The sequence below is a fragment of the Leopardus geoffroyi genome, chromosome C1 (genome assembly GCF_018350155.1).
Source record: "Leopardus geoffroyi isolate Oge1 chromosome C1, O.geoffroyi_Oge1_pat1.0, whole genome shotgun sequence".
Lineage (NCBI taxonomy): Eukaryota > Metazoa > Chordata > Mammalia > Carnivora > Felidae > Leopardus > Leopardus geoffroyi.
Genome location: NC_059328.1, coordinates 151,091,617 through 151,579,203, shown reverse-complemented (window position 1 = coordinate 151,579,203; position 487,587 = coordinate 151,091,617). Strand labels below are relative to the sequence as shown.

The 487,587-nt window shown below is 37.2% G+C and overlaps 2 protein-coding genes and 3 long non-coding RNA genes across 14 annotated transcripts; 2 read left to right on the top strand and 3 right to left on the bottom strand.

The window, feature by feature from the left end:
- Nucleotides 1–1,126: 1,126 nt before the first annotated feature.
- On the bottom strand, nucleotides 1,127–24,537 carry LOC123598988. Of its 2 annotated transcripts, none has more exons than XR_006712914.1 (4): nucleotides 22,659–24,537; nucleotides 11,810–11,941; nucleotides 8,322–8,383; nucleotides 1,127–2,115 (listed from the first exon to the last, which is right to left on the bottom strand). It is a non-coding gene; the product is annotated as an uncharacterized LOC123598988 (long non-coding RNA). The 2 variants fall into 2 exon arrangements; XR_006712915.1 differs by having other exon boundaries at nucleotides 22,731–24,537.
- DPP4 (dipeptidyl peptidase 4) lies at nucleotides 11,529–121,438 on the top strand. 2 transcript variants are annotated; one of them, XM_045480007.1, is made up of 26 exons: nucleotides 41,767–42,397; nucleotides 42,923–43,010; nucleotides 64,326–64,421; nucleotides 64,830–64,921; nucleotides 66,277–66,357; nucleotides 74,136–74,188; nucleotides 74,323–74,395; nucleotides 75,200–75,320; nucleotides 79,539–79,699; nucleotides 81,383–81,495; nucleotides 89,552–89,687; nucleotides 91,742–91,786; nucleotides 94,211–94,318; nucleotides 94,585–94,652; nucleotides 95,590–95,643; nucleotides 96,035–96,156; nucleotides 97,948–97,995; nucleotides 98,478–98,576; nucleotides 100,978–101,047; nucleotides 103,380–103,574; nucleotides 106,307–106,361; nucleotides 106,950–107,049; nucleotides 109,429–109,493; nucleotides 118,518–118,590; nucleotides 118,853–118,926; nucleotides 120,448–121,438. In XM_045480007.1, the coding sequence occupies exons 1-26, from the start codon at nucleotides 42,392–42,394 to the stop codon at nucleotides 120,547–120,549; spliced, it is 2,298 nt and encodes a 765-aa protein (XP_045335963.1). In that variant the 5' UTR covers nucleotides 41,767–42,391; the 3' UTR covers nucleotides 120,550–121,438. The 2 variants fall into 2 exon arrangements, with proteins under 2 accessions (XP_045335964.1, XP_045335963.1); XM_045480008.1 differs by lacking the exons at nucleotides 41,767–42,397; nucleotides 42,923–43,010 and adding an exon at nucleotides 11,529–11,595.
- LOC123598987 lies at nucleotides 26,545–42,916 on the bottom strand. 2 transcript variants are annotated; one of them, XR_006712912.1, is made up of 5 exons: nucleotides 42,659–42,916; nucleotides 36,616–36,646; nucleotides 28,525–32,130; nucleotides 27,800–27,856; nucleotides 26,545–27,148 (listed from the first exon to the last, which is right to left on the bottom strand). It is a non-coding gene; the product is annotated as an uncharacterized LOC123598987 (long non-coding RNA). The 2 variants fall into 2 exon arrangements; XR_006712913.1 differs by having other exon boundaries at nucleotides 31,978–32,130.
- A 5,929-nt stretch (nucleotides 121,439–127,367) lies between the features above and the next one.
- On the bottom strand, nucleotides 127,368–426,431 carry SLC4A10 (solute carrier family 4 member 10). Of its 7 annotated transcripts, none has more exons than XM_045480002.1 (27): nucleotides 345,053–345,188; nucleotides 319,380–319,461; nucleotides 290,403–290,549; nucleotides 266,709–266,847; nucleotides 259,864–260,024; nucleotides 244,619–244,807; nucleotides 234,988–235,079; nucleotides 233,931–234,020; nucleotides 228,823–228,980; nucleotides 225,639–225,726; nucleotides 217,119–217,265; nucleotides 208,793–208,893; nucleotides 205,554–205,728; nucleotides 204,871–205,004; nucleotides 204,226–204,471; nucleotides 175,313–175,418; nucleotides 169,026–169,187; nucleotides 167,204–167,317; nucleotides 166,001–166,162; nucleotides 156,888–157,139; nucleotides 154,361–154,429; nucleotides 148,894–149,067; nucleotides 148,017–148,139; nucleotides 138,873–138,940; nucleotides 135,553–135,669; nucleotides 134,679–134,717; nucleotides 127,368–129,490 (listed from the first exon to the last, which is right to left on the bottom strand). In XM_045480002.1, the coding sequence occupies exons 1-26, from the start codon at nucleotides 345,131–345,133 to the stop codon at nucleotides 134,705–134,707; spliced, it is 3,390 nt and encodes a 1,129-aa protein (XP_045335958.1). In that variant the 5' UTR covers nucleotides 345,134–345,188; the 3' UTR covers nucleotides 127,368–129,490; nucleotides 134,679–134,704. The 7 variants fall into 7 exon arrangements, with proteins under 7 accessions (XP_045335958.1, XP_045335959.1, XP_045335957.1 ...); XM_045480003.1 differs by having other exon boundaries at nucleotides 134,679–134,695; XM_045480001.1 differs by lacking the exons at nucleotides 134,679–134,717; nucleotides 345,053–345,188 and adding an exon at nucleotides 426,162–426,431.
- On the top strand, nucleotides 153,077–169,108 carry LOC123598985. The gene is made up of 3 exons (XR_006712911.1): nucleotides 153,077–153,087; nucleotides 164,917–164,926; nucleotides 169,042–169,108. It is a non-coding gene; the product is annotated as an uncharacterized LOC123598985 (long non-coding RNA).
- Nucleotides 426,432–487,587: the final 61,156 nt, after the last annotated feature.

Here is a 487,587-nt window from a genome sequence, read left to right as displayed (position 1 = left end):
CCTCCTATGTAACTAAGAAAACTAATGCAATCAGAAAAGCCCTTCCACATCTATCTATCTGCATGTGTGCTCATACCACACTTCCCTTCTTGCACTAGAGTGGAGTCATTCATATGCCTACAGACCAGCCCCTCCAATGGTATGCTAGATCCATCATCTCCTATCTACTCAAGCCATTGCTCTAGCAATTTTCCTTCTCTCTCCTGTCCAATTTATTCCTCTCTACTGGGTCTAGCCCATCAGCCTACAAACATACTTTTATTATGTATTCATTGATAAAAACTCTTCATCCTATATTTCTCTCCAGCTATTGCCCATTCTTCTCCTTCCCTTAACAACAAACTCCTTGAAAGAGCTGTCTATACTTGCTGTTTCGATTTTGCTCCTTCTGTTCTTTGTTGAACCTAGTCTAATCAAACTTTTGCTATGATTACTTCCCCAGATTCGTTCTTATAAAGCCCATCAGTAACTTACACATTGCTAAATCCAACGATCAATTCTCAGGCTTCATCTTCCTTGATTGTTAGCACTTGACAGACTTGTACAAGCCTTCCTTTTTACAACACTTTTTTCACCTGACTTCCAGAACACTTTGCTCTCCTAGTTTTCCTCTATAGGACTGCTATGAAGGCAGAAAGGAGAAGAGTGCTATTTGAACCAGAATTGTACAAGTCTCTGTAGTCATTAGGAGATTGGGTTAGAGACAATAGTCAAATATAGAAGGCTTAGGAACCTTACCTGGTATTGAAGGAAAGAGAGTAATTGACCTTTGCATGATGCAATACGAGGGCATTGACCCTAGAAAGATAGTCCAGGGAGGAAGGTAGATATTGGCATTCAGGACATCAGCTCTTGGGGATCAGAGATCCAGGCAAATGGCCAACGGATGTAGTAATGACAGGCAAGGGGAAAGATAAGGTAACCATATTGAAAATCCTAACTCCAGCCCAGTAACCAAATTGTATTGATATTAATACTATTCATACATTTACTACCTAACTCATACAAAGTGGCTATTGTTCATGGCTATTCTTTCTGCCCAATATCTCTGAGCAATGTAGCTATTTTTACCCAACTGTATGGATGAAGAGACTGAGGTTAAATGGAGGTGCTTTACACACAGTGCTTTACACACAGAATTCTGGGCGAGAGAGTCAGAAGCTTCAGATGGCATGGTCCAGAAAGACCAGTAAATCAACATCAGATCTTGAGACTGGGTGCCAGATATGGGTGAGTGTAAGGATGGGGTGGGAATAAGTAGCAATACTGACAAGCCAGCAGGAAGTGGTACTTCCTGTGTGTCAGTACATGCAGATGAATTGAACTGAGTACAGGTAGAAGAAACAGGTGGGATCACCTGACTGAAGGAATGGAGTGGAGGTGTAGAAAGCTGAGTCATCTCTGACAATCATCCCAGAGAATAAATAAACCTACAGTTCCCTGTGGAAGATCTGATGTTTACTTCGTGGAATCCCTTGGCATCTGTCCTGAGAAGAAGCAAACATGTGGCATCTAGTGGGATGGCCATTGGGTGCTATAAGGGCTGAGCAAGGGGTGGGAAGGGTGGAATTTTTCCCTATATTTAACTAGATCATCATCCAAAGGATTTTAAACCGTTCATGGAAAATGCATAATACTCAAAAAATGGAGTAAAAACTTGACAAAATATTTTTCTGACATGCAATTTGTTACTTCTTCTTAGAGCAGGAGTTTTGAAATTTCAAGTGTAACAGTATATTAAACAAGTGTGACCCATAATGAAATCACAGCACCTGCTTTTATGATCCATTCCCCCTACACATGGGTTCAATGGAGTTAACCTTCCCTTGCCCTTGGATGAACACTCAGGCATATTCTAATGACTTTTTTAGACATTCTCAGATGTCTATGTCAGGAAAAGGGTATCCTACAGTCACTTTAGTAACAAAGAGAGTTAAATCCACTAACTGGAATATCTTACATAGTCCAAAACTGGAACTGATTTATCCTAAACCTCTTGCCTCCTTGCTTGGGCTGCTGCCCTGTGGAGGGTTATCCATGATTTCTTCACTCTGTGCTCTTCCTCTTCCCTTCTGATGTTCTTCCTGCAGCTTACTAGCCAGTTCCTGGGTGGAGCTAGAGTCAGGAGAAGAACAAGAAATAGTAAAGGGATAGGCAATGTCCTTCATGAACTAGTTTTGTCTAAATGTTTTAAATGTTTACAAATGAGTCTTTCTTTTATGAATACTGTCATAAGCATCCTGTCAGGTCTCTCCTAGACCTTCCTGCAGTTCCCTTGTCCTGGACAGATGCATCCTATTATGGGTTGTCAAGGGTAGGATGACCAACCATCCCAGGTTTATCAAGGTGTATCCATCCCTGTTTTAGCATTGGAAGTCCCATGACCCAGGAAACTCATCAGTCTGGTTAAACCGGAAGAGTGGGTCACCCTAGTCATGCCTCTATAGCCCTTAATTAATCTGGTTATCAACTACAACTTCTGGATTCTGGTCCTTCACCCACCTAGACCCCTATTAGACAAAGACAATAATAAATTCACACTGCCTCACTCAAATCACCCTCATGCCTATTCCACATAGACTATTCCTTCGCTCCTTAGAAATCTGGAGGTATAAACCCTTCATCTTTATTGAATCCAAGTATTTGTAGCAATTATCTCCAAATGTACAAGGGAAGCAGCTCCCAGAACCTCCCTTCCTCTTTCTTGGAGAGAATCAAGTATACCGTGGGCCCATTAGAATAGATTCCTTTCCATTTACCTCTGAGAGGGTCTGGTGACACCCAGTGGGCCTCAAGGGGTGTCTAATTTGAGCTTCTCCTTGGGAAGATACATGTTCCTCATGGGTGTGGTCAAGCCTGCTTGTAACCCCTATGAGGTGGATAGTGAGCCTATAAATAACCCTGACCTGGAGCTGCCTACCTTGTCTATTCTATGAGGTAGGATAATAAAGACATTATTAATTAAATCACATTAAAAATATAAGAATAATTTTAATAAAATAATAAAATAAAACTGTTATTTGAAATAAAATAGCAGTGATAAATAATAAATTTTAATAAAGTTTGATTTAAAAAATAAAGGTAGCACTTAACCCTGTTGCCATTGCCCTGTTTGGCTGGCTTTCTCTCTTTCTTTCTTTTTAATGAAGTATAGTTGACACAGTATTACATTAGTTTCAGGTGTATAACAGTGATTCAACAAGTCTATACATGATGCTATGTTCACTGCAAATACAGCTATCATTTGTCTCCATACAATGCTATTACAATACCATTGACTATATTCCCCAGGCTATGCCTTTTATTCTTATGACTTGTTCATTTCATAACTGGAAGCCTGTTCCCATATTTGGCTTTCTAAGGTGTAAGCTAGGCACTAATCTTCTGAGAATCCCAACTGCAAGAAACATCGTTCAAAATGCTCCCAATGAACCCACAGAAGTCTCCTCTTTCTAAAGTTGGAACAAAGGAGATAATATACACACCATTCCCTAGGTTGGAGCAACTTTTCTTTCCAAAGATGTCACTTCAAAATTCTCCATATCAACTCGGCATTTTAAAGTGGTTGAGGGGATTCAAGTCACGGAATGTAAATGTTGCATACTGTGATCTGGCTAAAAAATATCAGATCAAGTCTATCTTGGTGTCTCAGGCTCTAACTTTAATTTTAACACTCTATTACACAAGATTATAAAACACACACACACACACACACACACACACACACACACACACCAAAACACTCTACCCAGTAGGTGGCACCTGCAGAAATACATGCAGAGCATTTGTAGCAGATTGTATTTTCCAAAAATTGCCATAGCAATGTTTATGTTCCCACATACTCTCCCAGAACCTTGACATCCTTCCCTCAAGCAATGGAACCTATTCTCTTCTGTCTGAATATGGAACACTTCAGTGACTTTCTTCTAACAAACACAATGTAGTGGAAGTCTGACTTCCTAGATTAGATCCAAACAGGCAATATAGCTTCTAACTAGTTTTCTTTTTCCTTCTTCCTCCCCTTCTCCCTCCTTGCTCTATGCTCTCTCTCAAGCAGCACTAGCTACATAATTTGTGGGACCTGAGGCAAAATGAAAATGAGCTGCTTGTTATTCAAAAATTTAAAATTTCAAGACAATGGTGACAGTGCAATAAACCAAGCATGGGCTCTTTTTGAGTGTGGGGCTTTGTGTGACTGCACATATCACAAGCCCAGGAAATCAGCCCTGCTGGAGATGCTGACCCTTGAAAGCCAGCCACCATGCAGAGAGGAAGCCCATGCTACATGGAGAAGCCACATGTAACTTTTCCAGTTGAAAGCCCTAGGAAGACCCTCAGCCAACAGCCACACCAACCACCAGACGTGTGACTGAATGAGCATTCAGATGATTCTAGTACTCAGCTTTCCAGTCTCCTGGATGAGGTCCCAGATGTTGTAGAAACAAGCTGCTGTCATTGTGCCCTGTCCGAACAGTCCATGTAAATACTAAAAGGTTCCTTTATGTCGTCATATTTTGGAGTTGTTACAAAGCCATCTTAATACAACAGTATGATTTATAGACACAATTTATGAAAGACTTCAGCCCAGTCACACCTGCCCACTACTATACCCTCAGACACCAGAGCCCTACAGTGTTGCTGAAAAAGTTCCAATGTTCTGGACTGCAACCAATACAACACCATAGTGACCAGACCACAAAACTTCCCATCTGCACCCTACTGCTGCCTAAAACAGCCCCTGCTTTTGGCATCTTGGCCAGCATCGAACCTTAACCATTCTCCAGATAAGGTTCTGCAGCTCCCTTTAGAGCTTTAGCCTTAGGACCTTTGAGACCATGCAACCCTGATATCATGGGCAACCCTCTAGGTACACTCGCCAATAAGACCGAACCCCCTCATCCAGAATTCAGACTTAGGTTTACTCTTCCAGCAACGTTGTACATTAAATTGACCTGAGGGAGTGGCTTCAGAACTTATGCATCGTTTATATCAGGATTTCTATGAAAATGAGGGTCTGAGATCCAAATCTCAAAGTTTTGAAACCCAACCTTTTCATTAAGAACCACAATCTACTCCCTAAAAATGTACAATCCATTTGACTTAAATAGTTACTGGAGGCCGATGGCTCTGTCTTTCCGCCTGCTTATTTGAGTGACTTTGGGAGTCATATCTCTTGGAATTTAAAACACTCAACCCAAAGCAATGTAATATGTCATAGCAGTCTAGAAAAGAAATACAAAAACAAAAACTCTAACTAGAAGGTTAGACATTTTTTAGGTTTTACAAATTATGAAACCATGACCACTGAAAGAAACTCATCCATTATACAAAATGATGTTATGAGTTATTTTGAAAAATATAGGAATGTTCTCAAAGTAAATGGGGATTTTACTATAGTAAATTTATTCCATGCAACAACTTACTAAATTATCTATCTGTTCCACTCTTGTTAGTTCCCAAATTTAGCTGTTCCTAAGCAAAGATGCCTTTTTTTTCTGACTCTTCCTTTCAGTCATATATCAATGCATGTACCATTTCAAAACCATGTAAACAATTAACTTACATGATACGCACTTTTAAAAAATCTAAATATTCTCAAATCTTGAAAATATTTCTCACATTCCTTTTTGGTATCCAGTTACCAAACAAAGTTAAATTCAGATTGTTATCAAACTTGTTTTCCATACCCAAACTGCATTCTGCTTATTTGGAACTCACCAAGCATAAGAAAAATTTAATAGAAAATTAAAATAAAATGGCATTGTACCCTTAAAGGGTTACATTTAATTATTAAAAAACAAATCTGTGACTTTTTTTTCTGTTTTCTTTTCTTTTTCCTGAACTATATCCAAATGAAACCAAGCAAGATCATAAAGAAAGGTTATCAAAATATGCAGTTCAGATTCCCTACAGGACCATTCCTATTGCCATAGTACTACAAAGTCGTAATAGCAGTAAACTATGAGGGAATGTGAATTCCTAGTTGAAAATCTGAAAACAGGATGTTAGAGAACAATGGCAAGCCACCCTGCCTAGTGGTGTATGTACAGTTAGAGAAATTGGCCAAATTTTATTATGAAATAAATGGAAACATTTTTAAGCACTTTGGAATGTTTTCATACTATTTAACTCCAAGTAGACATTCAATTATAAGCTTGTTAAATAAAATAATATGGTTTATCTCATTTTTCTCTCATCAACAACTGTGCAAGATGGGTAACACTATCACTGTTGCACGGGGAACACCTTGGGATTACTCAGCCACTAGCTGCATTCAATCCTCTTCCAACATCACACATCTGATGCTGCATTCACTCATTCATTCATTTTCTCATTTGCTTATTCCTTCACTCTTCACACCCAAAGATGTGCTTAACACATTTGAAGAGTACCCAGTTCGGTGGGGAACAGAGACACGGGAACTCAGACGTTCCATTATGGAGTAAGCTATGCGATAGAGGTAAACTGTTTGGAGCAGGCAGTACTCTCCAGAGGAGGTCATACTCAGTAGCATCCTAAAATAGAGATAATCGAATGAACTTGTTTTAATGCATATTGTCTAACTCAACACTTCTCAAACTATGCTGGAAGGAACACTAGCATTTGGCTTACTCTCAATAGATATTCTGTGGATAACAGAATATCCCAATTAACAAGAGTTGCTCTGTGGTAGGACCAAGCACTTCATTCACTGTAAATAATTTAAGCTGGCTCACTGTTTCATCAATAAGCCTGCTGAGTTTGATTATTCAGAATTAGTCCGGCATAATCTGGCTCATTTATGCAATAAGATGCAAGAAATGATTTCACAGCTGAATATTCTGACCTGGGAGGATCAAGGCACAAGACCCCAGAACAGAGAAGACAACTGCTAAACATTGCATCATACCACAATTTTCAGCGTTCCTGTGGCTAATACCCTGCATGGCTTTTCTTAATTGCTTGAGAATAAATTGGACAGTCTTTGGACGAATTTAGTGGGTGTGATAAAAAGTGAATTCATTTTAAAAACAAACTAGCCGTGCTGGATTTGTCAGTATTTAAGCAAGAAACCAAAATTGAGTTATCAAAGGAGCGTTTTGAAGTTGTACAAGGCAAAACCTCTCTACTCCAGGGTGAGACCAAGCAGCACCGACCACAAGAAGTCACTGAGCACCCACATTTCCTGGGAGGACAGAGAAGGGAGCTGGGTGGATAATCTGAGCAGCACAATGTTGAAAGCTGAAATTAGAATTAGTTAGAAAAAATTCAAAGTGCGAAGGAGCCTCTCCACACATCTTCAATTGTACGCAGCAAGTAGCCAGGTCTCAGTAACAACGTTGAGAAAAGCACACCCTTTTGTGAATTAGAAACTCGGCTGCAACCGAAGTAGCCCCACCTCTTGTCGTGTGTTTCCTGCCATTTTTATGGAAGTCTCAAATGTGTGCTGGTAATTTCTACTACAATTTTCCCTCAGGATACAACTTGCAGCCATGGAATACGTGGTAGGCGTTCTAAGGTTTGTTTACGTTTGCCATGGTTTTAAATGTCTGGAGCAAGACAGCACAAGTTCAGGGTGAAAGGGTGCCCTCTAGAACATGACAGGGCCCATCTCAGGGCTCACTATTTTAATATCTAAAGGGGCTTTGATTTTCAGCGGCACAGAATGCTTCTTACCTTAGCTGATACATCACACTTGCAAATAACCCCCTTGGACACTTTGCGGCTTGATTATGTTAGCACCGAGGCTCCCCCGTGCTGCAATCAGAGCAACTAGGGGTAACAGAAATTTGTTGAGCGTTTGCCCTGTGCTGGCCTCTTTGCATTATTTCCTCTCTTGGCAGGGAATTGGGACTCACTGATTCTGAAGTACCCACACCTTGATTGCCATGCCGATAAAGTTGTCCCCACAGCACCTGGCTCAAGACACAGCAGGAACACACGTCTGTCCCTCAGCCAAGCTTCTTTCTACAACTCGTGGGAAGGCTAATGTCCTTTCTTATTCTGCCAAACTTCACGTGAAGTATATTCTGTACTTTGGTTACAGAGGGAGGGAGGGTGTGGGAGAAAAGAAGAACAGAGAAAACAATGCTCTGCTTCTCATGTAAAGCTACAATTCTTTTTCGGAGGAAGTACAAACTGCATGAAAGTGCCCTGTTCCTCCTCTTTCTACATCTAGCTCCCTCCACCCTTATTTTCTTGGCTCTTCTAAGACCCATCTTTTGCTATAAGAGGGTAAATATTGGGGAGGGGCAAAGAAAGTTTGAAAACAATTCTAGTTCTTCTTTGGAATCCCAGAAACCATGTAAAACCATACTTTTACCCATATGCAATGTACTCACCTGCCATAGTTGCACTGGCTTCCTGACACCCCCACTGTCATTTGTCACCTGTCCCACCTATACTGTGATGGAAACATAAGAAAAGATGCAACATCATTTCCACAACCTTGTAAATGCTCAAATCTTTTTTTTTTTTTTTAATTCTGGAGTTTCAGAGCAAAACCAAATGGCGCTAATTACTAAAAAGCAAGTTTTCCAAACCAAATAATAAATCATTTTGAAAGGAAGTCTCCGAATCAGCCATTTACAGCATTTGGCTTTACTCTATTTTACAAATACCAAGTCAGTCTTCACTGATCTAGTCCAATGAAAAATTAGGCTGAAAAAAAAAAAGAAGAAAAAAAACCAAGAAATAACAAAATTAAGACTGACTCTTTTTTAGCATTGTAATTATAAGGAAATTTCACAATTACACATACACGTGTGTAAGTAATCTTGTGAATTTATATACTCATTTAACAAATGTTTTCCAATCATCTACAATATACTAAGTATGCCACCCCCAACCTTAAAGCCTTAACACTATAATTCATTATGTTCTCTCATAGGTCATTGGGCAGACTGGGCTCAGTTGGGTCATTCTTATGCAGGGTAGCTCATGTAGTTGCAATCAGATAGTGGTTTAAGCCTTCAACTGATGGCTTGACTGGTCGGGACTTCCAAGTTGGCTTGTTTCACAGCTGGATAGCTGGAACAACTGGGAAGGCTAGCTGCCTTTCCTCCCCCTCTCCCTCCCTCTGTCTCTCTCACCACGTAGTCTATGACAAAGCCAAGTTAGATGTCCTTAGAGTCAAGAAACCCACAGCAGTCACACTTATGAATGCTGCCAGAGCACAAAGAGACCGAGGCAGAAATGCCACGCTTCTTATGGCCTCAGAAGTCACCAGCTTCTCTTCCACTGATTTATTGATTATTTATCCTATTGATTATTTATAATAATATTGATTATTATCCTGTGTAGCCAATTATTTATCTATTGACTACACAGGATAAGCCTACATTTGCTGTGGGAAAAAATTACCCAAGGCATGAATACAGGGAGGTTTGGTTTGTTGGGGAGACCATTGTTAGCAACTAGCCAAGATACATAAGCACAGTTCCTAACCTCAAGAAGCTAATAGTAGCTAAATAAACACTGAATTAAGTTTTAAGTCCCGACTACTAACTTTGGTTTTTCCATATGGTTGTCAAAGTCATTTCATCTTTAAAAACTAAACAACAAAAAACTGGACTGAAATACCTACTGAAATGAATTTTTAATGGTGAATTTTTAAGTACTATGCAGAAATTAACAAATCATGCTGTCAAGAATATTTATGGATGTTGCTCATATGGAAAGCAGGACACAGATATACACTGTAAGCAGTGTATATTTGTAGACTATTCCTAATTTTGCTTAAAACACACATGTTAATACATGCACATGTACATACACATATAAATTCACAGAAACAAGACTAAAAAAAAATCCCATGAACATATTTAAGATGGTTAGGATATAAGTGTTTGTTTTTTCTTTCTTTGTACTTTTCTAATTTCCACAATGAACATCTATTTCTTCTAAAACAGAATCAGTGTTATAATATAGTATATTTAAACTAATATCCTGAGAGGGAAGGAAAGTGAACAGTCTTTCTGGAATTTGGGCTTCCCAAGATAACATAATAAGATGGCAAGTTAGCATTGAATCCTAATATGATACTTGGTAAAAGTGAAGTGAAGACTTCAGGGTAGCTGAGGTGAGGTTCACAGGACTTCAACATTAATCACCTTATATAGGAGGAGTTAGACAACAGAGTATTTCTTAAATGTCCTATGAGCAGAAACCACATCCTGACATAGGAAAGAGTACAAGGTCTCTGGGTTCTGTCCTCAAACACTGAGGTTCTTAAAAGAGAAGTGCTTTTGACCATGATATTTGTGTGATGCCATTTGACCTATTTCATAAGTTTCCAAAAAAGAGAATAAGAATAAAAACAGGTAAAAGAGGAAACATAAATAAATATATACGTATGTCTCCACAGTGTATGAGGTCATCCATCAAGGCCATCCATTGGGGAATCCAGTAAATTGGAATTATGGTGGGAAGAATGCCCTTTCCTCTCCTATAGGAAGATTATACGGAGAGGAATAGGAAGAAATGTCAGTGGGAGGAGCCCATGAGTGATAAGAAGAAACAAGAACTTAGTGGTGATAGAGTGGCTAGTTGAGCACTAAGCTTCTGTCACAGGCAATGAAATGTAGGGCATAAACCACAGTTTAATTTAAAAATAACTCAGGGATGCTTGGATAGTTCAGTCAGTTGAGTGTCTCACTCTTCATTTCAACTCAGGTCATGATCCCAGGATTATAGGATAGAGCCCCAAGTCAGGCTCTGTGCTGAGCATGGAGCCTGCTTAAGATTCTCTCTCTCTCTCTCTCTCTCTCTCTCTCTCTCTGCCCTCTCCCCGACTTGTGCTCTCCCTCTCTCTCTCTTTCAAATATAAATAAATAAATAAATAAATAAATAAATAAATAAATAAATAAATCACTCACTCAAGTTCTTCATTTTTCAAGGACAGTTAAAAATGTTGAAGTACATAGTTCACAATGCTACCCCAAAATTTTCTTTCCCCTTTATGGAATGTCTGCTAGTCACCTGCCCCAATATCCATTTTCCTTTTCTTCCTTTGAAGTAGAACCCGTGATTTGGCTGGACAGCTAGAATAAAGTAAAAACATCTCCCAGGTGTGGCCATGTGACTAAATTCTCGGCAATGAGTTTAAGTGGAAGTGTTGAGTGCAGCTCCTGAGAAATCTTCTCAAAGGGTGTCGGCAGGCCTTCCCTCTTCCTTCCTCCTTTATGCTGGCAATAATACAGATGATTTCACTAGAACTGAAGCTCCTATTTGGACCATGGGAGAGCCCGCTAAAGACAGTGGATTAAGAAGGGAGAAAGACCCTGAGTCCTTGATGCTCATGGAACTTCCATGACGGTGATGAACTACCTATGTTTGGACTTTTTATTTTTTATAATTTTTTTAATGTTTATTTATTTTTGAGAGAGAGACAGAGCGCGAGTGGTGGAGGGGGCAGAGAGAGAGGGAGACACAGAATCCAAAGCAGGCTCCAGGCTCTGAGCTGTCAGCCCAGAGCTCAACGCAGTGCTCGAACTCATGAATTGCGAGACCATGACCTGAGCCGAGGTCGGACGTTCAACCGACTGAGCCACCCAGGCACCACTATGTTTGGACTTTTTAAAGTGACTGAGGAAGAGGAACAATCTTCTGTGGTAGGTAAGCTACCATTCTTCAGAGGATTTTCTGTTGCTTGCAGCTAAATGTAATCTTTGCTGATTCAAAGTCAAATCCCTTAAATTCTAAATCTCTATATCTTCCTTTTCTAAAACCCCCTAGAAAAACTCCTCCATACTTGCAGTCTCCAGGATCTCAGCCTCAGTCAGACCCCCAAGAGGTTTTTCTTTCATTTCCCAAGAGAAGAACATCTCACCTCCCCAGTAACCAGGTTCCTGTCATTCTATCCACTCATTCATCCTCCTGACTTCAGGCTGTAGCTACCTGTCCTCATTCTCAAATTCTTCACCACATATTTCACATGACTGGTGGCAATGGCAGGACCACTCTGAAAGTCAGGATGGGAAGAAAATAAGCAATCACAGCCTAATCTTTCTTAGAGGAAGGGAAAGGGAGTTGTGGGGAGATCCATACATTAATTAAAATTAATAAATTTTACTGTATCACACAACTTTGGGGAAGTGAAATAATTAAGGGAAAATTTCAATGTTGAAAAGATACATTTTTCACACGTGCAAATAGCTTTGTAGAAAATGCATATTTTTTCCTGTGATTATTTCTTGTATTGAATAAGATAAATTGAAAAAATGAAAAATCATACAGCTCTTTGAGATGATACTTGAGAAAGAGCAATTCTGGAGCAGCATTTTAATTATTTTAGATCTTACACTTACATGGCATTTAAATGCATTACTTCTTTTTACATCCTAAACAACCCTAAAAGGTGAATATTATTATGACCCTCTATACACAGGAGAAAGCTGAGGCTCAGAGAAGTCAAATCCCTCACCCACGTTCACATAATAGTCAAGCTATATTACTGTTCTCAAATATTGCCTGTCCCACACTATGGGAGGATTAGACCCTGTCACATCTTTGGCATCAGGCTTGGCAGTGTGACTTGCTTGGGCCAATGAAATGTGAGTAAAGGTCCAGTGTCATTTCCAAACATAAGTTTTGAGAGTGATTCTTCTACCTTCCTTTCCCTGCTATGAGGCCCGCCTGCCGGGGTAGAAGCTGATTCACTGAAAAAATATGTAGAGTTGAGCCACAACTGGTGGACACTTAATCCGACCAAGAAATACCACTCTGTTTATTTACTCCTGTCAGACAGTTTAGACTAAGGTGACTGATGCGCAACGTGAGTGAGTGGAAAGCCTGGGTCTGAAAGCCCAGTGCACTCCATGCAGCATCTGCTTAGTGTTCCCTGGCATTGCAGCACAATCTAAAGAGCCGAAGGAATGGCCATAACTCTCCATTTCCTCCCTCCCCCATGGTGGGAATTTCTTCAGTCTACTTGAACCTGGCAACCTATTATCCCAGGCCGGTATTGATGTTTTCCCAAAGGGCCTGTTGTCAGGCCATTTAAGTGCAATTCAACACACAGGACTATTCTTGACTGGTGCCCAGGGCCCCTGAGGGCCCGGCTGCTACAGAACTCAGCTGGACAGTGGCTCTTCTGCCCACCAACGGGCTCTCACTCTCACTGCCATCAAACCCCAGCTCCCCACTCCACCATGGTCAAATGCACTAGGAGAGTTTCCCTGGACACTTCCCTCTTCCCCTCTTCCCTGTTCGAATCCCTCAGCTTTGTAAGAGGAATAAAAGCTTTGAGATTAGGGGTGTCACTGTAGTTCCAAGACAGAAGGCTTTAGGCAAGCCACAAGAAAAGGCTACTCATAGCTCACCTTTATTAAAAAAAGGGAGATCAATAGGTATCTTGTCAAGGTCCAACAAGGAAGGACAGCAATCATCACAGAGAAAGCTAACATTTAGGCCGGAGCTGTACCAGGACATCAACTGTAGCTGACATGGCTGCCAAGGAAACCCTGAGTTCCCCAGATTTCATGGCAAGGTTAAGAATCAGCTTGGTAGCTATGTGACAGGACCTTGGCGGCAGGAGGGGGGTGGGTCCCAGAAATCTGCTGGGTAGAACACAACTTGGTCATCCTCTCCAAGGCTGGTGTGGCTTGAGAAATGTGCATAATAGTTTGATTATATTTGTCACAGCAAATGCTCTCTTGCCAAAAGTGTTTATCCACCACCACCAAATACATGGATACGACAACTTGTGATGAGTTGAAACTGTGTAAGTTTTCCCATATCTTATTGTCAGTAGTAGTGTTTTTCATTGATATGAAAGAATATGGGGAAGTTTTAAATATCTACAAGGAAAAAATTGTACTGGTTACAGAGCTTTTTAAGGAAACCTTCTTACTTTTTGGATTTTTTGGAGCCATTATGATTTTAGTAACCATCTTTAAAGTTTATTTAAAATCCCATTCCTTATAAGACCTATTATCAAAGTTTTAAGAGGAAACTCAGTGGAGAAAATATCTTTGCCACAGGGCAGATGATGTGAGGAAATGTGGATATATATTTCTGATATATTTTGTGGACCAGAAAGGATTTGTAAACTTACTAAGCACCTGTTCAACTAAGAGGAAGTCCCACCATTTTATTTGCCCCAATCCTACATCTGAAGAGGGTAAAGCTTGAGGGAAAATGAGGAGGAATAGAAATTAGAACAGGGGATTACCCAAAGATTCAAAGGAGGAACCTTCAAATAGTTTGCCAGATAGGTTTGACTTGCAGTAGAGAAGTGATTCCAAGGTCAGTTAGGGCTGTATTTTACTGTCTTTAGAACAAATATAATGTGTCTTGTAACTGGATCCATTTCTATGTTTACATATTCTGGTAAAGTCCTACGTGTGTTTGTGTGTGTGTGGGTGTGTGTTTCCCAAAAGCTAAGGGGAAAGGGGATTTTCCTCACTCTGGTGAAGCTAGCGGAAGAGATCTGTTTCTAGGGCCCATAAATCCCGCTGGCAACAGCTGTTCCAACTGGACAAACAGAGGAGGAGCTCAAAAGGAAGGAAGAATGGGAACAGCTGTTATAACTGATGCTATGCTCCTCCTCTCTCCCCACAGATTCCTTTTACTAGCTGTTCAAGTCTTCTTTTTCACTTTTTTACATGACATCTATCTTTTTTTTTTAATGTTTATTTATTTTTGAGACAGAGACAGAGCATGAATGGGGGAGGGTCAGAGAGAGAGGGAGACACAGAATCTGAAACAGGCTCCAGGCTCTGAGCTGTCAGCACAGAGCCTGACACGGGGCTCGAACCCACGGACTGTGAGATCATGACCCGAGCCGAAGTCGGATGCTCAACCGACTGAGCCACCCAGGCACCCCTACATGACATCTATCTTAATACTCTTTCCCCAAATTCCTCATGACTACTCCCTTACCTTCATCAGGTCTTGCCCAAATGTCAGCTTCTCATTGAGCCTTCTCTGCCCCTCCATTTATTATTTTTTACAAGTATTTATTTATTTATTTATTTATTGTGTGTGTGTGTGTAAGAGAGAGAGAGAGAGAGAGTGAGAGGGAGAGGCAGAGAGAGAGAGAGAGAGAGAGAATCTCAAGGAGGCTCCACTCTGCCAGCACAGAGCCCAACCCAGGACTCGATCCCATGAACGAAACTGTGAAATCATGACCTGAGCCAAAATCAAGAGTTGGATGCTCAACCAACTGATCCACCCAGGCAGCCCTTCCACTTAAAAGTGCAGCCCTTCCCTCTCTAAACTAACATTCCCCATTCTCCCTTTCCACTTATTTTCTTGGTAGCACGATTTTATTCCTTTAAAATATAATATGTCATGCATACAAAGAGTATATAAAAGATATTTGTATATTATAAATCACACTAATAGAACAAACACCTACGGAGTTTACAACACAAGAATTTAAACCATTTTAAATTCCCTGTTGTCTTCCTCACCATATTCCTGATGTGTAACCAGGAGAATGTTCATAGTAGTATACATCATTTAAACCAAAACTGAAAACATCACAAATACCCATCAAAGAATGGATAAATGAACTATGATATATTCACCCAATAGAATACTCATCAGTGGAAATGAATGAACTATAGTTAAACACAACTGAGCATGGATAAATCTTAGAAACATAATGAGTGGAATAATTAAGTCCCAGAAGACCAAACAGAATATAAAATACCATTTATATAAAGCTCTAAAACAAGCAAAACAATGTTATTAACATGAATCTCCATAAATGTTAACACTATGGGACATATTCATCATCTTTATCTTAGCTAATTATTCAGATAAGACTCTTCCAACTTCAACATACATGTAAAATAATGTCTTCTCAATTCATGCCAATTTTAAACAATTTTAGTTCCCCAAATACAAAACTATATTTAACCTTCCAAGTTGGAAAATAGGAGTCAATCTTGACATCTTTTGTTTCTTGCCCACCATATAAAACTGATCACTTAAGGAAATTTTGCCTCTTCAATCTGGCCCCAATCTCCATCCAATTTCCCAGCTACCATCTCCTTAAATCATATCTTCAGCTTTGAATTCTAGATATTTAAGTTTCCTAACCCACGTACCCATTTCAGTCTATTCACAGTTTTTCTGTGAGTTATCCAGATGATTAATTTTTTTTGGTTTTTATTTCAATAAATCTCAAGTTAATTTAATATGAACACAATTGATTTATCAAACAGTCTGAAATTGTTGAGAGCTTAAACTTGACACTTTTATTTTTGTCTTCAATTGCCACATTAATTTGTGCCAGGATAAATTCTCCTTTTCAGTTACTTTCAAATGACTTCCAGGCCAGTCCGTTTTTATCCAGTTAAAACTTCCTTTTCATAGAGTTCCCCACTCCCCTTTGCCCCAGCTCATGCTGCTTTACCCCTGGCCTTAAGCCTGTAGGGCACAAAAGGTGGGATCCTCACCTTTATTTGAGTATGTCCACTACTTGGGTGAGAGCGGGTGGGTAAGGAAATCGGAGTTATGAAGAGATACTATTGGGTCCTATGAAAGGGTGATGTTGTGGTTTTCACTTGATTATACTAATGACCCGCTCCCTCAACATGGCTGCAGTGCAACTGATGCCTCTTTGGGGGACACAATGTATGTTCCCTTCAGGGCACACCGCGTTCTTGCAGGAGGGCTCATCTCACCATTCAGTTCTGGGTACAGGAGATCTGATCCAGCTCAGTGTATTGCAATCTCTTATTCAGTTATATCCTGAAGCCAGCTCATACTGGCCAATTGTTAAACTTTCAGAAATTTGGGGAGCTGTTTATTAATCCATTGGTAGCTTGAAACCAGCCCTGGTGGGAGAACTCACACTACACTAATTGGCGAAAACTATAAACCAGTTCTATTTTCTTTTCTTTTGAAAAGCCAGCAGTCAAACATTTACTAGAATTTACTAAAATGTCCACAGCTTTCGTCTCTCCCCGGTAATCTACTCCACAGCCTCTTGCTGCTGGAACCTCTTCATCCCAACCCTTTTGGGCGGGGTACTGACAACATGGTTAAAGCCTGCTATCGCACATAGTGTTCAAGTGACTCAGAGGAAAATCATGCACCCTTGCCACACCAAAGGGTGTGAGTGCCAACAATTGCACTGCTGGATGTTCACTCTTCCCCATCATCTCTCTCCAAATGTTTGCTCTTTCTGCTCAAACTAGGATAGGAGCAGTCTGAGCAATCAACAGCTTAAGGAGGCTTACAGCTCAGGAGAGAAATACTGATCCTCCCTTCTTAGAGCATTTACAATGTCTAGAAGCAATTCTCCTGGAGTCTCCTTTCCACTCGGAGAGGGGAGGGACTAACTTATCATACAAACAGCACTCCCAAGGTCTTGTCTCCCTGATGATTTTCCTGGGGCAGCAGTCCTCAAACCTTCTATCTCAGGATTCTTTTACCCTCTTGAAAAATATTGAGGACTCCAAAGAGGTTTTTGTGGGTTATGTTTTGTGGGTTCCTAAAATGGAGGAATTTTTAAAACACATAAACACAGAAGCATACATTCTATTAGCCATCAGAGTGATGACATCATCTCATTTCATGTAGCCTCTAGAAATCTCTACTGTGTACATGAAAGAATAAGAGTGGAAAAGGCAAATAATGTCATGTATATACATATATATATATATATATACATACCTGTAAATGCTTTGGCGTTATTGACCCCTCAAATAAAGGTCTCCCCTCAACGGTTTCCCCTCAATGGTTGGGAGAAAATTCTCTATGAGCCTCTTGTGTTTCTGCAGGCCTTGCTACCACAGGCACCAACTACCTTTGCTCACTACCTTTTTAAAGATGTTTGTATTGTGAACAACCTAGGAAAACTAAAGACGTTGTGTCCCTCCCAGTGTTTGCTCAGAAAAAAAGGGCACGTTTGATTTCTGTCAATTGTAATAAGGGTAATGTCTCTTTCTGGACTGTATACTGCTCTAGGCTATATATTTAGGAATTTTCATCCATAACCACAGTCTAATTTTAGAACATATTCACCACTCCACAAAGAATTAGCATTACCCTCTATTCTTCCTTACTCCTCTTCAGCCCTGAATAAGGTTTTTTAAATGATTATATCCTCACATTTTTGGAATTTGACATCAACAAAAACTTCACTCACTTAAGAAGATGATAGGAAATTTAAAATCATTTATTTGCAACTAACAAAGTACTTCCAACAGCTGAACTTATAAAAAAAATCTAGGGGCGTCTGGGTGGCTAGTGGGTTAGGTGTCAGGCTTTGGCTCAGGTCATGATCTCACAGTTCGTGGGTCCTAGCCCCGCATCGGGCTCTGTGCTGACAGCTCAGAGCCTGGAGCCTGCTCCGGATTCTGTGTCTCTCTCTCTCTCCGCCCCTCCCCCACGCACACTCTGTCTCTCGCTCTGAAAAATAAATAAAACATTTAAAAAATTTTTAAAGGCATTTTAGATACTATTGAACCTTTTCATTTTCCATTAATTATCTATTGCTAACTAACAAATTATCCCTAAATTTGGTAGCTTACAACAATAATAAAAATATATAATCTCACATGACTGTGGCTCAGGAATTTAGGAATGGTTTGGCTGAGCATTTCTGCCTCAGGTCTTCCATGAGGTTGCAGTCAAGTTGTGAGTAAAGGCTATGATCATCTGAAGACTTGATCGGGGATGGAAGATGTTCTTCCAAAGTGGTTCAATCACATAGTTACTATGGTGGGCTGGAAAATGGCCCCCCAGGGATGTCCATGTCCTAAAACTCAGGATTTGTAAATATATTACCTTACATGGAAAAAAAGGACTTTACAGATGTGATTAAATTAAAAATCTTAAAATGGAGAGGTGACATTGGATTATCCACACGGCCCCAGTGTGATCACAGAATCTGTGTAAAATGGAGGTAAAAGTATTAGGATGAATAGTAGAGGGGTGCCTGGCTGGCCCAGTCGGTAGAGCATGTGACTCTTGATCTCAGGGTGAGGTTGAGCCCCACACTGAGCACAGAGATTATCGTAAAGAAAAAAAAAAAGATGAATAATAGAAGATGTGAAGACACAAGCAAGAGGCTGGAGCAATGCAAGAAAGGACTCATAAACCAAGGAATGTGGGGGGTCTTGAGAAGCCAAAAAAGGCAGGGAAAGATTTTTCCCCTTTGAACCTCCTGAAGGAACCAGCCTTGCCAACACCTTGACTTTAGCCCGGAAGGACTGATTTTGGATTCATGACTTCTGCAACTGTAAGATAATAAATCTGTACTGTTTTAAGCCACTACATTCATAGTAATTTGTTATGGTAGCAATAGGAAATTAATTCAATTGGAAAGTTGGTGCTGGTTATTGGCAGGAAGCCTCATTTTTTTGCCACAAGGACATCTTCTTAGAGCTTCTTAAGTGCCCTCATGACATGGTAACCAGTTTCTCCTAGAGCAAGTGATCCAAGCAAGAACAAGATGGAAGCCACAATGCCTTTCACTATCCAGCTTCAAATATCACACTCTAATTTACATAAAATCCTACTGGTTACATAGGTGAGCCCTATCCAAGATGGGAGGGGAGACTACGTAGGGCATGAATTTGAGAAGCAAGAGTTACTAGGGTCCACCTTGGAAGCTGGCTAGCACACACAAGTATTTTAGATGATAATAAAACTCTAATTTAGAGAACCTTAAAAGAGAAGTCACCTTTGTCTCGTTTCTATGCCACTAAAGAGCACATCAGCCAACAATGGCCAGATGACCAATATAGGTAAAGACAGAGATTGGGGGTGGGGGGCACCTGAGTGACTCAGTCGGTTAAGTGTCCCACTTCAGCTCAGGTCATAATCTCGCAATTTGTGATCTCAAGCCCTGTGTCATGCTCCATGTGGTTTGGAGCCTGCTTTAGATTCTCTCTCTCTCCCTTTCTCTCTGCCCCTCCCCCACTTGTGTGCATGCTCTCTCTCTCTCTCTCTCTCTCTCTCTCTCTCTCTCAATAATAAATTAATTAAATAAATAACGACAGAGATTGGGGCTTTTGGCTCACAGAGACATAGGCTGGCTTCTCTGACACTCCTCCTTCCCCTTCAACACTGGCCTGGGCAATGATACTGTTGGGGCAATACTCCTTGGACACCCTCAATATGAATTCATCCAGCAATTCAGCAGACCTTGTCACAGTCTGGATCTCTGAAAGCAGAGCCTGAAACAAAGACTTACATTCAGATAGTTGATTTGGGGAATGAGTTCAGGTCAGGGCTTGGAAGAGTAAAAGCAAAAAAAGGAAAGAAAATCAATAAAAAGATGTCCTTAGACATTAGCCACCATTATGGTGAATGAAGTTCAATCCCACAGAATCTTCTGGGGACCCTTTTGAAATGCATTCAGAACGATGCCAGGTGATAAACATTGTAAGCATTGAACCATCAGTTCCCATGCCCTTGGTCAAAAACTACTTCATGGGCATTTATTTCCCACACCTCCAGGTTGCACATGTGGAGGTGTCAAGGTGATACTTACAGAACCCCAAAGCCATAGCAGCTGAGAAGCCCTGGGGCAGTAAGCCAGAGGCACACTGAAAAGTTGCAAGAAAGGTGCTGCTGGGTGTACTTGGAGAGGCTGGTAAGTCTGTGTGGAAATTGGTCACCACAACAGAGACTGACAAAGTGGACTGAGAAGATTTGTAGTGCTCCACTAATGGTGCTCCATATTCACTCTTTGTCTAGGATGGAAAATCTGCAATTGGCTAGGGAAATAGATAAGTACATGCCTAGATGGCAAAGAGCCACCTTGGCCATTCTGAACATGCAATATGGTGGCAGAGTAACACATGCTATATGTTTGTTCCTGGGAACCTTATGGCACTCTGTCTTCCATGGGAAAGGAGAAAGCAAAGTCTTTTTGCCATTTCCTAAGTCCCAAATGGCGTACCTGATGCCTAACAGGAAGCCCTCTAAAATGGGAGTTCCTTACCATCCATTTGTCCTCAGCTTGGAAACCTAATTGCCAATTTTAAAGCCTAAGAAAAACCATCTCAATCGTTATTCTATTGGTAAGCATATTCTAGATCACCCAGATGACTACCATATAAACAAACAAGAAAAAGATTCTTTTTTAGTGTTCACTGTGTTTGCATTTGATAAGATCAATTATCGTAACCTGTGGTAAGTTTAAAAAGTAGCTAAAAAAACTCTTCAGCATTCTTCCCATCAAGACATCAAGACATGGGATCAATGTCCCCTCCCCCTGAATCTGAGAGGACTTGTGGCTCATTGTAACCATAGAACACAGTGGAAATGACCCTTGTGTGACTCCTGAAGCTTGGTCAGAAAATGTGAGGCAAGTTCTACTTTGTGAGCTGGGACACTTGGGAGCCCTGGGCTGCCACGTAAGAAGCCTGACTCTCCCGAGGGTCCCATGCTGTGAGGAAGTTGAGACTGCCTGCAAACGCCTATGTTGAAGCTCCAGTCAACCACCAGGCATCAACTACCAGAGTGAACACATTGAGTTACCTCCGCCCTTGAGTCTTCTCAGCTGAGCCCCAGATACCATGTGGATAAGACAAGTCATTCCCACCGTGTTCAGCCTGAATTCCTGACTCACAAAATCCACAAAGCATAATAAAATGTTTATTTCAGCAGCTCAGTCTTGAGGGAGACTTAATACATTAAAAGGAGGTCAAATAACTTCATAGCATGTTGTATAGATGAAAGACACACAACAGTTTGAGCAGCAAAAAGAAGTAAAAGAACTGAATCATCTTAAAACACAAGGTATTATAGGGTGCGTCTGGGTGGCTCAGGCAGTTAAGCGTCCCACTGTGGCTCAAGTCATGATCTTACAGTTCATGAGTTCAAGCCCCGCATCAGGCTCCATGCTGACAGCTCAGAGCCTGGAGCCTGCTTCGGGTTCTGTGTCTCCCTCTCTCTCTGCCCCTCTCCTACTCACAATCTTTTTCTCTCGCTCTCTCTCAAAAATAAACAAACATTAAAAATTTGTTTTCTAAATAAAAAAAAACACGAGGTATTATAGGCATAGGGAACTCTTTCATGATTATTAAAATTCATTCTTTTCATGAATTTATTTCAGCAAAACATAATCTTTCACATTAAGTTAATGTTAATTTGAATTTTAGAATTCATACGGTTTTGTTTTTATTTAATATGTAAATTCATTTGGGTTCTTTAGTTGTTTAATAAACTATAAGCAAAAGGAATTTATATATAACTAGTTAAAGTTGGTATAAGATACATATTATCATAAAAATAATTTAAGTCAACTCTGAAAAATCATTTTCATTAAAAGGATTCATGTAATAATCAGATTTGCAAAAGATTGCTTTATATTGTTATCAGCTACCTTCTATTTAAAAACCCACCAAAACAACCTATTGCCTGTTGCCTTTGGATTAAATCCAAACCCCTTCATTAAAAAAACACAAGATCCTTCCCAATCCACCTCAAAAATCTGTCTTTATCTCTTCCCTCCCTTCATTCATTTGCCCTATGTTGCAGCCACCTCCAACTTCTCCCCAATCTCCTCAGGAACTCCTACCCTTCCTTAAAGACTCACTTCAACTGCCACTTCCTCTGTGAAATCTTTACAGATTCAGAGGATTCCTTTCTCTATGTTCCCACAATGTATCAGTCCAGGCCTGGCAGAAAACAGGTGGTACATTCAAATGGGTAATGTTTCCTGACAGAAACAAAACATTTCTTGAATTGACACAAGAAAACCTTACCATTAGCTCTGACTTTTGGTCAACAGATGCAGGCAGCCCACTGTGGAAGGAGCAAGAGATTCAATGCCTCACCGCATGTTTATCCTTTCCTCCGATCTGCTGCCAGGGTCCTGTTGGCTGAACCCAATAAGAAGCCAAAGGACAAAGAAACCCACTGATACAGTAGTCTATCCAGATCAGCCTCCCCAGGGAAAGGCAAGGTGGAGAAGGATGGAGGGTGGCAATGGGCGAGAAGGGAACACAAGACAACCAAGCTCTTTATTTATATGTGAATGATGTTCTGTTGCAATAACCTGTTTTCATGAGTGCTTTCCCACTGGACTCTGACCATGACATCATTACCTCCATATTCTCTGCACTTGGCAAAGGATTGGACAGAGCAGTCTCTTAATAAGTGTTTATTGAATAATGAATTGATAAGGGAATGACATAGCTGAGAACACTGAGAGCATAACTGGTGTTCTTGAATATTTTTCAATTTTTATTTAAAAAATTTTTCTCTAGTTGTTTTATTCCTATCATTTGGAATACACCCTCCCTCTTTTTTCTGTAATAAGCTCTTGTGTTATTTTTTTCCTAAGCAAAGCAGCTATTTGTATTGTATTTTCGTTTATTTGCATTTTGTTACTGAGATTTTAGTTCTTTAAGCCAGTTAGGATTATATCTTATAATAAAGCTCATTTTAATCTGTTTTATTTGTGTGTATATGATTGTAGAGCAATTTAATTTATAAAATAGGACACATTTATGGCACATGGCTTAAAATTTTCCCTTCAGTTTTGTTCTGATTTCCTAAATTTCTTTACACTATTTGTATGGATCTTGTCAATCAAATTTTATTCCGTATAAGAGATTAATAGAGGAATGCTACATTATAAGCCTTCCAGTTTCCTTGAATGATTTTTAGTATTCTGTAACACTTTTTTGTAATTAAGATTTAAATACCCAATCCCTCAAGACTTGCCATACAGAGAGCTGTCAATCAAAGAATTGGCAGGCTCTATGATCCGCATGATGAAGTCTTTATCCCTACTCTCTGATGCCTTCAAGACCAGCTTTTGCGAGCTGATCCTTCATTTCACATGTCTTAGAACTCACTCACACTTCTTATGCTTGGAAATGTAACACACAAAGTGACAACGTAATCCACAGCTAATAAGTTAGCGGCTATAAAAATGAACATTCACATAAACTTGCCAAGCATGGAGGATGGAGGTGTTACACCGTACTCGTGTATATATGTCTGCCAGGGCAATAGTACATATGCCTTTGGAGATGCTTCTAAGTTATGCAGAGAAGCCGACAATAATTCTTGAACTTTGTCGTCAGGATCCAGTTTCATTTAAGAGCCAAACCAACAGCATCAAAACACTTGGCCATGATCAGCCACAATCCAGCCGGTGAAGAACACATATAAAACTAGCCCTTGGGTTGCAAATTTTGTGGAAATAAGGCTATCTGAGCTGACTCTGTTGTGTCTTAGTTTGGGATACACGCTTTCACTGAAAAATTAATAGCAACGAGGGAGTTCTTGGATCTATTTTCTGCATATCTTTTAACTCCTTTCAGAGTCAAGTAAAATGAATAATCACTATTATTGCTTAGAGAAAGATTTTGATATTAAATTTATATCATTATTCTGAGTATAAAAATATAATTCTAGTGTTTTAAATTTTACATTCAAAATTTAAATGTTTAGGTTTATTCAGTTACAATTAATACTTAAATTAATGCATAATAAAATTTAACAGTGGCCTAAGATTTGAACCCCACACCATAAAACTGAGTTTTGCCCATTGAAATCTAATTTTAAATTTACCTATCCTACACAATAAGATAGGGTATTTGATGTACGATGCTTTAAACATTTATAAATTCTTGATTATATACATCTTGTTTTAATGTATTATATTTCTGAATATTGGTTTTTTAAAAAAATTTAATGCTTATTTATTTTTGAGAGACAGACAGACAGACAGATAGAGTGTGAGCAGGGGAGGGGCAGAGAGAGGGAGACACAGAATCCAAAGCAGGCTCCAGGCTCTGAGATGTCAGTACAGAGCCCTACACGGGGCTTGAACTCACGAACTGTGAGATCCTGACCTGAGCCAAAGCCAGCCAGTTTAAATGACTGAGCCACCCAGGTGCCCCATTGTGAATATTGTTTTTAATAAATGAATAAACTCTCTTAATGTCTTCTCAATAGGACTTTTTAATTTTTTATTATTTTTATTTTTTATGTTTATTTTTTTGAGAGAGAGAGAGAGAAAGAGAGAGAGAATGAGTGGGGGAAGGGCAGAGAGAGAGGGAGACACAGAATCTGAAGCAGGCTCCAGGCACTGAGCTGTCAGCACAGAGCCTGCTGACATGGGGCTTGAACTCATAAACTGTGAGATGATAACCTGAGCCAAAGTCAGAGGCTTAACCGATGGAGCCACCCAGGTGCCCCTCTCAATATGACTTTTTAAAATTGTGTGAACTTGTAATCACATAAGTGAGGGAAGAGCATCTTGAGTCCACTGGAAAGGTGAGCAGAGATTTGTGTTAAGTGGAAGCAGAGTTGCTTATTGGTAGAGGAAGGAAGCCAACACATGCCTGTTATAGCACATGTTTAATGGATCTTATTTTAGAACTTACAAGAACCCTAAGAGGTAGACATCTCTTATCCCTATACTGATTCATACAGTAAATCTCAGGAGAGTTGGATAAATCACCCTAATGCACGGGGCTGGGAAATTGTAAAGCCGGGATACAAATTCAGATGATTTTAAAGGTTTGTTCTTTTTATTATACCGCCTAGTCTTCCAATGCACAGAAAATAAAATAGACTATAAGTTTTTCAAGAATAGGAGCTCTGCCTAAAGCAGCACGTATGCGTGCACTCACCAAGCATATATTCGGGGTCTACTCTGAACCAAGTTTTGTGCTAGGCCCTGAGAATACAAGGGTGAAGAAGAGAAGCAAGGACAGTCCCCATCCTTGAGGAGCTTACAGACTAGAGAGGGTTTCAGAAAAACAAAGAGACTACGATAATACAGTATGATCAGAGCAATAGGGAGAGAAAAGTGAAGGTGCTCTATTAAATTCAGATTTTCAGGATTTGGCAAGGTGAGTTGGAGGAAACAGCCTCCAAGCAGAGACTTTGCAAACAAGCATTGTTTGTTTGGGTGCAGGAAACCAGGGATGCTACTGGAAAGAGAGTTCCTGGAAGGGGATACTGAGTGAGAAAAGGCCTGAAACAAAGAACAAGGTCACACTGAGAAGGTGGCAGGAATAGTGGGGATGAAAGGAGATATTTCAAAGGAATTTACAGACAATGCTCAAAGGATTGGAAACAATAGGACCACACTCACAATTGAGGACAATCTCTCTGGGCAGAGTATAGAGATCAACAGAAGGGTAAGGAGAGCAAGGAGCAGGGAGGGCTCTAGAAGTCAGAAAGCCACTAGGAGAAGTGGTGGTGGCCTTCACTAAGAAGTAGTCCTGGGGACTGGGAGGTGGGAGAGCTGAGTCTGGAGACTGATGTGAGGGAGGAAAAGCACACTGGGACTGTCCACAAGCTTTGTTAAGTTTCTCAAGAATATTGAAAGAAAGCCCTAAAACAATCAATACAGCTCAAATCCCAACACACAGAATTTCATAGGAAACAACTATAAATTGATACTCCCCATTGACGCAAATGGAGACTTCCATGGAATATTACTCAGCCATAAAAATAATGAGATCTTGCCATTTGCAACAACATGGGTGGACCTAGAGACTACGATGCTAAGTGAAAAAAGGCAGGCAGAGAAAAACAAATACCACATGATTTCGCTCCTATGTGGAATTTAAGACACAAAACAAATGAGCAAACAAAGAAAAAAAAGAGACAAGCAAAAAACGGACTCTTAAATACAGAGGATAAACTGGTGGTTGCGGGGTGGGGGGGGTGGGAATAAATTAAGGGGATTAAGACTACACTTAACTTGATGAGCACTGGAAATGTATAGAATTGTGGAATCATTATATGGTACACCTGAAACTAACATAACATTGTATATTAATTAGACTTGAATTAAAAATAAATTTTTTAAAAAGACACTTCTCCTGAGCTCTAAAGTATAACGCTTCCTTTAAAAATCTTAAATTGTAGCATCCAGAGGGAAAATCTCTGATAATAAAATACTCAAGCATTTTAAGGCATTTATCTTTAATGGGATTAGAAGTCTTAATCTACCTTCTTGGAATTAATAGGAGAGCAGGAATTCTTTTCCTCTAGTCCAGATGCAGTCGTTCTATGATTTTGCATTTTCTGGCTGTCCACAGAAAAAGATTTGTTCCATGATTAGTGAGCCTGTTAGGTTCCTCCTAATGTTTACACTGCACGGTGCTATCAGATACTCATTAGCTTCTTTATTAAGACCGTCTATTAGATGCACACAAACTGAAGAAGAGCATTAGCTCTTTTGCATAATTTTGAGTTGTGAATTATTCCCGTATTCTGTGTACTGGGACAAAAATATAATGGAGAGGCATTACGTTTGGACAGAATTTTTTCAACCCAAAAACGTTTCTTGGAATTCTCATCATAAGGTCAATTAAAATTTTTACTGGTCATTTTTTATTAATTTTGTGTTAGCACTATTTATTCATACAGAGCAGTTTAAAAATGTAAAGCATTTCTTATTGAAATACATAGTCTTCAGTGAGGTAAAGGAAGATTTCTTACATCTCCCAACACAGTTCACCTCTGACTCAAAGAACACAATAGTCATTTCATAAAATGTATTGACGTTAGGGTTAATAGTAAATTAATATATTTTTTATAAGTTATGAGACTGATATCTAATTAGTGGGCTCAAAATAAAATAATTGTGTCTTCTTTCATCAAGTACTGGTATATTATAGTATGGAACATGGTATCATGTTTCCATTTTGCAGCAGTATCTAAAACGATATTTGAACTTATCTTAAGTTTTTCTTAATAGCAATATGTTACTATTCCAATATCAATTTTATATTTGACACAGGTATAAAATGTATTATTTTATGAATAAACTTTACACATATCAGGTTGTACTATATTAAATTGTCATGCGTAGGTCAAAAATAGTCAAGGATCAGGATTACCACATGGTTCAAATCTAACCTTTACATACCTGTTTTCGTATCCCTTTGCATTATTAGCAATGGCCGCCCAGTCATTAAGTGAATGCCTAAAAGAAATAACATTTATATGACATATATTCCATTAACCACTAGTTAAAAGTACTTGACCCATACATAAGCCTTAAGTGCCCACAGGGATGACTGGGTAGAAAAAAGGTCCAGGAATCTGATCGTATGTATATTTGAGTTAAGCTTATGATTTTCACTAAAATAATAAAGAGTTGTTTGTTTTTTAGTAAATTCTGTGCTCGAATAAAACTTCAAAGGGAAATTTCTAAACATAAATGACCTACTTACTAAGCATTGCCTTTCAAAACAATAGAGAGGATGGATAGTTACTGAAGACTGTCTACCAGCTATGCTTTCAATGGAGAATAGGAAAAAACAGAGGCTCTTCTTGGGAAAACAGGAAGATCGTGGACTTTAATTGGAAAACCTGGTTTGTCTGAGCAGTTTTATTTCACTTCCCTCAAAAGTGAGAATGCCTTGGTCGTTCCTCTCTCCAAGCAGCTGTATGGCCTAGAGAGGACAGCAGGACGTTCAGGGAAGAGGTGAGGCACGTTGCATTCTAGAGCCTCTGAGATCCAGGAAGGAGCTTAGACCTGTCAGGTGGAGGTCTCTGTAGGGCCGAGGGCTGTCATGTTTCACCACTAGAGATAGCATATCAGGAGTTTCACAAAATCATTGGGTAGAAAGAAATTCTTGCCGTTTATACCTTTTATGAATTATATTTATATAAAATTCTACTTGTGTTTAGCAATATAAGTATCTTGAATTTTTTGCATTCGCTCTGTCCATATGTGCATTCTTAGTTCCTGAAAACCCTGAGAAAGAAAAAGAAAGGTTATAAATAGGAATTAGAAGATCTGATACCTGCCCATGAAGTGTGTACATTCGTGGGTGGAAAAGATGAACCTACATGAAAGATTGAGAGTATACACCTCAGTACACAGTTGTCCTCCTCCCTCAGGGCATTAGTCATGACAATACATTTCTGTAGCGCCTCCCTTCCCAGGAGCCCAAGCAACTGCCTGCAGGACAAACTGCCAAACAAGATACTCCTCATGATCCTTGGAAGCCGGTGACTCCATCTGGGAAACCAATTCAGTCTCTTCTTTCCAATCATAAGCCCCTCGGACTTGGGTCCTACCTAACCTTTGTCACGGTGGGGCAATACCTCAGGAGTCCTGGCAGGAAAATTAAATAATGCTGGTAAAAAAAGAATACTAATGACAACTCCACTCCCATTTATGGAGACTACCCCCTGCTCTTTAGAAGTGTTTTACTTAACTCGCCACACCTCTTAAATCTTTAAATACTCTTGTAAAGCACTGCTCCAAAAAGACAATGAGGCAGAGCCTGAGTAGGCAACTCGCCCACACTCTGTCTACTGTACCAATGTGCTTCTGTCCAGTGTTAGCTACCAAATAAGCCAGAGAGTGGAACAAAGAATGTTTGTTTGCACGACCGCAAAATTCTAACCCGCCCCCTACCCCCACCCTACCCAAAGTTTTCAAAGTTTCTAGAGAGATTCTGCAATGCAGTTTAAAAATCTACTGGGACTTTAAATCTATGGAAAAAGAAAATTGCCCAAATGTACCACCTCCTACCTGGGAAACATCCCCATTACTTGTGCACCCCCTTCCCCTCTGGCTGGGTTACGCACCACTCGAGGGTACTGTTTTATAACAGTCTGCTGCAGCCCAGGCTGTCTTTCCCCTAGATAAGTTGTCTTCTCCCCACTGTCTCAGCTTAAGATTATTACATGTACATTCCTTTCCTCCTGTGAACATCTGTTCAACATCCTTCAGACTGGAACCCATTCATGCACAGACCTTCGGGGCACTGGAATATTGACCCACAGCTTTTTCCTCTCACAACTATTTTTAGCCTTATAGTTTGTATTTTTCAACACTTCAGTCATTTTCATGCCTCTCCTTAGTCTCCTCATTTCTCCATGTTGTGTAATATTCCTTTGAGTTATCTTTTTCCAAGGAACTCAAAGAACTCGATGATTCAGCCCTCTGCCCACATACCCACATGAGGAAGGAGGCTCTCCTCCCTGCTTATCTGAGGCACAAAATTGTTTTGGCTCCAGTGCAGCTCTGTTTTTCCAGCTGTCAAGCAGCAGCTGACCAGATTTTTTTTTTATCCACACTGAAAACTGACATGCAGCAAAGTGCGTTATGGCTGGTGGGGTGGATACAGGGTCTCAAAAAAGCACAGAAGCAAAATAGAATCTTGGAACTCAGAGTGGCAATGAACCTATGCAGAGAGGCAAGCTTGACAATTTTATTATGTGCTAGGTACCAGGCCAGCTGCTAGGAATAAACAGAATAAAACCCAGCCCTTGGCCCCTCAGAAGGGAAGGACACAAATGAATTAGCATTTATTCATTCAGTGTGTCTGTAAACACATTATGAGCAGCTATTACATGCCAGAATTTATTCTAGGCCCTGAGAGTACATCAGTGAATAACATAGACAAAATCCTTGGAGATGACTGGATGCAAAAAAAAGCATCGGATATAATTATATGGACTGGAGTCAGACCTCTTGGGTTCGAATCCTGGCTGTGTAATACTGGGAGGAATGTTTGCCTTTCTGTGCGTCGTCTGTGCGGTAGGAACGGTAACAGTACCCACTGCATAGAATTATTAGGAAGATCATAGGAGCTAATGTATGTCAAGAACTTAGCAGAACGTCTAGTACCTAGCATGGGGTCCATAGTCTTACATATTATTACATTAGATAATATGAAAATTAATAAAAGGAAGTCTTGTTTAGAATGGAGTCAGAAGGCTGGCAGGGGTAGTTTTCATGCTCCACCACTCCGCCGCAACTGCAGACCCAACAGGAAAGGATGCACTTTGCACGTACGTCGTTACTACTTTACTATCCCAGCAAGCCTAAGATAGGCTCCCACCCCACTCCCCTCGACAGCCCAGCCAATGAGAGACTGCCGCAACTCAACCAATGAAGAGCCACTATACTTCGAACTCCTGGTTTATGCCAATAGGCTTTTTGTATGTAAAAGCCCCTCCCAACACCTCCCCCTTACTTTACGAAAGAGCCTGTCTCTCCTTGGTTCTACAGATTTGCCTATGCTTTTGCCATAGTTTGCCTGTCTCCAATTGCAATTCTTTGCTATTCCCAAATAAACCCATTTTTGCTGGTAAATTCACAGGCAGGGCATTTTTTTTTTTTTTTTTTTTTTTTTTTTTTAGATTAACAGTAATTACATTACAGAGTGAGAGAATTTTGTTAAAAAGAAGTGAGGCATGAAGCGCTCAGGGATCATAGAAGCAAAGTACATCACTTAGGAGGGGGGTTCGGTGGACAATCTTAGAGGAGCTCCTACCAAAGTCCAGTCCATAAGATTAAGAGCTAATCCAAAGAAAAACAGGGGGAGTGGAGTACGAGGCAGAGGAAACATTGTGTTTGATGATTTGGAAGCGAAGGAGAGAGCAGCGATGCTTGGAAGTCCACCTAATGTAGCATAGGTGGGGGAGGTTGGGAGAAGCGGTTAAGAGCGGAGATCAGATCATGACAAGGAACTCCAGCTTTATCCTTCAGCAGGAGAAGCCATTAACTGTAAACAGGAAAGTGACAGAGCTGCACTGAGCGAAAGCACAAGAGAAGCCAGTCAGAGGAGACAGCTGCAGTGAACTGGATGGGAAGAGAGGAAGGCCCGAACTCACGTGAAGGTTTTGAGCTTAGAGGGGTGTGGACAAATAGCAGAGACAGGGAAGAGGCTGATGTGTAGCGTCCGAATGAGGGGACATCATGGAAGACTTGTGGCTTTGTGGCTTGGGCAGTGTGGCAGGTGACGCCTCTCCCTGAGGTGGCGCCTGATGGAGAAGGATCAAACTTGGTGTGTGGGGGCCCACGGGGGAGTGAGTGTGGGTAGCGCCAGCAATAATTAATAATTAACTTACTGGTGGCTAACTTGCCTCTGATAGGCTTCTGAGTGATCCAGGCTGAGCCATCCAGGAGCTCAGATCCAGCAGAGAGATCCCTGCTAAAGAGATATGTGGAGAAATCATCAACATTTTGGAAAGCTTCTGGGAGTAGCTGAAGTTACTCATTTATTATCTCATTAAATCTCCACAACTCTGTGAAGTAGGTTAGAAAAAGACCCACGGGCATATAATAATTGGATGACAGACCCAGGCTTGTCTGACTTTAAAATCTTCACTCTTTCCTCTTCTCCACATTGCCTTCTGGGTGGTATGTCGAATGTGTGGAAGAAGCAGTTGTTTCTGTGTTTCATGGTCTTGGTACGTTGCTGATTTCACTCCAGCCCAACCCTGCTGTAGTTTCTGGAAATACAAATATTAATAAAACATGTCTGCCACAGCCAAAGCAAGGTACAAGAGACAGAAAGACAACAGGTCGTTTCAATATAACATGGTAAGGGCAGTGGGAGAGGTATGCACAGAGCACATTTGCCACAACTTTCAAGAATCAGGAAGAGTTCTGGCCTCAAAAGTCCTAATAAAAGTGCCCGTCCAATCAAATCCATTCCTTGGAATAGATGGAGTATGAGAGTGGAGAAAGGGGTGGAGACGTAGGGCCTTTGCCCGAGAGAACTTGTTTGGAGGAGTTATCACGCCAGGGGATACTTGGCATAGACGGGATCGTGAAAAGAGAAAAGAGCAAGACCTGAGTGGGAAATGGAAGGAAGAGCCCCTAGGGGACTCTCACACTCTAAACATCAGATCCACAGCTCAGTGCATTCACGTGGCCTCTGGGAATTCTAATATCCTCCCTCAGCCTCCCCCCCACACACACAAAAATGCTTTTGGGGGACCAGTAAAGCCGTCGTCTCTGGAATTTGGTCTTGGATTTTGCTAGCAAGCTTGGATGGATTAGCAATGTAAACTCCATTTGTAAACACTGTGATCTCCATGATGGGCCTGATTTGTTCACTATGATATTCCCAGTACACTGCCTGACAAGGTAGCAGGCAGTAAGTATGAACCTTGATTGGATTAAAGCTAAATGTAAATTAACAGTTAGTTACACTCAGAAAATGAAAAAGGTTTTTAAAAATATATATTGCATTGGGGCGCCTGGGTGGCGCAGTCGGTTAAGCGTCCGACTTCAGCCAGGTCACGATCTCGCGGTCCGTGAGTTTGAGCCCCGCGTCGGGCTCTGGGCTGATGGCTCGGAGCCTGGAGCCTGTTTCTGATTCTGTGTCTCCCTCTCTCTCTGCCCCTCCCCCGTTCATGCTCTGTCTCTCTCTGTCCCAAAAATAAATAAACGTTGAAAAAAAAAATTAAAAAAAAAATATATATATATATATATTGCATTTTACATAACAGATTTACCGTGTTGAAATTTTTTGTTCTTAGGAACAAGAGCCCTGAAGCCAGAGCCCTGAGCTGCCCATGGAAGAACCTCTGATTAACTTATTTTCTCATTATTCGTGGCCATCATCTAGTTTCCACCAAAAGACTTTGGGTGGTCTTTGCAACGTTACTCATAACCACGTGACCTGATTTAGAATCAATCTTCTGTTAAAAAGGACACCACAAACCCAAAATGGAGCCACATAGGCCAAATCACCAAACCAAGGCTTCATACCTAATCTAATTGCAATTCCAAACTCCCCAGAAATGTAGTCTTCATGGGACAATCAGGAATGTTCTGGTCAGCACCAATCAGGTAATCTGTCTCATGGACTCACCATCACCAAAAGGGCATTGAGGTGATCCACCTAATAAGATCCCCTGCCATTGCCCCAAGGAAAGGTTACCTTACCTGGAACAATCCTCTTCTTCTTTTGCGAATAACTTCCTTATCCCACTCTCCTTCCTACAAAGACCTTCCATTATGTACAACTTCTTAGAGCTCCCTTTTACCTACTAGACGGGATGCTGCCCGATTGATGAATTGTTTAATAAAGCCAATTGGATCCTCCACTTTACTCAATTAATTCCAACCAAATTAATAATCCACCGTTTCTTGTGAAATCTCTTATAGTTTGTCTGCCAACATGTTAATGCTAATACATTGGTGGATATGACAGAAAATCTTAACTAGAAAGAGATAAACATTTGTAATGAAATCCTCAAGGAGTCACTTGAACACTGAGCCTTTTCCTAGGCCCCAGCAAAGTCAAAGTTAACATGTAAGTATTCAACAAACTCAGTAATCATGTATTTTTCTATATAAGACTCCTACTGAATGACTTATCTTAATTTTTTAGCACTTGCTTCTATTTCCAAGCATCTTTGAATATTATAACTGCTATTGTCAAATGGCCACAAAATGTGGACACATCATTTAAATTATTAAGATACTGATGCTAATAAAGGACAAGAGAAATGATGTATAACTGCCTTTGGGGTGGTCGAAGAAAACAAACATCAAGATGTGCATGCTGCTGAGATGCTGGAATAGAACAGTGAGAGAATTATTATTTATGGTATCTTTTTATTCATGTAATGTCTTCCATGACTATATCTTCATTCCATATTATGGAAATAAAACAAAGACCATCCGAATAGGAACAATCAAAAGCTATGTTTTCAGAGCTTAATAGTGTAGGGGAGTCAGCCACCATCACTTGGCATTTGGGCCCAAGGCAGGCAGGGGAGTGGGAGTGCATTATAGGTCAAAAAAAAAAAAAAAACAAAAAAAAAAACAAAAAAAAACAGGAGGTCTTCAAGTGAGCCCTGATTGGAGAATATTGGCATGGGAAAACAGGAAGAAGTCTGACCAGAAATAGAATATCTTGTAAGATTAGGTTGGGGAGCATATTAATCTTTTTCTGGTTAGTTCCAAGTTAGCGGGGGAAGCTGGCAGTCATTGACCAAGTCCTGACCAAGGTTGCTGTAGAGGCTGTAAGTCAGAATCCAATTGTCATATATGATCTGGTCATTATCTACCTGCATATGGAGTTTCTCAGCATTAAGATTTCAGAGGTTAGCTTTCCTAGAATGAACTCAGTATATCTATCATATGCTGGAACCAGTGCTCCAAAGGAGTAAAGATATTCTGAGGGGCGCCTGGGTGGCATAGTCGGTTAAGCGTCCGACTTCAGCCAGGTCACGATCTCGCGGTCCGTGAGTTCGAGCCCCGCGTCGGGCTCTGGGCTGATGGCTCAGAGCCTGGAGCCTGTTTCCGATTCTGTGTCTCCCTCTCTCTCTGCCCCTCCCCCGTTCATGCTCTGTCTCTCTCTATCCCAAAAATAAATAAACGTTGAAAAAATATTTTTTTAAAAAGATATTCTGCTGATACGGAGTAATTGCCACATTGGTGTTGAAACTGTGTTAAATATACAGCAAGCATTCTCACTGAGGACAATTTTGTTCCAAGGGAATGATTCTTGGGGGGCTATATATATATATATGTATATATGATTATATATTTATATATTTATATTTATTGCTATTTCTTTCCTTACATTATAGCAACCACTACCTACCCAGCCCATCCACTCCACCACTAACTCCAGCCTCATAAACATGTATCAACAGCATCACATCTACCACATGTTTAAAGCTTGAAAAACACTAAGGAGGAGATGTCATCATAGCCACAGCCACTTTGTGAGAATATGGTTCTAATGATCTTGAACATATTTTCCCATAAAGTCTTCTTAAGTCAGTCTTCTTAGTAACTTAATAGAAGCAAATTCTCCCAGTTAAAAAACCCACAGAATATCCAGAAGGCACCAGTGAAAGAAAAACACAGAAGTCTTCTCCCCCTTGGGCTGGTGTCTGGTCTAAAAAGTAGCAAAAGGCCTTTCCTGAGCACTAAGTGTGACAAGAACCCCTTATTTGGTATTACTCATAATTGGGGCAAAGCAAACGCCCCAAACCACAGCTGGGAAACAGTTTTTAGAGAGTTATAGTTAAGTAAAAATCAATGTGATTAAATTATTTTATGGTAAGCTTCACAAAGAGAAGCACCTTCCCAATTAATTTTGCAACATCAAGTGTATTGCCCCTCATCCTGTCTCTGATTCTTCTTTCTCTCATCCATCCAGCACATACTACTGCCTGATTCTCACAGCTGAAGTTCAAATATGAACTTGAACTGGTTCCTTTCCCCAGCAAAAACTTTCAGTGGCTCCCTAGTATATGCTGAATATTGAATTTAAGACCAAAGAATATTCGACAACTGACCTTTATTTCCCAGTACTCTCTAGAATACCCTATATCCTGGCGAAACTAAACTAATAGATTTTGCCTGAAGATCCTCCAACTTTCTCATTCAGCCTTTGCGTGCAGTTGTTCTTTGGCCTAAAATTTCTTTCCATATATCTGAATCCACAGAATTATCCAGCCAGCTTTCTATCTTTTATATATCTCTTGGTAGGATTGAATTTTGTTGTAAATAGGTTCTATTTAGGATACAACCAGAATAATCTTCCAAACTATGGTTGGTAGGAAAAACAGAAACAGATGGGATCAATGTTGAAGGTAACCTGTAAAGTGAGTTGTGATCTGGATTTTAAAGGAGGTGAGGTGTGAGGTTTGGTTTGGGCAGCAGGAGTCCGTTCCCAGATAAGTGGGGCAGATTACATGGGGGATAGGTATCCACTGAGCAAAAGAACAAATAAAAACCTTTGTACTTACTTTACTTATCCTCTAAAGCCAAGACCAAGGAGGAGAATCTGTTCAGCTCCCTCACCACTCCCTCTGCCCTGGCCCAGCCTCTCTCTTTCCCTTCTTTCTACTTGTGAGATCCCCCTTCTTCCATGCCTCTGGTTCCAACCCCCAAGAATACAGAGAAAGATTTTAGATATTTTTTCTTCACTTATCATTTCACATTTTCATTTTTTCAATACTTACTACGCATGTGTTCTGAGCATTTCACGAGACCCTGGAAAATGAAGGACCAAAGAATATTATAAAAGCATAAATGGAACATTTCCAATCTTTATGAGAAGATGATTAGCAAATAATACACACCATCACCATGTTGGGTTGTTTATTTCGTTATTTTTCATTTGGGCCCTCCCATTTACTCTTTGCCTTATCTTCCCTGCCCATTGCCTTATGAGTCTGACCCCTACAGATGGCATGCTCTATTATCCAGGTTTCTTTGCCCTCTGGCATTAGTTGCTTTCAGCCAGTAGGAGGTACCAGCAAGATATTAAAGAGAAGTAGGAGAAAGGTACCAAAGTATTTATTCCTTCTGCTTTTCATCTATGTTGTGCTGTAATCTCACATTGGTTCCATCTTTGCAGGGCAACAGCTCACTCTAGGTGACCCCACCCCCAAGACTGAGGGTTCTTTTTTTTTTTTTTTTTTTTTTTTTTTTTAATGTTTATTTATTTTTGAGACAGAGAGAGACAGAGCATGAACAGGGGAGGGGCAGAAAGAGAGGGAGACACAGAATCAGAAGCAGGCTCCAGGCTCTGAGCCATCAGCCCAGAGCCTGATGCGGGGCTCGAACTCACGGACCGTGAGATCGTGACCTGACCTGAAGTCGGACGCTTAACCGACTGAGCCACCCAGGCGCCCCCACTGAGGGTTCTTAAAAGGGGTTGTTCCCATAAACAGCTACAAGGATAACATGGTAACCAGAGTTTCACCTGCAAGGATGGTGGTTCATTTATCATGAGGTACTTAAGAATGAAGTAGATGGACAGCATTCTAAACTATGGCTTGATTTAAGCAATCAGAAAAATTCTAGGTCTGTGGCAGAAATCTCACTTAAGTTGCCATAATAGAAATTCATAGCCTCTTAAGTTTCCAGACTCAAACTATTTCATTCTCAAACCAGAATGCCATGTTTAAAATGAAGGCCAGGGGCACTTGGGTGGCTCAGTCAGTTAAGCACCTGACTTTGGGTCAGGTCATAATCTCAAGGTTTGTGGGTTCAAGCCCCATGTCAGACTCTGTGCTGACAGCTCAGAGCCTACAGCCTGCTTTGGATTTTGTGTCTTCCTCTCTCTCTGCCCCTACCCCCCACTCATGTTCTGTCTCTGTCTCTGTCTCTCTCTCTCTTTCTCTCAAAAATAAATAAAAATGTTTAAAATTTAAAAAAATAAATAAGATAAACATTAAAAAATAAAACAAAATAAAATGAAAGCCAGATCTTTTTGAGGAAGGAGCCTGCAGTTGCCACACTAACTTAAATCTTCTTCCAAGTTTCCCTCAGGAAGACACGTGACATAAAGTTAAGTTGGAAAGTGACCTGTGAAAAGGGACATGCTCAGACCTCCCGGGAGTTATTAAATACTAGCCCTAGGTTTATACTCATTTCTATAGGGTTAAAACACCATTATGGTCCAGTGGTATATTAATTTCCTATTGCTGCTATAAGAAATGACTACGGGGGCACCTGGGTGGCTCAGTTGGTTAATCGTCAGACTCCTGATTTTGACTCAGGTCATGATCTCTCTGTTTGTGAGTTCAAACCCTGCATCAACCTCTGTGCTGACCGCTAGGAGTCCACTTGGATTCTCTCTCTCCTTTTCTCCCTGCCCCGCCCCCCCCTCAATAAACAAATAAACATTAAAAAAAAAAAAAAAAGAAATCACTAGAAACCTGGTGATGTGAAACAACAGAAATGTATCAGCTTATAGTTCTGGAGGTCAGAAGTCTGAAATAGGTCCTACTGGGCTAAAATCAAGGTGCTATCAGGGGGTGTATTCCTTCTAGGCTCTAGGGAAGAATTCTTCTCCTGCCTTTTTCAGCCTCTAGCCTGCATCCCTGACTGGTGAAGAGACATTACGGTAAGAAAGGCCAATGGGAAGCCCCTGGAACTGTCCCTCCCCCACAGCTATAGAGTAAAATCAAAAGTAATACCACATCCCTGGTGGTATTGTCACAAGATAAGAACCCGAAAAATGCAAGAATGCTGGTTTTCTATCCTACACTCAATTTCCCCATTCATTCAGTCAGTGCAAAAGTAAGATGAATTGTGGAAAATGTTTATGAATCAACCTCAGCAGCCATTTCCAGTGTGGTAACTTTACTGGGTCAAACAATATCGTCCTAGTACCTGGGGGCTATTAATCTGATGAATACTTTTTTCTTGATCTAATTAATAGGACCATCCAAAAGAGTTTGCCTTAACTTAGAAGGGTCAGCAGCATAGTTTCACCATTTTACTTCAGGGCTACGTCAACTCTCTTGCTCTCTGTCATAATATGGTCTCCCAGGACCTTGGTCGTATCCCATAGAATATCACACTGATCCATCACCTGGGTAACATTATGCCAATTGGACCTCAAGAACCATAAGTAGCTATTTCGTTATGTGCTTTAGTAAGACAAATATGGCCACAGAGTAGAGGGTAAATCCCATGAAAATCATGCGAAGTTTCAAGGAATTCAGTAGTCTAGAGTATGCCAGGATATCTCCTCTAAAGTGAAAGATAAGTCACTATACCTTGTATGCCCACCACGAAGAGGAACAGTTGTTTGCCAGAACTCTTCAGATTTTGGAGAAATGATATACCACAACTGGAAGTGCTTCTCCAACCCATTTGCCAAGTGCCTCTAAGTCTGTCTATCTCGAATGGGGCCTGGAGCAAGAGAGGGCTTCCAAGTTGAGGCTGCCCTGATACTTGTATCTTAATGATCTAGCAGATGCAGTACTTTTAGACATGTCTGTGGCAGCCAGAGATACCGTACAAGTCCTCTGGCAAACCCCAATAAGAGAATCACAGAGGGAATGCCTAAGGACTCATGTCCTTTTTGCCAATTTATTAGCTACCTATTGATGTATAATAAAATACCCCCAAAACTCTGGGGCCCATCTTAGATTTTGGCTACAACAGTCAACAATTATTCACTATACGAAAACCAACTCCTCTCTTTCTCCAGGGCCCTGGTAGAGACAGAAAGCATGATCTCGGAACCAAGACTACCAAGCATAGTAGTCTTCTAGGGCTGCTGTAATAAAATACCACAAACCAGCAGCTTACGCTTCTGGAGGCTGGGAGTCCCAAATCAAGGGATCGGCAAGGTTGGTTCCTTCTGAGGGCTGTGAAGGATGAACCTGTGCCAAGTTTCTCTCCTTGGCTTGTAGATGGTCATCTTCTCCTTGTGTCTTTTTACATCATCATCTTTCTGCGCATATCTGTCTCTGTGTCTAATTTCCCCTTTTTATAACCACTCAGATTAGAGCCCACCCTAATGACTTCTTTTTAACCTGACTACTTCTGTAAAGATCCTATTTTCAAAACACCTGTAGCTTCATGGGGAGTTCTTGATAGCCAGGTAACAGAGGAAAGGTCAGCTTTATGCCAAGTAAGCTGGCAGCAGTCCTAACTGGATGGCTGCTGCATCACAGCCCCTCTCAGGGATGTCTTGGAATAGAGTAGGAAGAGAAATCTTCATAAGGGGCATAACTTTTATTACAGCTGTTTTTTTCATTTTTCATGGAAAGAGAAATGGCCTGATATAAGATCAACACTGACTCATAGGTGGCAGCTAATGTGTTGGCCAGCTGGTATCTTAGGGACTTGGAAAAAACAAGCTTGAAAGACTGGTGATAAAGAAGTTGGGGTAGGGGAGATTTGGGAAAAGAATATCTTGAAGAGGGAAGGGTTTGAAGATATTTGTGTCTCATGGAATGCCCTCCAGAGAACAAGATTATCTGTCCCATGGATGTCAGCCAACCTCCCCCCAGCTTCCCCTTGCTGGATGTATGGTGCCATGATACCGGCATGGAGGCTAAGCGTGGGCTCAGCTGTATTGCCTTCCCTCTCCAAGGCTAATGTGACTTGTGGCTTCCTTCCTCCATTGCTTTGTGCACAAACTGATAAGAGCAGAGGCCTACACTGAGCCCCCAGTATGGCACCATTCCCTGTAGTCCTTGTTGGTTGGCTCTTTTCATAGCTCCAGCTCACAGGCTCCAGTAACACTATTGACTCACCTTCTGAGCAGTTGGAAAAGGGAGGAGCAGATGGAATTGAAATATACTACTAAAGGCAGAGTTGAGAGGAATTGGTGGCCAAGTGAATGTAGTAGGAGAATGGCAAAGAAAACCTGAGATGAGTGAAGTTTTCAGTTTTTGTGAATGGTGAATGGGAACACTTTGAATGAAGACAGGGATGATCAGAGAAGGGTAGGGAGAGACTGATGGAGGAGATGAAGAGTTCAGTTTGAGCCTCTGGAAGTGGGTAAGGGTGAGCATATGTACGCATCGTGAGCAACCAGTGGTCAAGGAGGGGGAAAGATCCTGAGTTTAGAAGCAAAGTCAGCACTTGAGATAAAGGATGAAAACTTGATTTTATTCATAACTATGTTAATGTCCCACAGGACTTTGCATGTTTGATCTTTTACCTCTAACTATGGACACGGAGACTTTGCTTTTCAGCTGCAGTGAACAAGCTAAAGAGGCCTTTAAGAAATGGTGGGGCGGGGACACTTACCCTCAGAGGAAGTAAGCATAGGGAGACCCTAAAGGCAAATGTTTACCACAGCATTTTATACTGAAAGTGCCAAATGCACAGACCTCACCTGTCTTGTCCCACTTCTCTATCTCCAGCAACTAGAAGAGGGTCTGGCACCTTGTAGCCACCCAAATATTTAGGGAGTGGTCAGAATAAATGGGAGGATGTGGCAATGAGGGAAGGAAGGAAGGAAGGAAGGGAGGGAGGAAGGAAGAGGGAAGGAAGGGAGGGAGGGAGAGAGGAAGGAAGGAAAGGAGGGAGGAAGGAAGAAAAGGAGAAAGGAACCAACCTTCAGAGCATAATGGGGAAGTGGGGAAGGCAAAAGCCAAAAAGACCTCCTTTTCCCTCACCCTCTGTAAGACTGAAAGATGAGAGGCCATGTGGAGTAATGGTTAAGAACATGGACTCCGAATTCAGGCTCCAAGGCATCCTAGCTGAGCGGCTTGGACAAGTGACTTAACTTTTCTGTGCCTAGGCTTCCTCCCTGCAAAATAAACACAGTAAATGCTTACAGAAGCTCCTGGGGAAAAAAGTAAGTTCCACATAAGTGTTATTGTTATTATTTTTGGCAACTTGATGAGAAGGTAAGACAAGCTGGAAATTCCCTGCGGAGGGTGAATTCAGATACTTAGCCTTTAAGCGCCATTCACAAATTGAATAATCCCATTCTCTCTCACTTTGCCTTCCAGAAGCTTTAAACACCACCCCTGCTTCCCAACATACTTTCACTAGCAAAAGACAGAGGCCTGGGTTTTAGCACAGCTGCCAGCAATGAGCCGTGAGTCTGCAGACCCCACGGGAGCCCAGCGCCCAGATCCCTTATTAGCCAAGGCCGACCGCCGTCTGTGCGTGGGGTGCGGCCCGCAGGCTCACTCCGGTTCCCGCTCTCGCCACCCCGCCCGCGCGTCCCGGGGCCCCCGCGCCCTGCGCGCTCCGGCTGCCGCCCCGCGCCCAGCACACGGGGGAGGCGCCTCTCGGGCGCCCCCCGGCCGGGATGCCAGTGCCCGGCGCCGGGCGCGCCTTCGCCCGCAGCCTGCCCGCGGCCTTTATACCGACTCGGCCGGGTGCTCACTAATGTTTAACTCGGGGCCGAAACTTGGGAGCGCCCAGTGACTCCGCGCGCCGAGCAACGGAGCTGGAAGCGCGTCTCGGCGGCTTGCCTGACTTCTGCCTGCGCTCCTGCTCCGAACGCTCAGTTCCGGGCACACGCCGACCATGAAGGTGAGTGAGGAGCGCCTTTCCCTAACCCCAGGGGCGAGTTATAGGTGCTTCTTCACCAGACTCTCCCCCAAGTGACCCCGAAGCTCGCGGAACGGAACCAGGGGCTCCTGTTCGGCGGAAGTTCCAGGGCCACCCTCGACAGGTGAAGGGACCTCCCGAGTTCCCGCCAGGCGCTCGCCCCCCGAGGTTTCTGCTAGAAAGAGGTGCCAAGCCTTGGAGGACGCAGAGAGCCATTCATAAAACGCTCGCTCGAACCCTCACCTGGCTTCTCCCTCACTTGGCTTCTGACGTTCAGGAGGCGTAGAGAAGCAAACGCTAGTGTGCTTGGAGGCCAAAAGTTCAAGGGCGACCGCTCTTGGCAACCTCCGTGCTCCAAACCCTCCCAGCCCACTGTGCCCCCTTTCCAATGCACGCCCATCGGCAAACCCCGCTGCCTAGGGTGCAGGGCGGGCCCCGACCCTCTACCTCTACCGCGCTGGGGCCAGACGGCTCCCTCTAACCGGACACGATCTGACCCGCCTGCAGACACCGTGGAAGGTGCTCCTGGGACTGCTGGGGCTTGCTGCGCTCATCACCGTCATCACCGTGCCCGTGGTTCTGCTGAACAAAGGCAGTAAGTTCGAAACATTTGAAAAAGATAAGACAACTGGAGACCAGGATCGGGTTCTACCTTACCACACCGAGAGCTAAGGATCTTGCTGGGGGCTTGGACCAGTGCACCAGGTTGTAGCTGAGGCTTCCCTGGTAGTGGCTAGATGCCCTTCCCGGGGTCTCCAGCGTTCAGGCTGCAAAAGGTTGGCAGCGGCCACATTTTATGTGTCATAAATACACACTTCCTGAAATTAAGGAGAAGCCTTAGGATTTCTTTTTATTAAATTCCAAGTTAAATGTTTAATATGATTTCAACTTTAAAAAAAGCCTCCCTAGTAGGGATCTTCAAAGGAGAAGATGTGGCGTTTGAAGGTCCCGAACAGTAGTAAGGCTGTCATAAAAGGAGGGGAAAAATGAGAGAAAGAAAACTCCCAAGATACAGTTTTGAGAAAAGACTGTATGGGGAACCCAGGTTCTTTTCCTTCCAGGGTGATGGAAAGTCATTAATTGGAGAGTTGAGATGCAGGGAAATAACTATTGACCACTTATAGCAGTATTTCAGAGTAAATCATAAAACTGGTGTACGTGGTAATATTCAGAAGGGAATGGGATCAGTGATGTGTGGTGGATTCTTTCATTGAAAGCCACCTTCATTTCTTTTAGCTTTCCTGACCCAGTGCAGCTCTAGTTCCTGATATAAAATGTTCATATAATGGAATACACATTATTGGGTGCAAACAAGTGAGAATAACTAGTTTGGGTCTCTTATGGCCTTACTTTCCTTCTAAGTAAATATTTACTTTCATTTCAGTAAGACACATTCTAGTCAGCCAACTGAAGCATTCTTTCTGGATGCTCTATCTAACCAGGAAATGTGCAGACAGTGCTCACGTACTGAGGGGTCTTCTCCAGATTTCAAGGTGACAGCTCAGAATTAGTTCGTGAAGCTATCAAGGACTATGTTTGCCTGGCAATTCCAGGACTGGGGCAGAGGTCCCAAAGGTTAAGTAACTGAGTGTGCTGACCTATTGATAATGACTTTTAGTTAAGAAAGCAGTGGTTACCATCGTTTTAAACAATTAAATGGCAGACATCAGTTCACTTATATTTGACTCTTGTTTTCTTGAAATGATACTTTGTATGTTTAAACAACCACACACACAAAGCCTGGCTGTAAGAAAAGAATGGATCATCCATACGATCAATAAATATTCACGTGGCTTACATTATGTCCCAGGCACAATGCTACTTGCTGCAAATACAAGGATTGAAATTTTTAAAGATCTCTGACCCCAAGAACTTTATAGCTAGTGGGAAACAAATATGCAAAAAGTCATGCATTTAAAAAAAAAAACAAAAAACGGATAGCTCATTTGTCTCCAGAACATCACTGAAGCACACCACAGCATCACTGGAAGAATGGGTATAAAGCTGTAACTATCAGAACTTTCCTTAAGGAAACTTGGAAGGAACACCAAACTTTGATGAAGCCACTTGAAATGAGCAGTGAGATGGTCTAGGAGACTGGGTCAGGCAAGTGCCTTCTAGGGGTTGGTCGGGTTAACTACAGGGATTTTGCTTTGCCGGGGGAGCATGCAGACTAGAGAGGGGCTGTCTTGCCATTTCCTGAAAACCACACCTCGTCTCTTCCCGCCCCCCCCCCCCATGAAATTTGGACAAATATTTCAAGAACATTCTTTTGGTGGGGACTTCTCCAGAGATTCCTGTGTCTCCATCTAAGTATTATGATTTGATAAGATAATTTAGAGAGGCTTGAGCAGAACAGACTTGCCTGTGGATTAGAAGGAGTACTTCTGGGAAGGTCTTCTCATAAGAAGTTTCTTCTGTGGGAATGCTTGAATGGTTACTATCAGTTTCTGGGGATAAGGTTTTCCAGAAAACATAAATGCCTTATGAGTCAATACAGAGACACAAGGGCACATCCTCTAACTGGATTATAAAAGGGCTCCTAGCAGAAGAGGAGAGTGGGAAGCAGCGAAAGAAGTTTGATTTTTAACCATAGATGATGAAGAACTCCAGGAGAATTGTAAGCATGCCTGGACTGTTGGGCAGGACAGTGGGTACAGGGGTTGAGCAGGGCAAGGCTAGAGGGGAAGCAGGGAAGTGTCCTAGAAGACTGATGGTGCACAGCAGAATTTGGAGACTATAGGGCTACTCAGAAATGTGAACAATTAGACTTTGGTAATTGATTAAACATACAAGGAAGAGGAGGGTGGCTAAGGATGTTGCCCTTGGGCAACTGGGTGGATATGTGGTATCATGGGGTGCTTTGTTTATGCTTACACACTCAAGTTCTCTTCTCATATTTCTTAGTTGGAATGTATGTATATTTGAGGAGGAAAGGGAAATCCTCTTGTTTCAACTCCTGCTTTAAAGGGGCAGAGATGAAAGCTAAGGAATGTGGCATTATCATTAAGTCCACAATATCATTCCTGGGCTGTGCCACAATGAAGAGCAGCATTCTTACAAAGAATCCAGGGTCATCACCCAAGAAATGTTCTCCATATTGTCAATCTAAGTTTAAAGTTAAAAAAAAAAAAAGTACTAGGAAGGAAAAGGGGATAGGAAGTGGGAGAGAGCAAAGATAGATGGAAATAAAAGGAAGGGAGGGAGGAAGGAAGGAAGGAAAGGAGAGGGAAGGGGAGGGAGGATGATTTTGATAGATCATGCAGAAAGCTAAGAAATAAACAACCAAAAGAAAGGAGGAAGAAATGAGCAAACCCAAGTTCATCCTCTGAGAGGTTGGTTTAAGAGAAGGTTAAGTGTTTCCATATGAAACACTGACTTTAGTGGAACTAAACACACCCAGAGGAGAGAGAGAGTGAAAGAGAGGCATAAGCGTAATACTTCTGTATTTTTTTTTTTAGAATAAAAACTCCCTGAGGTCAGGAATTATGCATGTCATCAAGCAAAATTAAAAGCTCACCTCCTTCTGTATGTATAATAAAGGATTGTATTTTGTTTTAAACCCTTCATATATCCTATTATAGAAGGATATTACATTTAAACGTTCAGTTTCCCAGGGAATCCTCAGTAAAATATATAAATATAATGAAAGTAAAGAAATCCTCATGGCTTAGTGGTAATAAAATCTCTGACTCAATATTGGTGAGCCCTTTATTTCCCCTTTCACATTATATTATAGGCTGGGCTTTTGAAAGATTTATCAAATAGTTTTATTATTGTATTTGTTATTTGTCAAATAGTTTTCTTGTTGAGTTTTATTATGGGATAGAAACGTACCTGTTCTTCTCTTGTTCTTTTCACTGCTTTAGCAGTAAATTTCCTCAGTATCTTCTTTCAGTGCATGGGAAATTTGACTGCTCACCCATCCATCAGTAATAAAAGGAAACCCAGATGTGAAGGAGACAGGAATACTCAAAGAAAAGATAATATCTATGAAGTTTGCCTGAGGAAGTCCAGTATCTATTCCAGGTTTAAAAGCACATAAATGAGGCTGAATGAAAGCTTTGTATATTTCAGGGGACAGTTTCTAAACAGTGAGCTCTGTAAAAGCTCGGGTTGACTCCAGCTAGTTCAGTTAACTATTGTCAACCTTTGTCAAGTGCTCAGGAGGTCAGTGGGTTGGTCTTTTTCAGGCCAGCTATTGTGGCTCCCTAGCCACAGTATGTGCCTTAAATTTCTCTTATACATCTTGCCTCTCATCCCAAAGTGGATCAGAGAGAAAAAGGCAAGACTGTTTGCCCAGTTGATGGCTAGAGAAAAACTACATAAAATGACTGATTAGAGCTGGATCAGTGTACTTAAAGTGCTGATGCCCATGGGAAATGTGGCCATAAATACACGCAGGACCACCTTGCTTATGGAAGAGAAAGTATGCAAACATGTAATAATAGCTAACGTGTTCACTCTGTGCCAGGTATTGGGCAGAGGGCTCTCAATATGCTTTTCCTTTGATCCTTAGGACAACCCTTTGAGAGACTATTATCATATCCATTTTTACAGAAATGTAAATTTTACTTTGAGAGAGTGCTTTAGTTACTTATTACTGCATAATGAATTACCTCGAAACTTAAAACCACAAACGCTTGTTATCTCACAACTTCTGTGGGTCAGGAATTTGGCAGTGGTTTAGGTGGGAGGTTCTGGCTAAAAATCTCTTACGAGATTTTGATCAAGATGTCATCTGAAAGCTTGACTGAGGCTGGTGGTTCCACTTCTAAGCTCTCTCATGTGGCTCTTGGCTCAGACATCTCAGTTCCCCACCATGTGGGCCTTTCCATGGCATGTTAGTGTAGCTGGCTGCCCGTAGAATGAAGGATCCAAGAGAGCATCCAAATAGGAAGCCACAGAGCCTTTTATGACCTTGCTTCAGAAGTGATATGCCAGCACTTCTGCTGTATTATATTGCTCGCACAAACCAGCCCTGATACAGTGTGAGAGGGCATTACACAAGGGCATGAATACTAGCAGCAGAGATCATTGGGGACCATCTTAGAAGCTGGCTACCAAAGAAGTTAAGAAACTTGCTCAGAGTTCCACAGAGTTGAAATTCACACTCAGGCAACACGACTCCAGAGCTGATGCTCTTAAACTCCAAATCATTCTTCTGGTTTTGATCAAGTATAAAATTAATGTGGCCATATTAGCATAAAGTTACAATTTCCCACGTATATGCCTATATTATAATTTCATGGCTGCTAATCCCTGATGCCAAGTGTTCTGAGGAAACACACCTGCCTCTGGTACCTCCATTCCTATATAAAGCCGTGGACAATGACGTCCAGCTGGGGCTGATATCCTACCCTGTGGACTGGTCTTATTAAGTATCTTTACTAGTAGTAGGTCCAGATTTGTTCTTTGCACTCAATTACACTTACTTTGTTTCTAGTGCATGTTATGTTATTTGATTTGATCTTCCCAGAACAATCCATTAAGGTATTATTATCTTGACTTGCTACACTGAAGTTTAGGGCTTTGTGAATAAGTACTAGAATTTGGAAATCCAAACCTTTTGACTTTTAGCCTTCCCTGAGTCTGCTGATTTCCATCTGTAGCTGTTTTAAAGAAATGCTTTGGTGGGAATTTTTGTAAGTGAATGATTAATCATTGCTTTATGGTTTGATACCAATTCCCTTTCATTGTTGTAAATCAATTATCTTGTAAATATTTTTACCTTTAGTCTTCATAGCTCCAGCGTGACCTCTAAAAAAGGGTGTGTCTCTCAATTTCAGAGTAAACTAAAACCACAAAATCAGAACTTCTGAGTTAGCTGTGTTCTTTTTTGCCATGTACTATATTTGCAGCTTCATATTTCACTTCAAAATTACAGCTTTCTATGAAGTTTTCTGAACTCAATTATAAAGCATTTGGTTTAGTTACCTGTATACATTAGGTGTACATTTCTTCATTATTTTGGTTCACTGGGGAAGCAAGTAGACCCGTGATCTTGGGTCACATATTTCAGCATCTAAGGGCCAAGAAGCAGAGGTAATTCCAAGCAGAGCCAAAGCCAGCAGGGACTTTGTTCCTGGCCCCCTGAGGACTAGGGTGGCTCAGGGTGTATAATGAAGGAAGAGGAAGCAGGAGGGGTATTAAGTGGGGACTACCTCATTCCCCTTCCCTGACTTCACACTGGGTACCTCCAGAACTGGCTGGGTGACCCCTGTGGCCTTAACATGGTCTCTGTGGGGCTGAGAACCTCTTCTTATTTTCCTCAGTTGTTGTAAAGCTCCATCTACTCAAGCTTAAGGTCACAAATTTCATGGATGGCTCTTATTGTCTGCTGTTTTCCTTTATTCTTTTATTTTCAGGCAGGAAACTTACAAGATTTAAAACCTCCTGAGGGCTAAGGTCCTGTGATGGCCAGATGCAGGATTTGTTAACTCACCAACACTCATCGAATACTTATGCATGTCAGGTGTTATTGTGGGTATAGGGCATCTGGCCCTAAACAGTAGAGACGAGGAGCCTGCTCCCACGGACCTGTATTTTTTTTTCAACATTTATTCATTTTTGAGAGTGAGAGAGACAGAGCATGAGTAGGGGAGGGGCTGAAAGAGAGGGAGACACAGAATCCAAAGCAAGCTCCAGGCTCTGAGCTGTCAGCACAGAGCCCAACGCGGGGCTCGAACTCACAGACTGGGAGATCATGACCTGAGCTGAAGTCAGAAGCTTAACCGACTGAGCCACCCAGGCGCCCCCCATGGACCTTTAATATCTACAGGCAAGTAGTCGGCAAGCACATGAGTAATTTCAGATCATAATGGTGCTAGGACAAAAATTAAGTGTGCTAGAGAAGGTGGAGGGACACAGAAAAGGGGTTTCTTTTTATTCCAAGCATGAATGTGGATGATCTTAATTCCATTTTAAAAATATGTCTCTCACTCTGAGTAGATAATGGAGGTGAGTGGGGGGCATTTGTGAGAGATGATGGCAGATTGGACAGGGTGGTAGTATTGGAGATAAAAAAAAAAAAAAGGAAAGCAGAATATACTTTGGAGGTAAAAAAATGTATGGTGAAGAGAAAAGTGAAGAGTGAGGGAAGGAGCAGAGATAAGGATGACTCCTTGAATGGCTGTCTTCATAGTTAAAGTGGGGAACTTTTTCTTGCTCTCGTGGCTCTATCTTTCCCACAAGAACTAATCTACAATGGTTCCTCTGAACTAATGCCTTTGTCCTACTGTGTCGCTTCAGGGATCAGGAGGCAGGACTCAGAAATGCCTTCTACACTGTGCACGTAGCACATACTTGTCAACAGATGGTAATTCTCCAATTCAGCAAATATTTATGGAGCATCTTCTAGATGCCAGGAACTTTCTTATCCACTGGAGATATAAAAATGATAGATATGGCCCTTGTCCTAAAACAATTCACCATATAAAAGGAAGCGTAAACATTAACTATGGTAAAAAGGGCTAAGTGTCCTTCTAGTAAATGATCCAAGTGCTATAGATGCACGAAAGGGCAATGATAAATGCCGCCCAGGGAAGTCTGTACAGAAACCAACCAGGCATGAAGGATTAATCATTAATGGACTTAAAGACAATCCTTCCAATACTGGAGCCACTAGACTGGCTTCTAGGCATACAGTTCACCTACAAGTTTAGTCCTCAATGGTTTATGGCCCTTGATTCTGTATCAAACAGAATGTTTCTGGCTGCAAGTAACAGAGTACCCAACCAACACTTGTTTAAAGTATGGAGTGTTACTATTGTACTGTTATTAGCATCTTACATAACTGGAAGTGTAGAAATAATGCCACTCTAGAGTCTGTTAATGCAGTGGTTTAACAGCATCCTCAAGGGCCTGGCATCTTCCTGTCTTTTCAGCTGCACCCTTCTCAGACTGTTGGCTTGTGTTCTCAAGTGTGTCCTTTTGGGGTCAAGCACATCATTGCTCACGCAGCTGTTTTGCAAGGGAGAAGATGATGCTGTTTTTCATTCATAGTCTGTTCTATCAGGGAGGAAAAGCTTTTCCAGAAGTCCCTCAGCCCAAGGCAGACTTTCTCTCACGTCTCATCGGCCAGATTTGAGTCACTTGTCCATTCTAAACTAATCACTAGTGGGGGGCGGGGTATGAATTTGTGTTCTGGATTTTCTTTGGAACTGGAGTAATCAAGACTCATCTTTCTGGGATGAGGAGGAAACTCCTTCCTTAACACATGGCAGAGGAAGGGTAATTACCTAAATTGAATTGGGAATTCCAAAAGAAAGAAATAGCCGGGCACAGGGTGTCTGTGTAGGCATATCATAGATTTTATCATTCCTTTATTTTTGTTACATTGAAAGATTTAATTTGCTAACAAAAGAAAGTAGATGTCAACTACTTTGACCAGCTCTGAACTCCAAAGAGTCTGATCATATAACTCTCCTTCCCCTCTTCTCATCTTCTTTCCTAACTGCCTGAGTTTATTGCAGAGCAGGGTATTATTATCCTGAATGTATTTTGACCCTAGTACTTGCTTTTATCATGGTATCCAAAGTGACTAAGGATGGGGAGGAATTGTATTTGAAATATTTAAGATACAAATCTGAGACAGCAGAGCGGGTCAGAAACATCTGAGGAGAATTACTCTCATTTTTTTCGTTAAAAAGCCCATACAAATTGTCATATTTTATTCAATTCACAATGTGAAAAGGTAGCAGAAACAGTCAACAGAAATTTTTAAAAGTAATGTTTAAAGAAAATGTTTTTAACGTTTATTTATTTTTGAGACAGAGACAGAGCATGAACGGGGGAGGGTCAGAGAGAGGGAGACACAGAATCTGAAACAGGCTCCAGGCTCTGAGCTGTTAGCACAGAGCCCGACGCGGGGCTCGAACTCACGGACCGTGAGATCATGACCTGAGCCAAAGTCGGCCGCTTAACCGACTGAGCCACCCAGGCGCCCCAAAAAGTAATGTTTTAAATTACACAGTAAACATTAGACCTGCAAAAGTTGACCCAGGAAGGTAGGATTTGAAATAACTAATGGCCATAAAAACAAAATACAATAAGTAAATAAAAACAAACAAGATAGCCTCATAGTGTCTGGATTTGATGACTCAAATCTTTGTTGTTAAATCTCCAGAGGGGGCAATTAATCTACATGGTAATGATTTGATGAAAATGAAAATGGTTTGTACTGAAAAGCACATCTAGAACCCAACATCAGTGGCTTCTTGCAAAGCCTGGAAATCCCCATGCTCCCCACCTGCTCCCTTGCCTACCTTCCTAGTGGACTCTGTAATGTGTCTCCTCTCTCCCAGGCCCTAACATCCCCTCAGCTGATAACCTGGCTTCCTATTTTAATGAGTAAACAGGGCCATCAGAAGAGACTGCCCTCCATTCCCACCAGCCCCTCTGAGCATTCACCCACACTTGTCCCTCCCAGGGTGCTGGGTGAACTTTCCTGGCACCTGCCTGAGGCCAGATCCTCCTTTGGGCACTGATTCTGCCCTTTTTTCTTTGCCTAGAAATAGGGCTTCAGTTCTTTCTTCTGCCCTCTGCATCCTCATTTTCTCCTCTCCATCTAATTGTGTTATAACCTCTCACATGAGAAGAGAAGTGAAGGGAAGGCAAGGGAAGGGAAAAATCTTTTCTGGATCCCACATCCCTGCCAATCACCAGCCCTTCCCCCCACTCCCCCCGCCACCAGCCCTTTCCCTTTCCCTGCTCTCTTTACCACAAAACTCCTCAAACAGCTTTGTGTTATCTCTGTCTACAGTTCCTCTCCCCACGCTGTCTTAAACCCACTGCAACAAGGCTTACCCTTTCTCCACCACTAACACAGCTCAGTTCTCCTCAAGGTCTCTAACCTGTGTGCTGCTAACAGCAGAGCCCTGTTCTCTATCTGTGTCTCACTGTCCTATCAGTTAATCATCCTTTTCCACCTCCCCCTGGGTTTCCACTCTTCTCCTGGTGTGTTCCTTCTACTTCACCACATGCCCCCTCCATTCTCCTTAGAAGTTTCTCTTCCTGTCTGACTTCTAACCCTTGACCAACCAGGGCTCCATCCTGGAACTCCCTTCCTTCCTTCCTTCCTCCCTCCCTCCCTCCCACTAGGTGATTTCATACACTCTCATGGCCTTAAATACCATCTGTAACCTGACATGCCCCAATTGCCAGACCAGATGTCTTTTGGGACCTCTGTGTACATATGTATGAGCAGGCATCTCCATTTGGATGTTATTGGCATCTGAAAGCAACATTTCCCTGAACTCCCCCTAAACCTGTTCCTCCCTTAGTGCACCTCTTCTCGGCAGATAGCAATTCCGTTTCTCCAGTTGCCGAGGCCAAAATCCATCCAGTTTCCACTCCACAGACCCACTTATATTCAACCTCCAATTGGTTAGCAAATCCTGTCACTTCTATCATGTTCTTTCAGAATTTGACCGTACCTCACCACCTCCACTGCCACCACCCTGGTCCACAATGCCATCACCTTTCACCTGAATTTTTACCAAAAAATCTTCCTATTTCTTTTTCTTTAACTTTTCTACAGTGCATTTTCATCACAACAGATAAGGTGACTGTGGTAGGCAGAACTCTAAAATGACTCCTTAAATTTCCTCCCTTCTCCCATGCACTAGCCTCTGAGATACATTACGATGGATTTAATTCTGGCGATTAGGTTGTTCTGTGGCACGGTCCACTTCAAGAGAGGGAGATTACCTAGGTGGGCCTGACCTGATCATATGAGCCCTTAAAAAAAAAAAAAAAAAAAGGCAGAGTTTTTCTGGCTGTTCACAGAAGGGATAGTCGGAGGTTTGAGGCACAAAAAGGATTTTTCACGCCATTGCTGATTTGGAGGGCCCACGTGACAAGGGATGTGAGAGGACTCTACGAGGTGAGAGCAATCCTTGGCTGAGAGCCAGCAAGGAAACAGTGACATCACTCCTACACCCATGCAAAACTGAATTCTGCCAACAACCTGCATGATCTTGGAAGCAGCTTCCTCCCCTCTCTCCCCGAAAGCCTCCAGATGAGGGCTCAGCCTGGCTAACGCCTGGATCTCTGCTTTGCTAGACCATGGGCAGGGAATCCAGCTATGCCAGGCTGGAATTTGACCCACAGAACCTTGAGCTAATACACGGGTGTTGTATTAAGCCACTATGTTTGTGTCATTTGTTATCCACCAATAGAAAACTGATACAGTGACCATTTTTAAACAGAGGCCTGATCACATTCTCCTCTGTTCAGACCAGTTGGATGAGTCTCCATCTTTCAGAGTAAACACTGGAAATCTGGATGGCCAGAGAGCCTATGTGATCTGAGCCTCACTGCCTCTGTGAGTTCCTCCCCTGTTCCCTCCTCATCATTTAAGTACCTGTCCTCAGAGGTTCTGTATTTGCAGATATTTTTGCCAGGATTCTTCTTCCCCAGGACTGTCTGTTGCTTATCCCCTCACTTCGTTTAGGTCTCTGCTAAAATGCCACTTTATCCCTGGGGCCTACCCTCACCAAATTACTGAACACAGTCCTCTCCCCAAACCTGACCCTCCATTTCCCCTTACCTGCTTTATTTTCAATGTGGCACCTATCACCACCTCACATATGGCATATGGCATTATGTACTTACTATTTGTTCCTATGTCCCCCCATTTGAATGTAAGCTTCTTGGGAGTAAGAGTTTTTCATGTTTTGTTCACTCTTATGTCTCTAGTGCCCATGACATCAAGGAACAGCATGTTTGTATTAGTTTCTGAGGGCTGCCGTAACAAATTAGCACAAGGTGCATGACTTAAAACAACAGAAACTTATCATCTTATGGTTATGAAGTCTAGATGTCTGAAAGCAAGGTGTCAGTAGGGCCATGCTCACTCTGAAGGCTCATGGGAAGAAGTCTCCTTTGTCTTTCTCCTGCTTCCGGTGGTTATTGGCAGCCATTGGTGTTCCCTGGCTTGTAGCTAGATCACTCTGATTTCTGCTTGCATCTTCACATGGCCTTCTTCCATCCGTCTCCACATGGTCCTCTCCGTCTTCCAGGTCAGCAATAATATGTCTTCACATGGCCTTCTTATAAGGACACCAGTCATTGGATTTAGGGCCTGCCCTCATCTAGTACGACCTCATTTCAACTAACTGCATCTGCAAAGACCCTATTTCCAAATAGTTACATTCTGAGGTTCCAGGTGGACATGATTTTAGGGGGAACATGTTTCAGCTCAGTACAGCCTGGCAAATATTTGGCGAATTGAAGGAATCATCTTGAAGCTCATGCAAAAAACATATTTTTTGATTAACATTTTAATGTTGCTCTAATTCTGATTAAAATACTTACATTCATAAATATGGAGTCAAGCCATCCATTTGTAGAGTACAGTGCTAGCAGCTGTTTGATGAAGATAAAATAATCCTTCCAGCTTACTTATAGTCTAGTTAAGACAAGACTGTTCAGATTACATATTTAAATAATGGTGTAAAATTACTTGATTAGCTGGAAAAACATCAGGTGCAGAAAATAAGCACCAAGGAAGACGAGGAGGGAGAAATGAGTGCCATGTAAGTAGTAAGGGACAGATCCAGAGGCATGAGGAGGGACAGTGAGAAAATGAAGGCCACCCGTGTGGATTACTTGAGACGTTTGCTAATAAATACAGGGAGAGAAATAAAGAGATAGCTGCAAGGTCAGGTAAATATTTTTTATGATGGCTACATCCTGTGCATGCTTAAGGACAGGGCAGAAGTAACCACTGAAAAGACCGTGGAGATGCTGAGGGAGAAGAGGTGAAAACAAAGTCCCTCGGGATAAAGAAGGCAAGGACCGGAGACACAGGGCGGGCTGGCTTCTTCCTCCAAGTGCTGAGGAAAGGGTCGGTGGAGGGGTGGTAGGAGGGGCATAGCACAGAAGTGGGAAGCATCGTGGGGAAGAGGCCCCTTAGAGTAGCTTTTGCTATAAAGGAAGAATTGTTGGATCTTTTCATTGGATAAATCCATATTCTTTTGAAAATGGGTACTGCAGGACCTGATTTATTTGGGGTTGTGTTATATTCTAAATCTAGGGAACATGAAAAGAAAGGAAGAAAAGAAACTTGTTAAGTTCCTAGTTTTCTGATTCCTTTTTATGAGTTCAGGGAAAAGATAATGAGTTTCTGGATGCACCAGGCAAGAATGAATGACGGTGGTATGACCTCCTTTCCAGGAAGTCACAAAGTTTCCACTTTTAGTAACAGTCCGTAGAGAAAATTCTGGGGTTTTCAGAAAGAATTGGCACCCCTTTGACTTTGGAGCACTAGGACAAATTATGTTCTAACGCAACCTACCAACTCCTCAAGTCCAAATGATATTACCAACCTATCTATCTGGATTCAATGCAAACGTTGAATTTGAACACTTCCATAAAGTCTAATGTATCCATCTATACCAATTCACAAAAACTGCCAGCATAGAATCTACCATATGCGACCACCCTCCCAAATATTTAAGGTGTTTAGAAGGGTGGTAATAACCATAGGCTTCAGAGCCATATTGCCTAGTTCAGTGTAGCTTCGGCACTTAGTAGCCATGGGACTTGAATCCACTTACTATCTATGCCTGTCTTCACCTCAGTTTCCTTACCTATAAAGCTGATATGAGAATAAGTTATTAAATGTATGATGCCTAGAATAGCCCAGCACACTGGAGTAACTCTGTAAACATTTGTAGTTATTATTCTTTATGTATTTTTAACTCGTATGTTCTTTTAACAATCCCAGGGGCAGGTGCTATAATACTAACACTTGTCTCACAGAATGCTGGGAAGGGGAATGTCTGTGGCAGTTTTGTTTTCTGGTGATCATTTTTCCTTATATCCTGGAAGACAAACACTTATCACAGAGTGGCCTTGTTGATTATACCCATAAATCTTTCTGGAAAATTTGTCAGCAATTCAGTATTAGAGCTTTCAGCCTCACCAAATGCTGATGTTCTCCAACACCTTCTGTTGATATCTGACTGCAACTACTTTTGAGTATTTCTCAAGAGAAACCAGCTCTTTGCTAAAATAGCTGCGTGTTTCATGGGCCTGTGAGTCATTTATCCATATAATTTATACATTTCCACCTTTCAGTTGTTTCTTGTCACCTGGAATTACACTGGTTTAATGTCAGTCAACATCGTGGGCGTAAAAGCCTTTATCTATAAATATGAATTTTGGCTATTATTGTGCCAGTGTTTATTCCCAGAAGGGTCCTAACAAGAGAAGAGGAAGTGACTATGAAAATGAATGAATGAATGAATGAATGAATGAATCACTTTTCATTTCAAAAAGGAATAAAGCAGCCCTGATGCCCTGTTTAGTGCAGGTTTCCTGTGTGGGCTTCCTGGGGTGAAGGCAGAGTGAGTAAACCCAGTGCAGACTGGGTTTAGATCAGGAAGTCCTCTGGCCTTGCACTTATTTGCCAGTGGCTATAAATACCTTCATCTTGACCCGAATTTTGAGGCATGAATATTCTGCCTCCTGTCACTTTTCTGCATATATATTGGAGTCTTATGCTGATATTCTTATTGTTTCAAGGCAATTAGAGTTTCAGTTCAATATCTGTATTTCAAAACTGATCTTGGGAGCAGTTTTGTTTTTTTTTGTTGTTGTTGTTGTTGCTTACAGTTTTGAGGAATGTATACACAGTGTGGTCAAAGGAAAGCTAAGTCTGGCCACCTGTTTTTATAAATAAAGTTTTATTGGAGCACAGCCACATCCATTTGTTTACGTGTTGTCTGTGGCTGCTTTCAGGCTACAGGCAGACTCAAGTAGTTGCAACAAAGAGGCCTGACCCACAAAGCCTGAAATATTTACCATCTGGCCCCTTAAGAAGTTGCCAGGCCTAGATATTGGATTCTTAGAGACTATCAAGACCTTATTTTAAAGGTAAAATGTGTTAGTCCTTATATTGTAAAAATCCAATGGCATGAAAAACACAGAAATTGCACTCAGTGTTTCAGCAGCGAGATTTAATATGAAAATTGGTTGCACAGATTAAAGAGCAAAAGAGAAATTCTGAAGTAACCCAGAGACAGTAGCTGCAAGAATGTGCCATCTTTAGGGGTTGGAAACAAAGAGGAAGAAGAAGGACACAGAAGAGGGCTCTAATGGGTGTAAGGCACCCAGCTACTTCTGGCACCATGGGGAGCCACAATGAGGCAGGACTGGGCATTCCAAAGGTGCTAGAGGCTGGACCAGGTGCTACTTCTGGGCGCATACCGACAGGATCAACAAGAAAAAGGAAGTCCTTCCTCTTCTCCTACTGGCCAACCTACTAACTAGACCCATCTGGCCAAGTGCACTGCACTTCGTGCTCCCACTGTCGCTCCCACTGTCACTTGGAGTTCACTGTGCTGGTATTTGAAACCGTGTTACTATGTTTGTATTGTCCGTTTGTACTGTGTTTGTATTCATTCAACAAATACTTAGGGACAGTCTATTATATGCCAGGCACTGTTCTAGGCTTGTGGTGATGTGATAGTAAACAAAACCAAACACAACAAAATCAGTGCCCCTATGGAGTTAACATTCAGTCAAATAAGGCAGAGAGTAAACAAGATAAGTAAAACATATGATATGGTAGATGGTGTCATTGTGAAGGAAAATAAATAAGCAAGAAGGCCCATAGAGAAGGCCGTGAAGGGGGTGGGAGGTCAGGTCTTAAATAAAGACCTGTGGGGGGTGAGGAAGGAAGTCTTGGGGATATTTGAGGATAGGAACATTCCAGGCAGAGTGTACCACAAATTCAAAGTCCTTGAGGCGGTAGTGGACTGAATCTGTCCACAGCCAGGAGGCCAGTGCAGATAGAGAGAAATGATATGGGAGGTGGGGGGGGGGGGGGAGGAGGTGAGGCTGGAGTTATGACAGACAGCCTCCTACTAAGTTGTTCCCTTTATCCCAAACTTTTGCTATTCTGGAAAATATGAATTGTGACATTTGGTTGGCCTTTCAGAGCAGACTTTTGAACATACAGTGATTATATGCCTAACAAAACTTTGGTCATTTGACACTCTGATCTTACAGTAAATGCGTGGAGGGTATACTCCCAGGTTCTACAGGCTCCAGCTCAGTGGTCATGCATTTATCAGATATCACTTGGTGTACCTGGGATGTTTCTCTTATGAAGTGAATCTGGCAATCGTGATGATAGTCTAATGCTTCTTGTGTTTAGTAATCAGAGAAACATCACGCTTCAAAAATTCTCCAAGTCACCAAGCTGAGTGTTTTTCCTCCCTGCTGTAAAGTGCTGACTCCCACTATGGATGCTAGGGATGGCATGAGACATGTTAAAGGGAGAAAGTGATGTTCACTAGCACTACGCAAATAATTAGATTGTGCTATCCTAGATGTTTTCTCAATGTGTCGCTCTTAGGCTGTCTTACTAGGATCATTTGGGATATGAACATAATGAAACTTATTACTGTAACTATTATTTTACTGCAGATAAAGTCCTAATCTCTGCACTACTGCAAGGTACTTGAGAGGAAAGACTCCTCTATTTGTGTTTGTGTCCTTGTTGCCTAACACATGCTTGAAACAAAACAACACAATAAATAGTGTAGCATACTCTAAGAGACTCTTAAATAGAGAGAACAAATTGAGGGTTGATGGGGGGGGAATGCGTGATGGGCATTGAGGAGGGCACTTGTTGGGATGAGCACTGGTGTTATATGTAAGCGATGAATCACGGGAATCTACCCCCAAAATCAAGAGCACACTGTACACACTGTATGTTAGCTAACTTGACAATAAATTTTATATATAATTTATATAAACACACACACACACACACACACACACACACACACAATAGTGTAGCACATCTGGAGGGATCCCTAAATTCTAAATCCTAAGCTAAGCATTTTGTATACGTTATCTCATTTAATCACGGCACCTCCCCATGAGCTATATAATGGTATATTCTTGTTTTCTAATAGATTAACAAGTTGAGGTCTTGAAAGATTCAGTAATTTTCCCAACACCTCAGTGCAAGAATTGGACCTAGGCTGGCATCCAAGCTCTCTGATTTCAAAGCCACCAGGGATCCAACACTTTATTGGTATTTGTTGGATTTATTCAGATGGGTGGTAGCCTGCATATGCTACTGGATAATACAGGGTCTGAAGGGCCTTCCAGTCAATTTCTTCTTCTGCTTCTTGATTTTGCTTCCTCTGTCCCTATGTCAGGGCTGCTATTTTGCTGTGGCAAATTCTAAAGTAACACTCATTTTATTTCTTTAGCATCAATACAAAATGTTAACTGATTACCATATGGAACACAAGAACTCCATAACCAGATATCTTTTTCCTGTGTTTTAACAACTTAATGAGTTTATGATCCGTGAAGAGCACATTTCTTTTTAGTTGCATTGCATTAGCCACTTATTTACCAAAACAGTTTGTCTTTGTGAAGTAGAAATATTCACATCACAGTCTAATACAGACAGAAAGTTTATTATTCATAAATATAAAATATTCAAAATATTCTGTAATCAGAAGGTAATGATTGGTCAAAGCAAGTCTATTCCATGGAACTAAACTACTTTCTCACATGGATCTTACCATTTTGGAAATACTTTCATTCTGAAATGATTTTGATCCTACTGCAAGACTTCATTAAGATACCACACACTTTGATGAGAATTTACTGTTAGGTTGAATCACTTTACCGCTATTTTGTCATTTTTGACTGATAAGAGTGACATTTTCATTTGGTTCAACCTAATAGTTGTTCTCACCAAGAAAGTAAAATCTAAACTTGCTAACCTTGATTTTGATTTTTAAATTAAACAAGACATGAATCTAAGAGTTTCTCTATAAGCTGATGGGTAACATATGATTAGCCGCTTTGCTTGGCTAGCACGATGATTTGAACTGATAAGTCAAGTGAACGGCATGTCCCAGGCCCACCAGGAAAACCACACAAGCAGCCAAAGAGCTTCATCTGTTGCCACAGCAGTGCCCTGTGAGTGAGCAAGTAGACAAGGGAAAAGAAACATGAGCGTGTCCTGTAAGCATTTGACAGAATAGGTTGTAACTTGGCAACAAATTATGAACTTGCTAAAGGTCAAAACTTGGACTTGGCACTCATGCCTTACAGAACTCGCTTATCTAGATGTTTCAAAAGTATCTTCCAATGTGCACTGCTTATCAAATGGCAAGGCAAAAAACAAGGAACATTTGTGGCTCTATTTGCTCCAGTTTAGCAGGGCTGTTCTGGGACTGGGTAGCCAGGATATAGAAGGCAGCTCGCAGGGTCATGGTAAAGTGACTGAGTGAGCCTAACATAAACCAAGGGAAGCCTGGCCCTTCACATATGTCCTGGGCCATAGCAGAAGTATGGCATCAGTGTTGATATTTGGAACATCAGCAGATGGATTAAAATCATACTGGGCCCATTGTGAGCAAAAAGGAGCCCAAACATGGTAGAGATGGGAAAGCTATGGCCTGATGAGAGAATGAGCTCAGCATTGTCTGAGACAGGAGAGAGGTGAGTGCTCAGTGAGTCATCCATCATGAATGTGAAGAATAACACCCTGGGGGGCAGGTGACATCACAGGGAATTTTGCTCAATAATTTTAATATTCCAGATTTAAGCATGTTATCCTAAAAAGCCAGGACAGATACCATTCTGTGAGATAAGATAACATTGTATGTAGTCTGTTATAAGTACTCAGTCAATTCTCTTCTCACAAAGTCAAGAGTCAGTGAAAGATGCTCTATGTTGATACGTCTGTTTTATTATATATATATATATATATATATATATATATATATATATATGTGTGTGTGTATATATATATATACACATATATATATATGTATATATATATATATACACACACATATATATATGTATATATATATATATATATATATATATATATATATATATATATATCTTAGGTTGTTTGGGCTGCATTAACAAAAATACCATAGACTGGGTGTCTTACACAACAAATACTTATTTCTCATAGTTTTGGAGGCTGAGAAGTCCAAGGCAATGGCAGATTAAGTCTCTGGTGTCTAGTGAGGGTCTGTTTCCTGTGTGGAAATGTGGGAGAAGCGGCAAGAGAGCACTCTGGAGTCATTTTTATAGGGGCACTAATTTCATTCATGAGAGCTCTACCCCCATGACCTAATCACCTCTCAAAAGCCCCATCTCCTAATACCACCACATTGGGAGTTAGGATTTCAACATGTGCATTTTAGAAGACACAAACATTCAGTGTTCTCCACTGTAAACGTGTGTGTGTGTGTGTGTGTGTGTGTGTGTGTGTGTGTGTAAATTGTTCTATAGCAATAGGTCTACCTAGATATCAGCGGGTAATATAGGACTGTGAATGTCTATAACTGTTTATACCTTGAGCTGTACTAACTTTGGAATGTCTTTTGTGTCCATTTTAAACTAATAGCTCCCGATAGGGTATATATCCTCAATGGTATTTTCAAATAGTACTTGCTTTATAGCTATTTGATGTGTCAGAGAATGATAAGTTGAATACAAACAATTCAGGGTATTTAGTGAATAAATCTATAGATTGTGGTTTTGCAATCCAATATGAGTTTCAAATATTTTCTGTAACACAAGGCTTTACTTCCTGTTTGAAAGTTGGCATGTCCAAGCACTGGTTTTACCCATTTGCTATATCTCTGCTAATTTTCAGGGGTGAAATGCAAGACTGAATTGAAAAAAAACATTTTAAAAAATCTTTAACGTATTTAGCAAACTAGGCTTAAAAATATCAATGAAGTAATAAAGTTTAAGTATTGAAACTGAAAGTTTTGTATGCAGAAACAAGGCAATGTTATCAGATAAGATCCAAATAAATAAAATCTTAAGAAGATCCAAATAAAGTCTTAAGAACATCTTTTAAAAGAGCATTTCGTGTAAGAGAATTGCCTTTCCACAGACTTAAAAAAAAAAAATAACATGAGAAGCTGCTACTGGCTTTTCAGTCCCCAAAAGAGTAAGAAGAGGTATAGGAAAGTTATGATGGTGGCTGCTTTTGTGACTGACTTATGTTTGCATGTATGTGGAAAGAACAGAGAATATGGAAAAACTCTGTCATCACTGGAGGCTCTGTGGTTGGGGAAGGAGCATTACACTGGATTTGTTAGGCTTGTAGAATGATATCCTACATGTGCCTACTACGGTATAGAACTGTGCTAGGTACTAAGGTTGATGAAAAACAAAAACCCAAAGCCATGTCTTCAACAAATACATGGCCTCGCTAAGTCTACAACACTGGTAGGCATGGAAAAATTGTTATCAGCAGAAGTTATTAAATGAGTAGTGTTGGGGCAAAAGTCAGAGGAGACAGCACTGAAGTCTTGATGAGAGAGGAGGGCGTTGGCAGGTGGAGGACTGTGCCAGCCTGGGAAATAGTTGGAGATGTTGTAGGGAGGAGGCTCAGGAGAAGGGGCAAAGTCAGAAAAGCCAAAGAAGGTTTACTGGGTTCAGTAGGCAATCAGCATGACGAGGTTAGAGGCTTAATGCACGGAGTGGGTAGAAATGACCCTGGAGAGTCTCATGCCAGACCGTGGAGGTCACGAGTGCCAGGCTAAGGAGTTGGAATCTTCCTGTGGGCATTGGGGAATCCGTGAAGGCTTTTGAAGAAAAAGTCACCAGGATGAAAGTGGATTTTGGGAAAACCATGCCAGAAGTGGTGCAGTGGAAGAATTGGACTGGGAAAAATTCAGGGCAGGATACCTGGAAGAAAGATTTCACAGGAAGAATCAACAGGGTTAATAGGATGCAGGTGATGGTAAGAGAGAGACATCACAAATGATTTTCAGACTTTGAAGTGGGGTCTCCAGTAACAGAATCTAAAACCACACACACACATTCCCTAGGGAAAATTATTTTCGAAGGAAGACAATTATCTTATACAAGGTAGGTCTGGGGTTAGCATGGGACAAGTCACTAAGAAGGCCCCACACAGCACTGGAAATGTGAGTTTAGGGTGTGGAAGACTAAGGTAGTGAGTACAGGTGTTGTTATGTATTTAAATGGGAAATATGCCTGAAGCCCAGGAAGTCCCATTCTCCAGAGTCCTCTGGAAGGAGAAATGTAGAAAGAGAAGAGCAAAAAGCTGAAGATTGAACATCAGGGCATTTATGCCTTTGAGGTCAATGAAGAAAAATAGAGTCAAGGAGGAGATGGAAAAATAAAGGTTAGAGACTGAGAAGGAGAAGCGAGGAGGTATCACAGAATCCAAGAGAGGGTTTCATAAAAACCTCCCCCAAGTTCAAGGAAAGATGATAGAAACAAAGGTCACTGAATTGGGTGCTCAGCAGGTCTTAAAGGTCTGTGCAAAGCAAGAGAGCTTGGAAGTGAACCTTCAAAGCCTCAAAGAAGGACAGTCCGGCCTTGTGCCCATCTACTGTGCAGCCACATGTAGCTACTGACCAGGAGTGTGCCTAGTCAGCCTGGGATATGCTGTAATCATAGACGACATGCCGGTTTCAAAGAAGTAGTATAAAAAAGAAGAATGTGAAGGATCTCATTAATAAAATTTAAATATTGATTGCATGTTGAAATGATAATATTTTGAATATTTGGGGTAAATAAAATATGCTGCTGAAATTATTTTCACCTTAAAATCTTTAAATATGGTTACTAGAAAATGTACTTAAGTTATATTTCCATTGGATTTTGCGGATCTAGACCTCATAGGGAAGCTCGCTAATATAGGCACTAACATAGCTCGGGGAGGTACACCAATCGTATACACTTTAACAGTTAAGTGCATTCACCCAGCCTGAAGTCTTTCAGAATGTGTTTTCCATTTTGTGAGTGTATTCCTGTATATTGTGACCAGTGTATATTACAGTGATCCATTTGTTTATTTTATCCAAAAGTTAGGTTATTCCATCTTACTGAACATTTGGCTCTTTTTTTCAACCAACAGATGATGCTGCAGCTGACAGTCGCAGAACTTACACTCTAAGTGATTATTTAAAAAATACTTTTAGGGTGAAATCCTACTCCTTGCGGTGGGTTTCAGGTAAGGACTTTTTTTGGGAGGGGACAGATTTTTATGCTTGTGCTCATTCTAGTTAGGTTGTGGGGCACTTTTGTGGCCCTGAGAAGATATCCTTGTTTGGTTAAACCACATAGGAGAGTTGTTTTGTTTGTTTTTTTTTTCTCCTTAAGCGTGCAAAGAGAAATAAAACCTTAGTATTTCTTTGATACATACTATAAAAAGTTAAAAGTGAATTGAAACCTTGACAGTAACGATGGGGAAATGGATGCTTACTAGTGTAATATCCATCATTTAATGTTTCTCTGACTTACAAGTGTTTATTGAGTACTTGTGTGAATGTAAACATTAAGTTTTTACTGGATAATTTTTAGCTGATGAAGATATTTAATCATAACTTGAAATACTGATCTGACCATTTTCTTTCTTTAGATCACGATTATCTCTACAAACAAGATAATAATATCTTGCTATTCAATGCTGAATATGGAAACAGCTCCATTTTCTTGGAGAACAGTACATTTGTATGTTTAATCGCATAATTCATTCCTACTTTAAGGATAAATTCTGGGGATTTTTTTTTCATAACCTTTCAAATCATGAGTACTATCATTTCTCATCTGTTGAACTCTCTCTGCAGCATATGGCACAGTGGATCTTTCTCTTCTTCTTGGAATGCTCCCTGCCTTGGCTACTTTTTAGTCTCCCTTGACGATTCTTCCTCCTCTGCCCATACTCCTCAGTGTAAGTGCCCCTCAGGGCTCTGTCTTCACTTGCTGGCCTCTGTCCCCACTTGGCATGCTCTCCTTCTGTGAACTTCATACACTTCCGCAGCATCAGGGCTCTCCTTTTCACCTTGACTCTTGAATGCACACCTTCAACACTAACCTCCTGCCAAGATCGAAATCCTATTTCTAGTAGCTTGCTTGCTCCTGTCCACCCATGGCCTCAAGGTATTTTAAATTCAGTATCCCAAGTTAAACTAGTTATTTCCCCTTGACTCTCCCAGCAAACTGAAAGCACCCTATTCCTCTTCCTGAGTTCCCCATCTTGGTACGTAATGCTCTCCTCTGAGTCACTTAGGCTAGAAAATGAAATTCTACTCTTTAAATCCTCAGAAATCTCTTTGATTCCTGTGTGACCCCGCCCCCATATTTAGCTATTCAACGAACCCTATCATTTCTCCCTCTGCAATGTCAAGTACCCCTTAGATTTCTGTTTCCACTGTAGAGTCCTGGTTCAAGGCCTTTTTAATCTGTGTGAGTGAGTATTCTAGCTTGTGGCTTGTGTCCCTATCTCCATTCTGCAGATGAGACCATTGCATTGCCCAAGTCTAGGGCTGATGCAACCCTACTCATCTTATGTCAGCTACCGTGTCAACCAGAGCATCTTTGTAAAGACAGATAAGATTCTATCACATCCATGTGCAAAAAGTCATTTATAGTTCCACTTTTTATATTTCAGTCCAAGCTATTTTTTGAATTTTACATCCTCCCACCTTATATATTTTCTGATGTACCCTATACTGTGTTCAGGTTATGCCTAATCTCTGGATAGTCTCTTAATACGCATGCCCTTTCACACATCTGGTGTTTTGCTCATGCTCTTCCCCCTACTGGGAAATTTCTCTCTCTTTTCCTGATCCCTACCCTCATGGTGGTCTTTTGTTGGTTGGAATTAATCCTTCCCTCTCTGGTTCTCTAACCCTGATCACCATACACCTTGCACAATGATCATTTGTGTCGGGGGGATGTGCCATTTCTGGGAGCTCCCAAGGCATGAGCCACATGTCTAGAACCATACCTTGTACATAGTAATTACTCAATAATGACTGTTAAATGAAGCTGTTCAATTGTTCTTTTTTCTATCTGTTTGACAGGATGAATTTGAACATTCCATAAACGATTATTCGGTATCTCCTGATGGACAGTTTATTCTCTTAGAGTACAACTATGTGAAGGTAAAAGAAATGCTGTCTTACTATGACATTTAAAGAACCCTATGAACCCTATGAGTATGTTACTTTATAACTGATTTCGAGTTCACGAATATTTAAGATTGACACCTAAGTAATAGGCACTAAAATCTCATTAATCCAGCATCAAAAGGAGCAATAGCCATTCTCATTCATAAAGGGTAAGTCCAACAACTGTTTTCAAAGCAGTCTATTTTTTGGTGTTTTCAAATACTAAAAAGTACAAGTAATACATTATAGATATAAAATACAAGTTAAAATAGAACTTATAATTTAAATTGTTTGACTTGCACATCCAGTAACAGAACCCCTTATTTACTTTGTCTCAGCTTTATATATAGTAAACTCTCAGTAAGTATTTGCTTTAGAAAGAGTCATACTTCCTCTCCTCCAGAAGAGACTCTGCAGGGTGGTTCAGATCACCTCCCAGCTTCCAGGTCCTACCATATACAAACCATTCTAAAGGGGGCGCCTTAGCTCAAAATCAGAGTCTCACACACTCAGGAAAGCTTAATCACATATTCTCTTCACGTTTAGAATGGCTACAAATTGCCAGTAACTTTAACTGCAGCTTTTTATTTACTTTTATTTTTTCTAATGCTTATTTATTTTGAGAGAGCGAGATGGTGAGTGGGGGAGGGGCAGGAGGCAAGAGAGAGAAAGAGAGAGAGAGAGAGAGAGAGAGAGAGAGAGAGAGAGAGAGAGAGAGAATCCTAAACAGGCTCAACACTGTCAGCACAAAGCCCAATGCGGGGCTCAAATCCATGGACCAGATCATGACCTGATCCCAAATCAAGAGTCAGATGCTTAACTGACTGAGCCACCCAGGCGCCCCTTGACTGCAGCTTTTTAATTATTCCTGGATTTGACAACAGTTGTCAAGTATAGGAAGTCTTAAGACTTGTAGGAAAGATTAAAAACCTGTAGGGATATTCTGCATTGAAAGCAAAATACAAAGCTGGGGATCCCCACCTCTGCCTTTTTATTCTAGAATAAATAATAAATACTGAGCAGCCTTATCTCACGCCCCAACGCTTCTTCTATACTCAGGCCAAGTAAACCCCATCTCCTACTCCATTTCCCATTTCAACGTGGTGACTCTCAATCATAATATTTACCCTGGATTCACTGTGTCCAGCTCCATTTCCTGGACATGAAGACTCTCTGACTCTGTTCTGCTAAACCCATAAAGTAGGAGCCAATCAGAATCTTAGGCCAACTTTAACACATCTGTTCCCAATAATGGATTGTTCATTTAATTCAGTGGTTTTTATTGCTCTCTATAGATTAAAATCACTTGAGGAGCTTTTAAAAATTCCCAGTGGCCAGGTCCAATCCCCAGATTCATAAATTATAGTATCTGGAGTGAAGATGGCATCCATGTTTTTTTAATGGGCATATTATTTTAATGAGCAAAGGGCTGAGAACAACTGTATACAATTGCCCATGTTAAGGACAAACATAAAGGTTAAGGTAGAAACAGAAAGGTAAATACCAGCTCAATTGACTATTTGGCCAAGTTCAATAAGTGCTATATGATGTATACTAATGGATGTATTTCACTGGTAGACCTTAGTTGGGCAACCATCATTGGTAATTTGTATCTGCCGTGTCACTGTAGTTTATGTATGCATTTAACTGCTTTTGCTGTTTTTCTGGTATTTCCTTCATTCTGCTGCCATCCATGTTTTTCAGGCAGTATCTACAGGACTCCTTTTAAAAACTAAGTTAGATCATGTCATGCCTATGTTTGAACCCTCATGATCAGTGATTTGCCATCCCTTGCAGAATGAAACACAAACTTTAACCACAGCATCCTCAGAAGCCTATGTGATTAGACCTCAGTCTGCCCTCGCTAACCCAACTCCTACTACCTTCTCTGGACTCACCATCTCGGCCAGTACTTCTCACCCCGCCTGAACCTTACAATCACCTATGGAGGTTTTTAAAAATACAGATGCCTGGGGCGCCTGGGTGGCGCAGTCGGTTAAGCGTCCGACTTCAGCCAGGTCACGATCTCGCGGTCCGTGAGTTCGAGCCCCGTGTCGGGCTCTGGGCTGATGGCTCAGAGCCTGGAGCCTGTTTCCGATTCTGTGTCTCCCTCTCTCTCTGCCCCTCCCCCGTTCATGCTCTGTCTCTCTCTGTCCCAAAAAAATAAAATAAAATAAACGTTGAAAAAAAAAAAATACAGATGCCTGCAGCCTACCCCACACCAACTAGTTCAGCATAGTGATGGGTGGGGCCCAGGCATGGGTAGATTTAAGGGCTCCCAGGTAATTCAGTGATCCAAAGAACTTTTAGGTACACCACTCTCCATTTTTCACAAGCATCATTCATTCTCCTCTAAGGGCCAAAGTATTTGCTATTGCTTCATTCTGGAACGTTCTTCCCCTGATTATCATATGGTACTCCCTTTTTAGTAAATTCAAGTCCAAGCTTTCTTGGATTGCTTTATCTAACTTGGCCCTCTGCCACTCTGTTCTCCCACACTTCACCATTCACTCCCTACCACATTAGCTTATTTTACTTTCTCCATACCTTTGACTGCAGAGCACTAAATTACAAGATTATTGAAAGTAGAGCACTCCATCTTCTCTTTTACTTCTTAGAATGTCTGATAGAATTTTCTACAGCATACATGTACAACGCATGTAGTAATCTCTATTCATTGCCTAATGCTCCAGACAGTAATAGTTGCATCATCTATCACATGTTGACGATATTCCAGTTGACTCATCAGGTCTCAGGATAACTGAGAAAAGTCGAGTTTTATTCTATTTCCTTGGAAGTCTACTGTGCAAAGTTCTTTAGATTTTACTCCATGGCTTCTCCATGACTGAACTGAGCGCATTTCCAAAGAGCAATTATTATTTCTACGTTGTGGCTGTGAGCAAATAAGTGAGTGAATGAGTGAAAACATAAATACATAAGTACTGTACGGCCTGGTATGTATGTTTTCCTAACATCTCCCCTTGCTGCTGAATGCTCCAGAGGTAATAGTAGCATCACCTATCGCATATTGACAATATTCTAGGAGCCCTGCTTAGCACTTCACATGCATTCTCATGAACGTCTCTTAAGATTGTTGTTGACATTATCCCCATGTTCCTAAAGAGAAAATTGAACATTAGAAAGAAACTTGCCTGATATTACATAATGGAAACTTGTCTTAGTGCATTTGGGCTGCTGTAACAATACCACAGATGGGGTGGGTTAATACCAGATTTATTTCTCATAGTTCTGGAGGCTGAGACAGAGGTCCACGGTCAAGGTGCTAGCAGATTCAGTGTCTGGTGAGGACCTGCTTCATGGAACACAGCTGGCCATCTTCTTTGTGTCCTCAAATGGAGAATGCGGCATGGAATCTCTCTGGAGTCTCTATTTCAACAAAACAAAACAAAACACGCCTTATTTATTCTTGAGGGAGAGAGAGAGCACAAGCTGGGGAGGGACAGAGACAGAGGGGGACAGAGGATCCTAAGTGGGCCCTGTGCTGACACCAGAGAGGTCCATGCAGGGTTCAAACTCACAAACCATGACCTGAGCTGAAGTCGGCCGCTCAACCAGCTGAGCCACCCAAATGCCCCTGGAATTTCTTTTATAAGGGAACTAATCCAATTCAAGAGGGTTCCACCCTCAGGACCTAGTTACCTCCCAAAGGCCCACCTCCAATATCATCACACAGGGGGATAGGATTTCAACGTATGAATAACAGAGGGTGGGCGACAAACATTATAGCCAAACTTGAATCCAGGTTAGAAGACTCCAAAGCCTGTGCTTTTCACAATAATCTTTCCCATCTTTGGCCTTCGGCTTCTCTTTGCTATGATGCTTTTGTAACTGCTTCTCTGTGTGGCAGTTTTCTGCCATCGAGACTTGGTCTAACAATCACTTTTTCATAGGCCTCTCTCCCTCTCCAGGCCCTAATTTATGATGCCTGCCTCTCCCCACCTACATCTATTATATCTCTTGAGATTCTTTTCTCATATTTACTTGTCCATATCCCCCATTCAACTATGAGCTCCTCAAGGACAGTGAGCCTTTCTCAGCCAGTAATGCCTGACAGAGGATAGCCGCTAATGTTTATAACCTAAATAGGGGGATGAGTCTGTTTCAACGATGAAGTGAACACCCCAGACATTTTAGGTTTCCTTTTGCAACTCATGATGGATCTGTCATCCTGAGTGATCTCAAACCTTCTTAAACCTCTTTTTTTAGCCTGTAGCACACCGTTTGTCTCTCGCAGACAGAGCATTCAGAGGTTTCCCAGAAACAAGCATGGATTGTGTCAAAATAATCCAAGATTTAAAAAAAAAAGTATGACTCACAAAAGTTAGAGACTTAATACATAATTGTTGGCATGAGAGGATAGGAGGGCGATAAATGATAAGTGGGAAATATTCTTCAAGGTCGGAAACTCTGGCTTGTGTCTCAGCTCTGCCATTATACAAACTGGGTATCCTTGAGCTACCCATTTTGTTTATTTCATTCTCACAGGTAAAATTTGATTTTTATATCAGTTTGGTTTATTTATTTATTTTTTTTAGTTTGATTTATTTACTTTCAGAGAGAGAGAAAGAGAGCAGGGGAAGGGCAGAGAGGGGGGGAGAGAGAGAGAATCCCAAGCAGGCTCTACACTGTCAGCGCAGAGCCTGATGTGGGACTCAACCCCACAAATCATGAGATCATGACCTGAGCCAAAACCAAAAATTGGATGCTTAACCCACGGAGCCACCCAGGTACCCCTGGTTTGGTTTATTTCTTGAACACAGACTATGTGGCTTGTGCTAGACAAGACTCCAGGTATTTGAAGATGAATAAAACACAGTTTCTTTCATCTAGGAATATGGTAGGGAAGACAGACATAAAGACATGTTTTAGGGGCGCCTGGGTGGCGCAGTCGGTTAAGCGTCCGACTTCAGCCAGGTCACGATCTCGCGGTCCGTGAGTTCGAGCCCCGCGTCAGGCTCTGGGCTGATGGCTCAGAGCCTGGAGCCTGTTTCCGATTCTGTGTCTCCCTCTCTCTCTGCCCCTCCCCCGTTCATGCTCTGTCTCTCTCTGTCCCAAAAATAAATAAAGGTTGAAAAAAAAAATTAGAAAAAAAAAAAGACATGTTTTAATGTGTACATGCATTCACATAAAACATAATTTTTCATAAATTCAAATCTGTGTATATATATGTTATCTTCAGTCTTACCTTTTTTTCCTCTTATGCCTGGTTCTCTACTTCTCTCCACCCCCATCTTTTCTCCAGGTATCACATGTTAAGAATCGTGTGTGTGTGTGTGTGTGCGCGTGTGTGTGTGTATTATACTATCCAATCATTCTGTGAAGATAGATATTTTTTAGTTATTGCTTATTCCATAAAAAATAAAATCCTACTTTCCATACTTTTCTGTAAATTGCATTTCTCACTCAATGATACCACGTGGAATTTCTTCCAAGGATTCTGGTATAGTTCTACTTCATTTATTTTTAAATTAACAGACTTAATTTTTTTTAGAATAGCTTTAGATTTATAGAATATGAGTGGAAAACACAGAGTTCCCATATACTCCCTCATCATCCCCCACTTCTGTCCCACTTTCCCCTATTATCAACATTTTGCATTAGTATGGCACATTTGTTGCAATTGATGAGCCATTATTGATACATTATTATTAACTAAAATCCACCGTCTACATTAGGGTTCATTGTTTATGTCGTACATTCTATGGGTTTTGGTAAATCTATAAAGTATAATGACATGTATCCACCATTACAGGATTATATGGAATATTTCACTGTCCTAAAAATCCTCTGTGCTCCAGCTCTTCGTCCCTTCCTTCCTCCAAACTCCTGGCAACAACTGATCTTTTTACTGTATCCATTAGTTTGCCTTTTCCAAAATATCATGTGGTGGAATTATACAGTATGTAGCCTTTTCAGATTGGCTTCTCTCACTTAGCAATAGGCATGTGAGGGTCCCTCTATGTCTTTTTGTGATGTCATAGCTCATTTCTTTTTACTGCTAAATAATATTCCAGTGTCTGGATGGACCACAGTTTGCTCATCCATCCCCTACTGAAAGACATCTTGGTTCTTCTAAGTTTTGTCAATTATGAATGACACTACAAATTTGTAGGGTTTTTAGATATGTGTGAGTTTTCAACTCATTTAGTTAATAACACAGAGTTTGCTGGTAAAGTTATTTGGGTTTGGAGTTTCCTTTGTGCAAATATTTTTATTGATTGATTCAATGTGTTTATTAGATATGAGACTTTACAGATTTTCCATTTTTTCTTGTCTCAGTTTTGATAACTTAATTTTCAAGGAATTTGCCCCTTTTTTAACTTTTATATTTATTGGCCCCCCAAAAAATGTTTGTAATATGGTCTTGAAATCTTAATTTTTTTTAATGTTTATTCATTTTTTTTTTTAATTTTTTTTCAACGTTTATTTATTTTTGGGACAGAGAGAGACAGAGCATGAACGGGGGAGGGGCAGAGAGAGAGGGAGACGCAGAATCGGAAACAGGCTCCAGGCTCTGAGCCATCAGCCCAGAGCCCGACGCGGGGCTCGAACTCACGGACCGCGAGATCGTGACCTGGCTGAAGTCAGACGCTTAACCGACTGCGCCACCCAGGCGCCCCTGTTTATTCATTTTTGAGAGACACAGAGTGTGGGGCGGGGGGGCAGAGAGAGAGGGAGACACAGAATCCAAAGCAGGTTCCAGTCTCCGAGCTGTCTGCACAGAGCCCGATGCAGGGCTCTAACTCACGAACCATGAGATCATGACCTGAGCTGAAGTCGGACACTCAACCGACTGAGCCACCCAGGTCCCAAACAAGATGGCTTTTTTCTTTTCTTTTCTTTTCTTTTTAGATTTTTATTTTATCTTATATTTAGTAGGCTCCGTGCCCAACATGGGGCTTGAACTCAGGACCCCAAGATCAAGAGTCTGTGCTCTACTACTGACTGAGCCAGCCAGGTGCCCAGGTCTTAAAATCTTTTAATCCCATTTTAATCCCATTTTTCATTTCTAATATTGGTCATTCACTGGTCTTTTTTTTTCCCCCCTTACTTTTACTGTGTTAGCAATTTTATTCATCTTTTCGAAGAACCAGTTTTGGGGTGTTGATTTTTCTTCTCTACTGTTCATTTTCTGTGTGATTACTGATTTTACCTTTATTATTTCTTTTCTTCTCATTTATTTGGATTTGGCTCGCTTTTCATATTTTAGATATTTGATATCATTGTTTAAAATATTGATGATATATATTCCAGTGTTAATATATATTACCAGGTGGCTTTCAAAAATGTCTGTAACACTTTGTATTTTCATGATCAATGTAGGAGAGTATTTCTCCACATCACCACCAGCGATAAAACTATAGATCTTTGAAATATTTTGTAAATAAGATGGTTGAAAAGTGAAAATCTGCATTTTCTTAAACAGGTGGACTTAACATGCTATGGTACATGCTAGGAGTAATGTTTACCAGGGAGTAGCAAGTGGGGAGCACTGTGATTCCAAGAAGTTTCCTTGGCAGGGGTGAAGCCAGAGCTAGGTTACAGGTGAGGTCCTGAGGAGTTTGTACCAGATGGTCTCTGAGAATCTCTTCCTAATTCTCAAATTCTAAGGATTGAGATAGGGAACCACAAAACGTGACACAGAATTATGCAATTTGTTATATTACTTTACATCTTCTCTTATGTGCCTATATCGAGTGGCTGAACTATCAAGGATCACAGGAGCCTGAAATGTCTGTTTTCTTTTACAGCAATGGAGACATTCTTACACAGCTTCATATGACATTTATGATTTAAATAAAAGGTCAGTGACTTCCTCATAAAAGCTATTAAGCTTTTTTAGTGTAATAATACTTTTTTGAAAAGAAGAAATCCCACTGTGATTTATTCATTTGGTAATGTTTCCTTTTATCTTTTTTTTTTTTTTTTTTTTTTCAGGCAGCTGATTACAGAAGAGAAAATTCCAAACAACACACAGTGGATCACATGGTCACCAGAGGGTCATAAATTGGTTAGTGAGTCTCTTCTGTTTTCAGAGAAACATAGTAGCTCAAAGTTCTGACATGCAGAAGCTACTTTCCCTGACAGAACAGACACTTAGGAAGCAAATACTTCACTATCAAATAGAGTGTTATTGCCTAAAATAGCATTTTTCTGGTCTTACACAGTAAATACGGTTCCTAAAAGTTTCTGAACTGCTACTGGGGAATTGTCTACATACTGGAAAAATGCTCTTAAACTCCTCAATTCTATTTTGTGTTGTACTGAGTTTGTTGTTGTTTTGTTCGTTTGTTGAGGTGTACCTGCTTCTTGCTCGTTCTGTGACCTTCTCTCTGTCACTACAGATATACCTTCATGTTCTATGGTGCTAGGAGAATGGCAGAAGTCCAAAAGAAACTGACCAGGAGGCGGGATGTTCATTTGTAGATGGAACTCTCCATTCTGACATGCAACCACACTCCCTCAACCCCCAGCCCCCAGAAAGCAATGCGAAGCAGGCATCATTATGTGAGAGTGGTCAGCCTCCTGGGTCTTTCTCATGTACTTCATTCAGCATGCACATGGTGATGGTTGTAAGCTATGTGAAGAGTGTCTTTAGAATTGTTTGGAGGCTATAGCTGTATACTTAGCATCTTTAAAATATGAGGAGGATAGAAAAGGACTCTTTATCATGCTCAAATTGAATAACCCAAGGTAGTCATCACATTTGCATACTTTATTGTTTGAGGATAAAATAGTTGATAGAGATTTTTTAACTCTAGGATAAGATATATTATAGCAGGTTATTAATTAATCTCTTTTTCAATATTTCTAGGCATACGTTTGGGAAAACGATGTTTATGTTAAAAATGAACCAAATTCATCAAGTCATAGGATCACCTGGACCGGGGAAGAAAATGCAATATACAATGGAATAGCAGACTGGGTTTATGAAGGTAGAGACTTTAAAGCTTTTCCAAATTCGAAAGTCTGTAAGGTTTTTTTTTTTTTTTTAATAGTTAAACATTTCTTTTAAAATGAAGAAATTCAATGGTATTCAAGATAAGTTGCATTTCTTTTAAATGTCATCAAATCTCTTTAGCACTGACAATGCCAGGTGTCCCACAGCACAAGGATTTCTTAGCAGTAGCTAGTTTTGCCTGTGTCCTCATTGTCTCTCAATGCCCCTATTGTCTTCTGTCTCCTCCTACAAAGGGCCTTTCTGTATAGGTAGTTTTTCTGCTTTACTGGGGCATAAAAGCTTCCAGATTAACATCAGATGTTTCTCTAACGGGGCCTACCTAACCCAGAGTTACTGAGGAAAGCTAAATACTCCCACAGCATTCCAAGAGCTGACAAAATATTGTCTGGAGGTTGGAGACTAGAGAAGGAAGAAAGCATCTGTTTTACAGAGGATTTGTGTTCATTTGAACTTGGACAAATCATAATTTCCTGTTTTTAAAGAAGGAAAAAAATAATTAGAAAGGCTTAGGGGACAAAATGGGCAAAAAAAAAAAAACAGAACTAAAAATATTAAAAAAGGATTAGTCTTCCTTTTAGGGTAGAGTTTTAGAAAATATTAACAAGACATTTTTCATGTCTATAGTTGCCAAGGTACAAGGCATTTTGAGACTGTTCCAAACTGTTTGCGAGGTTGCCTCATGCTTATTAAGTGCCCATCCTTAGTTCATCCTATGAGTTTTTCCTCATAGTTAAAAAAAATAAAATAGTTTTTCTTCATGACGTAATATTGGTTCTTACCCAGTTCAAGTCCAGTTCCACTAAACGGCTAATGTTACAACAACAAAAATCACTCTAAAAGAAAGATAAATCCCCATGGCCCATAAATAAGATTTGATTAAAACTGATAATGAAATTTACTTAGCGATTGAAAAACATCTTTAACACCTGTTGGACAGCTTGGCACAACCTGAAGGACTCCCAGAGTGGACACTAGGTAAAGCCTCTTCCCAAAGCTGCGACTCAACGCTTCCTTGTAACATCAGAGTATATCTCTAAGATAAGAACACACCTAATACTAATGTCCTTTCTAACCTAGAGAATAGCTGGAAATATCTCATTGCATGTTTATGACAAGCAAAGGAATGGCTTCCCGGTTCCACTGTGGGCCCATCTCTAGAAAATGGGACTTAAGAGTTCCTACAGGGAAATTCCTACAATTGGTTTTGTATATTTATGAATGATCCGTACTTGGAAAGGGCACACTTGGTTCTCCGTATATTGGATCCACCCTCCCATTAGAGCCCTGGTCTCCACTGCAGCCATGATGACTTGTGGAGTATAAGATTGAAATAGTATATTCTGAGAGTCTATAGGTTCATAAGGAAAAGAACAAACAAAGCTGCAAGGTGTAGACAGGGCCACGTGCTGTATCATGGAGGGACACTCACAGAGTAGCTGACCATCTAGAACATGTGTCCCTTGCCCCACCCCCTGTTCCCAAATGGCTTCCTCTCTCAATTTCCCTGTGTTTTCACTTTGCCTTATTTCATGATTCTCCAATTGATTATTACCATAGTTAATAGGTGTCTTCTTTTGTAAAAATGATAATAATACTTTATCTTCTAGTATGAAGTTAATTGCATGACATTGACTCTGAAGTATGAGTGTAGTTTACCTAACCTCAGGGTGAGAATGAGAATTTTGAGAGCAAGGATGAAAAGGGACAGAGAAAGAAATAAATTTGGAAGATGGAGCACTCGTTACCCCTCAAGTAGTCGTGCTGACAGTGGGGGTGTGGGTAATTGAGTGCAATTCACGCTGAGTGCCTGTCACCTGTGAGGTGCTGCGTCAGGTTCTAGAGACACAGGGACAGATGCTAACCAACTACTGCTGTCAAGGAACTCTGCCCAGAGAGGAAGACAAAGTTGCCAGGGGATAATCATCACAGAGTGAATTGACTGACTTATTCAGGGGAGGGCACTAGGTTCAGAGAGTACATAAGGAAGGTTGGAGAGGCTGGACAGGAGGTATCACGGGATAGTTGAGGGAAGTCGTGGTGAGGGAGAGGTTGCCATAGACACTTGTGCTCACAGCCAGCTTTGTATCAGGAAGGGCTGGAAATCTGTTCCTTCCTTTGTTATTCTCCCTTCTTCCTACTATTCATTCTCAGCTCTTTGAGTTTGACCAGAAGTAGTTTTATAATAATGGTTTTAATACATCACGATATGGAAAAATATGTTCTGTATTACAAATAACTACCAATTCAAAACACAGAACACTCCCTGCTATCTGTACTTAAAAACATTTTTAAAAAACCATAGCCTTGCTGTAATTGTATTCATTTTATGTAATTGCATCTTGATCTTAGACTAGAACCAATAGGTAGAAGCACAAGGAAGGAGACATCAACTCAGTATATGAAGAAGTTCTCAGTAGAAACCCCTTGACCTGGACTCACAAGTCCTGTACCCTTATTCTTGTCTCTGGCAATTATTTCAGTCTAACCCCCTCAGTTGCCTTCTCTGTACAATGGGATATGAATAGACTCACCTAAAGATCTTTGTCATGACTGTATTAGATAAGTGTTTCTTAAATTCTAAACTGCTATGCAAAAGTAACTTAATGACATAGGTATAAAACAAAGCGCGGCAGGCTGCCTTACCGAGGAGGTTGTCTCTTCCTTGGAAGAGCTGGAATAGACATGGATGGACATAGAGCATGAAGGTGAAAAGCATGGATTCAAACCAGACAAGTCTGGATTCATTCTTGATTCTCTCAGTTATGGCCACATGACCCTGGGCAGATTACCTATTCTCTTGAAGCCTGTCTATCTCTTTGTTCATCTGCACAGGAAGCTACTGTGAGGATTAACTGAAATAATAGATGTTGGTTGCTTATCAGTGTCTGGCACATGGTTAGCACACACTGGATGCTAGTGGCTCATCATGATAATTATTACATTTTGTTATGACTGTTGTTGTTTCTGTCACTGGTACTACTATTAACCGTTATTACTATTGAAAACAAGCATTGGGAAGAAACTTGTAGAGAGGCTTCAGGAATCAGAAAAGTGATTGGGGCATGTGCTAACTCTGAGATTCAAGTCTCTATGCTTTTGCTTTTACCTTTACACCCACAGCAGAACATGAGATTTGTGGATTAAATCTACATAAAGAGGAGCGCCTGGGAGGCTCAGTCAGTTAAGCGTCTGACTCTTGATTTTGGCTCAGGTCATGATCTCAAAGGTGGTGAGATAGAGCCCCTTGCTGGGATCCCGCTTGCGATTCTCGCTCCCTCTTACTCTGCCCCTCCCCACTGCGTGTGCACGTGCACATGCTCAGTCTCTCTCAAAATAAATAAATTTTTAAAAAATCTACATAAAAGACTAGGAGTCTCCATCTCTTCTACCTGAGCCCTCTGTAAAAGAGGTTTTGGCATTTTAAGAGCCAGACATTGGAAGTCCCAAGAATAGACTCCACAATCAACATAGGAAGGAACTACATTTGCCAGAGAATGAGTCCAACAGTGTTCTGGAGAGCAAGACCTTTCCTTTCATTTGCCTCCCTCTTTGACCCTCTTCTCTCACCATCAATGGATACACCAGAGGAGTGTGTTAATCCATGGGAGTCTTTAGTTTCTAGCCTAAGTGAAGGAGGTATTTCTTGATAGGGGTCTCACAGAGCTCCTTGTCATTCTAAATTCATCCTTCCCACACCTTGTTTGTGCCAAGAGTAGTAAAGTGTGGGCACCATATTAGTTTGATAGTCTGGAGCCACACACCACCCACCAGTACCCTGCGGGCTCAGTACAAACTGAGCCCAGTTGGGGAGAGTATGCTGGCATGTTGACTGTTTGAAAATTAGAAAGGAGAATCAGCCCCTTGTGTGAAATTTACTTTTAGTACGTTTTGCGGCATAAATTTAGAGGATTATAAGATAAAGAAAAAAAATGCAGAGCTTATATTAAATATTGTGTGCTAAAATATTCTAAAATGGTCCAACGGGTTACTTATTTTCACAATCCAGATCTATCCTTGAAGATTTTATTTTTATTCATTTGTATTACTCTGAATTTGGAAGCCCAGCAAATGCAAAATGGTTCATTAGTTGAACTCTACTGTAATTACTAAAGCTAATGAGAACAATATTTTGAATGCCAAAGCCAATTTATCAGCTACTTCTTGTAACAGAACAATTTATGTCTTTTTTCAGAGGAAATCTTCAGTGCCTACTCTGCTCTGTGGTGGTCTCCAAAAGGCACTTTTTTAGCATATGCCCAATTTAACGACACACAAGTCCCACTTATTGAATACTCTTTCTACTCTGATGAGTCACTGCAGTACCCAATGACTATGCGGATTCCATATCCAAAGGTCTGTACTCCCATTCGCATGGTGGTTCCGTGATTTGATGGGAAGAGAATGGTTTCATTTAATCCTTTCCTGCTAATGAAAATATTGTCAGTCTCTCTTCAACAGCTTGCTGTGATTACTCTTGCTGAAGTCAACAGCATCTGGCAATTTTAAAGTATTTTTATTATCCCAGGAAAGAGTGTGATTTAAGGTTTTGTAATTTCTCCAAAAACTTTGAGGAATGACAAGCCGAAAAAGATGGGGGAAATGCTTTTGAAAGAGGTAGGGGGAATAAAAACGTTTCAGTGGAGGAAAAGAGAGGCTGTCACTGAATCACAAACTCATCTTATTTGTAGAAGTTGGAGTGTGCCCTCGATGAAGTTGAAAAGCTCGGTTATGTATCAGGTTGTATTGCTAATTAACAGACACATGACTAGTTTCGGTGATTCTAGTATAGATTTGGCCCTAATGTAAATTTCACATGTCCTGCATTTGGAATAATAGTGTCACATCTTGGTTTTCAAGGCTGTTCTCTCCCCTCCGGGATGCATGCTTATGATAATTGAACAGCTCTGTTAAGCAGTGTAAGCTGAGGAAGAGGAGGATTTAGAAAGGAACCAGGATTCTTCACCAGTATCATAATATTAATGGCCACAGTATCATCCATAGGAAAATCTAATAGTAAATGTTTTTGCTGTAAGCAACTTGGGAAAAGGGATTTTTATTTTTACCAACTCACTCAATTTGCTTCATGAAGAGCTGCCATTTTAGGAAGACAGAGGAAGTTAAAAGAAAAAAAAAGATCAGAGACTAAATATAGAGATGTATTTTCAGTGGAATGTTATTTTTTGATGAGTGAAACTGGCAAAAAAAAACACATAAAACGCTCTCACTAAAAATATATTATTTCTAACTAATTTGTCAATTGAAGATCTATGTGTATATATTAAAAAGTTTTGTAGATTTCTGTCATCATATTGATTGCAAAGCTCAAATGTGATGAACCTGAATTTGGAGTGCAAATGATTGCTTCCTAATTAGCATTATTGGCTCTTGACTCAGGTGAACTCATTTTCTTGGTGGGTTGTATCTTTGGCTGAACCCAAGGTATTCTTCCTAGCTGTCAGCCATTAGACTTCTTGTCTTTTGGAGTCAGAGTATATTTGCAAAATAATAGAACTGATTTTTCAAAAGCTTATCTTTGCACAAAATACATAAATTATGAACATCCATGATTTAAACAGGAGTGCTTTGGGCTGTCAGCATATGTTTCTGCCTGAATGTGAATAAGTTGCATTTCATGACTTTCTTTTATGTTCGTTTTATCTATATTAAATCTTCTATATTAAATTTTTTGAATTTTTTAAATGTTTATTTTTGAGAGAGAGACAGACAGACAGAGCTTGAGTGGGGGAGGGGCAGAGAGAGAGAGGGAGACACAGAATCTGAAGCAGGCTCCAGGCTTTGAGCTGTGTATACAGAGCCCTACCTGGGGCTTAAACTCATGAACCACAAGATCATGACCTGAGCCAAAGTCAGATGCCTAACTGACTGAGCCACCCAGGTGCCCCTATATTAAATTTTTTAATGTGTCTTATTACTATAATTTTATGGCTGTAATGCAGACATTTTTATACCATTTTAAACCTGTGTAATGATGCTATGTTTTTTGTCACTACTGGTTCTGTTATTGTTTTTTCCTAGGCAGGAGCTGCAAATCCAACCGTAAAGCTCTTTGTTATAAAAACCGACAATCTCAACCCAAACACCAATGCAACTTCGGTAGAAATCACTCCTCCCGCTGCTATGTTGACAGGGTAAGACTCTTGACCAGAATGTGCGGGTTGTGAACAGTTTTGCACTTCTCAGGGAGGACATTTTAACGACGTGTGTGTTGAGAATCTGCTTTATGTCTTCACGCTGGGCACAGTTCTAATGATGGGGTTGCACAGTGAATAGAGAGAGCAGCCAGGGCCCCAGGTATCATGGAGCCTACCCTCGAGATGAGGGAGGCAGACAACAACCAGGTAAACAGAATCCAGCTGTGACAAATGTGAAGCCAATCAAAGCAGGGCAAGGTGATGGTGATGGTGGGGGGGAAGTTAAGGAAGCTCTCTCTAATGAGATAACCTGTGAGCAGTGACATGAGAAGGAGGGGGCGGCTAGCCACCTGAATACCTGAGAGTGCAGTATCCAGGCAGGGGAAGAGCAGGTGCCGAGACCTCGTAGAGGGGACGTGTGGGGTGCACAGAGGCCCTGGGAGGAGGCCAGATGACCAGAGCAGTATGAGTGGAGAGGAGAGTGATAGGAGTGAGGTCAGATCATGAGGGCTTTGCAGGTCTACATGAGAACTAGAGGAATTCAGGGAAACTCTTCCATTTAGGGATCCTCATGATGCTGATGTGCCTCAGGATGTCATTTGTCCAAATAATCCTTGATGGTTTGAAATTCTGCCACTGAGTACCCCCAGCCTCCTGTGCTTTTCCTATAAAGATGACCATGGTATTGCCTGCAGTTTAGGCCTGCAAGTTGCTTTCTATTCGTTTCTGTTAATCATGTTGGTTTTCTTGTTGCTTTTAAATAATAACCTGTATATACTGAATGAACACTCACTATTTGCCATACACAGGGCATTATTGCATGCTTTATTGTATTAATCTCTAACTCTCTCAGACAACTATTGTCGTATGCCTGTTTTACAAATAAGAAAATGAGGCTTAGAAGTTAAGAAAATGACCAAGTATGAGTCTATATTCAAACCTGTCTTTCTGACTTAGAAGAAGGAGCTTTTAAGTGCCCTACTAGGTGCCTCCTTCTATGTGAATTCAGCTGATGCTCTCAGATTCCTGGAGTCGTCATCAGAGCAACATGGAAGCATCCTTATCAGGGTGGAATTGACCACATCAGGCATGCTGTAGGCTCTGCTCTGTAGTCATTAATTCATTGACTTGATTAGAAATGTCTATATTAACCTATTCATTTGAGGGGGGGAAGGAAATTGATTATCAGTACATTTAAAAAATTGTTCTTCCTGAGTTTGTCTAAAGGTATAAAAATTTGCCTGGAGGTTCTAACATCTACTAGGTGGCCCCGTCCAGTCATCTCTTCTATCAGCAGTGCTTGAGCACCCAGTATTTATACTCACAAGTGTCCATAGGGCTGGATTCTGCCTTTCCAGCATTTATGATCAAGCAGAGGATATAACACATTGCAATAAATGACTTCAAAAGCAGATATGACAGAGGTATAAGCAGAAGGCCAGAGGCATTCCGAGGAGGAGGAGATGAGTTTTCCATGATCCCAGCGATCAAAGAAAGCATCCTAAGGAAGGTGTGGGTTGAAGAGGTAGGGTTCCAAAGGGCACAGTTGAGGGAGGTGGCACTGAAGGGGAAGGTGACCCATGAGCAGGGAAGCACGGGGCTGTCCAGGGAAAGAGCAGCAGGTCCTGTGACCTAATGGTCTACAGCCAGCATCTGTCTGCAGGGAGGGTGAGCCACAGTCTCCTGCTCTGAAAGACACTAGATCCTGGAAGGGGCTTTAGATCTCACTCATGGTTTACAAACATTTTTAAGGACCTGGAAGCCCCTTTTTTTTTTCCAAGTGAGCTGCAACACAGAAGTACAGTACCAGAAAACAAATGAAGATTACTGCTCAGGTTGCAGGCATGGGCCCTGTCCCCTCAGCTTCCCCCCCGGAGTCAGGATATTAGGCAGAACCTGCAGGGGTTCCAGAACACACTCAGGACAACACTGTAGAACACAGATGAGAGAACCGAGGTTCAGAGAGAGAAACTCATTTGCTCAAGGTCACATAGTGTGTTAGCATGGGAGCTGGGAAGAGAACAGAGGCCTGCACTTGCCAGACCAGATTCATCGAATAATGGAGTTTAAATGTATTGAGTATTTCTGTGGGCAGGGACTGTGCTTGGTGCTCTGCTCACATCTCACTTGAAACACTCCCTACAGTGTTATTGTCACGGCCATTTCACAGATGAAGAGATGGGATCTTCCCCACTTAGAAACCATGTTCCAGGACCTGAGATCAGGAAACCTATGCAGGTCTAAGGACTTAGTTTTTGCCCTGTAGGAATGAACCATTGCATCTTTGTTCTTTGTAGTTGTTTATGCTACATTCCTGGTGGGGACTGCCTCACTCACTGGGGATATTTTGTGTGAGACACATTTTACCAACAAATCATTTCTGGAAATGCCTCAGGAATGTGTTATATAGGGAATGTTACAGCTCTGGTCTCTGTTAACACCAGTGAGGCCACAGCTTATCTAAAACCATGCTGGAGGTCCTTTCTGGGGAAAACATTCCAATAGGTGGTGATGCCCCATTTTCTAGCCTTATGCAAACAACTGGCAGGGCCAGGTCAATCCAGGCAAGTTGGTAAGTTGCCCAGCACCCTCTGCTATGTTTTCTAGCAATCCACTACTTCCTGGAGTTGTAGGATCACCGGGAGTGTAGCCCTGTGAGGGTCCTCATGTCTCCTCCCTCCTCTGCCTAGGCACCCATCACTGATTTTCCCTCTGGGCCATATCCTTGCACCATGGAGCTTCCAGCAGGAGAAATCCTTCTGGAGGCTAAGGCTGGTTTGTTGTTCTGTTAGGAATGGGCTCCTCTGCTGACAAATGAGAAGCACATCCTGGCCACCCTTCCAGCAACCTGAGCCTGAACCTGAATCAGGGAGAACCTCCCTGCCACTCTCATTGATTGAGAGGTCAGGTTGATTAGATTCATTAGGCTGCCCATTTGTATTGATGACTCATAATGGGAGTTTGTGACTCAAAATATTTGAGAGAAAACCACACATACTGAAAAACCATAAACCCCCTAACTGCTTTATTTAGAGCCCTGTTTCACCTTGCTGGATTGAAGTAATAAGAAAGGGAGCAATCTTAACAGTAGTATCACCAGTGCCTTCCAGGGTGCCTGGGATACAGCAAGTGTCCAGTCAGTATTTGCAGCATAAATTGAATAAGCTGATGTGTGGATGAATGAGATACGCTATGTGTCTGACTTTATGTGTGTGCAATAGTTTATACAGCCAGCACCAAAGATGACCTGCACAGTGACCCTGCATAGCAAATCCCTCTTTCCACCTCCTCCCAGCCATCTGCAAATTCTGTGGCCTGAGCTAGAGAATTGGGAAGGACATGTTCTATTGAGGTGACCCCACCCCACATCTGGCCAATTGGCTCCAGGGACCAGTCACACCCAACTCATGGTCTGCCTGCCCCTACCCTGTTTTTCTGCTCCTGCGTGATTCAATAGATAAATGTTTTCCTCTGAACGGCTGGTGATCCTTGGTCTATAAAGTAAGGATATTGGGGTCTAGGGTCGCCACCCAGGAGATAAATGAACTGGACTGAAATACCCTGGAAGCTAGCGACACCTCCAGAAATGAGGCCAAACAGCAGCTCACATGCTGTGGGTGCCGCCCCCTGGGATGGGCTCCCTCTCACCCTACCCCTCCTCAGCGATCTGTCAGCAGCCCCAGGAGGGCTGGCATCCATCTCAGAGCAGAGGGTGGCAGGGAGCCCGGGGCCAGCACTGGCAGAACGCCCACTTCCTTGGGTGATTCACCGAATTAATCACTCTACCGTCTGCAGTTACTCTTAGGAGCAATTGCTCTCCAATATTCTTTCCAGTTAGGAATGCCTACCTGATGTTAAGTGTCCTGAATATACCAAAAGAAACATTTACACAAATTAGGGGAATTAACGTAATTCAACAGACATTTATTAAATGCCTACTCTTTACAAGCCAACACTTTACAAGTATGACCTTCAAAAGCAAGTCTCTCCCAGTAGATTCAAATACAATTTGCTTTATAAAATTCAGCTGTTTCGTTTACACACACTCTGTAGGAATAAATAGATCTCATAGAGTGAGGAGTTCGATCCTGAAGAAAATACAAGCGGGTCGAAGCTGGCCAACAATATTCCCCAGAGGGATGGGTAGAGGTTCTACAGAGGGAATGACTGGGAACAGAAAATCTGAAGCCAACTGCTTGGTTTGAATCATGGCTCCAACACTTCCCAGTGTGTGACCTTGAGCAAGTTACTTAACTTCTCTACATTTCTCTTTCCTTGTCTGTGAAACATGAACTCTAGCGTTCCTACCTCATAGGGTGCCACGAGCTTTATGTCAAGCCCCTGGAACAGTTCCAGGCACAAGTAGACTCCCCTTGGGTTTGAACTCCTACTGTTATGTCCAGGAATTACTCCACTGCTTTAATATTAAAGTCAGCCATATTCTCCTTGGTCTAATACTGTCCCAGAAGTTAGAAGAGCTTGTTGAATCACTCTGCCTAACCTGGGATAGGCAGCCACTGGCTCAAGGGAAGGCCCTCTTCTGCTCCTACCCACCATTTCATAACCAGTCTCCTCAGTATACGCCTTTCTGTTTTTACAGAATAAAATCAGCAAATAGCACACAAGATAGTTGATAATCCTGCTTGTTGGATTTTTCTGGTCTTAAGTGGGACTTAAACCTTTCAATAAAAAGTGCAGTTGGGTCATTGGTTCCCTTACTTTTTTTTTTTTTTTTTTTTTTTTTTTTGAGTCATTGACATCTCAGACTGGCATGATCTTGGCTCAGGGCTGGGTTATGCAGCGTCATTCTGTCTCCCCTTAATTGCAAATCCTGAAGAGAATCTGTGATTAAGCGGAAGTATGTTTATATGAAAATTCAAAATGTACCGTCCCCTTGCTGGTGAAAGGCCATTCTGGAGGCATCACAGGGTACAGAGTACACCTCGGGCTACAGTGAGTGACAGAGGGAGTGGAGGATACAGGTTCATGAACCTTTGATCTAGAAATGGGCAGGGAAGGTGCCAGATGCATGTGAGTTTCCTGGCAGACTTCCTAAATTCCATTACTCCATGTTTTCAAATGGGGAAAAGTTATTTCTCTACTGCTGATTTCCAAACCTGGAGCATAATTTATGGTTTTTAGTAGATAAAAGGACTTTGTACCAGGTGATCCACTAATCATGTTAGAGAGTTTTCTGCCCGCCCCCCTCCGGCCCCTTCCCCCTACTAGGCCACTTTAGAAAAGGGAAGGCTCTTTTTAGAGCCCATGGTCCTAATCGATGCCCAGGAAGCCCTGAGATAATGTGTGCAAGTATGTGAAGAGGCTTTTTTTTCCCTTAGAGAGAGGTACATGATTTTCATCCAGTTTATAAAGGGATTTGATCTAGAGTAAGAACCACTAGCATAGAGCAGGGATAAGCACACCAGGCCCACTGGCAAATCCAGCCCCATGCCCGTTTTTGTATGATCTGCAAGTAAGAAAGGTTTTTACAATTTTGAGTGATTGGGAAGGAATTTACAATTTGAGTAATTGGGGAGGAAAATCACGAGAAGAATAATACGTCATGATGTGTGAAAATTATATGAACTTCAAATCTCAGCATTTCACTGGAACACAGCTACAGTCGTTTGTTTGTGTATTGTCTGTAGCTGCTTTGGTGCCGCAAAGGCAGAGATAAGTAGTTGTGACAGAGCACGTGTGGGCTGCAAAGCTTAAAAGATCTACTGTCTGGCTCTACACTAAGAAAACCTTCAGACCCCTGGTCTAGAAAGTTAATTTCAAAAAGTGTTCCTTTCTCCCTTGCATTTCATTATTGCAGTCTCCTCTGTAAGTATTTATTCCTTATGCCCGGGAAGATTTATTTGCCTTACCATGTTCTCATTTAATGCCTGAGGACTGGGCACAGGGCAGAAGAGTTGGATCCAGTGAGGCTCCCTTGCTCCTGTGCGTGCAAAGAGGGGCTCACACTCTCACACCCTGCAGCCTGGCAGTCGTTAGTGGTAAGCACTTTAAGACTGGTTATATCAGTGTAGAAAAAGAGGGTTTCTAAGAAAGCCTAGTGGATATTTGAAGAAGACCTAAGGAAGTCAGAGCACTGCAGTGGTTTCAGACTGAAGGGCAGGTTGAACCAAGAGGGCAGCTAGGACCTAGCTCATAGGGTGTTCATGAGACACCAGCCATGCAGACTGATGGTGTACCGGTTCTTAATAAGCAAAAGAAAGGGCTGAAATGGAGAGGAGTCCCTATATGTGGGAAGGTGGTGCTTTGCTGCTGGGTGAAGGGGTGTGATCTTTCAGTACCTGCCACCAGCAGCGGAGACAATGAGGAGGTACCCCTAGGGACATTAACACAGGAAGTGTCCCCAGCAATAAAAGGGGGATAGTGAAGTGGTGATCCATCCTAAGTGGTCAATAAACAGTGGTTGTTTGCCTTAGTGTCCATGAGGGGAGTGGAGATAGGTAGGACACGGTCTGTGAATTCTGAGGAAGGACAGAGCTATTTAAGCCACAAAGAATAGGATGGGATTTTTCCCTTCAGTGCTGCCTTCCAAGAATTTCGGTGACTGTCTGTCTTGTGCCAGGTATTCTGCTAGGGCCTGGGGACACCCTGTGAACAAGACAGCGGTGGTCCTGCTTCAGAGAGCTTGCAGTCAAGTAAGGAGAGCAAAAAGATGCAAGGAGGGGGTGGTCACAACCTGGGAAGGGAAGAGCAAAGGAGCATTTTAGCGCGTTCAGGGTGAGGAAGAGGATATGGCCATGGGCCAGAGGGGAAGAGAGGGGAGGAAAAAATTCTTTGGGAATTTTTCTGAAAAGGGGATAAGGCTTTGATCAGACAGCGGAAAGGAGTGATTTAAGAATCATTGTTCATGGGGCGCCTGGGTGGCGCAGTCGGTTAAGCGTCCGACTTCAGCCAGGTCACGATCTCGCGGTCCGTGAGTTCGAGCCCCGCGTCGGGCTCTGGGCTGATGGCTCAGGGCCTGGAGCCGGTTTCCGATTCTGTGTCTCCCTCTCTCTCTGCCCCTCCCCCTTTCATGCTCTGTCTCTCTCTGTCCCAAAAATAAATAAATGTTGAAAAAAAAAATTTTTTAAAGAATCATTGTTCAAAATCACACTGGGGGCTAGGAAGAGTAAATAACATAAAATATAAATGATCCGGAGCAAATATTTAGGGAGGCTAGCAGAAAATTAAATTGTGAATTCTATGCATCTCACTACAAATCAAAAGGTAGTTCCAAAACTGCTTAAAGGTATGTGTTGGAGGAAGACACAATGCTGGAGATATCTCCAGTTGTATACATTTTATGTTAAGGTTCCTTATTTTTTTTTCCACAAGTTCATGTTTTGAGTCTTGAGAAAAGATTTTTTACGGTATAATTATTTGATTTTCAAAGTTTGTAGAGATGTGGGTCAATTTTTTCCCCTTTGAAAATGAAGTTGAGAAAAAGGTCAGTTGTAATTTCACCCTAAAAGCAAGAATTTTCTAGAGAAGCACGTCAAATTACCAGAAAATATTCGAATCTCAGCCAGTGTCTCTGGCCTCCCTGTAATTTTCTCTCAAGACAGCAGAAAAGAGATGGGAAAATGTCACCCTTGACTTCCTGGCACCACCAAAGGCCAAGCTGAGGACTTGAAAAATCCCGAGCTGTGGTGTGAGTCACGTTTGCCAAGCCACTACTTGATGTTAGCTACTGTTTTTCCTGTCAGATATATTTTAATTTCCATTCAAAACTAAATTACACTTTAAGCTTTCAGAAAAAGTAAAATATTGTGTTATTAAATGCTTTCAACAACGATTTAAAATTATATGCCTATTAAGATTGATTTCAGTGAGTAAAATGTCTGTCTGTACCAAGGTCTGGAAATAGTTATTCTCTCTCCCCTCCCTTCCTTCCTTCCTCCCTCCCTCCCTCCCTTCCTCCCTCCCTCCCTTACTTCCTTCCTTCCTCACTCCCTCCCTCCCTCCCTCCCTCCCTTCCTCCCTTGCTCCCTTTCTCCCTTCCTTCCTCCCTTCCTCCCTCCACCCCTCCATTTTTTCCTTCCTTTCTTCCTTCCAGGGATTACTATTTGTGTGATGTAACGTGGGCAAACGAAGAAAGAATTTCTTTGCAATGGCTCCGAAGGATTCAGAACTATTCAGTCATGGATATACGTGACTATAATAACTCCACCGGCAAATGGATTTCCTCAGCGGTAAGGTTTAATGGGGATGTTCTGCTTCTAAAGCTACATGTGAGCCAAGGACAGTATGAAAACAGGCAAAGTGAGTGATTGGGAATCAGGAAATAAACTCTGAGTTTCTATTCTTTCTGACTGTCAGATCCTGAGGCAGTGGGTAAGTTTTGACTAACTTTTAGAGAATCTGATATCTGGTGGTACTTCCGTTTCACCTTTACTCACTAGTCATACTGTTTTAGTTATGGATATTATCACTCGGGGAGGAGATGGTAATTGGAAACCCAGAAGACAGAATTTGATGTCAAAATTCAAAAAGCTCAAGAGGGCCAGTGGCTGCAAGGGCCATGAAGTGTGTTTCCATAGAGAAAATATGGGCAGTGGCAAATGACTGGCTGAGTATGTGTGAAAGAAAACAAGATTCAAAAGGCCACAAATCTGCTACCATACTGTGACTATCATTAAGCAGTAAACAGCTTTAGAACATACATAGATACCTACCCGGCTGAAAGGGTGGTAACATTAAGACAAAGGCAAGTGTTAATTCAAATCTGAAGTGCTTGGGGCGTTGGGGGGGTTTCCACAAGAAACTTCAAGGTTTGGCCAAGCTGGTGAATCAGAATTAAAGCCCCTTTGGGGACCAGCAGCCTCAAGAGGGACAAAACCCAGGGAAGGTTTGCTGGAATATGTCAAGCACACCTCGACAAGCCGTTTCCTGGTAATAGGCTCTGTGCTTACACACCTCCCCTCCCTGTTCCCATCCTGGTTGGACACAGTGAAGATTCTCGCCTCAGAAAGCTTGGGCACCCTGTATCTTGATGTGCTCATTTTGTTCATTTATACAGCAAACATTGAATACCTAATGTGTCCCAAGTTCTGTGCACAGCTCTGGATTCAAAACAAAACAAAACAAAAACAACAACAACAAATTAGACAACATGCTGTCCCCAAAATGTTGATGTTTTAGTAGGGATTACCATTATGATAATGAATAATAGTAGAAACCATTTCTTGAAGACTCACAGTGGAGTCAGAGGTTCAGTGAGGTTAAGGAGCTTGCTTCGGTCACATGACAGCCAGAATTCAAACTAAAAAAATCTCAAGCTTTTTGTTTCCTGTAAAACATATCATCCTACTATCAAGATATTGTGACCTAAAAGGGTATAAGCAAGGTACAGAGGTAATGTAGGGCAGAAGAAGGCGATCCACTCAACTGGGGACAGGGGATGGGAGATGACAAGGAAGAACTAAAGCAGCCTGGGCAGATAAGGGCACAAGGACCCTGTGAGCAGAGGCTGTGCAAAGGCATCCAGTGAATGGCTTGGAGCGTGCAGGGTCTGGGGCTCCCAGAGGACCAGGGGTTGGGTTGAGGCACAATGATGAGAACTGAGGGTGGGGGTAGACTGAGTCTCAGGCACCATTCCCAGGAGTTTGGACTGACTAGTAAGACATGGGGCGCTATTAGGTGTTAAATAGAAGAGGATCATGAGATAGAACCATCTGTTGCCAAGTGAGTTCAGCCAGGGGTTGAGCAGGGTGGAGGGCAGACTGGAAGAAGAAAAGAGCCGCAGGGTCTCAGCCAGGAGGTCACGACAACAAACCAGGGGAAATCAGACAAGAACCCGAGCTAAGGCAGTAACCGTGGAGAAGGAAGAGAGGAGTCAAAGAACCAGGAGACGGGCTGAGGAGGTGGCTGTGAGTAGTGGAGGCATCTAGAGTGACTCCCACATCTCTGGCTTGGGTGAGTGGTGGCACTAGGCAGAAGAATGAAGGTGTAGGAACAAGCCGGTGGGGATGGAGGCAAGATAAATGACATCATCTTCTGTTCTGCACCTGTTGAATTGAAAATGCTGGTGGACCTTCCAGGGCCACATATGGAGACAGAGCCCTAGGCAAGAGAGGTAAATGTTCTAATGCAACAGTCCTAACATAAATACAAATATATAAATGGAGACAGTTTTCAACTGTTTTAAGTACAATTTCATTTGTATTACCATGAATTGCAGCTAAAGAATTAGAATGCATTGCTTACTTCTCTCTGGAACACTGTCCCTGTATTTTTCTCTCCCTAGGCACAAGAACACATTGAAATGAGTACCACTGGCTGGGTTGGAAGAGTAAGTGGTTAAGAGTCATGTTGTTTTGTTTTGTTTTTTTGTATGGATCAGATACGCAGAGCTATTTAATATGTAGATATACCGGGGTGCCTGGGTGCCTCAGGAGGTTAGGCATCCAACTCCTGGTTTTGGCTCAGGTCATGATCTCATGGTCGTGGGATGGAGCCCCACAATGGATTGCACGCTGGCCATGGAGACTGATTGAGATTCTCTCTCTTCTTCTTCCTCTGCCCCTCCCCCACTTGCACTCACGTGCTCTTTCTCTTTCTTTCTCAAAAAAAAAAAAAAAAAAAAAAAGTAAATATACCAAATGAGGGCCCTATGTTATTTGCTATTAACAGAAATATTACTTGACCTATTTCTCAAAATACTTAAATGCCCCCTGCAGAGATATCTTTTTATACAGAATATAGAACATGCTCAGCTGGAAGAAGTAAAAGGACAAGTTAAAACTTAATAGCAGACAAAACAGAAGACATACTCGAGGCAAACTGTAGGTCCTGGAAAGTAAAAAGCAAACCTATGCTGAAAAGCCTCTAGGATGCCAAATATGCTCATTGACCTCATCTTCAAAGTCCTGTGCTTTGGAGGCAGAAAACATGGCTTCCATCCACAGCCTACACTAATGTGTAAGGAGATGGGACTATATCCAGTAGCAACGCAGCGGCAAACACACCACACTGCTGTGTACCTCCCTCTGGAGGAAACAGTACTTGTGTGGCTTCACGCTTTCCTAGGCCCCAGATGCAGAGTTTCATCCAAGAAAGCACGGTGACCCGCAGGGACTTGTCACGCTTCTCGCTCCTGCTGCACTCCGCCTTGGGCGGAATCACCAGCCGCGTTGCCACCAGACCATGGAAGGAAACAAGTTAACAAAGGAAGTGCAGCCATTGCGGCACCTCATAGAAAGACGATGAACAAATCTCACCTAATTTTTACGACCACTTCTGTTAAGTCTCCTTTAAGACAGAAACAAAGGAACAAAATGTGTAAAGATTTCACTCATATCTCTCGGGGCATAGAGGGGAGGCCCCTGGTCCAGGAACAGGACCCCTTCCAGCTGGGCTCGGAGTTCCGATAGCATTCGCACGTCCCTTTTCTTCAGGCATTGATTGGGCAGAGGGGAGAGGTTTGCCAACATGAAAAGTGGTTTCCTCCATGGCAAGAGACACGCTACACTTCCTCACGACTCTTTGAAAAAAATATGTTTTTTCCTCTCTGTATTTAACCAGACAGATGCCACTTTTCACACATTTCTACTAGGCACAACTCCATCCAGGGGAAACAGGGAAATGTATTAAAAAGATAAGGCTGTGAACACAGGTCTAGAGAGGGGAATGTGTTTCAGAGCTCTGTAATGAGAACACCAAGTGTATTGCACGCCTCAGCTTGCTCCATAAATGAATCCACTTTGAATCACTAAATAGAAGAGGGAAGCATTTTTCTTCCTTCCCAAAATGGGAGCTGATGAAAGAGGAAACATCTAGGGTAAAGTGAACCAACAATTTTAAAAGACCATCTCCTACCTGCTCTCAAATGTAGTCGTAAGGCGACATATTCCTTTCAGGCTGGGATAGATACTCTTCTGCTTAAACTACATTATGTTCTGAGAACTATCTTTTATCGAACTGTGAAAAATGGAAATTTTATACTATATTTCCATACAACTACTTTTTTGGTAAATTGTTGATCCTATTTAGCAAAATGAAAAGACTTACCATAAAAATGGTAACTATAAAAATGTTTCCATGTGAAATATACGACAGACATTCCTTAGGGCCCAGTCCAGAAATGGTTAAAGACTTCCTGGCTTTCAAAAGGAAACATGTATTTTAAAAAGAGGGAATAAATCCCTCAAATTACAAACCACTTCTTATCTGAAACAGTAAAGATAATAGTCTGTTTCAAACCAACAAACAAAACAGAAAGCAATCAACTCATGGTTGTGGGAAGGGACGGGGTGTGGGGAGATGGGTGAAATAGGTGAAGGGGATTAAGAGGTACAAACTTCCAGTTACGATAATAACAATAGTGTGTTTCAAGAAAGCACACCTGTGACATTGAGAAAATTTACCTCATAAAACTGAACTGATTTTTGCCCATTTGTAGCCAGAAGTCCTTGAGTTATCATCCACAGAGAGATGTCCAAAGATAACAATACCACTGCTCTGTGTTGAGTGTCCTGTGTAAGCCTCTTTATGTGCTTTCTCTCATTTACTGTGCACAAAAAATTCCCTGAGAGAGATCTTTTTGTCTGCATTTTCTAGAAGGAGAATTTTCTTTTGAGACACTGTGGTTTCATTTGGCAAGTAAATGAAGCATGGGTTTTGGGCAGAGATGTTGAGAGGACTTTCAAAAATTAAAGTTGGTGCTGAGATGAGACTAATGTGCTCTAATGTGTTTTTTGTTTCTATTTTATTCTAGTTTAGGCCTGCAGAACCTCATTTTACCTCTGACGGGAAGAACTTCTACAAGATCATCAGCAACGAAGATGGCTACAAACACATTTGCCGTTTCCAAATAGATAAGAAAGTGAGTATTCCTACGTAATTTACTTCAGGTTGATCTCTTTTTTTAATGCAACTAACTTGATGTGGGAATCATTTGGTAAAGTCGATCAAGGTGTACTAATAATCTGATTAATTCAAATTCCAAAGCAGTATCTAGAGTACAATGGGATGGGATGGGGACACCCAAAAAGGCCTAAGATCACCTGAACCGTTGCTCTAAATGATTTAACCCTCCACTTAACTTTGGCGAGAGAGTTTCATAAACCTCTTTTTAAAAAATTCCGTTAGGATTGCACATTTATTACAAAAGGAGCTTGGGAAGTCATCGGGATAGAAGCTCTTACCACTGATTACCTGTGAGTATTCTAATAATCGATCGGATGGGTGTAAATATAGTTGTTGTAATCACACCCTCTCTGCCCAGAAATAGGGGAAGATCTCCTGCAAATAAAGACTAGTCTATTTGGAATGTGTTCAGTCCTTTTTTCTTTTTAACATACGGAAGCCTTAATGATTTTCACATGTGCTTAGCAGATTTGATACCCTGCCACCAACTCTGCCTCTTGCTCTTACCTGCTTTACATGAGAAGAGCTGTAGCCTCTTTTTCTTAAACGTCTTAGAACACTGAACCAGAATCAGGGGCGTTTCGTGAAATGTTAACTGTCACCGAATTCTGGAAGGCTTGCAAAGGCTATTTTATATCTGTCCATGTTTCGGCCTCGCTTTTGGGAAAACGGAAAGCTTTGCAGAGGCTGTCAGCTACCATGCACGAATTGTGGCATGAAGTGAGGAGTGTTATTTTTCATTAGAATCTAAGGCACTTTTATAATCCGTTATCGGGTGTCACCATGGAGGATTTTTGCCCCTGCCCAAAGCAGTCTTTGAAGGTCCTCTTTAGAAGTGGCTCTGCGGCCCTCAGGAAGATAGTAGTTTGTGTTCTAGAACAGAAAATATGGGAAAAACTATGTACACATGGGCTCTCAACTTCAGGCTACTTGTCCAGTCACATTTTTCTTATAAGAGACTTTTTTTTCTTTCTTTTTTTTTTTTTTTTTGTTTTGAGTTTTTACTTGTCACTTTAATGAAGGGAGCAATTCCTGCATTCAGATATTTTAGTCTGTTTACAATCTCCTGTTTAGAGATAATGGGGGAAAATGGCCTCTGGGGGAGAGGGAGCAGGGAAGAATGATACAAGAAGGGTCAGAACTAATGCTTGGTGTTGAGTTAAACAAAGTGTGCTTGACTTTCTTTAAAAACATAATTAATATACATCTCATTTGTTTTCTTCCCAGATACTACATTAGTAATGAATATAAAGGAATGCCAGGAGGAAGAAATCTTTATAAGTAAGAGCTCCACCAAGTTGTTGACTTGAGTCTTTTTAGCTGAAGAACAATTTCTGGGTTGTTGTTGTTGTTGTTTTTTTTTTTTTTCCTTGTCTTAACCAGAATTGTAAGTTCTAGTTTCTGTTCTAGAAGAGCTTTGGTTCCTTTATAAATCAAACCTCCACATGTCACCAAAAGAGAATGGGTTTATTAGATGCTTTATGTTATTTCCAAACAGTAGGAGGTTTGAGGTTATTACAAATTAATTCATGTATCTATCTCACACTAAAAAGAAGTTTTTGAGCATTGCTTTGACATTCTGATAGCTTTGAAACCAGAATATGGCATTATTCAATTCCATCTTTTCATTTCTTCTTTCATCAAGCACTTAATTTCCACCATTGGTTCACAGAATCCAACTTAATGACTACACGAAAGTGGCATGCCTGAGTTGTGAGCTGAAACCAGAGAGGTGTCAGTACTATTCTGTATCATTTAGTAAAGAGGCAAAGTACTATCAACTTAGATGTTCAGGTAAGTGTGAATGGACATGGGGAGGGAAGACAGCATCACCATGTCTGTCTGTCTACCCAAAGCGGTTCCTAACATTCCCTTAGGCTGCACGTTTTTCCAGCCTTCCACTCGCCAGCTGACGTTCCCTCTTCCCTTCGGACATCATTCACCACCCTCCTGGCTCAGTCTGCCCATTTGTCCCTTTCTCTGTCCCATCTGGGAAACATTCTTGCTGCCCTGCTCAGTTTTCTTCTCTTGAATCTGAGGTGCTCTTGAAATCACTGAAGTCCCCTTCTCTTCAAGCTCTAAGTGGTGAGTTAACCACCTTTCCTCCCCTTCTGGCCAAGAGACTTGCATGGCTTGCTTTTGAACACACACACAAGTACACACACACAGTGGAGCCTATGTATAATAGAGGTAGTTCATTGTTTTAGACAGACAGACAGACAGAGATAGATATATATTAGATTTTTTGTTGTAGGTTTTTTTAGTGTCGATTTTTTATTATTTTATTCACTTGCCCCTCTAAATGAGAAAATATATGCGGGTAGTGCCTGTCACCCAACCTGCTCACTGTTCCATCTTCTGTTGCTGTTTTATTTTCATTTTCTTTATGATAAATGAAGAAACTTGGCAAGGACGGGCAACAGCAGGACTTCCACAGGTGGCACAGCTAATAAGAGGTGGCACCGGCAGAACAACAGGATCCAAGCCCAGGTCTCCACCTCCCAAGCACTCGGATAAGCACTATGCTAGGTTACTTCTCAAAATGAAAGAGTCTGGATACTCTGGAAAGAATCGTCCCCTCACCGAAAAGAGACCTCCAAACCAGCTAACTGAATCTTTCTTTACCAGCACAGTTTATTATTACATTTTAGTTTCTGTGACTGTTTTTAGTCACCACTTCTTGGGCATGCATTTCATACTGGGAACTGTGCTAGAAGTTTTATATTTGTGGTCTTGTTTGATTCCTAAGAAAACTCTATAAAGTAGATATTGCCCTCATTTTGTATGTAAAGAGATCGAAGCATAGATATGTTGTCCTAAGTCGCACAGCAGGTAAGCCAGGGTTCAAACCCAGGTCTGTATAATGCCATCACTGTGGTTCTGATCACCAGTAAAACATTAATATTATCTAAATGCATGAAAATTAAATAGCTCACCAAATAGCTTTTTTATACATTACCTTCTAGTCTGCAACTACTACAGTTGGGATAAATAGTGAAGATATGTTCATGTGAGAAAAACACTTTTGCATGCCAGAAAGGAATAGCTTATCCAAGTCAGGCACTGTGCAGATGTGCCCCCTGGCTCGGGATTCCGTAGGGGGGGGGGGGGCGGGGGGGTGGAGAATCTGCCCCTGGGGGGGGGGGGGGGCTGGTTCCAGAGCTCCACCCTGAGGGGGCGGGGCCTGAGAGTGGGCGTGGTCATCGCAGGACTGTGGACTTAGGGTGGGGAAGGAAAGATAGCAGCTGTCAGGGGTCTGCTGGTTTAGTTCACAGATGAGGAAATTGAAAGCAACATGCCCAAGGTACCCAGTAGGGCCAGAGGTTCATTTTCTGCTTCATTCTCCTGATCCTCGTGCCTTTCCGGTAATACTTATTACAATCAAATTGCACTTATTTCAAAGAAAAAACCAGCTACCACTTAGTAAGCCCCTTATACCACTATGATAGTTATTCTATCAAAGCTAAGTGGTATCAAAATGATATCAAAGTTAAATGGTAACAAATGCCGTTTTTGAAAACTATGCTATCTCCTTTTCTTAAAAAAAATCTCACCTAAAACATTTTTCCCTGATTATGTTAACAGGCCCTGGTCTGCCCCTCTATACTCTACACCGAAGTAGCAACGATGAAGGTACTTTCTAAGATTTCACCTTTCGTTTGCTCATTAGAAAAGTGTGTGTGAATAGGACCAACATGTACTTAGCATAGTGGGATTTTTTTTGGCTTTAGAGTGTTTGAACCATGGTTTGAACTCAAGGTTTCTAATCTAAAGAATGCATAGTCCCTTGGAGGGTCTGAGTGGCTCAGTAGGTTAAGTGCCTGACTTCCGCTAAGGTCATGATCTCAAGGTCTGTGGGTTTGAGCCCCATGTGGGGCTCTGTGCTGACAGCTCACAGCCTGGAGCCTGCTTTTGATTCTGTCTCCATATCTCTCTGCCTATCCCCAGTTTGTGCTCTCTCTCTCTCTCTCTCTCAATAATAACTAAATAAACTTTAAAAATTATTTTAAAAAAAGAATGCATAGTCCATCAGTGAATTGCCACTTATTACAGCCTTGCACAATCCATATTCTTCACATTGTAATGAATGACTGTTGTCTCGAATATTTATTTAGAACTGAGGGTCCTGGAAGACAATTCAGCTTTGGATAAAATGCTGCAGGAGGTCCAGATGCCCTCAAAAAAACTGGACTTCATTATTTTGAATGAAACAAGTAAGTTGAATTTCTTTCAGAACAGAACTGCTCACGGAAACACCAATAAAAATCTCTCCAAACGTGACAACTTGATCTGAAAATACACATTTTATATTATATGTAAATCTAACCCAAGTTTATTTTGTTTATGAAATAGTCTGTCACGAGAACTGCTGGTTTTACTTTTTGTTTTGTTTTCAAATACAGCAACCTTCTATGTGAAATTTAATTCTGTTAAGAGGAAGCCTTTGGAAAAAACCCAGTATTGCTACCCCATACCCCAGCTTCATTTTGTTAGGAAATCTGTTCTATAAAGTATTAATTGCCCATTTAATTTAATGATATCCTGATATATTTTGCCTTTAACCCAAAGAAGTAAAAAATATATCTGAGATGACTATAAAAAAAATTAGGGTTGGCTGTAAAATGCTGAAACTTCAGACTCGGAAGAGAAATCTTGGATTTTTCTAACCTTCTCCCTGCCACAGTTAGCCTAGTCCCCATGCCGGGAGCCTGGATGATGTGCAGAAACCACTAAGAATGGGGGGGTGGGGGGTGGGGAGAGGTCTTTGAGCAGGAAATGCAGTCGGGTCGTTTTTATTTGGTTGCTCGTTTTTTTCCATTAAGAGCTAATTACTCGTGGGGGATGGGGGAATCCACCAGGACTGATTTATTTCACATTTTAAAAAATATATAGGGTAATAATAGAAAATATTCAAAAAGATTCAATAGAAAAGATTCATCCAAGATTAAATGGCAGGAAAAGCACCAGAAAACAGAGGGTGCTTCTGAAGAACTCCTCAGCATGGGGCTACTCAAAAATGAAATGTGCATAGAATCACCCGGAACCTTGCTAATGTGGCTCTGTGATCCAGCAAGGAGGGGTGAGCCCAGGGTTCAGGGTTTGGAATTAGCCCCTAGGTGATGCCAGTGTTGCTGGCCCCTGAATCAGGCATGGTGGGCAAGAATTTAGAGTTCTGGAGAGCCACCTCGACTGTTGGTGCAGAAGGCACTGCATACTGGAGACTTGACAAAAAGTGGGGGACCCTGAAAGTTTTTGACTCAGAGAAGCCATAGGATTGGATGGACAACCTGCTGGGGAGGTTGGATCTTCCAGAACCACCTTCCACAACCACCTCATCTGGGAGGTGGTTGTACATTCAAACTCCAGGAAAGGAGGGCTGGGGGGAAGTGGGGGTTGAGGTCTTGGAGGAGGGGCAGAAGGAGGTGGGACTGGTGACTTCAAAGAACCCCCCCCAAAAGAAAACACTCCATCTTCAGAATGATGGAGCTAAAACACTTCTAATCAACTAGTACCCATTCAAACAAAGGAGAGATGAAATGGTGGGCTTGGCATACTTACTGAAAACAATATGGTCAACACATAGCTTGACATTCTATGGAAAAATAATAAAGACTTAAATTTAGAAGGCATAAAATAATCAGCAAAAGACAAATTAAAGAGAAATCTATTTATATGAAGAGTTTAGTCCTAAACCTTTCTTTTTACATCAACTGAAATAACTGTAAAAGAAAGAAAGAAAGAAAGAAAGAAAGAAAGAAAGAAAGAAAGAAAGAAAGAAAGAAAGAAAGAAAGAAGCAGCTCTAGAGATATGGATTTTTTCCCCTTCAAGCTAAATCTACTGAAGCTGGAAATAATCTGATTAAAATATGAAACATCTCTCTGTCTCTGTCTCTGTCTCTGTCTCTGTGTGTGTGTCTTTAACATTTATTAGTCTAACTCATCATCTTGAATTTGGGAGCAAAGGAAACCAATTCATTACTTAAGGCAAATTTTATTAAACTGATGCTAAATCAAGCACAGAGAATAAAACAGATCTGCAGACCATACAGAACGTTCACAACAGTCTGCGCCGTGTAAACCTGATTTCGTTCTGTGAAACACAGAGCTGAAAATGGGAACTCAGCTTTGCGGTCTGGGATGGCAATAAGAATTACAAAAATGTTATTAAATCAGAATTTTAAAATAAAGTTGGGGCCAACTAAAAATCCTAAACATCTTCAAGGAAATTCAAGAAGAGGAAAACATTTTGGAGGAAAGCTTAGAACATAAGCCATAAACAAACTAGATAAGTAGATCAGATGCCAAAGAACAGAATCATAAAAACAAAACATTAGCAATTCTAAGATGCACTTTTATTTTACAAGGCACCAATGTATTTAATAGATACATTAGAAAGGACTTTGTGGCTTTAATCTTAACTAGTATCCTAACCTGAAAGAGAATATTTTTATATCTTAAAAACATGCTGAATCCAAGCAGTTCATTTTCTTTCTCGATTCTAATTTAACAAATTGTTGACTACTAGCTATGATTTATCACTGACAGGGATAAGAGAGCTAGATCATGTGCTAATAATTATTCTTAATTTACTAATTAATCTTTCTGTTTGTTTAGAATTTTGGTATCAGATGATTTTGCCTCCTCATTTTGATACATCCAAGAAATATCCTCTCCTAATAGACGTGTAAGTATTTAAGAGGAAGGAACAATTTGGAAGTTAACCACTGTACATGTTTTTACCCAAGGGCAGTTTACAGAAAATTAACGTTTAAAAAATGTTAAAAAAAAAAAAAATCCTTCCTCTCTTCCTGAATCATTGTAAAGCAGTTTTACTGTTTCCTTCTCCCATTTTGCAATCACAACCCCAAATCTTTTGTTTTCTACCATCTTTCTGATGGAGAGAGTAGACACCCTTCTGTCATAATTTTGTTTTGATCTGTTTCTCTGAACTACAAGAGAATTTCAAAGAATTTTCAGGTCCCAGTTTTATCCTTACCTCTTGCCCATTTTAACATGTAAGAGATAGGTATTAATAGTATTAACAATTTCTTTACCCCCAAGTTTCCCCAAACATCTTGAATGGTGGCCTTTGATTCACTAGGACATCAGGTTTCTTTTCCATTAGTTTCTAACATATCACTGCCTGGTCTTTTCCACTCGCATCTTTGGTGAAGAGACAATGTGATACAGGAAATTATTCATTATAATCCAAACGTCTTCAGGTGTTAGAGAAAGTTCTGAAACACAAATCTTTGAGCAGTAAGTGTAAACTCATGCAAATTCTAAATATGGCATCTTTGTAAAATATTTTTGATAATTACTGGGAATATATTTTACTTTAGTCCTTCTAAAATTGCCCTGAACTCACATATGATGCCACAATGCCACTCTTCCTGTCCTAGCTTGTCTCATTTCCTTTATTAAAAACAAAACAAAAACAAACCAACAAATGTGCTGGGGACCTGCTGCACACCAGGTGGTTTGCAAACCTATATGAGGAGTTCTATTGCGCCCATTGTATGGGGAGGGAGAAGGGAGGGACGTTAATATCCAACACAGCCTGTTGCACTGTATTTACAGTTCCATGTAAACAAAAAAAAGCTCAAAGAAAGAGAAAAAAGGTATTTTAAACTTCAAGAGATGCTGTTTGATTTTCAGTAAGCCTTATTACTTTGACTACAGTGACACTGGTTTGCTTTAGGTTTCAGCCCCCCTACTGAAAACAGATCCTTTAGAAAAGAGTGATATTTTTATCTTCTTTGACTACCTACTAAGGAATGATTAGACCTCTCTTTTATAAGGAAAGTTTTAAAAAACAGGGTAAATTTACTGCCTGTTTTTTTCAGTTATTTTCCTCTTCCCATCCTAACATGTCTAAATCTTTGCTTTCTATTTCTTAAAATAATGTTGTTTAATCTTAGTGGGTTAGGTAACTTGACACATAACTAATATTAAGGGAAGCTATTACTCTACCATATCTAATATCATTGAATCTAATATCATTTCACATGTTGTTAAAAAATGTTTGCTCACCCAAGAAATGCATGAGAGCATTTGTCTCTTTAAAGTTAGAATGTTACAATATTTAGTTTAAAATTAAAGTACTATGATGTTTGTTTAAAATCAAAGTTCTTTTGACTTCTTTCACTAGGAAGAGAAAAGGCATGTAGTGGAGGGGACAGTGAACAGATCAGTAGGAGAAATGGGCTTGGAGGGAGAGGTATAGGAGAAGGTCTGGGTCCAGGAGTCTCGTAGATCGTGCAAAGATGACATATTTAAATGTGATGCAAGGAGCTATCGGGAGCTTGTCTTGATTAACAAATGGAAATGAGAGGGTAATGGAAAGTGTGCATCCAGCTGTTTGGGAGTGGGAGTTAAACACGTTAATAAGAATGCTGAACGACAACATGCCCGTTTTTCAATACAGTCTACTTCTTCCTCCTTTGAAGTTTTAAGGAGTAGCATTCTTTCATACTTTGGCCCATTCCACAATGACTCGCGCACATTTGTGGCCTTAGTGTGCAACCCCATCTGGGGTTGCAGGGAAAACAGTGCATATTATACACCAAAGTGGTCCTTAAGGAAGTTCCAGCCTAGGAAATACATTTGTAGTCGAGGAGTGTTGGTAAGCCAGGGAGGAAGGATATATTCAAAGCTGCATTTATTGTCATTCTCATTAATTTTTCCTAACACAACTTCCCTGTCCCAAGTGTTAAGTCTTTATTTCTTTGATTTCCAAGAAACATACGACTTAGAAAATGTTGGTCTGTGAAGTCTGTGTTTGATACCAGTCTTCAAAGATAATACTGATGGGCATCTTTGAAGGAAACACACAGCCATTATAGTCATGTTGCCAAGTTTTAGAGGGACCATTGTGGGCACCCTGGTGGCTGGCACAATTTCAGGCTCATGATCTGGAAAGATGCATGCTTATTGTCCACAGGGAGTAGAAATATAAGCACTCCTCATTTGATTCAGAAAAACCACAAAGGCTAACAATTTGGGATTTTTCACAGATATGCAGGCCCGTGTAGTCAAAAAGCAGACGCTATCTTCAGACTCAACTGGGCTACTTACCTTGCAAGCACAGAAAACATTATCGTAGCTAGCTTTGATGGCAGAGGAAGTGGTTACCAAGGAGATAAGATCATGCACGCAGTCAACAGAAGACTGGGAACATTTGAAGTTGAAGATCAAATTGAAGCAGCCAGGTGAGTGACTAGGAGATGAATTCTAAGATCATCTGATTTTCCTCCCTCAGTTTATATTTCCAAGTTGTAAAGCGTAAAGAATGTGGAGTGTTTGGGGATGCACCTTTCATCTTTGGGGTGTATTTTCATGAAGATAATAACATTTATGTAAAAATGTATGTCATTATAGATGTATATAAAGGTTAAAGAAGACACAGCTCTTAAATTCCTCTGTGTGACTGTAGAAAGATAGTTGGTATATATGCTACCACCCTCTAGGAACAGAGACTCAAAATTCAACTAATACGTGGACAAACTGAGGGATAAATGCACTCCTGAGGAAACACCTAACTCAACAAGTGAGCCATCCCTGTAGTCAAGTACAAGTGAAGGAGTTCAGTGTTCCTTTAGAATGTAAGAAGCTACACTACACGTGACAGCTATGAAGTCCTAGGAGTGGCTCTTACAGTCTGGATGAGGGTCACTTCACCATTTGGGGGAAATTGTGGAGCAAAAGCCATCTTCACTCACAATTATAAGGGCTTCATTAAGTATGAACCACATCTCATTCTCGTGCTTTCCAGTCACGGGACCATAGATAGACATGATCTGGCTTAAGAGAGATTTTAATCATGAATAATGGTCACCATGTAATGCACATGTAACATGGGCAATGTTTTGCCTGCATTGTCATGAGAACTGCACAGCAGCCCTGCAAGGTAAGTGTCTGTACCCCATATTTCAGGTATAAAAAAATTGCAGCACCTTAGGTAATTTGCCAGGGGAAGTCAGGATTTGAATCCAGTCTCCCAGCTCACATACAGCTGCATTCAACTGGTAAATGGGAAATGTAGTCTTTTGAGGTTCTATAACCAACTGCATGGATGTCTAGGGAGACATTATAAGTGGTTGATTTAAAATAATGTTGTGGAATCATAAACTAGCAAATGCAGCAAAACTGTGAATGAATAAGTGGGTGGAAGAAAATGCCTTTAAAAACAAGGAACAACCAAAGAGAAGATGACAGAAAATTTAATAAGTATCTGTAAGTTTCTTACACCAAAGTTAATGATTTGCTATTTTCCTTTAAAGTAAAAAAGAGAGAAAGGGAGGTTTAGATTAGAAAGATTATGAACTGGTTCAGGAGTAAGGCTGTGATATTTTAAATCTAAATGTTTACCCAAATTGATCCTCTGTGAGAGAGGGCAGAGTTTCCATGGCTTCTCAAATCCAACATTACAGAATTGGGTGTCCACAATGTACATCTCCAGTTTAAAAAAATTAATGAGGGGCATTTGGGCCGCTCGGTCAGTTAAGCGGCCAGCTCTTGAGCACAGCTTAGGTCATGATCTCACAGTTCAGTGAACTCCAGCCCTGCCTCGGGCTCTGAGTTGATGGTACCACCTACTTGAGATTCTGTCTCTCCCCTTTGCCCCTTCCCCGCTTGTGTGCTCGCTCGCTCGCTCTCTCTCTCTCAAAATAAATGAACTTTAAACAAATAAAAAGTAAAAACTTAATGAGAATGTATTTATACAACAGAATACTATTTCAGTGACTAAAAAGAACAGCATACATAGATGAATCTCACAGGCTTTTGAATGAAAGAAGCCAGGCAAAAAGGTGTATATCCTGCATGACCCATTTTATATAAAGTTCAAAAACAGGTACAGATTGGAATCCTGAACGTGAAATGAAATGTTTTCTTTTTGCAAAGGGAGAAATGACCCAGAGGCTTCCAGGGGATAGTAATGCACTATATCTTAGTTTAAGGATATACTCATTTCCGTAAATGCTTATCAACTTGTACACTCATGATTTGGTGGACATTTCCATACATATATGTGGTCTAAGTTTTAAAAGTTTACAGGGAGAATATAATGAGTTGAAAACTACATACTTTTAATTTTTGCTAATAATGCTTAACTCAGGGCATCCTAAGGCATATATCTACAATTGAAAACATAAAAATTCTCCAAGTCACATACAGGTCAATGTAAGGGTCCCCACCCCACATCAATACTACGAAGTTAAAAGAGTCCCATTCGCTAGATTTCTCCTTAAGGGAAACAAATTACCTTTTGATGTAAGGCTAAGATTAAGAAGAGGGTGCGTAAAACATTTTTCTCATTTCTTTACCTCGATACCAATCCTGAACACAATTTAGTGGCAAAAAGACTTCTTACTTCATCAAGGAAAAATTGCTTCCTATTCAATGGGTGCTGAGCTAACTAATCAACACCCACCATAAGAAGGAATTTATTTAGAGAATGGTGTTTAAGTTCTCAGGTAGGGGGCCCAGAGACATTTCTAAGCCCTACCCAGATGTTCTCCATGCCTCTATATCTCTCCATGGTGGGGGCATCCTCTCTTAAACTGAAAAACATCTGGAGAGATTTAAATTCAATTATGTAAAGAAAAGTGCATCTGGGCTGCAAATTTTTATATAAAGCTGTGAAAAAAACTGCCAGGATTTGTTTTCTGTGAATCATACACACACACACACACACACACACACACACACACAGACAAAATTTTTGTGGACCCCCAACAAAAGTAAACCTTGTTCGTCTGGCCCTTGAGTTTAAAATGACAGACATCCTTCTCAGGTGTTTATTTGATTGCTGGCAGTGATTAATCTTAGATTCCAATAGGATGAAACAGAGAACAAATGGCAGGGTTTCCTATCTGTGTACTTATCTTAGTTTCTACACACAAAGCCGTGCTAATTCATGGACTTCTTCCATGTATTTTAGACAATTTTCAAAAATGGGATTTGTGGACGACAAACGGATTGCAATTTGGGGCTGGGTGAGTAGTTGTTTGGTTAATGAATCTGTATGCATATAGTTGGTGAATATAATCCAGAGCATGATAATTTACCTTTGGCATGTAAATATTTAGAGATGGAAATCATGTATTTTTAATCTAAGAAGATCCAAATAAAATGTCTTCGATCTCTAGGCAGTGAGTCCCTGTTGGTCAGGCATACAGCTTTGTTTATTCTGATCAAGGAGGGAGGTGAGGGAGGTAAGGAAAAGAGAGAAAGAAGTAGAATGGTGAGGAAGGGAGAGTAGGAGACAGGGAAGGAGGGAGATTTTCCTCATGAGTCAAAGTCGGTAAAGACCTAGTGTGTATTGATTTTGTTTTCTTTAATTAGCATCCAGCAAATTTTGATGCCTTTCCCCCTCAGGCCTATCAAGAAACGGGATGAGGGCTCTGAAAGTGTAGTCTTTAGATATTGTCCAATTAAGGCCAATTTAAGCCCTTCTCTACCATGCTTTCTATCTCTGAAGAGGAACAGTATATAAAGATGTGAGAAATATGGAAACTGTGACTTGCTTACCATATGTCCTGAATTCCTTTACCTCCATAAAAATAACCGTTTCCATTCCTTAGTCATATGGAGGGTACGTAACCTCAATGGTCCTGGGAGCAGGCAGTGGTGTGTTCAAGTGTGGAATAGCCGTGGCGCCTGTCTCACGGTGGGAGTATTATGGTATGTAATTACTATCAGGTACCAAAAGATACGGAATGTTGACCTTAAAATTTCGATGACAAAACCATTCTTTTTTGAGTTTCAATGTTTCTACAGGAAATAAGCTGATTCATCGTAGATGTACTTTATGGATATCTAAAATCAAATGGTCTCCCTTATTCTGCTATTAATATCAAAAGCCTGGGTGATATTATTTGATATCTACACATTTACTTATCAATAAATACTGTTTTCCAAATTTCAAAACATCCCTAATGCTACATTTCTGCAGATAAACCCTTCCTTATCTTTATTCTGCTTTGAATTTGGGGGCTTCACATAATAGCAGAATAAAAGAAGCATGTATTTCTTTTTCTTCCAGTAAAGGTCAGATATAAGTAGGGCTCTTTAGGTGGGAAAAGGAGAACAGGGACAGGGAAATTCCTAGGGGGTTTGTCTTTTTCCCACTGTCTCTAAGTTAATGAAAGCCACTCTAGGATCTCCTTTTCATCATTCAGAAAATAATTATATAAGGCATCATAATTCCCAAGGGGGAGGGAGTGAGCACTGGAACACTAGGTAGGTGGTGAGAAGATGAATTATTTTCCTGCACCTCTTCAGACCCCATCTCAAATCCTTTATGTGATAGACTCATTGGTAACAAATATGCTTATTAAATATTTTTGGCCCCAATATATGGTAGTACCAATCTTGTGGAAAGCCCTTTTTTAAAGCCCAAGTCAAGAGATTTATCTTATTAAAGATAAATAAATAATAAATACATAAATGAATAAAATATTGCTATCTTTATGTTAAAAAAATGGAAAGCATAGTTACAACTTAGTCCATATACAAACGGTTTTGTTTTCGTAGAAACCTTTCCTATTTGATGCTAATTGTTCTGTTGCTTAGCCTGTTTTTGGAGACCTCTGGTGGCCAATAAAATAATAGAAGCAATCTTTATGAGTTTAGAAGTCTAATAAGAAGAGAGCTTCATTAAACGTATATGGACCAACCCAACTTTCTAGACATAGGAACATTCTAGAATTCTTACATATGTATTAATTTGAACAATTTTATTCAAAGATCAGATAGAAGGAATACATAAATGGTATTTCAAAGATGTATTTGTAGAAGTTTACAACTGTATTATGCATTTAAAATATACTCATTAAAATTTCAGAACTTCTCACACATGTAAACCTGATTAACATAATAAAAAAGGGTTATTATGTTCTAGGACAAGAACTGAAGTCTTCTGCTGTTTGAGGAAAAATTTATTTTGTTCTTAAAGACTATTTCCCCTCCATCACATGTACAACCTAAATTATTCATATTTAAATGTTAAAATATATGAGCATTTTATGAAGATCTTATATTTTAAAACATCTTTAAAATATTATATTTTCCATATTAGTGTCCTCTAGATATGTAAAATTACGTATAGCCTGTATTCCTTTTAATCAAAATGATAAAATATTGCCATTATTTATTTTGGAGGACAGTATTTTGATCTCCATAGGAAAAACATAAAGAACACATGTGGAGTAACTAACACTCATTATCAGTATAGTTTTTAAACCTACAGTGCCAGTCATTTAAAAAAGGTTAGAATGTTACCTGAGGTAGTTGTTGTCGTGTGTGTGTGGGTGTGTGTGTTGAGTGTCGTGTATATATATATATGCACCCTGTTTTCAACCATATTTATAGATAAAAGAGCTTACATCATTTCAGCAGATATTAATGTAATCTATTTCACAGTACACAACTGTTATAATACCAAAATTGAGGGCTCACCGCAAAATGAGAGAAAACAAATGTTTGACGTGCATTGTGTTGGAGTAACTGACATAATACAGGGAAATCTAGCAAATAAATGATACCTGAATTCTTTGTTTTCATTATAGTGAATTTTAACCTGCCAAAAAAAAATATGATTTAAGTAAGCAACTAGTAAGTGAACATTATAAGGGGTTTCCAAAAGGAAATTAAGGTATATGCTTGTGTCAAGATCAAAAACTCCAGACAGTTGAGGCATTAAGTGACTTTCTAACTTAGATTCTTTGAGAGGATCAGATGATAATGTAAAGAGCCCTTACCTTGTAGCACTTCACATCTGATTTTTCTGCAGATGGATTATTGGTTGGGTTTTAGATCATCTAGTCTGATCTCCCTCTGCCCTCATTGGTTCTGGCTAAGTGTGGAAAAACGTGAGTCTGAGCAGGTGTGTCTGGTTGTATTAACACACCCAATAAAAATGATCTCGAGGAGACACTCCTGAGGGGGATACTGTAGACCTGTGCACAAGTTAAGACATGTGAAAGCACATAAAGTAACTCAGTAAAAGGAAGAAACGTTTTATTGTGTGAATTAAGCATTTTGAAATCTTTTTCATCACAGATTCAGTGTATACAGAGCGTTACATGGGTTTGCCGACTCCACAAGACAACCTTGACTATTACAAGGTAAGAGATGAGAAACCAGATCCATTTTATAACCTATTTATAAGTTGTTTAAGAACATTTTTAAGTGTATCTATTCTAGAAAATATATATTTTTTATTTCCAACAAAATTCTTGTTAAAAAGAAATAACACAGGTGGTTTAGAGATACTCCAATAGCTTCCCCTACTATATTCTGCATAATTACAGTCTTTATCGTATGCTATATAGGTCACAATATGCATTCATTTGGAAATACAAAGCAACACCAGATAATTACTTTAATTATAAAAATTTCATTTAGAAAACATGTCAAATTCAACATATTCCTTTAGAGCCCAGAAGACTCTCTAAACCTTTAGCTATATATTAAAATGTCTATGGTATTATCATAATTAAGATGTATGTACAAGCCTATGATTTTCTTCTTCATACCAACTATGTACAGTTTGTTCGAACCAGGTTTGAGTAAAACACATGACGAGTAGGTACAGTTGGGCAACGCCCTGCAAAGCCCTTGAACCCACATTACTGAATAGCATCCAACATGGCTGGCTGATGGGAGACAAGTGGGCAGGTTGCTCTTCAGACAAGCTGTAGCATTTAGAATGTGGCCCGGAAGCAATGCTCATTGGCAGCGGCCTGTGCTAGTGTGGATGCCATAGCGGAGCCAGAGCACTGTCTCTGGTGCCACACTGGTGTCGCCGGGAGTGCTAGCCTAAGTCTAGGGACCTGTGTGGCACTTGGGCCCTTCCAAAACTTTCCTGAGTCTATCTGTCACGTTTGTTGAAAACGCCAAAACTTGCAGATGACAAAGTAAATCATCTCGTGTTTACATTCTCTGAGGGAAATTCAGAACTCTTCTCAGGACAGTGAATTAAAAAGCAAGAAAAACAAAAAGAGGAGTAAGTTACCAAGATTTCTCATCTGTGCCACAAGTCTCTGTACACGGGCTTCTGAGCAGTATTTGTACGTTTCTGTAAGGCGCCGCCATTGCTATAGATTCTGAATCCGTGTGGTCAAAACACAATAGGACTCAAATAAAATGTTGAGTTTTACAACTTAAGTATACACAGTTTAGTTTTCTCACTTTGTGCTTTATTTGTGAAGGCTCAAGGCAGAGGCCGTGCAGGGAGGAGCGTGTGGCTGTGTCTGGGCCTGCGTGTGTGTTTTCGTCTGTTTTTCGGTTGACATAGGAAAGTGACGACCTGTAATGTGACATGCGCAAATCATCTTCCACTGCAAAGCGGTCCCATAGTCAGGTTGTCCCCATTTCCACTGGTTGTCCCCCCTAATACTTTGGACTCAATTCTTCCCATTCTGTCTCCTCCACATCCGATAAGCTGCTGTAGACATCCTTTCCTTTCTTTGGCACCACTTTGCTGCTGTCACATGACTACCTGCTTTTGTAATAATAACCCAATTGGTGTCCCCTTCGCTTGTCTTTCTACACTCCAGTCTATACCACAAAGAGGTGTGAGGTTAATCCCCACATTCTCACATACAACACTTTCATGGATCTTTTGTGTGACTCAACTGAATCCAACCCTCAGTCTTTAACCACGTGGTCAGCCTCCTTCTCACAGTGGTCTAGTTCGCTTGCAATGGTCACTGCTCTCTGAATATTTCTGGACTTTTCCCTGTTCTGTTCCTTATGCCTGGAATGTCGTTGCCCCTATATATCCATTTACTAGGAAATCTGTACTCCTCTTCCAGTGGACTGACATCCCCTTTGGCTCTTAGGATGTTTTCTCGTATATCTCTTACTCTTCAGGTTATCTTGAATCCATGGTTATTTTGTGGTCCCTTTTCCCCTCAGCACTGTTATTAACTGTTCAAGTCTTTACTGGACATTGTGTTCTTTAGATTACCAAATACGAACCTGAAAACCTTGCCTGATTTAACATAAGAACTTTTTGAAGGAAAACAATTCTTACAAAAATTGCATGTCTCCATCACTTCTCTCATTTTCCATCTGGAGTTTTCTTGTCTGTAACTTGACCAGGACGCTTACGGTATGGCGTATTTGCTGGGTTGCTGAAGGGTTTTCCAAAATATCCCAAAGTACTAAAAACTCCTGGAACCGAGGTGTACTGTCCAGGACCCTAACCCTGGCTCTAGAATCTGCTGGATGTTAAGTCAAAAGTTCAATTTAAAAATCCCGTTCTGAACAGTCTTTGAACCTAGAAGCACAGGGTCAAGTCCAAACCCTGACGTCTAGGGAAGTCCATGCCACCTACCCTAACTTCCCTCCATGAACATCAGCCACCAGGGCGTTTCCTCCTGGGCCAGCCCTCCCCCGCTAGGATGATGGATTTTAATCTACCATTTCATCCTGCATCGTTCTCCGGATTTTCCTATACGCTCCTCATTCCCACATCGATCCCGCTCTTCCTCACCTCTGCTTGCCCCGAGGTGACCACGTTCATCTCTCCCCTTAGGTGTTCGCTGCATGAGGTCGTCATGTAAATAGAAGTCCCTTCCCACTGCCAATGGCAACACGCGCACACTGGGTGCACAGAGTCACTCTTACACTTCACTGTACAGATGGCACCCGAGGACTGTTTAATCCTTCCACGCCAGGAGTCGAGTTTTCTTGGCACAAAATTCAGTGCTGGCAATGGACACATTAAAACTGCCAGTACCAGGGCGCTAAAGGTTCCCAATGTGTTACTCAGAGGAATGATTTGGGCGGGTGAGAGTTAAGGTGTGTAGGGAAAGTGAGGCAAACGCGTTCACTGAATTGTTTCCACCCTGGTAAGTTGCTTCCTCAGAGTGTGGAGAGCTGAATCTAAGTGCCTATATTTGGTGCACAGCAGGCTTTAGAATAAAGCTGCCCTCCTTTGTTTTTTAAATAAGCCTGTGCTTTTGTCTCTGGCAAGAATACATTCAAAGATTCTATTTTCCTCCGAGGCCCCAGCTGCCCCTCTGGACCCCATCTTTTACTTTTCTTTCCCAGGTTGTTTTTATTTCTCTCTCTCTGCTTCTCTCCCTCCCTCCCTCCTCCCACCCTTTTGGAAAAGACAAAGAAGACAATTCCTTAGAGGCTTTCAGTACCCTGTGCATGTCTGTGGGTCAGAAGGAGATATTTTGAAAATGGTTCCCATTTAGTCTGACCCACAGACTCTCTTCAATACATCCAGGACAGGAAGGACCAAAGTGTGTAATAAGCAAGTCCCTGATCTTTGTTTACATTTTCAGCTAATGAATCATCAATCAGTAGCCAGGATTATTATAGCCTTTATAAGAGAAGACGATTTTTAATTTAAAAAGAATGAGAAAAAGGATTCATTATTAGGTCATTGATAACCCGGATTTGGAAGAATTTAGAGAAATCCACATCACCAAGAGAAGCACATTGTATGAAGTAAAGGTCCTACTTATGATTTAGAAAAGGGAATTTGAGAAACCATTTGTGTACACAAATGGAACAGGTAGGGATGCCATGTATAGTTGTTCAGCTTGTGCACTGCTAAAAGCAGTCTACACTCCGTTCACTAAGACAGGCACCTCTGGGGCTGCATAGAACCAGAAGGAATTCCTTTTCCTATTCTTACAAAGCTGCCATATAGATTAGCAGACCCTAGGACTAAGGCTCAGACCCAAAGCAGTGATACGAACAGTGACTCCCTAAGACCCTTTGTAGATAATCACCCACCTACTGCCAAGTGGCAAGGCAGGAGCACTTTTAAAGGCAGTGAAGCCTGTGGAGACATCTTTTCACTGAAACAGTGAGTTTCAGTCCACAGCAGACCAAAATGGCGACAGATTTGAGCAAAGGACTCAGATAGGCAATGAGAAAACCCTCAGCCCCACTGGCAAAAAAGCAAATCGCAGCTGCAGCCATACCTTGAGGAGTATGTTTCTCACTAACACTGATGAGTGGTCTTTCATATGGTCAGTCATAGGTCTTTTAATCACACCTATTAAAAAAATAACATGTGGTAGACTTTCACTCACCCATTCAAGGTGCCTGGTATTTTAATTGTTCAGAAGTTTATTAACTTGTTGGGGAGATAAAGCATGCACACAAAATTTTCAAAGAGAATTAAAAGAGAGTAGGTAATAAACTATGAACTCAAACATGACAGAGTACCCCCTATGTGTGGAAGAGACCAGCGGCTTCCAAATTGTGATGAGCCCCAGGAATTTTGTAGCTTCCGAGCATGTCGGGCAGGGAAAGGAAGTGGCCAAGAAGTTAGGATTTCACCTTTCCCTCCCAAGCCCTCTCAAATGGTGTGCGTATGTAGGGGCGTCCAGTTTCATTTATTTCATTCATTGTTTTCACTCATTCATTCAGTGCTTGCTTCTATGGCCGGACACTCTTCTAAGGTCTTTACGTGGATTATTCTGTTCAGTTCTCCCTCACGTTCGCTGAGATAAGTGCTCTAATTATCTTCCTTTTACTGACACTGAACCTGAGGCACAAAAACGTTACATACATATAGAGACTGAGGGGTGGGAAAGGGTGGGGCACTTATGTGAAGCCAATAAAGAAAGATTTCGGAAATAAAGAGGGAGGCCGCAGACACTCTCCCTAGGTTGCAGAAAGGGACGAGGCAGACAGGGCAGCACACACATGAGTAGTAGCAGGTACAGCTGGTTTCCTGGGGATTTGTGAAGCAGGTTGGAGGAGCTGACAGATACCATGGAGGCAGGGCTGTGGGAAGAGCAGGCCAAATGGTGGCCTGTAAGGCAGGACATAGACTGGGGCGGGAATGGATTTATGAGTATGCACAGAGAGAGGCAGAAGATCAAGGGCAAGAGAAATGGGGCCCAAGTCCTGAGCCTTGTTGCCAAGAGAAGAGGGCAGCCTGGAACACACAGAAGGGACTGATTTAACTTGTAGAGGAGATTTATTTTGCATTTTGCTCAAAATTTGATAGGCTTTTGGCAAGTGTATGAAACAGTCATAGATTTGGCAGTCTTCTGCTAGCAGATTTGAAATGTTCAATCCTTAAGAACTGCTGCATCGTTAGGTTATGCAAAACAGGGTGCAATTTTGTAAATATGCCATCTTGTACTGATTTGACATTTGTTCTATTATCCCAGAATATGCCAAAGGGAGAGAGACCTTCAGATTTAAGCCAAACCTTAACTTGTTTGTTGAGTGCTGATAAAATGTTGACTGCTGTGTGATCTTTAAAGAAGCCAGTGTTGCTTGGTGAGGCCTGAGGTAGGGCCCCCTGTCGGGTTGATGGGTTCTCTTTCCTTGGCATCTCATGGATACAGTTGTTTGATAGACGTAAACAAGTAAAACATCCGACAGAGCGGGTTGAATTCATTTTTTTTTCTTAACACATTTCTGTGGCCTCTGTTTTCTGTGGCGTTAATGGTGCTCCCCAAATTAGCATTAGTTCATGCTCCTTACGAGGTTTTGGTTGTAAGCTGGGGAATGCATCGAGGAAGTCGGTATGCCCGTAATAGCTCACTGAGGTGCTGGCTGGCCGTTAGACCAGCGGCTGTTTGCTTTTTCTACAGAAATCTGGAAATGGTGATGAGTTGCTGGCTGGGATGTGAAGGGACATTGGGACATAATGCTAAGGGGAGAGACTTTGGAGTTAGACCTGTACTCAGATTTGACTTCCACCGTTACTAGCAGTATGAGCTTGGAGAGATTGCTGGACTTCTCTGAGCCTCAGTTTCCTCATCTGGATAATGGGGATAGTCAAGCCTACCCCACAGGGTTATTGACAGGATTCAATGATACACCTGCACCTGCCACGAAGTCAGCTTTCAAAATGTGGCAACTGCCACCGTCATCCTCAGGAAGCAGACTGTCCTTCTGGTTCCTCGATGGCACAAAGGGTAGCTTCAAATTGTCAGAACTTCTGTTTCTTACACTCCTTCCCCGTTCTCATCAGCTCTCTCTTTATTTCAAAAATACAAAGATGTATTTGTTGGAAGGTGACTGAGGAACCAGCATGATCCAACAAGCAGCTACAGATGGTTCTTCTTAGGGCTGAAGGAAAAGCTCCTCACAGAGATGCTGTGGAATCGGCACAGCCACTGGACCAATCCTTCCCACTTCGTTTTGCCAGACTGTTGCTGACAGCGGGGCTCTCCGGAAGTTTCTAGCCTCGGGAGAGTGCCAACCGCACCACCATTGCATCCTCGCCCGTTTATCACTCCGAGCTTCCTTTTTAGTAGCTGGTGATAGACTATTCGGCTTCTAACTTAGTCATCCATTTCCTTTGCTATTTCTGTTGCCATCGATAGGCAAATGGGGATTATCCTATCCCAGTGGGTTAAAATAGCACAATGATATTATTTCTGATCATTAACCACATGTTCAGTGAACATGTCCTCTCTTTCTCTGGCTTGGGGAGAGGCCTTCCACGGGTTCAAGTGTCCCACACAGGGGACAGCCCAGGGTCTGTCTTGATTGAGAAGCCAGGATTCTTGGGTCTACTAGCGGATGATCCGTGGTGCCAGAGGCGAGGGTGATGCGGCCACGTCTTTGGGCGGGAGGGGGGAGGGGGAGAAAGGCTCTCTGCAGCCTGAGGGCCTGAAAGCAGGTGTGGGCCTCCAGGCCGCCCGCTCCTGCCCAGCCGTCCACCTGGAGCAGGGAGGCCCCTCTTGAGGCTTGTCCCTGGGAGCAGGGGGACCGTGCATGGAAAAGGCACACCTACCTCCCAGTTGCAGGGGAAGCTTTTGTTTTATTTTTCTCTTGCCGCATTAAAGTATTTGTCTTTCTTTCTTTGTAGTGTAATATTGTTAATGTAAAACAATTTGCATCATGACACTTTTATCACAGTTTTCGTCTTTTTCTCAGTATGTTGCATTTCTCACCATGTCTAGTTCATCACAGCTACAGTGTGTACATCACAACATTTATCTTAGGCTCAGGGTTTTACTTGTTTATAAAAATTGTCTTCTTTCAGCCTGTATTCACTCCATTTAAGAAAAAAAAAAAAAAAAAAAGGCAGCCAGAAACTGTTTTGGTCCAAACTCCAGTAGTTATCACATTCCTTGCTAACTGTCCTGCGTATTTATATGTCTCCTAACTATTACTCCGTGTTTCAATGACATTTCTCAGTTTTATGGCTCGTGGAGGTTGTGGGAGCAGCTTTTGCTGTTCACGCTGCCAAGCCAGGAAGGCCCCGTGGGGGCTTTGGGAGGTGAGGTGAAGTGCCGGGGCTGTCCCTGTGGGTCAGGTCTCGGCGGCGAAGTTGAGCGCGGTGGGTGAGCAGAGCGCTGGATTTCATGGGGGGCGGCCCGAGGTGGAGGAAGCCGCCGGGCATGAGCAGGGCTGGCAGCAAGGATTGCTCAGGGGGACGCCGACGGGAGCGCCAGGGCCTGGGGCTCCCGTTACCCGGCCGGCCGTTCCCTGTTCGCGGGCAGTGTTCAAGCCCCAGCCTCCAGCTCCTCAAGCTTTGAATCCTACTCTGTGCTTCGGGGAGAGTGATTTCGACCCTTCCCTCTCTGGCGAGAGGAAACCGCTCAGGGCTCCGCATCAGCGGCCTCGTGGGAAAACACGCCTGCCGAGTCTCACAGGGCTGTGCAGACCAGCTCCCTCTCGCTTAGTTCAGCCTGAGAAGGCGTGGGAACCCAGCGCGAAGGATACCCGGTGTCCTTGCGCGTTACAGATTCCACGACCGTCACTTAACAGCCTGTTTCTCCCTGCTCCTCTGCTGGAAGACCACATCATGAGCTGCTGGGAATTTTAGTGGCCTCAGCCCGGCAAGGCAAGCGAAAGCCTCCGCCGTCAGACCCCGTGCCCAGCGGACACGTCCTACAGGTGTAACCTAGTGCAAGTTGCTCACTTCTGAATTTGGGAGCCTGTATGGAGAAAGGAGGGTTTCTACAGACCTCTTTCACAGGAATGTTGGCAGGATTGAGCAGAGCAGCGTGTTTAGAAATATTCCCATTTCACAGAAAACAGGATTCAGGGAGCAGCATCCCTCCAGGTGCACAGCTCACCGATGTTGAAACGGGATAGAACACAAAGCCTCTCACATTAGACCCATCCCCTTCGGGGTTCCCATCAAAAAATACGAAGCTGGTGTTAGCTACAAAGATGCCTGTGGAATACAAACCTTGGCACTGGTAACGTTGACTTTGACTTCCCGAGATGCTGAAGACATAGCTGGATGATTTTGGAAGCTATGGGAAGACGACTGGCCCTTCCTCGGTCCGACCCATAAGGAGACAATAGAAGCCAACTCCAGCTCACCCCCCTCCCAAAGGCACTAGGATGTCTGTGTGACACTTGTACCTTCATCCCAGCTTTGTAAACGTCCCCAAACCAAGAGGAGAAGACCATGAAGGCCCCGCCCCCATCCTAGAAGTCCTGCCTGCCTGAGGCCAGTCTTCAAAAAGCTAACCTCTCAATGTTTTGCCCTATTTCTCTGGCTGATTTGGGAATGGCTTGATCCAATAGCAGGATTTTCCCTAATACAGAGTGAGGCAGATAACAACAACCCACTGATTTTCTGAGGCCACTCTTGATCTTTTTCACCCCTTTCCCCTCCCATATGTTACATTTGCCTAGGCTTGAAACATCTGTTCCAAAAGAGGTAGTACTTGCTCCTCATTCATTGCCTAGCAATGTGGACCAAAGTTCATGTGACATATTGCAGAGTATGTTCAGTTGCAAATGCTATGTACAGGCTCTTTGAAATGTAGCATGTATGGCACCATGTGACACATGGTTGCCATGGCAATACACTTTTTGGCTGAACTACAGCATAAGCCCATGGAACATACATTGCTAATATGAGACTCTGCCCTGTGCTAATGCATAGGACACAGCCAATCTGGGATCTGGGACTCAAGGGGTTTTGCCTGCAGCCCTGGTGGCAGGTGCCCTCTGCCTGCGTGTGCAGGGAAGATGTGACATCCTCCCTTTCCAGTCCTGTCTCCCAGGCACAGGGCATGCTGTGCATTCTGCCATGCATGGAGACAGCATTTGCTTAAATATCGGTTTGCTATATTTTGTATCAAAGGGGGCCCCAGCTGAAAACATTTTATTTTGTAAACTGAAGTGAAAAATCAGTTTATGGCAGATCTTTTTTTGAATAATGACATTCTTTTTCCCAATTCCAGAATTCAACAGTCATGAGCAGAGCTGAAAATTTTAAACAAGTTGAGTACCTCCTTATTCATGGAACAGCAGATGGTGAGTTTCAGTTAATTAGACTTTTTAGTATCACAGACAGGTTTGCAATTTCACTACTGACAAAACAAAAGCATGAGGGGCAAGACTGTTACATTTACTTCAATAAAACAGTGTTGCTTTCCACAACTCACTTGTCTTGGGCTAAATGGGATGCTAAGTCCTAGAACTTCAAATAGTCCCTTTCTTCTTGTGCCTTTCCCACCCTTCCTATCAGAAAAGGAGCTGCTATTAGTTACTTTATGATTCCTTTCTCTCTCTGCAGATAACGTTCACTTTCAGCAGTCAGCTCAGATCTCCAAAGCCCTGGTGGATGCCGGAGTGGATTTCCAAGCAATGGTACAGCAAAACTTGGTGGAAACGGAGGGAACTTGCTGGTGGGGTCTAGTTGCCCCTCTCTGGGCTCCTTCTCCTCAAGCAGCCCCAGGACACAGGGACAGAATTAAAAGGGTTTTTATTTTTCCAATAAGAAGCTGGAAGTGATATCCTTAAAAGCCATAGGCAGAGTAGTGTTCGATACTATTAGAGACTTGGGGGTTGAGAAGCACAATATTGCGTATCTGGGGAGTGTCAAAACACTGCTCTCCTATCCATGTGGTTGTTCAGTCTCTCCCTGTTTTGATTCAAAAGTAATCACTTAGTAAATGTGTGGCAGACTAATTCTAAAGTGGAACCAGCATGATAATAGCTCAGCTCCAGTATGGAAATCCATTTCTGTCTAGGATGTATTACTAGCCATTCTAACACCAGTGGGACATTAATAATCAGCATGGCTGCGTTACCTTTTGTTGAACAGCCACAGGTAATGAACAGTTAGGCTTGTTTTGTGGAGTTTGAAATGGCTAGAGCTGTTGTTGCCTATATAGAAGGATGCTTCTAGATATTAAGTGAAATTCATTTTCTGCAATAGACCTTTTCAGGTCAAGAAGGAAAAAGAGACTGTGTGTGTATATAACCAACGTATAAATATGTATGTATGTGTGTATATTTATATGTACGTGTATGTGTGTGTTACACTAAATATTTTTGTGTAAATCGCTTTCTTGCCTGTATCAGCTAGAAAACCTGCTTTCCCTCACTGTCTTCTCACACACACACACCCTTTGCTCTATGATCAGTTCAAAGGGTGCCCACCATATGGGAGTGGAGCAGTTATTTGATACCAAAAACAAACAAATGAAAAAAACAAACCCCAAACCTGGTATATATCTTTTGGGTCAGATTCTTTTAAGAGGTCGAGGTTTATTTGTCTACTATTCAAAGAAGAGACACAATGCTTTAATTAGGCAATTTTTTAAAGTTCATTTATGTCTCCATACTCTATGGTTGCCCGGTAGTGACTTCCCACTTATTTAATATAGGATGAATTGATAAATTTTTGCCTCGGGTCAGCTCTTTCATAACTATCAGACACACAGATAGAAAATTCCGGTGAAAAATCAAAGTGTGTTTGCAAATAATACATTTGACTTTTGACCTCCCGTTAAACATATACGAAATATTGAAATAGATTTTTCTAGCGCCTTGGTAACATAGGAGTGCATACAAGTGCTTTTAACAAACTCATTTATTCTAATATCGTTTCTCTCACTGCAGTGTAGGAGTAATCTGACACTTGATAACACTTAATTAAAACTAGTGTGCTTAGTGGGATAAACATTCTTTCCTATGCATGAGGTGGTTCTGGGGCCTTTGAGCCAGATCTTAAAATGGACTTGGATAGTTTCATTAGAACATGTGTATATCCTTAAAATAACGTTTTAATTCTACGTATGCTTGTTGAGAGCTTATTTGAATTATTTATTTTACAAAAAAGGAGACAACTGGCTTCCTACTTCTGACCTTTTTCTTCCTCTGCAGTGGTATACGGACGAAGACCATGGAATTGCCAGCGGCCCAGCGCACCAACACATATACACCCACATGAGCCACTTCATAAAACAATGCTTCTCTTTACCTTAGCACCTCAAACGGCTTGCCAAACCTCATTGAAAGGCATTTTTGTTCTGTCTCAAAGCTGCACTGTTATGATGATCGTGGAAAAAAAAAGGACACGCAAATCGAGAAATTCAGCGTTACTCTTGTTCCCAAATTTCATATCTATAACCCTAAGAAGGGACTTCTGTCTTCACGACAGACTTCCGCAAGTTTGAAGTATTCCGTCTGTTTCTGTTTATTATTTAAAATCATTACCACATCAGTTGCTGAAACAACAACTAGGAGTTGTTCGTATGGGAGTTCTGCATAGGTTCCCTGGGAAGCGTTCATCTTTTTCTAACTGGACCAGCCCACGCGTGCTCTCTTCTTTAAAGGGAACGCAGTGATGTCCCTGAAGCGGGGGTGAGAGAGGGAGGGTTAGGGAAAGAAGTGAGGAGGCATGGCTGGGAAGTCAAGTCCGAGCCCAATGACCCGACCAGACTACGGTCAGCAACTCTTGGAGGAGAGCTGTTCACAGCTAGATGGGCACGGTTTTCTGAGAAAGATTATTTAACCAGTCTCAGGAAATCATAAATGCAAGCACCGACTTCTAAGTAAAACCACAGCAGTTGAATAGACTCCAAAGAAATGAGAAGGAAACTGGCAACAAAGCAAGGCCCGCAGGTGCTGGTTATGGCCACAGGTGCTACGAAAGCACAGCTAGAGTGAGGGGAAAGTACTGCCAACGGGCTTCATAAAATACTGATGTTTCCTGCTGAGGGAGGCAGCCTGGAACTGAGATGTGAGCACATCAGCTTGCCCTGTTAAAAGATGAACATATTTGTATCACATATTCTAACCTGAAGGAGTCCTTGCATCAGTTTTTCTCATGTCATTTCTCTGAGCGTCTTAATTAAAAGGGGATTTTAACTTCCTTGGACTTGTTTTTAAAAACTGAAAATAGATGGGGCGCCTGGGTGGCGCAGTCGGTTAAGCGTCCGACTTCAGCCAGGTCACGATCTCGCGGTCTGTGAGTTCGAGCCCCGCGTCGGGCTCTGGGCTGATGGCTCAGAGCCTGGAGCCTGTTTCCGATTCTGTGTCTCCCTCTCTCTCTGCCCCTCCCCTGTTCATGCTCTGTCTCTCTCTGTCCCAAAAATAAATGTTGGAAAAAAAAACTGAAAATAAACCACAAAGTGATGTATTATTATTCCCGTTCTACATCCTGTGGAATTTATCCTGGTCGTCGAATAAATGTTCCTTCATTTTTTCAGAGGTAATGCATTTTGTGTCTTGAATGAGACCTAAACCACACTGGCATATGGACACGCTTATCCAGAAAGGCTCTTGTTTATTTTGCTTGTTATCCCAGACTGCCTTGTAAACATGGAGAGAGTTCAGTTTTTGTTTAAAAAAAAAAAAAAAAAAAAGCCAGATACATAAAAATATGTTAAATTAAGCAGTTCATAGGGTTTTTATGTAATACATATATAATTTCTGTTATCACACACATATATATAGCATTTGAAGAACCCAAATAATTTTTATTTTTTATGTAACTTATAATTTTATTCCAGGCAACTACGATGACGCTCATATTATAGGAACAAATAACATCAACAATATCATCCCAGTATAGGTTAAGAAAAAATTCAATTACTTAAGGGTTGAATTATTTGTGGCTGACACATCTATATTAATGAAAGCATAGATTTCAGATGCTGAATTTAGCCTAACAGATAACTGAGGAAATGTGATTTTTTTTTGTTCCGTTACCTGCAAAATGGCCTCATTTAAAAAAAATTGATTTTATGAACTCAGACTTAGCTTCAGACCATTTGCTGGAAAAAGTTATCTCAGAGTGAGCTCCAGCATAAAAATCTAAAAGTAGAAGAAATGGAAAAAATCTATCAATTCAACATAAGACCAGTGAGTCACACATAGGAATGGACAGAGGGTTGTGAAATTCAGCTTCAGTTGTACTTCGGGACCATGTCATTGAAGAGCTTCACCTTAAGTCTCAAACCCCAGTCACCCATTAGAGACATAAATCGACCTTCAAACCTATAAAGCCCCTGTCATAATTCTATTTCTTAATAGAGTTCAATCATCATGAATGGGCCAATCCCTGCAGAGTTCTATATCTAGAAACAGTAGTCATAGATCATATGTCCACACCCTGTACTGAATTAATAGTCACAAAAACAAGTAGAAATTCTTTTAATTGAAACCAAATATTGTGCAATATCAGATGTTGTACAGATATTCAGACCATTTGGCAATATCAGATGTTAACATCAGAAATTGCACAATCTCAGATATTTTACAGAAATCAGACTATTTTATACAATAGTAGGTGTTATATAGTATCAGATACTACACAGATATTAAGACCCCTGTGTAACATCTGATATAGTACAACAGTAGTTTCTAAACATGTTAAATGTTTTCTCTGGCGCTCAGAAGGAATAAAAAATTCTAGCATGTATCTTTCATATAATGAGGGTTACAAAAGTTAAAGTAGATTTCATTTGGCCCTCCTAGGGCAAGAGTTACTCTCCAATAAGAGTTTTAAATTGGCTTATGGGAAAAGAAGGTAAAGACGTTGACAAATAACTTAGAGATAAACTTCGTCTGAGGCTAAGCTGGAGACACACAGAAACGAAGTGCAGTACCAAAATGTGAAGACTTGCCTGCCATTGACAGTTGCGGCCTCAGCAGGTGCACGGATGCTAAGATTCCTATCACACACAACCTGTTGGAGCTCAGCAGTGCCCAGGAGCAGCACATACACCAAAGGAAAGGAGCGACAGTCACATCTCTTCTACAGATCCAGAGTTTGCTTTTACGTTTTGCTCAAGATTTTTAGAAAGTCACTTGAAAATTATTTATGGACATTTTTGGAAACCTTGCTAAAAAGGATGATATACCTCCATGCCTTCGCAAACAGAAGGCATAGATCAGTTCATCCTCTAAAGCCACCACCATAAAGATCAGTCATCACGTCAGGCTGTATGTCATGTCATTCCAGGCATTTTCTTTCTTATTCACAGGTGGTCACTGAAGCTACCAATGCTACTACTTGGTATTTGCTGCTTTTGAGCTAAGTTGACGTGAGAATTGCAATTTATAAAACTACTAGATTTGCACAATATTTAAGATGCACTAAGTTCTAAATGAAAAACATACCAAAACACAAGGATGGCTTTTTTCATAAAGAGAATTTTGTTGTCAACTTTGTGGTTCTTTCAGCAGTGTCCGAGACCCTTTTTACACACATCCTCAATGGTTTGCAGTGTGTATTCAGTATGTCTGAGGTATATAGGTGATTGAGAATGACAGACGAAAGTAAGTAATAAAGCATACCATCACTGCCCATAAGAAAAGCTCAGAGCAAGGTATTATTAGTAAGACCAATGTCGTGCTCAGTATAAATTTATCATCTTTCCGCATGTCACCTGTGACAATATTAACATTTAAACTTGAGAACTGGAATTAATAAAAAAAAGTAATTTCCCCACTGCTAAATTGAGAAGGGTATCTTCTCTAGTGTTACAGACTTTAAACTTCCACAGCTCAACGAAATTTGTTATTCTTCATAATCTTTCAGCTGAACAGTTCATCCCAATTTAAAACAGATTATTTAAAACACGTATCTGGTGAGAAGCGTGACCCATCAAATAACCAAAACCCTGATTATTTCATGAAGCTTCTCCTCTCCAAAGTCATGATACTTGTGACTTATGAGCAAAGAACTTCATCGGGCAAGTTTGGTTTCCAGTGTTAATCACAAAAATATGAGTCACAAAGAAAGTGTAACATACTGAGAAGAAATATTACTCATCTTAACTTGATTCTGGTTGCGTGACCTGGAAGGAGTACCTTGTTAAGGAGGGCGGCAGTCGCTCCTCGCCTCCTGCTGGAGACTCAGTGCACTGCAGCCTGGATAAGGTGGACATGGGTTAGAATCTCCGCAGCACCACTCAAGCGAGAAACATTTTCAAGAGCGCTACTTAGTCTCTTTGAACCCCAGTTTCTTAATTTGAAAGAAGTACAAAAACACCTACTTCACAGAATTTTTGCCTTGCTGTGAAGATTTGTGCATACACTATGCCGGCATTGTATCCATGCGGGCACCCTCAACCCCCCACCCTTCCCTTCCTCTGAATCTATTCACGGCTATTGAGCTTTTTATCTTGGTTTATGACTCCACCGATGATTCCATAGACTACACAGTTCCCCACCTTAGGTGTCTGTGTCTACAGGTGCTGGGTACACAAGGGTGTTCAGTAAGCATTCGCTTTTGCTTCTTTCTATACTGCCATACCAGCGAGAGTCTTTTCTTGGATCTTTAATACGTTCTTAATAAAATGAGCAGCAGCATTTTGTGATATATTTTACTTAGGATTCTGTCCGCAGCCTTTCCCAGCTGGAGAAAAATCCGAACGCAGACCTAGGCTCTGGAAAGTTACAAAGAAGGGATAAAACGCTATTCCTAATTTTTAAGGAACTTATAAACAAATGGAAAGAATAAGTCACATGGCAGAAATCTAGAACTACACACACCAGAAGCAAGAGAATCTACGTACAAAGAGAAGACCGTGGTAAGAACTATGAGATGAGCGGGGTGAAAATGTGGGCGGGGAAAGGTGGTTTCTGGATTCATACGGGCTGCCATTGGCTGAATTTTGTACTACACCTACATTTCTTTCATAGTCTCAGGATTACTACTGATACCATGCTTTTCAGAACTTTTTTTTTTTTTTCAGATACAACCCAAAACATATCATATAAAGGAATGTTCTACATGAAAACATTTATAGTAAAACTATTGTATTTGGAGTTACCTACATACCTAAGGAGTATGCTTCAGCCTGTTGGGTTTCAGTCACAATAAAAGTTTAGAGACCACTCACAGAGTGTTTGCTTTGAGCCTCGCGGTCATCCTGGATCCCTAAGGAAATGATTCCACTTTGTCCCCCACTATAGTCGACTTCCACTGCGCTGCTAGACTCATCTTTCCAAAAATCCATGCCTCTCCATTACTCAAAATTTTTAATGGACAAAGGGCAAAGATCATAATATACAATTTACCATCACTTTATAATAGAAGTGATCAACATCTATTTCTACCTTTTCTCACAGGTCTTCATTACTCTCCTAACACTCCACCATCCTGGGCTGTTTGCTTGGTTCCAAATATGCCATACATCAAATATGTCAGGCTCCGGTTATACCATATAGCTTTACTTTTTTATTTCATTTTTATTTCAATACTGGCATGTGTTTGAGAATCTTTGCAGCTCTTGGAGTAGGTTTCCTTCCCTATTTCCATCCTAATTCATATGCTACCTCTTATATAACATTTTCCTCAAACTCTGCCCTACTCAAAGTTCCATCTTTAAGTTATTCTCTGCTTTCATTATGCAGCCAACTCAGTACATACCGCATTGTGCTCTAGCTATGTGTCTACTGTGCCCTTGGAAGCAAGCACCACAGTGCTCTTTTCAAAGTTCCAGGTCAAAAGTAGTGGCCAGTACACCAACAGAAGCTGAACTGGAGTTGTATCAGTGAGCTGCAGCTTTCTGAGGAAAACAACCAAAGAGATCTCAAAAATAAAGTAAGCAATCCTTGAACACTGGGCTTCTTCGAGGGGACTGATTACAAGTAATCTTTCCCAATGGAAATTTAGACAATCATATATCCAAATCGCTCTCATACAATTTTCAAATGCTTGTAAATCTCATTTCCTTTCACCTGATGAATATATGAGATAGTTTATTAGAACATTTGGGTAGCAATCTTGAAACAATAGTAAAATAATCAGGTGACCAGGAGTGAACAGCTACAGCTAAGCAGGAACAGAGGTAGATCAGTGCAGATAGAAAAAAAAAAAAAAAAAAAAAATGAGCCACACTTTTAAGAGCCAAGAAAAATCCTAAAAGATCTAGATCTAGGGATGGTGTTGAAATAGAAGTGGCTTGTGAATTGTCAGTGGAGAGTTTCTATCAAGCTATGAATTTAAACTACACACCAAGGAGATATTCAGATTAAATTTAGGGAAAAACTTCCCAGTATCAAAGGCTGTTAAATGGTAGCAATTATAAAGTATACTCACGAGTCAAGAGAAAAATACTAAAGTACATTCGAGTTCTGAATGTAATTACTTCTATAACATACTGGCAGACGGCTACAAAAGAAAAATAGTCCCATCTGACCCATTGTAACAGGGAGGAGAGAAATTTTAGGAAATGCTTTTCCCATGGTGTGTGTGTGTGTGTGTGTGTGTGTGTGAGGGGGGTAAAAACTGAAGTTTATGGAGTTCTAATAATGGGAAAGCCTACCAAAGACCTTGGAAGGTTTTACCAGTCTGGGAGCAATGCCATTTGCACCCAATTCATTGCTTTCTGGAAAAATGAAGAGATATGGGGCGCCTGGGTGGCTCAGTCGGTTGGGCGGCCGACTTCGGCTCAGGTCATGATCTCGCGGTCTGTGAGTTCGAGCCCCGCATCGGGCTCTGTGCTGACGGCTCGGGGCCTGGAGCCTGTTTCAGATTCTGTGTCTCCCTCTCTCTGACCCTCCTCTGTTCATGCTCTGTCTCTCCCTGTCTCAAAAATAAATAAAACGTTAAAAAAAAATTAAAAAAAAAAGAAAAGAAAAATGAAGAGATATATCCTACTATAGCTCTCATAATATTCTGTTCATAAGGTTCAAATTGTCTGAACACTCTTGAAATATCTGCATCACCAAATTTTCTTTCACAGGGGTGTTTAAACTTAAATATTACGTTCAAACAATCAAAATGTTCTACATCGATTTACTGACTAACACTAAGGAGAAAAAAGACAAGACACTTTGCATCACAATTTAAAATGTGCAAGGAAATTAATTAGGATAAATATTTATTTCCACATAACATTTCTTAGTTGTGAAAAACACAATATCCTAGTCACATTTACACATTACTTGAACTTTGCAATAAATTACATTCAAGATATTCAGTAATTTTGACCAGGAATCTGAGGAGATTAGGAGGAAATATATAACACTACATTTTTTTCTTATATTTTATATGATTTCAAAATATTAGGATTGACATAGAGCATTAAAATTCACACGAGAACAAAATAACTATAAAAATACTCAGAAATACAGAATTTCATTGGATATGATTGCTTATTCAAATAAGTGATCATGTGAAGGTCTAAATTCACTATGATCATTTGTAACAGAATGGTTATTAATGTATTAAAACACTAGGAGGCTGCTTTTAGGACTGACTGGCATGCACAGCTAGTCTAAATCATAAAACAATGGGAATGTTTACAATGTAGTTATCTGTATTATAAAACACACAAAGGCAACACATTTGGAATGGAAAACTTCTGTGTTTTTCCTTGGCATTTATAAACACAGATTTTATTAACTGCAAATTATCTGTATATGTTTTTAGGTTTATGTTCCGTAAAAGAGATGGCTCCTCAAAAGACTGTGAGAGGAATTTTCAGAAAGTATCAAAATGTTGAACCTAATGGAAGCTTCGTTGGGTTTTTTAAATTTCCCTCACAAGCTTAATCACAAGAGGATTTTTTTTTCACTGTTCATATGCAGTTATACACAAAATATGTAATTAATAGTTTGGAAAAGCCACAGGGCTCTGAATTATTGTAAAATAGAACACCGCAGATTATAAGGTTGGTGATCACTGGTGATTCTTAGGAAACAAGAGCACTATAAGATTCCATCTTTATTAACTTCACATTCATCTAAAAAGAAATGAAATACTGTATTTTTAGTAATGCTCGGAAATTCTTAACTTTGCTTCCTCTTGTACAAGCTCAGTAAAAATGGATTCTTTCAGATGGACTGAAATATCTACAGAACCCTCTCAAACAGAATCTGAAATTTTCATTTAAAAGATTATTTTTCTACAACATGCATTCAATTAAAAAGTGGAAAAGAGCTTTGCAGAAGGAAAAAAATTACAGTTGGAGACCTGTCAGCCTAACATTAGAACATGATTCAGAAGCAGCATTAAGCAGTACGTGACCTTTAGCAGCAGAGTAACTGGGGAGTGAAATTTCACGTACGAGGATTCACCATGTGGCCTTCCACGAGTGTGTATAATAGGTTCATTTGGAAAACATTTGTTTTTAATGGGAGAGAAATTTAACAGCATATTTCTGATAAAGATTTATACTGAAAATCTCACAAAACTTACAAAGTTTTCCGGAAGTATTTCATACAAGCCTAGTATTTGATGGTGTAATCACAACTTGAATCACTAACCGACCACTACTTGACTCTTTGCATTAGTTTCTGATTCTTTTAAACAAGTTGTGAACAGGTTCTATGTATTTTTTCAAATGACTTTAAGTTTTAGTTAGATATATAAACTCTTACGTATTAAATGTATCGTAATAAATCAAGGAAATGCATAAATACAATTATTAAAAAATGTTTCCAAACAAACTTTTTGATTGGGGTCTTCTGAAAGAAGTCACTAACGCTAAGCTATAAAAAAAATAAAAAGAAGTAAGACTACCTTTCAAAATTCTTCTGAATGAAATGACCAGGTAGCTTCAGGTCACTAAAGTAGGAAAATACAAACTAGGTAAATATGACATCTCTTTAAGAAAGCTATTGCTCTCATAAAACCAACGATGAGAATCCAGTGTTTACAAATGTCTAACATACAGCAAGGAGCAACACAGATTCTTGCATTAGCTATTGTATATGCTCACAAGGGTATCTCACTGTTCAGAAGTTTAAACACAGAAATGAAACAAATTATTGCACTACTTACAGTGTGAAGGTGGATTTGGGATGAGAGACAGAATTTACAATACATGATCAAAGCAGTTTTATTAATAATTGTGGTGCTCTTCTCATATATATGTAAAAAATAAATTGAAGATCAAGTCATAGACAAGTCTCCCTGTCAACACCTTTCCCTGAGTCCGCTTTCTTCTCTTTTCGGCTTTCAGTGCTACAGGGGGAAGAAGAGGGGAAATGTATTACTGCAATCCAGCACGGAGACGGTGAGGTCTGCTTGCTCAGACACAAAACCCATCAGCCCCAAAGTACCACATGGGCCCTTAGCATTGCTCTTTCATGCTGCGAAGCATAGCTAGATAGCAACAATTACAACCCCCTGCACTCGGTGTGATGGAAACCAAGAACTGCAGAAAGGGAGAAATTCAAACAACAGTAACTAAAACACAAAAATCAGACATTGTTAAACAGTTCCAAAAGCATGCAAGATTAATACCATGGTCCTCATTTGGGCAAAGGAATTACTGCTAATTGTTGAAAATGCCAGTCCTGCCCCGACTGAGAAAGCACTGACATCGTAATGACACCAAAGGGATGTCACGGTAGGTATTTCAGGGCTCGCTCGAGTGGCTCATCCTTTGTGCACAGACTAGATCCTGATTTTTGGTGAGAACTATGTCATGGTCTGTTGGAAAGACACATCTCCGCTGTCGTCGGGGAGGCAGTCACCCCACACGCCACCCTCCACACACCTGTGCAGACTGACCGTCACCCTGTCCATCAGAGGAACAATGCTTTACCTCACTGCTTCTGTAATGAACTCATTCCCAAGTGACTTCTGTTTTTTTATCTGCTATCCAATTAACCTTATCAGCGGGCAAGCTGGTAACAAAACTCTACCACTTCTGTCTTCGTGGGGTATTTTTTTGGTATTTTCCCAAAGATCACTTTTCCTACTCTCATGTTGACGGTTTTCATGGAAAACTCTAACAGTGTGCTCACGTGCGAGAAGCTCACAGCAAGAATACAGGCTTCGGGGCAGGGGCGGGGGGTGCACAGAATGGCTTACTCCCCAGTGACCCCCAGCACAGGGCAGCGTCGCCCCCACGTGGGGCCTCTCCTGTCCCTCCCTGCGACTGATACAAGGGGTGAGTGGCAACTGGCCTCTGGGGCCCCGAGCTGGAAGAACCCACACACTTTCACTGGCCACTTCTTCCCTTAACCTAAATTTATGAGATAGTTGACAGTGGGGAAATCCTTGGTTTTAGAACTCTTCTCCAAGTAATAAAGTGACAGTTAAAGCCTCCTCCCCACCCCACCCCACCCCCCCTTTCTATGCGGCCTCCTGCTCAGCTTTCTTAGTGGTCAACAACTTAGACACATTCTACGAGTGTGTTTTTCAAATTGCTTTTCCTCCGATTCAAGCTCGAAACAGCCCTTCTCAGTTGTCACCACCACCCGGCGCCATCAGGTAAGAAGTGCTGCAGCTTCTGCCGTCCGTGGCACGCTGCCAGCACTGCGAGCTGGTGTGAGCGAGCGTCTATGGCACCCGGGTTTATGCCTGCCACACTTCTCAGCACGCACTACTTACAGGTCAGAGCAAAGCAACTTTTCTCCCTTGCCTTTTCTCCTTCCACAAGAAGAGATGACAGTGTGCACATGATGTGTTGAGAGCCTTAACTCTGTATTTTTAACTCCTCTATCTGCATGACTCACTTCCTTCTACTTTAAGTGCCTTTCATATGACAAGTGGCTGCTATCCTACTTTTCAAATTAACTTTTCCTTGGGCTTTACCTGGCTCCTCGTCTCTTCTCTTCCGCCAGACAAAGCCAGTGAAAAAGGGAAGGAAGGCATGGGGCAGCGGAGGAAGCCTGGACTTGGAACTGGAAGGTTAGGTTCAGTTTCCGGAAGCCAAGAAGGAACTCTGTGACCTCGGACTAGTTGTTTAATCTCTCTGCAGCTTGGTTTCCTCATCTGTAAATTTGAACTATATGAGTCCCCAAATTCTCTGGTAGCTCGAAGGCCAGGATTCTGAAGCTGGCATTCTCAATCGCAGTGGGGCCCTATCTTTTGAAAGATAGACTACAAGAGCCCATCTGCAGGAGACCCTAGGGATGCAGACACACTGGCACGGTTCCTGTGTGCATAATGCTAAGTTCCATAAGCTTTTTATAAATGAGCACATTCCCAGTGGCACTATTAGTCACCAAGCGGTGAGAAAAGATTCAGAATGTTGACTTAATTCACAGATAATGCTTCTTCCTGATGTCCTGCTTTGGTCCTACTGGTTGTTTGGTTACAAAACAATAACCGATTAAATGATCAGGGCTTTTTTCCCTCTCTAAAACTGGTGGTTTTGGTGTCAGATTTCAACAAACTTATAAAGCAGAAATTTTATAACCAGCTCAAAACTCCTATGAAAAATATTATTGACTTGAACCCATCTTCTTACTGTATGCCTATTACTGTCTTTATTTCCTTGTTACATTCATTTTTCACGATTCCAATAAGCTCTAAACTTTCATTGTAATAAATATACATATTTACTAAATATGTAGCACATCTATGATGCGCTATTGCAGTAGATACGTATTACATAGCTGTTGGGTACCAGGTACTCTGCAAAGACCAAGGGATACAAGAGAGATGAGACAGTGCCCTGCCCCTGGAGGAGTCACATTTTAAAATCTAAAGGAATATTTCAGGAGAGAGCAGAACATGACCCACTACCTTCATGCTGCCAACTAGTGATCTATGAAACTGTTATATTTCGATCACACCAAAATAGTTGTTGCAAACAACATTTACCAAGAAGTCATGACAGGGCATAGGCCTAGGAAATCACAGCAAAGGAGGAGAATCCAGGATAGAAGAAGGTGGTGGAAGTGGGCGGCCAGAGGGGAGCAGAGAAGATGGTCCCAGAGCCTAGCCTCTGCCACCAAGGCAACACCAAGCACTGTTTTTCCTAATGTTGCCAGGTACCTTCCCAAGAAATGTCAATCTCGGTGTCAGTTGTTCGCCTATTCTGATGCAATGTGTGGTTTTTAACGAGACCTATTTCTGCCAATCCAGTTCAAGAAGCCACAGAGGACCTTGTCACATGTATGCGCAGCACTGTTGAACAAGGATCAAATTAGACATCCTGCAGGTGTGGTCAAATTTTCAGTGAGTTCTGATATCCTTCTTTCAATCAGGCGAGATAAAATATTGTTGACAACGAACAGTGGATGAAATGATGGATAAAATACAAGTGCTATTCCCAACTGCACTGTAGAAAAGCATCTAAGCTTCTCTAATAGGCATACAGGACCAATAACAAGGGACAGGATGGAGAATAAGGAGAGGGGCCGTGTCAAAAACTACAAGGAAGCCAACTTAGGCCTCAAGAGATACAGACCCTGGTAAATGGGTCTTTAGGTTTGGGTTTAGTTTAGTTTAGTTTTATGCACCAAGAGATACTCTAGTAGGCACAACACTGTTAGAGTTCTTGGTCATCAGATTTCAATACCTTCAACAGACACACCATGAAAAAGCAATGGCTTTGGGAGGGTATTGTTGTTATTAGTGTTGGTGGTTTTTGGATTTCTGGAAGCCACACACTCTGCCAAGTTTCACTGTTATAAAGATGAAAGACATTAACCATTAACCAAGAGGAATTTTTCACATGGAAAGCTACAGACAATCCATCTAAAGGTAAACTTTCATTGCACAATAGTTTGAATCTCATGTTAGGAGGAAGGTATGTTCAAAGAGTAAGAAACAGGGGTGCCTGGGTGGCTCAGTCTGTTAAGCATCCAACTTTGGCTCAGGTCATGATCTCATGGTTTGGGAGTTCGAGCCCCACATCAGGCTCTGTGCTGACAGTTCAGAGTCTGGAGCCTGCTTCAGATTCTGTGTCTCATTCTCTCTCTGCCTCTCCCCCCACTTGTACTCTGTCTCTCTGTCTCTCAAAAATAAATAAATGTAAACAAAAATAAAAATAAAAATAAAGAGTAAGAAACAAGTGGTTGTATCAAAATATAAAGGATGGTCCTAATTAAAACCGAACCTGCTTAAAGCACACTACATTGTTTTACAACAACTAGTTTTTTTTTTTTTTTTTTTTTTTTTTTTTGTGGTGAAAAGCATCACCTGACTATACTATTTACTTTAAGGAGTACCTAAAATACTATGACATAAAATTTTTTGCTTGAACCAAAGAAAAGCAGAGAAGGAGTTTGTACTATGGCTCCATTTAGTACAGGAAGAAAAGCAATCTATAAGTTGGTTGTCTCAAATTTTCTACATATTCTCATGGCTGGCATTTTATTTTGAGCTCATAAACCTGGAGTTCCCATTTTTTTAAAAAAAAAATCAGAGAAATGCCATATTTTTAATGTGAACGAGTCCATAAGCACATATTTCAATGGGTTTAAGAAATTACCCTTCTCATAATTCTGATTTTCTTCCAAGACCAAAACAGAATTACTGTGAGGATGACTCTATCAGACTGTAGCGGGGATCTTTGGGGAAGGAAGATAAAGCATGTTTTAGAATAAAATATGACTTCTGTTTGAGCCAAGCAAAGAAATACATGAAGATTTTAAAGCCCTGTTACAAGACAGAAAACATCAATCAGAAGTCTTTGAGGGAGCCTACTGAGTAACTTATATTAACCTCCTTTGGACTAAGTGTTAGAAGCAGTTGTTAAGGATGGAGAGAGGGAGAGGGGGAGGGAGGGAGAGGGAGGGAGAGAGGGGAGGGAGAGGGAGAGGGGGAGGGAGGGAGAGAGAAAGAGAAAGAGAGAGAGAGAGAGAGAGAGAGAGAGAGAGAGAGAGAGGTGACTAATTCCAGATTTCTGGGATGAGAAGACTGTGCACATCCACTGTTTGTCTTTTTGGGATAGAGATGACATTGAAGCAGCATGCCATTTTGGGGTGACAAAAACCAGCAACAAGAGATATTCTGTAAGTCTAATGTATCATCTTTTCTGAGCCCATGTTTCCAAATATTTCTCATGAAGCCAGATAAAGCTTGCAGGTTTGGAAGCATGTGGTGCATAAATGGAAGCTCCCAGCTTTGCAATTTCTTAATTCAAGGATAAATTTTCTTTTTTTCCAATATAGAAATTTGATGTCATCACTAAATATGGTGCTGTGCGATTTGTTGATTTATATATGATGTATTTGTGTAAGTCATGTAGGAAAAAAAGTTCACTCAAGCTTCCAACCTTCTTAAAGAGCTGAGTAGTTATAGGAACACCATAAACACTCAGTCCGATACTGGATCTAAGCCCAAGCCTCTCCATGCCTTTTGCCTCCCCAAAACTCACACAGAGAACATAGGCTGACCAGGTTTCTAGAAGACACCATTTAACACAGGAAATACAACCAAGGAATAGGTTTGAGGGAGAGGGTCTTACCTTTGGGGAATCAGCTTCTAGAGTGATTAGGAAGGGGAGCTTATGACAAAAATGTAATATAAAAATTAAGTAGAAAAAGTTAATTTAAGGTCATGAAAATAAAGGAACTTAATAACTAAACACTGTCCCAAATCCCTCAATCACTCTTTAATAAGAAGAGCTATTAGCATAACACAGAGATTTTTCTTCAAATCAGTATCTAAGAAGACTGGATGGTTTGAACGCTTATAAATTCTGGAAAATTCAGTTGGAAATCCTGTGATGACTCTTCATATTTAAGGACACACTCTTCCCCAGCATGCATTTACAACTTAGCATCCACAACTATAGGAGTGGTTTGTAATGTTTGCATACAGAGAAATATGAATGCATAGAACTTTCTGGAGCTGAAAGTTTTGGAGTAAGGAAGTTAGGGAAGATTTTCAGGGAGTTGGAACAGGAACCTGGAAATATACTAAGTGCAAAATCACCATTGCATGTGCATATGGGGCTTAAGAAAGGACAATGGGGGAGTGCAAAATGTGGGCAGATATCTAAGAGGGTTCTGGGAAGTGGGTGATGAGTGAATATAATGGAACTTTATTGCAAAAGAGTAGGCCAAATGAATGTCCGAAAGTGGCCTGCATTGGGACTCATTTACAGCACCATTCTCCCCACTGTCATAGTTTTGGAATAAGCTTTTAATCTGAAAGGGAGATGTTGAAAAACATACCAACAAATGTGCCAATTACAATTTCTGCCTACTTTTAAAAAGAGTTTTCTGAAATATTTTAGACCTAAATTCAATGGAAGCCAATACTATTCTTTCCCTAATAGATTCATGTCATAAAATGATTGGAATCAGTACAAATTCACATTATTTTGGAATTCAAACCTTTTAGAAGGAAAGCTTGACTCCTTATCTTTTGAGTTATCGGCAGTCATCAGAAGGTTCCTCCACAAGGCAGTCTTTGACATTTCATCGGAGATATTGATCACAGATGGATCATCTCTAGATAGGAGTTTACCCAAAATGAAATTTAAAAAAATTAAGTAATTGCAGTTATCTAGTGATAGAAACTAAATATAGGACAGTCTTATACCTTTGTACAGTATTTTTCACAGTTAAAAATTAAGAAGTAAATAGTTCTCTCAATTATTTTTTTAAAATCTATGAAAAACAAAAACCTTGACAAAAGATCTAGTTACATAGACACTGGTTTTGGCTAGAGTTCTCCTAATTCATTTCAAATTACAGAGATGAGTTTCTGTGTGTTTATTGCTTGGGCTCTTGCCCCTACATTCGTAGCCGAGCAGATCAACTTCAGTCTCCTGCTCAGACTCTACAGTGGCTCTCACACACTCAGAAAAAAAAAGCCTGGCAGGGGTGCCTGGGTGGCTCAGTCAGTTAAGCATCTGACTCTTGGTTTCAGCTCAGGTCACTTGCCGTTTGTGAGTTCGAGCCCTTCATTGTGCTCTATGCTGACAGCATGGAGCCTGCTTGGGATTCTCTGTCTCTCTCTTTCTGCCTCTCCCCTGCTTTCTGTCTGTCTGTCTCTCTCTCTCAAAACAAACAAACAAACAAACAAACAAACAAACAAACAAACATTAAAAAGACAGAGAAAGCCTGGTAGGTGGACCATAGGCTCTGTCCCTGCCCTCACCCTCCAAGTTCATCTCCTGCCATTACAGCCCTGCTCCTTCTACTCTGGCCACAAGCAGTGGTCTCCCGACTATTCTGGAACACTCTGGGCTTGCTGCCTCAGGGCCTCGTATTTGGCCTGCCTTCTGCCTATGATGTTCCTTTACATGGTACAACTCTTTCCCTCCTTTGTTTAAATGTCACCTACTCAGGCCTTTGCTGACTACTGTATTTAAAATTTCTGGGCCACCTGAGTGGCTCAGCCAGTTAAGCGTCCAACTCTTGGTTTCAGCTCAGGTATAATCTGTTTGTGAATTCAAGCCCCACGTCAGGTCTGCACTGACAGTGTGGAGTCTGCTTGGGATTCTCTCTCTCTCTGCCCCTCCCCCACTCACTCTCTCTGTCTGTCTCTCTCTCCCCCCCCCCAAAATAAATAAACTTAAAAAAATAAAATAAAATTTCTATTTCCATCCACTCAGAGTACCCTCATCCTCTTTTGCTTTTTGTTTTTATTGCACTTTTCACCATCTAAAACACTATCCCATATTACTTGTGCCTTTATTTTTTGCCCCCCAACCTCTATTCTACTTGAATATAAGTTTTATGAGGATGACGATTCTTGACCATTCATCTGCTACTGTTTCCCCAAGAGTCAAGCAGGGCCTGACACTTGGTGCCCACTCAATAAATACTGGTTGAATAAATGAAGGCAGTCTGTGTATTTGGCAGATATCTTTCCAAATGACTAGAAAGGCCTTCAATATCAGGGCGCGTACAATGCTGGGTGCTTTGTTTGCATTTTAAAATGGCACCAATTTTAAGTGATGTCCAGAATTCTCTAAAATATTCCCAGGGCTAGAAACACAACCAAATAGAAGCAGAGATAAATTATAGGCCAAGTCAAAGAAAGTTTCAAGTGAGAAAACAGCACTCTTCTTACTGCATGAGGAAAAGATACCCTGCCTGCTGTGAAAAAAAACCACCTTCTATAGAAATCCTAGGCTGACCTCACATGACCCTCATCAGTGGTTGTTCACAGACGGCAACAAATTAGACTTTTTTAGAGAGACACCAAAGGTCTGGAGCAAAACCTTGGGTCTCACAGGGTCCCTCCCTTCCCAGTCTGGACATGTGTTCTTTTTAGTTCCTCAAATCCAGCAGCCCCTAGTAACTCAAAGCATGAAATCAACCAGTTTCCAAAAGAATGTCATATGGAATACATGTTTTTCACAATATTATGTGACAAAGAGCCTTGTAAGGCGAAGAGTTTAGAAAATACTGGATTGGGGAGCCTGGCTGGCTCAGTCAGTTAAGCATCTGATTCTTGACTTCAGCTCAGGTCATGATCTCAGGGTTCATGAGTTTGAGCCCCCATTGGGCTCTGTGCTCACAGAGTGAAGTGTGCTTGGGATTCTGTCTCCCTCTCTCTCTGCCCCTCCCCCATATGCGCTGTCTCTCTCTCTCTCTCTCTCTCTCTCTCTCTCTCTCTCTCTCTCTCAAAATAAATAAAAATAAACTTAAAAAAAAAGGAAAGAAAATTCTGATTAAAGAAAATTAAACTTAAAAAAAAACCATACAGCACTACTTAGATTCTTTAATATGCCAATATACACTATGAATCTCCAAATGTAAATGTGGTATGGAAATTTATCTAACCAAAGAATCCTTTTGAGAGGGGTACCACACGAGACCAAGTATCTATCTACAAAACACACGTGGGAATTTATTGATTCAATGAAACAATCAACAGGATTTTAAAACTTACATACAGTTTAAAAAAAGATAAAATGCCTTCTCATGTTTAGGTGGTAGATAATTATATTTTAAAAACCTAGGTAATGTGATTTTACAGTCAGACCCTGAAGATCTAGAAGATTTTTCCAATTTTTTTGGTAAATACTATGATAAATTCTTTCCAGAGGGAAAAGTTTTCTCTGCTTTTTTATTGGCATGGTCTTAAATTATCCTTAAGTGCTTCAATATCTATATATCTGTATGTAATTTTTGGCCAGATACATTTTTAAGTTTTTATTATAACTCACAGGCATTTGCATTCTTTTGTTATGTCTTTGCGCATAAAGAAGATAGGCATATTTTGGAGAGTTACATAAATACTTCCTAAAATGGCTGGTAGATGTGAATCCTTGAACTCAGGAAATAGATCATCTCTTTGGAAGTGCCATTTTTTAGGGGTAACTTCCCAGAGTTCAAACATTTACCAGTGATCAGTTTAGTGAATACCTAGCTCATTTACCCTGGAATTGAATCTTGACCAGTCTTCAACTGATACTTTTAGAGCTTTTGTGTACATTATAAAATATGAGAAGAAAAGACTTCAGACAACAGTCCCCTGCCCCCCTTCATTTTCAGCCACTTGCCCCTACTCACGCAGCTACCAGTGTCAGAACTTAGTTCTAGGACAGGGTAATCTAAGTCCTACTTCCATTTCTTTCTATTCTAACACGGCTTCAACAAACCTTGGTAGGAATGCACACAGTTCACAATTCTTAAGTAAAGCACACAACAACACGTTTCATGACTCCAAGTGGTGTGCTTTTCCACGCGTATCTTACCTATAGTGCCCTTCCAATGGGAGCTGTACTGTGCCCTCATCTTCCATAGCTAGCATACTTTGTTCTTCCTGGAAAGACAAATGTAAAACATACAAAGTGAACCTGATGAATCTCCACTTTACATTAAAGAAGAAACACAGATTAATGTTTCACTATCTCATTAACCTCAGGACCTTCCACTTTGTTTGCATTTATTAATGCTAGCACAGGTCCTTTCGATAAAGTATCAGCTACCAAGAACATAAGTAATTAATGAGAGTCCCCTACCACAAAGTAATTTAAATGCTAACAACAATCTCCTTCATGTCACTCAATGTAAAACGTGGTTAATTTCCAAGCAGATTTTTAAAAATAATCTACATTTTAAAAGGAAAAGAGTACGGGTAATGTAATTGTTTTCATTGTTATAAAGTGTACATTACATTCCCAGAATGCTCTGTTAGAAGGGAATGAGGATGTATTTAGAGAGGTGCTTCTCAAACTTTATTTTACATCAGAATCACGTAGAGGGCTTTAAAAAATATACAGATTGCCAGGCCCCACCTCCAGAGTCTCTGATTCAGTGGGTCTGGAGTAGGCTCCAAGAATTTACCTTTTCCAGTGACTTTCCAGGTGATGCTGATTATGCTGGTCTAAGGACTACACTTTGAGAACTCCTGCTCTAGCGATTTGGAAAGAGACAGGAGAAGATGCCTCCCTGTATGGACCAAACACAGGTGTGTTTTCCACTAGACACATCTTAGGCTTTAGTTTTGACTCAGATTTCTTCTTACAATGACAATATCCTACCCTTCCCTAACAAGTAGGGATATTTCATATAATCATTTCTTCATCTATAACACTTTAAAAGCATATCTTTATGATAAAGATAACCTTATGCTACCATATTAAAATGTCCTGGTTTAGGGGAGCCTGGGTGGCTCAGTCAGTTAAGTATCCGACTTCGGCTCTGGTCATAATCTCATGGTTCGTGAATTCAAGCCCCATGTCAGGCTCTGTGCTGACGGCTCAGAGCCTGGAGCCTGCTTCGGATTCTGTATCTCCCCCTCTCTCTGCCCCTCCCCTGCTCGTGCTCCGTCTCTCTCTGTCTCAAAAATAAATAAACAATACAAAAATAATAAAATAAAATATCCTGGTTTAGTTTTCAATAATGTTATCAACCTTTTTCTATCCACCAAAACATTTTACTTATCTGTAGATTGCAGCTTCTATTTAATGCATTTATTCTTCAAATGAGTCAATTACCAATGCTTAAGTTCAGAGAACAAGGTGGGGCCATTTCAAGATGTTAGAATCATTGGTTCTAAGTCCAAAAATGGAATTTTATTTATTCTATTGTATTTATTGTTTTATTTGAGTCCAATTGAGACACGAGGCTACTAGTTTCAAGTGTACACGTAGTGACTCAACATCCCTACATCCCTATATGTTATGCTGTGCTCACAAATGTACCTACCATCTGTCACCATACAACACTATTATAGGATCATTGACTATATTCCCTGAGCTGTGCCTTTTATCCTGTGACTTGTTCATTCCGTAATTGGAAATCTGTATCTCCCACTCCCCTTCACTTATTTTGCCCGTCCCCTACCCCTTCCCTCTGGCAACCATCGGTTTGTTCTCTGTATTTATAGTTGATTCTGCTTTTTGTTTGTTTATTCATTTGTTCTGTGTTCTAGATTCCACATATGAGTGAAATCATATGGGATTTGTATTTCTCAGTCTGACTTTTTTCACTTAGTATACTACCCTCTAGGTCTATCCATGTTGTCCCAAATAGCAAGATTTTATTCCTTTTTTGTGGCTGCGTAATATAGAAATGGAATTTTTAAGTTAGAGATGAAGAGCTAGATGATTTCTTGACCAAATGGGAACTGAAGAGAGAAAATAGGGTGGGCCCGGAGGCTTAGCAGTAGGTTGCCTGATCTAAGTCAGCTTCCAGAAAGACTTGATCTTTGGCTGATGTCATTTCTGGCAGGTAAGGCTGTTCCTAACATTATCCTCAATATACGGACCCTGGCCTCAAGTTGCATGCTGCCTCATCTGAAGAGCCCTTGTCATATTTCTCGTTACTTAAAGATACAGTGTTTTCCATCTAGAGCCTATTCAGCTAACCTATGACTATGAAATGTAATGTAGGGGCAGGTCTCATTTTCACTCTTGGAATGCTCTCTGTACACATCCAATCTACTGACCAAGGCACGCTCCCCTCCGCTGGGACCTTATCCATCCTGCATATAGATATCTATGCCCAGTCTCTGTGGTGTACTAATGGAGAGGCCAGAGAGTACATGTCTCTGCTACTTCTCTACTTATAAGTTCCCACCCACACCCCCAACCAAAAACCCTATGCTACATTTATACCCTGTGGTACTAATGCACGTGTCTGTTTCTCCCTTGCATTACAGGAACTAATCCTATTCTCTTTCTCTCTTGTTCCTCAGGGACATTTGTTCTTTTAAGATTCATCTGATATACTTTACTACTTGTGTATTATGCCTATTTCTTTTGTCAATGGAAGGACTATTAAAACTAATTCGAAATGAGTAGACAGCAACCACTGGTTGGAAATTACACATTTTAGCATTTGAGCAGAGTTAATCTGCTGCCTGGAAGAAGGCATGCCTTGCAAATGGGTTAGTCACTATATTTGGAACATAATACATATGTCATATTAACTTATATGCACAACACTGAGGCCATGGACAGAGCATACGTATTCTTGCAGGTAAAAAAGTTTACTTCTGCTATAGAAAACATTACCTTAATGCACATGGAAGGACATAAAGAGAAAACAGTCAGTGATCCCAAATGTTATTTAAGTAAAACCAAGATACAAACAAAATGCAATTCTCTCCTTGTCCACTGAAAGGTAAGCTTGGCATATCGTATGTTTTCTGACTAACTCGGAATCAAATGTCAGGAAGGTGTGTCGAAAGGTTTAATAAAGAGTACCATTCAAAAAGCAGAAGAGAGGAACAGCGTCACCAGTGCTTGGGTTACCTGGCAGCAGAAAACGAGGGCTCAAGATTGAACGTAACAGCCAAAAATTGGACCAAAGCTTTGGGAACAATTTTTTTTTTTCCTCAGATGATTTTCCACTTTTCTCTCCAATTGCTTTCAATAATTATTTTGCACTCTGTGGCTTGTTAGCATGTGTGGGCTTTATACTAGTCATAATTCTATCCAAACAAAAACTCATCACCTCTAAAGATAGCATTTCCAAGCCATGCTTATCTGAAGAAAAGGGGTGGCAGAGCAGCCGCTGCCTTGGGTGCCAGAAGGAAGCTGGGTGGGCCCCCGAGCCCAGGGACAGAGGGCCGGCTGCATCCCAGGCAGCGCTGTGAGGAAGCCAAAAATCTGAGACTTTCTGGGGAGGAACAGTCAAATCAGGCATTGGCCGTCACGACAATGACAACCTAGTTTATCTCAATCGTACAGGAACAGAGAGTGAGAGCACCCAGCTAAGTGCTACTTGTAAGTCAGAAGAACCTTGAAATGAGTTCCATTCAGCACTCCGCCAATACGGGGTCCCTCAAAAAATATGCTGAATTCTACAACATGGTGAAGGTAGTAAAGGATGATGATCAAAGTTGACCCACGGACACCTGAAGGGTTTTGCCAGTTTGACTAAAGGGCTACTCATGCTGTGATTTGAATGCTCTCTTTTCACTAAGATGGTCAAAGCATTTGTCAGATACTGAATTGCTGAAAGATAGTCAATGCTATATCCAGTAAAAGGCAGGAAAATTGAGGGTTAAAACAATGAATCTAATTTATAGCACTCAAACATTTACTGAGCATGTATTATGTGCAAGGCACACAGTGGAAAATCCGGGAGCCATTCACGAATCCATTTGTCAAATATGTATTAAGCATAACCTACATGACAGCAGTCTGCTAGGTGCCCGCGATACAGCAGCAAAGAGACAGACACTCTACTCTCAGAGGATGAGAAGGGTCATTGTAAAAAAATACAAGAAGAGAGGAAGTAGTATCTGGGCCAGTCTTATTTGATCAGTTTAGTAGAAGAAAGGAAGAAACTCTAGAAACAGTGCAGGCCAAGAATAAAAAGTAGAAATAAATAAGATGTGTTTGTATGACAATGAACAACCAGACTGGCCTGAGCCAAAGGCCTGTGCCAAGTGGAAAACAAAATCGGAGTTAAAATGTGGTATGTTTTGATAAGTAGGATGTATGAATCTGAGTTATATTTTGTGATAGCATAAAAAATAATTTGTGTATCATGACAAAATGCTCTACCTTTAGTGAAATAGGTAGCATCTTTACTATATCCACTTCTCATGCAAAGTCTATATCTATGTAGGAACCCCCAAGTAGCTCAAAGTACAAACAAAGCAGAGAGCCAGTGTTCACAAAGATGGCTAGAATATTAGAGAAAATATTCATTAATTTTAGAATTCATAGATCTCAAAAAATGGAAGCGACTTTAGTGATCAAGTCTGACCCCTTTAGTTTATCCAAAAGGAAAACAAAGTCTACACGACATAAGAAGTGCCAGACCATTTTCTTCTTTAATTACTAATAGAATAGAAAATGCTGCAAACATTACACACACACACAAACTCTGAAAACTATAAAACTTGACATTTCTAAGAGCTATGTAATAAAATTTCCAACAGATAGAAGAGCCATTACATACAACTACTCACTTCAACAATGAAAGCTAAAGGTATAGTCTATATAGAATTTACATAAATAATTGGATGCAACATATATTTTTCATCAGAATATTTGCTTCAGTATCTCTAAGTGACTTACCTAAATTATTACAAAATTCAGAAATTTTGATAGTGGAACCTTGGATTTAGAAGATTATATTCTGGAGAACCAGATACTGTGGTTTTAGAAAAGGCCTTATCTCAAATTTTAGCATGCAGCAGAATGACCTGGATGTCTGGTTAATACAGATTTTTGGACCTATCTGCAGAGTTTTGATTCAATAGGTCTGGAGTATAGTCCAAGAATGTGCATTTCTAAGAAGTTGCCTGGTGTTGGCTGATGCAGCAGAGGTCCTAGGACGACACTTTGAAAAAATCACTGCTTGAGGAAGAAGAATATGCTTGCCTCACTCTAAGATTCAATTACAAATAACATTTGCCTGTGTAATAATTAGGCCACGTTTCCCAAATCCACAACCAATTCTCATCTTTCTTAGCAGTAAGATCTGCTCTGTAATTTGTTTAACTGCACTTGTTCTTAGTTTGTTTTTTGCATCTTCTTGGCCTTGCTCATGATCCTTCTTCATACAGATCACAATTCTCACTTGCCTCTTGTTTTATTCCCATAGCATATATGTTAGAGTGAACCTCCCATAAACCAAGAAGTGTCAATATCATGATCACTGCCCAGAGCTGGATTTCCAGGATTTATCTAACATTAACTGCCTTCTGCCCCCACCCAGGAGCAAACATTCTGCTGGGGCTTTCTGCTTTTAACAGCAGCCCTTTTGTCAAATGTGTACAATGTCCTAGAGAATATTTAAGTAGAAAGGAAGGCATGTTGGTACTCTGAGCACATTTGGACATCCAGAATTTGATTCTGCAGTCTTCCCTTTACACAGAGCAATGTGCAAAATGTCAGGGTTCCAATATTCATTTCTATCCTGATTATAATCCTTTCTTTCTAAAAACTGAAGCATATGCATATGCATATGCATGAAGTACATGAAAATTTGGAACAGAAGCTCTGCGACCTTGGACTGGCCTGTGTAGCTATTTATTCTGCTTAACTCATTATTGAATTTTAAGGTCAAACTAATGTTTTCTCAATGCCATAAGACCAGAAGCGGGCTACTGATAAGAAAACCCTAGAGTATAAAGGTACAAGCTTGTAACTATCATCAAAAGGACAAAAGGTGAGCCTACTTTAAATTCAAGTCTCAGGGAGCTGAACATTTTCTGCTATTTACCATCTTTCCAGATCACAATCAAAGTTACTCAATTAATTTGAGCAATTGCAGAAATGCAGCATTTCTGGAGAACTTGTCCGTTTACCACCTGAATGCACAATTTCTTGGAAGACTGGGCCTTGGTATAAGATGCCACAGTAAGAAGATGAGATCCTTCAGTGGAGTCCATAGCCTCAAGAAAATGAAATACCGAGATCTGGGTGATCAAATAGAAAATCAACCAGAATTTAAGTTGGTTAAATCCTTCTTAAATCCTTCTTAAAATCTTCCCGTTCTCTATACTAATCACACACGTTTAATAACTAATTCCAAGTTAGAAAGTGAACATCTTTAAACTTCCTTTTCTCTCTCCACTTGTTGGATGGAGAATTACCTTTCTTTGCATTGGTCAGAACTATATTTTAATATAATTAAATTATGAATTATTTCTTCACTGTATTACTGATTCTCTTGTTTCTTTCCATGCACTGAGATTCGCATGAAAGCATCATTATATTAATCTGAGACTTTAAAGGTCTGTAAACTTTAAAGACTTTAAAGGTCTGCCTGATTAATGTATTATTGCAAGGCATTTCCCCCACTTTTTCTCATACTCTGATCTGAAGGATACAAGGACAAATTTGCCTCAATAAATCTTTAATCTATTTTTGTATCCTTTTGGAAGACATGGAGTCTGAGAAATTTGGTAATATTTGATTACTTCTAAAATATTTATCTTCATAATCAAAAAATAGTAAACACCCATTGGAATACAGTGGGCCTATAATGTAAAAAGGTTGGAAGCTTATTAAATAGGGTCTCTTTCTAGCTGAGATTAATAAATTCCAAAACGGTATCTGGCACACATTTGTACCACACCATATATATGCAGCTTCAGGAGAGGTTCTGAGCAGTGGAAATAAGGGAGAATCTAAACTTTTCTTTAAATGACAAAAGGAGAGAAAATTAAATATAATTTATGTGATATATACATTATACAACTTTTCATTTTACAAAGTTCTAGAACAGCAAGGATGCTCCATGGTATGGTAAGGCCTAAGGAGTACGCTCTGAAAGAGATGATTATATGGCTGGGGCTGTTGCTAACTTTCTCTACGGAGGTAGTGGAGACATTCGAAATCAAAGCAAGAAAGTAAAGCAAAACTACATTTAGAAGTTACTGCTTTAATATACTTAATATCATTCTCATTATCAGAAAGACTCAGAAAAAGCTCATGGTCAGAGTTTTATATTCAAAATCATCTTCTTTGGAATTTAAACTTTTTTGGGTATTGTTTTCAAGAATAATTGCTGAATAATTTTAATTACATCAAGTATGGATAATTTAAGCCTTTTGAATTTTTATATTCCAGTGACCATCTTATTTACATTTAATTTATACCAAATTCTGTCATATTTTTCTTGAATCCTATCTGAGGAGGAGGCCAAACCTTTACTTGAGCCCTAAAATGCAATATCATACTTAAGGCATTGTTTTTAAAAACGTTTCATAGTTAGGGGCACCTGGGTAGCTCAGCAGGTTAAGCACCTGACTCTTAATCTCAGTTCAGTCAGGTCATGATCTCATGGTTTGTGAGATCGAGCCCCCCATCTGGCTCTGTGCTAACAGTGCAGAGCCTGCTTGGGATTCTCTCTCTCTCCCTCTCTCTCTGCCCCTCCCTTGTTTGCACTCTTGTCTCTCTCTCTCTCAAAACAAATAAATACATTTAAAAAACAAATCTCTTATAATTAGGGGCACCTGGGTGGCTCAGTCGGTTAAGTATCCCACGTCAGCTCAGATCATGATCTCGCCCCCACTTCAGACTCTGTGCTGACAGCTCAGAGCCTGGAGCCTGCTTCAGATTCTGTGTCTCCCTCTTTCTCTGCCCCTCCCCTTCTCATGCTCTGTCTCTCAAAAACAAATAAATGTTTAAAAAAATTTTTTTAAATCTCTCATAAATAAGAACATATCAAAGAGAAAACTTAAGAAAAATGATAATTTTATAATATGATATTTCAATGTTGTATTAATATTACTAGAAATATGATTTTAAGTATTCATTCTACATTATTTGGAAAAATTAAAATAATCATTCAAAATTAAGGTACATCATTATGATCAATCTCTAAAGCGGGGATCCATTGTCAGCAATGGGAGACCATGGAAAAGCAGCCCATATTTGTAAAAACATCTGAGCAGAAATTTCATTAGACTTTGGGGCCTAGTCTGACTTTAATGACTGAGGAAAAATTAAAACCACTGAAATGTTTGCAAACAAATTCCCCAAAGGAGAGAGGAATAAAACCTTGGCTTGAGAAATTATGCTGTAGATAGGAAACTGAGTACATTTACTGACTGCCTAGTAGAAGAAATGGTGGAAAAAATAATGCACAATTCTTACCAAATATTTTCTTTCCATATGAAAGAAATGGAAATTTTGTTCTTATGTTTTATAATCTATGGGCTCAATCATTCTGGTAGATAGTATACTGGTCATTTTTTTTTTCATTTATACTCTAGTTTTTATAGAAAATATTTTTAACGTTATGATTACTAGTCTTCAAAAGAGACCCAGACTTACATATGAACTTCAAATATGCCATAAAACTTAAAACAAATGGTCTTAACACATGAAACAGAATAGGATAAATCAGTAGTCCAAGGAAGTAATTAAATCCCAAAACTCTCTCAAATCACATTTACTCAATCTTAAATCACTTTGAAAGCAGGTCAGATCAGCGTAAGCATTTAATCTATTTCAAAAAAAAAACCCCTAATTATATATTTTAATTAGAATTAGGATCTTTCCATTAAAACTTAGTTCCTTAGAAAAATACCAAGAGGACTAATATCTCTTTTTTTCCTTCTCACATATTGAACCAAAAAGCAGTCATTGCGGGACCATAACTTGGAAATAGTTAAGCATCAGTAAGGTTCTGCCATCCACAAGGGAGGGGATAGAAAAGCAAAGCTTACAATTTGGAAGATAATGAAGTACAAAGTGTTTGCTTATTTCACTAGGGTTTGGTTTTCTCATGTAAGGTCTGTGATCAAGTTTCAAGTTTATGATTTTAAACATTAACCCTCCAAACATTAATAATCCACCTGTGGTTGTTAGTAACTGCTAACTATCTAAATATAAACATGGGATTGATTTTGCAAAGAGCTGTTACTATGCAAGTGCTCCTTTTTTGTCTCTTTATAAGATACTGATTTTGCTTAGACTTACTTCTTTTTCAGCATCTTCTAGTTTCTTTTTCTTACTCTCGGGCATTAAATCATCCAACCAGCTGAGTTCCCGTTTTGTAAACAGAAAGTCCATCAATTTTCTCACAAATACCAGAGCTAACACCTGAAGTAAACAATAAGATAGTTTAAAACAGGGAAAAAATTAAAATGGGAGATGTAGCTTTGGTTCTTGATGGAAACAAGTCAATTTCAATTAAGACTGAGATTAAAGTGGCACTTGAAGTCATGTGTGTATGAGACACTGTACCTTTGCATCCTTCAGTTCCTTTTCTTACCACATCCCCAGAATAACAGCTCTGATTTTGCCCAGTAAAGGAGTCTCTTAAAGAGGCCATTAAAAAAAAAAAAAAAAAAAAGGCCCTACAAAATATATTGGATTGTTTCCTTTGATAGATGTCATTAATAATTTGCATTATTTTAATGAACACTAAACCATTCTTATCTGTGATAATATTTTAAATTATTTATAGTCACTCAAATTCAGTATTTGAATGCAGTATTTGAAATTTATATGAAATATTTCATAAAATTTAATTTTAAAATCCCCCTAGTTTTTCAGATTTGCTAGTGCTACATCTTTAATGCTACATTTTCAAAGTTTACATTTTTCTACCGAACTTCAATTAATTCAAACCACTGTGAATATTCAGAATGATAGAGACAAAACTAATATGAATCACTGAAATTCATATATAATCTCAACCTCTATCTTAGTCACTAGTGTTAGTAACTCAAGTTTATGCCATGGTTTCCAATAATAGTTCAAAATGACTCTATTGTTCCAATTTCAGTTTTATGTGTTTCCAAAGCGGAAAATCAGAGGAGGAGAAAAAAAAGTGGACTTAAAAGTTTCTTACCATCATGGGAAAGACAATAGCAGCTCTTGAAACTTTTATTATCCACAAAAGGCCAAGGCAACTCATCTGAATAACTGTGAAGAGATGGACTTTTCGAAGTGGTACATGCCTTAGGTATATAAAATCTGGCTGATGTTTTGCAGGCATCCAGAAGAGCTTTATTCTATCAAAGAACTAAAAGATAAACAGACTAAATTTCTTTTTACAGACAACAATACAAGTAGGACAAGTAGATGTTCAATACGGTCCAAAATACGGTGCATCTGGATCACACTTAAGTTGACCTCTGGGCATCAGGACAATGGGATTGCCATGCGTACACTCTGAAATGCACAATTTCAGTTTCATAGCATTCCACATTTTCTTGAATATGGAGACAGGCCATAACTTAGAAGAGTTTAAAAATATTAAAGTCAATGCTAAATGTTGCTACTTGGAAGAGTATAGCCTTGAGAGAAAAAAGAAAATCATCATCCTCTTTCTCATTATCACATCACAATTAGCTTGGGGATTCCTTGGCTCCCATACTCTCTCCTCTCCTGAAGGAGCTCATCCATACCCAAGGTTCAAATTTCACATGCTTGTTAGAGACTTCTAGACCTAGGTCTCTACTTCAGCATTCTCGGTCTTGCTCTCTCTGTCTCCTGAGCTCTCGACCCAGATCCTGCTGCTGAGTAGGATGTTTTGATTCTGCTGTTTTGGCCTTGACACTTCGACCCCCAACAAGGTTTTGAGGTTGTCTTTAGAAACACAAACACCTTAGCCACAAAGACTTAACCTAGATGAGTTACTGTTAATAAAGTATTTTCCAGAGCAAACTTTGTTAATTTGATTTCTTGATCAATTTCCTATAGTGCACGGTCAAACCATTTACAATTTTTTCAACTGTATTTTATTATTAGTTCTGTTTAAGTCTTACCATGAAGGTAGTCCAATTATTTTTGGACTATATATTATTGTTACAATTTTGATTTTGAGACCATTTTTACGTACCAACGCAAAATTTCCCAATTCAAATTTTATATATGAAATTTTCACAAGAAGTTTAAATCTTCAATCACATTCTACTTACTAACATATTTTACAGCAGGTTAGTTTTATTCTATGTAGAGCGTTTTGTTTAATATTTCTCAGGCCGATTTTTGCAGTTTCCAATGTTTCCAACAAGAAGTGATTATTTAGAAAATGATGGTTTCAATCACTGTCAGTTCTTTCATACCATTTCTACAGTAATATCTATTATGCATCTTCAAAAGACTGATATTTGATCTTACCTTTTAGCTAATTTATGAAAAAAATTGTAAGCAATTCTCATCAGGTATTCCAAAATTAATATGCCAAGTGACAAATACCCATGGAGTAAAATGTCAGGGCCAAACATCCTTTTTTTTTTTTAACCAAAACTTGCTATATATATATATATATATATATATATATATATATATATATATATATATATAAAATAAGAATCTCAAACTCAACATAAACCCATCTTTTCTTCTGTGTTCCTTGATTTATGGCACAGCATGACCTTTCTTCCCTCAGTCATCTAAACCAGAATCATATGTAGGTTAGTTCATCCACTGTTCAGGTATTTATTTATATTCATTAATACCTTCTAAAATCATTTATTGAAAACCTTCTATGTCAAGTACCAAGTGCTGAATTTCTTTGTCTTGGTTTATCCTTCTCCATATTGTCCCCAAACATTTCATTAGCTCTTATTTCTATCTCTAAAATATCTCTTTAAATTACATGTCATTAAAGAAAATTTGGTGATTGGTGGAGGTGGGAATAGGGAGGAAATAAAGTAAAATCTCTGGCTTATAACTGAATGTTTCAGTTTCGATAGAACTTGTTTTTCCCAGCTATCATTTCTCCATTTGTGAAGCTGTTATTGCATAAGTGTTCTTCAGTGTGTGGGTGCTTCCATTGTTATTGCTTAAATGGCACATTTGCTTTACTTTGGATTCCTGAAGTGTTGGAATGAATATAGATGTGGTTATATATCTGAGTATAGAAACAGCATTCATAAGAACACTGTGATCTGTTTTTTCTGCCATGTTGCACAGTGAGAAGCCTAGATAATATGTTTCATAATATTGCCAAACAGGTAGCATACAGGTTCCTTCAGCATATAGGGTAACTAAGTAACCTGCTCCTGGAACTGTTGGTACCCAGCACATGCTTATTACTACTCAAGTAACGATAATCGTGACACATGTATCCTGAGTTTTGCATTTGGCTTTTACCTTGCCCTAATCTCAATATTCCATTCCCCCACCCAGTTAGCCCAAATAGGAATTTCAACTTCCTGAGTTCGGGGTTCACTTTAAATTTTCACTAACCCTGTTCTCAGTGTGAGACCCTGCTTGCTGTTTCATTCGTGCTATTTAAAACTCATTATACTTTTCTCATGGGCCTTTAATAAAGTTTTCCTCAATTTTCAATTGAGAGATTCACACCCCAAATAATTCCAAAACCTGACATTCTTGTTTAGTTCTAAACCTCATGGGTATAAAATCATGTGAGTGGAATTAGGAGGAAAAATCTGTTGAAACCTATCAAAATGATTTTACTTTGTTTCTTAAACTTCTGCTGCTGTATTTATGTGAGCCTGGGGCCTAATAATAAATACTTTTCACTTACAGATGAAATTAGTGCTCGTGGAACTTTTGCCAAAGGCAAAAAACAAACAAAAAAACCCACAAGAAACAGTAAAACAAATAAAACCTCTTCGGTACTCTTCCCTATCTGCGTTATCAAACCAATTCTTTCAAAATACATTTTTCATACATGAAATTATAAATGAGCAAGTTAAATCCAATTTGAGTAAAATTTAAATGCATAACACTTCTCAACCATTTCCCTCTCCCAGGTAAATTTCACCCAGTGTCAGGAAAAAACAGTCATAGTATCTATTTGGGATGTCCAGTGATCTTTCAATGACTTTGTATTGAAGTTTTGCCTCAGTTCTGACATCCAGTACTTTCCTAAGGCTGAAGTGCTTTTTCTTCTCTCAAAGTCAGAAACTGGTTAGTTGTTCATTCAGGAAGAGATTTCTGTGCTGCCTGTCCCTCAGTGTCAAGAATTTAGCTAAGCTATCCCCCATGGTATTATTGCCTTGGTATCCGTTCTGTTTGGCTAAGCAGCCTGTGGTCACCTGAATTGACAACTAGCCCCTCATGTAAACACATGCCCTGGACTACAGCCGGCAGACTAACAAGCAAATGTAAGTTTCTGAGATGGCTCCCCGAAATGTCCTTACAATAAGCACTTTCCCCTGACTCCCACAGCCTTCCCCTTGTGTGCTCCTTAGAAAAGACCCCCATGGGGCTTCCCAAAACCCTGCTTTTTATTTAAATTGATCAATCAGCCTTAGACCAGGAACCCCAAAGCACTTTATCCACATATCCAAATAAAGGCACGTGGCCCAGGTCTTGATTCTTTCTCTGTCTGTACTCTGCCTTGACTTCCTCATGTGGTCCCTTCAGGTGTGCCAAGTACTTCCTCCAGGACCTGTGAGTGATGAATTACCTATTTCAATTTCTCTTGTAGTCTACCGTTGAACCACGGCTTGCCATCCAGCACCCTGTGCTCCATTAACATGTGTGAAATTTGACAAAATCATAATAACCAGGTGACCTTTCTTTCATGTATTTGAACAGCAATGCGACTAGTAGTGTCATAGGAAAAGCAGCAATTTATGTATTCCTTTTGGCCAACAAAAAATAAATTTATTTTCAATAAATAGCCCTCAGAATTCGTCTCCTTTCAAGAAAACTTTAGTGCTTCAGATCAATAATGTTAAGTTATAAGACAAGATTATTCAAAGGCAAATTTAAGTAGAAATCTGCTTCTGTCCTTGTGTGGCATTCTTCCCTGTGTCTCTCTGTGTCCTCTCTTCTTAGAAGGCTGCCAGTCACTGGATTTAGGGTGAAGATGAGCTCATTTTGAGTTCCAAAACTAATCCATCTCCAAGACTCTATCTTTAAATAAGGTCACATCCTGAGTTTCCAAGCAGGCGTGAATTTGGGGGAAGCACTATTCAAGCACCATTAGAGTATCACAAGCACGAATAATTTGCTAAGCACCTCCGCAAAGATTTACAATACAGTTGTGGTCATTTTAAAATGCGTCCACAAATTCTTCCACACTAATCTCTTCAAGAGATGGGGTCTAATTTCCCTCCACGTGTGCAAGCTGGATATAATGACTCACCCCTAACATATAAGAAAAAAATGGAAGTGACCATGTGTGACTTTGGCAACTAAGCCAAAAGGCACAGTGACTCCACCCTCCCTCTCTTTCGGGTTGCTCACGCTGATGGAAGTTAGCTTCCGGGTCATGAGGGCACTTGAGTCTCCTGTGGAGAGGCCTGTGTGGCAAAACAACAACAGCAACAACAACAAACAAACAAACAAACAAACAAACCTGGGGCATCCTGCCAAAAGCCAGGGAGAGGCTGATGCCTTTTCCCACAGCCGTGTCATCAGCCATCTCAGACCCTGGTCCTCCAGTCCTATTCAAGCTTTCAGATGCCTGCAGACCTTGTCCACATTCTGACAGGAACCACATGAGACACCTGGAGCTAGAACCACCCGGCTAATCTACTCCCAAATTCATAACCCGCACAAAATGTGAGATAATAAGTGTTTGTTGTTTAAAGCCACTAAGTGAACTGTAATCTGTTATGCAGCAATAGAAAATTCATATAATTATATTGATTTAACCAATACTTACTTGAACAACTAAGTTTTCCTTTGTACCTTGAAATTGCCTTACCCTGTACCTTTACTTTTAATTTTTTAAAAAAAGAATCCTATAACTATAATTGTAATAATGATAGAAACACAAGCATAAAAGGAAAAGAATCACCCAGGGTCTCACTACCCTAATAAACTGTTTTTATTTATCTACCTTCCTTTTTGGTCCATTCACACTCACAGCTTTATAAACCTATGGTAGGTACAGCTTGTTTTCCTACTTTTTTGCTTTGGATTATTAAGCCATAAGCATTTTTATCATGTTCCTTTTATGGCCATCATAATTACCAATTTTAAATGACTGTACCATAGACCACTTAATTATTTGACTGCTGATGGATAGTTGGGTTATTTCCAATATTTTGATAGTATGTGTTACAATGAACATCTTTGTGCATACAGTTCTTTTCTGTTCCATACACACGATTACAGTAGCAAAGATTAAAAGCTTTTGGATATATTTTGAAATATACTGTCATTACTTTTCTAAGAGGGTTGTAAAGTCTAAACCTTATACAGTTTTAACATAACTTACGGTAAACACAAGTACCTTAAAGTTAGGAACCAGGTTGAAGAAATTTAATTGTGGTCTGAAAGCTGATCGTCAGATGATGTCATTTTCTTAGCTATCACATGATTTAGCATGAATCGACCCAAGATAAGTCATCACAGATGTGCATCATTTACTGAAAGCAATTTACCTGAATTCCCTTTAGAGATGAAGCACCCATATAAAGAAACACCCCATATAGCACGGGCATGGGAATAAACTGTAAAAGAAGAATTAGAAAAAAGATACAAGTTATTTTCAAATAACTGCTCATGCTGTTTTTCACTTACCAAAGAAAAACACAGAAAAATATTTTAGAAGCAATAGTGGGCCAAGTCAGAAGACTCAGGTTCAAATCCCCACTCTAGCAGTTTTTTAGCTGCATAATCTTAGGTCAGTTACTTAAGCTCTCTGTGCCTTAGCTTCCCCACATATATCTAAAGAGGGATGGGGATAATAGGGTTGTTATGAGTATTTAATAGGCCAAAGCCTAAAAAGGAAATTTATAATACATAATAAACAATAAATATTAACTATTATTATTGTACTACTATAGGGATATTTGAATTTTGCCTCACAATGATAAGATAATGATTTTTATGTGACCACATGAATATAACTATACAAACAGGACAAAATAAAACAGATGACAGTTGTTTTTAATCTACCTGGAGGGGAAAAAAAGGTATGTGTTCAATGAAAACTTTGATATTTTCTGTACCAGAGTGCTGAGACTATTTCAGGCACAGGAATATTTAAGATGGTGAAAATTTTTGTTAGCATTTGAAGAGAAAAAACAAGACTAAATTTACTGAAAAGACAACTACATTTATCTGGAAATAATTTAGGTGAATATTAGATATATTTTATAAAGTTATATTTATTTTTATAAAGTTTATGTTTATATTATGTAACTTTATATTTATAAAGTTAATTGGTCAGAAACATGAAAGCAATCTTGATATAAGCCTATTCTATTTATAAGCTGTCTAATTTTCTGTCATAGAGATAGTGAAATTTGGTATCAATGGTGTGTAGTGAAATTTGCTATAGTTTTTTTCAATTTTTACCATTGTTTTAAATAAATACAAGTGTTACTTTAGTCTTTACCAGTTCTGAGCTGGAGTAGCACTTCTAAATGAATCTGATGCAGGTTATTATAGTAGTTTAGACAAATGTAATTATTTATGCCATTGAAATGTTTTCTCCAGGGGCGCCTGGGTAGCTCAGTCAGTTAAGCATTGGACTTTGGTTCAGGTCATGATTTAGCAAAGATTCGTGAGTTCAAGCCCCCTGTTGGGCTCTGTGCTGACAGCTCAGAGTCTGGAGTCTGCTTCAGATTCTGTCTTCCTCTTTCTCTGTCCCTCCCCTGCTCTCGCTCACTTACTCGCTCTCTCTCAAAAATAAGTAAACATTAAAATAATTGAAATGTGTTCTCCAATTACATAGTTTTAAATGAGGAAACTTTTTTTAAAAGTACTTTCTATGTAAAAGTTAAGATATGTGTTAACCAGGTTAATACAGATATTTATTTATAAATAAATATAGTAGCTTTGGAAACTATGACTCAGAATATGCTTTTAAAATAATGTAATTTAATTCCCTTCCTCGTCTTTTCTCCATTTAATTTTTGGGTTGGTTAAGGTTATTTGATAAAGCTGATCTGTAACTATACACTGAAGTGTTCAATGGATGGTTTATGTTCACAGTATTGAAAGATTTAGGCTTCAAACATTCTCTTACACCGATTTCTAAATATGACAACTAAAATGAAGTTTTATTTGCATGATAAAGTAATAAGAAAGAAAAAAGATATTGGGATTAAAGATGAAGAATGGAGCTAACATCTAGATGTTCTTACATTATGCCAGATATTTGCAAACATGTGAACTGTTCAATTTTTCTCTTTTTACTGGACTAGCTCAGCATAATTCTAGCTCTATAGTTACTTATATAACATAGAAATGAATTCTTACAAATGTACTTGCAAAAAATGATAAATATAAGTAAACTTGTATAAATGACCGAAGGATTCCATCAAAATTTTCAAAGTACAGGCAAATAAAATGAGCTATAATTTAAAATATAATTGACATACCTTGGTAATATCTGCCAAAATTCTATGTCAAAATAATTACTCTTTAAAGCTTTTCAAAATGGATTCAATTATTTTAAATGTGAAAAAATAAGTATATACAATAGTGATGTCCATGTAGCAGTTTCATGTAACATTTATTACACAAAACTGCATATGTGTCCATGACCATTACATTGCTCATCTCTGTACCTCTATTTTGCACTAGGTAATGTTAATTGCAAATACATCGGACAAGAAAATAGAGACTTTATTTCATGTAGGCCTACAATGAATTCAAGTCAAAAATTAGCTAAAAATGAGTGACCTGTCCCCATAACTTGGTAACTATTTCAAAATTATGAAATAATTTACACATCAAACTTTACTTTGCCAGACTAAATTTCTCATGTATTTAAGGATTCTGACATATAGCCCATAACTTCCCGTTAAGAAGTTGTATAAACATGGTAAAGAAATTTATCATTTGTATCACATGTCATACAATATTTGCAAATTGTTGGCTTAGATTCAAGTGAGATTTCTTAAACAATAATAAATATATTCTGCCCTCTCTCAACTTCATAAAGGTAAATTTAATTACCTTCAGAATACTGGTCATGAAGACTGATGAACCCATAAGAATAAAAATCATAAGCCCAGTAACCCTTTGCTCCCGAATGCCAAGAAACTTGGGCTGTTCTCCTGGAGCTGAACATTCTGATTCCAGTTTTAAGCTGTTGACATGAGTGATGGACAGGACAGTGGCAGCCACAAACCACGGCAGGCCCATGATGGAGCACACCCCTAGCATGACAGCCACCATCAATAGATCCAGATGGTACCCGCAACCTTTCTGTGGAAAGAAAAGAGGATTCTCACAGAAACTGAACTTAGCATGGAGACAAATGATACCGCCACCATGAAACCATGAGAATAGAAAGGAGAGATTACCTTGAGTCTTAGACAACTGATTCTAAAATGCAAAACAAGGTAAAGATAAAAAGGTAACAGTGTGAAAACATATAATCCACTTAAAGAAAAGCTGCAAATGTTCCTTTTACAATTATGATTATAGTGACTTCTATCTACTTTAATAGGTTTAATGTATTACTGGGTTAATATTATGTTAGTTTCCATTCTATTTCTGTTGGATAATTAAAGTCATTATTAAATACAGTCACTTCTCTTAGTTTCCTTAAGTAGGCAAGTTGAATCACAATTCGTATATCTACTCATTTGTGATTAATTCATACCAAAAAATTACTGAATACCATATACCAGGCATCAGGTAGAAAACAGAAAACAAAGTAAGGATTGTATCAACAACAACACTCAGAATGGCCTGTGAATAGAAATTACTTCCTGACAATGCTTAAGAAACCCTTCACATCAGATCTCCTAAAGAGAAACTCTTCTCAAACATTCTGTGTCCAATTGCCTTCTTTTGTCTCAATGGGAGGGTGTCTCAATGTCTTACTGGGAAAAATAGTATCATGGAATCTAAGCTTCCTTATATTTACCTATTTTTATTCTAATACAGCTTTTATTCTCTATCTTATTCTCATCTGTTTCAGTTTCAGCACCAGAAACATTTGGCCCCTCCCTAAAATGAAAGTTTTTGTGTTTTCTACCTCTCTGTGATCCTGCTCCACTCTCACTGACCTCCAGGTGTTGCAAACTTCATGCTTTCTAGGACCAGGCAGGAAACATAACTGAGGAAACAGGTGCAGGAGGCATGTGGAGTGGAGATGCAGGGAAGTGAGACAGCTCTCTAGGAGAGGGTGAGTGGCTGAGGGCAGGTGGGGAAGAGCAAGCAGCGTTTCCCTCGCCCTCCCCCTCCCCCCACCATAGGAAATCATCAGCAAAAAGCCTCAGAGGTAGCAAATGGCTTGGCCTACTTTACGCTCCAACTATTAATGACTACTTCATGAAAGGTAGTATGATAAAGTGGTTAACGGCTTAGGTTCTGGAGATAGGTGGCCCGGGATCAAATGCTGGCTCAATCAATGCCCCTGGACAAATCATTTAACCTCTTGTGCCTCTGTTTCCCTATCTGAAAAAGGATGATGGTGATAACAGGAGGCACCCCTTTGGGTTGTTGTGAGAATTAAATTATTTAACTTTGAAAATCATTTAGAACAATGTCTAATATGCACTAAGCATTCAGTAAATGTTAGGGACTATTATATCCTGGCAATTGAACAATAAGTTTTTATTTGTACTCATTTGTTTCAAGGCTCCTCCATAAAATTACATGTTTCTTAAGGGCAGGTAACATATAATTTCTCAATATTTCCTGTAGTTTTTTTTTTTAAGATTTATTTATTTTTGAGAGAGAGAGCACAAGCGGGTTAGGGGCAGAGAGGGAGGAGGACAGAAGATCCAAAGTGAGCTCTGCACTGACAGCGGCGAGCTCGAAGTGATACAGGGCTGGAACTCATAAGCTAGAGCCTTGAGATCATGACCTGAGCCAAAGTCAGACGCTCAACAGACTCAGCCACCCAGGTGCCCCTTTCCTGTAGTTTTTAACACAATCATTGGCACACAAGAAGCAATCAATAAGGAACAGATTGGCTTTTTTAGAGGGAAATATGCATACTTCAACCATTATAGAATTGGGTTTAATAAGTATAATTTAAAATAAATATAGCCATTAAGTTTGTTATTATGAATATGAGCAGAAATTACCAATTCTTCTAGAGGAATAATTTTGGCCTTTTTTTTTTTTTAACCAGGCAGTTTTACCAAACTGCAAGCAGTTTCTAGTTAATATGAAAGCTACTATAGCCAGGAGTGTGAAATATGCTGAGTATTTGTTGCATACTCGTCCTGGTGGTGTCTTCTTTCTGCTATTTTGTTTTGTTAATCATTCTATTAAGAGAAACACACTTAAAGTCAATTGTACTTCCTTTTCTTTCTGTCTACCCCTACGAAATTATAAAAGTGCAGGAGACGACAGTGAGGAGAAAATGGCAGATATCCACATAAGGACATTTTCCTCCTGTGTTGTCACCACGCCAGTGGCAACCTTCCTTGGGTTGGCTTAGCTGTAGCAATGTTCCAGCTCACAAGAATGCCTAAATTCAAATTCCCTCGTGAATAGGACTCTAGAAACTTTTTTTTTTTTTTTTTGCAAGTAACTCAGGAAAGATTTTTATTACTAAGAGCTGGGACACCGGAAGAGAAACACTCTGGTGTCAGCTTAACCAAAACAGCATTGGAAGAAGCTTCACCAGAGCCACACTATGGTCTTCTAGTCCAATGAACAATTTGGAAGATGTAGCCACATAGAACAGAACTCAAATTTTGGTCCATTTAAAGGACCATGTCTTTACCAGTTAGAGGAGTGTTTTGTCCTAGGGACTCTGGAGTGAGAAGGATGTAGGAAGCAAAGGACCTAGCTCTGCCTCTGAGGGAGTATAGTGTGAATGGTGCCCCCTGGGCTGTTTTGCAAAGTTAAGGTACTGCTAAGCGAGAATGGAAGAAGTGCTAACAGCCATGAGATAAACATCAGAGGAGGGCAGGGGACAGGGGCTTTGAGATTCTCACTTGCGCATGCGTTTTTTGGCACATCCTAGGCTTTCCCAGGGTTCATGTTCACTATGGCTTAATAATACAAGGAAGGCCTTCTTCATGATAGTGATTTCCTATAGCTCTTACTTAGGGTTTTACAAATATGATACAAATATAAACAGTGCAATTCTGGATTGCAGGAAGCAGACAAAATAATGGTTTCAGAGTGAATAATTTCATTTTTAAATTTAGAAAGCTAGTTTTGTAAAACACAAGTATCAATAAACACAAAATACAATCCCCTCCCGATTTTGTTGTACAGTAATAGGAGCATCTTAACTTCATGTGAATCAAAGGAAATAAAGCAGTGCTGGCACTTCTACTAATTAATCATCATCCTTCTTGCGTTTCATTAAATATCTTAAAACTTGGTCTTTGTACCCAAATTATTAGCTGATAGGCATGACAGCCAAAGAGAAGTATCCCTTTGTCAGAGAGAGAACTCTGTACCTTCTAACATATTTCTGTAGATTTTTCTGAAATAAAGACAGAATCGGAGCTTTTATTCTCACTTTCATCCATGAATCACAGGAAATGGACATATGGGAGGAAAAGGGAGCATAGCAACAGGTGATGCTACACCAGACCCCACTAAAACCAACATGCAGCAAGACAAGAGGCCAGCCAAGAGGACCATCTGATACCCAGATGCCACTGCTGAAAAAATTCATTTCAAAGCTTGGCAGCAATTTCCTGCATCTGTCAAGTTAACCACATAAAAGACTATAGATTGACATGAAGAACCAGGCTGACAAAGAGGGCAAAAAAGAACATATCAAATGCCATAATCATCAAGAGAATGTGGTGCCAAATGAATGTTGCAAATGCATTCATTTACTCAAGTGATCTGAGATTGTATTGCTGTTTATTAAAAATGATGTCAAAAGAAGCCTGAACTGTCTACAGAAACATGTAGAAAAGCCCACAGTTGTATCTTAACAGAAACTTTCTTTTCTGTAACATAGTGTCTTTCTTTCCACTTTTAGAGAATGTACTTTAAAAAAAGGCAGTTATTTCTAATGCGTTTCAAAGGGATTCGGCTAACCTATGCCTAGCCCACTTCTCTAGGTAAAAAACAAGAAGTGTTAGAGAGAGTATGGATTTGTATCTATATAGAATATAGATAATAATTTGCCTTCTCAAATTTTTACACTTGCATTTTGCAGCTTCTATCACTCCTGAATGACCCCAAAGACCATGAGGTGCAGTGAGTTGAAATTTTGCTAATTTGAGCCTCTTCATTCTCAAGGAGGAGGAAGTCACTTAGTGAGTTGGGCCAACTTCTTCAGCTCAACACAGCTTTACTCTGTATGTAGTAACACTCTCAAAATGATATAAACATTTTTAATGGCATGAAAAAATGCCCTATAAGAAAACTACTTTGGTAATGGAAGTGAAGAAAAGGTGAAAAGATCTAAAATGTAAGTTTGGGAGACATACAAATGATGAATTCCAAGGTGACTTGGATATATGATGTGGACTGAAATACACAATGTGGGGTCAACCAGGTGTTTGTTACAGAAACTAGGAAACATGATTCATTAAGCTTTTGGGGGGCATAATTCAACCAAGGCAAAAATGGGTTTTCAAGTGATAAAAAAAAAATTAGTAAAAGCTGAAAATGTGGTTAACTTGTGGTCTGGGGATATACTCAAGAAACACGTATCTTTTCCTGACAGTGTGGTTCAAGTCAAAGCCAAGAGACTGTGCAAACATTTCAGTGAAGCAACAGGTGGGGAGAGTAGCTATGGAACAAACCGTTACTCTGACTCAAGAATGTTCTGAGAATGTGATTTTTTTATTGTTATTAACAGGAAAATCAGCAGCAGCAGACCGCACTATACTGAAGCTTATAATGGTTAGAGGTTTAAAAAAAAGTGTTCAGTGTACGTAAAATGTATCTTCACTGGAAGGAACTTGCTTTGCAAACATCCACATCTAAGGAGGAGGATGGGGTGTTCAGACTTACAGGGACCAAGAAAAGATTAATTCTTCTACTCATGGCAACATAGCAGAGCTTATGATGAAGTCGGACTTGCTCTATTATTTACTAAATCCAGGCTATGAAGGGATAAAATATAAAAATTTGATTGCATAGTCACTTATTTGTAAAATAAAAAATTAATTATAAATAATGTAATATATTTTAGTAATTCAGCCTCAAGTTTATTTCAGGCTTTGGGGAGCCTGGGTGGCTCAGTCGGTTAAGCATCTGACTCTTGATTTTGGCTCAAGTCATGATCTCGCAGTTGTGAGTTCAAGCCCCATGTCGGACTCTGTGCTGACAGTGAGAAGACTGCTTGGGATTCTCTGTCTCCCTCTCTTTCTGCCTCTCCCCGGACCCCACAAAATAAATAAATAAAATTTTTAAAAAATGAAATGTTTTAATGCTACATTTAATTCTACAAATGCAAGTACTTGAAAAGCCCACTTAAAAATGTTACATGATATTTTAGCTATTCTGCATAATATTTAAAGGGGAAATATAGTGCATTTGCTGAGTTGGAGCTTTGGAAAGACTGTGTATATCAAGGGCCTACCACAGGCTCATGAAGAAGGAGGAGCAGGTGTTATGTAATTTATAAGGTTTGGAGACCTAGAAAGAACAAGGAAATGGAATGGCCAAAAAAGGTTATATTACCCTCAGCAATCTTCACTTACTTCTATATTTTGTTTCAATACGGTTCCATTAATATATAGGAAAAAATACTGCCTGTACTAGTTTAGCTGGTAGTCTTTACAAAGAATAATTTTTTAGTGAGATCAGTGGGATTTCTGCCTAATTATAAAGGCTAAAAACAAAAACAAAAAAACCTAACTTACTTGAAAGGCTTACTTTCTTCCTAAAATAGGAGTCTTTTAGCTCATTTTAAAATGTGTAATATAATGAAATATATATACAGCCATCAAAAATGATAATGCAGATATATATTGGCATGGGATGACTACCATGTTAATGCTCTTACATGAAAAATAATACAAGTAACATATGTCATATGAAAATATATATTTGGGTATATATCAAAATTTTAACAATATAATCTCTAAGAAATTTAATTATAATGTTTTTCACTTTTGTCTTTTAACTTTTTATATTGTCTAATTTTTTTTCATTTATTCTTTTTAAAGTTTACTTATTTTTGAGAGAGACACAGAGAGCACACACACACAAGTGGGGGAGGGGTAGAAAGAGAGGGAGAGAGAAAATCCCAAGCAGACTCTGCGCTGTCAGCTCAGAGCCCGATGTGGGGCTCAATTCCACAAACCAGGAGATCATGACCTGAACCGAAATCAAGAGTTGGACACTTAACCGACTGAGCCACCTAGGTGCCTCTATTGTCTAATTTTTTTTTAATTTGTTAATGTTTATTTATTTTTGAGAGAGAGAGAGAGAGTGTGTGTGGACAGGGAAGGAGCAGAGAGAGAGGTAGACACAGAATCTGAAGCAGGCTCCAGGCTCTGGTCTGTCAGCACAGAACCCAACGCGGGTCTCAAACTCACAAACTGCGAAATCAGGACCTGAGCCGAAGTCGGATGCTTAACCGACTGAGTCACCCAGGCGCCCCCCTACTGTCTAATTTTTACACCAAAAGCATATGTTACTTTACAATGAAAAATATAAAGATTCTTTCAGTTTTAAAAAATAAATCAGGGGGCGCCTGGGTGGCTCAGTCGGTTAAGCAGCCGACTTCAGCTCAGGTCATGATCTCGAGGTCCGTGAGTTCGAGCCCCGCGTCGGGCTCTGTGCTGACAGCTCAGAGTCTGGAGCCTGTTTCAGATTCTGTGTCTCCCTCTCTCTGTCCCCCGTTCATGCTCTGTCTCTCTCTGTCTCAAAAATAAATAAACATTTAAAAAATAAAATTAAAATTAAAATAAAATAAATAAATAAAAAATCAGTGTCTGGGAAAAATGTTTTCCTACTTCTTTTATTTTTTTTTTTTTTAATTTTTTTTTTCAATGTTTATTTATTTTGGGGACAGAGAGAGACAGAGCATGAACGGGGGAGGGGCAGAGAGAGAGGGAGACACAGAATCGGAAACAGGCTCCAGGCTCTGAGCCATCAGCCCAGAGCCCGACGCGGGGCTCGAACTCACGGACCGCGAGATCGTGACCTGGCTGAAGTCGGACGCTTAACCGACTGCGCCACCCAGGCGCCCCTGTTTTCCTACTTCTTAACAGAGTTAACAGACTAACAATATTCAACCTAAAGTACTTACACATGTTTTATAGATCTATTTGATCAACTATGTAACTTTCCTAATTAAGTTGTGGCAGTATTTGCTTTTGCAGATGACAGATATCTTAAAAGCAAATAATATTTTTGAATAATTGTTATTAAATAAGTAGTCTATTAGACTTGGAAATCTGAATTCCTTGTTTTGAGGCCTGCACATCACTCAAAGTTTCCAATATTGAATGGTGTAGTTCAGTGGTATTTTGGATCCAGGTCGTATAGGCTTATGGGAACCAATAGTTTAATTTCCTAAATTTCTTCCTGCCAATTGATGTCACATTGGTAACTTGAAATGGGTCATGGTGGGAGTATTCACACCATGAAAATCAGCAAACATTATAAACCAGGGTCTCTCTTTTGTAAATGCAGAGAACTGGTTGTTAACCATGTACCAGCATACCACTTGTCTAGTTTCCAAGACTTTTCTGACATATTTTTGTAAAATTACCTTTCTAAAAAAAGTTTTTGTTTAAATTCCAGTTAATTAAACATGCAGTGTAATATTAGTTTCAGGTGTACAATACAGTGATTCAACACTTCCATGCATCACCCAGAGATCATCACAAGGGCCCTCCTTAATCCCCATCACCTATTTCACCCATCCCCCACCCGCCTCCCCTCTGGTAACCATCAGTGTGTTCTCTATAGTTAAGAGTCTGTTTCTTGTTTGTCTCTCTCTTTTTTTCCCTCCGCTTATTTGTTTTGTTTCTTAAATTCCACATAATTAAGAATTTTGTCTGACAAAAACAAAAAGTGAAATTGAACACACTCCTTTTAAAAAAGGTTTGGAGCACTAGAGTTAGTTTCTACAAAGAGAATGAAGAACGCTCTTTGTTTTCAAATAGACACACATTTTCTCCAAAATATACACCAAATTCCTTCTTAGTAAGATTTATTACAAATAATTGTGCTTTCTTACATTAATGCCATTACTATTTTCCATCAAATAGTTCAATCACAGATTGTTTAATCCTTCTAACACACATACTTATGAAATCCTGTAAAGTAAGATTTCTGTTGCTCTGACAAGGAAACTTTCCCTAGAGTTTAAAGAGTATGTGAAGATAGCAGGAATTATCCCCACTATATCTGATACCAGAACAAAACAATTTGATTAATTGTGCATGTTTTGCTTTTATAAGTTTTGATTTAGATTATTTTTGACCATTCATTGGTTTTGTTGATTTTATATAACATATTCCTAGAAGTGATAGTGCTTACATTAAATATCTCAGAAATACTGCACACCAGTGAACAACTGTGATTATTCACAGTTGCAAAATGATGGAGTCAGAATATAATAAATAAGATATACCCATATTTATTCTCTTTGTATATAAAAAAGTCATTGAAATGTGCAATAAAACTCAGCAAAGAGATCACTTACAAACTATAACATTTATGGCTGGGTTTTCCATAATGTCATAGACATTATGGAAAGATGAATAACTAAAGCAAATGAGAAATACCTGAATATGTAATTTGTTCCAATAATGAAAGCAACCTAATAGACAATACTTAGGGTCAAATAGAGAAGTAGAAGAATGGCATATACAAGACAAATTGGTAAAGCTGCACGTCGCCAGAATAGATGGTTATTTCACTAAATTGTTTTAAACATGGTAAAGGTACAGCCTTGGCAATGTGTATTTTAAGTTCTGGAAGTAAGGTTTCAGAGTGTAGGCTCAGCCAAGCGCTATAAATACATTAAAAAAATTAATTAATTTTAAGCTCATTGTAAGACAAAGTGTCATGAATACAGACAATAAACATTGCAAACCTGAAAACATTATCTTAATATTTCACTATACAAATGAACAGGCAAAGTATAATAAATAGTATAATAAATATCACTCGACGTCCATTAAGTCATGAGCATTTGCATTAAAATGGATGTTAAAATATACCTTTAGCTTATGCTCTTTTCTGTTGATGATGACAGCTGTAATCTGTTGGTCCATAAAAATTAGAATAGTGCAGAGCAAAGCTGGAATGATGGCAGCTATTACTGTCCACCATGGATTTGGACCTAAAGGTGTAACAAACCAGCCACGATCATCTCTGGTAGGCTACAGGAAACAAAAGAATGTATATAGTTAGTTACTGGATTAATGAATACCTAATCAAATTAAGTCTTACAGATGCTACCAGGAAAGCACCAATTATACACTGATATGCTGTGTGAGCTACATTTAATAATAATAGTAATATCCACAAAGCATTTATAAGGTACAAGGCACTAGTCTAAGTGCTTTAAATATTTTAACTCTTTTTTTGTTCAAAACATTCTAAAGAAGATACAGATAATAAAATTGAGGCATAGAAGGGCCTAGTAAGTTGTCCAAGATCCCAAAGGTAGTAAGTGGTGGAGACAGAATTTAAACTCTGACTGGCTCAAAAATCTATGTTCTTAATCAACACCTACAGTAAATAAAATAATATTAAATTTATAATTTGCAGTTGACAAATTTATTTACATTTATAAATAGCACATTGACAAATGTGTATAATTCTTATATGTGTGCACAGGCCACTATGTGAAAATAGCATAAAGACACTTGGTCCTTTCCGGAGTTCAGGGAATGCTTCTGAACATTGCTGGTGCCTGAGATGAGTCCCAAATGAATTCATTTTGACAATTCTTTGAGGACCTCCCCATCCCTGTCTGACAGGTGAGAAAACTGAGGCTCACAGAGGTTAAGTAACTGGCCCAAGAATTGCTTACTTATTAACATGGTCAGAATTCCAGTCCAGACCTAATTTTATCTCTTTCCCAAGGCCTATCCACTGCGCAATTTTGCATCAAAATAACGCATTTTTCCCTTAGTTTCAAAATGTGTCCTTATCTTTCAGGAGTGTTGCATATAGATATTCCTACTAGAATAATTGACAGAAAAATTTTTCAATTAGCCTCTAGATAACACTTCTGTTTTTTTTCTTTTTAATATTAAACCAAAATTTTTACTCATGCAGTGGGCATTTTATTGAATGCTCTATTACCCTCTATTCCTTATATTTTCATGAAAATCTCAAGTACTAGGGTTACAGCTATCATCTAAATGAACATGCAGAGATGGAGACATAGATAGTAAATGCTATGATAACTTCACCTTGAAAACACTTGGTACTTGTAGTTTTGGAGATGGAATCCCAATGGCATAGTCAATTAAAACCATACACAGAATTGTAAGAAAGACAGCAAAGTCACTCACTATGGATCGAACCTAAAAATGATGAAAACACTTGTCACTTAAAGAACTATAAATAGTAAGGAATACTCAAGAACACAATTCAGAATCACAATTTATAAACACTTTATGACATAATATCACAATATTATATTTGATGCATATTATAATATTACAATTAGCTCTGTCAGAGCCTGAGTATATATTTATGCATTCTGTCATTAAGATGGATATGTACTCAACCTTTCTAGAATCAGGCATTCTGTAATAGCTACATGGTGATTGTGCTGTTTTCAGAATTTATTTAAAATCTAAGTTTATTAAGTGCATCAATATCTAATACACAGAATAAGATTGCATGGCCAGAATTAGGCTGAATTTTAGGATTCTTTCTCCTGAGGGTACCATTTTAATATGATAATCTAAAGCACAATAAAACAATCTATTTATATTGAATAAGCAGAATATTTTAGTTAGTTTATCTGGGTTGTTAAGTATGGAAGCAGGGAATGTGTACAACAGAGCGGAAAAAATTTAAAGTTATTCTGTATAAGCTAGTTCCTTTTCCTTTTTAAAAAAAAAATTAATTCCAGTGTAGTTAACATACAGTGTTATAGTCATTTCAGGTGTGCAATACAGTGATTCAACAATTCCACACATCACCCAGTCCTCATCAAGATAAGTGTATACCAGTTTTTAAAGCCATTTTCCATTTATTTAAAAGAATTTTTTTTTGAAGTTTATTTATTTTTCAGAGACAGAGAGGGACAGGGCGTGAATGGTGAGGGGCAGAGAAAGGAGACACAGAATCTGAAGCAGGCTCCAGGCAAGGAGCTGTCAGCATACAGCCCTACACAGGGCTCGAACCATAGACACGGAGATCATGAACTCAGTCGAAGTTGGCTGCTTAACCGACTGAGCAACCCAGAGGCCTCAAGCCATTTCTCATTTATAAAGCCACCGTGGATTAATTAAATTGAGCTCTGGGGAGGGGAAAGGAATTAATCTTCCACCTTAGGGAAGGAAGAGGTGACAAAAACAGAAGTTTTACCTGGAAGAAACAGTTCTTAAAACATTTTCCTAGAGTGGAATTTTGATCATAATCTTTAGCTCATCCCTAAAAAGCTTGTTTTCTTGTTTCTTTTCTTTTTTTTTTTTTTTTTTTTTCTTTTTGGCTGAGTCAGACATTATAGGTGTTACTTTGCAGTGTTAAATATTGAACTAAGCTGTTTCTCTGTTTACTTTCCTCTCCAAATATGCAGATGCAAACGTGGTGGGTTAGGGGGAGGGACTGACACTTTAAAAATGAAAAAGAGAATAGTGTTCCAATGAGTCTTGCAGGGGCTTTCCCAATTAGAGAATGTAACAGTGGCTCCTATGAGGTATCTGTCAGGCTGGAATAGTTCCCACTGTTCACTGGGCAAGAAAGTGACAATCAGTAATGCAGTGTGTGCTTTTGATTTCCAAAAGCGTAAGTGGGAAAGTGGGAGCTTATCTTTGGGATCTGAAGTTAGAATAAAAGCCCGGAGGGAACATGCAGTCCCAGCACCTGGATCACAAAGGATCCTAGCACCTCTCTCATCGCACCTGACTCCTAACCTGGCAAGCTCCTTCACATTACAAAAAAAAAAAAAAAAGCTTTTTAGTGGCTCCTTTTAGGACCGCAATTGCTATTTCTTTTGTCTTAAAACCCATATGACTATAACATACTTCGTGTTGATCAGGAAAATTGTAGTCGAAGTACCTTGGTTGGAAAATAGCGGCTGGTCTTGAACTGCTTCAGGGTGGCTGACAGAGTAACTGTGGAAAAGAACAGGATCACTGACCAAAACAGAACATCTGGGACATATGGGTGATCATGGCCACAGGCTCGTCCAACATATTCTCCATGCAACGATTTGCATTCCTGCCAGAGGAAGTAAAACAAATGGAGCAAATAAGGGGAAAAAAGGATGCATTTCTTTCAGAAAACTAACATCTTAAGATCAATCTCAGTGATTGAACAGAGTAGCTTCATGAATTCTATTTGAATAGGTAGTGAGCAATTTTAGAGATTTAGATTATGTTAAAATTGAACACGAACCGCTTACAACATTTTTCGCTTTTTAAAAATTAAATTTAAATCTACAAAACTAATTGACTACCAATCAATGTATATTTAACCTAATCTCCACGTAGTTCCTAACACTAGATTTACTGAAAGTATGACAGGCTTGATGAGTGGTAACTAGGGTGAACACCATGCCAAACCATTTAAATATATGATCTTAATTGATTTCTACATCCACCCTATAAAATAGGGAGATGTCATTATTTCTATTTATGTCTGAGGAATCTGAGACATAGAGAAATTAAGTAATTTGCCATGGCCTCACTGCTGCTGGGTAGCAGAGCTTTGAGACAAACATGGTGCCTGTGGTGGGAATATTATTGCACAGTGAAGAAGAACAGTGATTTTGTAGAATTATCTAGTCCAAAAGCTACCAAGAAAAATGAGAAAGGCAACAAGAAAACTATGATATATTGCTACTTAAAATAAAATTGGGAGTCAAAGATGGAGCTCAAAATTAGGTTACAGAACAAAAGAGAAAGAGTTACTATGTGAGTAAGGCAAAGTTCATATTTATTATGACTTGTCCTTGATCCAATATTGTTTTCTTCCTGGTATGTATTTTTATAAGCCCCTGAAGGATCATTCTAATTACTACCTTAGCCAGGAGGTGGCAGCAAAGTCAAAAAAATTTCTTTTCTCCAAGAAAAACAGCATTTTGAAAATTAATAATTTGAATTGAAATAAAAAATTATTTTAAACTCATTTTGATTTCTCTTATTTTATATTAAAGATCCTATTACTGAAGTATTTTTTTTCCAACACAGAGAAAATAGTGCTTTACGTGATCCAGTGACCTTATTAGTACTTGAGATATTCTGGACCTACACAGAAATTGAATTGCACCAGGGCACAGAAAGATCTTAGAGAAAAATATGGACTGAGGACTGATCAGCAGCAGACTCTGCCCAGTCCAGAGTCTGGATTCCTTGTATAGCAGAAAATGAATACCTTTAAAAGATTTTGGAATAGGTCACAGATAATCACATTATCCAAAAACAAACCAACAGCCAATAAAATCTATTTGGGACAGCTACCCCTAAGGCTAGAATTCTTGAGAAATGTTGTTAGCTTACCTTATAATTATTTTTAAAAAATTGTGTCCCCTTTTCTAATTTAGCTGCAAATATCTTCCTTGTTAGCTAAAGTTGAAATTCTAATTATCCATATTAAGCTAATACAGAGCACAATAATTTGGATAATTAAAAGACCAAAGAAACCACACCCTCCCAGCCTTACTTATGGTTTTAATTTTCCTTCTGTCAAAACTCTTAAAAAATATACAAAGTACCAAAAGTGAATCGTTGCATTTTTAGTCTCTTCTCTTGCTCCTCTCCAGAGATGCTGGTAGAGCAATTATTAAGCAAAGTCATGATTACACAGAATGGCTAAATACAAACAGGAGCTAGGAGATGAGTTGCAAACACATCATCTATAGATTTGTGGCCATCTTCAGTCTTTTGTGCCAATATCAAAGTCTTCTAAATATTCCTTGGACTTGGCTGGGTCTTCTTCTCAACTCTTTTTTTTTTTTTTTTTTTTAATTTTTTTTTTCAACGTTTATTTATTTTTGGGACAGAGAGAGACAGAGCATGAACGGGGGAGGGGCAGAGAGAGAGGGAGACACAGAATCGGAAACAGGCTCCAGGCTCTGAGCCATCAGCCCAGAGCCTGACGCGGGGCTCGAACTCACGGACCGTGAGATCGTGACCTGGCTGAAGTCGGACGCTTAACCGACTGAGCCACCCAGGCGCCCCACTTCTTCTCAACTCTTAAGAACATAGATGCCATTTAAAGGAGCATTCAGTGCTCATATAATCTATAATAAATTGCCAATAGCTTGCCTTGTTACTTTAATTCAAAGCAAATTTGAAAAGGGTGGGTTTTTTTTTCTTCCTTTGTAGAGGGCAGTATGCTATTTAAAAATAAAAATCGTGACCTACAAAATTCTACATTAATTTTCTGGTTTATACTAACTATACCCCAAACACAAACACACACACACATGAACCACTTATTTTATTAATAAGAAATCAAAGTTGGCATTATCATCTTCCTCCTTATATACATACAAGCTAAATATGTAATTCTAGCACTGAGACAATTCTTAGCCAATTTTTAGTCAATTGCTCGTGAATATTTTAAACCTTGCCTAGGAATGACTGATTTTGAGATACTGTTAATATATATGTATATTATCATATACATATATATATATATATATGAAACCTACATATCCTAACTTGCCATAAAAGACCTGAGTTAAACATTATACATGATAGCCAAGATATGAAAATAACCTATATGTCTGTTGATGGATAAATGGATGAAGAAAATGTGGTATAAATATACAGTGGAATATCATTCACCCTTAAAAAAGAAGGAAATCCTGTCATTTGCAAAAAATATGGATGAACCTGAAAGAGACTATGCTAAGTGAAATAAGCCAGACATGGAATGACAAATACTTTATGACTTCGCTTATATATGGAATCTAAAAAGTCAACCTCATAGAAGCAAAGAGTAGAGTGGTGATTACCAAGGACTATGGGGGATGAAGAAAGGAAAATAGGGAAATATTGGTCAGAGGGTCTAAAGCTTCAGTTGTGTGGGATGAATAAATTCTGAAGATCTAATATATAACATGGTGAATATGATTAATAATACTGTATATAGTTCAAAATTGCTAGGACAGTAGACCTTAATAATTCTCACCAAAGGGAAATAAAAAGGAAAAGAAAGGAAAAGAAAGAAAAAAGAAAAAGGAAAAGAAAAGAAAAGAAAAGAAAAAAGATAACTATGTCAGGAGACAAGTATGTTAACCAGCTTAATTGTGGTCATCCTTTCACAATGTATACGTATATGAACACATCATGTTGTACATTTCAAATAGATACAATTTTTTTTTTAATTTTTTTTTTCAACGTTTATTTATTTTTGGGACAGAGAGAGACAGAGCATGAACGGGGGAGGGGCAGAGAGAGAGGGAGACACAGAATCGGAAACAGGCTCCAGGCTCTGAGCCATCAGCCCAGAGCCTGACGCGGGGCTCGAACTCACGGACCGCGAGATCGTGACCTGGCTGAAGTCGGACGCTTAACCGACTGCGCCGCCCAGGCGCCCCTAGATACAATTTTTCTTTGTCAAACATACCTCAATAAAGCTGAAAAACAAAATGAACCAAAATAAAACACTTGCATTAAGTAGTAAATTTGTGACATGGAACTACTTTTCAAAACAATCATTGAGGGGCGCCTGGGTGGCTCAGCCAGTTAAGCGTCCGACTTCGGCTCAGGTCATGATCTCAGGGTTTGTGAGTGCGAGCCCTGCGTCGGGCTCTGTGCTGACAGCTCGGAGTCTGGAGCCTGCTTTGGATTCTGTGTCTCCTTCTCTCTCTGCCCCTCCCCCACTTGTGCTCTATCTCTATCAAAAATAAATAACTGTAAAAAAAAAAATTAAAAAACAATCATTGAATGTTTATTGAATACTTACTATGCATATAGCAGTTTGGGAGAATCAAAGAAAGCTAAAATTCTTCACCCTTGCAGAGTTAGCAAGGCATAAATTACAATTCATGAGATATGTAACAATTCAATAAAAACTTTTCAAATGAATAACGTATAAAGTAAATGTTATATCACTATTTTTATAAAACCAATTATGATAGCCATTAGCACAGTGTTTTATTAATAAAATGCTTTTGGTGATGCTGGGGATTACACTGAAAAAAAAAACCCAGCAATTATAATCAAGACAAAAAAAATTAATGGTTTTCATTGACTTAAAAATTACAAGATTTTTTCATTGTATAGCATTCCCTTTGGTGATAAAGGCTATTTCTGGTCAAGATTAGCAATTACCCATTGCAAAAACTGCTTTTAACTAATGAAAAATAATATGAAAATTTCTGCCAGAATGTTAACACCTAGTACAGAACTAAAAAAAAAAAAGTGCAAGATTTGCTTTGATTGCAAAATATTTCTTTACTCTGCTTGACCCTAAAACTTTTAATATCTAAAACTAACTCATTGCCAGCCAGATCAATTGTGCTATGAGTCTCTTAGAAGGTTATTAAGCATTTTCCATTACACAGAACGAATATTATTATTTAACATTAAATTATTAAGAGAATATATATTACACATAGAGTAAATTATCATGTTAAATAATCTAGAGATTAAATTACTGGGTGTCTGTACTGAAGAGGACACCAAGATGAGTACATAAGGGACGCTTTAGATGTAATATCTTTATAGTCTACCAAAGGGAATATAAATGGAAGATACACTGCTGACTAGATCAACCACAATCCCATGTCTAAATTCTAAGTAACTGTAGCATTCTTTCTTGTTCAACATTTCTTTTATTGGTCCATTTAAATGGCTCTCCGAAAGGAAACAGTTTGGTAATGTTATTTTTCTAGGGACTAGTAGATGGAACAGAATTAAATGTTAATTGTAACAGAAAAAAACAAGAATAAGTGAAAGTTTATTCTAGAGAAAATAACTAGTATAAGAAAAAATATAGGCCATAAAATAAATATAGGTCATAAAATATAGGTCAAGATAGAATTTTAAACTGAGTAAGCAATTTGATTTTGATTCTGAAAGAAAACATTTCATGGGGGAAATTTGCAGAACTAGGCAATAGGTCAAATGTTCCTAAAGGTATCATACTTAGAGTTTTACAATATTTGAAAAACAAAAAAATGATTTCTAGGAGCACCTGGGTGGCTCAGTCAGTTAAGCATCTGACTCTTTCAGTTTAGGTCATGATCTCACGGTTTGTGAGATTGAGCACCTCCCCCAACCTCCGCTCCCAGTCAAGCTCTACACAGAGCACTCACGGCACAGAACCTGCTTGGAATTCTCTCTCTTCCTCTCTCTCTGCCCTTCCCCTGCTCATGTATGCGTGCATGCACACACACTCTCTCTCTCTTTCTCAAAATAAATAAATGAACTTAAAAAAAAAAAAGATTTCTATGTTCCACTAACGGGCTCACTTGCTAAAATAGGTGTTTCATGCAATGAATTAGTATTCATATAGTATTATGCTGATGGTTATAATGGAATTTGAGCTTATACAGGTTAGTAAAGTGGCAGGAGCTATGGATTGTAATGTTTGTAACTAGAATAATTCAGATTCTATTTAACATTTAGTAAAAGCAGAACACTCAATTTCTCCAGTTATGATTAGATTGAACAGAAGAATGCAAATACAGATGGAAAAAGAGGTGCACAGACATTATAAGAGATTAGGAAGAAATGAGAAATGCAGCTATGGGGTGGGGGAGGGGCAGAATCACAAAACAGAGGAAAGACAAAATTTTCCTTTCTTTTAAGTACAGGATTTAACCCTGATAGGGAAAAAATCATTGCCATTCCTTTTCTTGAGTGAGAGATAAGAAGAAAATGTAAGTAAGAAAGCCCTTCCTGAGGAAGGTGCCAGAATTTTGTTAATAGTGATTTTGTTCTTCCTAAGACTTCAATATTTATACTAAAATATTAACAAACATCCCCTCCCCCTCAGCATATTCTGAACAGCTGGAGCAGGATTACAGAGTGAAATAAAAGCATTCTGGGTTCTTTACACAGAAGGCCGACTTACTTCTGCCATATGGTTTCATTTAGGTCAACACCACTCTTATTTAATGTGCCTTCAGTTAATCTGGCCATATTATGATTGCTCTTAGAGTAACTCAGGCCTACTAACTATTAGTAAAACTTAATAATGAAAGAAAACCCCAGTTTGCTAATGAAAACCTAAAAATGAAATTAAAATTAACACAAAACTATTACTTGTATAATAGTTATGCATTCAAAATAATTTACCTTAGTGGCAATAATTCATTCAAAATGTCAACAAAAGCCCTTACGGTAGTAAGATCCAATATATGATTTATTTTTCAGTGTTTAACTTACCGACACAGTTAGGTTCTCCCAAATTATGTCAGAAGCAGAAATATTGGACTCCCTCCATTCCTTCAATGTATCATTGCTAGGATTATGCGGTTCTACACAGTTACACCTGAAAAAGCAAAATAAGTGTCTTTTGTGAACTAAGTACCTTTTGTCACTGTACTTGAAACAAATGTGTGATGGATTCTTCTTCTCCAGTTATAACTTTCCTCTATCTGAGAGAAAAGTAGTTAGGTCATCCTAAGCTCCAAGACAGAAAGCATGATAGATATATTGTTATCTAGACATTAAACTACTCTATAGTACTCCCTCAAATGAGAGAGGTCATTTCCTCTCTGTCCCAGTGACAGGAAATCCCTAAATGTATTGGTTAGAACACAAGGCTTTTGGGGGCTTTTGAAACCAGGATGCCTCCTAGCCTTTACCATGACAATTTGCCCCTAAATTGTAAGTCATGGGGTAAAAATGATAAATATCCAAATCTATTATTATAAATTACTTATTTTTATTAATATTATATAACCATATCAATTAAAGTTGTAGTTAATTTATATTCTAAAAGTCATTTATAGTTTTACTAATTAGGCTGAAGCAAGTACTCTAGGTATCAAAAAAATCAATCAGTACATGAAAGCTTTTTTAATACCTACTATATAGAAGGTAACATAATGAATGCCAGGTGCGGATAAGAGAAGAGGGAAAATGCAAGATTTGGGCATAGTACTGTTATTATGTAATAGAAAACAGTTTTTGACTTCACCATTCTTTATAACTTTATAAATAAATCAGAAGACACAAGCAAAAATTACCAACAGATTAATGGTCTCAGATGTTAGTTTCTTTTTTTTTTTTTTTTAATTTTTTTTTTTCAACGTTTATTTATTTTTGGGACAGAGAGAAACAGAGCATGAACGGGGGAGGGGCAGAGAGAGAGGGAGACACAGAATCGGAAACAGGCTCCAGGCTCTGAGCCATCAGCCCAGAGCCCGACGCGGGGCTCGAACTCACGGACCGCGAGATCGTGACCTGGCTGAAGTCGGACGCTTAACCGACTGCGCCACCCAGGCGCCCCTCAGATGTTAGTTTCAATTTACAAATTGTTTGTTTCCAAAAATTCATTCATAAGCTGACTATTTGTCCTTCAGAAAACAGTTTCTTACAGAAGCATTTTATAAAAATGGTGGTTGGACTCCCAGATTAACCCATATATATATATATATATATATATATATATATATATATTGCATAACTTAAAAGTTATTTGGACTGCTGTATTAGTGGTATTAATCAAACTGTAGAACCTGACTACCATTACTAACATTATTTCTGTAGAAAAATATCTTATAGTTTCTACTTGGTAAATCCCTCTGCCTAATTAGACAATAGTCTCTCTTATGTCTTCTACTTCAGACACTTATTCGTTCACTTATTCTTCAAAGAATATCGGGTGTCTATTTATTATTGCAAGACACTCTACTTGACACACAAAAAGCATGCTTCCTGCTATCACTAAGGAAGATTAGAAGGTTCCTCGGCTGGGCTCACTTGGGGTTGGACCTCTAAGAGGGTAAAGTGTTCCAGTGAGAAAATTGGTGACAAAGGTTTTAAGGGACTGGGATATAGAAGCATTGGCTACTATGGGCAGCTGCAGTGACCCCCATGGTAGCAGAGGGAGAGCTATAGCAAAAGGGAAACAAAGGAGCCTGAGATGCAGTAGTAGACATACATTAATGCAATTTATTTAAAACTATAGGTTACTAAGTCCCAGGTACAGGCTGGCTGTACATAAAGCTCTATTCTTTGCTGGCTGCATGGCCATGGGAAGACCACTCAAACACTCTAAATCTTGGTTTCCAACTGCAATAAAGTCTTGCTCAGGAGAATACCAAAGAAAGTCTGGACTAAGAGAAGGGCTCATACTAAGCAAAGAAGTACAGTAAGAGGTAAAGCTGAAGATGTCGAAACTAATTGAGAGTCTGACTATACACTTGATTCCAGATACCCTCCCTCTACAACTATACACTAATACTTCCCTTCTCCAGAAAAGTTATATTTCCCCCAACAAAAAAAGGTTAGAGTTTCCCAGAATCTTTAGTCAAGCTGATTAGTAAGGTCTTCTGCTGTACAAAGCCAGTCCATAAGGAGTAGGAGATATGGCTGTTATTTCAAATGTGCCAATCCCAACACAAAGTAATGAGACACATGAAATAGGCCTAAAGAAAAGAAAAAAATGAATCTGTAAAAAGTCATCTTAAAGAAGTAAAGGAATATGAATTACCTGTCATAGAATTAAAATAACCATGATAAGGACTCTCCATGAACTCAAGAAAACAATGAACAAACAAAATGAGAATATCTGCAAAGAGATAGAAAATACTAAAAAGAACCAAACAGAAATTTTGGAGCTAAAAAATATGATGACTAGACTGAAAAATTATCTAGAGCAATTCAACATTAAGCTCAATCCAGCAGAAGACTCAGTGAACTCAAAGATAAGCCATTTGAAATTTTCTAGTCAGAAAAAACAGAATGAAAAACAAAATGAAGAAAGCCTAAGAATTATATGAAATACTATTAAGCAGACCAATATATACATTATGGAAGTCCCAGAAGAAAAAGAAAGAGAATAAGGAACAAAAAGCTTACTTAAAGAAAGCTTTCCAAATCTGAAGGGAAACTGACATCCAGATTTAAGAAGCCCATAGAACTTCAATCACAGTGAATTCAAAGAAATCCACACTGAGACACATTATAATTAAACTGTCAAAAGTCAAAGAGATAGAATTCAAAAAGCAGCAAGAGAAAAGCAATTCACGTGTAAGAGAACCTCCATAAGACTTTCAGTGGATTTTTCAGCAAGAACTTTGTAGAAGGGAGTAGGATGATATAGTCAAAGTGCTGAAAGGGAATCTATCAACCAAGAATCCTATGTCTGGCAAAACTGTTCTTCAAAAATGAAGGAGAGATAAAAATGTTCCAGAACTGGGGGCAGGGGAGTGGGGTGGGGGAAAGCTGAGGGAGTTCATCACCACTAGACCTACTTTGCAAAAATGGTAAAGGAAATTCTTCAGTGTGAAGCAAACAGACCCTGAAAAGCAACACAAAAGTATATGAAAGTATACAGACACAAAAGATTACTGTAATGGAGGTGTGTCAAAAATCGCTTTTTAAACTTTATTTATTTCGAGAGAGACAGTGAGAGAGAGAGGAGAAGGGGTGCAAGGAGAGGGAGAAGGAGAGAGAATCCCAAGCAGGCTCCACATTAAGTGAGGAGCCTGACACAAGTCTTGAACCCACGAGCCATGAGATCATGACCTGAGCCTAAGTCCAACACCCAACTGACTGAGCCACCCATGTGCCCCCCAAATCACTTTTAATCCTGATCTAAAAGTTAAAGAACAAAAGACTAAAAAATCACCTATTTTACCCATCCTCCCATCCACCTCCCCTCTGGTAACCATCAGTGTGTTCTCTATAGTTAAGAATCTGCTTCTTGGTTTCTCTCTCTCTCTCTCTCTCTCTCTCTCTCTCTCTCTCTCTCTCTCTCATTTCCCCTTTGATCATTTGTTTTTTCTTAAGTTCTCAACACCTCACTTTAAACAATGCATAGCATCCTGACAGAAGAGAAATAAGGAAACGGAAGACTTAAACAACACTATAGACCAAATGAACCTAACAGCGTATATAGAATATTTCAGCCAACAGCAGCAGAATACAGTTTTCTCAAGTACATACAAAATATGCTCCAGAACAGATCACATGTTATGTCACAAAGCTACGCCTAACAAATTTAAAAAGACTGAAATCATACTAAATATATTTTCCAACCACAATGTAATAACACCAGAAAACAGTAAGAGAAAGAAAACCAGAAAATTCACAAATACATGGAAATGAAACAACACACTCTTGAACAATGAATGAATCAAAGAAGATATCAAAAGAAAAGTTAGGAAATATCTTGATACAAATGAAAATGAAAATACAATATAATGAAACTTATGGTATATAGCAAAAGCAGTATTGAGAAGGAAGTTTATAGCAGTAAATGCCTACATTAAAAATGAGGACAAATCTCAAACAACCTAACTTTAAATCACAAGGAACTAGAAAAAGAAGAACAGACTAAGCCTAAAGTTAGCAGAGGAAAGGAAATAATAAAAATCAGAGCAGAAATAAATGAAAGGGATTAGAAAAACATAGAAAACATCAATGAAACAGTTTGTGTTATGAAAAGATCAATGAAAGTGACACATTTTTAGCTAGACTAAGGCAAAAAATAGAGAAGACTCAAGACTGGAAATGAAGGAGGAGGCATTACAACTGATGGCTCTGAAATTAAAAGCTATTAAGAGATTACTATGAGCAATTATATGTCAACAAATTGGATAACCTAGAAGAACTGGACAAATTCCTAGAAACAGGCAATCTACCAAAACAGAATCATGAAGAAATAGAAATTTTGAACAGACCTATAACTCGTAAGGAGACTGATTCAGTAATAAAAAATCTCCCAACAAAGAAAAGCCCATGACCAGATGGCTTCACTGGTGAATTCTACCAAACATTTAGAGAAGAAGTGATGTTAATCCTTTTCAAACTCTTTCACAAAGCTGGCAAAGAAGGAGCACTTCTAAGTTCGTTTTATGAGGTCAGCATTACCCTGATACCAATGCCAGGAAAACATACTATAAGACAAGAAAACTGTAAGGCCATATCTCTGATGTATATTTAAGCAAAAATCCCCAATAAAATACCAGCAAACCAAATTCAACAGTACATTAAAAGGATCATAAATCATGAGCAAGTGAAATTTATCCTTGGATTGCAAGGGTGGTTCAACATAGAGACATTCATCAGTATGATATACCACATTAATAGAACAAAATATAAAAATCATATGATCATCTTATTAAATGCATAAAAGGCACTTGACAAACTCAACATCCTTTCATGATGAAAACATTCGTCAAAGAAGTAATAAATTAATTAAGCAATATTGCAGGATAAAAAAATCAACATAAAAAATTCAGTTGAGTTTCTATAAACTAACAATCCATAAAGAAAATGAAGAAAACAATTGTATTTACAACAGCTTCAAAAAGAATAAAATACTTAGGAAAACATGTAACTAAAAGCATGAAAGATCTGCACTTAAAACTACAAAACACTGCTGAAAGAAATTAAAGACATGAATGAAATCGTGTCTATCTAATCATAAAAATCTATCCATGTATTCATAGATCAGAACACTTAATGTTGTTCAGATGTCCATATTACCTACCCAGTGATCTACAAATTCAATAAAATCCCTATCAAAATACTAATGGCATTTTTTAAAGAAATATAAAAATATAATCCTAAAATTCATATGGAACCACAAAGGACCCTGAACAGGTAAAACAATCTTGAGAAAAAAAGAATAAAGTTGGAAGTCTTACACTTCCTCATTTCAAAACACATTACAAATCTAGAATAATCAAACAGTATGATACTGGCATGAAGACAGATATATAGACCAACAGAACTGAATAGAGACCCTAGAAATAAATCCTCATTTATGCAGGCAAAAGATCTTCAGTAAGGATGGCAAAACTACAAATGGGGAAAGGACAGTCTCTTTAAAAAATGGTGCTGGGAAAACTGGATATCCACATACAAAAGAATGAAACTGGACCTTTATCATACACTGTATATAAAAACCAATTCAAGGGGCGCCTGGGTGGCGCAGTCGGTTAAGCGTCCGACTTCAGCCAGGTCACGATCTCGCGGTCCGTGAGTTCGAGCCCCGCGTCGGGCTCTGGGCTGATGGCTCAGAGCCTGGAGCCTGTTTCCGATTCTGTGTCTCCCTCTCTCTCTGCCCCTCCCCCGTTCATGCTGTGTCTCTCTCTGTCCCCAAAATAAATAAACGTTGAAAAAAAAAAATTTAAAAACCAATTCAAAATAGAGAAAGACTTAAAAATAAGACCTGAGACTATAAAATTTCTAGAAGAAATCAGGGGGAAAGCTTTATGACTTTGGCATTAGCAATGATTTCTTGAATGTAACACCAAAATCACAGGCAACAAAACCAAAAATATTCAGTGGACTATATCAACCTAAAAAGCTTCTACATATCAAAGGAAACAACAGAAAGAACAAACTATGGAATGGGAGAAAATGTTTACAAACTGTATTTGATGAGGTGTTAATATCTAAAATATATAAAGAGTTCCTATAACTCAATTGCAATAAAATAACCTGATTAAAAATGGGCAAAAGACTTGAATAGAAATTTCTTCAAAGAAAACCTACAAATGGCCAACAGCTACATAAAAAAAAAATATTCAACAACACTAATCATCAGGGAAATGCAAATCAAAACTACAATGAAGTATCACCTCACACCTGTTAGGATGACCATGATAAACAAAATCAACAAAACAAGAGGGAAGAACAGGTGTTGGTGGGGAAATTGGAACCTTTGTGCACTGCTGTCAGGAATGTAAATTGTACAGCCACTACAGAAAATAGTATGTAGGTTCCTCAAAAAATTAAAAATAGAACTACCATATAATCCAGCAACCCCATTTCTGAGTATTTATACAAAAGAGTTGAAGCCAGGATCAGGATAATGAAGATATATTTGCATTCCCATATTCATTGCAGCATTGTTCATAATAGAGGTAGAAATAATCTAAATGTCCATCTACAGATGAATAGATACATAAAATGTGGTATACACACATAATGGAATATTATTCAGCCATTGAAAAAAGAAGGAAATCCTGTCATATGCTACAACATGGATAAACACTGAAAAAAATATGCTAAGTGGCTTATTAGCCAGTCAGAGTAGAACAAATACCTCATGATTCCAGTTATTTGAGGTACCTAAAGTAGTGAAACTTATAGAAACAAAGTAGAAGAGTGGTTTTTAGGGGTGGAGGAGGGGAAAATGGGGAATTGTTTAATAGATACAGAGTTTTAGTCAAGCAATATGAAAATGTTTAGAGATCTGCTATGTAACATCTGCTGTACTGTATACATAAAATTTTAATAAAGAACCAATAGGATAGAATTACTGAATTCTTGGAAAAGATTGAAGACATTGAAGCACAGAAGGCAGGAGAAAAAGAAGGCAGTCAGCAATTCCAAGAAAGATACAAGGTTTTACAAGAAAAGCATATTCCAAAGAGGAAGAAACTAAAACATGGAATGATTTTGAGCAGCTCATGAAATGTTAAAAAGGAGAATTCATTTGACCACGATGTTAAGAACATTGCTGGTTTTGATTCTTCACTATACTGTATATTTATTGTTTTTGTGGTTGTTGTAGGGCTTGCCACATACATCCAGCTATTGGGCTCCACTAATTGCTGGCTAATTGCTCTATTGTTTTTGACAATAACTTTGGCATAAATTGCTCTGGTGATCTGATCCTATTAAATTGTAGCTCCTCTGCCGTTGAGGTCATTGTTTGAAGTTTTTCTGATCCTGGAAGGGCTCTTCTTAACTGTCTCATCCCCTGGTTCTCTCTGGTACACTAGCTAGCCTATTGTTCAATCTGTATCTCTCATACAGCTACCTACCACGTCTTAACTGCTTTCCACCAAAACTTCTATTATTTTTGAGAGCATGTTTAGGCTCCACTTCAAAGAAAACCAATCTCTTTGGAGAGAATTTTGGGGCTCGCCTTGGGTAAAATCTCTGAGATTTGACTCCAGAGCTGGATGCATGGACAATGGTATGCTTTTTAATGACTGGTTCCTTTGCTTTAGGAACAGGGAGCTAGGCAGGGGCAGCAGTCAGAGTCTATGTCTGAGGTAGAACCTCCACCCTTTGGGTGGGGTCTGGGTGAATGAAAGGAGTCCTAAACTCCTAGATGCACAGACTTAGCATTTAGCTTCCATAACACATGCAGAAGTGGGGGTGGAATAATAAATTCTGGCAACATATTCTTCTTGAGAAGATACCACTGTCCTCCTCTGGGAGCTAGGAGGAGAAGGAACCCTATGTTCTTGGCTAAACTTGCCTAGAGTGAAGCCTCTGTCATACTGAGCCAGGATCAGAGTAAGGAGAAAGCAGGTTGTGTCTCAGTGCTGAAGACTTGATGTTCTTACCAAGATTTAATAGATTTTCTTTAATTAATGTTTCTTTATTGGGGTGCCTGTGTATCTCAGGTGGTTAAGTGTCTGACTTCGGTCCAGATTGTGATCTCATGGTTTGTGGTTTCAAGCCCCATGTAAGGCTCTGTGCTGACAGTTCAGAGCCTAGAGCCTGCTTCAGACTCTGTGTCTCACTCTCTCTCTGTCCCTCCCCGACTTGCACTCTGTCTTTGTCTCTCTAAAAATGAATAGGGGGCTCCTGGGTGGCTCAGTTGGTTAAGCCACTGATTTCAGCTGAGCTCATGAACTCAGTTTGTGAGTTCGAGCCCCACATCAGGCTCTGTGCTGACAGCTCAGAGCCTGGAGCTTACTTCAGATTCTGTGTCTCCCTCTCTCTCTGCCCCTCGCCTGCTCATGCTCTATGTCTCTCTGTCTCTCAATAATAAAGAAAAAATTTTAAAAAAATGAATAAATATTTAAAAATAAATAAATGTTTCTTTATTTGCTGTATGCTCTTAAGACAATTTCCACAGACTTTCCATTATTTTTTTAATTTTATTTTAGAGAGACAGAGAGGGCACACAAGGGGGGAGAGGAGCAGAGGGAGAGAGAGGGCTCAGCATGGAGCCCAACGTGGGGCTTGATCCTATAATCCTGGGATCATGACCTAAGCCAAAATCAAAAGTTGGACCTCAACTGACTGAGACACCCTGGCACCCCCATTATTGCTTTTTAAAATGTTGTTCACAGGTATGGTTATTTCACCACAGAGAGGGTGTTCAGAGATCCTTATGCCATCATTCTGGAAGTATGTATTCAGAACATTGTATTAATGGCCTAGGAGTCATGATACTAGAGCCATAGACAAGGAAATGAAATTATTGCATACTACTTGGCTCCAGTGTGAACAATATATGGAAACAACCTAAATGCCCATCAATAGATGAATGGATAAAGATGTGGAACATACACACAATGGGATATTCAGTCATTAAAAAGAATGAGATCTTGCCATTTGCAATAACAAGGATGGACAAGGATATTATTTACAATAACAAGGATATAGTGCTAAGTCAGACAAAGACAAATGCCACATGATTTCACTCATGTTAGGAATTAAGAAACAAAACAAACAAACAAAAGAGAACAACAACAACAAAACAGAATCTTGAATAAGGAGAACAAACTGGTGGTTGCCAAAGTGGGAGGTGGGTGGGGGATGGGTAAAATAGATAAATGGGGATGAAGAATACACTTATCAGGACGGGCACTGAGAAATGTATAGAACTGCTGAATCATATTGTATACCTAAAAGTAATACAATACTGTATGTTAATTATACTTCAATTAAAAATTTAAAAATAGAAATAACTCAATCCAGTAATTCCACTCGTAGGTATTTACCCAAAGAGAACGAAAACACTAAACTGAAAAGATGTATGCACCCCTGTGTTTACTGCAGCATGATTTACAATAGCCAAGATATGGAAGCAACTTCAGGTCCATTAACAGCCCAGGGGTTTCCAGGTGGTCTGTTCTAAAATATAAGAGTTGATTTTATAAGGGTGATTTTCCAGCTTTGCTGAAGGCACAGATTAGTTAGTATTTTTTCTTCTCCTTTTCTTAATGCCACCTACCATTCTTAAGAACAGTAAATAATGTTGTTGCCTTAGTTCTGAGTGGAAAGAAAATTAAAGCCTCCATTTGGAAATACTGAGCTGGATCTTGACTCATCCCTTTCAACCTATTTGACCTCAGAAAATCACACAACCTCTTTGTGTTTCTATGAACTCATCACACATCAAATCTAGTTATAAAAATTGTGCAGGGTTGTGTTGAGGCTTGAAAGATGTACCATAATATATGTAAAGCTGCCAGCACTATTCCTAGAATTTAGTACTCAATACAAAGTAGTTATCATTATATAAGTTTTCTATGTTGGTTATAAAGTACTTTGATATAATATTAAACCTACAAATCACTCCTATGACTAGAAGGACAGGTATCTTTGCCATTATTTAAAAGTGAGAAATTAGTGGTGCCTTGGTGGCTTAGTTGATTAAGCATCCAACTCTTCATTTTGGCTCTGGTCATGATCTCATGGTTCGGTTTGTGAAACTGAGCCCCGGGTAGGGCTCTGGGCTAACAGCCTTTGGGATTCTCTCTCATTCTCTCTCATTCTCTCTCATTCTCTCTCTCTCTCTCTCTCTCTCTCTCTCTCTCTCTCTCTTTCCCTCTCTCTCTCTCAAAATAAATAAATAAATAAACATTTAAAAAATAAAAATGACAAACTAAAGTTCTGCAGGCTGCTACCACGGAAAGGATCTAATAGGGCACAGGATTTCTGGTCTGTACTTCTTCTACAAATGGAGCTAGCCCTAGGGCACCTGGATGGCTCAGTTGGTTAAGTCTCTGACTTTGGCTCAGGTCATGATCTCACAGTTCATGAGTTTGAGCCATGTGTCAGGCTCTGTGCTGACAGCTTAGAGCTTGGAGCCTGCTGTGGATTCTGTGTCTCCCTCTCTCTTTCTGCCCCTCCCCCACTCACTCTCTGTCTCTCTCTCTCTCATTCAAAAATAAACATTAAAAAAAAAAATGGAGCCAGTCCATTGAAAGGCGTGGTGGGCAAAGGGAGCTTCTTTTACTTACCATTGTCTTATTTCCAGTCGAAATTTATTCTGTACCAGAGCCAGATGGCTAAGGATATTCTGGAACCATGGATATTGGCCCCAAGGATATATATTTTACTATTTCAAGAAAGACCAGGTAGGTTAGGGGATGACAAGGTATAGCATAAATCCATAAATTAACATATTTATAACTATGCCCACAGTTATACTTAGAAAACAAATAGGTACCAACAACTTCATTTTTCTAAAAACTCTTATTATATAAGTATGGTAAGAAATTTTGTAAAAAGGACAGGTATCTGCAAGTCTTTTTTCTCTGCATAAATTGTTAGAACTTGAAAAAAATGTAAAAAAAATTAACTTTTTAAATGGTTAGGTCTAGGGGCTCCAAACTTGTGAGGAAAGAGATATATTTCATATTCCTGAAATTGTTTGGCTCTCTGGAAATGGTTCTGAGAACAAAGTAAAGGGAAGGCACTGAGGGAGGAACAAAAACACTACCTGCCTTTTCCCTGCCCCATTCCCCAATCTCCTATGGGATTCCCAGCTAACTAAGCATGTGGGAGTAAGAAGTCAATGGCCTGGAGAGTTACTCAGAGATCTGCCAGGTAAAACTTCAAGGTCTTCCTGATAGATGGTATCCAAACCGTTGATCAGGGATCCCTAACTTAGGGCCGTGTGAACATGTACCTGGATTTAGAAACTGACATATGTGCCCTAAAGTCTTCTTTTTAGAATCATTTTTTTTAAAAAAGTATTTAATCTGCTACAGAGGTTAATTATATTTGCTTAGGTAATATATAAGCTATGATTCAGGTTTCATCTGAACATGCAAAAGAATTGCCTCAAATCCTTACCAAGCCTTGTCATAAATTCAAATAATAACATAGATGACTATGGCATAGTAATGCTGCTGAAAAGAAAACTCTTAATATTCATTAGGAGCAATAGTCTCTTTCTTGTTAAAGTAAATTAGTATTATATTGTCTGAATTTGTTATAGCAAGTGGCAAACATTCTACTTTTTAGGTAGCTAACAATTAGAATTCTCCATGTTGGTCATTCTGCTAATTTACCTCAAGAGAACAAAAGGGTCCAACACCATATAGTTTAATAGGAAATGATCTGAATACTCTGAAAATTTGGTGAAAGTAAATTTATATATGATAAAAGGAAAACAAACTGTAAAATAAAGAATACACGGCAAGTTTCTTGCAGAAGTAACGTAACAAGGGAGAAAGGTAGCACTACAACAGATGAATGGATACATCTATGTATAAATGTGTGTGTATACATACACGGAGATGCTTTCTCCAGCTACCGTATATTATGATGCATGTAGATATGGTATGCATATAGCTACACTTGCATGGCAGGAGACACTTTGTTTCCTACTTTATTTAATAGTTTGATTTCTACATTTTGTAGATGGGGGAAATGGAGTGGTAACTTATTCAAGGCCATACTGATTAGATTTGAATCCAGGTCCGCTTGACTCTGACCTCTGCTCTTTTAGCTACAGTATGCTTCCTCCAGCTGTTAACTTTGTCCCATTTCCATCAGCACAGCCAAGAAAGTGAGATGGCTCCAGAATAAATTGAAGTAATCTATACCACACTGTATGCCAGGTATCACACCTCCATTCAGTATGCTTGCCCTGTGCACCATTCCCTCAGGGTTATGGTCTCTGTTTTCCAAAGTGAGTAGACTGTGTTAGTGAGGACAGTGGCATAATGTATTACTCCACTCCATTGTTCTTTCCTGTGCCTGCACCTCTCATGTTTGAAATCTCAGCAGTCCGTTCTCAGAGGCTGCACGCTGGTATAGGAAGTCTAAAAAAGCTATCTGTATGAACCCTTAAGGGTTCAAAGAAGGCTCTGGAAACTAAGATTTTATGCTCTTAAATTTCAAAAGCAGATATTTCAGATAAATAAATCAAGATAAAATGAGAAAACATCTCACTTTCCTGTTATTCACCTGTACTAATGAACTTAGTCCAAATAATTCTAATTCAAAACTCCCAAAAGAAAAGAAAAAGAAAGAAAAGAAAACTAGAGACAGCAAATGTGAAGAGATGAAAAATGAGTTTGGAATAAGCTCTTTTGTTAATTTCATCCCAAATAATTTTTAGTAACTCTGGCCATAGATGGAAGGATTAATGAAAAAAAAAATTCTTCAGGTGCATAAATGGCCGGGTGCCTAGGACACTGGACTTTGGATTCTCCAGCCAGAATTCCTGTTTCATTCAATTCCACACATTTAGTTGAGTGACCTCAGACAAGTTGCTTAACCTCTATGTTGTCTTCTTAAAGTGGGGATAAGGATAGCAACCACATGGGGGTATTATGAAGGTAAAATGAGTTAATTTAGGTAAAAGCAGCTAGAAGAGGGTCCAGCATAAGCAAATCTTAACTAGGTATGAGGTATCATCGCTGTTATTGTTATACAATTGTCACTACGACCAGCTCATAGACTGGGATGTTCAACGATCCAAAGGCAAGAGAATGACGGTATCTGCACTTTTTTACATTTTTAAAAACACCGGTTATAAAATGCCAATAATTTTGACTGGTGGTATTAGATTGTTTGGCTTAAAATATACTCTTCACCAAACACATCCTCTACTTACTCTGCCCAAAACAAAGCATGTGCTCTATGCCATCTTATTTATATAAATGGCTACAGAGTGATTAGATAAACATTATAATTAAATGCCCTCATCTAGAAGTCTTTGCTTTTGTTTCAGGGCTAATGGAGGTGATCAGTCTTCCTTACATGAGAAGAGCCTGTGGCTGTCTTCTGGAAAACATAATTTGGTAGAACTCCCTTCAACATTATTACTAATTTTAGTTTCTAGGTTGCAGATGCTCTCCCTTTGCCTTTGTAGTTATTATTAGTACCTTCCTGTGTGTGCTGAACAATAATGGTTTGTGATTCATTTTTTTGAAGTCTCTTTATTGACTAAATTAGCCCCCAGTGTGCTATATAGTAAGTTAAGTATTGATTTAAGGCATAAAATCAGAGAAACTATGATCTATCTGCAGAAGTCAAACACATTTTTACGCCTGTTCTTTTTTCTTTTTCAAAAAGTATTTTGAGTTAAAAAAAATAATAAAATCACACTACAGAATATTTACAGAATAAAAAATGAAAAAGAAGTCTCTCATATTATTTCCACCAGTTATGGTAGTTTTTTTTTTTTTTTAACTTTTATTTTATTTTTTTTAATTTTTTTTTCAACGTTTATTTATTTTTGGGACAGAGAGAGACAGAGCATGAACGGGGGAGGGGCAGAGAGAGAGGGAGACACAGAATCGGAAACCGGCTCCAGGCTCTGAGCCATCAGCCCAGAGCCCGACGTGGGGCTCGAACCCACGGACCGCCAGATCGTGACCTGGCTGAAGTCGGACGCTTAACCGACTGCGCCACCCAGGCGCCCCGGTAGTTTTTTTTTTAACATATTTCTTTTAGTTCTTCTTACGTATATTTTCAACATATTTATAAGCATACAATGTCTTTAATCTTTTTTATATAACACTGTAATGAAAGCACTTTCCATATTGCTACATTACTCTTCATAATTATAATTTTTAGTGGATGTGACATAGTTTATTACTCATTCATTATTACTAACCATTTAATCTGTTTCTATTAAGATGACTATTTAAATAACACAGTGATAAGTCTTTTCTGAACATTTATTTCCACATTTTGGAATTTGTTCTTAGAAGAGATTGTCTAAGTGCTTATACTTATCTCTCTAGGAAGTCATTTAAACTTATAGCTATATCATGAAAAAAATAGCTTTTCAAAAATATGCAGAATAACTCCCTAAAACACCAGGACTACGAGCTAATACTAAAAATGTAAATACTCTCTCCATTAAATTCTTAAACTTTTTCTCATCTGAATTTCATTTCCACTCAACTAGCAACGTCCTCTCCTTGGCCTCTAAGTACATAACTTTGGAAGTATTTCTCACTCTCATGACATTCTGCACCTTTATGTGTTAGCATTTACGTCAGCTGTAATTAAGCACTTATTTGTGTAATGTTTAATGTCTAACTTTTTCAATAGATAATATGCTACATAAGAGCAGAGACCCCATCTGTGCTGTCGTTTTTACATCCCAATGTCTAGCACATAGCAGGCAATGTTGCTTATTCATTCATTCATTTAATGGTTTAAAATTATTTTGTGCTGAGTACTTTGCTAAGTGCTATGGGGAAATACATAGAAATATATGACAGTCCTTGCCTTTTAGGAGTTGTAATAATAATAATAATCCTTTACTATTATTATTATTTTAATATATTGTAGGAGAAAGTTCGTGGGCTTTAAAACTGGATAGATTTGAATTTGACTCTCATTTACCATTTATTGGCTATATGATATTGGGCAAATATTATATTTTATTATTAGTCTGTTGAAGCCTCATATTGATCATCTGTAAAGCAGGGTTAATATTTATTCTACAGGTTATTGTGAGGTGAAGTTATGTATGCAAAGTTTTGTTATAGTTCATATAAATTAGAAAGTATTTCATAATTTTTTTGTTGAGTGAATGAATAAAGTCCTGCTAATTTGGATTTGCTTCCTTCCCCTCCCCCTCCCCCCATCCACTTTATTCACTTTCTTCCCATTACCATTGTCTGAGTCAATAGTCAGAAGTTAAACATTTCACACCTAGGTTATTGATCCTTTCTCTATATTATCACCTTCTAATCTATTATCACATAATTCTTCCCAGAGCTTTGTCATCATCCCCAAGTGTTTACCATATAAAACTCATTACAACACTTAAGGATCCATGCCAACTGGTCCCAGGAGTCCATTCTGTCTACCTTAGGGTCCTTGACTTTAATTATGACATGCTCATGTGGAACTTACAACAAAGAAAGAGGAAAACATAGACATGCCATATATAATAAACTCAAGGGTTTCTTCCATGAATATTTGTTCTATGAATATTTCCCAACTTCCCAGAGTAGTTTGTTACTTCTTCCTCCAGGATTTCATACACATATCTAGTATAAATACTGCGCTAAGCTGCAATTATTTGAGTATGCATTGCCTCTAGCTCCCTTCTCATTCATTGATTCAACAAATACTTGATGTGCAGCACAATGTACAAAGGGCATCTGTAGGCTCTTCTTGATAATCACTGAGCTCCTTGAGAGTGGAGACCACATCTTGCTTATTTTCATACTACCAGCACTAACACAATACAGAGAAGACGAATGGGCACTGAAGGAATGAGAAGAGAATGTGTGACGAAAATGGAAAATCTACTTATTATACCTTAAAAGTTTTGCTCTATTCTACCTTTATAGGTTGCTCTTTTCCTGAAATGGGAAGTCAATTTGGTTATGGGGAACTGATTTGACGAGCACCACCTGGCCCTAATTAGCTAATCCTATAACTTGCCATAGGATGAATTTCCCAGACTCCACTTGAACACTTTGAAATATACAGAGAAAACAAGGCTTTCTTTCTCATAATCTTATCTCCTTTATCCCAAATATTATAGGTTTGATAGGCATCCTTCCAGATCTCTTATTTCCTATGTATTTAAAATATACTTCCTATGCATTTTTGAGAGTTAAAACATTGTCTCTAGAAGGCTGCTCTCAGGGGCTTACCTAAGGCCACAAAACAAGATATTGGTGCAGATTTCTATCCCCAAACTTTTAAGCCAAGTTGTTATCAAGCTTCTTAAAAATAACAAGCTGATGTAGGGCTTCAACACGATGTAGTAAAACTCATCTCTAGCCAAGATTTTTTTTCCCTCCTTGTCAAATGCCTATTTATGGGTAATAGAAATAAGTACTTTATGTTCTAATAAGCTCTAAAATAAGAATCCATTTTACCTCCATTATTCAAATATTTACGTTTCTTATCCCTCTATTTTTATATTTTTTTACTCCTGCTAGAAATTAAAAACTGCTTGAAGGTAATATAAAAAGACCTAAATACAATACAAATTTATCCAAATGCTTCTATATTCTAAATATTAATCATAAAAATTACTTTGGCAAACCAGTGGCCTATAATGTAGTACAGCATCAACAGGGTTCAACTAGATGTTAGATGGCTAAGGTTTTAGCCCCAGTTCTTCCACTTGGGTCAGCCATAAACCCTTCTGAGCCTCCGCTTTTGGGTTTTTTTTTTCTTGTTTCAAGTTTTTTTTAGCCCTCAAAAGAGGTAATATTCATTCAACACTTACTCATTTATGCAACAAATATTGAGTATCTACTTTGTGCCAGGAACTGATTCAGACATCGGAAAAGCAGGGATCAAAACAGACTAAATTCCCTCCCCTCATGGACCATTTACTCTAGGAATGGAACAGACAATAAATTAGATTGACAGGCAAAGGTACCACTCTAAATAAGCACAAAACTACATGTTGGTGAGGATGTAGATCAATGGGAACTCTCATACATTGCTGGTGAGAATGAAAAATGGTACAACCACCTTGGCAGTTTCTTACAGAGTTAAGATACACCCTTTCATAAATCCCAGCAATCCTGATTCTAGGTATTTACCCAAGAGAAAATGAAAACATAGCCCAAATAAAGTCCTGCAGGTGAAGCAATATAGCCCCAAAGCAGAAACAACCCAAATGACAATCAATTTGTGATTGGATAGACAATTTGTGGTACTATCATACAGTGGAGTACTACCCAATTAAAAAAAAAAAAAGGAATAAATTGATGCATGCAACAAAATGAGTAAATCTCAACAGTATTTAAAATAAATGAAAAAAAGCTAGACACAAAAGGCTCCATACTCTATAATTCTATTTATATGAAATTCTAGAAAAGGCAAAACTTTGGAGACAGAAGTCTTATCAGTGATTGTCAGAAGATGTGGGTTGGGTGAGGGATTCACTGCCAAGGGGCGTAAGGAAACATTTTGGGAAATGCTCTATATTTCAACTGTGGTGCTATTCATTTGTCAAGACTCATTTAAGGATTACTTAAAAGGGGGTATATTTTATGTATGTAAATGATACCTCAATAAATCTTACATTTAAAAATATAAGTCAATTATATAATATTTTAGATAAGAAAGGGAGAGAGAGCAGGATGTTGAAATTTTAGATAGAAAGTCCTCAAGTAGCAAATTTTGAAGAAAGTAAAGGAACAAGCCACATAGATATCTGGAGAAGGGCATTCAGGCAAAAGGAAGACCAAGTATGCAGATGGAGAGGCAGAAACATGACCAGTGTGTTTCAGGAAGGGCAAGCATATCAGGGTGACTGGAGCAGAGTGGTGAAGAAGGAGGAGATGAGAGAGAACAGATCACACAACAGCTGCAAGATAACAGCAAACCATCAGGAGGCTTTGAGGTGCAGAGTGACATGAGGTGACTTACGTCTTAAGAGAATAATCCCAGCAGCTTCATAGAGAACAGTCTATGAGAGACCAAGTGTAAAATCAGGAGCACTAGTTGGAGGACAACTGTAATAATTTACACAAGAGATTATGGAGGTAGAGAAAGTGGTAAAGGGTGTTCAGATTCTATACAAAGCCATTTGATTTGCTGAGAAATCTAGGTGTGTGAGAAGGAGAGTCAAGAATAAAGCACTTTTTTTTTTTAGTCTACACAGTTGAAAGGACGGGGATCCCATTGGCAGGAGGAGAGACTTGAGAGAGCTTCCTCTTACAACTCCTAACACAAATAGGACTAAACTATAAGCATCTACCCAGTATGTTAGTTTGCTAGAGCTGCCGTACGAAAATACCACAGACTGGGGGGCTTAAACATCAGAAAGTTATTCTCTCACAGTTCTGGAGGCTGGGAGTCCAAGATCCAATGCCAGCAGGGTTGGTTTCCTCTGAGGCCTCTCTCTTTGTGCAGATGGCTGCCTTCTTGCTGTGTCTTCACAGGATCTTTTTGCTGTGTAAGTACATCCCAGTGTCTCCGTGTGTCCAAATTTTTCTCTTATAAGGACACCACTCAAATTTCATTAGGACTCACCCATATGACCTCACTTAACCTAAATCACTTTAAAAAAATTTTTTTAATGTTTATTCATTTTTGAGAGACAGAGACAGAATGCAAGCCGGGGTGGGGGTGGGGGGGGGCGCTGGTGACAGAGAAAGAGAGGGTGACAGAATGTGAAACAGGATCCAGGCTCTGAGCTGTCAGCCCCGAGCCCGAGGAGGGGCTCAAACCCACGAACCGTGAGATCATGACCTGAGCAGAAGTTGGATGCTTAAGTGACCGAGCCACCTAGGTACCCCGTACATCACTTCTTTTTAAAAGCCCTGTCTCTGGGGTGCCTGGGTGGCGCAGTCGGTTAAGCATCCGACTTCAGCCAGGTCACGATCTCGCGGTCCGTGGGTTAGGGCCCCGCGTCAGGCTTTGGGCTGATGGCTCAGAGCCTGGAGTCTGTTTCCGATTCTGTGTCTCCCTCTCTCTCTGCCCCTCCCCCGTTCATGCTCTGTCTCTCTCTGTCCCAAAAATAAACAAACGTTGAAAAAAAAAATTAAAAAAAAAAATAAAAGCCCTGTCTCCAAATGTAGCACATTCTGAGTTCCTGGCTTCCACGTACAAATTTTGAGGAAACACAATTCAGCCCATAACATCCAGTAATATGATTTCAGAGTGAGTAGGACCATCTTCCTTATCCTCCAAAAACTTGATTTTAGAATTAAAAAAAAATTATGTGTTGGGTGCTTTATTCTTTTAGATATCAAAATTTTAAAAACTTAGAATAAATAAAACTGGACTCCTACAAATCATCTTTAGAGCAAGTTCTAACAGACCAGGTACCTATGCAATGAAGACATGAGCAACACTGGAGTAAATGGAAGCAACAGAACTGGCCTGGACACAACCTCACAGAGACTAGCAATGAGTGTTCACTATACAACATAGTTTGCTACCCTTCGCATACTATGCAAACAGGCTTGCCAAGGGATTGTTTATAAAGATAGGTTTTGGGGTGGTATACCGTTCTGCCTGCTAGTGAGAACTGTAACCATAGAATGTTTTTACGAAGTGAATGCCTTCCTTTCCCGAGTTGTATATACATACTTCTTCACTTGACGTTTTCCTGTTTGTTAAAAAATAAATGTGAAGTGCATGAGCTGAACACCTTATATCATCAAGAAATTCATTTATAAAAAAATAGGCTAAGCTAACCGAATTTGGTTAGTTTTATAAATATCTAGTAAGGAATAGTGTTCAGAGCAATTAGCATATTAATTTCAATAGTTAAAGGGAAGTGTTTCTTCCTCCCAAACAAGTTATTAGCAACGTCTCTAAGCATTCATTCAGCGTGACTAATACTATAAAGAACATAGCAGTTACACTTAAAATATCCAGCAAAAGTGACATGAATGAATAAATAATGTAGCAACCTTTTACATGAACAAGAATAATTTTCCATCCCAATAGGAATGGCAGATACCCTGAGTAAAATTATCAAATCACATACAAAGTGCCAACACTGGCATTATACTCATCTCATAAAGAATTCATGGCAATGTGCCCAGCAGGTGAAATATTCCATAAGCAGGATACTGGTACTGTTTTAGCCTGTCATCAGGTACCAAAAATGGCTGGACAGTGAATCAGTTAGGAATTAAGCCTCATGTGCCATCTCCAGGAGTTGAGGCTATATGATTCACTTGACAGATTTAACTTTTAAAAAGACTTTATTTTTAGCGTATTAGGTTCACAGCAATATTGAGCAGAAGATACATATACCATATACCCCCTACCTGAATGCATTTATCACTTCCCCCGTTATCAACCAGAGTGGAACATTTGCTGTAATTGATTAACCAAATTAACATACCATTATGATTGAAAGTCCACAGTTCACGTTAGGATTCACTCTTGGTGTTGGACATTCCATGGGATTGGAGACATTTACAATAAGATGTATCCACCATTATGGTATCATACAGAGTAGTTTTACTGTCCTAAAAATCCTGTTTTATTAATGTTAAGTTTTACAAGTTCTTTGTAGGTTTTAGATAACAGTTCTTTACTAGACATGTCTTTTGCAAATATATTCTCCCAGTCTGTGGCTTGTCTTTTCAATCTCTTGACATTATCTTTCGCCAAGCAGAAAATTTTAATTTTAATAAGGTCCATCTTTAATTTTTTCTTTCATGAATCATACCTTTGGTGTTGTATGTGAAGAGTCATAGCTTTAGTCATAGCTAAACCCAAGGCCATCTAGATTTTCTCCAACATTATATTCTAGGATTTTTATAATTTTGCATTTTACATTTAGGGATATGATCCATTTTGAGTTAATTTTTGTGAAGAGTATACAGTCTGTGTCTAGATTCATCTTTTTTTTTTTTTTTTGCATGTGGATTTTTAGCTGTTCCAGCACCATTAGTTGAAAGACTAGCTTTGCTCCATTGTATTTGTTTTTGCTTCTTTGTCAAAGATTAGTTGACTATATTTATGGGGGTATATTTCTGGCTCTCTATTCTGTTCCATTGGTCTATTTGTCCATTCTTTTGTCAATACCTCACTGTCTGGATTACTTAGCTTTATAGTAAGTGTTGAAGTCAGGTAGTGCCATATCCTCCAACTTTGTTCCCCTTCATTACTGTGTTGGCTATTCTGAGTCTTTTGCCTTTCCATATAAACTCTAGAATCAGTTTGTAGATGTCCATAGAATAACTTTCTGGGGTTCTACTTGGGATTGTGTTGCATCTATAGATCAAATTGGGAAGAAATGACACCTTGACAATATTGAGTTTTCCTGTCAATGATCATGTACTATCTCTCCATTTATTTAGTTTTTCTTTTATTTGTTTCATCAGAGTTTTGTTGTTTTCCTCATATAAATGTTATACAAATTGTGTTAGATTTATATCTATTTTTTTTTGGAGTGCTAATGTAAATGGTATTGTGTTTTTAATTTGAAATTCCATTTGTTCCTTGCTAGTATATAGGAAAGTGATTGACTTTTGTACATCAACCTTGTGTTCTGAAGCCTTGTTATAATCACTTATTGCCTCTAGGAGTGTTTTGTCGATTCTTCCAGATTTTCTATATAAACAATCATGTCATTTATAAACAAAGACAGCTTTCTTTCTTTCTTTTCAATCTGTATACCTTTCATTTTCTTGTCTTGTCTTATTACTTTTGCCAGAACTTCCAGTATGATGTTGAAAAGGAGTGGTGAGAGGGACATTCTTAACATATTCCTGATCTCAGGGGGAAAACTTTCTAGTTTCTCACCATGAAGTATGTTACCTTAAGGTTTTTCTGTATTATTTACCATGTTGAGGAAGTTCCCCTCTATTCCTAATTTACTGAGAGTTTTATCATGAATGGGTGTTGGATTTTGTCAAATGCTTTTAGTGCTGTTATTGATACGATCATGTAATTTATCATCTTTAGCCTATTGATGGAATGCTTTGTATTAATTGATTTTGGAATGTTGAACCAGCCTTGCATACTTGAAATAAATCCCACTTGGTTGTGGTGTGTAATTTTTTAAACATTGTTGGAGTTGATTTGCTAGTATTTTATTGAGGATTTTTGCATATTTGGTCATAAGAGCTATTGGTCTGTAGTTTCCTTTTCTTATATCTTTGTCTGGTGTTGATATTAGGGTAAGCTAGCCTTATAGAATGAGTTAGGGAATATTCTCATGGTTTCTATTGTAGAAAATTGGTATAATAGTTTCTTTAAATGTTTGGTAGAATTCAACGAGCCTGGTGCTTTCTTTTTTGGAAGGTTATTAATTATTGATTCAATTTCCTTAATAGATACAGGCCTATTTAGATTATCTATTTCTTGTGTGAGTTTTGGCAGATTTTCTCTTTCAAGGAATCGGTCCATTTTATCTAGATTATCAAATCTGTGGGCATACAGATGTTCATAGTATTACTTTATATTCTTTTTAGTTCCCATGGCATCTTTAGTGATGTCCCTGCTTTCATTTCTGATATTAGCAATTTGTATACTCTTTTTTTTTTTTCTTAGTTACCCTGATGAGAGGCTTATCAATTTTATTGATCTTTTCAAAGAACAAGACTTTGGTCCTCTGATTTTTTTTCTCTGTTGATTTCCCTTTTTTTAAAAAATGTTTAATGTTTATTTTATTTTTTTAATATGAAACTTATTGTCAAATTGGTTTCCTTACAACACCCAGGTGTGATTTCCCATTTTTAATTTCATTGCTTTCTGCTTTTTTATTGTTTCTTTTCTTTTGCTAATTTTTAAATTAATTTGCTTTTCTTTTTCTAGTTTTCTAAGGTTGAAGCTTAATTTCTTTTTTAATCTATGCATTCAATGCTATAAATTTCCATCTAAGCACTGCTTTTATTGCATCCCACAAATTTTTATAAGCTGTGTTTTCATTTTAATTTAGTTCAAAATGATTACTTTTAATCTTACCAGTACAGTTCCTTACACTGATTAACAAGTCAGTACTTTCACCAATGAAAATCTATTTCCGATATTCAGCAAAGCCTTAGTGTTGATTGAAATGTGACTCACAGGCTTGTGATAACCTTTTCTGGTGTTTAGGCTCTCTGTTTTAATGTTAGCTGACTACTCCTGGAGTTTGGACTCCTGACTAAAATACCAGCTACCTATGGCTGTAAGTTAACCTACATACACATATTACCACAGTGTCTGTGCTGAGATATTTTAATATAAATTGAAACATCATTATATTCCACTTTAAATATTTCAGAATATACCCTTAAATCTAGGTCAATTCAGGAAGTGAAGAGAAATGAGGTCAGTACTTCAAAGACTGTAAGCCTTCTGAGAATGGTCATCATATCTTAACAAAGTGAAATGATGAATTGTGGCCATGCAATGCATCTTAGAGAAGAAACCACCAATTTTTGCTTATCACTCTCCCTCTAATCTTGGATGCTTATGTAAATTTCTGCCCTTTCATAGCTATTTAACAACAAAGCATGAAAGATAATTCTATATAATGTCTGTAAATCTATAGTTACAGAGAAGGAAAATAGTAGCTAAAGGTGCATCTGAGAAGTAACATTATTGCAAGACAGTTAAGAAAGGTTTACTCATATCTACCAACCCCCTTGGCCTCTAGAGGTAGAAAGATGAAGAGATTCTAATCTTGTACACATAGGCTCATAATCCATTAGGAACAATGAGGATAAAACAGGCAAATAATAAAGTTATATTGGATATTATTGCTAGTGGAGATAAGACTTTATCACTGAAATAAGAATTTCATTCAGAGCAAAAGGGAAAGCAAAGATATCAAGGGTTTGGATTAAAAATCAAGAATGAGATGGGTTGCCAGAAGTGTATTTATTGAATAATCATTTATTGAGTGCCTACTATTATATTTATTAGATTCTAAAATGTCAGATAATCTACTTGCTTAATGTCAGTTGTAAGGGGCATTTCCAGAAATGTAAAGATATGAACATGCTCATTTTATGCACGTGCCAAGCACTTTGCTAGGACAAGGGGCTCAAAGGGGTGTCTAATAGTCATGGACTTAGCACTACAGAGATTAACCTGGTGGAGCTACACATACATTACACAAATAAATACATAGAATATAATTACAAATTTATTTTGCAAGAAATCTGGATAAATTTTTCAAGTGTATATGTAGTAAAAATCTGATTTAAAAAGTTGAAACACAGGGGTTTCTCTAAATCTGAGTTTTATTCTTTATTTTTTGATGAGTGAGTACTATAAGGTCATTGAGCTATGAGAACTACCCTTTCATCTTCTTTTCCCCTGAATCTCAGAGCAACTTTTGAATCTCTGCTATAGTTTGCAATCCTGCCTCTCATTTCTTCCAGATGACTTCTACACCATATTGGCACCCTGTCTAAATCTTCAGTCAGAACTAGTTTTATGGATCCAGATTTGTACATATTTAAGTACATTAAGACTCTCATAACATCTCAAGTTTATTCAAAACTTCCTGTTGAAATTTTTAAGAGTCAGGTTAAAGATACTGTAAAAGAGTACACTTGTCTTTACTTGCCAAACAAGCTTGGCCAGGTGACGTCAATTATTTTACAACACATTCAGTTAATCAATATGTATTAAGTATCACTTACTATAGTTACAGTATTATGCTGGGACTGGAGGGATACAATTATTACATGTTTTCTATCTTAAAAGAGGCTCAACTCTAGTTGAGGAGATGAGAAAAATAATACCCTTCTATGAGTATAAGGTCGGTCAATAAATAACATTTATCCAGAACATCCCTGGGTTATGTGGAGGGCTGAGAGTTGGATAAAAACAACAAAGATAGGAAAAAAACAAAAAACAAAACCAAACAAAAAAAAAAAAAAAACCTTTCAAGAACCTAATAGTAAAATCAGTCCTCCTAATGGCTTGGTAATTGTTGATATTATTTAACTCTAGTCTGCTAGTATATTGAAAACTAGAGTAACAGACCCTGGTCTCTGCTTTGACCCAACCAACTGCAAAGAATTCATATCACCCCAATCTTTCTTTAGCTAGCCATCTTTGAAAGCTTTAGATTATTACTATATATTGAAGGAATATTTCATCTTACATAGCAGAATGCTTTATTCTATTTTTGCTGTTTCTTAAAATCAAAGCAACCTAGAAAAAGTTATTCCCACAAACTCATTACTTATTGCTAACTTGACATATTCAGCTTGATCATCTGGTATAATGTATATATTCTTGAAACTAAATTGATTATCTTGACACTTGCTCTTGGCACAATGAAAAGAAACTTATAGCTTCAAATATAAGGTCTACATATTACCACATTATAAGGTTAGGATGCCAAAGGAACTAGGAGAGTCTTTAAAAAATCAAAGACATTTTGTTATTTCATTGGTAAAATTATGGGTTTAGGAAAATCTGAATACAGGAGGCCCAAGTATAAAGAATATCTGAAACGCACATCCTAAATATGATGCCTTTTTCAATATCTTACACCTAAACCAACTATGTGAAAGCATGGGCATATTAATTTTGCAAAGATTGCAATCTCAGATATGCTGCATCCTAGCTATGACATTTTTTGAAAAATTTTTCTTATAAAAACTGTGAAAGCATGAGGCCGGCAAACATCAGGAGAAAATTTTAGGTGACCATGAGCATGATGACACTTACAGACTGATTAGTGTGAAAAGGTCATGGTGGCAAGAACAAGAAAACCACAAGTATCATATGGAGCTCACGAAACAGAAAATGCTTTGGGCACAAGCATGATATTACACTGTGCATTAGCCATTATTGTTAGCAATACTTTTCTTTACCTTGTTTAAATGCACATGACCGAAAGTACACTAATAAATATATTCATCATACGCATAGCGAGATATTTGTTTTGCTTCTCCAAGACCAGGTAATAGCAATGCCTGATCAGATTCATGCACACACTGTGAGTGGTACTGAGAGCCAGGGAATCATGGCGTGAACATCAAAGTGAAGATGGTTCAGTAAAGATGTCTGGTCAGCACATTTCCCAGGGAGACTACCAGTCTCCAACCATTTCACCTCACCACCCAGCAGGATGAACCCATCTTTCCATCTCTGCTGCCTTCCTTATTATGGCTGAGAAGGGCACATGGGCAATGGAAAACAGTGATTAGCACACATTTCTGCTCAGCCTTCACATAATTAGGTTTTAGAGGTGTACACTGTGATAAAGCATCACTTGGGGATCCTTTTTTAGAAAAGCGGAGATGGAAACATTAAGAAAGTCAGGACCCATGCAACTCTCCTCCTGATTGCCATGAAAAGCAGGAATCATGGGCAAACAAAGCTATTTTTGCTTTCAAATTATCCTCTGAGCATTTGTCTTACTGAACCCCACAATTTGTCTTGATCTCATCACTTTTGGGGAGGTTGAAACCCCATGTTTACCCACTCCCTTACCATCATCTCTAATCTCTCTCTTTCCTCTGCCTCTCTGTCTTCATTTTCAAACACACATAGCTCTTTTCTGTCACAAATTACCATTCTCAGGATCTCGCTGCCCTCTCCAGCAGGCACTGTTTTTCACTTTCTTTGACCAAATCGGCCTCTGCATACTTTCTCCCTACTTTACCGCCTACTCTCATCTTCATTTTTTGCAAACTAGCTTGTAGTCCTGCCCCCCTCCCCACCCAGTGCTGTTCCTTACGTTAACAATGATCTCTCTCCCTCATCCTGTTTGATCTCTACACCACTGTCCTCTAAAGACTTCTTGACCCAGCTTTGTCCCATGCCTTTGACAACCTGCCACCATCCATGTTTGTTTGTTTTTTGTTTCTTTTTCTGATTCTTCTTACTTTTTACCTATTGCTTGCATGCTCCCATTCTTCTATCTTCAAGCTATGACCATTATCCAGGGCACAGTCTTTGCTTCTCTGATCTTTTTTCCTTTTTACACCTGGAGATTTTCAATGGTATTCCTCAGACTGAGGTACTTTGATGCTGCCACTGAAGGTTCGGGAACAAATGGAAGGGTGGGTGGACAGCTGGCGCCTCCCCACCACTGCACATGGAATAGTTCTGCTTTTACCTGTTTTACTTGGGCCATATTTTGTCTTTAGGAGAGCTTATTTGTATTCATCAGTGTACTGATGTAATTTGAAAATTACATCAAAACCATAAAACCTGGATCCAGCTTCTTGTCTTACCACTATCTATTTGACTTTCAACAAATATTTCAAAGCATCCATGCATTTCTTACGTCCCGACCTGCACCATTCCTTCCATCTGGACTACTCTCCTGCCCCCTTCCTCAGCACCTTCCTAACTCCTACTGGTATTTTGGTCTTCTTCTTCGTCTTCTTTTTTTTTTTTTTCTAAGTAGGCTCCACATCCAGCATGGATCCCAATGCAGGGCTTGAGCTCATGACTCTGAGATCCAGACTTGAGCTGAGATCAAGAGTTGGACCCTTAACTGACTGAGCCACCCAGGCACCCTGATGTTCTGGTCTTCTATGTTACTTCCTCCAAGAAGTCTTCCATGAACCCCAAATCTGGGTTGGGTATTCTTCTAATGTGGTACCATTGCATTCTGCACCAATCTCTTAACACAGCACTTCTTTCATTGTGTTGCCTGTTTGTCTGTATCCCCTATTAAACTGGAAGTTCACTGAGGACCGAATGTATTATTCATGTCTATAGCATAGCGCTTGGCATGTAATAAGTGTGAAAATCCAGGCAGAGATAATTATACATCCCTAGTACCTAGCATAGTGCCTGGCATGTAATAGGTTTAAAGATTCAAACAGATAACATACATCCCAGCAAGGAGATCCAAATTGGGTGACACTGTTCTCTAAAGAGAAACAACAGGGCATGTATCCATGTTATCCTTCATTCTGATCAAACTATTCTTCCCATTTGCCTGCTTCCTGAGTGTCCCTGACACCTCCTTCATCTGCTTCTGGATCCTGTTCACAACACCCTTGCTATTTGCTTTTATTGGGAAAGTTACTTTATGTTTCCACTCTGATTTTTCTTATCTGAGACAGGGGTGGAAAGACCAGGAAAAATTTGAAGTACTAAAAATCATTCTATTTTCAACACTGTATCATTACATCATTCTTAACAAAATCAGAACATGATACTATTTTGGCCTAATTTCAACAATTCTGATGTATGTCAATGGTAAATAAAGACAATAAATCTTCAAAGGATTTGGGGCCATATATAAGCAGTTTATAAGAAGACCATTGGTGATTGATGGAGAGGTTATAACGGCCTTGTAAAGAACATATTGGTTCAAATATCTGCTGTACAAAAATGTACATACAAATGCAACAAAAAAAAATCCTAAAATTAAATCAAAGAAAGGAATAATGTAATGTTTGTGTACTCCACAAACACAGTCGTAGAGAAATTCCAAACTCCTGGCATACTAAAACCGGAAAGTACACTAGGTACAGTCCCATCTTTAATCCTGAACTGTTAACATCACCTTCAACGGGCAAAGCCTGAGCACCTCCACCATTAATATCGTGCATTCTAAAAAGCAAAATCACATTTCAATTCGGTGAGTTTTGCTTTTGTTTTTATAATGAGAACTCAAGTATCAGATGAGTAGCTGATGAGGTGGCTTTTAAAATCCTGTTCCCCTCTGAGAGTCTGATCAGGGATTTAGATCCTGAATCAATGTAAGACACTTGATCTGCAATGGAAGTTCATCCTATTTTTTTTTTTAAACAATAGCAATTTGTAAAAAGACAAGCCCCATGGCCACTAGGGGAAACGTTACTTACGAGTATTGGGTCAGCAGTTCCAAATCATTATGCATGTTGATTGGATATGCTTCACTGAGTTCAAACAACTTCTCTAGGGCCTCATAGATGAAGATGATGCAAATAAGAGAAGCGAAAGCTTCTTCAGTGAACCGGGTGATGTAGCAGACGAGGGAGCTTGCATCGGTCGCCACAAGTATGATACAAAGGGTTGCCGTCCAAAGTCCAATACTAGCTCTTAAAGACAGGTACGACAGCCCATATTCTCTAGGAGGAGGAAAGAACAGCAGAAATAAGGTCATTTAACAGCTCGCCACCATTTTAAATAGATGGGAATAAGTCTAATTCAGGAAGTGAAAGAAAATAACCTTCACATCCCATGATTTTCTAAACTCAAAACGTTTGTCGAAAGGGGACATCTAAGAGGACAAAACTAAAAGAGGTTTCTCATGTTTAGAACAGAATATCATTTTTTATAAATTTTACATAGCAAATCGCACACACATTTTACTTTTCCTTTATTTCCATGGAGAGACAAAAATGGCAAACTGAATCAAATCCATTACGTCCACCTTTCCCAGCAGACCCCAGACATGATGTTGGGAGAAGTATAAATACGGTGGAGAAACAGAAAGGGAGGAAGGGCCAAAAGTATTTAACACTTACTTGCAAAATTTAAACAAAATCTTTTCAAACACCAAAACTGGTCCTGTACTGCCCAATATGGTAAGAGGCTGTCCACCAAAGAGGGAATAGGCTATCCCAGTCATAGATGCTCCAAAGAGAGATTCGATTGCACTCTGTGTAGAGATATAAATAATTCCATTACCTAAGCTACACAGGCAACCATTATACCTAGGAAGTACATGTTTAAAATACATGAGGATACTCTTTTTCATTTGCTATGAAAAACCTAGTGACCTTGGGCAGGATGTGGAGTAAGGGAATAAGAAAAGGGACAAGCAGTCAGGAGAATATGAATGGTACTGAATGGGGATGTGTTCTCTCCACATTCCTCACCTTGCTTTTCTTTGGACTATTAAAAGTTTACATGTATTCGCGGTCAGTGTCAGGACAGAAGCGTGGGCTGTGTAAGTGGGAAATGGATTCCTCATGTCCATCTCTCTCTCCTTGTGAGAATGGGAGCCAAAGCCAGACAAGGATGGGGGTTGGGGCGGGGTCAGGGATGAGAGCAGAACCTTGTGTAAGACTAAGAATTAACAGTTCTGAGACGTTCCACTTCCAGATAACCAGTTATAAAGGAATCCAAAACTAAATGTTGACTTATCTAACTATCATTCCTAAAAACTGATTAGGTTTTAAAATTCCAGGGAAAGCATAATACATACTATACGACCTTCCGTTGCTTCTCCCAGCAGTCCTCCAAACGTGATGACTGGAGACATACACGCGCAGTAGAGAAATAGAAAAGATGCTAAGCACTGCAGGCTGAAAGCATCTCTGAAGTCACTCCAGAAGTATGGAGCTTTTCTTTTGATATCTAAAATAAGTCCCCCAAAAATCCTAAGACGGGGGGAGGAGGGAAACACAAGAGTGAAATCCAAATATAAAAACACACACCCACAAAGCAAAATCCTCATTTCCTTTTTGCCAGGTCACAGTATACGTTTTCCATCAGCGGAGATGAGACCCCTTTTAACCTGCTACATTGTATTAGCATGATCTACAGAGATGGCTTTGTACCACTGTGTCTCTTCACTTCCTAACTAAATATTATGCCAGCAACCAGAAAACCCCGTGTTCTCTCAAACAAGGTGCAGAGCTGTCCTTCGATCAAAATTCAAATAATGAGATTTAAGGATCACTCTAATCTCTGTGCCATTTCTATATCAATCTACCCCTCCTAAACTCAGGCCTACTACCCTCAGTCGTTGGCAGTATTTTCTAATTGTTTACATTTCACTTAGCATAGCAGAAAGTGAAGTTTGGGAGGATAAGGTGGCTTTTGCGTTCTGCAACGGTGAACATTACCCTAGAGAGAAGAGGTAGTGTTTAACCATGGCTCCAGTTACCTACTTTCTCTGCCAAAATATTCCTCACCACGTATTGTTTCAAGCAGGCATCTAAATGGCCTTATGGATGACAGTAATACCTAGTAAAGACAGATAGATTCCATAGTTGTTTTCATTTTTAGGAAATTAAGAAGGGGACCTTATAATAACCAACCCAGACAAATGTAATTTTGATCCATTATTGTCTAAACATATCCCAACATCTATCATTCACAAGACAATAATGGCCTTACTTAGTATAAATTCACTTATTCTAAATATATCCCAAAACCACACCAAAACACTTGAAAGAGGATTTGGGGGGTGGAGGGGAGAAGAATAGCAGTAAATTGTGAAATGCTCCCTAAAATGTGAGGTCTAAAATATTTTTAATCTACTAGGAATGAGAATATTAATGAACAGGTATTCTCATTCTTTGAATATTTAATAATAATATATGGATTTAACACTTGGCTACTGAAAGCTCTTTGTGCTCCATGGAATAAAGATGTCATATTAAAATGAGTAAGACTATGATTAAGTTCCTACACAAAGGTTAAAAAAAACCATTATGTTCCAATCTACTGCCAGTATGCTAGATATATTTGGATTATGCAAAGATATTAAATTTTTATTTATTTTCTGGATAGAAATGTTCACAGACAATCTAAGAACTGCCTCAAAAATTATTGTTCTCTTGAGACGCTAATTCTGGTTTGCCTTGAAAAAAGTGTATCTTCAGAATAACTGAAAATTTTGACTCTTACTTGTAATCACCCTGATCTGACTGACATAGACACAATAGTAACCTGTTAGTAACTATCTCACTATTACATAAGTGAGAGACTCCTTATGTTTTCCTGGTGATTGCTTCCATCAGAGGGATGTGGACTAGGAGAAAGTGAGAAGGATGAAATTCCAATTGAAAAACAGGACATTTAAACTCAAAGAAGCTTACAGAGAACCCATGAAACTCATACACACAAAGATCATCTTAGAGTCCCCTGCGTGCGTTTGATAAACATGTGCATATTTTTTTATTTGGGGAGGATCATTTCTGAGTGATTTGTTAACTTATCAAAGTCACAATTCAACATAGATTTAATCCAGTATTTCTTTATTCATTTATCATTTACATCCCACCTAATCCCCAAAATATTTTGAGGTGGTTACGAACTATTACTTAGTAGTTAATATTTGTAGGTTTGATAGCACTTTCTGTTAGACCACTGTCTTCTAATTAATGACTTATTAGGGCATAAAATAGTGTCAATAGCTATGATATTACTGTGTAATAAACGTGCTTTTAGCAGCAAAAATCTAAATCCGGAAGTGGGAGGTCATTGCAGAGAACAGTGCAAGAGCAGCCCAGATGTACACCAGCAACTCTCGGAGAGCAGATGAGTAATGGATACTTCAAGTCATGTCAGCAACAGAATCTGTGGAAGAACTCTGGAGAAGCGAAGATACCGGATATTGGTGACCTGGGAGGATTTAGGAAGCAGTAAGGAAAAGTGAACTTCGAAAAAAATCTAAGCTATGTGGCATGTTACACCTGAGAGAGAGAGAGAGAGAGAGAGAGAGAGAGAGAAACCACCCAAAATAAAAAGACAGCATTTGAAAATATGAAAGCAAACAGAAGGAGTAACCACGCTTCCAGTAAAGGGAGAAGGAAAAAATTGTTTGAATCATCTCAAATTATGTATGGAGGCTGAGGAAGACATTAAAGGACCTTTCCTCAGAGACAAAACATAGATAAAGGGAAAGAACAGAGGAGAATTAAAATGCATAGAGTTGTCAGAAACTCGAAAGTCAGCTTAAAGGACACAGCGAAAGCAGTCCAGGAAATGGCCTTGAGAGGAAGGGGGTACCAATCCTGCAAAGCCTTTGCCCTTGCCTTCAATTATAATGGAGGCTGTGTGCACATATTCCCTGAAGACAGACCCTCCCAAGGTTTTCTGATTTTCTGCTCACACATTGCTTGGAGAGAGACAAGCTGTCAAAAAACGATAAAGAACCATTTTGAGAAATAAATTGAAGCTTTCATCTCTTCAAAGATGTGTGATTAGAAAAAATAAATCATATGGCTCTTTCAAATTACAACCGTAAAAATAAAAAATACTATTATATACATCCTACTTGCATGTAATGAGATAGGTTCTATAAGACTGAGTTCTTGGTATTTATTTTTATTTCCATCTGAACTTGAAGCTTTCAACAAGGCCCTTTTAGAAGGGGCCACTGACAGTTTTCTTATTCATTCTACGAATCTGTGAACACATTTTATGCACAGCAAAATGAAAGACTAGGTAAGATAAAATGGAATGACGTATTCACTGTGCTGGTTTAATAGTAACAAAAATGATTAGTAAATACTGGGAAATCAAATTTATTGGCATTACATAGGTGTTCACGGAATAGATATTCAAATAAATAAATACATACATACTCAAATAGGTATTTATTAACAGGTATTCAAAGTATAAAAAAAATTACATCTCTAAACAGCAATTCCTGACACAAAGGACAGTATATCATTTGGTCTTTGAAGTCCCATACAAGTACTTTTCACTGACCTTCCAGTTCGCTGGAGTTCAGGTCCACTGTGTCCTCCGTGGGGCTCTGCTTCCCCATGAGCGGCTGTTCCATTTGGTACAGCAGGAATCTTCCTCTTCTCCTGCAGGAAGTTTTTTGTTTTTGTTTTTTAATTTCAGGTGCTAGTTGTAAATAACAAAAACAATTTTTTTCCCTTGAGGCAATATGCAGAGTGGCCAAGAACCCAGGCTCTGTAACTTATTTGCTACATGAACTCTAAATAAAGTTATCTAATCTCCTAATGCTTCAGTTCCCTCCTCCATTCACGAGTGGTAGTAACAATACCTATCAGCGTGGTTGAGAAAATTAAATGAAGTGATGGACATTTACTCAGTCTTTCAATTAATCTTTACTGGTGCCTTGTGTGCCATTCATTGTTACGGATGTTAGAAATGCAAAGGTGAGTGAGAAAAGGCATTCTATTAGTGGAGACAAGCAAGTCTCTAATGTCAGGTAGACATTCAGCTAGGAAGACAATGAAGGAAAGGAAGGGGATGAAGAGAGACCAGGGTTGGCTAGGTTGGAATGAGGAGGCACTAGTTACGGTGGTGTTGTATGCCTGGCATAGTTCAACTGTTCAATCAACTTAAACTATTATCGCTAGCTATTTTTAAGGGTGGTTCCCTGTTATTCTGGCAGATATCTTCCTACCTAAGGAATGATTTACAACATGGTTCTTTCTGACTCACGGAGATCCCAGACTCTTACAAATGGAAACTTCCATTCAGTCATTGAGAAATTAACTGAGGCTTATGGAAGTGCTGTCTTATCACAAGCCTGTTCCACCCACTTTTGTCGGTGACAGAGATTTTTAAAAATCATAAAATCCTCCCTATTGGTTATCCTAGAGGATGCCAATGTGTTCAAAAGGGCTGAAAAGTATCATAAAAATTTTCTAAGTGGTGCAGTTAAAATATTTACTTCACTGCCATTCCAAAATAGTCTAAGCATGTGAATTAGCAAATGATCTTATGTATAATGGGACATTTAGGTAAAGTGGCACAGGTTTAAAACATGAGAAAAATAGGTTTTGAAATGCACAAAAATAGAGAAAAGTTCATTGCTTGATATTTTTACAACTTCCCAGGTATATGAATAGGTACAATGAACAAAAATTCAAAGATAAAAGAGAGGATGTCTGTCAGCTGATGGAGGAACTGCCTTTACACATAAATAGCTATTATACACAGTAAAGGGCTTTAAGGGTGGCCTCAGTACCCTAAATCTTAGCTTCCATAAATCTCAGAAAGCAAGTGATATTATTTGGTTTCATGGGTAATTATCCCTTACTGGCTATGTCTCATTGTCTTACAATGGAAAAAGCTATACATTGATAAGGCAAATGATAAACCATGAAATATATTAGCCATTCTAAAGTACCTGTTTCATCAAGGAGTGTTCATCTTATAGTAAGGGGGAAAGGTGTGTGAAAAGAGATGTATGAACAGTACCGATGAATATTCAGGAAAATGCAGGAAATATTTTTTGTTCAGAAACACAGGTATTTTGTTTTTTTAAAACAAATTAAAGAGTGTATATATATTTGACTACTCAACTTATGCAATCTACTAATTCAACCAACCAATACTTATTGAAAGCCAATTTGTGTCAGGTACTCAACCCCACCACTAAGACACCAGTGGACAAATCAGGCCTGTGGAACTCACCTTCTAATGGGGAACCCAAACAATAAACAAATAAACACATAAGTAAATTAATTCTACAATGTGTTAGATTAAAACCTATGTAAAAATGAAAATTTAGAGCAGAGTTAAGAGGGGGATCTGAGGTATGGGGTGGGTGGGTAGGGAGGAAGGAGTGGCAATTATAAACAGAGTGGTCAGGTAGGATCAGTGAGAAAGTGTCATTTGAGAAAAGCCTAAGGGAGCTGAGAGAATAAGCCATGAGAATAACTGGGGGATATCCAGACAGAAAGAACAGCAAGTGACACAGTGTCAAGGCAGGGGTATGGCTGTAGGGTTTGAAGAACAAAGAACAAAGAAGCCGACATTGTTGGAAAAGAGTTCACAAGAAAGAAAGTCCTTGTGTTTACTTTCAAACTAGGAGTTTACTTTGAAGAAATAAAGGGAAGCCAGATTGTATAGATTTAGTAGACCATTGTACGTATTTGGCTTTTATTCTCAGTGAATTGAGAAAATGTTGTAGGGTTTTGAGGAAAGGAGTAGCATGGTCTCACTTGGAGTCACTCTGGCTGCTGTGCTGATAACACATGTTGGGGGCCAAGGACAGAAACAAGGAGAGTGATTAAAAAAAAACTATTTCAATAATCTAGGAGAAAAAAAATGATGGTAGCTTGAACTAGTATGGCAGCAGTAGCAACAATGAGAAATGGTGTAATTCTGGATAAATATTAAAGGAAAATCCAAGAGTATTTCCTGGAAGAATGGAAATCTAAGAATAAATTTAAAAAATGAGTGTTTTTGGCTTGACCAACGATAAGTATGGAGTTAAGACCTACCAATAGAGGCAGGTGCAAATGCAACAGACTTTGAGAAAAGATCGGAGTTTCTTGTATACTTCAGGAAGTATTATATTGCCTTTTCTAATATAAATGCAAAGATGAATACAGATATAGAAATGAGACAATCTACAATTGAGTTCAAACTTTGGATATGTCAGGTTTTAGATATCTATAAGACATCCAAGGGGAGACATTGGCATGTGGATAAATAACTCTCAAGTTCAAGGTAAAGAGTAAATTTGGGAAAGGATTTAAAGCTATAACATTGGATGATATTACCAAGAGAATGAGTGTAGGTAGAAAAGAAAAGATGAGCAAAGACTGAGCCCTGTATCATCTCAACATAAAAAAATCAGGGGAAAAAAGAAGAAACCAGCATAGGAGATTGAGGAGTGACCAGTGAGCTAAGAGAAAAACCAAGAGTGTGGTGTCTTGGGAACCAAGCAAAGAAAGTACAGGGAAAGGGGAGTCATCAACTCTGTCAAATGCTGTTGACTGGCAGGCAAATAGAATGCAGACTAAGAACTGACTATGGGATTGAACAGTGTAGAGATCCTCGGTGACCTTCATGTATGTACTTTTAGTGAAGTGATGGGGAAAAGTCTTATTGGAGAAGAGGAATTGGAGGCAGGTAGTTCAGAGAACCCTTGTGCCATTTGGTTGCAGAGGGGACAATAAGGAATGGATGAGTAGCTGATGGTGATAGCAGTATTGAGAGGTTTTTTTTTTAAAGATTTGCAAATTAGTAAGGTTTTATGCTAACAATAATGACATAATAGAGAACAAAAGAATTGATGATATAGGAAAGAAAGAGAATTGGTGTAATGTCTTTGAGTAGGTTTGAACAGATGGGGTCTAATGCAAAGGTAGAATGCTGACTTTGGATAATTCAATAATAATATATAGGAAAGCAGAGTATGTGGGAGTAGATGCCTGCAGGCAGGTAGATGTGGTGGTGGGAGTCTATGGAAGTTCCCTTTAAGTTATTTCACATTTCTCAGAGAAGTAGGAAGCAAATCTGAAAGTGAGGGTCAGAAGGATGTGCTGAAGATGTGAGGAGAGAAAACAGGTGTGAAATAGTCATCTAGAGAAACTTATTGGACCAGGGGAGATAGGATGATGAACCGGCAACATTAAGGGTCCACTTGAGGTATGTGGTCATGAACTAACGAGATTAGTCAGTGTAGCTGTTTTCCTTCAGCTACATCCAACTGCATCAATGCAGGTACAGATTAAAGAGTTGGATTCACACAGGGTTGTGGTTTTAACAAGCAAGTAATTGGCGTGAGAGAAAAGCAAAGAAGTTTATGGTATACACAAGGGAGTGATTATAAGGACCCACACAAAGTTCTAATTTTCAGGGTTATCCCTTGAAGTGGACAAGTTCTTCTTCTCTTAACTGAGAGAAAAAAGTATTAAAAATTCTGTGACTTATACATTTCAAAAGAACATAAAAACCACGGAAATTATCCCATGGAGGAAAACAGTATTTAAATAGTATGAAGTCAGAGTGCTTAATATCTTTTAATTTATCTTGCTCCATTTAGTGAAAGAAAACATAGCTCATAGCATCTATTATTCAATTACAACATACATTTAAAAAATACTAATGTTGTAAAGAAGCATAGCAGAACCCAAGTGCCTTGATTCTTAATTCGATGTTCTTTCTACTATTGCCTCTTAATATTCTGAGTCCAGTAATTAATCCTGATTTTAAAGAATCTCATAAAAACAATTTTAAAAATACAGAGCTCCCAGTCCTCCACTTGCCTCAAAAATATCATTTCTCAAAGGCAAGATGTTTTCAAAAATGCTTGACTTCAGTCTTAATGTTCAAAAAACTAAATGGTATTAACAAGTGACTTTTCAAGTCTCATTCATTTTCAAATGTATTAATATTTTCACAGAATTTTTCCCAAATAAAATAAAGAGTTTCTTTCTTACCACTTCAGGAAGCATTATACTGTCTTTTTCTAATATCATAAGTGCAAAGATGTTTACAAGTACAAAAAATAAGTCAATCTATAACCCCAAAAATTACACTTTCAGCAACTTCTTTTATTTTAGTAGATCAACTGAAACAATGTGGCTGCAGGTACAGAATCACAAAATTGTAATTGTTGAGAAAAGGAAATCAAATAATCTTTAATAATTATGAAATGACTTCAGAAATAAGACATCAGTGTGTATTTCTTAAATCGATAGTGAGATTGAGATTTTTTTCCCACCTCTGGCTAACCAGGAGAACATTCTATGTCTGGGTCTTAGTCAACTAGAGCAGTAAGGTCAGGCAAGTTGGACTCCACAGGGACAAAAGCCCTAGGGAAGGCTGAGTAGATGACATCTGTGGGGGCTGCAGGGGGCATATTCAGTAGGAACAGACGTGGCAATATGAGTGGCCTTAACAAACATTTAGCTACAAATCTCAACAAAGTCAGGCCTGTAATTTAAAAATGACCCCAAATAATAGCAAAATAATAGTCTTTATTTTTACCTCTCTGGATTATATAATAAGTGAAATGCACACTGGAGTTTTAATTTTTACAATTTTTATATCATACATCCACACAAAGGTAACATGAACATAAGAATTCTAATTTAAAAATACTGGGGTTCCTGGGTGGCTCAGTCGGTTAAGCATCTGACTTCGGCTCAGGTCATGATCTCGCAGTTTGTGAGTTCAAGCCCCACATTGGGCTCTGTGCTGACAGCTCAGAGCCTGGAGCCTGCTTCAGATTCTGTGTGTGTGTGTGTGTGTGTGTGTGTGTGTGTGTGTGTGTGTGTGTCTGCCCCTCCCCCACTTGTACTCTGTCTCTAAGATTAATAAACATTAAAAAAAAAAGTTAAAAAATAATTCTTCCCAATCAGAAATAAGATTAGCAGTAAGGGGGAATTTTCTATCTGATATGATTAAGCCATGCCTTTAAATTTCCTTTTTTTTTGTAATGCTTTCATTGCTTTATTTTTAAAAATACTGATCCACCTGGAACTTGTAAATGTTCCAATTTAATGCAAGACAACATTAAATAAATCTTGACATTAAGTAAAGAGTACATACTTATCAAAAAGAATATTATTTTTTTACTTTTTTTTAAGTTTTTATTTTAATCATCTGGTGCCCATCTTCACAAGGGCCCTCCTTAATCCCCATCAACTATTTCAGCCATTCTTCCACCCACCACCCCTCTGGTAACCATCAGGTTGTTCTCTATAGTTAAGAGTCTGTTTCTTTGTCTGTCTCACTTTCTTTTTTTTTTTCTTTGCTCATTTGTTTTGTTTCTTAAATTTCACATGAGTGAAATCATATGGTATTTGTCTTTCTCTGACTGACATATTTTGCTTAGCATTATACTTTCTAGCTTGTTCCATGCTGTTGTAAATGGCAAGATTTCATTCTTTTCTATGGCTGAGTAATAGACCATTTTATATTCACCTCTTCTTTATCCATTCATCTATCGATGGACACTCGGGCTGCCTCCATAATTTGACTATTGTAAATAATGCTACTATAAACATAGAAGTGCATATATCCCTTTGAATTAGTGTTTTTGTATTCTCTGGGTAAATAGCTAGTGGAGTGACTACTGGATCATAGAACAGCTCTATGTTTAACTTTTCAAGGAACCTCGATACTGTTTTCCACAGTGCCGCACCAGTTAGCATTCCCACCAACAATGCAAGAGGTTCATTTTTCTCTACATCCTTGCCAACATCTGTTGTCTCTTGTTTTTAATTTTAGCTATTCTGACAGGTATGAGGTGATACCTCATCATAGTTTGACTGGCATTTTCCCGATGATGAGTGATATTAAAAATCTTTTCATATGCCTATTGGCCATCCGAATGTCTTCTTTGGAGAAATGTCTGTTCCTGCCTTCTGCCCATTTTTAATTGGATTATTTGTTTTGGGGTATTGAGTTTTATAAGTTATTTATATAATTTTGATACTGACCCTTTATCAGATATCAAAAAGAACTTTAAAGCATTAAAGAGCCTTGAAATGTCATTAAAGTTTAATTTCTAGAAATACAGCAGAATAAACATTCCTCCTTAATAGACTTCAAAAAGTCTGAACTGTGAAATGTTCAGTGTGGCAAGGTGGATTGAATAGGCAGAAAACAAGATCATGTGACTTTGTTTTTCAACAGGGTGATAAATGATGTCACCTAGGAAAAATATAAATTATTGAGAGCCTTACTGTATACATTTTTATCTAGTTTCCACTTGGTACATTATAAAATGGCAAGAACAAGCAGTAAGAAAATCCAGACATACAGCAAAATTCGATCTTTAATTCTTCGATCAGGTTTCCCACACCAAGCTCCATAAACAAAAGGAGGAGAGAGGAGGAAAATGCCAATGACCCCAGAGAAGCCATGGTGATGGGAGTGTTGTATCTGGGCTGGAGGCTGAATTTTTTTTTCCTTTTTTAAAAAAAAAAGTTTATTTATTTTGAGAGAGAGAGAGAGAGTGGGATACGGGCAGAGAGAGAGGGAGAGAATCCCAAGCAGTCTCTGCACTGTCAGCACAGAGCCCAATGCAGGGCTTGATCTAAGGAACTGTGAGATCATGACCTGAGATGAAATCAAGAGTCAGATGGTTAACCGACTGAGCCACCCAGGCAGCCCAGGCTGAATTTTCTTAATATTCACCAATTTCAAAGTAATATATCAAAATATGGAAAGACAGCAATGGGCTTTTCTCAGGCCATATTTTAAGTGTTTATTAAAATTTTAATTTTCCTCCAGTATAATATGTTTTAAGGTGGGTTTAAAATCTTTCCAGGCATATGGGACCATTTGATTTGGTAGCATATCATCAATATATCAAATTTCTCAGTGACGTGTGTTGAATAGCATTAAGACTCTGTAACTTCATATCCCTACCTTCTTAGGTGCTATATAGGTTCTGGTACCAATTCCAATGTGTTCCCCATTGAACCAGGGGGCTCTCCACACCAACAAGCAATGCTACAGATACTAGCTGGGTATCCTACAATCCAGCTCAACTCTGACACTATTTAATGGGACACAGCATCAGATTCCATTATTAAGGGTTTACACCTGCAAGATTGCCCCCGTCTCACCCCAAGTTGCCACCTGAGCTTCTGACTGAGTGGCTATAAATCAAAGATTCCCATGACCCTCTCCTCAGGTTCAATTAATTTGCTAGAGCAGCTCACAGAACTCAGGGAAACATTTTGCATACAGATCACTGGCTTATGATGAAAGGATATAACTCAGGAACACAGCCAGGTAGAAAAGATGCACAGGGCAAGGTATGGAGAAAGGGTGAGGAGCTTCCTTGCCCTCTCCAGACATGCTTCTCTCCCCAGTCTCCACATGTTCACCAACCTGGAAGCTCTCTGCTCCCTGTCCTTTTGGGGTTTCATGGAGGCTTCATTACATAGGCATGATTGATTAAAACATTGGCAATTGGTGACTGAATGCAATCTCCAGCCCCTTCCACTTCCTGGAGGTGGGAGGGTGGGACTGAAAGTTCTAACCCTCTAATCACAGAGTTGGCTCCAGTGGCCAGCAGCCCATCCTGTGGTGAGTTCCAAAAGTCACCTCATTAACATCTTGCTCCTCACTTAGGAAATTTGAAGGGGTTTAGGAGCTCCATGCCACAAAAGGGAATGAACACCAAATATATATATATATATATATATATATATATATATATATATATATGTTATTAAAAATCACAATAACACACAATTTAAATCATTTTGAATCTTTTCAATGAGTTATACTTTTTTAGTACATGTATTTAAAAGACAAAAAAAATGATGGGATTTTTAAGAGTATTTTCAAATATACATACCTGGGAAGGAACATTTTTGGGAGGCTCTATACGAATGCTTGGATCCCATTCGCCAGGAGGAAGAACAGTAACCTGATCTAGAAATTCATCGATTCCTGATACCAAGTCATTGCGATCTTTAGCTTTGTAAGCAACATCATGAAATACCTACAGGAGGAAAAGATAAAAATAATAAATAAAGATAAAAAGTAATCATAAAATCTTAATGTGTTCAGTGTTTTCATTTCCCAGTTATCTTACATGTGATTATAACAATTTGAAGAACTAGGCAGCTCTAACTAAAAAAAGTTTTTAAACTATTATAATTTATTCTACGAATGCACACAGATATAGATTTTTCTTAGAATGCTAGAATGAATGTTGAAATTTCTGAAACAAAAGTAAGAAAAAGAGAAAGGAGTATGAAAGGAATCTCATTCAGTTAGAATTAAGGATTCAAGCTTGGCAAAGGTTATTTTTGTGTGGCGAAATCAAACTTTCAGAAAGAAGCCCTTGCTTAAAAACAGAGATAAGATTTATAGAATATATTGAAAATTTTAGCAATACTTACACCCTGAAACATATAAACTAATTTAAAAGGTTATTTGTTTTAATTTTTAAATAATAATAAAGTTATAAATGAGTGTTTTCTGAATATATATCACATCATCTATACAGTATAACAAGCATATTTCCATTCAAAATGAGTTACATTTACACACACGCACACGCGCACGCTGTGGTAGTCATTTATGCTATTGACAGACATCACAGTTCTTCTCGACATAGGGTAAGATGCCATTCCTTGCCTTCTTTGATAGTGGGATTAGGTGTACCCCATTTAGGTGCACATATGTCAATTTCAAATGGAAGTTATGACAATCTGCATGTAATTTAACGCATTGTCTTTTGTCTGCCGTAGTGACTGAGAAAAAGTAGGGTGAGGGGGAGCTTCTATGGGCCTGGGTACCTGAGCGACGATAACCCCTCTACTAACTTAGAACCCCTCTACTAACTTAGAACAGACACAGGCCATGATAGAAATAAATGCTCACTGTTTTAAACCACTGAGATTGTAGGTGTTTATTCCTGCAGCATAACACAGAGACAAATGGTATATTTAACATAACAAATGAAGAAAGTAAAAATAAAGATACATGGGATAATTTAGTCTATATTAAACATAATATGAATATTTCTTATACTTTTTGTATTTCATATAATATGAAATGGAGCAGACATTTGAGGCTTGGGGTTACTAAATTATTCTTATGCTGAGTTACATATTACACTGACCACCTTTTCTAAAATTTCCAGGGAAATTGTGCTTTCAAATATTCTACTTTTAGAACATTTGTTTTAGTTTCTGGTTTGATACTCAATCTAAACTGCTGAAGAAGAGATTATGATTATTTTCAAAGGCTTTTGCTTTACTTTCCAACCAAGAACTTTTCACAGATGATCATTGGTATGATAAACATATAGTCTTGTTTTAGGATAATTTGAAGACACCAAAAACATATTAATGGTTTAGTTGTATTTTGGGAAAGATATTTTTTCTAAATATTGACAACACTGATTTCCTACCATAAGCCACTGAGTTTATAGCTCAGAATATCTCTCCTCTTCTACAGAGTTTTATATGATCATGAGACCCAATCTAAACATTTAAGAGTTGCAAATGTTCTTAATCCCAACAAGAGTTTAACTACTTTACTGTTTCCCTGCTAGTAGCAACTCTCTTGAAATCTTTCTTGATTTGACCTCTTAATTAAAAAAATTGTTTCGGGGCGCCTGGGTGGCTCAATCGGTTGGGCCTCCGACTTCGGCTCAGGTCGTGATCTCACGGTTTGTGGGTTCAAGCCCCGCATTGGGCTCTGTGCTGACAGCTTGGAGCCTCGAGCCTGCTTTGGATTCTGTGTCTCCCTCTCTCTCTGCCCTTCCCCCACTCACAGTCTGTCTCTCTCTCCTTCAAAAATAAACAAACATTGGGGTGCCTGGGTGGCTCAGTGGGCTGAGCCTCCAACTTCGGCTCAGGTCATGATCTCGCAGTTGACAAGTTTGAGCCCCACATGGGGCTCTGTACTGACAGCTCAGAGCCTGGGGCCTGCCATGGATTCTGTGTCTCCCTCTCTTTCTGCCCCTCCCTCACTCATGCTCTGTCTCCCTTTGTCTCAAAAATAAATATAAACATTAAAAAAAATGAATATTTAAAAAAATTTTTTAATTGCTTCAAAGGATCACATGATCTTATACCTGCTTTAGATATATGAATGTCCAAATTCATTCAGAGCAGCTGATTTCCTATTGTCTTCAAACTCCTCAGATACCACAATTTGTTTGATTTTAAATTTAAAACATTCTTTACTATTGATTTCCTATCACCAATTTCCCCAATAGCTTTATTTTAAAGGGCTCTTCTCCCTTCTCTTTGTTTAGCTAACCTAACATTCTGATTTCAACATACATTTGACTTTTAAGAGAAGCCTTCCCTGATCCCCTCTCAAACAAGATTAGACATCCTGTTAATACGTTCCTAACACCTTGTCCTTTTTCTTGATAGCTTTCACTGTAATTATAATTATTGTAATTCATTGTTAATTATATAATTAGTTGTTTAATGCTTATTTTTCCTGCTAACACATGAGCTCTGAACATTCATTTAATATTTATCAAAGTATTTATATGCTAAGGATACATCAGTGAATAAAACCAACAAAAATCCATCCCCTCATGGAGCTTACATTCTAGTGGGAGGGTAGAGATGGAAAATAAACAATATAAGGAGTGTATATATTTTGTTGGAGGGTGGAAAATCCAATACAGAAAAATGAGGTAGGAAAAGAGAATAAGGGTATGACTGGGGGGAGGGTGCTATAATTTTAAATAGGGTGATTAAGGAAGACCTCAGTGAGACATTTCAGCAAAAACCAAGGTATTGGAAGCAAGAGCTCTCCAGGCAGAGGGTATAGCCAGTGCAAAGATTCTCAGGTGAAAGCATGCATGTCATATTTGAGAAGTAGCTAGGTGGCCAAATGCTGGGAAGGAATGAGCTAGAGGGAGAGCAGCAGGAAAGGTCAGAAGGGCAGAAAGTCATCCTGGGATTTTTTAGATCTTCATAAGAATTTTCACTTTTACTCTGAATGAGATAAGAAGCTATTAGAGGGCCTTGAGCAGAAGCCTAGCTCATGCTGTTGTCTCGAGAACAGAAGGAAGTAGGCAAGGGCAGAGAGAGCAGTAGGAGTTCTACTGCGATGGTAGAATAATAATGGTGGCATGGGCCAGGTGATGAGGGTAAGAACCAGGTGATAGCAGTTCAGAAAGTCAGAAGTAGTAGGATTCTGCACATATTGTGAAAGTAGAGGCAGGCAGATTTACAGATAGATCGGACTTGAGTGTGAAAGAGGAGTCAAGGATGACTTCAGGGTGTTCCATGAGGCCAGTGCCCAAAGCTTTCATTTCTACCACTTTATCTCCAATATGTAGTAGGCAATAAATATATATTCTTCACAATAATAACATGAAATATTTACAATTATTGTCATTCCCAGTTTGAAGATGAGGAAACTGAGGCAGAGAGAGTGGAAGTTAACTTGCTCAAGACCACACAATGAGGAAGTACCCTTTCCTTCTTTCTTTCTTCTTTCCTTTTTTCCTCCCCCCGCCCACCTCTCTTCCTCTCTTTGTTTCTTTCTCTTCTTTTAAAATATAGGAGAGTCTAGACCATCTTTATAAGGAGATAGAAATGATAGAGTAGGGAAGGAGAAACTGATAATGTAGGAACCATAATTAAGGAGCAAGTTTCAATGCAGTGGAAGGGAAGAAGGAAGGATACAGAAAAGGAAGCTGAAAAAAAGCAGCAGTGAATTAGGAAGAAACCTCAATAAATGTGTTTGTTTCCTTCAAGCCTGCTTTTAATATTTTTGGACCTTTATTCTTCTATGTTTTTCTTAGAATAAGTTCATCAAGCTCCTTGATAAATCCTGTTGGGATTTTGATTGGAATTGCATTCATTTCTCTCTCACCACCACTGCTTGCCCAAATTGTTGCAATGCCTCTCAAGTGGTCTCTTTGCTTTTTCCCTTGCTCCTCCACAAGATAAATCATGTCATTTCTTTTCTCAAAGTCTTTCATTTGCTTCCCAACTCCAAGTCCCTACAGAGACTGGCCTGTTGCCTCTTTGACCTCATTGCCTACTGCACTCTCCCTTTCTCCCTCCTGCCCAGCCATGTTGTCCTCTTTGCTGTTCCTCAGATATTCCTGGCAAGCTCCTGTCTCAAAGCATTTTCTCTCATTTATTCTTTTGTTTGGAAAGTATTCCCTCAGATATCTGAATAGCTTGCTCCTTCTCTTTTAGGTTCCTGATTTTAACTTGCAACTGTCTCCATTCCATTCCTATCTTCCTTCCCTGCTTTGGCGGTTTCCTCCAAAGCACTTATTACCACATGTCATACATTTTACTTTTATGTATTAGTCTGTCTTTTCACTAGACTATTAGCTCAATGAAAGAAAAGGCTTGTGTCTATTTTGTTCACTCATATATCCCCATCAACTGCAAAAGTGCCTGATAAATAGTTCACATTCAATAAATATTTATTGAAGGAATTAATAAAGAACAAAGTGAAGAAGGAATTCGACCTAATAGAGACCAAGACTCATTACAGTAAGAATACTATAATTAAAATAGTGATGGCGCAGAGATGGATGGGGGTTTTTTTGAAAAGCACTTATTACCCACCATTGAGTAAATGATGGACTAACCAATAAATGGTACTAAGCCAAGTGATTATATAAAAATGAAATTGGATCTTTACCCATCTCCCATGCAAAAAGCAATTCTAGGTATATTAAAAACTTGTATATGAGAGATAAAGTAAAAAATTCATTGTACATAAAAGAATGTATTTAAGCAATAGTTCCTATTTCAAAATTTAGTTTCAAAACAAAGCACACAATTAATTTTAGTTGTTCTTCATGAAAAAAAAAAAAAGGAAAGAACAGGTATTCAACAATGTCAAATGCCAATAGGAGATCAAGTGACACTGAGTACAGAACATGGAATAGTATATCTGGTAAATAAGGACCTTACTGAAAGCAGTTTTAGCACAGTGGTGCCAACAAAATTCAGACTGTAACACATTGAGATGAATGAAGCTAAGATATCGAGAACTAGGTGAACACTACTCCTACAAAGCTGTTGAGATTCAGATTCGGTCAACAGTTCTTCAATGGTAGATGCTATATGAAGCAGTAGGTATTTCATTTTCAGGATGGAGGAAACCTGGACATGTATGTGATATGTATTTCTTAAATAGCTACTGTATTTGGGCATGTTCTCTGATTGAACAGAAAAGTCAGTACTGACTCAAAATCTGGGTTAACAGAGAAAACTGTTGGCTCAAAAGCCAAGAACAAGAAAAAGAAAAATGATGTCACTCTCAGGAAATTTTTTGTTTTTGTCTTTCCTTTTGTTTTCATAAGCGTTATTTCATTATTTATGTTAACATATATTGATTTTATTTCATAAACATTATTTCAGTATTTTAATATATATTGATTTTATTATTTTTTAAATGAATTTCATAAATACAGATTTTTAAAAATTCTCAGTTTTAAGTTCTATTATGATAAATATTGGCATGCTAGTTATATAAACAAAAAGTCTTTGGTGTGCTTAATAATGTTTAAGAATGGAAAGAGGTTAATACAATGGTCGTAGTGCCAATAAGCAAAATCATATGATTTATCTCTAGCAATGCTTAACGGAAAGGAACAAAATAGATTACTCAATTGATTCGAGATCAGGTATTGCTAAGAGGACTAGCACATTCAGTCACTAACTCATTAAAAAAAAATTATTAAACCCTGGCTGAAGACCAGATGCCAGGCTAGCTAAGTCTAAAGATACAAAAGGAAAAGACAGACTATGTATGTACAAGAAGTTTCCAGTATGGAGGGGAGAAAAACAAACAGAGCTCAGGCAACAAAAAGTTTTTTTGAGCACCTGACAAAATCAGGGCACAAAAATGAATAATAAGTGGTAACAGCTGTCACAGAATTTACAGTTTGATACTGTAATCTGATTCATCAGTTCCTTAACTAAACTTTATGAATCAAACTAAATTTTGTTCTTAATGAGTGTAATTATTCATTGCCTTCAAAGCAATTAGATAAGCAGAACAACTTGTCTACCTATGTTTTGAACAACAACAGCAAAAAAGTGCTTTCTCTTTTAAAAGAGAAAACATTTAAATATTTCTTGATATTCAATTAATGCACTATTATAATTAACATGCCCTTTATCGTTAATCGCCCTCGTCTTCTATAGTAACTTTCTGGCTGAGTTTCTGCTTCTCTATCCCACTGGTGAGAGTTACAAATTACTCTAAAACTAAGCTCTAAACTTTCAAATCTAAGGGATTTATGTTTGAGCCCTCATTAGATGGCCAATGCTTGTTCTCAAATTGGGTAGTTCTCTTTAATCAGGGAAATAGATGGAAATCCTTTCTTTCTCTGCTATCACTCTCACCCTAAAATTTAAAAAACATGGATGTTTCTCTGTTGTTCCACACCCAGTGGATTAGTTTAAAAAAACTTTGGAATTGAAATCTTTCTGTTGAGAAAGTCTTGACGCCTAATTGGGGAAAGGAAGAATTAGGAAGAGAGATACGTTGAGTATATATGTACCTCCCATGACCCAACGTGTCCCTCTTATCGTATAACCTATCCCATGCCCCAGAAACAGCTTAATGTAATGTCCTAATGTCTTAAGATGTGGAAACATAACACAAAATACATGTGCATAAAAGTGACAGTACTTAAATTGTGGACTACAAATCACAGTGGCATATATTTTGCAATGCTGTAAAAATTGTAAAATATTCATCATTATGGAACCACTTAAAGCAAAGATACTGTGTCTTCTCATGAGAGTTCTACTAGAGCAAGTGGGTGGTCCTCCTGAAGCCCTTTTTTTTAACTCCCCTGTCTTCTCTCAGATGTCCTCGATAAAATGACATTCACTGTAGTGGACCGAGTAGTGTCCTCTCAAAACATAAATCCACCTGGACCTCAGAATGTGACCTTATTTGGAATAAGGGTCTTTGCAGATATAATGGAGGTAAAGATCTCAGGATAAAATCATCCTAAATTAGAGTGAGCCCTAAATTCAATGACAGGTGTTCTTGTAAGAGACAGAAAAGAAGAAAACACAGAGGCACAGGGGAGAAGGCCACATGAAGATGGAGGTGAAGACTGGAATTTTGCCACCACAAGGCAAGAAATGCCAGGAGCCACCAGAAGCTGGAGAGACAAGGAAACATTCTCCCCTAGAGCCTTCAGAGAGAATGTGGTCCTACTGACACCTTGAGTTCACACTTCTAGCTCCCCAAAATGTGAGAAAATAAATTATTCTTGTCTTAATCACCTAGTTTGTGATAATTTTTATGGCAGCCATAGAAAACTAATACACTCGTTGATTCTCAAACGGATGAAAAATATGTTTTTCTTCTGGTTTTTGGTTTCCTATGTGTAAGTATCAATAACAAATCCATACAAAACCATAAAACATAATTTGGACAGATATAATAGAATTTATATCAAACCCTAAAGTTCAAAATTTCAGATTTCATAAACCTAAGGAAAAGTTATATAACAATACTAATTTGTTTTTTTTTTCAAATTTTCAATCCAAAGCCATGTATTTCAATAAATACATTAAACCCTTTAGATGAGATTCTAGAAAACGTATAGCCTGTTTATTATTTACTACTAAATTTTGAATGTATGACCCTTCTGTGGTCTTTTGTACTTGCTCTTCTTTAACAATTAAAAACAATAAAAAATAGATTTCCACAAGGTGCTGGGGATACAAGAAACCAGTTATATGTTAGTACTTATGTTCTTATTTTCATGATCATACATTTTTGAGACATATACCTCTTTGAGAAGCTGCTAAAAACTTTTTTCCAGTCCCAAAAAAAGTACATACAATTTTTTTACACAGAAAAATTTGTGTGCTGTATCATAAAGATCACAGCCCCCTTGAAATCCATCTGTAGCTCCTCTAATGGTTCAAAGACTCTCAGGTTAAGAACATTCAGGCAAAACTGTAAAGAGAGTTGATAGATGTTGCATAGCTTTTGGTGTCATATATACTATTCAGATACGCTGTCATTGTTTTCTCTTGAGGTCCTAAAATTATTTTGCCCAAAATAATTACAAGATTTGTAATGATATTAACAATGGCACTCACTTTAGCAGGACATACACTATAAGGGAATATTAATAAATATCTTCTAAATGTCACTAAATAAAGAATTTTCTCTAGAGTATGAGGTTTTAAAGCATTATAGTCATGTGTGTGAATTTATTACCCCTTTCAAACAAATTTTTTCAAAGGAAATTTTATACTGGAAACATAGAAGAAGGGGGATTTAATAGAGAGAAATCTGATTCACAACAAATAGTCATGAATACAGGCACTCCAAAAGTTAAGTGTACCTAATGGGGAAAATGTTCCCAATGAACTTGAATAAATACCTCATCTGTCATTAGGGTTGCAATTGATCTGCCAATCTCATGGTACTGTTGACCCTTTCCCAGGGGTCCCAGAAGAATGAACAAAAATCTGTAATTAAGAAGAAAAAAAAACAAAAAGTTTCAAGGTAGAAATATAAAAAATAACTTTAATAGTTACAGAATCACTCAGCTTAAAGGACTTATTTAAGATGGGGGATTTGATGTAAAATACTTACATATTTTTTCACAGTTTATTATTGTTTGGAAACATTTTAAGATGATTTCCACTTATGCTTAAGATCCCTAAGCAATGGGAATCCATGGTTATTTTGATCTCAGTATTTTCCCATATAGTTACCCTTAGAGCCTACATGATAGTGAGAATCTTAAGGATTGTATAATCCTTAGAGGAGGAAGGTGAGAAAACTAAAATATGATTAAGCTTTTCTGAATTATAAGGAAGAGAACTCACTAATATTCAAATTGTAGCATCGGGTAAAGAGGAAAAAGGTAACATAATAGTATAAACAAAGAAAGAACATGGTCAAAAAAATAGCAGTTATATGTGCAATTTACATTAAATAAAAAAAATTGTCAGGAATCAAAAGATAAATTAGGCAGAAGAAACAGGGAGTTAATGATCTATTAATTCCAATTATGGAGGAATATAAATACTGGCTACATTGTGATATTCCATCTAAATTAGACTGAAAGTCTAGCAAACTCATCGTCACAACTGGAGCTTTTGAAGAAATCCATACACGCTCTAGTTTTGGAGGACTCTGGCAACTGTCTCTGAAAAAGGTCAATGCTGCAGAGAAATTGAGAAAATTTTAAAATGCCCTATATTCTGCAATATAATTCAGTGGTATTAATTTGCTAAATGGTTTATGTTCTTACATGTGAAGACTAAATAGCTTTATAAGGTATACCAAATCAGATACCATACTCCTACCTTTCATTTAACTATAAACTTTAAAGATTGTACATGTTTTTACACGAAGCATATATTGCACAGTCTTAGAGAGTCTGACATCGATTTTTTTGTGTTAGTTTTACCTGAACCCAAGTCAATTTCTACTATACAGAAATGTCTACTACACATTTAAAAGAGGACCAGCTTACTGTGGTGGCAGGTGCTTTATCAACTATAATACTTTTAAGAAATTTTATAACCTATGTACACCTTGCTGTTTTTCAGGTTTCCACTTCATGGGCTATTTATAAAGTCCTAAAAAATTATTTTCTGACATTTTTACTATGTGTGCTATTATATTCATGGTGTGCCCTTTGTCCTCCGAAGAAAGAATAATTAGGAACCTTGAACAGCTTTCTTTATTCTACTTGTCTAACTAATCTTCTTCCATTTTTCACCTTTCCAAACTAAATAGTCTAGTCTTTTTAATCTCTCCCTTACACAGTGGCTCTACTGTGCCCCTAATTTTTCCTCCATTGTTCTCTACACATATTTTGCTATGTCAGTATGAAATGAGGTCACCTAAACCTTGACAGTTTTCAAAGTGAGGGTATGTAACCCCATTAAGGCTTTTCTCTACTCCTGGGAATTTTTCTTTTCTCTCCTTTGAAATACAGGAACTATCATTGTCATAAATAGCCATCATTGACGCAGAATTTCATCAGACACCTTCCTAAATGGTGGAACAAGAATTCACTGCTTGGAGGACTGAAAAGGAATTTTAAACTACTAAAATAATACCTCTACAATTAGTAAGTCTGATATCTTACACCTGAAGTCCAAATTCCCAGAAACTCTGAATAGGTTGCAAGTTGTATATAGAAAAAATGCGGTCTAATCAGAGAGTCAGATGCCACGTTAATGTGCTCAAGTTTTCTTCCCTCTTTTTAATAAAAGTTGGCATGTATCAGAAGTCTTGGGAACCCTCCCACAGGATGAACGGACACTTCTTCCTACAACCTGAATGGTAACCAGGTTCCTGCCTCAAATCTGTTCCTGTCACAGATTCAGGGATGGGGTCACCAGATCCCACTTCCCTTTGCTGAGCTCTTATGAAATGAGGCCTCTCCTGGCTAAACTAGTCCACATTTTTGGAATATTTTATCCACCAGCAAAGCACAGAGTGATATAATATGCTATGTTTTTAGTTAAGGCCAAAGATCCATGGAGGAAACGTATTTTACAAACCAAGAACTGAACTTTTCATCATTTTTAAATTGGCTGAGGCATTCAGTGTTTGGAAGCGGAAGGATACTAAAGCATCTGGAACAGTTGCATAAATCAGAGGGCACCAATCATGGGGGAAATGGGGCCCTCCTTAAGTATGTTTTGCTATATGAATGCAGATGGAGTAAATAGCTGTCTGTATACAGGAATCACATTTAATGGGAGGGAAAGGGAAGAAAACAAGGTCCACTGAATGAATCGCTAGGAACCTAACATGCTGAAGTTTATGTTCTTTTCTTTTTTCCACAGTTTTGCCCATGGACATATATTTTATTTATAAAATAGAGATAAACTATAAACAATGTAATTCAGTTCGTATTATCCTTAAGTTGTTAGTTTCTATGTATAGTTGAATGAAAAACATGTTTAGGTAATCAAATTAAATTTGCACTTTTGATTTGACTTCAACAACAGTACCATGATGCTACTACCAATAATTCTTCAGACTCTGCATGGGAAACACATATATGCCTGGGATGGAAATACACACTACATTAGATAGAGCAAGGCCTCTCTTAATGATGGCACTTGCATGTATTTGGAAGGCATACTGATTCAAGCATAAGCTATGAGACTTTTACCTTTCTGAGTCTGCCCACACTCATATACAGGATCCTCTCTTTAGCCCACAATCAATTTTTAGCCACATTGCAATCCTTGAGGACAGCCCAACACTTTACCCTTTTTATCAACATTATAAGAAAGGATTTGTATGGTGATATTGACCAGGGTATTCAGAGATGAGGAGCATGCCTAACAGAAAACATCGGAGTTTGAGAGAAAGGAGGAAAGAACAGAATAATTTTTAAAGTATTTTTCTCCTCTTCCACAAACAAGAAGGAACAATTTTGTGCATTTCACATTCATTTCTAGGAGAACTTTCAGAGGAAATTATACTTATTTACTCTTTGTTTTCTTGTTTTAGTTTTGGACAATTTCTTTTACCAAAAAAAAAAAAAAATGGTTTCAGAAAAATGCAAAAGATGCTCTTATACTTTTTACCTGGTTGGAATTGGGACTTCAGCCAGGCCTTGAAGCAATACAGCAGGAGACAACCTCACAAACGCAACCACAGTTCGATCCAAGAATTCCAATTCCCCAACTAAGATGTTTGAAGCTTCAGCACCTGGAGGAATCTTTTTCATAAAATGCAGATCAACCTGAGAGCATCACAAAGTAAAATAAGATAAACCAAAATTTGCTAAGTCATATCCCAGCACAGTGCTTCACAAGTGGTAACCCATCAATAAACATAGGTGAAATAAATATAACTTATATAAATAATATGTAAATCAAGTTTTAACATAGTTAAACATCTCATTTGCCCTTTAAAAATAATAACTTTCTTCTTGTGTGTTTTTCGAAGTTCTCATATAGAAGGTGAATACTCTAGTTTCTCTATTCAATGTTTTTAAAAGAAGCTTCTTCAGCATCAGCAATCTTGAAATTTTCAGGGAGAAAAGCATATGTGCTCAATTAGATGAATATATTTTAATCATCATTTAAATAGTATTTGCCAATAGGCTTAAATATTTTTATATTACATTATCTTAATTTTGTGACAAAATATTTCAACTAATATTCAAAATATGCCTATTTCAAAAGAAATATAATCATGTTTCTCTTTACAGTATAAATTATGATTTTAGTCTATCTTTCTTCTAGTTTTTCTATATCCTTCACATTCTATACTTGGCCTGACCACTCTTCAATTTTCATTTCTCATCAGACATTAGAATTTAAATATAGCAAAGTAAAGAAAACAATAAATGTATTAACATTTGACGTTGCTGAACGGGCAGAGTCGAATTTCTGATATGAGATGTCTGTGGTTGAAATGAATGAACACAAAACAAAAGCGATCATTTACAAGAAAAAATGCTTAAAAGGCGAAGTCTGAAAAATGATTGTAAAACACTCTCAAAAGTAAATATCAATTTTTAATGGTCAGGGCCTCAGTGGAAACTAAGCAATGACTTTAAAGTCAATTTCACAAGGCCTATTTCTTGTTTCTAATTCATTTCAGTTGCTTTTTATAGATACCTTTTTGTAGGGAGAGTAAGAGTATATCTGCTATAGTAACTGGTTTATGCTCTCATGTGAATGAAATGGGGGCCCAAGATCAAAGTCAGAATAGGTGCGAAGAGAGAAAAGAGCTTCAGTAAATATAGGTGAGGCTTGGATTTTTTTTCTTTTGCAAATTTAATGATTTGAAAAGATTTTTTCTGAGAAGTTTACAATGAAAAAAATTAAAACTTTTGGATGAGGACCTTAGGAAGTCCACCGCCAGACTGTAGTGACTACATTTAATATGCTGCTGTCAGAAATCAAGACCTCAGCATAGCTATTTGGAAGGATTATAACTACTTAATTTTTCTGTAAGATATGAGTGTCATAAAACATAAATCCTATTATGTGACGTATACATTTTATCACAAGGATTAAACATAAAAATAATCTTCAGTACTCCACTAAAAATAGTAAACAGAACCAATGTTCTATTTTAAAGAAAAAGAAAAATGATTTAACAAACCAAAACTGCCTATAAAAAATTATGACAAGTATTATAAATTGCAAAATTTTCAAACTACAAATATACTTCCAAATATAAATCTGTAAACTCATAAAACATATACATTGGGATATCATATGCTAAATATTTTCCTTTTATAGAATCCTTAATTTATAGATACAAAGTATTTATTTACCTTAATACTGGAAGGTTAAATTTCATGGGAATTTTTATCATATTTTTGTATTTATTTTTCTAGCTAGAAGAAATGCACACTTTGAAAATGCCTTAAATTGGTAATGCTTTACAATTTTATGATAATGCATACATTTTCAAGAAGGGAATAAAAGATACACTATTAGCCCTGTGAGAAAAACATAGTATTGTTTCATCTTCATAAGTCTTTTAGAGCCTAACAAACAACAAAGTTTTTTTCTCCCAATGGAAATAACAATTATACAATGTTAATACACTGGAACAAAATTTAAACTAAGAAAAAAGCTCTTAAAGAAAATCTACAAATGATAAATAGGAATTATATTGGTAATAGCCATCATAACTTTACTGAGAAATTTAAATTCCACCCAAAACTTTCTATAAGTTTATTTATTGTTTGGCAAATGTCATAGGCTTCACCATTGAAGTCTGTGCCTCAGACTGGTGGCAATCATACAAATAAATGCCTTAAGATGAAATTTAATTAATTAAGGAGTACATAGTGTGCTAAAAATAGTCAAATTTACAAAAGGAAATATATGGTCCTAGCATTTGAATTATTTTTGTATTACATAATACCTAATATATCTTGATTTATGTCTGTTGTTTAGAAAAAACATTAAAACACACAGAATTTGAGGTTTAGCAAATTTATCTTTTGCTTTGAAATGTAATAACTTATAGTTTATCTGGAGTAGCCATTATATTATACTCATTACATTCTATTATTCTTGGAGTAGTCATATATTTGGGGGTAAGAGATTATATAACACATCATCTAATTATATTATTGCATTATACAATTACATATTATATTGTTCCTGGATTAGCCCTATATTTTTGTATTTGTGCTAATATACTGTTCATAAGAACCTTATCTGACAATAAAACCTTTTAATATAACAATTGTCTCCAAGACAATCCTCAAGTGGACTCAAACACTTGGAATGAACATAAAGAAACCCTGGGATTTTCTTGTTCTCTGAACAGGACCTTGAAGAAATCAAGCTATACTCTTATGAATATGGATGTACACTCAGGCTTCTGGGCTCTCCAGACCTTTATGCTGAGAAGGGAAAGATGCTTTATGCTGGGCATTTTGTACTTTAGCCGTGGGTGAGAAACAGGTATATCTCTAGGGAACAAGGTTAGACAGAAGATCATGGTGAAACAAGAAGTGTCTGGACAAGCCACATGCTGAGACGGGAAGGAAATGCTGATGGGACTTCAGGGAGAAAGCTTAAGTCTTAAGGCCATTATAGAAAGCACAAGAAAATTAATAGGGATTCTCTGGGGGAGAAATGGTGTTGTGACACTAACCAGCCAGTGATCTTGAGCAGCTCTCTTACTCTCTCTGGGATTCAGCTTTCTCACTTTCTAAATGAGAAGATTTCCAAGGTTTTCTACTGTTCAGGGATTTAATAATCCAACTCACTGTAGTATGTTTCACATACTAAAGACAGATGCAGAGGAAAGTTCTCTCTACATAGAAAATAATATGAAGTCCTCTTTGGATCTTTTGAAATAAAAGAAACATTACCAACATCTGAGAAACACTAAAATAGTCATCTCCATGTCAGTTTAAAAAACAAAGAGATATGGAGTGTTTTCACACATCTGCTTTTTAAAAGCATTATGGGAAGCAAAAACCTGATAACTCAGATTATGTTCAAAAACATTCCTTAAGTTAATGAATTTAGTGAGCTTATCCATTGGAAGGGTTAAAAATATGTAGATTGAGGGCACTTGAATGGCTTAGTTGGTTAAGCGTCTGACTTCGGCTCAGGTCATGATCTTGCAGTTCATGAGTTCGAGCCCCGTGTCAGGCTCTCTGCTGACAGCTCAGAGCCTGGAGCCTGCTTCAGATTCTGTGTCTCCCTCTCTCTCTGGCCCTCCCCTGCTCACGCTCTGTCTCTTTCTCTCTCAAAAATAAACATTAAAAAAAATTTTTTTAATGTAGATGGAATACACCAAAGATATAGGATCAAGTCACATGTCCTTAACATCTCAAAATTCTAATGGGTTTTGGAATCTAAACATTAAAGCTTAAATATTTACATAGACACAGTAACCTGGAGACTAGCCGAGCTTTGAGCAAATTCACTATCAAAGTGAAGTCATTAGAGCTAAAAATAACAACAAACAAAACAAAACAAAAACAAAAAAAACTTTACCTCATGTACCTATAAAATCTGGCATGAAAATTTATTTCCATAATGATGGATCACATTTGATTTTCCCCAACCCTATTACTCCGCCCTCCCAGTTTATAAGGTAAAAAGTATTACTTGGAAAAAAGTTCCAGAACTAAAGGCTTAAATTCTATTAAATCTCATAGGATTTATTCAACAAATACATCTCAAGCACTGTTCAAGGCATGAGACATCCAGAGAAGACCAAAATATATTATATTCTGGTCTAGTATTTATTTTTGATACTACTATTTCCACTAATATTAACAACAACAACAACTACAGCAGCCACATTTTACTGAACATCTACTATATGCTCAGCACTCTGCCAGGCTCTGTGTATATATTCTCATTTAATCTTTACAACAAAATTATAAATAGGTATTGTTATTCTTATTTTACAAACAAGGAAGCTGAAGTTCAGAGAACTTCTCCAAGATCAGATCGCTTATAAATGCTGGAGTTAGAATTCATGAACTGATTCTCTTCCTCAAAAGCCACGTTCTTTCCAGTGCCCCATGAGGAATATAGATGGTTGGCACTGAGTAGAGGGCTATAAAAATTTCACCTGCCTGTTAAAAGATGAAATGGACCAGCGATTGGAAATGTAATAAGGAAGAAAAGGGTTAAAGGAAAGAATGTATATCTTTTCTCTCTTCTGTAGTTCTAATTGTTTTGGGGGACCTGAACATAAGACTACTGTCTCCAACGGGCAGTATTCATTTGCTTTCAAATGTGATAAAGCATTGGTGAAGGCTGCAAAGATAGGTCAGAGACCTAAAAGCAAAATGATATGGAGATATAAAATTCAGTGTCAAGGGGTTATATCCTTTAAACAAGTTAAAAGGTAGTTTATTTGAAAGGATGTGATTTATTATCCTTGTTTTTGAGAATGTTAAATACGCCCTTGTTATACTGTTAGTGCCTGCATAAATAGGTAAGCAACTTTTTATGTCACTGCTTTTAAGATATTGTTTCAAATGAAGAATTTCAGAAATTAAATGTATGGCAGTTTCTGACAATTTTGTTCCAACTTGCAGATGAATGAAGATGTGATGCTTTAAAAAGATGTGTTTTTTGGAGCGGCAGATGGAATACATTTGAACTGGCTTAATATTTGAATCACATGCCTCCATACAGTGAAATGAGCTTTGAACCACTGGAGAAACATAGCCCGAGTGTGCCCTCACCTCTCTCTCTTGCTGGTGTGGAGGTCCTTTTTCATGCCTTTGTTTCATCCCACAGGGACTAGTATGCCCCTTTTGTTGGCCTCCCAGTCCCTGCACGCATAATTAACAGACTTAAGCTGGTACACCATGCTCCCACGGAGACTTCGCCAGGCACCAGAGGGAGAACATGCACATGACTAGACCTAGGCCACTTGGGCATTGGCAGAGGCATTCTGAAACAGCAACAAGGAGCTAATGGCCATTAATCTTCAGAAGCTTGATGCAGGCAACTTCCTCTGCTCTGCCTCCCTTTCCCACCTCCTCCCACTGTTAAAGTGATTGCCAGTGCTAAGCATTTTAGGGGGAAAAGAAATCACTCTGGGTTAGGACTGTTTCAGCCACTCAGATAAAGAGGATTGTTGACTCGTTTTAGTTTTCGTTAACAGGGAAACTCCTCTTTCCTGTTCAAGCATTAGTTTGCCATAACCTACAATAGCACATATACAATGTCAAGAATTTGCTGACCAAAATCACATGTATTCTATTTTCTTAGAATACGTTCAGGTAAATGATTTCATTTGAATTGTCTCTACTTAGATGTATCCCCCAACAGAGGCAGTTTTTATCATGTTTTTATTCAAAATTCTGTTGCCTTATTATATTCTAGTGTTTCCCTACACTAATGCCTTGCTATATTACCATGATGAATCTTCATATGATTTGTTTTTCCACAGAGGAAAAATGATTTTGAAAAAGAATAACCAGCAAAACTCTTCATCAATAAACTTCTGTGATATTGTCTGTGAAGTCATCTTTCTTTCTACAGGAGATACATTATACCAAGTGGCTGAAACCTGAAGATGGTACATAAAAATTACACATTTTTTGTGTAATGTTTTGTGAATAAGCAAAATGTTACATGTGAACTTAAATGCTAACATCATCTATTACAGGATCAAGCTTTGGCTAAGAAACCAAAACAGCGCATGCAAAAAGTTGTGTCAACACCTCTTAAAATGGGTAGTAATGTCTAGTAATAATTCAGCAGCTTACTTAAATGAGAGAGAGAAAAGCTTACCTTGCTAAAGTCAACAGTGCTGTTTTCTCTGCTCACATCATTTTTATTTTCAACACAGGCTGGAGCAGACTGAGGAGAAACAACCTGACCTGCTAAAAGAAATTGTTATTACAGAATACAAACAATTACTTACAAAATTCTAGACAGATTGAGTGAAAAATGAATTAATCTAGGCTAACAGAGGTTTCTTAATGAGTTTATGAGGTAAGCATGAAAGGTCAATATAAATAGATCTATATCAATACAAAACTCTTATTTATTAGTTACAGATAGAAATGGGAGAATTCAGTCAAGAAAAAGAAAGCCAATTCTTAGATTAAAACTCAATAACTAAAAGTTATTCTCTATAAAGAAAATCAGCTACAAAATATTTAAATCTAATCCTGGTTTGGAAACATCACTGATTTCTAAATTTCATCCAAAACTAATGACAGGTATAGATGACATATATTCATGAAAGGATAGATATCTATTATGACTTAAGCTCAACCTGAAGAATTTTAAATGTAAAGTTTTTTTTAAGGGAAATATCTGAAAAGTACACAACTTATTGATGACTTCTAGTGCATCTGAAAAAAACAATGAGAAAAAATTCTTTGACAATAACACTTAGAGATTTCTATATGAGAGGTCCAATTAGAAATACCCTTCTCTTACTCAGTACTAACACTTTGAATATGATTTTATCCTTGTTACTACACAATTATATAAGCGTACTGATATTGGTCTGCATGGGAAAAGATCAATAACCTTGAATTGCATTAGTCTTCCATTAACACCAACCAGCAACCTCATTACTTTGTAGTCTTTTTCCCATTAGGAAGATTGTGACATTAGTTAAATAAATGGACAGTAGAGGAGGGGATGTGACAATGTGTATTTAAATTCCAGTTCACTAAATATGAAACATCTTTTTCAATCACAACTTATCTGAAATCTACCCAAACTCTGCAATTAAATGATAAAAATTAACTAACTCTGCTTAATTTCACTTGTGTCTTTCTTCTGCTTCCAAAATCTCTCCCTATCCTCACTTGTTAGTTTTGCTGGGAAATCAGTAATGACGAACCAGCTTTGAAGCCTTGACCATATTTATGACCATAACTCATGACTCCAAATTACTGCTATTATTCTCCTCAGTCTTAGGAGTACTCTCTCCTCTCTGCCCGCCTCTTCTCTGTATCTACCTAAATCCCAATTTTATTCAAAGTTCACCTTTACTCTCATCTTTTCTAGTTACTAGAGTCTGTGCTTATCTGGACTTCTCTAAACTCCTAGTATATAGACAAATAGACCTTTTCTTTAAACTCTCTCCTGAAATCCCACTTACTCCTCGTTACCTAGAAATTACCAAGTGTGACTTAAAATACTAATAATTTACTTTCAAATATTACTAGAATTTTGTTTTGGGAACTGTTAAGGCTCTCAGGCAGTGGTCATTTATTAATAGGTACAATTTTTTTTATTTTAAAATTGTTATATTGCCAGAAAGTAATGGACTTAAGGTTCTTCCAAAACTTAAATATCTCTCTGCTTTCGCTAAACAAAGTAAAATAATATGTTTGGTGAAGATTTTAAAAATGAATTTTCAAGTGAATTTACCTCAAACTATGTGTGCACATTCTGATTATATCATATTCCAAGAAAAATAGGAACTTCAGAGAAATAACAGATTTAAGCTGCATCAGTTATTTTCATTCTCCCATTTCTAACTGCACTGTGCAGCTATGACTGTGAACTTTTCATTAGCAGCCATTTCATTTATCATTCTCAAAATAATAACCGTAATCTTAAAAAAACCTTTTACATAATGCATTTGTGCTAACAGATGTCTTCAATCACCAGTTTCACATCATTTCTCCATATTTTCATGAATTAGAACATTAGATGTATTTAAACCTAAATTTACTGAATGTTGTATAAAATTGAGTGGTGACATTCAAGGCATGGAAAAATTAAATAAACATATATCAGCTTTCTTATAATAGTTTATTTCATGTGGTTTAAAACTACATGGAGGGACAATTATTTAATTCGATCAGTAAATACATGCAAAAAGAGAGTCAACCCAATGCGAAGTCACCAACTTCAAAGAGATTTTATGGGATAGACAGTGCGCCATAACTTAATATCTGAATAAACTGGATAGCCTATGTTTTCACATATATACTTTAAAAGCAGAATATTTTATAAATTAACTCCAGCTCATGTGATATCTTTTAAACACGGGCACTAGTATTTCCTCTTATAAATATTAACATTTTGAGATTCATTGTTCTCTATGCTATTCTTGTTCTAAGGTGATGAAAATTTTACAAAATATTATCTCATAAAGGTGGTAATCAGGAAGAGATTCGAGTTCTATTTCTATGACTATTTGAAGTGATATGGATAATGACCTAGTGGACAGTTTTAATTACCAGGAGACAGAGTAGATGATGACAGGAAATTACTTGCAAGTTCTAGATTCTACAGATGTGTACAGAATGTATGCTGACACAGGAAAAAGGCATAGAAACTACTGGCCTATGATATAGAAATATAAACCACAAATTTGATATATTTTACATTTCAGAGGTAATAGTTAAATAATAGTAGTAAATATTAGTAATAAATATATTTAATCACATCATCAGTCCTGCAAAGTTTAAAGAGGACTCCAAATTTTTTTTCTTAATATGTATGTTAATTTGTTAAACTGAAACAATAGACATTAAATATGTTTATCTTCAAGGCAGCATCTGAAAACTTGGCAGGATGCAAAAAAAGTGTATAGATATTATTATTTAAAAATTAAAATGACAAGTTTAGTTTGGGTTATTTTGAAAAGAGAGAAGCCTTTAAGGGGCTTAAAATATTGTTCTATATCTAGATCCATCTATATTCCCATATATATATATATATATATATATATATATATATATATATATATATATAAAACAAATTATGAATCATAGTCTATTGGATGACCAAAAATTCCATAAATCAAAATAAATTCTAAAACTATAGTCTTTATCTTTGTAAACAATGATCTCTTTACTTTATTCCAACAATTATTGACTTTCAGAAGAAGGGGGTTGGGCTTGGATTTCAAGACAACTTTTGTTAACTTAAATACTGTTATATAAGAAAAATCAGGTTTTGAAAGGGCATTCCTTATTTTCTCTCTGATGTTTCAAACAATAGTAATTCACAGAATGACAATTTTCAGGTAGAGGACTGTACCTTCAACCAAAAGTGAAAATGTTTTCTAAAAAAATAACAAAGAATTTGCTAGGATATTTTCACTGCCAGGAAAAAATTGTATAAAGTTAGGATTAGCACTCACATATGTGTGTGGAAGCTTTATGAATGCTATTTTTTTATGATACTTTTTCTAATCACAATGCCACAATGCTTGCGAACATACACGTTTTTGTCTATTTCTTAATATTACCTTCATTTTGCCCATTGACCACTATCCACATTAATGTATCCTATAAATAAATGTCATTGCCATATTTAATCACATCTGTTATTATAATTACGTCAATAGTTTTGAGGCATGAAGATGACTATCCAAAAAAAGGAGACATTTATTGACTCATAACCTAATTATATTTAGAGTAAATTATCCAAAAACTAATGAAAAGTGGACACCATTAGTATTAACTAGGAAATGGTCATGACTATTTCAATGTAAACATTTCAGACACCTAACTTCATCCTATATATGTTTATTTTTCTAGGCTTTTAAACTCAACTAGTTCACCACTTAAATCCAAAATTTTAATATTTGTCATACATCTTATTAATTAAAGTGCATAGTACGTAGTACTCATTTTAGCAACTGCTTGAATTAATTTTCCTTTGAGTCATGAATTCATTTTTTCCTCTGGGCTTCCATGAGGGAGCATATATCAGCCAGATAACAAGTGGTTATAGACCATGAATTTTTCCAAGGTAAAGTGTAAAAGATGTGGGACAAGCTTAGGAGAAAACTGAGAGTAATTCAAGTAACTACTAATTAGAAAATGAAAGCTCTGCCTTTCTACTTGTTACTTCATAAATTTTTCATTAAGTCCATTGTGAGACTGGCATAGTTATTTCCCTCTTCATAAAGTTGTGAGGAAGGAACATGAGATTATATCAAAGGTACCATTTTTTTTAAACTTCAAGTGATGTCACTGTCATTAAACTATCTCATTATGGAAACACAACTGTAAAATACATTCTCAAAATATCTGTTAAGCATTATATTAACTCAGTTAATCCCTTACCTATAGTTTTCTTCTTCTTTAAATAAATTATGTATGTAAGTATTGTCAAACAGCAACTTTTACATTTCTATGTGGCCAAATTCAAATCAAGAGGAGAATAATACATTGCTCAAGTATCCCATTATCTGCTACTGCTTAATCCACTGAAACTCATGTGTATTGAAGGAAACTGGGATGAAGACATAAAGGTACGTTACTATTAACCTAGAGACCAAGCTGATTTACACTACCTCAGAAACCTTCAACGCATTTAGAGTACCCAAGGGGTAGGAGATGAGGGAGGTACAGAGATGAGATGAGCCTGTTAGAGACAGACACAAGACAGAGCAAAATAAAGAAATATAAAGATGAATGACAAAGTTACATACATGTGTAACAATACATTTATTCATGGGAATAGAAAACATGAAGAAAGAAAGGCTAAATATTTAGAAAATGTTGATTAGGTGAGCTACATTTCAAAAACATAAAAAGTATGCACATAATTAAACTTCGAGAAAAATTAGTATGCCTGAAAATAATTAACATAAGAAAGAACAAATTTAAACACATCATATTAGATATATTTTTGCTGTTAATATCAACTCTCGATATTTCAAAACTCAGTAGCAATATAGCCTCTTAACAGAACCATCACTGTGTCCAGTCACCTTGATTTTTTTTTGGAACAATGGAAAATATCTTTATTATACAATGTTTACTTCTGTCACCTACATAAATCTTCAACATGTTTTCTCTCAAGTAATTCTAAGAATTATAAGTCTATCGTTTCTTGGTCTTTTGGCTAAGATCAAGTGTAAGAATTATAGGTCTAGTTTTTTTTTCTTCAAAGATAGAACATTATGAGATATAATTTTAAAATTTTTGGTATCTTACTTATGAGACCACAGTATTTAAAAAACATGAAAGCATATAAATATCTAAACACATAATAGCATTATATGTATGAAAATAAAAAGTACAGCATTTGGAAAAAGAAGAGATTATAAGGCAATAAAACTGGTTTCCAAAAGCCATAAATAAAAATCATTCACAATACACATGTGTACATTATTTTAAGAGCTGGAATCTATGCAGGCCTAAAGAATCAACTCATATCCCATCCTTCCAAATCTAAATGTTCTCCAGTCATTTATGGTTTTGAAAGTAAGTCAGAGACCCTCTGCTCTGTAACTCCTTTTGAGATCCTAAATAAAAGATACAACTGGAAAGTATTCATAATGGGGGGGGGGGGGAGAAAAGATATATTAAGGAAAAGAAATAGGGTTAGATTATTAGTAGAACACAGTGGAATGAGAAAAGCCTACACCTGAGCAAACTAAGAGTCTCAAATTATTTTTAAAAATGTAAACGTTATCAGTAGGGTAATAATACTCGATATTAAATTTGTAATCCAAATGTCTCAAAATGTAACCAAATGCATGACCTAAATGATAAATATATATCCTGATATTTTTACTTTGCAGAGCATTTAATACAAAAGTCTTATTTTTATTTTTAGAAAGTCCTTCTGGTTTCAAGGAATTCTTTGAGTATTCTTGATATATTTACTCTGAGTACTTTCTACCCATATCTTTTTCAGGGTTTTAATGTTAAAGAAGATATTATTTTTCTATTATTTTTTGCTGTTGTTTTGCCAAATGTAACTGTCACTTTTTATTGAAACATCAGAATCAGACATTTAATTCTCACAGTTTTGATGCTTAATGAAAAGTGAAAGTTAAACACAGCATGGTGGCATTAAAATGCATGGTGGATCCATAGCATCCTGTATCTTGGCCCTTAAGAGAATGTGCAAAACACCAAGAAAAAAATTACACAAAAAAGTAAAGCTAACATATTTAGAGGTGAGACCGACAAATTATCACAAATCTCTAAAAAAAAGTTATGAACAAAATAGTGCACACTTGGGGAAGAGAGGAGCTGGGAAATCACTATCTTGCAAATTAAATCTATGACATGGGGAAGATCCGCACGTGAAACTCAGACTGAAATACTGAATTTAATTAACCCTTGGGATTACTACCAAGGTAATATGCTCAAGGAAAAGTCAATTAAGGCAGCAGAAACCTTATCTAATATGACTCGTTTAGACTTCTTTACATAAATATCAGCTCATTTTTGAGGGAATTTCAACTGTTTTGCCTCAAAAGTGAAAGTATATTAAATAAGAGGGGGCTTATTTCTATCCCTATGATGGCGAAGGAAAACGTTAGTTTTCAAGTTTCTATAAAACCCGCTTTCCATTTACTTCCTATTCTATAATCTTAAAAAGAAAAAAGTCAATCTTTTTACAAGCAATTCCCTGCTGAAGAGATTTTTTTCTTAATAATAAGAATATTATTTTCACCCTTTTGGATTTCTTGAAATCGTTTTGCATCTCTCTGTACTACTGCACAAAAAAATAAATCCCTTTTGCATATGTTGAAATAATGTCAAATCTATATTTATGGCTATGAATTTCGATTTGTTTATCTAGAATTTGTCAGTTTTTAGAGTTCCTAAGTAGATTGAGAACCTTAGTAATAAAGGTCTTTCACACTTTTTTTCACTTCTGGATAGGAGATTTATTTCTAAATTGGTGAAGTCTATACATATTTTCAGAATTCTCAACACACATAATTATGCAAAGTGTATGAAGAAGCAAAACAGAGTCACAAGGAGGTGTTATAAGCCCAGGCTTAGAAAACCATTTCTGACAGCATACTTTACAACAATACTTAATTGGGTATATGAATCTTATTAGAAATGTTTCAAAAAAAAAAGAAATGTTTCTAAGTTTTTATTACCCTAATGTGTGCCTCAGAGAGATCTCTATGTGCTTTAGATAAAGGCTGATTATACAGACAGTGACAGAATCACTTCAGAACTACTCATATTTTAGTTTTCAGAAAAACTAAGCATTTGCCTCAGTAAAGCAAAAAGTAGGCTTTCAGAAAACCTTGTATTCCTTTGTGTGTATACTTGGACTTGTGATTCAAGGCTATAATTCTTGATTATAATTCTATCATTATAGAACTATTACAGAATTCTATATATCTATATATCTCTATAGATCTATCTATCTATATCATATCCCATCCTTCCAAATCTATCTATCTAGGTAGACAGATCTATAGAGATATATAGATATGTCTATAGATAGATAGATTATAGAATTATAGAGAATTATAGTTTAAAGCAATAACAAGTAGTGTGTCTAGTCTACATGATATTACAATAAATTAATCATCCAGTAAATTCATTACCTTCTTCCCTCCAAGAACAAATGCAATAAAATTATTTTATAGTAAACATCATCCCCAGGAAAATTTCAAATATAAATTATGGCTAGTTCACAGCCCACAAGCCTTGAATTTTTAAATAAACACATGTCCTTCTTATAGACATACGTTTTATGGTATGATTTCTATTAAAAGTAATGAAATGAAGGCAGAATTTTTAAAATGTGCTTATATTGGTAGAGAATTAGTTCACAGAAATATTTTAATAAGATCTTTAGAATCATGTAGATATAAGCCCAATGTGAAAATTAGTAAATATCTGAGTCTGTTTTTTTTATATCATCACACAGAAATAAGTACTAGTATTATAAGCATAATAAAAGTACTACATTTAGATTGCCTCAGAATATAAAAGCTTCATTTCGTCATTTTTATGTATAACATATTTTAAAGCAAATTATGATTTAGAATATGAATATATTTTAAATATGCGCTATGATTCAAAGTAAGTTATAAATTCCCAAAATGCCCAGTGAAATCTACAAATACAAGCTGGTATATGTCATAAAGAGCTTTACTAAACTTTTTACAGGTTTCCATCGCTATGCAAAAGTAAAGTGTTCCTATGAAACCTTTTATAAGCTAAAATGCATGAAGAGCATCCCCCACTTTGTGGAAGTTTGCCTTATGCCACTTCACTTTTAAGACCTACATTAGTACAGTAATAGCTTTTTTCGTAAAAAAAAATCCTCTTCGGATTTGTTTTGGTTAGTGAAAACAGGCACTAATGTAAGTCTTTCATAAAAGTCAAGTGGCATAATGGGAACTTTTAGAAAGCAGGGGATACCTGTATATGCACAACTACACACTGCTTTATAATGACAATGACCTACATTGTTATTGAAGCGTCTTTTAAAAATCAAATAAGTATTTCAAAAATCATTTTGCCATTAAGAACTGGTTCTATGCTCTGAAACAACAGTACATCTAACCATCTTCAGTGATTTATTACAGCATTTTTTATAAGTATATGTTTGATTCAGTAGTAGGAAAATTGGTTTAAAAATCCTATTTAAAGCAAAATGTGGAGAGAACTCATTCTCATGCATTTGTATTTAAGGCATCACTAATGCTTTTGAAAGTAGAAGTAAAATGACATAAAATAGTCCATGCAGTAATATACGTACTTTAGTGCATTTGTAGCAATCAGTCTGTCTAGTAAAGCATTTGAAATTACTTTTTATTAACTTTTTATCTTTTAAAGCTGGAAACTTTTATAGCTGATGAAAATTTAACAAATTCGTATCATCCTCATGATAACTTTATTTTCCTTCACAAGACTAATGTCCAGGATGGATGCAACAAGAGATTCCTAAGCAACTTCCTTAGTGCAAATGATGAAGGTTTCAAATAGATGCACGAAGAGAACAAACCACACAAGAAGGAGAAAACAGTTTCAAGCATAAACTACTAGGAGTAAGGCATGATTGCTAAAAAAAACAGTGGTTGGTGTCATCTCTGTGGTGTGAGTGGATAGGAAGTACATGTGGCTCCATGGACAGTGTGGACATAGCACAGCAAACAGCAATGAGCCTACGAGTTGGAAATCAGGCTTCATATATGCAGAGCCACCAGCTGATCTTTTCAATCATAATCTCTCATGGAATTTGCCGACTATGAACAACATGAAATCAGTATCTTTTTTCCACAAACAATAACTGGTGATCATTATTCATTTTAACCAAAACAACCATAACTTAAAGCATTACATTACATTCTCAAGTTGTGGAACAAGGACTAAGACTTTGATCGGGATACAAGTGATGCTTGGTTTAACGTTCACTGCATTTGAGTACGTAACTTCTCATTAGACAAAAGTTCTTTTGCGTTCTTTCATGAGCATTTCAGGAAACTTAAATTCTTTGTTAAAATTTCTATAGTTTGGTGCTTGATAATCAGACTATATATATATATATATATATATATATATATATATATATATATATATATACAGCTATATAAAAGAAATAATTCTACAATAATTGAAAACTATGTTTTCAAATAAAATACATTTTAAAGAATTTAGAGACACTTTGAAATTTCAGATACCTATAATAAACATAAAGAGTACAATAAAGAAACATTTACCATTTTTATCCATGGAATTGGGTTCTGATTGTTTCTTGCCAATATCAGCAAAGGAACGAACAATGGGAATTCTGTTGGTGAGTTTTTTCTGATTCTGGTGGTGATGCTGTTTCATCAGTGCCTCATGGACCCTGTGACGTATGTCTTCATTGAGCTGACCTGAGCTTACTTGTTGGTCAAGGACCATGTCTGAAGAGGAAAGGCAAGAAAAGATTAGCACTGCATAGTATGCAAGCAGCAAATCACTGAGGTCCAAATATGCACACCCTAGATAATATTATTCATCTTAAAATAGAATGAACTCCTTTAAGAATCTCTAGATACGGGGGCGCCTGGGTGGCGCAGTCGGTTGGGCGTCCGACTTCAGCCAGGTCACGATCTCGCGGTCCGTGAGTTCGAGCCCCGCGTCGGGCTCTGGGCTGATGGCTCAGAGCCTGGAGCCTGTTTCCGATTCTGTGTCTCCCTCTCTCTCTGCCCCTCCCCCGTTCATGCTCTGTCTCTCTCTGTCCCAAAAATAAATAAACGTTGAAAGAATCTCTAGATACGGTCTTACAAACAGAAACTTGCCTCTTTTTGTTGAAATGTTGCACAAAAAGACTTGGGAAAAAATTTTAATATAAACCATTCAATTTAAATATGTAATAATGTAATGGAGTATTATTGTTTAAATGGACATAGTTGTATTGAGAACAAAGCACTTTATATTCTCCATTATTCACACTGATGGGAGGAAACAGTAGCAGTGGTAGTATCAATATAATTACTATGTTTAAAATTGTAGGGGCGCCTGGGTGGCTCAGTCGCTTAAGCATCCGATCTCGGCTCATGTCATGATCTCATGGCTCGTGAGTTCAAGTCCCATGCCGGGCTCTGTGCTGACAGCTCAGAGCCTGGAGCCTGCTTCGGATTCTGTGTCTCCCTCTCTGTCCCTCTCCTGTTCATGCTCTGTCTCTGTCTCAAAAATAAATAAACACAAAAAAATTATAAAATTGTAAGGTGGCTTTATACTTATATTTTAATATGGTTTTTCTCCCTTTTTCTAGCAGAAAATGACTTCCGTATTTCCTCTTTAGGTAAACAAAAGTCCATCTGTAAAAATCTGAGGCAGGGAGGCTTAGGCAGCTATCTAGTCATTGCATTTGGAGAGTAAACAACTCTTTCACATGGATATTAAGTCGACCCTGGCACACCTTCCTTGAAAATGTGTTTATATTTAAAAGGTCTTCTATAAACATAAAACAAAGAATAAAGGGGAGATTTCCGAGGCTATAATTAAGCAGACTGATATTTATCATAGTAGCGTCAGAAACACCTATAAAATCAGTAGATGAGTAACAGAATTTTAAGTTTTTTGGTAATATACCAAGATCACTTCAGTGAACCTCATTGTAGGAAGGAGAGTAGATGGTGGAGTAGGAGGATCAGAGCTACATTTACAGAACTGAAAATGGCCTAAAGGCAGGCAGAACAGGCCTTCCACAGCTAGTCATAGAGAGAAGGCCATATACAAAAGGGTAGAAAGGCAGAGATGTGATTGGAAACCAAACCCCTAGCAGCACTAATCACAGATAGGACTGGACATCACAAACACGGAAATGCAAGAGGATCAGATCCCCCGCCCCCCAGGCAGTCCTGGCAATGAGGACCCACACTGGTAAGAAAAGTTCCCTTAAAATCTCTGTCTCTGAAAACCAGCAGGGCGTAATTCCAGGTGCTTCATAATTAACAGGCTTAACTCCAGGGGAGCCTTAAGGCAATAGGAAACTGTAGTCCCTACTCTTAAAGGGCCAGCTTACTAAATAATTCCGCTGAAAACACAGCACAGAAGCAGCAGTTTGAAAACTGGTGTGTACGTGAAGGAGATTTATCGACGTACCAGAGGCACAGGATCTACAGGAGATTTCACTGGGAGCGAAAGTTCTGGCAGGTGCCATTTCTCTTTCACTCCCCCCACCCCCCATCTAGACAGCAGGACATTTGTGGGAGCCAGCTCTACACTCTCCATCTACCTTGTTAGCACTGTGTGCCCCTCTCAACACACCTGCCTCTGCAGGCACCCCTCCAAAGCAGCTCCTGACTGGATCTGACTCCAGAAGCAATGGCAACAAATGCAAAAATAAACAAATGGGACTATATCAAATGAAAAAGCTTCTGCGCAGCAAAGGAAATCAATAAAAAGAGACACTCCTGAATGGTAGAAAATATATGCAAATCATATATCTGAGAAGGCGCTAATATCCAAAATATGTTACAATCTCACACAACTCAACACCAAAAAAATAAACAACCTGATTAAAAAATGGGCAGAGCACCTGAATAGACATTTTTTTAAAAGAAGACTAAAGGTAGCCAACGGGCATGTGAAAAGATGCTCAACATCACTAATCATCGGGAGATGTAACTCAAAACCAAAATAAATTATCACCTTACACCGGTAAGAATTGCTAGTATCAAAAATGACAGGAAGTTACAAGTGTTGGAGAGAACGTGGAGAAAAGGGAACCCTTGTGCACCGCTGGAGGGAATGGAAGTTGGTTCAGCCACTGTGGAAAACTATATGGAGTTCCTCAAAAAATTAAAAATGCAATTACCATATGATCCAGTAAGTCCACTACTGGGTATTCACCCAAAGAAAATGTACACATTAATTTAAGAAGATAAATGCCCCCGGGGTCACCTGGGTGGCCCAGTCAGTTAAGCCACAGACTTTGGCTCAGGTCATGATCCTGTGGTTTGTGAGTTGAAGCCCTGCCTCAGGCTCTGTGCTGACAGCTCAGAGCCTGGAGTCTGCTTTGGATTCCCTCTCTCTGCCCCTCACCTGCTCACACTCTGTCTTTCTCTCTCTCAAAAAGTAAATAAATATTAAAAAAAAAAAAAGATAAATGCTCCCCCATGTCTATTGCAGCACTAGTGTCCATTAATAGATGAGTGGATAAAGATGTGGCATATATATACATATATACAACGGAATGTTAGCAATAAAAAAGAATGGGATCTTAACATTTGTGATAACATGGATGGACCAGAGGATACTATGCTAAGTGAGATAAGTCAGACAAAGACAAATACCATATGATTTCACTTACACGTGAAATATAAAAAACAAATGAACAAACAGAAAAACAGACTCTTAAATATAGAGAACAAACTGGTGGTTGCCAGGAGGGAGGGAGGTAGGAGGAGGAATGAAATAGATAAAGGAAATTAAGAGGTACAAAATTCCACTTATAAAATAAATAACTCATGGAGGAGGTCCCTGTGTGGCTCAGCTGGTTAAACATCTGACTTCAGCTCAGGTTATGATTTCATGGTTTGTGAGTTTGAGCCTCACATCAGGCTCTGTACTGATAGCTCAGAGCCTGGAGCCTGTTTTGGATTCTGTATCTCCCTCTCTCTCTGCCCCTCCCCTGCTCATGCTCTATCTCTCTGTCTCTCTCTCTCAAAAATAAACATTAAAAAAATTAAAACAAAAAATAAGTCATGGAGATGAAAAGTACAGCATAGGGAATATAGTCAGTACTACTGTAATATTGTATAGGCACAGATGGTGAGTCATTTATTGGGGTGAGCATTGAGTAATGTATAAAACTGCAGAATCAAGTTGTATACCTGAAGCTAATATAACATTATATGCCAATTATACTTCAATAATTTTTTACACTTCAATAATAATTTTTAAATGTTTTAATTAAAAAAAAACATAGTCAATTCTGTTTTTAAAGAAACAACCAAAGTCGCAAACGAACTGATATTGTATGATTCTATTTATGGTACATACACACATACAGAGAAAGGATATTGTAATGATACACACCAAATTGTGTGAGAGTGGGTAGGAGTAGGAATAAATAGAAACTTCAAGGTTTTACCTTAGCATCAGAGTGACTCATATAAAACTGCCATTTTGTAAGTCAAAAACAGATATCAGCAATTTCATAACTTTTTCATTTTTTGCAGGAGGAGTTTTAGGTAATAAAAAATACTAAAGAACACTGATTAATCACATAATAACAACAAAAGAACAACTATCTCCTTTTTCAAAACTAGGGGATTTGGAAGGGATAAATACATGAAACAGGAGGATTTTTAGGGCAGTGAAAATATTCTGTATGATATCATAATACTGGATACATGTCATTATACTTTTGTCCAAATCCATTCAGAATGTATAACATTCAGAGTGAATTCCAGTGTTAAGCATGGACTTTATGTGATAATGACATGTCCATGTAGGTTGATCAGTTGTAACAAACGTAACATTCTGGTGAGGGATATTGATAGTGAGGGAGGCTATGCATGTGTGAGTTCAGGGGTTTATGGGAAATCTCTGTATCTTCCCCTCAATTTTTCTGTGAACCTAAAACTGCTCTAAAAACTAAATTCATAATTTAACAACAACTTCAGTATAATTAATCTGCTCCCAGATTATCAAATATTAACTATTTAATTTTTTGAGGCACTAACTCCTTATACAAGGAGTAAAGCAAGCATACCACAATGAATTGCCTTCCACAATCCTACTGAGTACAACGAAAAATTCAATATTAGCATAATTCTCCCCTACAAACAATGTTTACTTCAGTGTAAAAGGGAAATGGACTAAGGAAACAGATTTGGGTCACTGTAGCACATTCTAGCTATGTGATCTTATAAAATTGGATAACCTCAGGGTTCTTATTTGTAACATGGAGATAATATCTATCTCATATGCTGTAGGCCCAAATATATAAGGCACCTAATGGACTGATTAGAATATTGAGACCCTCAGTAAATATTTTCCAGTGTAAGATTTCCTTTAAGTAGGTTATGGGTCCCAGGTTTGGATTTTGGGTGGTTTTAATACATTCATAATTATTTTATAATGGTATATCAAGTGAAGGCAGAGTTGGGTTTATCAATAACAGAAAATCAAAGGAGGAGATTCAAGATGATGGGGTAGGAAGACCCGAACTCACCTCTTCGATGGACAAAACAAATATACAGCTACATGTGGAAAAATAGTCTGTGAAAAAACCTGAGAACTAGCCGAACACCTGTTCCACAACAAAGGATAAAAGCACCACATCAAGACTGGTAGGAGATGCAGAGACATGCTCTCACCAAACACCCCACCCCCAGAGGGGCAACCCACAATCAGGAATGATCTAAATACACACACACACACACACACACACACGCACACACACACACACGCGCGCACACGCACACACACCAAATAAGCTAATGTTACCATATATGTTAACTAACTAGAATTTAAATAAAAACTTGAAATAAAAGAAAACATCTAAAAGATCTATGGAATGCAACAAAGGCAGTTATGAGACAAGTTCACAGGGATACAAGTCTACTTCAAGACACAAGAAAAATCTCGAATAAGTAACTTTACATCTAAAGGCACTAGAAAAGAAGATCAAATGAAGCCCAAGTTAGTAGAAGGAAGGAAATAATAAAAATCAGAGCAAAGATAAATGAAATAGAGACTAAAAAGACAATAGAAAAGATAAATGAAATTAAAAGCTGGTTCTTTGAAAAGATAAACAAAAATCACAAATCCTTAACCAAACACATCAAAATTTAAAAAAAAAAAAAAGGAAAATGCAAATAAAATCAGAAATAAAAGAGAAGTTACAACTGATCCCACAGAAATACAAAAGATCATAAGCAACTACTATGAATCTACACCAACAAATTCAACAATCTAGAAGAATTGGATAAATTCCTAGAAACCCACAACCTTTCAAGACTGAATCATGAGGAAATAGATAATCTAAATATACTGATTACTAGTAAGGACAGTGAATCAGTATTAAAAAGAAAACTTCTAGTGAACAAAAGTTCAGGATCAAATGACTTCACTGATGAATCCTACTAAACACTCAAAGAAGATTTAATACCTATACTTCTCAAACTATTCCAAAAAATTGAAAGAAGGGAACACTTCCAAACTCATTTTATGATGCCATCATTATGCTTATACCAACCAGACAAAAACACCACCAAAAAAAAGAGAAAGAAAGAAAGAAAAAGAAAATTACAAGCTGGTATCCCTGATGAACACAGATGCAAAAATCCTCCACAAGATATTAGCAAACCAATTTCAACAATATGTTAAAAGAATCATACACCAAGATCAACTGGAATTTATTCCAGGAATGCAAGAATTGTTGAAATCAATCAATGTGATATACATTAACAAAATGAAAGATAAAAATCATATGATCATCTCAATAGATGCAGAAAAAGTATTTGACAAAATACAACACCCATTTGTGATAAAAACGTAGGTGTAAAGGAAATGTATCTCAACATAATAGAGACCATATATGACAAACTCAGCGAACATCATACTCAATGGCGAAAAGCTGAAAGCTTTTCCTCAAAGATCAGGAACAGGACAAGGAGGCTCATTCTCACCACTCTTTGTCAACATAGTATTGGAAGTTCCAGCCATAGCAATTAGGCAATAAAATGAAATAAAAGACATTTTCCAATTAGTAAGGAAAAAGTAAAACTGTCACTACTTGCTGAAAACCCTGAAGATGCCACCAAAACACTATTATAACAAATGAATTCAATAATGTTCTAGCATACAAAATTAATATATAGAAATCTGTTGCATTTCTATAAATTAATAATGTACTATCAGAAAGAGAAATTAAGTGAAAAAATCCCATTCACAATTGCATCCAAAAGAATAAAATACCTAGGAATAAATTTAACCAAGAAAGTAAAAGACCTATACTCTTAAAACTATACAACATTGATGAAAAAAATTGAAGAAGACACAGATAAATGGGAGGATATACCGCACTCATGGATTGAAGGAATTAATATTGTTAAAATGTCTATTCTATCCAAAACAATCTATACATTCAATGTAATAATCCCTATCAAAATAAAATGGCATTTTTCACAGACAAGTAGCTTAAAATTTGTACGGACTCACAAAAGACCCCAAATAGCCAACACAATCTTGAGAATGAAGAATAAAGCTGAAGGTATCATCATCCCTGACTTCAAACAGCACTTCAAAGCTATAGTAGTCAAAACAGTATGGTACTGGCACAAAACAGACACATAGATAAATGAAACCAAATAGAGCCCGGAAATAAACCCATGCATATATGGTCAATTAATCTACAACAAATGAGGCAAGAACATACGATGGGGAAAAACAATCTCCTCAAATAAATGGTGTTGGGAAAACTACATACAGAATGAAACTAGACTATCTTACAGCATACACAAAAATTAACTTATAATAAAGACTGATGGCAAGATCAGAAACCTTAAAACTTCTAGAAGAAAACTTAGACAGTAATTTCTTTGACATCATACATAGTAGCATTTTCCTGATATGTCTCCTCGGATAAGGGCAACAAAAGCAAAAATTAACAAATGGGACCACATCAAACTAAAAAGTTTTGCACAGCAAAGGAAACTCAACAAAACAAAAAGGCAATCTACTGAGTGACAGAAAATATTTGCAAACCAAATATCTGACAAAGGGCTAATATCCAAAATATATAAAGAACTCCTACAACTGAATAGCCAAAAGCAAAAACTAGACAAAAGATCTGAATCTAAAGACACACAAATGGGGCGCCTGGGTGGCGCAGTCGGTTAAGCGTCCAACTTCAGCCAGGTCACGATCTCGCGCTCCGTGAGTTCGAGCCCCGCGTCAGGCTCTGGGCTGATGGCTCAGAGCCTGGAGCCTGTTTCCGATTCTGTGTCTCCCTCTCTCTCTGCCCCTGCCCCGTTCATGCTCTCTCTCTCTCTGTCCCCCCCCCAAAAATAAATAAACGTTGAAAAAAAAAAAAAAAGAATTTACATCTAAAGACACACAAATGGCCAACAGGCACATGAAAAGATGCTCATCACCAATCATCAGGAAATGCAAAACAGAACCACACTGACCTCACATCTGTCAGAATGACTAGTATCAAAAAGACAAGTAATAACAAGTGTTGGTGAGGATGTGGAGAAAAGGGAACCCTCATGCACTGTTGGTAGAAATGCAAATTGGTGCAGCCACTAGGAAAACAGTATGGATGCTCCTCAAAAATTTAAAAATAGAACTATTGGGGTACCTGGGTGGCTCATTCGGTTAGTGTCCAACTCCTGATTTTGGCTCAGGTCATGATCTCACAGTTGGGAGTTGGAGCCCCATGTCAGGCTCTGCACTGGCAGAGGGATTCTCTGTCTCCCTCTCTCTCTGCCCTTCCCTTGCTTCTGTATGCTCTCTCTCTCTCTCTCTCTCAAAATAAATAAACATTAAAAAAAAAATACAACTACCATTTGATCCAGCAATTCCTCTTCTGGGTATTTATCTAAAGAAAATGAAAATACTGACTCAAAAATATATATGCAGCCTTATGTTTATTGCAGCATAATTTACAATAGCCAAGATATAGAAGCAACCTAAGTATTCATTGACAGATGAATGAATAAAGAAGATATTGTATTTACACACACACACACACACACACACACGAATAAACTCTTGCCATTTGTGACAATACAGATGGACCTGGAGGGTATTATGTTAAGTGAAATAAGTCAGAGAAAGACAAATACTGTAAGTTTTCACTTATGTGTATAATGTAAAAGATAAAATAAGTGAACAAACAAAACAAAACCAGACTCACAGATACAGAGAACAGACTTATGGTTCCCTAGGAAAGGCAGGTTGAGGGAGAGCAAAAATGGTGAAGGGGATCAAGAGATATAAACTTCCAGTTATAAAATAAGTCATGGAGATGTAATATACAGGACAGGGAACATAGATAATACAGAGAGACACAGATGGTAACCAGAGTCATATGGTGAGCATTTGAAAATGCACATAAATGTCAAATTACTATGCTGTACACCTGAAAATAGTATAATATGTGTGCCAATTATACTTCAATTTAAAAAACCAAAAATTCCAATCAAACTATAAAACAATGAATTTCATTGGCTCACATAATGGAAAATCAATGTTAGGCTGGATTTAATTCTGTTTTTCTGACTCTGTCCGTTTCTCCCTCCTCTAGGTGTGAGTTTAACCTTAAGGCTGATTTTCTTTATGGTCATAAGGTAGCTGCCAACAGCAAAAAAGAAATATATATCTTTGTTGATATCCACATATTCTTTGACTTTTGTGACTTTCTCTTAAAAGACAAATTCTCTTAAGTCCTACTGACATAGCCCTGTCCATGCTGAGACAATCCCTGGCTAAGGAAATATTGTCCCCATGACTGGCTTAGGCTGATTAAGAACTAACCTTCACTCTGGAGTCAGTTTTCTAAACTATAGGTAGACAAACTTTTTCTGTAATGGGCCAGATAAAAAATTTTAGGCTCTGTAAACCATGCAATCTCTGTAACCACTGTTCAACGCTGCCTGCCTTTAGAGCATGAAAGTAGCCATAAAGAACATAGACACAAATGAGCATAGTTGTGTGTCAATAAAACCTTTTTATGGACACTGAAATTTAAATCTCATATGATTTTCATGTTGTAAAATATTAATCTTCTTTTCACTATTTTTCAATCATGTGAAATATAATACCATTCTTAGCCCACAGGACTAACAAAATAAGGCAGCGGTGCATATTTGCACATAGAGTGTAATTTGCCAAACTTTGCTCTATTACTTTTCTGTTTACAATGTAAAGAGGTAGAATGTATGTGCAGGAATCGGCCATAATATTCACTATAGTTACCTCTGAAGTCCCTTTCAATTCTGAAAATGTATGATAGTGTAGAATATTTAAATCTATATCTCACTTCTTTGGAGATAAGTAGTTATAATTAATTTGAAATAAAGCAAATGATAAATTGCCAACATATGTGACTTTACACTGAAATCTTGCTAAGATGGAAAAATGTATATAAACATAAAATATGTAGCATAAACTTCATAATGATAGTTGTAAAGTAGGTTATTAAAACACCAAAAGGATACCATTGTATCACAGCTTCATCTGTAAGCTGTGATGTGTATCCTCAGTTCAATATTCTAATCAAAATCAAATGAATCATATAAAACCCCATGTACATAATTACAATTTTTAGTTCTTACCAAAGTACAGTCTTTCCAGGCTTGAGCACTTCAAAAACCTTTAAGTCACTAGCTTCACAGTTTTTCAGAAATAAGGGCTTATTTGCAACAGTTACATAAGAGAAAGTAAATAGAAAAAAATGCTCATCTGCTCATTAGCCACACAGAAATACACAGTAAACTCCTCTGAGGTATAACTGCATCAAATAGATCCTAATGAACTAGAAAAGTTAATCATCTTGCTTAAGAACATAACTTATACTGAGGTGAGATTTAAGTACCAATGGGAATCTGATTCACTAATCACTTTCATTGTTCTCTTCACCACTATAACATACATTAGTGTTAACCTTGAAAAGTAGGAAAGGATAATGAGCCATAATGGCTTTGGGCCCAGCATCAAGTCCTACAATCTCAGCAGGCTATGATGTCTAAATAATACAGTCTAGCCTGCCAAAGCACAATGCCAAGATCTGGGTGATATCGGAAGAAGCAAGAACGAAAAGGATAAATAAGTCACATGCTTCTAGCACCAAGCAGGCTCTAGGAACGCTAGTACCCTTTGTGGAAAAAGCCTCAGAAAATGAAAATTAAGTTTCATTTTAACTGGGTAATTATTTTATTGTGATCAATCCATCTTGACCAGTGAATGAAAACCTCCAGAGATCATGAGATGTTACCAATTCTATATAAATCTCTGCCTCTTAAAAGATAGTCATATACATTAAAAGCCCATTGTTTTACAACTTCAAAAGATGTGAGGGGTAGGAGTGAGAAATAGAAAGAATCTAAATTCAACAGTTTGCTTGACCCCATTCACAGGAGTGTGTACACTAAAAATGTAAACTACCCTAAGAACACTTACTTTCCAGACCAAGGATGGTAATAGTATAGACATATTTTAAAATGTGGCTATTTCCATACTCCCAAATCTGCAGATTACATTCAGTGGAGCAAAATATTGATTTTTCCTCCAATAGTCTATTTTTAACAACAAAAGTTTTTTAATGAGTTGAGAGCTATGACTGATAATCTGATCATGGTACTAACTTTAATTTGGTTTTCATTTCTTACTCCCATTGACAGAATTAGGTTAAAGCATACACACGCAGACAGAATACTTCCATTATTCATCTTTACGGTGCTGAATTTCAAAGAGATTAACACAGACCATAAAATCACGTGTAATTTATATGAATATAACTAAGAAGCATTTTAAATACAATTAATCTCCATATCAGAATAAATCATGGTAAGAAATTACATATGGAGAATTTAGGATTTGAAAAGGTTAAATAATATTTTGAAGGAAGACATTTAAGTTTATTCTGAGTTTCCTGAAACATTGGGAAATAGACATTTTTAAATTAACTTTGTCCAAAAGAAAATCCTACTTTAATTATACTAGACATTCTTGACAGACCTGCCAGATACAAATGGGATTTCCTCCTGTTAAGTCTACAAAAATCTCTTTAAAGAATTATCTAAGACTCTATTAAATCAGAACATTGATATAAAAATCCTTGATTATTCTAAAACAATATCTGGGTCATATTTCTCTATTAGAAAATGTCTAGAAAATATTAATGCTGCAAAGCCTGCACATTCACCAAATGTAAGAGTTTAGAGCCCTTAAAGATACATATTATATCCAGCTTTTGGAAAATTGAAACTAGTGATTCATATGTTAGTAAGTGCCTAACATACAGGAAAACATGACAAATAAGAGGTGAAGATAAGTTCCAGTCTTATTATTAACCACTAAGGTCACAAACTATCATGAAATAGAATAAAGCCAAACTTATGATTATAGGTTAATAAAAGAAATTATTCCCATGTCTGCAAGTATTACCTATGATACATCATTTTCTGTTTATCTGTTTATAAAATAGGGCATATATCCTCCTCCCTATCTCATAAAGGTTACCATGATAATAAAATATAATGTGAAAATATAAAGTTAGAAGTCTTAAAAATATGAAGCATACTTATTACGCTTAGCAATAGGGCTCAATTGCCACAAAGTAAAAATAGCAATAAGTAAACAGTAAGAAAATCATTATAAGCTAAAGGGAGAAAATGTTCTAATAAGATTTTATTGAAGGCAGAAACAAATACCTTTGGATTAAAGAAGTCAAATTACAGTTACTCAAAAAGAGGGAATCTCCTCTCATTAATGAGTGAAAAGGAATCTAAGGTAATAGTGATCAACAAGTATTTTTAATTATATGTTTGTAATGTGGTATTAGCTCTAAACTAATGACATCTTCTGGATGGTATTTTACAGAGTGCTCTACACTGTAAATGGGACATTCAAGATGAGCTACTTTAGAGACAGAAAGATACAGACTAATTAAACAAGAAGAATAAAAGCTATTTGGGGTATCAAGTCTTCCATTGAACTACTTTCCTTTGTAAGGATAGACTTAGAAAATGTAATTTGCTTTCAAGAGCGAGAATTAACACAGCTAACAACCTTCCCACAGCTTGGGGAAAGGAGCAGTGGTAGGGAAAGGAAGCATAAATTTAGACAATAAAACGGAACTAAGGTGATGAAATGAACAGAGGTTTAGTCAAATTCATGGGAGAAGATTTCCTGGTAGAAATAAATTTCTAAAGAAAGCATTAGAAATTATATGCTTTAAGAAATTTAAAACCTGGTAAAACTATGAAGGGTATTTTCTGAGGCTAATTTTGCCAGGTTGAGGAATTTGACAGCCTCATTAGATATAGCCAATCCAAAAGTATTTTGGATTACTCCATTTTTCAAAGGTAATGTCATCACTGACATAAAAAGCAGAAACAAACTCCTTATTTGGGGCAAGATCTTTAACTTTCAGAATCTCAGTTTATTTATAAAGGATAACAATAATACTACTGAGGCCCAATTTTGTTTTGAGTATCAAAAAGATAGTATAGAATTACTTAAAAGAGCTTCCTAAATTGCAAAGTACCATGAAGAACCCAGCCATTTGGTTCCTAATTAAAACATAAAAATGTTTAGGGGCTATCGGCAGGACCCCATAATGTAAAGCTAAGAAATTAAGTTGCATAACTACTGTTTCAGCATTCACAAGAAGTTTGCTAATTCCTAAGTTAACCCTTTTCTTTAAGTCTTGATTTAGAGTGATCCATTACTGCATCCTGTGTTCCTCTGAAAAGTATACTGTATTTAACTTCATATAGCCTATTTGGCTCTAGTTTTTTATTTTATTTTATTTTATCTTATTTTATTTTTATTTTTTCTAGTTAGGTATTTTATTTATTTTTTAATGTTTGTTTATTTTTGAGAGAGAGCAGGCATGAGTGGAGGAGGGGCAGATATAGAGACACAAAATCTGAAGCAGGCTCCAGCAGTGTTGACAGCTCAGAACCTGACTCGGGGTTTAAACTCATAAACTGTGAGATCATGACCTGAGCTGAAGTCTGATGCTTAACCGACGGAGCCACCCAGGAGCCTCTTTGGTTCATTCATTTAAAGGAAAAGCTCTTTGGGGCGCCTGAGTGGCTCCGTCGGTTAAGCATCTGACTTCAGCTCAGGTCATGATCTCACGGTTGTGAGTTTGAGCCGAGCAGGGCTCTGTGCTGATAGCTCAGAGCCTGGAGCCTCCTTCAAATTCTGCATCTCCTTCTCTCTCTCTGCCCCTCCCCCATTCTCTTTCTCAAAAGTAAATGAACATTAAAAAAAGTTTTTAAAAATAAAGGGAAAGCTCTTCATAGGTGTAGTATGAAACTCAGAAGGAAGGCTTCTCTTTCCTGTTTGCTTTTTTTTTTAATGTGAAATTTATTGTCAAATTGGTTTCCACACAACACCCAGTGCTCATTCCAACAGGTGCCCTTCTCAATACCCATCACCCACCCCCACCCCCAACCCTCCCATCAACCCTCAGTTTGTTCTCAGTTTTTAAGAGTCTCTTATGTTTTGGCTCCCTCCCTCTCTAACCTTTTTATCCTAAGCCAGGATATCCTTCTTTTCACACATATCACAATGTATGCATGCCTATCTGCATCAATGTCCAAATAAATAATTTTTAAAGTAATTAAACAATCATTAAAATCTGGGCAACATCTACTTCAAGTCATTCTCTTTCTTCAGCCAGTGGTTGTAGTATAACATAAGGAACACACAACTTACAGGGGCCCTTAGATGGAACAAGAGCCATGAAAATCTCAGAATTTCTATTTTCTTACTGAAAATTGGGAATGACACTTCATTAGGCTATTCTGAAGATTAAATTATGTACATTATTTTTTAATATAATATTCTCTCACTTATGGAATCAAAAAACATTTACAGAGTTTTGGGGTGTTTTTTCCTCCTCTGTAATATAATGCAGACATTAAAGTTTCCCTTAAGTCTTTCTACTTTGCAAAAAAATTCTACATGGAACTGCTTTTATTTATTTTTTCCAAACTAGAAATTTTTTAAAACTGCCCAAGTCCTTGCTTTGTTTTTATTTTTAAAATCTCCATTAACTATTTTATTTATACTCTTTCAAAACTTTTTGTATTATTTTGCTTTTATGAAAACACATTTATCATGGTTGTCATGTTTAATATCTTTTATCAAAAGATACAGGAGTTCTTTGTCCCTATTTCTAGAGTAACAGTAAGATGTTTCCTACATATAACTGCCTGTGTTCTATAGCCATAATAGGCTTCTAATACAAATCTCTCATCCCAGGGGCTAGTCATAGTATTAAATTACAAACTAATTTCAAATGCATTGCTTGCCATCCTCTGGAATTAATGAGTTTTATTTTAAGTTTAAAATAAATGGTCATACCTTTCTGTCCTATTCTAAATTAACAATTTTTGTATCTACTGAATTTTTAATATGATTATTTCAGGTATTTGAATATTGAAAAAATCATTTTCTAGTTTTATGGGGTTTTTTTCCTTCAAATTTCTAATGGTGACAGCTTAATTAAGCATGATAGTGGAAACAGTATATCCTAAATGGGAGTCAGGATTAGTTCTTTGTTCTAGACTTGCCATTAACAAATTAGACCCTATTTCTCCAAATTTCAACTTCTTTTATCTAAAATAAGGGGGTAGGAGAAAGTCATTTTTAAGGTATCTTCTGCTGACCATAAGAACTGATTTTCCAAGAGTCACAGAGTTAAGAGGAAAAGAAAATAACAAACCTCAGCTATACCCATAAGAGTGAAACAAACTAAGGGAAAAAAAAGATATACCTGCAATTTCTTCTAAAGTGTTGGCATGCATGTCCAGTAACACAGTTCCATTCAGAATACAACTTCTCAGCTCAAACAAGCTGTGCAACGACAGAGTGGCCACATAAGGCTTGCTCCATCTTTCTCCTCCGTCTTCCACATCTTCTTCAAACTTCAGCCACCTACACAAATAAATATTATCAGCACATTGAATATCATATTGTAGATGCATGATCCTTTATCCCAAGAATAAAAAGCAGAAACAGAAAAACAGTCACATTGTTTCTAGATTTTGTGGGCTTGGGAAGTAAAACCCAGCCCAAGTTACTTGGTTTATTTCATTTTAATTCCACTTAACAAGCATTCTTTTTGTCACTGAAAGATGTATAGAAAGCCAAGGAAAACTCAAATGTTATTTTTGTGAGTTTGTCAAGCTCTGAAAAAATATTTACTGTGTTTATTCAGTGGTCACTGTGAATCTGCTGTAAAATTAATAGAGTATACTTCATAGAAGGATAACGGCAATTGAAAAAGATGCAAAAGAAAATGAAAGAATACTCATTTTTCTGTAGTAGGAGGTCTTAAAATAGAATATTTGATCTCCTGATAATTTTTCCATTCAATTTTTAGGGAAACTAGTATAACTTGGGCCCTCTTCTGTAAGAAAAATAAATATTAGGCATGCTTGGATGAAATGTAGTACAGTCATTTCCTGGGGACTACAGGAACCTATAAGCACTGAGCTCAGTCTCTAATCCCTGGGCCTTCCTTCCAGGGATGGAGAACAGAGGAATCTGGATATCAAGGCGACAAATGGGAGACCACTGCCTTTTTGGAGTGAAATGAATTGTAATATTTAAGTTTCTTCAAGTAAGATAAGTGGAAGGAATAAAGAAAAAAATGGAAGAAATAAAGAGAAACCAGAGATTCTACTGCTATGGCACAAGCACTAAATTTCTCTCATTCTTTTAGGGACTTGTTGTCTAATCCTAATAGATGACCAACTAAATTCCACCATTTGTAATACATCGTAAATAAAGCCTAAATTGCCTTTCCTCCCCTTCTCTTCACCATTTTCCTTATTTCTTCTCTCCTTAGTGATTTTTGCCCTAACTTCCTCTTTCTGTGCAATATCACTCAAATTCTCTATAAAATATTGTATTATTGTTTTATGTAGTCAAATGATCCAGTTCCAGGGGAGGAGAAATATGTTGCAGTAACTGGTTAGGGAATCAGTGGATCAGCCAGAAAATAACCAACCACAAGGGCTAGTCAGAATGATTAATGTGCAGAGTTCTAAGAAAGATAAAGAAAGCTATTGATCTGTCCTCACTGTTCAGGGAGTAAAACATTGTCAGGAAATGAAAATGAAACCAATAGGGAAGAATAGTTGTGCCTACCAAAAGTTTATAGACAGGGAATACCTAATACCTACCATAAGTTTATAAGATATTTGAAGGTTGCAAAAATTTACATTTAAGCCACAAGTCACTGACTGTATTTCTTCAATGCTGGAATTTTATAGAATTTTTTTGTCTACACCGCTGGGAATTTTTCATATTATTGGTTCTTAATGATTTTCAGGCCTTGATAGGGACATAATATTTCATAAATCATTTGATAGTTATTAGTACTCTTCATCAACTAATTCTCCCTCTCTACCTAGTAAAGAATAGGATATCACCACCTGGCTCCCCTTTTACTGGGTGAGATGATATGACTACTGACTACCTCTGGATAATGAATTGTAAGCAGAAATTATGTGCATCACTTCCAGACTCTATTTTTTACCCATTTTTCTAATTGATTTGTGTTCATACTATTGAAATTTGGGAGTTCTTTACATATTCTACATATAATATTTTTGTCAAATATATGGTTTGCAAATATTTTCTCCTTATGTGCAGCTTGTCTTCATCCCCTTAACAGGATCTTTCATAGGACAAAATGTATTAATTTGGGTGAAGTCCAATTTATGAATATTTTCTTTTATAGATTGTGCTTTCAATATCATGTCTAGAAATTCATCATAGACGCCCTAAGTCCTCAGGTTTTCCTGTTTTTTTCTCAAATTTGTATAGCTTTATGTTTTACATTTAGATTTATGATTTATTTTGAATTAAGTGTGTATACACTCTGAGGTTTAGATTGAAATATTAATTTTTAACCTATAGCTGTCTAATTATTCAAGTACGCTGTTGAAAAGACCATCCTTTTTCCATTTAATAGCTTTTGCCCTTTGTCAGAATCCAGGTAGCTATACATGGTTTGGTCTTTCTCAGTTCTCTATTCTCCCATATTTTTTCTCTCAAATTTGTATAGCTTTATGTTTTACATTTAGATTTATGTGTTCCATTGATCTGTGTGTCTATCTGAAAAGAAATTTTAAAAACAAATCTATCTAAAAGGTATATTCCTTCTTTTAGGATAATTTCCTTCAAACTGGAGGCTTGGTCTTTTAGAAAAGAAGAATGGAGTCTCTGGGAATTCCAGTTTGGTAGTTAAGAAAAAAAAAACAAATGGATGGACAATTTGATATGGCCATAGATTTTATGAATATAAAATAGGAAGAAGCATAAGATACTTCCCATAAAAGAAACTCACAAGTGACAAGTGTCGAGTTTCTAAACATTTCAAGATTCAGTGTTTTAGGCCAACTCCAGAATGATGTCAAAAGCTTTAAGAACTATTTAAATAATGTTTTTTAAAAGACTATGTTAAAAATTATATTTTATATTACATACATATATTCTCTATACACACACACACATACACACACACACACCCCTAAGTGTATTTTTCTTTTCTGTTTCTTTATTCCATTTCATATTTCAAAGATAGGAATTAAGAGGTCTGGGAACACACCAAATCCTGTTTAAAGATTTGTAGATTTGCAGTCAGTTGCAAAATGCCTGATTGCAGTTAATGACCTAAAGTGCTGCAATTTATTCCAGTTTTCAAATAAACTCAGCTGACATTTGTTTGAATAGCAAACTACAGCAAACAAGAGTCTCACAGGCATGAATGAGACGTAATGAACAATGAAAAAAAATCAAAATTGTAGGCCAATTGCATGACATTTTCTGTGGAGGGGGTGGACTTAAACCCTTTGAGATTATGTGATTTTCCTACGGTGTGTCTGGATCTGTTCTCATCCATGATTAACACATTGGAGTCTCTTTCTACTAAACAACAATATAAAATAGGTGTTTCATGAATTCTTTGAAGATTAAGTTGATGATAATCTCTTCTGTAACACTCATATTAAAAATCTACAAAACAAAATTCTTCTGCAAATTAGAAATAGATGTTCTCCTTAGAAATTAACTCCCATTTATTCTATTCCCACTAATTCCTTTTAACTTTCCTAAAAATTTTTATTCTCTGATTCTATGCAAATAGAAAATAAAATACCAACCAAAATTGTAGCCTGGGGAGAAGTTACGAACTCTTAAGAGAAAACATCCTCTTTTGGGTAGGGCTAAGGCTACAGATGGTGGAAGAGGGACAAGGTTAGGGTGGAGGCTAGATATTAACATAACAACCATAAAGTGCCTATTTTAAGGGGAAAGGGGAAGTGAAAGATATCCAAACCTAGAAATATTAGCTATTCTTTTTTTTTTTTAATTTTTTTTAACGTTTATTTATTTTTGAGACAGGGACAGAGCATGAGCAGGGGGGAGGGTCAGAGAGAGAGGGAGACACAGAATCTGAAACAGGCTCCAGGCTCTGAGCAGTCAGCACAGAACCCAACGCGGGACTTGAACTCAGGGACCGCGAGATTGTGACCTGAGCTGAAGTCAGACGCTTAACCGACTGAGCCACCCAGGCGCCCCAATATTAGCTATTCTTAATCCATATTATCTTCACATCTCATATCTCATGGAAAAATCTTGATGACTTAAACCTTTCCTAATTTTGAATATCAAATGCTTTCAGAGCATCAGTAAAATTGTTTTGATGAAATATTCCGTTTTGACACTGCCATGTCTGTATCAGAGGCCAACTGCTACCCCCTGCTTTGCCTCTTCTGAGCACATTTGTGGGAAGCATTTTTAAAGGGCAACCACAGTGAGTCAAGCATGTTGTCTTCATAATTGCACATCTGTGGTATCTTTGCGGGCTTTTCTATTAATAACATTATATGTTATCTATAAGCAGGACATTGGAATTGTGCTGATTTCATTAGCCCTTGTCATATGGCTTCTTTTAGGGTTTTTAAAAGTGAACAGCTGTTTTTCACAAACATTTATTAAATAATTATGATTCAAAAATTTAGCTTCAAAATCTAAAACTTTGCTTAAGTTTTACTTGGCAACAGCAGTGGGCATGAATTATTCAAGATGTGATATGTGACAGGTGCAATGTGCTGATAAAATATCTTTTTTATTTCTACTATTAGGGTAGAAAATTATTAATCCCCCCAGAATACTAATCAAAAGAAAGAACGGCTTCAAATATTTATGCTAATGACTTATTAGAAATAAATTGCATTTTGAAAATTAGATGGAATCCTAAATTAACTAAAATTAGTCCTTTTAGATGAACTAGGGCAACCAGAACAAAATTACTTCTGTTACTTTAAAACCCACTACATTTCTAAGCCCTCAATAAATACACTCTGTACTTCCCTGATGTATTGTGTCTCCGCCAAAATTCATCTACCCTCCTCTTCAATGTCTGTTGCTATTTTGATTGCTCATCAGATGTCTCCTTGAACCTCAAATAGCTGCACCATACGTAAGGTTCTAGAAGGATAGCTAAGAACACAGGTCCTATTGAATAACACTAGAGAATACTAATAATTAACTGGATCAACTCTTTTGTTCTTTTTCCATGAACAACAATACATTTTGGTGGTTTAGGATAAACATGTTGTTCAGGTTAATCCACGAGAGTAAAAGGAACAGATCACTATTTTATCTGGAAGGTGAAAAATCACCAATCATTTTAAGAATAAGCGAGTTACTCCTGACAAAACACACATTCCAATCTTACTTCTCAGCTCTATCATGTAGGATGAGAGTAAAGAAAAGAATATAAAAGAAATGCTTCCAAAAAGTACTTCCCAGCAATAAGGAGACTCAAACTAACAACAGCTTCCTAGTCATCATACCCAATAGATCGCCCTTCTTCCTGCCATCCAGGAATAGCTAGCATTTCTTATAACCAGGTCAAGACAGATGTGTCTAGCCTTAAACAGGGAGGTTTGCATTTTATTTTATATATTTTAACGTTTATTTACTTTTTAGAGAGAGAGCTAGACAGTGAGCAGGGGAGGGACAGAGAGAGAGGGAGACACAGAATCTGAAGCAGGCTCCAGGCTCTGGGCTGTCAGCACAGAGCCCGATGTGGGGCTCAAACACACGAACCGTGAGATCATGACCTGAGCCACAGTCAGATGACTGAGCCACCCAGGCACCTCCGCATTTTAAATTCCTTTTCAACATCTCTTTAGTCATGAGAGAGTAAAATTTATAATGCTAATTGGTGCATAAGATTATCATATATGGTTTTTCTGTCATCAAATAACAAAGATGAGCATTCATATTATATATTTGAAAAAGTCCAAAGCACTTAGTTTTTGATGCAGTTGGAAGAAAACAATAAGATGGATGGTTTTTAATCTTAAAATTTACCATGTCATATAAAAACTACTTCAAATTTAGTCCTATATTTAAAATATATAATAAAGCTTCAGAAAGAAAATGATTACATGATTTTTTTCATTAAAAAAGGTAATTCATACAGAATAACATACCACTAAGCATTAAAAAAGGCAAATAAATAATACAATGGTTTGACATAAAATATGAACAGTTAGCTCACAGGAAAAAAATTAAAACATATGCAAAGATGTTCCATTTCACCAATAATTTTAAAAATGTAAATTAAAATAAGATTTATTTTTCATCTATAAAATTAGCAAAAAAAAAAAAAATCTAAAAGTTTAACGATTTACTCCAGCAAGGGTTTGAGGGAAATAAGCACTCTCATACACCGCTCATAAAAGTATGAATTACCAAAACATTTTATAAAGTCAATTTTGCAATCTCTATCAAAATTTAAAAGCCTGCTGTTCTTGGTACATAAGTTCCATTGCCAGAAATTCACCTTACTTAGGGGTGCCTGGGTGGCTTTGATGGTGAAGCGTCCAACACTTGGTTTCCACTCAGAACATGATCTCAAGATTGGTGAGTTGGAGCCCAGCATCAGGCTCTACACTGACAGTGTGGAGCCTGCTTGGGATTCTTTCCCTTCCTCTCTCTCTGCCCCTCCCCTATTCATGCGCTCGTGCTCTCTCTCTCTCTCTCTCTCCAAATAAATAAATACACTTTTCAAATAAAATTGTAAAAAGTTATTTTGAAAAAACACCTATGTTGAAATGTACACATATCCTAGAAACACATTACAAAATATTTTTATCCTCACCAAATAGTACATAAATCCAGTATACCTACAGCCTCTTAGAATGCTTTCCCTTTCTTTAAAAAAAAAAAAAAAAAAAAAAAGCCCCACACTCAAATTATCATATAATATGCCTAGTTTGGGCACAGGCCAGCAGTTGAAAAGATAGAAATAAATTACTTTTAGATTCTTATTGTTTTCCTGATGACACACAAATTATGCTGCTGTTTATCTTTCAGGCTGCAGCTGTTGCTGGCTCTGCATCACTGTTTACTATAATTGCTGTCTTCAGATCTCATTCTGACCCATATCCCATTATAGGATATGCCCAGGCCAGATGAGCCATTTCAGAAATCGACAGCACTCACGAATGTTTGCAAAACCGTGGCTTTACAAATCTCTTTTCCAATAGCATGAAAATTATTTCCTATACCTTCCCGCTCAGCAAAAATCCTCACCTGGCTGTTTCTCGCCATTCAGCATCCTCACCTTCACGCCAGCAAATCTCATCCAGTTCTGTGAAAAGGTCATGAGGAATGTGTTCCTCATCATCATCCTCAGTTCCAAGAATAAACTGTACTCGTTGTGATGGCGTGTCTAGAGAAAACCAGAGATGTGAGTATGCATTACCATGACTTCAAGCTTAAAATTTCCTGGTCACCCAACTCCAACACCACTCCAGACACACCTCCCTGCCCGCCCCCTGCAACACTCATCCATGGTAGATTTGGTAAATTAAAACTAAATTTAGCATTACCTGAAGTCTAGTATAATTTGGGAGCAAAAATATGTAAAATGTAGATACATTTTATATATATATATATTTATATATATATATATATATATTTTCAATATATATTCAATATATATTCAATATATATTCAATATATATTCAATATATATTCAATATATATGTATTCAAAATAATATTAAATGTTATGATTATTTTTGGATTGTTTACAGCATTAATCATAGAAACTATTTCTATATTTCCCTCACACACACATACATGCATTTTCTCTCATCATATATGCTATACTTTATGGGAATATTTAGAACAGGCTATGATAAAATTCACTTATACTAAAACTATGCTGAATGTAATTTACCATGAACTCCTCTGTGAGGCTCTTTTTTAGTCACACCTTTGTCCCTTCCCGAACCCTGACAACCACTAATCTGGTCTCCACTGCTATGGTTTTACCATTTCCAGAATGCTATCTAAACAGAAACTAAATCCAAAATCATCTGAGTGCGATATCATCTACTGGTGGTGTTTGCTTAAACATTCAAAGATCTCTCAACCATGACTACGGTGCAAGTCACTACGTTCTTGGTAGGGGAGTAAAATAATGCGTGGTTTGGACACAAGACACACAGTCTCAAAGGTGTACTTGGTGTTCCCGGAAAGAACATGTTGTTCACAATTTGAGGGTCTCAGGAGAAGGGACCTACATCACTTGGCAGACGTAGATTGACGGTGTTTTCTACAAGGCTTCCAGTCCTGCTAGTTGGCCTTAGAGTTTCCAGTTCGGTTAAGATAACTGGATCTAGACCCTGTTTCTAGACACACTGCATGAGGACAGTTAGTCCAATCTGATCTGTTTGCCCACGCTACCCACAAAGTGGCATTTACTCATTCCACTGTGCGACCGCTACAGAAAAGGGGGTAGGGAAGACATCCAAAGGTGTTATTAGGGTTTTTGTGTGGGAGATGAAGGCACTGAGAACATCCTTGCATTTCTGATAAACTTCTTAAGTTCAAAAGCAATGATAATACAAACAATGGGCAGAGTCACCTAGCAGAGAATGGCAGGACAGCAGTCAATTATATTTATGGATCTTGTCACAGATTGGGAGAGACACATGAAGGTATCTTTCTTTATGAGGAATACTCCAGGAGAAGTTCTGGAAGATCATTAGATTCACTTCCATGTGGTACCATTAAACGTGTTCATCTCCAGAAGCTATACCTTCACCTTCTTTCCACCCTACTCACACCCAGACCTTTTGTTGGAAAGGGTAAGCAGTAAAAATGAAAAGGGAATTTTCATAAAATTTATAAAAATTTATGCCTTCCACTTGAATTTATTCGGGCCACTGCAGGGAGACTTGGCAAGCAGTATACTCAACCAAGTGGTGATTATACTTGTTATTTAGGACCGTGTCAAACCGACAAGAATATCTAAGTGCCTAAACCAGAATTAAGTACTGAATTCCCAAGGCCCCCTGTTAGCTGGACTACCACTCAGAGAGTGTACCAATCAGGATGGACTAAGGTTGCTATAAGGGAAAAGGGATGATATATCACATCCAGAAATGGTCTTGGTGGAATCTTGGATAGTCAAAGCAAGGTTATTAATCCCTTTCTTCCCGATCACTATCCATAAAGTGGCTGAGAGTAAATTATCCCTTTCTGGGGGGAGCCACATTCAGTGACCAAACTGCCTTCGCTAATATGTAGTACGTGAACTAGGAGGAAAGGAGGAAGGCAGAGTCAGAAGTCTTTTCATTTTGATTTTTGAAGATGTCCTTCCAACATTTAACAATAACAGATGCCGGTGGGTAATAGGGACTGTGGAAGGTCCACTGGATTTTTGAGTGAATTTGGGGATAAAATAAAGCATGTTATCTAACTTCAAATGATTCAAAAAGCTGAAAACATTACACAGTTTAGTTTCCAGGGCCACAATGGCATATCTAGAATCAACTGATCAGAGTGGAAGAGCAACACAATAACCTCAGATTAGAGACATCTGCTGACCTCTTATCAAGATAACATCTCCTAAATTCTAGCCCGGTTTCCATGTAAGGGCTACAGGACTTTCCCAGGGCTGCAGGCTGACTACAAGAATTTACCTAAAATTCTTTGGTGAGTGTTTCATTCTTTAGCAGGTCATTTATATCAGCATGATAAACCCAATCCAGTACGGTAGGAGTCCAATATTAATTGGTGCCTAATCTGTGGTTTCCCCTTGAATTTGTCTCTTTTAGGGAAATCTTCATGACAGGGTCAAAGCTGTCTTGTAGCAGACAAGATCTACTGCAGAAAATTCCAAGAACTCTTACTTCCATCTCCAAATGATCTGAAGTTGGCATGGCAGACCGTAAGAGGAATCTGAGCTAAACAACAGCTCAACTATTGCCATTCTCCTGTAACCAGCGTTGCATGACCCACTTTACCCATTTCCCAAGAAAGCCAGCCAAAATTCTCATGATTTGCCTGATTTGTGTACATAGGGCTGATGAATTTCCCTCTCATGTTCAGTGTAAGTACATATCTCTGAAACTATTGTCTGAAAGGAAATGCAAATTTGTTGTGCCAATTGCCACAATTGGACAAACCTGAGACTGACTAGAAGATTGTCAAGGAAGTCCCCTTGCCTAAAGGAGGGTTGGTACCAACCATTTAAGCAGCTGTTTTAAAATTTATTCCCTGGTTCTCAGCCTACAACTATCCTCTCACACTGCCCCAATTCCTCCTTTAAACAGTCAATAAAGTAAAGGAATATTTATTGCTCCACTGATTTACAATTTGATTGGCAAGTTTGCTACCAATCCCAATGGACTTCTCTCAATCCATTAGTCATCCCATGAATCAGCTCTGATGCTCTCCTCCTTCGTCCTCCAAACATCCATGTCTCTGTCAGCATCCCTTCCTCATTGCCAAAACTGTTAAGAACTGTGAAGGGTGTCAGCATTTACCCTGACATTTTATGGATGCTGGCAAAAGACAAGAGACTCCTAGAGACAAAACATAGTTTATCACTCACAACAATAGCATTCATCAGATTAAAATCATTTGTACTGGTACTCCAACCACAATTCCCATAGGAGAATGTGCAAAGAGCCAAGAGATGCTGCATAAACAATGGGTTGTGTTACAAGAGGGGGCCAATGTTATGGGACCCAACTCTTTCCTAAAGGACAGTAAGCCTCCCTGACCTCTGTCTCATAGGAAGACATGATGTTTACTAAACTGGACAGTAAACAGAGATACTATCTCTATCTTCCAAGTCTGTTCACTATACTGACATCCTTGAAAAGAAAGGCACAAAGGCAGTCAATGCCTCTGCTCACAAGATATAAAGGAACATGGCCATGAATATGGTGGTGGGGAGACAATTCTCCAAGGATCTGTCACTCTCAGAAAACATCTTTGGAGTCTGTCTTGCTAAATTGAAACTAGGCCTTATAAACCTTCTTACCATCTTTATACCTCTTAATATTCCCAACTTTATTTATCCATTCTTTAATTTACTCTCTAAGGATTATATAAAAAAAAAAAGGATGCCTAGGGATTTTGCCTTCATCATTTCCTCTTTGGTTTATATTTTTAAAAGATTATCTGATTATTTACCTAGAGATCTTTACTAGGTTGCTGGACACAAAATCAAAATATAAAAACCACTCTATTCCTATATTGCAGTAAAAATTATTTAAAAAATCTAGTAGAAAAAAATTCCATTTACTTTAGAAGCAAAATACAAGGCTATCTAGGAATGAATTAAAAAATATGTAATACATTCATAATGAAAACTATAAAACTTTATTAAATGATATAAAAGTAGACCTAAATAAATGATTGAATATATACTAATGAGAAGCCTCAATAGTGGAAAACTATCTCATAAATTCAATGTTATTCCAACAAAACATTTGGTATTTTCAAATATTTTTGTAAAACACAAAAGAACGAGTAAATCTGTAACAAACGCATAGTAATTACTGAATTCTATAATATTAAATATTTCACTTGTGAAAGTAAACCAATTAATCAGTTATTTAAAAGATTAGGTTACAATGATCACAATTGAGAGGATTTCAGAAGTCAGAAGTGAAAATATACATATAATACAAAACATAGCATCATACTTTCTGAGTAATAAATAAATGTTTGTGGTGAGGAATTGCCTATCTCATTAGCTTTGTCTTCTGCCACTCTTTCCCTTGTTATTCCATTCAGAGTACATTAGCTTTCTTTCAGATTCTTAAAAATACCATGCTCCTTTCCATGACAGGGTCATTGCACACACTGTTTCCTCTAGCTCTCCTATGTATCGTTCAGCATCTCCTTCGATGTGATAGACTTCAGCAAGCCTACCTAAACAGCTTTGCAAAATACATGCAGAAACACGCATATAAGCACATTCGTATGCAAACAATTAAGTTAGTCATCTGTTTTCCGAATTCATAGCACTCTGTACTTCTAGTTACACTTATCTTGATCGTAATTTTAAATTTGTTGCACAATAATAAATTAAATATTTTAAATTGTCAAAATTAGTCTCTTGGAAAAAAGTAGGAACAAGTCCTGAGAGAGAAAATTATGCATGCAAAAATGCTTTTCAAACTATAAAGCATTATATGAGTATTACTGATGATGATTGATGCTAGTGGTGTGTTATAATGATAATATAGGTCTATCAAAATAGATTTAGAGTTTAAAACAGGAAGAATGCGAAAATAGTAGTGCTATTGATTAAAAGAGCTATAACATGGATGGACCTTGAACGCATTATGCTAAGTGAAATAAGTCAGAGAGAGAAAGATAAATACTGTATGCTCTCACTTGTGGAATCAAAACAAAAAACAAACACACACACACACAAATACACACACACACACACACACACACACACACACACACAAAGAGATTTGTGATTACCAGGGGCAGGGGGGTGGGGACTAGGGGAACTGGAAGAAGGTGGTTGAAAGGTATAAACTTCCAGTTATAAGATGAATAAGTACCAGGCATGTAATGTACAACATGATGACTATAGTTAACACTCCTGTATGATGTTTAGGAAAGTTGTTATGAGAGTAGATCCTAAGTGTTCTTAGCACAAGGGGAATTTTTTTTTCTCTTTTTATTGTTATCTGCATGAGATGATGGAGGGTGGGTGTTGATTAACCTATGGTGGTAATCATTTCACAATATATGTAAATCAAACCATCATGTTATATACATTAAACTTACACAATGATGTATGTCAATTATTTCTAAAAAAAAAAAAACAGGGAAAAAGAGGGTTGTCAAAATGAGAACCTGTATTACAAGCGGAGAGCTCAAAAAAAAAACTTTCAGATACACTGAATTTGAAGGGACTCTGGGACAAACATACAAAGATGGTCATAGGGCAGTTGCAGGTTTGATTGTGGAAAAAAGGGCAGGGTCAGTGGTAGAGACATGGGTGGCATTCAACCGGAGAAGTCATATGTGAGTACTCAAAAATGAAAGAAGAGTAGGGACAGAAAGAGACTCAACATCAGGGGAATAATCAGCTTAAAAATTTGGAAGAAGGAAAAGGAGTTAACAAAAGAATCAGAAAAGGAATAGACACATAAAAGAATTGACACATTAAACAAATATATTTAATGGATACCTTCCATAGGTCAGGTACTATTTAAGGAGTGAATTACACTGATATAAACAGAAAAAAATCTCGCCCTCATAGAGAATAGAGTTGATGGAGAGATAATATAACATAAGCCATGTTTGAAAAGGATTTCAAAAGAATAAGAAGTCAATAATGTCAGATGCTATAGAATCATTGATGAGAACTAAGTAGCAGCTACAGGATTTGGCTAGTTGAATGTTCAATAGCACTGCAATTCCAGAGAACATATATTATCAGAAATAAACAGGTTGTTTCCATTTGGAATAGAGATTATATTTTCAACGAATTGTTAGTTAAGGAAATCAAACTTACATAGTTACACTTCCAGAGGAAAACCACTAATAGAATAGTAATTGTAAACAAGCAAGTTCCCCAGCAAAGTTTCATCTTTTTATTATTACCTATGTTACTTATATTGTTTTAATTACTCACATATTAATACCAGGTTCTAAAGTACAGTTTTCCTAATAATGAATGAAAACATTCTCCTTTCTGTAGGCTTTGTTTCCAAGTTCACTATTTTTCAGGCACTTTCTGGAGAATAGTCAACAGATATGTCGAGAAATGTATTTTTCATAACAATATACCAAGTAAAATGACAGAAGTGAATTGTAAAATTTGCATTTTACATACATGACCTTAATGTCATGAAGACTGCAAGCCTCTTGCACTATGACATTTAGCTCAAGGGAGCAGATTCACAATATGAAATGTTTACCATTATGCATTTCTGAATTACTTTATCCTTGTTTTTTCCTCTTTATCCCTGTGTACTTTAGGTAAATCAATATTCAGATAATCTATCTTATGAAATTATGAAATAATGACCACTTTGATGGTTCTGTTTCAAATTCATGTCCAGCCTCTGCAGATCAATATTTTCCTTCATTTGAACTTTAAAATTTTGCTCATGTTTTTTAATATTACATACAGTCTGCTCATTTAGATTCCTACATTTACTTCATTTACATAATTGAAATAATGTATTTATTGCTATTAATGATAATTCGCTCATTCTGTTATAGGGTAACAGATTAATAAAATAATATTTCAGCTGAAGCACCAAGAGCCAATATGTATTTCTCTCCAAAGAGGATATAAGAATACATGCAGAATTTATAAAACATGTTCCTGAAAACCTACTTATCTAACTTCTCACCCACAGTAAGGCTATAAAAGGTCATAAGTTGAAAACAGTAGACACGTTTTGGAGAGGACTTTTTCAGAGAAAGCTATAATGTGAGTTCCAAGTCTCCTTGCTCCCCTACAAAGGCAGGGAAGAGGGGTGTCTACCCCTTCCTCGAGCAAAGTGAGTAGACCTCCAAGGGCATCAGAAGGGCTTGATATATCCCCTGCAATGAACTGGGGTATGATTTCTGCCTGAGAAACACAGTCTGCCTAGCTGCTGATGGCTGAGATTGCTGCTTTAGTAACATACTCTTCCAGTATTATCAAGGCAATGGGAGTATGTATATTTTCTGTGATTCATATATGGGCCACACATGAGAGAGACAGAGAGACAGAAGGAGAGAGAGAATGTGGAATGTGGATTTATCTTTGATCCTGTCCAAGAGGCTGCCATGAAGCAGAGACAAGACTTTAGCAGAGAGAATCTGTTACTATAGCTGAATGCCTAGGGGATTAGGAGCAATAAGCAATAAGGCAGAAGAGAGTGCAGGTGAGAGACCCTCCAGGGGACAATGAGTAAATTCAAATCCTTATTAAGCCGAGAGTGTGTGAAATCAGCTTGCAATAGTACTAGTTAAGTAAGAACTTTCCTGCCCAACCCCCTTAGGTTTTCTCATTTCCTATGATCCAAATCTGAAAGGATCAGAAACCAAAGTCAGGACTATGAATGAACATCTGAAAGAAGGAGAAGTTCAAGGTAGGAGAAAAGAAAAAAGCAACTACGTCCTCTTTCCTCAACTGCAGCAGGCCTGGGCAAGAGAAGGGGGAAAAGCCTTAGGGTTAAAGCAAGTTCAAATTTTTCACTATTACATGAGACTAAATATTTTTAAATTTTTTTTTTCAACGTTTATTTTTATTTTTGGGACAGAGAGAGACAGAGCATGAACGGGGGAGGGGCAGAGAGAGAGGGAGACACAGAATTGGAAACAGGCTCCAGGCTCCGAGCCATCAGCCCAGAGCCCGGCGCGGGGCTCGAACTCACGGACCGCGAGATCATGACCTGGCTGAAGTCGGACGCTTAACCGACTGCGCCACCCAGGCGCCCCGAGACTACATATTTTAATTACTGATTAGAGGACTTTGAGTTACCTAAAAGTGACTAGAAAAGCTGAGGAGTCCACCAGAGTTTTCACTGGAGAGCAGAATAACAATCAGACCCACTGAATAAATATAAAGAGATGGTGCAAGATAGAAGTACTTTATGATTAAATCTGACATATGTAGTATTCATTCAATGGAACAGTTACAAAAATCATACAAATGATCATACTTCTTTTATATTCATAAATGGGTCATTAACCTTTAAAACCTATGTTTTACTGACACAGTTGACTATGTTGAGATTATAAAGAGAGAGAAAAAAACAGATTTTTCATTTATTAATATCTTCTATGGGCCAGCCATTTTCATTTACTATCTATTCTATGTCTTACAATAACCCAGTTGAAAGGGCACTGGTATTAATCAGTCTTAAAATACAGCGCAGGAGGGGCGCCTGGGTGGCTCAGTCGGTTAAGCGGCCGACTTCGGCTCAGGTCATGATCTCGCGGTCCGTGAGTTCGAGCCCCGCGTCGGGCTCTGGGCTGATGGCTCAGAGCCTGGAGCCTGTTTCAGATTCTGTGTCTCCCTCTCTCTCTGCCCCTCCCCTGTTCATGCTCTGTCTCTCTCTGTCTCAAAAATAAATAAACGTTAAAAAAAATTAAAAAAAAAAATACAGCGCAGGGGCACCTGGGTGGCTCAGTCAGTTAAGCGTCCAACTTTGGTTCATGTCATGATCTCACAGTTCAAGCCCTGCATCAGGCTCTGTGCTGACAGCTCAAGTCTGGAGCCTGCTTTGGATTCTGTGCCTCCCTGTCTCTCTGTCCCTCCCCCACTTGCTCACATGCACACGCTCTCTCTCTCTCAAAAATATAATCATTAAAAAAAATTTTTAGGTGTGCCTTGGTGGCTCAGAAGGTTAAGGGTCCAACTTGGGCCAGGTCATGATCTCACAGTTCATGAGTTCGAGCCCCGCATCAGGCTCTGTGCTGACAGCTCAGAACCTCAAGCCTGCTTCAGATTCTGTCTCTCTCTCTCTTTCTGTCTGTCTCTCTCTCTCTCCCCTCCCCCACTCGCCCTCTGTCTCTCTCTCCGTCTCTCAAAAAATGAGTAAACATTAATAAAAATTTTTAAAATAATCAGTGCAAATAATGAAGGAGGTTGAAAACCAGTGCATTCATGTTCATGAATAGGAGGATTCAATATTGTCAAGATGTCAGTTCTTCCCAACATGAGCGATACATTCAATGCAATCCCAATTGAAATCCCAGAAAGCTATTTTATGGATATCATCAAACTGATTCTAAAGTTTATATGAAGAGGCAAATGATATTAGCCAACATAATATTGAAAAATAAGAATAGTTGGAGGATTGACGCTACCTGACTTCCATGCTTACAAGGAAGCGACAGTAATCCAGACAGTGTGATATTGGCCAAAGAATAGACAAATAGATCAATGGAAAAGAATAGAGAGCCCAGAGATAAACCCCCATATATATAGTCAACTAATCTTTGACAAAAAAGCAAAGGCAATATAATGGAGCAAAGATAGCCTCTTCAACAAATGGTTGCTAGCACAACTGGATATCGCATGCAAAAACATGAATCTAGACATAGACCTTATGTCCTTCATAAAAATTAAAAATGGAGGGGCACCTGGGTGGCTCAGTCGGTTGAGTGTCCGACTTCAGCTCAGGTCACGATCTCGCGGTCCGTGAGTTCGAGCCCCGCGTCGGGCTCTGGGCTGATGGCTCAGAGCCTGGGGCCTGCTTCCGATTCTGTGTCTCCCCCTCTCTCTGCCCCTCCCCCGTTCATGCTCTGTCTCTCTCTGTCTCAAAAATAAATAAAACGTTAAAAAAATTTAAAAAAATGGATCATATTCCTAAATGTAAAACACAAATCTGTAAAATTCCTAGAAGATAACATAGGAGAAAACCTAGATGACGTCTGGTATGATGGTGCCTTTTTAAGATACAATACCAAAGACTATCCGTGAAATAAAGAATTGATAAGCTGGAATTCATTAAAATTAAAAATTTCCAGCTTTGTAGGAGAGGCTAAAGTCTGGGATTGTGATGGCTCCCGCTTTGGTTTTCTTCTTCAACATTACTTTGGCTATTTGGGGTCTTTTATGGTTCCACACAAATTTTAGAATTGTTCGTTCTAGCTTTGAGAAGAATGCTGGTGCAATATTGATTGGGATTGCACTGAATGTGTAGACTGCTCGGGTAGTGTTGACATTTTAACAATATTTATTCTTCTAATCCATGAGCATGGAATGTTTTTCCATTTCTTTATATCTTCTTCAATTTCCTTCATAAGCTTTCTATAGTTTTCAGCATACAGATCTTTTACATCTTTGGTTAGGTTTATTCCTAGGTATTTTATGGTTCTTGGTGCATTTGTAAATGGGATAAGTTTCTTTATTTCTCTTTCTGTTGCTTCATTATTGGTGTATAAAAATGCAACCGATTTCTGTACACTGATTTTGTACCCTGCGACTTTGCTGAATTCATGTATCAGTTCTAGCAGACTTTTTGTGGAGTCTGCTGGGTTTTCCATGTAGAGTATCATGCCCTCTGTGAAAAGTGGAAGTTTGACTTCATCTTTGCCAATTTTGATGCCTTTGATTTCATTTTGTTGTTTGATTCCTGATGCTAGGACTTCCAACACTGTGTTAAACAACAGCAGTGAGAGTGGACATCCCTGTTGTGTTCCTGATCTCAGAGGGAAAGCTCTCAGGTTTTCCTCATTGAAGAGATATTAGCTGTGGGCTTTTCATAAATGGTTTTTATGATATTTAAGTATGTTCCTTCTATCCCGACTTTCTTGAGGGTTGTTATTAAGAAAGGATACTGTATTTTGTCTTTTTCTGCATCGATTGACAGGATTATATGGTTCTTATCCTTTCTTTTATTAATGTGATATATAACATTGATTTGCAAATATTGAACCAGCCCTGCAGCCCAGGAATGAATCTCACTTGATCATGGTGAATAATTCAGTAAGTTTTGACGCTTAAGTCATAAGTATTCAGGAATACAATATGCTATTTTGCCAACTTCCTTCTTCCAGAGTAGCTTACTGGGGAGACAACCATCTCTTTCCTTCATCTCTTTTTATGTGATTTAACCAGGGGATTCTTCAGTGTGTACTTGAAGAAAATGTGTATTCTATTTTTCTTGGATGGAATGTTTTATATATATCTTTTAGAACCAAGTATTCTGAAGTATGCTTCAAGTAAAAAAAAAACTGTCCTTGTTAAAAAAAAAAAAGAAGGGGCGCCTGGGTGGCGCAGTCGGTTAAGCGTCCGACTTCAGCCAGGTCACGATCTCACGGTCCGTGAGTTCGAGCCCCGCATCAGGCTCTGGGCTGATGGCTCAGAGCCTGGAGCCTGTTTCCGATTCTGTGTCTCCCTCTCTCTCTGCCCCTCCCCCGTTCATGCTCTGTCTCTCTCTGTCCCAAAAATAAATAAACGTTGAAAAAAAAATTAAAAAAAAAATAAAAAGAAAAAAAAAGAAAAAAAAGAAAAAAATGAATTAAATAAATAAATAAAAATTAAATTAAAAATTTCCAAAAAAATATTTAAAAATTAAATTAAATTAAAAATTTCTGCTCTATGAAAGATAATATCAAGAGGAAAACAAGACAAGCTGCAGATTATGAGAAAATATTTGCAAAAGACACATCTGATAAAGGGCTGTGATCCAAACTACACAAAGAACATTTAAAATTAAACAATAAAAAAATAAACAGGCTACTTTTTAAAATGGGCCAAAGACAGAAGACATGAACAGATATTTCTCCAAAGAAGACATCCAGATGGCCAACAGACACATGAAAAGATGTTCAACATCACTCATCATCAGGAAAATGCCAATTAAAACTATAATGAGATATCACTTCACACCTGTCAGAATGGCTAAACTAAAACACACGAGAAACAACAGGTGTTGGTGAGGATGTGGTGGAAAAAAAGAACCCTCTTACACTGTTGGTGGGAATGCAAACTGGTGCAGACACTCTGCACCTTTGGAGGGTCCTCAGAGAGTTAAAAATAGAACAACCCTATGATCCAGCAATCACACTACTAGGTATTTACTCAAAACACACAAAAAACACTAATTCAAAGGGATACATGAGCCCCTATGTTCATAGCAGCATTGTTTACAATAGCCAATTTATGGGAGAAGCTCAAGTATCAAACAACAGATCAATAGATAAAGAAAAAGTGATATCTCTACAATGGAATATTATTCATCAATAAAAAGGAATGAAGTCTTGCCATTTGCAATGACATGGATAAAGCTTGAAAGTATAGTGTCAAGCAAATAAGTCAGAGAAAGACAAATCCCATATGATTTCAGTCATATGTGGAATTTAAGAAACAAAACAAATGAGCAAAGGCCAAAGAGAGAGAGAGAGAGAGAGAGAGACCAAGAAACAGACTCTGAACTATGGAAAACAAACTGATGTCTCCCAGAGGGGAGGCAGGTCGAGAGATGGGTGAAATAGGGGATGGGGATTAAGGAGGGTACTTGTGGTGAGCACTGGGTGATGTACGGAATTGTTAAAATACTGCATCATACACTTGAAACTAATTTAACACTGTATGTTAACTTTACTGGAATTTCTTTATTTTGTTTTGTTTTTTTTAACATGAAATTTATTGTTAAATTGGATTCCATACAACACCCAGTGCTCATCCCAACAGGTGCCCTCCTCAATACCCATCACCCACCCTCCCCTCCCTCCCACCCCCCATCAACCCTCAGTTTGTTCTCAGTTTTTAAGAGTCTCTTATGTTTTGGTTCCCTCCCTCTCTAACCTTTTTTTTTCCTTCCCCTCCCCCATGGTCTTCTGTTAAGTTTCTCAGGATCCACATAAGAGTGAAAACATATGGTGTCTGTCTTTCTCTGTATGACTTATTTCACTTAGCATCACACTCTCCAGTTCCATCCACGTTGCTACAAAAGGCCAGATTTCATTCTTTCTCATTGCCATGTAATATTCCATTGTGTATATAAACCACAATTTCTTTATCCATTCATCAGTTGATGGACATTTAGGCTCTTTCCATAATTTGGCTATTGTTGAAAGTGCTGCTGTAAACATTGGGGTACAAGTGCCCCTATGCATGAAACTTAATTAAAAAAGAATATAAATGAATGAATGAGTAAACAAATAAACATAGGCAAAGACCTTAACATAAGTCTCACCAAATAAGATAAACAGATAGCAAATAAGCAGACACAAAGACTCTCCACATCATATGTCATCAGGGAAATGCAAACTAAAACAAGATACCATTATGCATCTATTAAAATGGCCAAAACACTGAATGGTGCTTGGGACCAACACCAAATGTTGACAACAATGTGGAGCAATCATAACTCTCACACATTGCTGGTGGGAATGCAGAATGGTGCTGCCACTTAGAAGACAGTTTGGTGGTTTCTTAGAAAACGAAACATATTTTTACCATATTATCCAGCAATCACACTCCTTAGAACTCACTCAAAGGAAGTGGAAACACGTCCACACAAAAACCTGTACACAGATGTTTTTAGCAGCTTTGTTCATTAAGTGCCCAAACTTTGAAGAAACCAAGATGTTCCTCAGTAGGTGAGTGGATAAATAAACTGTAGTACATCCAGACAATGAAATATGATTCAGTGCTAAAAAGAAATAATCTATCAAGATATGAAAAGACATGAAGGAAATGCAAATGTATATGATTAAATGAAAGATGCCCAGGGGTGCCTAGGTGCCTCAGCCAGCTGGGTGTCCAACTTCAGCTCAGATCATGATCTCACGGTCTGTGAGTTCAAGCCCCGTATCAGGCTCTGTGCCATCAGCTCAGAGCCTGGAGCCTGCTTAGGGTTCTGTGCCTCCCTCTCTCTCTGACCCTCCCCTGCTCATGCTGTCTGTCTTTCTCTCTCAAAAATAAATAAACATTAAAAACATTTTTAAATAATAAAATAAATGAAAGAAGCCCATCTGAAAAGACTACATTAGTGTCTAATTCCACCTACATGACATTCTGGAAAAAGCAAAAACTATAGAGAGAATAAAATATTCAATGGTTGGCAGAGGACAGGAGGGGGAATGAATAGGTTGAGCACAGAGGTTTTTTAGGGCATTAAAAATACTCTGCATGATATTATAACGATGGATATATGTCATTATGCGTTTGTCCAAACCCACAGAATTTACAACACCAAGAGTGAGCCCTAAAGTAAACTATTGGACTTAGGGCGATTATGATATGTTTATGTAGGCCCATCCTTGGTAAAAAAAAAAATATATATATACCATTTTTGTGGGTGATGTTGTTAGTGAGGGAGGCTATACATGTGTAGGGGTAAGGGATATATGGAAAATCTCTATAATTTCCTCTCCATTTTGTTCTAAACCTAAGAGTGCTCTAAAAAATAAAGTCTTAAAAACTAGGGCACCTCAGTTTTTAAATGTTATTGTTCACACCAGTCTGCAGCCTATATCTTATGCATGATTATATGTACTCAAGAAGAAGGAGAAAAAAGAAATTACATTTATATAGCATATTTGCTTCAGGCATTATTTCTTTTTTACAATGTTAATAATGTGAGGTTTGGTTTTGTTACCAAATATTTTAGGAAGTTTGTCAAACTAAATTTTACAGCAAAATGAACAATAATTGAGTCAATAGCCAAGTCTGGTGCTTCACTACCTCTTCAAAGGAAGATGCCAATTTCCTGGATGGAACATGAATATTTATTTTGAAATGAGACTGGTGAATTCCTATAAATATCAAATGTACTTAAGAAAATCAACAGTGTAATATATACATTTCCAATCCAGTGTATCTTAAAAAAGAACCTGGTACCGCCTTTTTCTTAAAAGTGTACTATCTGGGGGCGCCTGGGTGGCGCAGTCGGTTAAGCGTCCGACTTCAGCCAGGTCACGATCTCGCGGTCCGGTCCGTGAGTTCGAGCCCCGCATCGGGCTCTGGGCTGATGGCTCAGAGCCTGGAGCCTGTTTCCGATTCTGTGTCTCCCTCTCTCTCTGCCCCTCCCCCGTTCATGCTCTGTCTCTCTCTGTCCCAAAAATAAATAAACGTTGAAAAAAAAAATTAAAAAAAAAAAAAAAAAAAAAAGTGTACTATCTGGGTGATAATTTCTAACATCTACCAAACCAAATCTTATCAATATCAAATGAAATACTTCTAATCTGCCAGTTATCTTAGTGGCTGGTTGTTTTGGACTAAAAAAAAAAATCAGTACTTTGAATAGCCATTAAAAAAAACAGCATAAATTGCGATTTTAGAGTTACACTAAGAAATCAATTAAGTCTTTCTGTTAGACCCACCCAGTGTGAGCAGATACAGCCATTTTGTATTGCATGACACCTGTTCTAACTACTCACTCACTTGTCAGCAATCACATCCCAGAGTAGCCATGCCTCAACATTGGTACTATGTTCCTCTTGTTTTTGAATCATTTTTGTCTCATCACTGTTTTCAATGACTTTTTTCAGTTTACTCTGCATCAGTAATCTGGGGATCTATAGTATCATGCATCCAGCCCCAAAACTCAATTGTTGTGCACATGAACTGTACATCTTTCCCCTCATAAATCATCAGGATCACTCACCACACACTTTAAAACACTAGTCATAAAAAAAAAACAAAAAAAAAACAAAAAAAAAACACGAGGACAGTCATGAATAAAGAGAATTTGAAAGTCTGAGGTTGGGTACCAAGTATTTAAAAGACTTCTCTAAGACACAATGGTAAGAGCAATAGTATAGAAAATGATGATTTATTAAAGTAAGATCATCTACTCAAGGACAAGAAGTATTTTATTTGGGTTCAAAATAACCTATAACTTCCTGTAGCCGGTTTTTCATTCTTTAAAGTATAAGTGATTGTACAGGTATTAGGGAATTCTCACAAAAGTCTTTTCATGATTATCCTACCAACATATTTTTAACACCTTAAAGAGGGGCTCAGGTTATGTTTCAATATGGCAAATGTTCAAATGTTTTAAGGACTATTCTTTTAATGTCTATGTACCTTACCATTGCATGACATAAATCATGTAAATTACAGTACTATAAAAATCAGAAAGATGTTTCTAGGCATAAATATTTGTCTTATGTTGATAGATATTTTATTTATTTTTAAGATGGTAACTGAGGACATAGAGCATTATGATACAAACTGTAGCCAAGAATATGGTGGATCAAAATAAGGGCCTATTTCTATAGTTACTAAAATATATGATGGATATAAATAATAGCATAGATAAAGTTGCACTAAGGAATAGTGGTCTTAGTAGTGTTTCTGGAATCTGCAAGACAGATCAAAAGACACCATTAGAACAGTGAAAAGGTAAGCCATAAATGTGAGAAGGTATTTGAGGTATGTAAAAGCACCACGGGACTTACATTGCTAATATATAAAGAAACTCTACAAATCAATGGGAAAAAAAATCCAGTAAAAAAATTCTCAATTAAATTTAAAATTTATTAATTTAATTTTAATTAAATTTAAAAAATTTAAAGCACTAAAGTGGGATAGGCACTTCATAGAAGAGGCTATCCAAATGCCAAAGAGCATATGCAAAGTTGTTCAATCATATCAGTATTCAAGAAATGTGAATTAAAACAACATGGTATTATACACCTTACCAGAATGGCTAATGTTAAGATAATGCCAAGTGTTGACAAGAATGGAAAATGACATAAACCCTCATACTTTTCCGGTGGAAGTATAAATATGCACCCCACTTTGGAAAATTATTTGGCATTATCTACTCAAATTGAAAATACGCATACCAGGGCACCTGGGTGGCTCAGTTGGTTAAGTGTCTGACTTCAGCTCAGGTCATGATCTCACAGCTCATGAGTTCAAGCCCTACATCGGGCTCTGTGCTGACAGCTCAGGGCCTGGAGCCTTCTTTGGATTCTGTATCTCCCTCTCTCTCTGCCCCTCCCCTGCTCACGCTCTCTCTCTCTCAAAAACAAATAAACATTAAAAAAAGTTTTAAGAAAGAAAGCATACATACCCTACAGTTCAACAATAAGTTCTAGGTATGAGAAATACATGTGTGTACCAAGAGATATATAAAAATGTTCAAACCAACAAAAGTAGCTTCAAAATGTAAATGATCCAAATGTCAATCAGTAGAATGCACAGCATATACAAGTAAACAGATACTACACAAAAATGAAAATTAATAAATTAAAACTATGGCCAAAAACGTTGGTGAATCCCACAAAAACAATATTGAGCAATAGAGAAAGACAGAAACAAATATCTCCTATATGACTTCATTTATATGAAGTTCAAAAACTGCCAAAACACCCAGTATAACAAGACAAGCTCACGATCCTTTTGGGGAGGAGAGGTAGGTAGTGACTGGAGGGATCACTAAGAGAGGTTTGTGGAATGCTAGCCAAGATGGCAGTTACATACATGTTGATGATCATTCACTGAGTTGTACATTTATGTGTCCACACTTTAACACTCTTAAATATTTGTTATACATTATAATAAAATGATTTTTTAAATATTAATACTGTTATATAACAGCTAACTGAGAGTTAAATAGGAACAGAAAGTCATTACCCATCACAAAATAGCTTTCTGAAGTCATGTTTTCTATATTTGCTTTCTTATTTCCTGAAGCATATGCACAATTTACTATATAAAACTAGAAAAATCCTAGGCTTAATTCCATGGTTGTGCTAATTTCTATAGTACATTTGTGTCCCATATTTTACCCCAGCATTTTATACAGTCTATGGTTTTTAGATGTATTTCTACTGCTTATAGATTAACTAATTATAATTGATCTACCTCCTATCATCTTTCCTGTTATGTTCTTTGTTGGGAGGCTAAGAAACAAATCAACATTAAAGTGTTCTGAATTTCCCTTGTTGTCTTCATTCTTTCACTGACTTCAGGTTTATGCTTCAAATTTATCATTTTTAAACAACCCATTCATGTTCCCGGTTGAAAATATAATTTCAAGGCACCCGGGTGGTTCAGCTGGTTAAGCAGCTGATTTTGGCTCAGGTCATGATCTCACTGTTTGTGAGTTCAAGCCCAGCGTCAGGCTCTGTGCTGAGAGCCTGGAGCCTGTTTCGAATTCTGTGTCTCCCTCTCTCTCTGCTCCTCCCCAACTCACGCTCTGTCTCTGTCTCTCTCTCTCAAAACTAAACACTAGGGGCGCCTGGGTGGCGCAGTCAGTTAAGCGTCCGACTTCAGCCAGGTCACGATCTCGCGGTCCATGAGTTCGAGCCCCGCATCAGGCTCTGGGCTGATGGCTCAGAGCCTGGAGCCTGTTTCCGATTCTGTGTCTCCCTCTCTCTCTGCCCACCCCCCCCCCCCGTTCATGCTCTGTCTCTCTCTGTCCCAAAAATAAATAAACGTTGAAAAAAAAATTAAAAAAAAAAAAAACTAAACACTAAAAATTGAAATATATATATATATATACACATATACACATACATACATATATAATTTCAAAGTACAAAAGGTAAATATAAGAGATTACATGAAAAATAACAAGATGCCAGATTTTAGCAGTTTTCTAATATCAGAATTGATTGTAATAGGAAGGAGAATAATCATCACATTCTTATACAAACTATCATATTTATTACGTGCAGTAACAAAAGTAGGTTGAACTTATTTGCCAGCATCAAACGTGTTTTCTATAATCAAAGCATCACCACCACCACTACCGCAAAGCTGAAAAGGTGGGTCTATCTTTGGACTCACTAGGAATCACAATTCAATCATCAGATCTGGCAGACTAGAACGAACCATTGCAGGTCTGTGATATATGCATAATCTCTTTTGGCGACAGTAAAGGCCTGTTCACTTGTATCTGGATGCAGCACTAACACAACCGGGTCCCTAACAACACTGCCTTACACAACTAGGTCATATAATAAAGTGGGATCTGGCTGATGTTCCTCATACAGTTTGGTGACAAAAATTTCTTAAGAGTGCCGAAATTCAAACATTTACCCCAAAATCTTTTTATTAAATTGATGTTTGCTCCAGAAATATGAGATAAATTATCACATGTCTCCACAGATCCATACTCCAATTTACAACCTAAACTTCCAGGTTCCTGGAAGCAGAGTGGGACCTATGTTCCCTCACATTCTCCTTTATCCTATATCACTTTGGAAACTGAATTCTGAAGAATTTTCAGGCACCTGTAAGAATGTCTTCAAAATATTTTCTTTGAAATCCTTTCAAGTAAAATAAATATTTTTTAATGTTTATTTTTATTTTTGAGAGAAAGAGACAGAGATGAAGAGAGAGTGGGAACACGGGAGGGACAGAAAGAGAGGGAGACACAGAATCCGGAGCAGGCTCCAGGCTCTGAGCTGCCAGTACAGAGCCCGATGTGGGGCTTGAACTCACGGACTGCAAGATCATGACCTGAGCTGAAGTCAGATGCTTAACTGACTGAGCCACCCAGATGCCCCTAAAATAAATATTCTTAATAAATATTCTCAGAAATTTTCTATGAAGCCTTCAGCATAGTAATCTCATATATGCTCACAGATATATCAAAGCAGAATATCAAAGCCCAAATCAAGTGGGATGGTGTTTATAACATGGATATGACTGGGTAGTTGATTATCAAGGCACCTGAACTGACTGTGGGTTAGGAATAAAGACAGATGATTGGTCCTGAAGAAGCTTAAAAAAAAGAAGTGAAATCTAGGAAGTTCTACTGCTTAGAGACCACCAGGGTGCCAAACATTTGTCCCTGATAAAACAGATCTTAGGTCTAAATGTCAACAGAGATACTCAGATGGTTGGGGGAGGAAGGAAGTAGGTGGCATCCAAAAATAGTGGCTGACACATCAGAGGGAGAATCTGGGCCACCTGACTAATTTCCAGTTTTACCAAATAAAGAGGCAGAAGCTTCTTCAGATCAATGGTTCTTGATCCTAGCTGGATATTAAATCACCTAGGATACTTTTTAAAGAATAACAGTGCCTAAGGAAATATCCAATATTTTTTTTTTTTCAACGTTTATTTATTTTTGGGACAGAGAGAGACAGAGCATGAACGGGGGAGGGGCAGAGAGAGAGGGAGACACAGAATCTGAAACAGGCTCCAGGCTCTGAGCCATCAGCCCAGAGCCTGACGCGGGGCTCGAACTCACAGACCGCGAGATCGTGACCTGGCTGAAGTCGGACGCTTAACCAACTGCGCCACCCAGGCGCCCCAGGAAATATCCAATATTAATTGAAGTCTTTGAGGGTGGGGCCCAACATCAATATTTTTTAAAGGTCCTCAGATGATTCTACTGTATAACAGGGTTTGACAAGGAACACTCTAGAGCTTTATTTGTCAACTTGTAGTGTGTATATCAGTTATCTAAGTATATTATTAATGTACAGATTCTGATTCGAAAGGTCTGGGGTAGGGCCTGAGATTCTGCATTTCTAACAAGCTCCCATGTGATGCTAATATCACTAGTTCATGGGCCACACTTGAAATAGCAAAATTTCTAGAACAGTGGATCTGAAGCTTGGCTGCACATTAGAATTATCTGGGGGTACTTCAACCAAATACCTACATTTAGGCCCCACCCCCAGAGATCCTGATGGGTATGGGGCTTGACCATCAATATGTTCTGAAAACTCCTCTAAGTGTAGTCAATGTTGAGAACAACTGTTGTGAAAAACTGACATACTGCATTAAGCCATAAGAAAAAAAAATGATGTCAGAAGCAGGGGGAACAAGTTTATTTACGTTTATTTAGTAAGCATTTCTCAGGTGATGTGAATATATTGTCTCAAATACTAGAGATGAAAACTCGAAGTAGCCATTAAAGTTTAGCCCAACATATATAATCCATTCTCAGAATCTAAGAGAGAATCTGTATATAAGCAGGTAGAGGATTGGATGAGACAAATCTACCTAATTTTCACTTTATTACATTCCCAGACTCCACCTCAGAAAACAAAACAAAACAAAACAAAAAAACACCTGAAAATGACGGGGACCCTTATATACCTCTGAGCCCACTGACTCAGAGATGACCATCCTTATATCATGCAGGTGAAGGTTCCCAGAATACGTTTCCTTACACACTCCAGACAACAGTCATTCTAACTCTGGCAGAAATACATGCTACTGGGGGAAGGTTAATGCTCTAACTATACACACTGATTGAAACAAGGAGCATACTGATGCCAGTGCCTCTCTAAGAAAAACAACTGGGAAACTATACAAATACTACAAATTAATATATAGTCAAAATAATCTGAATGGCCCAAAGGAAGATCATACCTCTGAAAATTATCCACTTCAGGATCAAAAGAAAATGCCCAGCAATAGCTGGGAATCATCAATAGACTATAAATTATAAACAGAGACTCTATCAAGCAGAACAACAAAAACTAGTTAGGAAAGGACAAGAGGAAATGTAAAGAAAATAGTACATGATAAGAAAAAATTTTAAGAAAACTAAAAATGCAACCACAAAATAAACCAATAACAGAAATAGTAAAATGCAAAACTGATATTGCAGATAATCAAATGGATAATATGAGAGACTAACTTTAAACTACAGAGGAAAATGACAAAGAGCAAATATAACTAATCCAACAGGCAGATAATTAATATTCACAAAGAAGATAACAAAGGAAGTGGAACAGAATCAGATAAAATAGGAAAATGTGCTCTAAGTGGAAAAATATCAGTATATGCACATTGGAAAGGCTTTTTAATACACCCACCATTAGGCCTGTCTTAGCAAATTTCTTAATTAAAGGGACACAGAAAAATGTCTATAAGCATTCAGGCTTAAAAGATACAATGTTAAAAAATGAAAGAAAAAAAACACCCATAGAGACCATAGACTTCTCTGCAACACTTATTGAAAACATATTGAATAAAGCAATATTTATAGAATATTAAGAGCAAAATTGTTACTCCAAACGTTATATCCACTAACTTCATATCTGAATACAAGATAATGACTAGAGTGGTATTGTGGGTTTGAGCGGGGGTCAGGGATTATCTAAAATGGGAGTCTCTCTCATGTTTAAAAGATGCTGAGAATAATCCAGTTGCAAGGAAGAGGTCAACCAGATTATAAATTGTGTACATTTCCAGGTAGGAGGAAACAGGAAATAAAACATAACTGAAAAGAAAACTCCCTTGTTACATCAAAAGAAAGTTTCAGATACAGGCACATAGGAGAGAATGGGAATGAGTTGGTTCTGATGACACATTTTCCCTCCAAAGTAGAAAGCATCCACTAAGTGATAGTGAAAAAACGGATGTTGAAGAATGATGAAAAAGTTTGAAAAATAGTCAATTTGAAAATCAAAGAAATGCAATAGAACTGGGAGGCACTGTTGAAGGTTGATTGTGTCATGAATTTAAATAGTTACAATCTGCCCTGCTGAATGATTATGGTCAGCACAGCGGGCCCATTGTGGAGGCAGGGAGAAAGCAAGAACATGGAGGGACCCCCAACTTAAGTATGGTTAAGTGGGAGTAATCGTATGAATAAAATTAAAACAATAAACCTATGATATTCAGAATATTAGCAAAAGTATTAGTAAAATTATAGGCTATGAAATCAGAGTAGAATAATAAAATGATGCAAGAGAGATGGCAGCATGGATAGAAAAAAGTAGAGTGGTCAAGGAGTTGCACAGGTAGACAAGAAGGAGAGACACATGTTCTGAAAGCATTGACGATCTCAGAGCAAAGTACTTATGGTTGAGTAGGGGAACTAGGTGCAGTGAAGGAGAGGGTCATAAGAGATGGGAAAGCCAGGTTCTTGGTTATGTCATGAACACAGGCATTCATGGCACTCAGAAATTGTTAATAGTTACCGTATCACTATAGTTTGATATTCTGTATCTACTTTGAAAGGAAGAACATTCAAAATAGTAGAATGTCCATGTCTTAAGAGGGAAATTTGGGCAGCATCAGCAATGGTGTATGTGGGAACTTAATAAAGGCATTCCCGTCTGGATTTTTAACTACTTCCAGCAATGACTATTATTTGAATATGTGTGTGTGTGTGTGTGTGTGTATATATATTTACATATATATATATATATATATATATATTTATATATACAATAAAGGGTTTATACAACTAAGTTTTACTACGTATGTGTATTTCCTCAATCACAAGGCTATATAAATATATATATAATTATATATTATATACACTATACATTATATAGAAATATATATATAATATATATATACAATAAAGGGTTTATACAACTAAGTTTTACTACTTATGTGTATTTCCTCAATCACAAGGCTAAGCCAATTCTCAACTTCACAAAGCACAAGTTGTGTTCAATCAAGTTTTTTTTATCTCTCACTTCTCCCCCATCTGCCCAACCAACATCTTTTGTAAAAGTATAAACAATTTTATGAGTATGAGGCATTATTGCTAATTATGGATTTAGCAAGTATATTATTACCATCGTAAATTTAATAAAAAACAAGGAGAAAGAGTCTTACCAAAGGAAGGTGACTCCCTTCCATCCTCTAATCCCGAATCTCTCTCTCTGTCTCTCTTTCTGTGTTTATGACCACGATGCCTGTGACGTCGATGGCTTTTTCTTCCTCCCAGGGGCACATGAACTCCAATAAATAGTGTCCGATGACCTTCATCAGAAGCAAATGCACAAATTAAACTCTGAATTATTCCAGAGTACAGAGGATAATGATTTACATATTTTTTTTTAATTTTTTTTTTCAACGTTTATTTATTTTTGGGACAGAGAGAGACAGAGCATGAACGGGGGAGGGGCAGAGAGAGAGGGAGACACAGAATCGGAAACAGGCTCCAGGCTCTGAGCCATCAGGCCAGAGCCCGACGCGGGGCTCGAACTCACGGACCGTGAGATCGTGACCTGGCTGAAGTCGGACGCTCAACCGACTGCGCCACCCAGGCGCCCCTGATTTACATATTAATGGAACTCCATTCAATTCAATCCAGCAAGTCGTTTTAGAATGTTTATGATAATGTACATCTTGGGGCTTAGCACTGTATTTTTGCATTTATACCTATTTGAGTATACCACAAATCTACCACAAACACTTATAATACTGATTATTTGGTTGTATATTTTATAATCACCTTTAATTTATTGTCTTAATCTCTCTGTGTCTATTCTCCATAGTTTATACTCGTCTCATTAAAAAAAAAATTAAAAAGCAATTGTTCTATTTTCTCCCTACCTCCAACTAATGGTGTTTTCTTGCCAGTTCCCTTCCCTTCACAGTTAAGAATGTGAAAAAGTCACTATCTAATAAAATAGATTCCACTAAGGTCCCCATTAATGCCAAATCCCATGAAATTTTTTCAGGTCTGTTATTTCTATCTGTGGCACTTGATACTTGACCACTCTCTCTACGACCCCTTTCTCCTGGTACTCCTCCTCCTCTTTTGTTTTGTTCCTATTAGTTTTCTTTGCTGGTTCCTCTTCTATTCACCCACTCAAGGTTGGATATCCCCAGATTCCATCTTTGACCGTATGATTTCAGCTGATACATACATATTATGGGCTTTGAGATCTAAAATTTGATGCCAGATTGCTCTCTTGGACTGTAGGCCTATGTATCCATCCACCTATCAGACATATTACTGCGATATCCTTTTCACAGGCACATCAGACTCAACATGCCCGTGGAATTAGTCCTTTTCTTTGTCTCCCAAGGATCTACTATCATCTATCTTAGTAAGTGCACCATCTATCCAGTCATCTCAAAGCCCATCTAAGTTATCATCAGGTCCTCCTTTACATCTCTTAAATCCATTCCTTCTTCAGTATCCCTAGTGCTATTCTCTTAGTTGGACTCTGATCCTGTCTTACCATGACTCTTAGAACATTCTCCTTACTGCTTTTTTTTTTTTCTTTCCTAGCTGCATTCTTGTCCCACCTCTTATCAATCTTGAATGCTGGTGGCTTTTTTTTTTTTTTTTCAAAAAAGCAAATCTGACTAATTATTCCCCTGCTTTAAACTCACTGATTATTCGCTGTTGCCTGTAAGATAAAGCTTTTAGTACTCTATAAGACCAAACAGTATCTTGCCTCTGCCTATTTCTCTGGCCAGGCTTCTAAATACACTCTGCTTCACAAACTATGAGCCAGTATGAGCCTCTTCATCCCTTGATAGCCAGATGTTCTCAAGTCTCTGTTTTTACTTAATATTGTTCTTATTCTTCCAACTGTAGGAAATGTCTTTACCTTGTCTCTCCTGACTATCTGATAAATACCTACTCATCTCTCAAGTCTAGTGTAAGGATTATGCCACCTATAAAATTTTCTATACCCTCTCACTCTAAATACAGTTGACTACTCTCTCCCTTAAGGACCCTCTAGTGCTTAATCAATAACTCTTAATTGTAATTATTTACCTATAAGTAGTTTTCTTCCTAGGGAAGGCCAATATGTTAGTCAATTTGTATCTTTAGCACCTGACACAGTGCCTGGCATACAACAGATGCCTAACAAATGTTTACTGAGATAACAAATATTTTATTGAGTGGTATTGTGCTAGGTATCAAGAATACAAATATAAACAAGATATTATTTTATTCTTATAAGTCAGCAGGTTTCAGCCCTTCCCAACTTGTATAAAAAGTGGAACTCACAAGTGTGATATATTGCCCTGGGTATCCCTGCCTTGAACAAATATATCAAAATCAATGAAGAGATATGAACCCCAAAACAGATATACATTAACCTGTGCATTCAATACAATCACAAATTTCTTCCTTTTATTTTAGTTAACATACAGTACAATATTGGTTTCAGTAATAGAAATCAGTGATTCATAACTTACATACGACACCAAGTGCTCATCACAAGTGCCCTCCTTAATACCCATCAATACCCGTCACCTGACATTATTTCAATGTTAACTAGAACAAATAATCTAAAATGTATAGGGAAAAACTGAAAGAAAAATAATCAACAACATTTTGATGAAGCTCAGGGAGGGAGAATTTACCTTATCAAATATCAAAATACACCACAAAGTTGTATACTTAAAATAATTCCCAAATGTTGGCACCTTAAGTGTTAGTAATTTCAACTTACTTCGACCATTGCTACATTCTTATTCTCTAATATGTTGAAGATTATTAATCAGGGAGAATGTGCAAAACAAGAAAGAATTCAGATGGAGTCTTGTATAAAACTAGCATTTAAGAATCAGAAAAAAGAGGGCGCCTGGGTGGCTCAGTCCGTTAAGCGTCCAGTGCCTGGTGTTGTCTCAAAGTCATGATCTCACAGTTTGAGTTCGAGCCCCACGTCTGGCCCTGTGCTGACAGCATGGAGCCTGCTTGCAATTCTCTCTCTGCTCTTCCCCCACTCGTTCTCTCTCTCAAAATAAAGAAATAAGGTTTTTAAAAAAGAATCAGAAAAAGAGAAACCAAAGTTTAAAATTTAAAAACATGAAGTCACAGGCTTTCAATTCAATATGGGAGATTAGGGGCGCCTGGGTGGCTCAGTTGGTTAAGTGTCTGACTTCAGCTCAAGTCATGTCTAATGGTTCATGAGTTTGAGCCTCACACTGGGCTTGCTGCAATCAGCACAGTGCCCACTTTGGATCCTCTGTCCTACTCTCTCTCTCTCTGCCCCTCTCCCCCTCTCATAAATAAAGGAGATTAGATACCTGCTTTTTATCTCTATTTTCTCTATTAACTATCTTCTTAATGCCAAGTTAGGAGACAGTTTCCTTTTTCTCGTTTTAAAGTTTATGAATTTATTTGGGGAGGGTGGGGTGGGGTAGAAACAGGGAGAGAGGGAGAATCCCAAGAAGACTCCACACTGTCAGTGCAGAGCCTGATAGAGGACTCAAACCCACAAACAATGAGATCATGACCTCAGCCAATCAAGAGTCAGAGGCTCAACCCACAGAGTCACCCTGGTGCCTCTAGGAAACAATTTCTTAAACAGAACTAACCATAAAAAAATGATTAATAAGTTCTATTACATTTATGTCAGGAACTTGTCTTCATTACAAGAGTTGGGGAGGGGGGCAAAAACATAAAAATATATTTCTAACACATATAACTGATAAAGGACTAATAAACCAGATATAAAAAGAAATCCTACAAATCCTAAGAAAAAGATAAAAACTGAATAGGAGCACAGGCAAAAATTTTAAATAGACACTTAAGAGACAAGAAAATACAAATTGCTAATATGGGTAGGAAAAGGTGCTCTACTCCACTAGCTCTCAGGGAAATGGAAATTGAAACCATAATTAGATACCTCTATACTCCCACCATCTTGGCAAAAATTGAAATGGTTGACAATTCTATGTTTTGTTGTGGTACAGACCAGTTTCTCATCTAGTACCAGTAGTATTATACAGAACTACTTTGAAAGAATATAGCATTTTTATTGAAATTGACAATATGCATACTTTATAATCCAACAATTTCCCTAGACCCTAGAGAATTGCATGAAGATGTAAAAATGTATAAGAAACATGTATAAGAATCTCTATAGCTGCACTGGTTATAAAGACAAAGTGCTGGAAACAACCCCAAAATACATTAACTGAATGCATAATAAAGTAGGGAGGTATTCACACCATGGGATATATACAATAATAGTGAACAAACCACAGATACGCACAACGTAGAGGAATCTCACAAACAGTACTGTGCAAAAAATGTATATATAATTTGCTTTATAAAGATTTAAAAATGGAAAAACTAAAATATTTTGTTCAGAGATGCATATATAAGAAAAGATTAATACAAAAATCAGAATAGTTGTTTACGTCTACAATAAAAGTGAATAGAAGCTGTGACTGGGGAGAGGCACATGAGGAGCTTCTGGGACATTAGAAATGTTCTGTTTCTTGATACAAGTTTTTGCTTCAATAATGTTTATGAAAATTTATGCATAAGCTTTCTGCTCTTTTCTGTATGTATGTTTCATTTCAAAATTTAGAAATCAGGGGTGCCTGGGTAGCTCCGTCGGTTAAGTGTCTGACTTCAGTTCAGGTCATGATCTCATGGTTTGTGGGTTCAGGCCCCACGTTGAGCTCTGTGCTGACAGTTCAGAGCCTGGAGCCTGCTTCAGATTCTGTGTCTCCCTCTCTCTCTCTGCCCCTCCTCTGCTCATGGTCTCTCTCTCTCTCTCTCTCTCTCTCAAAAATAAACACACATTAAAATTTTTTTAATTTTTTTTTAAATTTTTAAAATTAAAGAAACCAATAGAGGAGAGTTGCAAGAAGGGGACAGTTAACCAGTTTACATGTTATAAAGAAGTCATATAAGATTAAGACTAAAAATTAGTCGTTAGGTTGGAAATTAATGTTTACTGTTACCTTCTTAAGAGCAATTTCAGTGAATGAGGAAATGAGTAAACTTGAGGAAGTTTAGGGCTTTACAGACAGTGGTAGTTGAAGTAAACCTTAAGATCGAAAAGGTTTCTAATAATTACTGATTAAGATAACCATTCCCTGATGGATAAAGATAAAGGATACCATGGACCCAAGGGGCAAGTCTAGAGGCCTGGCTGGGTCTAGTGAATATTGTCTTTGTCTGTGAAATGTAGATTTGATGGGTATTTGCCCAAAGTAACATCCTAAAAAGTTGCCAAGTCAAGACTTAAAAAAACATCTGAAACCATATCCAAGCATAATCAGATAAGAGGATGCCAAGACACACAGCTGAACTGATGTCTTGAGAACATTAAATGCAAGGAAGACCAAGCTGAAGGAGTTTCCTGAGACACAATCTTGCAAGGCTGGTAAAAATATCAAAACTCACTTGGGTAAACAACTATGATTGACTTGCTGGATCACATGGTAAGCTTATGCTTACCTATATAAGAAAGTGCCAGACTGTCCTCCAAAGTGGCTGCATCATTTATATTCCAACCAGCAATGAATGAAAGTTCCTGTTGCTCCACATTCTTGCCGACATTTGATATTGTCAGTATTTTGGATTTTAGCTATTCTAATGGGTGTGTAGCGATATCTCATTATTTTAACTTGCAATTCCCTAATGACAAATGATATTGAGCATATTTTCATATGGTTATTTACTGTCTGTATTTCTTCTTTGGTGAGGTGTCTGCTCAGATCTTTTCTTATTTTATACTTGGATTTTTGTTTTCTTATTGTTGGGTTTTAAGAGTTCTTTATATATTTTGGATATAAGTCCTTTTCAAAAAAAGTTGATTTATTTATTTTGAGAGAAACAGATACAGTGCAAGCAGGGGGTAGGCAGAGAGAGTGGGAGGGAGGGGAGAGAGAGAATCCCAAGCAGACGCCACACTGACAGTGCAGAGCCCAATGCGGTGCTCAAACTCATACAAGTATGAGATCAGGACCTGAGCTGAAACAAAGAGTTGGATACTTAACCAGCTGAGCCCCTCAGGTGCCCCTTGATATAAGTCCTTTATCAGATATGCATTTTGCAAGAATTTTCTCTTTAGCTTGTCTTTTCATTCTTCTAAGTGTCTTTCATAGAGCATATGTTTTAATTTTAAAGAAGTCCAGTTTATCAATTTTTCTGTAATAGATTGTGTTTTGGTGTTGTATCTAAAAAGTCATCATCAGGGGCACCTGGGGGCTCAGTTGGTTGGGCGTCTGACTTTGGCTCAGGTCATGACCTCACAGTTTGTGAGTTCAAGCCCCACATCAGGCTTGCTGCTGTCAGCCTGTCAGTGCAGAGCCCGCTTCATAGCCTCTGTCCCCCTCACTCTCTGCCCTTCCCTCCATCTCTCTCTCAAAAAATAAGAAACGTTTTTAAAAATTAAATATTAAAATAAAAAGTCATCACCAGGCTCAAGGTCACCTAGATTTTCTCCTATGTTATCTTCTGCACTCTGCACAAGTTCCTGTTTTACTTTTAGGTCTATGATCCACTTTGAGCTATTTTTTGTGAATAAGTGTAAGGTCTAGACTCTATTCTAAATACTGAATTCACTCATTAGGTATTTGCTCCAATGAGTTGAAAGCTAATGTCCACATAAAAACATACACACAAATGTTTATAGCAGCTTTGTTCATAATTGTCAAAAAAAACCAGGAAACTAAGATGTCCTTTAAATGAATAAACAGTGGTACAGACATTAAATGGAGTATTATTAAATAATCAAAAGAAATGAACTATCAACCATGAAAATATAGCTTTTTCTTTAAGGTGTCTCAAATGAAGAAACCCTAAATTCATATTGCTAATTGAGGAAGTCAGTGAAAAAGCTATGTACTGTAGGATTCCAACTATATGAAATTCTGGAAAGAGTGAAACTACAGAGACAGTAAAACTATCAAAGATTTTCAGGGGGGGCGCCTGGGTGGCGCAGTCGGTTAAGCGTCCGACTTCAGCCAGGTCACGATCTCGCGGTCCGTGGGTTCGAGCCCCGCGTCGGGCTCTGGGCTGATGGCTCAGAGCCTGGAGCCTGTTTCCGATTCTGTGTCTCCCTCTCTCTCTGCCCCTCCCCCGTTCATGCTCTGTCTCTCTCTGTCCCAAAAATAAATAAACGTTGAAAAAAAAAATTAAAAAAAAAAAAAAAAGATTTTCAGGGGTTCAGGGAGAGGCGGTAAGAGTGTTTAAGTAAAGCACAGGGCATTTTTAGAGAAGTGATATTGTCCTGTATGATACTGTAATAGTGGATATGTAATCTTATAGATTTGTCAAAACTCATAGAAATGTAAAAAACAAAGAGTGAACCCTAATATACACTATGTAATTCAGTTAAATTCCACTAATGTAAAATATTAGTAATAAGAGGAAATTGTGTGCAGGGAGGAGAGGGGCATCTGTACTTCCTGTGCAATCTCTACAGACCTAAAACTGTTCTAAAAAATAAAGTCTTTTAATTTAAAAAAAAGTCAAAACTCATAGCTCATGGTAGACTACATGTAAGGGTGGAGAGGACTAATACTGTGTTCTCATGGTCACATATTTTATGAACATTTATTAGTGTAAGATTCCTTCATGATGGAATCTGGAATATTGAGTGTCTGAAAATTTTGAGAAACTAAGAGGAAATAGAAGTGGGGTGGGTTAAAAAATGGGTGATGGGCATTAAGGAGGGCACTTGCTGGGATGAGCATTGGGTGTCATATGTAAGAGATGAATCACTGGGTTCTACTCCTGAAGCCAAGACTATGCTGTATGTTAACTTGAGAATAAAAAATACATAAATATAAATACATACAAACATAGGAAATAGAGGTGGAGATATACTTGGGTTGGCTTTAATGGAACATATTTATGTGATTTGCCATCACGTCCATATATGAATAAGTTATTGCTAGATATCCTGGAGTTGGAATAGCTTCCAGGAATACTCCTCATACCCACTGTGCCAAACTCATCTGAAGTTGTGACACAAAGGTTCAGGGCTGCAGTAGTATCATAATGTGCAGGGACATCACAATGTGCCTCGCATTGGGAGCATGTGGGTAGCAGAGATGAAGCAAAGTAGAGAGCCAGAGTTAGTCTCTGGAAAACTCCTCTAAATCTTACAGGTTATATATGCAAGAAGCTTGATAAGTTTTCTTAAATTTTAAGACAACCCTGAAAATTTTTATGAAATTATAAATAAGTTGTAAAGATGAAAGAAACTTTTCTAGACTACTGTAAATGTTAATAATAAAGAGTGAGTTAATTTTCCATATCCTCAACAGAAAATGATACTTAAAAATCCTTGACACTAGAGACCAAAAATTGGTGGGAAAAAGTATTACAGAGGTATGTCAGTTCCTTTTAAAAAGTATCCTATTTCTCCAAATGTTACAATTTTGTGCTATTATTCAGTTTCCCAATAAGTATTTGTTGAGATTTTTTCATTCTAAATAGATATCCACCTCTGATTTATATTGAAAATTTGATTTTTTTTCCCTAGGGAACCTTCAAAAATGCTTAAGTTTCAGGTCCCACAAAACCTAGATCTGCCCACCTGTATGTGGGTAGCCCCCAATTCTGTGTCTCCATCTCAAACCTCTCTCAAACCCAGGTGACAGTCTCACCTGACACCTCCACTACACGTCTAAAGTACTTCTTAAAATCAAGATGTACAGGACTAAACTCCTAGTCTTCTCCATCCCAACTCCCTCCTAAAAAAACGCTCCCCCACAATCCTGTCCATCTCAGTCGATGACAAAATTTTCTGGCTGCTCAGAACAAATACCTTGCAGTCACTGTAGACTCCTCTCTTTCTCTTAAGCGCACAACCAATCGAAGAAGAAACGTGTTGGAACACCTTGCAAAACACATCCAGAATCTGCCCACTTATTATTTCACTTCACTACTCTAGTCAGGGCAACATCATACCCAACCTGGATGACTGCAACAGTCTCCCGGCCGGCCTTCGTAAGTCCACCTTTAGCCCCACTGTCTATACCAAACACAGTAGCAAGCGTAGTCCTCTTAAAATGCAAGTTAGATCCCATCATCCTTCATTTTATCCTTCCAATGTTACCCTATTCTACTCAGAGAAGAGGCCACAATTGTTCTAGGGCTTTCCAAGGCTCTTTGTGATCTGCACACCCTATTCCTTTTAGCTCTCTGATCCTCTCTGCTGCTGACCTCCTCCTCACTTACTCCTCACTCACTGATCTCCACTTCGCTTAAGCCACACTGGCCTCCTTGCTGTTCTCACTGCCACCCAGGGGACTTGCCTCTGTCTTTTTTTACCGCCTGGAATATTCTGCCTACTTGGAAAATTCCTCACCTCTTTCAAGTCTTTGCTCATATTTCACCTTCTCAGCAAAGCCTGCACTAACCATCTACTTAATATTACACCCTACTCTTTCTGACCCTTTATGCTCCTCATTCTCCTCTATTTTTATTTTTTCTATAGCACTTACATACCATGTCATTAATTTATTATGTTTAGTGCTTCCTTTCTAGTTTCCCTCAAATTTTTTCAACTTAAGAAGCGCAGGGATTTTTTCTTTGTTCGCTGATGTGTCCCAAGTATCTGCAGCAGTACTTGATACTTCTTGGTGCTCAATACATTTTTATTGAGTATATAAATCTTTTGTATAAATTGAGATGATGGGGCGCCTGGGTGGCTCAGTTGGTTGGGCGGCCGACTACAGCTCAGGTCATGATCTCACGGTCTGTGAGTTCGAGCCCCGCATCGGGCTCTGTGCTGACAGCTCAGAGCCTGGAGCCTGCTTTGGATTCTGTGTCTCCCTCTCTCTCTGCCCCTTCCCTGCTTGCGCTCTGTCTGTCTCTATCTCAAAAATAATAAACATTAAAAAAAATTTTTTAATAGAAAAAAATAAACTGAGATGATAACTTTAAGTAAAATATTTAGGTAATAGACACAATAATGCATTGGCTACTAAACACATTAAGAAATGTAAGAATGGGGGAAAAAAAGGTATGACCACAAATTTCAAAGCAACAGCGATAAAAAGGTCACAATTTATGCTTATGGAACTAAGGAGAAAGTATTTCATGTTTCTGCATGACTAGAGACTTCTAAAGCAGAGAAAATTGGAATCTGAGTTAAAGGACAAGCTTTGGGGGTTAAAGGTGGACAAAAAGACAGAGACCTTCAAAGAGAGGTAGACATTTATTTCTCAGATTTATGTCTTTACATTTCAAAAGATAATAAATCCCCATAGCTACCAGTTTATATCCAAAGGGTTTAAACTAGGGGATCTTCCTCTTCTCTTCCTTGAGATTTGATTACATAAGGGAGATAAGATTTCCCTCCCTCTCTCAGGAGGGGAAAAGGGAGCTGTAGAAAAATTCCCATATAAACTTAATTCATAATCTTAGGGCTCCCCTCCCGTGCCTATAACCGTCTAGTTCTCATCATATCACCTTAAAGGGAAAGAATGGGGCATGGAGAACCAATGTGGTTATTGCTACAATAGTAAGAATCTGCCTCATCCAGACCACCTCATGTTTGCTTTTAGAACAAAATAAAGAAATGTAGATATTAAAAACATCAACAGATTTAAGAGAATTTCTACAAAGATTACATGAGAATAGAATAGATATAAAATATTAGACATGAGGCCTATGATATAGCAGACACACTTGTTACCTCCCTTTCCCTTCATCCTGCTCACCCTCAGTGGCTGAAAGGAATAAGAAAGCAGAATGAAGTTTTCCTGTCCTATTTCATCGTCTTTCTGTTTCCCTCTATATTGCCAAATTTTCTAACCCCAACTATAATAACCCTGGTTTCAACAACTAGAGAATCATATTAGATCCTGTGGAAAACAGTATGTAAATAAAATTTCCAGGTTAATATTACCATAAATTTTTCCTCAAACATCATATTCAAAATTGAATTTTCCATCCTAGCAGAGATCACTTCAAAGAAGAAAAAGCATTCAAGATAATGAAAAATGTCATGGTTCAAATATAACTTGAATATTATTAAACCTAATCTATTTTTTAAGATTATATAGAGAACAATTTTATTTTATGATATATAAAGTCCAGAAATTTAGTTAAAAGAGGGAATCTTCTCAAATGAGCATTTTTTAAGTTAATCAAAATAGTCAATAATTACTTTCATACCATGTTAAAAACCCCCAAATTAATAAAAATCTGGAATCATTTAGATACAAATGTATTTCCAAAATATTAGTAAGAATGGAACAGTGCTACTAAAAGCAAAGATTTTTTTCAAGATAAGCACAGAACACTAGAATTTACTCAGAATTGACTCTGTCACTTGACAGAAAATACAGTTTCCCCATTAGAAAAGCAAAGTTTCATTAAGGTAACAAACACTGCTTTCTGAGTAAAATTTTGCTAACAAATCCTGGAATTTTGACACTTAAATTGTGTGGATACAGTCTCATGGAGCAGATACAGAACTACTGTAAAAATTTTCAGTATGTAAGAGGGACCAGTACTGAAACACCACTTGATGTGACTGTGGTCAAAGCATTCTGAATGTTTACCAAATGCAGTGAGATTAGAGGTGTATTTGGGGATGAAGAGAAATCCTACTATAATTAATAATAATACTAATACACTATTCTTTATTTTGCTGGGAGGAAAGAAGTCAAGCTACCTACTCTTGAAGAGAACTGTGTTTTTTCTGTGAAATGAATATAACACAGCTGGTGCATAGTTACTGAGTTGCTACAGCCATTCAGACGTATCATAGGAAAAGGTCAAGTACATTAAGCTGAATAAGCATGTGATCTTTAATTCCATGGAGACTCTAACAGAGTCAGAAAACACAACAAGCCATCATTTATCATAATATATCAAAGAATTCTAAATCCAACAGAAATTCTCTGCTGAGGGACAGCAACAGAGAGAAAGAAAAGAGACCAAGAGGGTGTGAGTGAGTGTGTGTAGGTAGACGCTCCCGCACTGTTGTTTCTTGGACTGTTTCACTGAGAAAAAAAAAAAAAAAGTATCAAACCAGTCTGGTCACAGTCACCCAGTCTCAGGGCTAGATTTGTAATGATTACAAAGCAAAGTGTCACATGACTATGATTATTCTATCAAAAAAATAGAAATCTTGTAAGTGCTAATGTTACTCATCAAAAGAGCCATAGTCTGGGATTTACTAGTTTAGAAGGTACTGTGGTACATTTAAAAAAAAAAAAAAACAAAACTACTTCTTTTTACAAGTTTATGACACTGTTTGAGAAAAACATATCAACTAAATTACTTTGTATCTTGAGATTCAAGCAGTGTTATTTTTTCATCTTGGAACCTAAAAGTCCTCAACATGTAAGGGTCAGCATTTGTCAAATAAATGAATGAAGCCTAATAATATCATATTTTCTAAGAGAAAAAAAAAAGCCAGGGGAATTCCCAATTCTGGTAGGTTGTAAAACAGCTTGATATTGGATGTTTCCAGAGCTCTAAGAGAGGCTAGAATTCAAATCAGGCAAGAAACGGGATAATAAGGAATGTTTCTGGCATATGATCTCTGTACTTAAAAGATAACCATCCATTTTGTGAGGACTCAAGTCCAACAAAGAAAACAGCAGCCAATATACAAATTAGAATACAAATAAAAAGCAGTAAACAATTACAATCTGCATTAAAGCTAATGTTCTTATGTGGTATCAGCCATTAAATGCTGTAGGAATTCATATTAGAGCGAAATCAAGAATAACTTGAACAATCAAGGAAAGTTTCACGGAGAAGGTAGAACTTAACTTGAGTTGTAAACAATAAGTAGGTTTTGCATTAGCAGAGGAATGGGATAATGTGTGCAAAAACCAAGGAGCATTTTGGGGAGATAGTGTGAGATGCATGCTAGAGCAGGGGCAAAATAAGGAAAGATATAATGTGTACTTTTATAATCACAGAAGCTCACAATTTCACCATTGTTTTAAAACATTTATGTTTGTTGTTTTATGTTGCAAGGAAGAGGGAGAAAATAAATCAACATCTGTTCTGGGATACTTTAAAAAATGAACACAAAAGAGAAGGTGGAACTCTCCACCTCCCCAACGCATTTTAATTAGTTTATGATTTTTCAACAGCTCTGCCATTTTGCTTTAGGGAAATAGCTTAGGAAATGAGCAAAAAATGTAAAACTGTAAACTATTCCAGATTTAGTTTTGTATTGTGTTAATCCAAAAGACATGTGCACATGTAGAAAGTGGCTCATTCTGGGAATTACAGTAATTAAGGACACAGAGAGACTCGTTTGGGAAAATGGAAGAGTCATTGAGAAGAAAAAGGTTTCCATGAAGAAAGTGGGTGGGATTCAACTATAGAACCAAAAGAATAAAACAAAACATTGGAAAGTAAAGATGAAAAAACACGGCCTTTCTGTATAGTTATATACAAATAAGAAATAATATGGTAGATTTTTTCTAATGGCCCCAAATATTTTATCAGTTTCTCCCAGCTGTGGTGAAACTCCAACCCTTGACTCTTGGCTTGGCCGGATGACTTGTGTGGACCTCCGGGACATCAGCAAGTGTGACACAAAGGCTTGGAGAGGACTTGTGCACCGGTTTCCTGCTATTGCTTCCAGGAGCTCTTACGGTACCATGTGACCAGATCTATCACATCTGTCTAACATATAACTGCCAGGCCAGCATACGCTCTCGTAGCACCTTATACTTCCTTATAAAACTTTTCAAAGTTCCAAGTAAGTAACTAAGTATATAATCAGATAAATAAGGGTGCATTACTTCACTTCGGATTGTTTTCTTCCTCAAGAAAGGTGTAAAATAAGTTTCTGTGGTGTTAAATAACTTATAGGACATTTCTAACCCCTTCATTTATATTGAGTCAGCATTCCTTTTCAGATTTAAAATTTCTTTTCAGTCAGAAAACTTAAAAACCTCCAGGTATTTAAATATTAAGCAAAGTTAACAAGGAATTTATATATTAAAGCATAGTCTAAATTTCACTCTCAAGATCACAGAATTTACAACCGGAAAATTCTTCAGAGACCGTCTGATTAAATACCTCTCATTTTAACATGTGAAATAAATAGGAGTTAACATTTCTAATACTAAACTAAATAAATAGAAGTTAACTCAACATTTCTTTTTTTTCTTTTTTTTTAATATGAAATTTATTGTCGAATTGGTTTCCATACAACACTCAGGGCTCATCCCAACAGGTGTCCTCCTCACTGGACTCAACATTTCTAAAACTAAGCATATTGCTAAGTAACCATAGCCAATAGGGCAATTTTAACAACTTAATATGGTTTTTTTTCCTTATATGAAACTCTACTATTTCCATGTTAAAATGATAGTATATTTTGTCATCTATATAACAATCTTCCAAATATCTTAATTTAGCAGTCATGTTTTTTTAAGTATTCCCTTAGCATTTTCCTCAACTAATATTTGTATGAGATGACCTCTCCTGAGGTCATATCCACCTTCTCCAATGTGTCTACCCTAGTTAGATATAATCAATATATGAAGATCCACAGGACACATCTGGAGCATTTTGGTTATGCCCATATAGACACCTACAGCACCTATTGGTGGAAATAATATTCCAGGAAGTGAAACATCCAGGGAAAATATGAAGAGTAAGAAGGAAAAAAGAATCAATGTGGAGAGAAATAAACATTTCAAAGATAGATGAGAATTGTAATTGTCAAAGTTTTGAAGAAATAGATGGAACCTCTCACATGTTAATGGGAGTGTATTTCAGTATAATCATTCTGGAAGCCAATATAAAAACATGTATAGGGGCACCTGGGTGACTTGGTTAAGCGTCTGACTTCAGCTCAGGTCATTATCTCACAGTTCATGAATTTGAGCCCCATGGCTCTGTGCTGACAGCTCAGAGCCTGGAGCCTGCTTCAGATTCTGTATCTCTCTCTCTGCCCCTCCCCTGCTCACCCTTTGTCTCTCCCTGTCTTTCAGAAATAAACATTAAAAAAATTTTTTTTAAACCTGTATCAAAATTTTAATTTAATAACGAGGTAGTGAATCTGTTTCTGAGATTATGTAGGGAGGGTCAAATGCACAGAGATACATATACAATAATGTGCAAAGCTGCTTTGTTTAAAAGACAAAAATGAGAAATAATCAAAACTTCCATTGACAAGGGATTAGTAAAATAAAGCATGGTATAACCATGCAATAAAATGCCAATTAGAAATTTAAAAGAATAGTATCTATACTAACATGGAAAGATGCTGGTGTTTTGGGTTTTTTTTTTAATTTTTTTAATGTTTATTTATTTTTGAGAGAGACACATACAGAGTGCAAGCGAGGAAGGGGCAGAGAGAGAGGGAGACACAGAATCCGAAGCAGGCTCCAGGTTCTGAGCTGTCAGCACAGAGCCCAATGCGGGGCTCAAACTCACAAACCACAAGATCATGACGAAGCAGAAGTCAGATGTTTAGCCGACTGAGCCACCCAGGCGCCCTGATGTTTTTTAATGAAAAGAGAGTAATTTAAAAGTTAAAAGGGTACCATAAATCCACTTATATATAGTTTAGTTATAATCATGTATATGTTTATGACACATAATTAATGTTTTGTTCATAATATTAATTCCATTATTAATCTGCTCAGAATATTAATATATTACTTTTAGGAGGTGCATTTTCAGGATTGTTGTTTTGCTTGTCTTCTTTATACTTATCATATTTCTTGGATTTTTCTAATGGAATGAATATTATTTTAATAATTTTTAAAACACTAAAACTAACGTTATTTTGAAAAAATACAGAAATGTCAGACAGAAGAAGAGAGGTTAAAGGGTAAAATAGAAAAATACCAAGGAAGACAGGATCTGAGAAAAGTATCAGCCAAGGAAAGAGAGATAAGAGAAGAGAGGTCTAAAAGCTAAGGCATTGTCAAAGTTCTAAAAGCAACAGAGAATTCAAAAAGGATGAGGACAGAGAGCCACTGTAGTTGGCAATTAAGAGCACTTTTTAATAGTCAAATAGGATACACACTAAGAAATAAGCTATTCACATAAACAGTCCATGTCTCAACTTACTAACATGACTTTTGTTTTTGCAATCACTGTTAACAACTGCATTGGTGTTGCTGACACTGTAATTTTGTATTAATAGCTGTGATGTCATAAAGTGCTTTGGCACTATGTCATCTAATTAAATCATGGCAATTATCATTAAAAGGAAAAAACTGAGTTATGCAAAGGATAACATAGGCATATTTTAAACAATTTAGCTAGAAATTAGATATCCTTTTGTTAATAAGACTTTAATACTTTTATTACAAATGCTCCCAAGCTAATTTAGAAGCAGTTTCGAAAGTGGTCAAAAGGAATATTCATAATCTTCCTGTCTCAGAGACAAAAGCTTAATTTACCATCAGAAAATTAAAATTTTACCTTCTTCTAATCACAAATTCAATTATTTTGTTTCCTTTATTGGCATCCCACCTGAACCTCATTAAGGAGTAGAAATGATAGAGAAAGGAAGCAAAGAGAATCCAATTTTTTTCATTGTGCTTTTCAGCAGTTCTGTCTAAAGGCAGTAGGGACGAGTAGGCTGCCAGGAAAGCAGGAAGATAGAATGGGGAGTAAAAAGGTTCCTTGGAGAAAATATAAGACAGCATTCAGAAAAATAATCTCAGAATACTGGTACGCAAAGTGAAATTAATTCTATTGAGGTTCCAGTGCTACCAGTACTGCTAAATTATAGGTGTGCGTTATCCAAAAAAATCAAAATGACCTCTTTCAATTATTATATCAATTTATATTTTAATGTAAACATTTATGTGCAAAGTGGCCAGTGACATTTTTTTCCAAAGGGATGTAGGACTGAAGTGCCCTATCGTCAGCACCAGTATCTAAACCTCCTTAGAGAATGCAGGGTATGAAATAGAAAATGGCCCGGTGCTTCTATGCCATTAGCACTTAATTAAATATTGGTGAATGATGACAACTTCCCTAGAAAGGTCCTACCTGACTGGTAGCCTAGCCCCGCGTATACTACTGTGAGACCGACCCTCTAGAAAGGCAACAACCTGAGGAGGCTACGCTCACAAATAACAGAGGAGCTTTGAAGTAGGATCACACCAGGGGGAAAGATTAGCAGCTGACATAGAGATTTAGAATTTAATCAAGAAGTAGACTAAGTTGATCTACTTCACAATGTCACCTTCATAGTCCTACTCCCTCATTAAACTGTGTCACTAAATAATGAATACCCTTAAGTCTCAGATGCCTGGAAAATGCAAAACTAAAGGGTAATATTAATATAAACCTATATGGTATATATTAAGAAGCTTTGGTCATTTGTGGTCTGTCTTCAAAGTTTTCAATATTTAAGGATTCAAATATTTAAGGATTAAAGGGATACTTTGTATGCTGTAAAATTCCTTCTTTTAATATTTATAGGATTATATTTAATGTAATGAAAAGGAATTTCTTTTCATCTATATCTCTGAAATAGCGATTGAAAATGTTACACACACACACACACACACACACACACACACACACACACAGTCCTATTCAATTCACAAATGATATATTTAAGTCACATTAGAAAGCAGATACCCTCCTCCATCCAAAAAAAAAAAAAAAAAAAAAAAGAAAGCAAATACCCTAAATGCTATACCATACCTTTGATGGTTAGAAATATTATTAGACACAGTTTGACTTACAAAGAATAATGAAAAGTGATTAACAGTAAGGGCTTTATCCTAAGACCGGCTACCTAAAAACTATCATCCTAAGCAAGGGATACAAAATGTATATCCAGGACCCTGAAATTATGAAACCATAAATTTGCAGGATTTCATAATTACATATACACACTAGAATATATGTTACTGTCCTCAAGCAAATACATGTCTATAACTATTTACAAATGGCCTAATAAACCATAACCAAAGTTATAAAAATACTTTAAGATCTTTCAAATTTTCTTGGAATTACAATATACCATAAAAACAGATTATAAATAACTATCAAGTTGTTGCTCACTTCAAATAGGTAAAGCATCATGAATAAATTATATATATATCAAAATATATTGATGTGTGTCACATACACAAATTATGTGAAATGACTAAAATGAAGAAATACGGAACATGATGTATAGCTCACATGATAATTTTAGAAATAAAAGTATTTAAAACAATGCTCTATCATTTGTTTCTTATTCTTAGGATACCCATGGTAAAATATAAGAGTTCATTATGAAATGTGCTCAGGTGGCAAAGATTGCTCAAGAAGGAAATGAAATTTAATATTGACTATTCTTCAGTATTAGTCTATGTGCCTAACTCCCATTCTCAAATATTCAAAGTATTTGGCAGGAAAAATGTACAATTTCATATGGGTCCTATGTAATTAACTAATTTCACTACTCATTACCAATGGACCAACTACCACTTAGAACTGCCCCATTAATTGACATTGAGCCAATATCAACAATACTAAATGCACAAAAGCTAATCAACCAATAATGGCAGGGAAAAATGAACCTTTTTCAAAGAAAAGACATGTGGAATAAGGAAACAATAAGATTATTCATTTTGTGGTGCAGCAGAGGCGAGAATTTAAAATAGGAGAACATGAGGTTAGAACAAAAGCTAATCAACCAATAATGGCAGGGAAAAATGAACCTTTTTCAAAGAAAAGACATGTGGAATAAGGAAACAATAAGATTATTCATTTTGTGGTGCAGCAGAGGCGAGAATTTAAAATAGGAGAACATGAGGTTATGATCTCACCAGTTTTCAGTTAGAGAGAGGTTCTCTTATTTATGGAAATGAATCTTTCTAATGGGAATTTATTAACTATAAAACTCAAATTTTTGCAAAATTATTCAGAAAACTATTGTGATATGAGTATTAATTATTGAATCCTTTATTTCTTTATAACAGGACATGAAAATCTTAACTTTTTTTAAATAGTCATGATCAAATGAGTAAGTATGCCCAAGTCTTCCAATCACCTTGCCCCATTCAGTCCTCTACAACACAAGACTCAGTATTATCTTTAATTCTGCAATACAGTTGTGAAAAGCCCAGACCCTTGTGATTTTTGAATCCCTGCTCTACCACTTGCTAGTCCTTTGGCCTGGCCTATTAGTCTTCTGTCCTTTAGTTTCTTTAACTGTAAAATGGAGATTACAATAGTACTCTCCTCATTTAGTAATTTCAAGAATTAAGTCATTGTCTACTACCTCATGCAAATATTGAAACTTCATCTACAGTCATTCTTTGCCCCATGCAGAAATTCCAATGCTTTAGCCATACCATATTAACGATTCCAGAATATAACAAATGCTTCCTTCTTTGCCTTCAGAACACCCTTCCTCCTTCAAAGCCCACCTCTGTCTTTGTGAAGCCAAATTTGGTTTCTCCCAACAGAATCCACTTTTTCCTTCTCTTGGAGATAAAAGTTTAGAAATAAAATGCGTAGGCCTAATTTTGGCTCTTTCTTGCCTTCCTTTTTTTTTTCAATTATTTTTTACTTTGATTGCAAAATACTGTGTCATAAATACAAGATCTGCACTCATTATCTTTAGTTTTTTGGTGGAAACCACTTTTGACATTATGATGATTATCGTCAGAAAACCATTTCAGTTACCATAAGAGCTCAGGAATGGGGTGGAAGGAAGAAAGTGGGAGGGTACTACCATTGATAGAACTATATTGTATGACCATTTTGTGCTAGGTGCACTTTGGGTGCACCATCTAGTAAGTGATCCCCAAAGGAAATAAACTAGTAAACCATTTTTCTCCTCAAGTGGGATGACCAAAAGAATATCAATATAGGGGTATACTTTTCTTTATTAAATCCTTGACTTAAAAGTATTTTACTGTCTGCTAAAAGCAATAAAGGATAAAGAAAATGTCTCTTTTATTTAACGTGTAGGCCAAGATTTAAAGGTAAGTTTAATTTTTCCATTACAGTTCTACATTTACGAATTCCTGAAAATCAGATTGAAATATAACTAGATTGATTTATCTCAGTGCAGTGCATCATAATCAGAAACTTCTGTATTTACATGTAAAATAATTTCATGGGTAATTATTTGATGAACATTAATTATGCACCTAATTACATTATATAAATTCACTCTTATGTGATTAGGGATATGTTATTGAATGACATATAAATGAGATTCAATGCAACACATTTTAATACCTACCTAATTCAAGAAAAAGTGCTAGATAACACAGGAGAATGTAAATATGTGTAAGATGATGATTTGTCCCTAAAGAAGCTTATAATAAAAAAAAAAGAGAAGAAATAATGTACATAACATTAATATAAAAAAGATGTAAACTCAGAAAGAGACATGTGAAGGAAGAAAATAATTATTCTTTTCAGAGGAGTCAGGTAACACTAATGGATGGGAAGAGTGGGCATTCTATTTCTGTGTGCAGGGAAATCACTAGCAAATGGTGGAGATGGGAAGGAACCAATTTGGGCCAAACTAAAAGGCTTTAAACAGAAGTCTTGAATAATATTCCTGGGGGTTACTGTGTCTTCTATGTTCTCAGACTGTAAAAAATAGAAACATTTGCTAAAAATATGGAAAACAATAGTCTCTCACTAAATAGGTTCTTTACATATCAGTGATTTGGGGAAATATTTAACCTGTGAGGAGAGATGTGAGCTATAATGTTAGGCAACAAAGAAACATGAAAGGTAAAAGTGCAAGCATTCTATACCATATGCAGACTTAACTCAAAATGGACCAGAGATCTAAACGTATGACCCAAAACTATAAATTAGAAGGAAATATAGGGAAAAGTTTTATGACATTGGATTTGGCAAGGATTTCCCAGATATGATACCAAAAGCATAGGCAACTAAAGAATAAGTAGACAAATCGGACTACATAAAAACTAAAATTTTCTCTGTATCAAAGGACACAATCAACAGAGTCAAAAGGCAACCAATGAAATGGGAGAAAATATTTCCAAATCATATATCTGATAGGAGGTTAGTATCTAGAATATATAAAGAATTCATACAACTCAACAACAAAACACCTAATTAAACAAGGAGCTAAGGACTTGAACAATCATTTTTCTAAAGATGATGAACAAGTAGCCAACAAGCATATGAGAAGATGCTCAATACCACGAATTATTAGGAAAATGCAAGTCAAAAACCACAGTGAGATATCACCTCACACCCATTAGGATGGCTTCTACCAAAAACAAATAAGCAAACAGAAAATTACAAGTAGTGACGGGGCACCTGTGTGGATCTGACTTCGGCTCAGGTGATGATCTCGCAGTCTGTGATTTTAAGCCCCACGTCAGGCTGTGTGCTGACAGCTCAGAGCATGAAGCCTGCTTTGGATTCTGTGTCTCCATCTCTCTCTGCCCGTCCCCTGCTGACTCTCTCTCTCTCTCTCTCTCTCTCTCTCTCTATCTCTATCTCTATCTCTCTCTCTCTCTCTCTCTCTTCTCTGTCTCTGTCTCTCTCTCTCTGCCCCTCCCCCACTGGTGCTCTCTGTCACTCTCAAAAATAAATAAACATTAAAAAAAACCCTACATCTGAGAAAATCACAAGTATTGGCAAGGATGTGGAGAAATTGGAACCCTTGTACACTCTTGATGGGAATGTAAAATTATGAATTGCTATGGAAAACAATATGGCAGTTCTTCTAAAAACTAAAAACTGGAATTACTGTATGACCCAGCAATCCCACTTATGGCTATATATTCATAAGTACTGAAGGTAGATTTCAAAGAAATATTTGCATTCCCATGCTCATAACAGTGCCCTTCACCATAGCCATGAGATGAAAGCAATCATTTGATCAACAGATGAATGGATAAACAAAATGTAGTATATACATACAATGGAGTATTATTTAGCCTTAAAAAGGAAAGGAAGTCTAACACATGCTACAACATGGCTAAACCTTGAGGACATTATGCTATGAAATAAACTAGTCACAAAGACAAATACTGCATGACTTCACTTATATAAGGGATCTAGAGTATCCAAATTCACAGAAATAGAAGATAGAATGGTGCTTGCTCCAGGATGGGTAGGGAGCAAATGTGCAGTTGCTTAATGTGTATAGAGTTTCCACTGTCCAAGATGAAAAAGTTTTGAAGATTGGTTACACAACAATGTGAATATACTTAACACTACTGAACTGTATACTTAGAAATGGTTAAGATGGTAAATTCCATATCATGATTTCTTTAGCACAAAAGAAGCATTTTAAAAAATTTTGGCAAAAAACAACCCAGTTGCCCTGATTGGAAATCAATCTGTTCAGTCAAAATTAATAAAATAATAGCATGTCATCTTTACTAAATTTTCTTATCTTTATTATCATCTAGTTGTTACTAGGACATATGACAGTTGCCATTAATTTATTCTTATGCCTGCAGAAGATATAACATGGTCATATCTGAAAAAAATTATTAAATTCTTTAAAAAGTACAGGCATCAATTGTGAAAAAGTAGGACCAGGGTAAACAATGAAGAGAGAATCTAAGTGAGTAAGGGTAACTGAAGGGGCACTTGGTTATTTTTATTGGGCCTGTGGAAACTGACCAGACCTATGTATCCATCCATCATGGAGTTTCAGACTCAGTACAGTGTTGGCACTCTCATACTGTCCTTTTAACAGATTCACAAGTAAACAGGATCTGAAACCCATCTGGTTTTTTTTTTTTTTATGTTTATTTATTTTGAGAGAGAGGCAGAGAGAGACAGAGACAGAGATGGGGAAGGGCACAGAGAGAGAAAGAGAGAGAATCCCAAGCAGGCTCCACACTATCAAAGCAAAGCCCGATGTGGCACTTGAACTCATGAACCCATGAGATCAAGACCTGATCGGAAACCCAGAGTCATATACTTGAACGACTGAGCCACCCAGGCACTCCTGGAACCCATCTATCTTATCAAGGCCTCCAACATACTTGCCACTTCATGTTCATATGTTCAGTATAGTGAAACAACTTTTTTTGCAGAAATACTTTTTTTTTGCAGAAATACTTTTTTTGCAGAAAATCCACTCAGTTCAAGTCTTTTTGGACTCTCTTATACAATTGGTAGGAGATTTAACACAGCCCTGGAGCAAGACCATAAATGTATATTGTTATACTTTCCAAGGGTATGTTTACTTCTGGTAATCCTTCTCGATAGTAATAGATACAAATGCACTTTCCCCATCAATAGTTGTATACCACATGCCTGAGGTCATGTCAACCTGCTCTAAGAAGATTCCATTTCTGACAAAGCAGTGGCAATTGATGCCACCATTTGGCTGAGTCTGTAATCATCCACGACTGTCCTCTATGATTTGACAATTTCTGCAAAGATGGCACTAATCTCTGCCATTTCCATCCAGTATCACATGCAATACTGATTTTCATTTACTCTCATGGCCAAGACAAGTAGTTTGAGAGCCTTCTCACCCACTACAACTGTTCTTAGCCCCACAAAGACACCAATGTGAAGGTCCTGCTAATTACCAAGTATATATGTCTCTTGGTACTGTTCAGGGAGCAGGAAAATGATGAATGAGTGAGTCAGGTTCCTCAGCAACAGACTCTGAGACAGAGATTTGTGTTCAGGGAGGTTATTGAGGAAAACTGTCAGAAATAACACCCTTGCAGAAATATGGGCAGCAGCATTTGGTAGAGGAAGAAGTTTAATTATGGTACAGTTGCAGTAAAGGCCTTCATTGATTCCAGAAGGAGCTTTGAAGCTGAGACCACTCTTCAGAGTTGAAAGAAATTGAAGCAAAGGGGCTAGGCCTTTATACTCCACTGATGGTTCATTGAATGCAAAATGCCACAGGGGAGATGGCTGCCTCAGCAAGAAACAGTTACTTTAGGGGGAAGGTAATTTCTGGGGAAGAATTCAGCTGTGGGACAATAGCAGGCAACACCGACAGCAACCAGAGAAATAAGCACCTCAATCCTTAAGAGGGGATGTTAGTGTTCGTGGTAATATCCACTACTAAGGTTATCAGATTTGATAAGTAAAAAGCAATAAATAAACATATTGCATGGCATACCTATACTAAAAAGTTACTCATTACTCATCTAAAACTCAAATATAACTGAGCACTGTATATTTTATCTGTCCACCACACATGTATTAAAGGGAAAGTAGAAGAAGGAATTTCAAGGATATTAATGTATTTCTCCTTTTGTAACCTGATACTTTGTACAGTACTAATCTCACATGGATGTGGGAGACCAAAAATAAAAACTGGTAAACCCCAACAATTTTTGCTCTACCTACAATCCTGATTTGGTCTAATTACAGGGAATCAGTTGCTGCTCACTACATTTTGCTACTGGAATCAGAAATAAGCTTAGAAAGAACACTAGCAGTTTTAAGGAGGGTGGATTGTGGGAAAGAAAGCACCCAGCATACAGAGAGGGAAAGAAAAAGAGCAGTGGCAGTGGGAGTGAAAAAGAAGAAATGAGAAGAGACACCCCGAGGATAGATTCAAAGAATTTACTAACTGTCTGATGTAGAAAAACAGGAGGTGAACAGAATCTAATAAAATTGTATGCTCTTGATTTTAGGTAATAGGAAACGAGAGGAAAAATGGTACAAGATACACATAAAACAAAAACATATTTGAAGGGAGAAATTATACATTTGACACAACATTCATCAAAATGTATAATATATGTGAATACATTAGCTAATATACTATACCAAGCTGCTAATATGGTCAAGTGATCATTTCCATTAAACATATTTCACCTGAGACTTTATAGATATTTTTAACCACCTGGCATTTCTACAAGCTGTGCACAGGATGTTACATTATACTGGTAATTCTATTAGCTATTAATAACTCTTACATACATATAAATCCTATAAACACTAATTTTCAAATTTAAAATCTTAATTGAATGAAGAGTTTATAAATTGTGTGTTTTTCTTCAATAGTAATTCCAAACTCGATTTTATTTAAAATAAATATCTATTTGTGTTTTATCTACATTACTAAAGAAGTTCTTTTTTTAATGTTTATTTATTTTTGAGAGAAACAGAGACAGAGAGCATGAGAGGGGAAGGGGCAGAGAGAGAGAGAGAGAGAGACACAGAATCTGAAATGGACTCCAAGCTCTGAGCATCATCACAGAGTCCGAAGCAGGGCTCGAACTCAACAGCTGTGAGATCATGACCTGAGCCAAAGTTGGACACTTAATCGACTGAGCCACCCAGGCGCCCCACTAAAGAAGCTCTTAAAATGTGGAGCTCTGGCCGTTTTCTTTAATTACACCAAAGGAGAAACTACTACCCACATTACCTGCAGCAATGATATCTTTATAACTGGCACTCTCCCCTTACCCATTTTATATTATGCTGCCAGTCGATTTTTCCTGAACCATGACATCCAACACACTACACCTGCATTATTTTCTAATTCAGAATAATCAGTCCAGGAACCATTGATAGATATATTGATTCTTGGTGTGCATCACAGCAGAATCCTGTATAGCACCCTCAGATGCTAGGATGTCTATCTACTTAGTATGGTTTGGGAGCAGAACAAATATTTAGAAAGTCAAAATAAGTTTTTTCTATTTTATTTCAAGATTCTAAAATGTAATGTTACATTTACACTCTGTGATGTTAATTTTAATCACCAGTGACTTAGCCACAATTATTCTCTTCTGGGATTAAAATGGCCACTATAGATATCAGTAAAGAGAAGAAAATCTGACTTATCCAGTTGTGTTCACCAATCAGAAATCTCTTAATCACACTGTCCTGAATACCATGCCAAGTAAGAGAATATGTATATAATACACATTGATAAAATAATTAAAATAAACTTATTAAATTCTGTTTTTGTAGTATGTATTTTCCATCCAAAGGGAACATTCAGTATGTCACTGCAATTTTTTTAATTGTTTTTTTTTTTAATGTTTATTCATTTGTGAGAGAGAGAGAGAGAGAGAGAGAGAGAGAGAAAGAGAGCACAAGCGGGGAAGGACAGAGACAGAGGCCCATGAGACACAGAATCCGAAGCAGGCTCCAGACTCTGAGCTGTCAGCACAGAGCCCGACGTGGGGCTTGAACTCACGAGCCATGAGATCATGACATGAGCCGAAGTTGAAAGCTCAACCGACTAAGCCACCTCAGGAGCCCCAGTATGTCACTGCAATTTTTATAAATTATTAAACTGTTAACTTTCAATTATCTGTGTGCAGATTATCACAATCTTTAAACCCAAGATGGTTTTTTCCTGCAATGAGTATACTTTTAGGTCAACTTCTTGCTTTACTGAGTTTTCTTAAATGTGCTTAGTGAATACAAGTGTAGTTTAATTCATGACAGGACATTAGTAGCTGGTAAATATTCTACTGGGGAAAAAATTTAATATAATGGCATTTCAAATCCAAAGAGAAATTATCTTTATATTCTCCTTTATCAATTTAGATTTTTCAAGTTTGTGCTCCCTTCAATTTGTGTAATGAAAATAGATTGCATAGCAAATCACTACACCCACTCAGGAAGTATAACCTTCCCAGACCTGCATATTTTCTGTGCACCACACAAAATGTCAGGCACTGAGTAGGTATACTTGCTGAAAGTTTACTCTAAATATTATGTCAATTCTCCTGTTATTCAATTGTTGTAGCTAAATATAAGATCTAAGAACTATGAATTCCATTGTAATTTAGTTACCTGACAATTCCTAGGAGGAATATCCCTTACTTCTCAGCTGTGGAGGATTATTAAGAATTATCTCTGATTATTTTTACTTAAGATTACTTTTTTAACCAAAAGATGAAAAATAGCACATACCTGTGTCTCACTAATAATAATTTCTGGTTAAAAATGAAAATGAAGTAATAAGGAGTGTACATTAAATTGTGGTGTAAAATCAAAACCACAATAAGATACCACCTCACACCTGTCAGAATGGCTAACATTAACAACTCAGGCAACAACAGATGTTGGCGAGGATGTGGAGAAAGAAGATCTCTTTTGCACTGTTGGTGGGAATGCAAGCGGGTGCAGCCACTCCGGAAAACAGTATGGAGATTCCTTAAAAAAACTAAAATTAGAACTACCCTATGACCCAGCAATTGCACTACTAGGCACTTATCCACAGGATATAGGTGTGCTGTTTCAAAGGAACACATGCACCCCCATGTTTATAGCAGCACTATCAACAATAGCCAAAGTATGGAAAAAGCCCAAATGTCCATCGGTGGATGAATGGATAAAGAAAATGTGGTGTATATATATGCAATGGAGTATTGGCAATCAAAAAGAATGAAATCTTGCCATTTGCAACTACATGGATGGCACTGGAGGGTATTATGCTAAGTGAAATTAGGCAGAGAAAGACAACAATCATATGACTTCACTCATATGAGGACTTTAAGAGAAAAACAGATGAACATAAGGGAAAGGAAACAAAAATAATATATAAACAGGGAGGAGGACAAAACAGAAGAGACTCATAAATATGGAGAACAAACTGAGGGTTACAGGAGGGGTTGTAGGAGGGGGGTATGGGCTAAATGGGTAAGGGGCACTAAGGAATCTACTCCTGAAATCATTGCTGCACTATATGCTAACTAATTTGGATGTAAATTAAAAACAAACAAACAAAAATCCTTTGAAAAAAAATTGTGGTGTAGTAATAACTATCAAGACTTAATGTAAATCTTATGCCAGGCACTATTCTAAGTATTTTTCCCTTAATTCTCATAAGAACTTTATGAAATATATTCTAATGTTACCCTTACTTTATTTTTTAAATTTTATATTTTTTAAATTTGAGTATAGTTGACACACCATGTTACATGAGTTTCAGTAGTGTATAACATAGGGACTGGACAAATTTATACATTATGCTATGTTCACACATATACCTACCATCTGTCACCATACAACACTGTGACGATATCATTGACTATATTCCCTATTCTATTCTGCACCTTTTATTCCTGTGACTTATTCCGTAATTGGAAGCATAGGTCTACCACCCCCTTTACCCATTTTGCCCATCCCTCCACCCATCTCTGCAGACATCGGTTTGTTCTCTGTACTTACAGTTCTGATTCTGTTTTTTGTTTGCTTGTTTATTCATTTATTTTTTTAGAGTCCACATATAAGAATTCTTTATTGGTCTGACTGAATTCATTTGGCATAATACCCTCTAGGTCCATCCATGTCATGACAAAAGGCACGATCCCATTCTTTTTTATCACTGAGTAATATTCGTATGTGCGTGTGTATGTGTACATGTGTGACCTCTTCCTTATCCATTTGTGTATTATAGATAGTAAGGTTGCTTCCATATCTTGGCCGTTATCCCTATCTTCTGTTTAAACGTTTATTTACTTATTTTGAGAGAGAGAGTGAGCAGGGGAGGGGCAGAGAGAGAGAGGGAGAGCAAGAGAATCACAAGCAGGCTCCACACTGCCAGCACAGAGTGCAATCATTGTTATCCTAATCTTAACAGTTGAGAAAACTGAGGTGCAGAGAAGTTAACTGGCTGAAGTTTTCATAGCAAATAAGGGGCAGAACTCGTATTTAATCCAGTGCCGTTTGGTTTCAGAGTTCATTCACTGAACTGTCAGAACATACTACCTCCCTGCTGACTTATTTGATCTTCTTCCTATTGATGCCTCCACCTCTCACATATATCTGAGTGAAACCAGAATGTCAGTTGTCTTTAACTTTCTTTCAGTGAAAGAAAGTTACTTACTCTGACAACATAGGCTGGACTAGCTGCCCTTCCTGTCCTATTGTCCCCTCTCATGTAACACCTAATGTGCCGGACTGTCGTAACTTTTTTTTTCTTCGTTCCCCAATTGATAGTAATTCCTGAAGCAATAATTACTGAAAGACTGGCATACAACGCAGTGTCTGGAATATGTACAGTAGAGATTCATTACATGTCTGTTGGATGAATGGATACTTCTCATTGTTTTTAGGTCTGCCTGGTGGCATTTCAGGCTGCGTTAAAGAAATCATATCCACAACCCACCACCGCCACCATGACTCTGATATCTACTTTTACAATTCTCCAAATTGTGACAAACTTCATATTTCTCTTTTAAATACTTTAAGAAAGCATAACAAAAACTATCCCAAGGGGGGAAGGGCCTTACCTTCTAAATCTTCTTTCTCAAAGTGTGTTTTGAGAATAGAACGAGTTCCACCTCTATCCACAACTGCCTCTTCATCATTTCTCTGTAGAATGGGAAGAAAGAAGATCAAATGACATTTCATTTGTCTTTATCCACAGGGATACTTTCCAAGACCCACTGTAGATGCCTGAAATCACACTAATACCAAACCCTATATAAACTATGTTTTTTGCTAAGCATACATACCTACGATAAAGTGTAATTTATAAGTAAGGCACAGTAAGAGATTAACAATAAGAATGGAATAGAGCAATTATAACAATAGCCTATAATAAAAGTTATGTGAACATGGTCTCTCTCTCACAGAATATCTTATTGCACTATACTTACCCTTTTTGTGATGACATGATATGATAAAATGCCTATGTGATGGGATGAAGCAAGGTGAATCATGTATATACGCACTATGACATAGCATTAGCCTACTATTGACCTTCTGATGGTATCTCAGAAGGCAGATCATCTGCTTCCTGGCCATAGTAGACCTCAGGTCAATCACAGATAAAAGTGGACTAGTGTACATGTATTCCCATAATTCCCTTAATTTCAGAAAATAAACTATAATTTAAATCCAATATTTTAGGGGTTTAAGTCAATCACTCAAATGTAAACAACTTTCTATTTGATTATCGAGTGTTAGTTTAAAAAGGAGATTAAAATTAAGTTAACCACATATTCAGAGAAGAATGTCATTTGACTTTCCACGAAATCGAAGGTAGTCAAACATTCCAGTTGCCATCATTTGTTAGTGAAATGAAAAACAGAAAACAAACAGTTATCCTGTCAATTTTGTAACATGCATTTTTTTATCTCTGATAAAGAATTCTTGTTAACAAGAATGACATTTGGACTATACAAGGAAAATATGGAAATCATTAGTATTAACGCCATTAATGCTATGGCAAGGTGAAATAATTTCACTGCCATTTAAAATGGGGTTGGGGGAGGGGAGGGTGGGTGATGGGTATTGAGGAGGGCACCTTTTGGGATGAGCACTGGGTGTTGTATGGAAACCAATTTGACAATAAATTTCATATATTGAAAAAAAATAAAAAAATAAAATAAAATAAAATAAAATAAAATGGGGTTGGGGGATCTAATGTCTTGAAAGCAATTACCAGCAATTATTAGGTAAACTACAACTCTAATTACTTTGCTTCAGTCTAATGCATTTTATTCAAACTAAACTTTTAATTATAATCCTATACATTACACTTTCTCTACACAGTCTCTCTCTATATATAGAGAGAGAAAGTTTTTTTGTATTTTGTTTTGGGGTTTTTGTTTTTTGTTTTTGTTTTGGGGGAGTTTCTTTTACTTATTTAGAATGGCTGGATGGAGCTTCTCTCTTCTGAGCAGTGTACGTACGCTGAAAACAATATACTCACTGATTTGGTATTCAATGAAATAATGGGGGGGAGGGGAAAGTATAACCCATTAAACCATGCAGGAATGAACAAAATACAAAATAGTGAATGAAGTGAAAGATTATTTCCACATTTTATTTGATTGTGAATATCTGTATAAAATTGCTTTAAAAGTGAACATTGAACACAAAGGAAAAAAGGTAGGAAGGGAAAGGAAAGAAAACGAAAAGGTAGGCTAAAGATAAATAAATCTTCCAAAATGTATTTCTAAGCCTGTTCTAGTATATGACTATTAGAAAAAATTAAAGATTTCTGTTTCTTGTTCGAAAGCTTTAAATTCCCATGCATAACCTTGATAAAGATTTGGCCTCCATGTTTTAGAAATCAGTATTGTAAACTGTAGGATTACAGACTAAGGACCTATTCAACGTAGAAAGATCAGCTCTCCTATGCTTCATACGCAGCAAGACACACAGTAGAAAAACATGGTTTATAGCCTGTAGTCCTGTGTCTTTCAGACAACATGGGCTGAGACAGGTCAGGGCAGTGCCTGAAATCAGAGCGAAAGAAACCTATACTACAAATGAAGGAAAACACGAAAATTAAGATATGATTCAGAGCCTACTGTTATTATATTTGGCAAAGTTTTAAAAATCTGTTGGTTTGAGCAAAATAGCAATAGAAAAACTAAAGACTTATATATTTATATAATTTTTCTGAACTAGACAAATGCAAATTTCAGCCTCTCTAGAATCTGTTCCTGATATGATTACAAATTGCATTTATCCTCTGTACAAGACATATTCAAATATATGTCACATTGGAATATATCTCTGCCCTCCAGGGTGTTAGGAAGAATGCCAAAAGCTAAGTCATGCATCCGTGTTCAGAGGTCAGAAGAAGCATTATTCTGCCATATATTACAGTGGCAGCCTTTTAAAACAATTGCATAATGGGAAGTTTTATACAGATGTTTCCCCCTGTATATAAAATATTCAATTCTTATTTCAAGGGCCTGAATCAATTTTCAACTTATACAAAACAGTTTTCTCCTTACTTAAATACATTACATATACTATTCACGTACAAAAGATAATACTACTGAACAGTTAATGTTAGGATATTGAGATAAAATTTTGCAGTCGTAGAAGTGGAATATAAATAGGAAATAATTGGTTATTTAATTACAATATGAATTACAAGCTGAAGTGCCCTAATTTTAACGTTTCATTGATGGAAAGAAAAGAACTTGAAGCTAGACTATGAACGTAACTCAATGTAAGTGACTCATTTTGCAGTTTCACAGAACTTTAAATACTCTCCAGATAGACCATAGAAACATCAAATGTCAAATGTCTGATCTTTTAGGTTGAAAATTCCCAAGATACAACTTAATACTAATACATATAGTGAAATTCCTCTACTGTGGAGATAGTTCAAAAGATTATTTCAATATTACTGAAGACTTTTTAACAGAGTACTCCCCTTCCTCCCTATGACCAAGAGCAAGTAAGCATGGGTGTGATGAATGAAGACAATGCAGGGACATGTGACACTGGGCACCAGACTGTGCGGTAATCCCAAATACACCAGTGAGAACATTTCTAATTCATTTTGTATTGCTACCCTTTTTAGATTTGTTGAACATCAAATACATTAATGTACCCTAATATCCATATGTATTTACTTACTTAGAACAAAGTCTAGCACCAAGAGAAAACACATAAATCTATTGCATTGACTCTCAAGACAATTTACCCTTGCTACACTATTGGGTAAACATTTATTCCAGTATATAGTATAAGACAATGTTTTAAAATTTGGTGGTGGGGGGCATGACCCATAGTGAGAAATATATATTCAACACAGTCACATACTCATATATATGTTATCAAAACAAAGTTTCACAAACCAACATTTACCCTTACTATAAACAATGTGGTATGATATTTTCTATTCCAGGATATTCTGTTTCATTTAAAAATACTAGTCACTATCCATTAAATTTATTTCAGTACTTAAAAATTAGTGGTACGGATGCCTGGATGGCTCAGTCGGTTAAGGGTCCGACTCTTGATTTCAGCTCAGGTCAGGGCCTCCCGATTCGTGAGTTTGAGCCCCTCGACGGCTCTGGCTGACAACGTGGAACCTGCTTGAGGTTCTCTCTCTTCTTCTCTCTCTTCCCCTCCCTGTTTGCACTCTCTCTTTCTCTCTCTCTCCCAAAATAAATAAATAAACTTTTTAAAAAATGAGTTATGACCTGTTATTTGAAAAACACTGGGATAGACTATGACCCTGGGACAGAGTAACAGCAATTAGTTCACACAGAAATCACATCTTAAATCCATTTACAGAGGCCTCTAACTAAATGAACAAATAGCAATACTACATTTTTCAAATCAATATTTTAATTTTTGAAGTTTCTGTCCTGTTAAGTGTAGGGACACATTATGTAATTACATATATATCTTTTGATGAACTATTTTCATTTTTTTTCCCAACAAGAGAGTAATGGTTTGCTTTTCCTAGTTCCACTTAAGTACTTTTCTCCATGCCTTCCCAAGAAAGAAGGAACAAATAGTATTATCTAAGATCCTCTCCAGTTAAACTCTGCTTATGACTAAACTGAATTTGTATTCAACTATTTTAAGAGCAAACATCATATAACTGACATAACCAAATACATTTTATAATTTTCTACAATTTTATTACTTCTAAACCTTAATGTTAGAAGTGTCTCAATACACTTGTGTTGAAACCAAATGTATGTAAATGTAAATTGGGAATATTTCTACCTCCAAAGAAAGTCTTTAAAGGGAATAGTTTGCTGTTATTATTTTTACTGAACAATTACTAGAGAGCAATAATGGAAAAAAGAGCTTTCTAGCTCAGCTCTCATATTTGAAGTGACCTTGAACCAGTACAGTCTCTCATGAAAGAGCAATTAACATGGGATAGCACATTTAGGTGTTAAAATATTTAGGAAAAAATATCAACAATTTCTTCTATAATTGTTTGTAAATATCATTAAGCTCTCTATGAGTGTACAAAAATGCATTTTTTTCCTGATTTACCATAACTCTTGAGCACAATATCCACAGAAACAAACTTTTCTAATTTTATCAAAATCTAACAGTTAATCCCATGAGCAGAACAACTCAAACTTTTCATGTCCTTTTGATAATTCTCATCTCATTTGAGAATGAGTTAATAAAAGACAGAGCAGTTCATTTTCATTTCAATATTCTTCCCTGGACTATTTATCATATTAATGTTTTTAAAGCAACCTATCCTTCAATAAATGGGGCTGGGAAAACTGAACAGCTATGTGCAAAAGAATGAAACTGGACCACCTTTTAACACTACACACAAAAATAAATTCAAAATGGATTAAAGACCTAAATGTGAGACATGAAAACATAGAAATTCTAGAAGAGAACACAGGCAGTAATTTCTCCAACATTAGCCATTATAATCTGTTGGTCTTGAATTTGCTCACCAAGTTCTCAAAAAATGTTATTTATTTTCATTGTTATTTATATTATTATTTGTATCACTGGGGCCACAGAAATAAATGAGACATGGCTGCTTCCCTCAAAGAGCTTATAGACTTCACCTTCAGTACAACACACAATGGCGTTATTAAATTCATACAGGGGATGTTCAACCGTAACAGTTATTATTTTTCTCCAAGAAAGTAAAGACTCCATTAAAAAAGACATGTGAGCTGATGTTTAAAAGATCAATGTATCTTTTCCAGGCAGACAAGGGGACAAAGTAGAAGTTCAGTTGCAAGTATCAAGACAAGAGACTACTTATTTGAATAAGGGTGAAAGATATTAGTTGAACCCAGAGCAAAACTGACTAGATAATAAATTATGGAACTACTGATTTTGTTCTCCTAACAATCCAAATGTCTGGAAAGAAAACCTCTAAAACCCAGGATGAGATTGAAAATCTTTTTTTTTTATTTTTTAAATGTTTATTTATTTTTGAGAGAGAGAGAGAGAAAGAGAGAGTGCGAGGGGCAAAGAGAGACAGAGACATAGAATCAGAAGCAGGCTCCAGGCTCCAAGCTGTCAGCACAGAGCCAGAGGAGGGGCTCAAACCCACAAACCGTGAAATCATGACCTGAGCCAAAGTCGGATGCTTAACAAAATGAGCCACTCAGACACCCCAAGTTTGAAAATCTTGATGTGGGGTGCCTGGGTGGCGCAGTCGGTTAAGCGTCCGACTTCAGCCAGGTCACGATCTCCTGGTCCATGAGTTCGAGCCCCGCGTCGGGCTCTGGGCTGATGGCTCAGAGCCTGGAGCCTGCTTCCGATTCTGTGTCTCCCTCTCTCTCTGCCCCTCCCCCGTTCATGCTCTGTCTCTCTCTGTCCCAAAAATAAATAAACATTGAAAAAAAAAATTAAAAAAAAAGAAAATCTTGATGTAAAAAAGTAGGACTTCTAGAAATTAGAAATTTATATATATATACACATATAAACTATATATATTTATATATATACATTCATATTTATACTTATATGTACTTACATATATAATCCTTAAAAACTCCACATATATTTATATAAAACTCTCTCTCTCTCTCTCTCTATATATATATACACTCTCTATATATATATACATACATATATATATATATATATATATATATATATATATATATATATAATGTCCATATATATTCCTTAAGGTTAAAAATTCCAAAGATGGGCAAAGCAGTAGACTGGACAAAGGATATAAGAATTAGGGAACAGGCAAAAAGATCTGAAAAAAATCACACAGAACATAGCATAAAATGACAAGGATATGAAAAAAACATGAAATAGGTAAGTTTTAAAATGAGGATAATACGATGAAGTCTAACATATACCTAAATGGATTTCTAGAAGATAAGAATAGAGAAAATGAGGAAGAAGTACTATTTGAAAATAATAGGTAAAAAATTTCCAGAATTGATAAAACAGGATTCAGGAAACACAATGAATCACAAACAGGATAATTAAAGAACAATTAACACCTCCGCATATCATGTGAAACTGCAGAATGACACATTGTTACAGCAAGAAGAGAAAAAAAAATGATTACCTACAAATGAATAACAAACTAATAAAAATAGACCCCAGAAGACAGTAAAATAAAATCTTCAGAATATTAAGGAAAAATCATTATAAATCTAGAGGTGGATACCCAGTTAAATTATCATTCAAGAAACACCCTTCTGACAAACAGAAAGAGAATTTATCACCAAGGCATCCTTTGTAATGGAATTTCAAAGTATATACTTTAGGAAGAAAACCAATGACTCCAGAAAAAAGGTCTCAGATGCAAGAAGGAATCCCAAGCCAAGAAACTAAAGGACATAAACAAATATAAAGAAAATAAAAATAAGATGAGTTTAAAAATCAACTTCATGATTTCTAAGACCATTTCTAATTACATTTTTTAAAAATTTTTTAATGTTTATTTATATTTGAGAGAGAGAGAGAGAGAGAGAGAGAGAGAGAGAGAGAGAGAGAGACAGTGCATGAGCAGGGGAGGGGCAGAGAGGGAGACAGAATCCGAAGCAGGCTCCAGGCTCTGAGCTGTCAGCACAGAGCCAGACGGGCTCGAACCCACGAGCTGTGAGATCATGACCTGAGCTGAAGTTGGATGCTCAACTGACTGAGCCACCCAAGCGCCCCTCTAGCTGTTTTTTTTTTTTTTATACATATTAAGTTGTTTTCTACTTTAGTGTAAGTAAGGGTCATTTTTGGTCTCTATTCATGTAGTTATCCGTGCTTTATCCTAAGATAATAACATTTATAACTCTTCATCAATACCCTTCTCCACTCCTGCCACCCCAAATCCTGATAGTTTCACTGACATACTAGAGAGTTGTGATATCAATTAGTATTAATTCTAAGAAGAGGATAAACATCTACATATACACTTTAAAATACAATTAGCAATTTTTAGTCTCTCCATAGTGAGTAAAGACTTGTTCCTTACAACTTTGCAAGAATTATGAAATTAGAGCACTACATAAATATTAGCCTTCTCATCACAAATTAGGACAGTTCTGAGTTGGCCTATATACACAAAAGTCAATTATATGAATTATTTAAACAGAAATAAGCTCATAGTACCTGACTTATACCTGAATTAGACTTGAATATTGAAAAATTTGCAATCTGAAGATAGAAAGAAAGTTTCCTAATAGAAGCAAAATCAACAAATCAAGGCAGAGAATGGGGATAGTAAAATAATATTTATAAGCAACATGGAATAATTCAAAGATATTTTTAGATAACTAAAAGGGTACTGAGGAGTAAGAAACAAAACATTAGAAGATGAACTTTAGTGATAAGAAAACAAGCAGTGCAAGGAGATACTTCATATACACTTGAGTTATAAAAGTATAGTGTTTAAATACTTAAAAGCAAAGTAAGCAAGTCTAACCAGTTTGGTGTTTTTTTTTTTTTTTTCTTTAACCCCAGTGATTGTTTTTCAGTGGTATGCTTTACAATGTCATAGGCAAAGTGGCAATAATCTGAGTAGTGATGTAGTTTAAAAAAAAATGGCTTTTGCTATATTTAATACCCATTTTAAGCAAATTGATTTTCCTATACAAATGCCAAAAATGTGGGAAAGCCAATGGAGAGGGCCACTTTATTTACTTCCCACTTTAGATCTAAAAAACCAACCAACCAAAAACACTTGTGCTCTTAAATTTTCTAATTATCTAAAAATTCAAGGGATATATAGAAAGAAAATATAAATACCCTAGACATGGGGAAAATGTAATTACATTAAAAATGGGAGATGAGATAAAGGCAAAGGATGAGTAAAAATGTGTACAGCTGACCACTGAACAACAGAAGTTTGAGCTGTGTAAGGCCACTTATACGCAGATTTTTTCAATAAATACAGTAAATGCATTTTCTCTTCTTTATGATTTTCTTACTAACATTTTATTTTCTCTAGCTTACTTTATTGTAAGAATACAGCATATAATATATATAACATACAAAATATGTGTTAATTGACTGCCTGTGTTATCAAGTAAGGTTTCCAGTCAATAGTAAGCTATTAGTAGTTAAGTTTTGGGGGAGTTAAAAGTTATACATGCATTTTCAACTGTGTGCGGAGGCTGGCGCCCCAACCTCTGCTTTGCTCAACTCTCTTATGAAGATGGATTACTTCTTATGTTTCCTCAACTACTTATTCCCTTCACAAGCCCAAGGACTATTATTTGAATTAAACTGATTTTTGATTGAGATGTGAGAATTTATTCTACTACATAGAAGAACCAAACTCCAATTATTAGAAATATATATGAATTATCTGTCCCTGTATGTATTATATAATAGAAACAGCCAAAACTGATTTATAGCTAGTGTTACACCTATAAATGTTTATTGTTTATTAAACTTATGGTAACAATAGGCACTTAGAAAAGGTCCAGAAGAGGAAGCAGCATAGCAGCTAAGAAAATCTCTAAAACCAGACCACCAGGATTCATATCCAGTTCTGGTACTTACTACTTACTTGGCCATGTGACTTTAAGCAAGTTCTTTCTGCCTCAATTTCCTCAAATGTAAAATGGGGATTATAGTGTTTACTTTATACAATTTTTATGAAGATTAATATAAAGCATGCTAACATGCTTAGAACAGTACCAGGGAGTTCTATATTAGTGTTAGTTAGGTAAATACACTTTATCTTATATAATCCTCCCAACAGTTCTAGAAGATAGATATTTTTATCCCTATTTCAAAGATGAGAAATCTGAAGCTCAGTTAAGACAGGTTAAATAATTTGCCCAAGAGGAGTTTGTTCAACTAATATGAGATAGGGTTAGGATTTGAAGCAAATTTTATATGGCTTTAAAATTCATGTTCCTTCTACTGTGTCACATACTGATTCATTTTCTTAAAGCTTAGCCATTTTTCTCCCAATTTTTACATACCACATAAATAACATTAACAATAACAAATTTTGGGTAGAAAAAAATTAAATAACATTCAATCCTTCTTTCTGAAATCTTATAATTTTCTACATTCTCCTCTAATCTATGGAAAACAAATATGCAAAAGCAGTTATATATTTTGATTTTTTAATCTTAAAGTATGGTTATTACTAGTGCTCACAATATCATGTTGTCCTCTTTCTCTTCCTGGACTACAAGAAGAGTATTATACATATCCCAGGCCCTTGTAGTAACTAGTGTTGCCCAAAGGGACATAATCAAAGTGATGGTGTATCATGTCTGGACCAAAGTACAGAAAAGTGAGTGTGATTTCTCCATGCTCTCTCTTCCCAGGTGTAGAGACCAAGCAGATCAGGTGATCCGGTGGTGCAGTTATCTGTAAAATCACTGAGCCTCTGTCAGTCTGAATTCCTGAGCAACTGAGTGGAAGAGAAGTTCCCAGTCTCAGCCCTGACCCACATTTATTGTATTTATTGCATGAAGCCACTGAGATTTTAGAGCTGTTACTGCAGCATAGCTTGATCTATCCTAACAAGAAAACAAACATTTTTTTAATGTTTATTTATTTTTGAGACAGAGAGAAAGGAAGAGAAAGAACATAAGCGAACATGAGCAGGGGAGGGGCAGAGAGAGGGGGACAGAGGATCCGAAATGGGCTTAGTGCTGACACCAGATGCAGGCTTCAAACTCATGAACCGTGGTATCATGACCTGAGCCAAAGTCAGACACTCAACCAACTGAGCCACGCAGGAGTCCCAAGAAAACATTTTTATATTTATACTTCCTCAAATTTATACTTTCTAGTGATTACATATTTTATTGTTGATGTCATATAGTTTAGTGTTTAGTTAAGCCTTCCTGTAGTATTGGTCACTTAGATTTTTATCTAATTTCTCACTAATGTAAATAATTTTTCATTATTCATATTTATAGAGATTAAACGATGGAAAACTTAAGCATAGAGATAAATTACTGTATTTACATCAAAACAGTGAGCACGACTGGGTAGTTATTTAAAAGTACACCTTTAAAAAAAAAAAAAAAAAAGAGGTTAGAGTGGGAGAGAGCCAAAGCATAAGAGACTGTTAAAAACTGAGAACAAACTGAGGGTTGATGGGGGGTAGGAGGGAGGAGAGGGTGGGTGATGGGTATTGAGGAGGGCACCTTTTGGGATGAGCACTGCATGTTGTATGGAAACCAATTTGACAATAAATTTCATATATTAAAAAAAAATAAAATAAAAAAATAAAAGTACGCCTTTAAAATGCAACAGAATGGTAGAATGTGCTTTTTTATGAAATAAAGAAAGGTCTTAAAGGAAGAATTTAAGAAAAAAGTAGTAAAGAAGATATTCATTGGTGCCAAAATAGCTAAGTGAGAGCAGAGATTTAAAAATGAAAAGGGATGACAATAATGGAACTGTGAGAAAAACCAATGAAAAACATCCAAGAGAAAGGGTCAACATTATGGGGACAGAAAGAATGGGAAAAAATGTAGATGCAAAGTTTATATAAGAATTTATGTTTATTTTCTTAATAGTAATTTGGAAAAAATGATAGTAACTTGGAAAATAATACTTTAAAATGCGTTGTATATGTACCTTATTTATGTTTATGTATCTCTAACTTTCCTCAGAATTTTCAAGGAAGGAAGGGGAATTAGGAGAACAAAGAAAGACATAAGACTTCAAATTCTACAGAAAGATTATATCTCATAACTGAGTCAGTCAAATAATTGGCAAGCAGCCAGATATATTTAGCTATCACTATCCTAACATCAAGTAACTGAGAAGTACTGATTGCCTTTATGTTGTTTTTGTTTTTGTTTTTTTTTAACATTTTTTTTTTCAACGTTTATTTTATTTTTGGGACAGAGAGAGACAGAGCATGAACGGGGGAGGGGCAGAGAGAGAGGGAGACACAGAATCGGAAACAGGCTCCAGGCTCTGAGCCATCAGCCCAGAGCCCGACGCCGGGCTCGAACTCACAGACGGCGAGATCGTGACCTGGCTGAAGTCGGACGCTTAACCGACTGCGCCACCCAGGCGCCCCTTGCCTTTATGTTTTGAAGAAGATACATCTTTATGGCAAAAATCTCTAATTTATATGTGAAACAATGTCTTGTAGCCAGATATTTAGTGTTTAGGGTTTATCCCAGCTTAATTTTATTGTCCTTGGTTCCTAATTTTGCCATAGAGGTTATTTTACAGAACAATTTCAATTGTGTAACTTTAAAATAGACATATGGTAAGCCTTCCAATCAGAAGCCAAATCTGTCAACAGGTCTATTTCATAGTCCCTGAGATTAAACCAGAGGGCGTACAATTTAGAAATAGACAATGGAACTCAAGAGTTCAGCAAAATAAGCTGTTAAAGATGGGAGGACTTTAAAAATTTTAATGTTTATTTATTTTTGAGACAGAGAGACAGAGTAGGAGCAGGGGAGGGTCAAAGAGAGGGAGACACAGAATCTGAAACAGGCTCCAGGCTCTGAGCTGTCAGCACAGAGCCTGACTCAGGGTTCTAACCCGCAGGGCTCAAACCCAGCAGCTACAAGATCATGACGTGAGCTGAAGTCCGACACTTAACTGACTAAGCCACCCAGGCTCCCCAAATATGGGAGGACTTTAAAATGTCATGATACGACTGATTTTATAAGGAGCTATAGAGTTTTATGAAAGAACCCCTGTCTATAATTTATATAGAGATTTATGTAGTTTACAGAAGTGAAATAACCAGGAAAGTTCAATCATTCCTTTATCAATCATTTGTTCATCAATAGTTAAGACTCATATGACTACTGCTATGGACTATACGTTTGTGTCTACCACTAAATTCATATTTTGAAACCCAACCCCCATTGTAAGAATATCTGAGGGTGGGGTCTTCGGGAGTTAATTAGGTCATTAAGGCAGAGCCCTCATAAAAGGGATTAATGCACTTACTAAAAACACCCCAACAAGCTCCCTTAATGCCTCATACTGTATGAGGACACGGGCAGAATATGGCATCTATGAATGAGGAAGTAGGCCCTCACCAGTCACTGAATCTACAGAAGCCTTAACCTTAAACTTCTCAGCCTCCAGAATTGTGAGAAATAAATTCCTGTTTATAAACCACATATTTAATAGTATTCTTTGTTACAGCAGCCTGAATGAACTACGACAATTGCTAATAATAATGGCCACAGACAATATTCGATGCTTTTCAAACATCATCTCACTAAACTCTATAGGATATTATCCCCAGTTTTCAAATGGGAAGCTGAGGCTCACAGTAATAAAGTAAGTTTTGCAAGATTACAGAGCTAGTGTCAGAAGCAGGATTTGAACTTTGATCTAACTCCCAAACCCATGCTCTTTGCCTCAGCAAAAATTCAGAAAAGAAGTTGAGCCAGTTTAAACTTTGAAGAATAGTTTTTGAAATAGTGTGGAGGACAGGAAATGAGGCAGTAAGATTAGCACATACAAAGACATAGGAAAAAATTACACTTAATTAGAAAAGCCCAATTGTTTGATATGATTATCATAGTACAAGATACCCAAAAAAGCATAAAAATGAAGCTGGAAAGTGAGGGTGTATCTACATAATAAAGATCTTGGTGTGATTCACATTATTTCCCATCATATAAGCAAAGATTATGAATTATTTTATAATTTAATGCCTTTTAAAATAATTGTTTCTCATACATATGGTTCAGAAATGAGAAGCCATCTGATTTCAAACTACTGTGAATTATCTTATGGAGGATATAATATGGCTTTCTAAATCTTAGCTTTTCAGCACAAATGTCTCTTGCTCCTGACCTCTTCTTCAAGAGAACATTAGACAACGCAAATAATAGGTCCTTAGTAGGACCTATTCAAGAAGAATAGTTCTTGAAATAGTGTGGAGGACAGGAAATGAGGCAGTAAGATTAGCACATACAAAGACATAGGAACCTATGCTTAGGTTCCAAAGCATAGGAAGCTTAGGAAGCTTAGGTTCCTATGCATAGGAACGAAAAGCATAGGACCTATTGCTATTGCCAGATAGCAATAAATTATTGAAGGTATATATAAAACTTATTGAAGTGACATAAATTAACCCTTAATATATTGTATCCTTCTTTCTTGAAAATCAGTTAGTATTTCTTTTGAAAAAGACCAACAATTAGGATCAGAAATAGAAAATGTAAACACAGGGCACTCAGTCGGTTAAATATCTGACTCTAGATATCAGCTCAGGTCATGATCTCAAGGTCCTAGGATCTAGCCCCGTGTGGGGCTCTGCGCTAAACCTGGAGTCTGCTTGGGATTCTCTCTCTCCCTTTCTCCCCCCCCCCCCAAGCTCTCTCTCAAAATGAATAAAAATTAAAAAGAAAAAGAAAATGTGAACACTAATCCAGATCTCCTTTTCCTTAGCAGCAAAAAAAGTTTTTAGCTTCAAGAAGTGATTGAGAAAAGCAAATTTAAAAAAGAAAAGAAAAAGTGAATACATCTCATGTATCAAAAGCTAAGCCCTCTATCTAATCAAGTCATACAATTTATTGAGAAAAAAGAGTGCAACATGGGAAGGTTGCTTCATGTGAATGAAGAAACTGGATTTGTATTTAATATAACAGAATTTTATATTTTAAAAAATCTGTGATTTATCTATTCTTTCATATAATCTGTGACAGCTGGTTCTTCATATAATAGAAGCAATGAGAGACATTTTTTTGGACAATCAAAGAGAAGATTCAATTGAAGAAAGGCATTTGTAATGAAATAAAAACAATGCTTTCTATTTTCATCAGTTGTTGATGGTTTGATCAAACAACTAACAAGCACAATTTCTTTTTTGTTTTACAAGCACAATTTCAATTCATAATACCATTTATTAAGTGACTAGAAATGTATGCCTTCATGATACATCAACTGTCATTGTATTTAGGATCTCATTATTGTTACCTAATCATAACTACTATATGTCAACATACAGAAGAAAAATAAAAATATCAGCGCTTTCCTATGTGGTAAGCTTCACAGCTTTTTTGCCATTTGTTATGAATATAGTTTAAAATCAAGTTCAATAGTATAACAGATTATCTATGAAAAAACAAAAAGCATGCCTTAAGATGTGATTCTAATTCTATTTTGTTGGCATTAGCTCTTCCCACTCTTCTAGTGAGAAGTTCCAATCTTATGCTTCCCAGGCATATTCATAGAGGTCATCTGATGCAGTATCTCCCCAACATAGGAATACCATTTACAATATCACAATATGTCTGATTTTTGCTTGAACAAATCTAGTAATAGACAGCCAAGTACGACATAAGTAAAGCCACTCCATTTTTGGAAAGTGATAATGTTCAGAGATATTGTAAGATTATAAGACCACCTTTGTATTCTCAGGATCGATCTATCATCTATGTATCTAAAACAAATGGGATGAAATCATGGCAAGGCAGACTTTGATCTCATTCATTCACTGATTCATTCACTCACAAAATTATATATATAATTATATACTAATATAATATTGACAATTAATAAATTAATGATGCCTCATATAATTATATATATAATTTAGTGAATGACTGAATGAGACCAAAACTGCCTCCCTATGATTTCAACCCATCTGTTTCATTTTTGTTCCCATTTTGGAGCTATGTTACTATTGGTAAGAATGCAATAATACCACTAATGCTTAAACTGAATCTTAAAAGGACAAATGGGATTATCAAGGTGAATAAAAAGAGCATTCCAGGCAAATGGCACAACTTGTACAAAAGCAGGTGGTATCAGGGACTTCAAAAGATATACATCCCCAGTCTTTTTCATGACAGGCTTTTTTCTTTATATATCCCATGATTATAACATCCTGATGAAGAAAGCATTAATACTGCAACTTTTACTGTAATTTTTTGTGTGAGGAAAATAAGATACATTCAAGTTTTCCAGCAAGGCAATAGTAGAGCTAGAACTAGAACTAAAATTTTGGCTTTTCTGATGGCCATTTGAATGGTCAGTCACTAGATAATTCTAACTCTACATTCTGAAACTGTTAGTCCCTAGCTGTCCAACTTTTCTCAGCACTGCTTGTAATTACAGTAATAATAAGAACTAACAACAACAACAACAAAGGTTTTGTAAGGTTTGCAATGTGCCAGACACAGTGCTAGAACTTTACAGACATTTATTCATTAGGAATCTTTAAAAACCAATGAGTATTCTGAGACTTAAAGAGGCCCTGAAACTTTCCCAGAACCCTCAGCAATTAAGGGCTATAGACTGGTTTGAAGCCAGGTCAATACTCTTAACCAATATGCTACACTGCAAAGGCATTATATTACTTATTCATAAAATCTAAAATTCCTTAATTTAACTTTAAAATACTTAAGTCTGGTTCAACCTATTTATGGTACCTATTTATGTACCTCAGGTAATATAAATTCCTAATGGTGTCCAAAGTAACATAAGCCTTATTTTTCCATGAACTTGTCATACTAATTCCCTATTTTGTTATTCAACAAAAATGTATTAAGTAGTTACCATGTGCCAGGCAATGTATTTGTATTAGCTTTAAAGAAAAAAGAGGGGCGCCTAGGTGGTTCAGTTGGCTAAGAGTCCAACTTCAGTTCAGGTCATGATCTCACAGTCTGTGAGTTCGAGTCCACAGTGCAGAGCCCACTTCAGATCCTCTGTCCACCCCTCTCCCTACCCCTCCCCTGCTTGTGTTCTAAATAAATAAATAAATAAATAAATAAATAAATAAATAAATAAATAAAAATAAAAGAAATGAGACGCTGCCTTTGCCCTTAAACTGTTCATAGTCGAGATAGGAAAATCAATGACTACAATGTAGAATGCATTGTGCTTCAATTAAGGTAAATACTGGGATCCAGAGGAACATTAGGGAAAATCACCTAATTCACTCTAAAGGAATAGGGAATGTTTCAGTTGCAGGCAATGCTTAATCTAAGTAAATCTTGTGGCATAATAGTTAGCCAGGCAAAAACAAAGAGAAATGAGGGGCCAAAGGCATTATAGGCAAAAAGGAGAGCATTTTAAAGGTTTGAGAGAGTCTGTCTCTAGCTAACTAATAGAATTTAGACTGAGTTTAATTAAAGATGGTTAAGTTTAAATGTCAGTTCCTCATAGGGGCACCTGGGTGACTCAGTCCGTTAAGCGTCTGACTTCGGCTCAGGTCATGATCTCACGGATTGTTGGTTCGAGCCCCGCATCAGGCCCTGTGCTGACAGCTCAGAACCTGGAGCCTGCTTCAGATCCTGTGTCTCCCTCTGTCTCTGCCCCTCCCCCACTTGCTCTCTCTGTCTCTCAGAAATAAACACTAAAAAGAAATTTTTAAATAAATAAAAATAAATAAACAAATGTCACTTCCTCATTCCTCAAAAAATTACAAATAGAACTACCATATGTTGCAGTAATTCCACTTCCGGATATATATGTCCAAAAGAAATAAAATCATGATCTCGAAGAAATATCTGCACTCCTATGTTCATTGTCACATTATTCATAATATCCAAGATAGGGAAATAATCTAAGAGTCCAACATAGGTAAGTGGGTAAAATAAATATAATGGAATATTATTAAGTCATGAGAAAGAAGGAAATCTTGCCATTTGCGACAGCAAATGTGGTTGGATGGACTGAGGGCATTATGCAGTCAAATGCTCTACCACTGAGCTATACCCCTGGGACTGAGGGCATTATGCTAAGTGAAATAAGTCAGACAGAGAAAGACAAATACTCTCACTTTTCTGAACCCTGAAAATTATTTTGAAGGTAATGGGGAGCTTTAGAATGAATGTAAGTAAGCAAATGCCAGTCGCTGCTTTACATTCTGGAAAGAGTACTAAGGCAGCTGAATGATGATGCGTAGGTTACTTTGGGGATGGGTAACAGGAAGAAAAAGAAATATCAGTTAATAAATGATTACAATAGTCCCGGTGAAAAAAGAATATGAAATCACACTAAGGTCAAGACTATGGAAAGAAGGGGTAAACTTTAGACTCCCTAAGAGAAAGAATCTACATAACTTAGTAACTGGATGTAAGGTTAGGATTAAAAAAAAAAAAAGTGGAAACAAAATTATCAGGTCATCATGCTATGGAAGACAAAGAGGTTTTGAAGAGAAAATAGTAAGTTAGTTTGGGACATACCAAGTTTGAGGTGTTTGTAAGATAAATGAGCAGAGATGTCTAATAAGATGCGATGTCTAGAACACTAGACAGAGATTAGGATGCAGACACAAACTATAGGTTTGGAATTCTATTTATTCTACTCTATTCCATTCTATTCTAAATTTTTTTTAATTTTTTTAAATATTTATTTTTGAGAGAGAGACAGAGAGAGACAGAGAGACAGAGTGTGAGCAGAGGAGGAGCAGAGAGAAGGAGATACAGAATCTTAAGCAAGCTCCAGACTCTGAGCTGTCAGCACAGAGCCCAATGCAGGGCTCAAACCCATGAACCATGAGGTCACATCCTGAGCTGAAGTCAGACACTTAACCAACTGAGCCACCGAGGGACCCCTTCCATTCTATTCTACAATCACCACGTACAGCAGCAGTTCTCAATTTTGGCTGTTCATGATATTCACTTGGACAATTTTTTGTAAATTAAGAAGCTGGGTTCCATCCCCATAGACTTTAGTATTTCTGAGATAAGCTTGGGGCCTCAATGTTTTTAAAAAGCGAAACATTTGATTCTGATGTATAGTCACAATTAAGAATCACTGGCGGGTAATCTCAGTCATGAGTATAGATTAGCACATGATTTTCAAACAGTACATTGCACCAATTAGGGAAGATAGAGAAGAAACTATCAGAAAGATTATGGCAATAATAACTATAATTTATTGAGCATTATGGCAGGAACTGTGCTAATGACTCTACATGTATTATTTGTAGTGAAAGAGAAACCCAAAAAGGGTGTAATGAAAGTCAGTTAACACCTCTGCCAAGAAGTCTTCCCTAGAAGTTTCAGTTTGCCTTGACATCTCTTATCTCAATTCAGCATTTAGAATATACTAACTTATACATGGCTATCTAACTCACATTTACAGAACCCTATGCAGTAAAACAAAGTGGTTAAGAGCAGGAGCTCTAGAGCTAGACTTTCCAGTTTGGATCTTATATCATGATATCCTTTGCTGGCAATTTTAATCTTAGTCAAACTACTTAGTTTCTTACTTAGTATACTATATATAATTAAAGTATAATGTGTATGTATGTATACACACCTATGTCCTAAATATGTGTGTATGTGTGTGTATATACATAAGATCTTTGACGAGATGGATTTGTTTTATATCTTTTGTAGGTTTTATAACTTTCTCCTCAACTTTACCTAGTCCAGTGGGGAGTAATTATAGTGACCAGCACTTGATAAGCTAAGCACTGTTTCAAGTTACCTTACTTGTATTAATTGATTAATTCAATTGATTTCATCAGAAATCTAGACATTAGTACATCAGCATCCCAACTTTACAGCTGGCAATCCTGAGGAAAATAGAGCTCAAGTAATGTTCCTAAAATAAACATTGCCAATAAAGTGGAACACATGGGATCCAACAAAGGGAATCCAGCTTGATAACTCTAGCTGTTAAGTATTATGCCATATTGCCTCCCTTTATACTATGCAATAGACTCAAATTCTTATGAGATTGAACAATTTTTTTTTTAGAAAGAAGAAATGGATACGAATAGATGTACACCTTTAAATGCAGCACATTTTGCAATGTGCTTCATTGAAACCAGGCCCTTTTTGCCTTTTAGAAAGAAGAGTTTGATAAAGACATATTCAATTATCTTTAACTAATTCTTATTTACATTCTGTATTATCATTTTTGAAATGCTTGGGGTGGGGGAAGGATCACATCACTAAATGTCTTTTATCTACTTTTTTTTTGATAAAAAATGTTTAAATGTTTTAAAGTTTTAAAGCAACCCAAAGCCCAATGATCTCCAAGGTTTCTCCCAGAAATGAATCTATGATTCTAAAACAAGTGCTGAAATTTTATTGGATCCCTACTATAAGTATTACCCTTTCCCAGGCAATGTGAAGTCATAAGGATTAATAAGAACCTCACAAGAACGAGAAAATGAGGTTTTCAAGTAATTCAGACTTCTATAGAAAGAAACAGAATATTCTCAATTATATGGGTCTGTTAAAAATAGAGCCAGAAGAGCTACTGTGTCCGGTTTCATTTTTACTCACACTGGTGGTATTCCGTGCGTTTCACTTCTGACATACTTTATATGGATTATGTGCTAAGTAAGAGTACTCAATTCCAATCTTTTCACAATTCCCAGGCACAAGTATCATCTTCCTGGGTCTGATAACAAAGTCACACCCCAGCTGTCACATTTAAAGGAAATCTGCTCTTGGATGTTACCCAGCTTTTTTACTAACCACAGGCAATACTGAAATGCTTCTGGTGTATGGAGGAGATTTAAAGGCGATATTAAAAGTATTTAGCAATGATGATTTATATTATCATTTCTAAATGAACAATGAGTAAACCTAAAATATCCCTGAAACTTCCATGATTATAAACAGCATTTCTAGTTCCAATTTTCCCTAAGACAAAGTCTTTATTATCCAAATATTCACCATAGTGACATGTATATTCATTGTATTAAAATGATCCCTCTAGATTGTCCTTGGTCTAGTAAATGTCAAAAATAAAACCAAAGCTAAATCAGATTACCTACCAATAAAATAGAGTTTACATCAGGGACAAGCAGGAGGTCTCTTAGGATCTGAAATCTAGGACTTTTGAGTGGTTGTGGATAGACAGAAATGCTCTCACGTGCAATTTTGATAGAGAATTTTATTAAAATCCTTCATTTTGCTTCTACCCCCTACCTTGTCTACTAACTACTAAATCTACTCAGGAATTTAATTTTCATTTTCAAAGTCTCAAGAGGGTTAGAGCTCTAAGAATGACTGCAGAATATAGGTGCTGCTCTTTTGGTTTTTTATTTTATTTTCTCCCAATAATAAGTAAATCAACATAGACATATTCTCGGTTTAGAAATCACAATCTAACATTCAAGACTCTGTACTATCTGGTCCCAACAGACCTTCCTGTGTTAGCCTGAATTCTCCTACCAGGCTATAGCCAAAATGAACTAGTCCATACTAGTCAAACATACTATTTGCTTTCTGCTTCCATGTCTTTGTTCATGTTGTTTCCTCTGCCCCAAAGGACCTTTCCCATCTTGGCCAGTCTTGGTCTACCTCAGATGCTACTTTTTCAGACTTCCCTACCTTCTCATCTAGCCTCTCCTCTCCTGTCCTCATTCAGCTTGAAATATTCTGCCCACTGAATTCACAGCATCATGATTTACGCTTCTTTCTTCTCTCTTTTGAATCTCTAAGGCACTTACTACTTTCTACATTCTGTTGTAGTGCCTTGTATTTAGTGTTTATGACTCACTACCTGTGACTTCCTGAAGCAGGGACCTATTGGTCTTTATATCTCTCCCCAGTACTGTGCTTACTAGAACATCATAGTATTTTGTATGTTTGTTTGAAGAAATTGCACTGTGCTGAAATTTGATTGACCCTGTGCCAATTTGAAAGAAATAGCTGCACATTGAGAAAATTGCTCAAGAGAAGAGAACTAAAAGGCAAAGAGATCATAACACTTAAGCATGTATATTTCATCCAACTATCAAATTACTCACTTGGACTCTAGGGCTTGACAGAACAGCATGAGTTTGAAGTGCCCAGGTACACTTATATGTGGATTTTTTTTAAATATAAATACAGTACACAGTACTGTAAATGCATTTTCTCTTCCTCATGATTATCTTAACATTTTCTTTTCTCTAGCTTACTGTATTAAAAGAACACAGAATGTAATACATATAACATACAAAATAGGTGTTAATTGACTGTTTATGCTATCAGTAAGGCTTCCAGTCAACAGCAGGCTCTTAGTAGTTGAGTTTTAAGGAAGTCAAAGTTATGCACACATTTTCAGCCGTGCAAGGGGTCAGCACCCCTCCCCTCTGCATTGTTCAGGGGTCAACTATAGATATTTTTACATTAAATAAACACCAGCAATTCAAAATAGCATACTCTATCAAATAGGAACTTGAATTGGTCTATTCACATACAGTATTGGATTTATAACACATATCATTTTAGTCTTTCATCTAGAATAAAAACATTAACCAATAAAACTAAAATGAAACAAAAAAAACAAGTGCGTTTAACTGTCAGTGAACGTTTTTGTACTGGACATTTTTTTAATGCTTATTTTTGAGAAAGAGAGCACAAATAGGGTAGGAGCAAAGAGAGAGAGAGAGAGAGAGAGAGAGAGAATCCAAATTGGGTTCTGTGCTGACAGCAGAGAGCCTGATGCCAGGTTCCAACTCATGAACCACAAGATCATGACCTGAGCCAAAGTTGGACGCTTAATTGACTGAGCCACCCAGGGACCTCCTGGACATTTTTAATGATTAAAAAAATAACTCAGGGGTGCCTGGGTGGCTCAGTCGGTTGAGCAACTGACTTCGGCTCAGGTCATGATCTCATGGTCTGTGAGTTCGAGCCCCACGTTGGGCTCTGTGCTGACAGCTCAGAGCCTGGAGCCTGCTTCAGATTCTGTGTCTCCCTCTCTCTCTGCCCCTCCCCTGCTCATGCTCTGTCTCTCTCTCTCTCTCTGTCAAAAATAAATAAACATTTAAAAAAATAATAATAACTCAGATCATTAAGTCTAAGCTATATAACTTCTCTATTATTTCCCTTAAACCTGGATATTTACTCCTGAATTTTAATATTCAACTACAATTAAGGAAGACCTGCAAAGCCCCCATAATCTTTTTTTTTTTTTGTCATGAATGAAGTAGTTGGTGTAATATAAGAAAGCAAAGAATCTTTACACAGAATACAAACAGAAACTTAAGTCAGCCTATAAGCAGATGCAAAAAAAACTTTAAACACAACATTTTTCATCAAATCACAATTCTTATAGTTAATAAATGTTATAATGTAATCAGATGTAGGATGTTTTTCCTTGTTTGCATTTTTATAGCCATCTTTATTTCAGTATACCATATGTTTTTGACTCAATTTCTTATTTGATAAGGAAAATGAAGGAAAGGTAACAAAACTAAACTACTTGACTACTATTACTAACACCTGCTGATAGCTCATCCTAGCTCAGAGAATGTACATACTAATGTCTGTCAACATATAATTTTGGCAATAATGTGTTTGTTATAAATACCAGGTAGTTTTACAAATGTTTTATATATATCACCTCATTTCATCTTCACAACCACTCTTAGAGATAGGTACCATTATTATTTCTATATTACAAATGAGGGAACGGATACCCAGAAAGGTTACGTAACTTGCCCAAGATCACATAGCTGGAAAGTGGTATAGCTAAGATCTGAACCCAGTGAACATGGCAGTCCAGATACTCAACCACCATACTTACCACATCTTACTGCAGCCAGCTAGCTGTTACAAACCAGGAGAATTTGAAGTCAATTTTCTCTTGCTCTGATACAAGAGAACAGGCACTTTGTAGGCACTACGGGGCAGTGTGCCCCACTTTAGGATTCTGGGAGAAACAAGGGTTTTGTATCCACTCTACCCACCTCCTTGCTACTTTTAGCCAGCATACTGGTATGAAAGTGAAAAGAAGTAGTGCCTGGATGTGCAACAGCCAGCTGGCTAAGGCCTACGTCCATATAAGTTTCTCTCAATCCCCTTTCTCAAATCCTAAAGTGAGTCTCATTCACCCCCATTTTATTGAAAAAAACTCCCTAATGACCTAGTTAGCATCAAACGCTCCCAAACTTGCGAGTCTTGATTTCCAAAGTTGAATCCCTATGAAGTCAAAGTCCCCTTCCATAATACACAATGAGACTAGACTGGTCACATCCCTCTTTTGAGCTAATTCTTAAGGTCCCTGCTTCTGTTTCCTGCCAATGGGTTACATCCACCTTTACTCTCAACATAAATTGCCAACCATGGCTCATAAAACACACAAAAATATTTTACAATGCCTTGATACAATAAATTATGCATTATAGAGTTACATGTAACTCATCCAAGGATTCATTAGTTTATAAATCAAGTTAAAACTGATCGTAGCATACCATCTTTGAAAAGTCAATTCAAAATATGAGCATGGCTCATTGCGTATATTTTCTCAGAATCTCCTTGAAAGGAAACACAACTTTTTCTTTGCTGTACTTCTCACAACACCAAATGCAGTATTGTGCAAATTCAGTCCACATAATGTTGACTAAACGGAACAATTACTCAAATCGTTGCTTATAGACAGCTTACCCTTAGAAAACCTTTATGATGTAAAATGTTTGTGTAAAATAGTAAAGACAGAGGCAGCCATTGTAAAAAGCAAATGACCAATCATTGCTGGGCAGACTTACAATCAACTCCATTCAAAAGGTCAAGATCATCTGGCCACACAGGAAAAAGGGTTGACATTAAATTTAACTGTCCGTGACATTCTAACCAATCTTTACTTTTTAAGGTAATGCATTTTGACATAGCAACAGAGAGAACTTTTTCTCCAACATGTAAAAGAAATGACAACTCTAAGGCAGTAGCTTTTTTACCTTACAAAATTATTGAGATATCCTGTAAGTGCCATTAAAGGAAAATAACCAAAAATCTTTATGGTTTAGTTTTTTTGAAAGGTCATAAATACAGTGAAAAATAGCAGAATGCTGTAAAACCAATACCTAGAAGAATCCCAAAGCAATGCCAAGAAACAGAATGTACTCATAGCGACTAATACATGCAAATACTGGAAATAAATTCTAACAGATTAAACAGGTTTTGTAGCAACTAAAAGGTATATCCAAATCATTCCAAAACTAATCAAGCTTAAGAATATGGCAATCTTCCCTACTAATAAGAATATAAGCTGGCTAAGTAGCCTGAATAACATATAAATTATAGCCAATATCAGTAGGTATAATTTTTAATGTGTTTTTAATTAAAAAGGAGAAACCAACCCCTTAACTGAAGTAAATCACTGTTTCAGACTCCCACTTCTGTCTTTTGATAAACATACTCCTTTTCATTACTATAGCATCACCCTGATGAGCCATTAAATCCTAATCATGCTACAAAATCATGAAAACAAAGCCATCTTTCTGTTGAGAAATGCTGCAACATTCTTTTTGCTTATTTAAAATGGAATACCTGGTCAAATATCTAACAAGCCCTCTAAAACTAAGGAAGAAATATGTGTAATGTAAAAAAATAAAATATCCTTTTCTTCAAAATTGGAATGTCAAACACGGGCACAGTGTCTTATCCAATTCTGAAGATATGTTATAACAAAACCAAGTTAAATGCATTATACCTTAATAAAAATAGTTTAAGATAACCAGCAGAGTTTCAAGATAAAATGGACATATAAATCCAAATTCTTTGCTGTGATGATTCCCTACTCTTTGTAATTAACATGTTTAATGTAGTCAAGTCTTTTAATTTTGAAAATGAAACTAAGCTAATGCGGAGTATCTTTGTATCAAAAAATCTGAAACAAGCTTAAATGTCACAAGCATTCTTTGTAAAAAAACAACAACAACACAAAGCAAAAACAAAAAATAGATTTATCATCTGCTTTCAGCTACAAGCAATGCCTTCAGCAGACATCTACATTAAGAGGAGTAAGAGCATCATTATTTCAATAGGTCTGGGAAATAATTTAAACTTATGCCTTTTAAAACAGTTCAGATACTGCAATATAAATTTTAGGAAATTAGCTTAGATGCGGGCAAACACGATTCTACTCATCAAAGTTGTATTCCTGTGTGGTTGTACAATGGTAGCAACATCTATTTCTATGCTTAAGAAATTCCAGATAAAAAAATTTTTAATATTTCACTATCTATAAGCAGCCAGCTATGATGTATCCTTATCATACTGAACAAATTGTGCTATTTTTATCATTCCAAATAAGAGATGCACATGACTGTATTCGGGCTTAATCTGAAAAAATCTGGAGAGCCCCAAACCTTGCTTTTAATTACAAATAAAGGATCTCTTTCCTTACTCCTCACTTGCCCCCCTCAAAAGAAACCTAAAGTAAACATGAACTCAAACACACACATACGCATTTCTAAAATTCATATTGTTCACAGCTGGTGTCTATTACTATAAATATCACTTGTTCAAATCTCCTAAGAAAAATCTGATAATAAACAATTACATTGATTAATATATTCTACATGACTAAGAGCTAGAAAAAGCAAGAACTCAACAATCTAATAGTATCATCATAATTCATGAGAGCATACCTGATGACTTAGAGATTGAAAAGGCTCACAGGTTCCAGACTGCATGACCTTTCTATTTCCAGAAACCCCTAAAGATTGCATTTCCTGTCTTATAAAAGATAATCACAGCCATCTCTATGTCTCAGCATCTTCAGGGCTAGTGAAGAAAACATCAAAGAGCAGATCTGTCCATCAGTATCTGTTTAAGCCATCAAAAAGATATCAGATCTCATATATTGTTTATCGTCTCCCCTTTGCGGTTACAAACACCCCCGTATTAAGGGACGATGACACAGTTGTATTTGCTGAAGCTGCTAATGCTGTCTGAAAACAGTAAGCTTACTGCTTGGAGCAATTCTGCATCATCCAAACAGAGAATGAGCCACATCCTTTAGATTTCCCACTTCTGCTACTATAAAAATTTCACTTGCCAAGAAGAGTTTGATTTTGTCAATCCTTTAAAAAAAAATAAGCAATGTTCTACTTAATTAAGTATCCAATGTGTCTGTTGCAAATACCATGTTAAAATATCAACTCTTAATTATTAGGCAGTTTTCTTCGTACATGACTAAGCTTTAGATAATGATTTAATAAGCAAATTGTACTCCCTTTTAAAGGAATCTTCCCTCCAAACCATATGTATCATCACTCATCCAACCCATCAGAATTAGAAGTCCTTAAAAATGAAGAATTTTTATTCTAGTAATCTTTGAAAATTGTGTTTAACAGTCGATAAATAAATAGGTAAGCACATATTCACTTTTAATTCCTAGGAACTTCATTTTTATCTCATATTATTTAGACCAACATGCTTCAAATCAAACTACCTTTTATATTTTAAAATCTTCTTGTAAAGAGTTTAACATCCAAAAGACAATGTGCTTTTATCAAATTCCAAAATTTCATGGTTAAACCTAGGAAAGAAATTTATGTAAGCTATTAGCATTTTTACTGTGATTTTTCACTGAATTTTATTTGTGTTCAACAAGGTTTTTATAATGCTTTCTTTCACCACAACATCATGGAATCAGGAAATTTAAGACTGATAAAGCAATCTGATAACAGAAAAACAATATCCTCTAAAATTATAAATGAAAAGATTTTCTTTTGTGGGGGGCTCTAAACACTAAATTCCAGTTAGTTAATACACAGTGTAATATTGAAAATATTTTCTTTACCATGTGGCAAAAGATTGTGTTTTAGAAATGACACAAAAAATAGACTAAAATTATAATCAATTTAACTGAATTCAAAGTTAGGACACTAAGTACAACATATTATCCTAAAACAGCTTTCACATTATGTATAGCCTGAGTTAATGAACACTTCATTTATATACTTGTGAACATTTTGTTTATAAACCTGTGAAATAAACTAAATAAAATTTAATGATAGCTAAAGTGCTTACAGAAAATGTTTTATATATAGACTAATAACTCAGTATACTTTCCCTTCTCCCACTCATGACATTTGATGAGCATAATATGTATTATCAGGGAGACTAGTCAAAATGAATCTTAAAGATTGGGCTTCTTTAAGAGGCTGAGGGGTGAGGGACAGGAAATAGGGAAGAAAGGGGAGATGTTGGTCAAAGAGTACAAAATTCCAGTTAGAAGATAAATAGGTTCTGGGGATCTAATGTATGGCATAGTGATTATAGTTAATAATATAGTATTATAGACTTGAAAGTTATAATATGGTGATAATTATTTTGTTATATATAAATGTATCAAATCAACATGTTATACACCTTAAACTTACACAACATTGTATGTCAATTATATCTCAATATATCTGGGAAAAACAGTTATTACACCTTAAATATATACAGTTTGTTTTTTGTAAAACAATAAAGACATTGGGCTTCTTCAATAGCCTGATTCACACTATCCCTTTAGAGAAGTTACTACCTCTAACTAAACTTGTGCAGTATTTCTATTTCCGCTATATGTATACAATCACACACCTAGATGAAAAATAGTATGTAGGGAAACAGTATTTAATCTCTTATTGTATCTATGCAATATTTACTCTCTTAATGTAATCAAAATAGGACTCATTCTTGAAGACCTATCTTCTGAATAATACCCTCCTAAACTATATCATCTCCCTTTATATGTTCATTCTTTCATGTATGAAATATCAAACATCTTCTATGTGTCAGACACTATATAGGTGCTAGAGACTTCCTGACAACAAATAATATGCCATCACAAGAGCCAGTTAATTAAACATGTTTTAAATATATTTTGTTATAACAGAAGAAATAGGAAGCAATGTAAGAGCAGTAACAAGGCATCTGGCCTTAGTCTAGGGATCAGAGAGTATCTCCTTAAGGAAGTACTGATAAAACTGAGGAGCAGGTCACATTCAAGGAATGGTAAATACAGGGTGTTTGGACTATGAAGTGTAAGTCGGACAGGAGGGAGAGACAAGACTAGAAGTTTGAGCCAAAGTCCAATCACAGAAAGCCTTAGAAGCCATTGAAGGCTTAGAAGCCATGGGGCTTTATCCTTAGGGAAATGAGAAGCCATCAAACATAGCAGTTTTGCAACTTTACAAGACCCTGGTTGTGGCACAGAATCAAGTGTGTAAAACAAAACTGGAAGCAAAGAGACAAGCTAGATAATTTTGGTCAAGGGATAATGATGGCCTGAACAAAAGTGGTAACAGTAGAAATGGAAAGAAATTGATAGATTCTAGATACACTTTTTAGTTAAAAGGGATAGAATCTGGGGATCAACTGTGAAAAATAAGGGAGAAGGAAATGTAAGATTAGTTCCTAACCTTCTATGTTATTAGAGATTTCATCTTGACAAGCAATATACTTTCATCACATGCTCTGTTGTATTTATTTATCCTTATGTGCATATGTTTAGTTTTTATAAAATAGCCAGAAAATTGTGAGAAGACTCATTTTATCTTCCTTCTGTGTCTTCTTATAACGCACTTAACAAAGTTACTATAAATGACTATATAAATGAGAAATAAATAGAACATTGAGATTTTCTTTCATATATTTTGTCATAACATGGATATAAACTTTGTTTTCATGGACACTATTAATTATTATATAAAATCTAATTTTCTTCAGTAGTTACACAATCTCTGCAATAAAAATATGAAATCTGGAATACAAAGCTTTTAATTTCTCTACCATCTAGTTGACAAAATCACTTAAATGGAACAGTTATTTATAATTCATTACTTGACCCACTTAATAGTAATTCAACATAGACTAACCAACTACAATTAATAGATATCCATTTTTTAGATGACCATTGCACTGTGAAAAACTTATTCATACAAGGTGCTACTTACAGCAATGTTATTTAGATATTCTTGTATTAGTAAAGCACAATGCTTCTACATTTTTCTTAACAAATCTCTCTAACAAAGATTTGATAAAAGGGATGAGGAACAGCCAAAGCATAGCAAAGGAAGTCCTTGGTCTGAATTAAGAAAGAACCAAAAGGGTGAAAAGCATAAATCAAAAGTTATTTTACGTATTTAGTGATTTATTGAATATCAGACCACCTCAAATAATAAAGGATCAGCATCTTAAAAGCAGCAAGAGCTTTACAATAATTAACATATATTTAGCTTCTGTTTTTCACCTTTCAGGAACTTTGTGATCTAATGCCCTCATTTTCCACATAAGGTAACTGAAATTTAGAGAAGTGGAGGGACTTGTCCAAGGTCAGTTAGTAGCAGAACCAAGGCCAGAATTCAGAATTCCTGTTTCATTTTCCACAATAAAATCACTATGTCTTTTAATTTTATCTTTGTAATATGTACTTTATCTTCGGCAAAGTAACTTCCATTTTAATATTGTTTCATATGTTTTTGATAGGCTGAGAAACATAGTAAATACTTCAGAAACATACCCATAGAGTCAAAAGTTTTTTTATATTAAAGTTTACTTTTATCATAAAGCATCCATTTTTTATTTTTACTTAAAGATAACTGATTTCAGAGAATACCTCTGAAAAACCTAAGTAATTCACTTTGTTTTATATACTGCTGCTTTAGAAAGTGTGTATTAGTTCAACTTTTCAAAGTAATTTGGCAAAGTGTATTAAGACCCTTAAAAATACTTCATTCTTGGGGAGCCTAGGGGGCTCAGTCGGTTAAGCATCCGACTTTGGCTCAGGTCATGATCTCACAGCTCATGAGTTCGAGCCCCACATGAGGCTCTGTGCTCACAGCTCAGAGCCTGGAGCCTGCTGCGGATTCTGTGTCTGCATCTCTCTCTGCCCTTCCCCCTCTTGCACTCTCTTTCACAAAAATAAACATTAAAAACATTTTCGTAATATTTCATCTTTTCCAGTATATCCAGTTTCAGAGAATCTGTCCAAAGGAAATAATAGAGATTACAGTTTATGCACAAAGATGTTTGGTGCCACATTACAAGAAGAGAAAAAATAGGAACACAAGAAAAGGTTAATTAAATTATAACAAAAATGAAATGCTATATGAACCACTGAATATTATGAATGAAAGATGTTAATGACAAAGAAAAGTGTATATTACAGAATATTAAGTGAAAACCAAAATCTCAAATATACTTCTGTGGTACAAAATCAACTATGTAAAACATACATTGAAAAAATAGATGAAATAATGAATTTTAAAAGATATCCCCCAATATGACTCATTTTACAAATATATACATCAGAGCCCATATTTTTATAATAAAAAGAGGAAAACGTTTCTGAGAAGTATTTTAAAGTTGAACAACTGCTCTTGTTTCTATGTGCTTCCTCTTTCCACTAAAAACTATGCCTCAAATTTCAGTCTTTCTGATGTTGTATTCATATTTCTGCTCTAATCTAATAAAAATATTCAAATCCAATTCTATTAGATTATCAGTACTTTAAAAATCATTCTGGATGTGCCTTGCGTATCGTTTATTAATATACGTGTGTGTGACTATTTTCATGCTATTTCTATTGGGTTAATGGTGGTACAGATTGTTTCTGGCAAATCAGCTCTCACACCAACTTCAATGTTATATAAAAAAAAAATTCTGTAACAATGCTTAATGGTTAAATGGTATTCTATCAAATAGAGGTACCATACTTTATTTAACCAAATCCCTAATCTTAGACATTTCAGGGTGTTCTTTTTCATTTTTCAATACTATAAATAATAGCATGATAAACATCTTTCCAGAAACAGTCTTATACATATCCTCTATTTCCTTAGGATAAATTACAATAAGTAAACTTACTGGATCAAAGAGTATAAACGTTTTTGTAGTTTTAGATAAAAACTGCCAAATTACCCTCCAGAAGTGTTATATCCACTTATATTCTCCAAGAAAAATATCTTATTTCCTCACTGCCTTGCCAGAACTGGGTATTATCATATAAATTTTATGTAAAATAATAGTCTCAATATGTTAATATGAAAATAAAGGAAAACTGGGCATACATTAAGACAAAGACTTAAGTTAAGGATAATTAAACCAAATATGACTATGTTTATACATTTTCTAACAACAATAACAAAAACCTAGAAAAAATAAGCTTCCCTGTTTCTGTACACATACACAAAGATATAACACTGGTATCTAAGGAATATGCCCTAAGTTTGGAAAGCAAAACAGCAACCTTGGAATAAATGGTACTAAAATATGGCACAGCTAACTAATTAAAAACCAATGCAGCATCGGGAATATAGTCGATAATACCATAATAACGTGTACGGTGACAGATGGTAACTACACGTCTCGTGCTGTGCACGAACAGAATTCTATTCTAACGCATAGAATTGTCAAATCACTGTGTTGTACAACTAAAACTAATATAACATTGTGTTGACTATACCTCAATTAAAAAATGCAATTATAAATATGAAATTAGTCTTTATATTTTCTCTGTGACATCTATGGTATGAATTGATCTAGAGAGAAAGAATCATTCACCCAGTGCAATGCTATTTTACTCTTACAAATATGAAACACAAAAACATACAAACAGAAAGATGAATTTTTGTGGTCTTAGGAAATCTTTCAAATGGTTATCAAACACACCTTTAGCCAAGAAACCACACAGGAGAACCATTAAGTCTCCAAAATACCATATGTAAAAAGAAATATTTTTGTGTGTAAATTTATTCTCTCCAGGCCCTACTTATTCCAGTGCCAAGTGCATGGGGGGAAAACATAAATAAAAATTCACAATGTGTTTGGTCTTTAAAGATTTCACTGTTTTAAAAAAATCAATAAAATCAACAAATCTTTTGAGTGAATTTTTCTAATAGATTTACCCATTATTAAAATGTCATCTTGGCAATACTAACATTGTACTTAAAGTGATAGTTATGGTGAATTGAAGACAGGACTGTCCTTTTTAATTCTAATGTAGACTGGGTCACAGGTCATAAATAAATATAATTTTTAACAGCGACAAAAAAAAAACACAGAAAAGTTAAAACACCTCATAGCCCACCCTTTATATGCCAAAAGGACACAGAGGTCTGTGAGTTGAAAGCACAGGCTATAGAGACAGACTATGATGTCCAATCCTGGTTCTATGACCTTGGGACCTCTATGTACTCTCTGCCTCATTCCTTACATATGAAGTAATAATCCTACTAGGGTTATTGCAAGAATTGTGATTAACATATGTGAGGCAGTTAAAATAGTGCCTGGCACAGAGTAATTGCTGAATCTTTGCTCTTATTCCAAGAAGGCTGGCTTGTTTTAGTATTTCCTTCCTGTCCCCCAAAAAAAGACACAAAAGAAAAGTGGTATAGGATTATGAAACAATCAGAAGTACATACATAATTGAGTACAGTTTTCAAGAGCTGAAGATGGCAATGTAGCCACTCCAGATAACCAACTGTGTAGAGTGATTTTTTTTAATTCGAGGATATAACACAATTTTTATAGCTTGGGAGTCAGGCAAATTTTGATTAAATCTTTGATTCATCAATTAGAGTCCATGAGTAACTTGCTTAAGTTCCTAACTTCAGTTTTCTCATCAATAAATTATAGTTAATAATGTTATCTATTTCATAAAATTGATTGTAAAGTTAAACAAGAGAATATATATAAGACAATTAGCATAGTCTACCAAATAAAAGATCAAGAAAGTGGAAAGAAGAATCAATGAATCATTTAAAACTTGATAAGCTAAAGTTAGGGGGGAAAGTACATAGTAAAATAAAACCATTTCCTTTCCCCTTACTATATCCAGTGGCCATTTCTCCACCCTCATTATTCTCAATTTTGGAAACATTTACCTCTCAATCCTGGCAGAGGGTAATTAGTAAATAAATGTAATTGATATGTTAATGATCAGCTAGTTAACCAAATCCAGCAACTTTTTTTAGTCTTTATTATTTCATCCTATCTAAAATTACTGTGTTACTAGCTAGTCAAAAACTCCCCATAAATGCCCTAGTCTAGCATTTGATGACCTCCATAGTCTCACCCTGATAGACCTTTCCAATCTTAGTGATCCTCTCCGTTAGTTGTCTGATCCCACCTACATCCTATAGCTCACCATTCCCAATAATCTTTCGGTACTTGAAAGCCTTCAGCATTGCTCATGCTATTACATGCAGATCTTGGTGCCATCATTTTTTAAGTGTAGCATATTTTACAAGTCATAAAACTTATATGGATCTCTGTTTCCTATTGGTAAAGTAGAGATAACAACAGTACCTATCTACACAGTGTTCTTTGGGGATTAAAGGAATTAGAAATATATAGTGCTTAATTCACCCACTGTCTACCTACAACATAATAAGTATTTAACAACTGCTGCTGTTGTTGGAATGTATGCTTCTCCCTTATTCCATAGACCTGGATCCTATCTTTTGACCCAAATTTAGGAAGACACAGTGGTCCATGAAGCCTTCCCTGATCACATGAGAGGTCTTACCTCTCTCTCTCTCAGCTCTTGATCCTCAACTTTCCTTCCTGACTTCCCTGAAACACCTATGCTTTCTTTGAGAGTTACATATGGCCTTATCTTCACTCTCATTCTCAATTACTAAGCTCTTTAAAACAGAAATTTATGTGTGATTCATTTTCATATAAAACTTCATACAGTTCCCTGAACTTAATATATACTTGAAAATATTTATAGAATCAATGAAAGAATGAAGTCCAATGGTAATTTTTCAGACCACTATAATACACCTGTTTGGGGATGGCTGTTTCAAAACTGGTATTCTTACAGCAAACAGAGGAGCGGTTTCAAAGATAATTCAACCGAAGTAAAAACTATAAATGTCTGCCATGATATTTGCTGTCACCAAATATTTGTACTGTTAAACAAATATTTCTTTATATAGTTCTCTTTAGTGCTTATGGGTTGTAGAAGACAGTAATTAGTCTTTTAAGAAGCTCCCTTTTTTTAATTTAATGAAAGAATGCTCCTTAAGCCTGACTGTAAATACAGCCATAATAATATTTTAAATTTTAATTATTGGGAACATATTCTATAAAAATATCCTAATGAATGAGAGCACAAAGACAGAAGGGCAATGATGTTTATGCAGTATTTGTAATAGCAAAATATTTGGAAAACTCTATTAACCAGTAAGTGTTTTGTTAAACATAAGTAGTATTAAATATATACCTAAAAGTCTTCAAGGAATCCCATTAAATTTCTAACAGCTATTAACACTGGGATTTTAGATTGAGAGGCTGACCAAGAAGGACTTGTCTCCAGGGGCACCAGGGTGGCTCAGTCAGTTAAGCATCTGGCTTCGCTCAGGTCATGATCTCACGGTCTGTGAGTTCGAGCCCTGCATCAGGCTCTGTGCTGACAGCTCAGAGCCTGGAGCCTCCTTCAGATTCTGTGTCTCCCTCTCTCTCTGCCTCTCCCCAACTCATGCTCTCTCTCTCAAAAATAAGTAAAACTTGAAAAAATTTCTAAAAAAAGAAGGACTTATCTCCAAAATCATACCTCCTAAGTGATGAAAATGAAAGTAAACACAAAACATCAAGAAAATGAAATTTAAAAACCATCAACATTACTTTTCTCTCTTTCCCTCCAAAAGCAATCATGGTTGGGTAAATAAGAGTAAATAAAGCAGTGTAAATAAAACAGCAAGAGTCACTTTGTAAATAACAGCCAAAATAAATACTGATTACAGGTATGCTAATAGTCAATTTCAGACTGTGGCACATATCAGAAAACTTCAGAAACACAGAAATAGGGAAGAAAAACAAACTCTTCATTCAACTGACCTTAGGATTCTTCATTTCTCTGTATTTGAAAGTTATAATACTTATTCAGTCTCCATTTTACTGAACTCCAGATATCTTACTGTTATCACACTGAGGACAAAAAGTAATTGCTACATCATATTCACATACACAAATATTTTTGCTTAGTTAAAATTTCACATTTGATCCTTTTGTGTATAGATACATGGAGATTTAAACAGATTACTGAAATCTAGACTAAAGGCCATAATTACTTTGAATACAGGACACAGAAATACAAAAAAAAGTATTCAGAGGTGACAAACTAAGGTTTTTAAATAAGCTGTTTCAATATCATTTACATCCAACAGTAATTTTAAACTAAAACAATTACCTGTATAAAGAGAAATTCTGCAAATTTATTTTCTGTTGATTGATGGTTGCTTTTAAGTTTCAAATTGGGTTAAGAAGGTTTTAAATCCTGTTTCAAATTAATTAAGTGAAGTAGCAAGCTCAGATCAAACAAGAATCTGAATTATTCTGGTCACAGTCACACAAAACAGTTTGCTGTGTTTCCATGTTTCTCTTGTTAAGTTCTTTGTCCTTACAATGTTTGGTTTTCCTTTCCCTTCTAACATAAATCTCTTCCTATAAAAAAGTATACACAGAAATAGAAAGGCTCTATTCCTTTTATTCTTCTATTTTTTTAAACAATCTGCTATACTTTGTGAATTTTACTCATTTTATGGTGTGCTGCTTTTAACACCATGAGGTCTATATAAAGTAAAATATGGGTCTGGCCTTAGGCAACTTGAAATATATTTGGGGGGGTATGTGGGGGGGTGGAAAGTTGTGCACAGACAAGAACAGTGCAAACATATGAGTTGTCCATACAAGTTTTATGGGAGTTGAGGGGTCTGAACCCCTGTGAAGATTTTCATGGCTAATTTCAAAGTTCAAATTATTGATTCCCCTGACCCCACAGATTTATTTATGCTAAGCAGCTATAATATCAAGTCATATGTAATAAATGTGTCTCAAGGTCACACGTGTTCTAAACAAAATTATTAGAGAATGTAGGAAAGATGAGTAATAAAAAGAAAGAAGGTGGGGTGCCTGGGTGGCTCAGTCGGTTGAGTGTTGGACTCTTGATTTCGGCTCAGGTCATGATCTCACAGTATGTGAGATTGAACCTCATGGAGGACTCTGTGGTGACAGTGCAGAGCCTGCTTGGAATCCTCTCTCTCCCTCTCTCTCTGCCTCTTCCTTGCTCACTCTCTCTCAAAGTAAATAAACAAACTTAAAAAATTTTTAGAAAAAGAAAAGAAAGTATTGCCTAGAAAAGACAGCCATCTCTCAAAAGTCCTCAAAATTGGCATTACCTTAGTAAATGCGTCAAGTTTTGAGTATTTCCCTTAAACGTGCACCCTTAGGAATACAATTTTGTTTACTTGCCAAGATTTATTAATATATATGACTACTGAGGTACTGTCTCTCTAGTATATCACCATGAAAAGCTAAATTGTAATGAGTTGTTTAGCAAGTATAGCATCAAACCTAGATTAGTTAGCTATAATATTCAAATACTTGTTGTGTAAAGTAAAGATATCCCATCTACATGTAGGTAGGTCATTGGATAGGTAAAGCACTGAATTGCCTATATTGGACTTGATGGAGACTATCAACATTTGCCCCAGTAGCCTTCCCTTTGTCCATGCTCTCCTAGCTGCCGACTATTCTCCCTTCAGATTGAAGTCTTTCGTTAGCAATGTTAATACTCAACCTGGTTTTAATAAACTTTTTTAGGGGCACCTGGGTGGCTCCATCAGTTAAGTGTCCGACTTTCGCTCAGGTCATGATCTCACAGCTCATGAGTTTGAGCCCCACATCAGGCTCTCTGTTGTCGGCACAGAGCCCAATTTGGATCCTCTGTCCCCACCCCCCCCCCCCGCCCCTCCTCTACTCATTCTCTTCCTCTCTCTTTCTCTCTCTTTCAAAATAAATAACTTCAAAAAACAAAAAATAAAAAAATAAACTTTTTTTAGATTTGGGAGTCATTTGGTCACTTTAAAGCAATGTTTCATATCTTTACATATTAAATGTTGGCTTTACGATTTAATTCTCACAAGGCACTGTGACTACCTTATATTCAACACTTGGGGTGCAAGTCACTACAACAATATTTCATGCACACAAGAAATACTTTTCTCACAATGAAATGAGTCAAATATGTTCAACATTCAAAATTTCAGCCTATAGGAAAATGTACCACAATAATTATCTATATGTATTTTTCTGAGTAATTACATAATTTTGTATTTCTGCATACCTGTATAAAATTTGTTAAAGTATCTGGAAAATGCTGATTTAAAAAGGCAAGAGGTCAGATTCCAATGTGTGAAACCACATGTTTACAAGTCTTTCTTCTGGAGTAAATGTAGGCTCCATTTAGCCTACATTATTTTAAGGAGAATTTAAGTCTTACCTCATAAGTGAAATTTTCCTCAACTGCCCTTTACTTAGGTGACTACTCCTGTCTCTAAAACTCTGTGTCATTAACTTTACTCATTTGGCATTTAGTCTATACATGTGGCTTCCAAAACACATTACATTTTATTTGAATTTCTATTATGCCAGTTTACCATTGATAAACTTGTTTAATAACATTTATGTATATATTTTATTTCTTAGCCTATAAGCTCCTCAAGAGAAAGGACCTTTTTTTTGAGAAAGGATTTTTAATTTGCATAAATAAACAATCAATCAATGTTTCCTGAGGGGCGCCTGGGTGGCTTAGTCGGTTGAGCGTCTGACTTCGGCTCAGGTCACGATCTCGCGGTCCGTGAGTTCGAGCCCCGCGTCAGGCTCTGGGCTGATGGCTCAGAGCCTGGAGCCTGTTTCTGATTCTGTGTCTCCCTCTCTCTCTGCCCCTTCCCCGTTCATGCTCTGTCTCTCTCTGTCTCAAAAATAAATAAAACGTTAAAAAAAAAATTTTTTTTTTAAATCAATGTTTCCTGAGAAAGAATGAAAGGCTATCTCCTCAATGAGATTATAAACCCCCTGAGAGCAGGAAATATATTTTGGGATTCTCTAAAATCATAGAATTGAGTACATAAAAGTTCAATAATATTTATTGTTTCTTAATGACTACAATGTTAATTACATATCCATAGTAACAGACTCTAATTTTTTAATTCAATTCCATTTTTTTTTCTTTTTTTAGGGAATAAACTAAATTTGTAGAAATGTACTTATTTTCTCTATGTACAATGATAGTTTATACTTGTATCTCACTGCATCATATCTGCAGAAAATGAAGCACAATATAAAAAATATGCAGTCTATATATATACACACACACACACACACACACACACGGTTTATATTCACATGGAAATAAAATTAGTATCTATATTCAAATGGTCATCAACTCTTTCAAATTCCAGTTTAAGAAAATTCATTCTATGGTGCTGATCTTAGACTATTTAGTATACAAATGCCACCTGCCATAAGTATAAAAAAACAAATAAGCAAGGTTCTGTATTAGTCGTTTGGGGACAACAGAGATGGATTGGGTAGGCTCACACGCTATGATTTAAGACACAGGAAAAAGGTCAATGTGCCTGAAATTCTCAGCATCAGCTGTCATTGTATATTTTACTGGATTAAGAAATTATGTTGCTTAGATTGAACTTTTAAATTTATTTTGAAGATTAGTATATGCCATATCCACTGCTTTCTTTGGAGACAAAGTTTTAAGTAGCCTGGGAACATTGGGTGCTCAGGGCAGAGCATGGCAGAAAGAACCAGATAAGAATGTGAATGGGAATGCACCAAAAGAAAAGGTGAAAGGTGCAAAGATGTATTTGTTTTACTTCACGATTCTGCCAACAGCCTGCCGTACTTAAATTGCATAGTTTACTTGCCCACTACAGTATTGATTTTACTAGCAGAAAAATTTGGTGCCCCAAAGCACTAATAAAAAATATACTATAACCTGGGAAGATCTTGCTTTTAGTCTACAATATTTAATCTTAATTACCAGAAAATCAATAATCTCTGGTAGGGCAGCACTTTACTTGTTTTCATAATTTTCCCTAATTAAGGAAGCCACCCGCTAAATTCCATTCATCCATTGTGAATGTAAGTTATTCTTTAGCTGTGAGTGGAAGACTAAAGAAAGGACACAAAAGTGCCAAGAGATATTTTAGTCAACAAAATATATATATGTATGTATATATATATATATATATATATATATATATATATATATATATTGCTTAACAGTAAAGAGATAGTTCCAAAACAATTTTTAAAATATAGTTTGATTATAAAACAGTTTTATCTAACAAATTTAGGAAAATAAGTGGAATATAACCGTTGTGGTCTTAGCTATTAAACCTCAGTGAGTACTAATACATTTCCAACTTCACATAAGAGATATATTTAGAGATTCTTTTTGGGTCAATAACTTTATAATCATTATTCAAATATATACTTTTTATTATTCTAGATACAAAAAAATGAAGAAAATATTCTTTATTCAAGGCTTTAAAATGACAAAATTATAAGCAGTTGCAAGAGATCATTAAGCCAAATGATTCTACCTTAGTGAAAATTAACAGCTAAGCCTTCTAAGGCAGACAATTTTTCTATCCTATGTTTAGACAGGATAGAGAATGGAGAGTTTTTCCTTGGTAACACTATTTAGTGTTTACTTCCAGAACAAAAATGTTTTAAACTTTCTTTATAAGTAATTTTCTTACTATAAGCCCATTTCATTTCATCCTTATCACTAAACAAAATATAATTATACTGTTGTTTTTATGAATAAAAAAATAATTACATTGGGAGAAAGATGAACATTGCTTACTGTGTTTTTTAACATGAAAACATTGCTTAACAAATATCTACATTTTCTATGGGAAAAGTATATGTTTTGGAGTAAAACTAGTGAAATTAGGAAAGGCTATATTAAAGTTTTAAATTACTATAATTCATTTAATTACATAAATGAACTGGCACTTGCTAACTTGGCTTGTATGATCATTCCAATTTATAAGATATTATTTTAAAATCATATCTATTCCTTTCTTCCTAATTACTAAAATACACTTCTTTATTACAGAAAACATAGAAAACAAAGAGCACAAAGAAGAAAAACATACCTGCAGTTCTAACACATTAAGAGAGCCACTGCAAATATTTTGATATATGTCCCTCCAATATTTAAATACACAGAATATATATATATATATATATATATATATCCATTTCTTTTCACTTAGGAATTCATCACGCATACTTTCTGATATTTTCTGTAAAAGTCTTCTCCAGCCTAAAACTAATGGCAGGACATTAATCTATCACAAGGACATACCTAATTAACCGTGATTTCCGATTATTTTGTTGGTGCTATGATATATAGAGCCCCTACTCAAAATTTTGCTCATACTTCTAATTTTTTTCCTTTATTTTTTATAATTTTTAATGTTTATTTATTTTTGAGAGAGAGAGTACGAGTGGAAAAGGGGCAGAGAGGAATACACAGAATCTGAAGCAGGCTCCAGGCTCTGAGCTATCAGCACAGAGCCCTACACAGGGCTTGAATCCACGAACCAAGAGATCATGACCTGAGCTGAAGTCAGATGCTTAACCGCCTGAGCCACCCAGGTGCCCCTAATTTTTTCCTTCAAATAAACTACTGGAAGTAAAATTTCTCTGACAGAAGAAATTAATGCTTCCAGTACATGTTGCCAAAGCATCTTCTAAAGAAGAATGAAACTAATTGGTACCTGTAAGTAAGTAAATGGTAGTGTCCCTTTCTCTTATCCTTGCCTCAATACTAGTTATTATCAATCTTTTAATCTTTAATAAATTGATATTTGAAAAAATATATCACAATTTTGTACTCATTTGCCATTTCTATTACTATTGAGGTTATTTGTAATTTTTTGATAACTGCTTGTTCTCTTTATTTTTTTTTATTTTTTATTTTTTTGCTTGTTCTTTTTATTCTTCCACAAGCACATTGACAGTGTGCTTTATAAACTTCTCTGAAGTCCCAGGCTGAGGGATCTAAGATTGATTACAAAAGTGGTTTATACACTAAAAATATCAACTTTTTTTTTTTTTTATTAAATTTTTTTTTTTTTTGAACGTTCATTCACTTTTGGGACAGAGAGAGACAGAGCATGAACGGGGGAGGGGCAGAGAGAGAGGGAGACACAGAATCGGAAACAGGCTCCAGGCTCTGAGCCATCAGCCCAGAGCCCGACGCGGGGCTCGAACTCACGGACCGCGAGATCGTGACCTGGCTGAAGTCGGACGCTTAACCGACTGCGCCACCCAGGCGCCCCTAAAAATATCAACTTTTGATAGCATATATGCTGTAAATATTTTTCCAAATCTGTTACTTAATTTTTAATTTTATTTCTTCTATTTTTAATAATTTCCTCCCTGAGTTACCTCAGGTAACTCAGCTTCCTCTACCTTTCCTTTTTATATATTCTTGTTGGGACCTACCTCCTGTGCCCCCAGGACCTTGTACTTTATTATAGTATTTGCTTACCCAATCTCACCACCTGACTATGACCTCCATGAAGATAAGATTGTGCCTTTGTTAATACCACAAACCTCTATAGTGCATAATCTCTAGTAGATGTTTAATAAATATATCCCGGATAAATGAACTCAAAGATTATGCCTTCACTCTAGTGTTCACATTTCCAGAGGAAAAATACTTCTTAATAATAACAATGTTACTTGAAAAATATAATATTTAGTGACTTCAGAACATCTTTTCAAGTCTCAAACTACATCTTTGACCTTGAATCATTTTGATACATAGTGCCTCTCTACTTAGAAATGAAGGAAGTTCTTTAAATTAGTTTTTCTAATAAAAGGGAAAATTAACATTAAGTACAATACTGATTCTTATTTCAATTAAAGAATAATTGCACATGCAATACTGTATTAGTTTCAGGTGTATAACAGTGATTCAATATCTGTTTACATTACAAAATGGTCACCACAATAAGTCTCATCACCCTCTGTCACTATTCTTTTCTCATTCTAACCTTCCTGATTATACCTTTTATAACTTGAGTATATTGAGTAACTTCTCGATAAAGTAGCTGAGAAACTTCATGAAAATTTTTGGGTACATACGATTTGAATTAAACCAAATAAACGTGGATCATAATTATCAGGACATAAAAGAAAGGAGAAAATTCATTTTTGTATAGTAGTTAAAAGCCCAGTTAAGTCAAAGTGCTCAAGATCAAATACCAACCTCACCACTTACTAGTGTGTAATACTAGACAAATTACTTACTCTGGGATTGGTAATGGGACACACTTACAGGATGATTGAGAGGATTATATGAGATAACATAGGTAATGCACTTAACACAACGTCTAGATCATGGTAAACACTCAATAAATGGTAGTTATTAGTTTTTAAATGATCTACCTATGTTGCTTTAAAGAGTCATTAACCATAAATGAATAAATAAATCCCTGCTGGAAATAACCATGGATTTAGCAAAATTGAGTTTCCCAGGTGACAAGAAGCTCAGCTGCAAGTCAATGCCTGCACCTGTTTCTCTATGGAGTCCATGTGTGAACCTGTTGCTTATCTTCTCTCCCTAAAGAATCTTAACATGCATAATATATGACTCCTCAACTGTCCCTTTTTGGAACTCATAATCAGCAATTCTGGAAGATGACAACCTGTTTCTGCTATCCCCTCTCCAGCATCCTGAATGATTATGTAACAAACCTGTATTTTAAGTTATATCATCCCAAGCCTTTAGCCTATATTTGTGAAAAAGCCACCATGCATGATGCAAGAACAAAGACACACATGCAGAAACTTCATTTTATTTACTAACATCTTCTGAGCATTTAATCCCAGCATTAAACCTGTGAGATGGATATTATTTCTATATTTTACAGTTAAGAAAACCAAGGCTCAGACAGATCAAGTATATTTTCCAAGATCACACAGCTACCCAAGTGGCAAAATTCTTTCCTTTTCTTTTTATAAAACCCTATCCCCAGACAAACATCATCTTCTTCTCTTGAGCCCTTATTCAAGCCCTTCTCCAAGATGGCCCTGCTTTCTAGCTACATCTGGGAACATATTTTTTATTATTCTCTCCAGGGCACTCTTCCAGAAAATTTTCTGAATGAGCAGAACTAAAAAAAAGGAATATGGAGAACTCAAATAGATTGCAAGGAGGGAGAAAATGCAAAATTACTATGCTCCTGCAAGAAAGAAATGGCCACAATAGCCAAAAGGTAGAAACAATCCAAAATCTATCAATAGGTGAATGGATAAACAAATTGTGATATATTCATACAATAGAATACTATTCCACCTTATAAAGGAATAGAATTCTGATACATGTTTGAACATGGGTAAACCTTGAAAATATGTTAAGTAAAATAAGTCAAACACAATAGAAAAGACACTGTATGATTCCACTTATATGAAGAACCTAGAGTAGTAAAATTTATAGAGAAATAAAGCAGAAGAGTGATTACCAAAGTTTGTGGGGGAATGAAAATTGGGGGAGTTAATGTTTAATGGCTACAGAACTTCAGAATGTGATTACGGAAAAGTTCTAAAAGTTAATAGTGGCAACGGCTACACAACAATGTGAATGTACTTAATGTCACTGAGTTGTACACCCACACAGTGAATTTTATCCTTTTTTTGAAGTATAGTTGACATACAATATTATGTTAATTTCAGGTATACAACATAGTGATTTGACATTTATATACATTATGAACTGACCATCACAAGGAGTCTAGTGACCATCTGTCACCAACAAAGCTATTACAATATTATTGACTATATTCCCTATGCCGTACTTTATATCCCCATGACTTATTTTTTTAATACCTGGAAGTTTGTACCTATTAATCCCCTTCACCTAGTCACCTATCTTCCAACTTTCCTTCCCTCTAGCAACTACCAGTTTATTCACTGTATTTATAAGTCTATTTCTGTTTTATTTTGTTCATTTGTTTTACCTTTTTAGATTCCATATATAAGCGAATTCCTACAGTCTTTGTCTTTCTCTGTCTGACTTATTTCACTTAGCATAATACCTTATAGGTCTGTCCATGTTGTCACAAATGGCAAGAATTCATCCTTTTATATGGTTGGTAATATTCCATAATATATACATAAAGTTTTCTTTATCCATTCATGTATTGATGGACACTTTGGTTGCTTCCATATCTTGGCTATTATAAATAATGCTGCAATGAATATATGGGTGCCTATTATCTTTTTAAATTAGTATTCTCATTTTCCTCAGAAAAATACCCAGAAGTGGAATCTCTAGATCATATGGTAGTTCTATTTTTAATTTTCTGAGGAACCTCCATATTGTTTTCCATAGTGACTACACCAATTTACATTCCCACCAACAGTGTACAAGTGTTCCCTCTTCCCCACATCCTCACCAACACTTGTCACACTTATCTTCTTTATAATAGCAATTCTGACAGGTGTGAGGTTATATGGTAAATCATATATTATGTAAACTTTATCACAATAAGAAAAATTGAGGAAGTTTGTCTGTCTAAGATGGCTATATAGTAAGACCTTGAACTTACCTCCTCCCATAGACACAAAAAAATCTACAGCTACATATGGTAAATTGCCCCTAAGAAAGACCTGAAAACTACCTAAACAAGCTCCTCCACAACAAAGAATAAAAGGGCCGCAATGAAACAGGTAGGAGAGGCAGAGACACTGTCGCCAAAACCTCCACCCTCAGCACTACAACCAACAGTCAGAGGGATCTCACAATTATGGATATTCTCCCTGATGAGGAAGGGAGTTTGTGCCCCATGTCAGGCACCCCAACTCTTGGGATATGCACTGTAAAGATGAGTCCCCAAAACATCTGATTTTAAAAACCAGTGGGGCTGTAGCGAATGGAGACATCTCACCATGAGACCCAGTGCAGAAGTATCAGTTTGAATACTGCCTAGATCATAAGTGAAGGAGATTCATTTGCTAATAATAAAACATCTGCTGGAAAGGGAGGACCTGTTGGAACTCTCTCTGGGGATGAAAATGCTGATGGGTGCCATTTTTGGTGTTCTCCCTCTACCCTATTAGCGCTGGCACAGCAGACACCATTTTTGCTTTCTCTCTGACCTGTTAGCCCTAGTGTCCACAACTCATACCCATGTGCCATTCCCTGCAGTACTGCATAAACCAGGTGAGTGAGCACCTCATCCTTGCACAACCCCACCAAAGACTGTCAAGCTATGCAACACACAGAGGACATCCCTTGCTTGCCTGGATGTGATGGCCAAGGTGATTGCATTTCTGGGCCATTTAAATCTAAAACAATTGCAGAAACAGTTCTTGGCAGGCTACCACCCCCAAGGCAATAAACAGCAGACTGAAACACACTCCCAGTCTTCCTGTGGAAAGGCCTATCTACTTGACTTGGAACTTCAGCCTGAGAGGCAGTCTTCAGGTTTACCACACATCAAGAGGATACAAAAGTGCTCTCAGGGAATATATGCTGGGGGACACTATCTTTGAGCTCTCACATGGCCTCAGTACAGTTCACTGGTACCTCCCAGAGAGGAGCTCATAAAATAATCAAAAGCCTGGATTTTGCAACTGTTGTTAAGGGGATATCTCTAGATCACTTGGCCTGGAGGCCAGCAGGGTCTATGTTTGTATTCCCACAGGACTATATATATTTGCATACCTTAAAAGCTGCTGCCTGAGGGTCTAGCTTCTAATCAGCCTCAAATTAGGTGCTGACTGAGATCCCTCCCTCTGGACATTCACAGATCTTATCAAACCCTCAACAACTCTGACCTACCAAGAAAAAAAATCAGGCTGCTTAGACAATCACAAATATTTGAGAGATGACCAAGAGCCAAGGCAAGGTTGAATGATAGGCTCACCTCTTACACAAAGCGACACCTACAAGGCTGGGAGAAACACTCTTTTTGCCTAGTACACAGAAAAAAACACAGGAAGTCAAGCAAAATGAGGAGACAGAGCAACAGATTGCAAATGAAAGAACAAGATAAAACCTCTGAAATAAAAACCTTAATGAAAAAAGATAAATCATTATCTGATAAAGAGTTCAAAGTCATGGTCATAAAGATGGTCACTACACTAGAGAAAGGAATTAATGAATACGGCAAGGACTTCAACAAAGATAGAAAATATAAGAAAGTACCAAAGAGACGTTACAGAGTTAAAGAATAAAATAACTGAACTGAAAAATACACTAGAGGGATTCAACAGCCAACTAGATGAAGCAGAAGACAGAACTGGTGAGCTGGAAGACAGAAAAGTGGAACTCACCCAAACAGAGGAAGGAATAAAAAGTAAAAAGAATTTTTAAAAATGAAGTAGCTTTTCAGGGACTTTTAGACAACATCAAGCAAATAACATTTGCATTATAGGGGTCCCAAAAGGAGAAGAAAGAGATTTAGGGAAGAAAACTTATTTGAAGAAATAATGGCTGAAAACTTCCCTAACCCAATGAAGAAAACAGACATCTAGATCCAGGAATCCCAGAGAGTTACAAACAAGATGAGACCCACACCAAGATGCATTATAGGTAAAATGTCAAAACTTAAGGGTAAAGAGAGAATCTTAAAAGCAGCAGAGAAACAACTTGTTATGTATAAGAGAACCCCCATAAGGGGTGCCTGGGTGGTTCAGTCAGTTAAGCATCTGACTCTTGGTCTTGGCTCAGGTTGTGGTCTCACTGTTTGTGAGTTCAAGCCCCATGTTGGGCTCCACACTGCCAGTGCAGAGTCTGCTTTGGATTCTCTCTTTCTCCCTGTCCCTCCCTCGTTCCCTCTTTCTCTTTCAAAATAGAGAAATAAAACTTAAAAAAGAAAGAGAGAGAATCCCTGTAAGATTATCAGCAGATTTCTCAGCAGAAATTTTGCAGGCCAGAAAGGAATGGCTTGAAATATTCAAAGTGCTGAATGGCAAAAATTTCCAACTGAGAATACACTACCAGGCAAGGTTATCATTTAGAATTGAAGGAAAGATAAAGATCTTTCCAGAGAGACGAAAGCTAAAGGTGTTCATCAACACTAAACTAGCCTTACAAGAGATAATTAAAGGAACTTCTTTAACCTGAAAAGAAAGGACACTAATTAATAACAAGGAAAAATATATATTTAAAAAATCTTACTGATAAAGGTAAAAATTTACCAATAAAAACAATGGATTGATCACTTATCAGTCAGTATGAAGGTTAGAAGAAAACAGTAGTAAAGATAACTATAATCACAATAATTAGTTAAGGAATACACAAAATAAAAATATATGAAATGTGACATTGAACACATAAAACATAAAACATTGAGAGGGTGTGGATAAAAATGTAGAGTTTTAGAATGCATTCAAACTTAACTTGCTATCAAGTTAAAATAGATTTTTATATATATAGGCTGTTATACATAAGTCCCATGGTAACCACAAACAAAAACCCACAGTAGATGCACAAAAGATAATGAGGAAAAAAATCTAAGCATAACAGTATACAAATTCATCAAACATCAAGGGAATAAACCAAGACAAGAAAGGAACAGAGAGGAACTACCAACAAGACAAAAAAAAATTACTTTATCAACAATTACTTTAAATGTAAATGGACTTAATTTTCTAAAGACATAGAGTGGCTGAATATATTTTAAAAAAAAGGACCCACCTACATACTAGTTATAAAAGACTCACTTCAGATGTAAGGACACACACGACTGAAAGTGAAAGGATGGAAAATGTTCCATGCAAATGGAAAGCAAAAGAAAGCAGGGGTACCTATACTGATGTCAGACATACAAAGACTGTAATAAAAGACAAAGACAGGCACCACATAATGATAGAAAAGATCAATGAAACTTAGAGATGGTTCTTTGAAAATATTTAAAAAATTGATAAACCTCTGGCTAGACTCACTAAGAGAGAGAAGGCTCAAATAAATAGAATCAGAAATAAAAGAGAAGTTACAACCGATACGAAGAAAATACAAAGGATCATAAGAGACTACTATAAACAATTAGGCACCAACAAATTGGCCAACTTAAAAGAAATGGATAAATTCCTAGAAACATACAATATTCGAAGATCAAATCATAAATAAATACAAAATCTGAATAAATCAATTACTGGTAAGGTGATAAAATCAGTAATCAAAAAACTCCCAATAAATAAAAGTGTAGGACCAGATGGCCTCACTGGTGAATTCTATAAAACATTCAAAGATTTAATACCTATGCTTCTCAAGCTCTTCCCAAAAAAACTAAAGAGGAGGATATGCTTCCAAATTCATTTTATGAAACCAACATTACCCTAATATCAAAAAGACAAGGATACCACACAAAAAATTATAGGCCAATATCCCTGATGAATACAAATGCAAAAAGCCTCAATAAAGTATTAGCAAACCAAAATGGACAATACATTATAAGGATCATACAGCATGATTGAATGGGGATTTAATCCAGAAATGCAAGGATGGTTCAACAACTGCAAATGAATCAGTGTTACACATTAACAAACAAGGGGAAAAAATCATATGATCGTATCAATAGATGCAGAAAAAACATTTGATAAAATTCAATATCCATTTACAATAAAAAAAGAGAGCTCTCAAAACGTGAGCATAGAGGGTACATGCCTCATCATAACAAAAGCCATATATGACAAGCCCACAGCTAATATACTCAAAAGCAAAAAGCTGATTTTTCATTAAGATCGGGTATAAGAAAGGATGCCCTCTCTCACCACTTTTCTTCAACATAGTTATTGGAAGTCCTACCCAAAGCAATTAGGCCAGGAAAAAAAAATCAAAAGGTATCCAAATCAGAAAAAAAGAAATAAAACTGTCACTATTTGCAGATGACATGATTTTACATATAGAAAACCTTAAAGACTCTACCAAAAAACTGTTAGAATAAATATATTCTATAGAGTTGCAGGGTACAAAATCAATATATAAAAATTTGACACATTTTTATATACTAAAAACAGAAACACAAAATAATCCCCTTTACAATTACATCAAAAAGATAAAATACCTAAGAATAAGTTTAACCAAGGAGGTGAAAGACTTATACACTGAAAACTATAAGATACTGATGAAAGAAATTGAAGAAGACACAAATAAATGGAAAGATCTTCCATGTTCATGGATTAGACCTAATACTGCTAAAATGTCCATGTCACTCAAAGCAATCTACAGATTCAATACAATCTTTACCAAAATTACAATAGCATTTTTCACAGAACTAGAACAAACAATCCTAAAATCTGTATGGAACCACAAAGATCTGAAATAGCCAAAGCGATCATGATAAAGAAGAACAAAGCTGGAAGCATCACACTACCTAATTTCAAACTACAGTACTAAGCTATAGTAATCAAAACAGAATGGATCTGGTACAAAAACAGACACAAAGATCAATGAAACAGAATAGAGAGCCCATGAATAAACCCACACATATATGGTCAAGCAATTTACATAAAGGAGGCAAGAATATATAATAGGGAAAGAATAATCTCTTCAATAAATGGTGATGGGAAAACTGGACAGTCAATGCAAAAGAATGAAACAGGACCACTATTTTGCACAGTACACAAAAATGCAAAATGAATTAAAGACTTCAATTAAGACCATTACAAACTCCTAGAAAAAAACACAGATTGTAAGCTCCTTGACACTGGTCTTAGTGATACTTTTTTTGGATCTGACTCTAGAAGCAATGGCAACAAAAGCAAAAATAAACAAACAGGATTACATCAAACTAAAAATTTTCTGTACAACAAAAGAAGCCATCAAAAAATAAAAAGGCAACATACTGAATGGGAGAAGATACTTGCAAATCATATATCCAATCAGGGATTAATATCCCAAATAGATAAAGAACTTGCACAACTCAATAGCAAAAAGGCAAACAATCCAATTTAAAAAGGGGGCAGATGATCTGAATAGACATTTTTCCAAGGAAGACATACAGATGACCAACAGGACATGAAAAGATGTTCAACATCACTAATCATCAGGGAAATGCAAGTCAAAACCACAATGAGATATCACATCACACCTGTCAGAATGGCTAGGATCAAAGAGACAAAAAATATTAGGTATCATAAGGAAGTAGAGAAAAGAGAACCCTCATGCACTGTTGGTAGGAATGTAAATTGGTGCAGCCAGTAGGAAATTTATTATAGAGGTTCCTCAAAAATATAAAAATAGAACTGTCCTATGATACAGCAATTCCACTGCTGGGTAGTTACCGAAAAAGTAAAAACATTAATTTGAAAGGATATATGCACCCCTATGTTCACTGCAGCATTATTTACAATAGCCAAGATATAAAAACAACATAAAAGATGTGGTGTCTGTGTGTGAGTGTGTGTGTGTGTGTGTGTGTATTCAATACAATGTATTCAATACAATGTTAAATTCAATATATATGTATATATATAATGGAATACTACTTAGCTATAAAAACAAAAAGAATGAAATCTTGTCATTTGCCTCAACATGATGGGTCTAGAGGGTATTAATGCTAAGTGAAATAAGTCAGACACAGAAAGACAAATACCACAACTTCACTCATATGCAGAATCTAAAAACCAAAACAAAACAAAAGCCAGTCCATAGACAGAGACCAGATTAGCGGTTGCCAGGGTAGAGGGGAGTTAAGCAAAATGGGCAAAGGGGATCAAGAGGTGCAAACTTCCAGCTGTAAAATAAATATCACAGGAATGTAAAGTACAGCATGAGAGGTGTAGTCAATAATATTGTATCAAGGGGTGCCTGGGTGGCTTAGTCGGTTGAGCATCTGACTTCAGCTCAAGTCATAATCTCCCAGTTCGTGAGTTTGAGCCGCACATTGGGCTCTGTGCTGACAGCTTGGAGCCTGTGTCTCCCTCTCTCTCTGTTCTTCCCCCACTTGTGCTCTGTCTCTCTCAAAAATAAATAAACATTAAATTTTTTTTTAATAATATTGTATCAAAAACTTGAAAGTTGCTAAGCAAGTAACTTTAGAAGTTCTAATCACAAGAAAAAAATGCTGCAACTTTGTATGGTAACAGTAAATACACTTCATGTAGTGATCATTTTGCAAGTCTACCAATGTCAAATCATTATGTTGTACACCTGACACTAATACAATGTCTCTCAATTATACTTCAGTTCTAAAAAATGGATATGATTTCTACTTCTGATTGTAACTCTAGAGTCTACTGTCTATTCTAATCTTATTAGTTTTTATTTTCCCTACATATTTTGATTTTACAAAAGGATAACATTTTATGAAAGTGTTTTAGTTATTTGTCAAGCATTATACTTCTTTCACTCCAATTAACGTAATACCGAATCAGTGGAGCCACTACACTTCAAAATGCCTCTCTTTGGCTAGAGATTTAAAAACTTCATCTCTAAAAACATTTCCACCAACCAACAAAGGAAGACAAAATAAAGAATGATAGTTGTAGCTTCAAGGAACTCTAATAAAAGCCCCTAGGCTTTTCTCTACCTTAATTCTCCTGAACTTTTCTGTTACAATGAATACTATCATCCACCATCCTTTCCTTTGAAATTCTCCCTTTGGTTGGTTCTCTGTTCCCTATATACCTCACTGTGAGAATAATTTCTGTAGGTTCAGGACATAACCTTCTGATCTTCTCTTTATATATATATTCATTATTCAATAAAAGTTTATGGAATTCCTCCTAAGTACCTCACACCCTTGCAAAGGGCTAGGAATATAATAGTAAACCAAATATGGTCCTTGTCTCAATGGTCTAGTGTGAAAAACATAATTAAATAGGAAATTTTAAAACCTCTTTTTCAAGCCAATCTACTCTCTGTCCCATTGCTATATGGCATCTGTGGTAGTCTGCTATAGGGTGGCCCCAAATAAATCATGCTATCCTGTATTCACAACCTTCTGTAGAAATTCACCATGAATCTCAGCTAGGCCTGTGACTTGCTTTGAAGGAATAAAATGTGCCAAGTGTGAGCCAACACCTTCAGGAATCCTGACAGCTTCCACTTTTGCACTGCTGGAAACCATGCACTAACATGTAAAAAGTCTGTCTACCCTACAGCAAACACCATTAGGAGACACCACGTGGAGGACACAGAGAGGAAAAAAAAAAAAAGCCAGCTACAAAGCACTTTCGCTTCGTCCAGGCAGGCCCCAGCCAACTCCAGATGAGAACCTTCAAGAACAGCGAAAGAGCCATACAGATAAGCAACCCAGGTTACAGCCATACAGATAAGCATACAGATAAGCCACACAGATAAACAGCCCAGGTTACAGAATCATGAGCATATAAAATGATTGTTTACTAATTTGAGGGTGGTTTGTTCTGCAGAATTAGATCAAAAAAAGAGCAGCTCACTGGACTTAAATCTATAAACTTCCATGAATATGTCATCATCTCATCTTAGAACTAAAAACTGAATTTGTTTGTCTTCCCATTCGAGTCCCATCCAACCAACTTTCTTTCCCCTGAAGTAACCACCATTCTTACAGGTACAGAACTCTAAAAATATCATCTACACTCACTGACTTTATGGTATATTAGTACTGATGGATATTAATGAATGTTAGAATAAAAATGGTTGCATAGACAAGTAAATTTGAAAAACACTGGATTAAGTAAAATTATAAAACTCTTGACTATTAAATTTCTTAGAGACTTTGCAATCAAGCTTGTTCAATTCAAGAAAGGAATATAAAATGAATATTTTTAAAATATATTTGACATGGATTTCTGTTGTCCATAAAGTAAGACAAGTCTTTTACAAAATCTGTTTTGGGAAAATGGACAAAGTAAGGGCAAAGTGACATATTAAAGTAAAAAAAAAAAAACAAGAAGACGACAAGTCTGATACTTCCTAAGGGTCTTCATTTTCTCAAAAGTCAAGAGTCCATTTTTCTATATATATACTATAGTTAAATAAAAATAAGAGAAAAATAGAAATATTAGCTCAATGTAGAGATAAGGAAGTATGACGATACTAAGAACCAATAGCATGAAACTGTAGTGGTTTGTGTCAACATAAATGCATAATTTTTTTCTCATTAGGTCTGCATTCTAGGGAAGAAACATAGAAATTGTGAAGAAGAAAAGGAGTCGCAGTGATCACATCAAAATTATAAAAAAGATAAGAAAGCTTGGTATATTAGTAAGAAGAGCATTAAAATAGCTGTAAGTGGGGGGTGTCTGCCTGGCTCAGTTCAAGGAGCAAGAGACTCTTGAGCTCAGGGTCATCGGTTTGAGCCCCACGTTGCATGCAGAAATTACTAAAAAACAAATAAACTTGAATAAATAAATTAATTAAATAATAATAATACAGTTTTTAAAAAGGGGCACCTGGGTGGCTCAGTCAGTTGAATGTCAGACTCTTGATTTTGGCTCAGGTCATAATCCCATGGTTCAAGGAATCAAGCCCTGCATGTGCTGACAGCACAGAGCCTGCTTGGGATCCTGTCTCTTTCCCTATCTCTCTGCCCCTCCCCCACTTGTGCACATATACACACACACACTCTCTCTCACTCTCTTTCTCTCGAAATAAATAAATGAACTTTAAAATAGCTATAAATGTCCTACAGTCCAAACAACCAGTCATATGTAGTCCTAAGGTGTTTAATGGAGTAAAGTAGCTCCTGAAGATAGGAATCCTGGTAAAGACAAGGAGCTTGTTCAGTGAGTACAGGAAGAGAAGGAGCAGTTACTAAATTTTTGATCTAAGAAAAAGCTAATCAGGTTTGTAACATAAAAATTCAGGATTACAAAATATATGATGATATAATTAGGGGAAAGCATTCTGGACTAAAATTCAGAAGACTCAGAACTAACTAGCTATGTTACATTAGATAAGTCACTTAATATTTCTGGCTTCAGATTCTCATTTCCAAAATGAATATGAACTATATATGTAGTCCTTCCTGGTTTCAGAATTCAGTGAGCCTCTAATTCTAGGTGGATTTATGCCACATGATGATTAAGTCTTTAACAGTGCATGCCTGATGTGAAGTGCTGACAGCGAGGAATTATATGAGTCATGAGCATTAATGTTAGCAGCCAACTGCAGGGAAAGAAAGATTGTGAGTCTGTTATGTCCTCTATGATAGTTATAAATGGATTTGGGTGGATAGTAAATGATAATAAGTATTTGAAGTAAGTGACATCAACTTCACACAAGATCAAGAGGAGAGAAGGCTGCAATTTTATATTCTTTAAGTAAAACTGGGTAAGCCAATACTGCTGGCTTCTTCCAGAACTGAGGAGATTTAAAAAAAAAAAAAAGAAGAAGTCATATTCCAGTCTATTGGTAAGTCATATAAATAGAGCCTTTAAAATATTATGGGCATCTATCTCTTCATCTGTGTGGAACACAGCCATTACCATTGCCTAAAGTCTCATCATCTCACCTACCTTATCTTGAAATTCTTCCATTTCATCTGACTCTAACCCTTCCTCTAAAATCCACTCTGCAGATTGCCATTAAAATAATATGCCTTTAACCTTGCTTTCATCACATCATTCCCCTATTCAAAAACTTATAATGGTGACCTCTTGCTATCCATATCAAGTCTAACCATGTCTATCAGATTCTTAAGGCCCTCCCTAATCTGACCTCATCCATCAGTCTCTATTACTGTATTCTTCAACAAAAACTATCCACTCTAGTCAAGTATTTGCAACACAGGTCACCCTTCTCAACACCCTTCCACTAATTTCTCCTATTCCCCATACACACAACATTAATTCCCACCTCCATGCTTTTGCTATAGGCTCTACCTCTTAGAAACAAATATATTATCCCATCCTGCTCATTTATAAAAATCCTATATGGTGATTGGCTGAAATTCCAGCTAATGTACATATTTATTGACCATCTATTTATAAATGACAACAGCTCTGCCTGCAAGAAGGTCATAGTCTAATAGAGGAAATAAATGTATGAACCAACAATTACAACACTCTCTGAGCAGAATGCAGAGTTCTGAATACATAGAGCACAGGCATAAATGGTAGATCAAAAATGGCTTCCTAAGAGAAGTAAACCTTCATCCAGTCTTTAATGAAGAGAAACATAAAGAGAAATACCAGATGCAAAAGTATGAAGTGTCACATTGGGTTCAGAAAAAATGGAAGTAATTCAGGGTATATGGAAAATTGTATGTATTCCTGTGAAAGGTGGCAAAATATGAATCTAGAAATACTGGCCAGGGTTAGACTATGATAAAGTCTTAGTGACATGCTGAAGCATTTTGATCTTGCCCCAAAACAATTGGAAACGACTGTCTAAGTAGGGGAACAGATTTAAGTGATGAGACCTAGCTTTTAGGAAGAACATTCTGATAGGAGAATGGATAAAAGAAGACTGAAAATGAAAGCAGAGACACCACTTACAAGGAGATTTTAATATACCACAAACAAACAAACAAATAAAAAATGCTGACTTGCAGTTGCAATACAAGCAGCAAAGAGATTCTGGATATTTAGAAAGTAAAACTGATAGCACTTAGGGATTTGATTAATTCAATATGTGAAGCTGAAATAGAGAGCTTCTGAGGGTAACTTAACACCAATTTCTTCTTCCCATACTAATTACAACCTATCACATGCAATTTGGCATTTAGATGCTATCATGTCATTTTGGATATTTCATTTTAGATGCACTGTTTTTACCTCCCTATGATGACACATCCACTGAGGACAAGGACTAGGCCTCTACTTTTACTTTTTGCATTCTTCTCAGCACTAAGCACACTAAGTGCTTAGCAAGTATTAGTAAACATTTACAGGATAACTTGTTTTATGCTCAATCGAGCAAAACATGACTTACTTTAGACTACAAGCTTGGACTAGATACATTTGAGCACCTTGAACATAAGTTCAAAATAAATACTTGCAAACTGAAAAATAAACTAAAGACACAGAAGTCTCAGCCTCCCCACTGTGCATGAAATATTTGTATCACTAAACAATCATGAGAATGACTAAAACTTAAGACTGACAATAGCAAGAATTAGTAAGTATGTGAAGAAATTTGAACTCTCATGTGTTATTGGTGGGAAGAAAATTTTTTGGAAAACTCTTGAGCAAAAGGTACTAAAGCAAAATGTATGTACATGCTACAACCCAACAATTTCACTCCTAGGTATACATCCAAGAGAGAGTTCATAGGTCTATAAAAAAAAATATGTAGGAATGTTCATATCAGTTTTATTCATAATAGCTGGAAATTAAACTAATCAAATACCCATCAGTAGTAAGTGTAGATAAGTTAGTAAGTTGTAGTATATATTCACATAATGGAATACTACATATAAAAAAGAATGAAATACTGCCACATGCAAGACCATGTATGAATGAATCTCAGATAATGATAATCAAAAGGAATCAGACACTAAAAAGTTAATAGTGAATTATTTCAATGTATATGAAGCTCAGAAACAGGTAAAACTAATCTATGGTGTTGAACATTAGAATAATTTTTACCTCTGTGTAAGAGAAGGTGTTGACTGGGAACGGGCATGAGGGATCCCTCCTAAGTGTTGAAAAGTTACACAGGTATATACATATATAAACGTTCACTGATTGCACAACTAAGATTCATGCACTTTATTGTGTGTATAATTCATTAAAACATTTTAAATACCTGTGTAATCCCTCATTTTGGCATTTATACAAACAACTTGTCACATCTTAGGGCAACTCATGAACATCCGGTTTCATGTACTCCAGTACATCCTCTCTATAAATGGCAAAAATGAGCAAGATTTTAAGGAGGGAAAACACTTTCCCCATCTCTTTGGAGTATTTAGAGCTTGAATACCATTCTCTATTCCCATTTTGTATACAAACACTTCCTGACACCCCCTCTCTGAGTCATCTAAACCAATCATCCCAACTGGGTCCTCAAAGGAATTCAGCTGGGCCTAAAGGAAGCCAGGTGGTAAGGAAAGATGCATCTGTCTAAAGTTAACATCTTAAAATGCATAGTGAGGGGGTGCCTGGACGGCTCAGTCGGTTGAGCATCCAACTTCAGCTTAGGTCATGATCTGGCAGTTTGTGAGTTTGAGCCCCTGATTCGGCCCTCTGCTGTCAGCGCAGAACCCACTTTAGATCCTCTGTCTCCCTCTCTCTCTGTCCTTCCCCCATTCATGCTCTCTTTCTCAAAAATAAATAAATATTAAAAATAAATAAAATGCACAGTGAAAAAGAGAAAAGCAAGAAAATGAGATGGGTGAAGATAATAAGTAAAGAGTCCTCCCATCTAAGCCTTTGGAAATTGAAAGACCCCATGAGTAGGGCAAATGGGGAAACGGAAGACCATGTTATTTCAGGGCATACCCTTTGCCTTCCATGCATCCATGACCTCTTGTAAAAGTAGCATTCTATTGCTATAAGAATTAGAGATTTGGGGGGAAAACAAATGGATTATGTTCCATGTGTAATAGTGAAACCATCCATATTCATTTCTGCCTCTACCATTGGTTAACTGAGCCAAATCTTATCAAGTCACCTGATTTATCCATATATCAGTTTTGTCATATATAAAATAAATAATAGCAATAGCATCTATCACATAACTAGGATTGTGACTTGTACATAATAATTGCTTGATAAATATTACCTGCCACTATTTGACCAAAAATTTCAAGTGATTCTGGTAAAACTGTCTGGTATTTGCCCAAACCATTAAACTGAATTGAACAATTCAAGGTATATAGCATTCTATACTCAAGAGTAAGATACCTGGTTAAATCCACTTGTAATAATTGTCTGGTGTTCTATAGAGCACTAGCCTCACAAAATTTTAATAGGTATACTTTTTTAAGTTGTGTAATCAATAAACAAAATTAAATTGTTACTGTAAGGCTTCTCAGAGCCTTTAATGGGCTAAAAGAGATGGATATAGCATTTACCCATAGTCACCACACAGCACAACTCCAGAGGGTACCATTTACATAGAACTACAAACATCAGTGCAAAAACAGCAGCCTAGCATTTTCCAAATATATCTGAGTATCTTTTTCTGGAGCAACTCAATGTAAAAGTAATCCCCAGCAATACTGAATTAAGGTCAATTTCTCATATCAATATTTTTCAACATATTTAACATCATATTTCAAGATCATTTTTTTGCTTGTGTGCTTTTTCGTTTTTTTTTTTTCTTTTTTGGTTCCAAGGCCCAGTATTTATATATAATTAAACTCTCCAAAGTACAGGGAGAGATCATTCCATTTTGTAATACTTAGTCACACTCAATTTATTTTAATAGCATTCTCAAAACTTAAATGCCTTAACCTCTGAAATACACAACTTCTATAAGAGTATTAAAAGTGTACTGACTACAAAGTGAATTTCTTGGTTAGCAAAGATAATCAAACATTACTACATGTCGAAATTTCATGCAAGACATGAGGTAGAAAGGAAAGGGGAAAAATTGAGAAGTTTAACATACCAACACCAACAAAAGAACAACAAAAAAGGCACCGAATTACCTTTATTTCATTTAAAATGACATTTCAGCATTTGCATCTGTGGTCCATGACAGAAACCATACTCTTCTCAAAAGGGATGTATCCTGATCATTCCTATCCACCCTGATCCCATGGTTGTGTTATAAATGCTACCAAGAATTTCTCAAAGTAACACTGTTTTGTTGATCTTCCTGAAGTAGCAAGTTGTTCTTAAATCTGGGGGGATTACAGGGTCTTTAGATAATCTGATGATAGCTCTCTGCCCATATAAGTATACAAGGCACAGCCACTGAATGTTATACCTACAATTTCAAGTGATTCATGCAACCTTTGAAACCTACCCATGATCTCTGGCCCTCAGGTTCTAGTCTACAGGTTTAGCACAAAGCATATTTTCCCAGGCTGCTTAGGTCAAAAATAGCATTCTAATTTTGAATAAAAATTTTAAAAAATACATTAATTAAAGGACTCAAACATTTGTGACAAAATAATAAAAAAAATAAGCATAGAAGAGCAAAGCCAAGATATACGGTGTTTATTTCAAAATAAATCTTTTAACTAAACAGCATATACTTTACACATTATTCACGAGTTTTTGGTAAAAGCGAATCGGAGCAGAAAAATAACCATTTTATATTTAAATAAACAAAATGTAGGGATAAGAAAGAAAATTTAAGAAGAGTTCATGGAATTATAGAAATGTAAAATTGAGGGGAATTAAAAGGAGCTTAGAAAAGATCTAGGTGAGTCCTTTTATTTTGTGGATGAGGAAAGGGAAAGCCTAACAGATTAAGAGCCTTGCCTAAAGTCACGTAGCTAACACGTGTAGCATAGATTAGGGTTTCTTTACTTTTACGTCTAGTTTTTAAAATCCTATAACACTCTTCCAAAATAAAATATAAAAACAAACTGCAATGAAACTGATTTTTTTTTAATTTGGGGAAAGATTATTGGCAAAAGCTACTAGAGCAAGACATGAGTCTTGGGAACCCTTGTGTGCCATGTCTGTGCTATCTGATATTCAGAGCCCTCTAAGCTGGCTGGACACTGTGTGGCCAGGACCTAGGTGCACTTTCTTCTGTCAGAAAGATATTCACCATGATGAAGGGTATCTTTGGCATATGGTAAAGAAAACCAAATCTGAAAATAGAACAAAAGGAAACTCATGAGGTTTCAAGAAGGGCCCAAAGGCACAATTAAGTCAGTGGGCAAGTGGGAGTTACTCCCTCATCACATAATACAGGCTGTGGCCTTACAGGCCACTGTCACACAAAGTTAATTACAGCTACAATAAGCTGGTCCGATTGCAACTTCTCAATTCTAATCTTGAAATGGATTTTATTTTCTTAAGATCATTGAAATGAGATAGGTCTGCTGTGTTAAGAGCTTTTTATTAAAAGTCTCAGTAAGCTGCTATAACTTGGAAGGAGAAACAAGTACTAAATGTTTGCCCGTTTTGAGAAATGTCATGCTTGAAAGGTGTTTGGTTTTTTGGGTTTTTTTAATGTTTGAATTAACTTAACAAAGTTAGTTCCCTTAGTTCTTTACATCTGTCTGTCTCACTGGAATAGGCTTTTAAACAGCAGGAGTCATTTCTGTTTTGTTCACTGCTAGACCCCCAGGACAGAACACTTGCGTCCAGCTCCTGTGGAGTAGGTGCTCAACAAAACTATTTACGTCTTTATAGAAAGAGCGAGGGTGCAAGGAAGGGAGAAAGACTATTTTCTTTCCAAATTGGGCTATATATGAATATATACATTGGGCGTGTGCGTGTGTGTATGTGTGTGTGTATGTATAGATATATAGAGATATAGAGATATATAGATATAGACACACACACACATACACACACATATATATAAACAGGCTATGTATACATTTCTTCTCTTGATCACAACACTATCTATGTACAATATTATAAAAATTAAAACATTTTGTAATATAATTTTAGGTGATCAACCAGCTATATACATCTTGTTGAAATGTATCTATTTTAAAATACAGATTCTATTTTTTCAAATATTCCTGGTAAACAAACTTCTAATCCTTATTTTTTTAAATGTATTACTACTCAATGCTTTATACCCAAGATTCTCATGTTTAAGGCAGTTTTAAAAATTCTTTGTATAGCATTTTAATGAAATATAGAAGCAAAGTTGCATTATTTGTTTAATCTGTTTGTCAAAGTAGATCATATTCACCACTGCTAGGAAAATCTTACCAAGTTGCACCTTTTATATAATTTTGAAAAAAAAAAACATTTCTTCTTCTCTTCCTCCCTCCCAACTACCCACATTCGAAACAGTGATTATAATTTCACTAAGGTACATTTATCAAACATTTCAAAGTACACCTTGACCCGATGAAACTGACCCTCACAACAAACCCATAATCAGCTGAAATTGAGGCAACGCATTGTGTGCTTTATTTTAAAGACAGAAAACTAAAATCTCGGGGTCATAGAGTGAATTAGGGAGAGTCCAGATACAACCTTGGACTCTTTCAACATCCATCCAAGAGTGCTATCGCTAATTGTTAGCTAACTCCATTCTTAGTTATTCCATGGCTTCCTCGACTTTACCTGGGAAGGGTAGGGTATAATTAGTATACAATTCATTGCTCAGCTCCCTGCCCAAGGCAGTTTCCCAGTGCAATAACACTACACTAGCACACCCAGATGATAGAAGCATTGGCCTGAGATAGAAAACTCCAGAGTGGTTTGCTCTTTTTTTTTTTTTTTTTTTTTTTTGATGACCTAAAATAACTGGCCTCCTTTCCTGAATTGCACCATCCCAAGATGTTTTCCTTTTACCTTATACCTCTGAGCACATATTTTTAAAATAACCAAAAAAACTACAGTTAAGCAAAAAATCCCTTCACAGAATTCTTTACATTTAAAGAAGCATAAAATTACATATTCATTTTGGTATAATTTAGCATGAGGATTTAATTCTGACTGAGAAGTAGATCAATAATTTGAATAAGATTAATTAATGCCTATTAACATCAATTGTTAGTGCCACAATTCATTTTGTTGCATTGTGAACTGTTTGTTTATATATAATCATGAAATGACACAAACCTATATGCAAAAAGCTAAATAATAAGTCATAAAATGTTTCCATATTTCTAACACACCTCAAAATAAAAGATGATGCAGAAAATCAAAAAGGCAAAGAACTCAGTGAATCAGAAAGACTGCTGTCTCTAATTTGAAAACAAGTGGGGGGAGTAGATATTTGTTACTTCATTTCTTGTTAGAAATCCTGGGTTTTGAGGGAGCCAAGGTGGCTCAGTCAGTTAAGCCTCCGACTTTTGATTTCGGCTCAGGTCGTGGGACTCACAGTTCGTGGGACTGAGCCCTGCATCCAGCTCCACGCAAACAGTGCAGAACCTGCTTGGGATTCTCTCTCTCCTTCTCTCTCTGGCCCTCCTCCTCTCAAACTTTCTCTCTCTCTCTCTCTCTCTCTCTCTCTCAGAATAAATATATAAACTTTAAAAAAAAGAAATTCTGGGTGTTTTACAACAATGAATTTTGAAAGGCACTCCAGATATCTCTCAAGTTTCTAAAAATGCATAAAGCAGAAAAACTTATTATAAAATTAAAGTCCCCTTTTCAAATAATTCAAATATCATTAATCTCTAAAGAGGCCACCAGGGCTATCCTGCTAAAACAGTTTGGCCCATGCTATTTTCACTTCTCAAAAGCCATCAAGTCTTTAATTTTTTTTTTCAACGTTTATTTTATTTATTTTTGGGACAGAGAGAGACAGAGCATGAACGGGGGAGGGGCAGAGAGAGAGGGAGACACAGAATCGGAAACAGGCTCCATCAGCCCAGAGCCTGACGCGGGGCTCGAACTCACGGACCGCGAGATCGTGACCTGGCTGAAGTCGGACGCTTAACCGATTGCGCCACCCAGGCGCCCCAAGTCTTTAATGAATTGATTCCAAACTGTATCAGCAGACTCCCTTCTTGGCACATCCCACCCACTAAACACCCTGTCTGCCGCTCATGACAGTTTGTCCACACTCCCATTCTCTTTCTACCAAATTCCTTTCTGGAGTCAAAGCTCAGTTCACCTTTCCTGCTCAAGCATTCTCTAATTCACCCAAGCAAAATTAAATAGTCCCACACCACCAAACTCATTTCCACTTCTTAAGAACCTATTACCTTCTACCTGGATTTATGTATTTTTACTCTTTCTGATTGCAAGTACCTTGAGGTCAGAGACCATTTTTATCTATCTACATGTCTCACCACCCAGTTCCTAGCACTATGGTTGTAATTTAAAAAGCTAAAGTTTCCCTAACCACTGAAATGCTAGGAAAATACTTCACACAGTCCAATAATTTTCAGGCAATTTTTAAATTTATGTGATGAATTATATTGGGATATGTAAGATAAAGAAACAAATCAAAATCAAATCAATTGATATTTACTGAAAACTTATTATTACTGTACCTATTCAGTACAAAGGCTGTAAGGAAGCATACAAGCGTTATTAAAAGGGTTCCTTCATTCAAAGGATACTCAACAAGGACCATAAAGAGATTCAGACAAATACAACAGGCTCTCAGAGGAAGAAAAGACATCTTACACTTAGTGTGGTCTGAGAAAGCTTTACAAAGGAATGAGGTTTAATCTTGACTCTGGAGAATTTAATTTCCTGATTATAGGAAATGCTATACTCAAGTAGAAGGAACTAAGGAAGCAACGGCACAGAGACAAACATGCTCAAGAGAAATAATTTTCAGAAAACTAAGGAAGAGAAATTGGGTTGGACCAGACTGTAAAAACCCTTGCAGACAGAGTTAATCTTAAGACCTCGACTATTATCTAAAATCAAGGTAAATGGGGGAGTAAATTATGTGGACATAAGACAAAATCTAACCAAGAACAGAAAGGACTCAGATAGGAAGAGTTGGGGGATCAAAGATTCCAATACCCTTGCTTCATTCATTTTCAATGTGCTGAACAACTCAAAACAGGTTACCTTCGAGAACAGCAAATTGTTCAATCTAACAAACAGGGTAAGTAAAAATTTCTTCTTCCCATATTCAATGCCTAAAGCACAGTAAATGCTCAATAAATGCTTGTGGAAGGCAGAAAAGGAAGGAAGGAAGGAAGGAAGGGAGGGAGGGAAAAAAGGAAGAAAATTGGTAATAAGGGAACTAGGGAGGTCTCTAAATACTAGCAACTTAGAAGGCTGCTTTTCAGACAACTAGATACTGTAAAAGACCTTGGAGTATGAAACAGTAATGATAATATTATTTATTACTGTGTGCCAGGCACTGCTACACTTTATATGCATTAATTCATTTAATCCTCACCACAACCCAAGAATTATTATAACAAATTTATGGATACCTAAACTTTGGCTAAGAGAGACCACAAAATAGCCAGTGCAAGCAGTAAAACCAGGATTTTAACTCAGACCATCTGACTCCAGACCCTGCACTTATAACCATGAAAAGGAGGTCATGGCTTTCCTCAGTTTATGGAAAAGACATCTGACCATGGCTTCAGAATGAGTCTAGTCGGTTTCAATGAGCCACCCACCCAGTTGGAGGCCTAGATTGGCTATCTACATTATGATTCACCACACTACTATTTTACAGTGACAGCAACGATAATAATCTGTTGCCTTTTCTTTAAGATAAAAATAAGAGTAACATACTTTCCTCTGCCTACTTTAGGTGAATAGTGAGGGTTAATCATATTTTAAAATATCAACTGTGCCCTATATTTATATATCACATTTATCTGATTGTTATCTGATATTATTACCAACTTAATAGTATAAAAAGTATCTATTATTATAAAATGATCTCTAAATCCGTGTGTTACTCACATTGACATTGTATGTAAGAGTACCTGTATGCCAAATTAATAGCACCAAAAGTAACCATGGCACATTTAATTACCAAATTAATCTGCTTAGACTTGAAAGGGCAGTCAGAAAAAAAAAACACGCTAAGCTGTATTTTTTAAATATATAACCTCAAATAAGTGAAAAAGATCAAGTACCTTTCTACTGGATACATCCTTTAGTGTTCCTGAATAAGAAATGTTTGTCTTCAAAGGCCATAAACCCTACCCAGTCTCATAATCAGAACTTGGCAGCAAAGACATTGAATTCAGCTTGTTTCCAACAACAACAACAAAAACAAAACAAAACAAAACAAAAAGATAAGTCCACCTAGTGGGCTAAAACCAAATTGTTGCATCTGATAAAATGGAAATTGTTTTATAGTCATAAAGCTTGTATCAAGGATTTCAAGGGATATTCAGAAGCTAATTTATCACAAATACTGACAGAAGGCAAGCTTCAACATGAAGCAGATACAAACTAATTCATGCAAAAGGGGGAAAAGTCCTTCTACACAAAATTCTCAGCATAAAGCTTGAAAAGCTAGAACTTGATAGCATGACACAATGCTTTCATTTAATAATGAAAGGTGCCACTTGTAGAACATTCAAAGTGAAATAAATTGAAAGGTGAAAATGCAGTCTATTTCTCCATGCACAAACTAGATGTAGAAAAGCAGGAATAAGGATAAATTGATCCATTTAGAAATCTTGTATATATTAAAAAAAAAAAACTCCAAAAAGGAAAAAAAATAGACATATCCATATTCACTGTGGATAAAAACAAATCAAGTGATGTGTTCCAAAAGACTATATTATAACAAGGTATGAGAATTGAAATTTATATAAAGAAGGTCATGGATTTCTTGCACCAGCAAAATCTATTTTGGAAAGGAAAATCTTCAGCTGTCAAAGACAGAATCACAGAGTTGATAAAACACTATCATCTAATATTCAATTCTCTTTTCAGAATAATCAAGTGATCATGTGTTCACTACTTGAATACCTCCAGTATGAGGAACTCATTGCTTCCGAAGCCACCTATTCCATTTAGGGATAAACTGTTTCTCTGTAGCATCACTCAAAGCTCTGGCATTGTTCTCTTGTGACACACAGAATAAACCTAATTCTCTAGGTGAAAGCCCTTCAGATAATTTCAAACAGCTATCATATCCTTTCTAAATTCTCTCTTCTCAAGACTAAACTTTCTTGATCTCTTCACCCATTCCCCAGTGGCATATTCAAGTCTTTACCTTCCTCCTCCACCCCAGCTGCCCTGCTCTTAAATGTAAAAGTCCAGGTGTATACTCAGACCAGAACAGAGCTCATGAAACTCCTTCTGCTAGTCAGTGGAGTATTTTTTTTAATATAATTTATTGTCAAATTGGTTTCCATTCAACACCCAGTGCTCATCCCAACAAGTGCCCTCCTCCATGCCCATCACCCACTTTCCCCTCCCCCCCCATCAACCCTCAGTTTGTTCTCAGTCCTTAAAAATGTCTTATGGTTTGGCTCCCTCCCTCTCTGTAACTTTTTTTTTCCCCTTCCCCTCCCCCATGGTCTTCTGTTAAGTTTTTCAAGATCTACATATAAGTGAAAACATATGGTATCTGTCCTCTGTATGACTTATTTCACTTAGAATAATACCTTCCAGTTGCATCCATGTTGCTGCAAATGGCCAGATTTCATTTTCTCACTGCCAAGTAGTATTCCATTGTATATATAAACCACACCTTCTCTTTATCCATTCGTCAGTTGATAGACATTTAGGCTCTTTCCATAATTTGGCTATTGTTGAAAGTGCTGCTATAAACATTGAGGTACATGTGCCCCAATGCATCAGCACTCCTGTATCCCTTGGGTAAATTCCTAGCAGTGTTATTGCTGGGTCATAGGGTAGATCTATTTTTAATTTTTTGAGGAACCTCCACACTGTTTTCCAGAGCGGCTACACCAGTTTACATTCCCACCAGCAGTGCAAGAGGGTTCCCGTTTATCAGTGGAGTATTTTAAAACTTGTAGTTAGAGTTATTTATTAGTCAACTAACATATATGTACCTCAACTATAAAGTATCTATTACTAAAGTAACTTATATCAGTTATGCTGCTACAGTGCAACATACGCCCATAACACCTTTGGCAAAACTGCCTTTAGAGTCATTTTACCTGTAGTGAAAAAAAATTAGACTCACTGCCTCATAGTTACACATTCTTGTTTGACTGTTGTAGCTATTATTATATTTTATTATCCTATTGTTATTCTATTCTATTTTTTTTTAAAAAAACAAAAATTATTTTGCACTATAATGCAACTACTATATATGACATATTTTGTTCTGGATAACCTCTGGTTTCTTAAAGAACTAAATCTACCCTCAAAGCATGAAAATCTGCTACTGCAGTCAAAACAGTTTGCCATACAAGTTCAAATACAAATTCAAGAGAAGAACAAAAATATTATTAATGATCCAGTATTACTGGAATATATTTTTTTTCTCAAAGTAACTGACACCAAGTCATTGTGATAGGTATATTTTGACATGTTACAAACTTCACTTTAGCTTATGGTTATAGATTATACTGAAGATATGGCTGAAAAGGTAAGTAGGGATGTCACAGTGTCTTCCTATTCTCCTTTGTGCAAGGTCAAACTAGACCTTTCTTCTTGTTGCTGAATTATAAATGATAAAGTGTTTGTACATAATAACCTCCGTAGGTCCTGTCATACTGTGTTCCAATTATTTGTTAACTTGTCTTCCATATTAGAGTCTAAGCTCCTTGAGGGCAGAGAAGTTGATTTTCATCTGCTTCATCAGCTCCTAGAACAGAACCTGGAACTCAATAATAATACTTGCTAATATTTTTAATATTTGCCAATATATCATAAAATTAGGCAATTTATCCAGACTTCTCAGTCTCTTTTTCAGTAGGATGAAGAAAATAAGGGGAAAGAGATTATAACATCCAGATGTTACCTTAAGATGGGAGCTTAAAATGCTCAGACCTATTATACCCCCAAATGTACTGGCAAATGAAATGCTGCACATAGATATGAATACACAAACTGCATGTCAATAAAAATGAATAAAAAATTATCAGTGGCATTATGAATACTCTTTCCAATTTCAATAGTTCAAAAGTAATTTTTTATGAAAGACATGTTTATTGTTCACATCATAAAACTAAAAGCCTTTGCAGACCAACCCAATAGTGTCAAAGTAACCAAGTCTATTTATAGAATATAACTTATAAGCAGTGAATTTTATTAAATGGTTCATTGCATTTTACAAATCATTAGCATGAACAGAAATATATTTACATAAATTATATTGTTTCTTTCAAGCTATTATTAACTAGAACATGCATTTCAGTAGATGCTGGAATTATACTATGTTCAAGTAAGTATACAGCTAATCTTTAAGAACTCCTTCCATATTAAATGTTTCATATTCTTTATTATTTGTTATTTGAGAAATACTAGCTTATGAATTATTCATAATATCTAGCCAGATCTGTTACATCAGGTGTCAGATTAATCTAGGAGGTAGAAAGTGCTGAGTTTTACATGAAGTATTCATTAAACTTGGTGAACTCATTAAAGTATGTTAATTAGGTAATAGACAAAGGAACTTGGTATTTGGTAGAGATTGGGCACTGTTAATACCTTGCTTTGTGCTAATACCTTGGCTGCAGTTTTTTTCCCCTTTAATGAGCACAGGGAAAAGCTGATTATTCCAAATGCAGAAAAAAAAAACATCACATGTGTTACGTGTTGGAAAAATTGCCCCAGGTGACAAAAGGAAACACATACCAAAAGGAACTGGCACTCTAACAAAGAGAGTATCATTTCAAAGCTTCTAAAATTTTCTTTGGTACAATATTCTGTCATGAGAAAACTACGTGTTAATTTTGATATTCTCAAAAATATTTCATTATTACCAATTCCTGTTGGTAATACAGCTTTTTTTTAATCTCAATTAAGATCTGCCTATGTCACAAGTATATGATGCTTGTCCTTCCTTGTTTACTATTTGGGCTTTTTCTTTCTTTCTTTCTTTCTTTCTTTTTTTTTTTTTTTTTTTTTTTTTTTTTTACACTGCAAATGGAAATACCTAAGAGCATGAAGGCTTATTTGTAGGTAAAGAAAAAAATCACAAATCGTGTCATTTCAATAAAATAATTTTCATAAACAAAGTAGCTTTCCAAAGGCTATACTAAGAATTTTCCACAGAAAGATCTGAACTTGAACAAAGAAAAAGCAAGCATTTGGATGCTCACGACAAACCACCACAAAAACTGCATTGCAAAAATGGCCTCTGGGCTCCTAGTTTTATCTAGTCACCTCAAAGCTGACTGCTTAAATTCAATGAACCAATTTTCTATGGCTCAGTGTTACATGTGCAAGTTTGCTTATGCAAAACCCTTAATTTTCATACTAAAATGGAGTTGATTCATGAAAATAAAAATAAATGTTTCTCTCCCTCTGTCAAATACCTTAGGATTTGGTCTTTCTTTGAAAATTAAGTATCTACTACTATACATTCAGTCCTTGATTGGAATCCCTAGAATCCAACATGAAAGTTGAAACTAATATTTAAACATGCTTCCTTTCTCAGAGGACTTCACCCATCTTGTTTTCCCCCATTTCCTCTTCTTTCTGTGGAAATAATTGCCACTTCACACACAGAACTTAACTACATAAACAAAATGATTCCACCAATATTAGAATGTATATGTCCTACTTAGCGATACAGAACACCACAGCCAGCTCCATTTAAAATATGACTGTATCAGGGGCGCCTGGGTGACTCAGTCGGTTGAGCGTCCGACTTCAGCTCAGGTCATGATCTCACGGTCCATGAGTTCGAGCCCCGCATCGGGCTCTGTGCTGACAGCTCAGAGCCTGGAGCCTGCTTCAGGTTCTGTGTCTCCTTCTCTCTCTGCACCTCCCCTGCTCACACTCTGTCTCTCGCTCTCAAAAATAAATAAACATTACAAAAAAATTTTTTAAATAATAAAAATAAAATAAAATATGACTGTATCAGTGCCATAGACCAGGCTAAAATATTGATCGTTAGCCTTTGTCATCAGATACATAGTCCTGATAGGTAAAGTAAAATAAAGTAAAATAGAGTACATAAAATAACCTCTTTTGAAAAGTTAAAGTGCAAGACTACTTCCTGTATCATCAATTCCAAGTGAAAAATGTACTCATTCTAAGTAGCATTTACCAAAAGCTGTTGCTATTTTTGGATTAAACCTGTCTTTCATGGGATGATTTCAGTTATGCTCCTACATTTCTGCCTATAGAAATATATTCTCAAGTTTCTGAAATAATTTGCATATTAAACATCATACAAACTTTTCTAGGAATATATTTCAAATTTTAATTGTAGTATATTCATTAAAGTAAATTAAATGTCAAAATATTAAATGCGATGTTTTGGTATTGCCGCTGCTTCTTTGACTGTTTCTCAAAACTTCAAAAACTCACAAGCAAAAAAATGTTTCTGCTAAGAAAACCATGTGTGTATATAAGGCCACATGAATATGAAATACAGGTCAGCTAAAGGACATAACTTTGCCTATAAAAGCCACTATGGTACTACATAATTTTCTGACATTATATCAACTCACTCCCCTAAAAAATTAGAAAGCCCAAAGGAGAAAAAAAATCCCTCTGAATTTAGACAAAAAGAAGTCAATATTTCCCATTTATATTTTCATTTTCTTTCTAAATCCTTCATGTTCTATACAGTACATTTCAAAACAGTACATTTCAAAACAGCAATATTTTAGGAAAAGTTTCAAATGCAAACTACACATCCAAATGATCTAATGTGGTCTAGCAATGGATATCATAGTCTCTAAATATACTAGGGAGAGTTTATTTACACAAAGTCACTGTAATGGAATCTATAAGACCTTCTGTATGAATCATCTCTGATTACACATTCTAAAAATGTCTTCCCACTGGTTTACTCATTAGATATCAAATATCCCATTTTACCTTATATCAACATTCTATAATTTGCCAAGATCTAAACACAAATGCTATTCTGATAATCTGCCAGCCCAGGTAGCTTTTAGGTATTACACCCATAACTACAGAAAAGTATCAACTCTTCTGTTTATAGCTTCATATTAACTTTTGTGATACAGTCACTGCAACAGACTGAATCAGATTGAATGTTTATGCCCCCCCCCAAATTCATATGTTGAAACCTAATCCTCAATCTGAGGGCATTTGGAGGTGGGACTTTGGGAGGTCATTTGGTCATGAGGATGGAGCCCTCATGAATGGGATTTAGGGCCCTTATAAAAGATACTCCAGAGATGGGGCGCCTGGGTGGCGCAGTCGGTTAAGTGTCCGACTTCAGCCAGGTCACGATCTCGCGGTCCGTGAGTTCGAGCCCCGCATCAGGCTCTGCACTGATGGCTCAGAGCCTGGAGCCTGTTTCCGATTCTGTGTCTCCCTCTCTCTCTGCCCCTCCCCCGTTCATGCTCTGTCTCTCTCTGTCCCAAAAATAAAAAATAAAACGTTGAAAAAAAAAAATTTTTAAAAGATACTCCAGAGAGCAACTTGCCCCCTTGCCAAGTGAGAACATAGCAAAAAGATGGTTCTCCAGGAATCTGGAAGCAGGCCTTCACCAGACACTGACTATGGCATTGTGATCTTGGACTTCCCAGCTTCCAGAATTGTGAGAAATGAACTTGTGTTGTTTATAAACCACACCCAGTCTATGGTGTTTTTGTTACAGCAGCTCAAACAGACTAAGACAGTCATAGAGAGAGCCAAAATTTTCATGTATTTTATTAAGAAAACAGTATTCCATGCAAGATCAAAAAAGAAGAATCGAAGTTAGAATCTCAAAGCTTCTTGTTTCCACTTTTTCTCTGTCCAGTAGGCTACCGCCACTATTAAAAATATTTCCTAAATGAAGCTAACATTTCACTAGTGCAATAGAGCAAATCTAAGAAATGTTCCTTAAGATCATGTTTCGTTGCCTCAAAAAATTTCTTGGTAGTTGAAAAAAAATGTTATAAATATCTATTAACAAAAAACACACAATAATGGAATGTACAGCCTATACATTTCTACATAAATATCAAGGCCTTTTACTAAACCAGCAGTTGTTAAAATAAATTCATATTATGTTATAGCAATAATTTGGCAAGACTTAATTGTTTTATCAGCATCTCTAGAAACAAACTGAAACAAAAATAATGTACAGATAAAACAAATTTTTATTACTGCTCCAACTCCGTAATACTTTGCAACAGACATAACGCAATCAAATGTTCAAAGAGTTTCCTGCTTCTTCCATACTACCAAGTTTCCTGGCCTCTGTCTCCTTCAACTAGTTTTATAACTTATATTTTCTTCCACTTTATATCATCTCACTCCATTAATAAGGATTTAGTCTATATTCAAATATGTGAAAAGGGAGTGTTGGATTTTACATTCTAATGAGATGCAATAATCACAATATTATATCACAACTTAAGAGGTAAAGCAAGAATCCAGAAAGAACAAAAATAGTGGAAAATAGTCCCTTAAAATACTTGTAGAAAAAAATGGAATTCTAACACCAAGCCACCAAAGAAAAAAGGTGAGTGATTGTAAACACAAAATAAGCAGAGATAAACACTTCATTCTTTACTTCAGTTTTTTGGGGTTTTGTTTTGTTTGGTTTGGTTTGGTGATTATTTTCAGGGGAGGGGGGCAGGGTACTGCTATTTCTCTGAAATTGGTTTGCTAAGTGGCTGCTTTCCTCTGGAAAACTTTGCTCCAGTATTTTAAAAATTGTTTTAGTCCCTTCAGAAATGAAACAGGATGTAAGTGGCTAAAATAAACTGACTGGTATAAGGGGATTCCTAAGAGGCAAGTTGAGGCACTGTGAGCAACAGCATGAACGATATTGTCGTTCTCATCAAACTTGCAAAAGCAGATTATGAGATTAGCAACAGGGGCCCCCACAAGGACACACAGCTGAGCAGAGGGAGCAACACACTACCAAAAGTACCAGGTTCACACCCATCTTTCCTCTAAATTGGAAGTTAAGGAGAAACATTTTGTCAACCTCACAATCATCCTCATTAACTACTCTTTCATTAAAAGCCACTTCAAAACACAATAGACACTTCCAAGAAGCTTTAATGAGGACATACAGATAACAATGGCTTGTCACGTGGGGACCAACAGGTAACTGTTATTGAACATCTGTTCACTGGTTCAGCGCCTGGGTAAAGAAACTGTATTATGGGGGCACCTGGGTGGCTCAGTCGGTTAAGTATCTGACTTCAGCTCAGGTCATGATCTCATGATCAGTTGAGCTGGAGCCCCACATGGGGCTCTGTGCTGACAGCTCAGAGCCTGGAGCCTGTCTTGGATTCTGTGTCTCCCCCTCTCATTCTGCCCCTCCCCCATTCATGCTCTGTCTCTCCCTGTCTCTCAAAAACAAATCAACATTAAAAAATTTTATTAAAAAAAAAGAAACTGTATTATGGATTTAATACGACCAAGAGCTAAATTTTAAAATATGTATATGGCTTTGAAAGATCTACAGTGGCCAAGTCTGAAACGTACTCATTTCAGTTTGAACTATACAAGCCTCCACTTGACAAGCAAATCATATGGGAATCTGATTAACCATGGGTCAAGATGTCTGAAGGGAACACTGTAGGGAAACAAGGGAATTAGGAACAAGTGGAAAGTAGTTGGTTTTTATTATTACTATCGTTGTATCATGTTTGTAACACAGCATACCTATTTTGACAGGGAAGAGTAGCTTCTAGTCACATGGATTATTGGCAGATAATGTTAAAAAAAAAAACAAACAACTTCCATCTCCTTAGAGAAAAATCGCTTTTAAATACAAACTAATTATAATAAATTAGAATTTTAAGGAGGCTAGAGAGTCACTCTGTATTTGTCTCCTCAAAACAATCAACAAAGAGGTTTGGTTATTTTATATACAGTTTTAAACCATGAACACTTAAGCAATATTTTTTTACCATAGGAAAAAAAAACAGTCTCTAAAAACAAATGAGATTTAATGACTAGATGGCCTCTTAGGGTCTCTTTAGCAACTATCAAGAATGAACACACCATTTAACACACTCATATTAGATCAAAGCAGTGGGAAGAAATTAAAGAGTCTATAGAGTCAGGATATTATTCACTTTAAAAATAATTATTAATGAATAGACTATCTCTTAAAACTCCTATATTTACTTTTTAAAAGTAACGGATGAGGTCCTGTGTTTGGCTTATGAAAATTGCAAGTTTAAATAAAATTCTGTTGCCTGGGACGCCTGGGTGGCTCAGTCGGTTAAGCAGCCGACTTGGGCTCAGGTCATGATCTCGCGGTCCGTCAATTCGAGCCCCGCATCGGGCTCTGTGCTGACAGCTCAGAGCCTGGAGCCTGCTTCAGATTCTGTGTCTCCCTCTCTCTGACCCTCCCCTGTTCATGCTCTGTCTCTCCTTGTCTCAAAAATAAATAAGACGTTAAAATAAATAAATAAATAAATAAATAAATAAATAAATAAATAAAATTCTGTTGCCTGAAGTAAAGTATCCTAATGTCCTAAAATATTCAGTTATAGTGAAAAAAAAATACCATTTGTTGCTGAAAGCTTAAGTTTCAACACTTCTACTCCCTATTCAGTTTTGGATAAATCATGTTAGCTATGCAGTTTGAGTAATTCAATCTGCAAAATGGGAATGAAACCAGCCAATAGAAAGCCTAAAAATATTAATGAACTCCTCAGAGATCCATAAATAATGCTAAAAGACAAAGCAGTGCATTTTGAGGGGCATTCTAAGAAAATCGCCAAGAAAATTCCACAAAGCATTTTCAAACAGAAGCTAAGTATTCAGACTATCATAAAGATTTCTACTCTGAATCTAGTCAGAAGAAAAGACCTCCACCCATTCAGCTCATCAACATTGTCATTAAATATCATTTGCCTTTCTATGCTTATACTAGAAGAGAAATTAAATTAAAAGTTTCTAATGAGCAGCAGTAAGAAAACTATACAGTATAAATTAAAAATTGTTAAGGCTACAATTTTGAATTGACAACACATGATCTGGGGTGTTCGGGAAATCTTATTCATGTAATCAGAGTTTGTATCTAAATTTAACTTAATAGATGCTGACGTATTTAATATACAATGTACTTTTGTCCTTACTTTCATCCCAGACGATTGTATAATCCTTTTGACCAAATACGATAAAAGCCCTGGATAACAATTATGTTCTCACACACTTCCACTCATCCTCACTGAAAATTCATCAATATATCATTACACTTTAATTTTGGATAGTCATACTTTAGCAGATGGAACATGCCACATAATAAAATACTCACAACAAAGTTAGGAGAGGTAAGGAGAGCAGTAAATACACTGGCTGCACCAAAATGCTAGAATGCCAAACAATTCTGTGCTTTTTAGTTTTTCTAACACACTACTCACATACCATACCCATGCAATGCACTCCTTTAAAGTGTAAAATTCAACAGTCTTTACTCTGTTCACAGAGTTGTGCAACCATCACCACAATTAACTGCAAACATTTTCATCACCCCAAAAAGAAACCCCTGTGCCCGTTAGCAGTCAATTTCCTTCCCCTGCCAACCTTCCTCCCCTCACCAGCCCTAGGCAACCACTAATCTACTTTCTGTCTCTATGGATTTGCCTAATCGGGACATTTCATATAAATAGAATCATACAATATGTGGTGTTTGGTGATTTCCTTCAATTAGCATAATATTTTCCAAGTTCATTCATGTTGTAACCTCCACCAGCCCTTCATTCCTCTTTATCACCACATCATATTCCATTGTATGTATAAACTACATGTTATTTACCCATTCATCAATAGACAAGCATCTGGCAGGGCACCTGGGTGGCCTAGTTGGTTGAAGGTCTGACTTCAGCTCAGGTCATGATCTCACAGTTTGTGAGTTTGAGCCTCACGTCAGGCTCTGTGCAGCTCAGAGCCTGGAGCTTGCTTCACATTCTGTGTCTCCCTCTCTCTCTGCTCCTCCCTCATTTGCTCTCTCTCTCTCAAAAATAAATAAACATTAAAATAAATTTAAAATAAATTTAAAAAACAAGAAAAATGAAATCAAGACAGTATCACTAAATTAAAACTTAGATTTTCGGGGCGCTGGGTGGCTCAGTTGGTTAAGTGTCCGACTTCAGCTCAGGTCATCATCTTGCAGTTTGTGAGTTCAAGCCCCACGTCAGGCTCTGTGCTGACAGCTCAGAGCCTGGAGCCTGCTTCACATTCTGTGTCTCCCTCTCTCTCTGCCCCTCCCCAGCGCTCTCTCTCTCAAACATAAATAAACATTAAAAAATTAAAAAAAGAAAGAAAGAAAAGCATTTGGCTCTTTCCACTTTTTATCTATTATGTGTAATGTTCCCATGATCATTCTTGTACAAGCTTTTCTGTGGGTATATGTTTTCCTTTGCAATTCATTTGTGAATACTCATTTTAAAAAGATACATAAAAGTATTTTCTTAAATACATAGTGAAAAAAAGAGGTTAGAGTGGGAGAGAGCCAAAGCATAAGAGACCCTTATAAACAGAACAAACTGAGGGTTGATGGGGGGTGGGAGGGAGGGGAGGGTAGGTGATGGGTATTGAAGAGAGCATCTTTTGGGATGAGCACTGGGTGTTGTATGGAAACCAATTTGACAATAAATTTCATAAAAAAATACATAGTGAAAACATTGTGTAATTGCCCCAGTACCTTCTCTTGGTGGGTGTGATTCTCAGTAAAATAATGTTCACCATGCTATGTGCAATTCTGGTTCCCCTTCTAGTTTGCTGTTTGACATCAATCAAAATTACTATCCATTAAAATGATCACCAGAGCAAAAGAGCAAAACCAGGAATTTTTTAAAAGCCCTTATCTCATGCTCTCTGAAATAAACCAAAAAGGCATGAACCTATTGAGCAACAGGGAAAACACTACCATTTGTTTTATTCTAAATGTTTTATGCATCTGAATATTTCTTTAGATTGATTTGTTTTTTGTTTTTTGCTTCTGGTTCAAGGTTCTATGTTGCATCTAAAAGGTAATGGATTCAGTCTAAGTAATTCTAATGCAAAATATAATGCATTCACAAAGTAGAACTTCTCAAGTCATGGAAGTTCTTATTTGTTGATATTATTTGCAACTGGAGACAAATTACATCAGTACTGTGGTAAGCAGAATTCTAAGATGACCCTCATGATTCCCACCCCCTGCTATTCCTATCTTTGTGTAAGACCATCCCCTTGAGTGTGGGCAGAACCTGTAACTGCTTCTAGCCAAAAAAAAAAAAAAAAAAAAAGGCAAAAGTGAAGGAATATAAATCCCATGATTATGTAATGTCATGTGACCAAGGTGAAGGGATTTTGTACAGTTAAAGTCCCTAATTAATAACAAGTTAATCAAAAGCAATTATCCTGGGAAGGCCTGACCTGATCAAGTGAAGCCTTTAAAAGAGGATCTGTAGGGGTGCCTGGGTGGCTCAGTTGGTTAAGCGTCTGGCTCTTGATTTCAGCTCAGGTCATGATCTCACAGTTGGTGAGTCTGAGCCCCACATCCAGGCTCTATGCTGACAGTGCAGAGCCTGCTTGGGATTCTCTCTCTCTTTCTCTCTCTCTGCCCCACCCTTGCTCACATGCACACACATACACACTCTCACTCTCTCAAAAATGAATAAATAAGCTTTAAAATAAATAAATAAGAGGATCTAGAGAGTAAAGACTCAAAGCAGCAACACTACAAAGAGGCCCAGGGCCCTACTATGTCCCTTGAAGACACTGCTTACATGTACATACATGAGGACAAAATCCAAAAGTGGATGTATAAATAAATGTTTGAATTTCTAAATAATCATCCATAATGTATTAAAGATGTTACCCATTCTTTAGCATCAAACTGAAGATACTACCAGGCACAGAAGCTTCATTCAGAACCCAATTGGTGATCCTTCTGATATAGTGAATACTTATTGACAAACTGCCTATGATTTACATATGATGGAGAATATAAGGTTAACACCCTTCAGCAGCCTAGCATTTATTGGCGGAGTCAGACATAAACAAATAACAACATTTCATGTCATATAAGCTACAAGGAACATAAAAACAACCTACATTACAGTGCAAATGAGGTAGGTATATATAATGAGTACAGAAATGGAGCCACACAAATCAACCAAGGGCCGTGGAGCAGACTTCTGATGTCACTAGGTAAAGGAAGGGGCTCACATTCATCACCCTCTAAGTGGTCCACTAAATTCTTCACATACAGTGCCATATTTAATTCTCATAATTCAGTCAGGTGGAGTTATTGTTACCTTTATTTTATTAATAAGAGTATTTCTAACCAGAGCCAGTAAATAACTAGACCTAAGTGTAGAGGGGAATGCCAGGATATACACTTAGATCTCTAAAACTCTATAACATAATGCTTCTCATAAGTAGTTAACAAAATAAAACTTTACATTTGGTATACTTCTCAAAGCACTTTCAAAAATATTTCTGCTTATACTAAAACATCTCATAGTAATATAGCTGTTGTTATTATTATTTCCACTAGATACTATGGAAACTACCATTCAGAGGTTCTTATCATGCAGTTAGTGAAGGAGGACTAGAACCTGCCCTTTGGATAGCTGGTCTCTTACCTTTTCCACAATACTCTTCAACAACACTTTAGAGAGAACAGGAAAGGTGGGGGGGGGGGGCGGTGGTGAGGAGAAAAAGGAAAAGAAAACATAGCTGTAGCTCTGACCTCTAGCTGTTCTTTAACAGTGATTAAACCCCATTTTCTATGATCAAGCATCTATTTACTTCCATCAGTCACTAATTTTTGTCTATTTAAGTCCATGCTGTCCTTTCTTTTTTGGTAATCCTGAAAAAGTAGATGCAATTCACTGAAACCATGTCACCTAAAGATCTACTGGCATATTCTTTTGCCTTGCTTATTCTTTATTCCTCTCCAGCTTTCTGCAAAAATGACACACAAATCTGCTTGCCCCAATTTCTCTAATCTTCTTGCTCTTTCATACGCTTTTGCTAATTACTGCACTACCCGCAGCTGTTTTTCAACATTCCTCCTTCCTATTTGCCACACATTTTCCTCTCACTCCTCCTTTAAACCTCTTACACCATCACCTTCTCCTTTTTCCCTATAGAGATTCAGATTTCTCCGTTATAGTGCTTGTCTCTGGGAGCCCTACTCAGTTCCCCAGGAATCCTATTATCTGTAAGATAGCACTAAAATGTTTTTAACGGAGTATTTTTTCTGAGCAAAATAAAAAGGAAAAAGAAACCCAAAAAAGGCAAATGTTTTGTCATTAAAGGGCAAAAGTATTTTAGAATGGTTAAAAAGGTAAATATTTCCTAAATGCCCAAATATTTACCAACTAAGCTTTTATCAAATTAATACCACTTGCTAATCTTTTCTTTGTATGCCCTAGTGGTTTCCTACTCACAGGTCCCCAATGTAAGTATATAATGTACAAAAGTACTCTGAGCAAGGCAATGAGCGGTATTGAAACCCCATCCTGCCTGAAATACTTTTCACTGACTTGCCTCTGCCCTCGGTGATCATCAACAGAATCACTTCTGCTAGTGAAGATAAGTAGCATGGTTGCACAAAACTCTGTTAAAATCTAAATATATAGTAACCATGTGACCCAGGAGAGGGAACAAAGGAGCACAAGCCTTGGGAATAAATGATGAAGTTATTTTTAAAGACACTCTCCCTCTAAAGCTAATGTACAGGACTCTCTCAAACACCATGTAAGGAACTATTTCCTTCACTCTTACTGCTCCTATACCTATACAAATTATAAAGTAAATTATAATTTTTTTTACTTCAAAAGCTTAAATGCATCATTTTATGGTAGTTTATCATGACTTTGACATTTTCCCTACAACGCACATGGATGATTGCTGTCAAATGAAAAATGTAAAAGCAAATTTTATACCTTAGACAAAAACTAACCTTTTAAATCCTCTTATTAGACATAATAACTACTGTAATGCTATTTTCTGACACTTATTATTTCGTCTTTAAAAAAGTTTCAGAGCAAAGGAGGGTTCAAATCTACCTCTAATTTTTAACTATAAGTGTTATAAGTTTTATTTCTATCAGAACAGCATGGCCATCTATATACTCACTAATGCTCTGCCTTAGAAGTTAACTATCAGAAAGATTCTTGTAAAGCTTTAAATTTACATAGAATCATCTACTCAGACATTCTCAGTAAGAATAGATCTTAATTTGACCTAACAAAAATAGCCATGGGGACTTGTTTTTAATTTTCAATACAGAATAAAATTTTATCTCTATATCCATGTTTTCCTGCAAGGAACCACCTAGAAATTATTTTCATTTCAATGTAAACAGACATTGTAAGGGGACTTGCACTTCTTTCCGGTAATGGGGCACTAGGTAATTCAGACCAACCCTTCCACTGATAACTTTAAATTCCTTTATGTGAACTTAAAAACGCTCTGGATGAACTATAACATCTTTCTGAAAGCACAGAAGAACTAATTAAACAATAAGGAATTACTGGGCAAAAACAGAATGAAAACCAAACAGGCAAGTGCAGATTTGAGGCCACTCGCAACTCTGAGCTGCTCTGATCTGATTGAGAGACACAACTGTCCTCCTGACAGCCTCTTGGAATTAGAGAGCAAGATCTGGAGGACTTGTGGGAGTGACTGAGATGTCAAAAGGCTGGAATCTCCATGTAAGGATAAACTGGAAGTGAAACAGCCTTCACTTCATGGACTTCAGTCAAGCACTGAATTACCTGAATGGCACAGAAAATTTCACATACTGAAACTGGATAAGATAATCCAGAATTGCTGGTACGTTGGATGCCTGGCAATAACAGAGGAAAAAAAAATCACCTGAGAAGGATGACAACATCATCGTAGACCTTAAATTATTTCTATGAATAATTTTATACACACATTATTTAGCACATGATCAAACCGAACCAGACAAAGAAGAGCTATATAATAACATGAATAATAACCACCATAAATAACAGACAACAGAAATGGACCCACCAGTCCTCTATGGAAAGGAATTATCAGAGAATGTTTTTAAAAAAACTATAATTACTACGATATGTCAATAAAAGTAAAACGTGATATTTTCATCAAGGAACTAGAACTATAAAAAGTAACATAAAGAATCAACTAGATAGAACTAAATATGAAACTAAAACCTATCATGACTGAAACTAGGGATAAATCAAAGAAATTATCTAGAAGACAGGCTAAAGAGGCAATCTATAGAAAATGCAGGAGAAAGAGTAAGGAGATAATCAGATCTGGTGAGATAGTATAACTTGAATTGGAATTCCAGAAGGACAAAGAATAAATATAAAATAAGCGTTGTTTGAAAATATAATTATTAAGAATTTCCCAAAACTAATGAAAAACATAAAATCACAGATTCAAAAAGCACAAACAGGCCCTGAATAAGAAAAAAAGACCAAACAACTGAGAAACTTGTTGTGGAGATGGCAAAGGAATCAGTAAACATATGTTGAGACCAGAAACACAATAGAAAAGATCAACAATACTGAGTAAGATCTGGTTTTTCAAAAACATAAACAAAACTGACAAACCTTTAGCTAGACTAAGAAAAGAGAGAAGACTCCAATAAAATCAGAAATGGAGTAAGAGCGGACATTACAAATGATACTATAAAAATACATAGGATCATAAGAGACTACTATAAACATTGTATGCCAACAAATTGGAATAACTCAGAAGAAATGTAAATATCTGTTGAGCAGAGTGATTGTCTCCTAAATTAACAAGTCAGCTAACATCTAAAAACACGCATTGCTTGAAGGGAAAGAAAAAACATATAAGAAATTATGGCACAATCTCACCATAAACGGTGGGGGTGGGGGGAGGAGCCATGTTATTAACAAGCCAGATACTCTCTCATTTATTTCAATTGCCTGAGCATTTCATCTTGGCCCCATGTCTATTATAATTACCTATTTTAGTTTTTTTAAGATAGCTCTTTAATTTCACAGAAAGATCTTATTTGTTGCCCCATATTAATGCGTTTATTTTTGTCAATAACAATTGTTAGATTGTATTCTAGCAATCTAAGTAGATCAAATAAGGGGAATATATTATAATTAACTTTACTCAACTAATAGCTTAACTCTAGAAAAAACGTGGGTCAAGAGACTATGAAATATTTTTATTGTTATGAATTTTATGGTGTAACAGCAAAGGGAGAAATTAACAATTGTGGATCTATTTTTTTTTTAATTTTTCTTCTTAAGGCTTATTTTTTTTTTTTTAATTTTTTTTTTCAACGTTTATTTACTTTTGGGACAGAGAGAGACAGAGCATGAACGGGGGAGGGGCAGAGAGAGAGGGAGACACAGAATTGGAAACAGGCTCCAGGCTCTGAGCCATCAGCCCAGAGCCCGACGCGGGGCTCGAACTCACGGACCGCGAGATCGTGACCTGGCTGAAGTCGGACGCTTAACCGACTGCGCCACCCAGGCGCCCCAAGGCTTATTTATTTTTGAGACAATGTGAGAGAGTGCAAGCAGCAGAGGGGCAGACAGAGGGAGACACATAACCCGAAGCGGGGTCCAGGTTCCAAGCTGTCAGCCAAGAGCCTGATGCGGGGCTCGAACTCACGAACCGTGAGATCATGACCTGGGCCAAAGTTGGACGCTCAACCGACTGAGCCACCCAGGCACCCTGTGGATCTATTTTTATGTGCCATATAAAATGCCTACAAAAACCATGCAAAATAGGTATTATTAGATCTCTATTTTTCAGATAGATAAACTGAGGTTCAGAGTAACCTAGTTAACAGTTAGAGTCCTTTATCTTTCTACCACATATCCATATAGATTACCTAATAAAAAAGTATTCAGAGGGGATCATTTATTCTACAACGCTTCAAATTTATTGTTTTTGTTATCATAGCTTACTACACTTAGACAACATTTTAACGATAATAGATTAACTGAAGTAGAAAGAAAATCATCAGACATCTCAAATATCATCGGAAATGTTGTATGTTAGAATCCAGCAAGTTATAAATTTTGTAAATTTCACAATGTAGCATATATTCCCCATTTTCAGGACATCACTTTTAAGCCCATAACATTCCGAATTTTTATTTTAAATGAGTTTTGGTTTTCATCACGTGAAAATAAAGAAACATCTATATTAACTAAGAATACGTATGCATTTCAAATATAGCTATATATTTATAAAGCAAAGCACATTTTTAAAAAATTCTTACAAAACAATGTTCTATGGGCACCTGGGTGGCTCGGTTGGTTGAGCAGCTGACTCTTGATTTCGCCTCAGGTCATGATCCCAGGGTTGTGGGATCAAGTCCCAGGTCAGGCTCTATGCTGTGTGGAGTCGGCTTGGGGTTCTCTCTCTCTCCATCTCTCCCTCACACACTCTCTTTCTCCCTCCCTCTCACTCTGCCCCTCTCCCCCACTCTCACACTCTAAAATAAATTTTAAAAATTAAAATTAAAAAAAGAATGTTCTAATTCTGAGGCCAAACATCTACTGGCTTGAATATTTAGCATCGGGTCAGGGATTTTTGAATGACAGGTGACTCATGCACCAAACAGTATTTCAAGTTATCATTTTAATGCGAAAATGGTATTCAATTTTACATCACTTATATTCTTACACATATTATTAGAATGCAATCTCAAAGGTGAGAGATTTTCAAAAATTCTGACTCAATTATTAGGTAGTGGTCACATTTGTTTTCATAGATTCTACACACCCTCACTTGTTTAAATACAAATAATTAGGGCACCTGGTGGCTCAGTCAGTTCAGCATCTGACTCTTGATTTCAGCTCAGGTCATGATCTCATGGTTTGTGGGATCAGGCCAGTATTCTTTCTTTCCTTCTCTCTCTGCCTCTCCCCTGCTCACACTTGTGCATGTACATGCACGTGCCCTCTCTCTCCCTCTCTCTCAAAATAAATAAACTTTAAAAAATAATTTAAAAAGTAAAAACCAATAATTGTATAACTAATAAGTAACATTGTTTTCTATATTTCTTGTTTGTAAATATTTTTATTTCATTTACCAACTTTTATAAATAAATAGTGGACAAGTCATTCAATATTTAATACTCTGCCACTAATATATAATTAGACAGTAATAAGTTGAAACAACTTTACAAAGGGGCTTGTCAAAATACAAAAGAATCCCGAAGAAATGAAATATCCTATATCACTTATAGCTCTAAGTATTTTTAAAGCAAAATATCAATATGTTAGGAAATAGGTATATTTGTATATGTTATTACCGTTGAGTTAATACATGACATACATATATATCTGTATATATGTATGTATCTTTTCCCTTAATTCAACTGATCCCTCAAAACAACAACAACAAAAAGTTATCGGGAACCAACCTAAAAGTTCCCAGTGGCAAAAGCTAGAACAATTTGAGCAACAAAATAAATAATACAGTATTGTATTATAGCCCAATGTACAAAATAAATATGCATGAGTCCATATTGATATAAATAAATGTTTGGATAAATAGATTAATGGGAAAGAGAAGGTAAGTCTCTCTTACAGAATAATTTCATATAATGTATATAATAAATACTTCCCCCATTCCAGGAGGTCTATACAACCTCTTCTCGCAAGTGTAGCCTAATGACTTGCTACCAAAAACCAGAGTATGGAAAGAATAAAATAACAACTTTACAGTGGAGAAACGTGGCAAACCTTACTCTAATCAAGTGATCAAGGTTAACATTACCAGTGATAAGTCATGTTGATATCATATACAACCTGATAGGATGTAATAAGAAAAGCATTTCAACTCTGTGATGTTCTTTCCAAAACCACATAACCCCAGTCTAATCGTGAGAAAAATATCAGACAAATCCAAAGCGAGGAACATTCTAAAAAATACCTGACTCATACTTTGCAAAACTACCAAGGTCATAAAAAAGCAAGGAAAGAGAGAAACTAGCACAGATCAGTGGAGACTAAGAAGACATGAATACTAAATGCAATATGGTATCCTGGATGAGATCCCAGGACAGAAAAAGAGCATATGTGGATAAACTGGTACAACTTGAATAGAGTTTGCAATATAGTTGAAATTAATATACAAAGTTAGTTTATTAGTTTTGACAAATACACCAGGTATGATGTTAATATTGGAGAAAACTCAGTGAAGGATATATGGAGATGCTGTATCTTTGCATCTTTCCTGTAAATCTCAATTTATTCCAAAATAAGGTTAGTTTTTTTTTTTAACTCATTAGGCTTGAATAATAATAAAGACAATTATCTGTCTCGGTACACCTGGGTGGCTCAGTCAGTTAAGTGTCTGACTTAGTTTTGGCTCAGGTCATGATCTCAGGGTTCATGAGTTCAAGCCCTGCATCTGAGAGTGAGGAGCTTGCTTGGGATTCTCACTCTCCCTCTCTCTCTCTGTCCCTCCCCCACTCACTCTGTCTCTCAAAATAAATAAATGAACCTTAAAATATTGGCACAAATTTTGTACATACTACCACATTTGGGGGAAGTCATAGGTTAACAAAAAATTTCATAGAATGTATAAAAATTGGATTAGCCAATCTGAAACATAATTTTCTCAGCATTTATTAAAATTTGTAATGCAAATAGACATCTCAGTACCTACTCCAGAGAACTTTCATAAATTTTTTACTGAGGCATTATTTAAAAAGGGAACAGATTTTGAAAACAACCTAAATGCCCATAATATGAAAGAGTTACCATAGACTATGGAATATGCAACAAACAATGAGATAGAGCAATCATCTAACATGCATAGATCTCCAAAACATTGCTTAAATAAAAAAGCAATTTGTAAAGGCAATAGTATGATGTCATTTTCAGAAACACTCATAATGTCATATATTATCCATGGGTATATGCCAGGTCTGGAAGCATACTCACCAAACTGAAAACAAAGGTTACTTCTGTGGAGAATGGAGGAGGCCAGCAGTCAAGATGGTGATCCATTGACACCTTAGAGTCTATGTTTTTTAGAAGTAAGTTACATTAATTTTTTTAAAGTTTTAAGTATTTGTTTTTAAGAACATTTTAGTCCTACTAAGCACCAAGCTTATATGCAAAACTGAAATCCACTGAGCCAAGTCCTTAACACCCAATGGCACATACTATATGTCTTCAATAAATATCTGAATGAGTAACTGAATGAGTGAGCGAAGAGACTACATCAGATACTTGTTTTGGAAAATACAGTTGCAATCTCACCTGAGGAACTTATAAGGTAACTCTGCCATTTCAGAGTATCAGAAAAAATGTTGATCAAATTAAGATGTGAGACATTTGAGTTTAGTTCTGGTTCTGCCATTAACTTATTTCATAATGGTCAAATATCCAACTGAACCTGAATTTGTTGATCATAGTTTCTAAAAAATAATGTTGCCTGTGCTAATGACTGCAGAGAGAGATGGAGGGAGGAAACAGAAAGGTGATTGTAATAGAAATCCCAGAAATTGACCCACAGCTGTATGATCAACTAATCATCAACAAAGCAGGACAGAATATCCAATGGAAAAAAGACAGCCTCTTCGGTAAATGGTGTTGGGAAAACTGGACAGCAACATGCAGAGAAATTAAACTGGACCACTTTCTTATATCATACAAAATGGATGAAAGAAATGTGAGACAGGAAACCATCAAAATCCTAGAGGAGAACACGGGCAGCAACCTCTTTGACATCGGCCATAGCAACTTACTAGACACATCTCAAAAGGCAAGGGAAAGAAAAGCAAAAATGAACTATTGGTATTTCAAGATAAAAAGCTTCTGCACAGTGAAAGAAACAATCAACAAAACTAAAAGGCAACCTATGGAATAGAAGAAGATATTTGCAAATGACATATTAGATAAAGAGTTAGTATCCAAAATCTATAAAGATCTTATCAAACTCAACACCCAAAAAACAAATAACCCAGTGAAAAATGAGAAGACATGAATTGACATTTTTCCAAAGACATCCAGACGGCTAACAGACACACGAAAAGATGTTCAACATCACTCAATATCAGGGAAATACAAATCAAAACTACAATGAAATACCACCTCACACCCATCAGAATGGCTAAAATTACACAGGAAACAACAGATGTTGGCAAGGATGCAGAGAAAGGAGAACCTTTTACACTGTTGGTGGGAATGCAAACTGGTGCAGCCACTCTGGAGGACAGTACAGAGGTTCCTCAGAAAGTTAAAAATAGAACTACCCTAAGACACAGCAGTTGCACTAGTAGGTATTTACCCAAAGAATACAAAAATACTGATATGGCGGGGTACCTGCACCCCAATGTTTATAGTAGCATTTTCAACAATAGCCAAATTATGGAAAAAGCCCAGTGTCCACTGACTGATAAATGGATAAAGAAGATGTGGGGTATATATACATAATGTAATACTACTCAGCCATCAAAAAGAAAAATCTTGCCATTGGCAATGATGGATAGAGCTAGAGTGTATTATGCTAAGTGAAATAAGTCAGTCAGAGAAAGCCAAATACTGTATGATTTCATTCATATGTGGAATTTAAGAAACAAAACAGATGAAGGGGGAAAAAGAGAGGGAGGCAAATAACAAGAGACTCTTATTTAAGTCTAGAGAATAAACTGACGGTTGCTGGAGGGACAGTGGGCAGGGAATGCGCTAAATGGGTGATGGGTATAAAGAAGGACACTTGTGGTGAATCACTGAATTCTATTCCTGAAAGCAATATACATTACATGCTAACTAACTAGAATTTAAATAAAATCTTTTTAAAAAGACATGAGATCATATATGTAATATTTTGAAAAATGCATGGATGCTATTGTAAAAGAACCGAAGAGCTTTTAATAATAAGTCATAATACTGTTTAACTAGGCTCATATCATCATTGCTCTGCCCCAAGTACTATTAATGAACTGGTCCATGGCACTAGACCCAATGCTCTAACCCAACTCGTCTAATCTATATGACATCTGGACAATGGAAAGAAGTTTTACAATGTATGAAATCCAGAAATAGAAATTACCTATATTCAAATTTTAAAGAAACTAAATCTAAAAAAAAATAGTTTAAAAGAGAATTATTATAAAAGTCAGTAATGTCACACTAATACTTTCATTTTTAGCTCAATCAACCTAGGTTTCCCTTTTTTCTCCAACAGGAATACATTAGATAACTAATCATTCCCATAACTATGTTGTTCTTTTCTAGTTCTTTTCTTAGAAAAATTAATTTATACATTTATTCTAAACTGGCTTTGAAATTAATGTTATATTTTGAGGAATACCTATCTAGTTTAAAATACAAATTACTCTGTGTTAAATGTTCTCAAATACTGATTAAACAACATCCAGAAGTTCCTTTTATTATAATCATGTACATAAAAATGAGACTTGTACACTGATTTAGACATATCATCTTGATTATCAATATTTCAAATTCTTCATGGTTTAATCACCTCTAATTTGCACATGAAAATAAGTATGTTCCTTGGCAATAATCCTAACAGATGTTGAAATAACTGAAATTAGTTTGTTTAATTGTTTGAAGAATTATAACACTATTAAACGTGATAGGCATGTAAATGTTGCTAACTACTTGGTTACAAGGACATTTAAAGAACTACCTAGTTTCAAAGTTAAATCAGAGTAATTTGATTTCTCCAAATGAAAGAACAAACCATAATAGATTTTGGTAACAGTCTTCAATTAAGAAAATCCTGTATAATCATTCCAGAAAAAGAAAAAGTTGATTTTTAAAAAGCTGTTCTAAAATCTCTGAGCATAAAAGACATGTAAGCCCTAAAAGAATAGTACCTATTTTAGAACTGTGAATAAGTGAGGAAGAAGTTAGAAATTATGCTGTCATAAAACTCTTGTTACCTAAGATACTGAAAATTCCAAAAACAATACTTATAAAAACTAGGCAAAAGGAAGAATTTCAACAAATGTAAAAAGTTTTTATATCATAGTAGCTAGGCTTTCCATAAGCTTTTGTCAATATACCAAAGATAAAAATATCCGCTTATTTCTAATTTTGAAGCAACTAATTTAATTTACAAAGAAGAAAGCATTTGTTAGATAAAATTTTACAGCATTATCAGCAATGCTGATTATAAAATACATATTTACTTATTTAGACATTTGAAAACATATCTTCCAATCTCTTCTGATTCCCACATAGAACTTCAAAATCAGTTAATGATCTGTAAAAGTATGATTTTGAGCTCCAATAGGTAGCTATAGACGTCCACACAACCTGGAATTATAATGTGAAAACTATTAATTTAGCCTAATTTAGCTTTACAGCAGATATATTTCCCATATATTTTTGACGCAAAATTCAAACTGATAAAAACATGTTGAAGAGAAACGTCTGCATTTTTCATTTTTAGCATCCTAAGAGTCAATTTGGTTTAAAGGAATTATTAAATTTTTTTTTTAATTTTTTTCCAACGTTTTTATTTTATTTTTGGGACAGAGAGAGACAGAGCATGAAAGGGGGAGGGGCAGAGAGAGAGGGCCACACAGAATTGGAAACAGGCTCCAGGCTCTGAGCCATCAGCCCAGAGCCTGACGTGGGGCTCGAACTCACGGACCGCGAGATCGTGACCTGGCTGAAGTCGGACGCTTAACCGACTGCGCCACCCAGGCGCCCCAAGGAATTATTAAATTTTAACTACTAAAATGGAAGAACATCACAAAGAAATGCAACTAGTATTTAATGGGACTAAGCCAAGGGGCCTAAACAGAGAGTACTCCAAATTTTCATTATAAGCCATAAACCATACAATCGAAAACCATACATGTTTTTAGACTCAACACACCTTTTTACAGAGTATCTCTACTGTATTCCAGCTCCTGTACCAGGCACTGGGGATATAGACATGATGCAGACACAGTCTAGTTTGGGAGATAGACTCATGTCCAACTAATTATAAAACGCATTGCTGGGAATGCAAGCTGGTGCAGCCACTCTGGAAAACAGCATGGAGGTTCCTCAAAAAACTAAAAATAGAACCACCCTATGACCCAGCCATTGCACTACTAGGTATTTATCCAAGGGATACGGGTGTGCCATTTTGAAGGGACACATGCACCCCAATGTTTATAGCAGCACTATCAACAATAGCCAAAGTTTGGAAAGAGCCCAAATGTCCATCGATGGATGACTGGATAAAGAAGATGTGGTGTATATATATACAATGGAGTGTTACTCGGCAATCAAAAAGAATGAAATCTTGCCTTTTGCAACTACGTGGATGGAACTGGAGGGTATTATGCTAAGTGAGATTAGTCAGTCAGAGAAAGACAAATATATGACTTCACTCATATGAGGACTTTAAGAGACAAAACAGATGAACATAAGGGAAGGGAAACAAAAATAATATAAAAACAGGGAGGGGGACAAAGCATACAAGACTCATAAATATGGAGAACAAACAGAGGGTTACTGGAGGGGATGTGGGAGGGCGGGATGGGCTAAACGGGTAAGGGACATTAAGGAATCTACTCCTGAAATCATTGGTGCACTATACACTAACTAATTTGGATGTAAATTTAAAAAATAAATTTAAAAAAATAAATTAAAATAAAAAATTAAAATTAAAAAAAATGCATTGCTACTCTGATTATGAACCTCTTATGGAAACGTAATCAGTTTATCTGTTTAGCCACCAGCTGTGATTATAAACAGATCACAGAATTACATACACTTTTCAAAAAAGCCACTAGCACTAGAAACTGGTTTATAAAACTATAACTTTTACAAAATATGGGGCAATCGGTAAATTTTGCATATAGTTAACTATTACATTCAATGGAACTTTAAGCTTCTGTTAAACTTTTTAAAACTTTGATTCAATTCACAGAATAGTCAGGTACATTAATAGAAGTTATCTCTATTGAATTATATCATCACCTTTTCCTTAGGCTATTTTCTTTCCCTCTTCCAAAGGTAAATCCTTCCTAATATTAAAGGGAATTTTGCATATAATTCAAGTGAACAAAAATGAGTAAGATTTTAAAAGTTTCCAAACACATTCTCTGCATTTGATAAATGTTCACTGCTCTTTATTTTGACTGGCTCTCAGATTTATGTAAAATTCCCTTACTTGGTTTTCAACTTGAATGTTCAGCCAAAACTAAATTCTTTGGGAATATTACATTTTATAAAAATCTTAACTTCTTGAAAATATAACAAAGTCCAAACAATACTGTGTTTTCTTGTACAGGCTTTATCCAAAATAATCAAAGGTGAACCCTTGTATCTTTATTCATATAATATAAAACCACGGCAGTGGCTTATCAGAAAGGAATCTGTAAATGGAAAGTCAGACCAACATACAATAATTTCAAATGTACTTGTAAATGGCTGGGGAGAAAAATCAGGGGGAGGCTAATAAGAATTACATGTTTTCGGAGCGCCTGGGTGGCCCAGTCAGTTGAGCATCTGATTTCAGCTCAGGTCATGATCTCACCATTTGTGAGTTGGTGCCCCACATCCACTGTTGTCAGCACAGAGCCCCCTTCAGACCCTCTGTCCCCCTCTCTGCCCCTCCCCCACTCACACACATGCACTCTCTCTCAAAAATAAAAACTTTAAAAAAATTTTTTTTAATGTTTATTCACTTTTTTGAGAGACACAGAAAGAGTGAGTGTGAGTGGGGCAGAGAGACTGAGACACACAGAATCTGAAGCAGGCTCCAGGCTCTAAGCTGTCAGCACAGAGCCCAATGGAGGGCTCGAACTCATAAACCGTGAAATTATAACCTGAGGCAAAGTCGGCCACTTAACCAACTGAGCCACCCAGGTGCCCCCAAAATAAATAAAACATTAAAAAAAGAATTATATGTTGTCTTCCCTATATATATTCTCATTATTATATTTTGTTTAACAGCTATATGTTAGCTATGGGTAAATATTATCACAAGAGGTTGTGTGTTATAAAAAATAGTATAGGTATATCTACAATTTTTAATCAAATTTCCATTAAAGCCCATAGTTTCATGGGAGCATGTAAAACTATGAGAGAAAAAGTTACAGGGAATTGCCAAAATCCTTCCTATACATGGACACAGATAAAGTGGGTGGTCACATCTAGCCCAACAGGGATTCTTTCTCCATTTCCTTTTTAAAGAGAATTTATAGATTGATACAGGATATCCATTTGTTCTATCTTTTTGTAGATTCTACTTTTATCTATCTGGCATCCATTCATCACAGAACCAAGTATAGTAACTATATTTTCCTATTTTCTATATTACTGGTGCTTTGGCATTTGGGGCCTTATAGACCCAGGGAGAGATTGCCCCTTTCAGGGCTAGCTAAATCCCAAAGGTAATTAACACCTTGCCTACAAACATACTCTTCACATGCAAACTAACCAAACCCAAATCGATACCACCAACTTCCTCCTCGTCTAAGTCACCAACCAAACCTAAATCATCTCAGAGCCAAGTACCAGACGACCAGAGACGGCTTCCAAAAGCCCACAGGAATTATTGAAATTAGACAATTCTAAAGTGTTCACCCTGCCTTGCCTTTCCCAATAAAGGCTCCGGCCTAAACCTGTCCTTGCTCTTCTTCACCTTCCGAAACCTGTCTTCTGCCATCTGACCAAAAGCCATAGCTTCCCCTTGATCCTGCACAGCACTAGCGACTTCCTCTCCAGAGACCTGTCAGTATAATGAGGCTTTCCTGAGCTCCCCTGTGTTATTTTGCATAACTAAAACTTTTGTACCTTTGAGCCACACCTCCAGACCCCCTCTCCTCCCCACCCTCTAGCAACACTCTCTTACTCTCTGCTTCTTGGTGTTTGACTATTTTATTTATTTATTTTTAAATATTTATTTTTGAGAGAGAGACAGACAGAGCACAAGTGGGAGAGGCGAGGAGAGAGAGGGAGACACAGAATCCGAAGCAGGCTTCAGGCTCTGAGCTGTCAGCACAGAGCACTATGCCAGGCTCAAACCCACAAATCGTGAGATCATGACCTGAGCCGAAGTCAGACACTTAAACAACTGAGCCACCCAGGCGCCCCAGTGTTCAACTATTTTAGATTCCACATACAAGTGAGATCATGCAGTATTTGTCTTCCTGTGTCTGGCTTATTTCACTTAGCATTATGTCCTCCTCAATTGTTTCTGAGTATTCAATTATTACTTCTGAAAATCAAATGGTCTCTAACTCTCTCAGGCCTAAATCTCTCACTGTGAAATGTTAGATGGATTAAGATCCATCTATTCTGTTGAAAAAAAAAAAATAATTAAAAAAAAAAATAAAAAAAAAGATCCATCTATTCTGATCTTATTGTAACTTCGTTGTTATTTCAAACCGTAGTCCAAAAAGTCCCCAAAATCTTTAATAAATTTTATTTTGTTTAGTTTGTGTCTTTAATCGTTTTTTCTTTGAAGAATGGTCAATAGGAATGGACATTTTTGTTTTCCTCAGGCCCTCCTGTGTCTCCTCTTGTGGCCACACCTGACTGACCATCTCCTAAAAGGGCAATACTGAAACTATTGACTTAAAAAGATAATCTGAATTACCTTTGAGTCTTATTTATTTGCACTGATCTTATTCTCCCTTTTACATGGACTGTCTGCACAGACATTATTATCAAAACAGTGCAAAATGTTTCCTAAGCCCATGATTGGCACAGTTTACTATACCTTCCCATGTGGATGGAATCTTTGCTGCATTTCTTAAAAGACAGGAAAGCCTTCTTTACCTCCTCCATTCTCATCTAATAGGGAGGTTGCCATTAAGGTAATTAATGTAACTGAATTAATTAAAATTTTAGATTCATTAAAATATGAGCCATTCATATATTAATGTTTGTATTAAAGTTCAATTGCATTTTGTTAAGCACTCTTGCTTCTTGTTTTCTAAAGATGCAGGTTATTTTTTGAGATAAATATAAATATGTGTTTATAAATTATTGAAACAATCACCAAATTATTGTTTAATGGAACAATCAGAGATTCAATAAACTTTTAAAGTCTTTTCATTCCCTCTTCAAGATATTTTCTGAACCAAGAGAAACACCAGGAAAGTATATTTTTTCCAAGAAAAACTGATTTTAATGTCAAAAGTTTCAATGTAACCGTGAAAGATGGTAGAATTCATTCTAAAACATTTGACCTACTGGAAATCAAGAGAACTGAGATTACTAGATATTTTGCATTGAGATATATCACTAGCCTAAGGAATCAAAGATATAAGCCCTTTTATAACTTATGCCAGATCATGCAACCATCTCTAAAGATGGGAGAAATCTGTTTAGATGAGAAAGTCGTATAATTCAGTATTCCTAGTCTAAGAGAGATAATGAAGTTTAAGTATGTTAAAAAGAAATGGTTTTTAAATCATAAAAGGGAACAAGTGAAATTATAAGCTACTTAATGTAATTTTATGAAAGGCTGATCTTTTTAAAGCTGTGTTCAAGATTGAGAATATTTTAAATTAATACAGTTAGAATTTCCTGAATTATGAGAAAGCTTCATTGATTTTTTAAATGGACAAAGGCGATATTAAGTTCACCGTTTCTGCATTTTTGTCCTCACAAAGATTTGGCAAAATATTACATTACCTTACATCACAGAAATGGTCTGTACTGGAGGTTCCAGCTCCTTTTGTTACACTAGCACTGGTATCTAAAAATTTTCTAATATCGGGCTAAGAGAGTGGATGTTCAGGATTTGTTGTTGTTTAGCTCTTATGATAACCACTTAAATGGATATTTATGTCAAAGACTAAATAGAAAGTACCACTTTACAATACCAAGCCAAACATAAAACAATTACTGTTGTATAACTGTTACCAGATTATTTGATTTAAAAGTAGATTAACCTAATCTCCATTCTTAAGAACTAATTATATTTTTCAAGCCACATAAGGAGAAAAAAAAATATTAAATCAGACTTATGAGCCCAGTTCAAACTACCATGCTTTACTTAAGTGACAACCTATTGGAAGGTCTAGAATTCTACTTTTGTCAAGTTTGTCATCTACCAGGATCTTCAGTTACTTCTTGAGCATGGCTCTGATGACATGAAAGGTCCTAGATGGTTCAAATAAGAATGACAGTTCTCTTCTTACAGAGTGATAAAGATGAAAGTGCTGTACATAAGAATCATCTTAATACAGCAAATGTAACCTGTGCCTATTATAAACTAATAAACAGGAGCACCTGGGTGGCTCAGTCAGCTAGGAATCCAACTTCGGCTCAAGTCATGATCTCACAGTCAGTGAGTTCGAGCCCCACATCGGGCTCTGTGCTGATAGCTCAGAGCCTGGAGCCTGCTTCAGATTCTATGTCTCCCTCTCTCTCTCTGCCCCTCCCCTGCTCATGCTCTATTCTCTCTGTCTCTCAAAAATCAATAAACGTTAAAAAATTAAAAAAAAAAACTAATAAACAGTAGAGCTGAGAAGAAGGATAAAAACATTGAAACACCTTGTGAATTGGACCTCTCCAAACTTCATTCTTAAAAAAAAAAAAAAAAAAAAAAAAAAAAAAAAAAAAAGTTTAAAGAATGTCTGTGGTTTTTGAAGAGGAACGATTTCATGCATTTGAAGATGACTGAAAATTTTCACGGCCAAAAAGGTATCTAGTATGGGTCTGTAATGATAGGGCCAGAAGTTCCTATCTTCACTGTATAAAGAAGCCATGCATAAATATAAAAAAGATAGGCTAGTAACCACAAGCAGCATTTTGGTAATAATTTGATAATTTTCCAAATCATTCGACATTCTTCTGAACTGTGATTTAAAAAAAAAAAACAAAACACCCCACTTCATAGAGAAACACTACCTATAGCAAAGTTGGAAATGGAATACAAAAGAAAGTGTTAGCAAAATGTTTCCAATTGCCAACATTTTAAAAATAGTGAGGCTTCTAGTGAAAATCTAACCTAGTTATACAATCATTCTGGAAAGAATTTTGACAATATTTATAAATAGCCTCAAAAATTAGCCTAGTAGTTCCTTAAAGAAATGACCCATCCCAGGGCTGAGGCAGACAAAATACAAGATGACCCTGGAAAATCTTGTGGGGTCAGATACTAAGGAAGTGCTCAAAAACAAATGAAAGCATGTTGAAAGGACGAGAACCAGTTGAAGGAGCTCCTAATATCCAAAGATGAAACCATCTGAACAATAAAACTGGAATTGAGAGTGCTGGGATATGGCCCATAGAGTAAAATAAATATCTCTGAGTCCATACTGAAATAGGCAATTGAATAAATAAATGGAAGAGAAGTGACAGCTCTTCCCTATAGAAAAATCCTAATTTCTGAATGCAGAAAGAATGAAAGAAACAGAAAATCACCATTAGGCAAATACCACAGTAATAAATAAATAATAAACAGGAAATAGTAACTGATGAATGCTAAAATTTGTGGGCAAACGATTGAGGAAAAATAGGATATTTGCTATAGTTTCGAGTATCTCCTCCAAGATATTCATTACTACAAAAGGGACATTTTTAATTTTACAGGTAGAAAACCTAGCAGACACCTCCATAATCAAGGTTAACATACCCAGAAATGACATCATCTATCCCCTGACATAACTCACTGAGAAGGAAACGTCACTTCAGTGGTATTCTTGACAATAAATGCATAACCTCAATCTCATTGAGAAGCTTGGAAACACAAATGGAGAGATAATCTACAAAAAAAAAAATGCCCTGTACACTTCAAGAGTGTCAAGGTCATAAAAGATAGGGGAAGACTGAATAACTCACAAAATGGAGATGATTAAAAAGACATTGGGACACCTGGGTAGCTCAATCAGTTAAGCATCAGACTCAATTTCAGCTCAGGTCATGATCTCACAGTTTATGGGTTTGAACCCCACAGCAGGCTCTGCACTGACAGCATAGAGCCTGCTTGGGATTCTTCCTCTCCCTGTCTCTCTGCCCTCCCCTGCTCATGCTCTCTTTCTAAAAATAAATGAACAAACTTAAAAAAATAAATAAAAGAAAAAGACATGATATCTAAACACAAAATGGGATCCTGTAACAGAAAAATGACATATGATACCCTAATAAATACTGTGGTTTATTTAATAGAATTGTACTAATGTTCATTTCCTAGTTTTGATTGTTAACTCTAATTATGTAAGATGTTAATATTATGGCAAAGCAAATGAAAGGTATATGGGAACTCTTTGTACTATTTTTGCAATTACTGTGTTAAGTGCAAAATTTATCTCAAAATAAAAAGCCAAAAAATAACAAAATCAATGTTTTCTTTTATATGTCCTTTTCTATGCTTCTAAACTATGCTAAAAAATAAGTATTAATTTTATAATTAGGAAAAATGAACGTATTATATTTACCAGATATATTATTGGCTTGCATCTTATTACTGTCAAATGGATAAATCAAGTTATTACATAAGAATTATTAAATCGATAATTCATTATCAAATTAATTATGCATATTGGGTATAAAAATCTTTGGTGAAATTATTTTCAACCAAAGAGAAATATTATGCCAATAGTAATAACAATGATAGCTATAATTTTTGAGTAATTACTCCAAACAGTATAACTCATATATAAAGGTATGTACATAATTATATACATAATTGATTCTCGCAAGCCTGCAAGGTAGATGTTACTATTATTGTCATCATTCTTATTTTATAGGTAAGAAAAGTGAGGCTCTGAACAGCTGGGAAACTTGCCAAAGCTGGCATACATACTTAATTGGAACAGTTAGAACTGTCTGACTCTAAAGTTTAAGCTCTTGACAACTGAGGTCGACTAGTGTTGCTGCTTAATGTATTACCCATGATATGTTTAAGAAGGACTTGCATGCATTTAGCTCTGTTAGAAAGCAGTACAAAATTTTGTGAAACAATAGACTCTGCTTTTAAGAATCTAGCACTCTAATCAAGGAAACAAGTCATATGTATGTGTATTTATATATGAGTAAAAATAATTTTATATACACATATAAATTACAAAGTGATATGTAATATGTAATCAATGTTAAATGAGTAAAATGAGCACTCAGCAATTTTGTAATCCATTATGATCTATAAAAAATATCCCCATTAATTTTTTTTTTTTTGCAAGATTTGGTCTTCTAGCATTCCCACAGCTAAAATAACTCAGACATACTATAATTTTTCAGTTAATTTTTTAAGGTAAATATTCTCAAACTTTAGTGTACATGAGAATCACCTAGAGAGTTCTTTATATTGCTTGTTTATTGGCTCCATCCTTTGATATTCTTCATACTTGAGTAGCAAGGCCCAGAACCTGCATTTTTAATGAGCCCTCCTGATGATTCTGATACAGGTGCTTCTTGAGTGTGAAGTTTCAATAATAATGCCTTTATTTGTAAATAATAATAATAATATCTCCTAGAAATGCTCTGTAACATTATATAATATCAGATTTTTATAGGTATTTATATCATAACATTATTCATTAATAAAACACAAAGTACATTATATACACTTAAATAACAAATTATACATTAGGTCTAGGTCCTGATGTCTGCATGTTTTTCCATTTTATTACCACAGTCTTGTTTCTGAACAAATCAGAAGACTTTTGATAGGCTTATTCCAAAAGCAGCTTAAATATCAACAGGAAATCACCTCTGTATTTATGAAAGGAGCAGAGTGAATCTAACAAAAATGAAATGTGCTTCATAAGCAGAGCTATGTTTTGATTCTTCCAGTAGTTATTATATACCTAACTACTTTTTATGGCACCTGCTTTCTGGAATGTGACTAGGTTATCACCTTTGATATCAAAGCCTCATTAGTCAAAAAAAGTCATTAGAAAGCAATTGCCTTCTCTAAATAATTTTGGTTTCTCAGAATAAGCAAGAATAAGCATAGGTAAAAATAAATGTTGGAGATACTCCAGCAACCTAACACATTCAATATGCAATGGGAAAATTCTTCTAAAAAATACTTGCTTATTAAATCCTTAGAGCATAATTTTCATGATAAATGATCAAGTATTGATGATACTCTTATGAGGACTTCATCATTAGATCAAAACCATACCAAGTCCTTGGCTGTAATACATTCTCACTCTACCCCACTAAGTCTGTAGATTAATCTCTATTTCCATTTTCTTGGAAGACTTCTGGAGTCCTAAACTCTTTGAAAATGGCCTAAGTTTAACATAGGAACGCATATATACATGGCATCCAGAAATTTTTGTGTCATTTTGTATACATAGAAGTCCTCACTAAAAAAAAAAAAAAAAACTACAAAACATTGCCATAAGAAATTAAAGATCTAAATACATCGAGAGACAGTCCACGTACATGTTTTGGAAGACTCAGTATTGCCAAGATGGCAATTCTACCCAAATTGATCTGTAAATTTAAAACAATCCCTATCAAAATCTTTGCAGGGTTTTTGTAGAAATCAATAAGTAGATCCTAAAATTCAAAGGACCTAAAATAGCCAAAACAATTTAGAAAAAGAATAAAGTGGAAGGACTTATAATACTTGATACCAAATTTTACTATAAAGTCTCAATAATAAGACAATGTAGTATTAGGGTAAAGAAACACACATAGATTAACAGAACAGAACTTAGAGCCCAGAAAAAGTGGCCTTCTATTGATAATCAATTTACTTTCAACAAAGCTGCCAAGAAAATCCAATGGAAAAAAAGGTGGCCTTTTTCACAAATGGTGCTTGAGCAATTAGATATCTATATGCAAAGAATTTAGACTCTTACTCACACCATACACAAAAATTAACTCAAAATAGATCATTGATCTACATGTAAGAACCAAAACTATAAAACTCCTAGGAAAAAACATATGAAGAAAACTCTTCATGAGCTTGGTTTAGGCAGAGTTCTTAGATTCAACACCAAAAGCACAATTGATAAAAGAAAAAATTGATAAATTGCACTTTGTCAAAATTAAAAACTTCTGTATTCCAAAAGTCATCAAGAAAGTTAAGGCCAGACAGAAAATATTTGCAAATCATATTTCTGACAAAAAAGTTATATCCAATATATGTACTATATATATATATATAAAACTCTTACAAGACAACATATATCAATTTGAAAATGGACAAAATATTTTAATCAACATTTCGTAAAAGAATATATACGAATGGCTAATAAGCACATAAAAAGATGTCCAACATCATTAGTGCTATAGACCAAATGTGTTTCCCCAAACACATACTCCAAATTAGTAGATTGAAACCTAACCCCCAAAGTGATGGTATTAGAAGATGGGGCCTTTCTGGGGCACCTGGGTGTCTCAGCTGGTTAAGTGGCCGGCTCCTGGGATAGGCTCAGGTCATGATCTCACAGTTTGTGAGATCAAGCCCAGCACTGGGCTCCTCACTGACAGTGTGGAGCCCCCTTAGAATTCTCTTTCTCCCTCTCTCTCTGTCCCTCCCTGACTCACACATGCACAAGCTCTCTCTCACTCTCTCTCAAAATAAATAAACAAACTGAAGACGAAGAAGAAGAAGAAGAAGAAGAGGAGGAGGAGGAGGAGGAGGAGGAGGAGGAGGAGGAAGAAGAAGAAGAAGAAGAAGGGCCTTTGGGAAATGATTGGGGCTTTTATAAAAGAGGGCCCCAGGTAGCTCCCCTTTCCATCTGCCATCTGAGAACAAAGCTGAAAGATGGCTATCTATTAACCGGAAATGGGCTCTCATCAGATACCAAACCTACCACTCATTGATTTTGTACTTCCCAGCTTCCAAAGATGCACAAAATAAATTTTTGTTGTTAATAAGCCATCCAGTCTATGATATTTTGTTATAGTACAACAAATGGACTAAGAAAATAAGTCATTATGAGATTGCAAATCAAAATCACAACAGCATACCATTTTATACTCATTAAAATGACTATTCAAAAAGACAATATCAAGTGTTGGCAAAAATGTGGAGAAACCTAAACCCTTCTATTATGGTAGAGCTGGTACCTGTGAAATGGCACAGTCTCACTGAAAAAGAGTCCATTTCTTTGAACATTATATATAAACTTACTATATGATCCAATAATTCCACTCATAGGACTCTACCCAAGAGAAGTGTAAATATATGCCCACATGGAAACAATTATAAATGAAAATTTATAATAGCACCATATATAAGAACCAAAAGTTAGAAACTATACAAATGACTAAAGTCTCAATAAACAAAAGAAGGTCTGCTAGCCATATAATGTAATACTTTCCAGCAATAAAAAGGAACAAACTTCTAATAAATGCTACAATATGAATGGATCTCAAAAATGTTTCACTTAAGTGAAAATAGCCAGATGCAAAAGACTGTCTATTGTACAATTCTACTTATATTAAATGTCCAGAAAAGGCAAATTTACAGAGACGAAAAGGAAATCAGCAAAATGTAGATTAATTATTGCCTAGGGTCAAAAGTGGATATTGACTACATGTGGACTGGAGAAAGCTTTTTGGGACAATGAAATGTTCTAAAACTGGATTGCAGTGATGGTTGCTCAGTTCTATTAATTTACTGAAAATCACTGAATTGTACACTTGCAACAGAATTTTATGACATGTAAATTATATATATATATATGGTGCATTTATTATGATATGTAAAAAATCTCCTTAAGCATAAGATCTTACAAGAAACATACTTTGAAAATCAGTATAATATGATTGATAATTAATCTGTTTCCTTTGGATTTTGACTTATTATACCATACAGTAACATAATACTGTATGAGGCTAAACCAACAATGACCTTTAAAAAATGTTGGTCACACAAAATGAGGTATAATGGGGAAAAAAGTATTTTCCTAGAAATTTAGTTGTTTTGATGTTCCTTATGCTAAAATTTAATGTATAACAAGAGAAAGTTCAGAAAAATGATCTGGAGAAAAAAAATAACAATTTGACCCAAGTGAAATAGTTCTCTTCCTCTCTCGTACATAGGATATGCTATATACTCTCTTAACTCAGCTTTGAGGATATATTCCCAAAGACCTCTAGGTCTGCAAATAGTTCAGTGAAACCCTGACTAGCCTTAGCACTGTCTTCACAAAAAGAATACATTTTGTGGTAGACATGATCTAGGGTGTGTGTGTGTTTGTGTGTGTGTTGTGAATCTTCATGAATTTTTCATTTGCTCTGTTCTTGATTTATATAAATAGGACTGATATAAGAATTGTTTAGATCCTCAACTTTTTCCCTGTTAGTGATAAAGGTTAAATAACTTGCCTATTTTTTTGCAATACTTTTTAGGTAAAATTCACCATTTTGCAGTATACAATTTAGTATAATTCACAGTGTTATGTAACCATCACACCACTATGTAACTCCAAAATATTTCCATCACTGAAAACAAACAAACAAAAAAACAATAGATGTTAGCAATCACTCCCCCAATTCTGCCCCAGGCCTTGGCAACCACTAATCTACTTTAGTCTCTAAGGATTTTCCTATTCTGAACTTTTCATATAAGTGGAATCATGTAAGATGTGGCCTCCAGTGCCTTACGTTTTATAACATCTTATATCATAGTTCTTTCATTTTTGAAGAGGTAGATGAAAAAGTCCATATTATAACGGTATTCCTTTTTTTAAATTGGCTCTAATTAAAAAGAACAGAGTCACTTTTTAATTAGATGTAATATTTTCAAATGCTAGCTCAGTACTTATTAGCTATGGGAACCTGGGTAACTTACTTGACCTTCTCAGCCTCAGTTTCTTTATCTGTAAGGCTGGACAACATTAGCAACCTTTCAGGATTATCATGAAGACTAAAGATGTGTGTGCTTAGAGTGAGCCTGAGACAATACCTATTATTACTTCATAAAACTTGTCTAATTACCATCATCATATTTAAGTTAGCACTCAGATGTTTACTCTATGCTAGAAGGGGGACTACACAATGATGGAAAGAATAAAGAGGTTTGGACTCTAGGCCAAGCTCTGCCATTAACTAATGTAAGCAGCATACTCTTAAATACATCTTCTTATCTCTTAGTTGTTCAGTTTCATCATGCATTTAAGTAAATTAATGAGTTAGTCCAAAACCTGCAATTGAGCTCAGTAGTCCTTTTCAGACCAAAACATTTATGATTCCACAAAACAGATGCATTAAATACTAGTTACTCCCCTTTTCTAAATAAGAGCAACATAACCTCAAAGAGCATCTGAGACAACTCTTTTAAGTGGAACAATATATTAGAACTTTAATTTACACTTATTTTAACTACAATAAATAAAAATTAACTAATATTACTATATAGATGGAGAGTGGTATCCTCACAGAAAGCCAAATGATCACGTGTCGTGTATCCTATGAGGTAGGAGAAGGGAAGAGTGGAGTCTCTCTACAAAGCAGTGTTGAGAGTGGCACCCACATTTCTCCATTCACTTGAAGTATCTTGCAATGCACTATGGTCTATGCCCAATTTATACTTCTGAATTAATCATCATCCCAAGGTTATTGGGATACATTGGAAGTGTGATTATTTTGGGCCATGTTCACTAACTCTATTTGAGTTCCAGACCTTTACCCAGATATTTTCTAAGCCTCCATCAAAGACTATCTCACTTCCTCATCTGCCTTCAGTATTTTTACCATAAACAATACTTGTAGGCTTTAGATTCTACCACTCATTAGCAACCTTGGCGTCCCATATGTACATTTTATTTTTATAGTCACTCACCATGGTAGAGTAAAAATTCAAGTCATAAAGGGGAAAATGAGGATTTCTTATACTGCATTTTGCTTCCTACATATTACTATGTGAGTATGTTTTTTTTAATTAGTACTATAATCTAAATCACCATTTAAATAAAATATAAATACCAATATTACTTAGCCAACTTACATATTCTTTTCATTACTTTGACATTTTAGTCCCCCTTTCCCTCATTTAATAACATAGATTTTTCATAAGGTTCTTTTCACAAATAAAGCAATAAACTGGGCCATTTGGGAATCTAGAATTACCATTTTAAAAGGAGCTCTGTTCCACCAATAAATTACCTTTAAAAAGTGATCTTTACTCTAGTTCCATACCTCAGGGCAGTTTTACAAGCAAGTTCAACTTAAAATTAGCTCCTTTTAGGACATCAGAATTTTATAAGGGATCCAACATGGAACCACTAAAATATCACCCAAGATTAAATGGCATGAGATAGAAATACTTGTTATAAAACTACTCTCCTAGAAGTCTCTTCCGTGGCCTAGTAATTTACTCCTAGAAGCAAACTCAACACTCAGTGTCAAGGACAAATTTGAAGTCCTATGCAGTCCTAAATTCCTGGCTTCATACTTTCAAAAGATTAATTCCATCTTTACTAAAGGGATACCACCCTCATTACTATTACAAATAGTCTTCATATTTAACCATCTCAAACAACTTATGACAATGATTATTTGAGGAGAAAATAGCAGTTTTTCTCTAAAAGCTAAATTGAGCTCTATCTCTAGACTAGCTAGAGACTGTGAGCACCATGTGGACAGGGTTTTTGTCTATCTTGTTCATTGCTATGTTCTCAGCCCCACGAACATGTTTGGCCAAAAGTAGGCTTTTAATAAATGAAAGAATCTTCTGAACACGGCTTGATCCATAGCTTCAGATGTATCAGTCAGGTGCTATCAAAGCCAGACTATACTCTGAGCCTAGAAGAGCTGAATGTCCTAACCCTTAGAGTGATGAGGGCCAATAAATGCTATGATGCCTTGTTCAGCAAAAGAAAATTATCTGTAAAGCTCCCTAAGGAGGACTGAGAAAAAAAGGAAACATGTCAGGACCTCCTTCACTCACACCCTTAAAATGTACTTTATATACACTAAAATGAAGGTAAACCTTGGAAGCTTAAAAAGAAACTTTTACTCCCTTTCCTCCCTATTAGCAGCTAACTTTCATTGAGCACTTACTAAATGAGAGATATTTCACATAAGTTATTTGATTCACTCTTCTCAAAACCCAAGACATATGTACCGTTCCCTTCCCATTTTTCAGTTGAAGAAACTGAGACTTATCACTTCCCCGGGATCATACAGCATGTAAATAGCAGTGCTGTGACCTACCAGACTGTGTTTTTAAATATTATGCCATATTGCCATTTACATAATTATTTGCAAAGTCATCTGATTAATTTTCTAAAGCAGAGTCAAAAGCTATTTCTTCCTCCCTCTTCCAAGTATAAAAACTCCAGTCCAGGATCTGATTATGATAAGCCTGATTAATAATGTAATGTAAAAAAAAAAAAAAAATAGTGCTTTTCTTTCTGAACTAGTTTTTAGAAGACCTATATTCTAGTGCTGGCTTCAATACTGTGTGACCTTAGACAAGTTATTCCAAGTCCCTATGCCTCAATTTCTCATTTTTAAAATTAAAATAATAAAATCTGCTTTACTTAAAATGACTGCTTTGAAAACTAAAAAACAAGTCATAAAAGCAATTGAAGCTGAAAATACTATAGAAGTATAAAAGTAGGCCAGTAATTCAGCATCCATTCTAGCCTCTCAAGTTTATTTTTCATATAATCAACTGCTAACATGATCTTCTTTTGCCATTAAACTATGTAACTATGTAACTATTCTGTACTGGCCATTATCCACATAAAATGCAACCTTTGACTCCTCAAAAATTTCCATCTGACTGATGATAGACCTTGTTTTCTAGCCAAACTTTTATTTTCTCTGCTCCTTTAAGCCATACACTGATTGCCCATCTAACCAAGTAATGCTATCCTCTTTTAAAGTCTTCCAGTTAGTTCTCACTTGGTCCTAAACCCTGTAAGTGTTCCCAGAAGTGACAACTCATATGCCACATCAAACTGACTTCAGCGTGCTTTTCTAGGCCAACTTCCAAACCCCTTGCCCCTAAAAAAAGGGGTTTTTCCATATAACTTAACCTTTCCTAAATCTTCATCCTTCAATTCCTATGTATAGTCCCTTCCTTTCATCCAAGGAATGATAGTTCTCTCTGACATTCTTGACATCCTTTATTCTGAGTACCCACAGAATCCTAATTTATATATTTATTCAAGTTAGGGAAGAGACACAAATATTTTATTCTCATTTTTATAAAATAACTCCACTTTGATCCACAGAGAAATGTTTCTACTTTTAAGCAGGCAGTCTAATTGATATGCTTCCTTTTTTCCCCTCACAGCCCCCGCCCTTTATTTAGGCTCCATTCTTGGTAGTGACGCCTGCGTTCTTCCCATCCTCCTGCTCCCTCCCAGCCCAAATCTAGCGTCCTGAGGAGAACTGAGCATGCTCAGTAGCCACAGCCAATTCCGGGATGCAAACTGGCATCTTTTGCAGATTTTGAGCCCAGCAGGAGAGGTAAGGCCCTAAAAATACAGTGGCCCAGAATTTGCCCACTCCCCGAGGTATCATTTGATTTAAAGATGTGTTCACAGCCTAGAAATGGACGTGGAAGTAGACAGCTTGCTCTCAGTCCCTATTCTGCAAGGTGGGTCACCAACCTGAGTAACAGAGAGCTGAGAGCAGCCCCTCTTCCTGGTTTGGAGCAGGGAGGAGATTTCTGCTGTTCTGAGCTGTGATAGTGCTGATAGACAGCTGGAAGCTTGCATTTGGCATCTCTGTTGCGTCAAGAAAATACTGTTGTTGTTGTTGTTGTTGATGTTGTTATTGTTATTGTTATTTTTCTTTTTTTCCTTGAACACAGCAACATCAGCTGCTCCAGGCTGAGAAAGATGTTGCCTGAAGAGCTACAAAGTCTGTGAGCCACCCAGAGACTGTGGAGAGGATAGGGAAACCAACTACTTACCCAAGATTTAGATCTGGCTTAAGACCCAGAAATAAGCAGGACATTTCTAAATGACAACTCATGAACCTTTCAGATACTCAAAGCTGAATTGTCAGCCTGTCCCCCCAAAATACATACCTTCTTTGTATGTGAACCATGACATATTTCCTTTTAAGAGATTGACAAAATACACACACACACACACACACACACACACACACACACACACAAAATCCTCCTGTTCTCCTTTCCCCTGGTTTCTGCAGATACTAAATCTCTAGAGCTGCAACAGCAGCAGATCCCCTTACCTCACTGCCAGGGGGATGAGGCATAGGGAGGAAATTTATCATGAATGGAATATGATAAAAAGGGAGGGGGGCTTCTCTGCAGGGTCTTCAGCCACCACTGCACAGCCTAAGAAACAGAGATAGGCAGAAACGGGCTGGGAGAGAGACACACAGCTGTCCCTGCTGCTAAAACCTAGCCATCTCTTCAAACAGCAGCAAACATGAGACATTTCATCACCGTAGTGCATCCATATTGAGAAGGGGGAAAAAAAAATCATGTGCTTTGCGTTATGCATTTCAGTCACCCGAGATGGGAGGAGACCCCTGTCCATATGTCGTGGGAGCTATCCACCACCCCAAAAGTACGTTCACTGCATCTAGCCAGCCGACCGCTTGCCTGACAGGATTTGCAGCAAACGCGGTTAATCTGTGACAGCAGGTTGTCTCTTACCGTAGGCAGCAGCGGCTCCATTTGAGCTCCCTGGTCTTTAATCTCCATGTTTTGTAACGCCTCTGGAATAAGCACCTTTCTCTGCAGTGTCTTCAATGTCCTACACTCAGCCCGGCACTCGCTCTGCTTAGTATTCGGATCAGGTAGCTCTGAAGCAGGAGGCAATTGCACACTCCAACTCACCAGAGTCACATGGCTCCTACTCGCTCGGGCTGCTGGCCAGGTTTTGCACTGAATGCCTTGGATCCCTGGGCCGGTAAGAGAGATCTCCCCAGCCCTGTGTCACTGCCCACACCTGGCTGCTGATATAAAATACAGCCTGCAGTGCTGCAAGTCTAATGGACATTAAGAATCTCACCTAAGATGCTAACTTCTTATCAGACTAGTCCAAGGTAGACTCCAACCAACTCAGCCAGATTTTAACACTTCGAGGCAATTCACTTCATTCCCAGATCCCCATGGGAGACATAAGTCAAACAAGAAGATGTTAATAAGGTGTCCTAGATGTCCTGCTGTGAGTACATGGGGTCTTTAAAAACAGGTAAGATGACATTGAAACTGATATGCCTTAGTGAGATTGAACTACGAATTAACAAAATCAGACATTAAAGTCATTGTTGACTCACTAAGAATTGGTCATACAGATACATTCAATATTTTAATTCTGAGAAACTTAGGCAAGGCACACGCTATCACAAATTAAAATATATTTTTCTCTGATTTCCCAACAAATAATAGGGAAAGAAAGTATTTTGATAGTAACAATTATTAAAATACTAAAGCATTCTGAAGAGACAATGAATCTGACAAAAAGCATATACCCTTTTGCCTTAAAAGTATCAACAAAAAAGGGGTAGAAAATTCTCTAACTAATCCATGGGAGAAGATGTGTCAGTGAGAGGAGCTCTTTTGTAGGGAAAAGAAGTTGATAATGGTTGTTGAGTGACTACATATTTCCTAGAATTGATTATAAATCTAGAGTATTTTAAGTAATGAAGCTCACGTATCACTGAATCCCAGACTAAGTACAAAGGTTACAAATGCAGAGGGGTTAGTAAAGTATGAGTGACAATTACTGAGATAGCTTATCTGAGATAAGAAATTTTTCACCGGATTTAAAAAGCATTCATCAGCAGGAGTGAATGTTAAATTATTTTCAGCAACACACCAAAATTTTCCACAACATTCCTGATAGGTGGAATTATTATTACCTTTTATCTGTTTACCGTCTCAATACAAATCTTTATAATAAACTCTTACCTTGATAAGAAAATATTTTGTTTTATAAACTAGAAAGATTAATATATTTGAGTGACAGTTTTGTGCACACGTAGAGATGATTCTAAGGACTTAAATAACAAGACATTGACTGGCAAGTTGCTAATTTGGGGCCCAACTTGACTTTCTACCATGGACTGATAAATAAAAGCTCCCTTTCCATTCACATAACCATAATAAAGCATCAAAACAACTTATTAGGATAAAAGTGGTAACCTCTCTAGACAGATAATTTCTATCTCATTAGGAAATTCTAAGTCATCCAGTTCATATTTGTTCAAAAAGAATTCAAATATAACTAGGAAAACATCTGAATCTTTATTCCAAGAGCCAAAATAAAAATAAGATAGTATGTATTTTAAATGACTTTTAAGCAATACTTTCCTATAATGTATATTGATAAACCATATAGCTACTTTGCTGGAACAACTATTCCTGAGTGTTCACTATATGCTAAAACTACTATTCCTATCGGTGTAACAGGACTTAGCCAGAGTTTCAACAGACTACGTTCTACTTCTAGAGTGCAAGGAAGCCCATATCTCTGAAGTTCTCTGATCCAAGATAATGAAATGAATGCTAGCTTAATAAAAAGGAAAGTGGGGAAAGAAAGGGATCCTCAGTTAATCCACACTACTTCTATTTTACAACTCTAAAGACTTCAGAATTAAGGCCCATATCATAGGAAAATATAGCCACATCCTAAGTAAGTGTTAATGAAGAAGTACTGATAACTTCTAGGGAAAAAAATCATCACTAGGGAGTAGACTTTTCACTAACAAAACCATAGAATTTTACAGATAGGCCCATGGAGACCAACTTCTCCATTCATCTTCAAACTCAGAAAGTGAAAAGAACAGAAGTTAGGGAAGAGAAAATCCAACTTGTATGAGCAGCTTGTTTTTCCAACTATGTATTGTCCACCTTGGAGATCCTGATATGTCCTTGGTGGAGGCTAGGAGAGGAAGTAGCTGGGATACACATTTTGAAAAACACCCCAGGTAACTTTTCTCTTTCTCCAAGTCCAGAGCCCTTCCACTACAGTCAAGTTTCCTTGGATCCTAGATGATTAAAAATGAGTTCCTCCTCAGCCTGTTTTTATTTAGAAATCCGGTGAGATTTCACTAGCACAATTTGATAGCCATAATTTCAAACATAACATTAAGTATTGCAAAGGCTATATTTGTCCAAGGAACTGAATGTTTCAGACATCTAACTGGAATGAGACAATAGTCCAGTTTTCATTGAGTCAGTCCTACTATGTGTGCGGCACTGTGTTACTGATGCTGTTTCCCGTCAAACTGAGCAATATCAACGTGGAATTTTCCTCTCTGAAGAATGAAATAAAAGGAGCAATCGGCCACAAGCCAACCATACAAAGGGGAATTACAGAAAGCACTAAACAGAAGAGCCACCTTCCTTTCCAGCTGCCCATGTAGCGGCCAATAGAAAAGGAACACAGCCACCATGGTGTGCTTCCTTCCTTGATCTGTCCTGCATCCTGGGACTCTTGCTGACCTCAAATTTTACTAATCCCCCAAGTATGCAAGTCAGCATGGAGCCAATGTCCTTTCAGTTCCTACCTCCTTTTGCTATTTTAAGCCCTGGGGGTTAAGATATGCACATTAATGCAATGTTTATCTTAGAGAAGAGGCCATCTAATATTATATTTGATACATCTAATTGTACCTGAAGAAGGCACTGGACTCTAAAGGTTATTGCCAACACTATTATTTCAAGAAAACACTTTTTCATCCTGTTAATATTGGGTTCTGGCTTAGATCTGAAAGTCTTTTGCACTGACTCTTTTCAGTATAAAAGCGCTGAATTTTAGTTAGGCAACAAGATCAGAAATATATTCTGAACATTAATACTATGTTGTTGATAATATTAACTCAAGATTAATATTTTCAAACCGTCGTTTTTCACATATGTAAATGTGTCAGTACTGTTCATATCATTTACTTAAATGTTATCTCCTTTTACTTCTATCCTTTGGGATCTATACAAATGTTCTAAACAATTTAAAGTACCTTATGTATATTTAATAAATTTGTCAAATCTAAAAGTGTTTAGTTGAATTTGACGAATTCAAGAAATATCAAAACTGTTATTTCTTGACAACTTAAAAAATGATGACATCTGACCATTTAGGAAAGGCAGAAAAACACCCAGTCCCAAATGTGGCCTACCAGAAGGAAACTCATTGTAGAACAATAGATTTGAAAGGTGGCAAATCTTACTCCTTTTTATAGATGTTTTTGGCTACCAACCTGATAGGCATGATTCTGGTCATCAACTATCAAAAAAAGTCCCATTTCTCTTAGTTCATGATTGTTTCAATTTTCAGGATTGGAAAAACCGAAGATTTGACCTTCACTCTTTGCTCCAATTTACCCATACAGGGATATCCAAAAAAGGCCTACTCTGTAGATTGAGAACTAGAATACAGCATCTTAACCCAATCCAACTCAATTCAATAAACACTGGGGGGAGAGAGGAGTGAAATTGGTGAAGGGGATCAAGAAGTATACATTTCCAGTTATAAAATACATAAGCCGTGGGGATGTAATCTGTACAGCATGGTGACTATAGTCAATAATACTGTATTGCAAATTTGTAAGATGTTAAGCAAGGAAGTCTTAAAAGTTCCCATCACAAGAAAAAAAAATTATAGCTTTGTTTAGTGACAGTTGGTAACTAGACTTATTGTAATGATCATATACAAATGTTAAATCATTATACTGTATGCCTGAAACATGGGACACTGCAAATAATGATTATTTTGTTGCAATTCTTCATAAGATGGTGTAGAAAAAGGACAAATTAAGGATTATTTAGCTACAAGATTAACTCTGTAATAAGTGTGACATTGATTATTTTCAGGTTAGGAATAGAGATGATACATTCAAGACCATTTAACAAAGACAGTGATTACTAATCTTAAGTGCTGATAATTGAAGACGTAGTAAGTTGAAGCATGCATATACTTCCAGCTTACATAACAAGGAAAATTTGCTTTTCTTCCACAAAAATAAAAAACCTAAAGATTCGGGGCGCCTGGGTGGCGCAGTCGGTTAAGCGTCCGACTTCAGCCAGGTCACGATCTCGCGGTCCGTGAGTTCGAGCCCCGCATCAGGCTCTGGGCTGATGGCTCAGAGCCTGGAGCCTGTTTCCGATTCTGTGTCTCCCTCTCTCTCTGCCCGTCCCCCGTTCATGCTCTGTCTCTCTCTGTCCCAAAAATAAATAAACGTTGAAAAATTAAAAAAAAAAAAAACCTAAAGATTCTAGATCTCTAGATCTCTATCGTAAGGGGGAGAGAAGTGCTATTAGAATTTAATCATTTGGGGGTGCCTGGGTGGCTCAGTCAGTTAAGCTTCTGACTTCAGCTCAGGTCATGACCTCGTAGTCCATGAGTTTGAGCCCCATGTTGGGCCATGTGCTGGCAGCTCAGAGCCTGGAGCCTGCTTCAGATTCTGTGTCTTCCTCTCTTTGCCCCTCCCCTGCTCATGCTCTGTCTCTCTCACTCTCAAAAATGAATAAATGTTAAAAAAGAAAAATGTTTAAAAAAATGAAAAAGAAATTAATCATTTCGAGGGGGTGCCTAGTTGGCTCATTTGGTTGAGTGGCCGACTTCGGCTCAGGACATGATCTCCTGGTTCACGAGTTCAAGCCCCTCATCGGGCTCTGTTCTAACAGCTCAGAACCTGAGCCTGCTTCAGATTCTGTGTCTCCTTCTCTCTTTGCCCCTCCCCGCTTGCATTCTGTCTCTGTCAAAAATAAAAACACGTTAAAAGAAATTAATCATTTTGTCTTCTGGTCTACCTCTGTTTTTTGGACATATTTTTACTTAAGCACTTATCATACGATTACTATATTTCTTCTCTTCTAAACTATGGTCTCTTTAAGTGTAGGGTTCATGTCTTATTTGTTCCTGTATAACTTCTAGTACATGGTCAATTCTTTATATGTTTAGTTAATTAATTTTTATTAAGGTATAATTGACATATAACATTAAATATAATTATCTGAATGATTTATCATTTTTTCTCTCTCCCTCAACCTCAAACTGGACCACAATTAATGGAGAAAGAACACACAGCCCTTTCTCAAGGGTGCACACTGGCAACTAAAGCCTTGTTCCTTCCCCCATTCTTCCCCTCCTCCATTCCAGAGAATCTTTTGCTATGGACAGACTAGTTTTTCATCTTTCCTTACAATGCTATTATTTAGATACTGTATACACTGTGGGGTTAGACTTCTGAAACTTAAAACTGGCTTTTCTATTGCATCATCCATTCCTGAGACATTAAATCCCAATGGCTACATTAAGAAATATACGGCAGTTAAGTAAATGTAGTGGGGAAAACTTGACTAAGATAAAAAAAATTATCTTACTTCAACATTAATAAAATAGGGCAAAACTGAACAACTGAACATTGTTCTTCTATTTCTGGTATGAAAATTAGTTTTTATTTAAGTGTTTGAATTCAATGCCTCCTCTCAAGAACAGAATTATCTCATAAATCAAGAGAGATACATAAAATTCATTCATTTAATAGACACTTACTAAATACCTCCTATGGGCCCAATATTGTGCTAGACACTGGAAATCCAAAGTCTCTACCCCAAGGAGCTCAAAGTTTGGAAGACAGACAAATAATCAGACATTCCAAATCAGATACATGAAAGAAATAGAAAGAACACCAAATTCTTTCAGCAGCCCACGTGTCCATCGATAGATGAATGGATAAAGAAGATGTGGCATATATATATATATATATATATATATATATATATATATATACACACACACACACACACACACACACACATACACACAATGGAATATTATTCAGCCATAAAGAGGAATGAAATCTTGCCATTTGCAACAACATGGATGGAGCTAGAGAGTATAACACTAAGCAAAATAAGTCAGAGAAAGACAAATACTATATGATTTCATTCATATGTAGCATTTAAGAAACAAATGAGCAAAGGAAAAAAAAAAGGCAAACCAAGACACAGACTCTTAACTATAGAGAACAAACTGATGGGGACATGGCGGGGGGGGGGGGGCAATGAGTAAAATAAGTGGCTTGGATTAAGGAGTGTACTTGTGATGAACACCTAGTGTTGTATGGAAGTGTTGAATCACTATATTGTACACGTGAAATTAATATAGCACTGTATGTTAACTACAATGGAATGAAAATAAAGTAAAAAAAAAAAAAAAAGAATGCCTTTCCTATAATCTTCAAATACTACCTAGAAAATACAGATCCTATGGGGTGCCTGGGTGGCGCAGTCGGTTAGGCGTCCGACTTCAGCCAGGTCACGATCTCGTGCTCCGTGAGTTCGAGCCCCGCATCAGGCTCTGGGCTGATGGCTCAGAGCCTGGAGCCTGTTTCCGATTCTGTGTCTCCCTCTCTCTCTGCCCGTCCCCCGTTCATGCTCTGTCTCTCTCTGTCCCAAAAATGAATAAACGTTGAAAAAAAAAATTAAAAAAAAAAAAGAAAGAAAATACAGATCCTATAACTCCAGGGACTTACAAACAAAGTAAGAAATTTTCTGTTTACTGCATCATCAGTGTTGGCTTAAATGAAATATTTAAATCGGTTAACAATTCTCAAGAAAACACATACCTTGTAAATAAATATTTCTTAAAGTTTATCTATGGGCAATTTACATCAAAATAGCCTTCCTGGGGTGCTTCTGAAAGTATTTGATTCCTAGGTCCCATCTCCAAAGATTCTTAACCACAAATTCAGTTGAGAACATGGCACCTGTATTTTTAACAAGAAATTCTGATACAGATGTCTGTACAACACCTATTCCAAATTTTATTTCCATACTTTGTTACTCTAACTATAGCCCTTTTTTAAAAAAATGATTTAAATATCTGTAATTATTTAGCAAACACATAGCACTATAGAGTATTAGGATAGGTCTTAAATGAGCTAATGTGATATCCACCATTAAAAAATAAACATCTACCATTGTATGGAAGTGTTGAATCACTACATTGTACATCTGAATCTCATATTACACTGTATTTTAACTAACAGGAATTAAAATAAAAACTTAAAAAAAACACCTACCATTCATTAATGTTTACTGCATGTCGGGTACTATGCCAAGTATTTTGTACAGTTATTTAATTTGCTCCTCATATTAACACCAAGATGCATGCGTTAAACTCTTTACATATGCGAAGACTGAAGCTGAGTGAAGTTAAATAACTTGCTGAAATTCACACAGTGATTAAGCATCAGTATTAGAAATGCAACCCAGGGTATTTGTCCCCAGAGCACTTACTTTTGGTATCATGCTATAACTGATCTCTAATTTGTCCACCTGGCCAGATAAAATATTTGCTCCCAAACAAAAAGAAGAAGACCACCAGTTCCAAACTCAAAGTTGGTACTATAGTCAGCAAATTTTAAAAGAATGAACCTGGTCAAGCCAAAAATGAAATATTTCTATGCATACTTAGCATACAAGTGATGCTTTATAGTTAGGCTTCGCCATGGTTATTCGGGAAAGCATGTGATCCTAGGTCTTGACAAAAAATAACTGAGGTGGTAACTATTGCATCAGGATGAGAAGACCTACAGTGGGGATGCCCCTAACCAGGTAGTTTAAGTATTTCTTTGGCCAAAGAACATATACTTTCTCCATGTTTTCCACTATTTTTTCTATAGACATGACAATTCAAAATTTTTCAATGAATTCCAGTTTAGAGGGAGATGCAAACATGAGACAATACAGCATGATAGATCCTACTACATAAACTCAGCGGGAACACAGGGGAGGGGAAAGCATTGTTGCCCTTTTTATCAAAAAATGATGAGCCTCTCTACAGAAGACTTATGTGGCAGCTACTATCTAAGGGCTTTACTATATTATTTAACCTTCACATTAACTCCATGATGTGGATACTTTCCCCCATATTACAGATAAGATAACTGAATTTTCCCAAACCGAGCTGGTAAATGGCAGGACTGAGATTTAAGTCCAGGCAGGCTGGTTTTACTGAGCTTCTTGACCACCACACCACACTGCTTCTTACAGTGGGGAAAGCACGGGATTAGAAATCTCTGTCCCTAAGTAGCTCTGCAACCATGGACAGATTACTGCCCTAGTACTTTCCTTACTGGTTAAATAAGAGGGTTGGACTAAATGTAGTATATATTCTGCACCTACAGATACTAAAATAGGTAAAATTGAAGACTCTGACTCAAATGCAAGCCTGGCAACTAACTGGTTGAAAAACCTTAAGCAAATCAATCAACACTCCAAGCCTCAGGATCCAAACCATTTAGCATGTTATTACTAAAAATAATTTCTAGGGTTTCTAAATATGCCATACACTCATAAATCTTCAAACATCAAAAAGGAAACTTATGGGGTGCCTGGGTGTCTCAGTTGGTTAAGTGTCCCACTTTGGCTCAGGTCATGATCTCACAGTTCGTGAGCTCAAGCCTTACCTCGGAATCTGTGCTGACAGCGCAGAGCTTGGATCCTGCTTCGGATTCTGTGTCTCCCTCTCTCTCTGCCCCTCTCCTGCTTGCACTCTGTCTCTCTCCCTCTCAAAAATAAACATTAAAAAAAATTTTAATACAAAAAAAGGAAGCTCTTCCAACTCCATGCTGCTATGTTAACCAATCCAATCAGACAGCCATCTCTCCTACTTTCCTCAACTACTCAGTCTTTAAAGAGTGTTCCCTCACTTGAGAAACAAAACATAAATGGTGTTTATTTGTGTATCCAACCATCCATCCATTTGTTGTATGATTCAGGGCTTAAAATCAATAAGTACATTATGTACCATAAATTATAAAATACATTATGTGCTAAGTAAATAAGACTATATAAAGATAACTGAAACATCAATCAAACTCTCAGAAAGCTTACAGTGTACTTGGAAATGGGGAAAGATAAACATTTGTTTAGCATCCCATATGATAACCACTACAATAAAGGTATGAAATGGGCTCTAGGGGAGAGGAGAGTAAAAGTATTCCACATAGGAGGAATAGTATGTGTTCAAGACTCTAACAAGACCTATACGGCTAAAACATGGAATGTATAAAAGGAAGGGGCAGGAAAAAAGGACATAAGTGAAGACAAAGACCAAATTATGAAAGGTCTTGTTTGTCATACACAAGAGATTGGACTTTATATCACATGTGATAGAAAGATATCTAAGGATCCTGAGCAGAAGAGTGATATGATAATACAACCAGTTAGAAAAATCACTTAAGGGGCACCTGGGTGGTTCAGCTGGTTGGACCTCGAACTCTTGATCTCGGCTCAGGTCATGATCTCCTGGTTCGTTGTGTCAGGCCCTGGGTCAGGGTCTGTGCTGATAGCACAGAGTCTGCTTGGGATTCTCTCACTCCCTCTCTCTCTGCACCTCCCCCACTCACACACACATGTACATGCTCTCTCTCTCAAAATAAATAAACATTAAAAAAAATCACTTAAGCTATAACATGGAAGATGTCGGGGCAAGACTAGTGGCAAAGAGACCAGTTAGTAAGCTGATAAGAGAGGATAAGAACCCAAACTATGATAGCTCCAGTAATGATGAATAAAAGGAAAGAGTTCCAAGAGATGTGCAAAAGGAAAAATAGATATGACTTACAACATATTCAGATGCAGGAAATGAAGAATAGAAACATGCCTAGCATTCTGGCTGGCTGGATAGTGATAATATTCAACAATATATAGAAAACAGTAAAAGATGTAGTTTGCGGGAATGACTAAGGAATTCTATTTGGAAAGTAATGGGGTGCCTGGGGTGGCTCAGTCAATTAAGCATCTGACTTCGGCTTAGGTCATGATCTTGTGAATTCGAGCCCTGTGTTGGGCTCTGCACTGACAGTGCAGAACCTACTTCAGATTCTGTCTCCCTCTCTCTGCCCCCTCCCCCACGTTCTCTCAAGCACTCGCTCTTTCTCTCAAAACTAAATAAACATTAAAAAAATTTTTTTTTAAGTTTGTAAGTAATAACAGTGGTTAAGAACATAGGCTTTCTGGGGTGCCTGGGTGGCTCAGTGGGTTAAGCGTCCAACTTCGGCTCAAGTCATGATCTCACCGTCTGTGGGTTCGAGCCCCGTGTCGCTCTGTGCTGACTGCTCAGAGCCTGGAGTCTGCTTTGGATTCTGTGTCTCTGCCCTTCCCCAGCTTGGGCTCTGTCTATCTCTTGCTGTATCCAAAATAAATAAACATTAAAAAAAATTAAAAAAAAAAAAAAAGAACATAGGCTTTCTACTCAGGAGTGTCATTTAATATCTGTGTGACCTTGGGCAAGTTTCTTAAACTCCTAAAGTCTCAGTTTCCTCATCTATAAAACTAAGGTAATAAAAGAACGAGCTCAGAATTGTTCTGAAGATTAAATCAGCTAACACATATGAAGCACTTAGAATATTAGCAAGCAAATGGTCGTTTCTCAAACAAATAGTAGCTATTATCATTATTCCATTGACTTTGAGGTGGTTAGACATTGTGTAAAGGCAAATGATAAGAAAAGAGTTGGAAATATGGGTTTGGGACCATGAAAAAGTCTGAGTATGGATTATGTTTATTTTTTTTAATATAATTTATTGTCAAGTTGGCTAACATACAGTGTGTAAAGCGTGCTCTTGGTTTTTGGGGTAGATTCCCGTGGTTCATCGCTTACATACAACACCCAGTGCTCATCCCAACAAGTGCCCTCCTCAATGCCCATCACCCATTTCCCCCTCCCCTAACCAGATTAGGTTTCTTTAAAAGGTTATGTGGACTTAGGAAAACTCAGTGAATGGATGGCTGAGTAAACACCAATATTTAAAAGCCTTCCAGATGTTTCACTGATCCATTCATTATCCTAAATATTTGTTTCAAAACTACTACTGAGTCCCAGTGTATAACTCTAGAAACTTTTCCAATAAATCAAACCATTTCCCGACCCTTCAGAAGTATTTTTGTACTCAATCTATTCTTCAAATTATTGTTTTTATTTGTATAAATCTGTGTTGATGTTCTATTTGCCCATTTCAGTTCCCCTAGAAAACTGTAATATCCTAGAAGACCCTCTGGAGCTATACATATACTAAAGCATTTCCTCACTGACACACAAATAGCACCCACATATGATGGAAAAAAATCATATTAATGATTTGTATGTTCATGTACAATTTTGACTCCTGTTTAAGAGCTAGTGGGACCCATGAGCAGTGTTAGTCTCAGGAAAAAAAAAAAAAAAAAACGTGACCAAAAGTGGGTTTTAAAGGTCCTTGTCCATTAGCGTCAGTCTGGTGGCACTGCCACAATCTCAGAGTTCTACATGCTAATCTAGTAGCCTGCGTTTCAATTTTAATGTCTTCAATTACTTAAATTCTCAAGAAGTCTTTATTTTATTAATATTTCCTTTCTTCTTTATACAGAATAAGAGAGGATTCCAGAGCTTCCTGAGGAAATACAATGATGTTTTCTAGACCTGAGGAAATGGCAATCACAAAGACGGGGATGCTTACTCTCAAAATAATAATAATAATAACAACAATAATAATGATGCTGTAATATTCAACAAATGAGATAATGAAAATAATGAGAAAAGGCCAGGGAACTGCTGGGTTAAAAAGTGATTAGTTATCATACCCCAAGAGGTCAATGTTCTACTTACTTAGAAGCCTGCCAAAATGTTTATGAGATCAGGAGCTTATTTGCACTGTGCCATTCTAGAACAATTCTCACATTAGTAAAAAGAAAGATCTGTAAGGTGACACATGGTAGCTGCACTTGTGGTGGAGGTACATTTGTCAAATCCCTAATGTGTACAGCTGAAACTAACGTCACATTGTATGCCAACTATGCTCGAATAAAAAAATGATCTAAAAACCAACCTGGAGGGGCTCCTGGGTGACTCAGTCAGTTAAGCAGCTCACTCTTGATTTCGGCTCAGGTCATGATCTCATGATTTGTGGGTTCATACCCCTCATCAGGCTCTGTGCTGACAGTGAAGAACCTGCTTGGGATTCTCACTCTCTCCTTCTCTCTCTGCCCCTTCCCCATTCACACGCACCCACTCTCTTGCTCTCTCTTGCTCTCAAAATAAACAAATATACTTTAAAAAAAAGTAAAAATAAAAATGAACCTTGAACTATGCAAAGCCAAGTTAAAATCACACAAACCAATGAAGAGTGCTTATACAATACTTCACTGTTTTAATGAATATTTTTTATTTTAAAAATTAGATTTAATATAAAAGCTTAATATTCTCCCTTTCAGTAAACTATGTCTATAGAAAACAAGCCTTTTCAGACTATCACTGACCTAGTGGAAAGTTATCCTAGTTATAACGAAATTTATCCCTATTCAACAAATAATTGAGTACTTTTATGTGCAGATTCTTAATACTCACTGTCCTAAGAACTGGGGATATGGCAGGGAAATAAAACATTCAAAAATACGGGTTGATGGAAAGGGAAAGAATAAGGCGAAGAATAACTAGATATACAAGGAAAACATACAATTTGCGAGATGATGATGAGTACAATGCAGAAATGGAAAGAAAGTAAGGAGAATGAGTGTCTGGATCTCCAATGTTAATTAATGGTAACCACAGAAGACCTGACTGAGAATGTGACATTTGAATAGAGACCTGAATGAAGTGAGGTACTGGACCATGAAGCTGTTTGGGTGAATCCGTTTTCTAGAGAAAGAGAACAAGTGCAAAGAATAGATAGGAAATGAGCAGGGAAGGAAGCAGAGAAACCAGATAAGAAGTTTTTGCAGTGAGTCAAGCGAAAGAGGATAATAGCTTGAACCAGATGAGCCATGGTGGATTTCTGAAGGCAGAGCCAACAGTATTTGCTGAAGAATGAAATGTGGATGAAAGAGAAAAAGAGAAGTCGAGGATGCCACCAAGGTTTTCAGCCTGAACAAGTAGGACCAGCATTTTCTTTACCTATGACAGATGAGGACTGAGAATTTCACTTGTATTTAGTAACGAGGAAGTTATTGGAGATTTTCACAAGAGCCATTCATGAAGTGGTAGGAGGCAACTTAATAAACAAAAGGGGAAGAAAAATTGGAGTAGAGACAATAAACAATAACTCCAGAAGATTCGAAAAGAAAGGCAAAGGACAAAGGCAAGAGCTGGAGGGAGAAGTAAGCTCAACAGAGGAAATCAGTTATTATTTACCTTGCAAACTAGACCAGCAAAGTGAAAGTAAACACCACGTCTTTTCAAAGCATTTCACCATATCCCATTCGTGGCTTTTTTGTTTTTTGGTTTTTGTTTTGCCTCCTTCCTTGTGAGCAGCAAGTTAGTAAAACAGTGAAGTAATTGGACTTAGTCTAGTCAAATTACAACAGTATAACAATGTCTGAAACAAGTTGACTGCAAAAACACGTATAAAATAGGCAACAAATCTTTTTTTATCAGAAACGGAGGTGGAACATTCAGTGGGAAGAGAGCTTGGCAGTTTGATCAGCAATAAATAAGGGCTATTTCCTTTCTTAAAATCCCTGATTACATAAGAAGAGCACAAATATTTTTAAAGTGTATCATAGTATCAGTTCTCTCACCATGAAATTTTAATTCCTGTTGTCTGGTAGACATAGATCTGCTGGAGACAGGAAGCAAAGAATGCCATTCAGCTGAATGAATGAATGAATCATTGAGGTAAACTATAATTTCCAGAGTCAGGTCAGGACATCAGGGATAACAACAATGTGGCTCTCTTCATAAGGGCATGGATGTTTTTTGTTTTTGTTTTTTTGAAATGAGTGAAAAAAGATACTGATTTAGGGCTTCATTCAAAAGATTCCACCAGAGTCTACACTCCATAACAGTATGGACTAAGTCTGTCTTGATCCCTGTTGTTTTCTCGAGGTCTGTTTTGGTGCTGGATGCATAATAAGAATTCAATAAATATTTCTGAGTGAACAAGTGAATGAATGAAATCATGAAAGAATTGATTAAATGAATAAATGAATGAACAGCACCCAAACCGTATGTTAGACAATGTATTACAATTAGGGTCTTATCTAATAAAACCCACCACACCTAACTCTAACCACACATATAGAACATTTTAAAGACTACACATGTAATCTTTATTGATTAACCAAACAAAATACTATTCCTAACTTCACAGGGGTGTCAGTTAAAGAAAAACTTAATTTGGCTTTGTTTGTTTTAGAAGTACTAGAAGTTTCTAACAGGTAATATTCCTAAAAGTAAGACTACCTTTATTTTGAGAGAATCGCCAAAAAAAAAAAAAAAAAAAAATCTGTGAAGTCACCATAAATATGAATGCTGGTGTGGAGAATTCAGAAGCATGCTGTTTAAACAATATGAGTTGGATTAATCCTTAGCCTGACTGTGGCCTTCTAGAACAAAAGAAAGATTTCCTATATATATATATATATTAATATATATATTAATGTCTCCCACATAGCATATTGATATCATTTATGACTAAATTACACACACTTTTAGAAATATACTGCTCAATATTTTTATTTTCTTGTCTGAGTAACAGAGACTAGACCATACCTATGGGTGGGGGTAAGCATTCCCCTAAAAGAAACATGATTCTTTCTGTCAGTCACCCTGGGGTATATCTTAGACTGGGCATGAAAAAGGCTCTGAGTCTGAGATTCCTACAGACTTCTCTTTGGTGGGGATCAAGCCTGCTGCACAACATGATGCCATTTGGGAGCAAATTGATATGGGGAAAAATAGCTTAGAGAACTACAATACTGTCTTTATTCATCAGTACATCCCTAGAATAAAATCATTCAGAATATGAACAACTGGTAGAGGGCATAAAGTGCCACCAAGACAGATTAGCAAAACAGAAAAATTCCTTTGGTAGTCCCAGACATTAACTGGGTAAAAGAAACTAGTAAGGAAAATATTTTAACTACCCTATGTATGCAATGGACGTTTATAGTCATGTTTTTCAATATTGTGTTGGGAATTTTTTGTTTTGCCTATCATGAAAAGTACCCTTCCCCTTCATCTGGAAAATGTCCTATTTAAGCTTTTGGCTAGAATTGATTGGTCCTATTGATATTGGTCCAATAGGAGCCAATCAGTATCAGTATGCTTCCCCTGGATTCTTAAACTTAATATAAGACAGACCTGGCCTGCATCATGTCTGGTGGAGGAAATGTGAGGCTATAGGGCTGACAGAGACCATGCTTCTCACCATAAGAAAAAACCTGGGGGAGAATGACTCTAAATCATAAAAATTTATCAAGGAGATATGTAATGAGTGACAAATAATAATTATCCTTTACCCTAGATGTAGTCCAACCCTTCCTGTGGTTTGATTACTAAAGCAAATAACCCTTTTTTTCCAAAGCTAGTTTAAACTAGGTTTCTGTCTCTTACAATTCTAAAACCAGTGTCCCTTCACTAACCACTATGCTGAAATCACTATATCATGGACATCTTGACATTTACTGTAATATTTATGAAATATACTCAAAACACTTGATAACTGATGGGTTAAGAGTTTGCAGAACTACTTTACCTAGCAAATGGACTAATCTTACATAACATTCAGTGTCTATTTAACATAATTTGTTAATAATGGACTGGTAGCACACTTCATACTTGACCTGGAAGCTTTTTATTCACTCAAGAAATACTTAAGTGTGACAACTGTTGGGGGGTTGGAGGGGGAACAAAAAAACACTAAGCCAGTGCTCTGTGCCAATGAATCACTTGGGAATCTTGTTAAAATACAAATTCGGGTTCAGTAGGTCTGAAGTGCCATCCAAGATTCTGCACTTCTCCAAGCTCCCAGGTGATATCAATGTTGCTGATCTACAAACCATATTTTGAGTACCAAAGTGCTAAATTCTCTGGGAGATGAAACAATTAATGCATATTAACCATGCTTGAGAAGCTTTTAAAGTAAAATGAAATAAATGTTGTTGAACGAAATTTTAGTTTAAAACAAGATTTTATAATAACCAAGGAATGTGTGCAAAAGATATTTTTTACCCCATTGCTAAGCCTAGCAAAGCATAATTTTGAAATAATGTTTAGTAACAAGGTGAAGGATTGGTTAGGGGTCAGGAATTGGATGGAAGAAAACCACAGGTAAGATTCAGGGATGGATAAAAGTCAGTCTCATTGCATAATTAATTCTAAAAAGTATTTTTACAATATCCATATACCAAAATAGTTACCTCAGATTGACTATATCCAAATGTGCTGATTTGGAGAAAAACATACACACAAGTATAACATACCATTCACCCAACAAACATTTATTAATTTTTTACTCTATACCAGTAGCTTTTCTAGGCTTTGACAATACAGGAGAAAACAAAATACAATAAAAAAAAAGACGACTATAATAAGTACCAATTTTCATACTTATTTAAGATTTAGGGCCCTGGGCACCCCAAAAAAATGTGGTATAGAAATTCAGAGGAAAAAAATATCATTTCTGACTAAGATTATCAGAGAAGATTCAGTAAAGAAGATTGCAATTGGAGGCACCTGGGTGGCTCAGTCAGTGAAGCGTCTGACTCTTGGTTTCAGCTCAGGTCATGATCTCTTGGTTTGTGAAACCAAGCCCCATGTCGGACTCTGCACTGGCAACACAGATCTGCTTTGGATTCTCCCCGTTCCCCTCCACCCTGTCTCTCTCAAAATAAATACATAAACTTAAAAAAAAAAAAAAATTAAAAAAAAAGGTTGAATTGGCCTCAACTAGCAAGAGAATAAGATTTCCAGAGGTAGAAATAGAAGAACACAGAATTTTAAGTTGAAGAGATGGCATGAGAAGGAAAATCATCCGTGTGATAGGGGATTGAAAAGAGCTCAGACTGGCTGAATAAGAGAGTAATTGGGCAATTGCAAGTGATAAGGTTTAAAAAGGTAGGTTTTGTTTTTTTTTTTTTTTTTTTAAGTTTATTTACTTTTTAAGAGAAACAGAGAATGACAGGAGGGGCAGAGAGAGAGGCAGACAGAATATCTGAAGCAGGCTCCAGGCTCTGAACTGTCAGCACAGACCCTGAGGTAGGGCTTGAATTCAAGAACCAGGAGATCATGACCTAAGCCAAAGTGCCCCTCAGGCGTCCCCTAAAAGGCAGGGTTAAGTAAAATCATTTGTTCCAGTTTCAGAGCATTTTCACTAGCCAGATATTTACCCTAAGCCAGAATTCTTTTCCCCCAGATCTTTGTGGGTTTTTTTTTTTTAATGTTTGTTTATTTTTGAGAGAGAGAGAGAGAGGGAGGGAGGGGCAGAGAGAGGGAGATAGAATCTGAAGTAGGCTCTAGGCTCTGAGCTGTTAGCACAGAGCCCGAGATGGGGGGACTGGTACCCGCGAACCGTGAGATCATGACCTGAGGCAAAGTCGGACACTTAACTGACTGAGCCACCCTGGCGCCCATTCCCCCAGGTCTTTGAGTGGCTTGCTCCTTCTCAAAACTCAGGTCGCAAGCTAAAATCCACCCTCAGAGGTGTTTTCCCTGAACAGTCCTTCTAAAGAGCTTAAATCTGAATTTCCCATAATCGTCTTCTTGTTAACTTATTAGCTGTTTTCCCTACTGAAATAGAAGCTCCACTTTCCCTTCCAACCTTTATAGAATACGAGTGATCAGATTTACTCTTCTGCATGGAGATACATAAAACCTGGACAAAATATGTGAAACCATAGTTCTCAGACACTTGACATCAGGCAATGCAGGACAGGGATCCCAGAGAGAGAGAGAAACAAAATGAGCCCCCTGAATACCCCAGCTTACCGTTTCGAGAACGGCTGTAGCACAGGAAGGGGAGGATCCAGGCAGAGCTTGATGGTCTCCTTACGTTGAAGAGATGAAGCTGGAAGTCAAGACAGGTCAAGGTGGTCAGAGTGGGCAAGGCAGATACCTCAGAGGAAAGAGCTACACAGAGAGGGAGACCCGTAGAAGGCCTCCTCAAGTCTTCAGCTGGATAATGATTTAGCACGTGTGTGAAGAAACTACCTGAGGCACGTGGGAAAGGGAACCAACAACAGCACCTGAAAGGAGTAGGGGGATAATCCTCCGAAGTCAAACAGAGCCAGGGATACTACACTTTCCCATCAGAGTGGGAAACATCAAACCTCACAGGGCATTGGATAGACTATTCAGAAATGTATTGCCTCAGGTGTGAGGCAAAATTAGCCCTAGTTAAAAGGCTGGTCTGTTCCTTAACAGCAAAGCTTGGAAGGATCAAAGTGTTTCCAAATAACTTAATTGTGTCCTGGAAAAGAAAAGCTCTAGAACATTGACAGGAATAAAAGCATATCCAGCAGTCAACAAGGTAAAATGCACAATATTTAGCAACTAATAAAAAATTGTCAGGCATGCATAAAGAAGGAAAACACAGCCCCTAAAAAGGATTAAAAAGTCAACCAAGAAAAAACAGACCTAGAAATAGGCAGATAAATAGAACTAGTAGACAAAGCAAAACAATTACTATAATTATATTCCATTATTCAAAAGGGTAGAGAAACAAGTAATCATTTCAGTTAGCGATATGGACCTCATGACTGACTTCACAAAAATTTAAAGAATTATAAGGGGTTATTATGAATATTATGTCTGAATAATATGCGAACATATTAGATACTTTACATTAAATGGATATATTTCAAGAAAGACATACACTACTAAAACTGAAATCAGAAGAAATAGAAAATCTCAACAGATCTAAAACAAATAAAATATGAAATTAGTAATTTAAAACTTTTCCACAAAGAAAAACCCAGACCCAGAAAGCTTCACTGGTGAATTCTACCAAACATTTACAAAGGCATTTAAGAGGCACCTGGGTGGCTCAGTCAGTTGAGCGTCCGACTTCGGCTGAGGTCACGATTTTACAGTTCGTGGGCTCGAGCCCAGTGTCAGGCTCTGTGCTGACAGCTCAGGGCCTGGAGCCTGCTTCAGATTCTGTCTCCTTCTCTCTCTGCCCCTCCCCCACTTGCTCTGTCTCTCAAAAATAAATAAATGTAAAAAAAAAATTTTTTTAAATAAAAAGGCATTTAAAAGAATTAATATGATAACATCACAAGCTCTTCCAGAAAACAGAAGAGAACTCTTTGCTGCCATTATGGGTAAAATAAACAAACAAAAACCCTATGGAGTTCCCCCAAAAATTATAAATAGAATTACCAGGGGTACCTGGATGGCTTAGTCAGTTGAGCATCGACTCTTGATTTGTGGTCAGGTCATGACCCAGGGTCGTGGACAGAGCCCCTCAGTGGCTTGTGGGTGGGGACCCTGCTTAGAGGATTCTCTCTCTCTCCTTCTGCCCCTCTCCTCAGCTTGCTGTAAAAATTAAAAAAAAAAAAAAAAAAAGAATTACCAGATGATCCAGCAGTCCCACTTCTAGGTATACATCTTAACCTGGGTATACATCTTCTGGATATATAGCTTATCTTAGTGAAATCACGAACTCAAAGAGATACCTGCACCCCCACGTTCACTGCAGCATTATTCACCATAACCAAGACACAGAAACAACCTAATTATCAATGAATGAGTGGATAAAGAAAATGTGGGATATATAGACAAAGGACTATTATTCAGCTATTAAAAAAAAAAGAAGGAAATGCTGCTATTTGCAATAACACAGATGGAGCTCAAGGGAATGACGCTAAGTAATAAGTCAGACAAAGACAAATACTATATGATCTCACTTACAAATGAAATCTAAAAAAGCCAAACTTACAGAAAGAGAATAGAATGGCATTTACCAGGGACTGCAGGAAGGGGATAATGGGGTGATATTGATTAAAGGGTACAAACTTCCAGTTATAAGGTTAATAAATTCTGAAGATGTAATGTACAGCATGGTAACTATGCTGCACTATATACGTGAAAGTTGCTAGTAAACTTTCAAGAAAGTAAATCTGTTTTTTTTTTTTTAACGTTTTTATTTACTATTGAGAGACAGACACAGAGCGTGAGCAGGAGAGGGGTAGAGAGAGGGGGAGACACAGAATCCGAAGTAGGCTCCAGGCTCTGAGCTGTCAGCACAGAGCCGATGCGGGCTCGACCTCACCAACCGTGAGATCATGACCTGAGCCAAAGTCGGACGCTTAGCCAACTGAGCCACCCAGGTGCCCCGAAAGTAAATCTGTTTTTAATTTTAATTCCAGTATGGTTAACATACAGTGTTATATTAGTTTCAAGTATACAACATGGTGATTCAACAATTCTATACGTTCAAGAGAATAAATCTTAAATGTTTTTACTACAAAAAAAAAGAAATTATGCCAGGTGATGGTGATGGAAGTGTTAACTCACCTTACTGTGGTGACCATTTTGCAATATATACATACATGTATCACATTATCACATTATAAAATTTAAATTTACACAATCTTATATGTCAATTATATCTCAGTAAAGCTGGAAAAAATTAAAATGTTTAAAACATAAAGAGGTTTCGTGGCGCCTGGGTGGCTCGGTCGTTTGGTGTCAGACTTCGGCTCAGGTCATGATCGCGCTGGTCAATTTGAGCCCCATGTCAGGCTCTATTCTAACAGCTCAGAGTCTGGAGCCTATTTCAGATTCTCTCTTTCTCTCTCTTTTTCTCTCTCTCTCTCTGCCTCTCCCCTCCCTCTCTCTCAAAAGTAAACATTAAAAAAAATTTTTTTTAAAGAAGTTTCAAAAAAGAAAATGTCTAGCCAGTTGTCTCACTAGCCAGATTTTTACTTTACACCAGAATTCTCTTCCCCCAGATCTTTGAATGGCTTGCCCCTTCTCATTATTCACGTTCTCGAAATGTGATCCCTGTACCAACATCGTGACTATCACCTGGGAACACATTAGAAAAGGTGGGGCCCTACAATTTATAGCTCAATAAGACTTCCAGGTGATTCCGATGCACATTTTCAAACAAAAGTATGAGAACTGCTGCTTATTCTAATTATGGAATAGTTAGCATGGTGATTAAAACAGCTCAGGCTTGGATTTCAGTGTTGACTTCAACCAGTTACTGCCTTAGGCAAATCTGTAATTCTCTTTGAACGTCTGTTTCTTCACTTTGAAATGGGGATACAAATTGTACCTACCTCATTTAACAGTTGAGAATTAAATAATAAAGCTCTTAGAGTATTGCTTGGAAAATAGTTTCACAGCCATTTATTATTGTTATCACTTGTGAGCTTACTAGAAATACAAATTCTTTTTCTTGTTAAGTTTATTTATTTATTTTGAGAGAGCGCAGGAGAGGGGCGGAGAAAGAGAGAGAGAGAGAGAGAGAATCCCAAGCAAGGTCCACGCTGTCCGTGCAGAGCCCTAGGTGGGGCTCAAACTCACCAACCACAAGATCATGACCTGAGCTGAAATCAAGAGTCTTAACCAACTGAACCACCAAAGTGCCCCTTGAAATGCAAATTCTTAAAATGCAAATTATAAGACCTGAGAGCCTTCAGTGTATATTAAGGCTTAAGGAACCTGACACAGGTTGTTCCTATTGTTAAGTCTCAGGTGAGAATCCTTTAAGGGTGTTATCTCAGCAATAGCCCTCAGCTGCACCTACATGGGGTTATGGTTGCTCTGCTCTGATTTTCTCCTTTCCTGATCCCATTAGCTTTTGACCTCCAAACCTCAAATGTTCTCACCCAGTCATGACTCCTTTCCAGTTTTCTAGCAAGGTTATGGGTCTTTTTTTTTTCTTACCAAAAATTAATGAGATGTAGCAAAAGCAGTTCTAAAAGGAAAGTTTATAGTGATAAATACCAACATAAAAAAAAGAAGATCTCAAATAAATTAATTTTATACCTGAAGGAACTAGGAAAAAAAAATAAGTCCAAGGTTAGCTGAGGAAGATGATAACAAGGATCTGAGCAGAAATAAATGAAATGGAAACCAGAAAAGCAATAGAAAAAAATCAACCAGGTTTTTTAAAAATATAAAATCTGCAAACCTGATAGCTTCACTGGTGAATTCTACCAAACACTTAAGAACAAATAGCAATCCTTCTCAAGTTTTTCAAAAAATTAAAGAGGAGGGGAAATTTCCTACCTCATTCCATAAGGCCATAACTATGGCCATAGTTATAAGGGTATAACTATGATACCAAACTCAGACAAAGACATTATAAGAAAACTACAGACCAGTGTCCCTTATGAATATTGAAGCAAAAATCCCCATGTTCCTTATGAATATAGATGGAAAAATCCCCAATAAAATACTAGCAAACAGAATTAGCAAGGTAGCAGGGCAATAGGCAAGAAAAAGAAATAAAAGCCATCCAAATTGGAAAGGAAGAAATAAAATTATGTTTGCAGACAATATAATCTTATAGGTAAAACAAAACAAAACAAAAAAACCCTCTAGAGTGTCCACAAAAAAAAACGTGTTAGATTTAATAAATGTATTCATCAAAGTAGCAGGCTACAAAGTCAATGTGTCAAAAAAAAATTCCATTTCTATACAACGAATGATCTGAAAACGAAATTATAAAAACAATTCCAGTACTGATGCATAGGGGCACTTGTACCCCAATGTTTATAGCAGCACTCTTAACAATAGCCAAATTATGGAAAGAGCCTAAGTGTCCATCAACTGATGAATGGATAAAGAAATTGTGGTTTATATACACAATGGAGTACTATATGGCAGTGAGAAAGAATGAAATATGGCCATTTGTAGCAACGTGGATGGAACTGGAGAGTGTGATGCTAAGTGAAATAAGCCATACAGAGAAAGACAGATACCATATGTTTTCACTCTTATGTGGATCCTGAGAAACTTAACAGAAACCCATGGGGGAGGGGAAGGGGGAAAAAAAAGAGGTTAGAGTGGGAGAGAGCCAAAGCATAAGAGACTCTTAAAAACTGAGAACAAACTGAGGGTTGATGAGGGGTGGTGGGAGGGAGGGGAGGGTGGGTGATGGGTATTGAGGAGGGCACCTTTTGGGATGAGCACTGGGTGTTGTATGGAAACCAATCTGACAATAAATTTCATATATTGAAAAAAAAACAAAACAATTCCATTTACAATAACATTAAAAAGAATAAAATACTTAGGAAATAACCAAAGAGATTAAAGACTTGTACAATAAAACTACAAAACATTGCTACAAGAATTATTAAAGACATAAATAACTGGAAACACATCCCATGTTTATTAATCAGAAGATTTAATATTGTTAAAATGTCAATATTACCCAAAACAATCTAAAGATTCAATGCAATCCCTATTAAAATACCAATGATTTCTTTTGCAGAAATATAAAAACCCATTCTAAAATGTATATAGAGTATCAAGGGAGACTGAATAACAAAAACAATCCTGAAAAAGAACAAAACTAGAGGTCTCACACTTCCTGATTTCAAAAAACTTACTACAAAGCTGTAGTAATCACAACAGTGTGGTACCAGCATAAAGACAGACATATAGACCACTGGAATAGAGAGCCCAAAATAAATCCTCATGTGTAAAGTCAAATGATTTTTGTCATTGGTGCCAAGATACGTTCAATGGGGGAAAGAACAGTCTTTTCAACAAATGGTGCTGGGAAAACTGGATATCCATGCACAAAAGAATGGAGTTGGAAACTAACCTTAATAATATACACAAAACTCAACTCAAAATGAATCAAAGATCTACATTTAAGATCTACAGCAATAAAACTTTTAGAAGTAAATGCAGGGCAAAAGCTTCATTACATTGGATTTAGCAGCGATTTCCTGGATAGGACACTAAAGGCACAGGTAACAAAAGAAAAAATGGACAAATTGAACTACATAAAAATTTTTTTAAATTGTATATCAAAAGACTATTCACAGAATAAAAAGGTAGCTGACACAATGGGAGAAAATATTTGAAAATCATGTATCTGATAAGAGATCAACATTCAGATTATATACAGAACTCCTAAAATTCAACAACAGCAACAAAAACCCAATTCAAAAATGGGTGAAGGACTTATTTAAGATACAAAACAGATGAACATAAGGGAAGGGAAGCAAAAATAATATAAAAACAAGAAGGGGGGCAAAACATAAGAGACTCAAATACAGAGAACAAATTGAGGGTTGCTGGAGGGGTTGTGGGTGAGGGGATGGGCTAAATGGGTAAGGGACATCAAGGAAGACACTTGTTGGGATGAACACTGGGTGTTCATAGGGGATGAATCACTGGAATCTACCCCTTAAATCATTACTGCACTATATGCTAACTAACTTCGATGTAAATACATGCATACATACATACATACATACATACATACATACATACATAAATGTGGGTGAAGGACTTGAATAGGCATTTCTCCAAAGAAGATCTACAAATAGCCAATAAGCACTTTGCAAACAATATAGAGGTTCCTCAAAAAGTTAAAAATAGAACTACTCTGGGGTGCCTGTGTGGCTCATTTGGTTAAGTGTCCAACTCTTGGTCTCGACTCAGGTCATGATCTTTTAGTTTATGAAACTGAGATTGTGCCCTGTCTAAGGCTTTGTGTTGACAGCATGGAGCCTGTTTGGGATTCTCTCTCTCCCTCTCTTTCTGCAACCTTCTCCATTCATGCTCTCTCTGTCTCTCAAAATAAAAAAAATACTTAAAAACAAATAGAACTACCCTACAATCCAGCAATTTAACTATTAGGTATTTACCCAAAGAATACAAAAACACTAATTCAAAGGGATACATTCACCCCAATGCTTATAGCGGCATTAGCTACCATAGCCAAATTATGGAAACAGCCCAAATGTCCACTGATTGATGAATGGATAAAGAAGAAATGGTGTATATATATAATAGAATATTACTCAGCCATAAAAAATAATGAAATCTTGCCACTTACAACAAAGTGGATGGTGTTAAGCAGTATTATGCTAAGCAAAATAAGTCAGTCAGAGAAAGACAAATACCATATTTCACTCATATGTGGAACTTAAGAAACAAAACAAATGGGCATAAGGAAAGAAATAGGCAAACCAAGAAACAGACTTGATTATAGAGAGCAATCTGATAGTTACCAGTTGGGAGTTGGGTGGGCAGATGAGTTAACTTGGTGATAGAGATTAAGGAGTTCACTTGCTGGGATGAGCATCAGGTGTTGTATGTAAGTGTTAAATCACTATATTGTACACCTGAAACTAATATTGCACTGTATGTTAACTACCTGGAATTTAAATAAAAATGGGGAAAAAAAACTTGAAAGATGCTCAACATCACTAATCATTTAGGAAATGCAAATCAAAACTACAATGAGACACCACCTCACACCCAATGGGATGGCCTGTCAAAACAAAAACAAAAACAAACAAACAGAAAACAAGTGTTGGTAAAGATGTGAAGAAATTGGAACCCTCATACACAGTTGGTGGGAATATAAAATGGTACAACCACTGTGGAAAACAGGATGCAGGTTTCTCAAAAAATTAAAAGTAGAATTACCATATGAATGAATGAATTCCACTGCTGGGTACATGCTCAAAAGATTTGAAAGCAAAGTCTCAAAAAGATATTTGTATGCCCACGTTCATGGTAGCATTATTCACAATGCTAAGCTGTGGAAGCAATCCAAATGTCCATCAAGGGATGTATAGATAAGCAAAATATGGTACACACATACAGTGGAATATGACTCAGCCTTAATAAGGAAGGAAAGTCTGCAATATACCACAACATGGATGAACCTTGACAACATTACACTAAAGGAAATACGCTAGTCACAAAAAGACAAATACTGTATGATTCCATTTATAAGAGGTGCTTAGTCAAAACTATAAAAATAGAAGGCATAATGGTGATCTCCAGAGGATGGGGGGAAAGGGGTGAAGAGGAAATTATAAGTATAGTTAAAGTTTCAGTTTTACAAGATGAAAAGAGTTATGGGAATTGATGGTAGTGATGACTGCACAGCAATGTGAATATATTTAGTACCTCTGAAGGGTACACCTAAAAATGGTTAAGATGGTGTATTTTATGTCATGTGTATTTTAACACAACAAAAAATTTAAAAAGAACATAAATAGCTGAAAAAACTCAATGTCATTAAGTTATAGAAAATATTAAAAAGAATATTATCTATGTACTTAGAGATTAATATATATGAACATTTTTATATTTGTTTTTTACCAAGGTATTGTTTTGCTATAGTACAATTAGTAGAACTCTAAGTCAGAACACACAGAACACTAATTAAAATATAATTAGAATATATATACAAGGAAATTTCACTAGTTTTTTTAATTCAAAATTATTTATTATGCTACATCCCATATCTTCTAAAACTTCAAATTAGACAATTCTTGGTTAAAGTAGCACAAAATCAAGCTGGACAGATGGATATATACAATTAACTAGCTCTATAAATATTACAATGCACAAATTATAATAGAAGCACAGAAGAGAGAAAAATACTTCTACTACAGAGTAAATGATATGTTAACTGGTCCTTGAAGACTAAGTAAGAACTTGATGACCAGATGGAAAGGTATATTAACATCCTTATAGCATTGGAAGCTGTAAGAAAAAGACAGGGAACTGGAAAAAAAAAAAGCATGTTGAGGTGACAATAAGAAATTTTTTTGTTGTAGCTAATTCATAGAATAGGTAAATGGATGTGACACTAGGGAGAGAAGGCAGAATTATGTGGGTGAAAAAACAGTTATACTAAGAAAATCCAACAATGCCAGGATAAGGAGGTAGGACTTTTTCTTATGGAGTTAACAGAGTTCAACTGGTGATTTCTGAGTCAAGAGTGATATGAAACATCTGACTCCAGCATGGCAAATAAACTCATACTAGGATGGCCCTCACACAGAGAACAACAATAACTTCTGGAAAATTTACAAACTAAAACCAAAAAACAATCTTAAAGCACTGGAGAATAAACAAAAGAATACAGTTTATGGAAGGAAATCAAAACCTGGAGAAGGTGAATAGTGCAGAATGAATTTCTTCATTTGTGTGGCCGTTAGCCCATAACCTTTCTGAAGGTCTTAAGAGTCAGAGTACAAAGATCAGGACCATCACTTCTACTAGGCAATGCAGTGGAAATCTCCAAAAATAGAGATGGAAAGGCCCAGCTTCTGTGTGTAAAATCTGCCCAGATCTCTGAGGGCTCACCGCATCTCGCATGCATGAGCAGACACAAAGCAGCCCATCAAAGATTTTAACAACTAACCTGAGACTGGAGCTGCCACTCAGGAAACACAGTACTTTGAATTCAACCACGAAAATTGCCTCCTAAAACCAAAAAAAAAAACAGCACTCCTTGTAGTAATAGAAATGATCTACAATGTAATATTCACAATTTCCAGAAATTAATTCAAAATTATTCAACAAGTGAAGAATCAGGAAAAAAAAAATAACCCATTCTCAAGTGAATAAATAATCTATGAAGCCCAATTCCAATATGACAAAGATGTTAGAACTAAGCACACAAAGAATTTGATGTAGTCATTACAAATTTACTCAATGAAATAATTGGAAATATGCTTTCAGTGAGTGAAAAGATAAGAAATCTCTATTAACAAATGGAAAGTATAAAAAAATCTAAATTGCAGAAACAGAAACTATAAATCCTGAAGCAGAAGTTAATTGTATGGTCTTAACAGCAGAGTGGTGTTAATGGAGGAAAGAGTCAATGAAATTGCAGGTAAACAATGGAAGATATCCAATCTTATGAATAGGCAGATTTTAAAAAAAGATTAAAACAATGAACAGAGCCTCAGACATCCATAGAAAAATATAAAAAAGACTAACATGTGTAACTGGAATCCAGGAATCAGAGAAGAGAAAGAATATGCGGGGGGGGGGGGGTGGGGAATGGAAGAAATAATGGTGAAAGATATAAATGTATAATTTCAATAATTGGCAAAATCCAAGCAATATAAATCTAAGCACATCATCGTCCAAATTCTGAAAGCCAAATATAAAGAGAAGAGTCTTAAAAACAACCCCTGCCCCCAAGTAACGTAAACAAAAACAAAAACAAAAAAAAAACCTTACAAAGTACTTACAGGGAAATAAGGATTCACAGGGATACTGCCTTTTCATCAGAAATCATAGTGGTCAGAAGATAGTAGAACAATACAGAAAAGTTCTAAAGGGGAAAAAAAAGGCAACCCAAAATTCTATACCCAGTGAGAATATTCTTCAAGAATGAATTCAAAGTGAAGACATTTTCAGATTAAAGAAAACTAAGCAAGTTTGTTGTCAAGATGCCTGGACTATAAGAAATGATAAAGGAAAGTCTTCAGGCTGAAAAAAAAAAGGATGCCAGAATAAAAGTCAGACATTCAGAAAGAAATTGAGAGCATTAGAAATAGTAAATGTCTGAATAAATACAAAGATTACCCTTTCTTTTTAATTCTATAAAAGATGACAACTATAGTAATAATTATAGAAGGCAGGTAAATGGAATATTATGGTTGCAAATTCTTATGTTTTAAATGAAGTAGTATAGTATTAACTCTAAATAGATTGTAAAGTTGAGGATGTGTGCTACAATCCTAGAGAAAATAATTTAAGAGAAAAATAATTTTAAAATAATCCAAAGAAGAATAGCTAAAACTCCAATAGATGTTAGAAGAATGTAAGCTATAAGAATATGCCTTTTCTCAATTATAAGAATATACCAGTGGAATATTCGCAAAAGAAAATAAAGAATTTAAAGTTTAGAGAAGCAAGAGAAGTAAGAATGACTTTCTTCCTCCACCAAAATAACCAAATTCTAATTTTTTTTCAAACTGGAATGACACTGATATTTCCTAAATTCGGTCAAATGTATGAACAAACACACATTTACAGGTATAAATAAATAGTCTCTACAGATGCTTGAATTCAGAAGTAGTGTTTACTATGGGTCTTGCAACCTGTGTGGGCACAGGAGCTTAACAACATACATATGAGTGCACTCTGTCTGCGAACGTTCTTCTAAGTATGAATTCCTCCTTCTCTGCAAAGAAAAGGGGGAAAGATTTCAAGAATAGGTTGCAGTGAGGTTAGGCATCTTTGGTATTTTAACAGCAGTTTACTTCTTGTTTTCAAATAATTTACAAATAACAGCAACAGAGTTTGGTTAAACTTCCAGCTCCCAATATAACTTATTGTCAAACTAACTTTTCTTTCTTTTCTTAAGCTCAAAGTATCTTTTACCAATCCTTTTTGCACTTTCTCAAAGACATACCCATCAATAGACCCCTGAATCTTAGAATTTGAATCAGCAATATTTTGTCTGTGACCTAGGCTTTAGTGCCACTCAGTGTTCAAATCACAGAATTGCAGCAAATCAAACCACCACGTCTATCCTAGCAACCTCAAAACATTTACTCTGGATTTAAAGACATCAATTCAAGGTCTCAAATCCCTGCCTGCTTCACACTGCCCGATACATATGAGCAAGATGAAAATTTCCAGCATATAAAAGATACCCGTTGGAACTTTGACGAGGAGAAAGTGGAAAATGAGTGCCAGAGATCTTAGCTTCTCCTTTCTCTGCTTGAATCATCTAGTACTGTGCCATGTTTCCAAATATAAATGGACTTACTGAAAGCATAGAAGAGAGAGATCACTTGCTCAGAAGGAAAAAAAGCATCCAGCCATTCAGGAATAAGACCTAACTAACAGCCCCACATTAACAGAAAATAGAAACACTGATGGAAGTTTATAAACAAATGCTGAAATTAAACCACCGATTATTGGGAACTAGGTTATATAATCTAAATTCTGTTAAGTAACATGAGATAAAATAAGCAAGCAGGCAATCTTCCACTTCTCACAACAAATTCCACACCAATTTTTCAAAATTTTCACTGTGTGGGAAAAAGATTTGAAGAATGAAGACTGAAATTGTGTTACAAAAAAAGAGATATCAAAATAAGAAAGGCATTATTAAGTAGAAAATAATTAGAAAAATAAGGAATAGGAATGCAAATATAAATGTGGAGAGGTTAAAGAAAATAAAATAAAAATTTGGCCAGCAAGTGAGGCTAAGAAAAATTCACCTGGAAATTATGCATAAAATTACCTCATTAGAGTTCAGCTGGGAATAACATTACTGACAACTATCCATTTTAAAATCAAAATAATGATTCACATGTATTCCTTGGAAATTTTAAAAGGATGGAGAGATCAAAATTTCCTTTCTGCAAACCTGTGACTAGCCTTTCAAATATCTTACATGCAACAAGAGGTAATTTAAAGGAAATTTCATAGTAACCTTTTCTTCTTAAACAATTAAAATGTCTATTTATTGTAGAAAAAATTTTTTAATTAAAAGAACACAAATTATAGTCACACTATTGGGACTAATAAAATGATCCCTGTTAATATTATGGTGTAAACTTTTCCAGTCTTTCATCAATACAAAAATTTACAAGTTCTAAATGAAATCCTAGTGATTTAATGACCTGATTTATTCTTTTAATATACAGTGTATATATTAAAATGTCATTAAATAGTCTTTTAAAATATCATATTAAACATCTATCAGCTTCTATTTTATAGATGTACACTAATTTTTTTAACCAATGTTGGCTGTTTCCTGATTTTAGCTATCATAAACAGACACTGAGTTCTGAAACTAACTTGTAACTAAATCCATATATATACATATACATATATACATATGTATACATATATACATATATGTATACATATACATATATACATATATGTATATATGGGATTTTTATATATATGCATATTTATATATATAAATCCCATATATATATATGTATATATATATATATATATATATATATATATATATATACACATATATATATATGACTATTTTCTCGGAAAAAAAAAGCTGAAAATTGAATTACAGTGTGAAAACCATATTAAGTTTAGGGACTTCGAAGATGATTTTCTAAAAGAAAGGATTTATCAATTGTCTGGTTTTCTGTATCTTGCCAATTATGAACATGACCACTCTTTTTACATCTCTATCAGTTTGATAAACAAAAATGTTTTCTCATTATTTTCATTTGGATTTATTTGATTTCTGAAAAGAGTAAGTAAGTTGGTATATGTCTATCGTCTATTGTACAGCTTTCTTTGTGAATTGCCTCTTCCTATCTGTGGAATGGAGGGTAGTGTCTCACAGTGGTTAAGAGGAAAGAAAGAAAGAAAGAAAAAGAAAGAAAGAAAGAAAGAAAGAAAGCAAGCAAGCAAGCAAGCGAGCACGGGCTCTGAGGTCAGACCATCTTGGTTTGAATTCCTAATCCATCACTAACACTAAGACCTCTCCAAGTCCTAATTTCTGCATCTGTAAAATAAAGATAACAGTACCTAGCTCACCAGATGAAATGATGGCCACTCTTTTATATTTCAAGAGCTCTTTATAAGAAGGATTTTCACCCTTTGTTCACCATATGTGTTGCAGCCATTGTTCCCAGTTGTCACTTGCCTTTCAATCTTGTTTATAGTAGATTTTTGGCAGACGGAAGCTTTAAATTTTCTGTAGTAAAATCTATCACTCTTTCCTTCAGGATATTTGCCTTTGGTATCATGCTTAGAAAGGCAACAGATTTAGAGAAGGAGTAAAGATAGTACAACTTTTTCAGGAAAGCAAAATATATCTGGCATGTGTATTGTGAATCAGATCAAAATCCAGCATTCTTCTCATGCACCTCTACTAAGCATGTACAATTTTTAAATAACTTCAGTCTGAAAAAGAAATGCACAAAATTCACAATGTCAGTCACCATACACAAAACTTCCAATAATCACGGCCCGTCTAGTTCCCTGGTTGGGCTGAATCTTGGTTTTCAGCCTCAAAAAAAAAAAAAGGTACATAGAGACATACTGTAGTAATTAAATTAAGTTCCTCTTTTTAATCCATTTCCCAGATGATTGAAAAATTTGTAATAAAATTATTTCAAAAATCAAACAACTTCCCCAAATCACTCATATCTGAGGGTTTCGGCTTGTAAGTTTCTTCATCCTAGCCTCAGCAAATGCAACACAAAGACTTTCAAAGTTTAAGCAAAATAAATCAGTAGTAAGACAGCAAGGTGCTGTGCATTTGAACTAGGATGACGTTTTCTATCCAGCAGAGGACAGTACACACAAGCTGAAATACCAAACTATAAATTGGTTCTTAGACATCTCTAACACAATAGCGTGATTTATCATGGTCTCATTACAGAGATAGTGTTTTATCAGTTAGTATCTCTGAAATAAAACGGTAACCAGTAAAACATAATTGAAATTTTATAACAATTTTTCAAATTTAGATTAATACTAATATCTAAAAGACTTGAAAATCTAAAGAATTTCTGTAACAAGTAGAAGTACAATTCACTATTTATATTTTCATTTATAATTCACATAGAAGTTCAAACCAAAAAGTTATCACTAGCCTTACAAAAGGCTTGTCTTTAGCCATTGAAGAAACCACATTTAAGTCAGCCACTTTGAAACCATTAACAGTAGCAAAGCATTATGCCAGGTTTAAAAAAAAAAAAAAACAGACTTGTGTTTAAAATCTCAGTCTTCCTATTTTGCAGATATTTTGGGCAATTTTTGCCTTTTTTACAATATAAAATTGTGGTTAATAAATCAGACCCATAGGAAAAGCTACTGGTTTCTCCCAGATTGCAAATAAGTAAACAATTGCATATCAGTGATAAATTTTTCTTAGTCTGCTACTCTATCCACCACAGTATGTAATTTTTTCTATAAACATCTTAAAATATGTAAGAAGTCATAAGAATTGCTAATACTACTTTTCAGCACTGTCATATTTTGTCCGCTGAGCCAAACGTACCAGATGTCTTTAAATAAAAGATTTAGACAGCATAAAAATAAAGTGTTATTGTATATGGGATTTTTAAAAATATACCAATACATTAGAAATACCATAAGGTTTGAATATATGTTATTACGAAAGAGGAAAAGAGTTTATAGATACTAACAGAATATACCTAAAGACATGAAGAGATAGTGACTGTAAATGTAGATAGTTAAGAAGAAAACAATAAAAAAATCAATGTAACACTCTGCATGATAAAGAATATTTTATCTATTTTAACATAATGAGCTAGAATCATACATTCTCATTTCTTGAAGAAAATGTGGATTTTTCATTTCCTAAAAGTAAGATAGCCCCATCAGTGTACAATTCTACTAGATCCTGTGAAGAAACCACTGTTGTCAAGTAGGTTGAAATGACTATGAGGGGGGTGAGGGGCTGTGAGGTGACCACTGGGATTAACTGGTGCTACTATATTTAAACCCATGCACTCACACTCACAACTAGTGAAAATGGAACTATCTGGGAGAACAGATTTGAAACAATAGCTTCATCCTGAGCTGCTCTTGTGCATCTGTTACATTTACACATTTCTATCTAGTAACTCTAGATGTTTAAGTGAACATTTCTATCCCCCCACCCCCATTTCTGTCCACAGATGATCATATAGGGAAAGGTAGACGCGGAAAGAAAGGAAGATGAAGACAGAATGGCAAATCTTATATCCACACATGTAAAAAGATATAAAAGGATGCATATGGAGATAGTTATAAACATAACAAAAATAATGTTTAAATGCTCAAATAGTTTAAAGATTGCCCTCCTTTGCCTGCAGAAAGTGTCAAACTTCTTTAGCATTACATAACATATTAAAGCCCTCCACAATCTGACCCAACCTGTATTTTCAGCCTAATCTCCCACCACGCACTGATATGAGCCCCTTACTCCTCACGTCAATGCTTGCCATTCTCCTAGGACCACAAAATGTTGTGCTTTTGAGCCTTTAAACAAGCCATGTCTTCTGCCTAGATCATCATCTTCCAGTTCATCTAAAGAACTTCTACTCATCTCTCAGGAGTCAGTTCACTTACCACGAGATAGTATTATTTTTTATTTGGGTGTCAAACTCCAATAGACTAGATTTTGAGCTCCTAATAGGCAAAAATAATCTTACTTATTTTTGTATTCCTAGCACCAATCACACTGCCAGGCATCAGTGTTGATTTATAAATGTTTGCAGAATGATGAATAAATGAATGAATGAACACATTCAATCAGGACTCATAGATCTTTTTTAGGAATGACAGAATCTGTTTTCCCTTCCTCTCCTCAAACACTCAACAACACTATAAATTAACTAAAATGGAATTTTCTTCCTTTGCCCAAAACCGCCCCATTCTTGTTCATAGCAACTACTAACCTCAGCAGCAAATAAAAGATTTTCTCTATTTTGAGACATTAAAAGACACATTATTCAGAAAGATAAAGTAGATAAATTTTTCCATATTCCTCCCACTAGGTACAACTAAATATCCTAGACATTATATATAAAATAAGTTCCTAGACTCTGGAAGGTGGAGAGAAGAAGGCAGACTGATTAGGGACATCAAAACCCAAGGAACAACATGGTGGTGTGCCCTTGGGTTTTCTTGCCTCACACAACCCAGACTTACTGCTGAAGAAGCCAACCCAGACTTACTCCTGGAAACACCAACAGGCATAAAAATAGCCCCAACAAAGGCTTGCTCTATCTAACCAAAGGACCAAGGAAAAGTCAACCTAGGGAGACAGAAAACTTTTAGACAATAGTTGTTCAACTCTAGTCAAACACCACAAGAAAAACTGTGACTCCACTCCCAACCATACCAGCAAAGGCCAAGTGAGGAGTCTAGCCATCCACCCTCACAAGACAGTAATGAGGTGTTCCAACACCCTCACCAGAATGGTTTCAAAGGCATCCAAATAGGAAACTGGGACTTCTATCCCTGCTGGCCAGTAATATGATCTCCCCCTCCCTGCAGCATCAGTGGAGGACACAAAGGAGCCAGGACTTCTTCCCTACCCAGCAACAAGGCACCCTTCCCATGAGGGGAGTGTCAGAGGAAGCCTAATGCAGAATAGGACTCTCACTATCACCCAGTGGTATTTAAGGTCATACCTACCACAGGGTCAATAGAGACAGTCCCCACTGCCACCCAGCAGCAATAAGGAGTCCCTTCCACTCAAGTGCCAACAATGTACTTAATATTCTTACTCCACTTAATATTAACATGGTGATACCTCTTCCCCTCCTTCCACTGCCAGAGTGGTGTCAGATAAACTCAATCAAAAAGGAAAGTTTAAGTAAAATGTAAAATCTCATAATATAGTAAGAACATGTCCACACTGCTAATAAAATATCACTCGCCACACTGACAACCAGAAAAGTCTCAAAGTGAATGAAAAAGACAATCAATGGATGCCAACAAGAGATGACAAAAGAGCTAGAATTAAGTGACAGGGATTTTTGTAAAACCCATTATAAAAATGCTTCAGTAAGCAATTACAAACACACTTGAAACAAATAAAAATTAGAAAGCCTCAGCAAAGAAAGAGAAGATATAGAGAAGAACCAAATGGAAATCTTAGAATTGAACTGAAAAAGACAATAATCAAAATTTAAAAGGCTTAGTGGACGGGCTCAATAGCAGAATGGAGAAGATAGAGGAAAGGAAAGGTGAACTGGAAGAGAACACAATAGAAATTACCGAATCTAAATGTACGTAATAGAGATTGAAAAAAAGAAGAATAAAAAGAATAGTGCTTCAGGGACCTGTGGGACTATAACAAAAGATCTAATATTTGTGTCCTTGGAATCCTAGAAAGAGAGGAGAAACAGGGCAGATATGAAAAACATTTAAAGAAATAGTGGTGAAAACTTCCCAAATTCAGTAAAAGATATAAACCTACAGAATCACAAAGTTGAACACGACCCAAACAAAATAAACCCAAAGAAATCTACACCAAGACATACTATAATTAAAATCCTGAAAACTAAAGCCAAAGAAAAAGTCTTGAGGGCAGCTATGACATCTTACCTATAGAGGGGAAAGTATTTGAATGACATGAATATCTCATGAGAATTCTTGGAGGCCAAACAAGAAGTGGCACAATATATCTCAAGTCCTGAAATAAAAGAAATGTCAACCAAGAACCAAGGACCCTACATCCAGTGAAAGTATTTGTCAGAAATTAAGAAGAAATAAAGACATTCTCAGATGAAGAGAAACTGAGAGAATTTAATACTAGTAAGCCAAAGGAAGCTCCCTAAACAGAAAAGGAATGATAAGAGAAAGAACGCCTGGGACATCAGAAATACAAAAAGAACAAGTAAGCAAAAAGTATTGCTAAGGACAATAGGCTGTCCTTCTGGAGTTTCCCAACTTCCATTACACAATTCAAGCAAATTTACAATACTGTCCTATGTGGTACTAAATGTATGTAGAGGAAATATTTATGACAATTATATTATAAACAGAGGAAGGTAAATGGACATCAAAGGAAGTAAGGTTTCTAAACTTCATACAAACTGCTAAAATGATAACACTAATTATTGTGATAAGATATATATTGAAATCTCTTGCAATAAAACAAAAAGGGAAACAAGACATACAGATTGAAAAAAAGAAGAAATAAAATGGTCCAGTTTGCAAACAGCATGACTATCTACATAGAGAATTCCAAAGAATACACACACACACACACACACACACACACACACACACACACACACATAAAACCAACCTCCTAGAACTAATAACTGACTTCAGCAAGGTCATAAGATACAAGATGAACATACAAAAATTAATTGCATTTCTGTACAGTAGCAATGAAAACATAAACACTGAAATTTAAAATATAATGTCATTTATAATCACTCAAAATGAAATACAGTACTTAATGTAATTCTAACAAAACATATTCATGATTTGCATGCTGAAACCTATACAAAGCTGATGAAAGAAATCAACAGAAATATAAATAAATGGAAATATATACCCTGTTCATTGGTTGGTAGGCACAATATATTAAAGATGCCAATTCTCTCCAAATTGGTATACACTTTTAATGCAATTCCTATCAAAATCCCAGAAAGATTAGATAAATAGATAGATAGATAGATAGATAGATAGATAGATAGATGATAATAGGAAGGAAGGAAGGAAGGAAGGAAGGAAGGAAGGAAGGAAGGAAGGAAAACTCTAAAACCACATATCCAAGAAAGGATTAGTGTCTAGAATATATAAAGGACTCTCAAAACTTAACAGTTTTTGAACAAGTCAATTAGAAAATAGACAAAAGGCATGAATAGAAATTCGCAAAGAAGATACACAGATGGCAAATCAGCACATGAAAAGGTGTTCAACATCATTAGTCATTAGTGAAATACAAATTAAAAGTACAATGAAATGCCGCTATACACCTAACAGAATGGCTAAAATTATTAAAAAGTGACAAAACCATATGCTGGTGAGGATGCACAGAAACTGGATCACTCATATATCGCTGGTAGGAATGTAAAATGGCGCAACCACTCTGGGAAACAATTTGTCAGTTTCTTTAAAAATCTAAACATGCAACTACCATATGACACAACAATTGCACTCCGGAGCATGTGTCTCAAAGACATAGTCACAAAAAAAAACCTGAATACAAATGTTTATGACACAAAAGTTTATTCATAATAGCCAAAAATAGCCAAGTTTATTCAATAGCCAGAAACAATCCAGATGTCCTTTCATAGGTGAATAGTTAGATAAACTGTGGTACATCCATACCACAGACTACTACCCAGCAATAAAAAAGAATGAATTCCTGATACATGCAATAACCTGGATAAGTCTCCAGAGAATGATATTTTAAAAAGTCAATCCCAAAAGATTACATACTACATGATTCAATGGAAAAGGGGAACATGTTAGGGTTATCAGGGCAGAAGGAAACTGATATGGGTATAAAAGGGCAACATGAGGATCTTTGTGGTGATGGAAATGTACTGTCTCTTGACTATATCAATGTCAACATCCTGATTGTAATATTATACTATAATTTTACAAAATGTTACCATTGGGTAAAGGGCACATGGGATCTGTCTGTACTATTTCTTACAACTGTAAGCAAATCTACAATGATACCAAAATTAAAAGTTTTTTTTTCAGAAAGCTTTTTATTTGTTTAAAGAACTAAAAGAAGGAAATAGAATTATCTCCCTGCTCAACAAAATACATATGTTGAACATCTGTATTAAATCAAAGAATGAATGAGTAACTAGGCAATCCCTATTGGCCTATGCTTCATCTAGTGAACAGCCCTGTCTTGACCTCTCAACAATTGCAATTGTTGTGTCATATGGTAGTTGCATGTTTAGATTTTTAAAGAAACTGACAAATTGCTTTCCAGAGTGGTTGCACCATTTTACATTAAACTCAACATCTTTGTTTTGTGTCCTGATGAGCTATGCAAGCTTAGTATAAAAGGTCAGAAGGAGTCTTAGAGGTCACCCAATCCAACCCTCCCGTTTTGTAAAAGAAGAAATTGAGGACCAGAAAGATTAAATTGTAAGGTCAAGGTTAAATACAGAGTTAGTACTGAACAAGGCCTAAGTTCCCATTCACCAGTCCAAAAGTCTTTCCATCACAGACTTTAATTTACACATCTCCAAGAGTGAAGACAGTCTCCTTGACAGGTATATATGGAGAATTATTTAAGGAATCTGCTATACACCATCTGAAACTGAACTCCCACTGCATACTCTCTGGAACAGAATGGCATCTTTTATACAAGATGGCTGATCACCAAACCCTTCCCTGGAAACTATCAGGAAAGAGAAAGCACAGCAAAGAAAAACATCCATAGCCTAGAAGCTCATCATCCCTCCTGGACAAGCACAGAAGAGATCCTCACCAATAAGGAGTTCCCTTGACCCCTAGAGACCAGGGAGGAACTTTACTTTGCATCTTCCTTCTAGCTGTATTCCAGCATTCTGGAACCTAAAAACATTAAATATTGATTGAGTAATTATTAAATGCCAGGTATTATAATGCTAGATGCTAGAGGCAGTGAACAAGAGACACAATCCGAATCCTCAAGGAGTTTGCCATCTGTGAGAAACAATCACAAGTAATTACAATACAGTATGTTAAAGGTTAAGAGTACATCCGTAATACCCTGAGAGCACAAGAGGGAGATTGCCTCCTACTGGGAAGGGAGAGAAGGTAGGAAGGTGGTGGGGAGTGGGGGGTAGTAAGCATTCAAAATAACCAGACTGGGGCACCTGGGGAGCTCAGTTGGTTGAGCTTCAGACTCTTGATTTCGGTTCAGCTCATGATCCCAGTGTCAAGGGATTAAGCCTGGCATCAGGCTCCTCGATGAGCATGGAGCCTACTTGGGATTCTCTCTCTCTCTCTCTCTCTCTCCCTCTGCCCCTCTCCCCTGCTCATGCTCTCTCTCTAAAATAAAAAAATAAATGAAATAATCAGATAGTGAAGAATTGAGTTGTTTATGCAATTTACTCAACTGAGAAAGTATTTTAAGTTTATTTAGAGAAAGAGAGAGAAAGAGTGCGCGTGCATGCGCCTGTAAGTGGGGGAGGGGCAGAAAGGGAAGGAGAAAGAGAGAGAATCCCAAGCAGGCTCTGCGCTGTCAGTGTGCAGCCCAACCCAGGGCTCAAACTCACCAACTGTGAAATCGTGACCTGAGCGGAAATCAACGGTCAGACACAACCCACAGGGCTACCCAGGTGCCCCAAGAAAGTAACTAAATAAAACAATTATTTTGGCCCTCCCATGGTTTACATTGAAGCTTTGGTAAATGCTTCTATAAATTTCATAATTACATTCTAATTTATCTGTTTTGTAAAATCAGCTTTTTATATAGATTTACTTTTAAAAGACTTTTCACTATTTGTATAAGACTACTGTATCACCTCCCCCTACTCCCACTCCCTAAATCAGTTCTGTCAAAAGAATTTTTTATTGTATTTGTTTTGATACTTAAAAACCCAATATGTAACTCAAGCGACATGGTTTACATTTTTTTCCACGACTGGCATGCCATATTTTGTCACACCCACTAATCAGATATTTTCCACTCATCTCTCTGTTGTATATGAAGCTGGCAGAAGACAATATTCTAAATTGCTTTCCAATCACAGCACCTCAAGAGACTTAAAAACACATTAACCTCAGGCAAGATAGCATGCTTTCATTTTGCAGAAAAATAAAACACTAATTATTGTCCCCAAACCTTCCTTAAAGGTCGAAAATAAATCCATAAATGCAATAAAACTGAGAGAAAACTTAACCTAGACCTTAAGGGGATAAACTCTTGATCTTGGAGTAAACTTTTGAAAAACTCACTCTCGTTTAACTTCTTCCATGCCACAGTACCAAAACAAAGGGGGTTAATTAAGGACACAGTAATCTTTTGTCTGGTTTGCTTTTTTCTCATTCTCACAGGTAGAAGTGTAAATTACTTGTCTAGCTTAAGATACTTGTTCACGTTTCAGGTCAATGGATATCTGCTTAGAAGAAGGCAAGCACTGTGAGCGGTGTTCTTAATTAATAATATCTTCACTGCATTGTTACATATTCTGGTAAATTGAAATCAACAGCAAAAATGCCTCATTTATTTCAGTAGGACTAAAGAAAATTTTAAAATTTATGTAGTACAAACAATATGTGTGAGCCACCTGTTTGCTTTTTAACTAAATGGATTGGTATGGAATGACAGCTGCTGCAAAACCAACAACACTTCAAATACTATATATTACTTTGCCAAGAAGATGAAATTTTGGTATCATTTACTTTATTACCATGGGACGTGTTAATGGAGATTCCTACAGAAGAGCACTGTAATGAATATTTCTAGCCACTAAGTGTCACTGTTCAGTTAAATATTTTAACTCTGCACTGACAGGGGCATGATGACTGTAGAGTCTTTTGAATGGGGTCAATCAGAAACAAACGAAATAGATTATATTATATAATACACTCAAAGTAACGCACAGGCGTTATACCAGTATAAACTGCAGAAAGAGGAATTCCTAGAGATAGAGGTGTTGCTCTCAGTGGAATGCCAAGTGATCAAATCAGACATTTTGCAAGCTTAAATAAGGTTTGAGCTGCACTAAGCCTTGTAATCTGTTTTTACCAATATAAATGCCAAAACTGAATTGCCACTATAAAGTCTGCCAAGTTTCTTTGTATTGTATGTCAGTATGCTGTTTTCCTTGATAGTGCCATCAATAAACATGTCTGGGGATCAACCATTTGTGATCAGATATGCTACTTTCATTGTTTCAAGCTGAGCTGATACTGTATAAAAAGCTAATGCCAGAGAAGTTCCATTCAGGCTTGAGCATTTGAGAGAAAGGATAGGGCAAATTCCCTGCACCCTGCATACAAGGGTCTAGGTTAATGTTGGAAATCTCCCAATGCTCACAAGTCGTAGACCTCATTTCTGAGACATGCATACATTGTAGACAACAGCATAATGCTCTGCCTCTTCTAGGTATTTTCCAAATAATTCAACAGATAAATACTCCAAGTTTCAAAGAACAGGATTTTCAGCCATACCACTCATCATTATGTAAGAGTCTTGTTATCTCAAGATAGCAATATTATTGTATATTTTTCTGGTTATGTCACCATACAGGATAAAAATATATGTTGTTGCTGGAGTTTCTTTGCAATTAAAGGATCCCTTCAAATGTTTTTCCTCAAAATAAAAAATCTATACACAGAGTTACTCAAATCTCTATCTTTTCTTGCAAGGCAGACTGCTTCCATTTTGAAATCATAGTTTCCTAGGTTCTCCTAAGTTTTGGGGGGCTTGCTTGTTTCATTTGGATTGTTTTTTGTGTGTTCAATCTTCGGCATTTCATGCTGGACAACCTTTCATAGTTATAATACAAGTCAGAAAAATTAATGATGGTAAAAAAATAACACAAAGAAATAAGCATGTTAAAAATTCAGAGCTGAGAAAAGTAAATGTGTAAGGGTAGGAGTGAGCAAGTAAAACTGTATAAAAATAGTATGTTCCATTACTATATGGATAGAATCTCCTTAGACCTAAAAGTGGAGACAGGACATTCATATAGCTAGAATGGTGTGAGCAAAGATGTTGAAGCAGTGTATTTTGGAGACAGTGAGTACAGCAATTTGGATTGAGTAAAGATTTCACATAAGAAAGTGGTAATTGAGTAGGATTAAAAGAATTTTTGGAACCAGACTGGAATGGAAAACAAAGTCAAAAAGTTTTAGCTCATACACAGTAAGAGACAACGGGAACCATTAAAACTTGATATGAAAAGAAATGTATCCATCAGATTAATCAGACAGAGAGGCACAGAAAGTTTAAAGGTGGCAGATGACAATTTTAAAATATTTTTTTTAAGAAGGTATACTGCAGGGGCACCTGGGTGGCTGAGTCAATTGAGCGTCCGACTTTGGCTCAGGTCATGATCTCGTGGTTCATGGGTTCGAGCTCTGCATCAGGCTCCATGCCCAGTGCAAAGCCTGTTTGGGATTCTCTTTCTCTCTCCCTCTCTGCCCTCCCACTTGTGCTCTCTCTCAAAATAAGCTTTTTTAAAAAAGGATGTGTATTGCAGATATAGTTCAAGATTCTTAAAAATGTCTAAACATTTACACCAATAAATTCTTCTGCTGAATAAACCCACAAAAAAATTATTTTTTTTAATTTTTTATTTATTTTTGAAAGAAAGAGACAGAGCCCGAGTGGGGAAGAGGCAGAGAGAGAGAGAGAGAGAGAGAGAGTATCCAAAACAGGCTCCAGCCTCTGAGCTGTCAGCACAGAACCTGACGTCAGGCTTTGGCCCACAAACTGTGAGATCATAACCTGAGCCAAAGTCAGATGCTTAACTGACTGAGCTCCCCAGGTATTCCAACCTGCAAAAAATTTTAAATAAAATTGAAAAATTAAAAATCACAAAAGGAAAATAATAGGTATACCAAAATTACAGCAACATTTCTAATAAAAAAATCTCAATATCCAAATTGGGGAAATAATGATATGTATTCTTGAAGAAGTTTATGTAGTAGTAGTCTAATAATAATGAAGACTATGTTAATTACATGGAAAAATTGAAAAACGTATGGCATATATATAGAATGTCACTTAGTAACAATTTGGAGTGCAAAAAAACATCCCCAGAGTGTAACGTCTGTTTGCCTAAGACACTAGTAATAAGGAAGTTGAGAAGACAGCCTACCCCTGACCCAAGACTATAAAAGCCCTTGGGGCACCTGAGTGGCTCAGTAGGTTAAGCGTCCGACCTTGGCTCAGGTCATGATCTCACATTTCTTGATTTTGAGCCCCGCGTCTGGCTCTGGGCTGACAGCTGAGAGCCTGGAGCCTGCTTCAGATTCTGTGTCTCCCTCTGTCTGCTCTGCCCCTCCGCTGTTTGCACTCTGTCTCTCGCATTGTCTCAAAAATAAATAAACATTAAAAAAAATTTTTTAATAAAAAAAACTATAAAACCTCTTCTTCTTTGTATACCCAGAAGTCCCCAAGATTTTCATGAAAAGAGTCTAGGGGGTCCATCCCAAACCAGTACACTGGCTGTAACAGAGGGGTGTTACTACTGGGGAAAAGCTGGCCGTGGCAGGTGGGGACCAAAGCCAGAATCTAAAGCAAGGGCTCTTGCTTCTAGCAACCATTGGTGCTGAGGCAGCACTTTGAACTGGTAGTAGCAATTATTCTAGAATCTCAGTTGCATTGTTCTAGTCAAGAAGAGAACTCCCAATCAAGTTGAACAGGGCCCACTGGATTATAGTGCTTTTCATTCCCTCTCTCAACCACTTTCACACAGTGCCTCAGGTCAAGACAGAAAAGGTTCTGGTGACAGTCAACTCACAGGCTTGAATCAAGAGGGGTTTTGGCTTTTATGTAACTGTGACTTTCATGGAGCACATAGGGCTAGGCAGCTCCAGAATGGAGAACAGTCTGACCCACATAGAATATAGGCCTTAAAGGGTTTTATATTTCTCCGATCACCACCTTCAGCTGTACTGGCTCAAGTCTCCCTCTCTTATCCCTTACAAACGTTTCAGAAAAAGTACAGAACTTTCTAGATCACTTTTAAGGTATAAAATAGCCCAATCTGAAATGAACCTTCCAACTTAGAGATCATTGCATCCTTTCCTCTGCAGTGCTGTCCAGGCCTTAAAGACAGAGTGACAAAGAAAACGGTGTGATCTTTCACTCCTCCTCCCCAGCCAGCCTTATTTTGGAGCTCCTTTCCCCCGGCTTGTGGCAAGAAAGGGAAGAGTTTTCAATAAGACAAGTGGCTCTTTCTTATCTAATCCCTGTTGTTATCCTTTCTTGGCCAAAGCTGGTATTGATGAGGTCTGTGTGGCAGGTATCCAAATGTTGGCTCTTTCGTTAAGCAATGTGGTTCCATGGGATAGAAAATCTGCCTCCAGCTTGTCCTCTTCCAATGACCCTCAGTTTGCACTCTTGGAGGTCCCTTCACTTCACATCTTCTTTCTGCCAGGACATATTTGCCTGGAGGCAAGTTGTCTTGAGTAGGCTTCTGTCAAGATGGCTGAGGCCCAGCTACCTTCCCAGCTGACTCTCCAAAAACTCACACATCCCTGATAGGCCTAACATGGGAGTGCAAGCTGTCCACATGGCCCCTCCTCCATCACACACTCTCCATTCTCTACTTTCCTGGTGAACAGGCACTGGACAGATCGGCAAGTCTATAGCATAAGCGGACATCAAACCAGAACTCAAATATCTTTACAAGTAAATCCCCATCTCTTGGCTTGGGGGTGTTGAGCACCCCCTCTTCTTCCCCTCAATAAAAGAAGAAAAACCACAGCCCTCTCCCCTTAGGCTAATGATGACCTTCCCAGTGCTTTTTCTTCCTTTCACCAGAGTCTTCTGGTCTTTTGCTTATATAGCTGGGAGCAGGGAGAGGGGGGAGAGTGATATGGGTGGTGCTAGGGTGGGGATTAGGAGTAGCAGAGCCTGTTTACCTCTTAAGAAATCCTAATCAGGTGTAGGGTCTAGTCCCTAATTGTTTCATGCTCTCTTAGCTACTTGATGCCTCTTTGTCTCCAGCTTTGCGTTCTAGACAACAGGAAAAGTTCAACTCAATATCCTGTTACAAGAAAGGCTGTAGGAAGTCTCTGAACTGAGAAACACAGATTTCAAGGAAGCAAAATGCTGCCTAAATTAAGAAATTTTTTCCTGAAGTTGAAAACCTATCCCTGAAGGACAAGACTGAAACACAGAAATGGAGCCTAAGTCCTCTTTCGGAATGTTAGAATGGTGCCCCTCCAGTTGTGCTCTGCAGAGGGAAAGTCATTTCTTAATAAGCCCAACTGCCAAACATTTTCTTTCTTTGGGCTCAGCTCTGGATTCATACATACAATCTCTTCTTAAAACTGGTTTCAAAAGGGGCACCTGGGTGGCTCAGTCAGTTGAGCATCCAACTCTTGATTTCAGCTCAGGTCATGATCCCAGGGTCGTGGGATCAAGCTCTGCACTGAGTGTTCAGGATTCCCTCTCTCTCTCTCTCTCTCTCTCTCTCTCTCTGTGCTCCTCTTTCCTGCTCTCTTCTCTCTCATGCACGCATGTGCACACATTCTCTCTCTAAAATAAAAAAAAAGTATTAAAACTAGTCCCCAAAGAATTGGAATCAGGTGCAGAACCGACTTCCTCAAAGATTCAGAACTACTGTTGGGATAAGCACTGGGTGTTGTATGGAAACCAATTTGACGATAAATTTAGATAGATAGATTCAGATATACTACCACCACTTGCACTGTCTACCCACTTCCGTCTCACTCTGTCCACCCGTCCCATTTCCCTCTCTAACCTGCCCCGTCAGAGTCCTTGCCCAGCCCCGAAAGATTTCCCGAAGTTCAAACCACAGGGAATAAGGTTGGAACATTTTTGTTCCTCATCTCCTTCTTGACATCACCAGTGGTCTTCAGATGCATAACAAATGTGATCCAAGTGTAGTACAGTTTTCTTAAACAAAACAGACTTTCTTTGGTCACCTTCCACCCCAAACTCAGAAATGGCTACTGTTTAAAACGGCACTTCTGGGGCGCCTGGGTGGCTCAGTCGGTTAAGTGTCCGACTTCAGCCAGGTCACGATCTCGCGGTCCGTGAGTTCGAGCCCCGCGTCGGGCTCTGGGCTGATGGCTCAGAGCCTGGAGCCTGTTTCCGATTCTGTGTCTCCCTCTCTCTGTGCCCCTCCCCCGTTCATGCTCTGTCTCTCTCTGTCCCAAAAATAAATAAACGTTGAAAAAAAAATTTTTTTTAATAAATAAATAAATAAAACGGCACTTCTTTGGGGGGTTTTTTTGGTGTTGTTTTATCTTAATACATAACCATAAGATCTTTTTCGAGTCAAAATAAAAATGATTGGTAAGTCTCTCCAGTTTCTTTATAGAAGAAGCAGTAAGTCCCTAAGCCATATATGTGAATCCATATATGTGAATCTACTCCAATGATAGCAATTTCACACACAAAATTATTTTCCTTTTGAAAAAGTTGTCACCACAATCAGTTATAACTCTTGTGATTTGCCCCATAAACCATATAGAGACCACAGAATTAAAGTAAATTTAAAACCTGCCATTTTCCCTTTCCTCCCATCCCCAATTTCAATTAAATGAAAGACCAGAAAGCTGTATTTATGAAATGCTTAGAGCTCCTCAACCAGAAATGACTGCAGAAGACCACGTGTTGCTGCAAAGCTTTCTAGTATACACTGACTATGAAACCGTGGTGATGGGGTGAGCTTCTGTCTTCCAGCGTTGAGTAGAATAGAATTTGAGAAATGTGGAGGCCAATAGGAAGAAAAATCTTAGGAACACAGTCTCAAACAAAACAGGAAAAAGAAACCAAAACACATGTTTCATAAGCATGGCAGCACTATTTGGATACAATCCTGAGCCCAATTCAGCTTCCATAAGACCACTACCACAGACTAATAGCACATATCATTAGATTCTAACTTTAACAGCACAGCCTCATGGAACATATGTGCTGTCTGCATGGGAGGTCTGAGGGCTAAAGCTAGATCATGCAGCAAAAAAAATGTGAGAAAAGCAGTGCACTTCTGAAAGATTTTACCGAATATTAACATCCATTAAAAACTTTCTTTGTGTTGCACACAACTCATAACCTTTACCCATCTTTCCCCTGCCTCACTCTGTAGTATCTGTATATAAACAATGGAGATAACTAAATAATTCTCAGGTTACTCACTAAAAATAAACCTAAATACAATTCCTTAGCAAGATGCATTCTAAGTACTTATGACCCACTAAGGCTTCTCACAAAAATCTAAAAAATTAGAGAAATGAAGATCCTCCTGTGAGTGTAAAACTCTGAAAGCCTAATACACAAGAGTAAAGATGCAAAGTCACCTTAAAAGACAAATGGAAACCATGCCTGTAAGACTTGGCTGCTATTTGATTAATTATATGATGATGCCTTATTAAATATGTCAATCAAAAGGGGAACTGACCAATCAAATACATACAGATAAAGAAGCCTCAGAAAGCTACATGTTGGCAGCATTCACCCAAGCGCTTGTACATGAGAAAATCAGTGTGGGCCAAAATAAAGCCCACTGAAAAGACCATTAAATTAATCTAATTCTCTTTGTCCTAATTAATGCTCAAAAAAAAGAGTATTATGATTTTACTTCCCAGGTACATATACCTACAAGGAAAAGGTGGGCCAGCCTACATAAATTTGAGTATACCGGTTCTAATGGCAATTATATTTATTTTTATAAATCAATAATATTGGCTTCCCAAGTAACCTAACTACAAGTATCCTGAGCTCATCAGGATGACTAGAGTTTCTCACTACCTGTTCCAGTTAAAGTTCTCAGCATAAATTAACAAATCTACTTTATGAGCTTGATTGTTATGAGTCACCCACGACATATGGATTGAATTTACCATCAAAATTATTATTTTTTTTTTACCGTTTTATTTATTTTTGAGACAGGGAGAGACAGAGCATGAACAGGGGAGGGTCAGAGAGAGGGAGACACAGAATCGGAAACAGGCTCCAGGCTCTGAGCTGTCAGCCCAGAGCCCGACGCGGGGCTCGAACTCATGGACCGCGAGATCATGACCTGAGCCGAGGTCGGTCGCTTAACCAACTGAGCCACCCAGGCGCCCCCAAAATTAACTTTCTAAATCTGCTGAGCTCAGGGCTTGATCCCAAGATAATAAATGTCAATTTGTGAACTGTGAGTAATAGCTTTCCATCATTTCCATTTAACAGAGATCAGCTACACTATCCTCCATAGGAATCACTTACTGGAACACATCCCATATACCTAAAGTTTTGAAATATAGATAAGATATTTCAAATAGGCCTTTAGGCCACTATTTCTCCACCCCTACCCTTGGCAGACTTCACAACACTCTTTCCTTGAAACCCAGATGCAACCTCAGAACCATTCTTAACATAATCTTCTAAACAGCCAGTCCCTTAAAACTGGCATGAGATGAGACCTATTTGCCATCTCCGATATAGACTTTAGGTGGTTTGGAATTGATATTTCACATTCTTCCATGTGTCAAAGTTTAATTTGTGTCAAATATATATGGCTATATTGTATTGTGATAAACCTCCATGGCAAAAAAATATTTTCTTTGGAAAAATTGCTAAAGAATAAAAACAGTTATGCTATTCCCATTAGGCTTAAGGTTAAACATTTAAAAGAGAAAATTAAATTTCGATCTTAAATTATTTGAGTTTCCCAATAGTAAAAGTCACTTTTCCATTTTTCTTCAAACTTCGTAGGACTGGAGCACCTGGGTGGCTGTCGGTTAAGTGTCTAACTTCGGTTCAAGCCATGATCTCACAGTTCACAAGTTCAAACCCAGCGTCAGGTTCTGTACTGACAAGTTAGAGCCTAAAGCCTGCTTCAGATTCTGTGTCCCCCTGTCTCTACACCTCCCTGCTCCCGCTCTCTCTCCCTCAAAAATAAACATAAAAAAAAAACTTTATAGGATTTGTCCCATAGCTTTGCATCTTGTTCAATCTTCTATATAGTAAAGAAGTTAATACCAATGAGACAGAGTGGCTACTTCAGAGATTAAAGGCACATACCAGCTGGCATAAAGCTTGGGACAAAACAGAAGACAGTGAGAAAAGATTAGCCAAAAGCCATCAGAGATAGCAATCATGATTTGTTAATTTTATCATAACTGCTCACAGAAAACATACATCATCTTACTCTATATGCTAGGACAGAGTGATAGTCTAACAGCAATATTAAAATGTGAGAAAAAGTTTCATACTTAGTAGGACTATTCCTTTGTCTACTTCTACTAAAAAACTAACAGTAGGAATTAGGTTTAAGCTGTCTGATGAAGGACTAAAATTGAATACAAGGAAATTTTCCTCATTACGAAATTGTGAATGAGAAGGGAAAACAGGGCCCTCATTAAGTGTGCCAAAGGAAAGCATACTTTGATTGGGATAAAGGCTAAGAAGTTGGGTGAGAAAGACCTTGTTGAAGCAAAGAGGATATCTAGACCTGGTGGGATACAGGAGTCTTAGGGAAGCTGAAAAAGAACGGTAATTATATTCTAACTAAAGTCACAAATAAAGCTTTGCTACTACATAAGCTGTATGGGAAATTTTTGCCAACTTAAATAAAAAATAACAAAATAAAATTAAAAAGGAAGAGGGAAATTATTTCCAGGTGACATAGTGATGTAACTGGAAAAACCCAAAAAATCAATGGAAAAACTACAATAAGATAATTCAGTGAAGTAGCAGAATAGAAAATTAAATAAATCAATAGTTTCATGTACAAATTATTACCAATTGGAAAATAATAGAAAACCCCTAAATTGAAAAAGGAATGTGCAAACCTACATGCCAAAAGCTATAAAACTTTCATTAAATACATAAAAGTAGATGTGAACAACAGAAAAATCATGCTGTTGATATAATCAATTCTCCTAAAATTTATTTTAACACATCTCAAAAAGGGGAAAAAAGTACCAAGAAGTTCTTGGATCTAGATATGTAGATTCTAAAGTTTATATATAAAGGGGTGTCTGGGTGGCTCAGTCAGTTAAGCATCTGACTCTAGATTTTGGCTCAGGTAATGATCTCATGGTTCACAGGACTATGGGGTTCTGTGCTGACAGCATGGAGCCTGTTTGGGATTCTTTCTCTCTCCCTCTCTGGCCCTGCCCCACCTCAAAATAAATAAATTAACATTTAAAAGTAAGTAAATAAATAAGGTTTACATATAAAGAAGAGTAATGGGGGTGGGGGTGGCTAGGCCTATCAGATCTTAAAAACCCTACAAAGCCTCTATAACTTATTTTTAAAAGGTATTTTTTTAAGTTTATTTATTTATTTTGAGAGAGAGAACACAAGCAGGGAAGGAACAGAGAGAGGGGGCGGGGTGAGAGAGAATCCAAGCAGGCTGTGGCACAGCCTGATGCAGGCCTCCAACTCACAAACTGTGAGATCATGACCTGAGCCAAAACCGAGTTGGACGCTTAACCAACTGAGTCACCCAGGCACCCTGTCTCCATAATTTATTGACACATAAATGGACCAATGGAACTGACTATAAAGTCTAGATATAGAGCCAGTACATATCAAATGTTAGTTTATCATTAAAATGACATCTTAAATGATTGGGGGAAAATAATTTTTTTACCAAATAATGCTGGGACAATTGGATAACCATCTGGAAGAAGACAGAATTGGAGCAGTACAGAATAAATAAACTCCAAATGGTTCAGAGGTCTAATATAAAAATATTACACAGCCATAAAAAAGGATGAGAGATCTTGCCATTTGAAACAACATGGATGGGCCTAGAGGGTATTATACTAAGTGAACTAAGACTGAGAATGACAAATACAATATGATTCCACTCATAAATGGAATTTTCAAAAAAATGACTAACCAAATGAAAAGCAGAATCAGAATTATTAATACAGTGAACAAACTAATGGTTGCCAGAAGGGAGAGTAGTGGGAGGATAGGCAAAACAGGTGAAGGGAAGAGGGAGATACAGGCCTCCAGTTATGGAATGACTAAGTCATGCGAATAAAAAACAGAGCATAATGAATACAGTCAATGATACTGTAATAATGATGTAATGGGACAGATGGTAGCTATACTTGTAGTGAACACAGCATAATGTATAAAACTTGTCAAATCACTAATTATACACCTGAAACTAATATAACATTGTTTGTCAACTATACTCAAAAAACAATTGATGCGGACCTGTCTGTCTCAATCTGTAGAGCATGCAACCCTTGATATCAGGGTTGTGAGTTCAAGCCCCAAGTTGGGGGTGGAGTTTACTTAAATGAAAAAAATTGAAACTTTATAAATACTAGAAGAATTTATACCTTTATTACATGGAATGAGGAAGCCTTTTTCATGACTTAAAATCCAGAATCCATAAAATAAAGATTGACAAATTTGACTTTATAAACATAAATAGATTTGCACGGCAAAAATATACACATACAGAGATGTGTGCATACAGGTATAGATATATATAAAGAACCTAGAACAAATGATGAAAATGACCAAAAATCTAACAGAAAAATAGGAAAGTAACAGTTCACACAAATAGAAATACTAATAACCCTGAAACAAATTAAAATGTGTTCTACCTGTGGCACCTGGGTGGTTCAGTTGGTCAAGGGGCCTTGACTCTTGATTTCCTCTCAGGTTATGATCTTACGGTTCGTAAGATCCAGCCCTGCATCAGGCTCTGCACTGACAGCACAGAGCCTGCTTGGGATGCTCTCTCTCCCTCACTCTCTGCCCCTTCCCTGCTTGTGCGTGCACACACTTGCTCTCTCTCAAAATAAATAAATAAACATTTTTCTAATGTGGTCTATTTATCTCATAAGAGAAATGCATATTGCACTACACTGAGATCCATTTTTTACCTATCAGATGGTAAAACTCCAAAAGTTTAAAAACATACTCTGTTGTTCAAGGCTGTAGAGAAACAGGCACTCTCAAACATTTGTGGTTGGAATACAAAATGATGTGATCCCTATTCAGAAGGAAGTCGATATCATAAAAAAAAAATACAAATGTGTTTACTCTTTACCCCAAAAATCCCACTTCTAGCAAACTTCTCTGAAGATATACTTCAAGAAATACAAAACTGCATGTATACAAGGTTGTCCAATGTAGCATTATTAGTCATACCAAACAATTGAAAACAACTCAAATGTCAGGTTAACTGAACAGGTCAACAGGTTACATCCACAAAATTGATAAATACCATCCAACCATAGAAAAGAATAAGAAAAATCTCTCTGTACTATGACGGTGTGATCTCCAGAATATACTATGTGAAGAAAGCAAGACATAAAACATGCTACCCTTTTTGTAAGAAAGGAGACACAAGAGTGTGTATGTGTGTGTGTGTGTGTGTGTGTGCATTTATGTATTTGACTAATTTGCAAAGAAACATTGGAAGAATTAACCATAAACTAACACAAATTGTAAACAAACTTTAAAGACAGATTAGGGGTGAGAAAAAAGGGAATAATCATATAACACTCAAGACAAATTTGCCTACTCTACAATTTTGCCTAGAGTCAGCACACCTGTGTGCAGGCATACACACACAGAGAATTTCTCTATCCTTTTTTTATTTTGGATAATCTAATATTATGCAGTACCCTGACACAATTAGAAATTGAGAGCCACCACAAAATCTAAACTATCTTTTTGGCTCATATTTTGTGGTAATGCATAATTCACATCTAGTCATAAATGAAAGAATGAGTACCACATAAAAATTTGGTGGCTGCTTCTCTGAGCTGTGTTTTATATTAAATCAACAGAATTTACACAGTTTTTATATAAGGGGTAGGTCAGTTTTGAACATTTTTATAATAATTCTAGGTCTGTATATTATAGAAGGAAAAAAACTTCTTCATCATATCTTGGGATTTTATTCACATAACTTGCAAAATAACACACTTCTAAAATATAAGTCAAATGTAAAAACCTTTCATGAAACAGTAATAAAGGACTAAAAAAATATACTCTCACTATTACCTCCAACATAAATTTCATCCTAAGGTATTATATAATGAATTTTAAGGTACTATATAAAATGAAACAAAATTTATACCAAGGTTCACTTCAATGACCATTAAGACATTTAAATCAGATGTGGAATCTCAGAGGCAATGCTATTTTAGAATGGCTTGGGGAAAAAATTAGGAAATGCTCATTAGGCTATCCAGATGGAGAAACAGAACTAACACCTTTTCTTTTCCCCAATGAAAGACCTATTAAAAATTGTGCCATATCAACAATTTAACAATTAAACTACTTTCAACATCAAAGAAAAGCAATTTAAAGGTAAGAGTATTATTTTTCATTCTTATTAGTGAATAAACATTCATACAAAAGAATGCAGTCTAGTATTCACTAGAAATATTTTATAATTGAATTTACTGTAAAATATTTGATACATGATACATATAAAACAATATGAGTCCACCATTTATCTTAGTGAGAACATTACCAACAGCATTAAAACTATCTCTGTGTTCCACTCTGATTCTATTTCATTCAGAGTAATCACTATCCTGAACGTTATCATTCCCACATGTATATAAATCCCTAAACCACATATTCTTTAGTTTTTCCTTTTTGAAAGTATTATTTTAAAATGGTATCATACTGTATGTAGTCATCTATGACTTGATTTCTTCACTAACTCTCTGTTTCCAAGATCCATCCATGTTGCTGTGTGAAAGTGTATTACATTCACTCTTACGTCACTATGACAATTTCTTAATCCATTCTCCTGTCAAATAACAAGTGGCTAATTTTAGGTCTTTTGCTAATACAAACAATGTTATGTAAATATTTTTGTTCACATATGCTAATATATTTGTGCAAGAGTATATCTAAAACATATACCTAGATGGAATAGGTGGGAGGTAGGATATGCATATGCTCAATTTTGAATCTAAAATTTGTTTCCAAAGGGAATATATCGATGTATACTCCCATCAGCTGAATATAAAATTTCTTATTCTTCCATACACTTACCAACATTTTGGGCTGCAAGACTTGATTGTACCAAACTAATTGGTATAAAATAGTATCTCATTGTAATCAATAATATATTGTTATGATGTTTACATAATATTATAATAAATGGACACAATCTAATCAGTTTTAGCATCTTTTCCATAGGTTTACTTGCCTCTGAAATGTTCACCATCTATTTTTTTAAGTTTATCTTTTCTTATTAAATTACAAAAAGTATTTGCATACTCTAGATACTAACACTATGCCAATTTTATGTCTTGTCAATTTCTACTCCCAGGATATTTTTTGTCTTTTCAGTTTCTTTTTATGCTCTTAATCTTTTATTTTATATATAGTTCACATTTTTTAGTTATGTTTAAGAAATTCTTCCTTATACAAAAGTCATAAAGGCACTCTTTTACATTTTATTTTAAAGTTTCAAAGTTATGCCTTTCACATTTGTTTTTTATGCACCTGTTATTGATTTCTATATATTATATGACATACAGACCCAATTTCATTTTACTGTATGATTGATCAATTGTTTTGAACCATTCAGTGGATAGGTCATTTTTTCCTAATGATCTGCAATGCCATATTAGTTCTATATCAAGTTTCCATATATGATTCAGTATGTTTCTGGATTCTCTAATCTAGTCTATCAGTCAACCTGTCTATCTTTGTGCACACTATCTTAATATAGACTTTTCTATATAGCCAAGATAACATTTTCACAATATAACAGAAATTCTTTAGTATCATCTAATATTCAGTTCATAAACCATCACCCCTAACTTGCTCTCAAAATGTCTTATAGTTGGTTTTTTTCAAACAGGATCCAACCCAGGACCTCACATTACATCTAGTTGTTCAGCCAGTAAGGCTCTTTTACATACCATTTTTCATGACACCAACTGGTTGAAGTAATTGGGACACCAGTCCCACACAATATCTCATCTTCTAGATTTACCTGATCGCTCCCTTGTGGTATTATTTAGTTTATTACCTATAACCTGAATTTCCTGAAAAAAATCAACTGGAAGTTATATCTAAAGATTTGTCGGAGGGGGCACCTGGGTTGCTCAATCAGTTAAGCTTCTAACTTCAGCTTAGGTCATGATCTCGTGGTCCATGAGTTCGGGCCCAGCATTGGGCTGTGGGTCTGACAGTTCACAGCCTGGAGCCTGCTTTGGATTCTGTGTCTCCCTCTCTCTCTCTGCCTGTCCCCTATTCACACTCCATCTCTCAACAATAAATCAACATTAAAAAAAAATTTTTTATTTAAAAAAACAAAGATTTGTCTGGATTAAAATTAAACATTTTTTGGCATAAAAAAAAAGTATAAATGAGACCGGGTGGTTCATACTGCATCACAATGGAGATATATAATATCTGATTTCCCACCAATGACCACTGTATTCAGGTGATAACAATGCCATCCCTCCATTGCATATTTCCCCTTCCTATTTTTCAAAGGGGAATCTATGTAGTATTATTTTAGCACCATTCAAGTGTTCAGCTCAATTTCAACCATTCATCCAATAGTTTTAACACCAATTAATTGTCTAAAACAATAATGTCATTAAGGATTGTGAAATAGTAATTTTCTGATTCTAACGATTTTTCTAAATTCATGTCATTATTTTGTAAAGATAGAGATTTCTCTTTTGTTTACCCTGAATTATAGTTCCTACTGGAAAGACAGTACAGATGCTTAAAGTCTTTCCCTCCATTAACAATTTTCAAAACAAATTTCTTTGGTTTAGTAATAATCTATGTCCTTTTTTAAAATAAACTTCTTTAGACCAGGTTTAGTTTTATAGAAAAAGTGTCATTCCAGGATTCTTTACTCGGTTAGAATATCCTTGAAGAATAAAGGAAAATAAAGACATTCTCAAAGAAAAGAAAGCAAGAGAAGTTGTCACCAGCAGACATACTCAATAAGAATGGCTAAAAAAAGCTTTTCAAACAAAGGAAATTAAGAAAGATGAAAATTTTGAATATCAGGAATTAAGAAAGAATGACAAACATTAAAAAAGAAAGAAGAACAAAAATATGGGTACACATAATAGCATATCCTCCTGAGTTTTCTAAATTATGTTAGACAATTGAGGCAAAAATTATAACATCATTTGATGTAGTTCTCAATGTATACAAAGGAAAATATTTAAGACAACTATATTATAAAGGAGGAGTATAAAAGGACGTAAATGAGAGCAAATGTTAGCACCAGTAAAGACTGGATTAAATTATGTATATATACATAATGCCTAGAACAACCACAAAAAATATATACAAAGAAAAACATTTTAAATTCTAAAGATAAGTCAAAATGGAATTCTAAATAATTTCAAATAACAAACATGAAAGCAATGAGCATGAAACAGAAGAATGAAAACAGGAAGTAAAAGCAATAAAATAGCAGATCATATCAATAATTATCTTAAATATAAATGAACTATATATACTAATTAAGAGAAAATTAGCATAATGGATTTAAAAAACATGGCCCAGGGTGATGTGACAGAAGATGGATGAGTAGGAAGCTCCAGGAATCAGCACCTCCATGGAGACAACTATTGAGTTGTCTCCAAACCAACTATTTGGGAACTCCAGAGTGTAGTCAAATACTTGAAATATTCAAGGGAATACTTCATGAAGAAGAGGCTGATAAGTTTTTTATAAATTTCAATGTTTTGCATATCAGGTGCTATTACCTATCCCTCTATCATATGTCAAGCAACCATGGGGATAATAGCCCATGTTCTTGATGCAGCTGGATGTTGCCAAGGTGGTCAACAGGGACCCTCTACTCCAAAACTCATAACACGTATTTTTATCTGCCTGGCAGTACACTACCAAAGGACTGGCACAGAAGCTAGCTACTGTTTCAACCCCATCAACCTACAGTAGCTTCCCAAGAAATCTCTGTCAAAAAAAGTTAAGGTGAGAATGCATTTGTTGTTGTTCTTGTTGTTCTTTTTATTGTAGCACATTTGTAAGAAAAAAGAGAAGACACAAATAACCAAAATCAGAAATGAAACTGTACGCTAACTGCAAAATTATAAAAGTTAAAATGATAGTAAGAGAATTCTATGAACAACTGTGTATCAATAAATCAAACAATCTAGAGGAAATGGATAAATTTCTATAAACACACAAACTACCAAAACTGTCTCAAGAAAAAACAGAAAATCTGAACAAACCTATAACAAGTAACCAGATTGAATCAACAATAAAAATTTTCCAAACAAGAAAAGCTCTGGATCAGATGGCTTCTCTGATGAATTCTACCAAACATTTGAAGAAGAATTAACACCAATACTATTCAAATTCTTTCAAGAAAAAGAAAGCAATACTTCCTAACACATTCCTTGTGGCCAGTATTACCAAAGCCAGACAAAGATACCATAAGAAAACTACAGGACAATATCTTTTATGAGTATGGATGCAAAAATCTTCAATAAAAACTAGCAAACCAAATCCAGCAGCACATTAAAGGATTATATACCATAACTAACTAGGATTTATTCCAAGAATACAATAGTAGTTTCACATAAGAAAATTAACCAATGTAATTTATCATAGTCAATAACAATGGAAGAAAAATGTTCATGATCATCTCATTCAACAAAAGGCATTTGACAAAATTCAACACATTTTCAACATAAAAAATGTTCAGAAAACTAGAAATAGGAGGAACCTTATTCAACACAATAAAAGAAATTTATTTAAAAAAAACACATATCTAACATCACACTCAATGGTGAAGGACTGAAAGCTTTCTCCCTAAGATTGGGAACAAGACAAGGATGCACATTTTCACCACTTGTTATTTAACATTGTACTGGAATTCTAGCCAGAGCAATAAGGTAAGATTAAAGACATCCAAATAGGAAAAAAAAATAAGTGAAACAATCCTTTTTTGCAAATGATATGATCTTGTATATAGAAAATCCTAAAGCACCCACAAAATGAACTAATAAACTAATTTAGCAAAATTGCGGGATACAAGATCAACACTCAAAAATTAGTTGTATTTCCATATACTAGCAATAAACAATCCAAACAGCAAACTAAAAAACAATTCCATTTACAACAGCAACAAAAAGTATAAAACACATAGGAATAAATGTAACTAGGCAGGTGCAAGACTTGCACACTTAAAACTGAAAGATTAAGAATCATTGAAAGATATTAGAGAATACCTAATAAATGGAAAACAGATACGATTGAAAGACTTAATATGGTTAAAATGGCAATACTCTCCCAAGATGATCTACAGATTCAATGTGATCCCTATCAAAATCCCCAAAACCATTTTTGCGGAAGTAAAAAGAGCTTAGCCTAAAATTCATATGGAATTGTAAGGACTTCAAGTAGGCAAAACAGTGTGGTACAGGAATACAGATAAACATACATCAACAGAACTGAACTGATGTCTCTAAATATAAATCAATCTGTCTGCAGACAACTGATTATCAACAATGGTGACTGGACCACTCAATGGGAAAAAAATACTCTCTTCCAAAAATCATGGTATGGGGCACCTGGGTGACTCAGTCAGTTAAGCATCCAACTTCAGCTCAGGTCATGATCTTGTGGTCCGTGGGATCAAGCCCAGCATCAGGCTCTGTGCTGAGAGCTCAAAGCCTGGAGCCTGCTTCAGATTCTGTGTCTCCTCTATCTGCCCCTCCCCCACTCGTGCGCTCTCTCCTCTCTCAAAAAATGAATAAACATTAAAAAAATTTTTAAACAAAAACGGATGCTACGAACATTGGGTATGCGCAAGCAAAAGAATGAAGCTAGACCCTAACCTCACACTATACACAAAAATTAATTCCAAATGGATCAAAGACCTAAAACTATAAAACTCTTAGAAGAAAACAAAGGGGTAAATCTTCATGGCCTTTGATTAGCAATGGATTCTTATAGCTGACACCAAAAGCACAAGCAATAAAAAAATAGATATAATTAACTTTATCAAAATTAAAAATTATTTGCACATTAAAGGATATTATCAACAGAATTAAAAAGCGACCCACAGAATGGGGGAAAATATATGTAGATCATATAGCGGAAAACGGTCTAGTACCCAGAAGATCTTTAAATGGGCAAAAGACTTGGATAGACATTTCTCCAAAGAAGATATACAAATGGCCAAAAGCACATGAAAGGATGCTCAACTAGTAATCACAGAAATGTCAAACAAAATCACAATGAGATACCACTTCAAATACATTGGGATGGCTAAAACAAAAAACAAAACCTAAGACAGATTAGAAAATAAGTATTGACAAGGACGTAGAGAAGTGAAACACTCATATTGCTGGTGAGAATGTCAAATGGTACACCTGCTGTAGAAAACAGTTTGGCAGTTCCTCAAATATTTAAACATAAAATTATCATCTGAACCTGTAATTCCACTCCTAGGTATATATCCAGAAAAACTGAAAACAGACATTCCAATAAATCTTGTAATGAATGTCCTTAGGAACATTATCCACAATAGTCAAAAGGAAGAAACAACCCAAATTGCCATCAAAGATGACAGGGTCATACAAAACAATATTATTCAGCTGTAAGAAAGAATGAAGTACTAATACATACTATGACATGAATGAACCTTGAAAATATTGTGCTAAGTGAAAAAAGTCAGACACAAAAGCCACATATTGTATGGTTTCGTTTATATGAAATATCCAGGATAGGCAAATCCATAGAGACAGCAAATTTGTGGCTGCAGAATTTACGGGGAGAGGAGAAAGGGGAGTGACTATTTAAAGGGTACGCAGTTTCCTTTTGATGATAAAATGTCCTGGAACTACAGTGATGGCGGTTGTACAACATTGTCAATGTACTAATACATGTAACTAAATTAGACACTAAAATGGTTTGAATCCTGAATTTTATGTTATATGTATTTTGCCATAATAAAATATATAAGGAGAAAAAAGTTCAATGACCATGTTCAAGTGGTAATAACATCTACTTTGCTTATAAATATTTGCTTATAAAAATATTTCCAGAAATAAGTCAGTTGATACAAAAGATTTCAAAATTAGGACAAAGTATTAAACTTATTACCAAGACTCAGAGAGAGGGCAAAGTATAAGATAATCTGGATCTTTCATGGTAACGAAGATTTTTTAAAAGAAAAATTTATAGTAATAAGACGTAGCAAAATACACAGAATTTATTACACCCCGAAGAAGTGCAAACTGATAAATAACTTCAAAATGATTTAAAGTAAAATACGATAGTCATAATGACTTAAGGAAATATGCAATGTTTTAAGCCTAGCCTTCTGAAACTAATAAAAAGAAGGGAAAGCCTTCCTTCCTACAACATATCCCTTGGTTCTACTAGTGGAAACTAAATTTGGGGCAGGAAAAATAGTGGCCCAACTCCATACAGCAGTTTTTATATTCATAACTCAATATACTTTTACAAGTTCAGTCTGAGTCTTCACAACCTACTTTCTCCTAAACCTGTCTACAAAACATTTCATTGACAGATGTGGCTGGTGGTAGGTTTCCATTTTTAACAAAAGTTGGTTTCTTGTCTTGAGGATGGAGTTTGCTTAAAAATCTTTCTATACTTTTTTTCTAATTATGTTGGTGCATCCACTAAAATTCTGTTTTCATAACAACTACTATTCACGGATGTCTATTTTTATTTTATATGAAAGGAAAACTGTAATTTGGAAACACAATGGCACATTTTTTAAATATTCATTTATAAATGGGCTACCTTTGGACCAATGAGCTAGCTTTGGGAAAAAATGTTTACATTTTTGTTTCTTTTTAAAATTATACTAAAATTATTCAAAACCATTTATTTACTGTTATTCAGAAAGCTTGCATCTGGTGGTGATACAGGTATCATGCCAATGATTAAGCTCTTAGATTAGCAGTGCTAATAATAATTTGTACACAGATGTTATAAAAAAAACTCCTCTTATTCTAGTTATGCTTATTTTTATGTAACACAAAATTTGAGGGTTTTTTTTTTTTTGTCAAGTAAACAAATGACATCGACATTTTAAATCCAAATAAGTTTCTGGCTCAACTCCTACAAGTTTAAATCTACCCTCTATAGTTATATCTCCTTTTTAAAAATATTACTACAATTCGGGATAGAAGGGACATACTTAAAGATCATAAAAGCCATTTATGAAAAGCCCACAGCTAACATCATCCTCAATGGGGAAAAACTGAGAGCTTTTTCCCTGAGATCAGGAACATGACAGGGATGTCCACTCTCACCGCTGTTGTTTAACATAGTGTTGGAAGTTCTAGCATCAGCAACCAGAC

Excerpts from the sequence above, each read along its gene's own strand:
- DPP4 (XM_045480007.1), top strand. Across the intron at positions 94,319-94,584 it reads GTTTCCAAATAGATAAGAAA|GATTGCACATTTATTACAAA; the intron begins GTGAGTATTCCT and ends AAATTCCGTTAG. Across the intron at positions 103,575-106,306 it reads GATCAAATTGAAGCAGCCAG|ACAATTTTCAAAAATGGGAT; the intron begins GTGAGTGACTAG and ends CATGTATTTTAG.
- SLC4A10 (XM_045479999.1), bottom strand. The coding sequence starts at position 345,133 with ATGCAATCTTTAGGGGTTTCTGGAAATAGAAAGGTCATGCAGTCTGGA. Across the intron at positions 138,941-148,016 it reads TAGAAGATGCTGAAAAAGAA|GAAGAACAAAGTATGCTAGC; the intron begins GTAAGTCTAAGC and ends TTGTCTTTCCAG. Across the intron at positions 135,670-138,872 it reads CCATTGGAAGGGCACTATAG|AGATGATCCATCTGTGATCA; the intron begins GTAAGATACGCG and ends ACTCCTATCTAG.